The sequence below is a fragment of the Trichosurus vulpecula genome, chromosome 2 (assembly GCF_011100635.1).
Source record: "Trichosurus vulpecula isolate mTriVul1 chromosome 2, mTriVul1.pri, whole genome shotgun sequence".
NCBI lineage: Eukaryota > Metazoa > Chordata > Mammalia > Diprotodontia > Phalangeridae > Trichosurus > Trichosurus vulpecula.
In genome coordinates, this window is record NC_050574.1 from 229,169,564 (window position 1) to 229,746,279 (window position 576,716).

General features: G+C 38.6%; 4 protein-coding genes across 10 annotated transcripts in view; all 4 read right to left on the reverse strand.

Moving 5' to 3' along the window:
• The window catches only part of CHRNA1 (cholinergic receptor nicotinic alpha 1 subunit), a 24,964-nt gene extending 5,358 nt beyond the window's left edge, over positions 1-19,606 (reverse strand). The window contains exons 1-6 of the mRNA XM_036746594.1: positions 19,564-19,606; positions 12,234-12,379; positions 12,059-12,103; positions 11,072-11,181; positions 9,005-9,200; positions 7,906-8,143 (exon numbers count right to left, since the gene is read on the reverse strand). Of these exons, the coding sequence (XP_036602489.1) occupies positions 7,906-8,143; positions 9,005-9,200; positions 11,072-11,181; positions 12,059-12,103; positions 12,234-12,379; positions 19,564-19,606 (778 nt within the window). The remainder of the gene's footprint in view (positions 1-7,905; positions 8,144-9,004; positions 9,201-11,071; positions 11,182-12,058; positions 12,104-12,233; positions 12,380-19,563) is intronic.
• A 53,025-nt stretch (positions 19,607-72,631) lies between these two features.
• On the reverse strand, positions 72,632-295,552 carry CHN1 (chimerin 1). The gene is made up of 12 exons (XM_036747207.1): positions 295,520-295,552; positions 280,120-280,175; positions 254,760-254,791; positions 252,181-252,294; positions 201,711-201,999; positions 126,890-126,967; positions 100,567-100,651; positions 92,271-92,444; positions 91,314-91,391; positions 87,033-87,170; positions 76,474-76,579; positions 72,632-73,421 (listed from the first exon to the last, which is right to left on the reverse strand). The coding sequence occupies exons 4-12, from the start codon at positions 252,282-252,284 to the stop codon at positions 73,250-73,252; spliced, it is 1,224 nt and encodes a 407-aa protein (XP_036603102.1). The 5' UTR covers positions 252,285-252,294; positions 254,760-254,791; positions 280,120-280,175; positions 295,520-295,552; the 3' UTR covers positions 72,632-73,249.
• Positions 295,553-410,607: 115,055 nt separating this feature from the next.
• On the reverse strand, positions 410,608-532,515 carry ATF2 (activating transcription factor 2). 6 transcript variants are annotated; one of them, XM_036744575.1, is made up of 13 exons: positions 532,350-532,515; positions 510,596-510,669; positions 485,362-485,431; positions 470,987-471,083; positions 466,274-466,392; positions 466,002-466,130; positions 463,111-463,289; positions 461,311-461,425; positions 458,794-458,880; positions 431,041-431,190; positions 428,488-428,694; positions 419,138-419,243; positions 410,608-413,239 (listed from the first exon to the last, which is right to left on the reverse strand). In XM_036744575.1, exons 2-13 carry the CDS (start codon positions 510,625-510,627, stop codon positions 413,013-413,015), a joined length of 1,518 nt encoding a protein of 505 aa, XP_036600470.1. In that variant the 5' UTR covers positions 510,628-510,669; positions 532,350-532,515; the 3' UTR covers positions 410,608-413,012. The 6 variants fall into 6 exon arrangements, with proteins under 6 accessions (XP_036600470.1, XP_036600472.1, XP_036600475.1 ...); XM_036744577.1 differs by lacking the exon at positions 510,596-510,669 and having other exon boundaries at positions 532,350-532,492; XM_036744580.1 differs by lacking the exon at positions 470,987-471,083 and having other exon boundaries at positions 532,350-532,486.
• Positions 532,516-571,167: 38,652 nt separating this feature from the next.
• On the reverse strand, positions 571,168-575,586 carry ATP5MC3 (ATP synthase membrane subunit c locus 3). Of its 2 annotated transcripts, none has more exons than XM_036744921.1 (5): positions 575,477-575,586; positions 575,155-575,280; positions 573,763-573,840; positions 572,798-572,991; positions 571,168-571,868 (listed from the first exon to the last, which is right to left on the reverse strand). In XM_036744921.1, exons 2-5 carry the CDS (start codon positions 575,191-575,193, stop codon positions 571,754-571,756), a joined length of 426 nt encoding a protein of 141 aa, XP_036600816.1. In that variant the 5' UTR covers positions 575,194-575,280; positions 575,477-575,586; the 3' UTR covers positions 571,168-571,753. The 2 variants fall into 2 exon arrangements, with proteins under 2 accessions (XP_036600816.1, XP_036600817.1); XM_036744922.1 differs by having other exon boundaries at positions 575,402-575,514.
• Positions 575,587-576,716: the final 1,130 nt, after the last annotated feature.

Consider the following 576,716-nt stretch of genomic DNA (forward strand, 5'->3'; position numbering starts at 1 on the left):
GCAGCTCAGGCATTGTGCTGGCATTTGGGGATAAAACCCCCAAAAATATAAGTCCCCGCCATCAAGGAACTTATATCTTGCTGGGATGGTGGGGAGAACATGTCATAAGCACAGATAAGTAAATGCATATCTTTACAGGAAGAGAGTATTAGTTGTCAGGGAAATCAGGAAAGGCTTTCAAGCTGAACCTTCAAGGAAGCTAGAGATTCCAAAGTCAGGAGGGAGTACATTCTAGCCATGGGGGACAGTCTGTGAAGACAGAGATGGCAAATAGAGTGTCAAGTCTGGGGAACAGCTAGTAACTCCAATAATTTGGTGGAAATATAGAGCATGTGAAGGAGAAGCATAGTTAACAAATCTAGAAAGGAAGGTGGCTGCTAGGTTATGGAGCTCTTTAAATATCAAGCTGAGGGGTTTGGGCTTTTTTTTCTGGAAGGAATAGAGAGCTACTCGAGATTTTTGAACAAGGTAATGGCATAGTCAGAGCTGCGTCTTTGGAATATTAACTTAGCAGCTTTGTCTCCACATATTGGATAGAAAAAGAGGGAGACTGGAAGCAGTGAAGCCAAGGAGGAGGCTGCAGCAGTCTAGGTGAGAGAGGAAAAAGGCCTGAACTAGGCATCCATTGGAGTAAAGCTTAATTTGAGAGATGTTTGGAAGGTATTTGACTGAATGTAAAGGTGAGGAAGAGAAAAAAAATCAAGGATGATGCTGAGATTATGAATATGAATGACTGAAAAGATGATGGCCACTCTTAACAGAAATGGAAAAGTTTGGAAGAGAAGTGGGTTTGGGCAGGGGAAGGAAAATAATGAGTTTAGTTGTGAGTAGGTTGAGTTTGAGAAGCTGGGGACACTCAAATGGAGGTATCCAATCATCAGTGGTTAATGTGGGATTGGGAGGAGGATACATACTGTAACCTTACAGTATCATAGGTTCAAAAGATCATAGGATCTAGGGCTAGCATGGCCCTCAGAGGCCATCCAGTGCAACCCTGTCATTTTACAGGTGGGGAAACTTAGGTCTGGGGAGGTTAGTAGAAGGTAAGCCCCTTGAGGACAGGCGCTGTTTCATTTGTGTCTTTCTACAGAGTGTTCCTAAAGTCTGGACACATAGGCAAAAATTTGCAACTTTTTATTTATTTAATTGGAATATTAACAGACCTTAGCTCCCTTGACTTCTTTTTCTGGGGTTTGCTAAAGGAGAAGGTGTACTCGATGAAAATCACAGATGCAACACACTTGATTGAACGCATAAAGAGTGAATGTGCTAAAATTGATGGCAATGTGGAGTTATTGCATCGAGTTCGCATGAATCTTGCAAAGCGCATCAACCTTTGCATCACAAATGATGGAAATCATATTGAAGACAGTATTTGTTAATATTCCAATTAAACAAAACATTGTTGAAAATTTCATTCATTTCATTTCTTGAAAATATGCATTTTTGCCTGTGTGTTCAGACTTTAGGAACACCCTGTATCTTCAGCACACAGCGCGGTGTCTTTCACATAGTAGGTACTTAATAAATGTTTTTCTAATTGAGGAAATTTAGGGCTGGATGTATAGATGAGGGAGTCACAGGCACAGAAATGATCATTGAAACCATGAATACTGATGAGTAGCCAAAAGACAGAGGAAAAGAGGGCCCAGGATAGTGCACTGGGGGATACTCATGCTTAATGGCTGATCAGAAAGATGATTGTCCACCAGTTGGTGAGGACCTTCCCCCTGGGCTCCTTGGGATCTTCGTGTTTTTTGCCAACTCTTTGCTTTCTTCTCTTCCCTGTCTGGTGCCCTTCACCGGCATACAATTAATTAGACAACCACCCTTCCTGCCTTTTTCTTTGACCTGCTTGCTTCCTTAGAAACATTTTATTCCCCTGTTTCTAGGGGCTTTTGCAGGTAGCAGATGTGTGCCTATAGTAATTACCTGAGCTCATATACTGCTGTTCCTGGATAATGCCAGGGAAAGCTTTTTAATGACAAGTTGCTGATAAGCACAGTACTCAGCCTCCCAGCTTTAAGCTTTGAGTGACACTTTTGCTTGGCTGATCCCACGAACTACAAATGCACCCGTGTAGAGCTTTCAAAGACATAAGGCAACAAGGGAATTGTGGAACGAGGTGTTTTTTTTTCATGCCTTCATGAAATGAGGTCTATGTGAGTGCCAGTTTGGGAAAGGAGTTTACCTAATTTACTTTGTCCGCAACATTTTTTCCTAGCCTGCCCTCCTTGCAGGAGGTGCACAGATGGAGAAATAAATCTAGTCTCTTCTTGACTCCCAATGACCTGCCCTGGTGGTGTTCTACAATTTACACCCTTGTACTTATGGTCATTATGTGGTTATGATCGCGTTATACTTAATGCATACCATACTATTAATTATGATAGAGGCAATCTGGTGTACTGGATAGATCGGTGGGCTTGGAGTCAGAGAGACCCGACTTTGAATCCTCCCCATGCTAATTATGTTATCAATACAAATCACTTCACCTCAGGTGACACTCTAGTGCTTTTCTACCAAGTTGTAGACTGATTGCCAGCAGTGTTGGTGGGAGGAGTTCCCATACTGGGAGTTCCCCAAGCACAACTCCTTTTCTCATTCCTTCTGATACTTAAGACAGGCAGTATACAAATGAACATGTTGCCTAGCCAATTCTGAGAAAACAGATTCCAATCTTGAGCATAGCAGAAACACTACCAATTTGACCTCCCACAAAATATATTTAGGTCAGACTTGTAATTTCATTGTTGTAGAGAAGTCCCAGTGAAGAAACTCCCCTCTACCAGTACAGATTGGTAACTGTTTTATACTCTCATGATGTCATTGGTCCTCTTTGAGAAGGTTGAATGACAATAATAGTCTAAGAGTTTTCTGGGGGCATTGATGTAAATGCCCTCAGTCCAAGTGTCCAAGGTCACTGGGCCAATATGGAGCAGAAGTGGGATTTGAACCCGGGTATTCTTGACACCAAGACTAGCTCTTTAGTCCCTAAGGATATTGCCTCTCTTTTAAGCCTACAGCATCCAGGATTCCCAGGTGGTCTCCCGTTTAAGTACTAACTGGACCTGACTCTGCTTTTCTTATGAGTGCAAATGAATTTGGGCACATTAAGGGTGGTACGGCCAGAGACAACACCACATCTATCTATTGGAAATGATAGCAACATACAGCATTTATGTGGCTCTTTGATGTTTGCAATGTGTTTTTCATAATTACCTTGTTTGATCCTAGCAATAACTCTGTGAGGCAAGTTCTAATATTAGAGGCCTCTAGGTGGCGCATGGATAGATAATGTAATACCTCCCAGGAGGGATTATAAGGACATTTGTAAAGCACCTTGAAAACCTGACAGCACTATAGAAACGCTAGTTGTCGTAATTGTCCCCATTTTACAGATAAGGAAAAAAAAAAACCTCAGACAGTGTAAGTGACTTTCTTAGGGGCACACAGCTAATAAAGGACTAAGGGAGGATTTGAACTCAGGTCTTTCTGACTCCAGGTCCAGTTCTCTATCTACTGTGCTACCTAGCTGCCTCATATATGTGCATGTATACATACATAGATGTCTCTACGTATATAATATAAACATATCTATAAATAAGCAATTTTACTTCAGTGAAGCATAATGAATGTTGCTTCCATTAAAGCCTCAGTATAATGCCTCATGATGACTGGAGGTTATCCTGGGGTGGAATGTAAGTTCTGATAATTCCTGTGATGCTAGAAAGGCTTTGAATATAGGCTTTGGGAGCGCTTTTATCTGTTGATGTTTAATGGGAAGAATATCCTGACTAAGGCCTGATAGGGTGAGATTGCCCAGTAGTTAGAGCATTGAATTTGGACTCAGTGAGACCTCAGTTGAAATCTTGCCTTAGATACTTAATGGCTCTGTGACAAGACTCTGCCTGCCTCAATTTCCCCATCTGTAAAGTACGGATAATTAATAACATATATGACAACCACCCTTTCTGCCTTCTTCTTTGACCTGCTTACTTCCTTAGAAACAAACATTTTATTCCCCTGCTTCTATGGGCATTTGCAGCTAACAGATGTATTACTGTTGGTCAGCTGTTTTTCAGTTGTGTCTGACTTTCTGTGATTCCATTTGTGGTCACATTTTCTTCTCCAGCTCATTTGACAGATGAAGAAACTGAGGCAAACAAGGTTAAGTGATGTGGCCAGGGTCACACAGCTAGGAAGTGTCTGAAGCCAGATCTGAACCCAGGAGGATGGGTCTTACTGACTCCAGGCCCAGCACTCTATCCACTGAGCCACCCAGCTTCTTCTAGTTGAGCTCATATACTGGGACACACACACACACACACACACACACACACACACACAGAGTTATTGTTATTATCTCTCTCAAGTGTCTGGCTTGCCTCTAATTCAATTGCCTTTAATTGTTAACTAGTGCTTTATGTTGAAACCCTAGCCCACATTCTTGGAAATTTCCACCTCATGTTTTCAGTCAAGTTCTTGACATTTTTCTCTCCTTGCGTTCCTACTGGCTCTGGAGTGTTCAGAAAGTTGGTGGGGTTGGCAGGACCCTAAGGCATGCTTCTTGAAGAGAGAAGGTCCCCACTTCCACAAGACAGGATGCCCTATCATCTTGAAAGGTCTTCTTCAAAAAGAGGGTCCAGAGACTGCCAGGACAGGTCAGGGAAGGGAAGGGAAGGGGCTCACTCATCTGAGATACAACTATAGTTGGAACAATATGATATGATAGGCGACTCAGGGAACTGAACTGCCTGGTCGAGGGGAGACTTGTACCACCCCTGCCCCTTCCTCCCAGCCCCCCAGGCCTTGGCTTGAGTGAGGTAAGTTAGTACTGACCACGAGCTCAATATTCCTGTGACATTCATACAACATCACCCATAAGACGTGATGGTCCCATAGCAGGCTCTAGATGATCCTGCACCGCCTGTCCTGCCAATTCTCTTCCAGACTTTGTTAATGTACGCACATATGTTTTCACTTACTTGTAAACAGGATGTACATACTATGTCACCTTCTACTTTTTAAAAATACAACACGGAACGCCTGTCTTTGCCACAGGGACACTGGCAGCGAGAGGAGGGAGGCAAAGCACGCAAGCACCAGGCACCCAGAAACGACTCTAAAATTCTCTTTGAAGATGCTTGTCAAAATCTGCTCAAAGAAATCTGTTTAATTCCATGACTTCAGTGGAAGTGTGCTTTTATCTTCTGGCTTTTTGCAGTTTAAATTAGGCAGGCATCTCGAATAAGTAGAATAAGAAATGTGTATTGAGTTCAAATCCTCCTTATGATATGAACAGCTGTGCGACTATGGCAAGTGCCTTCACTTCTCTGAGCCCCACTTTACTCAACTGTAAAACGGAGACCATATCACTGCAGAAATGACCTCATCAGGTTTGTTGTGAGGCTTATGAGATAATGTAATGTGAGCCCTATATAAATGTAAGTTATTACTATAGACAGCAGTACTCATATTAAGTACAGTGAGATTTAAGTTCTATAAAAATTTAACTTCTATATTTAAGTTCTATAAAAACTATATTAAATGCATTCTATATTTAAGTTCTATATAAATGTATTATTGTTATTATTCCTCCAGCAGTACTTAAGTAATTTTAAATCCTATATAAATGTAAGGTATTTTCCTATATGTAAATGTAAATTATTATTATTAAAGAAAGTAATACTCCAGTAGTTCTTAAATTAAGCAGGACTTAATTTTTAAGTTCTATATAATGTGTTATTGTTATTATTCCTCCAGTAGTACTTGAGTAATTTTAAGTCCTATATAAATGTAAGTTATTATTATTATTGCAGATAATAGTACTTAAATTAAGTAGGACTTAATTTTAAGTTCTATATAAATATGTTATTGTTATTATTCCTCCAGTACTACTTAAGTAATTTTAATTCCTATATAAATGTAAATTATTATTTTTATTGCAGTCAATAGTATTCAAATTAAGTAGGACTTCATTTAAGTCCTCTATGTAATTGTAAATTATTATTATTAAACAAAGTAATACTCCAGTAGTTCTTAAATTAAGTAGGACTTAATTTTAAGTCCTATATAAATGTAAGTATTATTTTTACAGATAGTAGTACTAGTACTCCTGGAGTATATATAACCTCTGTTTCCTCATGTGTAGTAATATTTGAACTCTGACCTCACAGGCTTGTTGTGAGGAAAAAGCTTTGTAAGCCTTAAAGTGATTGGTTGTTGTTAAACTGATGTTTTACACACACGCGTGCGCGCACACACACACACACACACACACAATCTCAATGCCATGAAGAATGCATATAGATTAAAATCATTGATTAAATATGGCATTTCTGATTTTGGGGGGGAAAACTGGGTATGAGGCCTTCATTTAGGAATATAAATCCATGTTACAACATTATTTCTATAGGGAATTCTATATTTGACATATATACACACACAAATATGTGTACATACACACATATATTTTATTGAAATGTGTGTGTGAATATGTGTGTATACATATATATATGTATACATATACATACAGGTAATTTAGTGTCTTTTCTCTGAAGTTTTATTTTCATAAAACTACCTTTTAAAAATGTTTATCTTTCCTTGTCTGTTATAAATTGTTGATAAGTGGTGAGCAGTCTGGTACACACACACACACACACACACACACACACACACACACATTTTCTACCCTAAGGGGTGCTGCTACCCTGTGGAATATATTTCTGGCTTGATTCCTGAAAGAACTGGCAGCTAGGGAATATGTGGGTTTATTTGTCTCACATATAAAGGGCAAGAATGTTAGCTACTGCAAATAGATTCATCAGGGCTCCTTTCCAGGGTGTGTGGTGAGACAATGGAGCTGTGGACGAGTCAGGGCATTTTTAGAGAGACTTTTCAGAGGAGCTGAGCAATGGGATAGTTTGGTGACAGATACAACTGAGTAGCCTGGGATGAGAAGAGAAGAATGAAAAAATCACTTTAAAAAGACTAATTTTTTTTTTTCAAGTGTGAGACTTTCTTTCTCTGTCCTATACAGTCTCTGCTTCCAACTCTCTTCATTTCACCTCTTCCTGTCACTCACTGGACTGCTGTGAGCAGTGTGAAGAAGAGTGAAGGAGGTAGACTGAGAGAAGACAAGGTAGAAGAAGGAAGGAAAACAGGTGGGAGAGAAGGCAGGTGACCCAGAGCAGGGACATAGCTGGGAGGAGGATGTAAGAGTACTGACTGAGTCAGTGATGTCCTTTCTAGAATTTAGTGACTTGAGATACTAATACTCTTTTCACCTGACCAGGGCAGAATACAGGACTGCCTTCTTCATTCTAGATTCTTTGCTTGTTTTGTCAGGCTAGGATCAAATTAGTTTGTTTTTTTTTTTACTATCTTGTAACACCATTGACATATAAACTTGCTGTTCATTAAAGCTCATGGGTCCTATTCACATGAATTGTTTTAGCCATGTCTTTCTCCATCTTGTACTTAGACTATTGACTTTGAACCAAATGCTATATTTTCTATTTATCCCTATTAAGTTTTGGCATATTAGATTCAGCACATTGTCCCAGCCTGTCAAGATCTATTTGGATACCAATTCTGTCATCTAACTCATTAGCCATCCCTCTCAGCTTCCTGTCTTTTCCATATTTGATAAGCATGCCATTTGTCTGCATCTTCTTAATGTCTGTCCTTAACAATGCTGTCTTAGTTGTAATAAGCTTTAACGCTTTTTGAGGGAATGAAAATTTTGTGTCTATCTACCTATCTTTCTTTGTTAGCACTGGAAGGTAGGGAACAACATTCTTTGGCATATAGCACAGTTAATGACTCTTGGTCACTCTCCCCCGAAATACCAGCAGGAGACCAATTAGCATACTCAGAAATAAACTCAGCAGATGTACCTACCTGAATCTGTAGGCAGGTAGAATACCAGGCCGGTGAGGAAGGAGAAGAGTAGGCAGGGAATAATGACATTTACAATGAAGTAGAGAGGCAGACGTTGCATAACAAAATGGTAAGTGATATCCAGGTAAGGAGTGTCAGGGCAACAGGCATAAATAACCCGGTGTTTCCAGCCCCTTGATTCCTTAATCACCCATTCTCCACTCTCCATGAAGTTGCTCAGGTCAGGTCGGTCACTTTCCTGGGAAAGTGCAAAGGAAATATGAAATCTTCTCAACAAAACAACTATGAATAAAGGCAGGACGTCCCAGCCCGTGGTGAGGCTGCGTGGCCCAGTAGAAGAAGCATTGGCTTGGCTAACTATTCCTATGTTTCGCTCCAGGCTCTGCCACTTACTAGCTATGGAACCTAAGGCAAGTAACTCAATTTCTCTGGGCTTCAGCCTTCTCATAATGGCAGCTCATGTTTCATACAATAATTTAAGATCTTTCTTGGTAACCACCCTGTGAAACTGGGCTGTCATGCAAAATCAGTCCCATTATTTTTAACAACAGTCATGATGGAGCAAGGTTATAAACTAACCGACAAAGCTTTCTCTGGGGTTTGTCAATTTTGCGTTATATTGGGTCAGTGTAGACATAACCAGTGGAGCCCAACCTGCATGCTCTATTTGGACATTAAATAAAAGTAATCCAAGGCACTTGCTGAGCTTGGATGGCCTTCAGCCCTTGTGATCTTAGAGATCTACTCTGAGTGTTGTTTGTGGGAATATTCCTCCATTGCTGGAGGAATAAGTGATGAGGACGATCTAATGACCGTTCAGCCACTGATTTCTGTAGCTGGAGACAAGAACAGAGTTCTCTGATCCAGAGAGTTAGGCAGAGAGGCTGATGAGAACACCTCCAGGTTCCTGTATCAAGGCTTTACAATAAGTCAGAGCTGATGTGGGCACGGGTGGGGTGGGATGGGATAGAGGACAGGGAAGAGATGGCTATTTCGTGAAAGAGTCTGGTGTTTTCCCCTTGACCCTAGCTAAAGTAAACATGGTGTATTGTTTCCTCAGCCCCTGCTTTTGATCTTGCCAGTTCCAACCACTGCTTACTGGATTAATGACAACCACTGAGCCGTCATAGGTCCATGTGCCCAGTTTCATGCTGCAGTTCTGTTCATCAAAGGGAAAATGGGTGACTATGATTTCACAGTAGCTTTTAAAGATGGCTGGAGGTGTCCATGTGATGTGTCCAGTGTAGTCCAAGAGAACTTTGGTGAACTTGACAATGGCAAAGTCACCATTGGCACTAGAAATGAGAAGGGGGAAAAAGGAAAAATGGTTAGAAATTAACAAATGATTCTTTCTTAAAAATTAAGTTTCAATGTGTGAATGGCAGAGATAGTCAACTAGTTTGTTCAGTCTGTGGCCCTTTTCTTCACCCTACGCTTTAGAGATTTTGGTCATTTCCCACCGCCACCCCCATTATGCTCATTAGCATTTACCTCTGGACTCTCCTTTGCCCATTCTACACAGACAAGAAATTTTAGTTTGCAAAGGAAGCCCGAGTTAAATATCCATTGTGTTCAAAATGATGGATTGCATGTTGTGAAATGATGTGATTTCATCAAGCTCGGGAGCTTTTAAGATAAAATGCATGCCAAGAATGGATTCTTGAAAAGTTTGCTGTTCTTGAATCTCTTTGTTGGACACCTTTCTGAAGTCATATGAATTAGAATAGAAGAACTATGCATGAAGTGGCTCAAGAGATAGTTTTGGACCTGGCGTCAAGAAGACTTGAGTACAAATCCTGCTTTAGACACTTAGTGTTGTGTAACCTTGGGCAAGTCACTTAATTTCTGTCAGTCTCAATGTCCTCATCTGTAAGATGAAGATAATTACAGTACCTATTTCGTGGGGTGGTTATGAGCATTAAATGTATTTTATATATAAGTATACATACATATATCACTCTGAAAATCTCAAGCACTGTATAAATGTTAGCTATCATTGTTGCAGTTGTTATCCTGAATAAGAATTACTTAATGATATACTTTTGTCTACCTCCCAAATTCCATGTTCACAAGTCAAAAGATCCTGATATTTCCTTTACAGCCCTCTCACTCTTATTTGTTCTTGGAAATGTTAGTGACCACTAAATGTAGCTCATTTCTTTACCCACCTGAAGCAATATGTGGAGAGGTATTGGATAAACTTAATTTCTCTTTCCTTGAGTAAATAAACATCAGTATTTCCTCCTCTCTGTGTTTTCCCTGAGTTAGTTTATAGAGCTTGTCAAAAGCACCATGGGATTTTAATTGCATCTTTCTGACTATTACTGAAAAAAGAACTTTGCCTAAGATACTCCTGCTATGTCAGCATATTTGTCCCCAAAGGTTACACAAATGATTAGGTAATTTGGCTGAGCTTGGAATCCAGGGATAATAAGTAAATACACGGTAGAAAGTTAGAATTGGGGAATGGCTGCTTCAAAGGACATCTTTTCATTCAATAGCACTTACTGCTTTCCCTGGGAGGCATGACACAGCCTACCCTTCCCTGGCTCTTTGTAGTATAATGGCAGACTCTACATCCTTGAGCCCGACATTGAATGCTCCAGACTATAAGGGATGCTCTCTGAAATGAGCATCTTGTGACGAATGAAGGGCGTATGATAATGAATGTGTCATTATATCTGAATGTCTGGAATCACATTATCATTTCACAACACGAAGTCCATCGTTTGGAGCAGGATGCATGCTTAACTCAGGCATCCTTTGCAAGCAACAGCACTAAGTGTCTTGGGATGATGTGTAGACTGTGATGAATAGCAACCCTGGTTCAGGCCTATCTGGTAGAAAGGACATTTAATTCCAAGGAACGCAAATATATAGAGCTTGGGTTCCTTGGATATTTGCCATATACTCGTCAGTAGCTCTCAGGGATTAAATGTCCCCCACCCTCCAACCCTGATTTAATTTGGCTCCAATCAGGGTTACTATTCATAACACGATGTACCATATGGCAACCAGCATGGTAACTCCATCCTTTCTTTTTAAGATTTATTTAATGTTAACATTGCCGAGCAGTCTAGCAGGTGCAAAGCCAAATGCAGACTTTGCATTTTGGCTTTGTTTTGTGATTCCACAGAACAATCTCTGGTCTGTCCATTTTGCTTACTTGTTATAGAGAACAAGGTCTGGGCGCCAGATATTTTCAGATGAAACATGAATTTTTTTCAAGCCACCATAATCTTCTGGATTCCATTTTAAATGGTAATCTATCCATTGCTAAAGAAGAAGAAATTTAGCCAGTTGAAACACTGCTTACAGTAGTACAAATGAATCTAATGTTGACAAGAGCTATGGATGGCCACTTTTCATTCAGATACTGTGCTTCTGTAAGAAAGAGTTTGAATAAGAATTCAGTTTTCACTTTAAGAACCTAGAATGGCTATCAACTGAATTTTCTCTTCAAGCAAACAATATTATGAAAAGAATATTGGGTGATTATTCATGCCGTTGAAGACATGGCAGGTCCTGAAGACAAACCCACTATCAACAACCAGTGAATTTAAATAACATATGATAACATAAAAGTATGGGTTTGAAAAAGGAAGATATTTCCTATAAATAAGGGTCCTTTGGAAAACCCAAATTGTTCACTTGAGAGAGGACAGGGAATCTCCTTCCCAGGAGACTCTATAATATGGTCTATTATTGACCCAGGATAATTTCACTTAATGTAGCCTAACTTAGAGGTGGGGAGTTGTCACTCCCAAAAAAGGCCAGAGAGGAACTTAATATTTCTGGGCTAGAAATCAAAAGATTCTTAGAAACCTAAAATATGACATCACAAGAGTATCAATAAGAGTTATCCAACTCAGCAATTAAATCTCACATTGAAAAAATGAACTCACCTTTACAGCCTTGAAGAATAGTTACAATTTGAAGTATTGGTCCAGAGAAGAAACAGTAGCTCCAAGGCTACTTACTGTATCTATATAGAGATGAGTGGAAAAACTCATCACCTGGTGTTAAATAGTTAACATAAAACTATGGGCTCAAATTCCTATTTTTCTTACAACTGATCCTTTTCACCAAATTGACTTTCTTTGGGCCCAGGTGAATTTGCTGGACTGAATAACACAAATTCTTTCTGGATTACCTGCTTCAGACGAACATTGGTGGTTACAATTTGATTTACTTCATCCTAAAAAAAAAGAACAGCCATTATATTGGGAGAGGAAATGGGCAGGGTAAAGGGGAAGAAGAAGTCATGAACCAGTTCTGAGGATGTGTTCAAAGCATGTGTAAGCGCTCCTGTTATCGAGGCCTCATACCACGTTGATGAGCTGAATAAGCTGCAGACCCACAGTGACCTCCACTGCTTGCCGGTGGTCTTCCACTGGCCTCACCACACTGTTGTAGTTTTCAAATAATTTTGCGACCAGACGGGTTTCATGTTCAGAGCCCAGGACGAGACCAGCTGCAGAAAGCAAAAGACATACTGTCAGATTCCTTCTGACCACTGTACCGACATGGGTAATTGATGTGTAACTGACTAATGGAATGGCACACTAGCAGTCTTGCTGAAGTGATCCATAATGAGGCTATTTACCGCCTTAAACTCTCTGAACACAGCTGCTGGGATAGTTTCTTCCCAGGCAACAGAAAGTTGTGCAGGAATTTAACACTTGTCATTTGGGCAGGTGACACTCCTTAATAAGAGAGTCAAACAGAACCGGCTTCCCAATATGCAGGATGTTGATAAACAATAATAATACTGATTGCTAGGACCAAAAATGAAAGTCGGTCTCATTATCCGCTAATTAAGTCAGTCAAATTAAAAAGCATTTATTAAGTGCTCACTGTGTGCCAAACCTTGTGCTAAGCCCTGGGGATACAGAGAATGGCAAAACAAAACAACAACAACGAGGACAAAACCCATCCCTGCCTTCAAGGAGCTCACACTCTAATGGGGGAGGAAACATGCAAATAACTACTTACTAACTATAAATATAAATATATACACATGCACATAAAACTATATTTATGTTATTAAATATTGTTAAAGAAAGTGTCATTTTGTAGGTCATTTTTAAAAATGAGAGTTTTATGAATAAAATATAATATTTAAATATAATTCTATATATTGTGAAGGAAGTTACTAGCATTAACAGAGTCTAGGATGACACTTGGGTTGTGAGCAGGGGTGCCTGGGAAGATGATGGTCCCCTAAAATATAATAGGGAAGTTTGGAAGAGGGGAGCATTTGGGGGGAAAGGTAAATTAGATTTGGAGGTGTTGAGTTTAAGATCTCTACAGGACATCTAATTTGAGATATTTAATAGGCAGTTGGAGAATAAAACTGTGGGTCAGGAGAGAAGCAAGGAGATCTGAGAATCATCTGAATAGGGATGATCATTGAATGTATGGGAGTTGAAGAGATCACCAAGTGAAATAGTATAGAGGGAGAAGAGGAGAGAGCCCAGGGTGTCCTTGGGGGATACCCATGGTAGGCAGGTACAATCTTGATAAAGATCCAGCAAAAGAGATGGAGGAGGAGTGGTCAGACATATAGGAGGACAACCAGGAGCTAACAATGTCTCAAAAACCTAGAGAGAAGAAAATATCAAGATGAATGGGATGATTGACAGTGTCAAAAGCTGCAGAGAGGTCAAGAAAGATGAGGACTGAGAAAAGGCCATTCGATTTGTCAATTAAGATATCATTGGTAACTTTGGAGTGAGCAGTTTCAATTAAATGATGAGGTCAGAAGACATACTGTAGAGAGTTAAGAGAGTGAGAGGAAAGGAAGTAGAGGCAGCAATATTAGATGGCTTTCTCGAGGAATGTAGTCACAAAACAGAGGCATATGATCATAACTAGCAGAGATGGGCAGATTAAGGGAGAATTTCTTAAGAATGGGAGACATCTGAGTGTCCACTGAGGCAGCAGTGGACAAGGAGAGATTGAAGATCAATGAGAGAGGGGATAATAGAAGGGGCAATTTTCTGGAGAAGATGGGATGTAATGGGATCACATGGACTTGGAGAAGGGTTTGTCTTCTTGTCTGTAGAAGGGCTACCTCTTCATATAGGACCAGGGTGAAGGAGGAGATGGTGAAGGAAGGCAACTGAGAGATGTGAGATGAGTAGGAGGGGGGAGAAGGAAACTCTTAAGAGATTGTGAAAGCCTGAATATTGCCTCACTGTTAATTCTTCTGTCATTTCACCCTTTGAGGACTCTGCGATTTCATCATAGGTCATACTTCTACCAATGTAAACCACCATGTTGTCAGAGAAGCTCCGACAGAACGATTTCATCATGAAGCCACCAACTTCTCAGTAAAGAGAATCTATTTCCACTAGGCTAGTCCACAGATGGGACATTTTTATGTTGCGAGATGCAGATCTAAAGCCTTTCCAGCATGGTAGGAACTATCAGAGCATGTGCTCCACTGGAAGAGTCTATAAGGTCCCAGAATCATTTCAGGGCTGTGGAAAGGCACCAGAATAGGAATCTGCTAGAGGTTGTTCTGTCACAGAAAGCAAAATTCCATTAATAGAAGGCATTCCAGTGTTAGTCATTATAATGAAAGCTAATACATATGTGCCTTATTGGCATGGGGCCCAGAACTCCTTTTTGAAGCATAAATGATGACAAAAGACCTTATAAGAGTATAATTAGTCTTATAGCTTTCATCTTGTTTAGTCCAGAAAAAGACTCTACTGTTCAGGATCACAGGTACAATCTGGTCAGTGTATCCTCATCTGTAAAATGGAGATAAAAATTGCTCGGCTGATATAATGTAAGTAAAGTGCTTTGTAAACCTTAAAGCACTATATAAATTTCAATTGTTATTTTTGTTATTAATAGAAGCGAAATGGGCATATCTTATTTACCAAGGTCTTGGTCTATCTGCAGAAACAGATGTCCTTCTAATTGAGAAGACTGAATGTGGGCACTCAACAGGCCTTTGAAAGGTTATTTGCATCAGGACAGAGAATGACTGCATCAGCTGGGACAGACATCTGCTTTCTCAAACATGTTGAAATTATCTTTGAACTTGACTCTCTTGCTTTTTGAGCCTTGACTTTTCCCTTCAGCTTACTGTCCTTTGCAGCTTGTTCTGCTCCCCTTATCCTTGCACTGACTCAAACCATTGCTTCTTCAGAACATGGAGAGCTGAGCTAGTTGCATGCATGTAAACTGTCCTTTCCCACGGGGCTAGCAACCCTGCTCTAAGGAAAGGAGTGAGGCTCTTGTGGATGGAAGTGGTATCCACTCCTCCTTGCTGGTTTGTTTTGCTATGTAACTAAGGACAGTGGTGCACTGCTTTTTGGGTACAATAATAGCTAACATTTATACAGCACTTACTGTGTACTAGGCACTATGTTAAGTACCATTACAAAGGTTATCTCATTTGAGCCTCACAACAACCCTGCGAGGCAGGTGCTATTATGATTCCCATTTTACAGATAAGGAAACTGAGGCAAATGGAAGTTAAGTGACTTGCCTAGGTCACATAGTGTCTGAAGCTGGATTGGAACTCAGGTCTTCCTGACTCCAGGTCCAATACTTCATCCATTGTCCTGCTTCCTCTTAGGCCAGTTCTGAGTGCCTCTCTATTTTTATACAAAGTAAAAACTGGCACTTGTTCTATTCTCAGAAAAAGGCAAAAATTCTGTGTTTGGGCACAATTCCCTAGCGTTAAGCCTGTGTCTTCATCTTTGTTCATAAGCATGATAATCGCTAAGGCTCTAGGGATATGAGAAGTGCCTCCCACAGTGAAATCTGAAGAGGTCTGCATGTTCCACTCATCCAACTGCCTCATTTCAATGGGACTTTGAAGGAGAGTTTATTGAGGGCTTCCACAGTCCGCACTTTTTACAGCTCTTCTCAGAACTGAAAGAATGAGGCAATGCACCCTTTCTCCTTAGTTTACTGGCTCTTCAGGCCATGGGACAGGACTGGCAAAGCCTGGTAAGCATGTGTGCCAGCTCTGTGGGTTGCCAGGAGTGGTATTTGAAGAGGCCATTAAAGCTCTGCTGTTGCTTCCGGGCTGCATGGGTTTTTTTTAAGTGACTGCTTATCTTTAATAAATGGGGGGCGGAAGCATATGGTAGGAAGCAGAGGATCTTCACTGTGTCACAGAAAATGTAGAGACCAACTTCACTCCCCACCAAGGAGAAGAAAAGAACTCCAGAATCAGGGTAAAGAATAGTCCTGTAAAAATCTTCACGTCCCCCTCTTCCCCTCTTAAAATTTCTTCCCTAACAAACTGCAGGCACATCCTGTTCTTTCTTGGCCAGTATTCCAGATGTGAATTTCTGAAGAGCCCACACTTGCATAGACGCTAATTAGAAGTATTAAAATTCTCCCCATTCTTTTCAGCAGGGGAGGTTGGATTTCTAAAAATCTTTGTTGCTACTGCTCATCATTGCAGTCAGTTGGTCAGTCTTTGCAGCTACAAATCTATAACATATGGCAACATCTGTTTATAAATAGAATTGTTCCTAACTGAGTAAGTAGTGTGGAGAAGCATTTATTGAGTGCTTACCATGTACCAGGCCCTGTGTTAAGTGATGGGGATACAAAGAAGGGCAAAAATATTATCTCTACCCTCAAGATTCTCACATTCTAATAGGGGAGAGAACATACAAATGATTGTGTATGTATGAGGTAGATACAGTGTAGATGTAAGGTAAATTCAGAAAGGAAAGGCACTAGAGTTGGGGAGAGGAAAGGAAAGGCTTCTGCAGATGGTGGAATTTGAGCTGAGTCTTTAAGGAAGCCAGGGAAACTGAGAGGTAGAGGAAAGAAGGAAGAACATTCTAGTCATGGAGGATAGTCAGTGAAAAATAACAGATTTGGGATATGGGTGCCCCGTATGAGGGAGAGCAAATAGGCCAGGGTGGTTGGATCACAGAGTACATAGAAAGGAGTTAAATGTAAGAAAACTGGAAAAGAAGGAAGGAAGCAGGTAGAGAAGGGCTTTAAATGTTCAACAGAGGATTGTATATTTTATCCTCAAAAGGAGCCACTGGGTAAGGATTGGGGGAAGGTGACGTAATAAGTCCTGCATTTTAGGAAATTCACTTTGGTAGCTGAGTGGAAGTTGGATTGAAGTGGGGAAAGACTTGAAGCAGAGAGACCAATTTAAAGCCTATTGGAAAAGTGCAGGCATGGGATGATGAGGTCCTGCACCAGGGTGGCAGCTATGTGATTCCAGAGAAGGGGCTCTGTACAGGAGATTTTTGTGAAGGTAGAAATGATAAGACTGGACAACAGACTGGATATGTGGTAGCAAACAGTTAAGTGCTCTGGGCCTCAGTTTTTCATGTGTGAAATGAGTGGGTAGGACTAGGTGACCTTTCCAGGACTTTCCGGTGACAAATCTATGACTTAGAAAGTCTATTTATAAGCAGTACTGTTCCTGGCTGGGTAAGTAGGGTAGATGACTCTGGGGGACTTCTATCTACATGGCAGGCTAGAAGACCAGGAAAGGGGCCAAGACTTAAAGATTCTGTTTCCAATACCAGTTCCTCATTTGCCTTTTCTTGAAATAATAAGGTCACCCCCTCCAAAATCAGACAAAGATAAAATACGGCACTCTGAAGTTACTGAAATCAAAGGTGTTATATAAATAGAACAAGATCAATATCCTCATATGATATGTTATGATATCATGTATTATAACAACACAAGAACAAGCTTTCCTGAATATGGGCTGGGATTTTGCCTATGAAGGCTTCTAGAGTGGGGCATGCAGCCATGAATCTGAGCAAATGTTCCTACTGAACCACCCTGGCATCTAATATGCAGCCTATAATAATAATATAAGGAGTGATTAAGGGAAAAAGCATCATTTACTGTTGATAGGTCACTATGTACTTGAGTGAATGTCTTTGACTGTTTTTCTGACACCCTTGTTTGACGATCTACCACCAGTCTATCTCTTCAGGTTGATTACATATTACTGCCCTCTACCCTCCTCTTGCCCCACTCCCTGCCATGTTCCATTCCAGCCATACTACCCTACTTCCTGTTTCACAACACAACATTCCATCTCCTGCCTCCCCACCATTGTCCACACTGTCCCCTCTGACAGGAATGCCATTTCTTCTCACTTCCGCCTTTTGGGATCCTCATCTTTCTTCAAGGATCAACTAACTCAAAGATCATTTCCTACAAGAGATCTTTCTTAATTCCCTCAGTTGTTAGTGTGACAATCCCCTGAAATATCTTTTTATTTATTTTTCTTTTTATCTGTGACCATGGAATGTAAATTTCTTGAGGAATTTAGCATGATGCTTGGCACACAGTAGGTGCTTAATAAATGCTTGTTGATTTGACAGGGACTGTCTTGATTTTGTCCTCATACCTCTTATCCTAGCACAATGCCTGGCTCAGAGTAGGTACTTAATAAATGCTTGTTTAATCAAATTGAATTGAGCTGTATAGACTGGATATGTTCCTGACTCTGTATTTATCTGAATTGGAGTATCCCTTTGACCACATTCCAAAGCTAAGTATAGATTATTTTTGCTTAAGCACTACCCATGTGAATTCTCTTCTAGCCAAATTTGATTCTGCCAGCATCTCTAAATATTTTTCGTATACTTCAGCATTTTTTATACCTGGCCATAGAATTTAGGACATGCCCTCAGGATTCTAGAGATATAGAGAGCTTTTTCCTTCCCAAAGCAGGGAGCTATATTGAACAAAGAGCAAAAACGTACCCCACATGGCCCAGATTTAGCTGGATCAATTTTGGACCTCCCAGGGTCTCACTCATCTTAGTTCGGGCCACCTCCCCCAGCTCTGTCTTTTGCTATTGACAAAATGAGGTACTATAGGCCTATAGATAAGATGACATCTACAGTAAATTTTATATTAAGTACTCAACAAACATCTCCTGTTTCCCTTGACCGGAAGTTCAGGATTTAGGATACTGTTTCAGCTGCTATGTTGTGATACATTCCAGAGCTGAATATGGGTCAAGGGCTATACAAGGTTTTATAGTTTCAATTCAAACTTAAATCCTTGATGCATTTAATATCCTGGAAAAGTAGGTAGAATACAGTTTTTTTGGGGGGGGGAAGGGTGTTATTTACTAGGTAGAGCATTAGTATTGCAAGGTATTTCATCTTTATAGGGAAAGTTTAATTAGAATTATTAATAGATCTCTCAAGCACATGTGTCTGTCAATCAATCTCTCCACATTATCCCAATTCCCCAAGAGTAAATAGACTTGTTAAAAAGTATATTGTTTAGGGAAATACAAATATACAAGAGCCTAAAAGACTCAAGTATTTGAAGAGGTCATTCAATTGGATTGAGGTTTAGCTAATAAATATCGGTAATCAGGAAAATAAAAAATCAAAGGGATAAAGTGGAGTCATGCGAGGAGATTGTTCAAGGAGAGACAGGATTCCACATGTTTTAATCTTTAATCTTGAACCATTCCACTTCTTCTTTAATTAAGTAACAGAGACAATCATTGTTTAGCTAGAAACTGGTCAAGTGAATGGGGCTAGCTTCTGGCTTGGAGAATTGAAAATTCTATATTTTGTTAGAGCAAAAGAGACACTGGTCTAGATCTCCCTAAGACTTCCCCATCAGCAACAATTCAGCCCAAAGGGAAAACTATCCTCCTACACTTACCTGAGCAGAGACAGAGAAGCAGGAGGGCAGGAGTGGTCTCCATGGGCTGGGTGCTCTCTCCAGGGTCTGTCTGTCAGCCTTTAGGAGGCAGAGACCAAAGGACCTTCTGGGTTCCAGTTGGCTTTGCTGCTTCTTCCTAGAGGGCTTAGGAAGTGAGTCTGCAGAGGTATTGATTTATGCCACCTGTTCCCAACAGTAACAGCTGAGACCTCTGGCTGCCCCATGTGTGCAGACTTGCTCAGTCTGTGCAGGTATCCCCCGCTGTGAACAAAAAAGCCATTCCCCTCCTTCCCCCCCCCCACTCCCCGGCCCTGAAAAGTTCAGTCTACCCTCAATTTTGTAAATTGAATCTTGTTTTAAGAGCACTGGGAAGCCAGCTATTTAGCAACCTCTAAAATAAATGAATCCTTTTGTAAATTCCTGGCAGAAACTCCTTTGGGACAGGCCCCCCTTTAATGTACATTTGAGAAACAAAAGACATAGGTGGAACAGAGAGTCTGATCTGGGCTTCAAATCCAGCACTTCCCTTTCTTGATTGTGTGACCTCTGACAAGTTACCAGTTTCGTGTGAAATGAAAGCACCGCTTGACAAAGAGCCATCGGGGTCACTTCATTGGCCACCTCTTTCTCTAGCCCCACTCCCAGCCTCAAGCAGAAACTGGGCTTTGGTAAAACACTCTTCTGCAGCCATTTACCGAGTGAAGTTTTAAGGCTGATAGAAACTTCCCAGTGACTCCAGGGTGAGCAGGAGAAGGGATGGGGGTGGAGTGGGCAAGGACATTCGTGGAACAACTGCTGGGATACTTTGCCCTTATAATTATACTTAAGAGTTTCACTTGAATAACAGCACATGGTACAAGGAAGCAATTTGCTCCAGATAATGGCCTGCCCACAGGGTAAGTATTACAGCATACAGAGAGATAGGTTTTGAACATCCACTCCAGGGGCCCATAAAAACCAGCTTTGTAGAAGAGGCCGTCTTTGTTAAAGGTCACACCAAATCAAACCCCAAACTCCACTCAGATCTTACTTTTTCCTTCAGCCAACTTAGCTGAAAGGGTCCATAGACACCCTGGGATTAGCAGGTCCCAGAGGGGAAATTCCATATGGTTAGCATATATGGGTCTATGAGATTTAGAGTCTCGAGTGCCTTGCAAAGCTGCTTCCTACCTCCTAGTGAGAATGAGGCTAAATTCACCACAAAACAAAAGATCTGAGCCCCACAGCCCTGGAACAGAGGTGTACCTCACTTTAAGCAAACCTGATATATGAAAATTTGGACCAAAGTATCATAGATTTAGAGCCAGAGAGAACATTAGAGGTCATCTAGTCCAAACCTCTCACACTTTTCAGATGAGAAACTGAGGCCCAGAAAAGTTAAGCGATTTGCCTAGGGTTACACAGCTAGTAAGCAGCAGAACTGGTACTTGAACCCAGACCTTCTCATTATAGGATCTGTGTACCTTTTCATCATATGAATGAATCTTGGGATTTTAGACCTGGAGGGACCTTGGAGGTCATCTTGTCCAACCACCTCTTTTTATAGGTGAGGGAACTAGGGTACAGAGGTGAAACATGATTTGAGCACTGTTTTTATAAGGGGCAGAGTTGGGACTCAAACTCTGGTCTTCTGACTCCAAGGTCAATGATTTTTCCATTGTACCATACTTTCCCATTACGCAGGCAGTCTGGTGTCCCATGATTCCAGTTTCAGTAGCTTGCTATTCACTTCTCTTCCTTCCTTGACTTAGTAAAACAAACAAACAAACAAATAAAAGGGTACTTTATGGATATAAAGATATAAATTTATGGGTATAAAGATATAAATCCTCCCCCAAGCCTTAGGACAAATGCTTGATTGACCTTGGGATGATCTGCCCTGGAAAAAAAAATCATTAATTTCTCTCTCTCTCTCTCTCTCTCTCTCTCCCTCTCTCTTCCTCTCTCTCTCCCCCCTCCCTCCCTCTCTCTTACCCCCTCTCTCTCCCCTCTCTTTTTTCCTCTCCCTCTCTCCCCTCCTCTGTCTTTCCCTTTCTTCCCTTCTTCTCTCTCTCTCTGTCTCTGTCACTACCTCTCTCTGTCTCTGTCTCTGTCTCTCTCTGTCTCTCTCTCTCTCTCTCTGTCTCTCTCTCTCTCTCTGTCTCTCTCTCTCTCTTCCCCCTTCTCTTCCCCCCCCCTTTCCCTTCCTTCCCTCCTTCTCTCTTTCTCTCTCTTAGAAAGAACAATGAATTTTGGTAGGCCTGAGTTCAAGTACAGGCCCATCCTTTGTAAACTGTGTATGTTTGGTCAAGTAAGTCATTTACCCTCTCTAGGGCTCAGTTTTTCCACTTGCAAATTGAATAAAAATACCTGTCCTATTTGTTTCCTGATTGCTGTGAGAATCACATAAAATAATTTCCATGAAAGTGTTTTGTTAACCCTAGAGTGCTATTTAATAAATCGAAAGTATTATTGTTAACTCTTATTATTTTTTTTTCAGTCTTCCCTTTCTTGCTCCAAAAACTCTGAAAGAAAAACCGGAATCAAGAAACAAACAAAAAACCTCTTGAGAATAAAAATGAGTTTTAATATTGTGCATTAGTTTGTCTGGAAGAAAACTCCTGAGAGATCTATTCATTCCTTTTAAAAAGTTTTACTGATGAGTTTTGTTTTTATATTACAAACATTTACAGATTACTCCTACTTTGTGAGAGGTCTTTTATGACAAAGTAAAATAGTTAAGTAAAACAGTGACCTCACTGGAAAGTGCATGCATCATTTGTAGCAACCTTTGCAAGCATCTGTAGCATACTCAATTTCTCTATTTAAAAAAATATTTTCTTTCCCTCACACACCAATATCAATGAAAAAGAAAGAAAAGGAAAACAAATTTCTTGTAACAAATATGGATAATCAAAGCAAAACAAATTCCTTCAATGGCTGTATACTATATATATGTATATATTTATGTGTATATGTATATACATATATGTCTAATTTTGTATCCTAAATTCATGATCTCTCTATAATGGATAGTTAGTTTCATTATCAGTCCTCTGGAATCATGAATGGGCTTTGCAAAGATTATCATTCTTAAAGCTTTCAAGGTTGTTTTTACAGTATTGTCGTCATTGTATAAAATTGTTCTGCTCATTTCATCCTTCATCGGTTTATAAAAGTCTTCAGGATGGCTCATTTTTAGTAAGACTGACATTCTAGTACAAATTGTTCTTTTGGTTATGGTTATTTCCTTCTGCTCCTTCAGCCAGACAGTCTGCCTCTCAGAACTGCCAGGAAAGATTCTCTTCTTTGAGCTGGTATTTCTCTCCGCTTGGAGAATCAGACATGGATTGTACTGATAGTCCTACCTTGGTTTTTGTCATGCTGCTTGTTGCCATACTTCCCCCCCTACCCATTTGATTGTTTCTTCTCAGTCTCCTTCATAGGATGATCACAGATATCCCTCTTCCAATGAGTGGGTACACGCAGAGTTCTGTCCTGGGTCTTCTGCTCTTCTGTCTGCAATAAGGGTTCTTAACCTTTTAAGGTCATAGACCCCTTCGGCAGCCTACGGACCCCTTTTCAGAATAATATGTTAAAATAGTTGAAGGAACTGCTAAATTTTGGTTAGATGTTAATAAAAATAAGTATATATTCCCCTCCCCCATCCAACTTCATGAATCCACTGAAATCTATCCATAGGTCCCTTGGGGGTCTGTGGATCCCAGGTTAAGAATCCCTACTCTATATCCTCTTTCTTGGGAATCTCTCAAGTCCCATAGATTTAAATACCATTTCTATGCAGATGATGCCCACATCTACTTATCTAGTCCTCTTTTGTCTCCCAAGCCTCAATATCTCCTTTCCAATTGCCTGCTGGGCAACTCTACCTAAACAGTCTATAGGCATCTTAAATCCAGATCCGAAACATAGCTCATCATCTTTTCCCACGAACCCACCTCAACTCCTGCTGATGACTCTGGAGGAGAGAGTGAAGCTGATGACTTTGCATAGCTCTGCCTCAGTTAATCCAATTCACTTGCAAGTCAAGACATCACCTTCCTGATGTCATTGGTCCTCTTCAAGAACGAAGGACAAACAACAAACAACAATCTCACCTCCTGATTTCTTTATTTCTGTCAAGAATATACTGTCATTCTTCCAGTCCCCCAGGTTTGCAACCTAGAAATAATAATGGTTGGCATTTATATAGCATTTTAAGGAGAACGGTTTGCCATTTCCTTCTCTAGTCCATTTTATATATAAGGAACTGAGGCAAAAAAGGTTAAGTGACTTGCTTAGGGTTGCATATAGCTAATAAGTGTCTGGGGCCAGATTTGGACTTAGGAAGAGGAGTCTTCTTGACTTCAGGCCTGGCATTCTGTCCTCTGCACCACCTACCTGCCCCACAAATAGCCACATAGAGGATAAATTAGGGATGATCTCAGAGGCGAGGCACTATACAAGTGAGGAGGGGGAAAGGCTTCTTGCAGAAGGCATGATTTTAGTTAATTTGAAGGAAGCAAGGGAGGCCAGGAGGCAGAGATGAGGAGGGAGAGACTTCCAGGCATAGGGACAGTCAGTGAAAATACCCAGAATTGGGAGATGGAATGTCATGTTTGAGGAACAGCAAAGAGGCCAGTGTTCCTGGATTGTAGGGTAGGTAGAAGAAAGTGAGGTATAAAAAGACTGAAAAGTTAGGAAGGGGCCAGATTATAAAGGCTTTTTTTTAATTAAAATTATTTTATTTATTTTTAAAATTTTCTTTTATAAAGTGTTTTAAAAGCTAGAGAATTTTATATTTTATCTGGGAGGCAATAGGGAGCCACTGGAGTTTGTTGCATAGAGGAGTGACATAATTAGACCTCTGCTTTCTTTAGGAAATCAGTTTGGCAGCTGAGTGGAAGATGTACTGAGAATTGGAAAGAGAATAATCATTTCAGACTCTTTGTGACCCCAGTTGGGTTTTTCTTGGCAAAGATATTGGAGAGGTTTGTTGTTTCCTTCTCCTGCTTATCTTACAGATGAGGAAACTGAGGCAAATAGGGTTAAGTGACTTGCCCAGGGTCACACAGCAAGTGTCTGAGGCTAAATTTGAACTCATGTTTTCCTTCCTCCAGGCTTGGTGCTTTATCCACCGTACTTCTTAGCTGCCCAAAGAGACTTGAAGGAAGGATTATTTGATGCTCCATGTCTGAGCAGCCGCAGCAGAGCTTGGGACCAGTGCCCTCTTTTGGAGACACTTAGAGTCCAGCCAAACATCCTCACCCAGCTTTTTCATCATTTGCCTTATTCTGTGTGTCATAACTGCTGCTAGAACTCCATTCCTACAAAACCTCTACACTCTCTAGTGTGGCCTGTAAATTTGGTCTGAAGGGAGTGGCGAAGGAGAAGTCCTCCAAAATGTTTTGGCCAGTGAAAACATAATTAAAATTAGTGTGTTTACATCGAGAGGTGGCAGACAATGCTCACTTGGATGAATCCATTTTGGCATGTTGGCTTTTGTTAAAAAAAGCCTCATTCAGTCAATCAATCAACACGAATTTATGAAATGACTGCTATGTGCCAGGCACTGTGCTGGGGATGCATAGACAAAAGTGAAGCAGTCCCTATCCACAAGGAGCTTACATTCTAATGAAGAGGACAACATGCACATGTGAAAGTATATACATAAGATATACAATACGAATACAAGGTAATTGGGGGAAGAAGTACACGGGTAGGTAGTAGGGAGTGATCAGGGAATGTTTCATGTAGAGAGCAGCCCTTGAGCTGGGTCTTGAAGGAAGTCCTCTGATGTCTCATTGTGTCCTAGGAGTCATTCTGGGTTCCTGAAGGAAGCAATACCGGGGAGCAAACTCTGGTGGTTCTGACTGAGCTAGAGAGACTTGGAGCATGGGTCCAGAAATAGGATATTTTTCAGTCTCCCAAGGACCAGTCTAGCAAAATCTGGAGATGCTTATCACTGGCATGTGAGCTATTAGGTGACAATTTTCTTTTGGACATAGTAAGTCACGAAAATAATCTACCAAAAGATATGAACATGGATATCTCTGTGTGTGTGTGTGTGTAGGGGGAGAGTTCCCGCTCTAATCACTCACTCCGTCAATAGAAATTTGGCTATCATTATTATTAAGTGCCTGTTTCACTATGCTTCACACTAGGGATGTAATTACATAGAATGAAACAATCCTTATGAGCTTACATTCTAAGGGGGGAGACTCAGAAAGACCATAGCTTTAAGGTCAAGGTCTCCCACTGCATCTGAGGCCATCTCCAATCGTCCTGATCCATATGTTGCTACTGGACTTATATGGCTCTGGAGGAGAAAGTGAGGCTGGTGACTTTGCACAGCCCTGCCTCACTTAAATGCAATTCACTTGCAAGTCATGGCATCACCTTCCTGATGTCATGGTCCTCTTTGAGAATTAAGGACAAACAACAAGGGAGAGACAACAAATATAAGTATACATGAAATGGGGGGCTGGACAATGAGCATCAATCTGTATATGTATACACACATGTATGCACATGTATGTATATACACACATGTTACAACTTAAATATAAAATTAACAAATAAAAATAGGTACAGAGTAGTTAAGTATAAGATCATTTGATAGGGGGGAAGCTAGAAGTTGAGGGGATCAGGAAATGCTTCATGCACAAGATGGTGCCCAAGTATGATAAAACCACAGATCCTTGAGGTATTGAAATAAATACTTTTTGGATAGATATCCTGTTCTCAGCATTTGGCATCACAACACAATGGCCAGCAGGTGGCAACAGATGGTTATAAAAGTATCAGAAGACAAATGAAGGCCATCCCCAGGTTGAGGAAGAGCAAGCTGACAAAAATGTTTATTTTCCCAAGGAAGCATTTCAGCCCGTGGTAGGGGGAGGGTGTGGGTAAAGTCTAACTAAAGAGTTCAGAGTTTTAACTCAGGAAACATTTCTTTTATTTGGATACACGGGCTTCCTAATATATCAACCACATTCTCACCATGCCAATCTGCAAGGGATGGGCAGCTGCCGCCGCCTCTATCTTTACCTCCCAAAGGTACGAAAATACTCTGGTTACCTTACAGGCCAGACTAGCCTCAGAAGTAGTCCAACCCTGCTCTTTTGTTGGAAAAATTTGTACTCCTCAGCAGGTTCTGCAATGGAAGGCACAGCTCCAAGGGAATTCATCTGAAAATCACTACTCTGTAGCCTCCATAGGCTGGGCTAGAGTGAAGTGGTTCAAACCAAACTCATCTTCCCCGTGTTTGTGTGTCTGCTTGCTGTCAATGGGAGGCAGCCTGTTGTAGTTGAAAGGGCACTGGATTTGGAATCAAAAGGCCTAGTTCAATTCAAAGGCTGAATCTGCTACTAACTACTGATCTCTAGACCTTGGGAAAATCACTTCAACTTTCTGGGCCTCAGTTTCTTCATCCCTAACACAGTGGTGTTACCCATTCTCTAATGTTCTTTCTAGCTCTAAAACCTGTGACGTCTCACTGCAGTGGTGAAGGCCCATCTGAAATTGTGGACTTTCTCTAGAACACTAAACTTGGAGTAGGAGGATCTGGGTCCGAATCTGGGTTCTGCCACTTACCTGTGAACACACTTGGGGCAAGTCACAACCTCTGAGTCTTGGTGTCTTTTTTTGTAAAATGGAATGACACTAAGACTTTCCGTACCTACCTCACAGTTGTTATGGATATCAAATGAGATTATAAAGTATTTCATAACCTTAAAGGGCCTTATAAACTGAGCGGCTAAGTGACAGACTGGGTAGAGTCCTGGACCTGAAGTCAGAAAAACCCAAGCGCATACACTGCCTCAGATACTTACTATCTTTATGACAGGCACATTATAACCTCTGTTGGACTTAACTTCCTCATCTATAAAATGAGGATAATTATGGTACCTGCCTCACAAGGTAGTTGTGAAGGTCAAATGGGATGACATGTGTAAAGCACTTCACAAATCTTTAAGCACTATGAAAATACAAATGCTTGTTGTTATCATCAGTAAGCATTATTCTTTTCATTACTACTAAAATTATTAATTATTTTAATAATAAAAGCAACAGCATATCTGACAAGTGGTCCACACAGCCTTTGCTTGACGGCCTTTAGGAGAAAAAGCCACCTTCACCAGAAGAAGCCTATTCCATTTTGAGATGCCTCTAATTGTTAAGAATTCGTTTTCCTTATTATCATAAATATAGATTATTGTTAGTGTTGTTACTTTAATCTAACCATGGTCAAATTTCCATCAATTTATGACTATAGTTCAGCTTCAGTCACTGAACTACACATATTAATTTTCTCTTGTATTTACAAAGATGATGCTATTGTCTCACCAACAGTTGAGTCTGCAATTTGATTTGTGTTTCTCAGAGCATGAATAGCTTTGCATTGATTTTTCTACACTCTCTCATTTAGCCTTCCTTGGGATCAAGGGCATGTATTTCTAAGTTAATGTATTAGGGTTAGGGGGTCTTGTTTACCGTCATGTGAAGACTTCCCCTAGTGGAATGGGTGGATGAGAACAATTTGTTCTAGTGGCCATGAAGGCGACTGAAGCAGGCCCTGTGGAGCACTTAGAGCTTGGTCAGACATCTAAGAAACCAAGGTCATCCACTGCATCCCGGGTCATTGCCAGTTGCCTTGACTTTTGTCCTGCCACTGGACTTCAGTGACTGGCAGAGAGAGTGAGGCTGATAATTTCATGCAACTCTGTCTCACTTAAGTCCAATTCACCTGCAAGTCAAGATATCACCCCATGATGTCATTGACCTTCTTTAAAATGAAGGAAAAACATGAAACATGGAACAGAGTACCTTAACTGAGCCCAAACCTTTGCCGAATGAATACTACACTCACTAAGTCTATGAATTCAATCAATTGGTCAACCAATAAACAAGCATTTATTAAATGCTGACCATGGGCCAAGCACTGCGTTAATCCCATAGTAGGTGTTTTGTTAGCTCCTTGGAAGAGTTAAAAAATTTTTTAACTTCAGCATGGTATAAAGAACTTATTTATATGTAATTTTCTCCTTCTAAAATGAATAGAAGGGCAAATTGGGAAGACATTTTTGGTGCCCTTAAGAACTGTGCTGGATGAAAATCAGGATCTTTGCAGCACTTCATCTCCAGGCTTCCTGAGTTTGGCTGAAAAGAACATCCATCAATAAATCTCATTTGAACTTCAGTTCAAGCATTCTCACTCTCCTCTTCCCTGCTGATTTACTAGAGTAGGCATTTGCCACCAAATTTGGGAATTAAAAGGGGTAGGAGAACTTGGTCAATTTTTCATTTTAAGAAAAAATGATCCTTGAGAATAAAAGACATAACATTAATTCAACCTCAGAGTGAGGTCTGATGATATTCCTAATCTGCCTTCTAAACCTTTAAAGATGTAGGAAAACTCCTCTCTTTCTCCCAGTTTGCCAGAACAAAAGCGCTGCCTGCTGGCACACTCTTCTCTGGGTGCCGAGTTGGGGCGGGGAATGGATACAATTGAGCTGAAGGGCAGGAGCTCTCAAAGACCACTCAAAGACACACTGAAACCTGATGTGAAGCATCCTCAGCACGGGCTGCTGAGAAACGATTGCTATGCCAGGCCAGCTTTGGTGGGCAGCTAACACTAGGGAAAGAGGCAGCTCTGTTTGGGCAAAGTCTTCAGGCCAGCTCTGAGGCCTACGCAGAGATGCAGACCTTGCCAAGCCCAGCAACCCGCAGCTGCAGCTGTGCATCCAAGGACAGCTTTGACTCTGTGTTCCCAGGGTAGAAGGGACAGCCTGGTGTGGGTCTGTCTTTTCTGGGCACACTGGCAAACACAGATGATAATAGTGATTTACTCCAGCCATTTCTTCTGAAGGAGAGAGAAGGAGTGTTTGTGTGAATATACTTATCCATGGGAGATTGTGTGTGTAAATGCCTATGTGTGAGTTTCAATCAAGAAACATTTATGAAGCACCTATTAGGCATAGTGCTATGTGCCAGAGATAGAACTGCTAAGAACAAAACAACCTGTGCTCTTAAGGAGATTATATTCTCTCTCTGTCTCTCTTCCTTCCCCACCCCCTCATTCTTTCCCTCTCTGTCTCTGTCTGTTTCTCTTCTTCCCTCCCTCCCTCCTTCTTTCCTTGTTTCTCTGTCCCTCCCTGCTCTCTCTCTTTGTCCCTCCCTCTCTCTCTGTCTCTTTCTTTGTCTCCATCTTTTCGTTTCTCTCTGTCTCTTGTTCTCTTTCTCTATCTCTGTCTCTCCTCTTTCTCCCTCTCTCTGTTTCTCCTTCTCTGTCTGTCTGTCTGTCTGTCTCTCTCCTCTCTCTCTCTCTCCTCTCTTTCCTTCTCTGTCTCTGTCTCTCTCTCTCCTTCTCTTTTTCTCTCTCTCCTCTCACTCTGTCTCTCCTTCTCTCTGTCTTTCTATCTACCTACACACACACACCCCCCCCACACAAATATGTGTATGTATAAGAATATATATAGAATACTTATTTAACAAATGATTGTCCATTGATACTCACATATATGTGCACACACATATGTGTATGTCTATACTATTAGAACTGGGGCAGCTAGGTGGCACAGTGGATAGAGTGCTAGGCCTGGAGTCAGGAAGACTTGAATTCAAATGCAGCCTCAGACCTTACTAGCTATGCGACCTTGGGTAAGTCACTTAACCCTGTTTGCCTCCATTTCCTCATCTCTAAAACGAGTTAGAGAAGGAAATGGCAAACCTCTCCAGTATTTTTGCCAAGAAAAACCCAAATGGAGTCACAAAGAGTCAGACATGACTGAAACAACTAACACCAATAAATATTATCAAAAATACATATATGTATATACGGCAGCTAGGTGGTGTAGCAGATAAAGTGCTGGGCCTGGAATCAGGAAGACTCATCTTCAGGAGTTCAAATCTGACCTCAAATATTTACTAGCTGTGTGACTGTGGGCAAATTACTTAAATCTGTTTGCCTCAATTTCCTTATCTTTAAAAAGAGCTGGAGAAGGAAATGGCAAACTACTCCAGTATCTTTGCCAAGAAAACCCCAAATGGGGTCAGGAAGAGTCAGAAACCACTGAACAACAACATATGTATGTATGTATACTCAACAAATGGTTGCAAATTGGGAAATACACACATATATGTGTACACACTCTTATAGGGTTGGGCTGGACCTGTGATTTTATTCATGTAGAAAGCTTCCTGTGAGGGAGCCTTGCAAAGCTCACACCTCCTTTGCACCTTAGAGTTTTAAAGAGCTACCACGTGGCACTGAGAGCTTCCGTGACTTGCCCAGGGTCACTCGGCCATAGGTTTCAGAGACAGGTCTTGAATCCACGTCTCTCTCACTTTAACTGACCAGCTACCCACTGTTGCCTCTCATTTGTGTGTATAAGAAAGGGATAGGAGCTAGAACTGGGATGTCATTGATCCTTGTTCATTCCTACATACACACATATGTACAAAGCCCCCCACACTAGAAGAGCTAAGCTCAAGTCTGGCTTCTGACAAGTACTGGTTGTGTGACCCTGGGCAAGTCACCAAACCTCTGAGATCAGAAACGGCATAATTGTGAATCCACATTGGTCGGAGTTTTCTTACCAGGAGTCCCCAATGAAATCACAGATCTAGACAGCTATGAGGATTGTTGATTTTTACCTGTAAGATTCTCACAGCATTGGCTCACATTGAACTTATGGTCCACTAAAACTACCAGATCTTTTCATGTGAACTATTGTCAAGCCAGGCTTTAATCATCTTATATATTTCCTATCCTTTCCTTTTCCTTCCCATCCCTTCTTGTGTTTTTATCTCTTCCTCTCCCTCTCTCCTTCCTTCCTTCCTTCTTTCCTTCCTTCCTCCCTCCCTCCCTCCTTTCCTCTCTCTCTCTCTCTCTCTCTCTCTCTCTCTCTCTCTTTCTCTCTTTATTCCTTCCTTCCTTCCTTCCTTTCTCCCTTCCTTCCTTCCTTCCTTTCTTTCTTTCTTTCTTCCTTCCTTCCTTCCTTCCTTTCTTTCTTTCTTTCTTTCTTTCTTTCTTTCTTTCTTTCTTTCTTTCTTTCTTTCTTTCTTTCTTTCTTTCTTTCTCTTCCTGCCTTCCTTCCTTCTTCCTTCCTTCCTGCCTTCCTTTCTTTCTTTCTTTCTTCCTTCCTCCCTCCCTCCCTTCCTCCTTTCTTCTCTCTCTTCCTTCCTTCCTTCCTTCCTCCCTCCCCTTCCTTCCTTCTTCCTTCCTTCTTCCCTCCTCCCTCCCTCCCTTCCTTTCTTCCTTCTTCCTTCCTCCCTCCCTCCCTTCCTTCCTTTCTTTCTCTCTCTCTCTTCCTTCCTTCCTTCCTTCCTTCCTTCCTTCCTTCCTTCCTTCCTTCCTCCCTCCCTTCCTTCCTTCCTTCCTTCCTTCCTTCCTTCCTTCCTTCCTTCCTTCCTTCTTCTTTCCTCCCTCCCTTCCTTCCTTCCTTTCTTTTTCTCTCTCTTCCTTCCTTCCTTCTTTTCTTTCTTTCCTGTCTCACCCAGCCTGGGTGGTACCAGCTACTCATAGGCCCAATTCTACTACTGATCAGCATCGAAGCTTGGACTTCCTCTTTTTATGACCTGGGTTTGCCCCTCCTCAGGAAGCCTGGAGGTCCCCTGCTCCCTAGGGCTTACCATATTGGTGCTGGACTAAGTGCAGACATCGAGTTGATTGGTCTTAGCCCTACTTTGGCTCAGAACTCCTAAAGTCAGGTGATCCAGCAGGCTCAGCCTCTCTAATAGCAGGGAGGGGAGGCCTGTACCACCACACTTAACAATTTGTTTCTTTTTTTACTTAAATGCAGTAATTTACTTTTATCACTTCAAAATTTCATCTGATTTTTTTCAGCTCATTGTTTTAGCCTGTGCAGATCTTTTTCGATTATGATTCTGTCATATAACTTGTTAAGGATCCCTCTCAGCTGTGTCTCATCCACAGATTTGGTATTCATGACATCTATGCCTCCATTCAAATCATTGATAAAAATGCTGGCCAGGGCAGAGTCCTATGGCATTTCACCAGAGAAGCCTCTCTTACAAGGATGACAACAGTTGGCACACCACAATTACGCTCACTGATAAGGTGCCAGTTGGCATATAAATGCTGGGTCCACTGACTCAAATAAACATCCATTTCCTCAATGGTAGCTTGCTGCTTCAATCTGGCTGCCTGGTTCCCAGCTTCTCTGCTACCAAGCCCACTCTCCCATGGCTTAGTTCCTTAGTTTCTCTGAATACCACCTTGGTCATGATTACTCTCTTATTTCATTCTCAGCTTCTATTGTACAATTTCTCCCACCCTCTGTGCTGCCTTTCATGGCTAATTCTGATTCAGAATGATTTCGGACACTCCCCTGCCCTGGCAAGTCTCCAATATCATTTTCCAGACTATTTTTCTCAAGAGATCAGTGAAGGGAAGTTCCAGTTTGCTCCCATTCAAGCCTCATTTCCCATTCTTTCTTTCCTCCTCCTCCCTGACCTCTTTACTTTGGGCCAACTTAAACTGAGTGGTTTCCAATTGCCTCCAGGAGCAAATACAAAATGCTCTGTTTGGCATTCAAAATCGTTTTTAACCTTGCCCCCTCCTACCTTTACACCTCACTCCTCAACATGTACTCTGATCCAGTAACACTGGCCTGGATGTTTCACAAACAAGACGCTCCATCTCTTAACTCTGGGCATTCTCTCTAGCTCTCCCCCATTCCTGGAACATGCTCGCTCTTCTACTCCAACTACTGACCTCCCTGGCTTCCTTTTAGTCCCAACTAAAATCCCACCTTCTACAGGAAGCTTTACCTAACCCTCTTAATTCCAATGCTGTCCCTCTTTTAATTATTTCTTATTTATCCTGTATATAGCTTGCCTTGCATATATTTGTTTGTGTGTTGTCTCCCCTATTAGGCTGAAAGCCCCTTGAGGGCAGGGGCTATCTTTTGGCTCTTTTTGTATCCCCAGTGCTCAGTACAGTGGCTGGCTCATAGTAGGTTCTTGGGAAATGTTTATTGAATGAATGAATCCTCAGACTCTGAGCACTCACTCTCAGTTCACAGTTAGAATACTACTAGGTTGTTATCCACCCAACAGCCCACCCTCTCTGGACGCGGTTATTCAAGCAGACACAAACCCACCTAACTATGCCATTCTTTAACTCACATGTTTCCATCTTGTCCATCAGGATATTGCATTTGATTTGGTCAAATGCACCATGTAGATAAAGAGCCCTGCTGTCCTTGGCTTTACTTTTAGAGTCTTTGTCATGTGCTCTAAAGTTACATTTCTGCTCGATGCTTTCACATCATTGTCATAAAACTGAAGCAAAATAAACCAATGGAGCAAACATTTTCTGGTGGGATATACAACATTCCACCCTTGGAGTTGTCCATCTCTTTACCAAGGTGGGAGACATGGGTTTTTAAAACTGTCATCTACAATGCAAATTGGCCATTGCAATAAGCTGCCTTTTATTGTTGTGTTTATTGACATTATTAAAGTGATTATACATATTGTTCACTTGACTCAGCATCAACATGCTTCTCTCCTCTGGTGTGGCAATGTTGTCAGTCAACACTCAGACCCTGGTTATGCTCCCCACAAGAAGGAGCTCTGATCAGCACGTTTGAATTAGTTGGGCACATGTCAATGAGTTCTTTGGCAGCTTTGTGGCATAGCGGATGGGGCGATGGACCTACAGTCCTGACCTTTTTGACCTACAGTCAAAAAGACCTGAATTCAAATCTTGCCTTAGATATTACTAGCCATGTGACCTGGTGCAAGTCACTTAATTTCTTTCAACCTTGTTTTTCTAATCTTTACAATGGAAATAATAATAGAACCTGCATCACAGCAAACTTAAAACACTACGTTAGAGTTAATATGACCCCATTTCCACCCCAAGACTTCATTGGTTTCCTAAAGGACAGCCCTTTGATTTTGATGTGAAGGGAGATGTGACTTCTGATTGGCTCAGAGACTACTCAGTCTATGAACCTACATTCTTATGTCAATGGAAAAGAAACTTGAGATTTGGAGACACCACTGGGAGAAGCAGGGAGAGAGTCCAAGAGGAAATAGGAGCTAGATGGTGAACTTTTTGAATGACAGTTGAGGGGAATCTTCCTGAGCTGCAGACATGTGGGGAAGCCTTAGAATGGTCCCCTGACTTTCAATGCCTGCCACTCAAGAAACTGCTAAAAGCAGACCTCAATGAGATAGTTCCCTCCATGGTCCAGTTGAAGTCTTACTCTTAAATTAAATTACTCTGGTGTAATCTATTGTCTAACCCACTATCTGGGCTTGATTATACCAGCAACACTCCCTAGTATACCCAACCAGATTAAAACATAACTGGTAAATATTTAATAAAATAAAAATACACTAGAACAAAGATAATGCTAATATGTGGTTTGCTAAGTCAATATGCCACTCTTAGAGATCCTGATGTATGGTTTAGTGGCTCCATTTCTATTTGAGTTTGACACCACTGGTCTATCCTAATGTGTATCACCTCCCTGATTATTGTTAATGGCTTAGTTTGATAAAGATGTTTATTGCTAGCTTTGATTGAGTCATGTAACCAATGTTTGAGCGGCTAAGTGGCTCAGTAGATAGAATGCCACGCCTGGAGTCTGGAAGACCTGAGTTCAAATCCAGCCTCAGACACTTACTAGCTGTATGATGCTGGCAAAGTCACTTCACCTTGTTTGCTTCAAGTTTCCTCATCTGTAAAATGAGCTAGAGAAAGAAATGGCTAACCTCTCCAATATCTTTGCCAAGAAAACCCCAAGTGGGGTCACAAAGAGTCAGACACAACTGAAATGACTGAACAACAAGAAGAAATGTTTGGCAGGAACATGAAGCTGGCCAAGAGTAAACTAAGTGTCACCCTTCCTTTTCGTAACAATCAGGGAAAGTGACTTCTATTCTGACCCTCTAAGAGAGAATTGTACCAATATTTGAGGTCTGGTAGCTAGATGTAATTCTATTCCTCTTGGATATAGGAGAATAAAGGAGTGATTGCCAAGCCGTGGCCAATGCTGGCTGGATCCTGCCTCTTCATCCTTCTCTAAACTACTGACGGCACAGACAAGACCTTCCTCTTACTCTCCACAAAGGTGGAAATTGCAGTGTCCTTCTTGAGATGTTGAATGGGGCTTTCCAGGTCCCAATCTGATATATCTATCTATTCAAACTACATACATGTAGGCCAGTCATTTTATAATATACACATCTACATCCATATTACATGTGGGTTGGGAGATTAAGTCCAGAATCTGACCATATGAGCCATGACTGTTATGGCATAATGGTATTCTGTTCATTATTGTATCATAATTTGTTCAGCTATTCCCCAAAAGATAGCACCCACTCATTTCTAGTTTTTTGACATCCTTTAAAAGTCCTTTGTGGTGGCAAATGTAATATGAAGTTGTTTGGGTCTAAGTCTTGTACGTAGGTGGGTATATGGGGTATTCGAGGAGGACGAACGCCCCTGGTGTGGGGGTTTGCTGATCCTTTTTCAGGGCTGCTCATTTCGTGTCCACCTGTGGCTCCAAGAAGCTGAAGCTTGAGCAGTGGCCACACCCTGGTGAAACCTTTTCAGTAGATGGGCTAAACCAGGATGAGGGTAATTGACCGGCCTTAAACCTGTCAGTGAGTTAGGGGGATGTCTGCCTCAAGCATGTGAAGACTTCCCCTGGTGGAAAGGGTGAATAAAAGCAATTTGTTCCAATGGCTATGAAGATGGCTGAAGCAGGCAGTTAGCAAAGATGCCAAAGTCATCCACTGCATCCCAGGGCTCATCCTGATTTTTGTCTTGCCATGGATTTTCAATGACTCTGGAAGAGAGAGTGAGGCTGACGACTTTGTGCAACTCTGCATCATTTAAATCTGATCCGTGAACGAGTCAAGACATTACCCCGTGATGTCCTTGGTCCTCTTCAAAAATGAAGGACAAACTAATTGTTTTGGGTAAAAAAATACAGTGTGGTTACGAAGCAGTTGGTTTGATTTCCTCATGTGCTTTGTAAAGTGGCTCTAAAAGTGGCTGATTTCCTAAGAGAAGCAGCAAAGCATTCCAAGGAATAACTGTATTATAAAAGGTGCATATTGCCTCTCAAGGATAATGCTCTTTAATATGTAAAAGTCGTCTTTTAAAAGTCCTATTATTATAGGATCAGAGATGTAGAGCTGGAAGAGTCCTCAGGGACCAGCTGGTCCAAACCTTTCATCTTACAGATGCTGAAACTGAGACCCAGAGAGTCAAAATCACTTGCCCAAGATTGCCCATTGGGTGAATCAGAGTCAAAATATTAACCAAGGTCTTCCGACTGAGCCAGGATAAGATGGGCTGGACCAGCTCTAGTCACTTTTGAGAGCTCACTGTTAAATTTTCAGTGTGAGCATTTATAACATCACAAATCATGGCTTGTCTGTTTTGTTGATTGTCTAGTCTTAAGAAAGTGGTGGAGGAAATGTTGTAGTTGTTTAGTTATTTCCAACTCTGTGATCCCATTTGGAGTTCTCTTGGCAAAGATACTGGAGTGGTTTACCATTGCCTTCTCCAGCTCATTTTGTAGATGAGGGAAACTGAGGCAAACAGGGTTAAATGACTTGCCAGGGTCACACAGCTAGTAAGTGTCTGAGACTAGATTTGAACTCAGGGGTTTCAGACGTCAGGCCTGGAATGATTATCCACGGGGCCACCTAGCTGCAGATTAAGCCATTTTTCCCTCCCTTCCAGAGAACTGGTTGTTAAATGTTCACCAGCATACCCCTTATGGAACTCCAATCCAGTGTTTTTTGCTCAGCATCAAGATAGTTCCTTCCATTCTGCAGTTAGATGATAACGCTATATCATTTCAATATGTGCTTTCTGCAACTATTATTTCAAAATTACATTATTATCTATGGTGGGGGCTCATAGGACAGTCCAGAGGTTCACCAGGTTATGATAAAGTTCCATAGTGAGGCTTTCCCAACATCACCCAAAGAGAAACCAGATTTAACAGCCTCATTCTGACAACGGCAGCTTCTGTCCCACTCACAGTCTGTCCAGTTTGCCTGAGCAGCATCTCCAATTCACAGTCAACAGAAAGACCCATTTAGACTGGCATGAGCAGATGGTACCAGATTGAGTACCAATTCTGCCCCAAGCTCTTTGCCCTTGTCCTCTGTCAAGTTACTTGGCTAAATAGAATTCTGACACTCTCCCAGGGCACAGAGGGCCACAGCCTGTTCCTTGATCCCTAAGTGATGGTGCAGTGACACATTTACTCTAACATATTTGTCCAAGAAATCTGTCCAGGATGAAAGACAGGCACTGCCCAGGCCCAATTCCCACAGCTGGATTAGTCAGGGTTGCATTGCTTCACATATATAAGAAGAAGCCATAGGGTCCTGAAGTTATCTAGTCTGACTGGGCCACTCTTGTAAATTTATCCTGATGCTGAAGAAATTCTCTTCTTCTGAAATGTTCACACAGCTTTATTCACTCATCACTGCTGGTAGGGGCCATGCCTTTGGTTCCCTATAATAAAGAAGGCTCTAGGGGGATTGTTACCAAAATATTTCCATTTCTTACTAGATTATTTTCATCCCCTCTCTGCCTATTCTGAGCATCAAAGGACTTAGAAGGGATCTTATATATCAATTAGTCCAACCCAACAATTTTATAGATGAGATCTGGGGACCTAAGTTCACACCAGATCTCAGAGACCATCACAGATCTGAGATTTAAAAGCAGGGCTCCTGATTCGAAATCTCTCTTGTTAAGATGTTGACTGGAGGTTCTGTTGAGGTCTTTCAGATTTTGGCTTGGGTTACATAATACTTTCTAGTGTATCAAGTGTATTGAAATCTTTCATGTATAAGCACAAAACCCTCAAATATCAAAAAATAGATATATGATTTAAATTTTGTAACCCAAAGAAAAATTTTGCAGAACCTTGCACCCCCAAACACGTTTGCTTTGTGGATTCCTGTCCTTTGGTTGGCGGGTGGGAAGAGGAGAGGAAGTGAGACCGAGTCCTTCTGGGGCTACTTGGACAGAAGCCATGCCTTCTTTCAGGAAAAGAGACAGCTAACAAAGATGCTTCTACTTGGAACCCCTGCCCAAAATGCCCATTGGTATGAGATTCTCGCCTTTCTGGTGGAGATGAAAGTCCTGCCCTATATGAAGGGCAAGGTGGAGTTGGTGAGAGGTGAGAGAGCTCCAGCCTTCTCCAGTCCCTTATGGGACTCTCCAAGCCAGAGTCCCCTCTGATTCCCAAAAAGCAGGAGTCCCCTTCAGGATTCTTTAGGGCCAGTCCCCCTTTGAGACTCCTCAAGCTGGAGTCTTTGAGTCAAGCGCTAGATTAGTTGTTACAGGTGCTTCTGGTTTCCATCTCCAAGAGGTCAAGTCCACTTCAGAGTGCTGAAGTATAAGACTCTGGGAAGACATGGAAGGAGCCAGCAGTCTCCATCATGTCCCTATATCTAGCTTGCCACTCTAGAGACTTCAAGGAACTTTGGCCTTGGGTGAGATCTAGGACACTCTTGGTTGAATTGATTTGCCTTGCTCCCAGTGGAAGAGCTTCTTCACTCCTATGTATGCCTTCTCTAATTTCTGTTTTGCTATGATTTGGATAAATGGGTTTCTTGTTATGTGTGACCATGGGGAACTGGTATTAGGTGGTGTTATTTGTTCTTCATTTTCTAAGAGGACCAATGACATCACAGGATAATGTCTTGACTTGTGCATGAGTTGGATTTAAGTGAGGCAGAGCTGCACAAAGTTGTGAGCCTCACTTTCTTTTCCAGAGTCATCAAAGTCCAGTGGCAAGATAAAAATCAAGATGATTGGCCACAGCCCAGGATGCAGTGGATGCCCTTGGATTCTTTGGTTTCTGACCAAGCTCCAAGTGCTTCAAATGCTTGTTTGTTTCAGCCTCCTTCATGGCTGTTGGAACAAACTGTTCTCATTTGCCCATTCCACCAAGGGAAGTCTTAGTATGCTTGGGGTAGACACTGCCCTAACATATCAACAGGTCTGAGGCCTTTCAGTTACCCTCAGCCTGGTTTAGCCCATCCGCTGAAAAGGTTTTATCAGGATGTGGTCACCGCTCATGCTACAGCTTCTTGCTTCTTGGAACCACAGGTGAGAATCAGGTGCCAGGTGAACACCAAAGGTGGGTGAGCAGCCCTGAAAAGAGCTTAGCAAGCTCTCACACCAGATGTGATAGTCCTTCTTGGATACTCCATTCACCACTGGTATTAGGTAGGAAAGGGGTCAAGCCTTGGATACAGAGGCTGGGATCCTACTCTCCCTCTTACCCCTAAATGACAAAGATCAGAAGTTAGATGGAACCTGATCATGTCCCCTAGTTGAACAATATTTGTGGAAGCAAATAGATATACTTCTGGCTTTGTAATCCCTCTCTCCAAGGAGACTGGCTCCCTCCTCTTGCTTCCCCTCCTGGCAAGAATGAAAGTCTCACCTGGAGAAGGGTGGAGGGAGAAGAGGCTAGAGATGTCTACTCTGTCTTCCTTTGAGTCACACAAGGATATGCCCCTTGCCACATGTGGGCCTCTCTACACATATGGGGCTCACTCCTTTCATTACATACTAAAACAACATTCATTCCATGAGAAACAGCCATCGATCTATCTACCTTCTCTTCCCTTTCTACACCCTATTCAAGATGTTAAAAGCATTTGAAGAATTGCTATTCCTGGACCAGAAAGCCTATGCAGGAAGAATTCAATTTTCCCTCCTCCAGATGTGCACCATGTGGCCTAGTTATAGAGGCAATAGGGAATGCGACCCTACATTTCCTTCAGTGCAGTTAAACCTCAAGTTATTATGCTGTAGTAATAACATTTGTGCATTTCATTTCCTTGTAGGTTAAAAAAAAAGTCCACAGCCTGACCGCCTGCGTTCAGATGCACTCAATGAGCAGTGGACAATATTGCAGTGAAATAAACCCAGCTTGCTTATCATTCAGATACAGCTCAATTTCTCATTCAGGAGAATCTTCTGGGTGGGTGGGGGGTGTGTGGAATGCAGCAGACGATAATGTTATTTCCTGCCTTTGTCTGGGAGCATCTCATTAAAGACAGGCTTACAGCTTCAAGGAAAGTAGCTGTTTCTCCAGGGCACTGATAGGAAAGTCCCTTCCCATGGTGTTCCAGGAGGAAATAAATAATTGACTATTAACCCCCTCCCCCTTTTAAGGTCATTCCTGTCAGATACAATACAATTAGTGACAAATCTTAACTCAGAGAAACACTCAAAACATTGAAACATCCCATATTTCCAATTGGGTGTTTGGAAGGACTACACATCTGGATATAATCTGCAAGGGTGGGGTTCCTTGGTGATTTCCCAAGGACGGAGGTCCTTATAACCTACCCACACCTACAAACAGAGTATCCCTGCAGATGAACTACACAGACCCCAAAAGTTGCTAAACAATCAGAAATCAGCCTCTGGCTCTTGAATCCTAGGGCCCCAGACCCTTCAGTCCGTTTATTCTGGGCCAGGTGGACCAGGGAAGAAATCCAGGTGTTAATACAAACTCCTCCCTTCCCTCCCAGTACCTGCACTGCTTCACTAAGCTTTGTGGGTGCTGCTAGACACATCTCACAATGGCTAAGAGTCACAGCCTGTGGTGTTACTGACAACAGATTCAAACAAGTTTACTTCAGGACCTAGGAGCTGAGTCTCTGGCCTGGTGTCCCAGGCGGACATGTTCACTTTGCTAGGTTGCTGCAAAAGCCACCTTCTTAGCCAGTCCATGCCAAGAAGTCTAGACTCATGATCAGTCACTAGATTTGTTATGGTTATTAATTCTAATTAGTATTAGGATAATCTATTTGTTATTGACGTTATTAGTGATAGAATCATAATTACTTCATAATGATGCTAGGAGAGGCATCCTGGGCTCCATGCTGATTGATTTAATTAATCAGACTCTATTTAGAAAAACACTGATAACTAAATCAAGCAAGAAGCTTCAGAAATTCAAGACTAGCAGTGGTTGGAGGCAAAAGAGTACAGGCCCACCTTGTTTTGTTACACTGTGCTTTATTGCACTTTGAGTTTTTAAACTCTTTTTTGCACTAGAGCATTTTTTACAAATTGAAAGTTTGTGGCAGTCCTGCACTGAGCATCTATTGGCATGATTTTTCTAAGAGAACATGCTCACGTTGTTTCTCTGTGTCACTTTGGTAATTCTCATGATATTTCAAACTTATTATTATTCATTATTATTATATCTGTTATGGTGGTCTGTGATTGGTGACCTTTGCTGTTATTACTATAATTGTTTTGGGGCACCATGAACCATGTCCGTATAAGACAGTGAACTTAATCAATAAATGTGTGTGTTCTGACTTCTCTACCAACTGGCTATTCCCTGTTTATCTACTTTTCCTTGGACTTCCCCATTCCCTGGGATACAACAATATTGAAATTAGGTCGGTTAATAACCCTATAATGGCCTGTAAGTGTTCAAGCAGAAGGAAGTGTCAATCTATATGGCAAACTTCATTGTTGTCGTATTTTAAGAAACTGCCACAGCCACCCCACACTTTAGCAACCGTGACACTGCTCAGTCAGCAGCCATCAACATCAAAGCAAGACCTTCCACCAGCAAAAAGACTAGGACTTGCTGAAGGCTCAGATTATGGTTAGTAATTTTTAGCAATAAAGTATTTTTAATTAAGGTATCTACATTGTTTTTTAGACACAATATTGTTGCACACTTAATAGACTACATGTAGAATAGTATAAATATAATTTTTATGTACACTGGGAAACCAGAACATTTGTGTGACTCACTTTATTGTGATATTCACTTTATTGTGGTGATCTGGAACTGAGCCCACAATATTTCTGAAGTATGATTGTTCAGCATTTGGAGTCAGAGGCCCTGGATCTGGAACCTGGCCCTGCTGCTTATATCTTGTATGATCTTGAACAAGTTATGTAACTAACTCTTTGAGCCTCAGGCTTCCCATTTTTGAAATGAAGTTGAACTAGATGATTTTTGAGGTGCATTCTTGCTCTAATATTATGATTAAACGATCCAGAGAAAAGCTAGACTTGACTTAGACAGGTACTAGCAATCTTGCTGTAGTCTGAAGATACTGTTTTCTCAGGACACTAAGCTACATTCAGCTTGGTCTGTTTGCTGGGTCCTCATATCTTTGCCTTTGAAATATCTGCTCCTTTGATCATAAGGATGCGATGGAATATATTGCCAATTTTCTACACAATGGGAAATGGGCCAATTCCCTGAAAAGATTCAAGATGGAGAGGTAGGGAACGGGATCTTTGGAATTTCTTCTTTTTTTCATTTGACTCTTGTTAAGGTCAATTCACTATTTGTCTGTATGGTTGAAAGTGGCTGCTCTTGTTCTGGAACAGACCCACTGGTTTTAGTGGAAAGACCGACTATTTTTGTCCATTGTACCACCCCACTCCCATGATTAACTTTACCTGTTGGTAGCCAATCCAGCGTCCCTCTCATAGACTCATAGTCCTGTGTTGTGGGATGTTTTCAGGACCAGAAATTGGAAGGGAACTTCACAGGAAAGGTTAGGAGAGACTGCTAGGTTCAGAGAGATAGCCCTCTCTGTATTTCAGATAGCATGGAAGGTCACAGCAGTCCTTCAGAAGTCCCTTCTGCAGCCAATCTCCTTTATTCAGGGCCTGATTAATGGCTTGGTGTATTCCCCACCCCTGACCCAGACCCTTTGCTTTTCCCTTTTCCCCCAGCTGCCAGTTTCTTAGTTATTCCCCTCACCATTAATTGGTTCAACAAAGGATAGTAGAAGGGACAGGAAAAAAAGATTTGGAATTGGGCATTTCATAACAATAATATTAGCCTACATTATACTGTGCTTTAAGGGTTAAAAAGTACTTTACATAAGTTACTTAATCTGATCCTCACCACAACCTTCTGAGGGTTCTATTCCTATTTTACTGATGAGGGAAGGAAAGCTTTGAGAGCTTTGACTTGTCCCTGATCACACAGCTAGTAAGTATGAATCTCTTGATTCTGAATCTGGAATTCACAGATTCTCAGGCTGTTAAAACTAGAAGGGATTTCTGAAGCCATCTAGTCCAAACTAGGGGTGGGGAACCTGTGGCCTTGAGGCCACATGTGGCCCTCTAGGTCCTCAAGTACAAATTTGTTCTGTGAAGTTTGTATTCAGTTAAAGGCCTGCACTTGAGGACCTAGAGGGTCACATGTGGCCTCGAGGCCGCAGGTTGCCCACCCCTGGACTCCAAACCATACCTGTTACAAAAGCCTCCTCTGTAACAGGCAGGCAACAAGCATTAATTAAATACTTATTGTGTGCCAGGCACTGTGTGATATACATACCCAACAAGCCACCACTCTAGTATTGGCTTTTGTGACATCACTTCCTGCCTAGACTATTGAAGCATGTTGCTGACCTCTCTTCATCCATTTCCTTCCCCTGTCCAATCCATCCTCTATGCAGCTGCCAAACTGATATTACTAAAGACCATGCTACTGCTTTGCTCAAGAAGCTTCCATAGTTACTCATTGCCTTTGGGATATAAACTCCAGTGTCTGGTATTTAAAGCCCTTTATACTCTAGCTCTAGCCTATCTTTCCAGTTTAATTAGACATTGGTTCCTCTTACACACTTTGTGCTCTGGCCAAAATGGCTTAGTATGTTTCTCATCTCTTTGTTTTTGTTGGTCTAAAAAGAATATAACCTCTTTCAAGAGTCCTTTCCTGATTCCCTAAATCCTTAGTGCTTCCCCAGTTAACTGTGTATATTTTGTATGTATACTATATTTACTGATCTGTGAACATGTTGCCTCCCCTTAATAGAAACATACATTCCTTAAGAGTAGGGAATGCCTCATTTTTGTATTTATTTTCCTATCAACGTGTCCTGACCTTGGCACACGTTAGGGGCTTAAATGTTTTTTGAATGAGCAATATTCATCAGCCCTCCCTTTAATTATATAATGTATCATTTTGCTAGGAATCAAAATCAGGCTACTCGGTCTGTAGTTTACAGATTCCTCTCTCTTTTCTTTTCTTTGCCCTTTTCCTGACATGTAGAACTTCTTCCTTTCTCCAGAATCTTTCAACGATCATGGGCAGCTGCTCAGCAGTTACACCTAACAGTTATTTCAATTCCTTCAGATGTAGTTCATCTGATTTTGTTGATTTGAACTCATCAAAGGCAGCTAGTTGCTTTCTTATTGTCTCCCTATTCATTTATTTTTTGCTCTTTCCAGTTCAACAATCATTTCTTCTGGCAGAGAAAACAAAAGGCATAAAGAACTAGACCTCTGTATTATTGCTGCCTTCAGTTAACTCTATCCCATTTACTCCTTCTTTGGTTCTTTTTTTTCCAGCATAGCTTTAAAAATTCTTTTTTCTTCAACTTTCCTTGCCAGCTTCAGATCATTTTGAGCTTTAGTGCTCCAGAAATCACGAACAAGGGATTGTATCTCCCTTTCCCAGCTTTTGACTCTTGCCTTGCCCTTCTTTATATGGCTTTTAAAAGTTTAAGCTGGGTGGTGTGTTCTCTGTGATGCCACAATGATCTTTCATTCTTGAGAACTTCCAATCTAGAACGTTAATCCATAGGATCTTTCCTTCGCTTTCTAGAACCTCTTTGAAACCTAATCATTTCCCCAATCTAAGGTGCATTTTGGACTATTCCTGACTTTCATCTCCTCTTTCACAAATCCTAAGAGGAATAAGTTATTCTCCCCCAAGTTTCTCATAATCTCCACCCCAGCAGCAAAGTTCCTTTTTATAAGTGAGAATTGTATTCAGAATGGAACTGAACTTTGTAGGTTTCTGCACTTTTCGAAGGATGAAATTATAACTAAATCAGGTCAAGAAATTATCAAGTGCTCTGTTTTGGCATGAACACAGATCTCAAATGTCTAAATGAAACCTGTCACTCCCAGAGTATTTCTCTGTGCCAGGCTTGTGATGTTTATTAAGCCCTTCATCTGTGTTCTCTTTCTATTCAGTTGGTCTGTAGAACATTCCAAAACCTATATGCTTTCTTAACTTACTCCTGTTGATCATCACCCAAACAGTCTCCACCATACTTATTCCCTCTCTGCTTCCTGGATTTTCTTGCAAGTAGATTTTACTCATTTCCCAAAGACAATTATAATCTAGTCTTCTCTCTTCCTCCTGTTTAACTACAGGTTCAGCTAATTGTCCACACACCGTATATCAAGATATGTGTATTGAGAGGTAAGGTCTCTAGACTGTCCATCCATCAGCATATATCATAATTGTGATTTCTAAGTTAATGCATTAATGTTAGGTGGTCCTGTTTGTAGTCACGTGAAGATTTCCCCTGGTGGAATGGGTGAATGAGAACAACTTGTTCCAAGGGCCATGAAGGCAGCTGAAGCAGGAGGTGGAGCCCGCAGAGCTTTCCAGCATGGAGAGTTAGGCTGACTCAAGAGCTTATGGATTTGTTTTTGGAAACTCTACAGTTTAGTCTAGGATTGATGCAATTGGTACAATGTTTTCTGAAAAACATGAGCATCTGGAGGACCTCACCATTTCCAGGCAATCTGACCTTCATTTGGACTCTCTGCTTGAATATCTATCATGAGACTGGTGAAAACCTTTGGCAAGAAACCTTTGACATTATTTCATGTATTCTTTCTGTCAATAATCAGAGAATGGTTGAGCAAAGTCATCTCTATTGCTACCTCTTTTAAGAAATTTTATGTGGTTTTGACACATATAAGGGAGACAATTTGTTGAAGGAGAACCTTCAAGGCAGCATTGTGCTCTATGGATTCAAAGTGATTTTTTTATAATCAATAAACTTTAAGCTGGCTCCTGGCTCTGGCCCTGCCTCTCCCAATACTGGCTGTGTAGCCCTGGGTGAGTCACAACCTCTCAGTGCACAAGGCAACTCTGTAAGATTATGCAATGTGATCGTGGATATAATTTCATTATCTGTCATTCACAATCAGCATAGTTTGATTTTGTATCTCTGTACCTTTCAGGAAATTGGATGATTGTAAAGATGGGCTCTGTGTCACAGTCTATCTATCTCTTGGCATAGTCTATCTGTCTCTTCTCTCCTTCATCAATTATGCCCTCAATGTGAATGTAGATTATTCCCAAAAAGAGGTTTTTATGAATAGGAACGTGGGCATATGGATTCATAATTAATATTTTCTCAATGGGCTCCTCCCATGTGGCTGGTAATAATAAAGTACACAATACTCCCAAATGTCTGAAAATGTTCCCCCCTACCCCAGACATTTGATATTTCAGCTGGCTTGAGAATCAATGCTTCAATATAACTCATTATGCTACCTCCGACACAAGCCTGTGTGTCTGCTTGCTTCAGTTCAGATGCTCTTCCCCTGTGAATGCTATCGCTCAGCTGTGTCTGACTCTTTGTGACCCCAAGCGGAGTTTTCTTGGCAAAGATACTGCAGGGGTTTGCTATTTTCTTCTCCAGCTCATTTAACAGATGAGGAAACTGAGGCAGACAGGGTTAAGTGACTTGCCCAGAGTCACAGCTAGTAAGTGTCTGAGGCTGGATTTGAACTCTTGAAGGTGAGTCTACCCAACTTTTTCCAACGTTCTATCCACGGCACTACCCAGCTGCCCTCCCATGTAAACAGCAAGAGCTTCAGATGCTTTATTGTGGGTGTTACTTCACACAGCTCTTCCCTCTGTGGGCTCATCATCACTTCAGTTCTGTCTGTGGATAACACTGTGTCATAAGGGATGGCACACTGGACTAGTAATCAGGAAGGCCTGGGCTCATAATCCCACCTTGGATATTGAATAGCCGTGTGACCATGGCTGACTAATATAACCTCTCTCTGCCTCAGTTTCCTCATCTGTAAAATGAGAATATTGGCACCCTTTTCCTTTTTTTTTTTTACAAAGATAGAAATGTACCATCCTCTGATACTTATAACTGCAAAGAGGAAGGTGGAGGGGGGATGATACAAGAAAGAGGAGTCAATTTAGTTTTAACTTGAAGTTTTAAAAGTAAGGAAGTTTGGTAACCAAAATTTCAGGTCCCTGGACTGGCAGTAGCAAAACTTTGCTTTGGGATGCTGCAATGTACCAGAGAAGAAGGGTGGTTAGACCTCCCCCATCACTCTCCACCCCCTCACCCCATGCAGAGATAAGACATCATTGGCTGAAGAGCATTGGAAGACTTTTGGAACGATGGTGACAAATCGTTTTTTCCTCCTGGATTCCACAGCCCATCTGCAATCAGGTCTCAGAGTAAATTAGATAAATTTAGCACAGGAGAAAAAGGCAGCAATCCTTCCTCCTCTTTGCTCCCATTTATAGGTGAGGAGGAGGAGGTAGCGTGGGGGCTAGTGAAGGATCTGGTAAGCTCACCAGCTGGCATTCCAAATGGAAGAAAGCTTATGCTAAGAAATATTCATCTGCCTGCCTGCAGAGGGGCCATGGGGAGCAGCGAGGGGGCACATGGATTGCTTCTTGGAACTCTGGGCTTTAGAGGGATCCTCTTCTCCTCCCTGTCCCCTACTTCTTCTTGTGCCTATGCCATGGTCAGACTAGGTAGCTGCATATGCAGGCTGGTTTTAATGGGGGCCAAAAAGCCTCAAACCTCCTTTGCCTCCAGGAATTACTCCCAGAAGTCTTCACAGGAAATGGAGCTTCCATCACTGGAAGCACTCCTTTGAGATAAGGGGCTGTTTCTTGAAGGTCCTTGTTAAAATGCTGGGTATGTCACCAAGGCTTGGTAACATATTTACAACCAATCCTATTTAATTCAATTAATATGTCTTTGGTTTCTTCTATATTTCAGACCCACAGTAGAGACAGAGATGCATGGTTGATCAAAAGTCTAGCCTTGGAATCATGGAAAACTTGGGATTAGGGACTGCCTTTGACACATAAGTTTGTGACCAGGGGAAAGTCACTTATCTTCTTGGTACCCTAGGGAGCTCTCTGAGATTCTATGTTACAAATTATCATCTGTACTGAGGAAGGGAGTTTCTCTACATGAATTAAACACATCTACATACATAAATGTACACACATAAAATCTACGGAGGCCACTGTTCTTGGTGCTCTGGGGTACCCAAAGATAAACAAGCCCTTACCTTTACATAATTCACTATCTAATAATAGTACCAGCCAGTGCTTTAAAGTTTTCGAAGTGTTTTAATAATAATAATAGCTAACATTTACATGGTACCTACTATAGGCCGGGCACTGCGCTAAGTGCTTTACAAATATTATCTCATTTGATACTCACAACAACCCTGGCAGGCAGGTGCTATATTATTCCTATTTTACATATGGAGAAACTGAGGCAAACAGAGGTTAAGTGACTTGCCCAGAGCCACATAGCTAGTATCTGAGGCCAGATTTGAATTCAAGTCTTCCTGACTCCAGGTTCCAGTATCACCCGTCCACATGTCCACAATGAATATGATATAAAGTATCATATGGTAAGCATATACGAGACTTATGAACATAATGAAATGAGAATTCAAAGGAAGAAGAAATCATTTTGTGGGAAGGAGTTCATAGTTCAGAAGAAGTCTTCTAGACAAAGTAGCACCTGGGTTGAATTTAAGAAGAATGAGAAGGGAGGCAACTAGCTGGCTCAGAAGATAGTGCACCTGCCCTGTAGTTAGGAGGACCTGAGTTAAAATTCTGATTCAGACACTACTGGTGTGACCTTGGGCAAGCCACTTAACTCCAGTTGCCTCCAGGAAGAAAATGGGAAGGATCAATGGACAGAGATAAGTTACTAGCACTAGCACCTTTATAGCAATTTAGCTAGCTAAAAAAAATGCACACACCAAAAAAGAATGCCATAAGAGAAAGGGAGCTAGGATTGTAGGTTTGATAAAGCACATGGAGAAGGTCATGGTTTGACTTAGGGAATTCTAGCCAGAAAGGGCAGAGAAACTCAGGGTGTCCAATAGAAGCTGTGGGTTTTCTGGAGCAGCATGGAGGTGCTGGGTACATGGGGAAAAGGCAACACACAAAGGAGAAAAGCACATAAAATAAAAGGTGACGAGTTAGAAGATGCAGACAGTGTTCATTTAATTTTATCTCAAGTCATCCTTGTCCTTCAGTAAACAAGGATAAGAAATGAGGGAACAAGGAATGATAAAAATTATGGAAATAATTTGGATCCAATTTACTCAAGCATGAAGTCACATGATTACAGACTTAAAGCTGGGAAGGAGCTTAGAGACCGTGAGTCTCTGTTCTCCAATTTTATCAATGGGAAACTGGGGACCAGAGAGGGGAATTAACTGGATCAAGGTCACAGAGCTAATAAGTGGCAGAACCAGGATTTGAATCCAGGACTTCTCTCCACCAGTCCAGCTTTTTTCCATTGTCCCACCTCTCAGGATCACTTCGGTATCAAACAGCTTCACCAGCATGCTTGGTGATGGTAATGGCATGGGGGAAAGTCAGCGCAACAAGGAGGAAACATTAATTGAGACTCCCTTGATCCAAAATCTAAGCTTTTACAAAAGTGAAAGCTTTATTCTGGTTTCGTTCAGAGGCTTTTCTCCTGACTTTTGATTTCCTCATGGGTAAAAAAGAGGGAGGATAATAAATAATGCCCATAATACCTATTTCATAGGATTGTTGTGAAATGATGAGTATGATAAAATAATGCAACCAAGGGAGCTTCCATACATATCAGAAGCAGCACACAGAATGTTATCAGAAAGCAGAAAAGGACATGGGCCAGTTATGAAATACCGGGTATGTATGCAATTGGCATCCTTGTGATGTCAAGACTTCTTGAGGAAAGCCCCTGGCTCGTTGAGTGGACCATCTGTGTAGTGTCTATGGGAGGACATAGACAAGAGTCACGCAGAATGAGAGAGAGCAAATGATTTGCTATCAATGAAATCTCAGATCATCGTATTATTTCAATTGACCTTTACCCTCCTTCGTGCCTTGGGATTTCTGGGGATGTTTAGTGGAGACAGCAAAGGGCTTGGAGTCTGGATCCTGGTTCTGCTGATTTTCATTCATGTGATCCTGAGCAAGCCTTTCAGTTTTCAATCTGATGGTGATGCTATAGATTTGAATCCTAGCTCTGCCACCCTTTGGTGAGGACCTGAGGCAAATCAATTAACCTCTCTGAGTTCCCATTTTCTCATTCGGGAGATGGGGTCCAGGACTAGATTTCCGGTGTCCTTTCCAGCTCTAAATCTAACTCTATGGCCACCTCTGACACACATTGGCTTAGTAACCAAGTCACTTAACCTCATTTGCTTCAGGCAACTCTCTAGAGACTATAAATTGAAGAATCATGACCAATCTGTATTGAGGGGATTTCTTCTGTAGGAATTCTGGGAATCAATGAAATAACAGATCTTGGCAAAAAATACAAAACAAAACAAAAAATCCCTATCTCTGGAGATTGTTGTGAGGAGAGCGCTCTGTGAAGCCCATGACTCAGCATGCAATGCTTCTTCCCCCTAAATCTGGACTCACATGGACTGGGTCCAATCTTGGGGACTGACTCAAAATGTCATTCTCATTTGATTCATTATGCTTCAATCCAGAGTTTACTCTGGGAAATTTCTAAATATGTTCCTGTTTTGTTTCCCCAAATGTGGGTATTAGACAGGGTCCTCAGATGCTGTATAAGCACTCAAAGTAACAAATGCATGTCAGGCAGACTTTATTTTATCCTATAGGAAATTGCAGAAGATGCAAAGGATGCACAAGAGCCCATACCCAGATAAAACAAATATATGAAGTACATAAAGTGGTCCATAAGATCCCCTCCTAAGGAAATTGAATTTCGTTTTGCAAATGAAGCAACACTGATATTCTGGTGAAGTTTCTTCCTTGCATCACTCCCACAGTGTCCGTTCTCTGTCTCCCCTGCCCCCCAAGGCAGATACATTTTGGGGGCTGCTGAATAGGCAACCTTCTATCCCATAAGACTTGTACTGTCTAAATAACTCATGGTAACAAAGAGGTAGAAAGTATGGATCTTTACTCCCCTGTGTTGAGGTTCATTTCTCCCTGAGCCCTTTTCAATTCCTTTTTATAGATTGCTTTCACCCATTAGAATATAAACTCCTTAAGGACAGGGACTCTATTTCTTTATGCTTATATGTATAGTCCAAGTGTTTCTTTAGGACAGTACTGGCACACAGTAAGTTTTGACTTTTTGACTTTGACTTATTGACTTTACTCGACTTGATAATTGCTTTTCCATCTGAGGGACCATACAGGCCATCCTTTTCTATCTCCAAGAGGCCTGCTGCTCAAGAACTCTTTCTTTTTCTAGGGTTCTTAACCTTTCTGGGACATAGAACCTTAACTTCTTCCGGGACATGGTTAAGCCTATAGACCCCCTTCTTGGAATAATTTTTTAAATAAATAAAACACACCATTTTAATATACATTTTAAAAAATACAAAATATTATTTATGTAAAAATACACACTACTTTAGGATTGTAAAGGAAACCACTGATTTTAAAATATGGTTATCAAACTATTTAAAAAACAAGTTCACAGATGTCAGGGTAAGGACCCCTGAGCTAGAAAGACAGGTCTCCAAACTTTAGAATTTAGGGATTACCCTGAGGCAACCCCCAAGGGTGAGACTCTCTAAGAAATCTCTCTGTGATCCTGGTGACTGTGAAGCTCCTCTCCTTTATCTAAGAGGGTTAGGAATATTGTTAATGTTAGGTGACACAGTGGATAGAGCACCAGACCTGAAGTCAGGAAGACTCATCTTCATGAGTTCACATCTGGCCTCAGACACTTACTAGCTCGGTGACCCTGGGCAAGTCACTTAACCCTGTTTGCCTCAGTTTCCTCATCTGTAAAATGAGCTGAGGAAGGAAATGGCAAGCCCCTCCAAACCATGCTAAGAAAACCCCAAATAAGGTCATGAAAAGTCAGATATGACTTGAAAGAATGAATAACGACAGCACACCCCTCTCAGGCCATTTGGGGAGCGCAGAGTGCTTTTTGCCATGTATTTCTATAGGAACTCTTTGATATTCTACCACTTCCCCCATTGTTGCTAGTTCATGGCCTGAAGAACTCCCCTCTTGCATGCGCAATCTCTGACTTGTGCTCAGAATGTTATGAACAAGGTCTTGTATCTTCTGGTCCTCTGCTTCAAGGTGGCCATTAATGGTTCCTGAGGGCGGGTTAGGGGAAGAAGGTAAGCAGAGACACGGAACCTAGAACCAGGTTCACTCTGTTGAGCTCTGCTCTGTCTGCTGAACAAGTAAAAGGTTAAAAAGACATGGGAGCAAGCTGCCAGCTCTATAGTAGGTCAGTACCAAATGTGGCTCTTCTGACAAGAGTCTGTCCTAGGAGTCCTAGCCAATCAAATCATTCCAGGGGAAGCTGTAGTCCTTGAAACCTATCCCCTGGGAAGTGCCAGGGGGCAGATCCAAACCACCAATTCACCTCAGGGACAACCTTTGTCTAAGGTCTAAACAGGAATTGTCTTTGTCCTCTTCACAAGACAGCAGTGAGTGCATCCATACTGTATAATATAGGGAGATGGCCTTTTAAAAGTCCTACAGTTATCACAGTCCTGCAACCTCATCAAGTTAATTGGGGGACTCCCTTGATTGATCCTTCCTCCTCTCATTTAGCTACAGAAAACCCAAATAATAATTCTCTTTCCCAAGCATAGGTCACCTTCCCAATTCCTGGGGGTGGTTGCCATGTGGCACAAGGGACATACAAACTTACAACTTTCAGGGGAACATTGTTCCATGCAGCCCATTGGGGAACAAGAAAGGGATCTGCCATCACTGCCTTGTTCCCCAGATGGAGTGCAGGTAGCCCAAATCATTCTGGAGCTTTGATGTATGTTTTATGTTTGGCAGACATCTGGGCTCAAGGAAACTCTGGGGTTTGCCTTTGTCTCTTCTAGGGCTGGCCATTGTTCTTGAAGCTTGAAGCCAACAGAGAGTTCAGCACAATACCGATAACCTGTGCACAGTAGCCTCTGCCCCAAAGCCCTGGCTAGTGGAGTTAGGAGATACTGCTTTAGCCATGCAGTTAAAGAGATACTCACAAAAAGGAAAGGAAGTCATTATATGGGAATGATTAAGAGATGAAGGGGAACAAGCAGCCATAGCATAAATATTCATTAACCAATATTCCCTTAGTATATGGTGGGGATATTTAAGGGATCCCTGACACCAGGAATGCATTTCTTTCTCTCTTTTATCTCTTAGAATCCTTAGAATTCCTTCCATGTTAATTTTAAGTGCCACCTTCTACATTAACAAGGCTGTCATGATCCAACAGTGCCTTACTCTCCACAATCCCCCAAACAAAAAATTAATTTGCATATGCTTAGAGGCAGCTGGGAGGTGCAGTGGATAGAGTACTGGCCCTGGAACCAGGAAGACCTGAATGCAAATCCAGCTTCAGACACTTACTGCTGTGTGACTTTGGGTAAGTCACTTAACCTCTGTCTCCATTTCCTTATCTCAAAATGGGGACAATAAGAGCACTTACCTCCTAAGGTTTTTAGTGAAGATCAAATGAAATAATATTTGGAAAGAGCTTTGAAAATTTTAAGATGCTTTATAAATGCTGGCTATTATTTCTCTATCTTGTATGTATTTGTCTGCGTACTTATTGTTTTCCTCCAACAGAATGTAAATCCACTGAGGACAGGGACTGTTGTTACATAAATGATTCTCTTAAATTGGAATCTACCCCCATCCTCTACACGCGCGCACACACACACACACACACACACACACACACCCACCAGCATTTGTTTAACTCCAGTTAATCCTTTCAGCTTAGCGCCAAGTGCAGAAAGATGCTTACTCAATGGTTTTGAGGTCAACCAGGCACCCGGGCAGCACCATGGTCCAATTCTGCTCAGGAGGAAGTCAAGGCTGCATTTCAATTTTTGTGGGGCCAATTATGTAATGCAACCCCTCCGCATTGGTTTCACCATTTGTCAAACAGGGCTAATAATATCCATCATGACGATACTGACACAGAGACACTATAGAAAGTGGTGAGTAAGTATAATAAGCTAAGTTTAGTGAAAAGTTGACTTTAGTGAAAAGACGAAAGGTCTGTGAGACAGGGAGCCTGACTGACACTTCCAAGCATTGTGACTGTGGACCTCAGGTGATTCATCTGTAAAATGGGAATAATTAGCCTTGCACTAGCTACCTCATAGAGTTGTTTTGAGGAAAGAATTTTGAAAATGTTAACACATTATAGAAAATTGAGCTGTTGTTATCCAACCAAAATGTAATGGAAGAGGCCCCTCCTGCTCACAGACTCTAGGGGCCATCTTATCATCCTTCCTCCTCTCATGGGTTCCAAGCTGTAGCTATGAGTAAGCCCTGCTGAGGTCTTCAGTAGAATATATTGAGTGCCTACTTCTTGTGCTGTAGAGGGGATACAAAAAAGTATGAGATGTAGACCTTGTGCTACTGGAGATTATACTCTACTGGGGAGAAAAGATCCATGTAGTAAAAATAAGAAAGGTATTAGTTACACTTAAAGGAGTGGATCAGTAAGAATAATCACCTATAGCAAATAAAAGCAAAAAAAAAAAAACCAACATAAAATTAAGTGCTTTATGGTTTAGTCTATGAGTGATATAGAATTTCAGACAAGAGACAGAGACCAATGAAGGCTCGTGTCATCATAGAAGACTTAGTTGAGGAAAGGAGACTTAAGCTGGACCTTCCAGGATGAATGGGATCAGCAAATAAGGAAAAAAGTGGCATTCTGGGCAGTAGATTCCATGTAAATAAAGATCCAGAAGTGGGAACAAAGATGGCATCTTTATAGCGAGAATGCCAGCCTGATGAAAAGTAGAGGGTGCATCTCAGAGGATAAGAAGAGATCAGTTTGACTAGACAGTTGGACAGCAGATTACAGAAAGTTTGGAAAGCCATGCAGTGTTATCTTGACCTTTCCCATGAAACTCTCTAATAATCGATAGATAGTGATCTCATTGACACGGATCAGTTTCCTCTGATGATGCAGACAGCACCCCATCAATGCCTATCCCTCCTGTGACACTCTTGTGCATGTCCTCCCATAAATTTTGCCACCAGAAAGGCCAACTGATTGCTAAGGGCCTTCCTTCACTTTCTCTTGACCTTGCAGGGATACGAACAGAGCCAAGAACTTCCCCTTGGTTATCTCTTGCCAAATGACCAGTCTTTCCAGTGATATAACTCAGCTTAGGATATCAGATGCAAGGATGAAGAGCACACACTCCTAGCAGAAAAAAGTCAGAAGAAAAATGAATTTGGAAACTTGGAAAAACCCACTTGAGGGAAAAAAAAGAAATGTATGTGGGAGAATTAGCAAATCAGCAAAGTTGAGTTTATTTCCTACTTCTTCTGGAAACAGATTACCATCTGCCCCAGGAAAACCATCCATCAAAGGTCCATAGAGGTTTAAGAGCCATTTGTTCCCATATGTAGAGGGAAAAGACATGGGTCAGAGCCATAAAATGATTCATTAGGTGGCAAGCAAGAGAGGAAATAGGATCAAATCATCCTGATTTGAGACATTCTGGTGAGGAAGCTTTTTTTTTTTTTAAAGTCAGCCTCTTAGAAAGAATGGTTGTCTCATCCCCATGCCCCCTTCTTCTCTAGGGTTGAATTAAAATTCAGATAATGCAGAAATGGTCTGACTATGGTAGAAATGCTGGCAAACAGAAACAAGGTCTAGTTCTTCCTCTTTCTCTCCCACCCCTACTCCATACAGAATCCTGGAACCCACCGAGCTATTCTGCTGGGAAATTGCCAACCTTATATGCTACCAGAGGAAGAAAAAAATCCTGGGGCTGAAATTTGTTTGCATCTGCATGATGGAAAATTTACCACTCTCATTGCTAAAGCTGAAAATCTTACATCCCCATAGCAACAAAGTCCCTCTGGGAAGCATGTGTCCCTGGTAGGTCACCCACCCATTTGGAAGCAGGGTATGTGTTATAATTTTTCAGCCATCCCTTAGCAAATGCATGCAGTGTAAGGCATAGAATCTGCAAATAGATTGCCAAACACTCTGTATTTTTGGACTCAGAAGCAGCTGAGGTGAGTGATTATACCTGGGGATCCCTGACGAGCTGTGGAACCTTGAAATCGTGACCTCTTTTCTCTCTACTTCAATTTTCTCATTTGGAAATGAACAAGACATCTGCCCCTGCTTAGTTGAACAGGGCATTATGATAATTTACTGGAAAGAAAGTAATAACATTCCATGGTGTCTTGGGTCGCTGAGGACAAATGAATTGGCAATATAACCAATGTTGCGAAGTCCCCTAAGGATTCTGGATTCATGTTCTGTTTGGGTCCTGGGGTCCTGACTCTAAGAGGGTTGGCTTGAGTTAATCCAGGAAAATTTCTAAGACAAAGTTTAGTTATAGCTTATATGCAAGTTTTCTCAAATGTGGGTATCAGGATCCCCAACACCTTCAGGGGAACTCAATAAACTAAATGTATTCTGGGTATGAAACAACGTTTATTTCATACCATAGAAAATGCCTAAGATACCTAGGACTCAAAGGATCCTGAGAACATAAAGAGATATTAAGTCCTCAAATAGCCCTTCAGCTCCCCTGAAAGTGACCTGAACTTGGGGGTCATCACTGAGGCAACCCATTGACAATCCAGTAATCTCCCCTTTCCCATATAGTCCTATATAGTTTTTCCAAGACTCAGAGTACCGCCCTGTGGTTTAGATGTCCCCTGGAATCAGTTACATAACAAGTAAACTCCTTATCAGAACTTCACTGTCCTCAAGTCAACATTTATTAAGAGCTGAATATGTATGCCAGGTGCTGTGCTAAGCCCTGGGGATACAAATATAAAAAAAAAATAAAGGCAGTCCCTGCCCTCAAGGAGCTTATATTCTAATGGACAAAGATGACATAAAACAGAGCTGAAAGGTTGTTAGGGGCAGGTAGCATGGGGAGGTACTTGTATGCGAGAATGATGGCAAAGTCTGGAGAGTGAGAAGCAGACTAGAGAGGAATGAAGAATAGATGGCCTGCATCCTTCCTCAAAATGGAGTTTCTACAAGATGGTCACCAAGGGGTGCTGTAGAGGGCACGGAGGTGTTCAAGGTGAAAAGGCCATTAATGCTGAGGGATTGATGATGCAGTGGCAGAGTCTGGAAGCAGAGTCATGAAGAATGTTGTGTGATGCTTTGTAGGAAGTTTATAGATGATCCTTTGTCCATAGAGAGTTGCATCAGAGAATCCTCTCATGGGTTGGAGTTCATGAACCTTGCCTAGAGACTATTCTCTCAGGCCATACATAAGCACATTTTCCATTGTCATGTGCTTTTGATTTAGATTTTTATCACTGTTCCTGAAGGGTGGGGGTCCTGGAGATCAAGAGAGAGTGAAGAAAAAAAGTGGGGCTAAGCTGGGTCTTAGAGGTAACTTTTACGAAACTATAAGGTTAGGCAGCTGATTTTTTAGCCAGCCAATCAGCATCAGGCAATCTCAATCAGTATAAAACCTGTGCATGTGCTCACAGTCCCTGAAGGGGTACCTTTCAGTTGCTTCAGGTTCTGTAGCAAACATCTCAGATTGGCTGGTAATTCCTTATTATTGCTTTCCCCTCATTAACTTAATATAGAACAGAATAAAATTTTTGAGTTGGAGGGCCCTTGTGGATTAGGTGGTTCAAACTTCAACATTTTCCAGATGAGAAAACTGTGGCTCAAAGAGATAGCTATAAATGGCCCAATGGAAAGAACACTGGGTTTTTTGAGTATGAGGACTTGGGTTCAAATTATGCTTCTGCCACTAACTTGTATGTCTTGGGGAAAATCACTTGACTTCTCTGGTACTTACTTTGCTCATCCATCAAATGCAGGCGTTGGACCAGATGAATCCAATGACTAAAACCTTGGTCTCTTGACTCTCAGTTTAGTGTTTTTCCATCACAACAGGGTTATTGTCTGCCTATAAAGGATTTTAATTTTCGGTCGGGGCTGGACTTCTGGTTGCTAAGAAGCCATCCTCTCTCAGAAGTAATCTGGGTGGGTGGGAGTGGATGGGATCTAATTATCCTCTCATTAGTCTCAATGATTTTTTCTCCTAGCTCAGACTTGGCCTCAGAGATGAAACAGTGGTATGCCTTGTCTTAATAAATGTTTGCAGTGTTGGTCTGGAGATAACCGGGCAGGGAACCAGCTTTAGCAAGCACAAGATGAGGTATTTGATGTGGTATGGATTTCACAGGTTGAGAAAGTATGGCCTTGCATTACAGACTGATTACAGCTTTAGGAGCCGGAAGCCTCAGCACCAAACCATAAAATAGCATGTGGGAAAAGAGGGCTGACCCAGCGATGGGAACTGTTAACTTTCTACTCAGGAAAATGGATCAATGCCCCCAGGAGAGCTCTCTGAGCCTGGGCTGAGCATTTTCAAATGCCTCCTGTATTTTTCCTTTATTGCTCACTAAGTGATGTGTTACAGGTTCCTCCCCTGGGTGCCTGTGTTTTATCCGGCTATGAAAAGATAAGGCTGAAGATGAACCTAGCCTGTCTTCACAGCTGTTTCCCTTTAATTGCTGTAATTAATATTAATGGCAATTAATATTTAATGAGGACGTTAAGAAACACAATGGCAAGATGCTGGTTAGTAATGTGGATAACCTTGACTTGGGGAGGGAAAGAGGTCTCTGCGCTCTGCCACCTGTTTGGCAGGCAAAGTTTTAGGTCCTGGAAGCCTGTCGTGGTTTATTATTAGATCCTTTTCCATGTCCTTATGCAAAAGCAGACTCTTTACTGACTGTAGCATCAGTGGGATATTGGAGATGGCTTGGGGTCAAATCCCCCTTTAGACATTTACTGACCTAGGCAAGTCCCTTAACCGCTCTGTGCCTCAGTTTCTTTCTCTGTAAAATGAAGATGTTGGACTTGAGAGCATCTAAGTCCCTTCTAGGTCTAAATCTATTAATGATTCTTGTGAACAAAGCACCTACTATGCCATGGGCACTAAAGACAGAAAGATAAAAGTGAAACCATACCTTAACAAGCTTTTTTTTTTTGATAGGAATAACACACACACACACACACACACACACACACACACACATAAAATGAGATTAGAAAATAGAATTGGCAAAGTTACAATTTAAGCTGTATCACTGTGTAAGTTTCCTTTTATAAGAAGGGAGTATCCTGGAAAGGAAACCTTTCTTGATATAGTAGTAAGACCATTGGCCTTGGGGATAGGATACCTGGATTCGAATCTCTGCTTTTGATATTAACAGTAACCTGAGGAAAATGGAGAAATCACTTAATTCTCTGATCCTCCATTCCCTTTCCTGCGTAGCAGTGTTAAGGGGATGGCTGGTGATTGGGGTTGTCGAATCGCTCCCTTTTGCCCTTCACCCTACCACTGACTCATCGCCCCATGGATTTCCTGGTATTTCTCCACTCTGGGAAGTAGTATGAATGGGTCTGGAAATCTCTTGATCTCTTCTGCTAGTTTCAAAGCCCTAGCCAGACACAGGCTCTGGCAAAACACCCATGTGAAATCCATCTCTTTGTCTTTACTGGAGATATTTCCCTTTAATTTAATCCTATCATCTGTATTCTCAATAAGTACACTGCAAATGTTGGTGCTTAATACTATTTTAAAAAGACAAAATAAGCTTTTAAAACAAAGAACTGTAACAGATTTTTCCCCTTTCCAAGGAGAAGAGGCTTCAGTTCTCTCGTGAAGGAGCTTAGGGGGAGAAGGGAGGTACTGGGTTATTGTCTCGGGGGCCTGTACTTGAGGGGATCCCTACTCAGGACAAAATTTATGTTCTTACACACCTTGTGCCCAAGCAAGCAGCCTTGCTCACAGAGTCTTTTGGAGGGCAGCCTAGATGGTGCAGTGGATAGATTGCCAGCTTGGAGTCAGAAAGACTCATCTTCCTGAGTTCAAATCCGGCCTCATACACTTACTAGCTGTGTGACCCTGGGCAAGTCACTTTACCCTGTTTGTCTCAGTTTCCTCATCTATAAAATGAACTACAGAAGGAAATGGCAAACCATTCCAGCATCTCTGCCAAGAAAACCCCCAAAAGGGGTCACTGAGAGTCAGACATGACTGAAACAACTTAATGTCCATCCATGCCCCTGCTTGTGAATCTGTTTTTCCAGTTCCACGTGGCTTCTTATAGCTTCCCTTTCCCCAGCTCCATGCACCTTCTACGGATCCCGTCAGGAGCTGAGTTCCTCTTTGAGGCCGTCTCCTTGACTCAAGTGAATTGATTTTTAAAGGTCACTAGAGTGTACCTCATCATTCTTTATCTTATTATCCTTTATCCTATCCTACTTTCTGATCCACTCAAAGGACTAATTGATATCTAATAAGGGGTCAGTTCACCACATATTTACAGTCATTTAAACTCCTTTCAAGCCCCTTTCTCTGAGGAGGTCTATGAAAACGATGTCTGCAAAATATCGCAACCTAGGAGTCATCTTCAACATGCCCCTTTCATTCACCTCCATGTTAAATAAGTTGCCAATTCTTGTTGATTCTGCCTCAAGAACATCCCTCGCATTTCTCTCTTTTATTCTATTTACATGACTACCATCCTAGATTCCTAATTAAAACACCCTCTCCCTCCTCTGATCCATTCTCCGTACAGCTGCCAAATCAATATTCCCAAAGCAATCATCTGATTGGGCCATTCTCTTGCTTAAGATATTTCATGGTTCCCAATGGCCTCCAGGAAAAACTATAGCTTTGTGACCTAGTGGAAAGAACTCTGGTTCTGGAGTTGGGATGCCTGGTTCAAATCTTCCCTCCGATAGTTAATACCTGTGACCTTGGGTGAGCAATCTTGTTCAAGTCACTTAGCTTCCTTGGGCCTCAGTTTCCTCATCTATAAAATAAGGGGGTTGGACTAAATGACCTCAGGAGATCTTTTCAGCTCTGAATCTGTTATCCTTACTGATTTTTCACTGATCTCTTCTGTTGGCAACTGCCTATACCAAACTGGCTCCAATCTATGTTTCCAGGTATATTGTACATCACTCACCCTTAAACCCTCCACATTTTAACCCAATTGATCTATTTTGAGGTTCCCCATACACTACATTCTGTTTCTGTGACAGTGTCTTTGCCCAGGTGGTCTCCCGTGCCCATAATGCTCTCCTTTTCATTTCTACCTCTTTGAGCCCCTTGTTCTCAGTTCAAGTGACACTTTCTATAAGAGGGAAAGACTTTGCTGATTCCTCCTATTTTTATCACTGCCCTCTGCCCTCTAAATTACTCTGCATTTATTTTTGTGTCTATGTGTCTATGTCCTCCCTTCCATCCCCCAATAGAATATATGTTGGTAACGACTGTCTTACTTCTATCTTTGTATTTCCAGCATTTAGCACACAGTAGGTGTTCAATAAGTGTTTCTCATTGAGTTTCTTTTCTTGACCCAGACTTGTGATTTCATTTGTATAGGAAAGTCCCAGGGAGGAAACTTCTAGCAATGAAGATGTGTCTCTATTCTGCAATTTACATTGTCAGAGTTGTTTTGTTCCCTAGGGGTTGACTTGCTTGGGATTCCACCTCCTTTGTTTGAGGTGGGATACAAACCTGAGTCTTCCTGACTCCAAATCCATCTCTCTACCCAAGTATTGTTAAGATGGAGATAATTTATGTACCCCATACCTAAACCTGGAAATATAGGTAGAAATTATTTCACCTGGGAAAATGTAATTGGCAGGAAGGAGTCTGGGACTGTGGTACAACCAGGTGTGTTGGTAGAGGGGGTGGCCCTCCTCTAAAGCAGTGGTGGCAAACTCAGATAAAAATGGAGGCCACTAAAGCTTACATAAGGATTCCCACATATTGACTGAGAAAACTACATAGTAACAGTATCTATGTTTTTTTACATTTTTATTTCTTTTGTTAAATGTTTGCCGATTACATCTTACTCTGGTTCAGGTGGCACTCTGGAGTGTTACAGGTGAACTGTCTCACATTTGACACATCTGTTTTAGAAAGCAGCCCCCTTACCCTAATCCCTATGGACAAGGTATCGGGGTATGGAGGGAGAGGATGGGAAACAAGCCTCGAAAGAGGACTATGGGGGTGCTTGTGTGTTACAGGGCTGGCAAAGGAGCATGAAACAAGGTGATGGGATGATAGGTGGCCCTCTCCTCTATTTGGAACCTGAAGTCAAAGTACCATTTGCCCTTCATTAGTTACGGCTCTGCTGACCTTATAGACTAACAGTGAAGGAAGTGCTTGCTCCCTACCATAAATATGAATCCTTTAATTCTAGCTCCAACGTGGTCACTAATTAGCTTTTAGACCTCAGAGAAGCCACTCTACTGGGTCTTAGTTTCCTTAGCTATGAAATGACAGGGTTGGACAACATGATCTGTGTAGTCTCCATGGTCCTATCTAGTTCTGAATCTCTGATCCTGTGTTTTGGGGGTTTAACACAGGGTCCCTTTCAGCTCTAATGGAAAAAAATAACATACCATCAGGAAGAGGATTATCTAATTGTTTCAATTAGCCTGGGCAAAAGGAACTGCATTCTTTTGGAATGAAAAGAATAACAATCTTTTCCTTTTTATGGGGTCACAGTAAAGATTCATGAATTAAGAATATAAGAAATGTACTAGGTCAGAACGATGGTCCATCCAGAACAATACCATATCTCTTACCAAGGACAATGAGGCTCACGCATGTGTGTGTGTGTGTGTGTGTCTGTCTGTCTGTCTGTCTGTCTCTCTGTGTGTGAAGGGCATGATTATACCCCACCTTGACTTGAAGGGTTATGGATACCCTACCCCTTTTCTCTTTTCCTAGCACCCCAGCTTTAGTTTCCCTTAGTAACTCTTTAGAGATCTGCTATTCCTCAAAATTGAGGAATTCATTGAAAACATTCTTGATTTGATTTATATTTTCAGTCTGTATTAACCAGGAGGATGGAATGAGAGAGGTTAATGTGTTCACTAAATTTACTAGCTGGGGTGACTAGGTGGTACAGAAGATAGGGCACCAGGCCTAGAGTCAGGAAGACCTGCGTTTAAACCAGGCCTCAGACACTTACTAGCTGTATGACCCTGGGCAAGTCACTTAACCCTGTTTGCCTCAGTTTCCTCATCTGTAAAATGGACTGGAGAAGGAAATGGCAAATCACTCCAGTGAGCATCTCTGCCAAGAGAACCCTAAATGGGGTCAGGAAGAGTTGGACATGATTGAAATAACTAACAACAAAATTTACTAGCCGATGTGTGAAATGGTCCTGAATTTGAATATAGATTGCACTCTCTTTTCCTGGATACTACCTCCTCTCTTAGTTTTTATGCCACTGCTCTTTCCTGGTTCTCTTTCCACCAAGAAGACCACTCCTTGCTTCAATTTTCATCTGGCTCAAGCCCACTAACTTTGGGGGTCCCCCAAAGCTCTCTTTTGGGCCTTCTTTTCTTGGCGATCACTTAAGTTTTTATGTGTCCTATTATGTCTTTATGCAGATGACTCCCATATCTCTATATTTAGCCCTAATTTCTCTCCTGAGTTCCAATACTGCATCACCAACTGCCATTTGGACATCATGAATTGGGGCCCTCTTGGCATTTTATTTTTTTTTCCTCTTGGCATTTTAACCTCAATATGTCTGAAATAGAACTCATTATCCTTCCTCCAAAATCCTCTCTCTTCTCAAATTTCCTTAGTGTCAGGGGCACCCCCATTCTTACAGTCACCTAGGCTAATTTCTGCGATATTGAGGAAAAAACCTTCCAGTTTATAATTTGATGGTGATATTATGGATCTGAACCCTAGCTCTCCCACCAACCAGCTGTATGAGATCTCCTCAAGTGCCAGCCTGACAATGTCACCCTCCCCCACCCTTACTTTCAATCCAATAAACTCTGCCGTTGTTCAGTCATTTTATCGTAAAGAAAGTGATAAAGATGAGGAGAGGCGTGATAATAAAAATGAATAAAATGACTCATTTAAATGGAAGAAAATGTGAAATAATCCCTAGTAAACATTTTAATGCCATAATTTTATGTAATTATTTTTAGTATTTGAGCATTTTTTTTCTTTCTCAAAAACAACTTATTTTAGGAGTCTATACAGGGGTGACCTATATTCAGAGCAATACAACACTTCTTTTTATAGGTCCTAAAATGATCTCCCTCTGTTTTGTAGGCTCCTCCCTACTTTTAATATCCTTGTACTTAGTGACCTAGCAGGAAGTTCACTCAGTTTCCTTCTCAATTTTTATAGAATTTGATTGCTCCAAAGGTCATTGGAATTAAGGCAGTGTTGAGATTATGAAATGGAACAGTCAGGAGTCAGGGGTGGGTCACCAGAATGGGGTTGGAGGGATGGAGAGCAGGATGTGGGAGAAGCTGATGCAGCAAACAGGAAGTAGGGTCAGAAATTAGCGGAGCAGAATCAGGCTCACAGGCTTGGATAGGGCTAGAGAGACATTACCAGCAGGGAGGATGGCTATCACTTGGGGCTCTCAAATGCTCATCTGGTCCAGTCTCTTCCCCCTTCAGGATCCTGGTTGGAAAACTAATATTTATGTTTGCTGTCCTACAGGATCTTGGCATGCATGATAGGAAACCAATTCCTGAATAATTGATTACTCATTATCATTCCCCCTGCTCCTCAGGGTAGAAAATGCCCCATGGGAATGTTACCGTCTTGGGAATCATTTCTTAATTTACCCTGGGAGGCAAAGGGCATTCTGACATCCAGCTGCTTTCTGAGAAACAGCAGAGGAGCAGCCGATCTAATGTAACTGGTATAACAACCCGACTTTTTGTCTTCAAGGCCTATTCCTAGATTTATGACATTTTATTCCCCAAAGGTTCTATTTGCCCCTTCCCCCCTTTTCTGAGCCACTCCAATCAACAACACATCAGCTCTTCTGCTTTTCCATGACTTACATGAGCACCACAGTTGGGCTGGGTAGCTAAGCAGTAATGTCGATGGTCAAGAATAAACAACCTCAAGATTACTAGCTTCACATGCTGATATTTCCTGTGACAATATAACTGCAGCTGTATTATAAAAACATTTCCAAGTGTTCACCAGGGCTCGAAAAAGTAGGTCAGCTCTACAGACCTGACTCCTCCTGACCTTGCTTTGTACTCTTCAATTGAATAACTAATAAAAGAAAAAGTTTATAATACGAAATGCATATAAAAGCACAAAAATTGAACAAAAGGTTAATCTCCCTAGCAGAAATTAACAAACTGCATGAATCAGGATTTTCTTTATGGTCTGTTGTGAAGGATAATAGCTTGGCAGTTTAAGACAGACCCTAGGCCTTCATTTCAGACTTTAGGATCTGAAAGTCTTGCCTGAGTGTATGTCCCTGCTATGAAATGTATAATCTGTAAAAAATAAATGTACTTTGAAAATTGAAGCACCTGGGCATTTCATGATGATACTGGTGACCTAAATGGATGCAGAAGCTCAGAATTAAAATAAATAAAAGATTAGGCTCAATAATGGAGGCTATTAGAGCAGAACTCTAATGAATGACTTTGCTAATTCATCTCCTCGGCTGCACCTGTTAGCCAGACTTAGTGGAGTGACCCTGGGCAAATCACCTACCCTTTTTATGATAGATCTCAGTTTCCCCATCTCTAAAATGTAGGAGTTGGGATAGATGATCTCTCTCAGTTCTTTATATCTCTAGCAATGACATATATTTCCATGCTTAATCAAACCAGGATGTAAAAATCCCACAAACAAATAAAAAAGCTTAGGATTTTTTCATTCGTTGAATTTTAGGCTATGTGGAGGTTTTTTTTTATCTCCAGTTCCAAACAAGTACTATCATATTAGCTGGATAATTGGAAACCTCTGTTTGGTTTTAATATGATCACATCTCTGGCACAGGATAATTTAGGTGCCAGCTGGCAAAGTGACTGATGGCACTGTGTAGGAGCATTGACTGATCAGGGTCAGGCACTGCCAGTCATCTCTGTGGATGAGCTCCAATGGCCACCAGCTCTGTGGCAAAGGAGAACTGCATTATCCCTTGCGATGCGCTGACTGGCAGGAGCCCAACTGCATAAAGCCACACTGTGGGTTAAAATACTTTGAAGTTCCCACAATATAAGCTTCAGGGCCTGTGTGAAATCAGTTGTTCTTCATCTATCTCTGGTTATTGCTTCAATGTTCAGTTGTTTTCAGTCCTGTCTGACGCTTCATAACCCCAGTTGGGGTTTTCTTAGCAAAGATACTGGAGTGCTTTACCATTTCCTTATCTAGTTCATTTTACAGATGAGGAAACTGAGGCAAACAGGGCAAAGTGACTTGCCCAGGGTCACATAGCTAGTAAGTGTGTGAGGCCAGATTTGAATTCACAAAGATGATTCTTCTTCGACTCTAGATCCAGCACTCTATCTATTGTGCCCCATAACTGCCCCTGTTGATTCCATAAGGATTTACATTCCAATAAAGATTAATTTGAAAGCAACAAGTAAAAATGCAAAAGAGTGTAGATATTGAGTTGTACTTGAAGGAAAGAAAGATGCTCCAGGCTGCTCTAGGGTTGGGTCTGGCCTAGGGAGGATGGAGACTCTTCGGGAATAAGTTGTTCATAACTCCTTTGAACACAAAGTCAAGCTTGGTGGGATTGAATAAACACAGACTGGTAAACATGGGTACTCAGGAATTTGTAGGGGGTTAGAGTCCAGACATGGACCTAAGGAGAAAAACAGTCAACCATTACCTGACAGTTCTGGCCTATATTTCCTAGGTGGTCTACCCCTTCATTAGTAAGGCAAAAGTTAGTTTCTGGCAGTAGGTACCATCTGAAATGTGGAAGATCACTTACATAACTGATAACCAAACATGATGCAATGGAATGGGCATTATACTTGTGAGCAAAAGCCAAGTACCAACTCAAACAATATTCCATTGAAGAGGATTGCATTTACCATTATTATAAATTACCTCTGTAGTTATACCAGATCACCTCTGTGTAGTTATTGGGAGAAAGTTTTTGGGCACATTAATATCTACTCTGAGATTGTGTTTAGTTACGATTTTTGAAGGGAAGGATCTGTTACTATTCTCAAATTAGAGATCAAAGGAGAAATTACAACATTTAGTTAAAAATAAGAACTTTCAGAGGCTTGTTTCTCTTGACTGTGGACTACCATCTCAGATCACTTACCTTTTCACTCGACTTGCGTTTAAAAACATGACTATAAATGGGAGAAGGAATATTTATTCAAGTGTCTGATTATTACTTCCTCTGACCAGGCTGTTAAGCTAGTTCACATCCATGGTAGAGAAACACTGAGAAAAGAGACACTTGGTTGCTCATTTAATTTCTCCCAGTTGCCTTCTCCAAGCTGAAATTTACTTATGTAGGTATGTATTTTCCCAATAGTACATAAATTCCTTGAGGATAATGACTTTAATTTTATCTTTGTCTTTATATGCCCAGAGACAAGGACTATGTCTTGCCATAGTTACCGCTTAATAAATATTTGTTGATTTGAAAGTTCTGCTTTCAGAGTTATAGAAATCTGGGGGAGAGCTGAGTCCCTTCCAAAGAGACTATAACTCAGCCAATGACTTCCTCTCAGTGAGACTCAGCATCAGTACTGCCAAACCTGTGGTCTTTCTATGATCATGAGTAGGTTGTTTTAAATTTCTTTTCCTCCTGTATGCATTTGTTATTGTGAATCCCTCAAAAAAAAAAGATTACTATGCATTTCAACTCCTTTTATAGCTACACACAGCTTTCCGGGCTTTCACTGATGACAGCGTATGAGCCTGTGGCACAAAATCTGTAGGCAGTAGCATCCTTGGGGCATTGCAAGAAGACCTTGTTTCTAGCAACATTAGTAGAATATGAGACTTGTCTTAAGATTGTATGGCCTAAGGGCAGGAACAATGCAGCTATCTGCTTTTAAAAATTACCAAGTTTATTCCTTTACACAGAAAGGGCTGAAAAATAACTACTTTACTCTGAGGAGACCCTGGTTTGCAGAGGTGTTGGTTACACCTAACATCTGCTTCCTGTGCACTATGATAATGGACCTAATATTTCAACAGTCTTTGGCCCAGCTGTCATAGATAGGCCATTCTTTTTTTAATATCTGTCCCCCTAAATTGAGCTAATCTTGATTGCAGAACTGATTCTTACTTATCTACTCAAGGCCTAGACTATTTCTTTAACTCAATAAATATAGGATTATTAAAATTTCCTCAAGTTCATTTACATCTCTTGCAAAAAGGCTTTATCCAAAATAGGTTTAGGCAATAAAGACATAACAGTTCAGCTTGATGGAATCCAGGAAGAGATCCATCTGGTCAGATTTCTCTCAAAATGAAAAGCATTACCAAATGCAGTTCATTTCTTAGTCGGAAAATACTGGCCACTTCCTGTGGAGAGAATGGGGCAGCTAGGTGTTATGGTAATTAGGGTGGGATCTTTTTTTTACTGTTTTCTCTTTTGGAATGCTGAAGTAATCAAGTACCTTTGATGAGTTTTGCTTTTCAAATGTATTGGCAAGCAAAGCGGACTTTTTGTTGTCTTTGTTTTGGAGTGCTTTTCAGCACTAAGGAATTTTTGATTCAATCAGGATGACCTGCTTACATCAAGGGTTGTGGGTTTGAGTCTCATGGTTGTGACGCCCTTTGACCCTGAAGAAATGTATATAAACTCAGATGTTAGTGTTTTGCCTTTGGGGCACACAGTCAACCATTACCTGACAGTTCTGTCCTATATTTCCCAGGTGGCCTACCCCTTCATCAGTAAGGCAAGACTTAGTTTCTGGCACAATCGGAAATGTGGAAGAAAACTTACATAACTGATAACCAAACATGATGCAACGGAACAGGCAATATACTTGTAAGCAAAAGCCACGTACCAACTCAAAAAATATTGCAGAGTGTTGGTGAAGAGACTCTGGGTAGCCGTTGAAGCAGCCTCTCTGGCTTTGAAAGGCCCAGATGTTGCTTCTCTCTCTGGTAACTATTGCTATGGCTGGACTGGTTTGTGTTATTTACTCTGTTTTATAATTTCTGCTTGTAATTTCTGTTTGCATTCTCTCTGAAGTTCAGGGTGCTGAATTTTCCCCCTGAACTAAGTGAATGGTATATGTATGTTTAATTAAAGTGAGATTGTTAACCCCTTTAAGTTGCTTTCCTTAGAAAAGCAGATCATGTGCTAGTAGTCCTCCTGTGTGCTGGTGTTATTGGCTGTATACAGCCACAGTAGCGGCAAATAGCCTTGTTGTTACACTAGGTGGCGCTGTGGCCTGCAGTCAGGAATATCTGGGTTCAAATGTGACCTTAGACACTAGCTGTGTGACCCTGGGCAAGTCACTTAACCCTATTTGCCTTGGTTTCCTCATCTATAAAATGAGCTGAGGAAGGAAATGGCAAACCAGTCCAACATCTCTGCCAAGAAAACCCCCAAAAGGGTCATGAAGAGTCAAACATGACTAAAATGACTGAACAACAACAAACATGGAGAGAACATTGTGAGTGGATTTGAATTTGTGAAAATTCCTATATCACATAAAAATGGTTTTGACCCCCTCTATGCTACTGCCTTGGTATGTGTCCTTGGGCAAATGACAACCTTGTGACAAATGGTAACCAAAGACCTTGGGCACATGAAGCAACATGGTGTTGTTGTTCAGTCATTTCAGTTGTGTCTGACTCTTCATGACCCCATATGGAATTTCCTTGGCAAAGATACTGGAGCGGTTTGCCATTTCCTTTTCCAGCTCATTTTACAGATGAGGAAACTGAGGCAAAGAGGGTTAAGTGACATGCCCAGGGTCACACAGCTAGTAAGTGTCTGAGGCCAGATTTGAACTTAGGTCTTCCTGACTCCAGGCCTAGTTAAGAGTGCTGACCTTGCAGTTAAGAAGGCCTGGTTTCAAATGCTTCTCTGATACATAGAAGCTGTTCGATCATTAGCCCGTCACTTACTCTCTTTAAGCCTTACTTGCCTCATTTGTAAAATAAGGGAATTGAACTAGATGGCCTCGAAGTTTGTTTCCAGCTCTAAATCTATAACCTTACAAACTCCTCAGGATTAGTTTTCTCATCTTTAAAATGGCGGGAAGGATTGATCTTTAAGGTTTCTCCTGAGTCATAATAATAAAATTTATATGGCAGCACATAATTTACAAAGCAATATATATATATATATATATGTATATATATACATATGTGTGTGTGTGTGTGTGTGTGTATGTGTGTGTGGTATGATATGTATATATACATACCTGTGAATAAAATAATTTGTATGCTCACAACAGCCCTGTGAAGTAGGAAATGCAGATAAGGTGATCCGAATTTTAAAGATGAGAAAGATGAGGCAGAATCAGGATTCCAATCTAGATATTCCAGCTTCTAGTTCTATGTCCTTTCTACTACGTTTCAGTGGCTTTCTTTAATAGTCTGAGTTTACTAAAATCATTCCTTACTTTCCCAATCTCTAGTTCTATTATCAATTAAATAATATTTTAATTACGAACTTAGGACTAAGAAGAAGGCAGTTAGGAATTACTTCTGAATAATTATCCCAATTCTTCAATGGCCCTGTGATCTCACCGAGGTAGAAAGTTTCTTCAGTGATGTAGAATGCCACCCATCCATGCCTGATTGTTCTGTGGAGCCCTCATCCATGTTCCCCCATAAATTTATCATGAGAAGTCCTCTTAACATGATGGCAGCCATCCCCACATTCACTTGATGTTGCAATTGCATGAAGATCAATGGACTATACCGGCTGTCCATTGGTGTCCCTTGACTATACTATGGGATTGGCCCGATTGTTCTTCTGGTCATACATTTCTCAGATGACATAGTTTATACTGTTTCTCCATCAAATTCTTTATTTATACTGTCTTTCCTAAATTAAACATTAACTAAGTACCAGATCCCTTATTCTATTAATATGTGTATGTGTATGACTATTGTGTAAATAAGTTCAATGTGAAGTTATATGTGGAAGATACATCAGATCCCATGCCGCCTTGGGGCGGGGGAGGGGAAGAAAATCTGGAACTCAGGTTCATGTGGAACTGAGTGTTGTAAACTAAAAATAAAAAATTTTAATAAAAATATGTATATGTGTATATATATATATATACATACACACACAGACATACATATATAAATTTACTATGTGCTGGGCACTTAAAAAACCCCAAATATTGTCTCATTTGATCCTTATAATGACCCTGGGAGGTAGGTGCTATTATAAGCCTCATTTTACAGATGGGGAAACTTAGGAAGTTAAATGACTTGCCCAGGGTCATACATCTAACAGGTGTCTGAGGCTAGATTTGAACTTGGGTTTTCCTGACTCTAAGCCCTGAGTTCTATCCACTGTGGTACCCTGAATCTTAGTTCCATAACTTATTAAAATTCTGTGCTTTTTGCTAAGGTATTCTCCAAAGTGTCAGAGTATCAATTTAAGTGATATTATAAATAACAAAAATGTAATCTAGATCATATGCATCAGCCTTCTCCACTTTTTCTCTAACGGTCTTGAAGCTGTTTTGGTGCTTGGTATTCCTTTTTATAGTGACAAGGTGGTATAGTGGATAGAACAAGAGTCCACACATCAGCAAGTTCTGCGATTAGTTCTGTCTTGGACAGACTGGTTGCATGACATCAGGCAAACCTCTCGGTTTCCCAGTAGCCTCTAAGGTTCTACGTTGTCGAGAAATGACTACTTGTAGGGGGAGTTTTCTCCCTTGGAGTTCTCTGTGTCAATTAAATTGGAGGTCTGCTATAAAAAATACTCTTGGTAAGATTTTTAACAATGGTAACTGCATGTATAAATACTAAGTTACCAATAAATAGAAAAAAAATGACTCATATTTTTTCTCCTGCCAATTTTCTCCCTAAGAGCTTGGACAATATTCTGGATCCCATTTTCTACTCTAGAAAAGGTGAGTAAGTTGAGAAAAAACATTTCTGTATGCTTTCATTAATTAAAAAAATAAAGCTATCAATATTTTTGGATTTCTAAAAGCAAAATTTAATAAATTAATATAAGCATGCCAGATAAAAATACAAAATTACAACAGAAAACCAATAATAATAATAATAATATAAAAGAAAATGCTCAGTGTTGTACATTTTATTGGCATGGATAACTGCTTAAAGTAACAATCAGAAAACACATTTTGTTCTCGTTGGAAACAAAGTACTACATGATAGAAGAGCTGAGAGAAACCAGGAATAAACCACCCAATGTAAGTTGGCAAATGATAATAGAGAATGGCAATGCGTGAGCCCAAGGTACTGTTTCACACACTTCTTTTTTTGTAAGTATCAGAAACTAATGACCTAGAACATAAAAGCAAAACCACAACAGTTTTACGCTGAGAAACATGCTGAATTACAACCACAGACTATCCAGGATGAAGAAGCTGTGTTGTTTTGTTGTTTCTTTAGTAAAGAGATCTCTAGCCCAAAGGGGAGCCAATCATGCAATAGCTTGAGTTTCCTTTAACATGATAAACACCCAGGATTACTAGTACTGGAGCATAGGCGTTAATTGTTGGACAAGGACAGCTGAGTGGCACTACACAAACAACAGAAAATTCCTTCATTTTTATCTGGTGCATACCCAAAGCTCTAATCAAGAAATAATTCAGCTAGAAGAGCCAATTAAATTACTATAAAACATTCCTTCATCTGTAGAACATAGCTCTCTTCTCTTAATGCAAAAGGGAAAATTCAAAATAAAATGTCTTCATTTTTGATAAGCATCTCCACCACCAGTCTCTGATACCGTATATCATTTAGGGCCGCCATTGCATCTAATTCCGGGGATCTCATGAGGGTGGGTCCAAAGACAATCCCAAGATTCTCAGCATTCATGAGGTTCTCCTTTTCATGAAGGGTTACCCTAAAAAAACACATACATAAGAGCAGTCAAAAATCTTTTCATTAATAAGCAAGAGTGGACAAAAATATCCAACTTAGAATGTATGCTTGCTCCCAATTATGTGTTAAATCTTATGCCCTGTCAATTCAATTCAAATCAATTTAACAAGTATTTATTAAAGATATTCTGTGTGCAAAACACTGTGCTAGGCACTGGGATTACAAAGCTCAACTTACTCATTTCCCTTGAAGCGAATTCATTTAATGATTAACATGAAAATTTTGCATAGTTCACTGAGCATTCAGGCCTAAACTAAGGCATTAGATGAAATGGGCTCCATCCTGTCTCTATTTTCCCCAAGGAAATGAATAGTAATAATGCCTTATGTAGCACTTGAAAGTTTAAAAGAGCCCTTTTGCTACACTGCCCTGGGAGGCGGGGGGGGGGGGGGGGGGGGGGGGGGGTGGTTACAATAACTCCACATCTTCTGGATAAAGAAATGAGGAGGGCTGAAGAGACTTGCCTATAGTCATGCAACTTCCTTCATTTTCCTATGCCGTAGTGTTATGGGTACATAAATGCTGTGAATGATGGAAAGGAGCCCATGGACTTCATTCTCAAAAGACATTTTCAACATGGCAGATTGCATTGTCCTCAGCTATAAAGCTGAGAGACCCTGGGGGCTGAAGCATTTTTGAAGGTGAATTTTGGGAAAGAGCCAAAATGAATGAGTAATTTCAGTTCCTCTTGGCATAACATCAGACATCTAGGGCTGCAAGGGACACATGGCCCAACCTCTTCTTTTTATAGATGACAAATCTGAGAGCCAGGGAAATTAAGTGACTTTGCTAAGCTAGTAAGCATACAGGTAGGAAAGCATTCGAGGTGGGATTTGAATGCAGGTTCTTTGACTTCAGTTAGCGCATTTTCTACCTTCCACCACCAAAGAAGACAAAATTTACTGCCTATGCTATAGTCCTTCATCTCAAACAAATCATGGCTAAGAAACACAGTGAGGAAGAATAAACATCTTTTTTATTTTTTTTAAGGGGGAGAGCCATTGGAGTAACATACAAGCAGGCAGCAAACTTTGACTTGTACCTGAGGTTGCCCACATTAAGTAAAGGTTCTAAAATAATGTGGAAGAAACATCTGGTCTTCTGTAAAAAGTACTAAGTATTCATTTTTTTGGGGAAGCTCATAAGTTATGAAAATATTTAGCTGTTTTTGCTTCAGGGCAATCTCTTATTCCTGAAAAGTTCCTTTTAAACTTACAAAATGGTTGCTACCATCTGTCTGGTACAGTGCTCTACACCTAGCAGGCATTTGTCAAATTTGTTTTTGTTATGACTTTGTTGCTGTTCTCATATTTTTGTCTTTTTGACTAGCCATGTGATTTTTCAAACCACTAGAATTCCATCTTTTCAGGTTGGAGAGACATCAGAGTGGCTGAGAAATCATATGCAAGAACATCTGTACCCATCATTTTAGTATATAGAACTAGACCTTAAGAAGGAGGAGAAAAAGCGTATTACCTTTTCCCTTCTTCTCCTAACCTTCTAACTCTAACCTTCTCACACCAACCCACTTGACGCTAACTAGCACCATAACTGGCAACACTCATCCAAAACGCTGAAAACCTGAGCAGAGATTTTAACATTTAAGCAAGAAGATTTAAAAAAAAGAGTCAGCCTCTCAAATTTCAAAGGTAGGTTGTTGCTTCAAATTTTCCATGCTAGAATTTGTGAAGTTCCATTCTTTGTTGAGAAGACTTTGTGTATTTGGCAGAATGTGAATATTTCTGGCATGCTAACCACAAATAGATACTGCTTTGTCAAACTTGTTTCTGTCCTAATCAAGTCTGCATTCTCTTTGGTTGTGGAGAATGCTGTTGATGCTCTTTCAGCAATGCCTTTCCCATCCTTGCAGTTTTCATTTCCATGTGTCCTATTGCGATTCAGGTCATGGATTTCTCTGAAAGTTGCTGTGTCTAATTCACAATATAAAGGTTGGACAGACTTGTTCTTTAGCCACCTTCTACTTTGATCTGAGGAACAGGAGTCCTAGGACGTGAGTACACTCATTGCTAGAATGTTCAGAATTGGGAAAGTTTCCTAGATTGCCCCTTTCATTTAAGAAGCAAGAACTTTGGGGCAGCTAGGTGGCACTGTGGGAAAAGCAGGGGCCGTGGAGTCAGGAGAACCTGAGTTCAAATCTGGCCTCAGATAGTTGATGCTTACCAGCTGTGTGACCCTGAGCAAGTCACTTTGCCTCAATTGCCTCACAAAAACAAAGCCAAGAATGTGGTTATAGGTGAGGATAATTGTTCTTCATAAGTTGATGTTTTAAAAAACAGTATAACAGAGGTGTCTTTGTAAAGTGGTGCATAAGTTAACCTTTTATAAATTGGTTCATAGTTTAAGGTGCTAAGGGGGCCTTGGTGTCTTATGAACAATATGAACAATCCTTTGACAGGTAGATAATAATTGCTTAATATAGGTTTTGTCAATCTGAATTTTTATACATATTCTATTTTAATACAGAAGCTTTGTTTTCTATTTAATAAAGACACAGATATACATGGGAACCAGGACCACCCACTCATTTTTCTATGCCAATGAATAAAATAAATCATCACACTTTTCAGTGTTTGCCCCCTAGAATCAGAATGAGCTACAGATATATAAAAGGACCCATCACCTATTCCCTCAGCTACCCACCCTATACAAGCCCACAATTTTAACAATCAACCAATCAAACATTTGTGTGCCCTACTATGCTGTATGATGGGCCCTGTGCTAGGAAGTGGGGGCACAAATGCAAAAGGGAAACATTTCCTTCTTCAAGGAACTGATATTCTGTTCTCATTCGTCGGGAATCCATTTCCTCATTTCTATGAAGCTTCTATCTTAGGACCATTTAGTCTTTTTCAACAAAGGTCCTGTTGAGATTTCTATGACAGATGATGGAACAAACCCCAGAACACCACCTTGGGAGGTAGGTTGCTACATTATATATTTATTTTTATTATCTGGCAATGAGTCATACTCAGAACGCAGGATAAATCACTTACCTCTTCAAATGCGCCATGAGATACCGGAGCGTTTCACAGTGCGCAGGTGGCAGTAGTTTCAACGCTTCATGAAGAGTTTCCAGCTGTTCGTCAGGATCCAAAGTCTCTGAAACAGTAAGTCACATATTATAGAGAATAATCTTGGTGGATGACTGATGTGGATGACCAATATAGTCCAACTCTTAACATGCAATTTCTACCAATGTTGAACAACGCTCTCTCTTACAAATCCATGCTTGTGATATTTTCTCCCCAATTTCTAATGTTCAAATTGGAGATTCCCCAAAGCAGGAATTTCAACTTGTAAATGCTATTTATTTGAATTTTGGGGTGGAATCCAGAATTGGCCATGACCAGGAAAACAACGTTGCTATATATATATATATGTATGTATATGTATATATGTATATGTATATATATGTATATACATACATACATATATATGTATATAGGTATACATATATATGTATATAGAAGGCAGTGAATGAAACTGTTAAAAAACAAACATACCAGAATATCTACCCTCAGAAATGAGAGCTGTCCTTCAGAGCAGTCACCTTGGGAGGCCTGACATATTCTAACAAGGCTGCTATTGCTCAAAACCCTTTTGGAACACTGCAGAGATGCCTTCAGAGTCAATTTACAAACCACACAAAATGAATTTTCTTATAGCTGCTTTTTGACCAAAAATGGTATTACCCAGCTAGGTCTTCTACGGGAATATAATCATCAGTCTTGGGTTTAAATGAATTTTGGCTCTTTCCAGAAATGAAATTCAACCTCCACCCTTGAGGAGATTCTGAAGAGCCTACAGGCTCTCAAGGCACTTTCAAAGGAGTTCTAAAAATGGTAGCATCTTGAAGTAGTTGTACAGTTTCTCAAAGAGGCTGTTTTTAAGAAGTAAATACTAATGTATAAGTTCTGGTATTTAAAAAACTTCACAGTTTATAGTCAGTCAAACCTTTTATTTCTTATCATCCATCATTTCCTTCTAATTTGAGCTGTTTTAATCTTTTGAATTTTAATTCAGGCATCCAAGGAGAAATATACAGTACATTCTTAATTCTACCCCCAAACCATTCATCTAGTTAATCCCTAATTGGACCAAGGCCACATAAGACTTAAAATCCAGGCTTCTGATTACCAGTTTGAGAAACTCTACTTCACTTCATTCAAACTCTGAAGAAAACAATCAAATTATAATGAATTTGTCAAGTTGAAAAAGTTCTATCACAAAGTGCCACTATATCCAAACAAATGGCTAGATTTCTTGGTTTATAAGTATAAAAGAAAGGGATAGATTGGAAAGCAGTTTCAGAGAGGGAATAGCAAGTGAAGCCTCTTATTCCAAGGAACTATGACTGTACAATTCCTGCCCAAAGCTACACAGTCCCCACTTCATTTCCTGGCAATAGAGGACACATCGTTTGATTTTTCCAGGACAATTCCAAGACAATTGTCACCATGAGGTGACAATTTATAGAAAAGGGATGTTATGTCATATCCCAATTGATGAAATTCAGTCATCGGAGGGTTTCAAGATCAACTGCTAGAATAAAAAAAAATAAAATCTCATTTGTTATGTACTTTTTTTCTGCAACAAACTTAATTAGTCTCAAGTGACACTAAATGAAGAATTTCGAAATGAATTAAAGATTCCGAGGAAACTCTAAAATCTCAGTTAACATTATATCAAGAAGCCACCAGATGGTGCTATTTTAAGGAACTGTATTGGGAGATTTTTTATCCTTCACATGTGAATGGGAGATCATAGGATGATAGATTTAGGTCTGGAAGGGAATTTAGAAGGGCAGAGGTTGGAAGAAAGGCAAGTGGATTACCCAAAATCACCTAGAAGCGGCACACTGTATATGATACTGTTTCTACTGGTACTCCTCAGGAAAAGCAGGAGACAACTTCAATATTCTTTATTGCTCAGATTTCTTAATAATGATTATTTATTATTATTATTATTCTGTAGTAGGATAAAGAGGTTGTGAAAACAGGGATGTGTAACTTTGCTCAAATTTCCCAAGAAATCCAAAATATTCCTGAATTTTATTCTGGTGGTTATATTCACAAGAATACAGAGTAGGCGACCCCCCAAATCAGGCATGATTCATCAAATAAGCTGAAAGCACTAAGTTGGAAATATCTCCTTTACCCAAATTAGATTACTAGTTACTTGTCAATTGCTAATGGAGATGAGAACAGGCAGTCCCCTTGCCCTCCCCTTCAACCCATGCAGGAGTGTGCTGGTAAATATTTAACAACCACATCCCTGAAAAAAAAAATAACCTGTATTATTAACATTTTCTCTACCATTTTCTTAAGTCTAGAAGACAATAAACAAAATAAGAAATTAAGCTCTGGTTTGTAATGTTTACTGATTAACAAGGTGTAAATGCTCACACCGAAAATAGAACGAACTCTGATTTGAGTTGGCTTCAGCACATTCCCCCCGAGATTTAAGCTATTAACACATTTTAAGAGGGGCATGAACAAAGTAGTGTGAGAATGATTAGTGTGATGTGAAGATCTGGAAATCATATCATTTGAGGAATGGTTGAAGCAAATGGAGATGTTCAGGCAGGAGAAGAGAAGAACACGCTTTAAATGATGTCTTCCCATAACTGAAGGACTGCCATTTGGATGAAGGAACGAACTTATTCTGTGTAGCCCCAGACATGACAATAAGGATCAATTCAATATAAAGAATGAGATCTCCATTGGCTTTCCATTACCTACAGAAAAGAGTTCAGTTTCCTTAGCTTGGTCAAGTCAAGGCCTTCCACTCTCTAGGCCCAACTTACTTTTTCACCTTAATCTCACACTGCTTTTCTTCACATGTTCTTTGCTCAACCTTTACACTGGTTTGTTTATAATTACTTGAACATGTCCCACCCCTTCCTGGATGTAAGCCTTTCTTTATATTGCCTTCTATGCCTAGAACGTACCCAATCCCTCCAAATCTCGGCCAACTGAAAGCCTACCTATCCTTCTCAAAGCCTTGCCCAGTGACCACTTCCTCCGTGAAGTCCTTCCTGATGCCCCTGCCCCCAAATGATATCTCCCTTTTCTGAACTGTTATCATAATGTAATTTGTATCCTAATTATTTGGGTATAGCTTATCTCCCAAACCAGATTTCAAATTCCAATCTTTCTTATAGCTTTGTAGTGCCTTGCACATATCAGGGTCTCAATGAAACTTTTGAATAAACCAAGGAATGGGCCACCTGGGGAATCAAGAAACATTGAGATATTTGAATGCAGAAAGAATTCAAGCATCAGGTGGTGACCTCTAAGGTCCCTTCCAACTCTGAAGATTCCATAATAGTCTAAAATCTCCAAACATAATCTTTAAAGAAAGGTCCTGTGGTGTAGTGTGAGGGATACTCACTTGGGATTCAGAAAACTTGGCCTGAAGTCTTTGCTGTGACACTAACTGAATGATCATGGACAAATCACTTAGCTTTTCTGAGACTCACACTTCTCATCTATAAAACACCATGACAATACTTCCTCCCTTAGAGGTTTACTGTGAGTAAAAACTTTCTGCAAGTCTCCAAATGACATATAAATATAATCTAGTAATAGAAATAACAGCAAACATTCTAGATTCATGGAGAGGGCTTAATATAAGGGTCTGTAATTGTAAGTTCTTAAACATTCGTGATCAATTTCTTATAAGGGAATAAGAATATGTGAAGATCTCGAGACAGATTGCTAATCAAAGAATAAGTCGTTAAAGATAAGAGGCAAAAATAGAGATGCTCTAATTTCCAGACTTTTGTTCTATTTGGGAGAGTATGGATTGAATGGGACAGATAATACTGAGTTCTGTTTCTAGAGATTCTCTCATTTCTCCTTCCATTTGATGATAATTCTTTTGAGAAAAGAGCTCCCATATTCTCAGGAGAAAATTAGGAAGGTCATTAGTATTTTCTACATTAATAGCATCACCCTCATAAATTTTGGAGTACCTTTTACAGTACATCCTGACTGAAAAACATCCATGCATAGCCATGTACAGTGAACTGAGAGAGAAACTTTTCTTGATCCCTTCAGATGATCGGTAGCTCTCCCTCCAGTTTCCAGGAGCTGTTGGTCCTATCTTCCTATGGGGCCAACTGACCTCCTGCACCCATCCTGTCGTATAATAGAGGACCAGACGTGGAGTCAGGAAGACCTGAGTTTGAATGTTGACTCACGAGCTGCATGACTCTAGGTAAATCACTTAAAATCTCTTAGCCTCAATTTCCTTGTTTGTAAAGTGGGGGTAAGACCAGCACCTACTTCACAGGGTTTTTGTGAGGACCAAATGGGATAATCTATGATTATCTTCTTCATAAACCTTAAAGTGATTGATAAATTTGAGCTGTTATTATTTCCTATAATAAATCTCTTTCAGACCTCAAGGCCTGCTCAGATCCATGGAAAGACAGGTCTAAGAGAACCTAGAACAGCTCCTTGAGGAGAAATCTTTGAGTTGAACAGCCTAATCTACTTCAGGGAGGGTTGACAGGATGGTGATGACAACAGATGGAAAAGAAACTTTAGACTGTAGAAATCTCTCTGTGCAAAGAGGGATGAAAACATCTGAAAGCCACTAAATTAGAAGTTTGTCGAACACTGATCAGAACTTCAGAAAGACTTGCTTCTCCCCCGCCTCTTTCCCAACCTTTTCTCTTTTTCCTCCTCCCACCTCTTGGCTTTCAATTCCTTTAAGAAATACCATGGGTTGGCAGGTTGCATCTCATCTGAGCTTTTGGGAGGAGGCTACATAAATCTATAAATAAACAAAACCTGCACTTGAAATAGAGAGCTCCATAAATGATGGTACCAACATCAGACATGTAAATTAAATGCTTACACTATGTTCAGGCGTTTGTGCTCAGCAGACCTGGACTAACGCATGATGAATTCCTAAAATTGTATCATAGACCACAGCACTGCCCCTTACCCCCAAACTATGATATGAAAGGGAAGTGAAAACAGAAATAGAAATAAAATTTTGTACTTGCATATACACCTATGTACATAAGCACTCGTGCGCACACGCGTGTGCGTGTGTGCATGTGTGTGTGTGTGTGTGTGTGTGTGTGTGTGTGTGTGTAAAGAGAGGCAGGGAGGGAGGAAAGGAGAGGGGAGGTGTGGAGAAGTTCAACTACAATGCCTCACTGTTACATGGAGGTGAGTGACTCTGTATAGTCAAAGGCTACAGCAGTAGAGCTCAATTGCTAACAAAGTCCTTGAAAAACTAGAAAGACTCTAAAAATGGGCTTGGAACAGAATGTATTTGCTGTCTGAAGATCAGCCTTGCTAATTTAAAAAAAAAAAAAAAAAAAAAGACATTCATCAGAGAATTGGAGATCAAGGCAACATTTTTTTTTGGAGGGGGGCGGTAACTCCTTATATGGGCTGCCTTGGTGAAAAAAAAAAGCTATATCCATAGGGATGGAATAATCTTTTCAAATTGCTCTCCATAGTTCATTCCTATTCTTTTTTTAGCCATTAAAAAGAGCATAATGTTTGAATTTCCAGAGAACTGGGTAACCTTGGAAATTCCCAGGGAGAAGAAACCAACAAACACAAAACAAGAAAATGGTATGGCACATAACAAATGCTTTTTCATTCAACCATTCATATCAATATTTGGGCAAGGATGCAATTAAAAATTAATATTCCAACTTAAACCTATACTTTTCAATTAGCTTATGTATACAAAATAGCTTTAAGTGAAGGTATCTTAATGATTCTTCACTCAGTACACATAGAAACGTATCACCTACAATAAAAGATAGTTATGCAGCTCAGCCCTCATCAGATAGAGGAAGACCCCCCACCATGCACTGTCTGTTCTATACACAGTAACATTTGAAACATTCTTCCAGGCCTTTTTGAGAACAATGTTACTGATGATGTCAAACAAGATATAAAGGTTAATGTTTTCAATGCCTTGGCCACAACCTCTTCATACCCATCCATGCCAGCTCCATCCCTCTGGTGTCCTGATCCTACCCTTGCCTACATCAGTGCCATCCCACTTTCCCAAAATTTCTTTGTATTCTTTGTATTTATCTATATGCCCTACTCCTCCCCCCCAGAACATAAACTCCTTTAGGGTGGATGCCATTTCATTTTTTTATCCTTTGTATCCCTAGCACCCAGCATTTTTGATGATACAGTAGGTGCTTAATAAATGTTTGTTGAAATACATTGGCTTGAATTAAAAATCTTTTTAAAAAATCAAATTTCTCCAGTAAGAGTTTGGTATCCAAGATATATAGGTAACCAACAGACAAATATATATGTATGATATGTGTGTGTGTGTGTGTGTGTGTATGTATGTATATATATATGTATATATATATATATAGGAGAGATAGATAGACAGATGGAGACAGAGAGAGTCAGAGACAGAGAGAGGGAAATACACACACACACACACACACACACACACACACACACGCAGAGGTGGGGGGAGCGGGGAGAGAGAGATTTTTCTTTTAGCATTGCTGCCTACATCCCATTCCTGGCATTTTTAAGCTGTTAAAAATGACTTATCTTGTGAGCAGTTTGTTATCATTAAGGCAAAAAGGAGCTGCAATATTGCCTCTACATTAGGAAAAAGCAACTGAATTTTATCTTAGATGATGCAATGATTTGGTCCCTGGAGCCATCATTCCCCTTCCCCCGCCCCAATAATTTATTAATTTTTTTTTTGTATTTAGAGGCCACAAACCATAAGCTTAAGAGTGAACATAAATTCAGCCTGTTGCCTAAGGTTCATGGTGTCATGAAAATTGCCTGTCAGAAGAGAAGGTAGTTCGGGGGTGAATCTCTCACAGATCGGTTCATTGGGAGTGCTTTACTAAGAAGGAGAAGTTTCCTGAATTTGGGGAGCAAGAAGGGAAGAGCTGGATGATCTGAGTTGGGGAGGTTCATGGGGAAAGGCGACCAATTCAATTCATTAAGGAGGAGATGGATTCAACAGCATTCATTAAGCACTAGTGATCACAGCTTGGGCTATGACAGCCTCTGGGTTTATAAAAACCAAAACATTCCTGCTCTTGAAGAGCTTACATTCCCCTAGAATGAAACAACATGTACACAGATAAGTAAATACAAAATAAATATGAAGTAAGTGTTAAAGTAATAGGTTCTCTTCTGCTCCCATGGATTTAATTATCATCTTTATGTATACAACTCCCAGATCCACATACATACATGTATGCATATATACGAAACATATACATATGCATATAAGTCAAGTCAACAAAGATTTATTAAGGGCTTACTATGTGCCAGGTACTGTACTGAGCACTAGGAAAACAAATTCAATCAGGAAGATAGGCAGTCCCCATTCTCAAGGAGTTTGTTTACATTCTAACAGAGGAAGACATATAAAGGGGAGCTGGAAAGGGGAGGGTGTAGATGAGGGGACACAGCAACACAAGGATTCTGTAGAAAAGTCCAAGAAGAGAGTGGGGAGTGTAGCCGAGAGAGGAATGAAGATGTGGGTGGCCTGGGCATCCTTCCTAAAATGGAGGTTTCAGGAAGAACCAGCCAGTCAGAGGGAGGGCCTACAGGGCTGGAAGGTACTTCTATCCAATGTGTGAAGTTCAGAGCTGAAACGAGCTTCTAGGATGAAGAGGTTTCTAGGGCATTATAGAGAAAGTATAGGAAGAGAGTTAAGAGTATAGCCTGCATATACACACATGGATATGTATATGTATATGTATGTGTATGTATATGTATATGTGTATATGTATGTGCGTGTGTATGTATATGTATGTATATATGCATATACATGCATGTGTATGTATATACACATATATGTATGCATACATAAGTAAATATATTTATGTATAAGAATATATTATATTTATATATTAATATTATTACATATTGTACCATAATATTGTATTGTATAAGAATATTATTTATGTATAAGAATATTATATTTATATATAAAATATTTATATATTATATGTATATATTTATGTATAAGAACATATATGCATATCTTTATATCTACATCTATCTGCGCACAATTTCTCCTGAGCTTCAGTTCTGAATCACCGATTGCCTGTTAGATATTTCAAACTGGACATACTAGAACCTTCTCAAATTCAGTAGGTCCAAAACCGAACTCATTTCCTCCAAATCCTCTCCTCTTCCAAATGTCCCTATTTCTGTCAAAGAAATTATCATCCCCAGGTCTGTAACCTTGTTATTATCCTGCATGCCTTACTTTCCTTTGCTTCACATATTTAATCACTTGTCATATCTTGTAATTTCTGCCTCCGCAACCTCTCTCACATCCAACCCCTTCTCTTCATTCAACCCCTCCCTTAGGCTGCATCCCTTTCACCATTAGAGTAATTATTATGACAGCCTCCTAATTGGTGTCCCCACCTCAAGTCTCTCTCTAATCTAGTCCATCCTACACATTGCTACTATGCTCAGATCTGACCATCTGACCCCCTACCCCCTATTCAATCAGCTCTAGCAATTTTCTATTGACTTTAGGATAAAATATAAACTCCTGTGTTTAGCTTGGCCTCAACCTATCTTGCAAGTTTCACTGTACATTATATCCTCTCCTCTTATATTCCATGATGCAGCCAAATCGACCTCCTCTCTCTTCCTCAAACACAACACTTCATTTCTCATCCCTATCACTTTGTGCTGGCCATCCTACGTCTGTAACGCACTCTCTTAGCTTTGCTTTCCTCCCTTCCTATAAGATGCATCTCAGATACCATCTTCTATATGAAATTTTCCCTTATCTCATATGTATATATATATATATATCTAGATATGCATGTACATGCACACACATATATGTGTATATATATATATAATTTATTTGTATTTATGCTATATATGTATATAGCTATATATGTACTTATGGTCTCCCCTCTCACAGTCTCTAAGAATGTAAGCTCTTTGCCATTAGTGACTATTTCATTCTTTGTCCTTTAATCCCCAGAGCCTCACACAGTGCCTGACACATAGTAGGCACTTAATAAATGCTTGCTGGTTGACTGATTGGTGGGAGGAGCTTGGATGGACTTTGTCTCAGAGGCAGCACTTGAATTGAAGGATCAAGGAAGCTAGAGGTTCCAAGAAGGGGAGATAGGGGGAAAAGAGCATTTAGGTGTGGTGACAGCCTGTGCAAAGGTATGGAGGTGGGAGATGAAATGCTGTGTACCAGGAACAGCAAGCAGGCCAGTTTGGCTGCAATACAGATTGCATGTGGATGAGTAAAGTAAAATCAAACTAGAAAGATAACTAATTTGAAGCCAGATTGTGAAAGGGGTTTAAGTGCTAGCGAATGACAGGATAATGAATATTTTCCCCTTAGTGTTGTGGGGTGGGTAGAGGGAGTGTGGGCAAGTTAAGACATCTGGGACAGCTTGGTAAAGGGTAATGTGGCAAGGGTAACGTCGCTGATGTCATCACCAAATGCAATACAAAGGTTATCCTCTTTATGCACGTAAAGCAGCAGAGAAGCTTTCTTTTAACACGGCTCTCCAAAGTTGATTCTTGTTCTTTTTTCAGCCATGAAAGAAAAGAGCACAATGGGGGAACTTCTGAAGAACTGGGATTTGGCCTCATAACCTAGGAAATTCCCAGGGGAGGAAACCAACACAAAAGAAAACAAGAAGCTGGGGTAATTCCCACCCTCTTCCCTGGCTATCCCAGAGTCTGCTCTGTGTCAGCTCTCTGATATAAAAGAAGTTAATGTCCTAGGGTAGAAACCCAGGACTGTTCATGCATACCAAAATGGAGATCCCTGCAAGCCAGAGAAAGGAAGCCTCCAACTTCAAATTTCTCTTCTCTACATAGAAATGCTAGCTCAATGGCAAGAATTTAGCCCTACATGGGACCAAACCACAAAAATCCTCAACAAAAGCTACATATGGGAAACTACAGACTCAAACAAAGAAAGTTTGTTCTCTGGTTCCCAAGTCAGAAAGCAAATCACTGTTGCTAAGGAAATGATGTTATTATTAAAGGATCAAGGCAACATTTGGTTTGGGGCTGAGGAAAAAAAAATCAAACTGTCTTTTCTGAGTAATAGTGATGGCGATATTTAAGATGAACAACATAGGGTTGTGTGTGTGTGTGTGTGTGTGTGTGTGTGTGTATGTGTGTGTGTGCATGTGTGTGTGTGCGTGTGTTTTAAGAGGTATGAATTACAAGTATGATTTCTACAGCATAAATAAAGTTTGGCAAATGAACCTTGAGTTTGTACCTGAAACATGCCTCTGAGAAAGAGCTTCTCTGTGATCTAGACCTTTTTAAAAATGTTCTTTGCATATTAAAAAGAATATTACTATGTCTGAAGTAATGAATAATCACTATTAGGAAACAGAATCTGAAAAATCTGAGTTAATGTACCAATCCTGAAGAGCCACAGAAGGTAGCAAGCTACTTCTCACTCATAAGTTCTGTGAGGCACATTTAAGACACAGAGAATTACAAGGAAGAGGAAAACTCAAAAGCAAGTATATGCAATTATTCTGAATATAGATACTCATACTTACTTGCAGAATCTATGAATTTGGGGTAGGCATCATATGTGATGAGTGGAATCGGCAAATCCCTGAAGTACAGTTTAAGTGCGCCAGTGATGATATTGATATCTTCATACATGTTCACAGAAATGTCCGCCTTTTCACCATCTTTTAAGGGAGTTAAAATTTAAAATCAGTAATTACTCATATTATCGTTCAACAGAAAAGTGACAAACTTAGGGGCGGGGGTTGGATACCATTTGTAAAGATCTGGCATTGTTCGATCAGAATTTCCATCACAATTCCAAATCTGGGATTTCTTGCAGTGAAAAGCAAAATCCATTCTTTCAGGATATTCCTACAAAGGTTGCTCATTTTCCCTTGTTGAAGGATGGATCAGAGAGAAGGCTTTCTTGGTTTTTCAGTAACCTAAGTATTGCTAAGGGAATACTACAGGCTTGTTTCTTTTAGAAACATATAGGAAGTTTGGAAAAATTGCAATACATTTTGTTATAAGACCAGCTCTTTAAAACCTGTTATCTCCTTCCCTATGTTAAAAAATTTATAAGTTTAGTTCAGTTTTCCCTTACAGGGCATTTAAGATCTAATCTTCTAAAATATTCCTGTTCTTCCCCGTTGCCTTCTTTACCTTCTTGAGTGGAAATGGTCACAGCTGTGTGCATAAAGGCATGTAATTGCTTAAAGTTGTGCAGAGGAAAAGTGAAATGATTAGAAATACAATGTTATATATATAAATAGTGAAAGTGAGATGCCGAATTTTTGAAAACATTGCTCGGCATAGCTCACATCTTGTACTATGGTGACAGAGTATGTATGAGATGTGGAGTCAGAAGACCTGGGTTCAAATTCTGATTGTTATTTATTACCTACATGACCTCAAGCAAATCATCTAATGTCTTTGGACCTCAATTTTCTCATTTAAAAAATGAGGGGGTTGTACCTGATTATTTTTAAGATCTCTTTTAATTCTTAACTCTATGATACTCTGAACTTTGGTCCAAAAACAGTTGCCCTCTGTCTATTGAAGAAAGACCAAGTTTCTAAGAATGGCATTCAAGGCCCTTCACAATTTGGTCTTTGCTCATCACTCTACCCTTATCTTGCATTTCTCCCGAACATTATCCTTCTGCTCAGTAGAACTGACTTTTTCAGTGTTTCCTCAAATACACCATGGGCATTCTCACCAAATAACCTTCGTGGTTTTCCTCGTTGCCTGGGATACTTTCCTTCATCCTTTCCATTCATCTAAATCCTATATTGCCTCTGCGATTCTGCTCAAGATTGATATTTTCTATTAAACTCCCAGGAATCCACGAGCTCTCTTTCTCCTCTGGACTATTACGGCATAAACCACTGTACCTTTCACTTGGCTCTGTATACTTTATCAATTGGTAAGCACATTGAGGGCAGGGACAAAATCCCATACCTTTTTGGATACCTAGGACTTGGGCTAGTGCTCCTTATATAAAAGGTGTTCAATATATGTGTGAGCCACTCACTCAACAAATAAGAGTGCCTACTATGCACAGTATACCATGCCAGGAGGTACAGGGGATACATTTATTCACTATAGAAACAAATGTCAAACATACTCTCAAATTTTGCATACAATTTTGTGTTTTAACCAGGGCTAGCTATGAAGGTCACTATTATACTATTTAATTCATGAATGCTCTTACACATCTTGTTTCCCCAACTACACTAAAAGCTCATCAGATATGGAGGTCACATTTTTATTTCTTTTGTATTTCCCAAAGGCCATATCATAGTACTGGTCATTCAGTAGGCATTAAATATGTGGATACTGAACTTTATTTCTGGGTAGGATAGCAAAACCTAGAGCTGACTGTTTTTAACTATATTGAGAGAATATATCTAAAAAAAAGAAAAAGAAAAGATTCCTGGATTTCATTTTATCATTTTATCCATTTAAAGGTAAACTACAATGAACTATTCTTCATTTTAGCCATCTGTGGTTCTTACCTTCATTTTTGTGGTTTTTATCTTATTTGAGGTTAAAATGATATTCCCAAATTGGGCTCTCCCTTAGACATTTCTGATTCATTTTCTTCTCTTCTTTCTCTCTTTGAGAACTGCCCTAGGGCAGTTCAGATCTTTTGAATCAGCCCTATTGCTGACCTAGATTCCTGGGTATTCCGAAGTACCCCCTTAGAGATTATTTCTGCGGGACTGAGCTTTTTACCCCAACTGTGACTCTTCAGAGCTGTCCACTGCAGTCCCCTGGGAACTGAATTTCTAGATCAGAACCAGACCAAGTAGATGAGGTATCACTAACTGTTTCTGGGGGTCATGGAAACATCCAATTCCTCTGTCAATGCTGGATTGCCTTCAGAGACTGTGGTCAGTGTAGGAATTTGGGGTAGTCAAATGGCACTCAGAGAGAGGAAGAAAAATGTCTCCACAAAGCTGATTTTGCATGAATTCAGAACTGTTCCTTCTAGTGCTTATCTGGAATGTGATCTGATTTTATCACTTTAGGGAAGTAAAAACCTGGGATTTTCCCCATTTTCCTTGCCATTTTCTATCATATGATACAGACTTTCTCATATTTCATTGCTATTTGTGGGCAAAACACAAACTTTTTCTATATAGCACAGCTGATAGAGCACTGGACTGGGAAGACTCATCTTATTCAGTTCAAATTCAGCCTCAGACTTACTAGCTTTGTGACCCTGGCCAATCACTTAACCCTGTTTGCCTCAGTTCCTCATCTGGAAAATGAACTGGAGAAGGAAATGGCAAACCACTCCAGTGTCTTTGCCAAAAAAAAACCCAAATGGTGTCACAGAGAGTCAGACATGACCGAACAATTGCCAATGGGTTTATCTATTTACTGGGAATTGGGAATGGATAGATAAAGGTTTCTCCTAAAAGAAAGGTGGAAAAGAGCACAGGGAGAAAATGAGAAATAGAATGACAAAATAGACTCTTGAAAAAGATCACTTTTTTGTCCCCTCACTTCAAAGTTCTAACTTTTGGTAGCTTCGAGGCTGCTTTTCCTCCCCAGCACCACTCTATTGCAGTATTTAAGGCAAATGTCACACTGAAAAACCATGGAAATATCTTAATTTACATTTTTGTAAAAATAAATTCCATCAAGCTTCTCCTTTGTTTGGCCATTCTTCTAGCTGGAGAGCCTGAATCCAGACAGCTCCCATCCTCTCCCTCACACTCTCCTCAGTTCCCCAGTGCAGCATGTATGACTCAAAGGCTAGTGTCTCATTGCTTTTAATGTAAATTTAGTGAGATGCTGACCCTGGTGTAAGGGAAGCTCAGATAAAATAAGCTGAAATGGGCCGGCAGATTCAAACCAGGGAAATCAGAGATTAGCACCAACTTAAATGTTCTTTCTTCCCTTTTCCTTTTTTGTTTCTAGCAGTGTCACTGCTTTGGGTCTATTTTGGAGGAAATGGCATTTAGTTTTGCCTACCAACTCTGGTATGGGCAGCTTTGTTGAATTTTATAACCCCCCTGACCCACTCTTAGATCTGGCAGTTTGCATGTTGAGGCAGGCACTCAAGAAATAAGTAGCAATCATTAGGTTCTTCATTTGAAGCATCAATGGTTTAGAAAGTCACTTGCACAAAAATAAATCAGTTACATAAAATACATTGGCTATAATAATATAAATAATATAAAACAGATAACATAAAAAGATATAATACCGCTTTGGTGATACATTAAAAATCTTGCTATTATTCTTGGTGATAACAAAAAAACCATACCAACAACAACAAAATCAAAAAAGCTGGAAACAAAACTGGATGACCAATGACTGGGGAATGGCTGAACAAACTCTGTCATATGAATATAATAAAATATTTATTGCTCTACGAGAAATGATGAATATGAGGAATTTTGAGAAATGTGGGAAGACCTGTGCACAGCAATGCAGTGATGCATGAAGAACCAAGGGAATAAATACACAATGACTACAAAAATGTGAATGATACCAATACTAAGAGGTAAGTGAACTCTGATGAGTTGTAATGGGGAATCTTGATGCTGAAGAAATGATCATTAAACATAACTCCCTTTTTTCAGCAAAGAGGTGGCGGATCATAGATGTGGAATGTATTATATACTCTCAGACATGTAGTCACAGTGTTGGTTGGTTTTATGTAAATGTTTTTCTTATAAGGAAGGATGGAGTCATAAGTAGGGGTGGAGTTTGGGAAAAAATAACAGGTATTTAAAAGCAAAAGGCAACAATAAAACTTTGGATTTAAAAAAGAACCTTGCCGTTAACAAGCAGCCTGGAGAACATACCTCTGTCAAATGCCATTTTTACATCTTCGATAAGGTCACTGAATCCTGAGACTCTGTAGAGTCCTTCAGAGTTAAGACCTGTAAATGGAGAACATATGAGCCAAATGAAATAGTTTAGAATTATGTGCTCTTCCTCTGAATTCTAATTTCCTTTCTTACTTCTGTGCTGGATAAGTAAAATGCCAAAAAGATTTGCTCAGAGAGGTGAGCATTGGAAACTTAGCCATATTTTTAATTCTAAAAGTAAAACTGCTTCATCTCATTCTTTAACCCTGACCTACTGTCAAATGAGCCCTCATATTTAGTTCACAATCACTTTGTAAAATTAGATCAAATATGGTAAGCCTTAAGGGGAATAACAGTAACAACCCAATTAAAAAATAACTTAAAAAAAAAGAACATTGAGATTAGCTGTATTCAGAGAGCCATGGCATTTATAGGCTGGTGTAGTCCCCAGAGGGAGAGAATTAGGGTGCAGATCTAATTCTTGGCTAATATGATGTTGATTGAGCATATTTCCTTACCTTCTTCAGGCCCAAGAGATCTATGACCTTTGAAAAATGGATAGATATTTACAAGTCCACCATGTAGCAAGCGCCTTCACAATAAACAAACAATTAAATGTTTGTGGAAGTGAATTTAAAGTTGACTTTTGCAGATTGGCAATAGGATATTTAAATCTGTTTTCAAAGTAAATCTTCTCATAGCTAGTCAACTATGCCTTTTTAAAGTAATGGTCACGGTAATTAATTTCAGGTTTATGGATCATTTGATGTGTAAATTATAGGATAACTCTATTCCCCATTCCTCAAGAAAAGATGCAAATCAGAAGTAGCTTTAAACAAAAAGAGGGTGTCCATAAAGCTATTGGGATTCAAATTCAGGCAAACCCCTGGTAACCTAGATCAATCCAAACAGAGAAGGAAGAAAGCAAACCATGAAAGAAGAATGTCTTACCTCTAGATTCAATTTCTCGAATGCACATGTCAACCACCATTGGCCTTTTAGTGATATGTGCTTTTACTAGTGTTGTAAGGTCACAGCTATACACTTTTTTGACATGCTTCAGGTCTGGTTTACAGTCATTGGGGACCATCTTGGAACACTGCTTATGAACATTTAAACCACAATCTAGAAAAGAAATGAAAAGATGGAAAGAACTCATTCCTGAGTGAATATTTATGACCCAATTGCTTCCAGAGTATTCTAAGCAAATTAGCTAAAGGCAACTACTCTTTCTTGCACTCATTTTTTTTTAGCAATGTAACCAGTCTCATTTCATTACACCAGGGAGAAAGAACATTTTCCCCAATTTATATTCATGTTTTCCAAGTCACAGAAAATCTTAATTATAATTATGCTATATTTATCTAACATTGTGAATGAATACAAGTGATTTGTTTTTTAATCTTTTTTACTTTTTACCTTTTCTTTAAAACCTATAGACAATCATTACCAATTATCAAGATTATTATAATCACTTGATAGTTTTACCTCTATGAATTAAGTGACTTAAATGTATTCCTAACTCCTCAGTTCACAGGATCCAAATGTTTTCTAGATACGATACAAATGGAAAAATACAAAAATATTTCTGAGATACTTTTGTTTCTCTGTTTGAAGATAAGTATAATGAAATTTTAGGGCCTTTTTTCCCTAGAGGACTTCACAAGAATAAAAAGATCTGCTTTCATAACATTAGCCAAAGTATGTTAAGAACAATAAATTCTCAACTGGAGGAAATTCAACAACAACAACAAAATTACCTTCCTTAAGTCTTTGCGTGCAATCTATTAATATTATTAACTAAGTGAAAATCTAAGAGGTGGCCTTTGGTAAACCCAGCTGGAGCTGAACCAATGTACTCTGAAGCAAAAACAAAGATTACTTTTGAGCATAACTTTTGGTTGACTTGATGAGCTACAGTCTATTTCATGGTGGTCAACTGACCAAGACCCAGAACTGACCATTCTATGTGGATGTACCATGTTTCTGGGTTTAGAAATAATAAATTAGACAAATTATTTTTGAAAGTTACATTGCTAAGTATGTAGGGATATCCCAAGTTAAGTAAAAATGATAAAGACTCATAAGTAGCTCTCCATTGCCCATAGTAGAGAGGGCTTCAACTTAATTTTGGATCCAGAAGAGAAGCAATAGGTTGAAGCTATTGTGGCAGAGTTCAGTTTGATGAGACAGGAGCAGAGTATGAAGGAGGGGTACTTCCCAGTAATTAGAGCTAACCAAAAGCAGAATGTCCTGCTTTTGGGGGTAGTAGTTTCCCCATCACTGAAGACCTCCAACTACTTCTTGGGGTTGATTGTAGAGGGTTCAGGTTGGGCTGGACTAGATGACTTCTGAGTTCCCTTCAAATAATAAGATTCTGGGTAAAAAGAAATTCCTTACCCTGGCATTTAAGGTTTTCTGCAAGTTGCCTCAACCTGCCTTCCCAGACTTAATCACTTGTGCCTCTTTTGTGGATTTTACATTTCAGCAAATCTGGACTTTCCATTATTTTAAAAAAATCTTAACTTGCCTTCTTCTGCCTTCATGCAGTCCCATCCCTGATACCTAGGAGAGATTGCCTCCAAATCACTATCTAATCCTACTCTTCCTTTAAGGTTCAGCTCTACCTTCTTCTCCATGTAGCCTTCTTCAATATCACCAGCTGAAAGTGATCTCTTTCCTTAAATTTCTTAGAGACATTTTTCTGTCCTCTCCTTTGTACTTATCACATTCTGTCTCATATCATACTTAGCTGTATACATCACATCCCAGCACTCCCTTAGGCTATAAACTCCTTGAGAGAAGGGACTGGACTTTTTTTTTTTTGACCTCTGTGTCTCTGGTACCTAGCACTGAGACACTTCTCTCTCTCTCTCTCTCTCCCTCTCCCTCTCTCTCTCTCTCTCTCTCTCTCTCTCTCTGTGTCTGTCTGTCTGTCTCTCTGTCTCACTATGTCACATGCAGTGGAAAGCAAAGGACCTCTCTTGGCCCATTAGTTTGTAAATGAATGAGCAGTAGACTTAGTGTCAAAGATTCCACAGCATTACCCCCATGGAAACACACTCTCTGTTGGCTTATCTGAATGCCTCTATAATACTGGAGTCCAATCTGAACCTTCTTTGCATAAATTATTGATTTGATCCAAGAAATGCTCTAAAAATTTACCAGCCAAAGATCTTTGTAAGGTCTTTACTAGATAAGACAAATGTTTCCCCATTTTTCCACAGAGGAAAACCAAACACAACCTAATAAATGAAACTCAAGTGGTCTTCCCCAAGGGCTTACTACTAATGGCAAAATGTCTAATCAAGCTGTTGCTGCATTCCCTGAAATTTTTTTTATTTTCAGTAATTTTTCTCATTTAATGTAATTTTGGAACCTCTGTGTATCATACAAAGTAATCAACATTTTGAGTGAAAAAGAAACTAAGTTTTAAGCTTTAATAACTTAAAACTACACTAAGATTTTTGGGACATCCTGTGTGGATAGAGGTTTGTAATCTATGACATATTAGCTAGAATTTTACAACCACATCAGAGAGTAAAACCATTTTCCATATGTGGAATGCTCTCTAATTTTCAAGACCTATGTCCAGATATTGTTTGATTTGAATTCAACTTAAGTTCTGAGTGAAAACATCAGTTGCAATATTTTACAGGATAGTTATTTTGCATGAGAGAAATAATTTATATAAAACTCTAGAGTATTTGTAGCAAGTTTATAATGTGGTATATTTATATAATTTTATTAAAATAATAACAATGTTGTCTTCCACATATGAAGAGGGTTGTTTGTGTCTGAGCTGTTTTTCCAGGGATTTGAATTGATTCATGAATATTTTCCAACCCACTAATAGAAATTAGATCCACATTTATTACTGTGTACTTTGGCACACAGTAACAAAAGATGTACTATGACATTTTATCTGAGTATCTCATTTAAGGTCCTAAGAAAATTTTGAAATTATAATTCTAAAAGCTGCTTACAAATAACTGGTCTATTAAGCTTTAAAAAATAGCATGTGATGAAACTTACCATACTGTTATATTTCTTTACAGAGTCCATTCCCTGTGTGGAATCTCTAAGTGGAAATTTTTTAGAAGGCAGAATGGTGGCATTTAGGATGGCTGTTCATCATTATACCACAACATCTGGATAAAAATGTAGTCAGTCAAATATCCAGATATTTTGTCCCTATGGTACTAAATATCTGGTATTTGGCAAAATACACATTTTCCAATTTTCATCTGGATACTTTATAGGCATAATCTTAATTGACTCTTATTTTAAATTCCTGCCATTCCTAAGCTCATTTGTGACTCAGTGAAAAAGAAATGAAGTTACAACAGTCATATTTGGATATTTAAGGAAAAGGGGAAAAAGTCTTATTTAAATGACAATTTTGTATTCCATTAAAGAAATAAAATTGCTGGAAAACGGAACATATCTGGATGTTGTAGTCACTTTTAAAGACCTGATTTTGGTCAGGTGTACCATGAAGTCCCTCAGAATCTCAAAATACTGGCAGAGTCACTATAATAAAGCATCCTTTTATTTCTTTAAGTTCACAGAACTAATATAGGAGTTCTGAGCTCTCTCAGAAAACTGCTGTTTTGGAGACTGGCAGGATATCACTACTTTAGGTGGCCAATAAGACTTTATTTGTGTTTTTATACTTATTTATAAAGTCATATAACTTCTATAAGGTTCTATTTTCCCCCCAGGGAAGTGCTATACTATAAATAGTAGGGGGTAAGGGGAGGGGACAAAGAAAGACCATAAAAGTAATATTTCTCTTAACTGAGTCAGGATTTTTAGGTTGATATTAACCCTTCTCCAATTGAATAAAAATTAATAGGAATGGAGCAAGCATATTCAGATAGGCATTAAAAAGCACAATTTAAATAATACTTTATTCTTTGAGGATAAATATTGGGGAGGGTAAAAGAATCTTATTTGGAACACTCAACTCAGGCTACCTTTTTATATGCTCCATGCCTTGAATTCTTGAATAGGAATTATGCTTCAAATCCAAGAAGCTGAGAAAATTTTTGAAGAAAAATAGTTCATGTTGACTTTGTTCTGTTAGTGGAATGAAGTGGTAACATAATTCTGCTCCCATGCCGCAGAATTAAGAAACTGATATTAATCCTGCCCTGTGCCCACAAATTAAAAATAACTAGGAATAAAAGTTTTGTTTTTAAACTCTTCTGGTTGCTCCTCCAAAAGAATACCAGCTTCTTGAGGGGAGAAACTGTTTTGTTTTTGTTTTAGTGTCTCCAGAGCTGAGCACAAAGCCTGGCGCATAAGAGAAACTCAATAAATGCTTGTCAATTAATGGCTTGCTTTATACAAAAAGTAGTAGCTGAGTATATACTTGCATATATCAGAATAAACATATTTAACATTGAGGAAAATGATTTTTTTGTCCTATTTAGCCTAATGAGATAAAATTTATCTTCAGCAACATAGGGACTAATTTTACACACAGAGTTTGAAACAACTATTCATTAGGTTATACTGACTAACTCTTATTAGGTACAGTGAATCAATACAGTTTACATAAAAGGCATTGATTCCATTTTTTTTAAACTTCAACATTAAACTGCTAGTATATCTGGTGTATTATGCCTGAATTTCGTCATTAGAAAAACCTAAACACCTAAAAAAAATCATGAGAAAAAACATTTCCTTCAGGGAAGAACCTGGAAAAGGGTAGACTACAATAATAAAGGCAGTGGGATGAATACTAATTGAGTGTGTGTGTGTGTGTGTGTGTGTGTGTGTGTGAAGTTAGAAGTAAATGCTAAAATGCCCTTGTTATCAGGATGCTTAGGAAAAAGGCATACACATGATAGCAAAAAGTTGCTAACTTGGGGTCTCATTAAAAAAAAATGACCATGCTCCTTAATTCCTTTGACTTTTTTTTTCTATCAAGGGACAATGGCAGAAGAGAAACTCCATCTAAGTCCTGGCAGATAAGTATGCTTTTCAGAAAGGGAAAAAGAACCCCTTAAAATCTCCATGGACAAATGAGATTCTTTATGAGTTGTTTGCCTGTTACCTCCCTCATTAAAGTGTGAGCTCCTTGAGAGCAAGGGCAGTCCTTGGCCTTTCTTTGTGTTCCTGGCACTTAGCACAGTCCCTGGCACATAGTAGGTGCTAAATAATGCTTGCTGATTGACTGGCATAGATGTGAATTTCTTTGAGCCATAAACTTTTATTTCAGAAGTCCTAGATAAAAAAGTACATATCTATTTGAGGAAATTATTTATTCTCTCTGACCAATGAGATAGGTTTCAAACTTTTTCAAAGGCCAATATGCTTTACTGTGATAAATATTTCAGTGGTTGTGGCAGTACCAACAACAGGGCTAAGTCGTAATTATATAACCCATAAAATATCATTTTAGTAGCTTTAAAGAAAGCTAGAAGGTGGGAGAATTCTGGAATTGAAAGATTAAAATACTATTTTTTCAATGCCAGATTCCATAAAGGCTATTTAGCAATTCACACTGGCACCATCGGCCATGATGCCTTATCAAATGCTCTTGTCAGCGGCTGGATGCTCAGCCCCAAGCCCACTACTGCCCCTCAGTCTTGAAGTGGACAGCTTGCCTGCCATGAGGCAAAAGCAAATGACCATTAGCTGTGCACTCTGATTGCTTACGATAACTTTGCTAGCCTGATGGCACTGTCCAAAAACAAAGGCAAAACCGATGCCCGTGGCAGAACAGGGCTTTACAGATCCTAGCTTTATGGCCCCTAGATCAAAGGAACTAGCCCAAAGGCAAGCTGTCCCAAGGATCGGGATTCCATAAACGCCTCTATCTTCCGATGGGCAGTGGCCTGTTATCTTTCTCTCGAGTTATTTCCCATGACGCTTGTTCACCTCTTACCCTCTGACTCCTGTGTTTTAGAAAGGTAGTGGGGATCATGTGCAGGCCTGTCTCATAGAGTACATTAAAGAGGCAGTGTGAGGAGGCAGGGTTTTGCCTGGACATGAGAAACAATTGTTATGGAAATGAAGTCAGTTGTCATGGAAAACTGTGAACAGATTCTCAGTTGGATTCTTTTTTAAAGGTTGATTTGTTCTAATGCTTCAAGTCAACCAGGTTTCGGATCATACAGGCAATACCAGGGAACGATGCTTCAAGGACGTGTTACAATGCAGGTGAACATTTTTATGAGACTTCACCTTCTAATTCATTCATTCCTTTCACCCTGCACCTTTATGCCATTTGAAATAACAATTTAGACAGTCTGTGAGAGCTCATTTTAAAGGCACTATTGTAGCCAGATGCCAACTTCAGAGGTTATTTGAGAAGAGACTCTTCCTTGATAGGAGGAATCCCAATTCAAAGAGCGAAGGTGATTTTTTTCTTTACTCTGGGTAAACTGACTCATAAATAGTGCTCTGGGTACCTTTTTAGAGAAAAAGAGGATAGACAGAAATCCAATTTTCATCCTTCTTTGACAAAAACCTTCTTATAGTCCATGGTCAGCATCTGTAAATTTCTCACTATTGGCCTTGCCTTAAGGTAGCCCTTGAGTAGTTTATGGAGGTTATATAATTGTGGAAGTTTACTTCACAGTATATTAAAGGGGGAAGGGGCCTTGGAAAACATTTATTACAACTTTGTCTTCTCATAGATTTCTAAACGGAGATCCAGAGAGGTCTGTTGAATGACTTGCCTACCATTATGCAAGTGGATACTGGCAGAGATAGTGAACCCACATCTCTTAACTCCTAGTCACATGCTGCAAAAGGATTCAAGGAATAACTACAGAAAACTGTGACTTTCAGCACTCACTGAAGTGAACTAAGACTTTAAAAATACATAGCTTAACTTACTGGTAGAATAAAATATGATTTATAAATAAGAAAAAGTTAGGCCCCAGAACTTGCTGGACATTTTTGGCAATGATACCATCCAGAAAGTTCCATTTATATTTGGGATTTCAAAGCCATGTCACAAAAGAAAGAGGAATATTCAGAATGATGAACTTTTCAGAGTGGTCAAAGTTAAAGTTTAACAATTTTTCTTGGCTTTTTGTCATCTTAGGCTGCTTCAGAATAAATAAACATACTATAAAGGACATATAGGAACTAATTTTTCATTTTTATATTTCAGGTAACATAAAGAAATCTCTGATTAAATATTATAAATAAAAATGAAATGATTGGGGTTTTTTTTAGAAAATGAAAAAAAAGTCTGTGCCAGAATTCAGATTGGTTTCAATAAAGGCCCAGTTCAGAGTACAGTAGTTCTATAGAGACGAATTTCATGTGATTTGAATAATGACTTTATCTCATGTCACAAAAGTATTTCAAACACTCCCTGAATGGGCCATTTCTTTAGTGGGTGAATCTTAAAATCATAGCAGCACTATAATTCACAAATAGTATTCTTGTATATACAAGAGTTAAAAATGTTACAAAGAAAATATTAAGGATTGAATGCTATTTCAGTGTTTTTATTCAAAGGTTTTTTGTGAGGTTTTTTGACAAAGCAAATAATCATCTTAGACAAATTCACAGAATTTTTTTTTTGTAAAAAAGCTTTCAATCTGATTTCACAATGCCTTAGTGGAGAAAAATGCAGTTTAACAAGTTACCTTTAAAATTCAGTTGCCAAGGCAACAAACATAGCTCTCTGTACATTGCCTTTTTTGACATCATTTTTATAAATTTAGTTACTTGAACATCAAAGGCACATATTAAATATAGCCACTTTGCTTTCAACTAGTTTCATATCCCTTTCTAAACAAGCTGACTGTCCTTCCATTTAATAATCCAGCATCTGAATGCTAGAATATACTGACACTCATTATTAGCCACAAACACATGTAATACTTGAGGTCAGAAAAGTGGTCTATGATTGTTTTTTGTGAAGGTCATAACTCTGTAAAGGAGGCAGTAGGTCAGTACTACCACTCTTGCTTTATATATGAGGAGACAGAGTAAAGAAAAGACAATAACTGAAATCACATACCATGGTATGTCATTATCAGAGCTAGGATTAGAATTCTCAGCCTTGGGAAGTCAGACCACCACCTTAACCCTTGAGCCATGTTATCTAAACCCCATGATGTGTGAAAAGGAAGGATGCTTCCCTTGAGGAAGCAGGAACTAAATATAGGGCCCATCCCTTCCCAGTGTGGGAGCCTGAGTGTCTGGCCCACCATACATGCTTATTAATGAACATCATGGTTATTCGATGAAGAGAAGAGTGAAGAGCTGGTACCTGCACATTTCACTCCCTGAGCAATGAGACCCCACATAAAGTTGGCACAGTATTCACACCAGTGTGGACCTCTGAACGTATGGACCTGAAAGAGAGTAGAGGAGGGGGGAGGGAAGGGAAACACACACAGATGAGGAGGTTGTTTCACAGGCAAAACAGTTATGTTCATAAATGAGCCACGAAGGCCATGTGAAAGTTGAGAGAAATGGTTGCATACAGTAAAAACTCAATTAACTGGAACCCAACTCCCCAGACTCCTGCTTAAGAGAGGCCTTGCAACAAAACAACTCAATGCCAAAGATTTACTCAGAAAAGCCATTTTCTGAAAAATGTCATTTCAGGCAATATTTGGGGCTCAGAAAAGACTCAGTCTCTTCTGATATCTCCTCAAGCCACAATGCCATTAATGAACACTGATGCTTAGGATAATAGTAAATGCTTGTTGATCTCAAGGCACAATAAGATTCCAAATCATCAAAGGATCAACTGTGTCAACTATACTATACAGGAAAGGGAGTTTCTTATGTCCTAGAAAGATTTTTAACACCATAGGTGGTGGTGGTTTTTTTTATGGAGTTTTGGGTTAACTTTCAGTTGACCAGAGAATATGATTAACCAGAATATTTGTTCACTAGGTATTTGAGTTAATGAAGGTTTTACTGTATTTATTTATCCTTATGCCTGGAAAGGAAATGAACTCTGAGGGAAGGTGGAGAGCTAAATGCCAAAAATCCCAGTAGACATCTATATGTATGGAAAAGAGGAGTATAAATCAGAAGAACTCTTTCTAAGCACAAAACAATTTTTGTAAGAAAAGGAAAAAAATGCTGGTTGACAGAGAAGTGAAGGATAAAAAGTGAGGACATTTATTTTTCTGCTTATTCCAGCAATGGGATTTTTAAAAGGAAAAAAGAAATCACTCAATTTAAGATTTCCAAGAAAGGCTAGAACAAAGTTGGCTAGAAAGATACATAAGTAAGAAGTTAAAAGGAAGTTAGTTATTTTTTATATCAAATTTGTGATTATTCTATACATATTTCCTGTAGCAGACAATAAACAGTAATACCAAAATGTGAAAATTATACTTAGTATGGACATTTCCCCCAATAAAAATATTTATGTAAATATCCTAGTGAAAAGTAATGAAATTCATAATGAAGACTGCATTTTCTGAGCAGGTCCCATGAAGAGTCAACCAATGAATTTTTAAGATACATATGTCAGCATCCAATGATACCGATATTAACAACATTATATGTGTATACTGTGGGTGGCCTGAAAGATCAATGAATGACCTACAATCCTTTCTGTTCTCTCCACATGTGAAGGCTGTCATTGGGCTCAGGCCTTGGGGCACCATTTGACAGACTCATTATCAGTTTCATAATGCTGCGCAGACTTTGAACTCCTGTGTGGTCCATAATTCCTTTTATGTTTTCTTGCAGATGAGATATAAGGACATGGTCCTGAGAAAACACAGAAGCTTCTGGAATGATTAAGAATGTTTCTAGTCTGTTGGTTTATAAAAGGGTTGGATGGAATACAGGAAGCATCGTTGGGTGTCTTGATAATTCCTCCACAAAATAAAGAGCACACAAGTATCCTTACTCAGCAGTCACCTCGCTCTGTTGGGAATGGGATGGTCAGGATGCTATCAGTGCAGACACAACCTGATTTTAGGGACTGTCCCTGGGTAGCAAACTTTCTCAGAAGCTATCTCAGATAAGAATTGGGTAAAACCAATTTGAGGGGTCTATGATTTTATTAGTATGGGTGCTTCCTGCATTGAGTCAGAAGGGAGCCCTTGTGACTCTTGTCCAAGTTTCCTCCCCATATTCCCAGAAATCCTTATAGACCAGAGGTTCTTAACCTTTTTTTGTGTGTGTAATAGACATCTTTGGCCTGAGTCATAGTGTCCAGATCCCAGTTTGGTGAAGCCTATGGACCCCTTCTCGGAATAGTGCTCTTAAATGTTTATAAGATACATAGTATTATAAAAGAAAACAATCATATTGAAATGTAGTTATCACAATACTAAAAAAAAAACAAGTTCATGTGTCTCAGGTAAAGAATCATTTTTTTTTTTAGTGGGGGAGAGGGAGGGAAGGCAGGGCAATTGGGGTTAAGTGACTTGCCCAAGGTCACATAGCTAGTAAGTGTATCAAGTGTCCAAGGTCACATTTGAACTCAGGTCCTCCTGACTCCAGGGCTGGTGCTCACTGAGCCACCTAGCTGCCCTTAAAGAATCCTTTTTACAGAGGATCTATGTAATAGGTTGGGCACTTTGTATTATTCTAATATCATAGGGGTACCAGTGCAGAACTCAAGGCTGTCTATCCATTTATACTTACTCTTCAAATGTGATTCACTCACCTCCTTTAGTCATCGTCTCTATCTGGCTTTGATAATTTCTGGTACAGAATAACAATGTCTAGTAGCTTTATTCAGATACCTCCAATATATTTAGTGATCTTACCTTTATTCCTTTCCAGGTTGCATTCTTGACTCCCTGGACTTTCTCTATCATACCACAGAAGTCTCTTCACCCAGAAAATTAATTTTACCTCTGGATTTCTTACTTTGGAAGCACCCTCCTCCCCTGTGGCTGTTCCCTCTGATCTGGGGTGGGGAACCTACAGCCTTGAGGCCATATGTGGCCCTCTAGGTCCTCAAGTGCAGCCCTTTGACTGAATCCAAACTTCACAGGACAAATCCCCTTAATAAAAGGATTTGTTCTATAAAACTTGGACTCAGTCAAAAGGCTGCACCCAAGGACTCAGAAGGCCACATGTGGCCTCGAGGCTGCAGGTTCCCCACTTCTGCCTCTGATTGTCTAGTTCTCTCCAAACCTCCATTTTAGGGAGACCCCTAGGTCATCAATGGCTTCATTCCTTTGCAGGCTGCACTCCTGACGCTTCTGGATTTTCCCTATCATTTCCCAGGTTGAGGTGGGAGTGGGGGGTTATGTCACCTTTCTCCACCCCAATGCCTGCTTTTCAACTTTCTTTTATGTGTTGTCTTCCCCATTAGAAAACAAGCTCCTTGACTGCAGGAACTGTTTCTTTTGGCTTGTATTTGTATTCCCAGCACTTAGCACAGTGCCTGGCACATAGTAAACACTTAATAAATACTTCCTGACTTGATTTGTGCTTCCTTCTCTTTCCTTCTCTCCTCCCTCAAAACAGAAAGAGAAATTTAAAATTCTCTGGTAAGATCAATATATATGGTTGGGGAATCTCGATGAGACTCCTAGGAATTACTCATGATCTATCTCTGCCACGTATGTGGATGTCATAAGTTCACACTGGGTTTTTGTCTGCTTTATTTTGTTGGTTTTTTTTTCTTTTGCAGAATTTCATGATTAATATTATTGTAGGATTATTGGCCTACAGAACCACTTGCCAGCCCTACCTAGAAAGAGAGAAGAGTAATAGTCAAAAGTTAGATATGCTTTAAGGCTGGTTTATAAAGTACTTTATATCCATTCTCCCATTTGAATCTCACGACTGCATGTGGTAGGTACTACAGGGATTATTAGAGACAGTTTGCAAATGAGGAAGCTGAGTTTGGGGGATATTCAATGACTTCCCCAAGGTCAAACATTTAGTAAGCTGTGAGATGCCACAATAACTATTACAGGAAGCTTTTTAACCTTATTCTTCACAATACTAAAGGATCTGGTATCTTTGAAATCCTGTGACAGCTTCTTTTTTTTTAATCTTAGCAATGCTAAGGAGATGTTTATGTAACTCTCTGAGGAGAACCTATTTTCTCTGATTTTAAGATTACATGACACTAATCTGTGGAATCAATCTTTGGGGAATTATATTTTAAAAATTTGAGCTGTGGCTATGTTTTTTTAATAAAAGCATACAGAGCCATTTTGGTAGTGATAAAAATTTTGCCCTCTCTTTTAGATTATGTAACTAAACTCCCCAGGAAACTGTTCTAGAAATATGTTATCTAGTACTGGAAGCCTACAGATAGTTTATTTAAGGAACAGAATATTGCTTGCTTCTTTTTTTTTGCATTCTTAATAGGTTATTTTCTCTGTATTGTGACCCCTGTTTTTCCAGGACACTTGCACAGGGTGGGGTTAATAGTTTAAAGGAAATTAAACTAAATGGAGTATCCATTCATCCCCAACTCTAAAGACACACCATGATCCTACATCTTAAAGCATGAGTTCTTAATCTGAGGTCCATGGAATTATTACTAAATTATTTTGACAACTTTTAAAATATAATTGATTTCCTTTGTAATTTTTGTATTTTATTTTATGTATTTGGAAACATTATTCTGAGGAGGGATCCATAGGATTTACCAGATTGTCACAGGGGCCAGCAGCACAGAAAATAAGAACCCCTGTAGTAAATATTACTTAAATAAGTAATATATTTTAAAACTGATGAATATATTGCTACTCTCTCAATCAACGAAGGAGAAGATGACATTCTGACATACATATGTGTTTGAGCTCATTGTAGATTTCAAATGGGGAGCTGTGTCCTTTCCAATGGCAATCTGACACTAATTTGCCAGTAGTTGCAAATGCCAATGATTGCAATCTCTTTTGGCTTGGTGTTTTTCTTAAATGAGAACTAATTCAAACAACTGAACACTGGCTCCAAATTAGGAAGTCTTTTTCTTTTCTGTATCACATTAAAATTAGAGATGAAAAAAAAACTAAGCCCATTAAAGGACAAAGTGTCACACACATAAAATTGCAAGTGTTCAACAAGACCTAGAAATTATTTCTTTTTCACTTAAAATATCTGAAGTGATAATGCTATGAGATGCAGTATAGAATACTGGCTAGATAGTCAGCCTGGGAACCAGGAAGCCATAGGTTCAAGTACTGTCTCTGACACACACTGCACAGCTCTCTCTCTCTCTCTCTCTCTCTCTCCCCCCCCCCCCCTCAATCAGGCTTAAATTACTTGCCCTGGGTCACATACCTAATAGGTGTCTCTGGTCAAATTTGCACTCTGGTCCTCCTGACTCTAGGACTGGTGCTCTATTCACAGAGCCACCTAGCTGCCTCTACAACTCACTTTTAACCTCTCAGTTGCCTTGGACAACTCTCTAAGACTATAAATTGAAGAGGTATTGACCTGCACTGCTAAGAGAGTTCACCCCAGTGAAATCTTAATTCCCTTTTCCACCATTCTGCATCCCAGTATGTCTTCAAATGTCTCATACACGCTGTTCTATGTCATCAGTGCCATTTACACTACACAATTTTCGTTTTAGAAATGGAAAAAAAGAAAGAAACTCATTGAATTAGTTATACAAGTTCAGAAAATAACAACAACAACAAAGATTCCCTAGCTCAGAATAATACTGATTGTATTGCTTCATTTTGCAGACTGGAAACATCCTAGACCCTTAGGGCAGGAAGCTAGCACCTGCAAACAGTTTCATGTTGATTTAACGCTGCTATTGACTACAATATCCTATTTTGTATGTTTTAATTGCCTATCTCAAAAAAAGGTCTATTGTTAAAAACAAGATTTCGCTGGTATTCACAATACTGTAAGGGAATAGTGGAAGGACAAGACAATTGGCCATCTGCAACAAGTCCTGAGCTCATCAGGGCCCTGGGCCTGTCAACAAACAAGCCTTTTTCCTTTACTTAGAACAATCTAAGCTGTCATTTAAAAATCATCTGTATGTTTAAACAGTATTATGAGCACGATTCAGTAGTCTCTATCTGGCATCATCAGAGTATGAGCCAATCACTGAAAATGAAACTTCTCCCATTAAGCTTTCTGACTTTGTATTCTATTCTCATCATTTTGAATGGAAGCATTTCTAAAACATACTTCCACATTTTTTTAATATGAATTTATTTTCACTCTGCTTTTAAAATTTTTTATATTTATTCACTTTAAACTTAACAACTTAACAAAAAGGAAAAAAGAGAACATTTCCGTATACACAGCAGCACAACATAAAAGAGGATTCAATATAAAACCATGAATTTCCATTTCACATTGTTTACTTTTTTGAAAAACTATGTAATAAAAACTAGACATCATTTTCAAAGCCACCTTGCTTTTCTGTGCTTCCTTCTAAGTTTACAGCATTTCCCTGCTTTATTAAATAGTCGACTAAGCATAATTTATACTTTTATTGATAACTCAGCTGTCTTGATGACCTCAAGTGTCATGTTGTGCTGTGATATGGGGACACCCTTAGAGGCAACTGGGTTGTTTAGTGGGTTTTTCTGCCCTCGCACTGAATGACCATACACTGCTGCATATTTATATATACTTACATTTACAACTTATGGAGAACTTCGACATATTATTTCATTTGAATTTTGAGTTCCTTTGTCTACTTTTTAAAAAAAAATTCTGTCTCCTCACAGGCTGTCAGTGGTAACATCTTACTTCTATTACCTTGCCTATGTCTAGAGGCCCATCATCATTTCAGCATCCTCTTCTAATTTACTTTTTCTAATCTGCTGTGGATTGGCATCCGTGGGTCCTTAAAAATATGCAAAATATGAGTAAACAGGTTCTAAATGAGGGCCTCTGGGGCTAATCTATAAGTGAATTGTATGTATAAACTTTAGCACATAAACTCTGTAGTACATGTCTTCCAAGTCTCAACTAAAATCCTCCTTTTACTGGAAGCCTTCCCTAACCTCTCTTAATTCCAGTGCTTTGCCTCTTAATTATTTCCTATTTATCCTGTATATAGCTTTCTCCATATATATTTGTTTGTGCATTGTCTCTCCTGTTAGATTTTAAGCTCCTTGAGGGGAAGGACTGTCTTTTGCCTCTTTTTGTATCTCTAACACTTAGCATGATGCCTGACATGTGGTAGGTGCTTGATAAATGTTTTTTGAATTGAATTATGTAGAAAAAAAATTTCTTCTGGGTTCTTGGCTCCCTTCTAGATAGTAAAAGCTTCTGAGTTAGCAACTTCCAGATAATTAAATGATTCAAATATAGTTAATGTATTAATATAGGAAGAACATACAATTTGAATTTTCCCTTTGAGATGTAATTCCCAACCACCACTGTTAAATCCCTTCTGCCTCTGCCCATTGGCCCAAGACAAAGACCTGAGAGGCTCACTCCTCCTAGGAAGAAGGGAGGGCTATCCATTCATTTACGTTATTAATACAATTCCTCTTTGGGATTATTAAGAAAAACCACTCTAGTAACTTAGAAATAAAGAATTCCTATGGGATGAGAGGATGCTTTAATTTTGATATTCTGAAAAAGAGTAACCACCTCAAGGTGATCTTACGTCTAGTGAGGTCAAACGTATCTCTGAGACAGGCAAGTCATGATTTAGACATGAATCTTGACCAGGGTCTTTCCACAGCTTCTTTGCTTTCCTCTGGCATATTTAAACTAATGTAAAAGACAAAGGACAAATTATAAGTTACATAATAGTGGCCAACAGGCATGAGCAGCCGGACTTCAAGTTCACTTTCCTTTCCCGAAGCGGATTTAAGTTTCTCAACATAAAAAGGAGATTTGTAGTTTTAAGGAAAGAATTTTCATCTGTACCACACTGCTAAACACTACATGAAAATTATCTTCACACCCAGAAAGCAGTAAGCCCTAGAAAACACTGAGAGAGAAGCCTGAGGATTAGTTCAAATATAAAAAGTTCTCCTCATCAGAAAAATGTCATAGAGTTTTGTAGGACAACACTCCAAAAGTTGAAAAGGACAAGACAATTGCGCATACAAGCACAATCCCTTGTATAGTGTGACATAGACCAAGTGACAGTATTTCTTCTAGGTAGTTATCTATGTAAAGGCTAACACACAATTAGACATGGTGGCCTACAAAATGATCAGACAGAATTGCTAATAGCCCTGGGCTCTAGAGTTGTCTGCTACAGATGCTGATAAGAAGGATCTGAAGGTTCTGGGTAGCTTCTACACTGGTCAAATCTGTCACAGCTGACCACAGGGAGGGTCAAAACTGTCAGAAGCATCATCTGTGTCAACTAATAGAACCATAGAGGAATCAGGACAGAATCCAATATCTCTCTTTTCTAAAAAGACAGCTCAGTCTTATGGTACTTCCACATGAGCAATAAAAATGAATGATAATAGGGAGCATTTATACAGTGATTTAAGGTTTGCAAAACAATTTCCAAGTCCTATCTCATTTGAAGTACTCTGCATGTATAGCCACAACCACCATAAAAATCTGCTATAATATAAACACTCATAAATTTGAAATTTCAAAATCAGAAAACATAGCAACCTTTTCCTTTTGGCTCAGGCTTCATTCCATATATTATATCATAAACAATGTGAAAAAAAGATAAAACCAGTAATTAAGAATGTTTCCCTTTAAACCTGTGTTTATTTAAACTTATTATAGAGTCCTCCATTTCAATTTTTAATACTTTTTACATACATGAAAGTTTTCCATAATTACTTCATTTTTACGGGAGATGCAGGGAAGCATCTTTAGAAGAATCATAAATCCAGAGCTGGAAGGGATCTCAGAGATTATCTAATCTCCTCATCTTGAGTCTCAGGGATGGTTAAGCAGCTTGCCCAAAATTCTCCAAAGAGGTGTCAGAGCCAGAGTCTGACTCCAGACTCTGACTTCGGAGCCAACACATTTTTCTTTAATGGTACCATACTCCCTATTCCTTAACAGTGAGGACCAATAAAGAGCTTTGAGTATAACTTGGGATATGTGTATGCATGCATAGACATATGTACATACACACATGTACATATATACATATACACACACATGTATGCATGTATCTGCGTGTGTATTCATATATATTTGGGGGTATATTTGGAGAATTTTCACTAAGTACAAGATGTCAAGATGGTGAATTTGTAAATTCTATCAAATTAGTAGTTAAATAATTCTTAAGAATATGACCCATTCTATGTCAAATTCACCCCTTTCCCATTTGCTATTATGACGAGCTAGATGAAACATGAGTGGCTTTTTAATAAGCTTGAATGTGCTTGTTGTTCAGTAGCAAATTTCTATACCCTCTTTATAGGATAATAAACTGGAATACTGAATGAGGAAAAGATACAAAACTAATGTAAGCCATTGTTACTAATTTTTCTAAGAGAAATAGCAATTCTAACTTTTTCAGGTCTCAGTGTTTGCTTAGCTTGGTCTCATCTCTTTAAATGAACCAATTGTATGACCTTGGGCTAAAGAGTCAGCTTGGCATGGTGGAAAGAGAGCTAGTCGTGGATTCCAGAAGACCTAGGCTCAAGTCTCTCCTCCAACACATTATGGTTGTATGATCTTGGGAAAGTCACTTAATCTTTCAGTGCTTTTAAGTAAGCTTTTAAAACTGTAAATTGCAGAGCAGGATGATCTGCATTGGTAGCTCCCTACACTAATGAAGTCATGGGTCCTGTGGGGGAGGGGAACCTCAAAATCTTGGAAAAGTCACTTCACTTGTTTTGTTTGGGCCTCAGTTTACTCATATGTAAAATGAAGGAGTTGTGCAAGACGGTCTCCAGGGTCATTTCCAGCCATAACATTCTAGGAGGTCCTTTTAACATGGTACTGTATGAAAAAAATATTGTTAACACATGTTCTACTATTGGTGATAGCATCCTCATTGCATATCAGAAAGGAGAATTTATCACAGACACTTAAGACTCTCTGGATTTCAGTTTCCTCACCCACAAATTAAAGGAGTCCGAGAAGATGACCTCTCACTCTAAATCCTGTGATCATACAGAGTCATCCAAAATGTGGCTAAAATTATTCTGACAGACTGAGGGGAGAGCAAGCAGAAAACAGCCTTCATCTGCAAAGCCCATGAAAACAAAATTGAATAGACACAAAGGATTTTAAGAACACTGATTTTTTTTCCGAATTATACCATTTGCTTCAGAAATCAACTTTGAGACCAATCAATCAATCAAGCATTTATTAAGCTTCTAGTAATTTCCCTGTCACTATGCTGTGTCCTGGGGCACAAAGAAAGAAAGGATCTCACAGTCTAACAGGCAATCAGGTAAATATAGATATGGAGAAAATAAATATAGAAAGGATAAAATACAAATTATTCAATAGGCACTTGTGCAGGGAGGCCACAGAGTCAAGGACAGAGCTTACATGAACTCATGTTCAGGAGCTGATTTGTTACATGACCTTAGGTAAGTTGTTTCCCTACATCTTAACGTGTCTCCCGTCTTTAATATGGAGGCAATAGGGTAGCAGGACACTGGATTTGACTTTTTAAAAAAAATCCATGGGTTCGAATCCCAGCTCTGCCGCTTGTTAGCTGTGTGACTTTGGGCAAGTCACTTCATCTCTCTAGGTCTCAGCTATAAAATGAGGGGCTCGGACTAACAGACCTCTAGAGTCCATTTAGAGTTTGAAATGCATGATCCTCTGAAGGCATCTTGTTAATCAGTTTTTGACCTTCCTCCTACAGTTATCATACATAATTTTTTCTTGTTAACTTGTCACATAGCAATGAGGTAAGCATCCTTCAGCCATTCATCCCTGTCATATCTCTGCCAGCAGAGCTGGGTTGCAATGAGCATCATTTCAGTTTGTGGCAGGAGGAGCCACCGCGATGGATCTGTTTGGTCATTTAATGTTAAATAGGGGTCATAAGTTAACAGATAGGCTAGGGCAAAGGACAGGTGGATGCAATGCCACTACGGTAAATGCAGATTACTTTGGCAGGCAGCAAGTATCCATGGGATAACTCTTGTGCATCATATGACCAAGTCAGAGTTAGAGGCACTGATGGGCCCCACAGGAAAGTCTATATCCTCCAAACAATTTGTGTGTTTATAAGCAAAAAGTACACCAAGAACAGCCAATAATGCATTGGCTTTTTCATTCCATCAGCTCACAGGGAATGTTGTTGTTGAGTCATTTCGGTCGTGTCCAATTCTTCATGACCCCATTTGGGACTTTCTTGGCAAAGATAATGGAGTGGTTTGCCATTTCCTTCTCTAGCTCATTTTATATATGAGGAAATGGAGGTAAAGGGGGTTAAGTGACTTGCCTAGGGTCACAAAGCCAGTGTCTGAGGCTGGATTTGAATTCAGTTCTTCTCGACTTCAGGCCCAGCACTCTCTCCACTGCACCAGCTAGCTGCCAACAGAGCAGTATCTCTTTTATATATATGTATAATATAAATATAATAAATGCATACTTATTATATTTATATTACACTCATATATAATATATTATACAGTTATATTATATGTAAATATAATATAAATATATTTTATATATCTTATATATTTTTATACATTTCACATATTATATATTTCATATATACAAAAGAAATATTTTATTCAATAGAGCAAAATGCCATCTTAAAAACCTCTGACAAGGATATTTTTACATGCATACATATGTTGCAAAATATATTTTAAAAATACATTTAAAAAACTTTATGGTTTAACAAAGGATTTTATAACATATTGCTGTTTGGTCATCTCAAGAAGCCTGTGAAATAGGCAGGGGAGGTATTATCTTCACCAATATACAGGTGAAAAAACTGAGAGGTCAGGTGACTTGTCTAAGGTCACACAGCAGAACCGAATCAAGAACTGCGGTCTTCTATCTTGGAACCCAGTCCTGTTTTCCATTTTGCCACAGCTGCCCCATCTTTGAACACAAAGGACAATGTAATGTTACAGGATCTAATGAAGATGACTGCAAGGCCCCGAGCGAGCTCCATGCTCAGAAACAAGGGTACTGTTGTTTATCATTTGGTGACAGCTCTTTACACAACACACAAAAAAGGCATCATCCGTGCCCTATTGACTTATCAAAACACAGAAGACGAGCAAGCAGCTGAAGGAGCAATGAGACATCTCAGATGTGTAAGGCCTGCTGGGGTCGTTTTGTTCTCTCTTTTTTTCCCCTTTCCTGGCTTCTCTAGTTAGTCATGAGAGTGGAAAAGGACCTGGGAGATGGCTTACTCTGATCGTCTTGTTTTATAGATGCCAAAATCGAGACCTAGAAGGATGAGGCTATTTGACTAAAGTTTCACAACTAGCTAGAGGCAGAGCTGGGAATTTTAATCCAGATATCTTGACCCCTTCCCCATATAGAACACTGTCTTGGTAAGAATTTTAAGAAGGCAAGAGAAAAGGGAAGAAAGCCTGACAAATTTATTACCGGCATGCGGTTTATGAGAAAAATACGCTGAACTTATTTTTTGAAGATTGGTACGTCTCCAGGGGTCAGACCCCAAACAGGGAAAAATCATGCTCTTTCTAAACCATTCTCATTCTTCCTGTTTGGCTTTTTTTTTTCAGTAACTGCTCCTGGACCTTTCTCTATGTGGGCATGCTTTTATAGACTCTAGTGTGATATGGTGGAAACAACAGATTTGCAGCCAGAAGACCAGGGTTCAAATCTTAGCTTCGTCATTTTCTGCCTATGTGACCTTGGCCAAATTTCTCAAGCTTCTTCGGTTCAGTTTTCTCATCTGTAAAGCAGGGGTGTACATGACCTCTAAGGGCCCTTCTAACTCTTAATCTATGGTCTGGTGATTTTCTATTCTCCCTACTTTAGAAAGTAATCTCTTTGGGTGTAGGAAGCAATGAGCCTCTACTTGAACCCTGCCCTTCTCTCTGCTTGATTCAGTTTACAAAATGGCGCCATAGTGTTAGGATAGTCACAAGAAATAGAGGGAGCCTGACAGAGCAGCATCACCTCAAGTTAACTTGAACAATAACTGATGGGAAGAAGTTATGACAACTATCTACAATACTTAGAGCAAATGCTTCATGAAAGCCATCACAGATGTCACTCTTTATGTTAGAGAGCTGGCTCCCCGGACTGCTGGTATGTTGGGTTATGCAGAAGGGACATACTTAGGACTTGTGGAGCATTATCTGCACAATGAGGATATGAAAGGAGAGCAAGAAAAATTGAATTGTGGGTTTTTCTTATACCTTCCATATTAGGCAGAAAGGAAGACAAGCCTGAATTGTCATCATCAAACCTTCGAGGGGAAAAAGTATATGTGGCTGTATGGAAAACTGGTGTGATGTTAACAAAATTTGAAGTAATAGCAGTATAGGAAGATTCAGCCCCAAATCCAAGAGCAAAGTCAGCCAGAACTTTACTAGGTTCTATCGACTTAATTTAAATTACTTTACAATTGTGTTAGAGGTCCCCAAACTTATCTGACTGAGTATCCCTATCAGTAATATTTTTGAGCATGGAACTTCAATATATGCATACCAATGTTATACATATTAATATTAATTATCAATTATATTCTCATACTATTGCATTTATTTCCCACCAGCTGCTCTCATTGGTCTAGACTCCTCCATCATGCTCTCTGCTGGGAGAAACTCATCACCAGAAATCTCATCATCATGTGGACTGTTTCAACTTTGGCGCTCAACATCTCCTCAGTATCCTCAGATGCTCTGAATGGTCCTTTTCAAATTCTCTTTGTGTACCTCCTTCCCTAATTAGTTTGTAAGTTCCCTCAAGGCAAGGATTAGTTTTTTTCCCTTATTTGTATCTGAAGGCCTAGCATAGTGGGCATATAGTAGGCACTAATAAATGTTTATTGATGATTTATTATTAACTAATATGCCATGCATTAGTTAATACATAATGGAGGGCAGCTGGGTGGTAGAGTGCCAAGCCTGGAATCAAGAAGACCTGAATTCAAATCTGGCCTCAGATACTTAATAGCTGTGTGACCTTGAGCAAGTCACTTAACCTTCTTTGCCTCAGTTTCCTCATCTGTAAAATGACCTGGAGAAGGAGATGGCAAACCACTCCAGTATCTCCACCAAGAAAACCTCAACTCAAAAGGGGTAGACATAACGGAAATGACTGAACAGTTACAAAAATATATTATGTACATTATAAAATGTGCTAAAAGTAGAAATTTTAAAAGGACAAGATAGAGATAAAATAAACAATTATTTAAAGAATGATTTTTATTTTATTTATTAATCCAAATCTTTTTGCTAATAAAAGTGATTTTACTAATTCCTGTCAGCTCTGATTAGGCTGTTAGTGTTTTTCCCTCGTAATGTGGCTGATAAAGACCTTGTTATGAGGGTAGAAATGGCAGCTCTGCCATCTTCATCGTTTACTTGTGCTTACATTATTTATCAGCATTATCTATAACTTGCCATTTCTTTACAAGAATCTTTTGAAGCTGCTTATCTATGTCATGAGGGTTAATTTGGTTAAAACTAGATAATATATTTTGAAAATCTTAATTGGGCATGTGCAAAGTGCAAGATGTTGTGAGCAAATGAATATGGGGGCTCCATTATCAACCTCTTCACTTTGTGGAGCTCCCCCTCTTCCCTCATAATACCTCAGGTACCACATACGATGTATGACCATCTGACTGAGTGAGGGTGCCGATGTCAATCCATGTATTGAATATTAGTGAAGCTTAATCTCTTTTTTATTTTACAGAATCACAGAATTTGAGACTTGGAAAGAATGTCAGCAGCCATCCTGCTTCAATCTGTATACCAAAGGAATCCCCATAATAATATAGCCAACAATTGGCCATATAGCCTCTGCTTGAAGACCTCTAGGGATGCTGGACCCTTTTATAGATGAAAATAAGTGTAAATATACAGTCTGTTACTTTCTTCTTGAATGCCAGTGGATTATCTTGCCCACTCCCTGGGATGCAAACACTGCACTTTGGAAACCACTGTGTTAGGGGGTCACGCACCAGGTGATGCTTTTTCCAGTTGGCTTCTTTTCTGGCACTAATTTTGTCAAAGGGGTCCTTTGAGTTTATAATGCTTCAGGAGGATAAAGTTAGTTAAGAGAAACAGACTCTGTAAACAGTTGATTGTTCAATAGCATTATGCAATAGTTGTCTACCAGAAAGCAGACATAAGTCATTGGGTGGGTACTTGTCTCAAAGAGAGTAAAAATGAAGGGCATTTGCTTTCCTAGCAATTTTTGTGCCTGGGGCCAGGACCACAAAATGCACCCAGGCAAAGGGGGCCTCAGCTCTTTGGGGCGGGGGTGGGGGGTGGGGTGGGGTGGAGAAGGTTATATCACAGCATAAACCCTCTTCTGGAAAGATCCCTCTAGGGGAGAGGTGCTGAGAGTGGACAGAGGAGGGGGAAGAGTTTAGCTCATCCCCACATCTGGTGGCTTCCTATCTGAACCAATTATTCTTGTTCACTAAGAGCTAAGCTCTGCTGTTCCCATGCTACTAAAAGACTACATCAGAGCATGCCTCATTGGGACCTCTGGCGCTACCAACGTCCTGTCGTCTAAATTCAGGACCCTTTAAGCTTTGTTCACTGGGACAATGGTTGCCCTGACCTAGTTATTGCTCTGAACATTTGACTGAGCCACCCGTAACACTGTTTTTAGTACTTCACGTATATGCACTGTATCTGCTACTGTACGGGAATTTTTTTTTCCTTTTCGGTGTTAGTGGGGGAACTATGCCTTACAATCTTTGTATCTTCTGAAGTACATAGGACAGTGCCTCATAGACACTAAATGCTCAGTAAATACAAGTTGATGGAGAGGAAAAAATGTCAGGGGAATTACAAATCACCTTTGTTAAGTGAGATTAGGCCAATAAATTTGGGAGAAATTTTTCTGCATTGTAATGCTGTGGTTTCCCCTAAAAAAGATTAAGTTTCCCACAGTCACCCAGATAGAAAGCATCAGATGCTCAGCAGTGATTCATTTCTGAAGTATCTCAGCCAAGAGCTTCCACCGGGCTTAAGCCCACACACTAAAACCGCACAGTAACAAAGGCAAGAACATGGACGGCCCTGTTCTTACAGGCCAAAAAATTTTGGGGAAAAAACATTACCACGAAAACATATTTCTTCTCCAGATACTTCAAGTCAATAAGCATTTATTAAGCACTTACTATGTGCCAGAGTGATGATATACTAGGAAAACAGCACAGAAGAAATCTAAAACACACGATCTCACTTTTTTTTTTTAACAGTAACTCATAGCAGCAAAATGGTTGTGTAGGGAGAAAACATATTTGGAACCTGGGCGGGGGTGGAGAGGGTGGGAAGCATATGGAGAGCCATCTTAGGCCCTGAAGGTCAGAGTCCAGGCAAACTTTGTAAAAACAATGCATTAGGGGTTCCCAGGGAATGAATTATGACCTACAAAACTCTGAAACCTAAAGGCCACAGAGTAAAGGTGAAGAAATGTGTCCAACTATGATTAAGGCAACATGGAATTACAAAAATAATTTTTTACACTTATTGACATTTTAGTTTACCTTAATTTGTTGTTGTTTTGTTGATTAGTTGGGTCCAAATCTTTAGGACCCCATTTAGGGGTCTTTGGGCAGAGATACTGGAGTGGTTTGCCATTTCCTTTTCCAGCTCATTTGACAGATGAGGAAAGTGAGGCAAACAGGGCTAAGTGAGTTGCTCAGGGTCACTCAGCTAGTAAGAGTCTCAGGTTAGACTTGAATTCAGGTCCTCCTGACTCCAGGTCCAGCACTCCGTTACTGTGCCAGTTAGCTGCCCCTTCTTTATCTTAATGGTCTTAATCGCATTTCAGGAAATGCCATAATGAGCTAACTAGTACTTTAGCACCCCAGCATGGTGACCTGGATTCTGATTCTGACCCTTCCCGGTCATGTGATCATGGGCATTTTAGAAGGCATTTACATTTTAGAGCTTTGGTTTTTCTTATCTGTAAAATGGGGATATAATACTGGAGTGTTCCTCTGGCTGAAGGGCTCTGCAAATCCGTAAGGTGATAAAGAAATGCAAACTGTGATTACTCGGGTCAACATCGCAGGTTAGAAGGAGTTAAAAAGTAAAATACTTTTAATTGATTCTGTGTATGGATTCTTTACACACACACCTCCATATATCTTGATCCCTCCAATAGAACGTATGCTCCCTAAAGGTAGGGATTTTTTTTATTTTTGCACTTTCAGTGTCAGGCATGGAGCTCGGCACTCAGTGGATGCTCACGAAATGCTTGTCGAATTGCATGAAGAGCAGCAGAACTCAAGTCTAAAGACTGTCTGCATATCCATGGATATATTGTGTACCTAGGGATAGTACATGTACACATACGTATATGCCCACACACATAAACACACATATACACATGTATATGTAAAGGCATGTGTGTATATGTAGATATCTGTATATATACATAGGTACATGTGTATATGTATGTATATAGAGGTATGTGTGTGTATGTGTATATATATGTGTATATATGCACACACATATACACAGCAGCTACATGGCTCAGTGGATAGAGTACTAGTCTGAGTTTAAATCTGGTCTCAGATTTAATTACTAGTTGTGTGACCCTGAGCAAGTCACTTAACCTTGTCTGCCTCAGTTTCTTCATCTGTAAAATGAACTGGAGAAGGAAATGGCCAACCACTCCAGTGTCTTTGCCAAGAAAACCCCAAACGGGATCACAAAGAGTCAAAAATGACTGAAATGACTGAGCAACATATATGTATGTGTGTAGATATATGTAAATCTAGATATAACACACACATACATACATATATACATACATACATACATACATCTACTATCTATACAAACTCAGAGGTACCAGAACTTCAGATAGACCTGGAAGGGGACAAAAAACTGAAGCATTTTTGTTCTGTTAATACATCTGCTTCTGCCTTCTTAAATGCTAAGGGGTTTGCCAGATTTTATTCCTTATTTTTTTGTTTGTTTTTCTTGATGGTTCTTGAGTTTATAAATTTAAAAATTAAAAAAAAGAAAAAACTGAGCATGGGTCACATCACAGAAAGAAGGTCACAGGAATGAGACATAGGCACACAGGATAAACCCTCAAAGCCCTCCGCTGCACTTCTAGGACAGCTGGCGGTGCAGTGGATAGAGTGCCCCACCTGGAGTCAGGAAGACCTCAGACACTTACTAGTTGTGTGACACTGGGCAAGTCACTTAACCTCTATTTGCCTTAGTTTTCTCATCTATAAAAGAGGGGCACCCACCTTCCAGGACGGTTGTGAGGATCAAACAAGACAATTATTTCAAAGCACTCAGCGTGGTGCCTGGCACACAGTAGGCACTTTATAAATGTTAGCTGTTACTGTTGTTATTAAGAGGTAGTGGAAGTCAAGAGTAGGTCTGTGTACGTAAAAAGTTATCATTTCTGGCTTCCACAACATCTGGTGAGTGCTTCTGCCAAACGTCCATTGAAGCTTAGAGTCCTGCTCCCTCCCAGCATTCCTCCTTCAGATTTCTTCGGTGCCCAGCTTTGACACTGCCCCGGGCTCAGGGAGCTCAGAGTTTACTTACACCCTAATCTCCTTCTACTTTCACTTGCTGCTGACTCACATTCAATACAAAGGTTTGATTTAAATGTTTCCTTATATTTACACAATAAAATTCAATTCAATCTCATATTTGGATAGAGATTTGCTATTTGTCCTCTTTAAATCTGATGTAGAAAGGTGTTTCTATGTCAATGTCTAGGAAAGACACCGGTAAGTGGCACAGTAACTGAAGATTAGGAAGATATCCTGGCCAAATTGTCTTATTGCATTTGTCTACTTTTAAATTAAATCAAGAATCCAGGACAGAATTCAGTCACTGGGCATTTGAATTATTATAATCAGCGGTAACCAGTGACCCAATTCCCTAGACAAGCATCAAAATCTACGTGGAGTCCTAGAGTATCATATGAAGAACAACGACATTAGGGCAGGTTGGATTCTATTTTTAAATCTCATAGGAATTGGACGAAAGGCAGCCCGGCTGGGTGGAGAGTTTGGGTTCAGGTTCTGCCATATCTGACATGTACCAGCTACATGACCACAGGAAAGTCACAATTACTCAGTGCTCTTGGGAAGTCTCTAAGGCTACAAGCTGCAGAGCAGTTGGTTTTATCTACATGGGTGGGAGAGGTTTCCTATATTAATGAAATCACAGATCTGGGCATCACCTTTTTCTTTTCCTTCTCACCTTCCCCCTCAAAAATGACTCTGGTATAAATTCATTATAAGAGTACAGGTAGGCCCCAATGACCAATGAGGTGGCTAGGTGGCTCAGTGGATAGAGAGCTGGGCCTGGAGTCAGGAAGACCTGAATTCAAATGCAGCCTCAGACACTTACTAGCTGTGTTACCCTGGGCAAGTCACTTAACCTCTGTTTGCCTTAATCCACTGGAGGAGGAAATGGCAAACCACTCCAGTATCTTTGCCAAGAAAACCCCATGGATGGCATGGTCCATGGGGTCACAAAGAGTGGGACACCACTGAACAACAATGACCTAGTGCCCCAGAGCAGAGATTCCCATCCTGTACCCTACAGACCTCTTACTGGGAGTAGAAGGAAGAACCTGACATTATGGCAAGGGACCTCAAAAATCTGTATTTGAACCCATAAATAGGCCAACATATCTGAATAAATAAAATATCAGGTATATGTCTTTTAAACTGATACTTTTGTGACTAATAAAAATAATAATGATAATTTTTATAGCACTCTAAAGTTTGCAAGCACTTTACAAATATTTTATTTGGCCTTCATAACAACCTTGGGAAGTAGATATTATCATCATTCCCATTTTACAGTTGAAGAAACTGAGGCAGATGGTTGTTCAGTGTCTCACCCAGGGTCACACAGCTAATAAGTGACTGAGACCAGATTTGAAGCATGGGCCTCCTACTAGAGGCCCAGCACTCTATCTATGGTGCCCACCTTTATTTGGTTTTAAATTGTTTTTAGTTACATCTGACTCTTCATGACCCTTTTTGGGGTTTTCTTGGCAAAGATTCTGGAGTGGTTGGACATTTCCTTCTCTAGCTCATTTTACAGATGAAGAAACAAACAAACAGGTCTAAGTGACTTGCCCAGGGTCACACAGCTGGTAAGTGTCTGAGGCCACATTTGAACTCAGGTCTTCCTGACTATAGGACCGGCACTCTACCCACTGCACCACCTAGTTGCCCTGGTGCCACCTAGTTGCCTCAAATTCATGTGAAAGTATTAATGAATGCACATTTGAAATTATATTTTTACTCAATCAACAGATGTTGCTAATGGAGGTTCATGAACTAAAAGAAAAAGAAAGTATTGGGAGCCAGTATGCTCTAGGTGGTAGCAAAATCTCCTGTTATCATGACTAGTTTCCTGATTTTGCCTTTCACAATCTGACAAAAACATGAGATATTCACTTTTGTGAGATGGTCATTTATTGAACAAATATTAGTAGAGTGACTATCATGAGGAAGGTATTATGCCCATTACTGTAAGGGACGAAAAGGAGGGTGACAAGAGACCTTCTTCTGACTATAGGGGGATGAACCTCAATTTCTAAACTGTTTTGGTTCTTACTCAGGGCTAGTCAGCTGCTTACTCCTTCTGTATGGCCATCTATGATGTTTCTGCTAAACAGAATAATTATATCAATAAATACTATGAATACATTATTACGATTCTAGAATGTTTGAGTAAGAAGGAACCATATCTAGTCCAGAGACTGTTGATCTTTGGTCTGTGAACTTGTGTTTTACAAAATATTTTTATAACTATTTCAATATAATTGGCTTTCTTTGTAATCCTATGTATTTTATTTGATGCAAAAACATTATTCTGAGAAAGAGGCCATAGGATTTGCTGGATGACTTGAGGGGGTCTATGATGTAAAAAAAGGTTAAGAATTCCTGGACTAGTCCAAGCCTCTCACGTGGCAGATAAGGAAATGAATTATTTTTATTTAATAGCACAGTGGTCTATTGGCCTGGATTTATTGATCTGTTGTTATGGCTCTAGGCCAGTGTATTTTATTCTATTTTATTTTTCAACAATAAACTTTTATTTAAATGCCTGCTCTGTTCAAAGCACTAGGTGCTAGGGACACAGACTTAAAAACAAAAGAGACCCTGCCTTCACAGACCTTATATTCTACTGTCCAGCCCGTTAGATATCTAAAACATTCTTAAGTTCAGACTTGCTATGTTGTATGCTTTACTTTAACAATCCATATTTAAGACCAGATGTTGAGTCTCTTAAGATCATGTCTATTGGTATAATACGCAGTAGGTTTCAGTTGTAAGTTGAATGAATATTCATCAATTGCTTCACTTGTCTCTATTACCAACCAGCCAGATGCTTCAAGGATTATTTAGAATCCGTAATGACCAAAGTGCGCAAAGTGAGGCCTAAACTCATTTTTTAGGAGTTTGAACAGGTTGCTTGTTTGTTATAATTATATTATGAACATTTAGGTGCTGAAGCTAAAATGAAACAAATTTGAACAGAGGATTGGATCCTGGGAAAGGACATCCTCAACTAAACTATCCATGCAACTGATGGGAGCTCTCATTTTATGAGGTGGGGGGAAAGTTCTGTGTTGGCTGTGTTACATTATAGATCTCTATCCTGTAAAATGTGAAATCGTATTTTAAACAATCTAATAGCTGACAACTTAGATGAAACTAAAGATGAAACCTATGCCCCCTCTGTGGGAAAAAATGAAAAGGTTTAACATTTTGTCTTCAAAACTACCTTCTCATCTAAAAATGATTTAAAGACTTTTGGGGGCTAAATTTCTCAGGTAAACTACCCCATAGTTACCAAATACAATGCTTGACTCTTGCCGCATCTCTATTTTTATAATATATATGCTCTACTGTGGCTGTTTTTCAGGATCATCTGAATTAAGGGACATGTTAGTAAGCACAGGATGTGAAGAGAAACCTTTTTTTTGTTTGTTTTGTTTTTCTTTTTGAAGAAAAACCTTTAACGTGCTAACATGGGGGATTTTTAAAAAATGACAGTGGATAGAACAAATCCTTCCAGAGGATTTCACAATATTCTGTGATGCAGAAAACTGCAACAGCTTTTATATAACATTTTACAATCTCTGAACAGAAGGAAAGAACCAAGAAACTTCCTCTTTCTCCATCATCAGGACAAGGTTCTTTTTAAATTCAATTTTATTTTATTTTCAGTTTCAAATTCTTTCCTCCCCTCCTCCCCTTTCCCCATCTATTGAGAGGGCAAGAAAGATAAAACCTATTACAAATGTTTGTTGTTCAGCCATTTTCAATTGTGTCCAACTCTTTGCAACCCCATTTGGGGTTTTCTTGACAAAGATACTGGAGTGGTTTGCCATTCCCTTCTCCAGCTCATTTGACAGATAAGGAAACTGAGGCAAACAGGGTTAAGTGACTTGCCCAGGGTCACATAGCTAGTAAGCATCTGAATCCAGATTTGAACTCAGGAAGATGAGTCTTCCTGACTTCAGGCCTGGCACTCTATATACTGAACCCCCTAGATGCCCTTAGAAATATATATAGACATACAAGACAAATGTCCATATTAATGTCTAAGAAAAAAATCAAAAAAAGAATAAAAAAAGTTTCCGTCTGTACTCTGAGTTATCAGTCCCCTACCTGGAGGTGGATATCAAGCTTCATTGTGAGCCCTTTGGAACTGTGGTAGGTCATTGTATTGATTAGAGTTATCCTTTCAGAGCTGATTATCTTTGTAAAATTACTATTACTGTATAAATTGTTCTTTCGATTCTGCTTCCTTCACTCTGCATCAGTTCATACAAGTCTTCCTAGCTTTCTCTGAAATCATCCCCTTCATTGTTCCTTACAGCACAAGAGTATTCCATCACATACATATGCCACAATTTGTTTAGCCATTTCCCAAGATGGGCTTCTTCAGTTTCCAATTATTTACCATCACAAAAAGACATGCCAGGGTTCTCAGTAGTTTATGAACATCTCTAATACAGTATCCAGTCCTTAGCACAGTATCTGGCACATAGTAGGCACTTTGTAAATGCTTGTTTACTTAATTGATATCTTGACATTTCTCCCTCCACTTCCCTTTCCAAAATAAAGCAGTGCCAAAAATTTCATCCCGAAATGGAGACATATGGATATAATTTTACAACCAAACTAATTTAAGGTTCAATTTGGCTCTTCTTCTTTCTTATAAAAAGATTTTTTCCTCTCTCAAGGACATAGGATCATAAATTTCACAATGGCAGGACGTCAGAAAGCATCTGGTCTGACCTCTTCTTTTTACAGATGAGGGAACAGGCCCAGAGAGGTTCAGTGATTTGTTGAAGGTCACACAGAACATAAGGGGCAGACAGGGATTTGAAATCAGCTTTTTCCAACTTTAAATTCAGCACTCTGTCTACTACATCATACCAACTTGGCCCTGATTAAAAGATATTTTTGTGATTGGTGATAAGGGATAATATATTTAAGGTAATAATTTTAAAAGAAAACTTAACTGAGCCCGGAAGGATTAAATAGGCCTTTTTAATAGTGTATTATTTATAATAGTAATTTAAAAAAATCAAATACATCTAAGGGATGTGGATACTTTCTCCAACAATGAAAATCAATAGGATAATAAAGAATAAGGGCTTGCATTTATATGGTGCTTTATATTTTGCTAAAGGCTTCCTTTGTAACAATACTTTGAGGTAAAGAATGCCTATACGGTTATGTCCATTTTACGGATGCGAGGATCCTCAGAGGAACAGTGACTTGCCCAAAGTCACATAACTGGCAAGTAGCACAGCCCAGACTGGAGCCCAAGTCCCTTGGCTTCACCTCCAATTCTATTTTTAACTATCCTTGAAAGAAGTATTTATATTGCCTAGATTTCAATCTATCAACATTTATTGAGTGCCTATTATATTCGAAGAACTCTGCTCTCCCAGGCTGCCCCTTTATCTCTGCATACACATGAAATGAAATGTAAAACTCTCCCTCCTATGAGAACAGAATTTGGGGAGTGAGGCACAGTTGATTTTTAAATAATTAACATGTTGGTTTTCACCTGAGTAAGTGATTGCACCAAGGATGTAAGCTATCCTTGGCTTCTGCCCCTGAAAAGAGGCTTGGCTGCTGTTCAACAACACACAGCAATATTACATAAGAGGAAAGTAGAGGAAGCAAAGAAAAATACCACAGTGAAATGAAGCTGCAAGGGCCTTTGGGTAGTCAGAACACATTCCTAAAGGGAAAAAAGTCAATGGCCAGACCACTGGGGTGAATACCCACAAGAAATTTTTTTTTTTAAACAACAATTCATCCATATGCGAAGCAGGGCCTTTGGCAGCGAGCATGCATGTGGGAGAGTTTTGCTGCTGCTTTTAGAGCCTGAATTTGATCATGGGATCTTTGGACAGCTATAGTATGGATTTTTTCTCTTAAATTTTTTTTTCTTTAAAACTAGTCAAGGAATATGTTTTAAATGACAAAATACACATTTAATGGAAGGCGATAAAAGTATGAGGCTGTCAACCTTGTTAGTGGCTCTAAAAAATCATTCTCTGACCTAGCTTTTTTTCCTGACTAGAAATACCTTTTTTTTTTTTTTTAAAAAAAGGAATTACAGGATTATAGAATTTAGAGTTGGAAGGGTCCATAGAGATTAAATCTGTCCAAGCTGGTTTTAATTTATCAACTTCAGGGGAGGAAGAAACCTTATCCTCTTTATAGGTTTGTTTCTTTAAAAGAAAAAAAAAGTATCTCCAAGACAAGTCTTAGTCCCAGGATAGGAGGCCCAGCTCATTCCACAGTCAGCACTTTCTGGCTTTACAGTATTTGCCCATTAGTGTCAGGTTTTAAGTTAGAAATACCTGGAAAAGCCAACCAAAATACCCAGAGGATATGCTATTTCAGATGATGGCAAAATAAAACCCAGCAAATTCCCAACCATACAAACTCTAGAATATCTAATGAAAACTGATAGAAGGTATTATAATGAATAAGATTCAATACCAAAATGGCATCCGTGACAGGTCATTCTTTTGCTGCATAGCAGATTCGTGTGTGTACCTTTGAGCACATGCTTCAAAACATTAACCATTTCACTACAGTGAAGAAATAACTCAGCCCTTATAAATCAGATGACAATAACTGGGGTGAAGTTGAAATCAGCTTGTTCTGTTAACCCTATTTCATGCACAAGGGAACTGAGGCAGAGAATGATAAGATTCACATGAAAAGACTGTACCTTAGGCACAAAAGCATCATTCCTGCATTTTGAATCAGGTATTAAGTTCACTGACCTCCTCCTGCTTCATTTTAAGTAAAAGGTATTTACCAACTCAGAGAGATGTGTGCATTAACTGCGACTGAGCTGTGCATGGTAGCTTTCTAATATTAAGAGTGCTTGCGCATTCCATACACTTGTCTCTACCTATTAGGAATGAACTCAAATATTTTTTGCATATCATGCCTTTATCAGATATTTGATGTGAATTCAATTCATTCCATACATTTAGAAAGCCTACTTGATGATAGTCCTGATTTCATGAAAAGCCATTTTTTTTTTCACTATGACTGCAGCACACAGCTTTGGAATTTTCATTTGACATCTAAATAAAAGAAATGTGAGTTTTAAGATACCAGTTGGAAAGCAAGTTTGGAAGACAAAAATATCCTTTCATGTTACACACTTCTGTGGTCTAGTTTCTCCCTCTTTCCATATTAAAAGGCTAAAAGATGTACTGCAAGCACTTGGAGCCAAGTTGCATCACTTCTGGGATTTTACCCTTGAAAACACCAGCGCTCAAAACTAGGAGATGCTTCTGGGTCTGTGTGCCATGCACAGATCGACTGCTACATATTAGCTGAATGATTTTCAAAGAAGCTTCCAAGACTTGACAGGGCAGGAATCGTGTTATCAATGCATGCTGCATTGACATACACTTTGCATCAACCCACCCACACATCATCTATAATGCCTGGAGTACAGTTGATAAAACACATTAAACAATAATTAAAAGCTACATAAAAGTGTAAGAAAATGATGCAAAAAAATGAAGAGTAGCTCTTAGTGTCAGTGCTTCAATAGTCCCAGGGTAAGCCCTACTCCTTTCATCATGGTCAATTCATTAACGCAGGAGAAAAGCCAGAAAGGAAGGGAAATGCGGACCATCTGCTCAATCCAGATGCAAGAGCACATGCTTCTCACATCTAAGGCTATTTAGCAGAACTGAACTGAGCTAAGATCTAATCCTCTAATCAAGGATCAGCAAAGGTCTTTTGACACATTTGCATCACAAATAAAAATTAATCTGGCATCATAACGAAGTGTCAGTTTTCTTTATTTCAGTAGGAACACTTAGTAAATTTGCACTGATTAGATGAAATTCCCAAAGAGGTATTACAGAAAATGAGCTTGGATTTCTCTTAACTTCTTACCTTTTCTGGGCATAAAATAAGCTTAAAAGCATCTTATTCTCATAAACAGCATAAACATTTTCATTACTACCCTTGTTTTTAAAATTACACAAGTAGCTATCCCTTCGATACTGAATCTTTCTGCTAATAACACACTTTTTCTTCCTAAGAAGGGGTTAAAAAATGAAGACATTCTTACCTTGAAATTATGAACCTTTTCATATTTCGGAATCTGCTCATTTTCTTTCAGAGTTGCTCTTCTAACGAGGGATGTCAACTGCGAATAAGCAAAGAGTTTAAGAGGTTGCCAAATTGTCACAGATGACTTTTGAGAACCCAGTTTCATTCCCAGGGCTGCTATCAACACATCTTGCTGGCGGTTCTCTCGTTTTGATTTGTGAACTGCAGGTCTATTCGTTTTCCTCCCTGACCAAGATTCTTTGGATGGCATTTTGGAATGCACAGGAAAGAAAACCCTATATTGATCTATGTCTGTCGATGAACTGTACTCAGCTCATAAAAATGAGCATTCTGCTAGCAACCCAGACCCCTAACCTACAGAGAGCTGCAGAGAAACATCACGAAGAGGTGGAGTAGAATGATGAAGCACTTCTTAAAAAGAGGTCGACTTTAACTAGACAAATTCTTCTGGCTTCTGCTTTTTTTTTTTTTTAAAGGGATCTCTATTTAAGCTCTGGGAAACTTAAGGATCTGAACTGAAAAAGAGTCGATGCTAACATACAAAAATCCAAACATCTCTTGCCGACTCTCTTTTAGAAACCATGGGATTAAGACAAATTATGCACTTCTAAGAGCTTTCCTGCCTATTCAACTATAGTGATGTCCATTTTGAATGAAAGATGCCCACATACTGAATGTAATCAGTTTCTAGCAACAGACACCCTGCTAACCTCACTCTAGCAAAAGGAGGCTGGGGGAGGGGAGGGCTTTAACAAGCAAGGCTGGATTAGACTGGTCACATTAAGAAAGTAGATAACCAATGAAAGCCCCGCAATAGTATTTAAGGACGGTAGTTCTCAATTCTCATATTCTCTCTCTCTCTCTCTCTCTCTCTCTCTCTCTCTCTCTCTCTCTCTCTCTCTCTCTCTCTCTCTCTCTCTCTCTCTCTCTCCTCTCCCCTCTCCTTCTCCCCCCACTCTTTCCCCCCCCTCTCTCCTCTCCTCTCTCCTCTCCTCCCCTCCCCCCTCTTATCTCCCCCCTCTCTTTTCCTTTCTCTCTTCCTCTCCCCCACCCTCTCCTCTCCTCTCCTCTCCTCTCCTCTCCTCTCCTCTCCTCTCCTCTCCTCTCCTCTCCTCTCCTCTCCTCTCCTCTCCTCTCCTCTCCTCTCCCCTCCTCTTCCTTCCTCCCTCCCTCCCTCTCTCTCTCTCTCTCTCTCTCTCTCTCTCTCTCTCTCTCTCTCTCTCTGTCTCTCTCCCCCCCTCCCCCCTCCCCCCTTCTCCCTTTCCCTCTCCCTCTTCCTCTTCTCAGATTTTCTTGCTGGCTCAAGGTAAAAAATATCAGTAGGAAGATAATGAGCAATGAGTGAGTCATACATCATTACAAAATGGCATCTTTTACCATTTAAAAGCAAAATGAGATTGAAACACATAGTTGGCGTTTTAAAAGAATGAACTATTCAAGGAAGAGGCTAATCTGTCTCATTGTTCAGTAATTCATATATAATGTAGATAGGTATGTATGTATATACACACACAGTCAAGCTAGCAACTGCAGCACAACTCTATTAAAGAGACAAGTTTATGAAGCCATTAGGTGAAGATCAGAGAAGTTTTTGACTATCAGATAGATCCAAGAATATTTAGGGACATGTCTGTTATGCAACTAAAGAAGGTGGATGAAATATCGTTTCTTTCCTTCACAACCAACCAAAGTAGTTTTGCCCGGGGTCTAAACTGAAACCTACCAGTGCTCCCCAGGCAATTCTCTAAGACTGTAAGTTGCAGAATGCCTGCTGATCTGTATTGGTAGTAGGAGTTTCCTCATTGGCAAGTTCCTGATACCAAATGAAATTGGAGGTCTGGACATTCTCCTTGCCCCTGCCACCCCCTCACCTCCACCCACTCAAAATGAAGTTGAAATAACAGTCAGGCATTGCTTTACCTCTCAATCATCAAGCTTTTTAGCCCATAGTTGTGAAAATAGGCTCTGATCTGCCCAAGGTCTGTGAGAGTTGAGCACTCAACTAGACAATAAGGGGAATCTTTAATAATAATGCCTGTGAGATCTGTGGACTGCTTTATATCTGTAGGACTTCAGGTAAACACTGCGTCTAGGAGTCAAAGCCAGCTCAATTACATGTAGGAACACTGAGCACATTTATTAAGGTGCTACAACTTTCAATCCAACCAAAGACCCCCTTTCAAATTATTTCTTATCTCTCTGCTTTATAAAAATATGCTATAGATTTTAACAGTACTATTGAAAAGGAAAACAATTTATTTTTTAATCTATTATGAGTAAAACTGAATCAGTACAACTTAACAGTACGTTTGTGCTCATAGTACTTGAAATTACTCAGAATAAAGCTATTTGTTCTTTGTACAACTATTAATTATCAAATAATGGGGTAAAAGAAGTCATTTGAATATACTTTTGCAATAATATGCTTAAATTTAGATATCCTTATTCCTCAGATGATTTTTGTTTTTGTTTTTGCCTTTTGAAACAATGGGTATATTTCTAATCACCCAGCACAGTGACAAGGAAAATAAATCCTTGTTTTAGGGAAATTGAATTTAGGGAATGAGAAAGGAAAGGATATGTTAGCCCAGAACAAAACCACAACACAGGAAAAGGTCAACCTCAGAGAGCAATAATGTTGAAAAAGCCTATAATTTAGAAACAAGTTTATGAGGATAATGAATTTTGATTCTAATCCACATGGTGCTTGAAGAATCTAGAAATCTTTCTACGCGAATGAATGGAGTCCAGCTTTCAAAGCACAAACAATTCACTTCAGAGTTTATGTTCTATAGGTGGTGTATACCAATTCAATTCAGTAAACATTTATTATGTATCTACTATGTGCCAGGCACTGTGCTAAGGACTGGGTTTCAAATAAGGAAAACAAATACAGTTCCTGCCCTCAAATAGCTTAGAATCTAATGGGAGAAGACAACACACAAAAAGAAGCTGAAAAGTTGGGGCTTGGGGAAGAGACACTAAGAGGCATCTCATTCCATGGAGTTTAAACCAGGAAGAGCTGCAGGAGAAAAGCGGAGTGAGATGGAAATCCAATTTCTACCCTCCATAAAGAAAGACTTTGGGGGGAGTTTGGTATTCTACCCTCCAGCCCTCTGGTTATACATTTTAGTCTAATGAAGGCATGAAGGAATCCTTAATCCATTCCAGGTGATCAAACTGTTTTATGTTTAGTTTTTCATACTTTCCAAAGTGATTTTTATTGAATTATTCATTTTAATTGTTTGATCTGCTTCCAACCTGTCATGACTTTTAAATGAATAAAGACACAAATTGATAAAATTTACATTTAGGTATATCCCAATTGCATGTCTCCATACGCCTTGGGATATTTGTGTGACATAAAAAAGGCTTCCATTCCGATGGAAAATGCAGTTTGACTTTTTTTTTTTTAACTCAGGTTATGTTACCAGGAATGTGTTAGCGACGCTGGGTGACTTAAAATACATACTGATTTCTTAAACATCAGCAACAGGTAAGGGCAGGCCTTCTACAAAGCTGATTTTTTTAAACTAAAGACTACTCTTTAACTATCTCCACTATCGAAAAGGCATAAAACATTAAGGACTCCCCCCAAATAATCTCCCTATATTGCCCCTTGTGACCCATGATGGGCATCTCCGAATCACTGCTCCTCATTTAGCTGATGATGTTCTAACCAGCAATCTTGGCCTTTTTGCCAGGCTGCCACTGTGCTATGGGACAGAGATCCCAGCAGGGCACTACAAGGAATGGCTGGGAGCTCTGAAGAGTGAGTCCTCGGGAGGTGGAAAGATGGCTTATTGGGGATGTAGTAGTTCTGTTGTGATAAAGTCATCCCAAAGGGGAACAGTAATAATGATGATGATGATGATGATGATGATCACTAGCATTACTATAGCACTATGGGGCAGCTAGGTGATGCAGCGCGTAGAGCACTGGGCCTGGAGTCGGGAAGATTCACCTTCCTGAGTTCAAATCCAGTCTCAGACACTCACTAGCTATGTGACCCTGGGCAAGTCACTTCACCCTGCTTACCTTGGTCTGTCAAATGAGCTGGAGAAGGAGATGGCAAAACACTCCAGTATCTTTGCCAAGAAAACCCCAGAATGGTGTCACAAAGAATCGGTCACTACTAAAAAGACTGAACAACGAAAACAAAAGGAGCCAGAGAAGGAAACGGCAAACGACTTTATATCTGTGTCAAGAAAACCCCAGATGGGGTCGCGCAGAGTCAGATACGACTGAAATGACTCAACGACACCAGCAACCACAAAATGACTTGGAGAAGGAAAAGGCAAATCACTCCAGGATCTTTGTCGAGAAAACCCTAAATGGGTTCACAAAGAGTCAAATGTGACTCAAATGACCAAAACAACAACTATGTACAGCACTATAAGGTTTGCAAAGGCCTTCATACGTATTGTCTTATTTGATCTTCGCAACAATAGGTAGGTGCCATTATCAGCTCCATTTTACAAATAAGGAAACTGAGACTCATATAAAGTGACTTGTCCAGGGTCGCACGGCTAATGAGTGCCCAAGGCAGGATTTACCTTCAGATCTTCTTGACTCCAAATCCAGTGCGCTACACCACTGAAGTTGGACCACGCGGCAATGTCACCCAAGACCGTCTTACTCTGGATTTGCATGGAACAGGCTCCATAATCCCACTACAGGAACATCTGAGTCCAGCTCCGTAATTGCTGGTAATGTTTGACACTCACAGTAAAGATAAACAAAGAGCAGGTACGAATAAAAACCATGCGATAATATTTTTGGCTATCTTATAAGTTTTTCAATCGATCAACTGACTGATTGATCATAAGTTTCCCATTAAGTCTGGGTAAGATGGTAAGAAGTCTTGAGAGGTCGCCTCATTCCTAGTTTAGTAGACAGTGAAGTTTATCCCACATAAAGGAATGAGAAACCAAAAGTCTGCCAGAGGATAATTTTAGTAATCTGTGCCAACACTTTAGCCTGATTATTTGCTTGAAGGAAGAGGCGGTATAATGGTAATAGCTTAGAAAAGGTTCTAGTCCTATTCCTTACATGAAAATAAACTGAGGTCAATAACACCACCAGCTAACACTTACAAAATGTTTTATGATTTGGAAAGAACTTTGGCTATGTTATTTCACTCGATCCTCATGGCATCCCTATGAGTTGGGTGCTAGTATTACCTCCACTTTACAAATGAAGAAATAGAAAAAACAAACTGCATTTTCCATTGGAATAGAAGCTTTTTTTTGGCATCACACAAATAACCCAAGGGATATGGAGACTTGCCCGGGTTCTTGTGACTAATAAATATCTAAGGCAGGATTTGAACTCAGCTCTTTCTTACTCTAGGACTAGCACTCCATCCACTGTGCCACCTAGTAAATACATATGCATCCTCAGAAACAATAGTGTTTGGCAATCTGTGCAGTAAATGGATGCTGCAGAACCATGATCATGGCAGCAAAGGTTTTAAATGGAACTGAGAGTACTTCAGAGTCATTTTGAGGAAACAACCTCAATCAAAGTATTCTTTTACTAAAAAAGGTCCCACAAAACTGGCATGGATTCTTGATCCCACGTTCTCAGTTACTTCCCATGGAGAAGCAGCTGCTTTTGGCAGATTGCAGCATCTGGCCTAGCAAGTACTATTCTTCTTTATGGTTTGTTCAACAGCCACTGGCTCTAGCCAATGCTCTCATGCCTACGGTTCCCAGATACACTGTATGTTGAGTGGCCAAGATAACACAATGAGGATCCTTTGGAACAATGTAATTTCTCCACATGAAGCATCTTTTATGGGCAGATAAACTCAAGTTTATGGATTGCAAATTGCTTTAATTCTTTTGGCAGTCTCACTGTTGGCTAGCCTGTCTCACTGGAGAAGCAAGTTAAACTGCACAGTTTTTGTACAGTTGATTTTGATCAGCCTAAAAAGGTAGATTAGGGAGGTCCTTCCTTCTACCTTAAGAATCCGCAGGGACAGAAGGCTCAAGGGACTGGCATTCGATAGTCACCTTCTAGGTCCCTAATTAAGACTATGGTCATAAGCATTTTCAGTGCTACAAATATAGTGACCTAATGGTGCATGTAGACACCTCAGAAAAGAGCCCTTCAGGCGGCACTGTAAAGGTCCATCCACAGATGTAGCTGTGGAATTTACTGAGGCCACAATAATAGAGGAGCTTTTTTGTCACCTTGTAAAGAGTTTTATTCTGCGGTCAGTGCAGTATTGGAATCTCAAAAATTTGATGCCTTAGTACCGTGAGCCTCCTGTGGCTAAATATGGTTCCAACAAAGTGTGGTGAAACATCGATGGTAAGAAGTAGTGGTTTGTGATTATTGTGTCAACTACTTGCTATTGTAGAAAACATGGTAGGAGACCTGGAAGGGGATCCTAGAGGGTATCTAGTCCAATCTTCTCAGAAATTGAGAAACAGAAAATTGAAAAGACTTTCCCAAGGTGACATGGGGTATTAAGAGACAGAGCAAGGATTTGAATCCAGGTCTTCTCACTCTAAATCTGGTGGGTCCAAGAAGTTGTAGCATACAAAGTGGCCACACAATGATAGAATCTTCTTGGTAGATAGGCTAAACCAGGTCGAGGGTAACTGATAGGCCTCAAACCTGTTGGCGAGTTAGGGGGATGTTTATCCCAAGCATGTGAAGACAGCCTCTGGTGGAACGGGCAGATGAGAACAATTTGTTCCAACAGCCATGAAGGCAGCTGAGGCAGGCACTATGGAGAGCTTAGACCTTGGTCAGACATCAAAGATGCCAAGGGCATCCACTTCACCCCAGGCCATCACCAGTCATCCTGACTTTTGTCCTCTACTGGACTTTGATGACTTTGGAGGAGAGAGAGAGGCTGATGACTTTGCCCAACTCTGCCTCACTTCAATCCAATTCACATTCAAGTCAAAACATCACCCCATGACGTCATTAGTCCTCTTCAAAGATGAAGGACAAACAACATGTTAATGAAGTCATACCAAGTCCTCTTCCAGTAGACCATGGAGTGGCTCTGCAATGGATGCCTTTCAGTGAACAAATAGAAATTCAGTAGGTTCAGCAGTCCTGATATGCAAGCCTAAGAATTCGACATTAGATAATCTAATTTCACATTCCTCTTTTTTTCTGTTCAAATACTTGATATATCAAAAGGACACAGAACTTCCTGAAATCTCTTCTTAAGGTCGCCATCTTGATCATCAGAACTTAGTTAAAATGGTAGTACCACAATTTATAATCTTTGAAAATAGGCTCTCAATTGAAATTGTAAATTGAATGTACTTTAATTATAAACTCTGCTGACATTTACAGCTCTTCATAATCTGGTTTCAATCTATTTTTCCAGATGAATTTCACGTCACTTCTCCTCATGCCCTGCTCTAGCCAAAATGGCCAACTGCTGTCCCTGGTACAAGATGTGCTTCTGCAAGGCCGCCCTGCATGCCTGGAGTGCTTTTCCTCCTTACCTCTCCTGCTCCCTTGGAGGCGCATCTTAAGTCCTTCCTCGTGTAAGAGGCCTTTCATGGTACTCCCAGGTTTTTTTGTGTTCCCATCATCCATCTCATCAGAACCACTTTGTATTTAGAATCAGAAGATAATAGATTTCATTTTGGAAGAGGCCTTAGAGGCCAATGGGTTCAACTCCCATTTTTTATAGATGAGGAAAGTAAGGCACAGAGAGGTAATGTGGGCTGGCCTAGGCACACCACTTAATGACGTATGCAACACATTTTCAAACCCTAGCTGGCCTTTCAGACTCCAAGAATAATTCCATAACCATTATGCATGTTACTTTGATTTGACTTATCTGTTATACATATATTATTTCTCCCTAGGAGAATATAAACCCCTTGAGAGTCGGGACTGTTTCATCTTTGACTTTGACTTTCTAAAAGCTCCTCCATAGTAGATACTCAATAAATGCTTGCTGAATGGAGTTGAACAGATTTGCAAAGACTCTCTGCAAGAATTAACCGATTGGACACCAGGAGTAACATAAATGACAAAGAGCTATTGGTCATCTCTGCTAAGGCTAAGGTCCCCTTTGAGGGCAGGTGGATTAGCAACAGCCTCTAGATTTGGGGACTGCTTCTCTGCCTTATTACTGGCACCCTTGTGTTTCCACAAAGCATCAACACGGTTTGTGAAGCCCACTGGATAAACATAACTAGCTCAAAGCTGTCTTATTTAATTAGTGCTCAACCTCTTCTATTTGTTCCCATTTGAGCAAAAGGAACATTTCTAGCTCTCAAGCAAATTGGTAAAATGTCTAGATCCTGACAAATTACCTCACTCTTCACATAAACTTTCAGAGAACACCTAAGGACTTCTCTTGTTGTTGTTCAGTTGTTTCACTAGGGATTTTCTTGGCAAAGATACTGAAGTGGTTTGCCAATTCTTTCTCCAGTTCATTTATGGATGAGGAACTAAGGCAACCAGGGGTAAGTGACTCATCCAGGGTCACACAGCTAGTAAGTATCTGAGATCAGATTTGAACTCAGGAAGATGAGTCTTCCTCACTTCAGGCACTGCACCACTTACCTGCCCCAAAGGAACCTCTACCTCTTGCTTATCTTGGGCCCACCTTGAAGCCTTAGGACTTAAAGCCTTTTCTCTCTGCCCTACAGTTGAATTTTCTTTTATTGTACTTAATTTATATTGTGTTTAGTTTTATTGTATTTATTTATTGTATTTAATTGACATATTTAATACTATGTATTTTAATATTATATATTTAATTGCTGTTGTTTATCCTTTGTTCTTGAAGAGGATTGATGATATCAGGAAGGTGATGTTATGATTTGCAAGTGAATTGGATTTAAGTGAGGCAGGGCGGTGCAAAGTCACTCCTCACTCTCTCCTCCAGAGCCATCCAGGTCCAGTGACCAGATATAGATCAGGATGACTGGAGATAGCCCCAGCAGTGGGAGACCTTCTTTTATTATAATATCTCCCAATGAGAGTATAGATTCCCCAAGGGCAAGAACTGTCTTAATTTTTCTGTCTGTACTCCCAGCACTTAGCCTAATGATTAATAAATGCTTTTTTCTTTCATTTATTCATTCAACATTCTACAAATTTCCTTCACTTGGGCTATTTAAATGATTGTCTGTGCTGGGGATGTAGATACCTAGTACCATAAGGCAGTTCCTTTCTTAGAGGTTTTTGCTCTCCCTACCTCACCCCACCCCCACCAACAGTAATGAGTAGAAGCTCTGAGTCTACCATAGACTCACAACACAGTTTCTAGTGCTATAAATTGGTAGATCCTCACAATCTGTAGGATGCATGATGGTTCTTCCAACTCTGGTGACAGGTTTTACAAGAAAGTCCTGCAGAAGGTATTGTCACCAATTACTGATGCATTTCCAGCCATTTAGGAGGAAGGCTACACTTACTCCAGGATCCGTCCGGAGGCATGTTGCCATTAATCTTCCCAACACGATTCGGCTCCAGGGCATTCATGTCACTCCAACAATCAAGACTGCCTAATGCTAGGTGATGTGAGCAGCTGTGGCCACCCCGGCTTCGTTCAGGCGGACTGGGGATGGTCTATTCTCTCAAGGTGTTCCTTGATCACAACAAGCACTTAACATGCTTTCACCTGCCTGATGAGTGTCAAGCTTGGCTCAGAGTCATTCTGGCTGAACTGATTGGCAGGTACCTGGGAGAAGCAAATCCCTGTATCTTGAGGATTCTGTTGGCAAGATTTCTCTATTTAATAATAATAATACTAGGATGAGGAGGAGTTAGCACTTATACAGTACCTATTATGTGCCAGGCACTGTGATAAGCACTTTACAAATAATACCCCTTTCAATTCTCACGACAATTCTGGGAGGTAGGTGCTGTTGTTATCCTTGTTTCATAGGTGAGGAAACTGAGGCAAACAGAGGTTAAATTAGTCAGTCAAGAAACATTTATTAAGCACCTACTATGTGCCAGGCACTATGATAAGTGCTGGGGATACAAAGGAAGGCAAAAGGCAGTCCCTGTCTTCAAGAAGCTCATAGTCTAATAGAGGAAACAAAACATAAAAAGAAGCTGAAAAGGGAGGAGAAGGTAAGAGGTGGGGGCATGATGCAGTCTTGCAGCTGGACAGGAAATGATGAGGGGTCTTCCCTGGACCCTCTCCCTGAAATGTCCACTGTCTACTCTCTCCAGTCAGAGAGAAGGTGGGGCTTTGGGGGCAGGGAGTAACTAAGGAGGTAGGAGTTTCAGAGTTGATATCCTCTTGCAGAAAAATGAACTTCTGGAGATAAGGATGAAGTCCAGGTGGGAAAAGTAATGACTTGCCCAAGATCGCATAGCTAGTAAGTGCGTGGGTTGGAATTTGAACTTAGCTTTTCCTGACTCCGGGCCCAAAGCTTGATCTACCTTCCCACCTAGCTCTGTATTGCACATAGTATTGATGTTAGAAGCTGTTCTTTTAATTTCTGTGGTCTGCAGTGATGGAATATCACTGTCTTGAGATTTATTTCAATGAGGAGGCATGCTCTTGAAGAGTCTTGAAGGTTATGGATTACTATATATGCAGAATAATGTCGTAGCATACTCAAAGACTTCCATACCTAAGGGATCTGAGATCTCATTGATTTAGGAGTTCCTTCCAATGATGCAGATCGTAAGCCACCCATTCTTGCCCATCTTGTGTAACTTTCATGTCCCTCCAAAAGTTCAGCACAGAGGGTTTCTCTACCCAACAGGCTAGAGGCTTTCTGTGCTTTGTCTGTCTCTACTTTGTGAGGGCACCAGTAGGGCACTCTGGCCATGGAAGAAACCCCCAAAGTTTGAGCATCGAGATAGAATTACATTGGTAATATAAGCAGCAATTATTTTGCTGATTCCAAATATGAAACTTAATTCTCTGTACATAGACTGATAGTTTGGGGTGGAGGAAGAAAAAATTTGAGAAGTCTAATTTCACCAAGTGCTTAACTTCTTCCAAGGTCTTAATCATTGGTGAAGCAGGAGCAAGGAAGGATCTTATTATGGCATGTAGTAGGACTTACTTCTAGGTCCTCAACCTTGTTTAAAGATAGAAGCAAGCCTGTCTGCCCATGAATCCCAATGAGTTGGCCAACTGACATCAAATATACCCCCAAGGCAGCCATTCTAAGATGAGAGCATCTTAAATTTCAGCCCAGAGACCGTGTTCAGCCTTTCACCAATAAAACAAGAAAACAAAATTTCATTGCCTAGGGTCGTCCATTTTTGCTAGGATCCCATTCTTATCCCCAGGATGAATGTTCGTTCATACTAAGTGTCAGCAGCAGGAGAGGAGCAAGTAACGTTTCATTTTCCCCTTTTATTACTGCTGAACGTGTCTGGAAATCAATGTGGCATCAATTACAGAAAGCAGTCTATCAAGCAACATTTATGAAGTACCTACTATGTGCTAGGTTTAAGGGACACAATCTACTCATGAAGAGCCTACCTAATAGGGAAGACCATAAGGACAAATATAAGTATATACAGAAGAACTAGATATACTTATGCTGTAGTTTAGTCATTTTTAACTCTTCATGACCCCATTTGGGGTTTTCTGGGCAAAGATACTGGAGTGGTTTGTCCTTTCCTTCTCCAGCTCATTTTACAGATGAGGAAACTGAGGCAAACAGGGCTAAGTGACTTGTCCAGTGTCACAAGTAAGTGTCTGAAGCTGGATTTGAACTCAGGTCTTCCTGACTCCAGGCACAGAGTCTTATTCACTGGGCCACCTATCTGCCCTTACTGCTAGGTGTTGGGATGACACCTTTTCTCAGGAGACTCCCCCTCCTCCAAGGGGCTTACAGAGAGGAGACAAAAAGGACACATCCAAGTATATACAGAATAAACACAAGGTGTCTCAAAATTTCCACTTCAATTTTAAGTTTTACAAATTTAGGCTTCGTGACACCTTGTATAAAGAAAATAAATGAGGAAAAAAACCATGTATAAAGAAAATAAATAAGAAATGCATAACAGCATAGTGCCCAGAGCAGTAGACTTGGGATCAGGGAGATCTGAGTTCAAACCCCACTTCCGATACCTGCCAGCTGAGTGGCCCTGGGCAAGTTACTTGTAATGTCCAGGCCTCACTTTCCTCATCTATAAAACAAAGAGTTTGTACTAGATGATCCATAAGGTTCCAATCTGGGCCGCTAGGTGGCGCCATAATGCATAGAGTGCTGGGCATGGGGTCAGGAAGGCTCCTCTTCACGAGTTCAAATCTGACCTCAGACGCTTACTAGCCGTATGATCTGGGGTAAGTCACTTAACTCTGTTTGCCTCGGTTTCCTTATCTGTAAAATGAGCTAGAGAAGGAAATGGCAAACCACTCCAGTATCTTTGCCAAGAAAACCCCAAATGGGACCATATGATGAAAACAAACCACAAAGGTCCCTTTCAGCACTAAATCAATAATTCTATGAAATACAAATAAAAACAAAATGTCCAACAGAAATTCAGAAGGAATCCCATCACCCAATCACCCACCACCAGTGAGCCCAGCACCACATATGCATTCCCTCTCTCCTCAATATACTTTCAGGTTAGTATTCTGGCCTGAAACAAAGTTTATTTAAACTCTAACTAGGTAACAGGAAGAATTCAGCCCGCCAGCAGTGTAGATAAATGGAGCACGGGGGATGGAGGGGGAAAGAATTCAAAGGAATGCTGCCTTTGAACTTTCTGTCCCATTGGGGTGACAGTTATTCGTAAGTATGAAAACGACAACATTCTGCTTACTCTTACCACTGGTTTACAGACTTAAACTGAACTGCCACTACGAAAGCACACATTTATCACTTTGGTCTTAACGGTTTTCTTTCCTTTTCAGTGATTTGCTCCAATGGTCGACTGATTCATTCATTTACTCGATAAGCATTTACTGAGTGCCTAAAGTATACCTGGCACTGTGCTTAAACAACTGAATCAATACAACAGTTCTGTGATTGCTCCAAGGGTAGTTTTCGATCTGAGAAAACTGAGATGCAACAAGTTCTTCCTGGCCCCTACCTTCTCAGTGTTACAGGAAGCTTTCTAAAGACTTTAAATGCAGAGAAATACGCCAACCTGCATTCGTGGAAGGAGTTTCCTTGCCCAGGAATTCCCCAAAATAAAATCTCAGTGCTAGTTTTTATTCTTAGGATATCCTGGCTATATTCTTACCAATGATTTGGTGGCATAGTTATGTGAATGTGAGTGGCAGACTCAAATCCAGGTGACGATTTAGTAAGCTGAGTAAGATTATCCTCCCAATTTGACTTTTTAATTTCCAGTGAAATCTCTTGCTTTTATGTCACCTCTCTTTTGAAATATACATCTTCCCCTCCACAGAGACCGGTCCCTTGTATCAAGGAATAAGGAAAGGGTACACTGGCCACAAGTGGCCAGGCAGTAGGGGAGGCTGAGAACAAAGATGGCAGGAGTGAGGCATGAAATGAAGCATGGCTGGCATCTTCCTGAAATAATGGGGCAAGATTTGCGTCTCAGCTACTCTGGGTGATCTCTTCTATGCACTCCCCATGGTCTAGTTTGTAGTTTGGTTATTTATGTCTGCATTCTATCTTTTCCACTGGACTGTAAGCCCCCTGTGGGTGTGATCTGCGTTGTTTTTCATCTTGGTGTACTTATCACAAAATCATGAATATAGTTGGTACTGAATTGAATTAAATTAAATTAAACTAAAATTTATCTTATTGACTAAGAAACCGCAGTTATTCAGCTTGGGAAGTCAGCGAGGGCTCTTGGGAGATCCTAAAATTAAGGGAATAGAAGGTAAGAGCTGGCAGCTAGGGCACAGTGTATAGAGTACCAGGCCTGAAGTCAGGAAGACTCATTTTTGTGAGTTCGAATCTAGCCTCAGACACTTACTAGCTGTGTGACCCTGGGCAAGTCATTTAACCCTGTTTGCCTCAGTTTCCTCATCTCCAAAATGAGCTGGAGAAAGAAATGGTAAATACCACTCCAATATCTTTGCCAAGAAAACCCCAAATGGGGTCATGAACGGTAGGACATGACTGAAAAATGAATGAACAACCAAAAGGTAAGAACTAGATGGTGCTGGAAAGACCTGAGTTCAAATTCTACCTCTGACGCTTATTGTTACTATAACCTTGGACAAGTTACTTAACCCCTCTGTGCTACAGTTTCCTCAACTGAAAAATAAGCGAGTTACACTAGATGGCTTCTGCCGTCTCTTCTATCTCTAGAATCATAACCCTAAGTCATTTGTAGTCAGACATTGTCCCCTGGCTCAAGTCTGCCCTCTGGGCTTTGTTCTAGGCTTCTGGCATGCCCTGCACTGCACAGTTGTGTTTCTGCTTTAGTTTTAGTAGAGAGTTTTGGCTCCAAAGCTCAGGACAAACATCAATAGCAGCCTTGGTGCCCCATCCTGCCAACTTCAATGAAAAAAAATAGCAACCTCTAAGTGCCTGAGGACGGTGTTTTTTCCTTTCCCTGGTTTCTCTTTAAGGCTCTTGCTCCCAGGAGACAACACCTTTCCTCCCTTCCCTTGCAACAGCCCTCCTTTAACACTGTAGGAAAGCATGGCTAAAATCTTCCAAATATACCAGGTTTAGTAGTCACAGAAAAGGGGAGCCCACCCTCAAGGACCTGCTTAACACCTCCTCCACGAAGCTAGAGCACAGGTCCTGGAGTGAGGAAAGACCTAAGTTCAAATCTGGCCTCAGATATTACTACCTGTGTGGCCCTAGGCGAGTAACTTAACCCTGTTTGCCTCAGTTTCCCTCTCTGTAAAATAAGCTGGAGGAGGAAACGTCAAACTACTCCAGTATCTTTGCCAAGGAAACCCCAAATAGGGTCACAACGAGTCGGATATGACTGAACCACCACCACAGCAACAACGTCCATGAAACCTGTTCTGATCCTTCCTTCTGAAAGCAATACCTAAGTTCTGAACAATTATTCATTCTCCTTATCGCATTTATAATAATCCCAACTGATACTTATATATTAATGCTTTAATGTTCGCAAAGTCCCATTGTATAGGTCAGTTCACTTAACACCTTTTTAACGCCTGGTATTCTGGATAAAAAGCACAGTTATCCCTTCTGCATCGCTACTTTCCCCATCATAGTTTTTATATATCATGGGTCTGAATAGGAAATTAAATGGAAATTTTTATTTATTTTTTTTTGGAGGGGGGAAAGGCAGGGCAGTTGGGGTTAAGTGACTTGCCCAAGGTCACACAGCTAGTAAGTGTTTCAAGTGTCTGAGGCTGGATTTGAACTCAGGTCCTCCTGACTCCAGGGCGGGTGCTCTACTCACTGTGCCACCTAGCTGCCCCTAAATGGAAATTTTGGAGGGGAATTTTGGAGAAGCTGCAAATGACATGCTAAGGCCGGGAGATGACACAGAAAAAATTTAGAAACTCAGAAATGCAAAAAATATATTATAGTATTGTATAATACCACATATTTTACTTTTTAATAGCATGATAATTCAGACTTCTTCTCTGACACGAAGGGAAGGCCAAAAAATTTTACGTGGATTTTCCAGATAGCAAGGGGGGGTGGGGTGCCATGCCCCTAACTCTGAGGATGTGGAAGGGAGAACTGTACTGGAGTTTGGAGTCAGGAGACCTGGCTACTGTTATGGACCAGAAAGGTGGCCGTGAATCAGTCATTCAGCCTCTCTGGGCCAAATTTTCTTTCCTGTAAGATTAGGACAGTAATACCGGCACCTAGGGACTCTTCTGGGTTGTTGTGAGGAGAGTAGAGCCACTAACTACTTGGGTGATCTTGGGCAAGAAAGTCACTCAAGGCTCTTCTCTGGGCCTCAATTTCTTCACCTGTAAAGGAAGGAGGTCAGACTACATGACCTCTAAGGCTCCTTCTAGCTCTAAAATCTGTGTTCTGTGATGTTTAAAATGGTATATAAATGTGAGTAATAATAATGATAATATTATAGTAATTACATATTATAGATACATAAATAAGTGTATTATATATAATATATTATCATATTATAATAATAATATTATTATTTCTACTTTCTGAAGCTACAAGATCGTGAAGCATTTTAAGGTCAAGGACTGTGTCTTAATCAGGATCCTGCTTCCTGAGGATGCCCTGATGTTGTAAGTGCTCAATAAATACATGTCAGATGAACAAAACCTTACAGAAGTAGGTCTCACATGGCCCAAGGCAGTAAATGATAGGATAAACTGCAGGCCAAGTTGCCAGAGGGGCATAATCTATAGAACTGTAACCTTCCAAAGAAGCCAGAGAGAGCTTATTTGAGAACAATTCTAAGGGGCAGCTGTTCTGGGTATCAGTTAGGAGGGAGATTTCAATGTGACACGTGGAAGGGAGAGAAGCAGCCTGCTCCCTCCATTGACCTGGGAATTTAGAGATCTTGGAATAGCTATGAATACTTACAAAGACTCATGGGCAGTGGAATTTTGGAGACTTCATGGGAGAAGAACCCAACCTCACCATCTCCCAGAATCAAAATGAGGTCTGTTATGTAACCATGCTCACAGAAACGATTTACTTGCCTCCTTGTTCCCCCACCCCATCTGACTTTGGAAACCTTAGAAAAAGTCACATAAAACAAAATACCAACTTTGAATGCAAGTTTCCTCAGCAGAAATTTTAGGTGGCTTTAATGATATACCTCTGTTCCAAAAACATTTGAGGAGTTAGTGCTAGGTGGCACAGTGGATAGAGTGCTGGGCTTAAATTCAGGAAGACTCGTCTTTGTGAGTTCAAGTTCAGCCTCAGGCACTTAGTAGCTGTGTGACCCTGGTCAGGTCACTTAGCCCTGTTTGCCTCAGTTTCCTCATCTGTAAAATGAACTGGAGAAAGAAATGGCAAACTACTGCAGTATCTTTGTCAAGAAAACCCCAAATGGGGTTACAAAGATTTGGATACTACTGACAACAATTAAGAAAACAATTAAGAAAAGATAACTTCTATGATCTCTCTCAGCTCAAAATGTATGACGCTTAAGATCTTGTGTGTAAACAATGCGTAAGGTGGTCTTGTGGATATAAAATACGTATAAGATATGGTCCTTGTTCTTCAGAAGTTTACAACTGTGTTCTCACCAGCTTTCTCCTGGATAACTCCTTGATCTTTTTTTTTTGACCTTTCCCCCTATTTCTCAGGCTCCTGATTTCTAGGAAATCTCTGGGAACTCTCAAGAAATCTCTATGTCTCTGGGAACAAGAGCATATGTTCCATGAGGGACTGTCCCTGGGAGGGTTCTGAGGCTTGAATGAGATAATAGATGTAAAACACCTAGCAAACTTTAAAACACCATGTAAATGCCACTTGACATCATTACTGTCCTTGCCGCTCTGTCTACAGCCTCCAGGCCCCCACTGTGGTGATGACTTATTTCCCTCGTTTTATTAGTCTACGCCTGTGGAGCTCAAGCAATGTTTATAGAAGAATGGGAGTAGGGGGAAGGGGTGCTGATAACTGTTTAACAACAGGCTCTCCGGGAAAAAATGTATGCACACATACTCAGGTTTAATCTCTAACACTTTCTTAAGTTTGGACAATCAATAATAAATAATAATAATCAATATCAAATCAAAATCAACAATAATAAATAAAATATCAAATCAAGCCCTGATTTGTAGATTGACAATGGCTCTCTGATGCCAGTCAGAGTTGGTTCCAGCAGCACCCCTGGATTGGTCTACTTTTTTTTCTTTGTAGCCCTGATACAGTGACTTGAAAATAGTAAGCATTTAATTATTGCTTGTGGAACTGAACTTAATTTGGGGAGACAGACCTCTCCTGGATGCCAGGGAAAGGTAAAGAAGGGTAATGGGAAAACAGCCTGCTCAGATTTCCTCCCTCTTACTTTTCCCCCTGCTCACGACAATCAATGCCAAGTGTCCTCCTGCCAAGTCCATCATTTATGGTTGTGATCTGCATTGGTGGAGGGCAATTCCATATAAAACAAAATTTCGGATTCTTTTAATATTTGAGACTAGAGAAGGACTCAATCATTTCTAATGCAGTTTTTCAAACACTGATGATTTGAAATGAAAGAGACCTTAGACATCATGAAGTCCCATATGTATATGTGTGTATGTGTGTATATATATATATGTGTGTGTGTGTGTGTACACATAGACACATGTATATGTGTATGCATACATGTATTGGGTGCACATGCGTACATACATAGTACACACATATATGTAGAGACATGTGTGTATTTGTACAGATGCATATATACACATACACATAGATATTTATGAGTATATATATCTATATATCCTAAAAAGACAATCAGCTTCTGCTGGAAGATCTCTAAATGGTAGAATTCATTTCTCTAGAGGGAGACCATTTTACTTTTTGGTAATTCGAAGTATTTTTCCTATATTGAGCTAAAATCTTTTTCTCTGCAACTTCTACCCTTTGTTCCTACTTTTCCCCACTAGAGACAAATGAAATCAATCTAATTCCTCCTCCACAAAACAACTTTCCAAATATCTAAAGACAACTCTCAGAATTCCTCTACATCTCTAGGCTAAATATCCCTTGTTCGTTGCCAAAGATATTGGTTTTTTTTTTTCCTTTGAGGACTGCTGTAGTTGCATACCAGGACCTTTGATATCATTACCATTCTCTTCCATATAGCTGGTAATTGTACCTATTTTTTGACTCACTCATGATTCCAGATGTCATTATTAATTCTCCTTTAGGTCTGTGTCATTTGTTCATGTTGCCTGTACTGATGCTTATTTTAGGGCATAATGACCTATCAAGTATATTTCTGCTTTTTAATATTTATTTGTAATCTTTGGGCCATGCCACAGATAAATCTTGACAATGGTTGTATTTGATTCTGGTTTTAGGAAAGGTATTGATAATGTGTAGCATGTCCCAATAAGGGCAACCAAGATGGTAAAGGGACTGGAGACCATGGCTTAAAAAAATCAGTTGACAACCTCAAAAACCTCCTTCTCTATGCTGATTGCTGCTTCCCTTTCTAAATGCTCATAAGCCATTCCTTTTCCAGGAATCAAACTCAAGCTTGCTACGTAATAGTTTACAGAATCTGCCCTCTTCCATTTTCAAATATTACCACAATGTTTACCCATCTCTAGTCTGGTGGCATCTCCCACATTTTCTACAATTTTTCGTAGATGATCTTAGCAATCAGACCTACAATCTTTTTTTCCAGTCTGGGATGCTGTGTTTTTTTTCTTGAACTGGCTATTTGAACATTTTCAGAGTAGCTCATTGATCTCTTATCATTTCTTCATTCATCATAATTTCCAATTCCCTCAAGCCTTTTTTTGTTCTAAATTGCTTAGCTTCAAGATCATTCATGGGACAGAAAACAAGCAAAATAAGAGATGACAGCAACTTTCTCTCTGTTGTCTGTTACTGTCATTCCATCCACCCTGACCAATGGTTCTGTTTCCTCTTTCATCTTTATTTCACTTCCAGTATAGCAAAAAAACCTGCCCTCACTCCCATCTTTTATACATGCCTTTTTACCATTTGACTTTGTTCAATGAGTTCTCTGTGTATCTTCATCCATTCTCTAAACTCTGAAATGTTCATTGTTAGACAGTCCCCCATCCCCACTGGCGTCATTTCTCATACTCTCACACAGTAGGGTCATCAGATGCCATTCAGTTCAATCTATACCTGGAATGAAACCTTCTCTACAACATCCCTGATGAGGAGTCATCCAGCTGCTGGAGGTCTCATCTACTTTTGGCCCACTGGTTGTCAGGAAGTGTTCTTTATATTATGTTTGTATCCACTTTTTTTTTTCCAATTTCCACTCACTACCCCTAGTTCTGTCATCTAGAGCCAGGTAGGAAAAGTCTAATCCTAACCCGTCCTTCACAATAGCCTTTCAGATATTTGAAGATGGGTACCATATTTTGAAATAATTTCTTCTCCAAACTAAGTATCCTCAGGGACAGCTATATGGCAGAGTGGATAGAATGTTGGGCCTGGAGTCAGGAAAACTTGTCTTTCTGAGTTCACATCTAGCCTCAGATACTTACTAGCTGTGTGACCCTGGGATAGTCACTTAACCCTGTTTGTCTCAGTTTCTTCCACCTGGAGAAGGAAAAAGCAAACCACTCCAGTATCTCTACAAGGCAAACTCCCAATTGGGTCATGAGGAGTTGGACCTGACTGAACAACAAGAAGAATCCCCAGTTCCTTTGACCAACTCTTGGTCCTTTACCATCTTGGTTGCCTTCCTCAGGACATACTCCAGGTTGTCAATGCCCTTCCTAAAACCAGAACCAGGCACAACATTTCAAGTGTGGTCTGATCAGGGCAGAGCATAGTAGGTCAATCCAACTTCTTTATATTATTTTATTTTAAAAAATCACCAAATGCCTATTTTGTTCTCCCTCATACCTCTCACCCACTATAAAGAGAGGAAGGAAGGAAGGAGGCAAACAGACAGAAAGAAAGAGAGGGAGGAAGAGAGGAAGGAAGGGAATAAAGGAAGGAAAGAAAGGAGAAAAGAAATAAAGAAGGAATTTAGGAAGGAAAACAGGAATATAGAATCCCTGTATCATATAAACATAGTCAAGTAAAACATTCCTATGCAAAAATGCCTTCATTGCATATTAATCCATTATCTCTCTCAGGGGGTGAACAGAAGGCAAACCTTCTTCATTAGTCCTTTGAATTATGTAAGTCTTTCAAAATTGTTTTTATAATCTTGATGTTACAGTATAAATTGTCCTAGTTCTGCTCATTTGACTTTGCATCAGTTCAGACTTTTAATGCTGTTCTACCTCTCCTGTTGCAATATAAGATCCATCAGTATCATTTAAAATTGGTTCTCAGAAGCATCCCACCATTCTTGGGCCAGCTTCCTATGCAGAAGTGTAGACCATGGGAAATTATCCATTCTCTAAACTCTTTGAAATGTTCATTTTACCAATGTTTGCTCCGCAAGTCTTGCCAAGTGCCTCCTTGTGTAAACTGTTCTACTACCCCCTACCCCCGCCTATTTGCTGTCTTAGAGCTGTTTGGAGCTGAGTTTGTAATTGCTATGAGACTTTTCACGAAACATTTGAAACTCCAAATGTATGTTTTAGTCAAAGGTTCATATTATAACTCTGGAGCATTCTCTAGATGGTGTGATGCTAGAGAAGTTCCATATAATGACTATTATGAGGAAATTCCTATGTTTTTCCTGGTTCTGAATCATTATGTAAATGGCGATAATCACATTATGATGTAGGATTCATTCTTCATTATAGAGCCCCTTTGGCATTTACATAATGCATCTACACAGAGAAAAAGGTCCAGCAATGCATCATGATGATTAATAAATTTAAATAATACCCTAACAACAAAATCTTATACACTATAAATTAAAATCCTGGCTGCCCATCAGTACATACCATCAAGTACATATGATATATACTTAAACAAAAGGTATTTTCATGCAAATACAAAATAACCTCCTTACAGTTACAGCATTTATGCTATATAGCCAAAAATCAAATTCAAGCTGATGTCAGCATGAAAGATTTCAACCATTAAGCCAATTTGTTTGAGGTTGTTATTTAATGTTATTATATACAACTGTGCATCTAGTGATCTCCAATTTAACAGAGGTCAGTCAATGTATAAGAATAAAAACCAAGGATGGCATTTTTAGATTTATAGTCCCCCTCTGACTATTATTGAATGAGTTAGGAAGAGTCCTAGGTAGCATAGTTATTCCAAACAATGTGTGTTATGGACTTGCCTAGAGAAAAGTTGGATAAATAAGCCTTCTGAATGTGGAAAAAGAAAAACTTTAGGCCAGAACAGTCCAACAACTGTTCATTTTCAATAGTAATTGAAAGCCTTTAGCGAAGGAAAGTGTTTGGAGAATGTGATTGATCGGCATGAACAATGACACTTATGATTTTCAAACGTACTCGTGAAAAGCAAACCCATTTTCATTTAACTGAAAGCAGTAATCACGACATGAAAACCAAAGGCTTTACTCAAACAAATAATCATTTGGGGGAATAGGGGCATATGCACGAGTATAATTCATAAGTGTGCTAGCTGTTGTTCCCTCTTGTCAGAAATGGCGCTGAAGTTTTGACATCAATCAACGTTGTTTTCGTTGCTGTTTAGTCATTTTAGTCGCGTCTGACTCTTTGTAACCTCATTTGGGGTTTTCTTGGCATAGATGCTGGAGTGGTTTGCCATTTTCCTTCTCCAGCTCTTTTTTACAGATGGGGAAACTGAGGCAAACAGGGTTAAATGACTTGCCCAGGGTTACACAGCTAGTAAATGCCTAAGGCCGGATTTGAACTCAGGTTTTCCTGATTCTAGGCCCTGTGCTCTATCCACTGAGCCACCTGGCTGCCCATCATGCCACAGACAGGACTTAAAATTTTAAGGTGGATCTAAGACATCTGAAATAATCTTTAAACCATTTTCTTTGTCAATGGGGAGAAAAACCCAATAAAATATAAATTTAAGTATATCTGGATGGTCTTAGATAAGGAAAAATTTTCTGACTTGGGAGATATTTTCAAATGTTGTTATCTCTCTGTTCACAATGGCTTAGGAGCAGTCTAAACTACAGATAGCTTCTTCTAGCCCAATGAGTCTGTGATATTTGTGTTAAAAATCTGCACGTTAATTATGTAACTGGCTTAATATTCTTATTCTAGTCCCACTTTATAAGGACTCTGATGACTGACTTTCTAGAATCACAGAATGTTTGGCTAAAATGAAGCTAATCTTATTTAGTTCAACCCTCTTATGCAACAGAAAAAGAAACTGAGGCCCAGAGTGATGAAGTTTCTTGCTTAGGATGCCAATGCTGGCATGACATTCAGCCGGTCGCGGAATTATGACTCAAATCCTCATAGTCGGACTCCAAATCGAGAGCTCTTTCCTCTACACAGTCCCCTGCCAAGTCATTGAAAAAATAAGATTCTGACTTCACATTAACATCCCCCAAATATGCCACCTTCCCTAAAGGAAGACCCAATCCTAAAAGACAAGGATGAAGAAGAGGCTAACAAAAGCACAACTGTGACAAAGCCCCAAGGCAACGGGAAAACACAAGTTTTCAATGCAGAAAATTATCATCCAGAAATGCAGCGTTAAGAATGACACCTGGTTCTTGTAACAGAAGCAAAGGAAATAAAAATAGTACACTTGGCGTGGATGAAGGAATAGCCTTAGAGCTTAATTTCTGGGATTTTGAAAACCTATGCCATAATTTCAACAGTATCAGAGAAGGTAAAACGGTGGGTCCGGGTGCAAGCACACAGGCTTCTTTTAGCCTAGAGACCCAGCATTCACCCTTTACCAGGCCGAACGCAAACTTTTTTTTTTTCTGCAGTAAATTCCTTTGTAGCCTAAATAAAAATGAATCAACAAACTCCTTTCAAAAACCAATGAATTGAAAGAGTAGTCCCTTGAGAAAGTAATTAAGCTGTCTTTTGAAACAGGTAATTAAGCTTTCCATTATAACCCACCAGACAGACATACATAATTTACAGGATGGAGCCCTATTCTAGTCTCTTGGGTAAACAGTTAACAAAGTCTTATGTTTATAACAGAGACTACAGGAATGGCCAGTGTAGTGAATAATTATATAATTAGGATACATATTATCTCTAGTAGAATAGTCTACAACTATTGATAGGGATTCTGTTTGCAGGGTCTGGGAATGGTTCATTAGACACCAAAAATAAAGCATTTAAAAAGTATGCATAGTAGTAAACATTCTGACACTTATTATTGATGCAATTTTCTCTCCTGTTTTTCTTGAACTGTGGCTATTTTAAGTCTAATAATCACAAAACAAAACCCTATGATGTTCCTTCGGTTTATTTAAATTTATCACATTATTTTAAAAAAATTAGCTGAGCTTCCCTGCTAAGACTGAGACTTCACCCAAAAAATAGTTTTTCCACTTTGATGATTTCTCCTATTACTGTAGTTTGACTTCTAAGCTTCCCTCAGATCTCTCTCCCTCCATCCCTCACCTATCTTCGGGTCATTTCTAGGTGTGTATCTCACCCACAACTTCAAACTCCATTATGTCTAACTTATGTCTTCATGTGCCTTGACAACCTGTGAAGGAGAAAGCAGGGCAATTCCCCAGGCTCTCTCTCCTTCATTCCCGTGGACAGTCAATTAGCTATTTTCTTCTCTGTAAAATACAAATACAAATGGACAATTTGTACTGGACAAATTCAACAGTTCCCCTCTGCCCGTATTTCTTCTCCCCCAACCTTCATAGTTTGTTATGAATCTAAACTCTCCTAGAATCCAGGCATAATTTCATATACAATATATTGGTGATTGCTCTCTATACCTTTAGTGTCAGATAGCATATCCTTTTATTTGTCCTAAAACTACCTCTTTCACACTTTGAAAAGTGACCTTCAAGTTGGCCTTCACAGTGGCCTTCCAGTCGCAATGTGCTCTAAGCTGCTCCTGTGCACTAGCCCACATTGAGAGAGATGGGGAGGGAAGGAAGGAAGGAAGGAGAGAAAGAAGGAGGGAAGGAAAGAAAGAAGAAAGGAAGGAAGGAAAGAAAGAAAGAAGAAAGGAAAGAAAGAAGGAAGGAAGGAAGGAAGGAAGGAAAGGAAGGAAGGAGAAAGAAAGAAAGAAAAAGAAAGGAAGAAAGAAAGAGAAAAAGAATAAAAGGAGGGAAGAAGGAAAGGGTAGGGAAGGAAGAAGGGAAGGAAGAGAAAGAAAAAGAAAGAAAAAATCAAAGAAAGACAAGGGAAAAAAGAAAGGAAGAAAGAAAAACACAAGAAAGAAAGGAAGGGAGGAAGGAAGGATTGGATTTGGAGCAAGCGGAAACCTAGGTTTCAGTTCCACCTATGATACTACAAGTGATATGACTATGGGCACTTCATTCCACCTCTATCAACCTCAGTTTTCTCACCAACAAAATGGAGATAATACCCCATATTGTTATTGTGAGAATAAAATGAGGTAATGATCCTAAGCTGCTTCACAAACCTTAAATGCTACATACATACTAATTATCATTGTTATTATTTAATAAAAGTCAAGGTAATACCTTTCTCACTGCCCATTAGTGCCATTCTGACTTCCAGCCTTGGCTTTTGCAACTGTCTCCCTTGAATTTCCTTCTCATTCTAGTGAGGCTTCAGGCTGGGTCCTCAATTCCACAGCCAGATTTCTGCCCCTTTTTGTGAGAACCTACGCAAACATTTTGGAGGCAGCCCAGTGTGACAGGAAGGGCATAGGATTTGGTATAAGATGTGGATTCAAAGCTAGGCTCCAGCCCTTCTTAGTTATGGGGACTTTGGGCAAATCGCTTTAAGTTTTTAAATTTTAAAACAAGGTGGGGAGGAAGTATATTAATTGATATCTAAAATTCTTTCCAACTCTAAGCCCTGATTATTTGATCCCATTTTCTCTCTCCAACTCCTGCCTCTAAGTTGGTCTTAATGCACGGATGATGGTGACAGGAGCCCTTGGCATGGTGGCAAGGCTGTCAGTATTGATCAGCAGCTTTGTCACTTTACTGGTTCCTAGAGCTGTTTTGAGTCTTCTCTTAGATTTTATTCAATGTAATTGATTTAGGAGTAAGGGATGGGAAACTTTGATTAAGACAGGTGATTTGAGAGGTCCTCAACATGCCTGAGAGGGCCTTCAGTGGCCAGCCAGATGAGGCTGTAGGCCAGAAACTATACCCAAAATGTCACCAATACCTGCTTTTTTGCTTCCCCGTTGTGTCTCAACCTCAGCCAAGCATTATGACCCTTAGAACTGGCACCGATAGGCAGGTAAACCCTAGAGCCTCAGGGATAACAGGGCCCTCCAGACCACTGGTCCTGCCTGCTTCCAGCCACCAAAACCATTACCTCAGAGGGTGGAGAAAAGACCTGGTAGCTGCTTTCTGGAGGTGCTGCAGCCCTTACATCTTCAGCAACAACAGTCACTGAAGCCCCAGAAAAGACAGATCTAGCCCCCCACCAAGTCCTGGGCATTGCCAAATTTCTCAACATCTAAAATGGAGACGGTTTTATCAGTGGAAAAGACTTTAGAGAAGGTGCAACCCTGTCTGCTCAGCTGCTGCCCCCTAAGGACCACAGGGGCCTTCCATCTGACCTGCAGCTGAATCCTCTTACATATGTTGCCTCCATCAGAATGCGAACTCATCGAGAACAGGCTCTGGACTGTCTCTGCTTTTCTATTTGTAACCGCAGTGTGTGACAGTGTTAAAACAGCACAGACAACAGAGATCTGTGGATGAGTTCAGAACTCTTCCGAGGCAGCTAGGTGGTGCGGTAGATAAGAATGCTGGGCCTGGAATCAAGAAGACCGAAGTCTCAGACATTTGGAGGCTCTGTGACCCTGGGCAAGTCACTTTATTTCTGGGTATCTCAGTTTCCTCGTCTGTAAAATGGGGGTATTAATAGCACTTACCTCTCAGGACTGTTGTGAGGATTAAATGAGATAATATTTGAAAAGCATTTAGCACAGTGTCTTGAACATAATAGATACTTAATAAATGCTTTTTATTGAAAGTTCTTTTGTTAGTCAGGTCCAAGGACAGCCTACAAAAATGCCTTAGGTACTCCGAGGACCTCTATACTTGCCCTTATCAAAAGCAGTTTCCTAGCTCGCTCCTAGCAGAACTAAGGCAAATGGATTCCATTCACCTCCTTCCCACCTTGAGCCTGGCACTATGCCCATGGTCCAAGAGACAGATGCCTATGGACCGTACTTGCTACTGGTTTGAAGGAATGAAGGAAGGTGGGCAAAGTTGGTTCTGGCTGCCAGATGGGGAACACAAAACCAAAGCCTGCAACTCTTACATATGGAACAACCTCCCCCTTTCTGTTAATTCGTTTCTGTCCTCTTTCCCTCTTTAAATTGAAGAATAAAACTTAACTCTTACAGAAAGTTTTCCCCCAATAAACCTCACCCATTCTCTGACCCACTGTCAAAGCCTCTCATGTGTATATACTCCCTCATCAAAGTTCTAATTAAATTGATGAACCTCTAGGTATATATTCATTTACACTGATTATTTTTCTCTGCCAGTCTCTCTAAACCCACTCACTCACCCAGTTTGATTTTCTAATTCTTCTTTATTAAAATAGAAAGGTCCCAGTTTAATTTTTCTGAATTTTCCTTCCCATCCCACCCCCTGGTAGGTATTCACATTCTTCAGGTGACAGAAAACAGCAGGACTTTTACAACTTAGAATTGGCCTCTCTTCTTCAGAATGTGCCTGGGAATCTCTCCCTCCCTTTGGGATCAAACTCAAGAGATTGCTGGGAGAGCAGTCAGAACTGAGGCGAAAGGGTATTTTTTCTCCTTTTTCCTCCTTAAAAGACAGTTTCCTCCCCCATTCTGTTCTGAGACAGAATGAGAAAGGGTCTCCAGACTGCAGAGAAGCACCTGGTTAAAGGAAACTTTCTTATCCTCTGTACCTGCCTATCAGCACCTCCCCACCTCCCCACTTCCCTCTTTCCCCTCAGAAGGCCTCACCAAATCCAAAGTGTCTGTGAAGCCATCTCTTTGGTTCTTTGGAACAAGTGGTTGCTATGGAGCTCGCCTCCACCCCCTGAGGTGGCAGGGAGAAAAGGAAGGGGCGGTGGGAATTCAGTCCATCTAAGACTGACATACTGGGCAATTGCCTGGTTGCCTAGTCATTTAGCCTGGGCCTGCTAGGACTTAGTGGTTCCTGTGTTTTTAAAAATAAACTAGCTCAAGCTGGCATTAAGTATAAATCTAAGCAGGAACACAGGAAGACTCAAAAGCATCTCAAATGGTGAGATTTTGCAAAAGACCCGCAAACAAAAAATGAAACCTTTCTGTGAGGAATGTTTCAGGCAGTAAACCTCCCTTTGTGTGTGCTTCCTCCCTAGCCACCCCACCATGTATAAACAGAGGGAGTGCTTTTGTTTGGGGGAGGAGGTGACTGAAGGGAGCCCTGATCCCTTTTCCATATCGCCTTGTTGTGGGACCACCTCAATCCCTCTTGGAATTTCCCCCCTCAACTTCAGAACTATAAACCTCTGAACTCACCATGATCTATAGCACCGATAACAGGGGGCACAATGAAAACCAGCAACTGTGTAAACAGTAATCTCAAGTGCTGCCAGTGGTAATTTAATGTTCTAAAACCCCTTAAAGTTCTATCAGTGTTATGTAATTATGATTTAAATTAATTCTGCTTTTCGTACCTCAAAGATCAGCTTCTTCTAAAAAAATGTGATTATCACATAACTGTCTGACATAACTTGATATTCCTGAGAGTGAGAAATTTAACAAAATCAATTAACTTTTAAAACTTTATCTGATCTAAGCAGGAGGAGAATCTTTGCAGAAGGAAAGTAGAAAAGATACAGACTCATAATTTTTAAGTATCATGACCAATTCTCCCTCGATTCTCCTTCTCTGGTACTCTGCCCTTCCCCCACTCCTCCAGTTTGAATGCAATGGAGCAGTGTCTGGGATGGACCCCTTTGGCAATCTGGAGGAGCCTATGAACCTCTTCTCAGAACAATTGTTTTGAAAAATTAATAATTTAAAGAAATGCTAAATTTCAGTTAGAGGTTGGTTGGAATAAAGATTTAATTATATTTCCCCATCCAAGTTCACAGACTCCCTGAAATCTCTTACCCAAGAATTCTTTCCCTAGACTGAGGAACCATGGCACTAAAGGGAAACTTGTAGTATTTTTTTCCTTTTAGAAGGAGAGTGAGAATGTGAATCATTAATCTATTGTTATTTGAGATATTCCATTTGTTAGATCTCTATGGAAAATTAATGAATATCTATGATCTCAAATAAGATAATACATGTAAAAGTATTTTGAAAGCTAACAAGCATTCTAAAAATATAAGTCGCTATCATATATAAAAATCTGATATATTATGATAAATTTTTGTAAAGCAGGGCATAAGTTTGTAGAATACTAATGATAGCACTTCAAAAAATATATTTTATTAATTGATTTTACTTTTACAAGGCTTAAATTCCCCTCTATCATCCTTCCCTTCCCTGCTGCCAAAAGACAAAGAATTATAACAAAGAATTTCTCATAATACTTTTTAAAAATCACTCATTTTGATTTTCTTACCAATAAATAACTTCTAGAAGAATTTAAGCTTATTTTGTTTCAAAAACTTATAGCTAGGAGTTTATTTTTGTATATAGAGAGTTGAAAAAAGGTCAAACTTAAATCTAAGAATAATATGGACAGACACTGCCCAAGATTCCTTTGCTCTGCTTTCTTAGAGGGCCTCATTATTTAAGGTTTTTATTCTGCCATCAATTGTCTCTTGGCAGTTTGCACTATTCCTTCAATATTAGTTCTTTAGTCCTTCATATTACTTTAGGCCAGAATGAGTCAATAGTCTTTGGAGATGAAAACTGCAGTTCATTAATCCCAAACATTCTTTGTGTTTCAGGTGGCATCTGTTCTCTTGGCATATCGGTCGCTTTGAATTGAGCTTCATCTTCCAGAGTAAACTGTGTTGCTAAGATACCTATGTTGTCACAAATTTTCACTTCAACATGTTTTCACTTCATAGTTGTACATATTTTGGCTGTCAGATTAAGAAATGAGCTTCAAAATGCCCCTCCTGCTTCCAGGGGTTCAGCCATTACTAAGGGAAAAAAGTTGTAGATATAATCACTAAGATCACATGGTTAGATGTTTAAAAATTCTCTGTTGTTGTCACTAAATCCACTTTAACAAAATGTGTGAGAACACCAGAACTGGTAGGTGCCAGAAGGGCACTTGGGCATCTGGCTATATGCTAGAAATTTGGCTCAGGTTCATAAATGTGCAACAGAATCTTACTTAACTTGACATTTAAGTTCTTATTTCAGACCTCCATGGTATTTGGGGTATGGAACCCAGAGTATACAACACAGAAGAAAATAATTTATGTAACTGTAATAGGTCCTGGTTCTGTCATTACCCAGGAATGCATAAATGAAAAGATGAATCATTAGCAACATTTTCAGGATAGAATGTTGGGGTAAAGAAGAATGAGGGCACAAGAAAGCACAGCTATGCTTTTTGCTAGCGATAATAATTCATAGCAGAGCCACCCTTGGGGGGGGCGGGTTAGTCTCCCAATTTACACTCACACTGGCAGGCCAAGTCTCTAGCCAGTAGTTGACACTTCAAGTCATGGCTCTAGGGGTAACCCTGAGGGACTGTTAATAATGTTGCTCACCAGCCCCCACCAATATGCTTCCCATTGATAATCAGCCCATAGCTTCAATTGGCTTTTAGCAAAGGATATTTTCTAAGCAGGTATAGTAATAATGATTGGTACAAAACATTTCCCACAAACTACGGGTGCATTCTCCCCTCATATACTTAAAGTCCTTTGGGAGAGTGGCCTGGAAGTTACAGTAAAAGTGCAGTGAGGCATATGTGTAGCAAACGTGCAGCAAAGGAATACCTCATAGCTCCTTGTTTGCAAAATTGTCATGAAGTTCCCCCTGGTATGACTGGTCTCTGAAAGTCAGTGCTTTCACAGGGTCCATAGCTAAAACTTTACTTTGTAAGTAGGGGTCATGATCCATGAAGCTGCTGCCAACCTTGGGTGCCCATCTTTACATATCCATCTTCAGGTACTTTCTCTGTTATTGGCTGCTACTTCTGTTGCTGGTCACTGCTACCAGCTCTGATATACTATTGCTATTGTCTGGTATGCTATTGACTCTGGCTGCTGTTACCAGAAAGTGAACAACTTCTCCCTTCCTCCAAGCAATTTCCTCTTAGGGATTTTACTGGAACTCCTCCACCAATAGACTGGTCTGCTGCTAGAATATAAGGTTTTGAAGTAGCTTGCTGTTTTATACACAGACCTGGAGGGAGGGGCTTGCTAGTATCAGCTGGAACTGGCTCATCAGAGTCAATTGCTAAATTTTTAGTATGAACATTAATACCTTAGAAATCAGCAAATACTCTAAATAAAGGTTTGATTTATTATTGTGATGATTGTCTAAACTTAAGAAAGTGATGGAGAAAATATTAATAATGTTAATTAAACTTAAAAGTATACATTCCCCACACCCCACCCCTTAGTGGTTAAAACATTTACCAGCACACTACTGCCTAGAGGTGCATCTTATTCTTTCAGCTTTTCGTAAGTCTCTGTTTTTAGCTAAAGACTAACGTACTTTATTCCTCTCATACTGATTACAGTCTTGGTCAAATCTAGTTTCCATTTTCAATTGACTGATTGACTCAGTTGAACTCTCTGGGCCTTCTGTGATTACATTAATTACAGCGGAAGCCTCCAGTCTTACAATGGTTTTCCTGGTAGTGCCTCTGTTATCCAATCAAAGAGTGAGCACAAGGAAATAGAGCCTCTGGGATGCAGAAAGGACTAGGGAAAGCAATGACAGTATTTTTTGAAAATCATTTTTTGAGCTCTTCCAGGTATTCTTATTGGGTTCGTGTCCAGTTCATATTTTTCTTTGAAGCTTTGTATATAGTTGTATATACTTAATTGTCTTCTGAGTTTATATCTTTCTCTTCCCTGTCACCACAGTAGCTTTTTATAGTTAAGTTCTTTTTTTTAATTTCCCCACCCAGTTTCTTGATTTTGAACTTTATATTGAAGTTGTGTTCTATTCCCACTAGAGTTGGGGTGGGGTGGGTGGAGGAAGTACTATCTCAAGCTTTAGACTTTTTCACAATGTTGTTTTTCAGAGCTAGTTCTGGGGGTTTGTAAGTTTTCAGTGCTTCCAAAGTGATGTGATCTGGAGAGAGGTGTGGTCACTGCTCTCCAGATCTACACTTTGGTCCTTACCCAGGAAGGGCCTTTGATCCCTTGGGATTGAAACTAATATTGCTCCTCAGGGACCCTGCTCCCTTAGGACCAGAAGTGATACTGTTTCTCAGGGTCCCTGATCACTTATGACCAAAAGCAATACTGCCCCTTGGGGTTTCTGCTCCCACTCGACTAAAAGTGCTCCTCTCCACCCTTGATATGTGACACAGAAGTGGCTACAGGCAATGGAGCTTCCAAATATCTGGTCTTGCATCCAGTGCTAGCACAGCGGGGCCCTGTAATCTCTTTCTGACCAGATCCTTACTGTTTCTGGCTTGAGAAACCACGACTACTTCTGTCATCACCACCTAGGCCCACCATTTCTGTTTTCATCCATGTGGCCTTTGGCCAGACCCATGTCACAGATCTCTCCTTCTGACCTCCTATGTTGTCTCACTCTGACATTTGGTTGGCTCTGCTACTTCAGAATTCAATTTGAAGAGTTATTTTAAAGTTGTTCAGAGGGGAATGTTGGGAGAGCTTGGCTGAGTGCTTTCTTTACTCCACCATCTTGGATCCACCCCCAGAAGTCTTCCAAATATGTTTCAAAGCAGGCTTCTTACCTAGTGACAGTAATTTTCAAGACCAGCTGATAACTGAACCACTGGCACACTAGGAGGGCTGGCTTGGTGTAGCATTTGCTCATGTTTGTACTGATTTTTCCAGCCTTGCTAACCCCAAGATGTGATACCAAGTCCCAGAAACTATCTCTACTCATAAGGAGTTTTCATTATAATAGGGAGACAAGTAAACATTTGAATATCTATAGCACAAATATCTCTATCTATGTATCTCCATCTTTAGAAGAATATTAGAAAGTCATGCAGTCTGCAGAAGTTCTTTGTAACCTGGAAAACTTGTACCAACCTCAAGTGACTTGATAACCCCAATTGTTTTTTTCCCCTCATAAGCCCTATTTGGACACCTTGCCAAAACCTGAAGAATAAGGAAACATGAGTATCTATCTGCCTGCCACAAATACATTCAAAGTTCCCTGTCAATTTCTGCATTAAAACAAAACAAAAAAAAGCGAAAGGAATAAGAGCAGAATATGTGGCTTTATTACAAGCTCTTTCTTTTCCCACTTAAAAATTTTACATCTACTATTTGATTTCCTTTAGGTTCACTCTGATTTCTTTTAGACGACCCCGGACTGGTCCATAGCATAACCAAAAGATGTCAAGGTAGCAAGGAATTTGTATTACTAATTACATAGATCTTGTGTCCTTTAAAATCTCAGTTTTTCTGCCAAAGGCTGAAAAAACACTCAAAGCAGGGTAGCTCTAAATGCTGTTCAATTCCATTTTGCTGGCAACTGCAGCCAATTCCTAAATTTAGCTTTATTTTAGGAAGGATTAGGAAGTCACCTATATCATCAGGACCAAATTAAAGAAAAGAAAACAAAACACCATATCTATCTCCCATTGCATTAATCAGCAAAAATGAGGCAAATACTCCAAGAGTAAATATTTGGGCTGAGAATGGGGGGAGGGGAGCTTATGAAAGAAACAACTGGAAAGTGGGGATTATTTTTGGCCTAATCAAGTCTTGCATTGCACAGCAAAATAGCATAGCAAACAAATAATAGCTGCATTGAGGATTAACTATATTGAATTTTTGGACAATGAACCAAGCCTTTTACCTTCTTGCCAAATCCTATTTGCCTAGTAATATAAAACCACAACTACCTAAAAGACTCTTCGGTTATCTACGGGGACACTCTGTGGTATAAGTCTTGGATGAAATCCTAAAATGAATCCCATTTTGTTGTGTCATTTTTCATTCACATCTGACTTTTCATGACCACATTTGGGGTTTTCTTGGCAGAGATACGGGAGCGGTTTGCCATTTCCTTCTCCAGCTCATTTTACAGATGACAAACTGAGGCAGATGGGGTTAAGTGACTTGCTCAGGCTCACACAGCTAATAACTCTGGAAAAGGGATCTTCCTAACTCCAGGCCTGGAACACTTATCCACTGTGCCGCTTAGCTGCCCCGAAATGAATCAGTCCCATGGCCAATGTCTAAAGGAGTCAGGATAAACTGATGAATCTCCAGCTGTCTTCCTTTTGCCACCCACATATTCAAGGCAACCTGCCCCCATCTCCCAGCTGCTGCATATACTCAAGGAATACGGAATAATTTTAGTGCTAGTATTCTTTTGGTCCAGATTTGCAATTTCAATGGTGTTGTGAACTTCCAGTGACTAACTCCCTCTGTCAATGAAGATCAACAACTTTCTGAAACCTAGCACTTAAAGGGTTGCCGAAGCACTGAGAAATTAAGTGATTTATCCAGGGTCACATGACTAGTATAGAACAGAGACAGGCTTTGAATCCTTGTCTTCTCAGCACTAAGGACAATTCCCAAGCCATGATGCCATGATGCCTCTCATATTGATGAAAATATAGAAGTTGGAAAATACAGACAAGATGTCCTTTTCTCTTCCTAGTGCTAACTTTATGACTATGGGGGAAGTATGCTTGACAACTGGTCAGGTATTACCATCAATACAGGAAAGAGGCATCTGCCTATGGAAACCATGCTAGCTCATGTGCCTTTCCTTATACCCCAGAGCTTAGAACGGTAATAGTGAGTACTTAAATGCTTGTTGATTTGAACACACACACACATATACAAGTATGTGTATATATATATATATATATATATATATACACACACATATAATATATATACACACACATATAGATTTGATAGATTATAAGATATTAAGATATATTAAATATGGATATGGCTATATAGTGTTATGAATGTAACTAAGTGAAACAAAGATATTTTTAGCACCTGAAAGATGGATTATAGGAGATAGTGGTAGTCTGCCCCAATCTTCTGCATAGCTCCTTATAGTAGGCTTGAAATTACATTGATTTTCTTTTCTTTTTTCAGTATTTTTTTATTTAATATTTTATTCTCCTCCCAATTACATGTTAAAAACGGTTTTTAACATTCATTTTAAAAAGTTTTGAATTTCAAATTCTCTCCTTCCCCTCCCCCATTATGATGGAAAGCAATTTGATATAGGATATACATGTGCAGTCATGCAAAGCATATTTCCATGTTAGTTAAGTTATGAAAGAAAACAGACAAAAAACCCAAGAAAAATAAAGCAATGAAAACATATTAATCTGCATTCAGCCTCCATCAGCTCTTTCTCTAGAGATGGATAGTATGCAATGATTTTCAAATAGAAAAGTTGCTATCAGAAAAATGGGTTAGTCCAAGAATACCTCATTTCAGGTCTATACTTCTGTGTCAGGACTCTATCAGAACTAAGCAATCTCAAGGTAGCAACTTCTCATTTCCTTACATTAAGGTCCCAAGCTTTCTTCTTCTGATCTGCGATTGACTACAGAACTGGCTTATTTACTTTTATACCATCACGTGAACTCTTACAGGTCCATTAAGATTTGGCCCCACTCCACACTTTGGTGGGGAGACATGAGGGAAACACTGGCTAAATGCTCTTGTTGACAATGTCCTCTCTAATAAGCAGGCTTGATCTAAGGAAGGTGGAGGGGACACCACATCCTACCCCAGTAGGGTTATAATTGCTTAGGGGCTCAGAGGCGTTTAGGAGAATTTGTACTTAAGGGAAATCTGCAGTGAATTTTTCTTTTTAAAATAGGAAACATACATCTTTACTATAATTGGTGATGTTCATTAATCGAATATACTTAAAGCCTAGTGAAGTATCTATTACTTCTTACGTGAGAATATATTTGAAAACTGGAAAATGCGCAACAAATGTCATTTCATTTTCATTACATATGAAATCAGATGTGTCAAAATCAAGCTTTTCTTAAAGCAGAACTTGATGCAACAGAATACTGACGAAATGTCCATGAACTGGGCCACTCAGTACTTGACTACTGTCAAATTACAATCAGAGGACTTCAGTATGGGGAACTCCTAATGCAGAAACACGTTCCACAAATGCATATCACAACCTGCTTACTGGACCATAAGATCCCAGATTTAGAGTGAGAAACGACCTCAGGTAAGTCCTAGGCAGATACCTGAAGCAGAGGCATTAAGGTAGCTAGGTAGCACAGTGTGGAGAACAATGGGTCTGGAGTTAGGAGGACAGCCATTCAAATTCTACTCCTGTAACCCTGGGCAAGCCATTTAACCTCTTTGAGCCTCAATTTCCTCATCTATAAAACGGGGATGATAAAAATAGCAACTAACTCCCAGGGTTGTTGCAAGGATAAAATGAGATAATATTTGTAAAGCATTTTGCAAACTTTAAAACGCTAAGTAAATGCTAGCTATTATTACTGCTATTAATAAAGCAATTAATTAGGCAATTATTTGCTATTAATCAGGCAATTAATTAATTACTATTAGTTATTATTGCTACTGAGAGTTTCCTGGGTCACACAGCTAGGGAGTGTGAGAGGCAGGATTTGAATCCAGGTCTTTCTAATTCTAAGCCCAATATTTTATCCACAACAACTACACTATGCTGCCTCTAATCATACTCTGCTTAATGAATTATTTTAGGCTCACTGCTAAAAAATTCTTGTGCATACACACATACATGTATGTATATGCATGCACGTACATGCATATATCATGTTAGGCAATGTTATATTCATATATGTTTAAATCACTAAACTAACCAAAATTCTATTTGGTCTATGAAATTTACATTAGCTACAACCACACTCACTGTTCATTTCTCTTTTTTATTCTTAACATTTATAGTCTCAGCAGGCTATAAGACTATTGGTTTCTCCACAGAAACAGATTTTGATGAAAATAAACAAAATGAAAATAGGAATGACAAAAAATATATATTCCCATTCTAAGAATATTAAGTTTAATTGAGGGCACCTACTTGCTATTCCTTAGTTTTGTTTTGATTTCTTTATACTCTGGGCATTTTAGCCAATGCTTATTTGACAGGATCAAAGATCTAGTGCTAGAAGGGACCCTTAGAGGCCACCTAGACCAACTCTGAGATGAGGAGTCTGAGGCAAAGGGGGGTTAAGTGACTTGACTAAGGTCACATACATACTAAGTATAAAAGGAGGGATTGAACCTGGTATCCAAATGGCTGTTTTTGATAGGATTTTAGAATTCTCACAGTTAAGTTTAGGGTTGTAGGGTAGGGTTTAACAAATATATCTATCTTTTTGTTGTTTTGTTTTAAAGAATGCCTGCGGACTCTTGGAATATTCATAGCAGCTCTCTTTGGGGTGGGAAAGAACTGGAAATTGCAGGGATGCCCATCAATTGGGGAATGGCTGAACAAGTTGCGGTGTATGGTTGTGATGGAATACTACTGCACTATAAGAAATGATGAGCTCAGTGATTGTAGAAAAGCATGGAAAGACTTGCATGAAATAATGAAGAGTGAAACGAGCAGAACCAAGAAAACATTGTATACAGTAACAGCAATATTGTTTTAAGAACGACTTCGAGTGACTAAATATTTTAACTATTATAAACATCCAAATTAATTATAAAGGATATATGAAGAAAGACACTATCTGCATCCAGAGAAAGAACTGATAAATAGAAGTATGTATAGAATGATTTTACATGTGTCTAATGGTAGCTATCTTGAGGGTAGGGGGAGAGAAAAAATTTACATACTAATTTTGCTGTATATTTGAAAGGAAGAGCAATTTGTGCATAGTAGATTTGAAGTTTCATGTGCAATTATCTTTTTTATTGTACCATGTTATAGAAATGCTTGTTTTATTCCATAAGTTAAAAAACAAAACAAAACAAATGCCCTTGGAAATTAAATCTGTCAACTCACTGAATATTTTTTGCCAGTTGTTGAGAGGTAGCATGTTGTAGTGGACAGAATCAGCTGGGTTTGAATCATGCCTCTGCAATCCATTATCATTAGATAACCTTGTAGCTAGATATTTAACCTCTGTAAGCCTCAGTTTCTACATTTGTAAAAAAAGGAGAAGAATATAGGTAGTGTCTACCTCAAAGGGTGATCGAATATTTTAGATATGCTTTATAAGCTTTAAATTGCCATGTAAGTGTTAATCATTAATATTATTGTGGGAAAACCCTTCTCCTACCCCTACTAGAAATGATATCACTTCTCTTTAATCAACACACTTTGAAATATCATGTATTAAAAGTACTTATTAGGAGTGATGTTCACCCAAATGCTTTAGCTACTCTGCTTTGATCAGTAGATGACCAAGTAGAAGAAGACTTGGGTATAACCGAAATGGGACTTAGACTGTGTAAACCTCACAGAAAGAAGCTCTCTGTCAGATCCCTTTCACCTTTCTAAATACAGTTCCTTTCACACAGGTCACCTAAAGCAGCAGATCCAGGGCTAATAAAAATCAACATACTTGTTTCACTAAAATCCAACTGAAACAATAAAGTAAAAAAAAAACCTCTTAATTAGTCAGATCAAAACACAAAGGGCTTTTGTTCTGGTGGATGGTTCTTATAAGAGCTTCCTAGAAAGCAGACCCAAGAATAACCAATCCACTTTGCACATGTCCACTTCTAAAGAGGTGTCTCTAGGCAGGTATTCCTCCAGTTTTGGGACGACTGGGACTCTTGCCTAGGAATCAGGAATTCTATGTTTTGAAGTCTGACATCATTTTGAGCACTTCATCTCATGAAAAAAACCTCCTAATTTTAGGATAGTTCATTTAAAGTGAAAAGGTAATTATTTCTACTAGAGAAAGTAAAAATCAGTCACTCTAAATAAAAACATTATACCTTTCCTTCTTCACACTCATATAATTGTTACTCGAAGAAAACTCAATTGATTTATTTTTTGAAAAATAAATTCCTTATTTATTTTTAACATTCTTTTAAAAAAATTTTGAGTTCCAAATTTTCTCCTGCTCACCCACCCCCACCCACTGAGAAGGAAAGCAATTTGATATCAATTATACATGTGAAATTATGTAAAACATATTTCCAGATTAGCCATATCACAAAAAAGCAAGAAAAACAAAGATGCTGAAAAAATAATACTTCAATTTGCACTCAGAATTCATCAGTTCTCTCTCTGGAGGTGGATAGAATTTTTTTCTTCATGAGTTCTACAAATTCTGAATTAGTTGAATGGCCATAGCCAAAGGATTCTTCCTTGCTTTACATAAACTTGGAAGGTATGTCCCAAAGACAGACACATTTGGACATATGTGGTGGAATATTTTTATCAATTTGATTAAGGTATAGATTGTATACTTTTAAAAATTGTAGATAGAACAAAGTTAGGAGGAATGGCTAACATGTGGGTTCAATGGGGTCAGAATCTAAAAATATCTTGGTGGACTAAAATATTTTGCCAAATCTCATAAGATGATGGTTAATAAAAATAAATGAAAACCCTTACATTTGGGGTTTCAAAAAATCACCTACACCAGCACCAAAAGGAAGAGGTATGGATAGAGAGCAATTTCCCAGTCAAGATGGGGTTTGAGAGTGCAGGAAGCTCATCTGAAACAACAGTGTTACGCAGAAGCCAGCATGTGATTTGGGCTGCATTAAGAGAGCCATACTATCAGAACTAGTGAGGGGAGAGTCCTATCTACTGTGACCTACTTGGACCATCTATCTAGGTGGCACATTGGATAGAGTGCCAGGCTTGAAGTCAGGAAGACCTGAGTTCAAATATGGCTTCAGGCACTTACCAGAGGTGTGAGCCTTGGACAAGTCACTTGACCCTGTTTGCCTCAGTTCCCCATCTGTAAAATGAACTGGACAAGGAAATGGTAAATCACTCCAAGAAAACCCCAAATGGGTCATGAAGAGTTAGACATGAAGGAAACAATAATAATGCTTGGACCACATCTCCAATATTGCGTTCGGTTCTTAGTGTCATATGTTTGGAAGGGGTTCATAAGCTATAAAGCATACAGAGGAGGGCAGTCAGGATGGTGACATCTCTCCAGATCACAGCAAATGAGGATGGGGATGTTGAAAGTTAGGAGGTGTTTTAAGTTCAGGGTTATACTTGTTCTTCTTGGCTCAGGAGGGCAGACCTGGGAGCAAAGAGGAGAAACTGCAGGTAGAGCAAACTACCCAAGGATGACTTTGTAAAAATAGACAAAATAAAATTTATCTAGGAGAGCCAACAGTCAAGAATAGAGATGAAAAGTAAGAATGAAGCAGGCCTAGCAGTATCTCAAAGTATATTACAAAGCAATAAGTTAGGAGTAGGTTCTTGACTAAACAAGGGATAAAGATGATCACAAAAGAGAAAATGGACAATTTCAATTATGTAAAATTAAAAAGTTTTCCCCCAAACAAAATTAATTCCATTAAAATGAGAAGGGAAGGGGAAGCTAGGTGGTGCAGTGAGTAAAGCACTGGCCCTGGAGTCAGGAAGACCTGAGTTCAAATCCAGCCTCAGACACTTGACACAAGTACTAGCTTTGTGACCTTGGGTAAGTCACTTAACTCCAATTGCTCTGCCAAAAAAAACCAAAAAAAATTTTTTTTAAATGAGAAGGGAAACAGTTAAGTGGGGAAAGAATCTTTCCAATATCTAAGATACATACAGAAAATTTATACAAATATATGAGGTGAACTCATTACCCAATAAATGAATGATCAAAGGACACACATGGTTTTCAAAAGGGGAAATGCAAGCAATCAGTAACCAAATGAAAAAATGTTCGAAATTGCTCATAATGAGAGAAACACCAATTAAAACCACTCTGAGGTACTACTTCTTACCCACAGCATTGGTGAAGATGACAAAAGAGAAAATGGCAATTGCTGAAAGGGCTGTGAGAGGACAGAAATACCCATGCATTATTGGTGAAGCTGCGGATTGATCAATTATTCTGGAAAGCAATATGAAGGCATTACCCCCTCTCCCATTCACTAAACTGTGCCTGCTCTTTGACCCACAACTCAGCATACATCCTAAAGAGGACAAAGGCATAGGGAAAGGGCTATATTCATAGTATCACTTTCGTGGTAGCAAAGAACTGGAGACAAAATGGCATATCGGTTGGTGAACAACTGAGAAGTTTTGGTATATAAATGTAACGGAATACTGTGCATAAGCAATGGTGACTATGATGGATTCAGAGAAACCTAAGAAGATCATTTGATCATATTGTGAAGAGGGTCCTCAAAGGCTATTTCAACTCTCTCATTTTACAGATAAGGAAACTGAGGCTACAAAAGATTACGTGATTTACCCAACATAAAATCTTTATCATTGTTCAGTCACGTCTGACTTGTCGTGACTCCATTTTAGAGTTTCCTCAGCAAAGCTACTGGAGCAGTTTGCTATTTCCTTCTCTGGCTCACTTTGCAGATGAGAAAACTGAGGTGAACGATGTTAAGTGGCTTTCCTGGGGTCGCACAGCTAGTAAATGTCTGGGGTCAGATTTGAATTTGAATTTGAATTTGAAGATGGATCTTCTTGACTCCAGGCCTGGCACTCTATCCACTGTGCCACCTAGTTGCCCCAACATCACATAGCTAATATTGGAGATGGGATCTGAACCCAGTTTTCTGACTTCAGAGACTGATACAGTGTGAAATGAGCTGAATCAGGAGAACCATTTATATACATATATATATATATATATATATATATATATACACACACACACATATATATATATATACACACATACACACATACATACATATATAATGACTACAATAATTTAAAGGAGAACAACTTTGAAAGACTTACAAACTCTGATCAATGCAATGACCCATAATGATTGGTCACTTTACAAGACTGATGAAGCATGCTTCTCACTTTTCTTCAGAGAAGAAGAGAGGGACCAGTGGTGCAAAACGAGACATACATTTTCATACATGACCAAGGAATTATTTGTTTTGCTTGATTATATTTATTTTTTCCAAGGCAAGTCTTCTACTGGGGAGGAAGGTGAGATGTGGAACTTAGGGAAGAGTAAGAGATGGTGACACAAAAAAGTGAAGAAAGGAAAGAAAAGACCCGTCAGTTAAGCATTAAAAAAATACACAGAAGAGAGAAGAAAAAGTTAAGAGAGGGACATGAATGAGTAAGAGAGTTTTATTATCATCATGTTTAATTTAATATACGCTTAAAAGCAAATTAAATAACAGAGGTTTACAGTTTCATATACAATTCCTTTTTCTGTTCTTTGTATATTAAAATGTTCATGTTGATGGATGTTTGCTAAATTGAAATGATGTTTGCTATATTGAAGTCATTTGTTTATTAAAATTTTGTTTGTTTAAATTCATAATATCATAACATGTATTTTAAAAACTGCAGAGGAAGAATTTGGCTTGCTATAAGAAATAACATGGTAAAAAATTAGACCTTTCTGAAAGAGGAATGGGTTGCTTTGTTTGCCCTCACTAGATATCTCCTAGGAAAGACTGAATGACCACTTTGAAAGACTATTGGGGAGAATATTCTTGTTCAAGTCCAAGTCAGACTAGATTGTCTCTGAGATAATTTCCAACTCAGAGATTTCATCTTATTCTATCCTTGCATCTATTTTTATCTTTGCGCCTTTAGAGAAGCGGGCTAGGTCAATGGAAAGAGTGATAGATAGGGAGTGAGAGATTCTTGTCTAAAATCCTGGCTCTGCCGCTTACCTGTGTAAGAATCACGAAAAATGGTCTACTTCCAAACTACTTCCATTAACACTTTGTGTATTAACCTCTCTGGGGCCTCAGTTTCTTATCTGTAAAATGAAGGCATTGGAACAGATAGCTAACATAGTTACTAACAATAAATAGCATTTAGCACTTCAAGGTTTGCAAAGTGCTTTATATATGCTAACTCATATAGTTTGTTCCTCACAACAATTCTGTGGGGTAGTGGTTATTATCAGCCTTATTTCACAGATGAGGAAACCAAGAAACTAAGTGACTTGGCCAGAGTCACAGAGCTAGTAAATGCCAGAGGCAAGATTCAAACTCAAGTCTTTCTGACTCCAAAGCCAAATTCTATTCCTTGGGTCACCCAGCAGCCTCCCTAACAGATGATCTCTAAGATCTCTCTAAGTCACTGCCAACTTGTGATCCCATAACCTCCCTCACCTAGCACCAATGCTTAATAAATGTTTCTTGAGTTAAACTGAATAGAAGTGTAGGGGACTTCTTTCCTGGAAAGTATTACATTCCTTTCACACCTGGAAGGATAGTTCAACTAGACAGCCGAAATGTAAGACACTTTTACCTGTGTCACACTGCAGGTAAATCACCTAATTTCTCCAATCTGTTTCCTCATTTATAACATGAAACGTTTGGACCAGACGGTCTCTAATTTTTTTTCTGGTTCTGGTTTGAGGCTATGTTGACCCTATAGTTTAACTTGGGCAACCTAGAGAGAATCCTCAAACAATCTATTTTGTAGACAGGCATCAAACAGCTACAGATCAGCTTTCATATTCTACTGTTTCATATGTGAATTGTTGAGAAGAAAATTTGAGAGATACGTGAATGAGGGGTTGAGTTCAAGGGAAAGAGTGTTTGTCATTTGGATTGTTTTTTTTTTTAATTGAAGGCATTCTGAGAGGGATTTGCAGCAGCCTTGCTTAAGCCTGAAACTTCTGAATGTAAAGAAGCACCAACTTAAAACCACAGCCAGGTGCGTCAGCATGCCTTGCTCTACGAACACCTACACTCCTAACCATGAGTGGACTTTTGCTTATTACTGCTTTGAAAAAAATAACCATTAAGTTTCACACTTTTGCCTTCTCAAGGGAAAGGGGAGAGGGGAGGGAGGGACAGAACTGGGAATTAAAAATTAAATAAAATTGAATTTAAAAAAAAGGAAAAAGAAACATAAAAACAAAACATTCCAAACTTGCTGCCTAATTCTGGATGTCAGGTAAGGTGATCATTCTTTGTCAACAGCAGGGAGACACCAAGAAGCATTGTGGTAAATGTGAATTCCCGAATTAAACGGTGTATGGTACCTTTCACTTGAGAATTTAAAATATCAAACTAATATCATTTTTATTTAAGAGAAACAAGCCATAGAAAAGTAGTGACTTGTCACAGTGTTGCAACCTGGCCATGGTAAGGCTGGAATTCAAGATGCCTTATCAATCCCTGGATAGGAATTATTATTGAGCTATAAATGAACTATTTATCAATCTTTATGATCACAAAATGGTTTTTTTATTATTAGAAATTAGTTTTCCTTTTTTCCTAGGCTCAAAGCTAAATATTTAATCAATAACACTACTACTTAATAAGTCATTAATATCATTACTGTGAACATTATATAAAGGAAAAGAACACTGGACTTGTAGTCAGAAGAATACTGGGTTCGGGTTCCGACTCCTTTCACATACATGTTATCTAACTATGAGCAAGTCTTCTAACTTCTTGCCTCCTCAATTTCTTCATCTATAAAATGGAGATAAGACATATACTACTTATCTCACAGGACTGTGGAAAGTGCTTTGTAAACTATAGTTGTGAAAACAAATCTCCCTTTGTTTAGTGTTATTTTCTTTTTAAAAATGTTCTTTTACTGAACTTATACCAACAAAAATGAACATTTCAATATACGTCAAAGAATAGAAAACAGGATTGTATAAGACTCTGAACTATTATGTATTATGGCTTTTTAAAAGTGTATATTAAATTTAACACTGGTTTAAAAAGAGGCCTTCTTTTATTCAGATTCTGAAGTGTTGCTATGTTCCATGCTATAAGATACAAAAGAAAATAATAAATTGCCATAAATTATGCTACATAGCTGATATTATTTTGTTTAGCTTCTAAATTACACTAAATTCTGCATATCCCCAAGTGGTAAGTTTTGCATGTATACCCCTAGAGTGCCTGTTTGATGAACAACACATCTGCCTGAAAAAAAGAAAACAACACAACTTCTGTTTATTTCAAAGGTGGTTGTCAGCTTAAAGATCTTTTGTCAGTTTGAAAGAGCCAACCTTTAGCTTTGACACTGAAATGCTAATAAGCACCTTGGAGTTTGAAATAAATGAAAACCTGATGCTGTCAATCGGGATTTTTTTTTTAAAAAAAGCTAACTGTTGGAAATGCAAAAAAACCAAACACAACATTTAAAATCTTTTAAGTGCATTATATTTAAAAATACCAATACCATAAGAGCTAGATGACAATGTAACACTAAAACATAGATGAACTATTTTAATCATTTAGTCATGTATTTCTTTGTTCAGGCATAAAACACTTTCAAGAAACTGACCCAGAGCTTATTCCACCAAATATATCGTGTAGATGAAATTCAGGTGTTTAATTTTCTCTCACTTTGCAAAAACATGTGTAATTTACATATCCTTTCAAACTTACAGTAATCCAGGAAAGGAACAAAATGGCTTGTCTTTATATGGAATAAAAATACATGGAATTAATAAGGAAAGGGCTGACTTAAATAATCACCATAGAAAGAAGTTTTCCTATGAGAGGCATAGAGCTTTTAACTGGGAATCTTTGTCCACAGGACAAACGCAGGAGAGAGCACAACCCTTCCTATGGCCTCGGGGAGGGATGTGACTTTTTTTTTTAAACATAATCCCATATCTTCCACCAGTTGTGTGGAAAACTAGTTGTGTGACATTATTTTATCCACTTTGTCTTTCTCAGCCTTAGTTTCCTTATTTATAAAATGAGAGACTTAGGGTAATCTATAGGGTCTATCTCTTCCTGGCTCTCCATCTCCCCCTCATCAGATGAGTTACCAAATCCTACCAGCCTTACCTCCATAATAATCATTCTCTTGGGTTCTCTTCGCTTGCATTCTCATTACCCCAGAGCAGGTCCTCAGCATTTCCCACTACTTTGACCATTTATTGTGGTCTCCTACCTGGTTTCCTTGCCTTTAGTCTGTCACCCTCTCTCTACCGCCCAACCTTTAACAGATGCTAAAATAGTGCTGACAATGACTCCCCTGCCCACAAATCTTCAATGGCTCAAAATTGTCAACAAGATATAACTCCTTAAATCTAGCATTTGAGGCTCTTTACCATCTGGCTTCAACTTTCCTTTCAAACTCTGCTTCACGCAAACCCTCTCACAAACTTTATGATCCACTCAACCCAAACTATTGGGATTATGGGATCACACTTTTTAAAGACAGGAAGGATCTTTAAAAGTCCAACTCTTTCATTTTTCAGATTGAAAAAAATAGACCCAGAGATACTAAGTGACTTACCTAAGGCTTTTCAGTTACTTTAGGAGACCTGTGATTTGAACCCACATTTTCTGACTTCTAATGTTTCATTCACTGGATCACTGTGAGAATGCTTTTTTTTGTTTTAGCCCTTCTTCTTAAAAATCTAAGAGGTTTAATTCACTGCTTTGGTGCGCAGGTTGCCCTGGTTTTGTTTGTTTGTTGTTTTTCTTTTGGTACTAGCTAATGGATTCTCAGAAACCAAACCAAACAACTTGAATCACTATAAACCAGGTTAATTCCCACCCCCCCACCCCCCCGGAAAAGAACAAACTGGTCATTACATGTTTGATGAAAGCCTTGACTCAACTTCACTCATGCCCTTAATTTATATACTAGTGCTAGCTATTATACAAAACTAGAAACGTAGCTACCTAGTGACAGACTAAAGTAACGTCACCAAGAAATAAGGATATCTTTAAATGCTACTCTCACTATTCACTGCCCCAAGGACCAGCTGCCATTTTGGTGACATACCATCAAAGGACTTTGTCCTTCATTGGAAAAATACAAAAACAATGACCGAGTCTTTAGCATACAATTTTAAAAGACACTTCAGAACATTTCTCGCGGGATTGCTGGCACAGGGAAAAGAGGTCCTTCATTTTACAGAGAGGAAGCTGAGGTGCAAAGAGATTAAATGACTTGCCAGTTACACAGCTGATGAATGCCTGAGGCAATACTTGAACTCAAATCTTGCTTCCAAGTTCAGTTCCTTCTTCAGTGCATCCTGGAGGTATGACTTAATCAGGCAGAACAAACGAATGGACCAGGGAAATGTTGGGACTGACTGTTGTTAGAAAGGACAATTTATTGAACAGCATTTCTTTTTTTGACTGCATCAGGGTCATGGTTCTGAACACTACTTATTTCACAAAAGGTCAGCATTTAAACTGACTATATCAACTGACTGGAGGATACCCCCCACAACTGGAATTTTGTTGAATCGATAATGGGCAGCCATTCATTTTATTGTCATTCGTTTCTCTCTCCAAAAAGCAGAGTGTGTACAAGCAGCCCTAATAACTTGAGGCTTCATACTGTTTGAATCCCCTTGACAATGGGGCATGAAGATGGGCAAATCAATAATATTTCAGCCAATAGGTCATAAGGCTTATTGCTGGAAGAGACCACCTTATGTCCAGAACAAGTTCCTTCATGTAAGAGTAAGACTATGGTGATCAATGATAAATGAAGCTGTCATTCTTAAGTTCCTTCAGGGCAGAGAATATGTATTACTTCTTTTTGTATACTCCCAAGGACTGAGCAAAGCATGTTGTACATAGCTCTTCCTTGGTACCATCCTGTATTCTCCTGCTTCCGTGTATTTGTTTCAATGCCTGGAACACACTCCATATTCATCATGACTCAGCCAAATTCTCCTCCTTCAAGTTCCAGCTCATGAAGCCATTAGTGCCTGGCACATAATAGGCACTTAATGAATGCAGACTGACTAATTACTTTAAACAGAAGGTCAAAGGACCACATGTCTAAAACTGGAAGGTACCTTGACGACCATCTACTCCAAATCTTTCATCTTACAGATGAGGAAATACAGTGCCTAGTACACAGCAAAAGCTTTATAGGTGCTTGTTGACTGGTTGAACAAGGCCCAGGAAAGTTCAGTGACTCACCCTCTTATTTTCAGATAATTCTAGAAATTCTCCTCATACTTTTACTGATGTTAAGCTAGTTTCAGATTTTATAAGGATGTGAGATTATGAATGTATAAAATAAGGAACCAACATGAATTTGGGATTTTGACTCACTGAATATTCATTTCAAGAAACATTTTAAATATCTGTTATATATGTTAGGCAATATGGATACAAAAAAGGAAAATCAATATATTCTCTTACCCCAAGAATCTTATAATCTAATAGCAAGGTTATGACGTATATACAAGAAATAGGTTGTAAAAATGAATATGATAGAGGTAAAGGAGAGATCCGGACAGAATGCTCTGGGAAAATTTGAATAAGAAGTTATCTTGGAAGTCAATGTAGTACAATGCAGGGTACTGGTTCTGGATTCAGTGAATCTGGGTTCAAATCCTATTTCTAACCCTTATTCATTTTTTAAAAAAATATTTTTTTCAATTATCAAGGATTTATCTTTTTCTTCCTCCTTCTCCTACACCCCTCTTTCCTGCCACTGGGGGAAAAAAGGAAAGATAAAACTTTTGTAATAAATAAGCATAAAGCAAATAAGGCAAAACAAATTCCCACATTGGCCACAACCACAAATCTTTCTTATTCTGCACTTTAATTCATACTTTTTTGTCATGAGATGGGCCTTGTTCTTTATCATTAGTCCTCTGGAATCATGGTTGATAATTATTGCAATGATCAGAATTTTTAAATCTTTCAGAATTGTTCATTGTTGCAATATTGATGCTATACTAATGATCACTACTGCATTGTAAGAAATAGGAATATGGAAAATACAGAGAAGATGAGAAGATGTGAATTGATGCAGATAAAGTCCAAAGAGCTGGGAAAAAAAATATATATATATATATAATGACTACAATGATATAAATGGAAAGAATAACGCGACAACAACAAAAAAACCAAACCAAACCAAATACTGTTAGATTATGATGACCAACCGTCATTCCAAAAAAGAGAGAAAAGAAAGCATCATCTTCCCTTATCTTCTTTTTCTTAAAAAAATATTTATTTATTTTTGGGTTTTTTTTTTGGCAGGGCAATTGGGGTTAAGTGACTTGCCCAAGGTCACACAGCTAGTATATGTGTCAAGTGTCTGAGGCTGGATTTGAATTCAGGTCCTCCTGACTCCAGGGCCGGTGCTCTACTCACTGCACCACCTAGCTGCCCCTTCCCTTATCTTCTGAGGCAGGGGACCATGGCTGTGGAACACTGTGTGTTACGTTGGACCCAGTTGACATTTATTTAGTTTTGCTGTTGTTTTTTTTCTTTTTATATTTACGTATTTCTTTTTATATTTATTTTATTTTATATTTATATTATATTTATTTTATATTTATTCTCTTTGTTATAAGGAATGCCTCTCTGAGAAGGATGTTTGGAAATGAAGACAATACAAAGAATAAAAAATATTCATGGAAACATTTTAAATGCTGCTCTTTTTCTAGGGTTATGCCTATATCTAAACCCTTAAAAACATTGCATGTTAAAGTTAGAAGGAACTTGAGACACCATCTAGTCCGACTCCCAGGAATCCTAAAAATCCCAGTGGTGATCTGGCCTAAGCTGTACAGGTAAGTAATATCAGAATCAAGACAAACGTAGGTCTCCTGATTCCCAGTCTAGGGCTCATTCCCCTTTATTTTGAATGTGTCTAAAGTTATGTCTTTGAAGCTTCCAGTAGCACCCTCCCTCTAGATCTCATATCCTAAGATCTGGCAAACAAGGTTGTGTTTTATATCTTTCAAAATTTTATAAACCTTCCCTTGACAAATGCTGTCTTCATTAAGGGCGCTCAGGACATTCTTTACACTTCAGTAGGAAAGTCTTCGGAGGCTACTGTGGCTAAAACAGTATTTGCCATTCTGTGATAGGCCTCTCAAAGAAAGGCTTGGCTGGTCCTCAGACAGCAGATCAGCATTCATCATCCCTAAGGTAGGAGAATTTGTCAGTCTCCAAGTTCTCAACGACACTTCTATGCTACAATCTGAAGATGATTTTTGTGGAGGTAGAACGTCCACAGAGGGGAAGATTTTTATTTTTAAACCAACACTCTCTTTCCCCACATGAAAACAAAATGAGTTTTGGCAAAACCAAAACAATGTGATATAGGGAACAAGCAGCAAAGCTCAGGATTTGAACCCAGATCTTCAGAATCTCAAAATAGGGCCCTGATACCAAGCTATCTCTCTTAATTTACTGCAATTCTTTTTTTTTTCTGGACAAAGAGTAAAAAATTGTAAGTTTTGGTGACATTTTTAAATTGGATTAACTGTTAACTGGGCAGTGAGGTGGTGCAGTGGATAGGGCACCGGGCCTGGAGTTAGGAAGACCTGAGGTCAAATCCAGCTTCAGACACTGGCCTCAGACATTTACTATCTGTGTAACTCTGGACAAGCCATTTAACCCTGTGTGCCTCAGTTGCTTCATCTGTAAAATGAGCTGGAGAAAAAAATGGCAAACTGCTTCAGTACCTCTTCCAAAAAACCCCAATTGGGGTCACAAAGAGTTAGAAACAACTGAACAACAATGATAAGTAATATCTACCACTTTTATTAAACTATTTTAATTTAGAGATAGAATCTAGAATTGTACATTCAAGTGTACTTTTGTAGAAAAATATGGTCAAAAATTGAAGGAGTAGAGGGAGAAAATACGGTAGAAAGTAAAACATCCATATTAAATGCTGCTCATTGATTATGTTAGGATAGAATAAGGATTCTTTGAAGATATAGGGGCTTTTTGAAAGTAGAATTTCTCATCTCAATACATAGGGAGAATAAGATATTCAGTGTGAAGCAGGTGGAATGAAGCCCAGATAAGTAAGCAGTATGCACTGATTGTACAAGGACTGCCTATTTATAGTGTTTAATCTTATAAATCATTTAGAAGAATAGTAACAGTGCCTGGCACATAGTAGGCACTTAAACATTTACTGATTGAATGACTGATAGTCCTTCCTGATTGAAGGAAAATTCTTTTTCAAGAGTTGGATCTTAAGAAAATTGTACTTTGAGAAACTAGATCTGATCAAATAAGTGGGACAAGACAGACGAGAGAGAATGTGATGATTGCACAGGGGAAGTAAAATGGGGATGAACTTTAGGACTTCTCAGCTTTGGAGAAGAAGAAAGGCTGTATGCTAACTAAGAGCCTGCTGATGGGGGATCACGTGTGAAGGGAGAGAGGAAGCCACTTGTACATTTTGAGGAGATGTTTAATAGTATACAACAGAAATTCTTAACCATTTTGTGTCATGGATCCCTTTGGCAGTCTGATGAAACCAATGGATCCTTATTCAGAATTGCTTTTTAAAAATCATAATTGAAAGAAATTCCAAATCCCCATCCAAGTTCACAGATCTCCTTGAAATCTAATCACAGATTTCTTGGGGGGGGTCTGTGAACCCCAGGTTAAGAACTTCTGATATATGATATTTTCATAGGTACCTAAAAAGGTTAATGGGTGCACTAACTCTCTTCCTCTGCAGGCTACATACTGATGGGTGATTAGCTGTACCAAACAGTACAGTATTTCACAAAGTGCTTGCATTTTTCAACATCTCTGAGTGATGGTATCCTGCTGGAGTTATCAGATTACACTAAAAGGTACAATCAAGAACCAGCATATATTTCTATAGAAATTCTTTCACAAGACCAAATACCAGACTCAAATGTTCCAGATCTGTTACTATGGAAACACTTTGTATTGGGGGGAGAGAAGTGGACTTAGTTTAAAAGTTCAGAATATTTCTTAGCACGAAATCAAAATGAAATTCAAAACACATGTGTTGACAGTCCAAGATCATTTGGAATGTTAAAGCAAAACATATGAAAAAAAGCAGTTCTGCTGCATTGATCTGAGTAGAATGTGCTGTTTGGGACACACTGGCGGGGGCTTTATCTGCATGGGGCTGAGGACATGCATTATTCACATTGAAATTAGTGATGGATAGAATATTTTAACCACAAATATAGCATTAGAGATGTGGTTTAAATAATTGTTTCAGTTAAGCCTCCCTTTTTTTGAGCTGAAAAAGAAATTATGAAAATTCTTCTTGTAGATCTTGAAATATTAAACAATCTAGAACTGGATGATTCTAACCAGGAGCAAAAGCTAGATTCCAAAACATCTTGAATTTAACACATTTTGAAACACATTTTTCTCCAGTGACATCCTTTTTTTGGGCACATTTTAGAGCCCTACTTAATTTCAGGAAAAACTGAATAGCATGTGTTTCTAACTCATTTGCACCTGAATATTCAAATATTGATTTTTTTTAAAAAAGTAAATGAATAATTAGGAAAGATTTATAATTAACTTTTAAAGATTTTTCTATTCAAAAGAAAAGTTCCATTTTCAAGGTTAAATAAATTCTTAATCCATGAAGGCTGTTAAAAGCACTGCAGGTGACCTTAGGCAATCAATCAACGCACGCTTACAAAGCATCTACTGTGTTCCAGTCCCTTTTCTGGGCCCTGGAGAGAGAAAAGATAAAAGTGAAATAATCCTTACTTCAAAGATCTTTTATTCTAATGGACAAGACAACATGCAAATACAGAGGAGATATAAGATGACCTGAGGTGGTGGGGGGAGGAGGTACTAGAGACTGGGGAACCAGGAAAGCCTCATGAAGAAGATGGTGCTTGAAATGAGTCTTAAAGGAAGCAAGGGATTCCAAGAGGAAATGGGAGGAGGAAGGACCTTCTAGGCATGGGAGACAAGTCAGTAAAAAGGCAGAGAGCTGGGAGATGGAATTGCATGTGTGAAGGACACCAAGAAGGATAATATGGCTGGACCATAGAATATGCAGAGGGGAGCAGCGTGTAATAATGTAGAATGGGATCAGATTGAAATAGCTCTCGTGGCAGAAGCATTATGTTAACCCTGCCTTCTTTTCCTTAAAAGGTATTGAGATATTCCTTAAGACTTGCTTGGCTCAGAGGACCAAAGGCTTAGATTATTGACATCACTTTCTTATTGCCACTAGGACCTTGGCAATGGGTAGATCAGGCAAGAGACTGTCACTCAGCTGTTCTCAGTGCCTATCCTTGTTTGAATATATTCTTCTCATGACTAAGGAAATCTCTCTCTCTCTCTCTCTCTCTCTCTCTCTCTCTCTCTCTCTCTCTCTCTCTCTCTCTCTCTCCCCCTCTCTTTATCCCTCTCCCTCTCTCCCTCTCCCTCTCTCCCTTTCTCCCTCTCCCCATCTCCTTTCCCACCACTGAATGAAATATGAGTGCTTCATTTCATTCCCATGTCTAGCCTAAAGTACCAGAGACTTGATGTTAACTCAGCCCAGACTAGAACAACTTTACATCACAAAGGGGTTTATATTTGACTCAGTTTATATTTGTCTGGCATTTACTGACTAGGGGTACTGAGTGGCATTATTAAATATGCATTTTAGCAAGATCATTTTGGCAGCTTTCTGGAGAGAAACTTGAGACAGGAGACCAATTAGTTAGCTGTTGCAGAAGGCCAAGTGAGGAGTAATTAGGGTTTGAATAAGTGTGGTGGTTGTGTGAGTCAAGGGAAGGGAGTGTTTGCCAAAGATGTGGAAGCAGAAACAGCAAGATCTGGCAGTTAAATGGATATGTAGGGTGAGTGAAGGTGAGGGGCCCAGGAAGCCACCAAAGTTATGAACCTGGGAGACTGGCTCCAACAAAAATAGAGAAATTAGGAAGAGGCGTGGGTTGGGGGCGGGGTGCTGATAATGAGGTCTGTTCTGGACATGTTGAGTTTGAGATGCCCACGGGGCATCTAGTTCAAAACGTCCAATAGGAAGATCCAGTAGGTGACAAGGGGTTGGAGCTCAGAATAAAGATGAAGGCTGGATAGGTCGATCTGGGAGTTGTCTGCATGGAGAGGATAACTGAACTTATGGGAGCTGATGCTGAGTGAGTCCTTCAAGACTCCATTCAAGCACCATCTTCTTCATGAGGCCTTCCTGGTTCCCCAGTTGCTAGTATCTCCTCCCCCCACCCCAGGCTCTTATACCTCCTCTGCATTTGCATGTTGTCTCGTCCATTAGAATAGAAGATCCTTGAATGTAAGGACTATTTCACTTTTATCTCTTCTCTTTCCAGGGCCCAGAACAGGGACCGGAACACAGCAGATGCTTCGCAAATGTGTGCTGATTGATTGCCTAAGGTCACCTGCAGTGCTTTTAACAGACTCCATGGATTAAGAGAAAAAGAGAAGAAGAGAAACAAAAACTACAGATGGGGAGAATGCCATGGATGATGACTCAGCAAAGGAAATGGAAAAGAAGGGGTCAGACGGGTGAGCAGAAAAGCAAGAGGGCAGTTAAAATAATCATGGCTAGCTAACTTTGACATTGTGCATACTATGTGCCAGGCACTGTGCTAAGCACTTTTTACAAATATCATCTCATTCGATCCTCACAACAACCTTGGCTATTGCTACGCCCATTTTACAGATGAGGAAACTGAGGCAAAGGGAGGTTAAGTGACTTGCCCAGAGTCAGACAGCTAACAGTTAAGCATCTGAGGTCACATTTGAACTCAGGTCTTCCTCACTCCAGGCTCAGCCCTATAACCACGACGTAGCCTAGTTGCTCAGAAACCCAGAGAGGAGAGAGTATCCAGGAGTAGAGCGTGGTTGACAATGTCGAGTGCTCTCAGAAAGTCCTTTAACCTCTCTAAGCTTCTGGTGCCTCATTTGTAAATTAGAAAGTTGGACTAGTTGACCTCTAAGGTCCCTTCTGGCTCTAAATCCACGATCCTAAGATCTTCCAACCTTAAGAAGAAGAAAAGATGCAAAGAAATTTATGTGAAGATAATAGAGGAAACTTCTTTTTTTAAAAAAATTAAAGGATGTGAAAAGGAGAAGTTTTTTAGACTATATGATACCATGATATAGAAAAATGTATTCACTGCTTATCAACAAATATGTTAGAATGAAAAAAATAATGCAGAATCACCCAGCCCAGCTCCCTCACTGCACACATGAGGAAGGGGAATTCCAGCAGGGATGGCTGCTCAGGGCCACAAGCTAGTGGCCACGCCAAAGCTGGAAACCAGTCTAATTTTCTTCCCATTACACGTCTCTATCCTTGAAGTTATGCTGTAATTTCATAAGGGCAATAGAAGGCAAATTAAAATAATTCCTAATCATGGCATCTAGGTGGCGCAGTGAATAGAGCACCGGCGCTGGAGTCAGGAGGACCTGAGTTCAAATGTGACTTCAGACACTTGACACACTTACTAGTTGTGTGACCCTGGGCAAGTCACTTAACCTCAACTGCTCTGCCTTCCTCACTCTAAAATAATTCCCACCCCCAAACTTAAGAGTATGAACGACATCTCTATCCTGTGAACGACATCTCTATCCTGTGAATCTCACTGTGCTACTAGAGGGACACCAGCACCGCTCTCTTTGCATCAGCCCCATCCATCTGTATAATGAAGACCTTATAGGTGTATGTCAAATAAGACTTAGTGGGTAGATTTACTATCTGGTAAACTCATGAAGGTGCTTTTACCCATTGGGTCTCAGTTTCCTCCGAGGAGGTCAGATTAGATGACCTCGAAGGTAATTTTCAACTCTAAATCTTATGACCCTAACACCATACCTGTCAGACAGCCAGCACTCAGTAAGTGCTTCTTGAAGTGGTTGAATCCTATGGTCTTAGACTAAAGGGGATAGAGGACAGGGTGCATGATATGCCCAGGAAAGCATCAAAAGCATGAACAAAAGCTCCTCTCCTGGACTTAGTGCTCCATGTCAACATCTCATTATTCCTTCCCAAGTTTCTCCCAAGAAAATTCTATGTAAGTGAGAAACTTTTTAATTCTAAAATTGAGGATTGAGAAGTTGGTGTTTTAAGAAAATAGGACAGACATTTGAAGTAAATTTCAAGATGTAGAACTGAAAGGGGTGTCTGTAAGGACACGTACAAATGGAAGGTTTGCTATAGGCTTTTTACCTCTTACAATTCTACATCAAATGGGGGCAAAGAGGTAGGAGAAAGAAATGGGACAAATGGCCAAGAAGGGGAAGCTTAGACAAACTAATGAATTAGTTGGATGATTCCGGCAATAATAAAAAATTATAAGTAGTGAGATAAATGATTACTATGGAGCTCACTTACTCTAAGCAAGAACAGCTTGTTGGAAAGGGGTGGACTATTACAACCGTTCCTCAGCTGTTAGCTTTCACATTAGCCCAGAAAGTATTCTAAAGTTATTAAGCATATTACATCTCACATACTGGTGAAGTCTTCCTGATTAGGGCTCTCTAAAGGGAGCAATGTGCCCCAGCTTGTAGATCATCAAATCTATTTCTAGAGCAAATAAGAAATGGTACTATGCCAAACATTTTCAAGAAATGCAGTAAGAATTGTGAATTGAGTATAGGAAGAATGCGAGAAATACACAATAGATGCAGAATGCATGGAGTTCAAATATTTGGCAATGTAAATAAGTTCCTATTAGTTAGTCAGCCTATTTAAGGAGTGTATAACAAATATGGAATTCTTTACTAGGTGCAAAGGGCAGATATATGGAAATAATAAACCCAGTTTCTGCCCTAGGGGAGCCTAATTTGGAAGACAGCACAGGCAAACACAGAATAAACACCACTGGAAACATGCAAACAAGAGTAAAAATAAGCTGTAGTTATACATGCAAATACTGAGGGAATTATGTCAAAATGGGTAGAAAGTATGTGATATAAAAAGAGTGATAGCATAAAACTATCAGATAGGGATTGGACCTGTGATTTTATTGATAAAGCGATATCCCAGATGAGGACATTTTTTCTACCAATGGAGGTCAACAACTTCTCTGTAACTTAGAGTCTTACAGAATTGCCTAGATCCTAGAGCGCTGAGAGATTAGGTGATTTACCCAGGATCACACAGGGGCATATGTGTCAAGAGATAGGGCACGAACTCAAGTGCTCCTGGTTCTGAAACCAGCTCTCCATTCCCTCTGACATAATGCCCAGCTTGCACAAAATCATATAAACCAAAAAATAGCTGAAAGTGAAATCTCATAGAAAGATGTAACAAGGCTCTTTTATTTGTATTTATTTTAGTACAAACATCCTAGAATTCATACATGTAAATGAGTCTTCATGTTCAAATGGGCATCACTGTAGGGGAACATATATTTAGTCCAATGTTATCACTGATCAAAATATTTTAAGAACTCATCTTTGAAATTTATCAAAAGATCACAGAGTTGGCTCTTGAAGGGGTCTCAGAAGTTCACCTCATTTTACAGATGTAGAAACTGAGATCCTGAGGTGCTAAATGACACCCAGTGGTAAATGGAAGAGCCAGGATTCAAACCTGAGTTCCGAGACTCCAGATTTCATGTTCTTTCTCCTCCGTCACCTTTCAAGTCAGTTTTGGTGTCACTCATTCTTCAGTTTTGAACCAAAACACAGTCTTTCCCAACTTGACCTCCCATTTTATTCACCGAACTTCATGCTAAATGATTTTTGACTATTTCCAAAAATCCAATCCTCTCTCAAAAGATGACTATTTGCCACCACTCAGAGCCTTCAAAAGACTATGCCATAGGACCTATAGTCTTCAAAAGAATTCTTATTAGATTCTTTTTGCATATAAACTAGCTATTTTATGGCCATTTTGCTTGTGTAATTGGCTTGCTTACAGAATATCCTCCCAAACCGTAGATGGCTTAGGAAATTATAATTTAGTCTTCTGTTAGGCTGTTTCTTTTGAGCTGTGGAATTCATGTTTATCTTTAGCCCTCCTACTTCCATCTGGTTTCACCTAATGGTTTTCAATTATTAATCCCTTCTGCGTGAGAGAGGCTGGACTGGTAAACTAAGAGACCTACACAAGGGATTAATGAGCTCTATGTGAATTTGTTTCTATTGGTACATGATGGCAATACCCTCAAGGGGACTGAAACATCCTGGTACCCTACTGATAACATAAGCAATGGGCAATGTCTCATTGTCTTCAATTTGTCGGTGTGTACACATTAGAAATGAAATGTGAATGGCTGGCAGCTTTATCGACTCTGCGATGATGGTCAAACAATCTCTCTGTACCTTAGTTTCCACAACTTTGAAATGAGAAATGCCCCTACCTGACTACATAGGGCACTAAGGACAAAAGAAGGAATATCTGTAAAAAGATTTTGAATTCTTGAAATACAAATTTGAGTAGGAAACCATTCTGTTGTAAAGCAGCACATTCCACTTTTAGATAGCTCTAATTATTAGGAAGGTATTTGTTAATCTGCCTCTTTGCAACTTCTACCCATTGTTCTTAGTTCTGTTTTGGGGGGCCAAACAGAACAGGCCTAAGGCCCTTTCCATGTGACAGCCCTTCAAATATTTGAACACAGCAGTCTTTATTCCCACCCCACCCAAAGTCTTCTCTGGACTAAAAATTCCCAATTACTTCAACTAATCCCCAAATGACATAACTGAAAGGACCTTCATCATCTTGGTTGATTTCCTCTGTATACTCCCCAGTTTATCATTACTTTCTAAAATATGGCACTCAGAATTCAGTGTAATACTCCAAAGATGGGCTAACCAGGTCAGAGTACAGTAGGACTATCATATTAATAAATCTTGACACTATACTTCTCTTAATAGTCTACACTTACTTTTTTTGCTACTATGGCACACTGTTGACTTATGTTTAATTTGAAGGCCACTTGAATCCCCAAATCTTTTACAGACCAATTGCTATCAAGCCACATTTCCCCCATCTTGAACATGAATAGCTAATTTTTTAATCCAAATGTGACTTTCCATTTATTTTCACTAAATTTTATATTACTGAATTTGGTCCAATGGTTAAGCATGTTGAGTTGTCTTTGGATCCTGAAGTTGTCATCTAACATGCTATCTTTCTCAGCTTTGTGACTTTGGTATGTCATCTATTCCTTTATGTAAATTATTAATAAAAATGTTAGGCCAAACACAAAGCCCTGGATATCTCTTTCCATGTTAACGTCAAATCATTAATAACTACTCTTTGGGTCCAGCCATTAAACTAATTTCAAATTATCTAGTACCATCAAGCATTTAATATCTACAGCATTCCCCTGGTCACAGAGGCAACATAATAAAGTGGAAAAAACACTGGATTTGAAGGTAGAAGATCTGGATTCAAAACTTGGCTTTACTACTTACTATGTTTCCTTGAGCAGGTCAATTACTCTTACTAGGACCCATCAATTTCTCACCAGTAAAATGGGGGGGAGGTTGAACTAGATGGCCACTAAGGTCCCTTCTGGCAGTGAATCAATGATCTATGATCTACCAGTCTAATAGCCCTGCCACAGAAGGATTTAAGGTTAGGCTGGCATGGCCTGGCAAAGGCATGCTGGCTGACTTCTTGGATTTGTCACTTCTTTTTTTTCTAGAGGTTTACTAATTATTTCCTTAATTTTATTTTCTAGAATTTTTCTAGAAACTGAAGTTAAGCTCATGGACCTGTAATTGGCAGACCCAACTCTTCCCTCTCTCTCTCTCTCTCTCTCTCTCTCTCTTTCTCTTCCCCCCCCCCCTCTACCTGTCCCTGTCCCTGTCCCTCCCTTTCTAGACAACACTTGCCCTATTCTAAAACTTCTGTGATTTTTTTTTATCACAGACAGTGGCTTATTTACCAAATTTTCCAAGTCTTTCAGTACAATCATTAGGGGTCAGACTGTTCCGACCTGATGAATTTAACTCATTAAAGGCTAGGTGTTGTCTTACCATCTCCTATATTTTCCGCTTTGTTCTGCCCAAATATTATTCTCATTAGCAAAGACAACAGAAGCAGGATAAGAGATGAATAATATTTCTTTCTGTATATCTTCTGTTATCATTATCCTACCTACCCTAAACAATGGTACTAGCCCTTCCTTGATTCTCCTCTTTACTTCCAATATATTTTAAGCCTCCCCCCTCTCTTTTTAGTTCTTAGTATTTCCTGTCAACCTTATTTCACAATGAGCTTTAATATTCCTGACACCAATCTTATAGGCCCACTTCATGGTTTTATATTTATTCTTAATTTGCCCTTGCTTCCACTTCTGTCCATATTTTCCTAAGTTCTGAGTAGATTGGTGAGGTATCTGTGCAGCAACAGCAATCATTATTGACATTTTCCCCCTTTTCTCCTCCTCAGAATTTTTTATGTTTTTTATGGACTATCTTGATAACTTAAATATTAGAAAGAACTTTGGAAGAACTTGGAGTTAGGAAAGACCTGTGTGTGAATCCTTTCCCTGACAATTAATACAAATCACTTAACCTTTATAATTTAGTTTCTTTGTCCACAAAATGGGAAAATCGCCCATAAAATGTTATCTTAAAGAGTATGTTATGTTTTTCTAAGAGTGAAGAAATATATGTCAAAGTTTTGTAAAACCTAAATGTTAAAGTACAATATAAATATCAGTTATTTGAAGTCAATCAAAACCTCTTATTTTTTTCTATACATGAGTTGCTATCTAGCCACATCTTCCTCTTCCTGTATTTATACTGTTGATTTTTTAAACCTGAAGAGCAGGACTTTACATTTATCTCTATTAAATTTACTAAGTATCAGGAAGACTCCTCAGATCAAACTCTTTTCTTCTACCTGCCTATTTCTGCCTCCTAAAATTTGATCATTAGAGATGTATTACTTTGGGCCAAATAGTATTGGGCACATACTACAGAGTACATTACATACATTATCTCATGAGACAATGAAGTCCACTTAACCCACCTACAGTTGGATTTTTAAAAATTGACTTCCTCGGTACAAGATAGGGGCGGCATGGCTACATAGAAGTTGGTCTATAAAAGTAGTAGGCATCTAAGTAGATTTCATTACCTCATCTCCCCATAATCCTGTGGAGCTGGTATTATTGCTCCCTTTTTTACAGATAACCTGTGGGTAACCCGACGTTGGATAGGCTAAGTCAGGGTCACAGAGTGGTTAGTGTTAGAGGCCTGACCTGAATACAGAGAAATGCATTTTCTTTCAACGTATTTACATTTGGAGGTCACAGCTTGTTAAAAGTTTTCTACAGTTTAGAAAACTAAAGAAAAAAGGATAAATTTGAAAAGAAACTTGAACTCTAGCACTAAGGGAGGAGTATCTGGCTGAACCAATGGGAGCATCAACTTGGCTTGGACAGACATCTGTACAAGCCCCTGCCCTGCCTTTTTTTTTGGCTCTGATTCCTCATATTCACCAAGAAGCCTTTTGCGCCTACCTTGTTTTCCCAGTTTGGTTTCCCCAATGGGAAGAGAGCCAGTGCCAACCAGCTTATATAGCTATCTGTCTATTTGGTAGTTACCAGTCTGTCTAGTTATAAATTGGCTTTCCTATACAAGTCAGTCATTTGGAGCTTCAGAAGGCAATTTTCCCAGGGCCTGATCACTTTTAGGGAAGGTAGTCACTGAAGCTCCACACTGGTAACTGTAGGAAACTGTTACCTGGAAGAGTCACCTTGAGGTCTTCCTTTACCATCAACATTCTTCCTAATGACCATTGTGAGAATGAACTTATCAGACCTGTTCCCAAATGGCAACCAGCTAAGAGCAGATTTTTCTAGTTTTAATTTATTCTATACATCTATCCAACACTTACTATGTATTAGGCATCCTAGGGGACAAAAATATAATTAAAATATCGTTCCCTCCCTCACAAAAGCTTAAAATTTAGTAGGAGAAATAAGTCATGTACACAAATAGCTACAGCGTACTCCAGAATGTGATAAGTAGTCAGAATCAAGTTTCATAGGAGAGATATGGAAAGAGAGATCATTGTCAGTTAGAGATACTGAGAAAGCCTTTTTTAAAATGATGGCATTTAGATTGGCCTTGGAGAACGGATTTCTTCTCTTCATGCTGACGACGTTCAGGGCATTAGTAAGACAAGATAGCGATGCTTTTTATTTCACCTCTTCAAAAAGTCAAAAAGAAGAGCACAAAGCCACAAGAAATAGAAAGAGGCCTTGGTGATTTTAACTGAGAAAAGAATCTTGGATGGAAATTGAGAAAGGAAAAACCCTTTTCTTAAACAGTGTAACTGGCTCTTCTTTTCTGACTACAAATGACAAATGATGCCTAGCAGGCTGGAGCACCAGGACTATTATTCACATTTGTTCTAGATTGAGTATGTGCAGGAAGAGGCAGATAAAGATAAAACTGGCAGGGAAAGGGCAATGAGGGAGGCTAGACCACAGACTCCAGGAACTTAGAAAGGGAAAGGAGATCAAGGGGAAAGGAAAGCAGCATAAGGGAAGGCATTAGGGTCAAGTCTATTTGAGGAAAGACAGGTCGATGGATGGTGGAAATAGAGAATGGGAAGATGTGAAATTTTTAAAAATTATGTAGAAACAAGAAAAGTGTTCCCTGGGGCTTGTTCTTGACAGAAAAAGGGAATAGTCTTCTATTGTACCTGACACACCCTGGCACTGATTAACCTCTAAAGTGGAAAATGTCATTATAGTAATGCTTTGTCTATCTGAAACTTGGGTATCTGGAAACCTCATTATTAAGGGCACAGTCAAGAATCAGGAAATGAGGGGGGAAAGCAAACTGGCATTTGCTAAGTGTTTTAAGGTTTACAAAGGGTGGCTAAGTGGTGCAGTGGAGAGAGCACTGAGCCTGGAGTCAGAGAGACCAGAGTTCAAATATGACATAAGACATTTACTAGCTGTGTGACCCTGGGCAAGTCATTTAACCCCTGCCTAAAATTAGAAAAAGAAATGGCAAGCTACTCCAGTATCTCCGCCAAGAAAACCCCATGGACATGTTCACAGGGTCATGAAGGGTTGGATATAACTAAACAACAAAGTAAGGTTTACGAAGCATTATATCTGTGTGTGTGTGTGTGTGTGTGTGTGTGTGTACACATACACCCATATGTATACATATTGATATATATATTTCAATAATCATGAGAGGTTCTGAAGTATAATTATTCCCATTTTACAGATGAGGAAAGGGGCAGCTAGGTGGTACACTAGATAGAGCACCCAGCCTAGAGTAAGGAAGACCTGAGTTCAAATCTAGCCTCAGACCCTTACTAGCTGTGTGACCCTGGGCAAGTCACTTAACCCTATTTGTCTCTGTTTCCTCATTTGTAAAATAAGCTGGAGAAAGAAATGGCAACACATTCCAGCATCTTTGCCAAGAAAACCCCAAACCAGGTCATGAAGAGTCGGACACAACTGAAATGACTGAACGACAACACAGATAAGAACATTAAGGCTTAGGGACAGTAGGTGATTTGCTCAGGGTCATATTACTAATACATAGTAGAAATGGATGTCTCAAGGCCAGATCTTTCTACTATTCCACACTTTGGCTAAAAATATATGGCACAAAATCGTTCTAAAACTCAAATCGTTTCTTCATAGGAAAGACCCTCAGACCCTCGCTCACAGCCACTTATTTTGTATACAGTTCTAATAAGCTTGATAACTAAGGCTACAGAGCTGGGGGTGTTCTAAGTCAGTTTGTCTATCTAATAGCCCTTGTACTCACAGGATGAATGCACGATCAATTTAGATAATTCAGACAAAGTGCTTACGAAGTCTTAAAGTGATATACAAATGATATCCATCATTATAACTTCATGTCCAGTATATAGAAGATTAGAAGCAGCTAATTAGAAAGTGAAAAGAAACCACTACAGCAGAGGTGTCAAACCTAACCCCACTGCATGCTGCCTACAACATTCCCGAGTATGGTCAGAACCAGATTAAAAATGTAATTGGGTAATAATTAAATAAAACAAACAAATATATACAAATTAATAACAAATAAATAAAAATACAATAAGTCAATGTGTGGACCATGTATGGTTCTGTATGGTTTAGTGGCCCATTTCTATTAGTGTGTGACACCACAGTGCTATGGTATATGTTGCCATCAATTGAAAATGGCAGTTGACTGAATGACATCAAGTGAGAAAGCAAAACAAAAAAGCTATAAAAAGTGGCTTGGAGAACTTAAAAATCATAACATTCTGGGCCCATTTAGTGCAGGGACAAAGAGCTCTATGCTGAAGTTATTACTGTTACAACAGACAGTTCAATAATTAACCCTTCTTGCAGTGACTCTGAGTAATTAAGAAAAGATTAAATTATGTTCACTATACTCTGGAACAAGGGTGAGATATTAACGAGGAATATCACCTCTTCTTACAGATGTTTAACTGATGGAAATTCATCGCCATAGCAAGGAGGCAAAAAGATCACTGCAACCACCTCATCCAGCAGACAACAGGTCTGCTTGCTAAGTGGAATCGATCAAGGGCAAAGCTAGTTTAAAAATAACTCAGTTACAAAACCTTACAGGGAAGAATGGTGAGCATTGTCACTGAAACAAAATAAAAAGTAGTAAGAAGCAATGCAGGGAAAAATAAGTTTTTGGAAAGCTTTGCATGAGATTCAAATAAGCCAAATTATCCCAAGAGAGAGAACTTGAACAAACAAATAAAAAAAATAACAGATCTGTCAGCATTTCTATAACAAATTATTCTCTTTAGATCCTATAATTAAATATCTAGAGCTGGAGGGGATCTTAAAGGTCATCTGTTCCAATAGCCTAATTTAACAGATGGGAGAACAAAGAAGGAGAAACAGAGACAAAAAGACAGAAAGAAAGACAGAGAGAGAGAGATCGAGAGAGAGAAAGAGAGAGAGAGAGAGAGAGAGAGAGAGAGAGAGAGAGAGAGAGAGAGAGAGAGATTGAGTGATTTGCCAAGATTCAATGAGATACCAAGGTACAGTGCTGGGTTCAATCCCAAGCCTTTCACTTCATTTCCAGCATTCCTTCCATGATACCATGTTCCACAGTGGAACCATATCTCATTCCCCTCCAAATGGTTAGATTGTATCAATTGTACGAGTAAGAAATCTACACTAGAAGTGATATGCTATTGAGGTAGTCAAAGGGATTAATCCTTATGATATATGAAAGAAGAGAAGACAAGGAACGGAGAAAATTATGAACTAAAACACATAATTATGTGTTATTGTCAAAAAAAAGAAAGACAAAAGGCAACTGAAGGCTCATCAGTAACCACTGACCTATGTGTCTCTCATCTCCATATTATTTTCATGAGCTTGATCTACACACGTATCAGAGATATATGCTGATAAAAATAGGAGAATCGGGTTTTCACAAATGATGTTCCATATCAGAATACATCTTTACAGTCATAAAACTGACTAAAAGTTTAGGGAATCTAAGATATACCATTGTGTGTGTTTGTTGTTTATTAAAAAACAAAATAAGACACTTGATTTGATAAGACAAAAATGTAGCCTTAAAGACTATCCTTGAACACAATATTTCCTATACATGTATATCTTAAAGTCAGACAAGATTGCTTAAAAGATGTAGTAACAGAGATAATGCTGTTCAACAACCCTGTGATTACAAGTATCAAGCGAAGCTTAAAACAGGGGATGCATGCTTGCCAAAAAGTGTTTGCCACTGTCAGGGAAATGTCCTGCATACAGTGTAAATGGAAAAGTGATTACCTATAGCTGGTGAAGTGGTCCAATTGCTTCTATTTGTGAATGACATTGTGCTCATTACATTTAGTCCCAGGATACCCTTGAATCTCCTTAATGAGAACCATACCTATTCAAAAGTGTTCATCTAACAATCCATAAAGGGAAAAAAAACCTAAGTGGATGAAGAATGCCCATTGTCCAATCTATGACATGTAGTTGAACGGACAGCCCATTGATCTTACACATAAATGCATATATTTTGGACATTGTCGATGAAAGAAGACCTAAGCTCAAGACTGAATGGGAGGGAAAGAGAGGACAGGAGTGCTTTTGGAAAACTGCAGTGTTTGCAACTATCCCAAAGAAATTCCTGAAAGAAAAAAACAACTTCTTAGTCTTGTGTTGGTGCTATATGATACAAACCATGAAATACCACGGTCTCCACAGAATTAAAATTGTGTTGTACCAAAAGGACAATGCGGACATTCATGGTGGACACACAAGCTGGCTGTAGCCAGTGATTCACACACAAAAGAAGCATAAAAGATGGATACAGAAGATGAATGACTAGAAAAAGAGGTGGTCTGGTCAGATGTCAAGTATGAGTGATAACAGATAGAAAGCTTGAAAAACATACTAGTCCCCATATCAGTCAATCAGTAAGTCAGTCAGCAAGCAACTACGATGTACCAGGCTATGCTAAGCAATGGGGATAAAGAAAGGTAAAAAATAGTCTCTGTTCTCAAGGAGTACATCTTCTCACGGGAAAGACAACACATCAATAACTCAAAACATACAAATAGTCACAGAGTAGATGGAAGTTGACCTTAGAGGGGAGACAGCAGTAGCTAGAGGAGAACAGGGCAGAGAGAGGAAACAACCTGCTCAGAGGTAAAGGTGAGGAGGAAGAACATTGCAGGTTCAGGGAATAGCTTGTGTGCAAAGGCATAAAGATGAGAGAGAGAGAGTGTGTCAGGTGCAAACACCTGCCAAGTAGGCCTAGCTATTATTTCTGAAATAACGATCTGCTCTGAAATCTTTTTCACACGATTCTTTTCGACGACCTAATTAGTTTCTAAAGGGAGAGGTCTGATCATCCCAGGAAGGACTCTTCCCTGAAGTTAATTAAGGTAACAATCAGCATAAGAGCAAGAACTTTGATTAATTCAATTAATACAAGTCGTTCTTGAGTTCACATTTGACCAACTTGAAGAGAATCCTTCGAAGCAATGGTTAGGAGGGATTGAATCGTTTTAAGGAAGGGATTCTCCAACTTAAGTTACTATTGTTCTGTTTGATGAATAAAAATTCTTACCTAAACTTTGTCCTCCTGTTTGATCTTTATTATGGAATTTTGTTCTTGGACCTGATAAACTATAATTAGAAAATGGCTTAGGGAAGAGAAATTTTTCAGAGAATGGATCCTAGTCTCTTTGGAGTTCTCTCTTTCTACGCAGAGAGGCTTAGAATTCCAATAATTTAATTAATAAATCTGTACCTGACAGGTTAATTCCAAAAATACAGAGTATTGAGTATTTCTTCCATAATGAGAAGGCATGTATGGATGTGGTCTGCACTGTACCCATTGATGGAATCATGAAACTATATAAACATGACAATATTAACTGATTAAACATGACAATAATAATAATAAACATAATGTGTCAAATTTTACAAAGCGCTTTGCATACATTCTCTCATTTGATCTTCACCCCAACTCTGTGAGGCAGATGCTATTATCATATCCATCTTACAGAGGAGGAAACTAAAGCTGAGATGTTAAGTACCTTAACCGTCAATGGATTTGAGTCCAGATCTACCTGATTCCATATTTGTTGCTCTGCCTACCATACTGATTTCCACAAAAATGGTAAAAACAAAAACAAGTTTTGATTGTTTAAAGTGAGAAAGTCTTCAGCTACCTGGAAAACCCAGCGATCTGTGATAAATTATTCCTCAGGGGCTCTAGATAGCCACCAATCTACTATGCAGCAATTTGAGCATTCAGTTGGTTTCTAGGCACTGCAGAGCAGCATTGCATTGTATTTTTTTTAAAATAAGCAAATCTTTTGAAATAGATGCCTTGTGGTAGGCTAAACTGATGAACAGACCAGGCTTTCTGATGCCATCTTAAAAGTCTGAGGGGAAAGCACCTCCATCATTTTATGGTGGCACCGAAGGCATTCCAGTCAGTCTGGCTGTTTTCAGTGGGGCCCCATTACCTGTCAATTTCAAATTTCATGAGCCTTTATGGGATTTGTGCACTCTGGGGAGTCACAGTCATAAGTCTGAGGGAAAAAAAAATGGAATGTTATGGAACTTGCCTTTAATAAGTAAAGCTTATCTGTATAGATGACTAGTATAACAACATGTCAACGTTTGTATACATTCTTAAATTTCCACAAGAGTGCCTGTGGTGGGGGGATGGGAGAAGCCTATAAATTATTTAGCTTGGCAAAATTTGATAGGATGTCCAAATTCATTTTGGATATCTTTGCCAGCTTGTAGGCAGTTCCTACACATGCAATAACTTTAAATGTTGGACCACTAAACCCCAAAGGAAGATAGCATCTGACCCTGTTAATTTCTAATCATTTCTGAAACGCAAATTAATTATTGCATATGAACGGGGTACCATTTTCAGTTATATGAAGCACATATATTTCCTACAGCATGGTTTGAGGGCTGCTTTTCCAATCAAGCTTCATAAATGAGTGTTAGAATCTCATAAAAAATGATTGCATTAGGGCACTAGTGCAGTATGCCTTGAAGTAAACATATTATGGTCACCACATGGAAAGAGAAACCATTCAAATGCGGTTCCAAGACAAATAAAAAGCAATCACTCATAAAAACTGGGCTCTGAGCCAGTCTAGACTGGTAATGGTAAGCCATTTTAGAAAAGAGTTTAGCAGCTCATAATCCCCTCCCCCCAACAAATGGTCTAGGGTGCTAGCATTATATGACTAACCTCTCTAAGGTTTTTTCAATTAAAAATTTAAAGCTGAGGAAACCACTTGAATAGTTCCTGGGAAATGCCATGTAATATCAGTTGACGGAAATCTGGATTGACAAGAGGTTCAACTAGTCATATAAGAGGCTATTCTATCTCCATTTCCTATGGTGTAAAATTGTCAGGGCCCAAAGAGCATCCGGCTCCTTCTTTATTAACAGCTCTGACACATCTGAGCTTCCATTTTAAGGAGGACCAATAGATGTGATCGATTTTCACCACTATAAACACCAAACTATTCACAGCAACCAAGAACATCAGAGTTGGACAAGACCATTGCTCTACACGACTACTGCCCTTTCTTTTACTTGGGAAGGCCTGGGTTTCCCTCTCAAGTGGTCACAGATCCTCAAAACACAGACAACCTCTGGCTTCTGTCTGGACTTTCACTATCCAGGAAATGTAATCCCTTGTGCCTATTTCTGATCAATCACTGGAGACACATCAGGGTCAGAGAATAACCTTTTTATGGAACAGAGGTCAGGGTGACAGAGAAGCAAAACAAATAAAACAAATAAAGAAAACAAGTTGTCTAGAGCTTAGGTTACAGGTAACTAGAGTTACCTCCCGAGGGATGCTGTGTTGTCTCGGGCATGTAAATCACCTCATTTTTTTCTTTCTCCCCATTTTTAAAATCTGCACTACAGCTGACTCCCTCCTCTGAAAGGCCTGTGAGGAATTGACAGTTTATTTTCTTTTGATAGGCCCTCCCATTTGTCTGACCTAGCATCAGTAAGTTTACAGAGAATTGGTGGGCTATTCACTTCTTTTGCCAAAAATGTTTTATTAATATATTTTGTCTTTATATTACCAACATTTACAGATTATTCAGCTTGGTGAAGTCGCTTGAAATTAGGACCTATAAATCCTAGAACTAGGAACCTCATAGCAGAATCAGAAACTTATGAACAACGACAACTCCTGACTTCAGCAAATACTTATCTAGTGCCTACCACAGGCAATGTAACATGCAAAACATCGGAGATGCAAAGACAGGAAAGAGAAGAAGAAGGAGGAGGAGGAGGAGGAGGAAGAGGAGGAGGAGGAGGCCTTGCCTTCAGGGATCTTATAATCTAGGGGGGCAGAAGAAAGAGGGATGTTGTTGTTGACTCATTTTTCAATTGTGTCCAACTCTTCACAATCCCATTTGAGGTTTTCTTGGCAAAGATACTGGAGTGGTTTGCCATGTCCTTCTCCAGGGTTAAGTGACTTGCCCAGGGTCACACAGTTAGTAAGTGTCTGAGGCAGGATTTGAACCTAGGAAGATGAATCTTCCTGACTCCAGGCCCAGCACTCTATCCACTAGCCACTTAGCTGCCCAGGAAGGGTGACACAGAAGAAAATAAATTACTAAAATTAAATTATTATAGGATAAGTACACAGGAAAGGTTCAAACAGAGCAGCTACATGCCAGAACAATCTATAGCAGTTGTGGGGCCAGGGGCTGAGGCAGGAGGGAAATTAGGGAAAGTGTCATGAGGAAGGAAGAATTTGAGCTTAGTTTGAATAAAGAAATGATTTCATAGGCAGAGATGTTAGGGATAGGGCATACAGAGGAGTGGGGAGACCATTCTATGCATGAAGGTGATTGGTATGCAATAAGCCTGGAAAGATGGGTTGGAGACAACTTGTGCAAGGACATGAATGGTTCCCCCAAGAGTTTCTAAGTACTGGGGAGCCACCAATGATATTTGAGTAGAGGAATAACACAGTCAAATCTGTGCATTAGACTTCAAGATGAATGCTCATTGCACTAATACATGGCTTAACAGAGAGGACATTGGACTTGGAATCAAAAAGTTATGGGTTCAAATCCCATCTCTGATGCTTATTATTTGCTAAATGACAATCCTGGGCAAGTTACTTAGCAGTCTGTGCCTCCGTTTACTCACCTGTAAAATGAGTGGGTACTTGATGTCTTCTAAAGTCCCTTCCAGTTTGAAAGCCCCTTTCATATTTCAAGACTTTTTATTTTTATGATATATTATAATATGTACATAATACATAATATATATTATACATATTAGGCTTCAAACATTCTTTCCTCTTGGAGTTGGGAGAGAGGTCCTAGTTGTTAGGACCCACAGAGGTAATTATTAAACCATGCTTTTTAATGTAGGGTATTTTAGATGACTTAAGCATAGTTATTTTTATATGCAGATGTCATCCTCTATGACAGGAAAAGAGTGTTTTCAGTTGTTAGAAAGGTTACCACCCCTATCCTGTTGGATGCTATTGCTAAATAAAAAAAAAACTCTTTTTAATTAAGTAGATCTTAAGAAGCTTTGTCTGGAAGAAGCGTGAATTAAGTAAGAAAGTTAAGTTAAGAAAAGTGGGTGTAGTACTGAGGAAAGAAAAGATAGCGAGACATATGGATCTACAACCAATAATTTCATTGAGGCACTTTGGAAGAGCGAGTACTACCCCCATTTGGAGCTGGCCAGGACGCCCCCACTCTGCCCAATTGCTTATGGGATGTGGACTCCATTAGAAGTTTGAAAAAGCAGAAATCTGAAGATTTGGCAGGATCTGATGCTGCATCAGACTCAGGTCTGACATTGGTTTGGGAGCAGGTTTACAGTCTTTGCATTTTCATCCTCTTTGCAGTTACCTTCTTATGTTAAATTGGCAAAGGGAAGAGAGAGGAGCAGGACCAGTCCAGCATCTCTAGTATTTCTATGAGCCCTGCCACTGACTACCTTACATTATCAATTAACATCAAGCCAGTCAAAGGCAATACATATGTACATATATGTATATATAGTGTATATATAACCATATATAGGTATATATAACCATAAAGTACTATAATTATAATTATTTCTGGACACCAGATCTATAGGGATTTTTTCAGCTTAGACAGTTCCCTCTATCTAGGAAGGTCATAATTTCCTATGATGTGGAAATAAGTCCTAAGGAGCTCTGTGAGGCCCACAAGGATTAAGTGACTTGTCCAGTATCACACAGTTAGTACTGCCAGAGATGGACTTGAACGTGGGCTTCCTGCCTCCAAGTGCAGCACTCGGTCGCTCTTTTCCTACATTATGGTGTCTCTATGGGGCACTACCATTACCAAATTGCTTCCTATAGCCCTCAGATACAAAATCACAGAATTCAGAGTTGGAAAGGACCTCAGAGGCCATTTAGTTCAGTCCATACCTGAACAAAAATGCCCTCTACAAAATATCTGACAAGTGCCTGAAGCCCTGTAGTAAGTACCTCACGCCTTCCATTTTTGGAAAGTCCCTATTGTTAGAGAATCTTTTCTTAGATCAAACCCAAATTTCTTCTGCAGCTTTTATCCATTACTCCTAATTCTGCACCCCGAGGCTCAGCAGAACAAGACTAATCCTTCCAAACAAGCTATCACAAACCTCCCTCCCCCCCAGTCCAAGTCTTCTCTTTATTAGGCTAAGCCATGCTTAGGCCCCTCCACCCAACTTCTTAAGACATGAATCATCCTCTGGATGCTTTCCAGTTTGTCAATACCCTTCCCAAAATATGGGGCTCAGAACTGAACACAGCAATATAGACGGGGGTCTGACTACAACACAATGGAGTTACCATTCCCGAGTCCTGGGGGCTATGTCTCTCATGAAACCCAGAACTGTATTAACTTTTCTGGTTGCCACATCACACACCAATGATTCACCTAGGACTATTCACCTAGGACTAGGACTAAGGGGCAGCTAAGTGCTCTATCATTAGCTCACCTTTTATCTTGATTGTCAACTATTTTTGTCCTGTTCCTTCCAGGCCAGGGATCACTGTCCTTGTCAATCAATCGATCCATAAACATTTATTAAGCGTCAACTATGTATCAATCACTGTGCTAAGTGTGGGGATACAAAAAAGAGGAGGAAACAGTCCCTGCCCTCAAGGAGCTTACAGTCTAACGGGGGAACAACATGCAAACAAATATATGCAAAGGAAGCTACATACAGGATAAATAGCAGATAATTAGTAGAGGGAAGGCAGTGGCATTAAGAGGGGTTGGGAAAGGCTTCATGTAGAATGTGGGATTTTAGTTAGTGCTTAAAGGAACCCAGGGAGGTCAGCAATTGAAGAGGAGGAGGGAGAGTGTTCTAGGTATGGGGGACAGCCAGAGAGAATGACCAGAGCTAAGAGATGGAGTATCTTGTTCATCAGAAGTAAAGTGGGAGTTGAGTAGTTCTGCCTTCTCTCTGTTGTTTATTATAGTATGATGAAAATGAGAGTTCAATTTGGAGTCAGAGGACCTGGTGTTCAAATTCTGACTATGCCACTTACTGCGTGCCTTTAGGCAAGTCAATCAACCTTTATGGGTCTCAGTTTCCTCAGCTGTAAAAATAAGATGGCCTTGAAGGTCCCTTCCATCAGTAACTCTACGATTTTGTCCTTTCTTTGTTCCTCCTATTACTCTTTATATAACTTTAAAATCAGCTTATTTTTAGACTTCAATAATTCTAATATTCTTCTCATAGGACCATGCCATGTCTTTTTTTTTATTAGTTCTCCATTACCTGCTCTTGCTTCCACCTTCTGAACATGCCTTTATAAATTAAAAAGTTTATCAATTAGCAACCTGTGTATCTAAATTGGGTTTTTATTTTCAAACTCTCTTTTGTCTTCTTACCAGAAGTATTTCTTTGCATCTTTGGAATTTCATTATTAAAACCTTCCCATCTCTCTTGGTCTGATTCCTTTTATAGGTATGAAGGTCAAATGACTCAATCTATCCTTTCTCTGAAAGTCTCATACAGACAATATACTCACCCCAGGCAACTATTTCACTTTTAACACAAGAGAATACAGAAATTTTAACCACTACTCTAAGTGCAGAAATAGATTCTGGATCTGGGAAGGACCTCAAAAAATCATCTGGGTTAGTCCTCTGCTTTCAGACATAGAAAACATATTAATACTGTCATATTATAGATGAGCTCCAGATTTGCTCAAGGATCATGTAGCTTAGCACATAGTAGGCACTTAATAAATGTGTATTGAATTGAATGGCTAACTTGCTTCAATATAAGTTCTGTTGACAATGGAAAATACATAATATGTGAAAATACAGGATCACTTTTAAGTTTTGCTTCAAATTAGAGATGTACATGCCCACCCCCAACAACATATAAATTTGAACTTTCTTGTTGTTGAGTCATTTTTCAGTTATGTCTGACTCTTCATGACACCATTTGGGGTTTTCTTGGCAAAGAAACTGGAGTGGTTTGCCATTTCCTTCTCCAGTTCGTTTTACAGATAAGGAAACTGAGGCAAACAGGGTTAAGTGACTTGCCCAGGGTCACACAGCTAGTAATGTTGTGATCTGCATCAGTTCAAGGACTACCCACACAGTGAAGTCATGAATTTATGAGACACTGAAGTATGCAACATTTAGAATACCAGCACAATTACAAGAAATGTTATCGTGAGTGTCAGATGTATAGACATAACTATTTTGGGAAAGGTCCATTAATAATCCTTCATTCAACAGGTGAAAAATAACCATATACCATACAAAGGAACCAAGGAATCATATAACAACAGAAATATGTTTAAACAACAACAACAACACATCATGGCACCAGATAACTATAAACATCCATAGACTATATTTTAAAATGACTTTGGGTACAATGTAGATAAAAAATTCCATTCGAGGTAAGAATAACTTAAAACACTCAGAACTGAAATTTTCATTAGAAAATTAACATTTTCTAGCTAGGTCCTCTGAACCAAGCTTATGATGCAGGATCATAAGAATACCTTGGTGCAGGATGGCCATTTATGTTGTTTTCATAATGTTTTCAAAGATAGAGTCCACAATTATATCAGATCTAAGAAGTAATCTAAGCTAAAGTACATTAAAAACATACATGACCACCTAACAACCAAGTATTTTAGACTATAACACTGTGAGCAAACTATTATTTGGGGAAAAGGAGGAGAAGCAATCTAAATGGGAGGGATTCAACTTTTAACTGTTAGCTTAGCCTGGAACACACCAGAATTACATAAATATTAATCACATCATAAGAATTCTAAATTTGTCTTCAAAAATTTGTTAAATGGAAAAAAATCCAATCTTAGGAGTATAGGTCTAAAACGGAAGCAAACCTCAAAGGCCATCTAGCTCACAGCTCTCATTTTACAGATATGGAAACTGAGGCCCAAGGAAGCTCATGGTCTGCAAAGAAGTAGGTTTCTTTATTTCCAACTGATGTTAAATATAGTTCGATCAGCCTCCAACAGGCAGACTTTAGTCATGTGCTTAAAAAAAAGCAAAACAAAACTGTAACATCTTGCAAAAGAACAGACCTATTTATAAAGTAGATCACATTGAGGGAAATGCAGCAATATGTTGTCAGGTAGATATTATAATCTCCTTGATTTCTGGTATTATAGGCAGCAGCTACACTTCTTGACCAGAAGGGTATAATCTCCAAAAGTTATTCTAGGGGTCATCTCACCAAGAGATTTTTTGTCTAATCATGAAATTACTTATTTTTTTTAAAAGTAGCCCTATTAAAAATAAAACTTTTTAATTAAGCAAGGATTATATATGTGAAACTCAGTACACAATAGCTAGACACATCAAGGAAAATTCATCCCCATATCTTTTTTTCAAAAAAGTTCTGTACGTAAATGAAAAATTAAATCCTCTCCTGATAATACTGTCTGTCTTGAAAGAAAGGAAAAAGGAAAAAAGAGCGGCTTCATTGTAGCTTACCCTTTTCTCTGACACCCCATCCTCTCCTGTAGACTCTTTCCAATCATGTGTATCTTTCAGGGCGGGCATGTGTTTTTTGTATGCTGGCTCTCTGTTTAAAGTGGTATATCCTATGTGCTCATAAATTGGATTTATCGTCATCTTGGCAATATATTCTGCTGCCTTGGTTTCAATATAGAGAGTAATCAATCCATCAGTCACCAGATCGTGGATGGACTCAAAACGTTTCTCCCCAACAAAGTGTTTTCCATCGTAGTAGAGCCTGAAGTTTCTGGTTTGACTTCCAAATCTGCCTCAATGAAATGGGAAAGACGATTTTTAAGAAAAATAACCAAGTGAAGTCTCCCTGAAAGAATTAAAAAAAAAACTATGGATTTTGGTGTCTTTCTCTTCTTAGTTTGCTTAAATAAACTGTGGCTAATCTCTGTGTATGGTCTGGGGGGAAAAAAGGAATATAAAATTGAACTTCTAAACACAAATGAGAAGACTAGCAACAGCTATGGAGAGGACAGCCAAACGCAGGCCTACCCTAGAAGGAATGATTTGTTCTCCCTTATCCTTTTTAGTCACTTCATCATGCCTGCCTGTGGAAAAACTAGAGAGGGGATCAGAGGAGGGGGAAGAAGGGGAGGACCTTTACACTCTATTGGGGTTTCTTTTTATAGGCCCGTATCTCTATATTCAATTGCTTAGTTCCCTGGGATGAGAACCTTTTGAAACAAACCCTCCCGCCCCACCTTGTCACTGATCAATAATAAAAATGGCTGCTTGTGTCAGACCCCCGCAGCGCTTCCTTCCTGCAGGGATGTCCCATTCAGAGAGCAGTCGAGCTCGCATACCAACAATAACACTGAAGTCAAACTCTTGCCAGACACCGAGCCATGTGGGGTTGAATAATGGCCCAGGGACATGCATTCCCTGTTTCTGTCCAGAGGCCAAAGACTAATGCTTTAGCTTTGTAAAGAAAGCTTTCTGTGCTTTGCTCGTTAAGTGTTAAGTAAATCTTTGTAATATATAGACTCTAGAAGCCACAAGCTGCTTGAATTTCAGTCATTTTGGACTCTGGGAAGGAGTCTCCTTTTGGGGGCCTTCTTGAAGTACAAGCATGAGATGTTTTACCTTTAGGGGGAACTTTCTTATTTGCTTTTTGCAGCAAAATTCACAAATGGATGTAAGTAGATGTGTCTAGCCCCAATCCTTGTGCAAAAAGGGTGGAGGTAGGGAATGGCCATTTCAGAAGATTTCAGTGCCATTCCAGGGACTGAAGCAAGGCAAGCCTCTCTCATGTTACTTTTCAGGGTGCCACCTCGTTGGATTCCTTTAAAAAATGAACTAGCTAGAAAGAAGTTTCATTTTAATACTGGGAGGTGTGTGTGTACCATATGTTACAAATACATGGGACACAGATGATGAACCAAATATAACGGCTTTTTAAGGAAACAGCACAAATAGATAAGAACACAAACTCATTCTAACAATCAACACTATTCCGGTAGAGGCTACGTTCCAAAAGGACAGCAATCAAAAATTTCTGAAAGGCTTAGATTTTTTAATATACCCAAAACAAAGGAGTCGTGCTGATAGCTATTGAAAATGAAATCATATTCACATAAAAGCAAAGACTATGAAAATGGTTTTTATAATTCTTTAGGTGCTTTTAAACTTTATTTTGTAAGTTAATAACTATTTAATCAAGAACTTAAAATGACCTGTCGTGCAGATTTCTGAAACATCATTCGTTTCCTTCTGCTTGGTCCTTAAAAAACAGAATTGAATTTCAATTACTCCCAAAGAGATAATCCAAAATTACAATCTTGACCTCCCCCAGTCCCCAGGATGGTTCTTCCATCATCTAAAGAAGATTCAGTCATATTATCCTAATATCAAGTTTAAGGTAAGACTAAGAAATATGGGAATGTAGACCAGCCATTGATGCTAAAAAGGGTGGGGGGGGGTGGGGGAAGCAAATGAAAGTGGATTGCAAAAACAAAGAAAAGAGTTTCTAGATTCTACTGCTTCCCTTCATAAGCATGGCATTATTCTAAAAGTACTTTGTATGAATGGGAGGTATCATTATAATAAGACAGTTAATGAAAGCTGTCTGAGATTCTTTGTAGAAAGTAGATGGGAGTAGAAACCAGAAAATCTGAATTTACATTACCATTCTGTTACTTACTAACTGGTCACTGTGGTTATGTCATTTAATCAATCAGTCTCCTCTTCTGTAAAATGTGATGATAATAGTACCTACCCTGTCCATCTTACAAGACTGTGGTAAGGCTCAAATTAGATCATGATTACTTAAGTGACTCTATGATAGCATTTTATCCCTTTAGAATTATGTTGCTATGAAATAATAGAATACCCTCAGAATTAAATGTGGATAAAAATAGGAGGTAAAACAGCCTTTAGATAAAAGACCATCATTAGTCAGGCCTCTGGGCAAAAAAACAAACAAAGGTATTGGTGCCACTAAGTTCTTTTATATTCCTAATATGTTCTAGAGCATTTTAACACATACATTCACACATATACACACATACATACATGCATACATACATATATACATGTGGATAAGGACTAGAGCTGTGATTTCACCAGTACAAGAACTTCTAAGTGAGAAAACTCCCTCTAACAATGTAGATCAGTCAGTACCTTCGCTGCAACTTAGAGTCTTGGAGATTTGCCTATAGCACTGAGAAGTTAAATTACTTAAGCAGGGTCATATAAGCAGTATATCATACACCCACACATAAACATACCTATACTCTCTCCCTCTCTCTCTCTCTCTCTCTCTCTCTCTCTCTCTCTCTCTCTCTCTCTCTCTCTCTCTCCCTCTCTCTCTCTCTCTCTCTCTCTCTCTCTCTCTCTCTCTCTCTCTCTCTCTCTCTCATATACATTTGTGTAGATGAGTAAATTTATAACATTAATTTAAACTTCTTGCTAATCACACCTGCCTTTAACACAGATCTCTTCTAAAACTGTTGAATTTGCACATCCGAAGAACTGGGCATCTATGAATATTCCCTGAATGCTCTACAAGTACATAGCTTGCAACTCTAGACTAAACCTTGATGGATTTATGATTTCAACTAGGTAGCTAATAACCACACTGATGCACATTATAATCCTCCATACTTTCTAATCCCTTGTCATTCTTTCCCTCTATTTTCCATTGAAGATCCAGCCAACAAGATGGAGGCCTTCATCTGGTTTAAACTTTCAGTATTAAAGCAACCTGGGATTCCTATTTATTATCCTTCACTCTTGCTATAGGACTGGCTTCCTTGGTGAAATCTTTGATACAGCTTCTCACAGGCAGTCTTTCCACTCTTTGGATTACCTGCAATTTTTATTCTTCAGAAGTTTCAGTCACATGGTATCACTGGGAGGTGGTGGGAACTGAAAAGACTGAAGCTCCACGCAATTCACCAAACATGATCCAAGCTGCTCTCTTCTTCCTAGTCAACTCTAGACCCAGCTCATCACTTGTGTCAGATTAGGAAGACAGATAGATGGAGGGATGGATGATAGATATGGGTGTTCTCTACCATGTCACAACAGATTCCTCCTCCTGGAAGCCCACTCCACCCTTGAACTTTGGCCACTTGAAGGATGCTTCACCCCTAGGGCCCCTCCCACTGATTGGCTGGTTCCTCTCCAAACCATTTTAAAGAAAACACCCAGGTCAGCCACATCTTCATTGCTCTCTGGGCTCAACATGTGACTCTCTGAACTTTTTCTACCATGCCTCTAGAGGTGTACCTTCTCTTCCCTCCTCTCCTTTTCAGCATTCTTTTATGTGTTGTCTTCCCGTGTTAGAATGTCAGCTCCTTGAGGACAGCAACTGTCTTTTTTTTGCTTATATTTGTAATTCCAGTTCCTAGCACTGTGCCTGGCACACAGTAACCACTTAATAAATGCTTACTGATTTGATTTGACTTGATGATGTATTAACTCAATAAGCTACCTTTTCAACTGTACTGTAACAATTTGGGTAATACACATATTTTGTTCACTGTGTTTTTCTAATATTAATGGGTTAGGCTTATTTCTTTTGAAAGAATATGGATTTCATTGAGAAGACTTTATAATATTCTCAGGCTTAATAAGATGTCATCTGTAAATAGAAGCTCTTAGAACCCTGTAATAGATAGGGAATCCTTCTATTTGGAATCTGACAAGTGACATCCTCCATGACACTGGTAAAAAACACCTTTTCCCCCCTTTGTGTTGTGCGGTTACTGCCATGATTGAATTCATCACTGTGATCTTATCTTCTCTGAACCTCTCAGTTATTGGACTATGAAAATGATTTCTGCTCATAGAGAACTGTTTGTTAGCCTTTCCTCCCCACCCCTGTCATGTTTTTCTTAAGGGTACCCTTGATGCTTGCACAGAACATTCTCATAAAAAATTATAGAAATGAAGAAGCACACATGTAAGTCTGCAATTGCTAAAATGTTCTTGGTCACTTTGTTGGGTAGGAGAGTGTTGCTAAAAATATGAACTTTTACCTTTTCTATTAAAAAATTGTTGGGACGCTAATTCATTGTTGGTGGAACTGTGAACTGATCCAACCATTTTGGAGAGCAATCTGGAATTATATCTATGACTACTTATGCCCTTTGACCCAGCAATACCACTACTTGGTCTATTTCCAAAGGAGGAAGAGAAACTATGTGTTCTAAAATGTTTATAGTAACTTTCTTTGTGGTGGCAAAGAACAGAAAATTGCAGGGATGCCCATCCATTGGGGAATGGCTGAACAAGCTGTGGCACATGGTTGTGATGGAACACTACTGTGCTATAAGAAATGATGAGCTCAATGATTTTATAAAAACATGGAAAGACTTGCAGGAAATAATGAAGAGCAAAATGAGCAGAACCAAGAGAACATTGCATACAGTAACAGCAATATTATTTTAAGAATGACTTTGAACAAATAAGTTATTTTGACTATTAAAAATACCCAAATTAACTAGGAAGTACATGTGAAAAAGACTCAGTGCATCCAGAGAAAGAATGATAAATAGAAGTAGAGAATAATTTTACATATATATACATATATATATATATATATACACACACACACACACATATATTTACATATAAGCCTATTTGTGTCTAACGGTAGCCATCTCTGGGGTGGGAGAGGGAAGAAAAAAAAGCAATTTACAAGATTATTTTGTTGTATATTTGAAAGGAAGAGTAAGTTGTGCATAGCAGATTTGTAGTTTCATATGCAATCATCTTTTTTATTGAACTATGTTATAGAAATGCTTGTTTTATCCCATAAGTGAAAAATAAAATTTAAAAAATTTGTTCCCTGAGATGGACTTAAGTATTTAACCTTGAGCAGTTTAAAAAAAATAATCCTGGTACCTTTAACATGGATTTCTTTGGAATATACACAGTCAGACCCAGACATTTCCCCTGACTTTATCACCTTAAGAGACCTTGTTATTTGGTCATATGTTATATCCAATAAGAGGGAAAAAGATCACTATAGGAACACAGCAGATCTGCTTTGTTTAATATCTGTTTGATGTCTTCCTGGATCACCTACAAATGCTCTTGGAATGATGTGACATAACTCCCTTTCTCACTAAGGTCCCTTATTAATTTCAAAGAACTGAAAGTTGGAAGGACCTGGAGAGATTAACTGAAGATGATCACTGCTCTCAAGGAGCTCACAGTCTAACCTGGGAGACAACATGCAAACAAACAAATACAAACAAGCTACACAGAGGATGAATTGGAAAGAATCAACAAAGGGAAGGAGCTAGAATTCAGGGGGATCAGGAAAGATTTCCTGTAGAAGGTGGAATTTTAGCAGGGACTTGAAAGAAGCCAAGGAAGGCAGTGGGTGGAGATGAGAAGAAAGAGCATCTAGGCACGGTGGAGAGCCAGGAAAAATGCCCAGAGTTGGGCAATGGAGGGCCTTATTCAAGGAAAAGCAAGGAGGCCAGAGCTGATGGATTGCAGAGTATGTGGAGGAGCATAAGGTATGTGAAGACTTGAAATCTGGGTGGGTATGGTATGAGGGATTTTGAATGCCAAAGAGAGGATTTTATATTTGATACTAGAGGTGATGGGAAGCCACTGAAAATTACTGAATAGAGGGTGACATTGTGAGACTTGCATTATAGAAAGATCAGTTTGACAGTTTAGTGACATCCTCAGTAGAAGATGGCCTGAAATGGGGAAAGACTTCAGGCAGGGAGACCAACCAGCCTGTAATCATCCAGGCATGGGATAATAAGGGCCTGCCCAGGGTGGTGGCTTCGTCAGTGGAAAGAAGGTGGAGTATACAAGAGACATTACATAGGCCTTGGTAAAAGACTGAGTATGGGGGTAAGAGAGACAAGTTGAGGATGACACCAAGGTGGTAAACCTGGGATGATGGTGCCCTTGACAGTAATAAGGGAATTTCAGAAGGGCAGTATTTTTGGAGAAAGAAAATGAGTTCAATTTCGTACATGTTGAATTTAAGATGTTTATAGGACATCCAGTTTGAGATATCCAATAGGTTGTTGGAGATGTGAAACTAGAGGTCCAGAGAAAGGTTAGGCTGAATAGGTAGAGTTGAGAATCATTAGCATTGATATGAACCTCAGTTCCTGGGAGAATAGTGGTCCCCTTGACAGTGATACAGAAGTCTGAAAAGGGGGAAGGTTTGGGGGAATAGATGAATTGTTTTGAACATGATGAATTGGAGCTAACTAACTACAGGACATGTATTATACAGTATGATAGGCAGTCAGGGTCTGCCTCACTGCATGGTGAGAGCCCAGTTGAGATTAGCTAGCATAATTTTATAGAGAACCCAGTCAGCATAGTTGTGTAATTATCTCTAGCTTCATTCAACAGAATTTCAATGTGTACATGGTTTAATTACTTCGACTTGCTGGGTCATTGAATAAAGATTTCATATTAAGAGCACCAACATGGCCTAAGAACTGTATGATTCTTAGCATTGTTCCCTTTCCCACCAACACCATGAGTGCAGAAAGGGGCTATAAAAGACTAAGGGCCATTTTGTGTTTTAATTGGTCAAATTTAACGGGTTGAATAGTGGTCATTCCTCAAGTGAAGAGCCTCTCCCCAGCTGGCTTGGCTGGCTTAGAGAGTGGACACCATCAGTCACTGGGCCAACATCTGAAAGCTTTCTAGCCTGGTATGAAAACTTGGGCTATACCCCCATAATCTCTGAACCAGTGTCACCTCATTGACATTGCAAAGCATCAAAGCAGGGCATTTATTTAAAATTCTCCACATAAGGAAACATCAGAAATGCTCTGTTGTTCTGGGAAATATAAAAAAGAAACAGTGTGACTTAATGAATTTTATTATCAATGAGCTTGTGGTCCTACTCTGTGTATTTGCAGTGGAGACTGGAACTTGAGAGAAAGACTACCAAGTAATGCTTTTACACAACTTGAAAGTCACCACATAATCTTCTTAAAATTCATCAAAGAGCACACTGATGATGATAATATATAATCTGCAGAGGATAAAGACATACCTAAGCTTCTTAGCTTCACAAGCATAACCTAAGTTTAACGGTCCCCAGAAAGCATTACTGAAATTTGATGGAAAGGATAGCCAAGTATTACATCATACTCTGTGATCCAGAAGATGAAAATGTCTTTGTGGAAATGGAAAAGGCATAACAAGGAAAAATGCCATATAATTGAAAATGACTAAAGGAGACCAGACCATATGACCAAAGCAAATAAGCAATCACAGCTTAAAATAATTCCACAACTTTAGATTTGTTGCTAATCGCACCCCTCAGCACCGAGCTCTCATAAAACTGTTTAATTTGCACATTTACAGAGCTGGGAGTACATGCTCTGTCCCTGACTGTTCTACTAATACATTCCTGGGGGCTAAATTCTAAAAGTCCCTCAAATAGGAAACTTCATGGATAGCATAAAATATGGATAAAAGAGAAGGAAAATGAGACAATCATAGACTAACAATAGCAAACATTAATAAAATATATTCACAAACAGTACCTCATTTGAGCTTCACAGCAACCCTGTGAAGTACTGCATGATCGTTTGAGGAGGAGGGATCATTCCCATTTTACAGACAAAATAACTGAGGCTGAAAAAGGTTAAATCACTCGCCCAAAGTAACACAGCTGGTCTCTGAGGCAGTCTTCATAGGCCTGTGGACTTATCGCTGGAAGGGACCACTGACCTCATCAATTCCAACTTCCTCGTTTTATAGATAAGGTAACTAATACACAAAAAAGGTAAGGTCATAAGTTTCTGAGGCAGGATTTGAACTCACCTACTTCTAACTTCAGGTCCAGTGATGTATCTGCCTGCTGCACCACTTAGCTCCCTCTAAACTCATTGAGGAGTTCCTTATTAAAGACATGGAACCAGAAAAAGAGGCGGACTGGTCATGTAATCTACTCTAATATGCATTTAATTAATCTAATTAATGGATTAATTCCTGCCCTGAAGGAACTTACTTCTATCAACATGTAAAAAGAAAGTAACAGTAATACCTGTCATATATATTGTAAATATTAGCTCATTTTATCCTCACAATAATCCTGGAAAGCAGGTATTCTCATTATCCACCTTTTACAGAGGAGGAAACTGAGGAAGGCAATCGGTAAATGATTTGCTCAGGGTCACGTAGCTAATAAATCACATTGTTAAAGCTGGATTTAAACTCAGGCCTTGCTGACTTCAGGGCTGGTGCTCTCTCTGCATGGCCATATTAAGTACATTCATGATCATTTGAGGAACAGAGAGAAAACTAACAGAAGGATCAGGAAAGTGAGTGGTTAATAAACTGAGGCTGGAAGGGCATCAGGGATTCTTAAGAGTTGGAGAAGAGAGTTAGGAGTAAATGCCTTCCAGCAGGGACAGTCCATGAGACCACAGATGGACAGTGTGAGCTTGACTTGGTTATTAAAAAGAACTCAAAGCAGCCTCCCAGCACTGGGCAGGCCCTCTAGGGAGGATTTAGGAAAAGACAAGGATGAGAATTGCACAGGATAATAAGGTGTGGAAACTCAAGTGGAAAATCACAGAGCCTTCAATGCATCAAACCAAGGCCACGTTTATCTTTTTTTAAAAAAACTCCTCTCTCTTCTGCCTGTTTCCTTCCCACTCAGGTCACAGGCACTCAGAGACCTCAAGTTGCTCCCTAGCTTGTTGTCTCAAGACCCTTAGCCGCTCTGGCTTACTATGACACCTCAGAATTTCCCCTTCCACCTCTGGTTAAAATTGTTTTTTTCTCTGTACTCAGTACCATTTGATATTGAGATTTTCTTTTTTATTATCATTTTTATTATTTACATTTATTTAATTATTAATTTAATTTATTATTAATTTACATTTTTAGTTATTTATATTTAGTTATTTAATTTCTATTTTTATTTATATTATTTAATTTTATTATTATTAATTTATTTTTAGTTTTCAACACTTACTTCCACAAGATTTTGAGTTCCAAATTTTCTCCCTATCTCTCCCTGCCCTCCCACCCCAATTATACTTTTTATTATTATAAATATTGTAACTTTCCCCAGTGAGATCATTTTCTAGTTTAAATAATTCAGATAAAAATATCAGTGAAATTTAACCTCAGAGAGTATTTCCATCTTGACAGAAGAATTTCTTAACCCAAATGAGTCTCTAATTTTTAGAGTGGGGATGTGGACGAAAAAGGGGAAGAATTGTGAGAAGGCAGAGCCTCAAGTACCAGTGACTTAACACTGGCCCATCATCTGCCTAGTCTTCTGCTAGGAATTCAAATACAGGGATAAGACAGATCACTGCAATCACATACTGTTCACTTGGCCCTGACCTCTTGAGGACTCAGAAGGATAAAAGAAAGGCTGCTTGGGAACATAAGGTGCTGGCACAGGATCCGTCAGAGATTCCTGAGGGTAAATGCTTTCAGCATCCAAACTAATTTTATTTAAATCAGATTTGGGGTGGATATATGTCAGAGGTGATAACCTACAACACTCAATTCAACTGATAAATATTTCTTGAACTTGCAATAAATTTCTGAAGAGGCAGTATGGTGGAGTGGAAAGTGAACTGGACCTGGAATCAGCAGTTGCGTTCAAATCCCACCTCTGCCACTTCTTAGCCATGTGACTTAGTGCCTCAGTTTCCCAGTGATAACAGCTAGCATTTATATAGTTCTTTAAGGTTTGCAAAATGCTTTACAAATATGATCTCATTTGATCCTCATAACAGCCATGAGAGGTAGGTGCTGTGATTATTCCCGTCTCACAGAGGAAGAAATTGAAGCAAACAGGTGAAGTGACTTGCCCATATGGCTGGTAAGGCTGGATTTGAACTCAGGTTTTTCTAACTCTAGGACCACAGCTCTGTCCACTGTGCAAGCTTGCTTCCTCATCTAGTTCCCCAGTCTATAAAATGAAGGGATTGGACATTTCAGTCATTTTTAAGTCGTTACTGACTCTTCATGACCCCATTCAGGATTTTCTTGGCAAAGATACTGGAGTGGTTTGCCATTTCCTTCTCCAGCTCATTTTACAGATGAGGAAACTGAGGCAAGCAGGGTTAAGCAACTTGCCCAGGGGATTAGACAAGATGGGCTCTAAGGTCTATGATCCTCTCCATGTACCTGGAACGTATGTCTCTCTCAGAATCTTCATCCTTTTTCAAGGCTGAGCCAAGGGCTGTTTGGGAAGCCTTCCCTGGTCTCCTTGGTTGTTAAAACTTTCTTCCCACCCAATTACCTTGCATTATGTTTTTCTGTTAACATAACAAATCCACAGTAAAATGTAAGCTCCCTGACATCAGGGTCTGTCTGGGTTTTGTCTTTATATTTTTAGTGCCTAGCATACCTATTAGGTAAATGCTTAATATGTGTTGGATTGATCCTATATATCCTATACAATGAGCTTATATATGAAGAGCTAGGTATTGAGGGGGAAACAAAGGTCAAAAAAGTAGGTTCTCTGCCTTCAAGGAGTTTGTGGTATATTGCGGGACATAAAATGGAGTGAGAAAATATAGAAGAGTTATAGAAAATGAACTTATTTTAAATCAGGATAAGGAATCTTCCACTATAGGGAGGTAGGATGCTGTCCTTTGGAGCCCATGCTTGTGAGACAAGGCTTAGGGATCATCTTAGTATGTAATTGGGCTCTCTTGGATGGGATCTAACATGAAGAGACCTCATATGGAATTCTGCCTTATAGTGGATGATGTCATAATAGGGTGACAGTATATTTACTCATGTGCCAAAAGGAGACAAAATGGAGGTTGTAAGTCTTCCTCATCTTTTAAATTGATCAATTTTTTAAGGGCTGAAAAAGTGGAGCAAATTTGAAAAATAATCAGTCCAATTCTTTGACCAATGGTGTAGAGAAGGAGCTTGTGTATGGTTTTCCAGGGGAAAGTGGGGAAGACTGCCTTTTCTGCCTATGCTCCTATTCACCAGTGATCCCTGAAGGCCCTGCACATAACCATGTGGGCAGTAGGGTACTGTCAACTCTGACAATGTATGTGCCCTAATATGATGTGAGCTCTTGTAATGACAATTTGGATTTGAAGATCTTTCCCACCCATTAATAGGCCATGTGACCTGCTTACATCACAGGAAGCCTAAGTCACATGTGGTAGGAGGAGCTTGCTGAGAGGAAAAGGAAAGTATGTCACAGGAAACGCTCAGAAAGAGAGCAGTTAGAACTGAGAGAGAGAGAGTAGACGTGGCTGTGCTGTGAATGTGATTGTTGTGGCAAGACCCCCACAGAGGGGCAGAAGGTTATGGGATGGTGAGGCTCCATGCTGTGATATTGTGTATTGAATTCTTTGCTGCTGTGATGGATTGGACTTTGGAACCTGGTTCTGTGGTGTCTGAATAAATGGTGTATGAGGCAGGTGGAGAGTCTCTTATATTTTGTAACACAGAACCACACAGGCATTTTGACAATTATTGTCTATATTGTGATTATTGCCTTGCTAACACAGCTCTCCATTATATGTGCATATCTCTAACTTCTTAAGAACCTTCTCAGACCTGTTTATAAACCTGCTTTAAGGGCTGTGGCTATGAAGGCTGTTAGCAAAGTCTAAGCCCTTTTCTAACTGGATATTAAAACAGAAAATCTAAAAAGGTAGAATCCCTCCTCTAAAAGTCCTGTAAGGATTGTTCTCGTATTGTGTGAAGTCAAATGAAAGAGAATTCATACAGAATAAGTGTCGGGAGGGAATAGAGGTAATGGTTGGATATTTATTAGGCATTCAAACAGCAGTTGCAAGAAGACTACATACATGCCTAGGGAGACCCAGCTTGGCAGGAGGCATGGAGAATTGGCCTTAAATTCAGGCTGTTGGTTCAACACTTTCCTCTAACACCTAATAGTGGTAGGACCATAGGCAAGTCTCTTATCCTTAACACAGCACCCTAAGAACTCTCTAAGACTATCATTTATAGGAGCTGCCCATCTGCACTTATGGAGAGTTCTCTATATATGGGAGTTCCATGAAATCATGGGTCCAAAAAGGAAGTTCATTTATATATCTATATACCACAAATATAGACATATACCTTTTGCCTTATAAGTATACATGTAAGTGTATAGCAAGACAGAACACAAGAGCAAGACAAAGAGGGCACATCTTTTCTTAAGTCTTCAGAGCTCAAACATGACTGTAGGCATCTTTTCATCAAACATTTAATGAGAAGGCACAGCAACATACCAAGTTTTATGAAGTTCTGTAATCTGATTACATGGGTTCCCTAGCCTCAAGGAGTTTACATACCCATGGGAAGATAAAATGGAGAAATAGAAACATATATCAAAAAACCTTCACTTGAATACTTTCCTAAACTCTTATATCATCAGTTTCTTCCTTCAGTACAAATGACAACACATTCCCCTCTTTTTTTAATTGGCCTGATACCTGTCCATATTCTTTCATAGGCAGTTCCCAGGTTGCCTTTAAGAGGCAGCTGGTGGTACAGTGGATAGAGGGTAGGATCCAGACTCAGGAAATTGGAATTTAGGTACTTCCTCATATACTTAAGTACTTTCTCATATACTTCCTAGCTGTGTGACCCTGGGCAAGTTCTTTAACCTAGGATTGCCTCAGTTTCCTCAACTGTAAATGGGGACCATAATAGCATCTATCTCCTAGGGTTGTGAGGATCAAATGAGATATCTGTTAAATGCTTAATGTAGTCCTTGGCACATAGTAGGTACTTAAAGCTCATTCTCATCTCTTCCCATAGATTCTTCTTAAAGGAGCCACTCAATGTGCTTCTGTAGAGATTTTCCATGTACCAGTGAGTGCAGCACCGGACGCTATCTATAAGCCACTGTTTCCTCTTACTATGTGACCAGCCTACCTCCTTTTCCATTAATACTTTATCCTTAATGATCTTCTTTATTACATTTATTGTGCTTATCATTCCTGGAAATATGCTATAACCTGCTTAGCCCTCTGGGTCATATGCAACTTTAATTCTTCAGAGGTCATGATGAGTCAACATTTACAGCTGTACAGAGCTGGAGAACCTTTGAGTGAAAGGGAGAGACACAGAGGGAAACAGGCAGACAGAGACAGAGAAAGAGGGAGAGACACACACAGAAAGACAAAGAGACAGAGAGAGAAAGGAAGGAAGGAAGGAAAAAAGGAAGGAAGGAAGAAAGAAAGAGACAGAAAAAGAACGAGGGGGAGAGCCAGAGAGAAAGGAAGAGGAAGAGAGATGAGTTTCTGTTGAGGTGGGGTGTCAGGGTACTCCATGGGTGTGTAGCATTGCTTATAATGTCAGCTGTTTTTTTCAGTATGTTGATTGGTTTTGCTGATTTTTTTTCTTCCTTTTCTTTTAAAAAATTCTTTGTTATAAGAGATGGCTCTCTGCAAAGGTGAGGAGGGATACAAAGGAAAATATAAAAGATTTAAATACATTTTTTAAAAAGATGGGTGTCTATGCCTTACAGCAACTCGTCTGAAGTCATTAAATAATTTTAGGTAGTATCAGGGTAACTATTATGCAATTGAGTCATAGCTGTATATACCACTCAAAGATCCCAAACAAAGTCACCAGGGTTTAGGGTTGGAAGAAGGAAATTTAGAGACCATGTAGATGAGCCCCTTCATTTTATAGATGAGGAATTGAAGCCAAGAAAGGTGAAGTGACTTCCCCAGAGTCACAGTTAGTTAATATAAGGTGGGTTTTGAACCTCTTTCTGACCACAAGGTCAGCACTCTATCCACCACACCAGGTTGTCTTTCTCAGATCATAAAGGGGAAAGGGGGATATTCCTTAGATCCCCCACCTCTACCCCAAGGGCTCAGAATTTAAATTTGCAGTCATAAATTTAGGCCACTTAACAGTTTATCAAATCACTTAATCAAATGTAAATTTGACTCCTGCAGTGATCAAAGCAGGGTACAAAAGTACTCTTCCTCCCATGGCCTAAAGGAACACATTGCTGAATTTCCTTGTGTTCTAGGGAGGGAAATGATGAAAAGATCAGCATTTAAAGGAGTTTGTAAATGTGCAGAAACTACCTTTATTCTGTTTATTTTTATGGGGGGAAGCACTGTTTTCTTTATTTGACACCCCTTCTATTGCATGCCTCTCATCCTTGTTTTCACCTGACATTCATTCCTCAGTGAACATGCTACATACTGTAAGGGTCAAATTCTTCCCTACAGATCAGCAAGATGAATTTGTTTTCTCCAACGTGGTACTATACTAGCAAACAGAAAAGAAAGGCTGGGATAATCGCCTTTGAATTGCTACTGCTGCACATAATTACTACTTTCTCGAAAGAATGTCTGTTTTCTCCAGCAGTCCCAGGTTTGGGTTTTCATTTTTTAAAAAGCTGTTTAATGCTGTGCCCAGTTGCCATTCAGCTGAATTACAAAACGAGTCAGTCCCAGCTCCCAGCTTCAAATCGGGAACAAAAACCCTAAATGCCATCCTTTCCATTTTATTTTTTTTAGGATGTGAATTGCCACTTTAAAAAAAATTTCTGTCTAAAAGTACAAAGTAATGAGAAGGAGCAATAATGTAATGAACAGCCTTGGGAACTCTGCAGAGCTGACCATAAAGCAGGTCTGATCGGAGGCCAAAGAATGTGGAAGCGCATTTTCAAAGAGAAGCTTCAAGAGAACAGCTGTTTGCTGTTAACAAACAGAAAACAGAACATATACAAGTCTCCCTTTTAAATGAATGCGAAAACGCTAGAAGCATTTCCAGCAACTGAGACAGAAATCAATTTATCTGCTGCCTTCTAGGAGTCAAAGGACTTGAGGTTTGCATCCTGGCTCAGCCACTCTCTAGCTGTGTAGCTCTGGGACCGTCATTTTTCCTCTCTTTTAAAATGAAGAGGGAAGGTGGGTTAGGAGACCTGAAAGCTCCCCTTGAACACTAAATCCTGTGAATCTATTATTAAAGTTATAAAGAAAGTATGAAGCTAAAATGCAACGGCTTTTTGATTTCTTTATTTAAAGAATGTTATAAAAATCATCATACCCTTAGAAAAAGGTGAAGAGAAAAGAGTCAAAATGTGATGGTACAATCCCACACCATCTGAAATGCCTTCTTATGAGAACCATTAGATGACAGAAGATCATTGGACCATAGACTGGGAAGAGGGACTATGGGAGCCACCTCATCCAACCCCCTCATTTTACAGATGAGGAATTTAGGCCTAGAAAGGGGAAGTAGCTTGGCCACAGTCAGAAAAATAGGTGGTACCAAAATAATAATAGTTAGCATTTCCGTGGTACCTACCATGTTCCAGGTACTGCACTATAAACACTTTACAAATCTTATCTCATTTGATCTTCACAACAACCTTATGAGGTAGGTACTATTGTTATCTCCATCTTTCAGTAGAGGAAACTGAGGCAGACAGAGTAACCTTTTGTCTTGTCTTGTCTTGTCCAAGGTCACAGAGCTAATGAGTATCTGAGATCTAGATTTGACCTCAGGTCTTCCTCATTCCAGGCTCAATTCTTGGTGCATGGAGGCATCTAGCTGCCTATCCTAGGGAACCTAGGTCTTCTGGTATGAGGGCAGCTAGATGGTGCAGTGGATAGAGCCCTGGGCTGGTAATCAGGAAGACTCATCTTCCTGAGTTCAAATGTGACCTCAGACACTTACTAGCTGTGTGCTCCTGGGCAAGTCACTTAACCCTGTCTGTCTCACTTTCTTCACCTGTAAAATGAGCTAGGGAAGGAAGTGGCAAACCACTCCAGTATCTTTGCCACAAAAGCCCCAAATGGGGTTACAAAGAGTCAGACACGACTGAAAAATGACTCAACAACAAAACAGCAACAACCTCTGACTTGAAATCCAGTACTCCTTATCCTCTGGTAGGTTGTTTCCTCTAGAGAAGAAGTGCTATAATTGGTCACATGTAACAAGGAAATGTTTTTGTATCTCTGAGAAACTGGTATTACAGTAAGGGGTTGCCACACATTCTAACTTGCTATAAAATTCTGAGTGGCAAAACATGAATGTTTTAAAATAGTTGAATGCATAATGATATTTCTTAGCTCTTTTGTACACAAACCACGCTGGGCCGATGAAAAGCATTCTATCTACAAAGCAAACATCTTCAATTTAGATCATGTTTCTTTCTCTCATGGGAAATTTAATCTGAATCAGGCTTCTATCCATCCATCCATCCATCCATCCAACCATCCATCCATCCATCCATCCATCCATCCATCCATCTATCCATCCATCCATCTCTCCATCCATCCATCCATCCCATAAATCAGTCATCTTTTAATGGATGTATGGGAGCCTGATTCAGGTTAAACTTCCTGTGTTATAAATTTAAAAGGATTTATTTACCACCTATTATGCAAGCACTGGGAATACAAGTACAAAGAGTGAAAAAATTCCTACTTACCACAATCTTATATTCTATTTGGAGAAACAACAAATATATAAAACATAAATATAAAATTAATAAATACAAACATAAACCAAGTCGTTATATATGAGATAGTGGGAGGAATTAGGTTAGGCTCCATGAAGAAAATTGTATTTGAGCTGGGTCTTTATGGAAGAGAGGGACTCTATGAGATACAAGTAATGATGAAGTACATCCCAGGCATGGGGCGGGGGGTGGGGAGGCAGCACATGGCCAGTGTAAAGGGATAGAGACTAGGATATGGAATGTCATGTATAAGAATCAGAGGGAAGGATGATTTGACTAGCTCATAAAGTGTGGAAGGTGGGGGGAAATGTCCAACAAGGCTGGAAATTACAGGTTGGGGTAGGGTTGTATATAAACAGAAGAGTCAATATTTTATTCCATAGACAATAGGAAGCCAATAAAGTTAATTGAATAGGGGAATCACATGGTCAGATTTGAGCTTAAGGAAAATTACTGTGGTAGCAGGTATGTACAATAGACTAGAGTAGTGAGAGAGCTGGAGTGGGGAAACCATGTATAGGAGACTGCTGTAATAATCTTGATGAAAGGTGATGAGAGCCTTAATTAGGGTGTAAGCTTCTATCCAGAAGTCTCTATGAGACAATAAGATGTGATTACCAAGAACCCGAAGGTCTGGCAGGAAATGAGGGAAGCCTCAAGGATCATCAAGTCCTAGACAGCCTGGATAGGAAACTCCCAACACCACGTTTTCCATCTTGACCCCAGTTACCGTTGTTCCTCACACCTACGGCATACTCAATACTTGCTCCATAGTATACTCTGATCATTTATTACTGACTATATTTAACAATTTATCTGGTCCTGGAAGGAAGTATGGGGATAATAACAGCACTTATTACTTCCCAGGGTGGTTGTGACGATAAAGTGAGATAATATTTGTAAAGTGCTTTGCATACTCTGAAGCACTATATAAATGCTAGATATTATTATTAATTTAATTAATATTTTCTAAATAACTTTTAAAATTCCAATATTTTATTAAACAATAATAATAAAAGGTCTCTGAGCAGTCAAACTTGTCACAGTGTCAATGTTGTTTACTCCTCTGGCCTTCACTCGCAGCCTATTTACCTTTACTTTGCATATAGTTCTATGAAGTTTGGTAATCGTTTCCCAAGCCCACAATATATTAGATAAACAGCAAAACATGGAGACTGACAGGTACTATTTTAGATAGGCACCCTGACACCAATGAGAAGTGATAGTTGAAAGCCAAACAAAGGAAAAGACAAACTACTTTTTAGACCAATAATGCAATTCAGAAAGATTTCCACGAAAAAAAAAATCTATTAAAGTAAAAATAGCTTCGTTGCTTAAAGCAGCAATCTTGGTTTATCCGAAAAACTCAGCTACTCACAAAAAGTTTCCTCAGGGTTGTGGAGAGCAAAGGTCAAACTCCCTATGTCAAAGCTAGAGAACCAAAGTGAATTCATGTCTTCAAGAAAAAAAACCACTTAGCAAATCCATCAACTGGCATCCCTTTTCCCCATCTATTGTCAAATATAGCCATCGTTCATTCGGCCCTCCTTTCCTTATAATCATTAGTAGCTGCAAGTATAATCTGTTAGAGTTTGACAAATTTTCCATTTCCCATGAGAAATTCTGGCTTCCCCCAGTTCCTTTACATGCCAAAAACTTTTCTATAAACAGATATCTATGTAACAAATTTATCCTTCACCCTGAGGAAGCATGGCAGAGTCCAGAGAACACACGACCTAGAGTCAAGGGACTTGGGTTCTTGTACTGGCTTTTCATTTAGCTGTTTGGAGAGGTGGTGTGGTAATTAGCAAATAAAGTGCTGAACCCAAAGTCAGGAAGAGCGGGCTCAAACCTGCACTTCTGACCCTATCCGTGTGACCATAGGTGGGTACTTTATCTAAAAAATAAGGCTAATGGGAGTACCAGGACCTGTGGCACCTACCTCCTAGGGTTAAAGTGAGGCTTAATGGAGATCATGCATACAGACCTTAAATGTCAGTTTGTCTAGGGATTGTGGATCCTAGAGATGTATTAACACATAACCTCAGGCAAGTTACTGACCCTCTCTGGGACTCTGTAAGATGAGGAGATTGACTCAGATGACCTCTAACTAAGGTCCAGCTCCAACAAACCCTCTGCCTGTATCTCCTTGGAATTTTATAACCTCAATAACAAAATAAGCAACATGTTCTCAGTTCGGAGCTACTGGACCAATCCTGGTGGCTTGCTCCACTGAACTAAACATCGCCTGAGGAAATCAGTGGGGTGGCAGCTCCAACAGTTCTATTTTGCAGGAAGCTGAATCCCACAGAATGGGAAAATGTGTTCAATGTTGTAATTGGCAATTTTTGCTAAGCATCTAGGGATATTTGCACATATTTCTCAGTTATTTATTATCATATAATTAGAGATTATCTTCTAATTTTCATGAACCTGGCAAAGCTGAAAACTCATGATTATAAATAGTAGGCATAAATGAGGCTTGCCAATAACCACTAATCCATTTGCCTAACATTCAGTCCAGCAAATGTTTATTAAATAATATAAGTTATCACAGAGAATAATGTATGTTAAGTGATAAGAATATTGCTTTACTTATTTCTTGTACAGCAAAATAAGCATGTTGATAAAAAAAAACCAACTCTTCCATTATCTGGTAATTTTTATAAATTTATTTATTTAAAGTAAATTCACCTATGCCTGGAAAGAACTCCCTCCATATCTTCAACTATTGAGGCCCCTCTCTTTCTTTTCCTTCCTTCAAGCCCAATCCAGACACTCACTTTTTAATCATCATTACAGCTAAAAATGACCCCTGCCTCCTCTCCTACTATATTTCTTACAGATTTTAACTGCACCTTTCCTGGGCACTCAATCATATCTTAACTCATAAGACACTAGCTTTGTGACCTTGGGCAAGTCCCTCCACCTGTGTCTTCCTCAGTTTCCTTATCTATAAAATGGGGGTAATCATAACCCCACAAGATAATATTTGCAGAACTTTTAGCGCAGTGCCTGGAGTGGAGTAGGTGCTTGATAATTCTTGTGCCCTTCCCCCACCCCCATCTCTATCCCCACTCCTGCCTTCATATTTTTATTTAAATTCGAGGCTAAGGATTTTTTCCCCAACATTAAATAGGAAAATATTGAAGGTTTTTGCATAGGGGATTGACGTCGTCAGAGCTTTACCATAGGAAGATTATTTTTGCAACTGTTTTAAGGATTGATTGGTGTTGGGGGTTGGGGTTGGGGACTGAAGTAGGGAGACCAAGTAGTGTGCTATTATAATTGTCCAAAAAAGCCATTTTGGAGCTCTGAAATGGTATGGTAGCAATGTGAATGAAGAGAAAATCAATATTATAGAAGCAGGAAAGGAAGGGGAAGAGAATAGGCATTTTTAAAGTACATACTACGTGCCAGGCACTGGGCTAAGCAGTATACAGATATTATTTCATTTATTCCTCACAACAACCCACAACAACAGAAGTAGGTCCTATTATGATCTCTGTTTCACAGTTGAGGAAACTGAGGAAGACAGAAATTAAGTGACTTGCAGGGAGTGGGTGGGGGGAGGTGGCCCCTGAACTAGAAAGTGTCCTAGTCTGGATTTGAGCTCAGGTGTGACCTCAGGCCTCTATCCACTCTATCCAGTGCATTACCCAGATGCCTCAATGACAAGACAATTCAACTGATTGCATATTGGGGATAAATCCAATTACACACACACACACACACACACACACACACACACATATGAGAGAAAGAGAGAGCATAGAACAACCTGGAGGTTCCAACCTTTGCTACAGGGCATCTGGTGGTACCCTCAAAAGTAAGATGGAGGTTTAGAAGAGAATTAGGTCTGCAGGGAGGAGAAAGATAAATCACCACCATATGTAGATTAGGGAGTCATCTGCATAGAGATAACTGAATTCACAGGAAAAGATGAAGCCACCAAGGAGAGAACATAGGAGAAGAGGTGGCCAAAGACAGAGCCTAAGGAGACACCCAGCATGGGAAATGGAAGATGAATCAATAAAGGAACAAAAAGGCAAGAAAATCAGAAGAGAATGGGGTCATGGAATCTAAGAGAAGAGAAGGAATTTGGGAGAATACAGTCAAAATCATGGTGCAGCAGTGGAAAAAAAAATCAGATTTCTAATCAAAAGGATCTGGTCAAATCACTTAACCTCTATGGAGCATAGCTTTCTTATTTGCAAACAAAGGGGGTAGACTAAATGATCACTAAGATTTTTTTCCAGCTCTAAATCTATGATCAATATGAACATTGTCAGATGTTGTAAAGGAGTAGTTAGAAGAGCACTGAGAAAATGCTATGGGATTTTATAAATTAAAAAATCATAAATTACCTTTGAGAGAGCAGTTTTAGTAGAGTGACTGCCACATTAATGGAATTGAGGAATGACTATATGGTGAGAACGGGGAGTCATTGAGGAAAAGGAGTTTATCAATGAATAATAGTTATAATAATAAGGGCACATTTACATACTGCTTTTGATGTTTATAAAATGTTTACATACAGTCTCTCAATTGATCCTTATAATAAACCTGTGTTGTTATTGAAATAATTGCTCCTATTTGGAGATGAGAGAACTAAAGCCTGGACCGGTCAAGTGACTTACTCATTTCATTGCTAATTAGTATCAGAGTCAGAATCTGAACACAGATCTTTCCTGATACCAAGCATCCTCCCCATGAAAAGGAGGAGACATATACAGGAGTAAACAGTCCAAGTGAAGGGCTCTTTTTTCCTTTAAAATAAATAAAAATATGTCTCAAATGATTTTACATATATCTATATATTTGTGTTTAATGGTAGCCATCTCTACGGTAAGAGGGGAGGGAAGAAAAAAAGGGAAAAAATTTACATGAAAACTTCATTATATTTCTAAAAGGAATAGCAAGTTTTACATAACAGATTTGCAGTTTTGTGTGCAATCATCTTTTTTTATTAAACTATGTTATTGAAATGCTTGTTTTATTCCATAAGTTAAAAATAAAATAAATAAAAATTTAAAAAGATAGATGAGGGTTAAATGTTATTTTTAAAAAGCTGTATATAATCGAGATTCATGGTTTCATATGCAATCTTCTTTTACGTTCTTTTTTGTATATGAAAATGTTTATGTTCACTGATGTTTGCCAAGTTCATAATTTTAAAAAAAGAGTAGAAAAAAATTCTGTCAATCCTTCAAGGAGCTGGGTCTGGACTTGTGATTTTAGGGGTATAGGGAATTTCCAGATAAGGAAACTCCCTCCACCAATGCAGATCAGTGCCTTCTCTGCAATGTATAATCTTAGAGAGCTGCTTAGAGCATTGAGAGGTTAAGTGCCTTGCCCAGGATCATACAGCTATCATGTATCAGAGATAGGGCTTAAATGAAACCAGGTCCTTCTGGTTTCAAGGCAAACTTTCTACTACAGTTTGGTGGCACAGAAGATACAGTACGACTTGAGTTCAAGTTCAGCCTCACATATTAATTATGTGATGCTGGGCAAATCACTTAAGAAACAAAACAAAAAAATAAAAACCAAACCTCTGTCTGCCTCAGTGTCCCTATCTGTAAAATGCGAGTATAGCATCTATCTCATGGTGGTTTTGTGAGTATAAAATGAGTTAACATTTGTAAAGTGCTTTGCAAGCCTTAAAGAGGCTTTTTTAAAAAGGCTATTATTATTATTAACTATACTACACACCATAATGCTGCAAGATCCAGCTTAAGTCCCACCTCCACCATTCAGCCTTTCCCACCTCCTTTAGCCCATGCTGCGTTCCTTCTTCTTTGAACCATACATGTATATTCTGCATAAAATAGTGTAACACTTGATTATATACCATCTTATATTGTTCTGTTAATAATTATGATAATAGCTGACATAAAGAGAGCATTTTAAAGCTCATAAAAAGCTTTATATACTTAAAAAATAAAAAGAGGTGAGACATGGTATATTTATAAGCAGCAGGGAAGGAACCAGTAAGATGAGAAGGAACTGAAGAAGTGGGAAGGGCAGGGCGGGGGGGAGAGGAGAAAAATAATCAATAGGTAAAGTTTCCCAAAGATGACAGAAGAGGATAGTGTAAGCAGGATGGGATCAAAAGTACAAGCAGAGGCGTTACGTTCAACCATCAACCAACAAGAATTTATTAAACGCCTACTATGGAACAGACACTGTGTTAGGCTCTGGAGGAGGGCCACCTCATCCTCTAAGAAACAAGAAAAGGATGGGAGATGGAGAAAGGTTTTACAGTGTGGAGTAGCAGATCGAGGAAGCTCACTATAGATGGCCTCGATTTTCTCAGAAAAGTAGGAAGAAAGGCAACTTGTGGAGAGACAGGAATACAGGTGGCATTGGAGGCTTAGGCAGAGAGGAGCCAGTTTAGAACAACCATTGTGAAGAACAGAGTCAGAGAGAGGGAAAGGGGGCTTCTGAGTATCAAGGAGGGCCCAGGTAAGGGAAGATAACATGAATTTTTAGTGAAGGTTGATACTGTATTGTAATGTCTTCTAGTAGCAGTTAGCAGCTCAGGAAGAGGAGTGAGACATTCCCCTAGTCTACTGAACGAGGTCCAAAGTCCTTAGGCTGTCAGTCAAGGCTCTTCTCAATTTCATCCAAATCTACCACTGTTAACTTCACTTCCTGATCCATTCAATACCCAGCTACCCACCTCTGTGTATCTCATTCTATATACATTAACCGTCCTTCCCTTCCATCTCCAATGGATGAAATCCTATCTGACGAGGGCCCAGCCAAACGATACCTCCTCAATGAAATCTGCCTTGATCCTTCCAGCCTAACATGCTTTCTCTCAACTCTGAGGTTTCAGAATCATTTGTCTTTCTCTTGTACACATCACATTTTCTGCCTTACAGTTATTTGTGTGCATGTCTTATCTCCCTTGCTATATTCAAAGCTTTCTAAAGCCTAAAGGCTGTGTTTTAAATGAATGAACTTTTAAAAAATTGCTATTTTTCAATCACTGCACTAAGCCTTGGAAACACTCCCTGTCCTCAAGGAGATCATACTCTGATTGGAAGAGGCAACACATAAAAGAAGATTCAGCTTCGGAACAAATGTAGAGGCCCAAAGGACCTGAGGGTAGAGTGGGGTGAATGATGAAGCTCAGGGGTCCTACATTTGTATTCTTATCTGTAAAGTTACGTGTTTATCCATCTCTGTGTCTTTATCACAGTGACGTACCAAGAGTTGATAATAACTGTTGAGTAAATGGTTGACACCTGATGTCATTTTCTAACTTAGTGCTTTTTCTCTCCTGGAGAAAATAGATAATTAAGATTAGTTGAATTGTGTGTGTGTTTGTGTGTGTGTGTGTGTGTGTGTGTGTGTGTGTGTGTGTGCACAGAAACTATGTTATGAGTGTAGATTACAGGGCTTCTCATCTACAGCAGAGACCATAGGCTTCAGTGCCATTTTAAGCATACAGAGACTTTTCTCGTCTACTTCCATATTTGGATATGTATTCAGGTGGATTTTTGCCACTGCTGAAGTCTTATCTCCAACAATATGTATTGTTATTATAAATTGTATCAATAAAGTAGCAGATTTTTGCTGGCATTTATACTTCATTTTTTAATATAATCATTTACTTAATGGATGGCTATTGTTATTGGAGACCACTAACACAATAAAATTGTGTCTGTTGAATCTGGCATGTTTTTATTTACTGTTTTGTTCCTTACATACCTGTTTTTTAAAATAACCTTTTGCCTTAAGGAGGACAAAAATCTATTAAGTCAAGAAACTGTTCAACCATTGTCCCTTAGCATTGTCCCTTACCACTGATTTTGCTCAGTTGATAGATTTCAGTGATAAGGGGTAGAATGGATGCATATATACAACCACTTTGAGGTTGATGACTACGTGGTTCCAGTGGTATCCCTTTGGACAAAATGTGCTACAAGTGACTTTGGAATGAGTCCTAGGAGAAGTTCTAATTTCTCTTCTGTTAAGAAACCTTCACAAGCAAAGGTTGTTTGCAACAAAATTCCAACTTTACTATTCCTGCAATTCCTGAATTCCTAACAGTTAAATCTGATCCATGTAAACCTTACTCCAATATCTCACTGAGGTAGGAAGAGAAACCTGGATTCTTGCAGGCTATGAACCAGCAGAGGCAGATTGTCATTCTATAAATACTTCAAATATAGTCCTGGCAACAGATTTTGCTCACTGTCTAAGGACTATCCTAATTAAGTATGAGAGATCCATCACTAATAGGTTGGCCAATGGGTGATGAACTGTTTGGCTAAAGCAGCCCATGAAATAAATGACCTTTGATTCTGAGTGACCTCCTTCCGTTCAATGATGGTGGCAAAGTGTTGGATAAAGAAGCACTACAAAGAATTGCATGGTAACTGGTGGTTTTGTAAATGTGAGGTCCTTGTTCAATGGTATAAGAATCCTCCAGTATACCCTACTAGCATTAAACCTTAATGATACTGATTAATCTTTAATCTACATAAAACCATTGAATATAAGGAAGTTGCAAGTTATCAGAACGATGGCTATAAAAGAAGTGGCACAGCTGGCATTATTGTGAGTCAAAATAAAAAAAGAAACATCATTTCATAAGATATTTGGTTATCTCATCTTGAAAACAAAAGGACCGTCATGAAAATAATCACAATTCCCCACCTCTAATCCATGTGTCTTTTGTCCATATTTTCTCATCAATCACTCAAATAAGGGGCCACCTAATGATCTGGGATCCTTCTTTTAGATCTGTTCATACTGTACAAATATGAATGAAACATGGATGTTGTACAACAAAGGTGGTATTAGCAAATCATGTCTGGACTTAGGGTCAGGAAGATCTAGCTTTTACTTTCTTCTCAGATACCCTGAACAAGTCACTTATCTGTTCTGGGTCTCAATTTCCTCTTCTGTAACATACAGACCATAATAATGCTAACCTCACAGGGTTGTCATAAGGATAAAATGAGATAATGTACCCAAAGAACTTTTCAAACTTTAAAGTATTATTAAAATGTAAGTTATCATCATTATTATTATTATTTCTGCTATCTCTCACTTTTTGCTACATAATCAACCCACCTCGTTTTCTAGTCGTATTATTTCTTTGATGGTAATATATTGCTACTTATTCACACCCACCATTTGCCTCTCCATTGCCCTTTAGATGACCCACAAATTTAATTCTTTGGGAATTGCGGTATTCCATGACTCACATCTAAACAGCATTACCAGCAGAATATTGATGTAAAAAAAAGGCTAGGCTTTTGTTTCAGGGAGAAGCTCATTAAAACTTATTAAAAGCACTATGTTTAAACTCCCAAATGCAATCAGTCCCATTTCCTCTTTTTATTCAATTCGAGTCTCAGCTCACTGACCAGCCACAGAATTTGTCCAAGATATATGTGCTAAAGAATGAGCTCCATCATTCGAAATGTGTATCATAGCCTAGAAAATTATTATTTTATTAGATATTAGTTGTTTGCTTACTTTTTTCTTAAATGGATGGTTGAGTGAACCTCTTTTGAGCAATGATGTATTATATTTAGGAGGCTTTGCAATGTCCCAGCAAAATGTAATCCCTAAGCAAGACCTCATCTATAGGGGATACATTGGAGAAGGAAATGGCAAACCACTCCAGTATCTTTGCCAAGAAAATTCCCATGAATAAAGTCCATGGGGTCACATAGAATGCGACATGACCACAACAACTGAACAACAACAACAAAGGCTCCGGCAGGTAGTGAAAACAAAGAATAATAGATAGACAGCCTAAAAGCTCCACTGGCTCTGATTTAATGTTAAAAGACCTAGATGGAGTTTCCCAGAAGATTGGATGGAGCCCCTATGTAGAGGATATGGATGAATTAAACAGGATGAAGAGGCAAGCTCAGGTTATAGTCTGCCCCATCAGCGAGAACAGAGATCTACAGACATACTGAAGACTAAGAGTGAGTGTTGTATGTTCAAAATATAGAAGTCCCTGTCCCTGGTGTTGTTCAAGCAGTCTGTATGACCACTTGCTTGGGAATGATGTAGAGCACATTCCTAAAATGGGCTGGGGACTAGACTAGAAAACTTAGATGGTTCTTTCAAATTTCAGTATTCTACAATTTCAAAATTAACCTTAGTTTAAGAAGATTTGTGTCTGACCAGAAGTAGCCCTAAAAACCTTAATGTCAGATAACATGTGAATGGGGGACCAGTCTTCTTAAAAGGGACCATTTATAATTATTCCATCATTGTGATGTGTCAGAGCAATAGTTCATGAACCCAGAGCATGTATAAAAAAATCTAGAACAGGGCATGCCTCTTGCAAATGGTATTTTCCACATGGACTAGATGGACACAGAATCATGCTGTAGTGAATTGAGGGTCCTTGAAATGGATCAAAGAGTTTTCATATCACAATGCACACAACTACTGATGATTCTAAAAGACCAGGGCGGGGTGGGGGGTGACCTATGAACTCCATAAGGGTCAGGGCTGTGCTCCGAATGTTTATTTTATTTTCTTCTATTTTTGATGTCTCACACTACCTTATATAGCACTTTGCGCACAGGACATTCTCAATAAATATTTGTTGAATTTACACATAGTGGGCAGGCATATAATGAGTGAATAAGAAAAATATAGAAGATTTCAGTTGTGGGTATAAACAGGTTTGCTTGTTCCTACATATGCTTTGGTTCTCTAATAACAATCAAAAGAGATCATTACACAAAATATTTTGCAAACTCTGGAGTGCTATAAAGTGACAAGTAACATCATTATGAATTTAAAGAATGATTTGAACAAATAGAAAAATATGTAGTACTTTCCTTAGGGAAAATAATTTAAATTAACAGTGGACCTATAATACATACAACTGAATAATTTTCTTTTTAAGAATTAATATAAATACCCACCATACAGAGAAGAGTGACAAAAAGACAAAGAAACCAAGATTGGGTTGATTTCATGGGATGTCAAGGGTCAACAAGAGGCTGGGAGTGTGCTGTGTCTGAGCTGCAGATAGCACTTTTAGAGCAGGAATTGGCAAATACAGCAAAGCAATCGGCGTTGGTGCCCTTCAGTAACTCTTAAATAACAGGATGGCATACAGAATAACAAGTGGTTTCCTATGGTTCCCTTTATGTTCGAAGCACTGCAGCTCAAAGCAACTGCATAAGACTGAAAACTGAGTATTGGCTGTGGGTGATGATCTATTGATCACAAAACCCTGGGGGTGAGGCTGCCAGAAGATGGAGCAGGACACAAGTACACACACAGCATCTGTTAAGGTCTGGGCAGAAAATGAATGAATGAATGACCATGTGATCAGCTGGGCCTGGTAACTACATTTTTAGTAGGAATGCATATATAACTGAAGTATTAGGTACCTTCCCTTATCCCTGCAATGGATAGACCTGAAGTCAGGAAGACCTGAGTTCAAATCCTAGCTCAGATACTTACTAGCTGTGTAACCCTGGGCAAATCATTTAACTCTGTTTGCCTCAGTTTCCTCATCCATAAAATGAGCTGGAAAAGGAAATAGGAGACCACACCAGGATCTCAGCCAAGAAAACCTCAACTGGGGGTCACAAAGAGTCAGACATGACTGAACAATGACCCTCCCTTAAAGCAACATAACCTTTAAAGTAACAACCTTTTCTGCATCGAGCTAAAAGTTCTCTCTAGCTGCAAACATTCATTTTAACTTTTGGCCAAGTTTTTGGAAACTCTGTCAGCAGGCAACAATCTGGAGCTTATAGAACAGCCACAAAGAAGACGGGAAGCGAAGCCAAAAAAGCCAACACCACTGTCTGTAACAGCAGCAGATGGGAACAGGAGAGAAGAGGCTACTCACTGCAAGATAACAAGAACCATAGGGTAGGCATTGCAGTCTGGGGAAGGAGCCAAAGAAGGCAGGTAGGGAAACTGCTCCACTGAACTCATCAGTGAGGCAGTAGTCTAATCAGAAAACTGAAAATGAAACAACAGAAGGAAAGACTTATTGGAGCTAGGAAGAAGAAATCAATGGGAAAAATCTAGGATGTCCGTAGCTCAGAAAAGCTAGGGGAAAAGATGATTACCCCCAAAACAGGCCCCACTGGCACAAATGCCTCCTAGAGAAAATCAGAACAAGTCCTTTAAAAGAGGATGGAGAGAATTCTCCTTAGAGAGGCACAGGAGGCATGTGGACTCTGACCCTAAAATGTCTATGAGGGGGTACGTTTCTGCACTCGGAGACTCCCATGAGTCTTTGCCTGCTGCTCTAATCTTTGAGCAGCTCAAAGGTAATATTTGTAAGGTATTTTGCAAACCTTAAAACGCTGTATAAAGGCCAGCTGTCATTATTAATTCTGCCATGAGAGAAACTGCTATTTACTTGTATAAACTAAGCTGAGCCAAGAGCAATTTGTGGCAACTTGTGTAGAGAAAGAATATTTGAAGGCATCACCACAGACATGAATGCCTTAAAAAGGAAGTGTTTTAGGCATTCAGTGAGGATGAAGGATGATAGATGGACAACCTAACTGTACCCAACACATTTGAAAAGAAATAACCAAAGAGCAGGGCTTCCAGTACATTGGGAGGATTCTCTATAGAAGAGAAAGTGTATGCGTGGGGAGAGTGGAAATTGCAATCTGTTCTGGTGGCAAGGATGCCCACACTGATGAGATCAGTGACTCACCTAAGAATAGATGTATGGATTACACAGACACAGACACAGACACACAGACACACACACACACTCCCTATTAATGCTAATGCCTTCCCTTTATTGATCATTCCCAATTTATCCTGTATTTAGCTTGTTAGTACATAGTTGTGTGCCTGTTGTCTCGCCATTACACTGTGAGCAGGGAGCAGGAATTATCTTTTATGCTTCTTTGTACTATCAGCTCTTAAGAAAATTCCTGGCACATAGTAGGCACTTAATAAATGTTTAAAGACGCATAAACAGTCATACATGCACTTATACACAAATGGTTGAAAAAAAGAAATAGACTCCTAATGCCCAAGTCTACATATAAAAATCATTCCGTTATCTATAATGTCTATAAATATTTATTTTAGATCCCAATAAAATATAAATGGACTTGAACCAAATCATCTATCATTAGCAACATTTTAACAATTTGCATTACAGCAATGTAGAACTGAATACTGTTGCACAGCTAAATATGCTAGATTTATTAAAGGGTAAATGTTTATATTACAAAGGAAATAACCATCAAAAAGTCAAAATAAATAAAATGAAAACTAAAATCATGTTTACCACTATGAACTCCAAAGTCTTTATTGTTTATTACTCTTCTCTTCCATTGACATATCTATATATAAAACCATATGTATGCTATATACATATTAGCTGTATATATACATATCACATACTATATATGTATACACACACTAACTTTTAAAAATCAGTAACGTTTCTCGATGCTTCTACTGCGTGCAGAGCACCACAGTAAATACTTGTTATTCCTTCTAAGTTATCCCTCCTCTCCCTGATAAACAAAATTTATGTAGGAGAAACATGAAGTTCTTCAAACAGGTTTTTAAAAATCACCTTCATAAGTACAGGATAGGGGAAACTTGACTAGACAATAGTTCTGTAAAAACAAAACAAAGCCAACAAACCAATCCAACTGCCGGTGTTAGTGGACCAGAGGTTCAATACAAATCAATATTATGACCATAGTCTAAAAAGCTAAGGCTACTTACTCACGGCTTCAGTAAGAGAAGAATGGTGCCCAGAACAAAGTACTATAATAACACTGTTCTCTAGCTTACACTGTATTTAGCCTTGGGCACCACATTTTAGGAAAGACATATGTGAGGTGGAGTGTGTTCAAAAGAAGGTGAGAGGAGAGAAGAATATGACATGTGAACATTGGCTGAAGGAATTGGGGATATTTAGCCTGATCAATAGAATGGCTGTGGGGAGGTGATAACTATCTTCAGGGTATATGAAAAGATGCAATATGGAAGAGGGATTAGATCTGTTCTGCTTGGCTCCAGAGGCCATAACTAGAAGCAATGAGCAAGGAGAGTGGAGCAGAAATTTCAGAGAAGAAGACTTAGGCTAACTGTATGGAAAAAAACTTTCTAAAAATTAAAGTTATCTGAAAGTGGAATAGTGTTTCTGAAAATATGGTGGGTCCTTCCTCACTAGAGATCTTCAAGGACAAGCTGGATGACTACTTAGAGGCAGCTAGGTGGCTTAGTGAATAGAATGCTTGAAGTCAGGAACACCTGAATTCAAATCCAACTTCAGACAGTTACTTAGCTGTATGACTCTGGACAAGTCATTTAACCTCTGTTTACCTCAGTTTCCCCAATTGTAAAATGGTGATAATTATAGCACCTACCTCACAAGGTTATTGTGAGGATCAAATGAGATAATATTTATAAAATGCTAAGCGCAACTATTATGTACCCAGAACATAGTAGGCACCATATAAACATTTATCCCCTTCCCTTCTCTTGTAGCAACATAGTAGGGGTGATTTTTTGCCACGAACAACTTGGATTAGATAGACTCTGAAATCCCTTTCAATTTTCAGAGTCTGTGAAAGTAAAGGTTTTACCACATCACTACTTCCCAGCAAGTGCATTAAGGTACTCGTGTTGGGAATATTTCTGTAGTCTGTCTATATCTCAAGCTTCCTCACATCTCCTTGCTAATTTTTTTTTACCATAGAAGTGGGAGGTAAAGATGTTGGCAATCATGGCTGTAATCATCTGGTTGGGTGTGATATCCAACTTGATTCTAGGCTATATAAAGTACTTCAGGAACTGAGAAACAGTATGTAAATGTTACTATTGTTATTAGGAAAGAAAGAATGGTATCTTGTCTAAATTTTATACCTCCCCCAGTGCTTAGCACAGTGCTCTGAACATAGCAGACATTTTCTATTTGTTAAATTGAGTTAAAAATGACAGTGAGAGGAAGTAGGAGGGCTAATCATCATGTTTATAACTGTTAGGAGTATTTGGATATTTCAATAATGTAAATGGTTAAGTCAGTAACCAATATATTTATTTGCCATGAGAATTGAGAAGTTCAACATTTTACAGCATACAATTTAGGAAATTCAACCCAACATTCTTCTATGTACAAAGGAAACAAATGTTCACCACAAGTGCTACACACTTTTTGAGCATGATACTCTATAGATTGACACACCCTTGTGTATTCATTGGACCCATTTTCAGGTAAATGAGTATTCAGATAACCTCTGCCTCAACCTTAACATGTAATCCTAAAATCGATGAACATGTTGGTGGTTGTTTTGAATTCATGTCTGTATTGTTTTCTACATTAGCAACATTTTCTGTTTTCCAATAATATTCAAATGTAAATATACATCCACCATTTTGAACTTTTTGTTATCCATATTGTGATTATATGATACCACTATTACCAATTAGTGGTCATCACATGATGACAATATTCAATATGTTCCTATGAACATATGCAGACATGTTTCTCTCTTCCAACTCCTTCTCTCTCTCTCTCTCTCTCTCTCTCTCTCTCTTTTTTTTTTTCTCTGTCTCTCTTTGTCCCTCTCTGTTTCTCTGTCTCTGTCCCTCTCTCACTCTCTTTCCCATAGCATGGGCATTTGTTAAAACCTACAAGTGTTTAAAAGAAGAAAAAGTCTGCACATCATGGAATTAATAGAATAATCACCTTCTGCAGTAGCTTCTTTATCTGTCAAACTGTTTTACAGTAAAATGTTCCAAAAGAAAAAAATATATAGCCCTTTATTAGGAAAGTCTGGCTTGCAGCAGAAATGCCTATTTGTTCATGATGACGAGAGAACAGTTAATTATTTGCTATCGCCAAACGAAAAAATTTACATTCTGAAGATGTGTCTTAATTCAATTATAGTGATTAAAAAAAAGGTAATGATATGAGGAAACTGGGCCTGACTCAATGAGGTCATCAGCTTCCATATAGAATCGTCACATTAGTAACCAGAAGCATTGCATTAACATATGTACTTTTTAAAAAAATACATTGTGTAAGAACATAAAAAATATTTTAATAATCCTAAAGCAGAACCACCATCTCAGAGCAAATGGTTCTGATTATTCTTGTTTAGGAAATTAAACTCAGGTTAATAAGGAGGATGAGTAAGACACAAAAAATGTCTCGTCTAAAACAGATTCAGAGAATCACCGATCATAGATCCAGAGTGGGACTGGATGATAGAAGCAGCATGACCTAGCGGATGGAGAGCTGGCCTTAGAACCAGGAAGAACTGGGCTGGCATCCTGTCTCTGATACACATTGGCTGTGTCAACCTGGGCAAGTCACATCACTCCTGAATGCTCTAGGCAACTCTGAAATGATAAGTTTCAGACTTCTGTTGGGAAAGGGCATTTCCTCATATGTGAACTCGTAGGCTATCTCTATCACTGGGGATAGCAGAGGTCATTTAGTCCTATTGCATCATTTTGCAAACGAGAAAACTAAGGCCCGGAGCAGTTAAGTTACTTGGCCAAGGTCACACAAGTAGCAAATCAGTAGTAAATAAGGGATCTGAGATCCCAAAGCCAGCGCTCTTTCCACCATGTGATTCTGATACAGTTTTTGCTTTTTGAGGAGTTGGGGAGGGAGGCGCACATTGACAAGAAGAGACAAATTCCAAAAAAGTAAGAAGAACAAAAAGGAAAAACGAAAAAAATGTGTAATGATATCCGGTTAAGTCACTTAGAAATTGGGTAGTATTAATCAGTCTCTTCTATGCTGGAGAACGTACAATTCTGTTTTCATAGGCATAGCTCCCCCTATTCACCCCTTGAAAGTCATGGGCAGACTTGTGTTAACTGTTTTCTAAGAAATATATATCAATTTGTTTTTAATTGAGTATTCAATTAATCAAGGATATTATTCCTTGGTAATAGTGTTAATTCCATGACTTCTGATATCAGAATTGACCCTGAGGCAATGAGCGATGGTCCTTAATTTGATTTTTTTTTTTGATAAACACTATTGTTTCCTTGGTCTCTGAAATTCTGGTTAGAAATGACCATATTGGGCATTTCCCTCTGGCGTAGTTGCCTCTGTTTGGATATCTTGGTTGGGAAATACAGGTACATGAACATATGGCTAACAATTCTATCACTTGTACCACGCCCACTCACACCCCCATGCTGTGGCATAGAGCCACCATGATTTCCAAGGGCAGCAGCACCTCCTCTAAAGTTTCCAGCACACACACTAAATCCTGAATGTCCTCTCTGGTAACCCACAGCTCGAACACACAGAGGCCAACCATTACCCTTGGTTTATCACTCTTTTTTTTAATTGGTCTTCTTTGCACCAGTATTCTGTTTCTTTTATGGAGGAAACATTTTTACTTTTTCTTTCATACTGCCCCCCAAGATTTTTGTATTCTTCTGTTTTGCAGCTTCACATAGGTTATCATAGTATATGATACATAGTTGTAGCAAAGATACAACTGAGTTGATTGTTGAAAAGAAAAACTACTAGTTTCAGTTATAGCTCCACCAATTTATCAGCTGCTCTTATCAGGTGATTTCCTGTGGGCAACAGTAACCAAACAACATCCAAAGGATTTTTTTAATTACAGAATCCCTAAAAATATTCACATAGCCTGGCTATTGCCGCCCAAGAATTTGTGTGTCTATGTGGAATTTGCTGAAGTACGTACCTTCTGTTCAGTCTACTATAGACATCTAGTAAAGATCAATTGTAGAAAGCTGCCTATTAATGTTCTTCAAGAAGGGAACTGGGCTTTAGAGAAAACACCAGAGAAACTGCAAGATGGTTAACAGAGCTTGGAACAACTGCTGCTTTCAGCATCAGGTGATTTCAAGCACTGTATGCCAACTGAGCTAGCTAGCCACTTTTTCCTCTTGGGTCTTCTCCTTTCCACACTTTAAATGTAAAGCTAAAGGGTCATGGGATTGATTTGTGAAAGTGTGATTGCATATTGTTAGACAGGAGCTCCTCAACTCCCTGCAAGTTCACTCTGGATCTTGGAAGACTTCAGAAGGTTAACAGCAGAGATCACAGATAAGGGGATCATTATTACTTTATTCTTTTGTCTGGAGGCAGCTGGCTAGACAGGAGGTGGGGGCATCTGCTCCTACACAGCACCCCCAGAATTCCTCATTCCTCAAATCTGTGCTTACTGATCAGTGCTCACTTGATTTATAGAGAAGCAGACAAAGAAGGCAACATGCCAACAATAAGCTCATAAATTTACATTAATTTTGGATATATCATGATACTTCAGCATAGAGCAGGAGCAGTATGGTGTCTATAGGTTAAACTCAAATGTTTATATTATCTATGATTATATAATGATGCACAAGTTCAGTGGGGCTGTTTACGGGCCATGATTTGAGAACTTGTATCTTTAAAAAAAACCAGATCCATATCACCTTACATATACACATCCATCTATCTATTCATCCATCTATCTATCTATCTGTCTATCTATCCATCCATCTACACACACGTATATATATGTATATATATGCATATACTTATATGTATATGTATATCCACATATACATACATATATGTGTGTCTATATCTATCAATCTTTTTTTATTGTTTAGATGATTAGTTGTATCTGACTTTTCATGACCCCATTTGGGCTTTTCTTTGCAAAGATATTGGAGTGATTTGCCATTTCTTTCTCTAGCTCATTTTACTGATGAGGAAACTGAGACAAATAGGGTTAAGTGACTTGGCCAGGGTCACACCACTAAAAAGTGTCTGAGGCTGGATTTGAATGCCCCATTTGTCAATCTATCTCTATCTATTTATGTTTATATTTTGACCAGGATTCTGGATTCCATTAGTATAAGGAATGCCCAATGAGGAAACTCCCTCTACCTATGCAGATCATCATTTTTTTGGCAATTTATAATCTTAGAGAGATGCTTGGGGGCACTGAAAAGTTAAGTAAGTTGTCCAGGGTCACACATGCAGTATGTGTCATAGGGATAAGGGATAGAGAGAGACATAGAGGCATAGATACAGACCTACAGTAGGTGATGGACTAGAGTCCTTACCATGGAGTTGGGTTTATTCTCTGGTCTTTTCAAGTAGGATGAATGCTCTGGCTTCTTCCACAGGACATGAGTGACAAATGATTTCTCACTGGCCCCATTATGCCCTATACTGGAGGATTGCATCTATGATAATCGATGAATAAGCCAACAAAAAAGCTGCTTCCTGAATAAGCTATAATAAGAGACCAAGAAGAAAAAGTCATCTTTTTCTTTGACTGTGTCACTTCAGACTTCATCAACTTTCCCTTGGGCTTCAGCAAGAGTGGAGAAGGGATTTCCCTCCCTTCTTCTACCAGCATCCAAAGTGGCCCACAGCTCACGTACATCGAGTAGATGGCAATCAACCTATGCTTGCCCAGGTGAGCCTAAGAATAGACTTCAAGTCCCTAGCTGTCTCTGCTGTTGTATGTTTCTTTCTCTGAGCACAGGAGACTAAACAATGATCCTGAGAGATGGACATTTCCAGACTTGACGTCTAGGTACCTTATGAGTTTAAGAGAGCCTTGGTTCTTGAGTTAGTGTTTATTGCTAAGCAGGAAGTGCTTTCTGCATTGACACCAGTTCTGAAAAAAGATAATCACTTCCAGGAAAATGCTGCAACTGGATAGAATAAGAAAGCCTTAGGCATGCCCTGACTGACCAGCAGATTTGGACCTTGTAAGTCTGTCAAATGGTGGATGCCTGAGATGAAAATAAAATATCTGCTCAACAGTCCTACAAAGTTGTCTTTACCTTTCAGGACAATAGAATAGAAGTGATGGGTTATTTCTTCTTGTTTTAAGTATTTGTTAATAAATATTTATGATTCTCTTATGTTTTAAGATTTTTTTGTAGTGGAGGAAGTAAAGAGTTGTCCTATAACCAATATCTATTTTATATATTGGATACCCTTTCTAGAAGAGATTCAGTTAATTCCTTTTAGGGAAGATTCTAGATATGAGCTATACCTGAGTTTTGTTTAACTGATTTTTTTCTCCAGAATTCTGCAGGGAACAAAATGAGTCAGAGAGTGTGGAAAAAAAGTTTTAATTACCCCCTCCTTGAGATCAGACTCCTTCCCATGCCTTTAGGTCGAAATCTGGTTTTTGCGAGCCCAAAGCTGGGCCTCTCATGGGAGATCTACCATTCTACCAGACCATCAGTGAAAGAGAGAGAGAGGGAAAGAGAAAGAGAGATAGAGAGAGAGAGAGGGAGAGAGGGAGAGAGAGAGAGGGAGAGAGAGAGAGAGAGAGAGAGAGAGAGAGAGAGAGAGAGAGAGAGAGAGAGGTAGAAGATATATGTGTGTATTCATGTGTGTGTGCAAATGTGTTACAAGCTAAAACACAAATTCTCCTTTTGAACTTTTAAAATCCTTTCACATTTTGGCTCAAATTTATCTTTCTGGACAAATTTAAATTATTTTTCACATCCTTTATGTTCCAGCAAAGATGACCTACATGGCATTCCTCCTACAGGAGAGTCCATCCCCCACTTCTCTGTTTTTGCCTAGGCTGACCCTCAAGCCTGGAATCTTCTCTATCCTCCTGTAATCGTTTGTTCCCTTCAAGGTTTGGCTCAAGTACCACCTCCTACGTGAAGCCTTTCCTGATTCCAAAAATGCTAGTGATGTTCCTTCCTTCTCCCCCTCTCTTCCAGTTATTTTGTACTTCCTATGTAGTTTGTATTGACTTATCTATGAATAAGCTTTCCCCTCTGCTTCACCCAGACAGAAAGACTATACGCTCCTCAAGGACAGAGAGTGCTTCTTCGTTTGTCTTTGCATCCTCAGCACTAGGCATATGGCAGATGCTTAATATCTGCTTATTGAACTGAAGGTTGAACCCCAATGTATTACAATCTAAAGAACTGTCCTTTAGATCATCACTTACTCTTATACGTAGGTAAGTACACAAAACAGGTGGCTCATGATCACATCTATGAGAAACAGAACATTTGGAATAAATAACGCAGCAGAAACTTACTTTCTATCTATTTCAGATAGAGAAAAAGACAGCTTATAGGGAATGAAATGAAACCATGGTAACCCACACCAACGAAACCTGCTGCAGCAGCTATCAGCTCGAAAGAACACAGAGTACCATTACATTTCTCCGCCTACCACTAGCACAATCTTGCCCCTTTTCCTTTTGATTCTTCCTCTGAAATGTGAAAAGAAAAAGCTTTCAATCACATTTTACTTAAAACAAGACAAAACCTACCACTGTGATGTGAAGTTTCTCTTACTATAATCCTATCCAAGAATTCTTTTTTTAACCCCGAAATCTTGTTTATTTATTTTAAAATTCATTTTATTTTTAATTTAAGGAATAAAACAAGCATTTCCATAACACATAAAAAGAATGATTGCACATGAAACTGCATATCTTTTCTTAAATAGGGACTCTGTCAAGACTTTACCTTAAAAGTCATCAACCAAATGCCCATGAGAATTAAGAATTGCTGGTTGTTTTCAATCTTTAACAAGATTTATGTAGGTTATATTATATAACAGTGTCTTTTATCTCCTTCCTATAATGGACTTTGACATAGTAGTAATGATTCTAAAAACTTTAATTCAATGAATATGTGCTAGAATACAAAGTTTAAATAGAAGTCCCTGTCCTCAAGTGGCTTATAGTCACCTGGGAGAAGGAGGGGGAGAGAGGCTACAATATGTACCCAAGTAAGTAAATAGAAAACATATGCTAAGTAATAGAAGGTAATTTCATGAAGGAGAGAGCGCTCCTAAGTGTAGGAAGGGGGGAATCAAGAACAGCCTGGGGTAGGAGGTGGCAGCTGAGCCATGTCTCAAAAGGAAGGTAGGGATTCTACGAAGCATAGGTTAGGAGGCAGGGCATGCCAAACACAGAGGACCACTCATACAAAGACTGGAGATGGCATGTTCCATGCAAAGAGCATCTCTCAGTCAGCCAGTCAACAAACACTTATTAAGAGGCTACTATGTGGAAGGCACTGTGCTAAGTGCTGGGGACACAAAGAAAGAAAAAAAATCAACTAGAGTAGAGAATGAATGAAGAATTAAGACTGGAAAGAGAGGTAGGAGGAAGATTTTGGAGCATTTTTAGTGCTAAATTTAAAGAAATAGTGGGGACTGGTAGGTGGCATAGTGGACACAGTACTGGGCCTGAAGTCAGAAAGACTATCCTTCCTGAGTTCAATTCTAGCCTAAAGCACTTACTAGCTGTGTGACCCTGGGCAAGTCACTTAATCCTGTTTGCTTCAGTTTTTTCATCTGTAAAATGAGCTGAAGAAGGAAATGACAAACCACTCCAGTACATTTGCCAAGAAAACCCCAAATGGAGTCACAAAGAGTTGGACACAAGTGAAAATGACTTATCAGCAACAACAATAAGTAAATAGTATTTTATCTTATAGGAAAGAGAGAGCCATCGCAGCTTTTTTAATTATTTATTTATTTTTAACATTCATTTAAAAAAATTTTGAGTTTCAAATTCTCTCCCTCCCTTCAGTCTCTCCCCCACCCATTGAGAAGGCAAGCAATGTGATGTCAATTATACATCTGAAATCATCCATCACAGATTTTTAAATAGAAGGGTGACATGGTGAGATGCGTGTATTTTTTTTTTTCTACTTGATCTCTTTTGGATCAAGATTGTAGCTGGGCTATCTTCTACTTGCCACCTTAGGGGATACAGGGGAATCCTAGGGGACAGGCTGGATCTGAAAGCATTTATTTGATGTAAAATATGTTGGGAAAGGGGGAAAGAATGAAAGAAAAACATCCCTCATCACAGCCCTTCACCTTCAGGCACAACCCTGAGACATGGTTTGGTTTAGGATTCTTTGTGTTAACCTCTCATGGAATATCCCGGGATACGCTTTGAGAGTGAACCCTTAAATGTAAACCGCGAGGTTGTAAACTAGAAGTGATGTGCTGGGACACCTTGGGCTTTCTGATGTAAAATGATAGAGGAGATTAGAGGCAGGGAAACAAAATATTGAGGACTTTTCAATAATGAGGTAAAAGATGATTAAAGATAGGGATTGATCCAGTGTAGGCATTGCAGGAGTAGCAAGAAAAGGATGGATATGAAAGGTGTGGCGGGGATAGAATCGACAAGGTTTGGTTAGATGGTTAGATGGATGAGGCGTAAAGGACAGAAGGAAGAGCCAAAGATTACTCTAAGGCTGTGACCCTGTGCATCAAGTTTGTTTCAGAGATTTAAAAGGTTTGATTCAGTTCAACAGCTTGGAGCGGGGAGATTTGCTATTTCTGCGCAGCTCTGTATTGGGTTCTAGAAAATACAAAGAGATCTGTAGGACTTGTCCTGGTGCTCATGGAGCCTGCAAAGCTTAGATGATTTTACTCTTAAGGGTTCACCTTACTCAGTAAAATTTCGGGTAATAAAGTTTCAAAACCCAGGGATGTAATAAATTGAGTCATAAATTCACTCTACAGAACAGCATCCCTCAAAATAATTTGTGTTGTTCAGTCATTCTCAGTCATGTCTGACTCCTTGTGACCCCATTTGAGGGTTTTCTTGGCAAAGATACTGGAGTGGCTTGTCATTTTCTTCTCCAGATCATTTTATAGATGAAAAAAACTGAGGCAAACAGAATTAAGTGACTTGTCCAGGTTCATAGAGCTAGTAAGTGTCTGAGGTCACATTTGAACTCAGGTCTTCCTGACTCCAGACCCACAATTTTTTCCCTTTTACTACAGTTTCTAGTTGCTCCACCTCATTATATACTCCTACTTGCAACTAAATTTTGCAACAAGATGACTCAGTAGAGAGAACGTTGGGCCTGGAGTCAGGAAGACTTGAGTTTAAATTTGGCCTCAGCCACTTACTAGTTATGTGACCTTGGGCAAATCATTTAACCTCTATTTAATTCAATATCTTTAACTATACGAATAATAGCACCCACCTCCCAGAGTTGTTGTAAGAATAAAAATAAGACAATGTTTGTAAATCGACGATATTTGTAAAGTATGCTAAAATTAGTACAGGGACTGGCACATAGTGGGCACTATAGAAATGCTAACTACTACTATTGTTATAAATTTCCATGACTGCTTTATGTTTGACTACTATCACTACTCTGCCATGCTCAACAAACATTGTTTCAGTATGCAAACATCCCTTAATAAAAATAACACCTGTCAGTTGAATAAAATGTTGATGGATAGAGAATTTTTAACACAGAGACAATCCAATGTGCTGATCTTTGTCAAATATCAACCACATCGTCCTCTGAAGTCCTACTCAGAAACCTCATCATGGCCACAGAAGAAACTCTGGCTTTTCAAAAGCAATACCAGAGAGACAAACACTGTGGGTCCTACCAGGCCTGAAAGACTTTGAGTCCTGGACCAGGGTTAGCCTGGTTCTTAGAAAACAAATGCAATCTATCTTAATTCAGAGAATTTCATTATGAGGTGCTACAGGATGACGAATTTTGGGGCTACATCAGCTGTCTTAAGACCACTCACTAAATGGTAGAAATGAAGCAGTGAAGAAAGTAGGTGCCCACACTAGTGAAACAGACAGATTCTTGAAGCTCCATGTCCTTGTATAATTGTTAGTAATTATGTTATCATTAGACAGTTCCTTTGATTACATTTTGCTAGTTACATTTAAAAACTCTTGGTGTATCCATCAAGAAGACATTTGATGGCAGCACAACATTTGGAGAATAAGAAGATATATTAACAATTAGATTTGCATTCCCCATCATGCCTATGAACATTAATACACTCTGATGACATGTTCAGACACTAAGGAAATTTCCTTAATATTATGAGACACTAATGCATCTTATGTGGTATTTTGTTAAAATCAGCTCTACTCAATTCCAGCTCCCTTAAAAAAGGTATTGAATTTCAAAGTTGATGATTCACCAATAAGATAGCACCAAGTTTTTAGTTACAAAAACCATGCCATATCCTAGACACACGGATTGCTAGTGTGGTTAGTACCTCTGGGGACCCCTTGGCCTATATTATAAAGCTTTTTAAGATGAATCATAATGATGATGAAACATTTTGTCCCATCTACTTCTCCTTTAAAAAGAGTCACTGGGATATCTTTTTTTGGTCTCTACCTTCTGCTTTGAATTTCTCCCAATATGTGCACATTAGGGAACAGAAGGAATGGAATTTTGAACAGACAAAATTAGTATTAAATTAAAACTGTGCTGAGGGATGAAAGACTAAAAAAATGAAGAACCACTCAAGTTCCAGAGCATAGAGCAAAACTGCCCAAAACCATGTAAGCTTCTTGCAGGCAGGGACTATTTATTTCATTTTTGTCTCTGTATGTCTAGGGAGAAACATGATGTCTGGCATATGGTAGACACAAAATAAATGCTTGTTGGAGTGAATTGAAAATTGTAACCATTTCCTATTCTAATTTAGAGACAAATCTAGTTATAGTTTGGGGAGAAAGTAAAGTTAACTTTGATAGGCTTTTGTGAACACCCTTTAGAATGGTTGTGTATCTTTTGGCACATGAAACAATCTGGAAAACAAGAAGAGAAAAGAGAGAACAATTGTTCTATCTTCCCTTCACATTTTTTTCATCTGCAGAATTAACACTGATTTAACAAACAATTGTTTGGTTGTTCTTGTTGAGGTTTTTTCAGGATAATTGCCCAGATTTACACAAAAGGTATTTCTGCCTGAGTGGTACAGTGGAGAGGGTACTGGGTTTGGAGTAAGAAGGTCCTAGATTTGAATTCTTGCTCAGTCAATTACTATCTATGTGACCTTAGATAAGTCATTTTTACATCTCTTGACTTCATTTTCCTTATCTACCTAACCCAGGACCAGGGTTCTATCTACTTATCTTTTGACTCTTTGGTATTGTTGACCACAGAAGTCTTTTTCATGCTTAAAGTAAATGATTAGAATTTATCAAGTGGAAGAAATCTAGCAGATTTATTTAAAAGAAAGAGTGGATGGTCTAAATTCCCTTTGTAATTTGGTCTCCATTCCCCCCCTCCCAATCTAACTCATCTTTAATCTATGTACTAATGCAATTAATGCAAGCTATAATGGTCTAGTTCACCATGAAATGATCAGGATAAGTTCCAGCCTGCGTGGGTGTAAGACATTCTCTGCAATGTGCCAAACTTGCCTGGAATATCCAAAGACAGGATTTGGGTATTATCAAGTCTCATGCACAGATGTCACTTTGTTCTTCCCCCAGTTTCAAGAAACTAAAATGAGTCAGATTCAGCGGAAATGTCTCTGGAATTGGCAGAATCTGAGTTCTATTCTCCCTCAATTAATAGCTGTATTTCATCAGGGAGAGAAATGATGTCTCTAAAGTTGATCATGGGTCAATGATCATTCTAAATTTAAAAAACAAACTCATATATTCAGGTTCCCACAATCAAATGATGAAAAAAAAGACCATGCAACTATCTGAATAATTTGGCAAAACAAATTACCTAAGTGATTCAGGAGAAAAGATTGTGAGATTTTGCCAGAATGATGGATAATTTCTTTAATTTTGTATTTTGACTGTGAAAAGCTAGCCATCACATGTTGAAGTAACTGACAAATATTGATGAGTGCTATGGCTCAAGACTCTTTTTAGGCATGTAGGCCATGGAAAACCATAATCTGTAACCATGGAGTTCTTTTGGAAATTTATTTTTACATTTAATTTTTGAGAATATCAAAATCTTTTTTAAAAGATGGGAGGTAAAATTTGTAAAATTAAGCTTAGGATAAATTATCATGAGAGGGGAAAAAAATACCAGATACAAAACAAGTTTTACAAAGCTCTGGTTCTTGACCTTAAAAGAGAATCTTTCCTTTGAATCCAGTCCAGACTCTTTATTTACATAGCCTATAACTAGATGTACAACTCAAGCAAGGCTTTGGCCAAGTCTTGTTAAAAAAAATTAGAAAATTACAACATGGGTTGATACATACTATTTTCTATAATTGCTTACATTGTCTAAAATTACTTGTACAGTATTTTGTCATTGGAAAAGAAGCATGTTTATTTGTACTGCATATACATGGAATACATACATGTAAATGTATAAAAATATACATGTGTGAGCATATATCTCTAAGTTCACCAATTTTCAGTTGCAATGATCCTTCTTTGTTTTAAAAAGCATATAGTAATTTTAACAAGAGAGTAACAAAATCACCATTTGTACTCCCTTCTACAATTCTTTTGTTTTGTTGATGCTATTGTTTTTTTTTAATCTCTATTATTTCCCACTACCTTCCCCACCCCTCCAGAAGCCCTCCCTTGTAACAAATAGGCACAAGCAAAACAAGTCAACCCATTAGCCACATAGAAAAATAAATGCAGCATTTTGTTCCTACAGTCCATAGTCTCTCTGCCAAGAGACACAAGGCATGCTTCCTTATCATTTCTCTGAAGTCATGATTTTATCCAGTGAAGTTATCAGAAATCTCTAGCTTAGTCAAAGGAACATCATCACTTACCCCTTGTAGCTTCAGGACCACAATATCTGGTAGAAGGTGTTACATGACTATAATAATCATTTTTCTCCCACAGCTATCTTATCTTTTATCTTTCTTCACAGGTAATTTCTGTCACTTTTCTATTAAGAGGTACATTTTAAAGTACCTTCAGTCATTGTTACCAATGTGTCACTGCTTTTCCCCTCAAAATTACTTCGATAAACACTTACTAAGCATCTACGATGTGCAGAGTACAGTGGAGTACAGCTAGGGATACTGAGACAGAAATGAAATAATATCTGCCCTCCAGGAGTTTATATGCTACTGAGGTAAACAATGTGCACAGAGAAAAATAAGACAAAGTAAGGTGTTGAAAGAGCAAAGGACAGATCAAAGTGCTTTAATAATATTTGAAGAAAGAAGTGAAACACACACAGGCCAATGAGTAATGGAGAGAGTGCTGGATGTGGCTTTGAATCCTGCCTCTGATGCTTACTGACTTCATGACTTTGAGTTCCTCATCTCAATGCGGGCATCCTCAGTGGGGGCATTGGATTTGATGACCTTCAAGGTCCCTTCCAGCTTTAAATCAATAACCACATCCCTCTTTAATAATGACTCTGAGTCATTATTTATTAGACTACAATAAGAATTATATTATTTTTATTATTATATTATTAAACATGTATTATATAATATATGATATATAATGTATCATATTATTATTTATTAGAACAATTTGCACTTTGCCATCTTACCCTCCCCCACACAGAAGATAGCATCATTTTTAATAAACAGAACAGGTATAGAGGCAGTCAGAGACCAAAGACAGAATGATAAAAATATCTCTCTAGCATTTCGTGTCCTTACTTAGTTGAAATAAAATCTTACGAGGCATGTCTGGTATTTCCTACAACAAAACCCTTGAGCAATTTCAAAGGCAGACCTGCTATACGTCGAACATGTACTTTAAGGACTGTAATTTTGGCAATGTGGGTACTTTCTTTAATGACATAAATTACAACCCCTTTGAAACTTAGCAGATTGTCTTGAAAGGACACTGTATCTACAAATTCATCACTCTGAGGTCAACCTGATAATGAATCTCTCCTAACTTAACTAAGGCTGGTACCTAGATGACAATCATTCTATCATCAGAAATAGTACTCAAACCCTTTCTGGTTTGAAAGGACTTACTAAAGCTTGGACCTAGTGCCTTCGAAAGGATCATGTCCAGGCTGTGATGGGACACTGTAATAGGACTTCAGTGGAAGATTATACCAAATGGATTCTACCCTTATGGTGGGTAGGATTATATCAAAGCCTTCGCATACAGTTAAAATTCATCCATTTGCTTGTTCTTACTGCAGTGGAGTGGAGATGCAGCCCCCCAAAAGTTAAATATGCTGCTTACAAGGCTATGAGTTCTCATGAGTAGAGACCTTCATATTCACGGCCACACTGATTTTTCATATGTAAACTAAAATTAACAATGAAAACAAATTGTTTTGAATGAATTGTGGCTACAGAGGCAGACTGGCTCATGGATTCAGATCCAGCAGAAAAATAGTAGTAAGAGCTGGCATTTCTATAGAGCTCTATAATTTACAAGGCATTTTATACATTTTAATTTGTTTGATTCTTACAATAATCCTGTGATGGATTGTTATTATCCCCCCCCCTTTTTACAGATGAGCAAACTGAGGCTGACAGAGGTTATGACTTGCCGAGGGTCACCCAGCAAGTAAGTGTTTAAGACAGAATTAGACATCAAGCCTTCTTGACTCTAAGTCTTGTATTCTGTCCACTGTTCCACCTACTTGCCCAGGTGATAGTCATCTAGGAATCCAGTATTTGCTTCATAAATTAAAAATCCTTCTAGATAAGAGCCTTTCTAATGTGATAAGGAGCTCGCCGGGGTTCCTCTCTCTTGCCAAATTCACCTTCTGAGAAAGATAGCGCTCACTGCCTCATTACTCAATAATACTAAGGTTATTTTCAGATTTAAGTCGTACAAAATGCTACTTAATTTGTCACATATTTTAATTTAGTGGGTTTTTTTGAGGCAACTGGGGCTGTGACTTGCCCTGGGTCACACAAATAGTAAGTATCTAAGGTCAGATTTGAACTCAGGTCCTCCTGACCCCAGGACCAGGGTTCTATCTACTGCACTACCTAGCTGCCCCCTTATCTTTAGTTTTTAAAAGTAGCTGGCAATTAGATTAGAGGCACCTGACTCCAATATTTCAGAGGGTTTTCAATTTTATCTTTGTGAAGATTCCCTCAATCATATACTTCTTCTCAGATGATCTTCATGAGTTGCACTGCCTAAAAAAGTCATCCCCTGGCAGGCAACCTTCTTGTGATGAACCACTCTCTACACTTACTTTGACTGATTCTTGGATGACAGATGCATAGGCCACTTCTAGGCCCATACCCAAAATCTTTCCAGCTTTGTAGGACTTACTAGATCTTATGTTCTGCTGTTATTGCTTTTATGAAGCTAGGGTTATCTTCTTGCCACAATAAGGAGGTACTTACAGCATTCAGAGTTGTTGAGTTTTTGGAAGGAAACATTCTTTGCTTTCACATCATGTTCAAGAACTGTATTTCTTAAGTTTATCTGTCTGTCTGTCTGTCTCTCTCTCTTAGTACGACAGCCCAATTCAATTCAACAAACATTCATCGAGCATACTTATTAATTCCATTTACATTTATTAAACAACTACTAAGTATAAGACACCAACCAGAGGTGGCCCGCATCAAAGAATAAAGAGGAACATGAAGATTTTATAACTATCATGCCATTGTCTTACTCAATTAACCTGTCCTTATGAACTCATAAAAATGAAGATGGCAAGAAACCAATTTCAAGTTTCTCTTCATCAAAAGTGAGGAAACTTAGTTTTACTTGTAATTTCACCTGGACAGGACCTAAGAGGCAATAGTTAACATTTATGAAATGATAATAGCTAGTATAGCACTTTAAGTTTTGCAAAGCCTTTGCACACATTATCTCATTTTTTGTTTGCCACAACTCTGAGAGGTAGGTGCTACTATGATCCCCATTTTACAGATGGGGAAACTGAGGCAGACAATGAATTTTTTTTAAGTGACTTACCCAGAGTCACACAGCTAGTAAGTGTCTGAGAGAGTTTGAACTCAGATCTTCTTGACTCCCTGTCAAGCACATTAGCCACTCAGTCACCTCAGGCAACCTCATATAACCTCACTTTACAGATGAAAAAACTGAGGCACAGAAAAGGCAAAAATGACATATCTCATAGTCATGCAGCTAATAACTAGCAGGTCAGGATTTGAACTTGGGTCTCCTGATTCTAAGTGTAGCAAACTTTTTATTCTGCCACAGAAATAAAGGATTATCTACAGACTTCCTGCTGCCCTGGGAGAGGGATATTTATAGTTTCCTTAAAGAATAGTATATCTTCACATGTTTGTCTTGCTACCTATTTTCAGCCCTTAGTTATGCATTGTAATGATGACATTCAATATCCTTGGTTGCTGCAAACTAGACAGATTGCTTACCAAAAATGGAATATGTATTAAACAAAAGCAGAAGCAAAATAATGGTGAAGAAGCTCATCTATTAAAAAATTTAGAAGACATCAGATAAGAATAATAGGTGACACATTAATAAAATTTTCACTCTGCGCTGTTCAACAGACTATTTCGTTTTTATGAAAACCTCAAGGCAAGGAAAATGCCTTATGGAATTTTAGAATGGAATTAGTTATAAGACAATTTCCCAGTCCCCACCCTGGCCTCATTCTAGTCTTTTTCCTTTAATTGATTTTTATGGTGGTTTTGCATAACAAAGGAGTTTGGTGTGTTACCTTAATCCTATAAATTAAAAACATATCCATTCATCTAGGCATTCCTCCACCTTTTCTCCAACCTACACTAGGAATAACTAGGTCAAAGTGAATAGATAGGGCCATAAGGTTGAGGCCATGGACAATCGAAGATGGTGCAACCAAGTGCAGGGAGATTGGAGATTGGAAATTGCATCAACAACTCTACTGTTCTCCCGACCACACCCTTGATCCTAAGGAAAATTTGATTGGGCAGTCAGTGAAGTCTTGTGGACAAAACTGGTTTTAGGAATAGGTGAAGAGATTGAATACAGGGTGCTATTTTCATAATGAGAGGGGATTATTCCCACCCAAAAAATCTCCACTAGTCACGGTGCTGGTATCTTTCCATTCCTTTGGCTTGGAAGGCTTCTCATTGTTGAAGATTTTCTTATTAAAATATAATAGCCCTGACTTAAGGGTCACACCTGAAATCACTATCAGGAAATTTCTTAGTGAAGATCAGAGAGCAAGCTGAGAGGAAGTCCCTATGAGAATGGGACACAGGATGGATACTCAGAGGGGGAAAAGGAGGTAAAGGAAACACTTAGAGGAGCAAAGAAGGTGGAGTGGGAAAGTAGTAAGGGAACCATTCACTTTCAGCCCTGTTGTGGGGACAGGCACGTGACAAGAGAGAGACATCCCTCTTCTGGCACTGGAGGAACAGGTGGCCGCAAGATTCTTGGTGACATCTCCTATAGCCTGGTCAGGAATTCCTTTCCTCTGCCCACTCATCCTTGATCAAGGTAGGCACTTACACAACTGGCCTTTTAGAAAATTCATTTAGAATCTGCACTGTGCTTTAATGAAAATTGATTACTGGGTACCTAACTCTTTGCCCCAAGTGAGGCTGATACTCCAATAACCTATACCATGCATAAAATAAGCCTTTAGGCCTTTTCAATTGGGTCAGCACTGTCAGAAATGGGGTCTGCTGAAAAAGTCACACCTGAGGCACTAGAATACTAGAATGAGGAAATCTCAGACCCTTCATGTATTAACGTGTTGGCATTCTGATTCCTAGAGCACACGAACTAGAAGGGGCCTTGATCTGGTTCTATCTCTCAAGCATTTTTTAAGCACTTACAATGTGCCAAGCACCATGACAAGTGCTGGAGACATAAATGACGGTAAGTTAAAGTCCCTCCTTCGAGGAACTTACATTCTAATAGAAGCAACAACATGGAAACACTTTACACCCAGAGGAGACCCAAGTCAAGATGTTCAAAGTGACTCGCCCAAGATCTCAACAAGTCAGTGAGAAGGTTTATTGACTCCCAATGTAGCATACTTCTTTCACAACTGAATTAAAATTAGAAGTATAATTAACTAACATAATCAAACCGCCCATTTATATTATATTAAAGCATGAAATAGAAATTTATGTGAATTCCAGGATTTAAGCTCTATTCCCTAAATGTGCATCTAACAGAGTAGGGCATATAGCACTAAATTCACAACGCACACTTGAACTTGGATTAGTATTGGATCTTAAGGGGTTTATTGACTCAAACAAGCAGGGAACACTAAAGCTAACTAGTGGAATGGGAATCTGGTGAGGTGGAGAGGGAAGCAGTCATATTAGAAGGATTTTAGTAGGGCCTGTGTTACTTTTCTGATCCTTAGTTCACAGGAAATTGCTATTCTCAATTCTTTCCCAGTCAAAAGTATCCAGGTCACTGAGTGACCATTTCAGCTATTTCCTATGATTGGAGACATGAGGGTCAGTGGAAATAATTACTCTGTGTCTGATCTCTTCAGGCTAAAAGAGTCTGCCAAAGCATAGCCAGTAATTTTTAGGTAACAGCTCTCAAAAAATGTTGCCCAAGTTAAAAGACAACTTGTACTCCTGTATTGGCATTAGTCTCACCATGTCACAAAGATATTTTTTTTTCTTTTGTAAGTGTCCATCTCATTCAAAACAGTAGATGTGAACAGTCACAGTGTTAAATTTGGGAGAGAAAGGAAGAAAACATCTACAATAAAAATTCATTTTAGAAATTTCTGATTCTGAACCTCCAAGTTTAGTGGTATTTGTAAGAAATTTTTTGAGGTTCCAGAAGCTATTAAAATGGTAATTAGGGCATAAGAAAAACAACAGCCTATTCAATTATATGCTGAATGATTTCACAATGTAAACCTCTCAATTAATATGGTTACAAATGAAACACTTATAATTACAGGTCCATGACCAACCTTAATGCCAAAGTATAGGTTCCTAGCTGACGCTGGCTCTCACGAATGAGATAGCTCCCCTCGGCCACGCTCAGGAGCTGGTCTGCTGCCTCCCTGGAGATCATGCCATGAAACCTGGAGAACAAAGTCAAACTGAGCAGCAATAAAGAGACTTGGAAATTACATGCTTCCGCATCTTTTTTATTTTAAAACAAAAAATAGAAACAACCACAAAAAAGCCCACCTACCTCTAGATTGTTATTCCTCAAAAATCACTTCTAAGTTACCCATAGGGAACTATGGCAGTGACCGTGCTCATTTTATTCCCTGCTTGAAGCCTGGTCAGATTGGTTATGTGTGGTCAGAATAGCACCAGAGTAGTCCTCAATTTCATTTAATAATCACTGACTTGAAGTGTATATCCATTTAAGGAAAGATATACCTATTCTCTCAATAGGATGCTTATATTCTTCTCTCTCTGTATTCTATAGAGCCTATTGACATCTATTAGAGATACAGAAATATGCCCAACTTCCTTCCTTCACACCAATGGCCATGATCCGGACTCTGGAGTAGGGGCTAAGCTGGCCACTTGCCAGAACTCTGACAGTTGCCCTTAATGGGCATGATTGCTCAATAGTCTGCATTATTCGGTTGATCTCCCAGCCAAATGCTGTGACATTCGCCTCCATACTTTCTCCTGGAACTGTCTTTGATTAATGTAGGAAAAAAGAAGATAGAGAAGCACAAATAAAACACCCCTTATATGTGCACAATAAGTATATACATAATATTATAAGGAAGAAAAAACTGAAAGGAAAGATTCTTAATCCTTTGACTTCTTATAACTCACTGAATAAAATACTTGCCCATTCGAATGTGAATTCCTTAAACAGGAGGACCATTCTTTTGTCTTTCTTTGCATCCCCAGCCCTTAGCACAGTCCCTGGTACACAGTAAGTGCTTCATGATTATCGATTTCTTGTCAAATGCTTTGCTTGATCTTACTCTCTTTTAAAGATAGCCTAAATTTCTTCTTTTTACAGTCAAACTCCCAGAAAGAGTCATCTACACTTGTCTCCTCTTCCTCACTTTCCACTCATTTCTCAGCCCCTTGCAATCTGGCTTCTGACCCCACCACGCAGCTAAAATGTATGCTACAAGGTTATTGATGATCTCAATCGCTCTATCAGGTAAGACCTTTGTGAATCCTCAATCTCCCCATGGCCCCTGCAGCTAAATGTTACACTGTGGACCTCCCCCTCCTGCTGGATTCTCTCTCTTTCCTTGACTTCTACTATACTATTCTCTCTTGGTTCTGATCCTATCTATCCACCTGTTCCTTCTCAGGGATGTTTACCGGATCTTTGCTCATTTCCTGCTTACTAAGTGCAAGTGTCCTTCATGTCTTTCTGATAAGCTTGCTTCTCTTTCTACATTCAGTGACCTGATCAGCTCCCATGGATTCAATTATTACTCTATGAAGATGACTCTAAAATCTAAATGTCCATCCCTAACTTCTTTCCTAAACTACAGTCTTTCATCTGCAATGTTCTTTTGAGCCCCCGCCACATGGACATCCCATTGACGTCTCAAATTCAACAGGTCCAAAATGCAACTCATTAGGTTTCCCCTTAAATTCACCCCTCCTCCAAACTTCCCTATTTCCATTGAGGGCCAACAACACTGTCCCTCTAGTCACCCGGGTTCACAACCTTGGAACCATCCTTAACTCTTCCTTTTCCCTAACTGTCCACATCCCTCCCTGCCCCTGCCCTATCCAATTGGCTTTTCTTCATTGCCCCTTCAGAGGATCTATCCTGTCTTTTCTTTATTCACATGACCACTCAATTTCGGGGAGATGAAACTAAACCAGTGTCTGGAGTTTTATTTGGGGAATCGGGCCTGCCTGCCTCAGTTTAAGTGTGATGGCAGAACAGTGTGATGCAAACTGTAGTGGCCAGAGTAACTGAGATGCATCAGAGACTGCTCTGACTCTTTATACTTGTGAGTTACTTAATTATATTCATTTCTCAAACTGGCCGTTTGACTACTGGTCCAGCAAAAAACTGTTGTCTCTAAAAGCAGTAAGACATAGTGCATTCTGCTGGTAGAACATGACATTAATTTGCATAGTAACATTTAATTACGTGTTATATATTTTTAGATTATGCAATAGTAACCTAAGAAAATAGATAAATTCCAATGTAAAGATAGACTTAACATTTTTAAAATGTTAAACTCTGCTTTACATCTGCTGCCCTGCCTGCTTTCAACTCCACAGAACAAGATGCTCCCTCACCAGGTACCCCCTGATGTCCTGTTCCCCCTTCCCTAAGGCTTTCCGTGTCTCCTTTTGTGTACTGTTTCTTGCTATAGATTATAAGCTCATTGAGGTCAGGGGTTGTTTTTATTAACTGTATCTCCAGTGCTTAGCACAGTGCCTGGCACTTTACAGGCCTTTAATAAATGTTTATTGGATTTATTGGATTGGAAAAAAAAAACCACTAACCCCTTTAGGCTACTTTTTCATTTGTATTACCTTTCTTTACCCTAAGTTCACATTACCAATAAAATGTTATGTAGCAATATGTACTTACTCTCTTCCATAATATTTTGGTCTGTTTTCTACCTATTAAAAAAGAAGAAAAAGTTTTCATTCTTTTAAGGTCATAAAAAGCATAGCAAATATATTACATATTTATATTTATGAAAATTTTCATTTATGTACAATATATATCCTGTATGTGAAAAAGATAAATACAAATTACATGAAACTACAACCCTTTATCCAAAGAGTAAAAATTAATAAATAACTGAATGAAATGCTCATTTGTGGCACACTAATGACATTCCCTGTTCCTCTTCTCTCTTTCTTTCAATTTCTTCACACTCATCATTCTTCTGACTTCAGATATTTGCCTTGTCCACTATTCAATTCAGTACAGTAACACTTCAACTAACATTTATAAAGTGCCTACTACATGCAAAGCATTGTGCGTGGCAGTTGGGAGGGTAGCGTGAAATAGGAAAGCAGGGTCCCGTTTGGCTGGAGTAAAGCAAGCACAAAAGGAAGTTCTGGGGAGAAGACCAGAAAGAGAGAATAGAGGCAGCTCAGGGAGGAAAGTTATTTATTTGGCAGGCAATGGGGAGTCAATTCAGGCTTCATATAGTGAAGGGGCATGATTAGACCGGTGCATTAGGAAAACCATTTTGGCAGTAGTGTGTGAAAAAATTTGACAGAGAAGGGGTCAGAGACTAGGAAGCCACTTAGGAGGCAATTAAAGATGAAAAGAACTGAAGGAGGGAATAGCTGGCAAAAGTGAAATGGAGGAAATGAATAGGACAGATATTTTAGAGACAGAAATAATAAGACTTCACAAATGACTATACATGGAGGATGACGGAAGGAGATGAATCAAGACTGACTCTGAGGTTTTGAACTTGGGACTAAAAATAAAGTGTAGAATCACCTATAGAAATTGGGAAGTTTGGAGGAAGGTCAGGTTTGGAGGAAAGATGATGAGTTCCCATTTTAGACCTGTTAGATGCGAAATGGTGGAGGAGGAAATTGCAGCAGGTAGTTAGAAATATGAGTCTGGAGTTTACAGGTAAGATCAAGGCAAGAGGTGCTAGCTTTAGGAACAATTTGTACAGAGGTAATAATAGAGCTTTGAGAGTGGATGAAATTGCCAAGGAAGGTAACAAAGAGAATAGAACCTAAGATAGAGACTTCAGGGATGCCCACACTTAGTGGACTGATAGAAGAGCACAGTCCCCTAATAAGGGACTTAACAAATGTTTGCTGAATTGTAATGTATTGAACTGAATCGAATTGAGTATAGTGAAGACTAAGTGTGTGTATATGTGTATTTACATACTAGACTGAGTGTATATATATTCACTATACTGAGTGTAGTGAAGACTAAGAAGCAACACTCAGAAAGGTAAGAAGAGAGTAAAGAGAGAGCATGGAAGTCATAGAAGTCATGGAAGTGAAGGAAGAAGGGTGTATCGAGAAGGAAGGAGTAGCCAATGATGCAGAAAAGTAAAGGAGGACTGCAAAGCCCCTGCTGCCTAGCTATTTGCTAGCTGTGTGACCTTAGACAAGTCATAAATTTTCTGATCCTCCCTTTTTCCTCCTTGATAAAATGAGAGGGTTGGACTAGAAAAGCTCTAAGTCCATTTCCGGTTCTATAAACCCTATGATCCTAGTGAGAAGTCATTGTGGGTCAATTGGAAGGTCATTGGTGACCTCTTAATATCTTCTAATAGCCTTATCCTTTCCTCCTGTCACCCTTTCCCCTAGTACCACATTTTCACTAAGCTTCTCCTTCAATTAAGTGACAATCATTCTGACCAACTGATATGGGATATAATGCTGGGAGTTATCACCCAGTATATTCCAGGTACCATGCTAAGCTATGGTGAGGCAAAGTCTCTGTGCTCAAGGAGTTTACAGTATATTCTAACATACACATGAATCAGCACATACAAGATAATTATGTAGTAGAAGGAGGGTAATCTAAGAGAAGGAAATGGCAAACCACTCCAGTATCTTGGCCAAGAAAACCCCAAATGGGGTCACAGGAAGTCATACATGACTGAAATGACTGAACAACAACAACAATCTAAGAGGTGAAGGAACTAGAAACTACTTTGTATACATACACACATACACATATGTATATATATATATGTGTGTGTGTATGTATGTATGTATGTGTGTGTGTTCAATAGTTTTTCAGTTGTGTCTAACTCTTCATGACTCCATTTGGGGTTTTCTTGGCAAAGATACTGGAGTAGTTTGCCATTTTCTTCTCCAGTTCATTTTAGAGATGGAGAGGACTGAGGCAAACAGGGACAAATGACTTGCCCAGAGTCACACAGCTAGTAAGTGCTTGAGGCTGGATTTGAACTTGTGAAGATGAGTCTTCCTGGCTCCAGGCTTGGTGCTCTATCCATTGTGCCACCTAGCTGTCATATGAGTGTGTGTGTGCATGTGTGTTTGTGTATATACACATATTATATGTAGATATGTGTGTAAATCCTAAAGGAAATATAGATAGATAGATAGATAGATAGATAGATAGATAGATAGATAGATAGATAGATACAGATAGACAGATTGATCAATAGATAGACAGACAGACTGATGGACAGACGGACAGACAGATAGATAGATAGATAGATGATATAGATAGATAGATAGACAGACATGATAGAGAGACAGAGAGAAAAAGAAGCATTTGAGGTGAATCTTAAATGAAGCCTGGGATCCTAAGAGGAAGGTCAGGTTTTGGAGAGAAGATAATGAGTTCCTTTTTCAGACATGTTGAATTTGAAATGGTTTCTGTGTGAAAGCAGAGGTTAAGAAGGAAAGTATTCCAGAAATGTGAGATAATCAGTACAAAGACATGGAGACAGGAGCTGCCTGGGGGATAAGCATCATGTGTAAAGAAAGCAGGTAGGCCAGTCTGACTGAACCATAGAGTTCACAAAGGGCAATAATATGTAAAAAGCCTGGAAAGATAGAAGAGGCCATGTTGTGAAGAGCCATATGAGTCAAACAGAGGAGTCTGGGATATAGTATCCAGTGTGTCCACTACTGCCCCCAATGAGCATCACAGGTATGTTAGCTAAAGGAAAGACTAAGAAAAGAGCTTCCTACAGAGGAGTTCTATTCCCCTAGGCAGGGGGAGTTAGGGAGGTGGGAGGGAGGTCCTCTTACCTCAAGTGTTCTCACAGAGGAGTCTTGGCCCCCTAGGCAGGTAGATAGACCTGGCACAAAGTGGCACACACCACTTCTTGACAGTCATCTACAGCTGCCATCTTTATACCTTCTGTCAGGAGGGAAGTGGAGAGGTGGGAGGGAGGCCCTCTTATCTCAAGTGTTCCTGCAGAGAAGTGCTGGTCTCCTGTGCTGTGGGGGAGGTGGGGATGTCCTTCTTACTTCAACTACTCAACTGCTAAACCAGTTGTAGAAGAGTGTTTTTCCATTATAAGAAGGATTGCCAATGACAAACCATTGCAGCACCATGACTAGCAGTTAACTGTCTTCTCATAGTTAATCTTAAGTAGGAAAAATCCCCAAAGTTGTGTCATCTGTTTGTGTTAGATATGCGAATCCATAAAGTAATTAAGCACTTCCTATAATTATATGTGTATACATACATACATATATATGTATATAGATAGATAGATAGATAGATAGACAGACAGACTGATGGACAGACGGACAGACAGATAGATAGATGATACAGATAGATAGATAGACAGACAGACATGATAGAGAGACAGAAAGAGACAGAGACAGAGAGAGACAGAGACAGAGAGAAAAAGAAGCATTTGAGGTGAATCTTAAATGAAACCTGGGATCCTAAGAGGAAGGTCAGTTTTTGGAGAGAAGATAATGAGTTCCTTTTTCAGACTAACTAAATTTGGGGGCTTCCCTTAGTTTCTAAAGGAAAAGACCCACATGCCCTGGATTTTCCTGGGGCACCTGCCCAAAGGCCATTAAATGCTGATCTTGTCCAAGAAAACCCAAGATCTCTGGTTGCTTTACCAATTCCTCTGTCTTCTGTTGCCTGTGGAGGTTGCAGTCAGGCTATTTATAGTCTTCCCAAGGTAAATCTCACCTGATTTGGCCCTATTCCATTATCTCCCTCCTCTTAACACTGGCTGTAAATAAATAAGCTAGTTTTCCCAACAGCCACATATGTCTGGGCTATTTTTAGATGTAGGCAACTCAGATGTGGGGTAAGGCTGTACCCAGAAGCCACATAGCTCTGGATGACATTCACCTACACTTTGGGAGGTAAAGCAAAAAAACCACACAAATGAATAAGCAGATAAATAGATGAATTGATAGAGAGATAAACAAACAAATAAGCAAATAAATAAATGAAAGCAAGCTCAACTCTTAAATTTCAAGAAGCCCTGAAAATCCATTAAGGGATAGATATTCTTTTGACTTCTTCATAATTCTAGGCCTCAAATACTACATGAGAAAGTATTGCAATGTTGCCTGACAAACTATTATTTAATGTTCTCCATCTCAATGAGGACAACCTATTAGAATACAAGCTTCTTGAGGGTAGGTATTGCTTTTGCCTTTCTTTGTATCTCCAGCATCTAGCCCAGTGAATATAGTTGGTGCTTAACAAATGTTTGTTGGTATCTTTATTTTTCTTGCTTTTTCGCAACATGGCAAAATGAAAATATGTTTTGCATGACTTCATATGTATAATGGATATCAAAGCACTTGTCTTCTCAATGGATGAGGGAGACGCTGGTGGGAGGGAAAAAATTTGGAACTTTAAAATTAAAAAATGAATGTTTAAAAAAACCCAAATGTTTGTTGGTTGACTGATTCACAGAAGAATAAAAAGAAAGAAGATAATCCACTCTCTCCTTCAAACAGTAGACCCCAATAAACTTGACAATATGGATCCCCAAACTTTTGTGGGGAGCAATTAAATTTCATTTTTCTACAGGACTGAGTTTATGAAGGGTGACGAGTAAGTACTGATCCTGAAGGTCCTAATTAGGGAGAATATTTGTGGAAAAAGCTAACAGTAAAGTCTTTGAAAGAAGCCAGGAAGGGGATATCACAGCCTTTTAACCTCTAGAGATCTACCTGCATATCTTGATCTATCCCTGGTTTATGGCTCCCTCAAAGACCATAAAAGACTTCTACCAAAAGGCTTAAGAATATACTACATTTTTCACTGGGGTCTAAACTCATCTTTCAAAGCCAAATCTTCTTTGGTTCAGCATTCTTAAAGAATGATTTGACTTCACCCAAAAGATAGCAACACAGAGGGTCCATCAGAAAGCATAGTATTCTATGGAGGTGGAAACAATGGCTTTAATGTAGGCCTCGAAGAGAAAGGCAACACTCAAAATAACACCCAGTCTTGGTTTCATCTTCTCTGCATGTTATAATGGAAATGTCAAACAAAATTAAATTGCAACTAATTCTTTTTCTCCCTTGTCTAGCTGGTATTTAAATGTTTTGCTGATGAAGTCTAAGAAGTCATGAATTGAGTAATGATTCAGGACAGTCTTTCCATAAGTATAGGCAATACAAGTTAGTGTTACTGATAGATAATCGGCTTAAAAGGTTGTTCAGCAGTATTGAAGTGATTCTTAATGCTCCTAAATCATTTTACTTATCTTTTATAATTACATGTGCAAATATATTACAATAGAAGTTTAATGGTCCGTACAATGGAGGAAATTAAATTGGGCTTGCATGAACACATTCTTGGAATGTGTGTGTGTGTGTGTGTGTGTGTGTGTGTGTGTGTATGTGTGTGTCTGATTACGAGACAGAAACAACTCATACTTTGCCAAATGGACCGTTTAAAAATGAACTGGTCTAAGGTAATAATGTGACTTTAAATAAAACTGATTTTAAATTAGTAATTAGGTTGAATAAGCATTTTTGAAGCTTCTCATAGTGTTTATATCAAAGAAAAATAGAATATACAAACAAAAAAAAACAGAACAGGAACACTGAAGCATGACAAAATATTGAATTTCAGGAAATCTGGAATTGTATCCCTAGAAAAATACTTATCAACTATACAATCAAGGGAAAACACTTGGTAAACCCTAAAGTGTTGTTGAATTTTAAGCTATTATTTAAAGGAAGAGCAAAAATCTCAAGATAAATATCAAAATGTGATCACAGTATTTTAAACCACATGTGGGAGGGAGCAATAATCTGTGTTTGGTGTCATGTGTCATTTGTGAAGGAAGACATCCACACAAATGATTTCATCTCTGTAGGGAACTCCTGGGGTGGAGAGAGAAATCTTACTCCATATAGATTGGCAATTCATATCGGAGTTACAGTCTTAGAGGGCTACCTGCCCTGAAAGGTGGAAAGAGTACCAGGCCTGGAGTCAGGAAGACCTGAGTTCAAATGTAGACCCAGACACCAACTGGCTGTGTGACCTTGGGCAAGTCACTTAACCCTATTTGCTTCAGTTTCCCCTTCCATAAAATGAGCTGGAGAAGGAAATGGTAAAACCACTCCAGTATTTTTGACAAGAAAACCCCAAAAAGTGTCATGAAGAGTTGGACATGAATGAAAATGACTAAACAACAACAAATAACCCTCTAAGGTTTGCAAAGTACTATTATGTACAAGCTTAGTTAAGAGGCTTGTTGAGAGTCTTACATTAGTATGTAGGAGATACAGTACTTGAAAGCACGTGTTCCTGAGTTCAAAGCTTATGGGTCATGCATATTTATATAGAATATAAATGTCCCCATTCCAAGGATCAGAACTATGTGGACATCATTAGGACATCCTGGAAGCTCAATAACCATGAGCACCATGTCACAACACTTTACTATAAGGTCTTATGTATTTCATTATTTACCTTCACATGTTAGATATTTTTTTTATCAACATAATGGTAAGATGGTAGCACCTCAAATAGTGGAAAGACCAATGGATTGAGAGTGGGGACGTTTGATCTCCAGTCTCCATGCCTTTACAGTGGCTGTCCCCCATATCTGGAATGGATTCACTCCTCACCTCCAACTCCTCGAATCCTGTGTTTCCTTCAAAACTCAGCTCAGGCATTACATTGTACTTAAAGCCCTCCCTAATCTACCCCCACCCCAACCTTGAGTGTCCTCCCTCTCAAAATCACCTTGTATTTATTTTTCATCTATTGGTATATGCTTACTTATGTATATCTTGATTCACCCAATAGAATGTAAACTCCCTGAGGGCAGGAACTCTTTCTGTTTTGTCTTTATGCTTCCTGATGTCTAGCACAGTGCCTGGTGCATAGTAGGTGCTCAATAAGTACTTGATTAAATTGGGTGAACCTGGGTTGGAATCTCATCTCTGCCATTTAATAACCATAAGCTTCTGGACAAGTCATTTACTGCCACAAGTTGTTTTCTCATCCATAACATAATGGGGTCGGACCAGACGATCTCTAAGTTCCCTTACAGAACTAAACGTGTCATCCACAAAAAGGCTCTTGCAGTCCTGCTCCATGTACCCTATTCCGTCAGAGAAACAAAGGTAACTTGTTTAATTTAAAATTGCTTCTCTAGCCACTAGCAATTTGAAAGCCAGGAGGTAAAAACAATAAAATATATCATAAATATTGATTTCCCCCCTCCTGTGAATGTTGTAGAATCAGCTTTCTTGCTATTTTATTTAGCGAGGGAACACTATTTTATGGCTATAGTCCAAAAGAATCAGGCGGGGGAAAAAATGTTGATTCTTCATTTCTACCTAATGGCGGAAATGTCATTTAAAAAAGCTGAGCTTAGAAAATTATCCAACTTCTGAATACAACACATATATTTCTCTCTTGCTTCCAGCAGTACTAACCTAATCACAAGTGAAAGGACAATTAGCAACCTCACCTTATATTTCTGTTGTAAAGAATGGTAAAGTCAGGTAGTTGCCTTTTTGTGTTGAGCTAGGTCTAAGAAAATTCTTGTTTACATTTCTAGGATGACTTTCAGAATGTCTGAAAACGTGCATAAGTTTGGCCAAGGTCACAGATTTAGCTGTAAGATACCTTAAGAGACCATCTAGTTCTAATTCCTCATTTTACAGATGAGGAAACCGAGACCCAGAGAGGTTAAGTAACTTGCCCGAGGGTCATACAGGTAATGTGTCAGAGTGGGTATTTGAACCCACATCCTCCATCAGTCAATCAATAAGCATTTATTAAGCTCCTACCATGTATCAGTCACTGTCCTGAGTGGTAGGCATATGTGTACAAAAGGAAGGATAAGGTAACAGACACTGAGGTCCTCACTTGAACTAAACTGCCAAGCATTCAAACTCTGCTTCAGCGAGTACAACTCCAATGGGCTGGCCACATTGTTTGAATGCAAAATGCACGCTTGCCAAAAAGACTATTTTGTGGAGAACTCACATAGGGCAAGCATTCACATGGTGGTCAGAAGAAGCGATACAAGGCCACTCTCAAGGTCTCTCTCAAGAACTTTGGAATTGATTGTGTGACATGGGAGACACTGGCACAGGACCACTCGGCATGGCATGCCCACATCAGAGAAAGTGTTGTGCTCTATGAGCAAAGCAGAATTGAAACAGCTCAAAGGAAATGCAGGATGTGCAAATTTAGAGTATCCATCCCAAACGTTCACACAGACTATTTGTGCTTGACCTGTGGTAGAGCATTCTGAGCTCATATTGGTCTGATCAGGCACAGTCAGACACACTGAAACTTGACTCTTGCATAGTGGTGTCATTTTGGTCCTCTTCAAGAACAAAGGACAACAACCAACCAACCAACCAACCAACCACTAACCAACAAAGAACAAAACAATACTTTCCACTGTAGCTCTCTTTCTCTCCTGGCGAGATTTTTTTAATTAAAAAAATGTTATCACTTACTATTTTTTATAGCCCCAGATACTAGTCTAAGAACAATAGATGTATGCCACTATAAATCTTAATAATCACAAAATTCACTGCCTGCCCCTCTACTATCTCTCTGTCTCTCTCCACACACTGATCTATATCCATATTTATAGCTATATCTGTATCTGTATCCATATCTACATCTATCTACATAGCTCTGTGTGTGTCCCAAAAGTTTTAGGGCAGTTTTAAGCTATAATAACTCACTAAGACTTATGAAACATCCTCTATTTGTATCCATGTATCATATGTATATGTGTTTGTGTGTGTGTGTATGTGTGTGTATAATCCCACCTCTGCCATTTACCACCTACATGACTTTGAACAAGCCATTTAAAGTCTTCTGGACAGTTTCTTTGTCTATAAAAGGAGGGGGACAGCATGAGATGATCTCCAAGGTTCTTTCCAGCTCTAAATCTATTATCCAAAACTTGTTCCTTGTACCCTTTGCCAGTGAAATAAAGGTAAATTGTTTAATATCAAATGAGATAATGCTTATAAAGTACTTATTTCAGAGCCTGGCACATTGTACTTCTATATCTGTTCCCTTCCCTCGTACCTTTCTCTAATATAAAAGTGATTCTCCAGTCACGAGAAATTTGAAAGCTATCAGGTACAAAAAATACAACAGATCACAAATTTTGATTTTTTTCTCCTCCCATGAATGTTGTTGAAACAGTAAATGTATATAATGTGTAGGTACACACACACATATATATAGTACATATAAAGATAAATAGATGATATATATGTACATAAATTTATTTTGAATTATGAAGTTTTGAGTTGGGAGGATTTTATCCCTTAAAATGGTTCAATGAAAGAAAAGAAAACGACACACTTGAAGTTTGCTTCCTGTACATTATACAGCAAAGTGGGTCAGTAAACACTTAAGCCTTGCTCTGGCTCAAGTCTTTTGGTTTTTTCTTCTAGGAAAGTCCGCCAAAATTCTTCTCACTGGCTAGAAAACAAAGCAAAGCTGTAGAGCATGAGCTGCTCTGGCTTTTAAAAATCAGAACCATAGTCTGGAATGCCAAATGCCCTGAGTATCTTAATATAAATTATTTGCTGCCATTATGTGAAGACAAACTAGTCTAAATTTACTCTTTGTCAGGGGCTACGTTCTGACTTAGATATTCTGGTTTGCTCCCTTTTTCACGAGTTTCTTGAGAGTAGGGACAGTCTTTGCCTTTCTTTGTATTCCCAGCACTTTGCACAGTGCCTGACATATAACAGGTGATTAATAAATGCTTCTTGACCCACTGGAACTGTGGAAAATGTCCGTGTGGACGTTGGAAATCAGTTGAAAATGTCCACTGCTAAACCTCAGTAGGTAAATAAGAAACAAGTTTTAAAATAGACAATAATCTGAAATTGGAATGCTAAAATGGTGAAGAAGATCTTATATATAAGATTTGGAACCATATATGCTTGGCATATAGTAGGTTAATAAATAAAAGTAAACTTAATAAATGCTTATTGAATAAATGTATGAATTGCAGAATATTAGGGCTGCAGCAAAGGGCCTTACAGCTCTCTTTAGGCCAACCCCTTATTTTACAGATAAGGATATTTAGAACTAGAAGATAATGACTTATTCAAGGTCCTCATTTACTCAAGGCTAACCTTTTAGTTAACTACAAAATAACTGCTTTCTAGCTTTTCCTCCCCTCACACTGTCATGGCTACCCTGGTAGCTTTTACATCTCTAGGAAGGAGAATCTAGCTTGCTTTATTTCACAGCCTTTTCCCATAAAGACCAAAGGAATAAAGCCCTACAAGCTGAGAATAATAACCCCTTGACAATCAGCAAATTTTGCTGATTCAACAAGGTATATTTAGAGGTTATCACATTATCAAAATAAGACCCCATAATTGCCTTTTCATGGAATGTCCCTACAGTGAAACCTTCTAAGTTTCTAAGATACCAAGAATCGTAAGCAATCATTTGATAAATACCAATTTTTTTTTTGGTTTTTGGTGGGGGAGTGGTTAATTACTCATTAGCCTATGCCTTACCTATGTGAGTAAAAAGTGGAAGACAACAGAGGAACCTAGGTGTGCCTCACTCCTTCTTCCTCCAAAGGTGTAACTCTCATCTACATGACCACTTCCTTGGGCTAGGGAAAAGGAGGGCAGTAGGCATCTTTTATTTTACAATTAATACCAGACAAAATGAGTCCTTTCCAAAACGTTATCTTGGGAGGCCCCAACTCTCTAGTTATACCCCTATGTCAAGATATTAAGGCAAAGCAGCAATAGAATTGCCTATATGAGGTTTTTAAAACAAAGCTGAAAGATCCATTCAAATAAGCTTTTGAATGCTACTTTTGTTTGAAGAAGAAAAAAAATCCTGACCTCAGATAACAGTAATAATGCATAGCACTCTTATAAAATATCCAGATCTTATCATGGACCTTAAGTAATGAACATTCACAACACCCAGGAGATACCTGAGTATGATTAGTTTTATGGAATAGGATGATGAGATGGAAGAAGGGCTGAGAGGCTAACTTGCCACCCAGCAACAATTAGTGCAGAATTACAAACAACTGCTCTCTTACTTCTGTGCTTGGACAACAAGAAAATGTGACTTTCTACCAGTATTATATGTTCGTTAAAACAAATTCACGAAACTAGAGGGACAGCCCTTATTACTCCACCCACCAGGATATAAGAGGCGTCCATCACAGAAGGAATGAGAACACCTATACCTCATACAAATATCAACACATCCCTTTTTGTTACTTTATTTATAAGAGGATCACCTTACATGTTGAAAAATAAATGATATGAAGGCACTGACTTTTTTCTAACCAAATCTTGGGAGGGGGGTGGGGTATCTTAAAATAGAGACATTTATTCAACTAACATTATTAATTCTGTTGAATGAATGGGCAATTTAAAATGAGTTTGAAAAACATCCAAATCCATGCTACAATCATGATTAGAATCTCACATAAAACTTGTAACTTTCCTTACATCTCTTATTACACACAAGTGGCATTGACTTGGGTTTTTTAGTCCTTTTATTTGTCCTGGACACACACAACGAAAATTGTTATAATAAACACTTGACCGGAAAGCTTCAGAGAAAAGAGAGAAAGGCTCAGTTTGTTCCCTTTCCTTTGAAACAGCTCAACCAATCACTCAATAAAAACACTAATTAAGATTTTACTTTGTGCCAGGCACCAACCTAAGCACTGGGGATACCAAAAAAAGTTACCCTCAAGGACATTCTAATGGAGAAGACAAAGTGTAAGTAATTCAGTATATACAAGTTAGGAGGAAATCTAAAGGTAAAGATACTAGCAGCAAGGGAGACCAAGAAAGGCCTTCTACAGAAGGTAGAATTTGAGCCAAGACTGGAAAGAAAATAGAGAAACTAAGAGGCAGAGGTAGAGTGGGAGCATTCCAAGCCTGGGAGAGGTGGCTGGTACAAAAGCAGAGAGATGGAAGATTGAACGGTGTGTGTAAAAGGAATAGCAAGGAGACAAGAACAGATATATTATAGCATATATGGTGCATGGAGAGTATGTGCAAGGAGTAAAATGTAGGAAGGCCGGAAAGGTTGGTCAGGGTCAGGTTATGATGAGCTTTAAATGGCAAAGAGAAAACTTTGTATTTGATCCTGGGGGTAATAAGGAGCCTCTAGACTTTACTGAGTAGAGGTGGGGAGAAGCGAAATCAATAGATTGATGATTTAGGAATCACTTTGACAGATGACTGGAGGATGGATTGGAGACTTGAGGTAGAGAGACAACTAGAAGGCTATTGAAATAGTCCAGGAGAGAGGTAATAAGATCCTTAACTAGGGAAATGGTTCAATGGGTGGAGAGAAGGAGATATATGTGAAAAATGTGATTCAATCAGGTGGGATGAATGAGAGTGAGGCACTGAATGACATCGCGTTGCAAGCCTGGGTGACTGGAGAGAGGGTGGTACTCTTGATAATAAAGAGAAGTTTGGAAGAAGGAATTACTTGAAGGGGGAAAAAAACCACATGAGTTCTGTTTGGGGCATGTTACATTTGAGATGTCTATTGGACATCCAATTCCACCTATGATTCTAATTTTTAAAAGCCACAGCAGCTCATGCTACATAGCTTTGCTTTGTGTTCTAGCCAGTGAGAAAAAATGTTGGCAGGCCTTCATAGAGGAAAAAGCCAAAAGAGCTGAGCCAAAGCAAGGTTTAAGTATTTGACTGACTCACTTTGATCTAAGATGTACAGGAAGCAAACTTCAATCCAGTTCCAGATGTTGAAGAGGCAGTTGGTAATGCATGAATGTAGCTCAGGAGAGAGACTAGGGTTAGATCTATCGATCTGGGAATCATTTACTTAGAGCTAATAATTGTATCCATGGAAATTGATGAGATCACTTAATGAGATAGTATAGGGGGAAAAGAGAAGTGGATCCAAGACAGAGCCTTGGGCGTCACCCGCAGTTTGTTAGCACGGCATGGATAAAAATTCAGAAAAAGGAAACTTAGAAGGAGCTGTTGGTGTCACAAAGATCCACATAGAAGACAGCATCCAGGAGGAGAATAGTGTCAAACAATGTAGAAAGGTAAAAAAGGATGAGTATTGAGAAAAGCCCATTAGATTTTACAATTAAGATATCATTTGGTAACTTTGGAGAGGACAGTTTCAATTGAATGATAAGACTGAAAGCCAAATTGCAAAGCTTTTAGATGAAAGTCAGACAGGAAGTGAAGGTACCTAGTGCGGATGCTTTTCTCCAGGAGCTTAGCTGAAAAGGCGAGAATATGAAATGATTCCTGGAGGGGGGAAGAGATGGCAAGATTCAATGAGGTGTTTTTTGTTGTCGTGTTTTGTTTTTTTAAGGATGGGCAAACATGGGCATGTTGTAGGTAGGAGAGAAGCATCTAGTAGACAGGGAGAAATTTAAGATAAGTGATTAAGATAATATAATAATAAGTGATAAGTGGATAAATAATAAAATGACATAGAATAAATAATAAAGTGATATAAAGAAAAATGAGAAATTTAAGATAAGTGATTAAGATAATATAATAAGTGATAAGTGGATAAATAATAAAGTGATATAGAATAAATAATAAAGTGATATAAAGAAAAATAATAAGTGATAAGAGGATAGTGTGGGGGGAATGGGAGGGGGTACAATCAGGGGTACATGTAGAAGTGCTGACTTGGTAATAAGTACCACATCTTCTTTAAAGATGGAAAGAGGAGACTGGGTGGGGGGGGGGGAAATATCTGAATAATGTGAGATAGGGAGGAATTAAGAAGAAGGAACTTTCAGTGAATAGTCTAAATTTTGAATACGAAGTATTAGGTTAGGTCTTCAGCAGAGGGGTTGGAGGTTGTTCTATTCTTGTAGGTTTGAGGAAAGACAGGGGAGTAAAAAAAACACATGGAGAGTGGGATATTGAAGCAGAGTACAAAGATTTGCCTTGCTGCTGTGAGGACCCACTGCACTGAGATCTTAATGACTTTCTGATCTCACCCACTTCTATTCGTCATCATATGAATAAGAATGAATGAAGTAGGTGGTAGGAATAATTCAGGGCCGGGGTTGACAAAACCTGATCAAGGAAAGTGGTGAGAGATTCAAGAGTATAGTGTAGATTTGAATAGTGGAAGGAACGGAAGTGAGGATGAAGAACAAGGTTAGGTGGCACATGGTAGAGTGAAAAATGGAATGATAAAAGATTATAATCAGATAAAGGAATCTCCGAACTTATAAGCATAGAAGCAGAACATCTGCAAGTCATGGCAAAAGCAAGGAATGACCTTGTATGTAGCTGAGGTAGAGTGGAAGGGTAGGTCATACGAACTGATTAAGTTTAGAAACTGGGAAGTTAGGATATTTAAGGGAGGATCATTACGTTTAACGAAGTCTTCTAATACAAGTCAGAAATAGGGGAAGAGAAAAAGATTGTGAACCAGGAACTGAATTCACTGAGGAAAGAAAGAAAACTCCTGGGGGTCATTAGATAACGGCTACCATGATAGGGCTTGAGTAGCACATTTGGAAAACATGAACCTCAAAGGACAGGTGCTGAGTGGTGGTGATAGAGGAAAGAGTTTGGATGTGCCACTGCAGATCAAAGAGTGGTGCATCAAGGATATGAAGGAACATGCGGTCAGTACTAGAAAGGGCAGCAAAGGAAACAGTACCATGAGCAGGGAGACAGATCTTAGCAAGTGCTAGAAGATGGAAGAAGTGAAAAAGAGCTTTAGGATAAAAGCAAGTTTGTTGATTACCAGATGGAATAGGTAAGGAAATATGGACTGGGAGATATGGTAGGGAGGAGTAGGGGCTTAGGTTGAGGTGTCTGGACATAAGACAGCTGGCATTTAGGGAAAGAGAATGGGGTTAGTACAGTAGCAGACAGGGGTTCAGAGTCACTGATATGCATATTGCAAAAGGTGAGATAGAAAGATTAAATAAATATAAATTAAATTTAATAATTATTATATTAATTATAATTATGCATAATTATACATAATATTATTATAATTATGTATAATGTATATAATTATATTAATTATTATAATTAATTAATTAATTTTTGGTTGAGCTTTTTTTAAGGATGGGAAAACATGAGCATTTTGTAGGTAGGAGAGAAGCTGTTAGGTAGGAGATGACGCTATTGAGGAATGAGGCCAGGCAGAAAATCAGCAGGTAGAGAAAGGTCCCTTGAGAAAAGGATATGAATAGGCTGTTGAAAGTCCATCCTTATGGCAAGCAGTTGATATTCTGTCTGGTAAGGCCCTGGGAGATATACTTCATTGTAGGCAAAAGTAGGAGGAGGTATAGAAGCTTATCGGGAGACAGCAGCACCTGACCTGCACTGGAGAAAGTTTGGTTGTTGTTCTTGAAGAGGACCAAAATGACATCACTGTATTAAGAGTCAAGTTACAGTGTGTCCAGCTGAGGCTGATCCAACCAATATGAGCTCAGAATGCTCTACCACAGGTTGGGCACAAATAGTCCATGTGAATTGGATGGATTCTCTAAATTTGCGCATCTCATGTTTCTTTTGAACTTCTTCAATTCTGCTTCACTCATAGAGCACAGCACCTTCTCTGATGTGGGCACACCATACTGAATGGTCCTGTGCCAGTGTCTCCCATGTCACACAATCAATTCCAAAGTTCTTAAGAGAGACCTTGAGAGTGTCCTTGTATTGCTTCTTCTGACCGCCATGTGAGTGCTTGCCTTGTGTGAGTTCTCCATAAAATAGCCTGAAGACTATTTTATGAAGAAAGTATTGGGGTACAGAAGCTGGATGAGATCTTTTCCTGGGGGAGGCTGGTGCTGCAGAGGGCTGTGAAGGTCACAGTAGCCAGGAACTAGGTATTTGGGTCTTGTCCAGAAGTGACCACTTGAGCCTGGTGTTGGAAAAGTCTCTGGGGTAGGGATCTAAGGCAGAAGTCAAAAAGTGGTGTCTTGTTCCAGATCAGGCACTACAGTTAGAGAAGACTGGGGTGGTAGCTAGAGGAGGCCCTAGGGCAGAATTCCTAGGAGATGGGTGGAAGGGAGAATGTGGTGCTCCAGGTGGGACCTCCAAGTGAAGAAGGCCCTGAGTCAGACAGCCTACTATTCTCATATTTGTCTAACAGAAATGATGGCATAAATTTCAAAGCCTTTTACTTCCCTCTTATCCCAACATCCAATTAAATCTCTACTATATGGAATTTCTCTCCACATACCTATGTATGCATGTAAGAGAAATATTGTGTATGTGTACATAAAGATATTTATTTTTTATATTTACATGGTATACATATATATACACATAGTGTTTCCCCCCGCAACTGTTGTACATATTGGCAAACAATCGGTGTCCACTAGCATACCTGTTAAAATTACACCTTGACTATTACCCTGTAGGCCTAAACCTTGACACTAAAATCAAGGCTGAAGTGAGAAAAAATGGACGTCTCAACAAATTCAGATTTACATTCTTCTTCCCTAGACATTATTATAAAATGTTTGTTTCTTGCTCTCCCTACCACATATTCCTTCTTGATAATGAGTAGTATCAAACGAATAGCTTGGACTTAGTGACATTACATTAGGTTGCCTATTGTATAAAGGAAGCATAGTTTGATTTCATATTTTACACTGGACTGCAGAACAAAAAATATAATGAACCATGAAATAACACCTTTTATATGTCCTCTTGGCTCATAAAGTATTTTAAAATGAACTATTTCAAAGTCACCTCCTGATTTAAAAAAATTTACTAGAATATCTTTAAACATGTTTTTAAGGAGGAGTTGCAGTACCCATAGATGTGCATATGTATCTACATATGCATTATGATATAAATGCTTTTTCAAAATCATTTTAAGACATTTTGATGGTTGCTTGATTTCTAAAGCCACTCTAAACTATGACAGTGCATATCCTCACACCTTTGAAAGGGTTATTTATATTCTTTTTTTTCAAATTGTCCTTTAATAAAAACCTTTAGCTGTGCTTTATTTCTGTTTTATCTTTCACAACGTGAATCTGCAAGGTTGTCTGAAATTTAGAGAATAGAGACTGTCTCATTTGCCACATGGCCCTTCACCATATATCATATGTCCTTCTCTTACTCTTAGATGTTTTGGCGTCAGTGTTTCATTACTAATAATTCCTAATTTGTTTTGACAGCTGAACAAGTCAAGTTTCTAGAAGATGCTGCACCTTGTGGCCTCACTGCCGATAATAGAAACCCAGCTGAGAAGGAGCAGAGCAGGAAGTTATCATCAGCGTAAAAGCTTAGATCATAAGAGGAAGGTGAAGCACATGATTTGTCATTGAATATATTTTTACTTTTTGATTTGGCTTAATTCCACACCATCCTCAGCCACTGCACTAAAACTCTGTAATACAATGCAAATACTAGAAGAAAAAGACACAATTTTTTAAAAAGTGAAATTCAACAAATTTATGTCAGGAAAATGTTCTTAAACTCAATCTCATAACTCAATCTCTTTATTAGTACAAATACTGCCATTATCACTGTTATCTAGACACACCAGAACATTGATTCCTCCCTGCCCCTTTCTTCCTACAGAATCACAGGCTTTAGAAGAAGAGACCTTGGAGAGCACACAATCCAATTCCCTCATTTATAGAAGAGGAAGCAGAAGCCCAGTATGTGAAAATGACCTACCTGAGATTGAAAAGTAAATAGAAAGGCTAAAATTTTAACCCTTACCCTCTGACTCCCAATCAAGTGCTCTTTCTACTTTTCCATTCAATTTAAATTAACAAAAACTTTTAGAGAGGCAGCCTGGCATTGAGGATAGAAAGTCGGTCTTAGAATCAAAAGGACCAGCATTGCATTCCTGCCCCTGACACACACCAGCTCTATGTCTGTGAGCTCCAGCCAACTCTCTCTGGTAGTGGCTAACTCTCTCTAAGGGAGAAGTTGGTCAGAATCTGTGGAAGGAGTTTATACACTGGCCATTCTTCACACTGATGACAAAATTGGTTCCAAATCAAAAAAGGAAAAAAAAAGTATGAAGTGGGCACCATGTTCAGGAACTCTGCAAGGAGCTGGGAATACAAAGACAGAAGGGAATCAGTATCTTCCCTCAAGGAGCTTAAGTTCTACAAGGGGTGATGCAACATGTGAACAATTAGTGAATACAAAGCATATGCAAAATAATACAAAGTAATAATGGATAGAATGCTGGGCGTGGAGTCAACAAGACTCATCTTCCTGAGTTCAAATCTGGCCTCAGACACTTACTAAGCTGTGTGACCCTGTTTGCCTCAGTTTCCTCATCTGTAAAATGAGCTGGAGAAGGCAAACCACTCTAGGATCTTTGCCAAGAAAACCTCCAAAATGGGGTCACAAAAAGTCGGACACAATTGAAAAGCAACTGAACGATAATTTTAAGAGGGAATGTTAACAACTGGGTGCATAAAGGCCACATACAGGAGGTAGTACTTCAAGGGAGCCTGGGATTTTAAAGAGATGGAGAGGAAGAAAGAGTGCATTTAGCCATGGAGGACCATCTGTGAAAAGACAAAGTGCCAGAAATGGAGGGTCACGTATGGAGAACAGCTAGCAGGCCATTTTAACCAAAACAGAGTGTGTAGAGACAAGTGATGGGAGAATAATATGGAAAAGTAAAGGGGAGCCAGAAAGTGGAAGGTATTCAATGTCAGGTCAGAGATTTTGTGTTTTATCCTAGAGGTAATAAGGAGCAATGGAAAATTTCAGAATGGGGGGTATGGAGGGGGAGGTGTGACACAGCCAATCTGTACTTTAGAAACGCCATCTGGCAGCTGTTTGTAAGATGGGTTGGAAAGAGAAAGAGTCTAGAAGCACAGAGGACAAGTAGGAGGGTTTTAAAATAATCTAGGCAGGAGGAGATGATGGCCTGAAGTAGTTTAGAGGCAATGTGAGTGGAGGGAATCTTTTGAAATAGATGCAAAAAAGTGTTGGAAGGATAGAATCAACAAGACTTGGCAACCGATCCCACGTCGAGAGGGAGGAACTGGGACACACCTCTGACTCTCTATTCCAATGGTCACTAAATCCTGTTGTTTCTTCACCTACAGGAATATTGTCATGGCCTAGCATATCGAATCTAAACTCCTAAACATTACAGAAGATACATCAACTGGCCCCTCTATATTTCTATAATTTCATCACAATTCTAACTAGCTAGAAGGAAGAACTGGGTTCAAATCCTGTTTCAGACCCTTACCATGTGTCCCTGGGTGAGTTAAATAATTTCATCCATAGTTCCCTCCTCTGTAAAATGGTCATAGTAATTGTACCTACCCCCCATCGTCGTTGTGAGCATCAAATGAAATAAAAGAGCAAAGTCCTCGGCAAATTCAAAAGCAATATACAAAAACTAGCTATAATGATGATGATAATCCGAGGTGCTCTAAAAGTGTAAAGTTCTATTCAAATGCAAGGTAATATTCCCAATGAAATAGAAACACACAGAAAACTTGATTTCAATACCTGGCACGGAGTAAATACTTAATAAATGTTTATTGACTGACTGATTTTTTTAATGTTATCATTTTCAAACTCTATGAGGGACTTTGCATAAAAGCTGTTATCCTTAATCCTCTATGAGCTTTACTTGGTCTCCAGTGGTTTTCCCCTTAGGGAAACATCATCCAGGCTCACTAGAGAGTATCCTTTTGTGTTTCTGAATTTCTTTTTAAACTAGGAAGCTTTAGTATTCTTTTATAGGCTTCTCTCCTCCTTGGTTTTCACCATTGTTTTCTCTAACACATCTGTAGGCTTACATTACCACCTATTCTTGTTTTAACTTAAATCCCCAAAAGCCCACGTCTAACTTCCTAGAATCACAAAGTGGTTTCCTATTCCACTTCTCCCTCCAGTTGTTTTCCTGCTAGTTAGCCACCTTGAACCTCGCAAACAAAGGGCCAAAGTATTTTGCAAATAACAGTTGAATATACTGATTTATAACCACTTGTAACTCTTCTACTAGCAATTGCTCTAAGACTAAAAAAAGAAATAGGTAGTTCAGAAGCATGATGAAGTAATGGAAACTATGATCCCTGTGAGCCAGCACTGCTTCATCAGAAACAATCAATGCAGACTAATTTCATTCCTGGTTAGATTGACTTATTAAACTAGAAGTCTACAGCCGTGGCAACCTAGGCATGCCTGATCTCAGGTGCAAAGTAGGATTGGACCTGGTTAGTACTTGGATAAGAGACTACCTGGGAATACTAGATGTCACAGGCTTTTAAAACATAAGAAGCAGATTGGTTTAGTGCATAGAGAGAGCAGCCCTCAAAATCAGCAAGTCTTGCCTTTCATACACACAGGCCATGTGGACCTGGGCAAATCAGTTAACCTCTCAGTTCTGGACAGTTCTATAAAACTATAAGTTGCAGAGAGGATGCTGACCTGCATTGGTAGAGGGAGTTTCCTTACCTGAGAGTTCCTCATACCAATGAAATCCCAAGTCCAGTTCTTATCCTAATAGACTGGAAGATGAGGGGAATTCTGCAGGCATAGTATACCTAGATTTGGGCTCAGCATTGTGTCTCCCAATAGACTTTTGCACAAGATGGAGCTATGTGGGTTCAATGATGGTACAGATAAAAATATTCAAAACTAGGTCTCAGTACGGAATCAAGGAGTATTAATTAATAATAAATTAGTGCTTACTTGGAGTGGCCCAGGAATCTATCCTTGGCCTTATGCTCTTCAACATTTTTATGTTATGTGGATAACTGCATCATTAGCATACCCATCAAACTTACAAGTTACGTGAAGGTGGGAGGGATGGTTAATACAGTGCATAATACAATGAGGCTTCCCAAATGACCTGACAGGCCAGAACACTGAGTTAAATCTAATAAAATGGAATCAAATCAGGACAAATACAAAATCCTTTATTGTTGTTATGCAATTGTTTCAGTCATGTCCGACTCTTTGTGACATCATTTTGGGTTTTGTTGGCAAATATACTGGAGTGGTTTGCCATTTCCTTCTCCAGATCATTTTACAGATGAGGAAACTGAGGTAAACAGGTTAAGTGACTTGCCCAGGGTCTCACAGATATTAAGTGTCTGAGGTCTCACAGATATTAAGTGTCTGAGGTCGGATTTGAATCCAGGTCTTCCTGATTCTAGGCCTGGAGCTCTATCCAGTGTCACCTAGCTTTCCTAATGTAAAATCCTATACTTGGTTAAAAAAATAAAATCAGATGCACATGTATAGAACGGGGCAGATAGAAGGCGATGTGGCAATCACGATAGCTCAAATGAGAAAAAGCAACAACCCAGGATTTTAGTAGATGGCAAGTTCACTACGAGTGAATAATCCATTAGATTGTAAGGTCCATGAGGGAAGGGTCTGTCTTTTGCCTATTTTTGTATCTCTTGAACTTGGCACAGTGCCTGGCTTATAATAAAAACATAATAAATGTTTGATGATGGATGGATGGATGGATAGATGGATGGATAGTTGGATAGACAGATGGAACAAGGCAAAGTGCCACAATAACCCAAAAAGCTAAGAGGATCTTCGGCTTCATTAACAAACCATAATGTCCACACCATGGAAAGGTCCTGGTATGTCCTGGTCAGATCACATCTTCAGGACTAATTCTGTGTGCCCCATTCTAGGAAAGGCCATGACAAACCGGATCAAATCCAGATTAAAGTGACCACCATGATGAGAGAGAGAGAGGACTAGAAACCATGCCATACAGAATTACTTGGATGAACTGAGTACATTTTATCCTGGAGGGAAAAATAGACTTAGGAGATCTTTGACAGCTGTCTTCAAACATTGGCAAAGCTGTCAGGTACAAGAGGAATTAGATGTATTCACCAAAAAAGAAGTGGTGAGATGTTGGATTGCTTCACCCAATTTGGAGCCAGTATTTCCATGCATGGGCAGCATTTGTACAGCTTTTGGTCTGAAGTAAAAAAAACCATTAAATTATAATAAAGATGTCAGCAATGCTACTTCAGCTCACAAAAAGTCAATGAACAGTAAATATCCTGCGCCTCTCTCTTGCTAGCTATGCAGTCTTGGGCTGTTACTCAATCTCTCTGAAACTTAGTGTCTTTATCTGTAAAATGGGAGTTGATTTTTTTCCATTACCATCCTCAGAGAGGTACGAGAAGAGTTTTTGGTAAAACTTTGTAAATATGAATGGTTATCATCACTGTCATCCGTTTACTCTTTATTCATTACTAGTCTGAGCTTTTGATTTCATCAGTTGATGTGTAAATATGTATATATGGTATTTATTCTATAGTTTGTTTTTCCACACAATATGAAATAACTCACTTGTGTATATCAGCAGCTAAATTCCACTTATCCAAACACTACACACATAAAGAGGAGGCTGAGTATCTACTATAGAGAACAGAGATCTGCCTGAAAAGCAGGAAGACCTGGCCTCAAGCCCTGCCTCTACTTGTCTATGTGCTGTGTGACTCTAAGCAAGTCACTGGATCTCTCAATCCCCTGGGAAGTTCTATAAGACTCTAAGTTGTAGAGAAGGTACTGAGTGGTATTGATTGGTAGAGGTAAATTCTCATACCAATGAATCCTCAAGTCTATTCCCTATTCCTAGCCCCTATATAAACAAATTGGGCAGCTAAGTGGCACCAGGGTGCCAGGCCTAGAGTCAGGAAGACTCCTCTTCCTGAGTTCAAATCTGGCCTCAGACACTTACTAGCTGCGTGACCATGGGCAAGTCACTTAAGAAAATGGCAAACCACTCCAGTATCTTTGCCAAGAAAATCCCAAATGGGTCATAAGAGTTGGACACAACTGAAACAACTGAACAACAAAAACAGTGTAAATAAATTATGTGAGCTTATCAAGCTATGAAGTTTATCATATTACTGTAAACTATATTTATATGCAACATTTAATACAAGAATATAATTTTTATAGGACCTCATGATTAAAAAATATTTTCCATACATGATTTTCATTGCATTCTCACCACCAAAAAAATCTTTTAAACTCTTTAAACTCTATTTATTGGGATATGGAACTTCCAGTGTAGACATCACTCATACACACACACACACACACACACACACACACACACACACACACACACACAGATACACAGATTTATAATGCTTCTATAACTTATAGCTGGGGCACTGAGAAATTACATGAGTTAACCATGGTTGCGCACACAGCCAGCATATGTCAGAGACAGAGTCTGAACCCACATCTTCCTACCTCCAAGACTAGCCTTCTATCTACTCTGTGACACTGTCCCCTAAACACCTTTACATACATAGAGTCCCATTCTAATTATCATTGGACAGATGCCCATGTGTACTAAGTACTGTGCTGGCACTGTAGTGACAAGAACAACCACGACATCATAAAAAGCAAAGTCAATTGTTAAAATTAGGCCAATGTACAGACACTCTTAATGCTACCATCCCTTCGGAATTTTTTCTCTTTCAAGCACTAGTACTAGTAAGCGTCTATAACCCTCTCCTGCATCCAACACGGGATAAAAAACAGCATGCCACTTCTTCTAAGAAACGTTCTCTTTGCAGAAGGGACTCACGAAAAACTTAGTGTCACTCTAGGCATATTACCTGTGATTGACATGAAAGGTTATGAGATTTCTGTATCTAGTTTCTTCTCACCAAGGGGAAATTCATCTTTGCAGTGAGGATGATTTCCTTACCTATTGAGATGGGCACACTGCAGAATATCCCCATATGGTGATGTCAACGATACAGTGTTATAGACTCAGTTGTAAAGTAAACATGTCAACAATCGCTAGTAGTTCTAATCCTTTTGGGGTAGAGGATGGTGGTAACACTCACCACCAAGTTAGGTGAGTGAACGAAATGAAAACACATTATTTATGTTACTATAAAGGCACAGAGTTTAAGTTGTAATTATCAAAAAAAAAAAAAAAGGAAAACCAAGGTTCATAGCTCTCTGGACAATATTAAAACGTTGGTCCCAATATTAGAATCATAAAATGACTGGGCTGGAAGAGACCTTAGGGATCACTTAGAAAAAAATCCCTTTGACAACTTAAATACACAGCAGAGGATATGGAAATTATGTACAGTTGGCATAAGATGTTCAATGAGAAAGTTCCACAGCAAATCCGCTGTCACACTAAGCATCTCTATAGAGTTTTTTTTCTGCTTTGATTTTTAATTTCCTGATTTCTTTAAGAAAGAAAATTTTCCTTTTAGTATTTCTGGATTCTTCAAAGGGGTGAGTTGAAATTCACTGCCATAAACAGTACAGATAAGTTGTTCCTGGTTGGAATATAGAGGAAGAAAGAACTTTTTAAGGGAAAAATCTTTTTTGTTTTTGCCATGTATAAAAATAGTTTATCACATGGAATCATGGTGCTGCAGCAAAGAAAGGCATTCAACTAGAGCTAAGTACCCATTACTTATATGTATATGCTATTTCTCTCTCAAATTTTTCCATAGAGAAAATGTTTTCCATTCAACTGTAAAAATAAAAAACCCAAAAAACTTCAATCCCACTGTATTTCTGTTATGCAAGAAAGAATAACTCTATTTAGGAAAATTGCAATTGGACTTTTAAATAGTGGTCTAGTAAAGTCCCTGCGTAATTCTGTAACTTAATTCTTTCTGTGATCTAAACACATGTTATTAAAGCCCCTGATCATACAATACTGTTCTGAGTCATATGTCAAAATGACAGATTCTTTCTAAGAATTCCTTCCTTCTCTGCATAGCAATATGCTAATAACATTTATTTAATTTAATAACTCTACAATTATTGCTTAATGACACTATTTGTTAAATCAACAATGAAGTGATTTTTTTTAAAGGACAGACTTTTCCCAAAGTGCCTAAACATAGGAGCAGCGTTTTTTTCATCCAACTTCAATTAAAACTACACCTTATTTTTTTACTTTTCTGATCCAAATAGTTAATAGATAAGTGGTAGTCAAATCAGAAGAATGTCAAGAGAAATATGTTTAAATTACAGTTTTCCTAACAGTAAAGTTAGATAATTCCCCAAAGACTGAAACTGACACCCACCTCACATGTACAGGTGATCCTTCGAGGGTGGGGGGCTTCCTGTTGTAGCTGATATACTAGGAAAAGAAAGAAAAGAAAAGAAAAGTTATCTGTCTTCTTCATATAAAACTTCTGGATACTCGGAGATTTTAAAAAAACCCTACTTTCGATGATATACGGGGAGAAATGTGGTACAGACATATTAATGAGGAGATATAGATTTTGATCTACATAAAGCAGAGGCAGCCTAGCAAAGTGGAAAGAAGGCTGTGCTGGGAGAACTGGGTTCTCATCCTTCCTCTGAAACTCATTAGCTGAGAGATCCTGGGTAAATCACTTACCCTCTAAGTACCTCAGGTTAATCCCTAGCACTTGACTAGGAATTTGCATGGAATAAGTAAATAGCAGCAATCAAGCAATGATCCATGTTGAACTGAGTTTAATAACCCAAATGCTAATAAAGAAATCACAAGCTCTACAAATGGTCTTTTATCTTAAAAGAGATCTGGGCTGATGATGAGTCTAGGGTCTTCATAACAAACATAAGAAATAAAAGTTTCTGAACATATTGCATAAATTAGGGCCTTGATATGAACCAATAAATATTAATGATGAAAACATACCTGCCGAATGAGCCAAATCAATCCTGAAAATAAAATCAGCAGAATACGGTGGGAAGGTATTGTTGGGGTGTTTCAGCTCGGTTCAACTCCTCATTACCCCATTTTCTTGGCAGAGATACTGGAGTGGATTTTCATTTCCTCCTCCAGCTCATTTTACAGATGAGGAACCTGAGGCACACACGGAGTTACGTGACTGGCCCAGGATCACACAGCTAGTAAGCGTCTGAGGACAGATTTGAACTTGGGAGATGAGTTTTCCTGACTCTAGGGCCAATGTTCTATCCAACTGCGCCACCTAGCTGCCCAAGGAGGTGGCGTAAAAGCGATCAAAATAACAGATTACTTGGATTTTGCTCCAGTTTATAATGACAACTTGTGAGTTCTAAAACTTCCTATCAAAAAAATCAAAACTTTCTGATAGGGAAACACTAAAGAAGCCAGTACCTCTCAAACACTGAAATAATCTACTCAAAGAAGGCGTGGACAGTGAAGTCAACTCATATCTATGTGGAAGTGGCTCATTAGCTTTGCAAATTATTTGCAATGATTCCAGGATAAATTCTGTAGTTCTGGAGAGGTAGGGAGCTGAGTGTGAGACCTAAGGCTGTATGTACACTCCAATGCACGTTACATTTCACTTTCCTTATCACATGTGTCTCACACAGCTTTGCCTACTTAATATCATATATTTGGTTTGAAATGCATGTACTATTTTGAAATCTATGTACTACACTGTTCAGATAGCATGGGAGAATGGAACAAGCACTGGCCTTAGAATCAGAGGGCCTGGGTTCAAATTCTGCCTTTGATATTTACTATCCACATTACCTTTGGCCAGCCACTGAGACTGCTTGGACCTTGGTTTCCTCATCTGTGGGCAGCTATGTGGTGCTGTGGAGAGAGCACCTGGCTTGGAGTCAGGAAGACTTCATCTTCCTGAGTTCAAATCCAGCCTCAGACATTTACTAGCTGTGTGACCTGGGGCAAGTCACTTGACTCTGTTGTCCTCAGTTTCCTCATCTGTAAAATTAGCTGAAGAAGGAAAGGCAAACCACTCTGGTATCTTTACCAAGAAAACCCCAAATGGGGTTACAAAGAGTCAGACGTGACTGAAGAACGACAAGAAGGGCCTCTGAGGTCCCTCTCAGCTCTAGATCTTTGACTTTATTAAACACTAAGAAATATTACATACATATGTATAATCTATCTAAACATTTGAAAAGTAACTGATTAAATCTTTCAGATTTCATCTGTATGTCCAATATCTTACAGTTTCAACCGCTGACTACATTCCATTGATTTGGAAACGAATTTGCTTTGTATTAGCTGCATCCCTTCTTACGTCACTCACCTTCATTTGGATAATTGAGAGTTTTTAGAGGAAATAAATTTCTTACCTGCCAAGGCACTTTCTAACGAACTCTGTGAAGTCATTCATTAAATAAATCTTTATTGAACTAACCTGTTCAATTGAATTGAATTCAGAAGGACTGGGAAAGACTCTACAGTTGTAGATGACTAGAATCCTACATCAGAAAAGCATTCTTTTGATTCTGTCCTCATTAAAATTCAAATACATTTGGGATCAAAAATACATTAAGTTTTATTAATCATAGACAGCTAGGCAGTTTAGTGGATAAAGCACCAGACTAGGAGTCAGGAAGACCTGAGTTCAAATCTTGCGTTGGACTTTTATTAACTATAGGATCCTGGGCAAATCACATAACCTCTCTAACTGTAACTCAGCCTCAGTTTTCTCATCTGTAAAACAGAGATAAAAAAGTACCTAATTCACAGAGTTGTTATGAGAATCATCACACGTGATAACATAGGTAAAGGTCTTTACCTTGGCCAGTTTTAAAGGATAAATGCTAGCTAGTTGCTATTGATAGCGCATTGTTGAATGATTTTTATCAGATATTTAGGTTTTGATGGGGGTGAGGAAATGGAGCGTGAATGTACTAAGCTTCCTGGTGGGAGTCGGGGAGAGTTGTTTCTGTCAACAATGAGGGAAAGAAACGTGAGAGGAAGGGTGGAAGACCAGACTCCCTATAGCCAGACTTTGCTTGCTTCATAAGTTTGCCTAGGTCTGATCCTGATGGCAAGGAAGATGATAGCTCCCCCCTCCCACTACCACCAGCCACCCTCACACACAAATTATAGCCTTTTACTCTCCCTTAAGAAAAGACTAGGTAGTACAGTGGATAGATCTGGAGTCAGGAGGACCTGAATTCAAATCTTGCCTCAGATGTGCACCGTCACTTAACCCCAATTGCCTTAAAAGGCAGGGCGGGGAGATGGATGATGAAATGTCTCTAATTTATCACCTTGTCCACCGTGTGGGACAGAAAAAGAAACATTGACATCACAGATCTACTGTGCTTAGCTTTGCGTTCAGAGAAACTCTAGGTTTCCTTCAGCAGCAATGAAAGGGGCTCTAGGAAATTGGATCATCTGTGGGGACCTTTAACTTCTCAGGCTTAACCACGGATATAAAATGTTACCAAGTATAAAATATGCAAGTCTTCCAAAATCACAGGTCTGATCAGGTAACTCCGATGGTTTCAGAATCTCCTTTGGCTAAACCTCTTGGATGTAATAGAATCTCCTCAACCTGGCATTTAAGGCCATTCCCCATCTGACTGCAGTCAAGCTTTCCAAATTTATTTCACGTAACCCCTTCTCAAATTTTACATTACAAGCAAATTAGATTAGTTGCTGTTTCCCAAACTTGGCATTCCATCCTTCACCTTTGTCCCTCTGTACAGAGTTTGCCTGGGCTGTCCAGGCCCCCTGGAATACACTACCTATTCATTTTCTCTTCTTAGAAACCTCATCTTCAAGGCTCAACTCAGGGGGCCACCTGCTACAGGAAGCCTTTCCTGATCTTCCTTGTTGTAAATGCTCTCCCCTTTGAAAAATTATTTTGTATATTATTTATATTATATTTTATATTTACTTATTTAACGTGTTGTCTCTTTCCAGTAGAACTCCTCAAGGGCAGGAATTTTGTTTTTGGTTTTTGTCTTGTTTTTGCATCCCCATCATGTCCAGTGCTAAGAAGGGTACCTTGTATATATTAGGTGCTTCATAAATGCTTGTGGGATTAAACAATTCAAGTTCAAAATATAACATTAACACATGTTGTAGGCAAGAAATAAACCTGTGAGTGGTAAGAGGGTCAGTGTTTGAACATAGAAATGAATTTTGATTCTTTTTTCTCATGTTGATTTCAAAATCTCTTTCTCACTTATCCATTTAGTTGCCAAGTTCTGTCGATTCTATTTCGCAACATCTCTCACATAAATACACTTCCTTCTTTCCCCTTACACTGCCACCACCTTGGTGCTCACCTCACACTAAGACTTCAGAAACAGCCTGATGGTTGGCCTCTCTGCCTTAAGAGTCTCCACACTCCAGTCTGTCCTCTACTCAGCTATCAAAATGATCTTCCAAAGTGCATATTAGACTATGTCTGTCCATCCCCTATTCAATAAACTCCTTGGTTAATTGTTCTTTAGTCATTTTTTGGTAGTGTCTGACTCTTCGTGACCTTGTTTGGGGTTTTCTTGGGAAAGATACTGGATTGGTTTGCCATTTCCCTCTCCAGTTCATTTTACAGATGAGGAAACTGAGGCAAACAGGGTAAAGTGACTTGCCCAGGGTCATACAGCTAATAAACATCTGAGGCTGGATTTAAACTCAGGAAGAGGAGTCTTCCCAACTTCAGGCCAGGCACTCTATCCACTGTGCCACCCAGCTTCCCTCAATAAACTCCAATGGCTCCCTATTATATCCGGAATCCTCCATTTGGCTTTACAGTTCTGCATAACCGATGCACTACCTTTGCAGTCTTCTTACACCTTACTCCCTGCCCCTTTCCACAGCCCGGTGTACTCTATAATGTAGTGACACTGGCCTCCTTGCTGTTCCTCAAAAAAGACACTCCATCTCCAGGCTCCAAATTATCCCCCATGCTTGAAATCTCTCCCTTCTCATCTCTGCCTCCTGTTTCCCTGGCTTCCTTCAAGTCTCGGCCCAAATCCCACTTTCTCTTAGAAGCCTTTCCTGGTCCCGCTCAATGCTAAAGACTTCCTTCGGTAATTATCTCCCATTTATCTTATATGTAGGTATTATGTTTGTGCATACTTGTTTGTATGTCATCTCCTCCATTAGATTGTGAGCTCCTTGATGGTGGGAACTGGTTTCACCTTTCCTCCTATCCCCAGTGCTTAGCATGGTACCTAGCATGCAGTAGAAGTCTACTAAAGGCTTGTTGCTTTTTGCTTGTTGATCTGACATATGGTGATGCATGAGAGTTAAGAGTTTTTCAGATAAAAGCTTCTAGATTGGATTTAGCTGGTGACATTATAGTCAAGATTCGCAGAGACAACTCTTGAAACTATAAACAGAACATAAATACATGTAATCAATCCATATTCAGGGGAAAATATCTGTCAACAAGATCAATTTCCTAAAACCCTACAAAACAGCAAAACAGCAAGGTATCATTAATTCAGACTCCTCTCATTTAAAATTTTTTGATCATTGAACAGGGGCTGAAGTTCACCTCTGTATTCTTCTGGAATGGACTGCTGAATTATTCATGGTGTAAACAAAGTTATGAGATGAATTATTGAACTGTTTAAGACAACAAAACATTTTAAGTATCCTCAAGAACTTCAGAAGAGCCCTTGTGCAAGGAATTTTTTAAAATTTAAACACCGCAAACTGTATAACCATCAAATAATCAAGTAAGCAGAGAAAACAAGAAACAAAATCCCACATGAAACCCTTAGAAATTAACAAAGTAGACCCAAATGACTCAACAGACAATAAGCAAATAAATGCATTTGCTTGGTGTCTTTTTTGAAGTTCAACTGAAATTCTGCCATCTTGGACCTTGTTTCCTTTTCCTACAGATAACTGTAGTCAATGCATGTACACTTTCTGTTGTGCCAATCTTGTTTTGCATTGCTTTAGAAAAAGTATTTCTGTATTTCTTCATATTCTTCATTTAAAAAAATACACTTATAAGCAAGGACATAAGCCTTTGTCCTTAGGGGTCTGCCCTGGGGGCAGAGGCCAGTTTGACCCTTTTCCCCTTCCCTTCTAGAGAGCACGGTAAGCTGAACCCCACTAAATAACCATTTTGCTTGAAAAAGAAGTATTTAATGGGGACCATCGACAGATGGACTAATGGGGGAATTATTAGGTCAATATAAACATAAATATATATGCATATAGATAAAAACAATGAATCAAATATAATGAAAATGTACTTCTTAATAACCCTAATATGTCAGAGGGTGTGCTTGAATTTCGGTATCACTGACTCTTAAGCCAACCGTCTATCTACTTGCTATGGCCTCTCACCACTCTAAAATCATGTGCCCACCCTAAAAAGAGGGTGGAAATTGATTACTAGTCAATATCTCTCCTAGGCCCAGTTGGGCCTACTATGTAGCCACTAGACAGGGCTATAGAAGGGCCAAACTAAAGCCTGATGCTCTGACCCCTGAAAGGGAGGAAGGAAGGAAGGAAGGAAGGAAAGAAAGAGAGAAAGAGAGACAGAGAGAGAGACAGAGAGAGAGACAGAGAGACAGAGAGAGAGACAGAGAGACAGAGAGACAGAGAGAGACAGAGAGAGACAGAGAGACAGAGACAGAGAGAGAGAGAGAGAGACAGAGAGAGAGACAGGGAGAGAGAGAGAGAGAGAGAGAGAGAGAGAGAGAGAGAGAGAGAGAGAGAGGGAGAGAGAGAGAAAGGGAAGGAAGGAAGGAAGGAATGAAGGAAGGAAGGGAGGGAGGGAGGGAAGAAGGGAGGAAAGGATGGAGGGAGAGAAAAAGGGAGGGAGGGAAGGAGAAGCTAGAAGCCTTTGTTCTTTAGCCCAGTGGAAAGGGGAAAAGAGTTTAGAAGACCCATGTCATGAAGAGTTGCCTTTTGTGGTCAAGTCATCATATGCTCCTTCCCTACTCCTCAGCCTCTTCCCATCCCTACTAACCAAAAAGGTAAGAGACAACATCCTATTTTCCACATTTCGAGCTCCCCCAGATCTGAAGGCCAGTTCTTTACACACAGTTTTCCAAGGGAATAATTCAGTTTTGAATCAAGGCCCCACCATACAAGATAGAAAAGAGCCCCCTGTATTTCATCAGTCTCACACTTTCCTGGATGGAGCTGAAGAGTGAGGATGAGGCTAAGGCAAAGCATTAGAATATCCTCTATTCCAAAGAGCTAGAAAGTAACTGGATCCCAGTTAATGATTTATGATATTTCCAAAAATGACTGAGAAGAAAGGTTCCTAACATTCTCCATACTTAGGACAAATATTTTATCCCCAGTACAGTTCCTGGCACATTGTCTTAATAAATGCTTATTGACTGACATTTTCATCCAGTTTTTTATTACAAAGTTTATGCCATTTACATTTAATATTAGAATTAATATTGTCTTTTCTTTCTTCTTCAAAACCTAAATCCCTCTCAAATGTCCATCTTGTAACTATCCTTGGCTATCATAGTAGGTATTTAATCAATTATGGCAGTGGTGCTTTAGGACTCCATTTGCAATGATGAGAATTAGCCAAACAGCAAATATTGTACTGAATGTTAAAAAGCAAATGGTTAATATACTTAATAAAAATATCTATATTTGATGAAAAAAGAAAGAAAATTAGGAAGCCAAAGGGAATGGGGCCAAATCAGGGGAAATGGAAAGGAATGGAATCGAGAGCACAAGTAAAATAGAATATGTTTCATTTTACAAACAATAAGTTTCTCGAGGGCAGGAGCTGTTTCATTTCTGTCTTTTTACCCCCAGCACTTTGCACATAGTAGATGTTTGACATATCCCTGCTGATCTGATTGGTTGATGGATTGACTGGAGTGGCTAGCTCTGGCAAGATGAAAATTCTGTATTTCTCTAGGACTGTGGAAAATGGAAAGGATGGAAGATGATGTTGAGGGGCTTTGAGGGGTTGGATTAGAAAGAAGAGGAAACTCAGAACAAATTGCTTCAGTTTACTTTGTAAAGTATGAGATGAGTCTTAGACTGACGGGAACAAAAAGAGAACAATGTAGATGGCTTGAGGAGAGACGATATGGAAAAAAAATGTGATAGGGTTTGTTATGGGAAGTGAATCAGGAATGAATAAAAAGATTGCTAAGCAGCAGTGAGGATCCAGTTAAGATAAAATAACAGATTTGTAGTGGATCCAGTCAGCACGGTTGTATGACTTCAGCAGTATTGAACAGAACATTAAAAGGAGTTGAGAAGGCAAGATGGCATTTAGTATTGGGATTTGGGAAGCAATGACTAGTGACAAAAGCTGCCTTTTTAAGGAGGCTTAGGTGATATAATTAATAAAGTGCTCTATTTGAAGTCAAAAAAAATATGTATTTCAATCCTGCCTCAGACACGTACTAGCCCTGTGACCCAGATAAAGTCACTCAACCTCCCTGTGGTTCAGTTTCTTCTCCTGTAAAATAAGGAAGCTGACCTTAATGTCTTCTAAGATTCCTTCAAGCTCTAAATCTATGATCCTATAACTTCATGACAAGAGAGCAAGGGATCTGAAAACAGAGTGAAATTGAATCAGTTAATTATAGAATCAAGATTCTGAAAGGAGGAAAGTGAGACCAGATGAGGGGTAATGAACTGGGAAAGCTAGGATGAGTGAAGCATAGAGAGAGACGGAAAAATATGGTCAGAGGAAATTTAGAATTCTCGATCACAGAGGTAGAATACTTGTGAATGGTGATATCACTAGACTACAGTAGAATTGCTGGTCATAGCAATCTTTCTTGAGAAGTTTGCTATCAACCTAATTAAAATTCCTTGGTATGAAATTTCTGCCTTTTTCCCCCCACAGTTTGGACTTTTCTTCTACCTTCATTATAACACAGTTTGACCATAATGTGTCTAGGAGCCACAGTGGATCTTAGATTTCTCACCATTGGTGTCTTGTAGATTTTTAAAAAATGCAAATCTATTTTTGTATGATTTTGTTAAGTCTGGTAAGTTTTCTTTGACCATTTCCTTAAATGTGTTCATATTTTTTGTCTGCCCCAAATTTTCTGGGATGTTACTAATTCTGAAATTGTTCCTTGTTCTGTTACTTGATTCTGCATATTTTCTAGGTCTTTAGATAATTCACTATTTTTAGTCTGCTTTTTCTCCAACAACCCGAATGGGTTGTTATCCTGTTTTCCATTGTAATCAGCTTTTTATTGGTTGAGTCTTCAGATATTCTATTATATTCTTCATATTGGTAGTTTTCTTATCAATTAATAAGTATTTATTAATCACATATTATGTGCAAAGAACTGAAGATACAAATACAAAGAGTGAAACAGTTTCTTCTTTCAAGGAGCTTACATTATAATGGGGGAGAAGTACATCTATAAACATATATAGAATAATAATAATAATAAAATAGCTATCATCAATATAGCACCTACTATGTGCCAGGCACTGTGCTATGTGCTTTACAAATATTATATGTTTTGATCCTCACAATAACCCAGGGATGTAGCTGCTATTATGATCCCTATTTCACAGTTGAGGATACTGAGGCAGACATAAATGATTTGCTCAAGGCACACAGGGACTAAGTGTGGGTGCTGGATTTGAACTGAGGTCTTCTTGATTCCAGGCCTAGCATTCTATCCACTGTACTTCCTGACTACCTAAATATAAACATAAAGTGAATAAATGCAAGTATTATACAAAATGGTTAAATACACGAGAGTTTGAGAGGGAGGGCACTAGCAGTTGGGACGATCCAGAAATACTTCATGTGAAAGATGGTGCTTGAGCTATTCCTTTAAAAAAAAAAAGGACTGTGTGTGATGGAGGTAAGGAGAGGGTACATCCTATGCATGTGGTAGGACCAGTGCAAGGACACTGAAATGAGAGGTGGAATATTGTGTTTGAAGAACATTAAAAAGTCCCGTTTGCTTTGATTGCCAAGAGCAAGACAGGCTGGGGAGGCTAATGCCCAGTGAAACTGGAAAGATAGGCTGTGGCCAGACTGTATAGAACTTTAAAGGTTAAACAGAGGAGCTTATATTTTGTCCTTAGCGGCACACAGTCAGGTCTACACTTCAAGATTACTTTGGCATCATTGTTTAGGATGGACTAGAGCTGTGAGAGAATTGAAAGAGAGAGCCACATTAAGAGGCAGTAGCAATAACCTAAGCAAGCGGGGATAAAAATCCTGAACCAACGCAGTGACTGGGAAGTAGAGAGAAGGAATCAGATGTGAGAGATGCCCTGAAGACAGAAGCAGCAAGAATCCACAACTGATTGGATGTGAGTGGTGAGGAGCAGTGAGGAGCCCAGATTATAAATGTGGGAGCCTGGAAGGGTGGTGGGCACTTTGTCATAAATAGGGAAGTTTGAAAGAGGGAAAAGTTTGGGAAGAAAGATTATGTGTTCAATTTTGGACAAGCTGAGTTTAAGATATCTCTGGCCCATACTGTTTGAAATGTCCAATGGGCAGCTGGTAATGTGGGGCCGAATGCTTGGAAAAAAGCCTGGAGTGGGATAGATGTACCTGTGAGTAATGTGCTTACAGCTGATAGTTAAATCCTTAGAAGCTGATGAGAGTACCAGGAAAGAGACGGTAGAGGGTGGTGGCTAGGACAGAAACTTGGAGAACCCTCATATCCAGAGGTTGTGAACTGGATATTTCCTCCAGATATTTGTTTTTTTTTCCTAGAGTCTTAATTCAAGTTTGTGTTTCTCCCTTGACTTTTTCTTTAACTTTCTTCAACTTTTATTCAGTCTCTTCTCAACACTGCTAATTCTTGCTTAATTTCTGTAGGTGTGTCGTTTATCTATCTGACAACATTATGTAGAATATCTTGCATTGTTTCTTTTCCCATCTGTTTTGCTTCAGGCATTTTATCTTTTTCAGTTGCTCTGTGGTATTCTTTAATTATATTGGCACTTTTCACCACTTTGCATATTTTCTTTTGAGTGAATTCATTTTTTTCATGTACTTTTTAGTCCATTTTCTTCATATTTGGATGTTTCCATTTTGTTGTTGTTGTTGTTGGTATTGAAAAGGTGTATGGGAAACCCACCTCCTTTCAAACATTTTGCACTTCAATTTTGATTGGATATGTACAAACATGTTTATTTTCAATACTTCTGCTAAAAACTCCAGAAGACCTTATAAAAAATTTTGTTCATCTTGTTCAATTTATTGTGTGTATTTACACATAACACAGTTGTATTTTACTCTTTCATTTGTCACACTATTTCAGAGGCTGACTTTTCTCTTCCTGGCCTAAATTAGTGACGTTTTACCTCATATTATCTTAAAAGCTCAACTAAACCAGACTTATTTTTAAAAGGCATTACTTAGTGGGATTTACTTAAAGGCATACTGTGCCTTTCAAATTATCTAAAATCAAAATGTTACACTTAGGGAAGAAGGAAGGAAGGAAGGACAGACTTATTAAGTACATGCTGTGTGCCAAGCACTGTGCTAAACACTTTATGGACAGTATCTCATTTGACCCTCACGAGAATCCTGGGAAATAGTTGCTATCATTATATAGTATCTATCATTATACGTATTTTAGGGAAACCAAGGCAGACACAGGTTAAATGATTTGCCTGGGGTCACACAGACAGCAAGTGTTGGAGGTTAGACTTGACTTAGAACTCAACACACGTTTTTTTTTCTATAATGGGAGGAAGGAACTAGCCAACGGGGATCCAGTCCTCAGAGCATGAGTTGACTGCTCTCACCTTTGTGGAGGGTTAAGGAGCCTGCTTCTAGAAAGTAATGTGTAATGGAAGGACCCTGCCCCCAATTCTCACTACACACAGGTATTCTATGACACTTTGATGTCTCTTTACTTTTTTTGGAGGAAAGCAGGGCAATTGGGGTTAAGTGACTTGCCTAAGGTCACACAGCTAGTAAATGTCAAGTGTCTGAGGCCACATTTGAACTCAGGTCCTCCAGCCTCCAGGGCTGGTGATCTATTCACTGAGCCACCTAGCTGCCCCCTTATCTATTGCAAGCTGAAGAAAAGCCTTTTAATTGACCTCTGAGTTGGAAGAGGGGGAGCATATAAAAAATATGAACAAACCAAACCAATTTTTTTCTCTCTCTCTGGTATTGATTGAGGCAAGAAACTGCTCTAAGCCTCCGGGTGAGGGTGAGAAGTAGCACTAGCATTTATCCATTTTTGCTCAGGTAACAAACCAGGTCGAGACCTAGTGAGCTCTTAAAGGTTAGAGGAGCCACCAGAGATCCAGTGACAGTAGTCTATGGCATAGACTGCTGACTGCTACAGCCCAGACAGATGGGAGAGTCCAGTGCATCCCCCAAGGAGTGACTCACACACTCAAGACACTATGCATGTCCTGTAGGCAAGCAAGCAACCTACCTGGAAGGGAACTTGGTAGGGTGATCATTTGGTAGTAGCCACTTTAAATTTGAGCCCACTCTCCCCAGGGACCAAAATGATAGAAATGACAGTGTATTTCAGTTTAGGGGGATATTTTTATACTTTGATTATTGCTTTATCTTTTTAGAAATGTAAGCCAGTGAAAACTAGTTTAATGGGCACAGCCCAAGACTCTAGAATGCCTGTATACCAAGGTGTAACTGACTCAGAGACTGGGCATTATCCTGCTCCCCAGCTGCTTGCTTGCTATGGCAATTAAGGGCTAAATTTCCTGCACCTCTGCCTTGATTTCTGATTTTTTAGGCAATTCAGAGAACACCCTGACTTCGGTGGTTCAGACTAGCCCACTGCCTCATCTCATGGGTGACAAGTCAATCCCCTATTAGTGTATGTCAGCTCTAATGTTGTAGATTTTGTGGGGGAAAAGAGCTTAATAAAAAAAATAGACCTTTCCACATAAACTTAAAAACTAGAGTTTAATCATTATAGTTTCTAAAAGGAAGGATTTTCTTACTTGATAGAGGTAACATAGACCTCAGGCTCTTAATTTTCTCCTAATTCAGCTATTACCATAGTGTTGGGTTCAGGCCATTACAGTTATGAGGAATTAGTGCAACAGAACTGCCATCCACATTTGAAAATACTATGTTTTCCTAGATAAATGCTAACTATCAGGTTTTGGGTTTTTTTTTAAGAGGCTGAAAACAAAAATTGCACCTGCTATGGGCACCAATCAACAACCTTATGGAGAGAAAGCACACCACATTTCAACAAAAGTCATAAAACAGCTCTACATGCTGAATAAATAGCTTTGCCTTCAGTAAAAAGAAGGGCATCAGTCAGTGTACAGAAAAAAAAAGAAAAGGAAAGGAAAAATGGTGACTGAAAAACAGTGAGTGCCTAGGATAATGTTAATTAGGCTTCCAGTCAATGGTATTATGAGACAAAAACTGCTTAGAGTACATCAGTCATCCCGGGTACCCTTTGAACTACACGCTCCAGAGATGGAAAGGTCGTATCAGATGAAAAAGCATCTATGGCAATTTTATGGGCTGTTTGTATTTTATTTACTATAATGAGATTAAAATGGAAAACTGTATATCTACTTATAAGTGTTTGGGGACCATATAACCACCACAATGTAAGAAGCAAAAATTAGCTCCTTTTTTAGTCTAGTCTTCAGAAACTTGGGAACATTAGGTACCTAAGACAAACTCTTTACATTTATAAAGATGTTAAAAGGCTCTATTTAAAATACCAGTTACTCAAAGTAGTTTTTGTTTGAATTCTAACTACCTCTAAGATCTCCAAATTCAAAATATTGTTGCTTTCAAATTTGTAAGTAGTGGAGACTAGCTTTTATTTTTTTTCTCCTTTGATTCTTTTAAACTATTGGCATCTTGGGACCAGTACATTTCTAAGATTTAGAGGTGGAAGTGACCTTAGAGATGACCAGTACTTGGGGAGGAAAAAAACCTAAATTTCTGCTAAATGATGAGAGACTAGACTTTAGTAGTGAGAAAAATGAAAATAACTTGTTTTCCTAGTAGGTATTCTTTGTAGGTAATTCCCTCAAAAATGTAGGTAGTCCTCACTATTGAAACAGAAAAAAATTGAAAATAAATAAATAGAAAATAGAATAAATAGAGAAAGTCCACTTAAAGTGAATCCACTGAAAATCAGAAGCAATATTTCATAGCAAATGTTGAAAAAATGTTTGATAAATGAAGCTAAAATATGAAAAGCTATTTATTTTATCTTAAATTTAATGTAGGTTATAGGCATTTATGTACTAATTCTTAGAATGAATAAATAAGGTGTCAACTGCTTACTTGTTTGGGGAGAGCAATTTTTCTACCAAAAGCGTATGATAATATAATATGACATCTTTCATTGCACATTTTATTTTTGAAGCACATATTCCAGGTCTTCATCAATTTCCCCGTGGGCCTCTCTTAATCCTTTGAATAGATCAAAAAAGTCAGTTCAGTGGGGAGAGAAGTTTGTGTTAATCAGGAAGGGATGTCTGAGTGGGGACCAATTTTCTAGCTGGTCAGTTCATTAGTATTTTTGTGTGAAGATAACCTTTACTTCTCTGAACAGCCTCCAAGAAAGTCAATATGGCAGAGCGGCTAAAGAGCCAGCTTCCTACTCAGGAAGACTTGGTCCACCACAAAAGTCACTGACCTTCAGAGGGCCCCAGGCAACTCTCTAGGACTATGAGTTGTAAAACAGCTGCTGATCTGCAGAGAAGGAACTTCTTCATTAGGAATTCTCAAAACCAATGTAATCATAAGTTCAGACCAAACAAAACATATCAGCATAACTCTAGAGCTGTGGATAATAAATCCTGGGATAAAGAGGATTCCATGTGTATTTTAAAAAAAGCAAGATGGAAAGAGGTATGAGGCATGCAGCACTCAATATGCCTCTGTCCATGCTCTAGTGGAAAAGTTATTCCTAAATGAAATGTACTTTTCCTTTCGACTCATTGCCCCTTTTCTTTCTGTCTTGGTAGCTTTCCGAAGTACCTATCTGCAGTTAGGAGTCCATCTTCCATGCCAAGAAAATGGGAATTGAAACTAACTATAAAGGACATGTGAAGGAAGATGCTATCTGCATCCAGAGATAAAAAGAATTATGTATAGAATGATTTTATATATATATATATAAATATATGTATATATAGTTTTGTGTGTTCATATACACACATGTATATACACACATATACACACATATGTATATATATACATACACACATACATACATATTTATGTCTAATGGTAGCCATCTCTAGGATGGGGGGAGAGAAGAAAAAAGGAAAAAAAGAAATGTACATAACTTTTGTTATATATTTCAAAGGAAAAGCAAGTTGTACATATAGATTTGCAGTTTCATGTGCAATCATATTTTTTAATTATTATGTTATGGAAATGCTTGTCTTATTCCACAAATTAAAATTAAACTAAAAAAATTTTTTGATAAAAAGAAACTAATGTGAACAACTGAATTCTTAGTTTCCCTTTTCCTCTACCAGAGCCATCTGGAGTTCTGAATCACCCACCTCGAACCCCAGAAAATTGAGTTCTGTGCAAATGTGCAGGTGTGATGCATGTATGATCATTGCAGAACTCTAAGCTTTCCAAAAATGCAGACCATTAATGAACCCTGCAGAGATGGCTGTGCTCCATCATAATCATGACTACCATGAAAACTTAAACCATCCTTCTGTGTACTACTTGTGCAATGAATGGGTCAAAATCCCCAAATTCTCAGACTAATGGTTTTATATTTGCTGCCTCTGCTGTATTTGTTATAGTAATATATTTTGTATAGCCAATATATTTACATTTTTCTTTTCATACTTACAGTAAGATTTCCATACAGGAGGTCTATATTCATCTGTATCTGAAAGAAAACATTGAAACAAACTATTAGTGTAATGTTCATTATGTAAATGCATGCATTATTATTCTTTAAGTCAAATTCCAGGATGTCAAAGGAATTTTTAAATTTTTTAATAAATTTGATGCATTTGAAATGTTGTTTCATCTGTCTAATATCTAATAGGCATTTAAAAGAATGCCTGAATGAATAAAAAATGGAAAATTGAAGTAGAAACTATAGCAAGTCATTGTTCCAGACCAAAATCACAAATTTCACCTCCAGGCAAGTGACTAGGGTAAGACGTGTGGAACAGGGATGGCTGGGATGATGGACCCAATACTCAGAACTATGAGCTAGACTAGAATCTCCATCTAGAGCAGCTAGGTATCATAGTGGATAAAGTGCTGGGCTTGGAGTCAGAAAGACTCATCTTCCTGAGTTTAAATCTGGCCTCAGACATTTACTAGCTTTGTGACCCTGGGCAAGTCACTTAACCCTGTTTGCCTCAGTTTCCTCATCTGTAGAATGAAGTGGAGAAGGAAATGGCAAAACACTCCAGAATCTTTGCTGAGAAAACCCCAAACGGGGGCATAAAGAGTTGGACATGACTTAAAGCGACTCAATGACAACAATCTTCAACTCAGCCCCCAGCCAATGATCTCCAACCTGGTTAGGTGAATAGTTGCAGTTGATAAAGTCCTGGACCTTGTAGTCAGGAAGAGTTCAAATTCAGCCTCAGACACTCACAGACAGGGCAGGAACAGAGAAGTAGGTTGTGGATACCTCTTTATCTACCTCCTTCTTTCATACCTTGGGTTTTGAGTCAAAAAGCCCAAGTTCATACCCTAATGTGTGACCCTGGTCACTTCATAACCTCCACGAGCTCCATCTATGTAAAATAAAGATAGCAATCCCAGAAGGTTCAGGGAGATAATAAATGCACAACATCTTAAAGTGCTACATAAATTTAAGCTACAATTATTGAAAGATTGTTTTGGGGGCAGCTAGGTGGCACAGTGGATAGAGCACAAGTCCCGGAGTCAGGGAGCCTTGAGTTCAAATTTGGCCTCAGACACTTACTAGCTGTGTGACCCTGGGCAAGTCACTTAATCCCAATTGTCTCACCTCCCCTCCAAAAAAGAAAAAAAGATTATCTTAAAAGAGGTGATAGTGACAAAAGCAATGAAAGGGGAGCAGAAGTTATCATTGCTCTATCAAACAATAGACATTTACTAAGTTCCTACTCTGTGCCAGGCATTGTATAAGTACTGGAGATAGAAAAAGAGTCAAAAGACAGCCCCTGCCCTCAAAGGGCTTACAATCTAATGGGGGGGGAGACAAGCAAATATATACAAAGTAAGCTGTGTACAAGATCGATGGGAAATAATTAACAGAGAAGGTCAGCCCTTTCAACATAAATGCCATTAAATTGTAATTAAGGGTAAATCCTGGAAATTTATGGAAGGCCTCCCTATGGATGATTTCTCCCATAAGAAGGTAGATCTCCCTGAGAAGGAACTGACAGAAGAAAAACAAACTACTTTTGAATTTCTTACCAACACATGATTACACAAATATTATGATATCACATAAGACAAAAACTGAAGAATACGAGTGTCATCTTTAAACTTAATACCAGATAATGATACTGTACTTGACATACTACTTATGAAACACTACTCATTTTAAAGATTGTGTGCCTTCTATGTCATCATGTTATCAGATGGTGTTAGTGATAAGTCTAAATAAAATAAATCCAAATGAAAATGAAAAAAAAAAACTTAATTCTGGAATTAAGAGGGGTTGAGGAAGGCTTCCAGTAAAAGAACGTATTTTAATTGGCACTTAAAGGAAATCAGGGAGGTCTGTAGGCAAAGCAGAGGAGGGAAGGCATTCCAGTTCTTTATACCAATAAAACCACAGGTCTAGTTTTTTAAAAAGGCAGGGAGGGAATACACAAGGAAGAGGATGATGTAGAATTTACCCTTTTCTAGTAAAATCCAGCTGAATCTTCTTAACCAAAGTCATGCTTTGGATGTTAGTACCCCATAGTAAAAACCAGCCAGTGAAGAGTTGGGGTGGATGTGGTGGCAGGATGCCAATGTAGCTAGACCCCTGACTGGTGGATGGAACTGCAGGCTGAACTCCCTTAAGAAACTTGGCTCTGGAGAATGCTGTGGGTGAGGGAGGGCAAGAAAATCCCTAATATGTTTAGCAAGAAGGCAACTGAAATCACTCTGGGTAAAAATCTAGTGAATATTGCCAATGTGTAAACAGCCTTAAGCTGAAAACATTTTTTAAAAGAACAACAAAAAGATCCAACAAACCCCTTCTCATGGCAGCTAAATTGCTTTTCTAAAACTTGGCCTATTCAAAGAACCCACCAGAAGTTATTTAGCTGAAAAGAATTTCACCCTGTTTTATTTTTTTTCATTTTTAAATAAAATAAAGATAAATAAAATAAATTTCCTAGTTTCATAATTAGAGCACTACAGAAGTCCATTATAAATTCCTGCTCTGGGACCAATCTAACATCTATCCACATCAGAGGTTTTCTATGTTGCACTATTTCCACAAGGAGTACAAAATGCCGATCAGGTTAGAGATTTCAAAGAAAACAGACAAAACTTCACAGTAAGGAAAAGGAAGAAAAGACCGAGGGAAACAGCTTGAAGGGATGGCAAGGTAGAGAGGCTGGTTTGTTAAAAGGATGGGAGTGATCTGCCACGTTTTTTGTGGGGGAGGGGAAGGACTCAGTGGATAAGGACAGCTTGAAGATGACAGAAAGTAAGTGAATGATCTGAGAGGACAAGATGTTTTAAAGCTAAATTTAGCCTTTAGAAGTATCTTCTAAAGGGAGGCTTTTTTAGGGTAAGAACAGGACAGAACTATCTGATAAGATGATCAATTCAGATAGAAATGTTCTACAATTGACAAGAGTTGATAGAAGTTCAAAGTAAGGAAACTCATAATGTTGTTATACTCTAGCATATAAAATCTGATTTCTCTCCTGATTTCATGAGCTTTTCATAACATTATTACAATAAAACTCCAATTAAACTGAACTATTTGGCAATTAGTCCTTCTAGATGGCTAAGTTTTCTACACCCAAATCTATTTCTAACTTAAGCTCTCCTGGACAGAAATTCTTCTCATAGATATGCCATATTTCTTTGATATCTCACCCTTTTCTTGATAGTTAAAGATTATCAATTGTTGTACTATGGTGCGTTCAGGACCTTCTGAGCTATATTGGGCCAAATGGCCTCAGACTGCTGTGCACTCTGAGTTCTTGTGTCTGCTTTTTGGAGTTTTTCTGTCTCCTCCCTTACTGTCAAATAGCAGCTCTTGCTATTTTTGATGTACCTACCACTTAGAAGTCCCTTTCCCCACTTTTAATATGCTATTGGTTTAGAAATTAGCTACATTCTTCTTTTTTTGTCAAATAATAATAAAAAGACTCTGAGCGAGGACTTCTATGAGTAAAATGTTAGTGTGTGGACTTTGTGACAATTGTTTTTGTTCTCATAGGCTTTTTCTTAATTTCTGGTTTTGAGCTGTGTTTCTGGTAAAGCAACAATGATGAAAATAATTGGTATTTGCAAAGTTTTTAGAGTTTTCAAAGTACTTTCATATACCATCTCATCTGAGACTCAACACAGTCTGTAAGGTAAGTACTAGGGGTTTATCTTTATTTTACAGATGAGGAAACTAAGGGCAAACGAAGTTGTGTGACTTGCCTCAGTTCACACAGCTGGAATGTGTCAAAGGCAAGGTTTGAACCTAGGCCCCTCCTGACTCCAAGATTACCCCACTGTGCTAGATCTATACTGGTAAAGTGACCACAGAACTAAGTTTCTGTTAGATGAGTTATCATAATAATTTTTAAGATAATTAGATCAAGGTCTTCATCCATGTACTGGTGAAGTACTGCAAGCTAACTGATTGTATCATGGATAAATCGACTTATCCCTCACCCTACATCTTGCCCCAATCAACATAAATCATAAAAAGGCTGGAGAGGAATTGAGGAACATCTAAAGAACCTCATGACTTTAATTCACCAGAAATTTTTCTAAAACTTCAAACCACTTTTTTTTTCTTAGCAAGCCTCTTATTCCCAAGGAAGTATCACACATTTTGTGGTATATATAGCAAAAGAATTGCAGAAATTAAAAGAAAGTACAAGAAAGAGAACAGTGTGCACTTTTAACATAAAGCAGCAGCTTGTCCTAAAGTGAACAAGAGCCAATAAACACCAAATATTGCTAGTCTACCTCCAAAGAGAAGTTTCAAGGATTCTCACCACCTCCTCTTTAGCACTTGTCAGAAAAACCAACCCAGAGACCTTGGATATAAAGGAAAGGGCCATCTTATTATTGCTTTAAAAAAATTGCCTATGACTCAGTAATAATTCACCAATAAAAATCATAAAATGGTATGGAAAATACAGCAATTAAACTTCGTGCCTTCAACACATGCATGAAAAAACAATAGCCCAATGTCACATACACACAGTATTTTCAATTTAAGTTTTACTGCTTTTTTCTTGAAAAGGTCTCAAGTTCCAAACACACATATACTAATAGCTACCTTGTCCAAGGGTTCACCTTCCCACCATTGATTCCCCTTCACTTTCCCTTCTCCAAGATACTGCTGCTGCTGGGAATTCTTTCCTTCCCTTTCTTGTGGTCACTGAGGGATCTTTTTTCCTTTCCTCCCTATTCTCTGTGGCTGCTGTTATATGCCTAGCTAGCCAGCTCATCTTGGATGATACACTGGAAAGATCACTTGATTTGGAGTCAATGTGCCGGAATCTGAATCCCAACACTGCCACTTACTGTGTGACACTGAACAAATCACTTCACCTATGTAGGTCTCAATTTCTCCACTTGTAAAATGAGTGGGTCAGACTAGACTACTTCTGAAGTCCTTTCCAGATCTAAAAATATAACCTTATGATGGGGCTGCTGTACCCACTACCATCCCAGTCACTCTCATCACAATCCACTGATGTATTTCCATTCTTCACTACAATCTAGGTATATGTCTATCTCTAGGTCGGCACCTCAGCATTCCCACAGCAGGACTCTTGGCTATGCTCCCCTCTTCTGTAATCCCTCACACACACTTTGGGTTTAGAGTCTCCCACCCTTATCTCCTCCTTTCCTTTTAGTTCTTACCTCATCCACCCCTCCTCCAGTTAAGAATCCTGAGTAGTTTGGGGGGATTAGATAATAAGCATAAGCCCACAGAGTTCTGGAATTCACCCTGTGATTTATGGCTTTCTGCTATGCCAATCTTACAAAAGGTACTCTGGGTCTTAACCTAGCCAGCCCATTTATAACATGTAGTCCCCAAATCTGATATTCCCTTCCAGGATAAAAGAGCTAGGAATCTGAGGAGGCCACGAGCTGAGGAGATCTACCAGCAGCTTCAGTTCAGTAGGAGGAGTTCAGTATGAGCTCCAGATCAGAGGATCTGAATGCTTAACTTGACTCCTCAAAAGGGAAACACAATGAAACCAAGAACTCGGGGAGAAACAGAAGATGCCTGTTAGACTGAAATGGCAAGAAAGATTCAAGATCAAATTCAACAAGCATTCAATTCAATCTATGTTTATTAAAAGCCTGTTAGGTGACATGACTGCAAAGTAACCAAAGCAGCCAGCAGAGTAGTTGTTTTTCACAGAACTCTGCAACCCCCAAATCCTAAAAGTAGGCACCAAATCTACAGCAACTGCCACAGAATTTATCAGAAGACAAAAGCATCGAACAAGGTAAGTCTCATGAACTAAGTAGGGAGAAATTAAAATCTCAGAGGCCCTGCTCCCAGTTCACTCCGTCCTAGCATTGAGTGGTGCCAGCACAAGCAGGTCACAGGCTTGAGTCTCAGCACCCTCCTTCAGAAGCTCCTTCCCTGGTTCCCCCAGAGCAGTAATTCAGCTCAGCCATGCAAGGGAAGGGGAAGTATGACTAGATGGAGATTGGGGATTAGGAGAGAGAGGACCTCTCTCCATAGAGTTCTCTAGGGGAAGAAGCTTCTGTGCACATTCAAAAGGATAAAAGAAACCTAATTGGGATCAATTCTCTAGAATGGGTTTTACTCTGAGCAGAGAATCAACCAGGTCCCCACATTCTCCAGAATGCCACAAGGCTAAGGACACCCAGCTTTGGAGGTCTGTACAGGAGGATGGGTGCATGTCACAGCAGTGGAGGGGAAGAAAGAAGGAAACTAGAGACAAGCTACTGAAGATACAAGAAATACCATACACCATACAATACCATACACCTCTCTTAGTAAACCGATGTCTTTTGTAGGGTAGATACCACTGTGAGAAGTTGAAACCATGGGAGCAGATGAAATAGCCAAGAAAGAAAAGAGAGATAGGAGAAGGGAGTTCAAGACAGATTCTTGCAGGGCACCCACGCTAAGGACATGCCTTAGCACATGCCAGCAGAGGAGACTGAGCAAGAGGGATCAGAACAGTAGAAGAATCAGGCAAGTTCAGTGTGACAGAAGTCATGGAAGGAAAGAATGGACTATGATGTCAGAAGCAGCAGAGAGGTGCAGGAGGAAGAAAACCAAGAAAAGATGATCACTGGTAACTTGATGGACAGCTTCAGTAGAATGGTGGGGTCAGACTGCAAAGGGTCGAGAAGTGGAGATGACTCTAGTTTGGCAAACACAAAAAAAGAGAGGCATGGAGTGATACAAAAGATAGCAACTTACGGGGATGACAAGGTAAAATGAAGCATTTCTTGCTTTGTTTTTCAAAGTATGGAGAAGACCTATGAATGTTTGGAAGCAGTAGGGAAATATTCATTCAAAAGAGAAATTGATGATAAGAAAGAAAGAGTTACTAATAGGATAGATTTTCAAAAGACAGGATAGGAGCAAAGGCCCATGTACGAAAGAAATATTTCCCTTTGGAAGTCAAAGACATCATGATACCTTTCTTCTATGTGAAACATCAGGTGCTAGCGCCTTACCCCCCAGCCCACCCTCCACAAAATTACCTTGCAATTACTTTGCATGTGATTTACATAATAACCATAGTTAGCATTTATATAGCACTTCAAGGTTTTCCAAATGCTTTACGGATATCTCATTTTATCCTCATAACAGCCCTGGGAAAGAGGCGCTATTATTATCCCCATCTTACAGATGACCAAACTGAAGTAGGCAGAAGTTAACGGATTTGCCCTGAGTCAAGGCAACAGGCATTTACAAGTCAAGAGCTGGTAAGTGTCTGAGGGGAGATTCGAACTCTGGCAGCACGCCATCCATCGTGCCTTTACCAGCTTCTTAAATATGTTCCTACTAATATGTATATATGTTATCTCCCCTGACAAAACATAAGCTCAAAAATTTTTTCATTTTCCTACGCCCAAAGAGCTATAAAACTATGCATACCCTTTGACCCAGCAATACCACTTTTAGGTCTGGATCCCAAAGATATTATAAAAATGGGAAAAGGACCCACATGTACAAAAATATTTACAGTAGCTCTTTTGGTGGTAGCCAAGTAATAGAAGTGGAAGGGATGCCCATCGACTGGGAAATGGCTGAACAAGCTGTGGTATGGGATTGTGATAGAATACTACTGTTCCTTAAGAAACGATGAGCAGGCAGACTTCAGAAAGATGTGGAAAGACTTACCCGAACTGACGCTGAGTGAAGTGAGCAGAACCGGGAGAACATCGTACATAGTAATAGCAACACTGTACGATGATGATCAAAAACTTAGCTCTTCCCAGCAAGGCAAGGATCTGAGACAGCTCCAAAAGACTCATGATAGAAAATGCTGTCCACATCCAGAAAAAGAATTATGGAATCTGAATGCAGATAGAAGCATACTATTTTCTCTCTTTTTTTGTTTCTTCTTTCTTGTGATTTCTCCCATTGGTTCTAATTCTTCTTTCTAACATGAATAATGTGCAATTATGTTTAATATGAATGTATTATGTATAGCCTATATCAGATTGCATGCCTTGTTGGGGAGGAGAGAAGGAGAGAAAATTTAGAACTCAAAATCTTATCGAAGTGAATGTTGACAACTAAAAATAAATAAATTTCTATAGAACTGTTTCATTTTTATCATTGTACCCCCAGTGCCTAGCATGCAGCACATAAAAGGCACTTAATAAATGCTCACTAGTTGACTAATGAGAAATTATTGTATTTGTGAGCCCCTCAAAACCAATATCAGTAACGGTATCAGCAACACTTCTATTCAGAAAAGGAAAAGTCCTAAGTTTCACAGTGAAATTGACTATAACAAGGATTGGTTCCATTCATTTCTAACGTGGTTTGAAATGTTCATGTGTTTCCTTCAGAATCTCCACCAAAGTTTCCATCTACCTCCTCATCCTCCATTAAAATTGTGGGGTTTTTCCCCCTCAGGAGTTAGCATTCAAGTGAGATTACAAAACTTTCTCTTTCTTGTTTCATTAGTTTTGTACTTACGTCAGGCCTCGAAACCTCTCTATCCCTATTGTTACTTATTGTTTCCTACTATTTTCTGTGTTAATATATCTTTTATGATATTTAAAATTAAAAGGTGACTCCATGATATTGTCTTGTATTATCTTTTTATCACAAATGTAGAGCATCTTAGCTACATTGCTAGTTTAAAAGAATATAGGAACCATTTATATCATTCTTTCTAAAGGAAAATCTATTTCAAGTTTCAAACCACTGCTCTACAAATAAGCTTGATTGGAGGAATAAACTTGGATTTTGATTATGGTCCATTGATTGTAAGCTCCTTGGGGACAGGGACTGTCTTTTGCCTATTTTTGTATCCCCAGCACTGAGCACAGTTCCTGACACATAGTAGGTACTTAATAAATATTTATTGGTTGTTTGACTGATTTGAAGAAAAATTCTGTCCAAGTCCTTTCTCTTCCTGTACTAGCTATATGAACCTGAGCAAATTACAATCTCCCTATGCTTCAGGTAGTTGCCTCATCTATAAAATGGGATAATACTTGCTCACACCACTGGTTGATAGAGTAAAAGTGAAGTCAGGGGCACACTTTATAAACCATGAGGAGCTATATAAATGTGAACTATTATTATGATTACTTAACTGAAAAGTTAGGAACTGCTTGTAAAGATTTATCTTTATGTTATCTCTGAATATCTTTTTTTTGGTACGGCATTTTTTCCTTTAAAGAAGTAAAGTTTTATCAACATTTGTCAACACTTTCATGTGATGCTAAAACTAAGTAAAATGTACCCAACCAACTTTAAAGCATTTCAACACAACCATAATAATTACAAAGGCAGTGTAGTACAGCAGATACTGTTCTAGCTTTGGAATAGGGAGAGTCTGAGTTCAGTTGCTCCCTCTGACATTTAGTAGATGTATGACCCTGATAATCTCCTTTGGCATCAGGAGATTTCTCGGGGTTTATTTATTAAATCCAAGCACGTTGTGAGGCGATCTTCATTTGTACAGGGAATTTCATCACTGGAAGCTCCCAAATCACATGTCTTTTTAATATATGCGTATAATGTAATCTCAGTATTATATAACATAATTTACAGCACAACTTTACACGCTCAATAATTCCCTGATTGCTAGGATAATGCCACTTCTCTCTTTAGTTATATGATTGACTAAATATTTATGATAGTAACTACTAACCAGATGAGAGAATCTGTCTAGCTTCTTCATACCCCTTATGGGAATAAATGAGTTATTGTTCTTTTCCCCAGCACTCACAAACACTTATAGTAATAATGTATTTATTTTCTTTGCTGACTAAAGGACAAATTGATATAAATATATTGCTCTCTGTGTATGTGTATACATATATACTGTATATACATATTTATAATCTCCATACTGTATGTTTTTCAGTTTGGAACAATTTTTCTAGTGAAGTTTAAACAGTTTTAGAGTCTATAAAAAGACTAAGATAAATCATCGCTTCTAGAATAGAATGAAATCTGTTTGTTTGTTTTTTTAAAAAAAACTTTTAAAAATTTTTAAATTGAGATTTGTTAGACTTTGGTGCTCAAGTTTAAACATTTTACAATTTTATAACAATATATAATCATAAGCATTCAGGCTGGTCAAAAAACATCTGACTTTGACAATTCAAAGCAAGGGGTTCATTATTTCAAGATTACTTTTGTTTTAAGAAGTCACAGTTTTTATCATTGCACAAGAATGACACAGTGCTAGAGAGGACTGTCTTTCCCTCATTTCAACCACCTGGCATGTTATACTCTTTTAATCTCCTAAATCCAAAGTATTCAAGGCTGACCTCCCTCCACCCCACCAACTGCTATGGCTCTCATTCTGCACCAAACATGGACAATAATATTGAAAGAGCCAGGTGCCTGTAACCCTAGAAACATATTTCAACAGAAGACAAAATATTTAGGAAATCTATTAAGCATTGTATTTTAAAAGGAAGAATACCTAAAACAAAAAAAATCTAGTGAATATGTACATCTCTAGTTTTCTTTTAAAAAGTGAAATAGAATTTTTAATTTAAAAAAAGAAAAATAAAGAAAATTGATAGCCACAACCAAAGAAATTAAAGTTCTTTCATTAAAAGAAATATATTTCTTCAGAAAAAATTAAGGCAAATATTTTAAAAGCTTTAAAAAAACATCTCATGAATAATGGAGAAACTCAAAAAATTGAGCTTTCCTAAGCTTATAGGTACAGGACACCCTCAATAAGCTCCTTTCCTTGAAAAGACAGTAACAGTAATGATGAAAAGGAAAAGGTTTGCCTCTAACAATTAAAATTTCATCCTGCAAAGTCACAGCCAAATGGGGTCAGTTAAGTTCACCCTCAGAAGAAAATAAAGTCATTTAAAGTTATTCCAAGTTGGAAGTTGATGTGTCACAATTCACTTATAACAAGTATAAACTATTTTTAAAACCAAAGCTAATTATTTTTCATTCTTCAGAGAATAATGACCCAGAACTTGTATGGAAGGGAGATAAATTCCTAAGGCAGGATAGCCACTGTGCTACATGGGTCTTCCTTCACCAAAGAGACTCCAGTAACAAAAACTTTGCAAATCCTCTGCGTCTCACCATGAGAAAAGGCTCACCACGGCCTGCCTGGGCTGACAAAGCCTCCTTAATGAAATATGAAACAGACATAGAAACCTCTGTCTTCCAGCAGGGCCATTCATCCAAGCCCTCAGAAACCTTTCCTTTCCCTGACTGGACAGCCCTGGCAAACAGACTATGCAAACAACCCCCTTCTACTTATTCTAATCCTTTCAATACAGCCCAGCAATCAAGAAGGTAAACAGAGGTAGGTTCTGGAAACTGGCAGCCACACAAAGTGCTGGGAAGAAAATTCAAGGTCCTTTTCCCATGTAACATTTGTTCTTCTAGTGAGAAATGCACATGCCCCTCTGAGATTTTCCTCCCTGGGTAGTTCAGTAATTTCCAGAAAACGTGCATCCTAACTAGCTGACAAATTAACCAGAGGCCTCGCAATGGCCTGCTTAAGCACCAGATTTCTAATAAGGCATTATAAGAAGAGATTAAGCTTCTGCCAAGCATTTTACCAACATCTCAGCCCTCAAAAAAAAATGGTTCTAAGTCAAAGCCATTACCTTAGTTACCATGATAGGTCTCCTTATAACTCTTTGCCACAGGCAACACACTGGAGAAACAAGATTCAGTTGTAGAAAAGGGAAGTCAACTTTGCAATGGTCAAAACTTAAAATGGAAAATTATTTTTTTTTCTTTCATGGGCTCAAGTTGATTTTTTTTTTCAAAAAAGGCATGGAATCTCAAACTTTGAACTCAGAGGATAATTTTCCTAGGTAGATCCAGTTAAAAAATATATAGGCTCATTGCTACTTTTTCTAAAACTAACAACTTACTCTGATGACCCTTCCTTACCCTTCCTAGGAGTTGGGGGCTCCTAAACACTGCATTATCTAAATAGTATCACAAAATCCTTGACATTAGAAAACAAAATTATTGGAAAATGCAACATTAAGTAGAAGTGTGACTCTATCCCAGATACCTGACAAATATACCTGCATCTGAGGATTCCTCACCTCTGATAGCTGAGACAGAAAATGTCTCTCCTTGGCCTTTTCCTAAAGAACATGTTGAAAAGACTGTTTTTCTCTTTGTGGTAATTTATCCCTTATGACAAAGGACTCTAGGATTGTGCTTCTCCCATGGCCAAACATAGCTGTAGGAATGTCTCAGTCAGGCCCCAGCCCTTAGAAAAGGAATCCATTGCCACATTCTTGGTCCTGGGAATGTGCCACAGAATGTGTCTGTTAGAATTTGCAGTATCCTTCGACATGGATTTATCTAGCAGCTTTAAACCGCTTAACTGAGAGTTAATAGACCACTCTCCCAGCACCATCCAGACTTACGCAGAATCTGGGAGTGGATGAAGGCTATTCAGCTACATGACACCAACTGACACTTAGAAGACAGGTGTCTGTGAGACCCCGAATTCATCTTGAGGGAAAGAGATGATTCTGTCACCTTGAATTTTAACCATCATAGTCTGAGACAGGAAGTGCCCAGAACTGCTTTTCAGTCTGTATCATCATACAGGATAACTGCCTCAGAACAATGCATCTCTTTTCAATTGAAAGTCAATCCATAAGTTGTGGGGGGTTTAATGGGTGAGCTGAGAGGAATAGTGGGGTGCTTGTTGGAGGGCTGTGAGCTGTACAATCAGGCTGGGGCCAAATAAGGGAGAAAGCAATGCACAGCTGTGGGGAAGAGCAAAACTAGAAATGAAAGCAATGCTGCTGCAAACCACAGATGAGCAAAGCCCAATAATTCTAAGCATGTGCTGGCTGTTTGGAGGTTTAATAAAGTGCTCTGCATGTTTGAGTTAACACTGATCCACTTTTTCTGCACACATGGCACTCCAGGCTGTCAAGTGTCAAAAAAAAAATATGCTACTGAAATTAAGGACAATCATATACCAGAAGAGATCACTCTTACATGATGCTTATCACAGTTGGTTTAAGACAACAAACAAAAAAGGTCCAGATTTGGAGGCAGAGGACCTGCATTCAAACTCCAGCTCTTCTAATTAATATCTGTATGTCTTTGATAGAATCATGTCACCTCTCTAGGTCTGCTTTTTCACCTATAAAATGATTAGGTCCCTTCTGGCTCCAGTTCCTAGGAAAACCCTATAGGTTGTGGATCCAAAACCAAGCTGCCAAGCTTATTTCTGGAGCTACTGAGTTTCTGGAGCTCCCCCTACTTGCATCTATTAATTTTCCAGAGGTTAAATGCCAACAAAAACAAGTACCCTAGTGAGATAAATTTATTATATGCAATAAAGGTGTTGCCCCAAAGAAACTCTATTTATCGTAGTAGATGCAGTAGTCTGTTAGACCCTACAGTAAACTAAGACACTACAGCTATGGGCACCCTACACTTCTTGTTGTTCAGTCACGTCCAGCTCTTTGAGACCCCACGGACACAAGCTCTTCTTGGCAAAGATACTGAAATTGTTTGGTATTTCCTTCTCCAGTATGTCCTCATTTTGCAAATGAGGAACTGAGGAAAATAGGGGCTAAGTGACTTGCCCAGGGTCACACCCTGCCCTCCCCTCCTCTCCCCTCCCCTCCCTTTTCCTTCCCTCTTCTATCTTCTCCTTGTAAGTCCAGCTTACTTACAATCCACTAAGAACAGGAGAGGGGAGAAGAGGGGAGGGGAGGGGAGGGGAAGGAAAAAAGAAGAGAAAAGAATAATCCCTGCTTTCTGGAAGTTTACATTCTACTTGAGGATACCACATATACACATATAAGAAGATAGAAGGTAATTTGGAGAGACAATATTAATAACTGGGATCAGAAATCAGAAAAGGCTTCCCATAAGAAGTGGAACCTGAATAAAACCATGAAAAAAGATATGGATTCTGAGAAGTGGAGATGAAGAGGAAGTAATTCCCAGAACGGAAGACAGCTTGTGGAAAGGCCCAAAGGTCAGAGGTGGAATGTCAAGTTTGGGGAATAGGAAACAGGCCATTTTGGCTAGAACATAATAGAAAATAAGTGGAATAAGTTTGGAAAGGTAGGCTGGAGTTTTATCCTAGAGATAATAGAGAGCCATGGAAGATTTTTGAGCAGGAAAATGACAGGATTAAGCTTCAGTTTTAGGAAGATTTAGCAGCCATGTAGAGGATGAAATAGAAATGAGTCTGAAAAGAAGAAGGAGAATAAAGAGGCTATTACAACAGTCCAGGTGAAAGGTAATGAGGTCCTGAACCAGGGCGGTGGTTCCATGAATGGAGAGAAGAGTAAATAAACAGGGAATGTTGAAGAGGAAAAACTTGTGAGACTTGATGATTGACTAAATGTGGGGAAGGGGGCAAAGGAGAGGGGAGAATCAAGGGTGAATTTAAAATTAGTCTTCAATGGAAGAAATTCAAGCTAACTGGCAAATATAAGCAACTCAGAAATTCACAGCTATCATATTGGCAAAGATGACAAAAAAGGAAAATGACAAATGTACGAGCGACTGTGGGAAAATAAGCCTGTTAATGCACTGTTGGTGAAGCTGTGAATTGATCCAGTGATTCTGGAAAGAAATTTGGAACTATGCCCCAAAAATCAGTAAACTGTGCATACCCTTTGATCCAATGATATCACTACCAGACCTACACCCCAAAGATCAAAGAAAAAGGACATATCCATATGTACAAAACTATGTAGAGCAGCTATTTTTGTAATGACAAAGAACTGGAAACTAAGGGCGGGGGGGTTATCTATCAACTGGGTAACAACTAAACCAATTATGTTCAGTGCCCTGTAATGGAATATTAATAATAATGTTATAAGAAATGATGTTGGAGATGTTTTCAGAGAGACCTGGAAAAACATGTATGAACTGATAACAGAGTGAAGAAGCCAAGCCAAGAGAACAGTTTATACAACAACAGCGTAAGGACAGACAATCTTGAGAGACTTGAGAACTCTGATCACTTCAGTGACCAACCACAATTTCAGAGGACCAATGATTAAGCCGGCTACTCATCTCCTGACAGAGAAATGATAAGATTCAGGATGCAGAATGAGGCACACATTTTGTTTTGTTTGACTATGAATATTTATTACAAGGGTTTTGTTCTTCTTTTTCTTGTTCAATTTGGGTTGGAAGAGGACATGGGGGGGGTGTTAAAGAGCTTGTTAATTGAAAAGAATAAAACAAACTAAAAGTTTTTTAAAAGATTAAATCTGAGTTTTCAAATCTGGGTAACAGAAAAGGATGGCAGTACCTTTAATAGAAATAAGAGTAATAAGAAGAGAGTTAGATTCAGGGGAAATAAAATGACTTATCTTTTAGACATGTTGAATTTGACATGCCAATGGGACAACTAGAAGGAGGTTGGTGTTGTAGGGCTAGAATTCAGGAGAGAGATTATGTTTAGATAAATAGATTTTGGAGTTATATGTATAGAGGGGATAAATGAACAATGGAGGCAGATAAGGTAACTGAGAATGGAAGGGGTACAGGACAGATCCTTGTGGGGATGTACTTACCAGTGGGCAGGAGATACATTACCCAGCAAAAGAAGCTGAGAAGTCTTGACCACATACGTAGTAGGAGATGCAGAAACAGTGTCAAGGAAGTCAAAATGATGAGAGAGTATCCAGGAAAAAAAAGGTGGTTGACACTGTCAAAAACTACCAAGGGGTCAAGAAAGATGTGGACTGAGAAAAGACTATCAGAATTAGCAGTTAAAAGCTCATTGGTAATTTTAGAAAATGCGGTTTTGGGGTCATTTCAGGGAGTTGAGAAATGAGCAGAGGGTAAAGATGTAGAGACAATGAGTATAGAATGATTTTTCTAATGTTTGGCTATAAAAAGCAGGAGAGATATCAGCTCAACTGGAGGAAATAAGAGTTATCTGCCTGTAAAGGAAGCTGAAGAAATTTTTTCATCAAAGTCAGTGGGTTTTGCCTTTATTATAGATACCTAAATATTATATATACACACAATACATTTAATATATGTCATATATATTTGATATAATGAATATATGTATTATGAATCATAAAAGCATGAAAGTATACCAGAAGGGTGGACAGCAATTCCTCCTTTCCTTAGCTTTTACCCCAGCATTCTGGCTCTAATTCTAATGCTAGCCTGGAGAGGAACTCAGGAATTTTTCATATTAACTTGGATAGGTGTTTGGCACAACAGGCTACAACTTAACCCCAGATTCAAGGGTCAAAAGAAGAGGCAACCTTGGTCTGGGAGCACTGGGGCTTTGAATGAGCAGTCCCTTAGCTGGGTATGGCTTTGATCCAAGAGTTGGTTATCAGGAAAAAAAAAGGTTTTCTTGCATTGAAATTTAAGAGGAGTTAGCCAGAATAGTCAAGTGGTCTGAAGAGATGAAACTCAGAAGCTAGTGTAACAAGTGTCTGGTATATGTCTAGTGTCCTCCACATGGAGAGACCCTACCTCAAAGGATGTAGAGATGCACCAAACCCCTGTTATATTAGATGCAGAGAAAAACTCATTGAATACACGTCCAATAGAGATATTCAGTGAGGACCAGTGGAGAAATGCCTAATGGAGACCATAAAATCAACAGAGATGCCAGTGGAGAATAGCAAAAAGTAGTATTTAGACATCACAGGAGGACTTCATCATTACTTTAGCATTGGGATGTGTCCTGGTCACATGTGCCTTCCATGTGTGGTCCTGTATTCCTGACATGTGTCTTCCATGGATATTCCCCTGTTCACTTGTGTCCTCTCCCACGCCTACTGATTTTTCACATTTAAATGTTTCTTTTGGTTAAGTGGTGTGGTGGTTTGGTCATCTGTGGAAGAGTGTATCCCATGTGCACAATGCACGAGGCTGGGGGGAAGCCTCTCTTTTAACTTTATTGAAATTATTTTTTAAATTGTTTTTGTTGGAACTAGTACGTCCCGCGGTTGGCTGGTAAGAGTAGATACATCTTTGAGGACTCCTAATTTACAGACAGAGAACTACTTTATCCAATCAGGTACCAAATCTTGCTATTTCTGCCTCTACAACATTTCTTCACATGGTCACAACCTGTCCCCCCTCAATCTTTTCGGTCATCTTACAGCTTTCCTTCTCCCCACCCTTTCCCCCCCGCACACTGCCTCCTTGCTGATGCTCATACAAAATTCTCCATCTCCTGACTCCAGGTATTTTCCCTGTGCCTCATACCTGGAATGCTCTCCCTCCTCATCTCTACCTCCTGGTTTCCCTGGATTCCTTTAAATCTCAGCTAAAATTCTACTTTCTATAGGAAGCCTTTCTTGATCGCTTTAAGTCAACCACCTTTCCTCAGTTCACTATCTACAATTTATCCTGTACTTACTTGTGCATAATTGTTTGCATGCTGTTTCTCCATTAGACTGTGAGCTCCTTGAGAGCAGGGACTACCTTCTGCCTTTCTTTGTATCCTCAGCTCTTAGCAAAATGGCTGGCACACAGTAGGCACTTAATGGATGATTACTGACTACATTTTGGTGAAACATAGAAGTAAATATGAGTATTCAAACCTGGAACACATAAATGAAGTTTTCAGTGTGTGTGCTACTGTGAAACAGCACACAGTTCATGAAGAACAGCAAAGGATCCATTTCAAGAAGATGTACTGATATTTTTTTTAATTCTTCCTTTTAGAAGAGTTTTGTAATGGAATAGAAGCTACTGAAATGTCTATTAGAGTCAGGAATACCCTTTCAAAGCCTTTAAAGAGTTTGCTTCACTTCCAAGCTCAAAGCAGGAGCCAGAATACCCCTAAAGAAAAAGTGGCCCCAGATCCTCCAATAGTAGATGACAGGTAAGTTTGTATGCCCAAAGCTGTTGGCAGGCCAGATGACCACTAAGATCTCTCCTCCCATCATGCTTCTGATGCTTTTATTACCAGTGGCTTTGATGAGACATAAACAAAGTTGTAACTCACCAAAGTCCATCCCTTGTAGTCAAATCAGCAAGCACCTATAAGCACCTACTATGTGCCAGGCACTGTGCTAAATGCTTACATATACAAAGAAAGGTTAAAAAAAAACAGTCCTCGCTCTCAAAAAGCTTAGCCTAATGGGGACACAACATTCAAAGAAATATGTACAGATAAGAGAAATGCAGGATAAATTGGAGATAATCTCAAAGGAAAAGCCCTATCCAATTGGAATTCTTAAGGTACTCAGCCAGTATTGTGTAAAATTTTAGAGAAAAAAAGTCTGTATGATCTTGTGACAGAAAGAGCGTTTTCTTAAGTGATCTTAAGGTTTTTTTCAGTCATATCTGACTCTTTATGATCACATTCGAGGTTTTTTTGGCAAAGATATTGGAGTGGTTTGCCATTTCCTTCTCCAGCTCGTTTTGCAGATGAGGAAACTGAGACAAACAGGATTAAGTGACTTGACCAGGGTCACACAGCTAGTAAGCATCTGAGGCCAGATTTGAACTCAATAAGACAAGTCTTCGGAGAAGAAGTCACGAAGATAAGATTCTAAGCCCAGCACTCTATCCACTTACTACCTACCTGCCCATCTCGAGATTAGTAGGAAAAACCTATTTCAGACTACTCCAGAATAGTAAACTTTTTTTATTTTATTCTAGGATGTGGCTTTACGAGGCTAATTAGCAGAGTCTGTAGTGTGAAGAGTTATATGTGGAGTGGCTTGGGGCAGGGCCAAAGTTACCCGTTCTAATTCCAGCCAAATTTAACATCTGATATTCTATACATGAGCCCAACCCCCACACAGATGGCAATATATGTGATATTCAGTCAGGTGTGGGTGGAAAAATACAACAGAAGGTGCTGGTTAAAGGTATATAATGAAATTTTCAACCTAAGGCAGCACAATGGGCCCCTCAACAACAACAAAAATGAAACGAAATCTTTTGTGTCAGATAAGGAAGGGAAATTTTCATATAAATACATTGTCTAGTTTTCTCATGATGCTATTTTCTTATGGAAATATTCCATATTTGTGGATATTTTTCTGAATGTCATTACTTAGGGAAAGGACAATATTTTGAATTTTTCTTCCTTCCCAACTCACTCTTCTGAAGGCACCGATATTACTATATATTCTTGAACATACATGACAGCATGTAAGACAACTGTAAGACCCTCTACAAATGAAAGGTATTGATAGTACGGGTGTCACAGTGCACAGGGCAATGGAAAAATTGGCCAATTTACCAATTTCATTTTGCTCAAAACCCAAAGCACATGCTAATTTTGAGTGTTTCTATTTCAGCAAGCAGATTAAATAACGTATACAGCTGTGAACAAGCATTTTGTTTCAAATATTGTCTTCATGCTTTGGTGCACTAACATTGTTAGAATACTCTTAGGATGCTGCACCCTAGGGACTAGAAAACAGAAAGTCACTGGCACTGGAACAGGAAAAAAACCCTTTTTTCATATTGCCTCCATCAAAAATCATTCCATTATCTCAAAGTAAGCAAAGACATGATAAAGCTTCACATTTCCTATAGAATCCAGTCCATTCTATTTGTAATTTCATTTTTTTTCTTTAGCATGCACCGCCCAGCTCTTGCAAATGGTTTCTCTGCCAACATGAGAATGTTTAAAAACAAAACTGGAGAACAAGATCATTTCATGGATTTTGTTCATCAATCTCTTTTTTTCTTAAGACGAAATGAATTTGAGGAACCTCAATCTTAGAACCTCAAAAGAGGATAACGACAAGAGCAAATTTCAGCAAACCTGGTCTCTCAGAAGTAGAAATGCTCTGTAATAATCTGGCACTGAGCACAGTGCCTGGTACACAGTAGGTGCTTAATAAATGCTTGTTCACTGATTAATGTTGAAAAAGATCCTCTGATTTCTTCTAAGGGACACAATTAAATGTGTTAGATGCTAACATCTGCTGGGTTGCCTTCATGCCTCACTGTTTAAGATTCCTTGGAAATGGCTTAATTGGCCATTTTGAACCAATAAAATGCTGAAATAGATTCAGAAGCAGGATAACTAATAAAGAAGACATGTAATATGAGGTTTTGTGGGATTTTTTAAAGTGTCACCCTTAAAAGAAAACAAAAGAAGAAAGGGGAAAAATACTCGAGGAAATGTTCTCCCTTTCTCATCCAAAACAAAGTTGAATTCAAAACTCTTCACTTGGTTTTGACAAGAAAAGGAACAGAATTTTCTAGAGTTACACAACCAACATTTACTTTAAAAAATTTCCTCTTAGCCCATCCCAGGAAAACCAAAGCAATGATTTGTACCAAAGTGTCAAGAAGTCCAAGAGGGATGAACTGCTAGAAATAATCATTTCCCAGCAGACAACCATCATTCATGTGGGAATTAATGGAATTTACACACTGGTCTTCTTAAAAAAAAGATTTATTGATGACTTTCCTTTTAATAGCACAGTCATTTCCAGATATATCATCGTATCCTCCTCCACTCCCAAACTGAACCCATGCTGGAACAAAAAATATTAAACAAAAATAGCTGATGCAATGCCTACATTTTGACAAGGTGTGTATCATCACTCTGTCCCTGCAGCACCACACCTGTCTGCCAAAGGGAGAGAGGAGGCATGTTTCGTGAGGGAGTTCAACTCAATAGACTCCAAATTCCCTTTAGCTCTAAGCCTATGATCCTATGTATCAAAGATGATTCTAAATGTATGATGAGCCTCTGAGAATGATGATACCATCATCACTAACAGAGCCCAGACAGCAAGTGAGTAGCTTAGGAAGAGATTCAAAAGCTTGCTACAGATAATCCATGAATCATATAATATACTTAGAGTTAATAGATTATAAGAATAGGTTTTAAGCGTTTTATTCAAAAGTGAGAAGGGAAAGCCCAAAATCCCAAGGTGGGCTTTCTGTACTTTTCCCACTTCAGCAATAACTCGGCTACTCTATTAATAGATTCTCAGATCCCAACATTATCCCTAAGTTAATTTGCTTTTCTCATTCATAGATCTGGCAAAGGACATTATAATATGTTATCAGCCACTGAAATTCTGATGAATTCTCTAGCAATTTAAAATAGTCCTTTCCAACCTGGGAAATAACTGGTTTTCTATTGTTATTTTCAAAGTCTGTCTTTTAAAATAAAGTTTTATTTTCCCATGGGATTTTTTCTTCTTTGTATGAGTATGAGATGGAGAGAGGAACTAGTTGAAACCTTATGGAAATAACAGTGAGAATGTCCTACTGCCTCTTCTCCCCCCAACCCAACACAAACATAAAATCAATGAATAAATGGATTAACCACTGCTCATACCTATTCAGTGATTCTTATTAAAGCTTCAGAGGCTTTATTCTAAATGGATAAGCATCAATGAGTTTTTGAAGAGGGAGGAATAGCACCCATGAAGGTCATGCCTAGGATCAGATAAAACTAAGAAAAGGCTTACCCAGTGTTGTGGAGAATCTAATGGTTGGACAATAAAAGTACAGTAATAAACCAAACAATAGTTACTATGGAAATCTCTGTGCATTCATAAAGGCACTAAGTCTGCCAACCAAGAAGTAAGTGATTTACTTGACAATTGAGTACAAGCGGACATTTTTCAAAGATATAGAGGAAATGACCCACAAAGAACAATCGAGTATGTCAGCCTGGGTCATTTCATTTCAAAATCAAATCTTGATAGCGCAAGTGAATTTTTTTAAACATTGGAAAATTTCTATTGACAACAAGGAGGGGAAAAAAGATTCTTCTTCAAATTATAAATACCTTGGAGTTTAATTCAAAAAAGAATTGCTAAAGAAGAGTAATGCTTTCTTGGTAATCAGAAAAAGAATGAATCACAGATTCTTGTTGTTATCTGGTAGGTATCATTTCTCAGATTTGGGTATCTGCAGAATTTTTTAACTAAAATTTCTCATAAAGGTCAAAAGTAATTTAATCAGGAAATCTGAATAAATTCATTTATGAGATCATTCCTTCAAAAAGATTGAACATTTTGCAAGTCATGAAAAACTACACCCTGCAAAGTAAGCTTCAGTTTTAAAGTCATAGACTTGTTAAGTTATGTGCCATTTGCATAAGGCAGCAGTCTGGTTAAGAATTTATCTCTCCCCATGCAGTATACCTACAACACCTACTTGCTATGTTGGCTTATCAGCTAGCATTCGATAAAAGAACAAAACATTATTGTAAGTCAGTGAATTATTTTTATTATTGTAGGTCAGTGAATTCTCTTTTTCTTTTTTTTCATGGCTTTCAGGTGGACCAATAATTCTTCAATTCTCTCTCTTTATTCTATTTTCCAGGTGAGTTGTTTTTCCCATGCAATAGTTTACATTTTCTTCTATTTTAAGAGTCTTTTGACTTTGTTTTATTGTTCCTTAATGTCTCATGAAGTTATTAGCTTCCCCTTGATCAATTCCATTTTTAAAGAGTTATTTCATTAAGCAAGGTTTTATACCTCTTTTACCATTCTGATTTTTAAGGAGTTATTTTCTTTAGTATTTTTGTGCCTCTTTTACCAAAGTGTTAATTCTCTTTTCCTAATTTTTTGATAAATCTTAAATATTTCTTTTCCCATTTTTTCCTTTTTTGCTCTCATTTGGTTTTTAAAATAATTTTTTTGATTCTTTATTTTGTTCTTCTCGGAATTCTTGTTGGACTTGTTCCAACCTGCCTTTTTATCCTTTGAGGCTTTGCTTGTAGATGTTTTCAAGTCACTGTCTTCTTCTGAATTTGTGTTTTCTGTCACCATAGGGGCTTTTTACAGTCAGGTTTGTTGTTGTTGTTTGCTCATTTTTCTAGCTTACTTCTTGACTATGGACTTTCTGTTAGAGTTGGGCTCTGCTCACCTCAGAGGGTGGGGAAAATGTCTGGCCCGAGTTTGTCCTTCATGTCCTTCAAAACAGCTCAGTCTAAGAGTCTGTAAGTTTTCAGTGCTTCCTATGTGATGTGATCCAGGCAGAGGTCTATTCACCGCCTTCCTTGTCTATGCTCCAGTTCTTACACAGGGAAGACCCCTACCTCCTTGCAATCATTACAGCTCCTCCTTGCCCTGGAGCTATGACCCTGTGCTAGTATAAGCACCCTTTGGGATCTCTTTCTGCTCATGTGCTTAGTCTCTTTACTGAGCTGCTCTGTTCTGCTGCCACATCCAATGCACTGCACTCTTGACCAGCCTCCACCCCAGTGTCTACAGACTTCTCTGTCTGTCCTCTTAGGTAGCCCTGGGCTGAAAAAAAATATTCACTCTGACTTTTTCTTGGTTTTCCTGCTCAGAATTAATTTTGCTCTGTTTTCTGTAGTCACTGTAAAAGAGGTTTTTGAAGAGCTTTGGCAGCTGTAGTTCCTCACTCCAACATCTTAATTCCACCTCCAATTCTTTCTTTTCTTCACAAACATTTCTTTTCCAGCAGTTCTCCTACATCAGTGAAACTACAAGTCTGGATTGAAATGTTAGTGTATAGTTTACATCAATATTTAAATATATACATGTATATATATATATATATATATATATATATATATATATCAATCATATCTTTGAAAACAGCAACAGCCCACAGAGAAGAGTCTAATAAGGATTATTGTTGTTGTTGTTTGTTCTTTGTTTTCAAAGAGGACCGATGACATCATGGGGTGATGCCTCAACTTGCATGGGAATTGGATTTAAGTGAGGCAGGTTGCACAAAGTCATCAGCCTTACTCTCTCTTCCAGAGTCATCAAAGTCCAGACAAAAGGCAAGACAAAAGTCAAGACAACTGGCGATGGCCTGTAGTAGATAACCTTGGCACCTTTAGTGTCTGGCTGAGCTCTAAGCTCTCCACAGTGTCTGCTTCAGCCACCTGCATGGCCATTGGAACAAATTGTTTTCATCCACCCATTCTGCCCGGGTAAGTCTTCACATGCTTGGGGTAGACACCCCCCTAACTCACCATCGAGTTTGAGGCCAATCAGTTACCCTCCACCTGGTGTGGCCCATCTGCCAAGATGGTTTTACTGGGGTGTGGCCACTGCACATGCTACTCTTTCTTGGAGCCACAGGCGAGAGTTGGGTGACACCAAAGGTGGATGAGAAGGCAAGTCCTCACGCCAGAGGCGCTAGCCCTCCCAGAATAGTTCATACACCACCACAACAACAATAATAGGACATTTATATAGGCTTCAGGGTTTGTAAAGTGCTTTACAAATACTATATCATTTTATCCTTACAACAATTCTGGGGGGTAGGCACTGTTATTATCCCCATTTCACATATGAGGAAAAGGAAGCAGACAGGAGCTAAGTGACTTGCCCACAGTCACAAAGATAATAAGTGTCTGAATCAAGATTTGAACTCAGGTTTTCCTCATGCCAAGCCCATTGCTGTATTCAATGTACCAGCTATGACTATACTAAAAGAAATCATTCCATGGGAAATTAAAACTCAGAAAAAATTTAAAATCTAGTAAGCTCGTTGTATAGTTTCATTTGCCCCTTGCATTGTATTTCTTTCATCTTCTCAATGTTTCATATAAAATCTATTTGTTTTTTTGTTGGCAATGGAAACAGCTAATGAAAATACCTCAGAATGGCAAGATTGGTCATAGTTGAAACATTTTTCCTAATCTATATACAAAACTGGTCATCGAAGACTGGATAACCAATTACTGAGGACACTATAGAGGTTCTCAGTCAGCTCCCGGATGAAATAGATGTCCTCCAACTCTGAGATTCTGTGATTCTCAATTCATGTGGCAATCTCAACTTAATTGTGTGTGTGTGTGTATTAATAGAGTGCAACAAAATACTAGGTACCACAGAGAGAACACTAGCTCTAGAATCAAGGCCTGGGTTCAAGTCCTGTGGGTCTTACTACCTGCGTGATCTTAGGTGAATCCTATAACCTGACTGGGCTGTTTCTGTTTCCTCATCTATAAAATAAAGTGGTTGGATTCCATGACCCCTGAGGTTTCTACCAGCTCTAGGTCTATGATTCTATGACCTCCTATGACCTTTAAAATAATTTGCTAACTGCCTCCCAGGAAACATACTTTTTAGTGGATTAATCATGAGATCAAGCTACATCAAAGAGGTAAGATTAAGTCTTCCACTGATATAAATGGTTCTAAGTAAAACACAAACATACCATGTTCAGTATCACCGGGACACATGGAACTAGATCAGGGTTTGTCTCTTGTAGTAATAAATGGATGGATAAAAGTATAGTGATTAATTTCTTTTGTCAAGTATCATTTCTGCCCAGAATCAAGTCACTTGAGCATATACTTACAGGTCAAATTTGTCTATACTGGTGGCTGAATTTACGGGAGTTACCCAGGTTTAAGCCTTCACTACTTAGTAAGGGTGTAAAAAACTTAGTCTTTCTAGGATTATAAAATCATAGAACTTCAAATTGCTTCTTAGAAGCCATCTGGTCCAACTCCTCAGAGCCCCAGACAGGATAATGACCAGTATAAGGTTACACAGCTGGTGGCGGTAGTAGTAGTAGTAGTAGTAGTAGTAGTAGTAGTAGTAGTAGTAGTAGTAGTAGTAGTAGATGACATTTATATGGCACCTTAAGATTTGCATGTGTGATCTCATGAGCTTCCCAATAACCTTATGAGATGGGAAACTGAGTTACGGGGAGGTAAGGTAACTTGCCTAGAGTCACAATGGCAAATCTGTCGAAGGCAGGACTTGCACCTTGGGTCTTTCTGATTGTAAAGCTGTCTGTCTACTATCAATCGTTTCAATACATAACACATAATAGATGGATATTTGAGGGAAGCCATTGGTTCTTTTTTCCTTGTAAATTTTAAGCAAGAAAACAAAGTGTAGACTTGAAAAGGCCCTTAGAGGCTAGTCCCTTTATTTTACAGATGAGGAAACTGGAGTCAAGAGAGGTGAAATAATTAATAATAAGTAGCTAGCATTCATAAAGCACTTTATATATAGGTTTGAAATACACTTCACAAATATCATCTTACTTTAACCTGTTATTACCCTCATTTTACAGATGAAGAAACCAAGGCAGACAGCAGTTAAGTGATTTGTCCAGAGTCATACAACTGGTAAGTATTTGAGGCCAGATTTGAACTCAAGTCTTACTGACTCCAAATCCAGCACTCTATTCACTGAACCACCTAGCTACTTCATAATTACAGGCCCAAGGTCACAGGAATATCTGCAAAATGAGGGGCATGAGTCCTATGACTCCAAATCAAATGTTCTTCTCACTCTACCACAGTGTTAGTTCTAAGTAATTGAATAGTTTAGGTAGAATTCCAGCTCAACAGAAAGAGTGTTGGGTCTGGAATCATGGCACCCCAGTTTCAATCTGGGTTTTGCTTCTTACCACTTACATATCATTTAAGGCAAGGCATTTTATTTCTCTGAAACTCAAATTTCCTCATCTGCAGAATAAGAGGGTAGGAGGAGATGATTCTCCAAGGTTCTTTTTACCTATTTATACTATGACCTTTAAGTGAAGTCGGAATCACAACACACTGTTGTTTACACACAAATCTGACCGAACTATAAAATTTAGTCTTTGTGGGTTTGTCACCCATCTACATAAAAGCACAACGAATGGGGTTTCATAAACACTGATTTCTTTACTTGCCCATTTGAATGATGTCCCTGGGCAAATTGGGCCATCTGAAGGTTATAATTTCCCATTCAATTCACTAGCTCTATATAAATGCAGTCTAATTGATCTTTGGATTTGCCTGCCAGTCTTACTATTCCTGGATAGAGCTACCTATTTCAATTAACAAGTATAAATGTGCAAAGGCAAACACATATTAAATTACTGACTGATCTCAGCTCCCACACTAGTGTTCTCCTCATTACAAAGCAGAAGTTACTTATTTAAAAAAATATATATACTTTGTACAATAAATTAATCCTAATGAAATATCTATTTGAATGGAAGAAATAATGAAATCCATTCAAAAATGGGATGCCTAACTCCATACCTGGGCAGTTCCTTGAGTATAGGTAAAAGAATGGTCAAGACTTGTTCGCTTAAAAGAGTTCTTCAATCATGGGTACCGCTTCCAAAATATTATTCGATGGAGGCTGAACTGAGTGATTGTAATGGCTAATTTTGGCCCCAGAGAATAGATAATGAAGCGCCCTTCTGTCCTTTTCCCAAAGAGGCGGGAGATTACATAAGGTTGTATACATTGTCAGAGATAGCACTGTATGTGTTATTTTTGCTTAGCTAATTCTCAGTGTTATAAGAAAGAGTTCAACTGGAGAGGAGAGGCTAAAAAAACAACTATGATATAAAAACAAAAGGAATCAATAAAAAACATTTTGTTTTAATCCATCGATACTGTGGCATGTAGCCTGGTTTTCTGATACTTCTGCTTATCAAAATAGAAAAGGTCTCACATAAATCAGATACTGTTGGGTTTTTATATTTTGAGGACAAATGATCAAAGTCCACTTTGTGTTATACAAGCCCAAAAGCATTTTCAAAATAATGTCTGCAGCAGAGTCTATGCATCCCAGCAGATTCATGACCCATATTTTATGCATGTTGATTTGTCTTTCCCAAAAGACAAGAAAAGGCATCAAAGCTTGTCATCATCAACTTTCAGGAAGTGATCACTTTAATCTTTCAGGAAATCATGACAAGGAATTTCAGAGAAGATGACTCTCACTGTTCGCCAAATCAAAGTCAGATTGTAAGGGCAGAAGATGTACACGTGCAGCTTTTATGGAGCTGGAGCAGCTACCTCCGGGCACCACACAGCAGAGCTTGAAAGAGGTTGACAAGTGCCATCTTGTGGTCTCACCAGAAAATGTTTCATCTGAATCTAAATTCCCAGGGCAGAATCTGAGATACCGTACAGAATAGGATTGAATTTCAATTTCCAGACGCAGATCAATTTAATTCAGTGTTCATTAAAGCAACACTCACTTACAGTGTACTCGTGCGCAAAATAGAAGTAAAGGTTAGTCCCTCAATACCTTACCAGAAGCAACTGCAACAAATTTTATTTGTATCTTGTCTTTTCTTCTAAAGAGCTTTAACCATAGAACTAAACAAGTATTTCGGAACCCATGAACCCTGAATGTTGTCGAGAAGGAATGGAGAGAGTGTGTGGAGAACAGGGAATTACTTCAAGGAGTTTGCTACATACCAAGCACTGTCCTTTTGAGCTTTATTTAATCCTAATAAAAATATGCAGCATGATAGTAAATGTCGCACATAAATGGACATGTATAGGTACGGACCTGTAAGTTTTGCCTAGTGAAGATTTAGTAAGACCTGGATTCAAGTCATGCCACTGACACATACTAGCTGTGTGGCCACTGGCAAGTCACACATCCTCTCGGCCCCATAGGCAATTCTCTAAGATGGTAGATGATAGAAAAGTTGCCAATCTTAGGCTATTTCCATACCCAGAGCTCCCCACACTGGTGAAATTACATGTCATAAGAATAATAGTAGCTTTCAAAGGTATGAGATATGTGTATGAATATTGAAGTTTGTAGACACTATTATAATTAATAAGATTTAAACTGATTGTGGTTTTTGTCATTGTTATTTTCTCAATCAACAACAGATTAATCCTATATTGAAAATGTGTGACTTTTTTTTTAACTTTAAACAGGATCCTATAATTATGTATTTAAATAGCTGCAAGTTGAGGTTCCCTCCCAGCTCAAAAAGTGCCATCTAAGTCTGTGGAAGAGTTAGGTTAGAAGCAAGTTCTCCTCCCTAACTCCTCATTCCTCACTCAAGCCATCAGAATACTATGTCACTGATATAAAAAGTGTCTGTCTTATATTAAAAAGCTGAATCCAAAGATATCACCACTAAAAACAGGATCAGTAGAAGCAGAGGACAGAGATAATCACAGGAGTGCCTAAAATTAGCAGAGATTTTCCAGTTCTAGATTCAGATGTATACTATGTCTAGGTAAATAAATGGTTATTGTGTCAAAATAACACTGAAAAGCCACGTTGTTAGTATCACTGTTCTCAGATCTTTGGAAGATGCATGGTTGCGTTATTTCCTGTAAAGCTGAAGTAGAAATTTAAATACCAACAAAATCCTAGATTTTGTAACGTGTTTCCCCTCCCTGTAACAAAAAAAAAGAAGAAAATATAAACTTTTGAGTTCAAGTTCGTAGCACACCTTTACAGTGGATAGAAATATAGGCGATAAATAGCATTAGCTCCATTTTTCCATCAGAAATTGAGACACAGATATTGTTAAATGACATTATATAAGCTAAGTATCTAGGTGATAGATGATAATTTTCACATTTCATAAAGGTATCTGCCATGCTGTAGATACTGTCAGTGAGTGAGGGGAAACACCCTGCAAAAACTTAGGTGGAGTCACTTACCTGCAGGTGGTCATTCTCCTGGATTACAATGACCCTCCCCTTTAGCTCACTCAAGGGAAAACCAAGGTTAATGAGTAAGATGATGGCTAAATTAATCAGGGCAAGAAGAGCTCTGCAAAATTCCTAGGGGCTGAGAATAGTGGTGTACCAGAAAGGGCACAGACTCCCCAATAAGAATGGAATAATGCTGTACAATGTAAAAAGAGATGCCACCTGAGGTGTGTTAGTATTAGTCAGAATACAATTATTGTGTTTCCCTTCTACAGCTGGCATCAAAGGTTCAAAGGAAGTACAGAATCTCATCCACTACTCTTTCTTTTCTTCAGACCTTAATTGCCTTTCTTGATCACTGACATCTTGGCTTCCACTCCCTCCACCTTTTGAGGACAATATCAAAAACAGAGTTTTGCAAAGAGTAGTCAATTCGATTCAATAATATATAATTATTAAGTGCCTAAATGTGCAAGACACTGTACTAGGTGCCAAGGATACAAAGATAAAAAGAAATAGTCGTACAAAATAAGTGATTGTGAAAAAATAGCCTGTTTTAAGGTAGAAATGATCTGATTTGCTTTCTTGATAATTTTATCTCAGAAAATACAGGAAGTTAGAAGAGGCACTAGAAAACAACTCTAGGCAATCTTACTGAACCAGTAAAAATCACAAAAGGGAGTCATCAAATATCTTAAACTTTAGGAGAACAGATTTCAAAGTATTCAGACATAAATAGGATCCCATGTCCTGAGGCTCTGACAAAGTTGACTGAAAAAGGGTTGGAATAATAAAGCTACATGTATATAGCACTTTAAGTTTTCCAAAGCACTTTGTATATATTATTTCATTTGATCCTCAAAAAAGAATCCTATAAGGTAGGTACTAAAATTACTCATGATGCTGAAAATCTCTCTCTAATTCGAGGCATTTCAGAGTTAGTTATATGCAAAACAGACAAAATTTCACAACATGATGAAACAGTTACAGGGCTCAGGATAGAAGTTCAGTTAACGGTTTGCTTCATTAAGCCTAACAATAGACATTTAACTTTCTACACACCCTTGAAGAATCACTTCCCCAAACATTCAATCCCTCATTGACCACTCCTTTCAAAGACTCATTTTTCTTTCTGGTCAATATCACCCTAATTTTCATTAATCAGAAACATCATACTTCTCTTAGATGGATCGCTACCCTAATCCCTTCAGAGCAAGGAGAAAGAGAGGACTTCTCTTAGGTGACATACTGTCTGTTTCTGTCAACACATTTAGGGCCAGTTGAGGATGTTTACTCTGGAGAATAAAAGGCTTAGGTAGGGCATCATCACGGTCTTGTCCTGCTTAGCCCTGGAGGACTGTTTTTGTTTGTCCTTCGTTCTCAAAGAGGACCATGACACGGGGAAGGTGAAGCCATGACTTGCAAGTGAAATGGATTTAAGTGAGGCAGGGCTATGGAAAGCCACCAGCCTCACTTTATCCTCATGAGCCATCTGGATCCAGTGGCAAGATGTAGATCAAGACTTCCAGAGATAGCCTCAGAGCCCTGGAGGATAGGCCTTCATCCAAATGGGTTAAAATTTTAGAGGAAGGCAGACTTTAGTTCAACATAAGAAAAATAAATACCCTAATAAATAATCATGTCTAGTAATGGGATGAGTTGTTAGAATTAAACACGGCCAGTAGTAGAATTGATCGGTAGTTAAGTTCACTGTCAAGGGAAGTTCTCAATGCAAGATGAACAAGGACTACCATACACATCTTCCATATGACTTCTGACATGGTCAAAGACAAGGACAGGTCTCAATAAATAATCTTCTTTTAAAAAGCAATTTTAATTTTAAGAAGAAATGCTTGTTATACTACCCCACCCCAAACTCTATATACCTCCCAAACCACATTCAAGTTTGAAGAGCTTTGTTCTATGGCCAATGATAGATATTTTTCCCAGAAAAAAGGACATTTTATTTTAAAGTGTCCGGGGAAATTTTATATGCCATATATTGTTTATCTTTAGTGTCCCAACCAAACTGTCATTATGGAACTGCAGCAAACATGCTTTTAACCCACAATTGTGACTTAGTTTTTGTTGTTTTGATTGAATCATTAAATCAAAGATAAATTGGTACATTATCCTCACTGTTTCAAAGTGCAATGATAAAATGTTACTAGAATACCAAAGTTTTATTTATCTATTACAAGTCATCTCCTGTGTGATAGAAATAACCTCAAGGGATATTTGGTGGTTTTTAACTTCTTCAAAATTAAGCTTAATAGCATGCATTCATGTTCTTTCTTCCCCTTGCCACAGAAAAACTTGAGATATCAGGAAACATTAAGCTACTTAGATAGATCTAAATTTATTGGTGTGTATAAAAATACTCAAAAAGACATTAAGATTTTTGATAATAATCTCTTTTCTTGCTTCTGTGGTCTCACAACACTAGAGGAATTTTTAAATTTTATATGAAATTTTTCTGTTCTCCCAGAGCTGGACCAATTTTGATAAGGAATGAAGGCAGCTGGTCTGTCCCCTCTGGGCAGATAAGAAGATCCCCCTCAAAGAAAAGAACTGGAACCCCCAGGGGGGAAGTTGCTGTTCCCTCCCTTCCTTCCTCTGCCTTTTCCTCTCTTAATCTTGTTTTGTAGGTTGAGCTCTGTGCATTCGTGAAAAGGAAGAGAGAGAGCTCCTCTGGCTGGGGAAGACGAGTAACAACAGCAGGGACAGAGAAATGAGGAAGAAAGGAGGGCCGTCACTGTCCAAGTGGGACTGTTGGGCCATCTGTCTTAAAAATTCAAGATGACAGGTCTCTAAAGTGCAATTCTTCCTACTGGGCAGCAACTTCTGTTTCCTCCCCACTCTTTCCATCACTGTATTATTAATCCATCCAGTTTCCTCCTTTGCCTGTCCCTTCTGAAGCAATTTCTCCTTGAACTTCAGTTGGAAGAAAGACTTGTCAGTTAATAAAGGATAAACCTTATTTTTCTCTCAAGGTGTGTAGCTCTAAAGTCTTTGGTATGGATGTAACACATTCAAGCAGGGAGGGGAGCAGAACCCAAAAGTTTTGTCTTCATGACACCATTCTTATGGCCAGAGGAGAAGACTTGGCCCCTTGCCCCACAAAGAGGGTGGACGGATGTTAAATGTTGACAGAAATAGCCCATGACTAATGAATCCATAGTTGTTAACACTAAGCACCAAAGAAATTGTACCAACCTACATGTACATTCCTACTGATATATTCACAAGTTTATGGATTTTTCTTTTTGGGGCTGATGCATCTGTAAAGGCCCTCAACAGCTTATTTACTCTTGGGTATAAACTCTCATTGCCAACAGAGGGTCAGGAGTGGGTCACTAAAGGACAGTCTGAAGTCCTGGTCACCTCCTGGTTGATAATTTGCAGAAATTATATTTGAAGTCAGTGTCATGCATTGGAAAGAGGCTAAATCTGGAATCTTCAGACCTGGTTTTGAATCTGCCTTTTACCACTTATGAAACCTAGGGCCAATCACTGAACCTATATGAACCTCAGCTTTCATATCTGCTTAAAAAAAAAGAGGAGTTGTGGTCGATTAGATGATTACTAAGCTCTATCTAAATCTATGATCCTCAATGAACATACCATACATGCTCCCTGTGTTCTGTATTTTGATATCAATAAACTGTAGATAGGGAAGTTCCTTGAGCATAAGGTTTGTGTGTCTATCCCTTGCACACAGAAACTAATTCATAGATAGACATACACACTTTCCTAAATATTTTACATGTTATTAAGTAACTTCTTCATACTGACTTAAGAACAGTAATAGCCACCATGGACTGGCTTTGCCATTAAATAAAAAAAAATCCCTGAAGGAAAAGCCCTGCATGAGGCATGTGATGTGTTCCCTTAAGCAATTAGGTTTTTTATTATTCTCCTGGAATGCAGCATGCAATGCATCCTAGTATCTAAACACACGAAAACAATGATAAATGTCACAGGTCCATAAGTGCCTAAAAATTCACAAAAGCAAATTTCTTAAAACTGCATTTTGTATTAAAGATTTGCTTACAAATGTCGCATTATCTTGATTAACCCACACTGTCTCATAAATGCGAAGGATTAAATGGGCAGAACAACGTCTCTTCTCCTCTTACACGTTTTATGTTAGTTCATCCAACTGCCTTAAGTATTAACATCTCATCCTCGATAACCTAGGAACATTCCAAAGTGAAAGGAAAAGCCAAGAGCGGTCATTAAATTTTCAGTCTTTTAAAACGTCTCTCCAGAAAGAGACTGCAATTTCCAATTGAACATTATATACATGGCAAACTTACAGGAGCCCTTAAATCAGCCTAATCAAATGAATCAACAGTCCTGAGCTTTATAGTTATTCCCCATGTTTACAGATACTTTCCCCTTCATTCTCCCCAGCAGAACTGAGGGCAGATTTAAGAGGTCTCTAATGGAACTCAAGAAGAGTTTACTCTCTCAAAATCACAATAATTTTTTTTATGTTAAGCCAAGAAAAGCAAGATACTCCAGAGATAAAATCTGTATATTTTCTTGTAGCTCATCACTGTTCCACAAGGTCATTTCTCTTTTTTGTTGGAATATAAAAACACATTTATGTAGTGTTCTAAGTTTTACAAAGCACTTTCTCCTCAGTAGGCCCCATTTACTTTTCCTATTTTATAGATGGGGAATCTGAGTCTCTGAAAGATTGTGGCTTACCCCTAGTCATGCAGCTAGTGTGTGCTAAAGATATTATTTGAATCCATATCTCCTCACTTCCCTTCTAGTATTCTTGCCACAATAACCCAAAGGAAAAGATGAGCATCAAGGTTGTTGGCAGAACAGACATAATTTACTTAAATTTTATATTTAAAATATCTACTCAGTGTCACATTTAGCTGAAACACCATGAGACTGAAGAAAATGTGAAGACCAGACTACAGTTTTAATGCAGTATTTTTAATACACCTTCGCTCCAAGCTTTTCTCTTTCTTCTGAGGGCGCCACCATTCTTCCAATCACCCGGATTCACAATTCCAGTAATCATTGATGACTCCACCTCCCTCAGCCCCTAGGCCAAAACAAGTGCCAGATCTTTTCTACTTCAGTCTAACCCTATCTTTCATCTTTCCCCTTCTCTCCATTCTGGTAGCCAGCACCCTATTTCAAGCCTTTATCACTTTTTGTCTTCACCTTGTTCTTTTTGCTGTTGCTTACTCATTTTTAGTTGTGTCCAACTCTTCGTGACCCCATTTGTGGTTAATTTGGCAAAGATACTGGAGTGGTTCGACATTTCCTTCTCCAGCTCATTTTTCAAATGAGAAAACTGAGGCAAACAGAGTTAAGTGACTTGGCCAGGGCCACACAGCTAGTAAGTATCTGAGGTCAGATTTGAACTCAGGAAGATCAGTCTTCCTGACTTCAGGCCAGGCCTTCTGTGCACTATGGCCCTACCTAGCTGCCCACTTTTTGTCTAGACTCAAGCAAAAACTTTCTATTTGGTCTTCTCTCTCCCAATCTCCCCCTTCTGTGATCCATCCTCTAGGCAGCTGATAAAATAATCTCACTTTTAAAGCATGAATCTAGCCAAGTAAGTCTCCTCTTCAAGAGTCTTCAGTTGCCTCTTGAATAAAATAAAAATTCCTTAGGTTGGCATTTAAAGTCCTTTACAACCTGGCTCCAATCTCCCATTCCTGGCTTTTTATACTCTTCCAGATTCTTTCTGTTCCTTGAACTTAGAACCCCAGCTCTGGTATCCCATGCTTTACAACTAGCATGGAATTCATTAGCTCTTTGCCTCCATCTCTTAAAACGCCCGGCTTGTTTCTTGGCTTCACTCATGTGCCTCAGCCTCCAAGGAGGCCTTCCGGATATCCCTCATTATTGTGCTCTTCCTCTCAAACTATGTTTCTATATTATGCCCTCCCCCTAGAATATAAACTCCCTGAGGGTGATTTTGTTTTATCTTTATATCCCTAGCATCTAGCACAGTGCTTTTGCATGTAGTAGGTTACAATGGAGAGGTAGTAGAAATTAAAAGGGAGCAGCTGGTGGTGCGGTGGATAGAGTACCAGGCTTGGAATCAGAAAGATCTGAGCTCAAATTCAGCCTCAGACACTCACTAGCTGTGTGACCCTGGGCAAGTCACTTAACACCTTTTGCCTCAGTTTCCTCATCTGTAAAATGAGCTGGAGAAGGAAATGGCAAACCCCTCCAGTATCTTTGCCAAGAAAAACCTAAAACGGTCACAAAGAGTCAGACACGACTGAAATGACTGAACAACAACAAACAAAAGTATAAGTTAATAGAGTTTCAGAGCCTGTAATACCTGAGGTCATGCTTCATTTCTCATACAGGTTGGCTGTATGGCCCTGGGTAAGTCATTTAACCTCTCAATGGCCCATGACTTTAAGTTGTAGAAAAGATGCCACTCATCCCTGGGACTCTGTAGAAAGTTGAAACCCCAAAGAGGGTTTAAGAACCAGACCTGCAACTTCATTGATATAGGGAAGTCCCAGATAAGATAGCTCCCTCCAGGTCTGCACCTTCTCTGCAACTAAGAGTGTGAGAGAATTGACCGAGACACTAGAGAGGTAGGTGACCTGCTCCAGGTCACAAAGCCAGTATGTTTCTGATGGGGACTTGAACCCTGGGTTTCATGATTTAAAAGCCAGCTATACCACAACTTCTATCTACTACGTCATCCTGCCTCTCATCACAGGTCTGGTTTTATATATATTTTGAATGAAAAAAAGAACTCATGAATGATGGTTCTTTCTCTGTTTTCCTCACATTTGATTTTTTTAATGCTTACATTTTAATACTAGGACACTAAATGAAAGGTTCATATTTCACACCAATTTGTATTACTAAATGAAAATTGCATATTTGGATTGCAGAATTTTGAAAACTTTAAATTAATCACCTTCACACTAGTCTCATGGAATTTTAATATTACCCAACTAGGGTAGCTAGGTGGCATAGCAGATAGAATGCCAGGCCTGGGGTCAGGAAGACCTGAGTTCAAATTCTATCTCAGACATTGACTAGCTGTGTGACCCTGGGCTAGTCACTTATCCCCATTTGATTCAGTTTCCTCACCTGCAAAATGAGCCGGAGAAGGAAATGGCAAACCACTCCAGTACCTCTGCCAAGAAAATTCCAAATTGGGCCATGAAGCGTTGAACATGATCAAAACAAGTGAACAACAACAAAAAGGTCCATAGTTTCTACAGTCATTTGTGGGGAATGTATTTTCTGGGTGAAGGGTATTTTTTCTCAGTGATGACTTTAATTAGATGACTATGAAAGCTTCTTTCAACTCAGACTCTCTGATTATGTGATTTTTTTTACAGTTTAGTGTAAAGCTGGTAAATCTGGAGAGGATACACTATCTCTAATAGGACACCAGCCGCTCTGGACGGTGGCATTACGGGTGGGCTACAAAGAGACAAAAAGTTCTAGGAAACAAGAACAAGGGTCTGTCGTTGTCCCTGGGAAGGGTCTGTCAACCTGCTCCCCTTTGGTTCTACTCACCATCCCTGTAATTTTCCAAAACAAAATACACCTCCTTAGTCACCACTCCCTAAGATGCTGCTTCCTTCCATTACTAAGATATAAGTTCCTTATGAACAGGGACCATCTGGGATTTGTATTTGCATCCCCAGGCACTCTGAATGGTACTTAGGACACAGGGGAGTACCACTGTCATCCCAGTCACACGGGCTTGCAACCTACCTGTCATGTTCAACTCCTTTCTCTTCCATGTCCTCCCATCCAATCTGTTGCCAACCCCTGTTGATTCTACCTTGTAATATCTTTCATCCATATCCCTTTTATCCCCTGAAGCTGCCACCATCCTAATGCAGGCCCTCATCACCTCACCCCTGGAGTATTGCAATAATGATCCAGGTTGATCTTCCTGCTCGAAATCTGCTCCGCCCCCCTATGTAGTCTATCCTCCATTTAGCTATCAAATTAGCTTGTATCCCCAGCACTAAGCCCAGTACCTAGGACATGGCAGGCACTTAGTTACTTGATGACTTAATACACTTTTTTACTCATTCATCTATTCAGAATATGCTAATATTCAGTATCTTATATGCTATATCCTGTAATATCCTACAAGGTCATAGATTCAGCTAAGGGTGGAGGTCCCCTGAGCACGATGCTGTGTGTCTAGAATAGAGATAAGGATAACCAGCAAATTTCTATGAGCTCAGTCTAGGACTATCAGGTGAATAAAAGTCCAGATGGCTACAAGAAGTGCAGCTTTGACGTGAACCCAGAAGAGTAGGACTGGATGCTGAAGAGAAAACTTCTTCTCTAGGTATAAATATATTTGAGGCACAAGAGAGAACATGAAGGCTTGACCAGTGAATATCTAGTAACAAGAGTCAGGAATAGAAGAAGGAACCTGCTGAAAAGCAAGGAAGCAAAATGGAATCTGGAAAAAGAAAGTAAATGTTGCTTTAAAATAATTCCAAGTTAGCTCTGACCCATGTGTACTTGAGGCCATATAGTTTGCACTCCCAGGATTCCCCACTCACCATTGAAAACATAATGATGATGACAATGATGTACGGCTTTGGGCCTGGTGGAAGGATGATCACAGAAGAGAAGAAAGGATAAATGCAGCCATGGATCTCAAAATTGTGGGGGGAATCCCCACCCTTTTGAGTCTTGAGATGATAGTGATGGCAAATTACTTTGGAGAAACATTAGAAACCTCCCAAAGGAGCCCTACTTGGGACTGCTCTGGGTATGACCATTTTGTCACAGAGTGCCATCTTGAAAGTGTCCCCACTCAGGATCTTAATCATTATTTATCCCCATTCTGTTGCTCACTACCAAACTACCTTGGCAAATCATTTATTATTGGGGAACTTCTGTCCAGCTATAAAAAAGGGAGGCTATAATGTATCATCTTCAGCTTCCTCATAGTGATATTCTGAGTCATGTAGAAGAAAGTGCTATTATAAATACAATGCTTGGTTATAAATCTGTTTAATGAGAAAATAAGAATTTTTTTCAACTATTCAAACCATTGCACTTCATTCTTTTTTCATTCCTTTATCTTCCCTACTAGTAGCTGCCTTCCCTCTGAGACTACCGTCCATTTACATGGTATATATCTTGTATAAACATAGATATCTAAATGCCACTAGAATGACACCTCCCTAAGGATAGGGGCCATTTCCCCCCTTTCTTGGTACATCCAGCATTTGGCACAGTCCCTGGTACATAGTGTTTAATAAATGCTTCTTGAGTGACTAACAGTTATCCCAAAGTAATTATCCAGCCTCTGCTTAAAGATCCCTAGTGAGAGAGAAGTCACTGTTTTCCTGAGACAATCCATTTCATTGTTTCTTGGCTTTTTTATGGGATTCCCCTTCACACACACTCTGCAGCGTGGCCAAATTTGTCTTCAAACCAATAGTGTTCTTCAAACACGACGCTCCATCTCTCATCTCCATATCTTTGCACAATCTATCACCCAAGCCTCGAAGGTGCTCTCTCTCATCACCTCTACCTCTTAGAGTCTCTTTTCTTATTGAGTCATTTGTCATATCCAACTCTCTGTGACCCCATTTGGGGTTTTCTTGGCCAAGATACTGGAATGGTTTGTCATTTCCTTCTCCACCTCATTTTTACAGATGAGGAAACTAAAGCAAACAGTGTTAAATGATCAGCCCAGGGTCACACAGCTAGTAGTGTCTGAGGCCAGATTTGAACCCATGAGGATGAGGCTTCCTGACTCCAAGCCCAGCGTTCTGTGCACTATGGCGCCACCTAGCCACTCTTTAGAATCTCCTGTTTTCATCAAAGCTGGGCTCAAGGATCACCTTCTAAATGAGGCCTTTCCTGATCCTCTGCCCATTAGCTGCTATTGACTTCCCCTGCAAAAAAAATTATATTAATATATTGCTGTTCACATATATGCGTGTGAGTGTGTGTTTGTCTCTCCTAATAGGACATAAGTTACTAAACAGCAAGGACTGCGTTTTGTTGTTTGGGGGGTTTTTTTTTGGTCCTTTTATTACTAGAATTTAGCACCATGTCTGACACATAGTCACTTTCAACAAATAGCCATTCAGGGGCAGCTAGGTGATACACTGCATAGAGTACCAGCCCTGGAATCAGAAGGACCTGAGTTCAAATTTGGCCTCAGACACTTACCAGCTGTGTAACCCTGGGCGAGTCACTTAACCCAGACTGCCTCCCAAGGGAAAAAAAAAGAAACAGCTATTCAATGACTGATTGTACAACTCTAATTGTTCCTATACTTCTTTATAATCAGCTGAAATGAACTTCAGGTAGCTTCTCCTACCCACCGGACATAGTTCTGCCTTCTGGGAACAGGTGGAACAAGTCCAGTTCTACCACATGAAAATAACTGTTTTTTTTAATGAATATTATAACTGTAAGCCCTATTAATAATGGGTACTTTAATATCTGGGGACTATATATCTAGATGTCTATTTCTACATATCTATCTATCTACATATTTTAACTTAGCACTGTTGTGTTTAATTTATTAAATTACTTGTTGGGAGATCAAGAAAACTAGTTCAAGGACTTCCTTACTCCTACTAATTGTCTAATAATGAATACATTTTCAATACTAACCTGCATCTTGCAATGAAATTTCTTATGCAAAATTAGCAAGCAAGGAGATTCTAAAAAAAACGTATTGAGGCATATTTGAGGGACTTTGAAGGAAGTAAAATGACACTACATATGAGTTTTAGCAAAAGTATCTGTCTGGTATAGTAGATAGAGAGCTGGTTTAAGTCACACAAACCTGGGTTTGAGTTCTGCCTCTGTCCCATACTATGTGACCTTCAGTGACTGATTTAACCTCTCAGTGCCCTTGGCAATAATCTAAAATATAGCCTCGTTCTTGATGGGCATTGATGGAGGGAGTTTCCTCACCTAGAGCTAGACCTAAAAAAAAATCTGTGTTAATATGCATGTTGACTTTTTCTAGAATTATGGAAATCTTGTGGTTCAGTTCTCTTAAACTATACAACAGTTTCCTCCAATTTATTAGCTAAAGGATTTATCTTGTTTCTAGAGAAATAATCTCTCTGGCTTTACACAACACACATGCATACAACTTTGTTGGATGGATAGAAAACTTTTCAGATTTCAGCTTTTTTCCCAACACGGGGCTGGTTGCAGTCCCTTGTAGCTCATTAATCTTGTTTTTCTCTTCACCCAGAAATCAGGGACCTTTCAAAGGCAATGTGATTTAATGCAAAGAGCATTGGACTGTTAGTATCATAGACTTCTGGCTGTGACTTCAAAGTAAATATCAATTCATAAAAGCTAATTGAAGTTCATTGATTAAAGGGAACTGGGTTACTAATTATTACTGTCTGACAGTGCTAGGGACACACCAAAATGGGGGCTCAATCCAATGGTGTTAGCGAAGAGATACTCCAACTTCTCATGGGTATCCCTAGAAACCTGACGGGGGAGATGCAGCCAGCTTCACTCTGGAAGAGTAAGACCTGAGTAAGTACTGTATGTGCGAGGTCTCTCACTAGCTGTGTGGCATCAGGCAAGGCACAGCTTCTGCGGATTTTACTCTTCCTCATCTGTGCAATGGGGTGGCTAGACTGGATGCTCTCTAGGAACTCTTCCCACTTTGAGGCTGTACGATTCTATACCTTTCTCCCCTAGTTTGGAATAGCCTCCTAAAGGACGATTAATCGTTTGCCCTGTGATGTGTGAATCATTTATAGCGCGGAGGTAGGAAGGGCATACATAATATTGACCTGCTCTTCGTGGACCACATAGTCCTAGACTTAGAGCTGGAAGGGTCCTTAGAGGTCATCTGGTCTAGCTCTCGCATTTTACAGATGAGAAAACTGAGGTCAAGCAATATTAAGTGATTCACTCAAAGTCACACAGCTAGTGGCAAAGCTTAGATTGAAACCCAGATCCTTTGACCCCAAACCCTACATCACTCCCTGGTAGCCCATCCTAAGACTTAACCCTTTCATCCCCAGCATTCCCACCAGGTTTGCCTCCATTCCCCACTACGTCTAATCTAGATCCAGCTATGCTTCACTTCAATCCCTGGCCACCTGCTTACCAGCTACCAGGACTCTGTGCTCAGACAGCTGTGAAACCCTGGCAGGGGTGCAGGGGGTGGGGAGAGAGCTATTTTAAGGTGAAAATAGCCAAATTAACCTACCTATGTCTCAAAATCAAACGTGAGCTGAATTCCAAATAAGGAACTGTCTTAGGATTCTACTCCTGAGGGAATTAATATCAGCTACCCCAAATCCACGAAAATAGGAGGGCCCAATCTCAACTTGCCCCTAATAGAAGCATTCAACAATGATATCTCCCTGGACCGTGGTCAAGCAGGCCATTAACTAGTGCCTGCCAGGATCTGAGGGAACATCCTGGCTGGCCCTGGGGTGATGGGTCCACTTATGGAATGTTCATTCTCCCCCAAGTCCCACTTGCACTACTGAACCCCTGTCCAATAAGTCAAAAATACCCATTAAATTCCAGCTTGGGGCAAGGGAAGAAGAAAGAATATATTGCTAGTGTTGCATGTCTATATGTTTTTTATTTGTAATTACAATGAAACCTGTAGTCTTTGGGACCTTCTTCCCAACTTCTAAGTCTAAGCTTTACTGTATCACTTTCTGTTCTCTCAGGGTTCTGTTCCCTATTAGTTAATACAATAAACTAATGATGATAGACTCTGTAGTTAATGTGTTATCTAGCATGGATAAAAATATTTGTATTTTAATGGGGTCTTTCTGAAGTAATACCTTAACTCAAAGTAGGGGTTATGGTCAGTAGGAATTTCATGATTTTGAAGATCTACAGGCAAATTTCTGGCCAAGCCAGATGCTTGAACAGGAGGCAACACTGACCAACTCTATACACTCAATCTAGCAAAATCCTCATGTTCACACCAGACTGAATAACATGTTCATGAAATACGATGAGGAACTACAGAAAGTGACTTCTTCCACCCTAGAACTGGGCCAGTCACCCAAGAGCAACAAGAAAGGAGACTGCCAGCAAAGCCAGCACAAAAACAGATTAGCCTGGTAGCATGATCAGACACATGTGACCGGCAAACCTCCATGTCTGGAGACAGCAAGAACAAGGGAGATCCCTAAGGAAGCTCAGGTGCCCAAGGGTGCTCAGAAAATTTCAAAGCAGGGACCTTGGAAGTCCAGAGGAGTGTGGCAGAGCAGGCAACAACCATGAACAGCTCCGCAGCACTCACACTTGAAAAATCTTGACCCAAGCACTCAGAGGTCCTTAACATTTTGTCCTAATATGTCAGAGGACCTTGAAGATCTAGCACTCTGACCCTCAAAGATGTAGAGGGTCCTAATCACAGAAAGTGGAGGCCAGCACAAGAAGCCAGGGAATCCGGGGCAGGAGTCAGGGGAAGCCCAAGCAAGGTTGCCCACCTGAACCAAAAGTGCAGTAGGGGGCAGAGTCTGACCCTGACATAAAATCCCAATCCAGGAACTAAACCTGGAGAGACAAGTAAATCAAAGAAAATACCAACCAATATAAAAAATTATTGAAGATCTAGAGATATCCCAAAAAAGAGAGAGTAACTCTAAAAACTTCAACGACTTAAAAAGATTTTCCACAAGGACTACACGAATACCTAGAAAAAATATGAGGCAAGAGATTTTTTTAAAAATGAAATTAAACCTCTGGAGGATAGAATTTAAAGAATAAATAGCTTAGAGGAGAAAGTGGTAAAGCTTATCCAAATAACAGACTCCTTGAAAACCAAACACAAATCAATGATTCCATAAGACATTAAAAAATATTGGAACAAAATCAAAAGTTTCTTAAAATAGGAAAAAAATTCAAAGTATCTGATAGCAAAAACAAGTGAGCTATAAAACAAGTAAAAGAGAGATGATTTAAGAATCTTTGAATTCCTTGAAAACAATGATTCTATTTTTTTTAAAAGCTAGACACTAGATGTCAAGAAATAATAAATGAAAACTGCTCAGATCTATGAGAATAAGAAGGCAAAATGAAGATATAAAGAATCCACCAGTCACCTCTTGAAATAAAACTCAAAAGGAAAAGTCCCAGGAATGTCAATAGCCAAAATCTAGCACCTTCACATCAAAGAAAAAATACTATAAGCTTCTAAAAAGAAGCAATTCAAGTAATTAGTACAAAAAAAGAGCCAAGATCACACAGATGTGGCAGCCTCATCTATAAATGAGAAGAGCTCTTGCAATACAATATTCCAAAAGGCAAAAGATTGAGACTTAAAATAAGGAATAAATTACCCTGAAAATCTAAGTAAAATCCTACAGGGGAAAAAATGAACCTTTGTTGCAATAGAAGATTTTCAAACATTTCTGATAAAAAGCCCAGAACTGAGTAGGCACTTTGAAATGCAAACAAAAAAAGTCAAGAGAAACCTAGAGGGGTAAAGTTTTCTTGAATAATTTGAAGGGGCTGTATGATGATGTACTGATAAAATTTTGTTGGGGAGAAGAAACAGGTGCCACTTGAGAATCTTAATGTTTTCAACATGTACTGAGGAAGTGAAATAGGAAAAACAGAGGACCTGGGAGTGCACTACCTCTATTCTGAGGGTTTTAAGAGGGAAAAAATAAGGGAGGGTAACAGGAATACAGATAAAAGTATAGAAAGGAGGAAGGGAGTAGAGTTTGCTATTTCTCATCACTGAGGTATGTGAGAAGAACATACAAACACTAGGGAAGCAGTAGGGGAAGCAGGGATCAGGAGAATTTCACATTTATTTTAAAGGAAAAAGCAAAGGATCAACATACACATGCACACACAGTTTGGTGTAGAAATATATCAAATTCAATAACAAAAATGATGGGGATTAAAGGATGATACTGAGGAAGGCCATCAAAACGTTTTTGTCAAATATACTGGAAAGCACATAAGGAAGTTCAGAAGTAAATACATAAGAGCAGGACAGTTTTAAAAGTAGCATGTGGAATTTGTTATATACTTTTTTTAAAAAAAAAGCAAGTGGTATGAAATAGATTCACAGTTTCATAGAGAATCCTCTTTTTGTGTTTCGTTATATATACATAAATGCTCCTTTTTTGGTATTCAAGTTCTCAAAAATGAAAATATTTTTTAAAAGACCTATAGGGAGATAGTTTGAGTGAGATACACCACACCAATCACAGCACAATGATCTGTTCTTTTTATCTGTTGGTCTGCTGCCACTTCAGTGTCTAATATCAGTTCCATCAAGGCATACTCACTTCTATGACAGGTATAGGTATAAAACAATACAGAGTATCTGGGTAAGTGCTGAAGGAATATGCTGTCAATAGGAATGAGGAAGTTGAAAAGGAATGTCAGTCTCAGTAACATGATGAGTTTGGCTTTCAACACATTAGATTTCAGGACATTCCCTAACATTTTTCTGTCTACCCTTGTTTTCTGCTTATTTTAGCATGGAAAGAATACAAGAAAATAGGATCTACAATTGCAACATCATGGAGAAGTTCTGGTTTGGGAACTCCACCAAAAGGTATCAACTGTAGGTACCAAACTTGGTACCTTAGAAAGTAAATGTCAGATTGTTACCAAAGGCACTAAGAGGTTAAGCGACTTGCCCGGGACCACTTAGCTATTAAGCCTCAAAGGTAGGATCTGAAGAGATTTTCCTGACTTCCAGCATTACTCTTTCCAGGGAATGCTTATAGAAAGTATATTCTATTACAAAAAAATTTTTTAAATGAAAAGGGAAAGGAACTTTCCATGCAGCCTGATCAAAAACAATGGATGAAATGGCCTGGTGCCATACCTTTCTCCACTTCTTTAAATAACGACAGATTCTTACATCTTTCTACTCTTTCTCACTCTTCCACAAATCCCTCAAGTCTAAGCATAAATTTTTTTTTCTAGGAGTTACTTGTTTTGTTCATTTAAAAAAAATAAAACTAACTCCAAACATTCAAAACACATGGATGCATTTACTACCCATCTTTTTCTTATGTAAAGCAGTCTGCAAACCATACAGCACTATATAAATGCTAGCTGCTGTTTTATCAATATTGTTTTGTTGTTCCGTATTCTTTCTCACCGCAATGGATCACACACAAATCCTAAGGAAAAATGCTTACTGGATATAAAACAGATCTTCAAAAGTCAGCTGTTTCATGAATACACATAAATTAACAAAATGCAAGTTTCATTTTCTTTCAATTGCATGGTTTAAAAAATTAAGGAGCTAATTTTTTAATTAAACAAAATGAGTAAACTATATTTAGAATTATATTAATTAAAAAAAACTTTTTAAAAGCCCAAGACGGTTTTGTAAACCCAAAATGCAGTTTGCTTTACATACTGATAGTTTAGGGATTTTCATTTGTTTTATTGGTCTCTTCATAGTCCTGCTTCGGATCTAATCTAAAGAAATAACAAAATATATGAATGTCATTTTAGGATGCGTCAAACAATGGTAAGATAGAAGTGGAATGTTTTGTCTAATCTGATCACAAATGGGTGTCTAATTTCAATAGCATCATTCCAGATTCATATAATAAACTATGTCTAATACTTTGGTCACATAATGAGAAGACAGGACTCACTGGAAAAGACTCTGATGCTGGGAAAGATTGAAGTCAAAAGAAGAAGGGGATGGAAGAGGGTAAAGTGGATAGATAGGGTCATAGAAGCAAAGAACATGAGCTTGGACAGACTTTGGGCGATAGTATAGGATAGGAGAGCCTGGTGCGCTATACTCCATGGGGTCACAGAGTCAGACATGACTGAATGATTCAACAATACCATCACCATCATCATCAACACCAACACCAACAATATATTTTATCTCTGGACTAACTTAAGAGAGAAAATCTATACGGGGTGGGACGTGCATAGGCATCTTTTCTTCCACATTCCAAGATAAGGCATTTATGATGTATGTACCTGGGTGTGGCTAAAAAAAAAAAAGGCTGAAGCAACTTCCATCCTGTGTATGTACAGCTATCAATGTTACTAACTATATTACTTATATTTCACTTAAAATAGATTTCCACAAAGTAATGGCACATATTTTAAAACCAAATTAGTAACCCTACTCCACAACTAGGGTACGGGTTGTAGGAGTGTTTCGCAAGCGTGGTGACTAACTGGTACCCAAGGGAGAATACCCTAGCAGGTGTGAACACAGCTGGAAAGAGATAGTACAATGAGGGAAGGCAGCTGTTGACAGAAATGGTAAGGAAGGGAAGGGGAGGAAGTAGCCTTTTTCTTAGTCACATTCACAATAACCCTAACCTTGTCCGGAGGGCACAAATTTACACAAAAGGGTAGAAGAGAGAAAAAAAATATTGAGGAAGATAATTTTTAAAAATGATCTCTTTGACTACCCCACTACCCAATACCCCCAAATGATTTCTCATGTGAATTTGTGGTCTCTCCTTTGACCTTCTCATTATTCTATATATTTCTGTGTTTTGCAGAAATATCTGGGTCTTTATGATTAAAACCTTCCCCTACATACTAATCATGAGCTAATCCTCTTGGTAAATTAATATTTCTTTGTGTGGAAGGAGAGCCTAATTAGCTGCATTCTCAATGAGAAGCTGTGGGTTCACATTTTGATCCAGGCCTTGGGTAACCCATATTTAATCCTGACACTACAGTTCATTGCTAGCGATGTATAGCCTTTTAGTGAGATACTAAAAGGGATCATTTGCATCTCCGACTGCAGTGGCAATTTAGATAGAAGGAAAACACCCAAAAGAATGATAGCAATTCCGACCAGCCAAATTGGCTTCCAAACCAACTGTTCTCTCGTTATATCTCTCTAGTTAAATACTGCACCATTCAATTCATTTTGATTCAATTCTGTTCATATTTGTTCAGGGCCTGTTATGTGCCGGACATTGTGTTACTCACTGGAAATACAAAAAGAGAAAATAAAAGAGTCCCTGTCATGAAGGAACTTACATTCTATCATTTTCTTGGTTTTCACTCACCTTTTTGTGTTTAGTGACACGGTGAGGGTCAGTAAAGAAATGGGCAAATGAGAGACTAGGGACTGACTAGGCCAGGGGTGGGAAACCTGTGGCCTCAAGGCCACACATGGCCCTCTAGGTCCTCAAGTACATCCCTTTGACCAAACCCAAACTTTGAAGCCACACTTTAGGACCTAGAGGGCCACGTGTGGCCTCGAGGCCATAAGCTGCCCACCCCTGGAGGCAAAGGACAATATATTTGGTGCTTCACATTTGGCATGTATTTTTAATTTTTTGAAGTATTTTCACATCTACCATCTTTAGTCATTCCTACAAAACCCCTTCAAGAAAGTAAAAACAAGTATAATAAATATCTTTTTATAGCTAAGACAATTGAGACCCAAAAAGGTCATAGAGAACTCTGTCAGGAAACCTGGATTCTAATCTTAGCCCTCCCTCACCACAAATAAGCTGTGTGATAATATCAGAGCCAGACCAGCACTCTGTCCACTATACCAGATGGCCCCATTTAATTCTATTTTCTTCTTTTCTAATGCCCATTATCAGGCAAAACACATTACCTGATGGGGATTCTTCCTACAAAGGCTTTTGGTTAAGCAGAGTATATTCAAAATAGAAATGGGATGTTTCTTTTCAAAACAAAATTAAACTTTGGAAAAGATGTTCGGGAAACCAGGAAGCTTCCCAAATGGTTCACAAAGAACGTACCCCATCCACCGAACTGGGCTAAGAGCTGCACATGGATAGCGATGCTTGCTTTTTAGAGTTGGTCCAGCAGAATAACATCGGTGCTGGGAGAGTTTCTGATGGTAGCAGAGAGGATTAAGTCATGACAATCTGACACATGATGGGATCAGTAGACATCTGGATGAGTGTGGGGTCTGAGCGGTCATAGGAGGAAGGGAAAATAAAATAAAGTTGAGGGTGTGGCAAGATGGGAACAGGGCTGCCTTCTAGCTGTCCCCAACTGAATCCTATCTTAGTTTCAAAGTCAAATAGTTGGGGCAGGCAACAGAAATAAGATACCCCAAACAACTAGGTGGCAGTGTAGTCCAACAGAAAAAAAATAAAGGTTTCACTAATAATGGTCAAATATATCTCCCAGTTCTCAGCAGAGATCTTGAGGCCTAGGATGGCACAATATTGCCTACGCTGTCAGAGGAGGTCACTATGTTGGCTATTTTTGCTTAACTGTTTTCTCTTAGTTATAAAGGAAGATTTAGTTGGGAAGAGGAAAATAGAAGTGATTGTGATATAAAAACCAAAAATATCAATGAGACATTTTTTAAAGAGATGGAAGTTTGAGTCTGAGTCCTGCTACCGACTAGCTGTTTGACCTTGGAGATTTCATTCCTCTTGGCCTTAGTTCTTTCATCTGTGAAATGAGAGAAGAGAGTTCATAATCTCCAAGACTCCTTCCTGATCTGAAAGTACGATATATCAAAACTCTGAAGCCCTCACCTGGCAGGATTCTCTGGCATCTAACCCAGCTAGTTTAGTGGCCATTCAAAGAGCCCACTGAGGCATATTTAAAATGTTATAAAGTGACCCTGGGCAAGTCACTTAATCCTGTTTGCCTCAGTGTTCCCATCTGTAAAATGAGGTAGAGAAGGAAATGGCAAACCACTCCAAGTATCCAAGAAAGCCACAAATGGGTTCATGAAGAGTCAGATACCACTAAAAATGACTAAACAACTACAGAAGTAGAAGACCTCTGTAGGCTCATTCCATCTCTACATACAGCATATATTCATTTGCCGACTGAATTATAACATCAAAGCCTGTATGGAAGTCACATTTTTAATGTTGTGCCACTTGTTCTGAAAAGGACTTCAGATAGAAAACTGGAGTTCTGGGGAGTACTATTTTTTCCTAACTCAGTGATGTTAAAAATCAACCATCCACACACTTGGATAATTTGAAATACAGGAGACTTTAAAAGTCGCAGAAAAAAAGGATATATCTGGCTATTTCTCCAGAACTTTGAAAAGACACACATTTTTGTGCATTCAAAAGAGAAGAAAAAGTTGGCATGGTATAGTAGATCGAGTGCTGGATTTGGAATCAGGGAGACCTGAGCTCAGAGTCTGTGGTTTACCAGTTGTATGAACCTGGTCAAGTCACTTAACTTCTATCTGCCTTAGCCAACTCCCTGGGACTTAGCAACCTCAAGTTGCTAACTTAAAAGATCTATGTGATTTATTGATAATTTATACTTATACAGCTCTTTCCACAGAGGTGCTCACATAACTTTATCCAGCTGATTATCACATTGTCTTTGGTAGGCTGGTGCGGGAGAAAGCAAACTCTTCAGGGAGCCAGAAGACTTAAGCACAAGTCCCAATTCAGTTGTTAACTAGCTAAGCGAAAGAATAATAGAACCTTGCAGTGAGAAGGGGCCTCAGGATGCATCTAGTCTAAACGGTACCTGAACAAGAATTCCTACTACAACATACCTGACAAATGGGAGTCCAGCCTTTGTTAGAGATCTCCCTCTAGTGAAGATGGAACCAGTACTTTCCAAAGAATCACTTCCATTTTTGGATAGCTGGAAATTTTTAGGGATTTTTTTCTTTCCATCAAGCGTCCACGTGCCTTGGCGCCCCTTCCCCTCCCCGTGGCTGGCTCTGCCCTCTGGGGCTCAGTAGAACAAGTCTGAGTGTTATCTCTCTTCTACATGACAGCTTTTCAAATACTTGAAAATGGTTCTCATTCTCCCCTTCTCCTATTTCTCCTTTCCAACCTCTTGTTGTTCAGTCGTGCCCAACTCTTTGTGACTCCATGGTGGAATTTCCTTGGCAAAGATACTGGAGTAGTTTGCCATTTCCTTCTCCAGCTCATTTTACAGATGAGGAAACTGAGGCCAAAAAAACAGTTAAGCAACTTGCCCAGCATCATACAGCTCAGTAAATATCTGAGACAAAATTTGGACTCAGGAAAATGAGTTTTCTTGATTCCAAGCCCAGTGCCCTATCCACTTCACCACCTAGCTGCCCCCTTTCCAATCTAAACATCTCCAGTTCTTTCAACCAATCCTTATATGCTATATAATCTTGAGAACCTTCATTATCCTAATTGCCTTCCTCTAGATATTCATGGGATCATAAATTTGGGACTGGAAAGAACCGTGGAGGCCTCCAGTTTAACAATGACTTTCCTGAAACATGGCGCCCATCCCAAATATGTCTTGACAAGGGCAGAATTTAGCAAAACTATTATCTCCCTAGGTGGTGTTTGGAATAAGAGTGCTGGGCCTAGAGTCAGGAAGCCCTTGAGTTCAAATCCAGCTTCATATACTTACTAGCTGTGTGACCCTGGGCAAGTCACTTACCTTCTGTTTGCCTGAGTTTTCTCCAACTACAAAATGGGGATAATAACAGGGCCTATCTCTCAGGGTTATGAGGATAAGCTCAGACGTTATTTGTAAAAACACTTAGCACAGTGCCTGGAACACAGGCACTTATAAACACTTCCTTCTTTCCTTCCTAGTCTTGGACACTGTTGATCCATGTGACTTTTGAGACCTTAGGCAGGTTATTTTCAATGTCTGGGTCTGTTTATTCATCTGAACAGTGAGACAGTTGGACCACATGATCCCTATAGTTCTTTCCAGTTCTAAAATGCTATGTTGGTAAATACCAGTATTATTATCTTCACTATAAAGACACAAGATACACACAAGTTAAGTAATTTTGTATATGACCAACAAGTGGATCTGTAATAAAGACAAAACATCCATTTTCTATTGTATCTTTTAGAAGAACATTCTCCTTTCTTGAAAAGTAAAAAAAAATTAAGCTATGGCAGTTTTGATACTATAACCTTCCTAATGTTTTATGTATCATTGTTTAAAAAAAAACTCCACATATCCACATGTACCTTGCAATGTTCTTGAAGACGAGCTCACCTATGTTTGGCTTGCCTTCCCAAAGCAAAGAACAAACATATCTTTAGGAACTGAAAAATTTGGTATTGAAACTAAATTAGTCTCTGACAGACTTCACTTTGGATAGCATCTTGGCGCTACAGCATATAGGTAAATATTCTTCTATAAGAAAATGCTAATGAACCAAAATGACAATTTTTTAACTTTTTATTTTTAAAAAGGTACATGGTTGAATTACTGAAATGCTCCTTTGTAGCAAAAGTATTTTCAAATGAGTAGCTAAGGTTTATATATAGAATGAATATCTTTCAGTCAAGATAAATCAAAAGCACCTTTGGAAAATACCAATTCAAAATGCTTCTTTTAAGCGGTCTGCAATTTAAATTATGGACATGATTTTTATTTCACTTTGGACTATCTGCATGAAAACATCCCAGACTGGATGATCATAACTCAACTTAACAGGAGACCTAGTATCATCTGTAACTTAGTAACAAATCTCTCATATTCATAACATTGTCCCTTACTACCTTAAAAACTGTCAGATTTTTCTAAGTTAATTATGTTAAATTCACCAGTGGAGGTCAGTATTGTAATCCTATGGTAAGTTATTTTATAAGAAGAACAACCACTCCCTACTTTTCTTTTTTTTTTTTTTTATTCAAGATTTTCACATGTTGAATTAGCGAAAAGTGGGGTATACATGTAGCATACTGTAATGAATGTATTAAAAAAAGAAACCTACTGGTATGGTTTTCAGTGTTAATGTTTCTTTCAAATCCATCCATTGCAGACTTTTAGACAAGACACCTGATAGCACCGAGCGATTTTTGCACTGATGTAATTACATCATAGAAATAACATTTCTTTCTTCTCAGATACTTCTGAACAAAGATAGCCTCCAGCCTAGAATCATTTTTTCATTGACCAACTTTCTTCTGCCTATTCACGTAGAGTGTCTATTTTCACAGACTTCTCAAAATCCAAATAATTTGAAGTCAGTTACTGCTGCTTATGAAAGAACCTAAAAATCAAAACAACCCGACACTCTCCCCCCGCCCCCTCCACTCACACAGAGAGACACACGTACACAACCCCCGACCCGACAGGAAGCAACACATGCATCTGGCAATCCCAGGGAAGTTTGGAGGAACAGACAGCTTGTTAGGATAAATAAACTTCCCGGCGGGTTTTTATTTTATCGACTTGCGGGAAAAGCAGCTTTCGAAAACCACTGGCTAACTTCTGTCCTAAGTTAGTCAGTTTGAGCATTTACGAAGCGTGCAAGAGCCCAGCAAAAGCTAAGAGACCTTTGCAATGATACAAAGCTATTAGCTTTGCTGCCCAGAAATTAGCTGGAGGAGCACACGCCCATCGACTGAGGCTGGAGAAGAAACAATGGGCGAGGGGAGAGAGAGGGCGAGAGCAGTCGGCTGTAGCTGGCCAGCCCCCAGTGGCCCGGTGGCCGCAGCGCTCGCCCGACTCCCCAGCCGAGACCCCTGCGCAGGCGGGACTGCCCAGAGGGCTCCCCACTCTCCCAGCCCGCCGGGTCCCCCCGACCTCCGTCCGCTCCCGGAGCGCTGAGCCCACCTGGGCTGGAGGGGGAAAGGTGCTTTCACTTACCAAACAAGGTTAGGGCCATCTCGGAGCCGCCGCTGTCTCGCTCGCGAGTCCACTGCTCCCAGGGCTGGCCAGATATCACTGCATTGGCTCAGAGCTCTCCCAGCTCAGAGGAAGCGGGGTGCAGGAGGGGCTGGGGTCGGGGAAGAGGGTGGTGGGGTGGGGGGTGAGTGGGAAGGATAGCGGTGGTGAGGAGGGAAGGGGAGAGATGCTGCAAGAAAAAGTTATTTATCCGTTATTGTCAGGCTCATAAAAGAGAGAGAGAGAGATGCCCAACAAGCACTTGTCGCTTTCATCGGCTTACTGCCTACACTGAGTGTGGGTGCTTTGCGATACCTGGCAGGCTGCTCGGGGAAGCTGGGCTGCTGCCCCGCCGTGCAATCAATGGGAGGGCAAGAGGAGGAGCAGCGGCGGCGGCGGCGGCGGCGGGGGGAGGGCGCGGGGCATGGCAATGACTGGGGCCGGCTCGCTCTCCTCCTGCCGCTCACTCCGCATCCTGCAGTCTCCGAGACGCCATCTTGCTGTCCCACTTGATTACCAGCAGCTTCACTCCCCACATCCCCGCCTCCCAGGCTGCAGCCTGTGCGTGTTCCCATGGCAACCGGGCATCCCTCTCTGTGTGTGTGTGTGTGTGTGTGTGTGTGTGTGTGTGTGTGTGTGTGTGTGTGTGTAGTAGCCCCCTTCTCCTTAAAGTAGAGAATCTATCCACCCTTCCTAACACACAGGCTTGCCTCGTAGTTTGTGTGTGTGTGTGTGTGTGTGTGTGAGAGAGAGAGAGAGAGAGAGAGAGAGGAGGAGGAGGAGGAGGGAGGGAAAAAACGAGGGAGGAGAGAGAGGTGGGAAGGAGAGGTGGAGGGGAGGGTGGGAGGGTGAGAAAGGAGGGAGAAGGAGGAGGGAAGGAAAGAGGAAAAGAGAGAACGGACCCAGTATCTGGCCTCCGTATCCCCAGACTTTTCTTTGAATGGGTTTTGAGGAGGAGCAGACATCAGCTGTTACTCTAAAGAGGAAGAGTCGAGGATCTGGGTGTCCTCCCCTTGCTCGAGGAAGATAAGAGGCCAGCACAAAGGCTGGGAGCATGGGTGGGAGTGGATTCGTTCAGAGAAGAATCATGTAGCTAGGAGAGTGCTTTGGGTAGATTGGACTGGACCCGAAGCTCCCAAGATGTGACTAGAGCTTCTCTGAGCCTGTGTTTGGGCTTAGGGTTTGGGTTTTGATCTCACGTTGTCTCTAGGGAAACAGGAATCCTGTTAAGGGCTTTTCTGGGTTGGGAGAGTAATTTGCTATCTAGGCAGCTCAGGGTCAGGTCTAATTTCCTTTGACATTTTCTCACCATTCTCCCACCCTGCTCAAAGATGAATATTTTTCACTACCTGGAGCTTTAAACTTTCCTACAATAGACTGATCCTCGAGCCATTTGTATTTCCCTGTTAATTACTGCAGGTTTTGTTTGGTGGTTTGTTTAGGTAGCTCTCTCTCCTACCACAGGGCTTTCTTAATTAAGGAGTATCCATAAAAAGCATGAGATGATCTGTCAAAAGGTGCATTTGAAAAAATTTTCTAATTTTCTTAATCTTTTACTGTTGGAATTTTTAAAAATTTAATGTGCCCTAGTTGCCATGCTCCTTTCCTGTTAAAAAAAAACAACCTTTATTTCCCCCTATTTAATACTATCTCTCTATCCAGGTTTGTAGTTTAAAAAAAATCTCCCTCTGTTTAGTTCTCTTTTCTTTCCTTCTGTGGATATCCTCTGTCATATGAATGTTGCATATTTTTCAGTGCCTGCAGTTCCTTTAAGTCACTTTCCCTCTTCTCCACAATTTTCAAGTTATTTCCAGAATATCATATAAATATTTTCGTTGTAAGTCATTTCGAGGACCAAATCTCTACAAAAATGAGAATGAAAGCCAAATCAATTCAGCATCATTAATCCACTGCAGACAGCAGGGAGGGGGGAGAGAAAGGTGGGCTGAGGAGGAGGAGTCAGGCCTTTTGTTTGAAGTCAGACAGCTCTGATAGTTAGAAAAAACAAAAGAGGACGGGGAGAGATTAAAAAAAAATAACCCAACATGAACAGACAGATGTTTTAGATACTGTGTGTTTGGATTCCCTCCCCCCCACTTCTTAGTGCTGAATAGCTTACTTTAAATCACTGGTATAAAAACAAATCTTCAAAAAACCCCAAATTTAAATCTGTAATTAAAATCTATCTTCACTTGTACTTAACCCTATCCTTTTGAACTGCACTTTGTTCTTCTGAAATATAACAAATAAGAAAATCCCATCTAGTCAAGGAATATAGGAAGCCAGAAGAAGCTCTAAGGATAGGAATCTCTGGGCATTTAAAGTTTGCCACCTGTCTGGTATTCATCTAGAAGACGATAGAGAAATCAAAATCTCCATTCAATGTCTAGAAACTGTTGTAGAAAGTTTCCCTCTCAGGGCAGTTAGGTGGTTCAGTGGATAAAGCATCAGCCCTGGAGTCAGGACCAGAGTTCAGATCCAACTCCAGACACGTACTAACTGTGTGACCTTGGGCAAGTCACTTAACCTTGATTGCCTCCAAAAAAAAAAAAAAAGGAAGAACATTTTCCCTCTCTTCAGCTTGCAGAGCTCCCACTGAACTCAAAAATGACTCATAATCCCAAACTAAGAGTCAAGAGAACTAGATTCCAGTCCTCTAACTAGCTGGGAGACCTTGGGAAAAGCATTTCCTACCTCTAGGCCACATTTTCCTCATCTGTAAAAACAAGGGGTTACAATAGACTCAAAGAGAATCTAGATCCACATCTAGATTCTAGAGCTGACATAAGAATTTCTTGCCTTTTCATACAATATTAGAAAGTGTGTAGTCTCTTAAAATTAAATATTTTTGCATAGAACCAGGACGAGAGTCGCACAGTGAAGGTGCTATATCTCTCGTGAGTTTCCTTATTGTATGTGGTATGATTTTCTTACAATCTGAGGAACACTTTTCTACATGAAAGAACCTTTGTTACAGAGGATGCCCTGAAGAAAGCCACCAGCATGATAAAGGGCCTTGAGCTCATGCCATATAAAGATCAGCTTAAGCAACAGGGCAGGTTCAGTAGAAAAAAGACTTGGGAGAGACATGATCTTTGTCTTCAAGTATTTGGAAAGCTGTCGTGTGGAAGAGGGCTTTGATTTGTTCACCTTGGGCTAAGAAGGCAGAACTGGAAGTCATGTATGGAACTTGCAGGGAGGCCAATTTAGATTTGACTTTTAAAAAAAATCCTAACAATTAGAGTTATCTGAAAGAGGAATTAGCTTGCCTCCAGACGTAGTGGGTTTCACACTCAATTGAGATGATCAGCAAACTCTCAATAAATTTGATCACTTGCCAGGTGTGTTGTAAAAGGGATTCTTGTCCAGGTATAGGTTGAACCAGATGTCAGCGGAGGCCCTTTCCAATTCTGACATTCTGTGAATTTTATCCAGTGTTCAGTTTTTGATCTGATAGGCCAGGGCTTCTTAACCTAAAATTCACAACTTTTAAAAAAATATTTTAATAACTATTTCAACATAATTTATTTCCTTTGCAATCATAGATTTTACGTATTAAAAACTATTCTGAGAAGGGCTCGTAGGTTTTGCCAGACTTCCAAAGGGGTACCTGACATAGTTAAAGTTTAAGAATCTTTTCTATAGACATCATTTTAAAACAAAGAGGAGTTATTTCAAGTCACAAAGGAGCCGTGTAAGATACAGTAAATTAATGAATTAGAATTTCGTGGATATATATATATATATATTCACTGACCAGATTATTTATTTCTCTTATAACCTTAATTTTGTGTGATGTGAATTGTGTCAGTACACATGTTGGATGGTATTCTAAAGAAAAGGGAAAAAAATGAGAGGCCTCACGTTCAGTGGGAAAGTACTTCAAAGTTTATTTTTCTAAAATTTCCGTGCCCTCGTAGAAGTTCATAATACTTTGGAAAAAATAAATTTAAACACCACTACTAGCACCCAAATACTCTACTGCATCTTATAAAGTCATTACACATAATTAAATTAAGCACTGGAACAGGGAGAGAGAAGCGAGTAGGTAACATATTCATTGTAATTTTTTTTCAATCTTCAAAAATTGCTACCTTTTCGATACCTCTTTGTGCCATCATGAAAAATGTGACGTCTTATTGTAACAGTCTTATACCTTGATGACAATAATAGTTAAAGCTGAAAAGGGAATGCTTTCATTTTAAATAGAAACAAACTCACCTCCAGAGAAGGGAAGTGACTTTCCCTAAGGCTAGATGGCTTACAAAATAACAAGTCTGCAACAAGAACCCAGACCTTCTGACCCCTAATTCAATGCTCATCCCACTAAGCCACACTGAATATACCATGAAGATCCTATTTCTTTAAATTCCTGTGTACTCTAATTTGGCATACAGTTCTAGCTAATTGTCAAATTGCCGTCTGTTCAGTGTTGACCAGGCCACCTGGAAACTAGAGTCAATGCTGTCGATGCTAATGTCTGTGGGTACGGTACTGGTCACTAGCATTTCTGTGTTCTCCTGGCTCTCTGAGTCAAATGCTAAAGCAGTGGCAGGGTCACTGCCAGTGAGTGCTAGTCCCATCTCTGGTCTGGAAACAGGATTCCCTGTCACAAGAGCTAGAAAGAAGCTTAAAGAAGACATTGTCCAACAAAAGAGCTATTTTAATTAGACTTATGAACATAATAACATTGACATAGCACTTTAAGGTTCGCAAACCACATTCCTCACAAACCTCACATAGTCTAGTTCAGTGTTATCAAATTCATATAGAAACTGGAGCCTACTAAACTGTATCCTGAAACATATTAACATTATGTCCTATTGTATTTTTATTTATTTTGGTAAATTTTTCTCAATTACATTTTAATCTGGTTCAGGCAGTATGTTTACCTCTTCTGGTCTAACTGTTCCTTTTAAAATTGTAAGAGGTCCAGCTATTTTGGAAAGCAATCTGGAACTATGCCCAGAAAGTTACCAAATTGTGCACACCCTTTGACCTAGCTATAACATTACCAGGTCTCTACCCCAAAGAATTCAAAGAAAGAGCAAAAGGATCTGTATGTGCAAAATAATTTACAACGGCTCTTTTCATGGTAGCCAAAAATTAGAAACTAATGAGCTATTCTGTTGGAAAATAGTCAAATTGTGGTTTATTAGTGTAATGGAATATTATTGTGCCATAGGAAATGATGAAATGCATAATTTCAGGGGAAACTTGGAAGGTCTTTATGAATTAATGTAGAGTGAAGTAAGCAGAACTGGGAGAACAATATACACAATGATAATGTTATAGAGAAAAACACCTTCAAAAAACTAGAACTCTGATTAGTGTAATGACAAGCTACTGGTCCCAAAGAATGAAGATAAAACATATCACTCACTCTGAAGAAAGAAGTGGCAAACTTAAAATGCAGAAAGAATCATGTATTTTCAGACATAGATAACATGGGAATTTGTTTTGCTGGATTATAAAGATATACGTATTGAGGAATTTTTTAGGTTTTTTTTTGATGGGTCAATAAAGAAGGGTACAGGAGGGACAAAGTATTAAATACTTGCTATTTGAAAAATAAAAATAATCGAGGCAGCTGGATGGCTCAGTGAGTAGAGCACCGGCCCTGGAGTCAGGAGGACCTGAGTTCAAATCCAGCCTCAGACGCTTGACACACTCACTAGCTGTGTGACCTTGGGCAAATCACTTAACCCCAATCACCTTCCCTTCTCCCCTCCAAAAAAAAAAAAGAAAAATAATAAGTTAAAAAAAACTATAAGGTGGGTGGAGTATACTTGGGCAGGTAGGTGGCACACTGGGTACAGTACCAGGCCTGGAGTCAGGAAGACTCATCTTCCTGAGTTCAAAACTGGCCTCTGACACTTCCTCTCTGTGTGACCATCAATTAACTTGGTTTGCCTCAGTTTCCTCATCATTCATTCTCCTGAGCTGGAGAAGCAAGTAGCAAACTACTCCAGTATCTTTGCCAAAAAAAATCCAAATGGGGTCATGAAGAGTCAGACTCAACTAAAAGCAACTGAAAAACAACAAAGAGTGTAGTTGCTGCTTTTAAAATCATACAATTGTGGGAAACTCCCTCCCCCAATGCAGCTCATAATTGCCTATGACTAACAGAGCTGCCTAAGGAACACAGAGGTTAAGTGATTTACCCAGGGTCGTATTGTCAGCGGCGGAATTTGAAATGGGTGTTTCTGACTTTAATCCCAGAGCTTCATCCCTCCACCAGGGTTTCTCCCAAGTTTAAAAGACAATTTACACATGTGATCAATACCAACTACTTTCATCAAGTTCTGAGATATCGTGAAATACTTAATCTAAAGAGAAATAACTTTGTGTGTGTGTGTGAACTGGATCTATAATGGATCTGCTGAACTATGTTGTCCATAGCATGACTCAACTACACAGCAAATGATATGTATGGAGGAACTTTTGTCTATAGAATTCTATACTAGCTGCTATGGAAAGCATGAGAAGAGAAATGCATGGAACTTCCTGCTAGAGAGAATCCCTGCTTTGCTTCAAAGCTCAATGGAAGGTCCCACTCCTACAAGAAGCCTTGCCTTATCCTTCTTCCCCGCCCCTCCCCCAGCTGCTAGTGCCCACTTCCACCAAATTCCTTTGTGCCTACTTTGAGTATATTTGCACTTAAATTCCTGTGTACCTGTTGCTTTTCCTCAACAGACTCAAGGCCTGTTGATTTTACCTCTGCAGAAGCTCTTACATATGCCCCCTTCTCTTCTCTGACACTGCCACCACTCTAGTGAAGGCCCTCATCACTGCTTGCAGTAACCTTCTGGTGGGTCTGCCTGCCTCAGGTCTCTTCCCACTCCAATCCAGCCTGCATTGAGCCACTAAAGCATGGGTCTGACCATGTCACCCTTCAATAAACTCCAGTAACTATCACCTCCAGGATCAAATATAAAATACTCTGTTTGGCATTCAAATCATTTCACAACCTAGCCCTCTCATGCCTTTCTGGTCTTCTTACACCTTACTTCCTGACACATACTCCCTGATACTGGCCCCTTGACTGTTCCAGAAACGAAACACTCCATCTCTAGACACCGGGCATTTTCTCTGGTTGTCCTCCATGCCTGGAATGCTCTCCCTCCTGAGTTCTGCCTACTGACTTCCATGGCTTCTTTAAGTCCCAACTAAAATCCCATCTTTTAAAAAAAGCCTTTCCCAACCCTTCTTAATTCTAGTGCTTTCCCTCTGTTAATAATTTCCTATTTACCCTGTATATAATTTGCTTTGTATGTATTTGTTTCTGTGTTGTCTCCCCCATTATATTGTAAGTGTCTTGAGGGTAAGGGCTGTCCTTTGCCTCTTTTTGTATTCCCTGGTACTTTGTATAGGGCCTGACACATAGTAGGGACTTAGTAAATGCTTGTTGAATGAATATGAATAATAAACTAGATGTTTATGAGCCACAGTTATTTATCTGGAATATCAGGGTAACCTTTAGAGCACTGTAACTACAATATTACTTTGACATTAGTGTATATCCCTAAGCACTTAAAATTCTACCAGATTTTATCCAAACCAGCCCTTTAAATTGATCCTCTTTAATAAAATACTTCCTATTTACTTAAGATATGCTAACCAACATTGGTTTTCATAACACTGTATGTGATACAAGTTTGAATTTGTAATATTTCTATTACGACTAGCTGGACACATTGTAATATTCTTTGAGTCAAAGATTCAGTATGAGGAAGTGTTAACCATTTTAAGAGGTTTTTACGGGTGATGCTCTCATTTGCTTATAAGTAGTCTAAAGACGAATTGAATTTCCAGAGCACTTATTTTTTCAATCAAAGATTCAATATTGCATGTGACATGTAAGCATATTTTCACTCCAATTCAAGGTATTTTATATCATTTACCTTCACTGTATTACGGATTTTTAATTATTTTTAAAGCTATAAATTTTTAAATAATTATTTTTCATCCCAAATATATTTAAAATATCTGTTCACACAGCAATGCTAAAGCTATCATTTCACAGTGTTTCATAATTAGGTGATTTAGTAAATAAGAAACGTCTTTTACTAAACATTTAAATTGCCCATTTCAAATTTAGTATGTTAAAATAATAGTTACATGTTTATGGTATAGACAGAATTTTTCCAGTTAAGTGAAAAATGATAATGTATACTGATATAGCAGTTTCCAATTTCCTGAAAACATTACTTTGTCATTTCAATTTAAATTTTATCAACAAATGTTGATTCTTTCCTTTTTAGACATTTGAGGGTTTGGGGTTTTTTTAATTGATTCAGTCCTATCTCACTTGGCAAGTATTAGTTTGTTTCTCATTTTTGAATGAAGTTGATTAGCAAAGCAGTTGCTATGTATTAATAACAAGAACTTAAAATTGTAACACGTTCTCACAAATATCAGAAATTACAGTGTTGTATGCACAGCTTTCCAAATAGTACTGTTATTGGCTGATGTAGGAAGAACTAAAAATATATTTGTGTGTGCACAACAGAAATATCAGTTAATTATTTTACATTTCTTGGCAATGCAGTTTTTTTAATGTTTACTGTATGTGCATATACATACATACATACATACTTACACATATGTGTATGTGTGCATCCCCTTATGGACAATCAAGGTCTCTGATGTTAAAGCTAACTAGGAAGAATTATGTTATGGATTTCATTTCATTTAAATAAGTTAAACTATTTCACATGAAATAATTATAATAATAATATCATCACATATTTTAGATTAGCGCATAGTATTATTCAAAGAGCATAGTTTTTTAGTTTTATTTTAGTATAAACTTACGAGAAGTCAAACTTTGCTTCATTCATATATTTGTTGAAGAGTTGTCTTGTCTAGGAGGAACAGTGAGAGTTGGGTTGTCAAAGGAAGTAGAGGGTGTTGATTAGAATCATCCCTAGAGGGTGCTAAGGTCACCAACTTCTTCATAGGATGTATCAAGCCATCATCCAGGTGAGGAACATGTGGCCTCGAAGCCACATGTGGCCTTCTAGGTGCCAGTCTTTTGACTGAGTCCAAGTTTTGCAGAATAAATCCTTTAATTAAGGAGCTTTGTTCTGTGACGTTTGGATTTAGTCAAAGGGCTGCACTTGAGGATCTAGAGAGCCATGTGTAGCCTTGAGGCTGCAGGTTCCCCACCCTTGAATCAAGCCTCAGCCAGGGTCAGAGACCAGTGAGGGTAAGTTGAAGGCTATGTCACTATGGAGCAAAATCTGGTAGAATGTTAAGTGCTCAGGGAAATAGATAAATTCTAGAATAATATTCCTGTTGTAATGCTCTAGAAGTTACCCTAATAGTGCAAATCAATGACTGTGACTTCCCTAAATTCCCAGTTTCCTATCAATCAATCAGTAATCATTTACTAAGCTATCTACTGGGTGCCAAGCACTGTACTAAGCACTGGGGATACAAAAAGAGGCAAAATACATTCCCAGCACTCAGGGAAGTTTTAAGCATTACCCTCATAGGAATTTGTCTAATGTCATTGGAGAGTTACTCATGCATTTCTCCTTTCCCTCCTGTCCTAGGAGCTCTTTGTCCTAGGATTCTTTGACCATCAAGGAGAGAGCATTGTCCAGTTCCTGCCTGTTGTACTGAAAGGCCTTATTGGCTTCCTCAATAGATTACTCCTTGGTCTTCAAATCCAGGTCCAAGGCATTCATCCTGGGCTGTTACAACTGCTAAAGCTGCTGGACATTGTCAATTTTTTCAGACAAGCAGAAATGGATCCCTTCTCCTGTGTTAGTGAGCTTCAGTGCCCACTGGGCCACCATTTGTTTTTACCCTTTGGCTGCTAAGGGATCCCCCATGTACCATGCATAGACATAGGCCACCAGTAGCTCAGGCTCTTGTGGCCGCACATTATGGATTCAGCCCACATAGCTACAGAATGCCTTTGAGTGCTGTCTTTGCATTTTCCAGTCATTGCAAAAGAAATACTCTATATCCTTAACAGAGCATATGGTAACACAAGGGAACAAAACTGGATAGTCTTTGTTGCAATCTATCTCCTTTTCCAGGGTTAAGATTATATGAGGCAAAGTGTAGTGGCAACCAGCTTAAAGAGATTCTTCTTGATTTAACCCTTCAAGAAATCCTGACTCTATTGTAGTCTCAGCAGAGTCATGGCACTTCTTAATCCCTTCCTAGTTCAGAGAAATCTGTGTGTCCTGTGTGATTTTGCCATTTATGTTCTCCCTAATTTTTTTCTTCCAGAAACATCCAATTATGTTTCCATTTCAGACTCAGATGACCTTGTGGCTAAGTGCAGTTCCCTGATCATTTACCCCATTATCCATTCTGCTCCATCCACCAGTACTGTCTCTTCTGAGCCTTTGGAAATGACCAAGAATCATGAAAATGAGCAAAAAGGATAGCGTTAGAGCTAGAAGGGACCTTAGAAGGCTTCTAATCCAATTCTCTCATTTTTATAGATGATGAAATAGACTCACAAAGGTTAAATGACTTGCTTAAAGCCATACAGATAGTAAATGGCAGGGCTGAGATTCAGACTTTCTTCAGATCTACATCTCTTTCCACTGCATCACGATGTCTCTATCTAAAGAAATAAAGCTCACAATTTTTCATGCTGTAACCCCCTTGAGAGTTTCAGTCCTAGGCAGATAGATAGTATGTAAGGCTAACATTAGGATTTCTGTTTTAAATTCATATTTATATTACCAGATTCACTATTTGCTGCATGGCATGGTAAATATGTTTAAAGTGATTCACATGTGTATTAAATGATTAGTTTTTCCTGAAATGTCCATGCTGGAGATATTTGCCTTGCTTTCATCTCATTTCTCTGATCTAAATTGTATGCATGAAACTTGGTTAGCATATGCCTAGAAAGCATAATGATCCACCCTATAAAAATGTTTAGATATAAAAGTTTATTTATGGCCTCTACATCTTTCAGAACATGAGTTAATGTTCAGGAGAATTAACCATGTTATATTGACCACCAGAGGGTGTATACATTATTTCTAACAGAGAGATCATGTAAGTTATAGAAGAAAGAAAAAACATGATTTTAAAACTGCATCAATGTTTTTTAGACATTCTTCCTTAATTCCTCTACACAGTGGCACTGCATGTAATCCTGAAAACTAGGGGGAGTCTGAAAGAAGGTTGGGATCAATGTATTGGACTGACTAAATCTTCAAATTGTGTGTGTGGTCCTATTATGCAATCTTCAGTGAAGGAAAGGAGTCTTGGCTTTGGAGGTCGGCTGGGGTGGGGGTGGGGGGCAGGGCGGGGGGGATTTGGGGGTTGTAGGGCATTCCAAGATCAAGGCACAAAGTTTTCTACCCAGCATTTCTTTTCCATCCCATTGCTTGGCATCCAGAGGATTGGTCTCAGTAGACAATAGTTTTGTTTATTTAGTTTAGGGTTTTCAGTCCAAACCTGGTATAGGAGTCATTTAGAAAGAAAATCTCTCTATGATTACAGAACTGTAACTTGTCTGCAACTTAATGGTTTTTGAGGATTTCCTAGGGGAACTGGAAGACTAATTTGCCCAGAATCATATCACAAGCATATGTCAGAGGTAATATTTGAGCCATATCTTCCTGACTCTGGGACCAGCTCACTGTCAACTACCCTATGCTGTCTCTCTAGATAATACTATTTTGTTGTTGTTCAGCAACTCAGTCATGTCTGACCCTTTATGACCCTGTGGACCATACAGTCCATGGCATTTTCTTGGCAAACATAATGCAGTGGTTTGCCATTTCCTTCTCCAGTGAATTAAGGCAAATAGAGGTTAAGTGACTTGCTCAAGGTCACACAGCCAATAAATGTCTGAGGCCAAATTTTAACTCAGGTCTCTCTGACTCCAGGCTCAGCACTCTATCCACTGAGCCATCTAGCTGCCCCAGGCAATAGTCTGCTTAGCTACAATATAAAATATTGCCTGAAAGTTAGTGCTAACATTTTATAAAAGTCACTGACATGATGTGGATTTTTATGCCTTTTTCATGGACAAGTTTTAATTGGCCCCTGAAACCATCACTACCACATGATGATTTTTTTTCAGCACCAGCAACTCAGTAAGATGAACTACTAAAGCATCGAGAGATTGTGATCTCTGCGGATGGAGGGAGTTTCCACGCACATGAATTCACTGAGCCTTGAAATATTCAAATATTCACTATGTTATGTCTACTACTCCGGTCCATTATGAAAATAAAAAATAAAAATAACTTGGTTTTGATTTATGTTGAGAACATATTATAGTGTACTCATTGCATGACAGAGCAGATTTGGGGGGACTTCTTTATAATCTTAAAAGTAAATTTTCTACTTGGAATTTGTGATATAACACAAAGTGCAATCAGTATAGCTATGTAGTTATAATTTTGTGTTGAATTAAAATTCCATCCTCCTTATTAACTTCAGTTCAACATCAGGCCAGGAAGAAGGGCTCAGTGCAGATATCCTTTGTGACGTCAATATGCACAGGGCGGCCAAAGAGCTGTGTAATCTGAGAAGTGAAACTCTGGACGGATTTTGTAGCAAAGGTGTGAGGTAATTGCCTTACGAGCCAGACCTCCCATATATGACCAGAGCTTCACTGAGTTCCGTGGCTAAATTAGGATATCCAAATCTAAGACGGTTCATTTCATATTAAATTCATTACAGATTCAAAATTTCCAAAATAGCTTGAATATCGTGGTGTGGTGATTACACAGCTGTGATTGAAACAAGAGGATTCTTGAAAGCAATGCCCACGGAGCACAAGCTTCGGCAGGTTCTGCCAAGCTGGAAAGACTTTGAATATGGGCCTGATGACAGATTGCCTCGTGAAGATCTACTTCAACACTGAGCTCAGTTCCATTTTTCTGTGGAATAATGGGAAAGGCAGTAGAGAGTAATAACACTCATATCGTTTTTTGATCCAGTTATACTATTACTAGGCCTAAATTTCAAAGAGATAGAAGAAAAAAACTCACATGTACAAAAACACTTATAGTACCTCCTTTTATGGGAGTAAAAACTGGAAACTAAGAAGTTCCCAACTGCTAAGGAAGGGCTGATAATCATGGGATAGGAATGTAATGAATGCTACTGTTCTATACCAAATGCTGAGGACAGTTTCAGAGAAACCTAGGAAGAAATAAGTAGAACCAGAAGCATAAGAGTAACATTGTAAAGACAAATGACTTTGAAAGACTAAAGAACTCTGGTCAGTGTCATGACCAACTGGAACAGAGGACTGAACATGCTACTCATGACTTGATAGAGAAGCGATAGACTCAAGGTTCAGAATTAGACTTTTTTTGGAAATAGCCAACACAGGAATTTGTTTTGCTTAAATATGCTCATTTGTTATGAAGATTTTATTTTTCTTTCTTTAATTAAAAAGGATAAAATTAAATAATTTTAAAGAATCATGAGTTTTTAGATCATATATTAAATTCTTCCAGAATGCTGACAGGTTTTCATAAATGATATTCTATAGCAGACCACATCTTAATCCTCATTCAATTGCCTGTAAGAAGCAGAAAATACAAGATTCTAGGGTTGTTGTTGATTATTTAAAAAATTAAGTAGGTAGAACAAAATTAAACTCCTCTCCTCCCAAAAGGTGTCTCCTGTGCATATGTTAATATCATGCAAGATTGATGGATGCAACAGAGATATCTTTTTTTCAATTATCTTTTCAAAATCGGCATCAAGACAGACATAAAACAGGTAGAAGTGAGAGCCTGCCAAAGGTGTTTGCCACAGTCAGAGAGGTTGTCCAGCACAGAATTCAAATAGAAGATGGGTTGAATGATCCTGCTCATGGAGGATAGTGTGCTGACTGTACAAAGCATCACTATAAACCCTTATCAACTGTTTAGTCATTCAAAAATGTGAAAACAATCTATGCCAGAAAAATCAAATGGATGCTAATTCCTATTGCCCATATTATGATATGTTGCTGGACATACAGTACATTGAGTGGGCCCATCAGGATATGTATCTTAGACAAATATTATAGATGGACCATAAGCTGGACTCGAAATTGTGGATTTTTTCTCTTTGAAATGATCCATCTATTTGATAGTATTCTTCCACGGAACTATATACCTGCAAACCATGGAAAATAAAATTATTTAAATTCAAAATTTGGGGTGACCTGCAGAGCAATGGAGAGAAATACAATATAAATAATCAGCGGCATGTGATCAGCAGTGACCTGTAAGTAAGAAGTAGCTTTTAAAAATGAGAGATATGTGATTTGAAAAGGAAGTGGTCCAATCATGTAGTGATTATGAAGGATGACAGAAGCATGGTCCAAATGGCATTCTGGTAAACACATAATATTAAACAACCAAAAAAATCCTCTAGCATTCTGGACGGATCCTTACAAGAGCTCCCAAGTTGACAGGATGAAAGAGGATGGAATAGAGTATAGGTGCATTATCATCTTTACCGTTGGAGGGAGTATCCACTTCAATGAGGTCGTGGATATGTTGAAGCATTGCTGAGGAAACTGAGGCTTATTGAGATTAAGTGATTTGCCATGGTAAGTATTGGAGGAAAGTCTGAAGTCTAAAGTTTCTAACTCAATGCTCTTTCCGTTCATTCCTAATTGAGCTCAGCACTGGGCCTTAGGTATAAAAAAAAGTAAAAAATACGGTTTCTGACCTCAAGAATGGAAAAAAAAAACCTTGGCATACATGAAACAATTATGGCACAATTGAGAAAGAAGCATGGAATAGGAGAAAGAGCACAGCAATGGGAATCAGGACACCTGAGTTGTCCAAGTCCCAGATCCACCACTTGTTGTTCACCCTTCATTTTCAAAGAGGACCATGGCAATTTTTCCACAAGTTGTTGTTGCTAATCCTTCATTTTCAAAGAGGCCCAGTGACATCATAGTTAATGTCTTGACTTGTCTGGGAATTGGAATGAAATGAAGCAGAGTTGCACTAAGTTGTCTGCCTCACTCTGTCTTCCAGAGTCATTGAAGTCAGAATGACTGGCGATGGCCCAGGATGCAGTGGATGACCTTGTCTTAGATGCCTGACCAAGCTCTAAGCCCCTGCTTCAGCTGCCTTCATGGCCACTGGAACAAACTGCTCTCATCTGCCCATTCCACCAGGAAATTCTTCATGTGCTTGGGGCAGACATCCCTCTAACTCACCAACAGGTTTGAGGCCTGTCAGTTACCCTCGACCTGGTATTTAATCCATCTGCCAAGAGGGTTTACTAGGGTGTGGCCACCACACAGGCTACAGCTTCTTGGAGCCATAGATGAGAGTTGGATGAAGGTGTACACCACAGGGAGATGGGCAGCCCTGAAAATAACTCTGCAAGCCCTCACACCAAAGGAGCTAGTCCTCCCTGAGCATCACTTAGTGACTGTGTCAGTGAGTAGCCGTATTGGTGCTCATTATCCTTATCCATAAAATGAGGCATTTCTGGATGGATGACCTTTAAGACCCCTTCCAGCCCTGACATTCTACCTACCCAAATGTGTGGTACTGGCTATAAATATAATGATGTAAGGAGTTTAGACGACAGGTTCTAGCTTAACTGGATTGAACCTTGTGGCCAGAGTGGCCTTTGTTTTCTTTGAGTGACTCAGTTTATCTCATTGAGGCTTGCTGGGTGCTGGGTCTGTGGCTTCTCTTCCAGGGCAGGAAGCCCAGAGACCATGCCTGGGAGCAGAGAACTTCCTGTGTGACCTCTTCCAGGGCAGGAAGCCCAGAGACCATGCCTGGGAGCAGAGAACTTCCTGTGTGACCTCTTCCAGGGCAGGAAGCCCAGAGACCATGCCTGGAAGCAGAGAACTTCCTGTGTGATGATTCATGGGGCTGGCTGAGGGGAGGTGTTGACTCCAGAGCCATGCCCTATTTGGTGTTAACCTAGTCTACGCCAGGGGGAGGGGCCAACTCAAGAACCAATCGGCCCTGGTCATTCAGGTGGTGCTTGATGATGTCAAAAACTCTATAAGAGGGGAGAAAACGGCTTGAAGATCTCTCTTTCCTTTTCCGGTTGGTGCGGGAGCAGTGGCGAGCGTGACTCTGGGCCAGCCCTTGCTCTCGGGCTGAGCCCAGATGTTGGTGACTATGAATTGTATTGGGTCTGTCTGTTGATATTTGTAATTTGTTTGTATTTTATTCTGAAGTTCGGGATGCTGGTTTTGTTTTCCCCCAAACTAAATGAATGTTCTGAACTTCAGGGTGCTGGCTTTTTCCCCTGAAGTAAGTGAATGAATCTGTGTTTGGTCTGTCTGTTGATGCTTGTCTGTATGCTCCCCTGAACTAACTGAATGCTGGATTAAAGAAAGCTGGTCAACCCCTTCACCATGCTTTCCTTGTTTAAGCAGATAAAAAGAACTTGTGCTTTCCCAGCATGCTGGCAGCCTCCTGGGTGCATCTTATGCCCCCAAAGAAGCTGCTAGCTGGATTGTTAAAACAAACCTGCTGGAAACTCCAGGTATAGATGGTTGGTAGACAGGAAGAAAAAGAAGAATAAAGGCCCTGGAAAAGGAAAGGTACAAATAAAAATGGGAACAGAGGAAGCAGAAAAGAAGGAAAATTCAAAGGCGTGCAATCTCTTCCCTGTAGTGAAGTCATAAAGCATTTATTTAGTACTTAGCACAGCCAGGCACTGTGCTAAGTGACCTCAAGGAACTCACATTGTTATGGTGATGACAGTATGCAAGTAGCCATTTACCCACAAGATATAGATATTAAAGTGGAGGCAATCTCAGAGGGAAGGAACTAGTATTGAGGAAGTCCAAGAAAGAGCTCCTGCAGAAGGTGGGATTTGAGCTGACTTGGAAACCACCAGGCAAAGATGAAGGAAATCATTTCAGGCATGGAAGGGTAACCAGGACCCTACAGGCTGAGAGTCTAACCCTGTGGCTTCAGGAAAGGTATAAAGTGCTAGGGAGAGGAAGGAGATGACTAAATGTAGACTGCTGCTCAAAATTCATGGTATTCTGTCTTTGAATCCAAGTACTATGACTTTAGTGGTTGAGCATTTTAAGACAGGTGGATGGCTAGACAATCTCATGGACGAGAAACAGCTAGCCGTATGTGACCTTGGGCAAAGTAGACCTCTAGATCTGTTTTCTTAAGTGTAAAATGGAGTGAGGTCATCTCTATGGTCCATCTCAGTTATGATTCTGTCCAATGGCTTAGAATATAGTAGTCAGGGCAAAGTGTCATGGAGGGTGTGGGACTTGAGCTGGGCCTGGCAAGATGGGTAAAATTTGAAGAGGTGGAGAAAAGCAAGGAAAAATAAAGCATTCTAGGTCAAGTGAACCACCTCAGAAAAGGCACATGGGCAGGAATGTGTACAATGCGTGCCCTGCAAAGACAATAAGGACGCTGACCTAATTAGAGGAGAGTTCATCTCATGGACTAGAGGGAAATAAGATTGGAGCCAGAAAATGGAAGACCTTGGTAGGTTCTTGAACAAGGCCCTGGCATTTAAAAAAAAAACCCTATTTTTTATGAGGTTTTAAGATTCTTACTTTTCAAATCTAAGGTTAAATTTTTTTAAATTCTTTTGAGCATTTGTTAAGCCCACAATGAATTTCTTCATCTCTCTCTCTATTTAGATTTTGGTTCTTTAATTTAAAAGTGGTTCTTTGCTCCTGAACTGCAAAGGGAAACCAGCTGTCTTAGGGATTGTCTTCCTGTGTTTCCTGTGTTTCTTCTGTGTAACAATGCAAACTGATAAAAAAAAAGATAATCCTCAGAGACAGTGTGAAATTAAGGCCCATTCTTAATTTTAAAAAGAAGAAAAATACCCAGAAGGAAAGAAAGCTATGAGCACACTCACTGTTTGGCCTTAATCCAGGCCTTCTCATACTCCATCCTACCAAAGCCTTCAGTACTCAGAGAACAGAACTACATTAATCTCCTCTCCAAAGTCTCCCTGACAGGAAGGCCAGCACTTATGTACACATGGATATATTCACTTCAATATATATCCCTCCACAACCTCATAATAATGTGATCTTGCTTGGGTCAGCCCAAGGCAAAATTGTGGAGAAAAAAGGGGGAAGAAATTTGTTTTTTAGCATGTTGCTTGTTCTTGTAGTTCTTCTCCACCCCCAGAGATACCGCACCTAGATAAGGGGATAATGGACTTACAAAATCTATAAATCTATAGATTCTAGAGCTGTCAGGGACCTGAGAACATCCAAGTCAATCTTTATTTTTAATTTTTTTTTATTTTTATTTTTGGTACAGATGAGGGAACTGAGTTCCAGAGAAGTGAAGAGATTTGCCCAAGGTGACATAGGTAGATAGCATCAGAGGAGGAACTTAAAGCCCTGTAGAACACCATGAGTATCTTTGCTTACTCCTCCTTCAATTTGAAACTTCTATTGCAAAAGAAACTGAAACTTCTTCATTCTAAGCTGTCAATAAATGATAAAAGTTTAAAGTCGGTATCCTGACAAGGGTATTTACATTTTAACAAGAATTGAATGGATTAAGCTAAAAGGAAGAATTTCTAATGGTGCCATTTCAGACATTGGTCAGTAAATAAAGGAACGATTGGTGAGGCATTAAAGGCTAGATGAGGCCCTGTCCAGCAGAAACACTGCGCCTGTGAAGAGCCAGCACTGTCAAGCTGTGAGCTGTACCTTGTGCCACAGTGAACTATGAACTCCCTTAGGATCCCCAGGAAAGAAAGGCCCTGCAATTGCGAAGGTGGGAAACGCTTCGACCACAAGTGTTAACTATCACACCCGGGCCTCAATACCTTTGTACTTTAAATGCATGTCCACTCTTCCCTCTCCACCTTTCCCCTGACCCCACACTCTCTGTGTACCGGTGGGAGAGTTTGCAGCAGGTTTCGAAGGAGACACTTTTTAAACTGTTGTTCATGCTTTCTAAGTACAGTGGCAGCTAGGTGACGTGGCTAGAACACTGGACTCGAGTCAGGATAGACCTCACTTCAAATCCTGCCTCAGACACTTACTAGCTTTGTGACCCAGGGCGAGTCACTAAACCTCATTCAACCTGTGTTTCCTCATCTACCACCTCCTGGGGTTGTTTTGAAGATCAAATAAGATAAGATATGTAAAGTATATTTTTTTTTATTTAAATGCAATTTATTTATTTAACATATTTGGTTTTCAGCATTGATTTTCACAACAGTTTGAATTACAAATTTTCTCCCCATTTCTGCCCTCCCCCCCCACTCCAAGATGGCGTATATTCTGGTTGCCCTGTTCCCCAGTCAGCCCTCCCCTCTATCACCCCCCTCCCCTCTCATCCCTTTTTCCCTTCCTTTCTTGTAGGGCAAGATAAATTTCTACGCCCCATTGCCTGTGTATCTTATTTTTTAGTTGCATACAAAAAGTTTTTTTGTTTTTGAACATCTGATTTTAAAACTGTGAGTTCCAAATTCCCTTCCCTCTTCCCTTCCCACCCACCCTCCCTAAGAAGTTGAGCAATTCAACCTAGGCCACACATGTATTATTATGTATAACCCTTCCACAATACTCATGTTGTGAAAGGCTAACTACATTTTGCTCCTTCCCAACCCATCCCGCTTTATTGAATTTTCTCCCTTGACCCTGTCCCCTTTCCAAAGTGTTTGTTTTGATTACCTCCACCCCCATCTGCCCTCCACTCCATCATCCCCACGACTTTTATTTTTTTTTTTTTATCTTCCTCCCTCTTCTTTCCTGTGGGGTAAGATACCCAACTGAGTATGTATGGTATTGCCCCTCAGGCCAGATCTGATAAGAGCAAGGTTCACTCATTCCCCCCTCACCTGCCCTCTCCCCTCCTCCCATAGAACTGCTTCCTCTTGCCACCTTTATGCGAGATAATCCACCCCATTCTATCTCTCCCTATCTCCCTCTCTCAGTATGTTACTCTCTCATCCCTTAATTTCATTTTATTTCTTTTAGATATCTTCCCTTCATCCTCAACTCACCCTGTGTCTGCTCTCTCTCTTTTACATATATATATATACACATACATACACATACATACATATACACATAGATACATACATACATACACATTCACTTATATATATACTTAAACATATATATATATGCATATATATATATATGCATATTCCCTTCAACTACCCTAATACTGCGGTCTCATGAATCATACTCATCATCTTTCCATGTAGGAATGTAAACAAAACAGTTCAACTTTAGTAAGTCCCTTGCAATTTCCGTTTCTTGATTACCTTTTCATGCTTCTCTTGATTCTTGTGTTTGAAAGTCAAATTTTCTATTCAGTTCTGGTCTTTTCATTGAGAAAGCTTGAAAGTCCTTTATTGAAACTCCATATTTTGCCTTGGAACATGATACTCAGTTTTGCTGGGTAGGTGATTCTAGGTTTTAATCCTAGCTCCATTGACCTCCGGAATATCGCATTCCAAGCCCTTCGATCTCTTAATGTAGAAGCTGCCAGATCTTGGGTTATTCTGATTGGGTTTCCACAATACTCAAATTGTTTCTTTCTGGCTGCTTGCAGTATTTTCTCCTTGATCTGGGAGCTCTGGAATTTGACAACAATATTCCTAGGAGATTTCTTTTTGGGATCTATTTGCGGAGGCGATCGATGGATTCTTTCAATTTCTATTTTGCCCTGTGGCTCTAGAATATCAGGGCAGTTCTCCTTGATAATTTCCTGAAAGATGGTATCTAGGCTCTTTTTTTGATCATGGCTTTCAGGTAGTCCAATAATTTTTAAATTATCTCTCCTGGATCTATTTTCCAGGTCAGTGGTTTTTCCAAGGAGATATTTCACATTGTCTTCCATTTTTTCATTCCTCTGGTTCTGTTTTATAATATCCTGATTTCTCATAAAGTCACTAGCTTCCACTTGCTCCAATCTAATTTTTAAAGTAGTATTTTCTTCAGTGGTCTTTTGGACCTCCTTTTCCATTTGGCTAATTCTGCCTTTCAAGGCATTCTTCTCCTCATTGGCTTTTTGGAGCTCTTTTGCCATTTGAGTTAGTCTATTTTTTAAGGTGTTGTTTTCTTCAGTGTATTTTTCAGTATTTTTTTGGGTCTCCTTTAGCAAGTCATTGACTTGTTTTTCATGGTTTTCTCGCATCCTTCTTATTTCTCTTCCCAATTTTTCCTCTACTTCTCTAACTTGCTTTTCCAAATCCTTTTTGAGTTCTTCTATGGTCTGGGGCCAGTTCATGTTTTTCTTGGAGGCTTTTGTTGTAGGCTCTATGACTTTGTTGTCTTCTTTAGGCTGTATGTTTTGGTCTTCTTTGTCACCAAAGAAAGAATCCAAAGTCTGAGACTGAATCTGGGCGCGTTTTCGCTGCCTGGCCATATTCCCAACCAACTAACTTGACCTTTGAGTTTTTCAGTGGGGTATGACTGCTTGTAGATTACAGAGTTCTATGTTCTACGTTTGGGGGGGAGGTGCCAGCTCTGTCAGAGCCGCACTCCTCCTTCCCCAAGGACCCCCAGTCCAGACTGGGCTCAGATCTTTGGCAGGCTGTGCACCCCTGCTGTGATCCGCCACTTAATTCCTCCCACCAGGTGGGCCTGGAGCCGGAAGTAACAACAGCTGTAGCTGCCCCACCTCCGCTGCCCCCGGGGCTGGAAGCCGAACCGCGAACTCCTTCCACTCCCGCAGCTTTTCCCACTAACCTTCTCCGCAGTCTTTGGTGTTTGTGGGTCGAGGGGTCTGGTAACTGCCGCAGCTCACATATTCAGGGCGCTAGGGCCCCCTCCGCCCGGCTTCTGGTCTGGATCGTCCACGCCGCTCAGGCTGGGCTCTGCTCCACTCCGTTCCCAGCTCCCAGCTCCCAGCTCCCAGATCCGTGTGGAATAGAGCTCACCCAGAGACCATCCGGGCTGTCCTGGGCTGGAGCCCTGCTTCCCTCTGCTGTTCTGTGGGTTCTGCCGTTCTAGAATTGGTTCAGAGCCATTTTTATAGGTTTTTGGAGGGACTTGGGTACGGAGCTCACTCTAGTCCGTGCTTACCAGCCGCCATCTTGGCTCCGCCCCTCCTCTCAGTAAAGTATATTTTGTAAAATCTTTTTTTAAATAATATTTCTCCTCAACTACATGTAAAGATGATTTTAACATTAATTATTTTTAAATTTTCAAGTTCCAAATTTTCTCCCCCTCCCTGAGAGGGTAAACAATTTGATAGAGGTTATACATGTTCAATGCTGCAAAACATTATCATATTAGTCATGTTGTGAAAGAAGACACAGACCCAAAGGGAAAAAAACACAATAAAGTTTTAAAAGTATATTTTGTGAAATCTTAAAGTGCTCTATAAATACTAGCTATTATTATCATGATTTGTCATTGGAGTAAAAGCATTTCGTTAAAGAACTGAGTCTTCTAGCACACCAATAGAGGCTTATGAGGTGGTGTTCAGAGGATAGCCACCTACAAGGTTACTCCTATAGCCTTCAATAGCAGTAGCCACCCCATAAGGATCTAACTTGCCAATGTCAGTGAGGTTAGGGTGTGTGATCCCAGAGGGGATGTTAGGCATCATACAGTAAAAGTTCATTTGCCCAATTTCTTTGGGCTGCACTCAGGGATTGGCCCTGTGGGTCAATGCTAAACCCACAAAATGACACTACCAGAATTATTCACAAATGGATCTCAAAGCACTTAGCTACTAGAACTAAACATTGACCCAATTTTTAAAATGGCTTTAAGTTTAGCGCAGTAACCACAACTATATTTTCCGGTTCTCCTGGTACAGAAAATTCTGAGTGCCTCTTGGCCATTGCTTTGTAATCCCATTTTACACACCTCCTTTTTCTTCTTTTTTGGCAAAAGCCAAATGGAAGGTTTTAAGTGCAGACTGCAATGGAGCATGATTACCGAACAAGGGGAATCGGGGCCATAAGGAGGTTAATCGTAACTGCTAAGAATTTGGGTTTGTTTTTTTTTTTTTAGTTTGGTTTGTTTGCAGTGCAGCCAGGCTAACTTTGCAGTGTCAAGCCCGTTGTGGGCTTTTGTTTGTCATCTTCATGTATACAGTCTATATCCCACAACTAGCAGCCCTTTGTTATGGGATGTTCAGAGGCAGCTACCTTTGTTCGTAGGTGGTTGAAGGTGATTTAAATTTTAAAAAGACTAATGTTTTCAACTCTTTTTTTCTATTTGAATTATCAAAAATTATGGGCTGTTCTTTTCTTTTTCTTTAAAGAACCCCAAAGGGGTAAGTTTAAACAAATTCTATTCTGTCAGGCCCTAGGGGGTTTATGTTCTTCTCATCTTTGTTCCGTTGGGATGAGAAGCAATTAGAGAGATGGTCTGGGGGGAGCTGATATGGTTGCGCTTTAAGGGAAGAGTTACCATCATGTTGATAACTTTCAGGTCATTTTCTTTTTTTGCTTCCTGGTACTGGGCTTCATTTCCCTGCAATGTATTAGAGAGTCCACTGAAAAAGCAATTCGCTGAAATTCAATCTAAACAAGAAAGACTTGATATTGAAAGGCAGAGAAGAAAGTCTAGCAAGTTGAGTCCTTCCTGGGAAATGTAATTTGCCAGAGAAGTCCTCAAATTAGCTGTGCCGTGATTTCTTTTTTGAAGTCTAACTAGCAGTGTGACCTTGGCCGAGTCAGTTGTCCTCTCTGGGCCTCAATTGTCTCATCTGTTAAATGAGGAGATTGGGCCAGATGGTCTCTCACATTTCTCTCAGCTCTAACAGTAGATAATTTGCTAAATCCTTGTCTGCAGATACATCACCTTAAATAGTTTGTGGGATCATAGCTTTAGAGCTGGGAGAGCCTTTAAAGGCCATTTAATCCTATTCTGTTGTTTCACAGATGAGGAAGAGGACCAGAGAGGTTAAGCGAACTTGCCCAAAGTCATCTAGTTAGATAAATGGGAAGAACTGGGGTTTGAACCTAGGTTCTCTGCCTCTAAATAAAGTATTTTTCCCCTGTACCTTACTGACTCCGCAAATAGATGCAATCTAGCGTTAGCTCTTCTTGGCAATGAAATACTCTAAGGCAATTCCAAAAGACTCTTGATGGAAAATGCTATCTACATCCAGAGAAAGAACTATGGTGTCTGAATGCAGATCAAAGCACACTATTCTCTCTCTCTCTCTCTTTTTTTTTCTTTCTTGGCATCTATAGACTGGGACAGACAGTATCTTTGCAACTAACATTAACAACATAGCATCAAAATCAAGTTCAAGAATCCACACTGCTTTTATTGGTGTAACCACTCCTTCCACTAATGCAGCTCACAGTCTCCCGTGCCAAAGTAGATGTAGAAATTAACACATTGAATAAATATTTAAATATATAAGCAAAGCATCTGTCATCTTGGCAAGCAAAGTAGTGTATTTTCTGGAGTGTGAATTTAAAGGAAGTAATGACACATTAAGACAGGGTGGGTGGGGGCTGGGATTGTCATTTCTTTTTCCAGTTACTAAGAGGCTCTTTGAAGGAAGTGGAGCTTCCAGGAGCTGTTTCAACAATGAAAGGAAGAGATTTGGACTACTTGAGAGAGGAAGGAGGCCTTCCAGGCATTGGGTGTAGCTTAGGAGATGTAGGCTTGAAGCCAGAAGTGAGAGTTTCAAACTGTTTCTTGATCTGGACAATGGATTAGAAGATTAGGAAAGTGAGCACGACCAGAAGACGGAGGATTTGAGCTTGATAAACCTGACACTTTCTCTTCCCCTTCTCTTTACGCTGAAGATCTCCCCTTTCACTTTACTCCCCAAACTACCCGTTGTTCTCTTCTTTACATCTCAAAATTGCTAGACACCATCCCCCAGATTCTCTTCTTCTTTTCCCCATTCTCTGATAATGAGGTGGCACGTCTCCTTGCCAAGGTCATCCCCTTTTCATGTGCTCTTGATCCTATCTCCTTTTTAAAAAAATTATTTCATTCATTTTCAGTTTTCAACATTCACTTTTATAAGATTGTGAGTTCTAAATTTTTCCCCTGTCCTCTTCCTCCTCCCTTCCCAAGATGGCATGCAATCTGATACAGGCTATACATGTACAGTCATACATATTAAACATATTTCTACATTAGTCATATTGTGAAAGAAGAATCATAACAAAAGGGAAAAATACGAGAAAGAAAAAAAGAGAGAGAAAATAGTATGCTTTGATCTGCGTTCAGATGCCATAGTTCTTTTTCTGATGTGGATTTCATTTTCCATCATGAGTCTTTTGGAATTGTCTTAGATCATTGCATTGCTGAGAAGAGCTAAATCTATCAAAGTTGGTCATCACACAATGTGGCTGTTACTGTGTACAATGTTCTCCCGGTTCTGCTCACTTCACTCAGCATCAGTTCATGTAAGTCTTTCCAGGTTTTTCTGAAATCTGCCTGCTCATTATTTCTTATAACATAATAATATTCCATCACAATCACACACACAACTTGTTCAGCCATTCCCCAATTCATGGGCGTCCCCTCAATTTCCAATTCTTTGCCACCACAAAGAGAGCTGCTATAAATATTTTTGTACATGTGGGTCCTTTGCCCTTTTTATGATTTTTTTGGATACAGGCCTAGTAATGGTATTTCTGGGTCAAAGGGTATGCACTGTTTTATAGCCCTTTGGGCACAGTTCCAAATTGCTCTCCAGAATAGTTGTTAATCCTGTCTCCTTCAATCTTCTCCAGCAGCTTGCCCCCTCAATTATCCCACTTCCCTCTCAAATTTTCAACCTCTATCTGCTGGTTCCTTTCCTACTATTTTCAAACAGGTCCAACTATCTCCTCTCCTTAAAAAAAATTGCATTTGACGCCCCCCCCATTCTCCCTACTATCATCTCATATTTCTTCTTTCTTTCTCACCCAAACTTCCAGGGTGGAAAACCCAACCTGTCTACAATTGTTGCCTTCACTTCCCTTTTTTTCTTCACTCTTGTACCATTTGAAATCTAGCTGCCATCCTGATCACTCAATTGAAATTGTTTTCTTCGATTACCAAAGATCTCTTAATTGCCAAATCTGGTAGTATTTTCTCAGTCCTCATCCTTCTTGGTCTCTATCATGTATTTGACACTGCTGACCATGCTTTACTCCTGCATACTCTCTCCTCTCTCAATTTTCATGACACTATTTGCTCCTCCTCAAATCTGGCCTCAAACATTTATTAGCTGTGTGACCCTGAGCAAGTCACTTAACCTCTGTTTGCCTCAGTTTCCTCAACCATAAAATGGAGACAATAATACTACCTACCTTGCAGGGTTATTGTGAGGATCAAACGAGATAATATTTGTAAAGTGCTTTGAACAGTTCCTGGAAAATAGTAGGCACCATATAAATGCTTAACCCCTCCTCTTTACTGGCTCATCCTCCATATTATGCCCCATAACTGTGGGTGTTTATAGAAACTCTGCCTTGTGTCTTCTTCCCTTCTCTTTCTACATATTTTCTTGGTAACCTCATCATCTCCCATGGGTTTAATTATTGCCTTTATTCAGATATGCCTTTTTCCATAGACAAGTATATTCAGCTCCAGTCCCTCCCCTGAGCTACAGTCCCATATCACTCAGCCTGTTGGATATTTTAACTAGGTATCCCATAGGCATTTATTTTTTATTTTAATATTTTATTTTTCCCAATTACATATAAAAACAATTCTTAACTTCTATTTTTTGTTTTTTAAATTTTGAATTCCAAATTCTCTCTCATCCTCTCTCCACAGGCAAGCAATTTGATAAAGTTTATACATGTGCAGTCATGCAAAACATATTTCCATATTAGTCATATTGTGAAAGAAAATGTAGGCAGAAAAGAAAAATAAAGAATTTTTAAAAAACATATACTTCAATTCAGATTCCATCCGTTCTTTTTCGTGACATAACATTTTTCATGATAGGTTCTTCAGAATTGTCTTGGATCTTTGTATTGCTGGGAATAGCTAAGTCATTCACAGTTGATCATCGTATAATATTGCTGTTACTGTGTATAATGTTCTCCTGGCTCTGCTCACTTCATTTTGCATGACTTCTTATAAGTCTTTTCTGAAAGCATCCTGCTCATAATTTCATCACAATCATATACCACAACTTGCTCGGCCATTCCCCAATTCATGGGCATCTCTTCCCATGGGCATTTCAAACTCAACATATCTAAAACATCAAGGTCTACCATTCTTTCAGGCTTCTGTATTCATAGCCTTTATGTCATTCTCAATTCCTCACTCTCTCTTCAATTACCAAATCTTACCACTTCTACCTAATCAACATCTCTTGCATCTGACCCCTTCTTTCAAATCCTATCAGCAGCACCTTAGTTCAATTCCATATCACTTCTTACCTGAATTATTACAATGGCCTCCTAATTAGTCTTCATACCTCAAGACTTCCTTCACTCCAGGTCATCCTCTACATGACAGACAAAGTGACTCTGCACAGATTTAACCATGTTTATTACCCTGCTCATGAAATTCCAGTAGCTATCTATTGACTCTAGGAGAAAAGAGAAATTCCACCATTTAGATTTTAAAGGCCTTTACAACCTGGCCTCAATTTATCTTTCCAGCCTCAGTTTATACTTCTACGTCTCTCATGCTGCATTCTATATGATCTGATCTTTTCTGTTCTTCAAACATGACAGTCCACATCCCATCTCTGTACTTTTGCCTTGGGCAGTTCTTCATGCCTTGAATGTCTTCCTGCTTCATTTCTGCCTCATAGAATGCCTCTCATCTTTCAAGACAGCCCTCAAGCTCCATCTTCTATAGGAACCCCTTCATGAGCTTCTCAACTGGTAATGGCTCCCCTCTCTAACTACGTTGTGTACTGATTTTATTCTGTATATGTATGTACATATACATACACACACACACATACAGAGAGAGAGAGAAAGAGAGAGAGAGAGAGAGAGAGAGAGAGAGAGAGAGAGAGAGGTAGAATGTTAGCTCTTTGAGAATAGGGACTGATTCATTTTTTTTGCTTTTGTATCCCCAGTGCTTATCTAGTGTTTGGTGATTGATGACTGAAGAACACAGGAAAAGATTTGGGAAAGATAATTGTAACTTGTCTGTTAAACTGAAAAGAAAAGGAATTGATTCCAATCTTGGAAGCTTTTCTCTATAATCTTGTTGGCTCTTTTTCCCTCAGTTTCCCACTGGAATGATCAGAATTGAGCTCATTTCTGAAAGGAACACCAGTCACCATGGAAGAATTCAGGTTAACACATCTAACATGTAAGTCAGTCAATAAGCATTTAATAAGCACTTATCATGTACAAGGCACGGTGTTAAGTACTGAGAAATAAAGACAGTTCCTGGCCTTAAGGATCTCCCATTCTCTAATAGGGGAGAAACATGAAAATAACTAAACCCACATAAGATACATTCTGAATTGATGGTATGTAACCTGAGAGAGGAAGGTATTCGCAGTTGGGGAGACTGGGGAAAGCCTCCTGAAGAAGGTAGTATTTGAGCTGAGTCTTGAAGAAAGCAGGGAAAGTAAGGTAGCAGTGAAGAGGGAGAATATCCCAGAGATGGGAGAGAGCCAAAGCATAGGTACAGAGGTGGGAAATGGAGTATTATGTTTGATATAGGCCAGTACACCTAGATCATAGAATATGTGGAGAGCAATAAAGTATAAGACTGGAAAGGTAGAAAGGGAATATAGGTTATGTCATTCACTCATTTTTCAGGACTCTTCATAATCCCATGTAGGGTTTTCTTGGCAAAGATACTGGAGTGGTTTGTCATTTCCTTCTCCAGCTCATTTTACAGATGAGGAAACTGAGGCAACCAGGATTAAATGACTTGTCTAGGGTCACACAGCTAGTAAGTGTCTGAGGCTGGATTTGAATTCGGGGAGATAAGTCTTCCTGGTTCTAAGCCCAGTGCTCTATCCACTGTGCCACCTAGTTGCCCATATAGGTCATGAAGAACTTTAAATATTAAACAGAGGACTTTATATTTGATCCTGGAGTTAACAGGGAACCGTTATCTACAATTTTTAGGGGAAATCTTTTATTGCCACAAGGGTTCTGGGTTCCATTCAGTCACTAAAACCAACATTGAGGCTAAATGGCTTGACAGGGTAAAGAAGAGTAAGAGCTTGTTTCTCCAGTGGACATCAGCTCATCCTCCGTCTTCCCAAGGACATCTGCAGAGGGATTATTGCTCTTGGGGTAGTCATCACTCACCCAGCTTTCCTTTTAAAACCACAGGGTCAAGCTTCTGTTGAGTATAACTGATCCTGGCAACCCTTCTTTGAGTGATTAGCTAACGTACACTAACAAAAATAGAGATAGATTTATTTATTTGAATCTTGCCACAAGAAAAGACCTAAGGATGTGTGCAATACTGCAAAGCATTATCTACAATTTAAGAATATAACTGGTAGGTAAGTGGAAGATGAGAGTAGGAAGAGACTTGAGGCAGGGAGACCAATTAGTTGGTTGTAATAGTCCAGTGGAGAGGGCTTGAATTAAGATGGTGCTTGTGTGAATGGAGGAAAGGAAGTATACAAGTGACACAGAAGTAGAAAAAAACAAGATTTAGTTAGGGATTGGATGAGGGGAGGTGGATGAGTGTGAAGAGATGAGGATGGCCCTGAGCTGGTGATTGGCAGGATAGTGGTGTCAGGGAAATTAGAAAGAGGGGAAGGCGTGGGGAAAGATAATGAGTTCTTTGGGTGTGGTATGTTGAGTTGGAGGTGCCTATAAGACACCCAGTTTAAGATGTCCAAAAGGGAGACACCAAGGCTAGAGATATAAATCTGGGAATTGTCTACATAGAGATGATAACTAAACAATTGGGAGCTGATGAAACCACCCTCCAAGATAGTAGAGAGGGGAAAGAGAAGACAGAGCAAAGCTGTGGAAGGCATGCTTAGTGGGTATGGCGGGGAGATTTAGCAGAAGAGACTTAGAAGGAGGGGTCAGACAGGTAAGAGAAAGGACAAGGTGGGAGCAGTATCGTGAAAATGTGGAGAGGAGAGAATATCCAGGAAAAGATGATCAACAGTGTCAAATTCTGCAGAAACGTCAAGAAGGATGAGGAGTGAGGAAAGACCATAGATTTGGCCATGAAAAGATCATTTGGCAACTTTGGAGAGAGCATAAACGGTGACGCTGGAAGTCAGATTGCAGAGGATTTGGAAGCTATTGAGAGGAGAAGTGGAAGCACCTAGTCTATGAGGTTTTCTCAAGGAATTTAGACACAAAGAGGAGAAATATAAGACAATGGATAAGAGGAATTGTAGGATCAAACGAGAGCATTTTTGTTGTTTAGGACAAGAAGTGTGTTTGTAGGCAGCAGGGAAGAGCCTGTAGACAGGGAGAGATTGAATTTGTGCATTCGTGTGTGTGTGTGTATGTGTGTGTGTGTGTGCCCAGAACTTAACACAATACTGCCGGGGAGGTCTGACAAAGACAGAGTACAATGGGAATACAAACACCTCTCCTTCCCCTTCTGCTTCCTCCCCTCCAGCCTTCCTCCATTGCCATAAGCTATGCCCCTCTTAATGCAGCCCGAGATCTCCTTGGCTTTTTCAGACACCATATCACATTTATATTGAATTTGTGGATCTTTCTTCTGAACTACCATGCCTAAATGTAAGTCTTTACATTGGTCATTATTGAATTCCACCTTTTTAGATTCAACCCAGTGCTTTTGCCTGTCAAGGTCTTTATATATTGACTTTCTTTCAGTATGTTATCTCCCTGTCCCTCCCAGCTTTGTGTCATCAGCAAATTTGATGAACATATTGCCTTTATCTAAGTCATGCAGAAAAGTGTTTAACAGCCCAGGATCAAACACAGATCCCTCAGGTTCTCCACCACATTCTCCTGACACACTGACATTGAACCATTAATGACTAATTCATCTTGACCAACTACTTACTTTTGATGGCTATCAAGTCCCTTAGTCATTTTCGATCTATCATTTCCAGTGCAAATTTCATTCATATCATTCATTCATTTAGCAAGAAAAAGAAGAAACGAAAAAGGAATTATCAGTTTTGCTTTTTAGTCAATTGTCATCATTCTGTCCACCCAAAGCAAAGATCCTATCAATTCTTTACTCCTGCTTTTTCTTTTGATATTATTAATCCTACCCTTACCTTACACCTACCTTTCCTCGCTGTCTATAGCTCATTCTGAACTTTAGCATTCAACACTATTGATACAGGACTGTGCCACACCGGGACATTCATCTCCTGGTTACCTCGCTTTGCTTCTGTCTTCCAGACCTTTCAAATTTAACCATAAATAGGTTGATGAGTTTGTATGCAACCACACATCTCCAGACAAATCCTACTTTCCTTCTCACTGAAATTACTTCCCTTTATGCCTTCAGAATTTCATTCTAGAACCTAGGTCTCTAAACATCTTTGTGCGTGTCATAGATTCCTTTGGAAGTCTGGTAAAGCCTATGAATACTTTCTAAGAATAAATGCTTTTATATAACTAAAAGAAATGCTAAATTCCAGTTAGAAGTTAGTGAAAATAAAGATGTAATTTTTCCCCATCCCATTCAGGGATGCCCTAAAACCTGAGACCATGGACAACAGGTTAAGGACCCAGTTACTACATAGCATCTCTCATCCCTCCTGGTTAACATTCCTTGTTGAATTTTAGTCCATGGGATCCTATGTATCTTTTCTCTGCATCCTTTGAAATCCACTTTCTCCTAAGCTAGGGTACATATAAGACTATGCCTAGATTTCCTTTTCTTCTCCATCTCAAATTCCAGGAGAGAACTCCCAAGGGTTCTCACCATTTTCGTATCAGCAATGAACCAGAATAGAATTTTCCCTTATTGGTTCATCTACCTTTTAAAGGATGAAATTGTCACTAAGACAAATCAAGGAGTTATTAGTTGATTGTGCTATAAGAAATTATGAAGGAAGCAGTTTCAGAGAAACCTGGGAAGACTTGTATGAACTGGTGAAAAGTGAACTAAAAATCAAGAGAACAAGTTATACAATAGCAATATTGTAAAGGCAAACAGTTTTGAAAGGAATTCTGATCAGCATAATGACCAACTGCAATTCCAAAGGGCTCATTCATAATGGAACATGGTATTGATAGAGAGCAAATAGATTCAGAGTGCAGACTGAGGTAGCTGGCAGGGAGGGAAGCTAAGGATGGCAAAGAGGAGCATGCAGCAGCCAGTGCAGATGGTTTGTTTGCTTGATTGTGGGGGTTTACGGTGGGGGTTTTGTTTTTCTTATTTTCTCAAGATTGGGTGTGGGGGAGAAGGGAGAGAATGTGGACCTGAAAATGAAATAAAATCAAATTTTTTAAAAGGGAGAGAAGGGGGAGAGAAGAGAAAGAGAAGGGAGGGAGAGATGAAGGAGGGAGGGAAGAAAGGAAAGAGGGAGAGAGAGAGAGAGAGAGAGAGAGAGAGAGAGAGAGAGAGAGAGATTCCAGCAGATGCTATGAAAATTAGATCCTTTTCATCAAACCTCAGTTCTAGGCTTATGATCTGTCCCTCATCTATTTCCTCTATAGGGAGTCTGTACTATATGTCTGTGACAAAATCACTTGTTTCTCCCTCCATTGACCTTCACCCACATATGCTCCCTCATGCTTCCTACCTTTTGTTCCTGGATCGCCACAGCTGGGTATACCTTCTTGATAAGCAAAGATACCACGCCCCTGTCCCTTTTACCTATTTTTTCTTTTGAATATATTTTACTTATCCAGAGCCAAGGCCCAGTCATGAGTTTCACCTGACCAAGTCTCAATGATATCTATTAGGTCAAATTTGCTCATACTGTACCTTTAATTCCTATTTATTTGTTGCCTAATTGCTGGGTATTTGTGTCTAGGCATTCATGGCCGTGGGTTTTACTACTGGCACCTGAGTGTTTGCAAAAGTGTTTTATAACTCAACACTTCTTAAACTGTGGGTCGTGACCCACAGTTTAAGAAGTGATGAATGAGTAACGAGTGGAAAAAGTTTAAGAAGCCCTGAACATACACTATTTCATTTTACAAGGATGACACTATTTTGAAATTAAAATTTTAAATAAATTTAAATAAAATTCTGACACAGGAATTTTTGAAAATTTTGAAATTTTCCTGGCCACATATCAGCACAGGATCTATATACTGAGACATATTGGAGTTAATTGTTTTGCCCAGGGTCATACAGATACTTGGTGCCAGACGCCGGATTTGAATCCAGGTTTTCCTGACTCTAAATCTCTATCTATTAATAATAGCTAGGCTTTAAGGTTTACAAAGCACTTTACAAATATGATCTCATTTTATCCTGACAACACTAGGATGTAGGTGCTATTATTATCCTCATTTTACAGAAAAAGAAATTAAAGCAGGCAGAGGTTAAGTGACTCGTGCAGAATAACTCAGTTAAGTGTCTGGGGCTGGGTTTGAACTCAGGTCTTCCCGACTCTAAGTCCAGTGTTCTTATCCACTGCACAACCTAGCTATCTCTGCTATATTGCTTCTGGGTTTCTGTCATTTAACAGGAAAGACCATTTATTTGGTATGCCTCATTCCTCAACGATGGTGGGTAAATTAGGTTTTTATGGCACGTAGTGGACAGACAACTAGACTTGGATTTTGGAAGGCCTGGGTTTGAGTCCCAACAATAACCATTTTGATGATGGTGATGGTGATGGTGGTGGTGGTGGTAGTGGTGGTGGTGGCAACGATGATGATAATGACAATGATGTGTGCCGTTGATTAACAAGTGCTTATTAAGAACCTACTAAGTGCTCAGCTGCTGTGAATATAAAGACAAAAGTATAACAGTCAGAGTATCATAGGATAATAGACACGGAGCTGGAAGTAACCTCAAGGGACATCTAATCAAACCGTCTCATTTTACAGATAAAGAAATGGAGACCCAGAGGGTTAAGTAGTTTGTCTAAAGTCACCCAGGTAAGGAGCTTGCATTGTACTGGCAGAGATTAGATATATTAGTATATACAAAATAAATATGAGGTGATTTTGGGAGGAGGGGCATCAGAAGCTGAGGGGTGCTTCATTGCTTCATTGAGGAGGTGACATCTCAGTTAAGCTTTGAAGGCAAATAGGGATTCTAAGAGGTAGAGGGGAGGATGGAGTTCATTCCAGGCATGGGGCATGGGGATGGAAGGGAAAACGTGTGTGAAGAACAGCAAGCAGGCAAATTTAGCTAGATCCAAAGTTTATGAAAGGGAGTAATGTATAATAAGACGAGAAAGGTACGCTGGGACCAGGTTGTGAAAGGTTAAAAATGCCAAACAGAGATATTTATATTTATCTTAGAGGTAATAAAGAAGCCAGTGTAGTTTACTGAGAAAGAGATGACATGGTCAGATTTGCATTTTAGAAAAACCACTTTGAAAGCTATACAGAGGATGGGTTGGATCAGGGAGAGATGAGACAGGAAAATCAATTATATGGTGATGGCTTAGGGAGAGGAGAGAAAGAGGCAGATATAAGAAAGGTTGTGGAGGTAAAATCAGTAAGATTGACTATTGATTGGATAGGAGGGTGAGGATGAGTGAGAACCTAAGGATGACTCTGATTGCAGACCTCCATGACTGGAAGAATGGTGGTATCCTCAACAGAAACAGGGATGTTCAAAAGAGAGGTGGGTTTGAGATGGACATTTTGGACTTTGCGATGCCTCCAGGGCATCTTGTCCAAAATGTCCAAAAGGTACGTATGACGTGAGATCCTGTAACTTATCCTATTTGAGCCTCCATTTCTTCAGGTCTGGTGTCAAAAGGAGAGAATCATCCTCCGGTGCCCATGTCACAGAGGTGTTGCTAAAACATCAACTACTATAATGACAGATATGTATGGGAAAGATTATATATAAACAGAAGTTTTGTTAACTTTATATCTTGTATAGACTAAGGGAATTTTTATGTAAAGGAATTCTCTGTTGAATCATTTTTTTAAAAAATCACCCTAATTTGTTATTTCTCCTTACAGTTGTGATAGTCACACTGGTTTTCTTACTCTTCTTCACTTCGCATCAGGTGTTTTTCAGTCGTGTTCAACTCTTTGGGACCTCATTTGGGGTTTTCTTGACAAAGATACTGAAGTGGTTTGTCATTTTCTTCTCCAGGTCATTCGACAGATGAGGAAACCGAGGCAAACAGAGTTAAGGGACTTGCCAGGGTCACACAGCTAGTAAGCATCTGAACTCAGGGAGATGAATCTTTCTGACTCCTGGCACTGTGGCACCACCTAACTGCCCCAATACACAGTAATAGGTTCTCTAAAAGAGAGGTATCCTGCTACAGAAGACAGAGGACAGGCTTTGCAGTAGGAGGATCAAAGTTCAAATCCTGCCTCTCATACTTGCCTACCTTCCATGTAGTAGATAAATCTACCAATCTCTCCAGACCTATTCTAATTTCAAGATCCTGTCTGTTTATGGATGAATTTATAATGTCAATTGCACCCAGGAGAAAGAAAGGGACTAACTCTTGTTAGTTATGGGTTGGATTCTGGAATTTAAAGGCAGTTTGAAAAACAACTGGCAGTTAGATTCCTATTGTGCCTGCTCAATTAAATATATACATATATATATATATATATATATATATATATATATATATAAATACATATGTAATATCCTAAGGTAATTAAACTATCAGTAAGAAAACAATTGAGCATTTTTCTTCTTGCAATGGTGATAGATTTTCACTAACCTACCTGCCATCTCTGATCCTGATACAACCAAAATATGCATTTGTAAGAAATCTTGCTTGGGTTAGGGACATCTTCAATGGCTGTCTAGGATCTAGTCTACTGACCTGGTTCATGGTCCTTGGATTTCCTAGTACCAGGCTCTCACTAATTGAATTCCTCAGACACAGGAAAGTAAATACAGGAAAAGAGATGACACCAGAAATAATACTGGTATTGGTCCAAGTCACTTGGACGTAGATTAAGCATTACTGAATAGCTCAAATTATTTTAATACCATTTACAAGCATCATTCAGGAATTTTCCATTGTTGTTGGGAAAGAAAATCTGCCTGTTACTAGAGGGGGTGGGTGGGGTGGGTGGGAAGGATATTGAGAAAAAAGAAAAGTGTCATTGACCCTTCAGCCTGAAAAAGAAATACAGACTATGATGTAAGAAAGTACCTTCCTCTCCAATAGCAGTAGAGAAAACCCTGCACCAGCAGGTGGACCCAGAGTCAAGCTATTTGCAGGTGAAATGTACAGTATTGGGAATACTCCTTACTGCTCCTGGATTCTGAGATTTCCCCCCACTTCTTTATTCTCTGCCTTGTTTCCACTCAACTAAGACTTTCTTGAATTATCTATAAAACTCTAATGTGTAATATGAAGTATGACATGTTTCTTTTAGTACTTTTTCAGATATAGTATAAAGCCAAAATGATTGTATATGTAAAATTTATCCAATCCAGTCTAAACTGAAGTCACTGTTTTCCCTAAAATTTTCTGTGAGTGAAGATAAAACTCCAGTGGACATTGTCTTGTCATGTTCACAGAAATATTATCTTCAACTCCACATTCTCTCATATTGAGCCAGTTGCTCCGAGAGTAGTGAACATGGCACAGACGAGAGGAATATCGTGTAGGTAGAAATATCAAGACTTGACTTAGTGGGATCAAGCAAGTGACATTGCCGTAGACCTTCGTTCCGGTCCTTATCACCTCTTACCAGGACTATGGCGATGGTCACTTGATTGGTCCCACTAAATTAAGTCTCTCTCCACTTGAAATCATCCTCTACACAGCTGCTGAAACAAGGCAACTAGTTAGTACAGTGAATCAGGAGGTTCTAAATTGAAATCTGGTCTTAGACACCAACTAGTTTTGTGACCCTGGACAAATCACCTAACTCCTGTTTGCCTTGGGTCCTCATCTATACGATGGGGACTCACTGGAGAAGAAAATGCAAACCACTCTAGTATCTTTGCCAAGAAAACATCCTGTATGGGGGTCATGTAGAATTAGACATGACAACAATATAGCTGCTGAAATTATTTTCCTTATTTATGGGTCTGATCATGGTTCTATGATAAAATATTAATTCCTCTGTTTATTTTTAAAATCCCTTTACAACCTAGTCCAAATCTACATTACTCCTCTTTTGGTGCTCTATGATCTAGGTAAAGTGGCTTTACTTGCATGTAGTCCTTCATCTTCCAGAGCCTCATATCTGGGACTTTCTTTTTCTCTTCACTGCCTTGTAGAATCCTTTACTTCCTTCCAGACTCAGCTCTACAAGAAGAGCTTTTCTTGACTTCCCCAATTATTTAATTTCTCTTGTTTTTATTTTTATTTATTCTGTATGTATTTATATATGTATGTGTTGTCTCTCCTAATAGAATGGAAGCTCCATGACAGCAGGGACCATTTCACTTTTATTTTAGTGTTCTAGCACATAACAGGGTCTGGAGCATTGTAGGCACTTAATAAATATTTGTTTGATGCTCATTTCTATGGTTTTTTCTTTGATTCTGTTATTATTTACAACCCCATTACTTAATGAAGTTAATTGATTCTGTTTCATTTTATAATTGATTCTATTCCATAATTGATCCTATTCTGTATTACTGCCCCATTTCGTAGGATTGCTCCAGCCACATTTCTTTGTCTCCTTTGCTTATGAACTGAATCTAGAAGTTCAGTTCTGCTAATCACTGCTCTATTCTTGCCATAAGAAAATTTGTTTTCCTTGAGGGACGCAGGTGGACACTAGGGAGACTGGTCTAGTACCTTCATATCACCAAATGATCCTTCAAAGATGTCTGGTTTGTTATCCAAAGGAGTCTGGTCCACTATCTCTAACCTTGCTGGTGGACTCAAACAATGAACATTTCTTAGTCACAGGAGGGAAGGAGGGGGTTGTTGCTAGTCTCTCATTCCTAATGCCCAATCAATCCCATTGTCTTTCCCACCTACCCAACTCTGTATTTCCCCAAACTATATGAAGGTTAGTAAGCCCTACCTCGAGGTCTTTGGTGATTGAGGGAGGCCACTGACCCAATTTACTGGTTACTACTAGCCTGATAAATTGATCATTGTCTCTCAGTTTCCCTTAATTTTCAAAGGTAACACTCTATTTAGGGTTGTGTCATTTACTTGCGTTTTCTTTGTTGATTGCTATTTTTATTGCATTAGGGTATAGAATATACATTTTTAATATTTATGCCTTTTTACAACTACTCATAATTTTCCTTATGCTGTAGAACCTCTTTAGTTTTTGCAAAGATAATGTGAGACCTGACAAAGATGCATATTCTCTAGCCCTCTACCTGAATCCTGACTCTGCCACTTACCACCTACGGGATCTCAGGAAACTCACCTACCGTCAGTGAGCCTCAGTTTTCTCATTAGTAAAAAAAGGGGGCGGGAGGGATTGGACTAGGTGAAATATAAGGACCTTCCATTTCTTGATTGTTGAATTGTTGCTGTTGCTATTGTTGTGATGGTGATTTTTACCGATTAGCAATATTTAACAAAAAGAAATCCTAAAAGTAACATTTTTTAAAAATAATTTTAAAATTTATATCTGTTTTCATAGGTGAAACTATATAGTGTGTCAGTGATCCTATACTGTTTGTTAGAACAAAAATCAACCTTTTTTGCATCAACATATTGCAACCAATAACGGAACACAATGATCTAAGAAGAATACAAAATGGTAGGTGATCCGAGTTCCTCCTTACTCCCAGACCTACTCCCTATCCATCAAAATTTCTCTCTCTCTCTCTCTCTCTCTCTCTCTCTCTCTCTCTCTCTCTCTCTCTCTCTATTTCTCTTTCTTTCTTTCACAAAACCTTAAACCCAGTTCACTCTGAAGCTCAGAGATTGGGCCACAATAGGTCCCTGCCCAAGCTCCACTTAATGGCTGCATTTTGGGGCCTCCTGGCTTAGAGTGAATGTCAACGGTAACTATTTCTTTGGAACAGTAACCCTGAGGGTCTTCCCCTCCCAGCTTGATTTTTTTTCTAATTAAAGGGGCCATCCCTTGATTCACTTCTTAAAGAGGCCTATTCACTGACTGCACCTTACCTCCCTCTAAGTGAGTACATGAAAAGACCTTAGCCTAAAAGGGCCAGGGTCTCCCATTGCATCCTGGGCCGTCTCCAGTCATCGTTTTGAATACCAGGCCACTGGACCCAGATGGCTCTGGAGGAGAAAGTGAGGCTGGTGACCTTGCACAGCCCACAGCCCTCCCTCACTCAAATCTAAGTCAACTGCAAGTCATGGCATTATTTCCTGATGTCATGGTCTTCTTCCAGAATGAAGGACAAACACACCATGGAAGACCTACTGTAGGAAGAAGTCCCAGTGACGCCTTATGCTTGAGAAGTAAAATAAAAGACATCATTAAGAACTTGTATGACTAGAAAAGAAGGTGGGCCGATCCCGAGTAAAGGAGAGACTGGGAATTCAGCTTTGGTGCCCTTGAGATATTAAAAAAACCACCCTGCCACTATTGCACATTGGAGACATGAATAAAGGAATTATGAAAAGACACAGATGAATTACGATTAGGAGATGTGGAGGAGTTACGGTCTGCTTTAGCAGAAGGAGTACTTCTTTGATGATGATGATGATAGCTAGCGTTTATGAATTTATTTAGCAATTTAGGTTTGCAAAGTCTTGTACATATGTGACCTCATTTAATAACATGATTCCAATCACAGATACAACTAGGTGACTCAGTGGAAAGAATACTAGACCTGGAGTCAGAAAGAACTGAGCTCAAAGTCAGCCTCAGATGCTTATGAGCTGTGTGACCCTTGGCAAATCGCTTTAATCTCTGTTTGCCTCAGGTTCCTCTTCTGTACAAATAATGCTTACTGCCTTTTGTCTCTTCATACCCACACACACACACACACACACACACACACACGCACACACACACACACACCCTCGCTCTCTGTTGGTCTGTTCTTCTCTGGATGAACTCACATGGTTTGGATTCCTCTACCAGCTCCATAAAGATGACTACCTAGCCCTCTCCTCTGAGCCTCAGTCCTGCGTCACCAGCAGCCTGCTGGACATCTTCGCCATCATCACAATCATCACTGCAGCTAGGATTTATATTGATCTTTAGTTTTCAGGTTTGTAAAGTGCTTTATGTTTGCCAACTTATTTGATCCTCAGTACAATCCTGAGGTAGGTGGTACTGTTATTCCCATGTTACAGATGAGAAACCCGAGGCGCAAGGAGGTAAGAGGAGCCTGCTCCAGGTCACGCAGCTAGTAAGGGTCTGGGGCAGGTTTCAAACACCTCCTGACTTCAAGACTTGCACTCTATCCTCTGAACTACCTCTCCGCCTCCAGGACACCCTGACCTGGACATCATGTAGACATCTCAGACTCAACATGTGCAAAACAGAACTCCTTATCTTTCCCCTTAATTCTCCTCTCCTTCCCAGCTTCCTAGATCTGTTGAGGGCAGCTCCCTTCTTTTAGCTACACAGCCTCAGTTTAGTTTAGTTACCCAACCCCCATACACAATCAGTTGCTGAGTCTTATCCATTTTCCCTCACATCTCTTAAATCTGTCTCTTTCTATCTACTCACGCCATGACCACCCTGATTCAGGCCCTCATCGCCCCATGCTTGGATTATGGTGATAATCTCCTTATAGGACTCCTTTCCTCCAATCTCCCCCCTCTCCAATCCAACCACATATAGCTGCTCAAGGTTGGAACTTAACAAATATCGTTGTATTGTTTTTACTGCACTGGGAGCTGGTTTCTTGCCTGCCATGATCAAGGGTCCATTTATTCAATCAATGAGCAATTATTATGCACCTAAAATATGTGTCAGGCACTGTGCTAGGCACTGAGGATACAAAAACAAATAAAAATGAAAGACGCTGTCCTCAAGGAGCTTACATTCTGCTAGGGGAAAAACAACCTGTACATGATATGCCAAGCACGTCAAACCACCATCATGGCCTTGACCACTATCTCTCTTCAAACCCTTATTGATACAGCCCAGGACCCTAAACCCAAGAGCCTTGGGAATAGTAGTGCCTCCTAAACTACCAAACCTGCTTCTAGCCCAGACCCCACAGACATCATTGAGGGGAGAAATCACCTCTAGCAACAACTGCTAACCAACTGCCACAGATGGGCATAGAGGCATAAAGAGCCATGGGAGTGGTGACACCCTCCAGGAATGATCCTGCTTCCAGCCCAGCCCTCACAACCATCATCTGGGGAAGCAGCTAGTATGAAGCAGGTGCCAGCCATCCAACCGCCAACTGCCAAGCACCCACCACTCACAGCACCCCCAAGTCATCCTAGCTAAAGCAGTAATGTACCCTGAGACAGAGAGATAAGAGGTAGCCTGGACCAGGCAGGCCAAACCACCAGGACCACCTTGACCAGCATCCCTCTCAGACCCTGATGGAGACAATCCAGGGCCCTGAACCTGAGAGCCTTTGCAATAGTAGTGCTTCCAATCCAGTGTCAAATGGTTCAACATCGGAAATTGATATGACCATGGAAATGACGGCAAAGAAGAGGCATTGCCAACTTCTCTGCTACTGCATCCCAAGGACTATGGGACTTTTCCATCTGACTTGCAGCCGAAACACTTTCTATGTGTTCTCTCCTGCATCAGAATGTGAGCTCCTTGAAAGCTGGAATTGTCTTACTTTTTTGTTTCTCCGTTACTAAATACAGTGCTTTTCACATAGCAAATGATTAATAAATGCTTTATTCATTAATTTCTAAACAAATACTATATATATAATATATACACAAAATAATATATAAAATATAGACACAAAATAATTTATTATATCATCTTGAACTGCTCATCAACCTATGCATCTATATGCAAGACATATTCTTATCCATAAATATAAAATTTTTAAAAGTAAACAATTTACATCACTCCAAAAAGTCCCTAAATATTAAATATATGGACTCTAAAAATAAAAATAAAAAATATGGGTTTTGTTAAAGCAGGACTTCTGGGTCATGAAAATAACTTCTTTATAGTATTACTTCACTCTTGGATTTTTATGATCACCTCCTTAATGGTCTTTTTGCATCTAATCTCTCCCCTCTAAGATCTGTTTATACACTAATTTCAGATATTTCTTCCTCAAAGACATTTCCATGCTACCTTCTTAAGTCTTGCTTGCCCTGCCTCCTGTTTCCAATCTCAGACCACTGATTTCCTTGTTTGCCTTGACCAGGTTGCCTACCTGGTTTTGTCCCCTAGTAACTGCTTGACTCTCCCGTCTTTGTTTGATTTCTCTTGTCCTGTCTCTTTAATCTGAGGCTGAAACCAAAAGGACACCATGACAGAATTAGCATCTAGCCTATTGTGTGTGTTTATGTGCCTGGGACTGTGTTCCTGTGCATGCAAGTATAGACTTGTAAAGGTGTCTTGCCTCTAGAGTAGCCTTGTAAACCACTTGAGAACATCATCTACACTCCACCACTGTATTCTCCAAAGGTGCTGCTCATCACCTACCAGGCACCCAAATTCTTGAAATTGGTTCCTATAGAACTGGCCCTTTTAAAATATTGCTTTCCACAACCGAAGACTGCTCACACAATTACGTCTTCAATTGAAGCTAAAAATTAGAGCTGAAACCTCAAAGTTAAAGTTTTTTGATTGAAGTGACATTGGGAAGTCCACTAATTACCAAGGTTTTCAGTTTTTCCTGCATCAAAGACCTCTGGTATATCTATATTCGACATATCTCTAACTACCACTAGGTGGTGTTTTTGTTCAAGCGAATTCCAAACTAAAGTCACTCAGGTCTGAGTTACTTCAGGAAAAGAAAGGTAATGTAAAGCAGGAAGAATACTAAACGTATTTTCCCACTCAACATTCCCTTTCCTATTAATCTCAATTTGCAAAACTGGCAATGAACTAAATGAAAGCTTTGTTTTACTCAAGAGTTAGGAGTTATCCATGATTCTATTTGTATTGAAACAAAGGGAAAAATATGTGACTCTTCTCTCAGAAGATGGGGTTGGAAGAAGAAAAGGGGGAGGAAGCAAGTCTGGAGTGAGAAAAAGATACGATGTCTTGACCATTCTCACTTCAGAGGGCGTACGGTCTGATCTGCCGCTGAATAAGAATTCTCTTCATAACATAATGCAAATAAACGTGTGTATAAGTTTGCAAAGTGTTTTACATGTATTATCTTAATTTCACAACAAAGTTGTGAAAAAGGTAGCTATTATTACCTTGACAATGAAGAAACTGAGGCTCGGAGAGGTAGTGACTTACCTGTGGCCATGAGGCTAAATGGAACCCAGTGTATCTGAACACTAGTCTGAGTATGCTATCCACTACACCAGGCCAGGCTTTTGGGAGGCTCCAAAGGAAAGTGTGGGACAGAACAGGTATTAGACTGACTATCAAACTGAAGTCTACAGAGCTGTGGTGCTGACCTCATTGTTGTATGCCTGTGAAACCTGGACAGTCTACTAGCACCATGCCAGAAAATTGAATCGCTTCCATTTGAACTGTCTTAGGAAGACTCTGAAGATCACCTGGCAGGATAAGGTACCAGACACTGAGGTCCTTACTAGAACTAAACTGCCAAGCATTCAAACTCTGCTTTAGACAGTGCAGCTTTGATGGGCTGGCCACGTTGTTTGAATGCTGTATCAGTAATTAAGGTGGGACTTTTCTTTACTGTTTTCTCTTTTAGCACTTATTTAATCAAGTGCCCTTAAAAAGTCTGGCCTTTGCTGCTTTGATTAAATCAGGAGTCTTTGATGACCTCCTTGCCTCAAGGGAAAGCCTAGCTCACATGGGTTTGAGTCACATATTTGTGATGCCAGAAGCTTTTAGGCCACGTGGGTTTAAGTTGCATGCTTGTGACACTTTTAGGTCATGTGGGTGAGTCACATGTTGTGATGCCCTTTGACTCTGAACAGAATATATAAATTCAGAGGTTGGCGTTTTTCCTTGGGGTTCTCACTCACTGGAAGAGTGGCGTGTGACTCTGGCACACGCCGTTGTAACTGTCCCCTGGCTTTGCTAACCCAGATGTTGGTTTATATTTGGTCTGTTTATAATGTATTTTGTAATTCGTTTGTATTTGCTCTGAACTTCAGGTTGCTGGCTTTCCCTCCTGAACTAAGTGAATTATATTTATATATAAATTTACCTCCCTGCAACTTTCACCCAGTAATCCCAGTCTCACCTCAGAGGCCAAGCAGAAGCCTAATTCTTCTTCTATGTAACCATAATCTCCAAATACTTGACCATCTCTATCATGTGTTTCTTCTTTTCCTCCCCACATGCCCCAAGTTTTCTCTTCTCCAACCTTGTTGTTTAGTCATTTTCAGTCATGCCTGACCCTTTGTGACTCCATTTTTGGGATTTTCTTGACAAAGTTACTGGAGCGGTTTGCCATTTCCTTCTCCAGCTCATTTTACAGTTGAGGAAACTGAGGCAAACAGGGTTAAGTGACTTGCTTAGGGTCACACAGCTACTAAGTGTTTGAGGCCAGACTTTAACTCAGGAAGATGAGTCTTCCTGACTCTAGGCCCAGCACTCTATCCACCTGCCACCTGGCCCTTTCTCCAATCTTATACAACCCCAATCGCTTCAACTGATCCTCCTAAGGCTTGACCTCAACGGGGTGCTTCAGTATTCCCCTCTGCCATATGTACTTGTACTTATTCATTCATAAATCCTCCAATGATAATACTTTCCTATTCAAGGTCAAAGAATACTTATTTTATTAAATATTCTGCAAAGAATATAAAAATGTCCATAATGCTGGAGTCATACCATTCTTTGACCTTCAACTGCCTCAAATTGAAGAAAACTTTTTGAAAGAATATCATGGCACAATTTCAACCCCAAAGAATATAGGGAAAAGGTTGCATCTCATGTTCAGAATTAACAGGATATAATACTTTGAGTTCAAAGATCCAAGAGTATTTTATTTATAATCAGGCCTGATTTTAAGAATGGTTCTAAGGAACCTCTTTCCAGAAGTAAAGACGGTCAGGAGAGGGAGGTGATTTTTCTTCCCCACGGTCCTTCATGTTTCATGGTCCTCTGGCCCTATGCCTTTCTCCTCTCATTCAGCCTGGGTGACCACTGTTGTGGTCCCATCACTGTGAAGCCATCCTATCACGGTTTAATTTTCTTCATCATTGCAACTGCAAGATTGCATATGGCCAGGGTGGACTGCCCACAGTGTTCTGCTGGGCCTGGAGATGCAAACCACATAGGCTCTTAGCAGTGATAGCAGCCTGAGCTTGGCCTTCCCAGAAGCAGCCTCCACATGTCTGTTCTCTGCTCCCACTTGAAATGAATTTGTTCCATGTGCTAATGCAGTTAATGGATCTGAAGGAGGGGGAAAATCTTCAAATAATCCTACAGCAAATAATTCACAAACAACTCACACAGATATTGCTCCATTAGAATAGGATTGATTTTTTTTTTGTGAATGTCCTAAGAGTTGAATATTTAACCTTGGTCAGTGACGTTGTTAGAAAGAGTTTCTTCTCAAGTTAAGTAAACATCTAAGTCCTTAAATCTATGCTTATTGGTTGACCGAAATCAGTTGGCTGATTTTGACATTAGTCAGGTCTAGTTGTAATGTTCAAGCTGGAAGGATGCTTAGAGATCACCTAATATGCTGCACGTGGGAAACTTTTAGCCTTGAACAGGAATACAAACTGACCAGTTTTACTCTTCCTTTCATGTAGGAATCTCAGATTTTTCTCTTTGTTTTCTGAAAATGAGTCATTTTTTTTTGAAGGCACAAACAACAAACCAGCATTTTATTGTTGTCAGCAAAAATTTCTACAGCACAGATTCCATTGTTGTGTATGCTAATGTTTCTTCAAATTCATTTTTAATGTACCAAAACTTTAACATTTAAAATTTTATTTTAATAACACTAGATTACATTAAAAGGTGTCATATTACAGTAGATTATGTTAAAAGAATGCCAAGCCTGAAGTCAGAAAGACTCATCTTCCTGAATTCAAATCTGGCCTCAGACACTTACTAGCTCTGTGACTTTGTGTAAGTCACTTAACCCTATTTACTCCTCATCTATACAATGGGCTAGAGAAGGAAATGGCAAACAACGTGAGTATCTTTGCCAAGAAAACCCCAAATTAGGTCACACGTGAAGAGTTGGACACGACTGAAATGACTGAAGAGGGCAGCGTATCTGTTTGTGCATTCCTAGTAGGTGTCTATGTTCAAATTTCCTGTGTGGTCTTGAGAAAGTCACTCCCTCATTTTTAAAATAAAAGTTCTGGATTCGTTGATCTCTAAGGATCCTTCCAGCTCAAACAGTATGGCTGGAGCTGGAACAACATCAGCAAGATTACACTAAATTTTTTTTACTGATTGCTTTTGTTTTTACATCCCAATCTAGCCCTCCACGCTGCCCATCCCCACCCCACCCCGCCACATACTAAAACAGCTATCCCTTTTAACAAAGAATAGTAAAGAAAAGAGGGCTAGGAAGCTTTTCAGCAATACCAGCAGTTCAAGTCTAGCCGTTTGTCAGGTATTCTACCTCCAAGGTTTCCCATCTTTGCAAAGAAGGAAGAGAGCCCCATTCTTATATCTCTCCTTCAGTGCCAAGCTTAGTCATTACACAGCATTCACTCTTGATTTTGCTGTTGTTCTTTGCGTTTACGTGGTTGTAGACTCAGGAGTGTGTTGAAGCCAGCCCAAACCTACCTGGAGAACTGATTGTGAAATTTCCAGTGTCAGCCTTCAGAAATTGGCAAATGCTTCAAACCAAGACTTGATTTATTGTTTTGTTGATATCCAGACTTAAGTGACGGAGAAAATATTAATAATGCAAATTAAATTTTAAAGCATATTCTGCATGCTAGGTTTTTTTTTTCTGATTGTTAACAATTTAGCGGCACACTTATGGTTGCAGTAATGTATTTTGTTTTCTTGGTTCTGTATACTCTGCTTTTCATCAGTTTAATGTAAATCTTCCTGTGCCTCCCTGAATTTTTGGTTCCACTGTTTCTTACATGGCACTAAAATTCCATCACATCCATGTATCACTTGTTTGGCCATTTCTTAATCAATGGTCATCTACTTTGTTTACAAATCATTGCTACTACAAAAAATAATGTGGCTATAAATATTTTAGGCTATAAAGGCCCTTTTTTCCGTCTTTGACCTCCTTTGAGCAGAGCAGCTTATATTTCTATATTTCTGCAGTATCTCAAGGTTGACAAAATGCTTTCCTCTCAATAACTACAGGATAGGTATTATTATTTCTATTTTGAATATGAAATATCAGAGTAAGTCTCAAGGTAATTTGCTGAAAGTCACACAGCTGCTAGTTGTAGAAGGCAGGATTCGTATGTAGGTCTCTTCATGTTCCAAGTCCAGAGCACTTTTCACTACAAAAAAGCTGACATTTTCAAATCTGTTTTACAATAACAAACTATTTAACAAAAACTCTCAAAATACTGCTTTTTGATAGATTATGCACTGGAGCACTCCTAGTTAATAGAATGACCATTTACCATTCCAATATATAAATATAGAAGCACCAAAGTAAAATTGTCTTTTTGCCCTTTGGAGAAAAGATGCCGACTATCTTTACTCTGTGGCTAAAATTTTTTGAGTAACTCAAATTCATGCATATAGATTCTTATTTCCCTTTTCCTCATTTTATAAAATGGCAAATGTGTTAAACTAAAAAAAAAATGGCTCCAAGACGCAATTAAAATCATACTTAATGGTAGGGATCCTAAATGCACATATTTAAAGAAAACTGATAATTTTAACAGTCATACTTAGAACAAATTATGAAAAGTATCTAGAATTATTTTTATATTTTGCAGACAAGTTTAAAAAGTAATTGACTCTTCAAGTCAACAAAAATACCGAGCTAAAAAAATTACCTAAAACCATTTCCCCAGTATTCCGCAACAGAAACCATTTAACTCTGGATGCTCAGACTCTGCATCTTAGTACTTTATGGAAGCTTCTAGCTCTACAGAAATGATGACCATGTTGATCTGGAATGAAGCACAGCAGAAAAGAATGAATACTGCAGAAAATTCAAAATGTAGCAATAAACATATTTACTAGAATGTATGGGGGCACAGGTGGTGCCCTGGCTAGAGCACTGAGCCTGGAATCAGGAAGACTCATTTTTCTGAGTTCAAATCTGGCCTTAGACACTTACTATCTGTGCGGCCCTGTTTGTCACTTAACCCTGTTTGCCTCAGTTTCCTCATCTGTAACGTGAGCTGGAGAAGGAAATGGCCAACCACTCCAGCATCTTTGCCAAGAAAACCCCAAATGTGGTCAGGAAGAGTCAGACGTAAGTGGGAAATGACTGAACAACATAGTTGTAAGGACACCTGAAAACTCAGGTTGATTTAATCATTCATTTAGGCTAAAATTTCCACCCACTCCCACATACCTTCTCCACCTGTTTGCCCTAGATTAACCTCCTGAGCCCTGGTTGCTGTCATTAACCTGAGTTTTGAGCATATATGTGATGTAGGTGCAACAAGCAGACTTCTATACAAGAGACTTCAAGGAAAGATATAAATGTTTGTACATTTTAAACATACTGTGACATTTTGGCTTTTTACATTCCTGAACGTGGTAAAAGGCCTCACTATACAAGGGGCCCATCTCGCAAATCTATGTGACAGTAGGAGATAAGGGAACTGGCAAAGTTTCATATAGGCAGGCTACACACATATGCAGCGTGTGATAACCTGCAAGACAACCAGGTTGGCTGGGCCAGCCTCACCCTTTTAACCAATTTTGAGACTCAAAGGTTCTGAGATGCAGACCTTGAAATGGTGGAGGAAGAGAACACCTCCGAAGCAAAGCCCCCTCAAGTGTAAAATCAGAAACCATGCCAGTCCTGGCACTGTGACGCTCCTATAGGCTTGGTGTCATACGTCGGCATGCAACTAAAGGGGCCTAGGATTGGCTAGCTATGGAATGGGTAACTCTGCATTGTTATCATTCAGGATAATCTGACTCCACATGACCCTGTGGAAATTGTTGCATTGGTAACTAAGGTGGGGTCTGATTATGTCTTCACTCCCAAGTAGGCCGAAAACCCCTAGCTACTAGGTGCTAAGCCGATGTGGGTGTGAAGCCCCCAGGGTCCTAAGGATAGTTGCTAAGACCAGAGCCAATAGGAAGAGCTTAAGTTCTGGTCGCTCAGATGATGTTTGATGATGGCTAAAGAGTGCATAAAAAGGGAAGACAGAGCTGTTTGCTTAGGGCTGTCACTCTTGGTGATGTGCTGATATGGAGACTCTGGGCAGCTGCAGTTAAGAGCCCTCCAGCTTGTAAACCCGGATGTTCAGACTTTGTTAAACTCTGGTAACTATGAATCAAGATTTGAATCAGACAAGGTCTGTCTGTTGATGTTTGTGATTTGTTGGTATTTGCTCTGAAGTTCAGAGTGCCGAGGTGAGTGATTTGTATGCTGGATTAAAGTAAGATTGTTAACCCCTTAACATTGCTTTCCTTAGTAAAGCTTTCCTTAGTAAAGCAGATCAAAAGAACCTGGGCTTGCAGTGTTCCGTATGCTGGTTGTTGTTGGTTTTACGCAGCCACAGTAGCTGCTAGTAAGATTGTTGCAACAATTGTCCATTGGGGTTTTCTTGGCAAAGATACTTGGTGGGGTTCGCCATTTCCTTTTCCAGTGTATCTCCATCTTACAGATGAGGAACTGAGGCAAACAAGGGTTCAGTGACTTGCCTAGGGTTACACAACTAGTAAGTATCTTGGGCCACATTTGAACTCAGATCTTCCCGACTCCAAGTCCGGTGCTCTATTCTCTGCACCACCTAGCTGTCCCATACTCTGCATAGATACCACCCCCCAAAAGTGGAAGCAAGGACATATAAATTTGTGTTATTTCTGTGCTAAAGAGAGCAGTTTTTTCACAACATTACCAGTCTTAGAGGTGAGAAGGACTGATAGCCCAGCCTACTTTTTCCCAACTGGGAACACAGTTTGCCCACCCAGGTACTCCGCCCTGGGTTTGCCAGCTCCAAACAGAAACTAACTTCACAAATGAGGGCAGTACCAGCCATAAACATTTGGCAGAACTGCTTTACCCATCAGGCCAGACAGTCAAGAGGAGTACTAGGAATATGGAAGAAAAGATTCTATTCTCTCTCAAGCCCATGGCTTGAGTTTGGAAGACCTTTCTTGTGGGGAGGGAGAGCACTATAGAATGATGGGAGTTAGAGGTGAAATGGCCCTTACAGGTTATCTAGGCCAAAGTCTCTTATTTTACACATGGTGAAATTGAGGCCTGGAGGCCTGAGGTCACACATGTGGTAAGCAGCAGAGCCAGAATTAGAATCCAGGTTCCCTGGCTCCATATTCTGAGCCCTTGTGACCATACTCTACTTTCAGGGGGCACCAGGTCAACAGAGAGAATGAAGTCCTCAAGTCGGGGGATGCGGTTGTAGGAGGGGGTGCTGTCGTGAGACCTTTACATGCCCAGAATTTAGAGATTGGTAAGTGGCTTCTATATGGCTTAAAGAAACCCTAGCTTTGCCAAATCAAAGCTATTCACTAGAAGCGGAGCTTACCTAACACCAATACTGTACAGATTTGTGTACATGGTATATCTTCCCCAAGAGACTGTGAGCTCCTGGAAGGCAGGGGTGGGTTAATTTTTATTTTTTTTTATCCTGCAGGCCTAGCACCGAGTGGTGCCTAATACCTGTTGCACTGAACTGAATCTAGGGCAGGTAGGATTGGGCCAGCCGACTCTGAAGAGCTGAGAGAAACAAACTCAGACAAAAACATAGAAGAATTAAGAAAGAATGAGGTTGAATTCCTAGAAAATGCATGAAAAACTAGGATTAACCAATAAGACCAAAGCAGGCATTGTGACTTTTCCCTTTGGTTTCCTGTAACTTTCCCTATCATCCCTATCATTAGTGTTTATCAATTTAAAAAACACTTGGGGAAATGTTGTGTACTATTTGCTTGTAAAAGGAAGGGAAAGGCTTGTAAACTCTCTTACGAGTCAGTCTGGATGCTGAGGGGATCTTAAGGATACGCAGCAAAGATGGTGACAGCTGGAAGCCAGCACTTAGCCAGAGTATTGCGTGTGTGACCTTGGGTAAGTCACTTGAATTCTCTATACCTGAATTTCATCATCTGTAAAATGAGAGGCTTGGCCTAGATAATCTATAACGGCCATTTCACCTCTAAATTCTATTAGTTTCTAACACTCTACCTGCTGTACCTTTCTCCAGGCCACTAGGTGGCGCCATAGTGCTGAGCCTGGAGTCAGGAAGACTCACCTTTGTGGGTTCAAATTCAACCTTAGACACTTACTAGCCTTGTGATCCTGGGCAAGTCACTTCACCCTGTTTGCCTCTGTTTCCTCATCTGTAAAATAAGCTGGAGAAGGAAATGGCAAACCACTCCAGTATCATTTTCCAAGAAGTCCCCAAATGGGGTCATAACGAGTAGGATATGAATGAAAAGACTGGAAACAATTGATACAGAGTATGCTAGGTGGCACCAACCTGGAGTCAGGAGGACCTGAGTTCAAATTTGGCCTCAAACACATACTAGTTGTGTGACCCTGGGCAAGTCACTTAACTTTCTTTGCCTCAGTTTCCTCATTTGTAAAATGAGTTGGAAAAGAAAATGACAAACCCCTCCACCATCTTTGCCAAGAAAACCCCAAGTGGAGTCACAAAGAGATAGACACAAATGAAAATGAAACAGCAACAACAATGGTGATTAATAAATGCTTTTTTACTTGACTCGAACCAGGTTCTACTGGTGGAAGAACTTTATCATGAGGGGCATAGGAATAATGGAGTCTATGGCACCTCAAAAGGCTGTGGTATATGTTGGATCCAGTGTCCTTCTCTCTTACCAATAGGTTGGTCATATTTTTCTCATTAAAAAAGCATTTTAAAAAATCTTATTGGAAATAAGCAGTCATAATTTAGTATGAAAAACTATTTCAGTTCAACAAATACAATGGCTTATATTTATATAGTGGTCTGAGGTTTGCAGGTAGGTACTGCAAGGATTATCATCTCCATTTTGCTAATTGGAGTAGTGAATAGAGTGCTGGACGTGGAGTCAGGAAGACTTGAATTCGAATCCAGCCTCAGACACTCACGAGCTGCGCGATTCTGGGCAAGTTGTTCGACCCCACTCAGCCTCAGTTTCTGTTAAGAGAAGATTGTAATATCACCTACCTGCCAGGACTGTTATGAGGAACAAATAAGATTAGATAGATAGATAGATATAGTATAAAGACATACCATATATGTGCATATTGTATTATATGTGTCTAAATTATATATTTAATATAGACCTACATAATATATAGACATATGCATATATTATATGTATATTATATAATATGTAATATATACACATATGTATCCAATGCATATATAATATATGGTGTATTGAAAATCTTAAAATGCTATGTAATTATGTAACATATCATTGTAAAATATACTCTAGATAATTATGTGTGTCATAATTATATATAATTATAAAAAAATTACTTTACAAATGAGGAAATTGAGGATCAGAGAGAACAAACTTGCCCAACCTGTGTCAGCTCAGTCTTGAGTTAACATCTTTCTTGATGTCAAATCCAAAGCTCTCTCCACTGAATCACACAACCAATCTAGTAGAGAAGAGCCCATCACGTGCAAGGCACCGTCCTCCACAGTGAAAATTAGTTGATGCTATACTGCTCCAAAATTTCTGTCATCTAAATCTGACCTTGGCAAAAAAAAATGACACATTTGCCTGACTTCAGTGATAGCATCGCAAAAAGTGACATAGAAAACTCTGGGCTTGTGGTGCTCTTTTAAATTTTGTTTACAGGTAGTTATAAGTAAAAATGGTCATGGACTAAACTCCTAAAATAATTTTATTGAGCCTTTCATTACAAGAAATACAAGTGCAGAGAAATCTTATTTTGCATTTAAGTACTATACTTGAATTTTCCAAGGTAGTATTACTTGCAGGCAGCTATATGTCCCTATAAATGAGAACAGTAACAATTTATGGTGGGTAGGTAGTAAAAGTTGATTTTATTTTAGTGTCTGTGCAGGTAGGGGAGGGCAGGAGAGGGCAGAGTAGTTAAAACATTCTGGGTTGGTCATTTCTTTCTTCTTACTTGCAAATCTGTCAGATTGTCTCTTCAGTGCTCACTAAATCAGATCTCCATCGCCAAAGGGCATCACAGATTCCACTATTCCCCCCAGGAGGTCAAAGACACAAAGGTTCATATACATATAAATATTTGTAGCAGCCCTTTTTGTGGTAGCAAAAAATTAGCCTGTTCATCCTATGGAGAAAGTCTGAAAAAAACTGTGGCACATGTTTGTAATGGAGTCTTATTATCCTCTAAGAAAAGCTGAAGATGAGGAATTTACAGAAACATGGGAAGATTTGTAGCAACCAGTGCAAAGCAAAGAAATTAGAATTTGGACAACAATAAACATGACTACAATATTTTAAACAAAAACATTAAAATACCACCCAAATCAGATTAATTGCAATAACCATTTTTGGTGCCATGTAATAAAAGATGAGGAAACACCTTCCCCTTCATAGTAGAGAGCTGGGGTCTAAAAATCTGGAATATAGCATCAGGCACTGAAGATAAGGCTATTCGGTGTATTGGTCTTTCTTACCTGTTTTTCTTTGTTGCAAGAGAGGGCTTGATGTTGGGGAGATATTGAGAAATGGATATAAACAGGCATCTATAAAACAAGACAAATACACAGTGAATCACAGAATTGAGCCAAAAAAGAATTAGTCGTTAAAAAAAATTTTTTTTTTGAGTTTTGGTTTCCCTATCTCACCCAGGTTTGAAGTGTAATGGAGACTTTGAAGTGCCTGGGTCTTTGACTTGTTTTGTTTCTGACAGGAGCTAGTTTGACCCTCCTTGTTGTCTGGTGGGCTCATCATATTAGTTCAGGTCTCTGTGCAGATCAACTTTAGCCCTACTGAAGTTTGAGAGTCCCAAGCTAAGGTGATGCAGTCTTAGCCTCTCTTGATAGTATGGCTTACAGGCATGTGCCACCACAACCAGCATGGCTATTTTTGTGAATTCATTTTATTACCTATTGTGAGGATTCCAAGATCTCTATCTCTAATCCTATCTTTTCATTAAAACTCCAGGATCATACTTCCAAGTACTTACTAGAGATTTTCATTTGGATATTTCTGTCTCACTTTGACTTTAGAGCTAAAATGAATCACTAAGTACCTCTAAACCAAATGCCCCTCCCTTCCTTTTCTTCATATCCATGACACTGATTTTCTTATTAAGCCTTAATTACTGAATGGGAGCTGCCTCAGTCAAATTAAGACCTGTTACAATTTGGTAGGGGGGCGGACCCAAGATGGAGGCTGGAAAGCAGGGACTAGCGTGAGCTCCCCGTGGAGTCCCTCCAAAAACCTATAAAAAATGGCTATGAACCAATTCTAGAACTGCAGAACCCACAAAACAGCAGAAGGAAGCAGAGCTCCAGCCCAGGACAGCCTGGATGGTCTCTGGGTGAGGTCTATCCCGCACGGAGCTGGGAGCAGAGCGGAGCAGAGCTCAGCGTGGGTGGCGGCAGGACCAACCAGACCAGGAGCCGGGTGGAGCATGCCCTAGCGCCCTGAATCAGTGAGCTGCAGCAGTTACCAGACTTCTCAACCTGCAAACACCAAAGACAACAGAGAAGGTTAGTGGGAAAAGCTGCGGGAGTGGAAAGAGTTCACAGTTAGGCTACCACCCCAGGGGCAGCGGACGTGGGGCAGCTACAGAAGTACAGCTGCTGTTGCTTCCGGCCCCAGGCCCACCTGGTGGGAGGAATTAAGTGGTGGATCAGAACAGCAGTGCAGAGCCTGCTGAAGATCTAAGTCCAGTCTGGGTTGGGGGTTCTTGGGGAAGGAGGAGTGCTTGTGTGGCAGCGCATCTGCCCAAGCTTGGAACATAGTTCTCTAAACTCTACAAACAGTCATACCTCACTGAAAAACTCAAGGGTCAAGTCAGTTGGCTGGGAACATGGCCAGGCAGCGAAAACGTACCCAGATTCAGTCTCAGACTCTGGAATCCTTCTTTGGTGACAAAGAAGACCAAAACATACAGCCAGAAGAAGTCAACAAAGTCATAGAGCCTACAACAAAAGCCTCCAAGAAAAACATGAACTGGTCTCAGGCCATGGAAGGGCTCAAAAAGGATTTGGAAAAGCAAGTTAGAGAAATAGAGGAAAAATTGGGAAGAGAAATGAGAATGATGCAAGAAAACCATGAAAAACAAGTCAATGACTTGCTAAAGGAGACCCAAAAAAAATACTGAAAAATATACTGAAGAAAACAACACCTTAAAAAATAGACTAACTCAAATGGCAAAAGAGCTCCAAAAAGCCAATGAATGCCTTGAAAGGCAGAATTAGCCAAATGGAAAAGGAGGTCCAAAAGACCACTGAACAAAATACTACCTCAAATTAAGACCTGTTAAAGACCTTAGCTGAAAAGGCCAAGGTTCCCCACTGCATCCTGGGTTATCTCCAGTCATTCTGATCTTTATCTGGCCACTGACCCAGATGGCTCCAGAGGAGACAGTGAGGCTGGTGACTTTGCCCAGCCCTGCCTCACTTAAATCCAACTCACTTTCATGTCATGGCACCACCTCCTTGATGTCATGGTCCTCTTTGCGAACGAAGAACAAACAACAATATTCATGACCCTACTATTATCAAGCAGGCTGGAGACCCATTGGACATGACCATCTCATTCATGCTTCCTATCTAGTCAATTCTCAAGTCTTATCGGGGTTTCCCACAAAATCCATCTTGTATTCATCCTGGCTCTCAGTGCTGCCCCTTATTCAAAGCCTTCATTATCTCACACTTGCCCTAGGCAGCTGGGTGGTGCAGAGTGCTGTCTGGAGTCCAAAAGACCTGAATTCAAATTCAGCCGTAGACACCAGCTGTGGGACCCTGAGCAAGCCACTTAACCTCTGCCTATCTTAGTATCCTCATCTGTAAAAGCAAGATAATGATAGCACCTCCCTCTCAGGCTTGTTGTGAGGATCAAATAAGGTAAGAACTGTAAAGCACTTATGCACAGGGCCTGGCACATACATACGTGTTAGCTATTATCATTATTAATGTCACAGATTTCCACTTGGCCATAAAGAATCACAGAACCTCAGAATTAAAGGAAACATCTTGGGCCAACAAATCCAGCTTTGTAAATGGAAAAGGAACTGTGATTGTGGGCTTCCATACTCTACCCCATTACTAATACTGCTGACAATCAAATCTTTCCATCATTTCACCCCTCTGCTCAAAAGTCCCTTTTTTCTTTGTTTCTACACTGACTTTTATGGTTCCTGTTGGGCGGGTCGTGGTAACAAGCCCTTGTCATGGTGTCTTTCCTCATCTGATTCCTTTTTGTCTGTTCAAATCCTTCCCCTCCCCAAGGGGCCTGATTATGTCCCACTTACTCCAGGAAGCCTTCTCTGATTACTGCAACCTTGGTAAATCTTTGTAAATCTCTTACTTTTCTAGACTTAGCACTGTGCCTGACACATGGTTCGTGCATAGTAAACGCTTATTGGTTGATTGATTGAACTTGTAACATTTACACAGCACATTATTCTAAGCTGTACTACAGAACTGTATACTCCATTATGTCCTATTGTCATTTCATGTATATTAGCGTAGTCTCCCTAAGTGGATTATATATTCTTTTGGTGTCCTTCTGGCAGGGAGGAAGGTTGACAATTAAAAAAAAGTACGTTATCTGGGGATTTAAATTATTTACACAATTATTAGACAGTTTCAATAGTTATGCCTGTTTTTTATTCAAGTTTTTAAATTATCAATACATTTCCACTTTCAAAATAGCGCACTACTGATGAGAAGATGCTTACCCAAAGCTTATGCTGATCAGCGAAGCAATTATTTATAACGATCATCCTGGAAGCATTCCTTTGAAGGTGAGAAACAGATTTTCATATTTTAAGTGCTACCTTGTCATAAGTAGAGTATACTCTAGTCTGCAGGAAAGTTAATTACATCCAATTATAGTCTAATTGTTGTCTAGCAATGACATGAGAAGACTAGAATAGCTTACAACATGCTTAAAATAGAAATTATTGCTTTTACTGCAAATTCTGATGAAGGATGGTGTCCCATGATTCTTGATCTAACATTAATTCAGATACTATGATAAATATCAATGCTGCACAGGATGAGCTAATAGCAATTTATATAAAAAGAATGCTGGGTATTAAAATAAATTCAAAATAATTGTACCTAGGTTCTACCAGAGAAAAGGAACATTTAAATCCAACTAGTGGCTATTTCCCCCATTTCCTCCTTCCTTGATTCCTGAAGCTCAAATAAATCTCTTCCCTTCCTTGGAATTTTCATAACGTTTTGTTAATTTGTATTAAAGACATTGGAGTGTATGTCTTCTCTCCCCTGCTGTTTCTCTTTGTATCTTTCCTGATGCCTAGACCACAGTGGGCACTTAATAAATGCCTGTGGAATTGGTTTGAAGATATCTAACTGGCCATTTCACCTCACGGAACTGCCAGAGACCAGCTCCCCCTTTCAAACAACCTACTCCTCAATGCCACCTTAGCAACACACAGAGATGGTCACTCTTGAGTATCATTCACAATTGTTCCATGTTCCATCGTTCTGTATGCTTCAAGGTGTACGCTTCCTCCTGACCCCAGCCTCATTCTTTATTGTCACTTTGACCTCCATTCCCTCCATCATCAGCTCTTTCCCAGGCCATTATTCCATGCACTGATTACACTCTCCTTTCTCCCTGATCTTGAACCCTTGGTGGATCAGAATAAGCTTTGCACAAACATCTTCTCTAAACCATCCTCTAATCTGGAATCTTTTGCCCACTTGTTCTATCAGTGGTTAAGTGTTGCTAAACCCCAATCCTGGATTATTTTCATTATCTGTCTCTTTTATTCAACAGAGCTAGAGGAGATCACAAAATTGTGATTAGGAGATCCACTAAAATTTTATGCAATCTCTCTTCAGTCTTCACTGCACCAAGGTAATCCTTCTACTTCTTTCCAGATTCTCTATCCCACTCACCACAATGGATATTCCAGACCTTCTTCTTTCACCTCAAACCTCCCCTCCTAGCCACCCCACCATCCTTTCACCTGAGGACATAACTTCATATTTATTCACTGAAATCCCCTCTTTTATTCCTCTCAAATCAAGAGGTAGCTCCCCTGCTACCCCAGATCAGTCCTTCTACATGTACTCATGATGCATCCTCTTCCTTCTTCAGCAGATTATCCTCACCATCATTCTAGATGGTGAATCTGGGTGATGGGGAAAATGGTGGTGCCCCAAAATAAATACGCATATTGGGGGGAGTGGGTTTAGAGTTAGATTTTTTTAGTAAGGTTTTTAAAAGAGACACACAACACAAAGTGCAGTGTGGTGACAACTAAGTTTGAATGAAATGTTGGGGTTTTTTTTTTTGGGAGGCCAAACTTTTAACATTTCTTCCATGGTATAAATGAATATAAAAAAAAAGTTACTCAGTATGGTCTTCTTGAAAAGTTTTTATTAGCTTAAAATTCCTGTTTATTTTTCCAAACATAAAGTGATACTTTACATTGATAGGAAAAAGAAAGCCATACAATTGGCAAAGGTCATGTTAAAATTTATCTGTCAGATTTCTTCAGCGGGCTGTAACAAACAACCTCTTCTTTGTTTACTTAAATTATTTCTTTAGGCCGAAATTGCTTATTTAAAAAGAAATCTGCTAAAGAAGATAGTCTTCCTTCTGTATAACCTTTACAGGAAATGGAACCTAATACCAAAAGAAGATTCAATATGTCAACCTTCATTTAATTATGACACCATTAGAATATTATTAAAATAAATTAGAAAACCAAGCATCAAGTCTTTTCCTAATTATTAGAATGTACAAGATAATGTGAAGCAAATTATGTCTTTGACTTAGAAAAGTCTGAACCCCCAAATCAAAAGTATTATGACATTAAGATATAATATGTAACTAAAACAAATTTTGGGGAAGAGAGACAGTAACAGCCCAATTGGGATGATTCAAGGACATGCTAGAAATACAGAATATTTTCTCCCTAGTCAGAAAGCCACTGACACAGCATTTCAAAATGAGTTGAAAGGTTGAAGCCTATTGTTCAGATTACTGAAGTTCCCAATTAACAGAAAATGGTTCTTTTCCAAGCTTACATTTGCCAATATTCCTATTACCATCACTTCTTGAATCAGAGGTTTGGCTTACCAAAATATACTACTTTTGTCGCTTAATTATTCCAATCGATAGTTATGTGGTCTTTCACATGTCAGCAGGTGGTTCTGAGCACGAGTTCTAGTTTTGTATTTTTGATGTAATGGGGGGGAAAATTCACAGATTGGAGTCATTCTTAATTATTTATTTCCTGAATTCAGTTTATGATTCACCAATTCTACATTTGGTAAGATTATTCCTGGGTTGTAGCTCTCATTTGTATATGAATTCTGAGAGTGTGGCATCATGTACTACGACGTGCATAATGCCATCTTACAGTAGATAAGTTAGAAGAAAAACCATTTTTACATTTAATTGTATGTAAAAAAAATCTGAGTCTCTAAGATTTTTATGTGCAAATACACACAAATGTATACACTGATGGAGTCAATTTAATTCAATAAACATTAATAAGTACCAACTCATTGCATGGCCATGATCCTGTTATTTTGTCAATAACTAATTTGTATAGGACTAGTTAATTTGCAAAACATTATGGAGGTGAGAAACTTAAGATTGATCAAGATCACTTCACATAACAGAAAAAGCAGCTGAACAAAAAGTACAGAGGGCTTGGCTTGACATCTGGCTAAATCAGGTGATTCCAGAAGCTTTTCTCAGTGGAACTATGACAAGACTTAAAATGCTTCCAGATCTTTCCATTCTTAGTGTCCTGTTTTAATTAGCAATGAGAGTAGAACCCCCACATTCAGCCTCTGTTACCTCCAATACATTGTGCAAGCAACAGTGGCACTTCAGAATTTATCATTTAATACTGCATATTTTGGTTACCCGTTTTGGTGTTTAATCCAACCCCTAAGCTGCTAAAATTCATGAAGGCAGGCACTATATGCTCATCTAAGTTTTCATCTCTCCCATAGTTTACACACTTGTATGCAAGGAAGTGGAGGTCTAATGAACCTCTATTGAATGAACGAATGAAAAACGAATGGGGCCAATGCTACCCTGTCTCATTTGTGATCTAGTAGTGTAACTAATACGAAAACTGCAAAAATAAAAGTAAGGCGGCAAAGACAAGAGAAAGCTATCTTTTGGCATGTGTTCCAGTGCTGAGAATGAGATTGTAAAGACTGGTGGGTTTGATGTCACAGGATCTTAGATTCCAGGCTCTGCTATATTTGTGATCTTGGAAACACCACTTGGACTCTCCTGATGTCCCTTTATTTCTCTATTAAAAGAGGAAGGGTTGACTAGAAGACCCAAGGGCCTTTTCCAGATCTAAACCTACAATCCTACCACTTTCAGGCAGTCTGGAAGAGTGAGCAATGAGGTGTGACCAACAGGGACCTCAGAAGATCCATACTGGGATGAAAAGTGCAAAAAGCCAGTTTGAAGCTTGAGGTAAGGAGCCAAAGCATGGAATAGGCTGCCTCAGGAGGGGTGGGTGCTCTTCTCTGAAAGCATTCAAGCAAAAGCTGACTGACAGTTTGTCTTGTATATTGTCCATCTGGCCTAGAGGGCCTTTGAAATTCTTTCTACATTTGATACTTGTAATTCTGGGAAACAAACAAAAAAATGGGATAATTTCATTTGCTTCTAGTTGTAAATATCCTTATTGTGCGGTCAAGATGATAACATATGGAAATATTTCAGAAGGTAGAATTCCGCCAGATCGGTTTCCCTCAGATTTTTTTATATACTGAGGAAAAAAACAAAACCCTGTGAACTGTTTCTCATCATTTTTCCCTCAGGCATTTTAAAAACTTTTTGTCAAGTCTTATTGAAGTTGGAATACTGAAAAGCAGTTCAACGTCATTTAAGAAAGAAAAACGGTAACTTCTCAATTTTTATCTTGCTTTAAAATCACTTATTCAATTACTGGGCTTTATTTGTTAAAGAATTTCCCTTATCTCCATGACAAAAATAAATAGTAAATAATTTCAAAGGATTAATCTCACTGAAAGGTACTTTAAAATAGGCTTAACTATGGATTCTTCATAGCTCCCTCCATACTACACCTAGGCCAAAGATGATTCACTTGTGTGATCAAACGTTGTTTTCTGCCATTCTAGCCTAAAACATTCATTTCACTAATCACTGAGAACTTCTCTGTCAAATTTCACCTCTGAGTGGATCAAACTTCACCCCAAGAACATCAGAGTCTTGTTTTAATATCACTATTCCATAGAGAGCTGAAATTGGTATAAGGAGGGTCCATGTTAGACTGAATTCAAAGGGGTACTAATTACTGAACAAATTTTACAAACATAATTGAACTTATGACATGATGCCCCTAGAGGAAGAACCACATTAAAGTTGGGCTTCTGTGACTCAGTACTAAAATAAAGAAGTGACTGAAATAATTTAACCTTCAAGCTACCTTTCATAAATGCTAGTAAGGTATGATATTTCCTTCCCAAACTACGTGTGCCTTCCTACATTTGAATCAGTGGCCAATAAGTCCATTCCTCACTCACAAGTTCTTCACCCCTCATTCACACTTCACAGTGGTTTGTGACATTTTAAATGCATTTCTCTTTACTCCTAGAATAGTCAGCGCCTAGCACTTATCAATTCAATATATGGCGGCAAAAATACTGCTCAAGGAGAAAGGCTAACACTTTCTATATGATGGTGAAAGGGAGGGATTACACTGGGACAGTAGTCAGAAAATGACTATCTGACAATTTGTGCGAGAGGACAGTTTAGCCTTTTATGCATCTAATAACCTTTAGAGACACAGGTATAAACCTTTAAAAAATATTGTGCCAAGTTTCCATCATCTTTTCCTTTCCATGTTACAGGGGCAGGAGAGGGTGGAATGCTGACCCCAGCAATGGCAGGAAAGCCAGGTGTTTGTGGATGAAGAGAAGTGTTGAAAGAGGGGGGTCAGGGGGGAGGAGGGAAGAGAGTTAAGAAATGCCCGATGGCTGTCAATACTTGCATCAGGGTGACTTGGGGCAGTTTTTGAAAACAGTGAGTATAAGAGTGTTATTAGAATACCAGGCACTAGGTGTAAAGAAGCAGAAAAGGTAAAAGAAAAAGACCATTTCCAATGGTAAGAAATGCTCTTAAAAAAAAAAAGGTTCATGTCCCTGTGTAAGAAGAGAGAACAGCAATCAAAACTTGCGAATGTAATTTAAAGATAGACTTTTATTCTCTGATGATTTACTCATGCAAACTGCATGTAAAAGAAAACAGTACAGTTTGTGAAACATTTCAAATGTAAAGACTCCAAATGTTAATTACAGAAGTAGTGTGACATACTTAAAGTCAAAACGGAATTTGTACAACTAATAATGGTTTTCATTTTGCTGAATACAGATTGCTTTATAATGAAAATTCTGCTAACCTCAGTAAAGTACAGTAATTGTTTACATATCTCCTTACATCTATGTCGTTTTATTTTACAGTTGTGAGAGTTCTATTACCAAAAAACTTATAAATAAAAAGAAAAATGCTTTGAAGCATTCAGGAGAGTGAACCAATGAGGCTTTACCTAACCCACCAAAAATATGATAAAAAATAGTAATTATATAACTTTCTTGCAGAATTCACATTTTGTGCCTTTGAGATCAATTCCTTCTCTGCATATCTGTGGCAGAATTATTACTGAGAAATTACTTTCACTGATCAAACTGCAACTATGAAATCAGCTAAAACCAAAGATTTTAGACACTGGATTGCCAACTGAAATTATTTTTAATAGGCCACATATTTAGAATTCCTATTATCTTTACACTTAAAAGTCCCAAAGTGGTATTCAGATAATTTGGATGCTCTGTAGTTTTGACCTCGGAGAGATTGGATACTATATAAAGCATATTCTTTTCCTAGAATCATCAAGGACATTCCATACAGGTTTTTTTAAAATGTCAGTCAAGCAGACAGTGTAGCATGTAGAAGGAAGAACAAACTACACAACTTATTATAGAAGCATTACAGATATCCATGTTATATTTACATAATGGAATCCTGCCTGAATGCCACAAGTTGCTACTGGGTATGCTTCACAGCTATTTTACAAAGTTTGCTTACCTGAAAGCATACACCTACTAGTTTCTGTTTTTGTTTTTCTTTTTTAACAATTTAGTCTATTGTAAAATATCGTACTGTATTTTGAACGTAAGTGCAGAATAAGAATAGATAATGGCACATTTAGAAAACTCAATATCCTATAGATGATTGGATAATGAGAAACGTGTCCCTCCAATCATCTCATCAGAAACAGACGACACCATGGAATGTTAGTTATCCAAGTCCACACAGGAAACAACATTCTAAACTGCAGTCATCTACTCGCCAGCATCACATTGAAGGCATCTTTAAACACTCAAGCAAAGACTGCCGGCATAAACTACTGGACCAACCATACGAGCGCACACGCGCAGCACACCCACACCCACGCACACACTCCACATTATAATTACATTGTTTTCAAGATAGATACTGATTTTTCCACGAGAAAGGTATCAAAATTTGCTACTAAAAGATGACAGTGCTTTCACAAGATTAAGTACAAGTTAGCTTGCAAGTACAAGACTATGACAAAAAAAAGTTTTGAGTGGTCTAGTGTAGTCACTTTAGGTTTTTCTGGTGATCATACCATACTTGATTATGCATAAACTCCTCAGTTTATAACTAGAAATTCACAAAAAAACAAGTTAATTTTGAAAATTTTTAGATCTCTGATAACCCTGTATTATACACTATATGCTTACTGTCTTTTAGCCTCACAAAGTAGGGTAACTGCACACTTTCATTTGGATTTGAAATGATAAAGGTTGATGTACTAACATCAATTTAATTTCTTAAAAAAAAAAAACAACCCTTTTATTCCCACTAATGACCCTGATCTAGTTTAAGAATGTGCATAAAAAGGTACTGTATGTCTTATACCATACTGACATTAAAAAAAAAGTTTAAAAGCCAAATAAAGCCCCATAACATGATATAAAGCAAATGTTTTCTCCCACGGTTCTTCCTCTCACAATGTGCAAAATAAAAAAAGGCAAAAAGATTCAAAGCAAATTTACCGTTACTATCTTTCTCTTGCCTAGTGCTTTATGACCTTGTTAATATTACAAAGTCAGTAGGGACTATGCAGAACTTTGGTATAAATGACATAACAATACTACCATCACAGTTGAGGGGTAAAGGATAGTTAGGGAGGAATAGGGAAGTGGGAAGGGAGATTTAGTAATATCCCCTTTTGTTAAAATAATAACATCAAATTAAAAGTGAAATAAATCACATTGTACTATACACACACTTTACACATTGAGCACAGAAAAGAACTATTAAGTCTAACAATATTTATAAAAAAAGAAAAAAAAGTCTTTTCCACAGAGACTAGAAACTTGCTCAGTCTTATCTTCATCTGCCCATATCTTAATCTTTAGAGCCAAATTTAATTTCAATTTTTAAAAAAATTATTAATTTTTACAACTACAGATTTCTCCTAAATGGAGACTGGTCTTTCCTTGATTTCCCTTTAAAGTCACTAATATCTAAAACTGTTGCAATTCATATTTTTAATCAACTTCCTGAGGGCTGTGATTGAGAAGGAGGAGCCATTACAATCTGTGACAGTGCTGGCTCTGTACTCTGGTCCGCCATCTGGGTAAGGACTGAAGTGGCTACAGCTTCTGCCTTGGAAGTTGAACTCACTCCATTGGAAGTGCTGACGGAACTGTGCTGTATCGCTTCAGGATGGGGGCTACTTGGCACGGAAATGTCTTCTGAACTATCATCTTTATCAGCAGCTGAGAAAAAAATTAGAAAAGATTCACTTTTCTCAAATGAAACAATGGTAAGGTTATCTTATATACATGATGGGCCACTGCGCTGAGAGATTACTTTAGAATGGGCGTCTGATGAATTGTTGATGAGCTGGGAGCAGGTGTGACATTTTGAAATAATGCTGAACAGGGCAATCCCTCTGTGCTCCCCCAGCAGGCGATAGTGCCTTCAAATCTCTCCACCCACCCCCCAAACCCCAGTAGTTACTGTGCCTTCAGTAGCCAACTGAAAGGCACAAATGTAACAATGCTTTCTTCAAAACAACCCTGTAAAATGTGGAGGCGAAGGGGCACTATGTGGTGCTTTTTCACAGAGTAGGGGCTCCACAAATATTTGCTGATGGGTTGTTTAAAAAAAAGGGGAGGGGGGAGCAGGTTGCCAAAACATGTCACTTAAAACCCCTTATTGACATTTCTATTTGTCAGTTTACTAGGGAGAGAACATTTTTGCTTAGTTCTATGTATACACACATTTGTTGCTTTTAAGATAAAAATATTTATTACACAGCAAAAAGACACCACTATAGGCTATTACATATGAGATTTAAGTTTTCAAATTATTCCCTCTGCACTTTTAGAACTGCAGTGATTTTGGCTGACTTTCCATCTACTGCAGCAATGGATGATTACAACACCTGATTCTAATGATGCATACACATGAGAATAAGCAATATTTAGAGTCTAAATGCCACCAGCTGTTACAGTTATGTGAATTAATTAAGATTGCTAAAAATCCACATTAGAACTCCAGATACTACAACAGAATAGAAATTCAAAAAAATCTATCTAAAAGTCTGCTGTCTGGACAGTAGTCTTCTGTTATTCCTTTAGCAGAATGAAAACTAGTATTTTTTAAATTTAAAATTTAGCTGTGAAAAGCAATACAAAATCATATTTTATACCAGGTTGGCAAATAAATATACACTCGTCTGCTTACCTAGGGCAAATGTTTTTAGTAGAATAAGAATCACAGAACATTAGAACTGTAAGGGAACTTTAAAAATTGTCCACTTTATTTTTCTTAGATTCTCCCCCTCCCATTCCCCAGTAAGCCTTTATTTATTTTATAACATAGCAAAAGCATTTTTAAGATTCTTTTATATGCCAGGCATTGCAGAGCCCTCAAGGAAGCTTACATTCTATCAAGTGGAAACAACATATAAAAGTAAATAAGAATATATATAGAATAAATACAAGTTAATTTGAGGGTTAGGAGAGGCACCAGCAGTTGGATACTTGAGCTGAGGTTTAAAGTAACTCAGAGATTTGAAGAAGTAGAGGGGAGAAGGGAATTTATTTTAGGAATGGAGACAGGAACTAGAATGTTGTGTGTGAGGAATAAGTAAGTCAGGTGACTAGAATACAGAATTTAAAAAGGGAAGTAATACATAATAAGCCTTGAAAGGTATGTGGTAGCAGAGATCAGGCTGCGAAGGGTTTCACATACCAAAAAGAGGAGTTTGTATTTTATCCTAAAAGGCAACATTGTGAAGGAAGCCCACAGAGACACAGTCACCTGCTGAAGGTCACACTAGTTGGTGGCAGTGGTGGGAATGCAGCAGATGTATTTCAGAGACCTACCGAGAGATGGACTCTTCCCCCAGGGTGTCTCATGGGCATCAGGCCTGAGGTTTCTATGGCAGGGGAAGGACAGTTTGAAAGTAGAGCTCTAGTGAACTTTGAACTCTCCACTGGCACAATGATTCAGAAACAAAGTGTTTTCTTTAGCAAACTTTAAAAAGACATTTGGAACTACTTATAGTACATGTATTCCCCAAAAGGTAGCACTTGAGGTTAATTTATACACACACACACAGATACGTGTGTGTATATATATATATATATATATATATATAAAATACATATATATTCTATGCATATATAAAATCCCTTTTTCCTTATCTACTTTCTTTTAAAAATGAAAAAATAAAGTTGGGGAAGCTAGATGGCACAGCAGATAGAGCACTGGCTCTGGAGTCAGGAGGACCTGAGTTCAAATCCAGCCTTAGAACACTATCTGTGTGACCCTAGGCAAATCATTTAACCCTGATTTCCTCTAAAAAAGAATAAAGTTGATGCAGTTTAACTCATAGTCATTTCTAGATTTTCTTGCATCTCCTTCCCCCTGCTCTTTTAAAATTTTATTTTAGTAATCTGTCCTCTCTGTTATTCCACGCTCCACTGAGGAAAAAAAAACAAAAAAAAAAAACCCAAATAACACTACATCAAAAAATAAACAAATAAATACCACTAAAAAACAAAAACAAAAACAAAAAACCCTAAACTTAAAAAATGAAGTACCCAATACAGAGCTTCACACTCTAGTGAAAAGAAATTCCCACACTGGTGTTGTCCGAAAATGGTTGTCTTTCTTTTAAGTTCATCACCTCTCTCAAGAGGCAAGTGATATGTCCAATCTTCATTCCTTCAGACTCACGGTTAAATCATTGTTAATTCTTCAAATCCTCATCTATTTTAATTAAAAAAAAAAACCAGCAAAAGTATTTTTATTGTGAGGTAGGGTGAGAGGGGAACGTGGTCCCAAACTATGCAGGAACCTTGACAATTTCTCATGATGTCATGTACCTTAAAGGTGAAAAATATCCACAATTCCAAAAAAGATTATTATCACAGAATTAGGGTGGGAAGACCTCTAAACCTCAGATTTAGAGATTATTTGACACAACAGAGTAACTGTGCAAAGGAAAAACAATGACAGTTTAATCAAACAGGACACTGAACTATAATACAGCTTCATTTCCTCTGCCTCAATATTCTATAGCAAGACAGGGGAATATAGTGACTTTTACAAACAATGAGGCTGATCTGGGATTAAAGGCCATAGGAAAAAACATATTTTGGAAGGAATATTTCAAAAGGAAAAGGGAAAGCATATTTATTTAAATTTATCTAGGAGACTTCAAAGTTCCATAGTCTTTAGGTACAGGATAATGATTCAGAAAATCACTAATAGCAAAATGCTTATATTAAATTTATATTTAATTGGATATACTAGTATTGTCAGTTCTAGAATGTGAGAGGAGAAAATGAACAATATTAACAGTCATAGATACAAGACCTAAGTGTTAAGTGACAGGATAAGGAACCTCAGAAAAAGCAGTAACTGCATGGGATCTTGTTTCACTGTTATTTTGAACTCTGCTTGAGGTAAAAGTATGTTGTGCTTCATCATTTTGTACAAACAATATCTTCTATTCTTTGATCATTCTAGTACCCTATGAACTGTCATGCCTATAACTGTATATAGTCTAAAATAATAAAACAATTTTAATCATTCCTAAGTGCAATTTTTTTAAGCAAATGTTTTAGCATTGCGCAAATCTGGAGAGTATGATTTATGGCCACATGAGATCACTTTCCTCTTCTGTTTTCCATAATATCACTGTTCTTTTCAATTATTCTTTATTTTGTCTCACTATATTTTTATATATTGGCTTTCACTGACAAAGGTGTGTACCATACACCAAATTCTACCAAATGCTAGTAAACAAATCTGGGCTAGCACCCTTGATTGTAAATGCTTTTTATTCACAAATATATCCTAAGAAGTTAATCTAGTTGCTACAAATACAAACAACAGTATACAACCTTACTTTCATGACATAATATCTATCATCATTGCAACAACAGTTTACCACATTAAAAATTTGTGTTAGGTATCTAATAATTTCCTTCATTTTCTCCAAAATGTAAACAAGCCCTTCATTTGTGTAATTTGTTCATCTCTTTACTACTTTTCATTCTCAAGGAAATTGGACTTATATGTACTAACGACAATATTTTAGAATTTTTACTTAATCCAGTTACATTCCAAAACATAAAGATTAAAATTCATTTAATATTGTCAAGATATCTGATTTTAATCAACTCTTGATAACTGACATTGAGAGGAAGGAAGGAAACAATGGTATGGATAATCCCAAGCAACAAATAGTTATCTTATTCTTCTCTTAAATTCCCTATCAAATCGTCTACTGTTTTAGGCATTCAATTCTTGTTCATTTAGGTTTTCAGTTATTTATTTGGTCTTCCATGCATTTCCTAGGAACATAATGGGCAGATGATGGGAAGAAACTGACTGGCTGAAAATGTACCCATATACAGATAGAAGAGAAACAAAAATTTGCTGCTAATGATGGAGGGTTAGGGCAGCTAGGTGGCACAGTGAATGGTAAGAGTGCCAGGCCTGGAGTCAGTAAGATCCGAATACAAAACCAGATTCAGAAATTTACTAGCTGTGTGACCATAGGCATGTCCCCTAACCCTGTCTTCCTCACGTTAATAAAATGGCCTTGAGAAGGAAATGGCAAACCTCTCCAATATGTCTGCCAAGAAAACCCCAAATAGGGTCACAAAAAGTCGGACACAAGATTGAAACAACTTAACAAAATTGAGGGCTGGCAATTTTAAAGTTATTAGTTAATTTCCTGACTTTGTAGGATATTCATGCAAGCTCAAAGTGAGTATATATTTCCTTTCAAACTATCAAAACTCAAGAAAGCCTCACTTGTTAGGAAAATCATGTATGCATAATGTCATCCCCAGCAGTTTCTATATGAAATTATTTTCTTCTGTCAGATGGGAGCTATAATGGCCTCATCCCTGCAGCAATCATTGTTAATATAAATCCCAAACACATTTCTATATGGTTCCAATTTACTTCACAATGTGATTCGCTATTCTGTCAAAATGACTAGATATCAAAGGACTGAGATTTATGTGCTCAAAACTGACAAAAATCAGTGTTCTAAATATATATGGCAACAGAGAGTTGCTAAATCTCTTGAATCTTTTAAATTAAAAAATATTGCCCATTCTGATGAAACTGCTTACAATGACTACAAGTAAAGATGGTGGCCATTAAGTTTTATCGCAAGCACCTGAGGAACTGTTTGCACGCAATAGAAAATGTTTCTTTTCTCCTGAATTACTGACATTGGCAAATTAAAATGAAGTGGATACATATGGCAGAAACAATCTTCACATTTACAAATATCCTGAAATATCCCTAAATCATAAAAACGAAAGCTGTGGGTTATATATTATGAATGTTGCCTAATGCATTCCCAGCTCTGTTATTTGTTACAAATTTGTGTACGATGGACAAAATTGGCCATTTATTCAACAGCGGCAGCTGGTTCTAACATTGTGCATCTTATCCCCCAAAAAGGAAGTTTCAAGAGGAAAAGCAAAATTAACCTTTAAAATGCTGAACACAAAATTGAAGCAATTATTTCTTTGTAAATGCTTTTTTCTATCATAGGATAAACTGCTGCTTTTTAGCTTTCTGTTTGTGAAACTATAAGGAATACCTTCAAAGTTCACAATGCTGAATACGTTAAACATTCAAGGAATCTAACAGAGGACAGAGTAAAGGAGCTGAGATTGACTTTTTAAAAGATTCACTGATCTTGGACATACTGTGAAGTAAAGGACAGCTGCTCCCCACTACTCACTTAGCCATTAGATAATTGGAGAGGAAGGGGTGATCTTTCACTTTGCCAATCTAAGAAAATGTACTGCCCTAAAAAGACACACATATTTTTAGTACTTCCAATATTGTGAAAATTATTGGGAAGCTTCATTTATCTATAGGAAACTACAACCTTGCAAGATGATGCCCATAGAAAAATGAAGAAAATCTATAGTTTAGGGGCATTTAGAAAACTGGGTTTAAATTACTACAGGCAGGATCCTGTTCTCCAACAACCTTGTAGAAATCCTGGTATTTAATCTTCAATCCTAGAAGTGCCGTTTCCATGTTTTTCATGCTAGCTCAGTTCTCACTGGCAGTATTTCACTGATGCAGCCTCAGGCTGTGGGTAATGGGACATTACTCACCATGATAGCCAGATTTCTTCTGCATGGCGGTCACGGGGCAATCTTTATGAGCCAGAAGAAGCTGCTTCAGCTGTGCTACTTCATTTCTCAGCAGGGTGACTTCACTCTGGAGATGAAGAAACAACTTGTATGCCTTACCAGAGTCAAACTAAACATACATTTTACTATTTAAAGCAAGCAGGTATTATTATCTGAAAGTTGAACTACTTCAACAATTCATCTAGGAATGTGTTACTTATATACTTAATTAGCACAATTAGTTTTTGTATTTAGACATGCAAAAACTTTGCAAAGTTTATAAATTATGATAGGGCCATATCCATGCACTATGCTTCTAAATTTGTAGATGGCAAATTTCCTTTCTATAGGTCACTCTCACAATGGTTTGTGGCTTCTGGAGGTTTTCCTTCAACCAGACTGCACCAAAATTTATTCACCTTCATTGTAAGACTCAAAGTGATAAAAGACACAATGAGAAGGTAAAGCAAGTCTTGAAAAACTAACTTTTACCGAAGACAATGTACAGGCATTAAAAAGATGGTATTGGAAATATTGTACTAGGTCCAATTTTAAGAGAAATATTTCTTGTCCTTCATGCTTCTGGAGGCCTTGACTAAAATGCCTCAAGAGCTTATAGAGCCCATATGCTTTTAATGCATTTATCTTCCATTTTAACCCTTCCATTAGTTTTCTTGAATCTACATTTGGACATTTCAGCGATGTATTTACATTTTGAGTTCTATTTAAAAAAAAAACTACATTCTTTCAGTGACAAAGGGAAATATGAAACCATCTGAAAGATTAAAATTAGCAATCTAGAAACTAGAAAGATAGCATGTATGAACAACACATGAACATCTGAAACATCTAAATGGTTCCACATGACAGAAATGTAAAACTGATAAACCAATGCTGATTTCACTGAAGTTCTTCAATACAGCAGAGAGTACCTCCTATGGGTCATGAATAGCAGTATTCCTGGGAGTGCCTTACTCTGATCCAAATGTTAACACTCCAACACTCTTCTTAAAACCACCATGCAAACACTAACTCCTAAATAAATGAGTAGCTGCTACTTACCAATAATATGTAATAAGCAATGACATGGACATAAAGACAATATTTTCAATTATAGTAATGTCTCTTTTTTTGATATGAGCCTTCTAGCAACCTGAACCATTCAAAACTATGAACCTGGAACCAGTAAGCCAAGAAATACTTCTTGAATGGCAATTGACTACCCCTAAACTTTATGGGCTTTCCCTAGAAGGGACAGTTGATATAAAAAACAAAGGCAGCAGAAGGCTCACAGACAAGAGAAGTAACAAGAGACAATAGAAGGAAGAGACATTAGAACTATAAAAGGTTGACACACAAGAATGGGAAAAGCCAAGCCATATCAAGCCATTTGGTATGGGAGCTGACAATTCTATAAACCTAAATAAACTCCAAAGGCATTGCTGTTATAACACAGTACAATAGGTTGTATTCATAATGATAACCTTAAGTTATCAAAAACACTAGATTAAGTTCAGAATACTCTGAGATGAAACAGAGATGTACTTAATATTTTGAAGAAAAATTTCTAAGTTTTGGTGCTTAATGTGGCAAATCAGCTATATGTCAAATTCATTTACATGAAGCACATCATTCTCTGAAAATACCAAATAAAACAAGATGTTACTGTATAACTAATGTAAATTCTTTATTAGTATCTGTACTAATGAAGGTCAGTAGTGGCATGAAAAGTCCACAATATTTCCAAAAATCATTTTCTCTCTCTCTCTCACACACATACATACATATACCCATACACACACCTCTTTGTACCTGATCCTGACTTTCTGCCAGTTTGATCCTGAGACCTGACTGGAAGGATCAAGCTGCCCCAACATGTGAGGATCTATATGTAAATAAATCAAGAGTTAATTCAATACCTGCCATGTATGTGATTTGTTTCTTAAAGAGCTTTACCAAGACTCTCCCACTAATGCTTATGTCTCTGAAACAGCAGTCGAAAATGTTTCCATTTTATACAAGGCCATAATGACCCTATGTCCAGAGAATAAGGGAGCCAAAGAAGGTACCTGAAAGAGTACAAATAATGGGAAACTAGGTAGAGGTTCCCATTTCATTATCTGCATCAGAGCCCTCACCAACTTTATTATACCAATGGCTTTTATGGTTAGGAAAATAACACAGGGAAAAGTTTAAGCAGGGGTGTGCTGGAGCTAGTTCAAACTGAGGCAACTGTTAAATTTAGGGTGATCATTTACACTTGGAAATTGACAAATACTACAAACCAGGGCTCAATTTATTTCTCTGTTGATTGTTTAGACTTAAGAAAGTGAATGAAGAGAATATTAATAACATAGGTTAAACTTAAAAGTGTGTCATGCATACATTTCTTCCCTCAGGGAGATGGTTCTTAAACATATACCAACCACCACATGCCTGAGTTTAAGTGAATGGTTTGAAAATCACGATATTATTTTAAGATTACAATTAAAAACAATTATTACAACCTACATTGTTTTCTCCTCCAAATACAACGATATGAACATTTACCACAAATTGAATGTGTGAGACAAGAGACAGGATAACTACTAGTAATCATGATTAAAAGTTGATTAAGTGATAATTCTAAGTGGTATTTTTTTAAACAAAAATTTCTATACTATCCAATCTAAAATCCTAAATTGTCTTATATTGCCCAAACTAAAGATGGGCATTTAAATCCACTAAAACAAGAGTTTAAAACACTGAAAACAACATTATTTTTTGTGTTTTAAAATTGACCACTGTTATCATCACTGTTCATTTAATTCAAACTACCTAGTTTATGAATAAGTAACCAAATAAACTTTCCAAAGATTAACAGAGATTAGACAGGTTTTAAACTTCCAAAACTTAAAAGTTTAAACTGCACTCTTCTTGCCAATACTTTCTACAAATAGGTCTAACTTCTGTTAAGCGTAATGCAAGTTAAAACCTAGTTAGTGGTATGAACGATGGGAAAATGCCAGGAAAAAAACCCAAACCTCTGCAGCACCCAACATCCCTTAATAATTACCGCAAAAGTCAGAATGAACACATAAAAATTGGTATATAAACACAAACAACATACTCACATTTGTAGAAAACTCAAATTAAATGAACTCTAAATCCACTGCACTTTTTTCTTACACTTATCCCTGGGATGTGAATGGCAAATACAAAAGCTAATATTGAGACTCATTCAAAAATTAATTTTTAGGCAGGTCATAGATTAGGCCAATTTGAATTCAATCCTCTACACTGTCTACTTCTAAAATATTTTACAATGAATTATTTTATAATGACTCCAAGACACTAAAGCAACTTCTGATTAAAAGAAGGCCTGTATTATAAACTGTTACTTTTAAAAACTGCATTTGAATATTTCCTTATATGTTGCTAATCATGTTCTGAGCAACAAGTAAAGCTTGGACATAGGATAAGAGGCAGGTAGAGTTCAAAGATACAGAGAGGCTTAGGGATACCAGGAAGCCAGTGGTGATGTAGGAATTATAAAGCCAAGACAGTAGCGTTTATTGCAAACCAAGGTGTCAGAGAAAATTATTAAGGGATAAATAATAGCTCATCTTATTCTTGCAGAAACATTAGGAGGCAGTCAGTATTATTATCCTCATTTTGTTAATGGGGCAATAACTAGGGCTCAAGGAGTTTGAATGACTTGCCCATGACCATGCAGTTATGAAGCAGAGCTGGAATTGGTGGGGACACGACAGAGGATCACAGATTTAGAGGTCATCTGGTTCGACTCATCTGATGAAGAAACTGAGGTCAAGGGTGTTTAAAGAGCTTGTCCAGGGGCACCCTGGGAGTAAATGTCAATGTCCAACTCCAAACCCAGCATTCTTTAGCAAAAGGGAGTAGAGAAGTGAAGTTCCTGGCAAGTGGTAAGGGAAGGATAGTAAATAACTCAGTTAACCAGTTATTACCCAAACATAAATTACAGCTTATTGTATATTAGCTTCAATGAACTAGTGACAAAACAATTTTACAAGACAAGTATCAGCTACAGTGACTACTATGTAGCAAGCACTTAATGCTGGTTGATTACTGACTGTAACTCCTGATGCTGTTGCCTCAGTGAGAGGGTAGATTTGGCATAAAATCATTTCTACTTTTCCTTAAGTGAACATCAATCACAAAGAAAATGAAAATAATCAAGGTTAATTCAGCTCACAGAGGAATATGACAAGGGAGATACAGAGGGTTCCTAAAAACTATGGAAATGTGAACCATGGACTGCACAGAAAAACCTCTGTCACCATTTACAAATAGCTCCATAACTCATCAACTAATATAATCCTTTTCTCTTATTCTAGTCCATCTCTGGTTCTTACCCTACTCTCAATGGAGATGGCATACTAATTTCCAGATAATGGATGTGAAAACATTTAGAAAAGTAAAAAGTGCTATATAAAACTGACCAAAAATCATTATTGACTTAAACAAAACATAATTAGGAAGTTAAGACTTGGGGAGATGGTAAAAAGGTCCGAAGTCAAGTATAGATTATTTCTGGGTTCTCTATACCATTGCTCCCCTCCATTACTGTGGATAACTAAAAGTTGAATATATATTGCTGGATCATGTAAAGACATTCTTTATACTGTTCATTTGAGGGAGCCTCAATCTGATGGAATCATGCCAAGGATAACTAATCAATTTACTCTGGATGGCCATGGTCTAATGGCCAGCTATTTCACTAACCAGTCATCTATGACTTTCTGGTCTATCGCTACTTTAAAAACTTGAGAACTAATCATGGACAGGGTTTTTTCCTCCCCTTTGAGTAATTTATTTCCTTGCATTGCTTCTTTTTTTTACCCATCACAATGCCCAATTATTATGTAACAATTTTTCTTTACAAACTAATCACTGGGCAAATTAATCAAAGTCACAATGGAAATAAAATCTTATGCTTGTTAATAGAGAATATCTAAATTATGTATCTAAAACATTAGAAAAAAAGAATAATGAGGTCCTTGATCAAGTTATACAATTTCCAGCACATCAACAGAACATACAGCACGTGGCACAGTTTGGGCACTTCAGATAGGAGTCTGGGTTGTCAGTCACGCCACTAACTAGCTGTGTGTGACCTTCACCTTTCTGGACCTCAGTTTCCTTATCTGTAAAATAAGGGGAGGGAGTTACTAGATGATAATAGCAGCATATGCTTATATGATGCTTTAATGCTTACAAAGAATTTTCTGCCATCAATTCTGTGAGGTAAATAGAACAAGCACCACCATCCCTTTTGTACGGATGAGGAAACAGAAACTCAGAGAAGCTAAATGAACTGCCTGGGGCAAACTGCTATTAACCGGAGAGCCAGGACTTGAACCTGGTTCTTCTGACACAAAGAACAATGTTCTTTTCCACTATGCCATATTCCCTGCCCTAAGCAGCTTCTTCTAGTTCTAACAATCTATGCTTCTAGACTGAGCCAGTAATAATCCGAGATTTAAAATAATTACTTTAAATAGAAATACAATATATAATTCATAAGTATATAGAGAGTAAGTCTCTTCTCAAAAAAAAAAAGTATGACTGGTGAGGTGCACCAAAGAAAACCAAACTGAATAAAGCTCCAAGTCAGTAGTAAGCACATACAAACACTCTTCAAGAGACAATGCAAACATGTTTTAATATTTCCAGTTGTTCTAATTCCCTCCCACTGAAATATAAAAATGTCTAGTCTGACAGGAATAATGTGATCTTATCCCATACCACAGGAGATTAAGAAACATAAATTTTATGTTTCATGTACTAGTGCGAAAGAAAAGTGCTAATGATTCATACCAGAAGGAAGAACGGGGTGGGGGAGAGAATCCCATCTAACTTAGTTCTGTCTTAACCCATCTACTAAATTCTGCTCTGTTTTTTCTTTCTTTTTAAAAACTAATATGCTGGGCTACTCTAGACCCCATACAACTTTAAGCGGGACCTCAACTTTAAAAGCTTAATGCTGCACATTTACAATATTTTAATCATGAGCGTGATATAAGGAAATTAATTTTAATAAAAGGAAGCTATTGCTCTTTTGCCTATAACTGAACACAATGAAAACTTAACACAGACAACAAACCAAGTGAGATGATCATAGATTTAGAGCTAGAAAGGATCTTGGCGACCCTCTAATTCAACCCTGTCCTTTAATAGATGCAATAGAGGCCCAGGAAGATCAAGTCATTTGCCTAAATTAACAGTGGACAATTATTTAAAAACACGAAAATGAACTATAATAACAGTCCCATAAATTCAGCCCTGATAATAAAACATACCTCCTTCCTTTCAGAAGACATAGGCAGCTATGGATATGGAATGTGGTATGATGTGGTTACTGTGTCTTTTGGCTTTTTATAAATGTTTTTGCTATGGGTAAGGATTCACTGTCAAGGTAAAGGGGAGGAGGATCAAGGAGCTATAACTGGTGTAAAAACAAAAGGTTAACAATAAAATTTAAATAATAATAAAAGTAATTTCCTAGAGGGGGAAATTTTCAAAAATCAATTCAGGCAAAAGGTAATAAACAATGGGCATGTTGCATTCAAAAAACTAACAACAATTTATAATAGAGTACTCAAGGCTTGGTTCTAGATACTAATAATACTTTGACAATAAAAAAAAATTTCTTAAAAAGATAAGTTATCTGTTATATACCCCATTTAAGAAAGATGAAACATGCTAAACTACAGATCATTTAGACAGTTAGGTATTAAAGAAAATATGAACTATTAAACCTTAAAATGCAAGTCTCTTAAAATATGAAAAGTCAAATCTCAAAACTTATTAGGTTTCCTATTGAATACAACATATAAGTAATCATGGGTCATTACTGCCCACAATGCTGATCAGCTATGCCAGCATGTCAAGTGAAGAATTATTAAGGAAATGTAGGATTGATTAATGTTTTCACATAAAGTATGGTTTAATTATTTCTTTGACATTCAATTTTCTTTACAAGTCATTCTGTTCTTCACAGTTAACGGTTTTGCTGTTGGCAGACTGAAAGAAATTTCTTTTCCCCTGAATCTACCACAAGCATGTTAACTCTTCACGCTCTGGAAGCCAGTCTACTACTTACTTTTTTTCAATAAATATTTCTCGTATTACTAACTTTTTTGTGAGAGGCAGTATGGCATAATGGAAAGAGAGCTAGTCTAAAAGTAAAGAAGACCTGAGTTCAAGTCTCACATCTCAGACAGACTGGCTGTATGACCTTGGGCATGTTGACTATTCTAACAGTGGCCCACACAACTCTTTTAACATAGAAAAGTTGCAGAATAAAAACTGATCTGCATTGCTGGAGGCACTTTCCTATAACGAGGAGATCACAGGTTTGAGTCCCTCCCCTCACCATTTTTTCCTTTTGTTTGTATTACATATTTAACATTTACTCAACTGCAGAGATCAGTCATCAAATCGTGTCAGAAAGGAGATTGAAACAGTCCTCTCTCCCAGTTCTTATTGCCCCCTTGTCAAGATAAACTAACCAAATCAGACACAAATATTTTTTAAAAAAATCTGAATCTTAGCTTACTGAAAACCAAAGAATATGTTTATTTTGAATGTTGAATCCTCTAACTTTTTTTTCTAAAAACAATAAAGCTCTATTGCTATTATAGAAGTGGCCACTAGTGCTGCAGTGTAATTAAGGATACATCAATATCTCATTAAAACTTGTTAATGCTGCCATAAATATGTGCTTGAGGCAGAAAACTGGCACAGCCTCAAGACCAAGTGAATTAAACACTAAACAAAAATTCAGGTGGATGATTTTATGTTAGAGAGGGGCAAAAAGAAAAATTAGTTTACATCATTTTAACTTAAAAATTTTAATCACTAATATTGGAAGTAATAATCACTTGATTTTTAAATTATTTTACAGATTGTCTTTATAGCACATTGTATTAAAAGTCTACCACCTACAAATATCTTGTTTCTTTCAATGAAGCTCCTCCTCGCCAAACTTTATATTTAAAAGTTTCTTAACTGTTATTTGGATGAGGTTTCATTTCCCCCAATTTTTTTTTATCCATCTACTCCATATGACAAAACATATTAACATAACTTGGTATTTAAGCAACTACTAGAAGTCCTTATGATCAGTACGGTAGCAATACATTTTAAATATATTATAAATGATTAAAAAACACTAGCATGACACTTTGTAGATCCAAAGCCACCATAATAATATTCAAAGCTACCTACATCAACAAGATTTTTAAAAGAGTTTTACCTCATGTAAAATTAAGTCCAAGTCACAAGATTTCCTTTCTTTTTTAAACTATCATAACTATATACCATCTATGATGCTGAAAATTTTATCCAGATACTCAAAAATAAGCATATCACTAAAAATCTTGAAAGGCAGGTATAAGATGAAAAAATTCTAAGTTCAATTATAAGCATATAAAAGATTTGTTTTAAATTGGGAATGAAGTTGGGCAAACTCTAAAAATTTTTATTGATATTAAGTGATTCTAAATTCAAGCTACATTATCAATAATTAAAGCCCCTTACTACCATGTCTGATTTGATATAATGGGGTAGTTTACATGGGTTCCTAGTGGAGAATTATCCACAGCACTAAAAAGATCACTAAAAAGAAATGGTACTGAATGGCACCCTTATTGGCAGTCTGTATATAGAAATAAAAAACTAGACAAGAATGGGAACTAGACAAGCTTGCACCGCAATGGGTCTCTCAGAAATGGAGCTGAGGCACATGGCAGGGCAGTGTCGGAAGCTTGCACTGCCACTGGCCGTATTGTACCTGGTCTGTGGATAAATAGAGGCCTTCAGTTTCCAGTGCTGTCAATCTGGCACCTTTCACGAGCACTATATTCACTTTAAAGAAAACAAAAAACAAACTACAGTTAAAAGAACAAAGGAACTTAAAAACAAGAAACCTCTACTGAAGCAATTTCATAGTTGTGATACAAACCAAAAGAAAAAAAGACAAAAATGTCTAGGAGCAATAATGTTCTTTATTTTAATTTAAAAATTAATTTATATCACAACCTTAAAAAGAAGTTTCTGGCCAGGATGGGGACCCATTTTTCCTAAATAGCTAAACAATATTTTATCTATTAGTGTTGCCTTTTTACAAAAATAGTTTGGATGCTATTTAAAAAGTATGAGTCACTTCATCTCTAACATAAGTTTTAAAAAGCTATATTTACTATAGGTCCAATATATAACCAAAGTTTATCTCCTATGAAGTCTGAATAGCTAACTACAAAATCTGAAATACTTTGTTTATGGTCATTAAATGTATGCATAAACCATACCTGCAACTGGCCATTCAATGAACTCAAGTCTTCCGCTTTCTTCTCCAAAGACTGAACCCAGACTTTCCTTTTTTGCCGGCACCTTGAAGCTGCTGCTCTATTTCGCTCTAGAAACTTCCTCCTTTTTTCATCAGGGTCTTCATTAGCTGCCCTTCTTCTACGTCCACCTGTATTTTGTGTCTGTGGTGTTGGGTGAGCTGGAGAAGCCTGTAAGAAAGAAAATACGTTTATTTGTACTTAGTGAAAGAGTTAACAGAAATTCATTGCATCATCAAGCAGAATGCCATCATACAATTCTGATACAAGGGGCCAGGACTAAAAACCGGTTATCAGGCTTTAGCTACACGATTTTATTTTTAAGAATGTAATCCAATTTATGATTTACATAATATTAGTAAGAATGTTATAAAAGGTTTTCAGGGGAATGGTGCAAATGTCATCTTTAATTAAATATGTATAATATGGCAAAAAGTGATTTTCTTCACATAATCCCAATTTCTCTACACATACTTTAATAGGTTTTATTATAGTATTTATTCTTTGACATATTACTATAAAAGTTTTATCAGTTTATGATTAGGAACCACTAACTGAAGGATATATAAATCTTATTCAAATTCAATATAGATGTATATTATTGTAAAATTCCATTTTTTAATCAGGAAAAAGATTTGATTATGTCATCCCCATGCTCAAACTCCAACAACTTCCTATTGCCTCTAAGAGAAAATGTGAACTCCATGTTTGGCTTTAAGGCCCTTCACAACATGGCCTCAATCTATCTTTCAAGACTCAATGGACATAACCCCTTTCTATACTCTTCAATCAAGTTAAACACACATATTTCAACTGGTCTTCATGATTTTGCACTGACCATCCCCTATGCCTGGAATAAACTCGTAGCTTACTTAAATGTTATAGAATCCCTTCTTTTCTTCATGACTCAGCTCAACCACCAACATGATATTAATCTCCCCAATTGCTAGCACTCTCCATTGCAAACTACCCTGTACTTAATCATTTATTTATTATCTTTCCATTTATTCTGTATGTGCGCGTAAAGTGTATGTCAAAAATCTTAGTACAGTTTTGAGGTTTAATAGCTTACAACTGCACTAAGACTTGGGGCACCCTGTGTATATAATCTCTCTCCCCCCCACCCCACCCCACAATTGAATACAGGCTACCTGAGAGTGAGAGTTGTTTCATTCTTTTTATTTGTAGCTCTAGTGCCTAGAATAGTGTTTGGTTCTTAGTAGCTATATAAAATAAATATGTACTGATGTTGTGAGCATAAATGTTTATATATTTTGGATGCTCTTTCTTTTTAGGTGGTGAGATTTATTAAGGCCGTAGAATCACTCTTCCTATCATCCAATCCTCATGGCTTTTCTTCCTAGGACAGATATTAACCTTTTTTTGAGACATGGACCCTCTGGCAGTCTGGTAAACCTACCCTTTTCAGAGTATTTTTAAATGCATAAAATAAAATACACTGTATTACAAAGAAAATCAATTACATATTATAGTTCTCAAAATATTTTGTAGAACAAAACAAATCCATGGACCTCAGGTTAAGAACCTCTGGTCTAGAGAGAAACCCCTTACCACTGTCATGACCCGATTGCAGACCTACAATGTAAGATATACCATCAGTCCTTTCACATAAGCAATACTACAGAACACTGTGACCATTAGGAGAACAAGCTCAAGTGGTAGGAAACAGAACACTTTTCTCCTGAAAAACAGGTCCCAAGAAGGGCTGAATGAATCATTTGATAGCTGAATATATAAATCAAAATTCTGTTATCTTAGCAGAGGATACCCCAAAGTAAAATTCATGTAGTTAAATTAAATTTTTGAAATAGATGACCACCTAAAAGATTCCATCCCTAAAATTTCAGGCCATAATTGCATCTGGCTCTCTATTACTGGTTTCAAGGCTAAAGATTTATCATTTCCTCTTGAATTCCCTGGTAATAATACTTGGTGAATCTCTCTTAATGATTTAGGTGAATGTTGATCCTTTTCATGTATATGTTTTCACCCAAGTCCAGATTCACTAGTTAACAAAATTATTATTGCTTTATATATCTCTGAGCATATACACATATGGTATATACATATGCTGCTTCATATTAAGCTGACAGTTTCAATTAATTAAAAAAAATTTTAGTGACAAAGACAGACTCACAGACAGAGAAAAAGTCACACACACAGAAACAGGCCAGTGTACTATGGGATTCAAGAAACAAAGGAATTTTACTAACACTTTAAAAAAAATGACATATGCTTCCCCATCAGTGTGTATGTAAGCATGTGTGTGTTGTGACTAGTGTTTGCTAACAATATACCATCAGTACCTTTGTTTTGTCTTTCCCTAGAATTTTTACTATCGCGTGAAGTCAAAAGACACATTTGGTGGGATCATGTATGATATAACAAGTTAGCCCTTAAAAAAACCCTTTGTTTACAAGAAAAGAAACAAGGTGAGAGCAGCATCATAACCCAATACAGGATAAACAGTAACAGTGATGGTCTGGTGAAGTGTACCGGAGTTTCTGTAGTGGATGTAGCAGGCTGCTGTAAAGACTGTGCTCGAGATTCCTCTGACTGAGTCCTGCCCAATCCACTTGCATGTCCCTTGACTGCATCTCCATTTGTTACCTGAGGATGTTGCTGAGTCAAAGCAGCTTTTAATCTCTGAAAATTAAAACACATGCTATAGTGAGTATGCCCAATTCCTTAAACGGAAAAACAAAAACCCAAAACACACAGATACATCACAGATGTCTAATATTCTTTCAGTCTAATATTCTTTGGTTAACGAAATACCAATGAAATTTCTTGGACAATACTAAGAATTATGCCTTTTGCTGGTGTGGGGGCAGGGGCAAGGCAATCGGGGTTAAGTGACTTGCCCAGGGTCACACAGCTACTGTCAAGAGTCTCAGGCTGGATTTGAACGCAGGTCCTCCTGACTCCAGGGCCGATGCTCTATCTAGCGCGCCACCTAGGTGCCTCAAGAATTAAGCAATTTAAAATTGGGTTTTGATTTGCTACATTAGATGGCAAGGCCATAAAGAAAGGAATTAAGTCTGGAGGCATTCAAATCTTGTCAAAACTAATTTAGAATTAGGCTAATATTTAAAATAAGCCTTAAGTACCATCTATAGAATCAAAAATCTTTTCAAAACCCCCAAAGTCTTCAAACTTAGTTAAATAAACTTTTATAATGAAGCCATGTTTAAAATTTATTTTCACTTTGTTATTTGAAGGCAGTTTTGTAAAAACCAAAAACAGTACAATACCAGTTCCTTTACTAACATATACACAAATCAAATTAACACTGAGTGTCCAACCTTCTAGAGATAAAAGAAATTACCATTAATTAAAATATTAAAAATGTTCATTTGAACAGAATACCTTCTACAATCCAACTACAATGTTTTAAATATGAGCATGTGAATGTATATACATATGTGACCTGGAATTCTCATTCTATACGGTAAACAGCAAATTCTTGTTTGTAGTCTTATTAATTCACTGTCCTAGGACAAGAACATCCGTTCTCTAGCATCTGCAAGGAAAATGTGTATCTAGGCCCTGGAGTCTTCCCACCTGCTGCTAGGGGATGACTCTTTGGCCTCTGTTGTTCACAATTTGGCTACTGTTAATGACCTTTAGGAATGAATAATGAGGTCTTTCTATATATTCACACTAACTCTGGACTGACCTAAAGATAAATATCTCAAGTTCATTACAATGTTTCCACTTATGAACAAAGATATCATCACTTTTGGAAATGCCTCTGGATCTAACATTAGAATGAAGCAAATATAGATATAGATAACATCTGCATTTATTTCAATAAAAGCAAGGTAAGTTGGACCTGACAGTTCATTTACCATCTCATGTGTTGGTTATCAATTTAACATGTGTTTGTCTTGTCCTCATCCCAACTAGACTGTAAGTTTCCTAAGGGTGGGGTCTATGCCTCATATTTCATTGTATGGAACTTTCAATAACTGGAACTTAGTATTTGCCAAACGAAAGAAACTGGTTCCTCAATTAATTCAACATTTCCCAAAGCTTGAGCGGACAACCCCCTCCTTCCCCCAGCACTATAATAAGTATGAATTCTAGTGAAGCTTTTATGATTGCCCGTTGTAAACATGAAATAAGAATCATGCAATAATCAAGTCAGAGACTCACTAGTTCTTAGGCCTATAAGGGTCCATATATATCATGGGAGTAACTGGATAACATTATGATTGATCCACCAATAAATAACTGTAATGGTTCATCATGGCAAGAAGGTTACTCTCTCCCTCATCTGGCTTCTTTCAAATCTCTGCTAAGGTTCTATTTTCTGCAAGAAGTCTTTCCTGATCCTCCTTCATTCTAGTGTCTTCTCTGTGTTGATTATTTCCAAATTATCCTGTGCACAGCTTCTTTGTAAATTTTTGTTTGCAACTGTTTCCTTCATTAGACTGTGAGCTCTTTGGAAGCAGAGACTATCTTTTGCTTTTCCTTGTATGCCCAGCACTTAACACAGTGTACCAAGGCACACAGCAGGTACTTAATAAATGTTTGTTGACTAATCTTAGGTTCTCAAAAAATGATGCAAGCAAAGTACAAGTACCAGAAGATTCTATAACAATCTAGAAAAGCTTTGATTATAGGTTGGGTGATGGATGGCGTGTCTGTTGCCCAGGAAATACTATATCTAAGATCAGAGATACTCATATGCCATGGGGTTGGAAATCATGTGATGAATGTTTTTGGTCACACCAACTCATAAAGTCTGCTAAAGCATAGAGCAATGAGTACCCAAAAAAATGGTGACCTCACATATCCTTAAAATATTATACCTGAAAACTGAAGCCTTAAACTGTTTAATGTTATTCCCAAGATAGAATTTTTAAAAGTTGTAACAGACTGGTTAACAGCAACTAACTCAGTGGTATTTATCCTATTTCCTTGAAAATCACACTTAAAAAGACCCGAGCACTGACTTTGAGCTCTGGCTGCTATGTGCTGCTACCGCCTGTACGAGTAAATAACTTAAGTTTCTCTCAGTTTCTGTTTCCTCATCTGTAAAATGAGGGAGTTGGCCTAGATTATGCTTAAGATCCCTTCTAACTCTAAATCTATGAAGCCAGTTCAATTCAGCTGATGAGGATAAGCATTATTCTGTATAATTTGGAACTATGCAGCTTAAATTATTTTAGAAGTTATGATTTCTTTTTCTAAATAATTTTTTCTCAATGTAATTGCCCCATATCCCCTAAACTTTGACCATAAATCAGAAAAAGATGAGACTCAGAACCAGAAGAAAAGTGAAAAAGTTACCAGAACCTCTACTGATGGAACACCTATTTCCACAGTAGGTTTATACTAAGGTATATATATTAGATTGACCAAGCTATGAGAAAAATCTTAAATATAGGCTTCAAGGTATATTAGCAGGAAACTAATTATTATGAGAAGGAAAGAAAAATATCTTCCTCATTCAAAAACACAGCTGGTATAAAGTATAGGGAATCATTGATTCATCAAGGATTTACCAGTGCTTACTACATGTAAGACATTGTGTTAGGGGCTGACACAAAGGCAAAATTAAAAATGGTCTCTACCTTCAAGGAATTTACACTCTAATAGGAGGTAGGTATAATATTTACACAGCTAAGTAAATAAATGATAACTTTAAGTGGTAGAAAACACTAATAACTAAGGGAATCTAGAATGTCAACTGCAGGATATTGTACCTGTCTTGAGATCTTTGAAAGAAGATAAGAATTTTAATAAGTGGTTGTTCTAGGCAGGAGATGGAATGCTAATAATAATAAAGGTTACTATTCTCATTTTACAGACGTGGGAACTGAGGCTGAAAGAGGTTACAGGATTTTGCCATGGTCATCGAGCCGCTATACATCTAAACAAGGATTCAAATCCAAGCTTCAAGTATGGGGCTCACTCTCCTAAGCAAAGCTTTCCCCAACTTGAATAAAACAATTATTACAAAATCATTTCCTTATTACAGTTTATAACTTAAAATGAATTATTTACTGCTAAAGGAATGATTTCAAGGATTTAACTTCTAACACTACACAAATAATGGTTGGGATGGCCCAATTTTATTAATTCACATTTATGAAAATGCTTACTGTGTGAAAGGGGTACAAAGAAAAAAAAAAACAAAATCATTTCTTTGCTGAAGGAGTTCACTCCTACTCAGGGAATATAGTATGTAGGAACATAAGGTGGGGTGGGGAATGGGGCCTCCCATAGAACGTAGCACCTAAGGGAGCCATGAAAGAAGCTACAAATTATACAAAGGACGTAAAAGAGGAAGTGCATTCCAGCATGGAGGACACAAAGACACAGAGATGGAAGACGAAATGTTAATTTCAAAGAATCTATTGCTGCTAAGTCAGTCTGGCCGGAATAGAAGGTACATAAGGGGGAAAATATGAAATGAGTGGAATAGGCAGAAGCTAGATTGTATAAGGCTGTAACAGTCAGGCTGAGGAGTTTGTATTTTATGCTGAAGGCAAAAGAGTACTACTCTAAACTTCTGAGCAGGGGGCTATCTTAGGGATATTAGTTTGCAGCTGTGTGGAGAATGAATTGCAAGGGGAGAGACCAGAAGCCAGTAGATCAATTAGGAAGCTACTGCAATGGTCCAGGGAAGGGTGATGAGGGTCTGAACAAAGGAAAGCTGCATGAGTGGAGGGAAGGGGACAAGTGGGGGATGTTGTGGAGGTAGAATCTGTAAGCCTTGGTAAATGACCAGATATAGGAAGGGAGAATGAAAGATGAAGGATGATTCCTAGGTTGTGAATCTTGGCTATCTGAGTTCTTAACAGAAATGAGGAGGTTTGGAAGATGATGAGGCTTAAAGGAAGAAGTCAAATGAGTTTGTTTTAAGCAAGCTGAGTGCCCACGAGATATCTATGGAAAGATGTCCAGCAGGCAGTCTGGAGTTCAGAAGATGGACTGGGCCTGGATATAAAGTTTTGGAAGCCATCTGTAGAGAGAAGACAACCGAATCCATGAGGGCAATGAGACCAACGAGGGACACAGAAGAGAGAAAAGGGAAGAGGGCCTAGGGTAGAGCTTTGGGAGATACCTAAGCTTAGTGGGCAAGAAATGATTGTGATACACTAGCAGCTAGGCGGTGCAGTGGATGGAGCACGGGGCCTGGAGTCAGGAAGACCAGAGTTCAAATCCTACCTCAGACACTTACTAGCTGAGTGACCTTGGTTAAGTCACTTAGCTTCTGTTTGCCTCAGTTTCCTCAACTATAAAATGGGGATAATAAGAACATTTAACTCTCAGCGTTGCTACGAAGTTCAAATAAGATACTATTAGTAAAGGGCCTAGTACAAAATCTAGCTATTATGATCATTATGCTGTTGTTATTGAGGAAAAGAATTCAGCAAAGGACTAATGAGACAAATACCAAGATAACATCACAGAAGACAATGGAGGAGAGAATCCAACAGAAGGGATGGTCTACAGTGTCAAGGAGGATGGATAATGAGGAAAGGCCTTCAAATCTGGGCTTAAAAAGTGCACCAATAACCCAAATTTAGGTTGAAAGCTAAACTGTAAGGGGTTAAGAGAGTGAGAAATGGAAGTGATAATACAGCCAAGTCTTTCTAGGAGGGGATATACAGGACGACAGTGAAGGGCACAGCAAGCGAAGGTTTAGAGAAAGGTTTGTTTTTGTTGAATTAAAAGGTTATGGGAGACTTGGACATGTCTGCAGGTATCAGAAGGAATCTGTGGGAAGGAAGGAGGTGGAGAGAGAAAGGAAGAGGGAGAATGATCAAGAATGAATGACTCCAGGGGATTAGAGGGAATGGGATCATGAAAAGACATGGCAAGTTCAAGGATCCTATCTTCCTCTACAGATAAAAGCAAAGGATGAAAATATGGGGGGAACGGGGCACGGCAACTGATGGACAGACATTTTAAGATGTGGAAAAAAAGGATAAAAGGAAGCTTAGATGGTCTCTATTTTCTCAGTGGAAGAGAGGAGGTACAGTCCTCTGATGCAAAGTAAGAAAGGAGGGAGTAGGTACAGGGGACCTGGGAGAGGAGGTTTGGAAAAGCTACTGCAAGGAGTATGACAGTCAATTAGGAAAGAATAAAAGACTGTAGTGCAGCATGGTCTAGTTGAGGTCAGTTAACAAACCTGTAGTGGACCTAATCAGTGTTCAACAGAATGTTAGTAGGAATACCGAAGGTATATGGGTTAGTCTAGTGCTGGGGTTTGATAGGGCATAACCGGCCAAAGGAAAATGAGGGCAAAGGACTCAAAGTAGAGTGTACTATGGTTGAACAGAATAACCAGAAAATCAAGACTGTGAATGGAGATAAGTGAGGGAAGGGGAGGGCAGGAAAGCGGTTTCCTAAATTCTTTACTAGCTCTAACATTCCATAATTCTAAGTAGCAGTGGTTCTGAGGCACAACAAACTGGGACACTGGTGAGTTGAGAACCATTTCAAGGTGGTGTAGAACTGAGTGGTTTAAGGTAATACCTAGATGGATGGAGTTGCCAAGGATGGAGGAAGGTGTACTTAGGCAGGAACAACAACAACAAAAAATCAAACTGTGATGAGTTGAAAGCTGTGAAGATGAGACTTGCTAAGTTTGGGGAACATATAGAGGGAAAAAGCAGAGATTTCCAAATTTTTAAAACAACACTATGTACTTAATAAATGTTAAGTTAATGCCTTACTGAATCTAAAATTATCCAATGAAAGTGAAATGAAGCACTATAGATTAGTATGGCTCCAATATTTTGAGCTTCCTAGGAAGAACCAAGGAGCATATAAAAGTTTTATAGTTAAAATAGCTTTAACTCTTAACATTAATGAAATACAGTTATAGCACATAGGGGAGTCTGAAGTACATAAACATCACTCTCTTGAATAATCTTTAGTAGGGCAAGTTACTACCTGATAGAGCACTTAAAAGCAGCATCAGTATTCATTCATTATCCTCTCTTGACTGCCCTAGGGTATACAGTATGTATCCAGTGAGGAAGCTCTAATGTTTGCTCCATGCTGTTACATTGATTACAATGGATCTGCCTGGAAAAGTGTGCCACTGGGTATAAAATGTAAGAACAGAATTGCAAGGGTTAATTAACACTGCTTTGAGTCTGTCAATTTATTTTTAAGCTTATAATCATAAGCTTTTACAACAGTTTAAATGAAGATCACCCTCTTCCCTACCAACAGCACAATTATTCTGAAAATTTGACTATGGAGATAATACTAATAACATAGTTTCTTTAGAAATATAAGCATACAAACTTAAAGGACATACAGCATGAAATAAATACTGCATAGTGAAGAGCAACTGAAAAGCTTATCATAACATTTTACTATTATATTTAATAGACAATACATTTTTCTAAGAGAAATTTCAGAGTAGATTCAAATGATTAAGCAAAATTATTTTCAAAAGAAATGACACACAAACAAGATGCATTTTACAGAATCACAGAAAGTTAAAACTGGACAGAAGCTTAGAGTTCACCAATCCAACCCATTCATTTTACAGATGAAGAAACTGAAGCTGAGAGCCCTGAAAGCACTTGCCCAAAGTCACACAGCCAGTCACAAGGCAAGGACACAGACCTCTTGGCTTCTGTAACTTACAGAGAGTGTTGGACTTCTTGCCAAGATAGGGTTTTAGGATAATTCTAGCATTTAAAAGTCTATGATTAATAATAAAAAGGAGTAATGGAGTAAATATCAATCATTATTAAGGTAAATGATCCTCTAGTAAAGGATCATTGTGAAGTGACAGTAAGGAGAACTGAAGGTTATTAAAATATAATTTAGTAAGGATAATAATGCATTATTTTTTGCAACATATATAACACCATTAAGGAAAATTTTATAATGAAGTATCCAGTGTTAAGAAAATTGAGAATTGTCACTATATAACATTATTCTGTCCAGCAATTTGAAATCTGAAGAATAATTTTCAAGGATAAATAACTACAGTATCACTTAATGAAAGAAAGCTCAATCAGTCAGGTTTGCTCAAGCTGGATGGCAATTCTGCCCCATTTATTCAAACAGGTAATTTGGCTAGTCTGTTATTCAAGTTCTATTGTGCTTATTTGTACCCTTGAAAACAAATCCTTATCACATCTGTCAAAACTTGGTAGGAATAGACTACTCCATCATAGCTCACAGAAACAAGATAATATTCTCCAGAAACAATTTATGAAAAAGTCAGATCCATATTTCATATATGCCACAAAAGCTCATCAGAGTAATAACCCTCCTTCTCCTGGGTGTTATCCTACCATCTGCTGCTCTATTACTTATCTTTATTTTGCAACTAATTAACAGCATAATCTTCTAAATTCAGCAAGTTAATTATCATTATTGTGGTCTTTGCAGCATCATCAGTCCTCATGAAGTCTTGTCTCTCCACCCCCAGAGAACATAGGAAAATGAAGTAGGTTGGGAGAGGGTCTGTTTCTTTGGAGTGGGCTCATTAGGTGTTTGCTGATTACCTCGGCATGCAGAGAGGCAGGTCAGAAGAATTCTGCTGAACACAAGGTTCCATGCCGGGCTCAACCAAGTTAATGTAGGTTTCTGAACATTTGCCAAGCTGCCCTCTGTCAGCTCTCAGTAGAAACCCCCTGCAGAAAACCTACTGGCTACCCACTGTGTTCAGAGATATTTCTCAGTTTGTCACACAAGTCTTTATGGAATGATACTGGAGGGTACAAGTTAAACAATTTAACAAGTCTCCTTAAATTAAAGTCTTAAGATGATTAACATTTTCTCAGAGATTTTATTTTAAATGCTTTAGTCTAAAAGAAAACATGGAAATTTAAAACACTGTTTTGGTAAGAGATTATTATTAATACTTTATATCTGTACAGTTCTTAAGGATTTTTCATATCTCATTTGGTCCTAAAAAGTAGATGATACAGCAGTAAAAGTATTGTCATTACTATTTTACAGATAAGGAAACTGAGGCTGAGGTTAAATGCTCATGGCCACACAGGCAGCAAACAGTGAAGCCAGGATCTGAGCTGATACCCAGTTCAGTACATTTCCATAACACTAAATAACTTTTTGATGATAATCCATGTTTTCTGTGTCTAGGACCAATATAATCTCAAACTAAATAGAAAATAACAGAGTGAGTATGAGACTTATGTAGAGTTAGTATGGATTTATCTCAAACAGTGAATACCCCAAATAATTAAATAATAGAAAATTACTCAACATAATTTCAGGAAAAAAAAAAAAACCTTAGTGCTTTTCTGGTAACCAAGTTGAAAGACTAACTTTAATATTTTATAATATTACCTTTAAAGATGCACATGCATATTTTAAAATTATTTAAAAGAATTTTTGTTCTGGAGAATTTTTTTTAAATAAGGAAGGGTTTCATCTATTTCTTCTGCTAAATCTGGGTTAACATTCCCTTTAAGCATGGGAAAATAATAATTATTCACATTTATATAGCACTTTAAGGTCTGCGAAGTGCTTTCTTCAATATAACTTTGTGAGGTAGGTAGTACAAATATCACCCTCATGTTACAGACAAGGAAATGGAGAGAGTTAAATGTTATCCATATCAGGATTAAGTGACTTATTCACGTCATGCCAAATCCAGGAAGATTTGGATCCAGGTCCTCTTCATTGCACTCCAGCCACTGCCCTGTGGCTCTTCTAATAAGGAAACAACATGCAATGTACCTAATACGTCTTTGGTCAACTTTTTATCTCAAGGTGTTGTTCAGCTGCAGACTGTTTTGTTATTTCTGCTACATCACCCTTGGAGCTCCCTTCAGGTCATTTTATTATGCACACTAGCTCTGAACCTTCTGGTCTAACCCTAACAGTCCTTTTCAGAATTTAGTGGCTATACACCTCCAATGGGGGACAGAGAGGGTGGACTCAGAAACTAACTTCCTAAGCTCTGGCCTGGAGAAGAGAGGGAACTAGGTTTTCTCTGGGCAACAACAGCTTGGGCTACAGAGCAAATGAATCAAGGGTTTCCACACAACAGTGAAAAATTCATCTACAATAAAAAAGAAAAATTTACCCACACGTACAAAAATATTTATAGCAGCTCTTTTTATGGTGACCAAGAACTGGAAATTTAAGGGGATGCCCATCAATTGGGGAATGGCTGAACAAGCTGTGGTATGTGATTGTGATGGAATATTATTGTGCTATAAGAAATAATGAGCAGGAAGATTTCAGAAAAACCTGGGAAAGTTTACATGAACTGATGCTGAGTGAAGTGAGCAGAACCAAGAAAATATTGTACATCGTTACAGCCATATTGTGCAAAGAATAACTTTGACAGACCTGGCCCTTCTCAGCAATGCAAGGTTCTAAGACAACTCCAAAAGGCTCATGATGGGAAATGCCATCCACATCCAGAGAAAGAATTACAAAGTCTGAATGTAGATCGAAGCATACTATTTGCTTTCTTGTTTGTTTTGTTTCTTCTTTCTCGTGGTTCATTCCATTGGTTACAATTCTTCTTTACAACATGACTAATGTGAAAATATGTTTAATATGAATGTATATGAAGAGCCTATATCAGATTACATCCTGTCTTGGGGAGTGGGGAGGGGAAGAAAATTCAAAACTCAAAAGTTTGTGGAACTGAATGGTGTAAACTAATTAATAAATAATAAAAAAAAATTGAGATTACAACAAAAAATGTAAATGGTGTTTCCTCCTTCCTCCCCAAGAAAATGACATAGCATTTATATTACTGAAAAAGTAACTATAATACAAGAAGTGGAAAGCAAACTGAACTTGGACCCAGAGAACCAGCTTTCAATTCCCAGCTCCACCAAGCTATGGAATTCTCAGGCAGGTCAAAATGTCTCAGGACCCATTTACTTTAAAAATGGTGATAACAATATTTGAATGATGTACCTTTCAGGGTTTTTAAGAACCCTTTTCCTCATCATAGCCTCTTTAAAAAAACCTTACACTGAAAATTAATGACAAAAGCAAATTTATATTCAAATCCTCTAGACGCTATACCTACACCTACTCTCAACTTGTTTTTTTTTTTTTTTTACATAGCCTGCCCTGGGGTCTGATAGCTACCTTGGCAGAAACTTGCTTGACAGAATATTGTTTGTAATCATGTAAAAGATTCTACATTACATTGTGTTTTGCCTAATGTTTGCCAGGGTTCTAGGTACATTGTAGCTATCAGTGGTTATTTGTAGAATGAGGGGAAAAAATTAAAGAATGAGAAAATGAGCTGATGTCGTGTGTGTGTGTGTGTGTGTGTCTGTGTGTGTGTGTAAAACTCTTGGAGTGAATAAAAAATAGACCATGTAGCTGTATGACTCTGGGCAAGCTACTTAACTTCTGTCTGCCCAAGATTCCTCATCTCTAAAATGAAGATAACAATAGCACTTCCCTTCCCAGGTTGTTGTGAGGATAAAATGAAATAATATTTTGTAAAGTTTTTACAAACTCTAAGTACTACATAAATGTTAGTATCATTGCTACTGTTATGCACTATTTGTGGGACATGCCCACCTCAATGTACCACTGGTACCTCAAATTCAGTACATAAAAAATTGGGTTTATTGTCTTTCCTTCTAAATCTGCTTCAGGATCAAACATAAAATCCTCAGTCTGGCATACAAAACCCTTGTCACCTTAGCCATCTCCTCCCCTTCTAGCTTTCTTATATCTAACTATCCAAATGTATCTTGTGACACTAGCTTCCTTGCTGTTCCTCAAATACTACATTCCATCTTTTAATGTTGGATATTTTCACAATGGTTGTGCCCCATACCTGAAACTTCCTTCCTCATCTCTACCACCCGCCTTCCTTGAAGTTCCTGCTAAATTCTACCATCTACAAGTAGCGTTTCTTGATACCTCCTAAATTTTAGTGTTTTTTCTCTGGTGATTGTCTCTAATTTATCCTGCATGTCTGTGTGCACGCACGTGTGTCTTTATATGTATATTTATATTTTGGTACATAGTGATTTGTATGATGTCTCCATCACACAACTGAGTTTTTTGAGAGCCAAGATTGTCTTTTGCCTTTCTTTGCACTTCCAGTGCTTAGCACAGGGCCTAGCATGTAGTAGGGGCTTAATAAACGCTTGTTGACTAACTGCTCCCTCCTTCTGACTTCACTGTTTCTGCCAGTGACAACACCACCTATTCAGTCTCCCCTGAATTAGACTTTCATGTTATTGTTGATTTTCCCCTCTTTATCATCTCTGACATCTAATCACTAAATCCTGAATCCAACCTAATATATAATTTGGTCTAAAATATCAGTCCTCTCCTCTCTATTTCCAATGCCACTATTCTACAATAAGGACCTCACTGCCAACTTCCTATGCTACTGCAGTATCTTCCTAAGAGCTCTTTCTGCCTCTCTCTTCCCAATGTAAAACATCCTTCATTCTTTAAGACTAATCTTCCTTATGCACAAATCTGGTCATTCCACGTTAGTTAAAAAATATTGAGTGGCTCCCTACCGTCTACTGAGTTAAATTCATTCATTTATCTTGACACACAAGACCAGGGGTGGGGAACCTGTGGCCTTGAGGCCACATGTGGCCTTATAGAGCCTTAATTTTAAAATCTGGATTCAGTCAAGAGGCTGTACTTAAGGATCTAGAAGGCCACAGGTTCCCCACCTATGCTCAAGACCTTCCATGACCTATAGTCACCCTATCTTTCTAGTCTTCTATCACTCAACTCTCCCTACTCCCACCTCTCCCTAGTCCCCTATACCAATGAAATCAAAAGTAGAGCTACTATACAGTCCTGATACTACCAATATATTAAACAAGATATTAATAGCATTAGTGTGTATGATAATAATATCTAAATAAAGCACACAGGCATTTCTACTTACGACCTGTCATATTTACATATTGAAGAAAAAATACTGGTTTACAGAACAACATTAAAATGTAAGTCAAGGTCAAGATTTGTACCCATTGATAAAATGCCTCAGTTCAAAGCTTTTGTATTTCTAGACTAGATGCTTTATTTCACCAGAAAATGGAAACAAAAAATCATTACATGTACTTATATATAAACATGCTCTTTAAAAGGTTGTACAAATGAATTTAATATTATGAAGTATTCAATATCAACTCATACATTTCAAAAAAACTAGAGCTATATACACACATTTCAAAAAAAAATTATAGTGTCCTAAAATATTCATTTAGAAAATAAAAATGCTACATCCTGAGATCACCAAAATGAGAAGTGTAGATTTAGTAAGCCTGTACCCTTACAATGGGTGTCCTATCCTAGATTCCTTTTTCATACCTTGAGCTAACAGTTTTTATGTAAACCATACTGTCATACCCAAAATATTTCAATTTACCATTCCTAGTCAGATAATCCAGTAACAACTCTATTTTATTCCTTTTAATATTTTTTATGGGAAACAACAAAACATAAAACATTCAAATATAGTCTCCTGGTTATTAAAAAAAAGAAAGTGTCTTTTTTTTTACCATCTCAATTAAAGATGATGAGCAATCACTTAATATGGTTTATACATATTAGCCAAGTTTTAATGAGAAATCTAATTGGATTATTAAATTTTAAGGGTAGCAATCTTTCTACATCTCCTGTTACTTCAATTTTTGTGTCTTCAATGAGGGATTGATTACATTTCCCACCTGAACTGATGAAAGCTTTATGTGTATGGGGCTTTTTTTAAACACTGAAAGCATTTTTATGCTTTATTCTTATAAATCTAATTTCTTGGTTAACTAAACTCAAGGAGTTATCTGAGGAGCTAATCTTTAGCTTTAATAGTTTTCAGATATAATACAAAAATAAACCCCCTTATTTTGTAACATGTATTAATTTAATAAACATGATTATTTCTTTCTGGAAAGCTCATATAAGACAGAAAATTTCTAACTTCTTATAGTACTTCACTTAATACATATAAAGTGAAATTGAGTTTTTCAGTTATTCTGAGGTATATTGTGTTAAAAATTAACAATTTGTAAACACTTCTAGTCGAGTCTTTTTTTCCTCAAATGAGGACCTAACTCATTACTAAAATTATTTTGAAACAATGGGAAAACCAGAGTGTAAGAATACCTCGAAGGACCAAACTGCACCAATAGAAACAGTATATATTTTTTACCCTCAAGGCAAAGAAAACAAAAGATAAGTAAGATGAAAAATTTTATTTTAAAGTAACATTACATTTGTGCAAATTGACATATCTAGTCATTCTAGTGTTAAAAACAAACAGTTTTGGGAAAGTTGTACTCCCTGTTCCATCTTTACATTCTTCCCCCATTGTAAAAGTCAATCAACAAATAATTACATACTATACAATGTGTATCAACGTTTCTTTTTTCCCTCCAGGTTATAAATTTTAGTATTCAGGACAGTTAATCATGAAGGAAGCATATCACAATCATTTATCATCTGCACTAAAAGAAGAGAAGAGTGAATAATTCAAGTTTAGTTTAATTATATTTTTCCAATTATATTTTCCTTTGGGCAATATTAAAGTCAGTTGGAATCCTACTAGTTCTATCTACTTTACAGTACTGTTGTGAACAATGCACTTTGCAAATCTTAACATGCTACCTATACATGAGTTGTCATTTTTCAGATATTCTCAAACATGAGGAACAAGCAGGGTAATACAGTCCAACATATACCTGAATGAGAATCCCTTCTATAGCAGCGTTTCCCTTCAGGAGTTCAAGACAACAGTCAAAGAAAAGTTTTTTTTGCTAAAAAGTCTCTAATAATGCCTTAAGCAGTAGGTATTTGTCCCGTTATACTACAAAAATATTTTTCCTCTATAATAACAAGCATGTGCATATTTGAAGCACTGCAGGTTTGGTTCTGCAGCAATCTGAAACTTTCATGATCATATACACAGTGACTTTGTGTAGTGATTACATCAAAATCTTTCTATTTCTGGCTAAGCACTCATTCTCATGGTTTCTCAATCTGTCATCAAATTGTTTCTGAAGTGCCCCAAAGTGTTTAACATTTGGCCTCAAACCAATTCCCAACAAATGGTCAGATGCATGCATATATTCTCATTTGTGTTCTGTATGTTCTATTAGAATAAGCTCCCTTGTTCCATTACCCTGTAACCATACCTTATGAGCTGTATAATCATGTGATCAAGATGTTACATTTGCTTTTATGCAGTGCAAATGTCAGACTGAGCTGTTTGAAAATCATGATTGCTAGGCATGAGCATCATAACCCATCTTGAAATTACCATGGACCATTGTAAACAGCTGTAGAAACAAACTCTATAGTTCTTTTTACTCCAGTATTGAGGATGTTTTCCAGTTTATACTTATCTTCCACTTATGTTACTATTCTATCACCTGGCAGATTTTTCAAATCAACTAGTCGGTAACACTGATCATTGGGTTGTTCAGGAGAATTTCTGTGAGAGTGTAGCAGGTGTGCCAATGGTAGAAGAGAATGAAAACATCTGAAGAGATTTACAAAGGGAAGTTTATAAATTTGTTGTTTAGTCTTTTTCAGTTGTGTCCAACTCTGCATGACTTCATTTGGGGGTTTCTTGGCAAAGACCCTGGAGCGGTTTGTCATTTTATTCTCAGCTCATTGTACCGATGAGAAAACCAAGGCAAAGGGGGTTAAGTGACTTGCCCAGGGTCACACAGCTATTAAGTGCCTGAGACCGTATTTGAACTTAGATCTTTCTGACTCTGGATGTTTATATATAAGCCTTGTTAAAAATGTAGCAACACCTGAAACTGAATTTTAAGTACATTTATTATTTAAATTAATGCTTATCATTAGCCAGTACATAAGAATTTTATAAAAAGGTATTCATTTCTGTCGATTGGTTAAATGGCCAAAGTACGATTTTCTTTTCTCTCTTAGCAAGAGAGGTTGTAAAATTCTCCTACCGTTTTCTACTACGTGTTATAAGTGAGCATTTTCACTTTATTTTTATTTTAAATTAATATACAGAAAAAATTTGATGTAGAACTGTATTTAAGACTGTCTTAAATATTGCAAATCGTTATCCAAATAAAAAATTCTAACATCAAAGTGACCTTTATATATGATTATTACATATTATGCTACACATATTCCAAGTTGTAACTTATTTCATTAAAAATGAAATAAGTTCAACATTCAACAAAATTTATAAAATAAATTTAATATGAAGTCTTTAAGATAACAGTAAGCACATAACATTTTCCTAAATTATTTATTTTTAATTCTTACAGAATGCTCCACATGAAAATTTAATTATTTTATACTTAGTTTTATAATCTTATATTTAGTTTTTATTACTGTATGGAGAATAAAATTTGATATTCTATAATTATAATTTATAATATAATTTTTTAATTTGTAGCTTTTGGGGGCAAAATATCATTGTGCTTATCGTAAGCCTCAATGAAGAAACCTAAAAGATTATTAGTAGAATACAAAATTACCTTGGAGGCTCACATCACTTTTTGTTGTAGTTATTATTTAAAGGGGGATATGCACTCATATATCCAAAATAGAACTCATTATTTTTCCCTAAAACTTTGCCACTCTTCTGTTCAAAACACTAATATCCTTCCAGATATGCAGGCTTACAATCCTGGTAAAGGTCATTATCCTTTTCAGCTCCTCAATCTCATTCACTTCACAAATCTAATCAATTGCCAAATCTTGTCATTTCTACCTCTACTACATCTTTCCTTCATTTCCACTTCATTTCCATGGCTACCAGTTATTTCAGGCTCTTATCATTTGTTGCCTGGACTATTACAACAGTCAGGTATTTGGTTAATTTGGCTCAAATCTTTTCCCACCCCAACTGATCCTTCACACAGTTAACAATGTGATTTTCTCAAAGTGTAAGATCGAACAAATCATTCCTCTAATTCAAAAAACTCCAAGGGCTCCCTAATACCTCTCAGAAGCGAATATATACTCAAACAATTTAAATTTAAGGTGTTTCACAATCTAGCTCCATTTTCTTTTTCTGGTTATATGACACAGCACCTCCCTTCATAAGCAGTAATCTAGCCAAACTGACCACTCTTGCTCTCACACACAGCACTCCATGCCATTACATGCTGGCTTCTATTCTTGAATCCAATCCCTTTACCTCTGACTCCTAGTTTCCTTCAAGATGGCTCAGCTCAAAGCCCACTTTCTGTGTAAAATCTCTGTTGATTCCTTCTAGTTACAAGTCCTATGGCCCCTTCTACTGTTTCTATATAAGGTATACATTGTCTTTCCTTTCTAGACTGTAAACTCCTCAACAGTAGGAGCTGTTTCACTTCTGCTTTGATACCTTACACACAGTACCTAGCCTATAGCAGGCATTTAATGAGTGTTTGTGACTGAATGATTGACAAGATCTTTTTGGATCCTGATTCTCCCATTCTCTATGTTAGCTATATCTGCCAGCTTTTCGTCATTTGTAATACCTTTATCCAAGTCACTGATAAAAATGTCAGTATGCTAAGGACAGATGCCTGGATCATTCTACTGTGAATCTATTTTCAAGGTGACATCGAAACATCCAAGGTGATATTAGACTCATACAAAGCCTGTCTTCCTGCTGGCTACTCCTTACATATGACACTCCCTCTCTTGATTTAACAATGGATACTTTCCATGCCTGGAATGTTCTCATTACTCACTTTCATCTCATAATCATTTAATTCCTTCAAGAGTCAATTCAAAACACTACCTTTCACATGAATCCTTTTTTGACCTTCCAAATGCTAGTTCCTTCTCTCCCTAAACCACTATGCATTCATTTTGATTTTAATTTTTTATAGCCTTATAAATGCACATACTGTCGCCTGCCCCTGAGAGAATGCAAGCTCCCTGAGAGCAAGGGCTCTCGTTTTGGTCTTTATCCCTAGTAATTTCCATGGTGCTTAGCACACAAGGGTTACTTAATAAATGCTTGTTGACTGATTTCTATTTTGTACCTAGTTAAGTATACTGTTAATCACATTTCCACTTCTACAAGAAGATGAAGTCTTGTCAAATGCTTTTAAAAAGTTGAGCCAAAGTGGGGCGGAGCCAAGATGGTGGCTGGAAAGCAGGGACTTGTTTAAGCTCGCCCCCAGATTCTTCCAAACACCTGTAAAAAATAGCTCTGAACAAATTCTAGAGCTGCAGAACCCACAAAATAGCAGAGGGAAGCAGGGCTCCAGCTCAGCTGGATGGTCGCTGGGAAGGGTCTATTCCACAGAGCTGGGAGCAGAGCGGAGCCCAGCATGGGCTGCACCAGGACCAACCAGACCGGGAGCTGGGCGGAACAGGGCATAGTGCCCTGAATCAGTGAGCTGTGGCAGTTACCAGACTTCTCAAACCACCAACGCCAAAGACAACAGAGCAGGTTACTGGAAAGGAGTGAAAAGAGTGGGCAGTTGGTTGGCCCTGGCCCCGAAGGCGCGGAAGTGGTGCAGCTCTGGGGCTGCTTCCAGAGCACCAGCTGTGACTGCTTCCCGCCCCAGGTCCACCTGGTGGGAGGAATTAAGTGGCAGATCTGAGCTGGAGTGCACAGCCTGCTAGCATCTGGGTCATGGTCTGGGTTAGCGGTTCTTGGGGGAGGAGGAGCACTGCTGTGACAGAGCTTGCTGTGTAGAAGTAGCTCTGAAAACAGAAGTGCAGCCCCTAAATCTTGGGACAAAGCACTCATTACTCTACAAGCAGTCACACACTGACAAAAACCTCAAGGGTCAAGTAGTTGGCTGGAAACACGGCCAGACAGTGAAAAAGGATGCAGACTCAGATTCTGGAATCTTTTTTTGGTGACAAAGAAGAGCAAAACATACAGCAAGAAGAAATCAACAAAGTCAAGGAGCCTATATTGAAAACCTCCAAGAAAAATATGTATTGGTCTCAGGCCATGGAAGAGCTCAAAAAGGATTTGGAAAAGCAAGTTAGAGAAGTAGAGGAAAAATTGGGAAGAGAAATGAGAGTGATGCAAGAAAACCATGAAAAACAAGTCAACAACTTGCTAAAGGAGACCCAAAAAAATACTGAAGAAAATAACATCTTATAAATAGACTAACTGAAATGGCAAAAGAGCTCCAAAAAGCCAGTGAGGAGAAGAATGCCTTGAAAGGCAGAATTAGCCAAATGGAAAAGGAGGTCCAAAAGACCACTGAGGAAAATACTACCTTAAAAATTAGATTGGAGCAAGTGGAAGCTAGTGACTTTATGAGAAATCAAGATATTATAAAACAGAACCAAAGGAATGAAAAAATGGAAGACAATGTGAAATATCTCACTAGAAAAACCACTGACCTGGAGAACAAATCCAGGAGAGATAATTTAAAAATTATTGGACTACCTGAAAGCCATGATCAAAAAAACAGCCTAGGTATCATCTTTCAAGAAATTCTCAAGGAAAACTGCCCTAATATTCTAGAGCCAGAGGGTAAAATAGAAATTGAAAGAATCCACTGATCACCTCTTGAAAGAGATCCCAAAAGAAAAACTCCTAGGAATATTATTGTAGCCAAATTTCAGAGTTCCCAGGTCAAGGAGAAAATACTGCAAGCAGCCAGAAACAACTATCTGAGTATTGTGGAAACACAATCAGGATCATACAAGATCTAGCAGCTTCCACATTAAGGGATCGAAGGGCTTGGAATACGGTATTCCAGAGGTCAAAGGAGTTAGGATTAAAACCAAGAATCACCTACCCAACAAAGCTGAGTACAATGCTCCAAGGCAAAATATGGACTTCCAATAAAATAAAGGACTTTCAAGCTTTCTCAGTGAAAAGATCAGAGTTGAATAGAAAATTTGACTTTCAAACACAAGAATCAAGAGAAGCATGAAAAGGTAAACAAGAAAGAGAAATCATAAGGGACTTACTAAAGTGGAAATGTTTTGCTTACATTCCTACATGGAAAGATGATGTGTGTAATTCATGAGACCTCAGTAGGGTAGCTGAAGGGAATATCCACATATATATATATAGAGAGACAGAGAGCACAGGATAAGTTGAATATGAAGGGATGATATCTCAAAAAAAAAATAAAATCAAATTAAGAGATAAGAGAGGAATATATTGAGAGAGGGAGAAAGGAAGAGATAGAATGGGGTAAATTATCTCACATAAAAGTGGCAAGAAAAAGTAGTTCACTGGAAGGGAAGAGGGGGCAGGTGAGGGGAATGAGTGAATCCTGTTCTCATCAAATTTGACTTGAGGAGGGAATAACATACACACTCGATTGTGTATCTTACCCCACATGAAAGTAGGGGGAAGGGGATAAAAAAGGGGGATGATAGAAGGGAGGGCAGATAGGGGGAACAAATAATAAAAAGCAAACACTTCTGAAAAGGGACAGGGTCAAGGGAGAAAATTTAATAAAGAGGGACAGGATAGGATGGAGGGAAATATAGTTAGTCTTTCACAACGTGATTATTTATGGGAGTATTTTTGTATAATGATACATGTGTGGCCTATGTTGAATTGCCTGCCTTCTTAGGGAGAGTAGGTGGGGAGGGAAAAGAGGAGAGAATTTGGAACTCAAAAGTTTTAAAAGCAGATGATCAAAAAAAAAAAAAGTTTTTGCATGCAACTAGGAAATAAGATATACAGGCAATGGGGCAAAGAAATCTATCCTGACCTACAAGAAAGTAAGGGGAAAAAGGACTGGGGGGAGGAAAGTGGGGAGACAAATGGGAGGGCTGACCGGGGAATGGGGCAATCAGAATATATGCCATCTTGGAGTGGGGGGGAGGGTAGAAATGGGGAGAAAATTTGTAACTCAAAATCTTGTGGAAGTCAATGCTGAAAACTAAAAAATATTAAATAATAAAGTATGGGAAAAAAATAAATATCACAACCTAAAAAAAAAAATTAAAAAAAAGTTGAGCCAAACTCTGATCTTGTAGCACTGTCAAGAAAAAAAAAAATTAATCAGGCTTATCCAACATGACCTGTTCCTGATGAAGAAAGTGATGTTGTCCTTTTGATCACTGTTTCTTTTTGTAGATGTTCACTAACTATCTTTTAAATAATAAATTATAAATTAAAGGCGGAAGGAAGAAGGAGGGGGAAAGAGGAAATAAGACCCGGTAAGTCCGGGTGGGCTCTACATGGAAGGAAAGGGAATGTAAGCCTCAGGATGACAGCAAGAACATTTAAAGATTATGAGCTCCACAAAGATGCTTAGAAACACTTTCTTGCGCTGTCTCCCTGGAGCATTCTCCTACATAGGTGCTGAAACAGCACACAATCTGCACAAACCACCATGGTATTTACCTGGATAAAGTGCCAGACAAAACATATCATGAAATTCCTAGAAGGTATTAAGGCCAAAAACCAAGTCAGAGATGTCCCCACAATAACCACAGCTCCTTTATTTCAAAATGCATAATTATGAAGGCAATAATTTACTTGATGGTTTAGAACTTTCCACTGTAACTTCTCATACCCACAAAGAAGGAAGTGAGCGGACATAATTAGTTAAGGAAAAAATAATTTAAGACTATGTTTTAGGAGAAAATGGCAACAACTGATAGAATACACTGATTAACCTGAATTAGCAAAATCTCTGGATCCTTTGATAGTGTATCCTAGTTTTATGCAAATGTGATTGATTATATTTCCTATCTATAATACAGAATACCATTTATATTATAAAACAGTTGTACATTTCTAACTTCATACTAGTAAAGAACTCATTTGTGAGTGAAGCAACCTGTTACTCTGGGGAGATAGATGAGAAAAAATAAATGAGATGACTCAAGAGTGATGGAACCATGTCACACTCCGAAATTGCTATTTTACTTCTTAACAAGCACAACTTTTAAGAGTGTGGTATATGATTGGGATGGGTGCTCATTATCTCTATTTTGAATGCAAAATGCCAACAACCTCTTCAGTTTTAATGTGATCAGAAAATCTTGGCAAATGAGTACATTTCGAATGGATTTTATAAAATAAATGGAAGCTTTGAGCACGAAATCCAAGATAAATAACTATCTACATAAGTGGGTCACATGTTTTCCAGTCATCATCACGGTTCTCTACTTCTTGTCTAACATAAATAATTACTTTCTGTAGACAGGTGACTATTTGCAAGGATATTTTAAGTCACATACATTAGAATACAATTGTGAAAGCTGAGAACTTTTGGGAAACACTGTGCTCTCCGAGTATTTTTTCCCTTGGGTTTTTTCCCCCCTCACCTAATTTCTGTGATTTCAAAACAACATGAAATGAATATAAAGGGTTTTCAAAATGAAGAAAAAAAATACAATTATTTGCCAAATATCAAACTCAACTATCAAGAGAACCTACTGAAAGTAGTTTTGACTTGGGTTTTTTATAACCTGCTATATATAGATTTCAGTATTTATTATTTTAAATCTTTTGATATTTTACAGAATTACCACCACATCCTTCTTTGTTGTTCAGTCATTGCAGTCATGTCTGACTCTTGGTGACCCCATTTGGAGAGGTCTTGGCAAAGATACTGGAATGTTTTCCATTTCCTTCTGCTCATATTACAGATGAGGAACTGCAGCAAACTGGGTTAAGTGACTTCCTTAGGGTCACACAGCTAATGTCCAAGGGCAGATGTGAAGAATGAGTCTTCCTGATTCCTGACCTGGCATTCTATTTGCTGTGTCACCTAGCTGCCTCTACATCCTTCTATTTTTATGTTTAAAAACATACTGTGCTCTATCTGGGTAAAGACCTTGCTTGTGATGTAATTTTCTCCCCAAAATAATGTCACATATTTTACCTTTCTCAAAGTTTGTATTCAACACTAATTTCCGCAGTTCCATTTTACGCTTCAAAATATCAACGTTAAAAAAAAAATCACAATTATGTCAACAGGTACAGAAAAGCTTTCAAGATACAACATATGTTTGTTAAAAAAAAAAACACTAGAAAACAACAATATATGGATCTTTCCTTAATATAATATGTAGTTTCTGTCTAAAACTAAGAGCCAGCTCTGTATGTATTGAGGAGAAATAAAAGGCTTTTCTAGTAAGAACAGGGACAAAGTAAGAATATCTATTACCAACATTACTAACTGATAATACGGATAGAAATGCTACCTACAATGATAGGTAAGAGAAAGAAATTGAGGAAACAAGCACAAAAAAAAGAAGCGAATTTTTGCTTTTTGGAGATGACACAGTAGAAAACTTCCTTACAAATCCCTGGAAATTGAAATGACTAATAAAAAGAAATTCACACAATTCTTTATATTATTAGCAAAATCCAAAAGGAAGAGACAGAGAGAGAAATTCCATTTAAAATCACTCCAAAAGCCTTTATGAAACACTTGGGAGTCTACCTGCCAAGACAGACAAACTATATGAATACAACTACAAAACACACTTTACACAAATAAAGAAATCTAAGTAACTGAAGAAATAGTAATTGCTCATATAGAAGCTGAATCAATATAATAAAAAGGGCAATTTACCTAAATTGATTTATTCATCCGATGCCATACCAATTAAACTACCAAAGTATCATTTTATAGAGCTAGATTTTAAAAAAGGAGGAAAAAAAGGTCAAGAATCTCAAGGGAAATAACGAAAAAAAAGTGGAAAGGAAAGGGGCCAGAAAGCAATAATTATCAAAGTGATTTAACACTGGGTTAAGAGAGAGAGACTAATTAGGTACGTGATTACAGAAACAAATGAACATGGTAATCTAGTATTTAGTAAACCAAAAGATCCCAGGTACTGGGATAACATTCACTATTCAACAAAATCTGGTAGGAAAACTGGAAAGCAATATAGCAGAAAATAGGTATAGACTAATAGCTCACAATAGATACTAAGCTCCTACGTGTCTTAGATATCAAAGGTAACAGTGTAAACCAATTAGAGGATCAAGGACGAAAACACTTTTCAGATGTATAGTTAGGGGAGGAGTTCATGAACAAAGATCAAAAAGGATCACAGAAATCAAACAATTCCAATTATAGAAAACTGAAGTGTTTTCTCAAACAAAACCAAGTAAAATCAGAAGGGAAGTAGATATAACTTTGAAGCAAGTTTCTCTGAAAAAGGTCTCATTTCCAAGCTATCCAGGGAACAGAGTCAAATTTATAAGACTAAGAACCATTTCCAGATTGATAAACTGTTTAAGGATATGAAGAGACAATTCTCAAAAGAAGAAATTCAAGCTATCTATAACCACAAGAAAAAAAAAGCTCTAAATCACAAATAATTAGAGATAATCAAATCAAAGCAACTCATCACAAATGCTGGAAGAGATGTCGAAGTTTAGATATATCAATGGTGGAACTGTGGAATTGTGGAAATGTGGAATGGTTGGTGGAACTGTGAATTGGTCTAACCATTCTGGAAAACAATTTTCAATTACATTCCAAAAGGTTTTTTGTTTTTCATTTTTCAATGGGGTAGGAGGGAAGGGCGGGACTCAGGGAAGGTGGATTTTTATTTTTTTTTTTAAAGGATCTACTGCCTTCTTTTCCAGCTGAAGAGAACACAGTACCAACTTAGTAAAGCCAGTGTCTACAGGGAATGAAAGGCTGCCACTCCTCAAATAGTAAGCCCAAGTCCATGGATTGCCCTATCCAGCAGTAAAATTCAAGCTAAGTTGAGCAGCCATCAGAAAGAAAAAGATAATGCTACCCATTTAAGGATTTAGTAACACATCTAAGCAGTCACATTAGCTGCATTTCAAAAGGAATGCTCTTTAAATAAATTTAAATCTCCCTAATCAGAAAGATAACTGAATTCTTTCATATGGGCATAGATGGTTTACAAATTCTTTAAATTTGAAGACAGATATAAGGTGAAAAAGAAAGGCACAGAGTAGTGCCACCCAGTGCTTGTTTCTCAGTCCTAATTCTTCTTGACTTATCTGCTGTAGTTGACACCGACTACCACTCTCTCCTCCTGGATATGTTCTCCTTTCAATTTTGGTGACTCTCTTTTGGTTCACCTCCTATCTGATGACTTCTCAGTCTCCTTTTCTGGCTCATCATCCCTATCATGGATTCAGATCCACATTATCCACATGATGATACCTAACAGTTGGTATTTCCAAAGATTCTATCCTGGGCCTTTTTCTCTTCTTCCTCTATATTCTCTTTATAACTTCATCAATTCCCAAGAGTTTAATTATCATTTCAATGCAGATGAATCCAAGATCTACATATAGTGTTCCAGTTTCTTCTCCAAGATTCAGTACTGTATCATCAATTGCCTATAGGATATTTCAAAGTCGATATCCTGGAGACATCTTAAACAATATGTCTAAAACTAAACTCGTCTTTTCTTCTAAAGTATCTCCTCTTCCTCCAAACTTCTCTATTTCATTCAAAGGCACCACCTTATTCCCAGTGTCTCAAGTTCATAAACTTGGCATTATCCATAACTTCTCCTCATCCTACATATCCAATCACTTATCAAATTTTGTTTTTTAGACTGTTTTCTCCACTCACAAAGCTACCACCTTACTTTAGGCCCTTATCACCTCTTGCCTAGATCATTGCAGAAGCCTCCTAGTAAGTCTCTGCCTTTAGGTCCCTCCTAACAGTCCAGTTTATCTTATGTATTGCTAAGTAACAAAGTAATTTGCCTCAAGTGAAAACTGTTTATGGCATGCCCTTATTCAACCAACTCCAGTAGCTCCCCACTATCTCTATGATCAAATATAAACCTTTGAATTTGGCTTTCAGAGGTCTTTACAACCTGGCCCCAATCTATCTTTCTGGTTTCTTTGGACATTAATCACCCTCCTACACTTTGTGATCCAATGAAACTGGCCTTCTTTCTGTTCCTCAAACATCTGCCTTTGCACTAGGCATCCCTCATGATATGGGGAACTGACTGCCTCAAAGAGTCTCTGTCCTTTCTTCTTTTAAGATGAAGATCAGGTAGCAACATTTAGATGAAGTTTTCTTGATCTCCTCAACTGCCAGTGCCCCCCCAAAACTAACTTATGTATTTGTATTTATTTTCTATTCACACTATATGTGTATGTTACATGTACTTGTCTCCCTCATTAGAATGTAAGCTCACTGAAAACTTAGTTTTTGTACATGTATACCCTCAGCATCTAGGATAGTGCATGCACACACAGTAAATACTTATTCATATGGTACTTAGCTTGCTGAATATATATAAACAAATTTCTCTTCCTCTTATCCTCTTCAATTTGGCTAAATCTGAAGAGGGCTAGGCTAATACATTTAAACTAACTGGATGGTCTCTCAACTGACAGTTATCATTTATTGGAGGTCAAGCAGCTACTTCCTCTTCCTCCTCTTCTTTTTTCTCAGATGATCTAGCTCCTTTCTCTTTGGGAAGAGCGTTACATTTTTTATTTGCTTGAAATGCCTTTTTCTTCCTTTTCCACTCATTATATGACATTCTTCTACACTGAAATCTACTGACACAGGGAAGGATTCCCTTCTACCTCCTTCAGATGCTTTTTTTTGGGTTTGTTTTCCACATTTAAGTGCTTCTTCCATTTTTATAAGCAACACTTCATTATCTTAGTTAACTTGGAGAGTGGAGGGCATTTCTCAAGCTCCTTTAATTCCTCTTTTAGAAGGGAGACTAATTCACATTTTGAGAATAGATAGCAATCAGCTGTTCACTGCCAAACTACTTCATACTTTATGCAGGGCAATGCAAAATTATTCCTGCTCTCTTTATCTTTTGGAAGTGAGATCTTTAGTCCTTTGTTGTTCTTGCTAGCAGCTCACTTAGAGAAGAAGGCTGGGGCAAATTGCCTGTGTATATCTGTAAATTTAGAATTAGTTTAAGGATCTCCAATTCCTGCTCTTTTCACTTTTCACCATGACTTACTGCTCTTTACCTTTTAGCAGCTTGCCATAACGAACTTTCTTTCCTTTATTTTACTAGACCTTCACGTCCAGCTGAAGTCTTCCTCCAGCTTTAGTCTTCCTCTATCAGTTTGAGCTCTCCAACTTTTCTTCAAGCCCACCTAAATTTCTCCTCCCCATACTCAATCTCCTGTCTTCTTTATAATTACAAAGGTTCCCAAATAACCTTTATGATTCTTCCTTTTTCTCAAATCCACCTAATCCTTCCACAGAAGCTGGATAAAGACACCATTAAAGTATTCTATTACTAAGTAAATTTGGGAAATGCTTTCCCTGAAAGTTTTTCTTGATGGTAAAGAGAATTGGCCCAGAAATGTCTAAGTTGCATGGTGATTTAAAAAAAAATCATCAAATCATTTATAACTTTCTTAGGCTGCAAGGGAACTTAAGAGATCAACTTATTTTTTTAAACAAAGACATTTTTTTAAATAAAAGTTTACATTTTACATTTAGAAAATGCTTATATACTTACTTTTATATGTAAGTAATATATTTCATTCACTGCACCAGCACAATAAATCATTCATTCCACTAGAATGGTAAACCATTTATTAAATCAGTGTGATAAGCCATTTATTGTGCTGGGATATTTTGCATTCTTTTTGCCAAATGCCTCCTGCAAGTATAAACATACATGACTATATATGCATATATCTATCTATATACAAGAACATATTATAATAATAGCTACCATTTATATATAACACTTACTATGTACCAGGTACAATGCTAAACAATTTACAATTATTATCCCATGGTCAATTATTTTAACATCTTCATTTTACAGATGATGAAACAAACTCAGCAAGGTTAAGTGACATGCTTATGGTCACACATCAAGATAATGGAAGAGCTAGGACTAGAACCCAGGCCTTCTAATTCCAAGCTGAGTGCTCTTCTCAATGTTAATATTGCTTTTTCTGACTAGATTTCTTACTGTCTGTGACAAATGCAAAATTCTAGCTTTTCTTAATATATCCTCGATCATTTAACTAACCAACTTATAGAATATTTGCAAATTTTTCTCCAGCAGGAGACAAGGAATACTGTAACTTTACTAACATTACATTTGTACCTCCTTAGGAGAAAGTGAGATAAATTCCTGCTGCCAGGCAAACAGCTTCCACCAGGAGGAGCAAGGGAGTTTGGAACGTCTGAATCAACACATAGTAAAAGGTGGCCTTAAAGTTGTGTGGTTCAGAGCAGGGCCTGTCTCCTGAATCAGCCCATACTTCACGGGCAATTCATCTTCTTGAAGAATTTAGTCTCTTCTCTAATACTCTACAAAATAAAGTTTTTCAGACCAAAGCATTTACAGGGACTAAGTGGCACATTTAAGTCAGGCACCATTACATAAAAAACAGATTGATGACAGACTCAAAGGAAACTTAAAGAACTTTTTAAAAACCTCACTTACCATTTTAGCCTCTGACTGCACTGGTTGTGGGGAAGAAGGACCTGGGATTCCTGGGATACTAGGCACCATGGTGACAGGTCTAACAAGCTGTGCAAACATGTTAAAATTTATTTTTTCTACAGAATCTATAAATAAGTAGAAGCCTCATTCTGCTTATATAATAGGTAATATAACAAAAATGTTATCAAAAAATTCAGAATCTCTCTTACCCTAAAACGATTAGCAACTGAGAATATGGTATATCCATATGTATATACGTATATACACACCTGGACATACAAATACATATTCATACACAATTTTTCCTTCTTAATTCAACAACCATACTTTTTCTCATCACCCTGTCGTTCTGTCCTGATTACTGGTCCCGTAATTTCACTACATATTTTGCAAAAAAAAAAAATTTTTCACAAATTTTCCAGAGTTGTACTCAGACTTTGAAACTCAAGATAAACAATACATCACTCAAAAATATCTGAAGTGTATAAATGTAATTAACCTTTATGAGACATTTTAAAGAAACCAGAAGCAACCAGGACAGAGTTAATACTGGCTCAGAAAAGCTTAATGGAATAGTTACCTCCACCTCTCCCTCAACCCAGGGGACAGTCCCTGCAAGGTTAGATCTAACATTGGCTTTAAAGAGGTAGATTAGCTGCTATGTCCCTATCACTACTGCTAGCACTTCGTTAAATGAAGGACATCTGTATCTGACTGAATGGTATTTTAAATCCTTATTAAAATAATTCTTACAAACCATTATGGTGACTATAAATATCGGGTTGCATAGACACTTTTTTTGGTAAGTAATTTGGAGTGGAGTCCTCTTTTTGATTAGATCTACTGATACTGATGTAAACTGAAATAAAGTCAAAGTACAATACGCATTCAGGTTGCTTCTACCATAGTTTGAATTTCTAGCATTTTAAGATAATTTTTGTTGGTTACTGAAGTAGTCACAGGGACTTTATTTTCCCAACTCTGTCATTAAAATGTACAGAAGCATGATGCTTTTAACAATTTCTAAATTCATTTTGCAGGCTGCCTGGTATTACTCAATAACAGTGATCTTTTAAACAGACTTTTAAAGCTAAAAATCTGGCTTAAAAAAGCATATGAATATTACATGCACATACAGAAACATAACAGCTGAAATATGTGTATATATACATACGTACATATATACAGAGGGACAAAGAAAGTATAGAAAAATTCATTAAAATAGTGTTGGATGTAGAATAACTTCGATTTTCCTTTTTATTATTTGTGGCAGTGGTGGTCATGGTAAGGGTCTGGGATTTAGCAGTACAGGAACTTCCTATATGGAAACTCCCTCCCCAAAGCATCCTGGTAACTCATCTAGTGAAAGGCTTGAAGTATGAGACTTGGCTGTAGTTCTAGAATGAGCAGGACTTGAACCTAGGCTCTTCTCACTCCAAGGCTGGCCCTCCACTCTCTATTATGCTGCCTACCACTGAAGGAAAAGCTAAAAGAAATGTTCCATGTTGAATTATATTTCTAAGACTGTCAAGACATGGTCAAGATAATTCTGAACAGAGAAATTCTAACTACTCCAATTTAACAATATTAATAGTAATAATAACTAGCATTTATGTATCATTTTAAGGATTGCAAAGCACTTTACAAACAGTCTCGTTTTATCCTTGCAAAAACTTGAGAGAGGTAGGTGCTATTATTACTCCCATTTTACAGATAAGGAAACTGAGGCAAAGGTCAAATTAAACGACTTGCTCAGTGTCCTCCACTGTATGATGTTCAAAATGCTTTATAAAGACCCTCCTCCCCCCCCCTCCCCCGCCAACTTTCCAGACTTCTTACGCATTAAATCCCACCCTCCCCCCCAAATTCTATGATGCAGTGGCACTAGCCTCTCCTTACTATTCCTAAAACAAAGTACTCCATCGCCCAACTCCGGCATTTTCACTGACTGTCTTGCAACCTGGAATGCTATCCCTCCTTATCTCCTAACTTCCTTCAAATCCCAGCTAAAATCTCACTGCTACAGTAAACCTTTCCTCATCCCTCTTAAATCTAATGCCTTTCCCCGTTGCTTATTTCCTATTTATCTTGTTTATAGTTTCTACATAGTTGTTTTGCATGTTGTCTCTCCCATTAGACTGTGAGCTCCAAGAGGGTGGGGATATACCCTTTGCTTTTCTTTACGTCTCTACTGCTTACAACAGTGTCTGGCACGTGATAAGTGCCTCATGTTTATTGATCAACTGACTGACATAACTTCTATGTACCTGAAACCGGATTGAACTAAGATCTTCCTGACTCCAAGTCCAGCATTTTATCCACTATACCACCTAGCTGACTGAAAAAAAATTTTATCCCAAAATTTCTCTGCAATACTATGTAATTATTTTAAAAATTTATAATACAACTTACTAATAAAAATTATCAGCCCTGAAACACATTTCCTATTTATTTTTACTAATATTCCCTTTGCTGACCAGAAAAAACATTAAAATTATATTTTAATTTCAAACTTACTGGAACTGCAGCAGGAACATGTACATTAGAATTTGTAATTGAGGCAGGAATGGCAACGGGCATAGTCTGTCCATTGGGAAGATGTAACAATAGAGGAAAAGGACCTGGTACAGGACTGAGAAACAAAATGAAGAAAATTTAAGGAAAAATAAAAAGAAAGCAGAGGGAAAAAAGGTAATCTTTAAAAATAGAGCTTCATAACTAAATTATTTATTATCAAGCCAACCTTAAAAAATAGTCTTTCAAACTACTGCAATTTCACTTGAAAAAAAAATTGTGGCCATTTGCCAAGAGCTCCCTCTTATCTGCTCTTTGTCATATCTGAGAAGCCTTTGACCACTACCTCCTCTTCCACCTGGTCTCAAATGAAGAGGCAGCTCTTCTCTGCATGCACAAGTGATTCTCCTGCAGATTTCCTCTTTTATGAGCTCCATTCTCTCACTTTTCTTCAACCACTCCCTGCCCACTGACCACTTTGCTACTGCCTACAAATACGTCCATGTCTCCCCGACTCTCAAAAAATCCCTCTTTGATCCATTCATCCCTGTTTTGTGCTAAAATTAAGGCTATTATGATTGATGCCTCCATTTCCTTTATTCTCTCAACTTCAGGCTGGCTTCTCACTTCATCATTCATCCGAAACTATTCTCTCTCCAAAGTTATCAATGATCTCTTAATTGTCACGTCTAAATGGCCTTTTCTCAATCCTCTCTCTGCAACCTCTGATACACTCAAGGGCCCTTTTCTCCATAATATTTTCTCTCTAGGTTTTCATGACACTACTCTTTCTTCATTCTCCTACTTATCTGATTGCTCCTTTTCAGTCTCCTCTGCTGGATTCTTATTTAGGTCACACCCTCTAAACAAAGGTGTCTCCCCCATAAGGTTGTCCTTGGCCCTCTTCTCCCTCTATCCTATTTCACTTGGTGATCTCATCACTCCCATGGATTTAATTATCATCTCTGTTGATAATTACCCAGATCTACTGATATGGCCATAACCATTCTCTTGACCTCCAATCACACATCTCCAACTGCCTACTTCATATCTTGAACTGGAAGTCCTGTAGACATCTTCCATTCATTGTATCCAAAATGAAATCGAACCCCTCTCCTCTTCCTAACACTAGTGAGGGTACCACCATTCTGGCTGTTAACTAGGCTCCTAATACACATGTTATCCTCAATTCCTCCCTCTTTTATTCTCCATATCCAATCAGTTGCCAAGGCCTAGGTTCCTAACATCTTATATATCCTCTGCCCCCATAATGCCATGTCCTGGTGCACAACCTGGTAACATTGCTCCTAAACTATTGCAATAGCCTTCTGGTTAAGTCTCTCTCACTGTCTTAATGATCCCTTCACTCCAATTCATCCTCTACCTAGCTGTCAAAATGATCCTCCTTTAAGTGCATCTCTAACCAAATCAACTCCCTATTCAATAAAATCTGGTGGCTTCTTCTCACCTCCAAGATCACATACAAAATCATCTCTTTGGTGTTCAATGCCCTTCACAACATTTCACAGTGTTTAAGTCCTTCATAACATAGGCTTTTAATTTTGTCCTGTAAATTAACTTTTTGTTCTAAAGGTGGGAGAAAAGAAGACAGGAAAGTAAAATTATAATGTACTGGGAGTTATGGAACACATATCAATTAAAAAGCAAATAATTTTTTTTGAAATTTTAAATTTGTCTTGATACCCTACCCTAACATTCAAGTGAATGAAAGAAATTATAAATTCCACAGAAGGAAAAAAGCTAACAATATATATCACCTAATTACCAAACGACATTACTTACACTATTGGCCTATTGGAGGAAGGAGCCTGGGTGATGACAGTACTTGATGTTGGAGAGGGGACTGCCTGTTGAATTATGACACTTGAGTCTGAACTTGTAAGGAGTACATTGGGAACCTGTAGTGATGCTGGACGAACTATAGTTGATGTGGGCTGTGCAGTCTGTGGCAACGATACTTCCTATTAAACAGCAGGATAAAGGAAAATAATTTTTAAATTTACCCAAAGTTTTTTAGTGATCTATAACTACAACCAACGCAAGGACATCATTCCCTTGCCAACTCATTTACTTACCAATCCTATTAGGCAGACTAAGGTTATTATCCAGCACATGTCCAATTTTATTGGCTGAGTGCACATATTACTTTAAATAGGTTCATTACTTTAATTTTGACAATTATTAGGTATATCAGACTGTAAGGAATTCCTATTATTGTGGACTGCTCTAAATGACATTACAGTAGCTTCAGCTATAACCCTGGGTAGCAGGAGAAGCAAACAAAGCATTACTAGAGAAGTTGTAACCAGCAATCTCTTATTAATGCCTACTAGCAACCTAGAGAGTACAGAGGTGGCCAAAGCAACACAAACTATAAAATGGTCCTGCCCAACTCCATCATATTGGTTAAAGATCAAAGCACTACGGCTAAGTCTACAGCATAACAAAGTAAAATGGAAAAGGTAACATTTAAAATTTAAAGGGCCCTGGTTGAAATTCTACCTCTGGGTCTCAGTTTCTCTAAAATTAGGAGGCTGGCCACTGATGAGCCTGTTAGCTCTCAATCTATGCTCATGTCGTGGAGTCTCTGGTTCCATATCCTCCCCATCAACCCTTTCAGGTATCAGTTGACCCTTGGAACTTATATATCCTTTCTCCTGGCCAGAATAAGAGCCATGGAAGCACAAAACTCTCTTGGAAAAGACAATTTCCCACGGCAATAAGAGCAAAAGAGTGTTTTTGTATCATTAACAGATGAAATTTTAAAACTTATTTAGGGATGTTATTTATTTCATCTTTATCTCGTCCTTTAAAAAATTTTATTTTCATGTATGGTTTATAATTTTAGTACATCAGAGGTGTCAAACAGAGAATGCAGGTTGCACTGCAGCCCACAACACTCCTAAGTGCAGCCCAAACTAGATCAAAAATGTAAATGCGAAATATTTAAGAAAATAAATGAAAGTAAAATAGAACATACATAATGTTAATATGTAATTTTCTAAGTCAATATATGACCCACAGGGTTCCTTATGTATGACTTAGTGGCACCTATTTCTACTTTATTTTGATATCACTGATTTTGTAATACATTAGTACAATGGTGTACAGATAAACCTTACAAATAAATAAATACATTTTGGTAGTTCAAGCTCAAATTTTTAATAGATAGGGCTGCACAATCAACAAGTTTGAGAGCACTGATCTAGATCATGAGATGTGATTTGAAAGTCAGTCCAATGATTTATAACAATGTATCATATGCCTAGGATAAGCACACTAGATGAACAATGAACTACAACAAAAACTGCAAAGGAAAAAGACAGCAAAATGGACTCCATTTGCAAAATTTGATACATTCTTTTGAGGATCCCATGCTGCTCCCCGGCATAAAAGCCCATCTTTTTAAATACAAATGTTTTCCTGGTGCTGCTACACATCATGAATCCTGGAGCACTATGATCTGTGAAGGCTTTAGGTGGCCCAAAGATCAAGAGAGATATGTGTGGCAGCAACAAGTAGGCCGCACTATATTATGGTCATGCTGTGAGACTGAGGGATAATGGGTTCACTAACACATGTGCTGAAAATGCAACCTGATCTCCCTCCATGTGAAGGTGGAAGGACCACCCTCTATACTCCAGCTTACCAGAGAGAGTAAAGGGTTATTACTAAATCAGATTGGAAAAAATAATCTGTTCAGGAAGAAAAGTAGAAGCAGATTCTGGAGGGGCAGAGAGGAAACAAAACCATGTAGAGGCTAGTTCAGTGAAAGAATGACAGAGAAGAGAAAAATTTCCAATTATTCATTATAAACTCCAGTAGATTATGAACTCTTTAAAGGCAAACATTACATAGTTTTTCATCTTTATTGTCCTAGTACGTTGAACATGGTAGGAACTTAATATTTATCGAACTGAATGTGAAAGGAATTCTGAATCACTGGAATTACATGTCAAGTATAAGGTTCTTACTATAAAGTATGAATATGGACCTTCTGAAGAAGCTGCAACTTTCTACGATCCACAGAAATATAACGAAGATTCAGAGGTGCTAAAAAAAAATGTGAGGAAACATGATATTGGCTCTAGGAGAAACAGATAAGTTACAACATAAGACAAAGTGTGTAGAAGTAGCACTGTATGTTTAGAAGGCATAGAAAAGAAAGGCAGGAACTTAAGGCTGTAAGCCTGTAAGAAAGCATTTAGATAAGGATGAAAAATAATAAAAACAGAAATGATACTGCCATGGATGTAGATAGACTGCATATGTAGATTTACATAAATGATATGATGATCTGTTAATTAACATACAGGCTTATATCTACAACATGCAGGTCAGAAAAACCTACCAAAGAAACTGAGTCATAAGTTTGAATTCTCTGTTTTGTATTAATATCCTAATTTATACCTAAAATTGTTTCCCTCTGTTTTTGTCTATAACAAAGGTGATATTATTATTCAACATACATATAATCTTTATTTTTCTGAAATCCTTGAGTTTTCTTTTTTAATTATAATGCTTGTTGTCATACATACAACTGTCAACAAGATGGTATAGTAAGTTTATACTCATTTATTAAATGTACAATTTATTCAGAGTATAAAGCTTTAGGATGGTGACTAATTTATTCTGTTAAATTTGAATTTTCCCAATAAATATAAATATCTAACCTTTTCATCACTGGTAGTGGATTCTGGGTGAGGTAAAGGACTATCCTGATGAGATGTCTCTACAGCAGAAGGCTCTTCAATTTTGCTTCTTATGATGGGTGTTGCAAGAGGGGATAAATCTAGAGGCATCTAAATGCAAATGTTCATTAAAATAAAGTCATTAAATGCAAAATAGAAATAAAGTAAACAGGCAAACACATGAATCAAGATACTACAATAATAGCTAGCAGTATCCTTATGAAGTCTTTAAAGTGCAAGCATTGCCAACATACTTTTTTAATGTCATCTTCTGAGGCTTTTTTGAATTCATTTTCAAAAGGACTCGCTAGCTCATTGAACAAACCCACTTCTTCACAGTTCTTCAAGAATCGTGTTGGTGTTGGTGTCTGATCTGAAATTAAATGTAAAGAAATAATCATATATCATTTTAAGTATCAGAAAAGATACTCTAAATTTTGGCTATTAACACAAAAACAGCAAATAATTGATTCAGTCAGCTGCTTATCTTTTCTTTGGAAAGAACTCTTCCTTTAAAGCAAACAAGATTTAGTTAAATTTCTACAGCAAACAAAAGGCTCCTCTATAAAGGTTCCTTTATAGAAATAAGTTTAAGAGAAGTCTTTCCTGCTCATCAGTGGGATAGCTGGCTATACCAATGTGCTCAGGAATCAATTATTTTTAATCAAAATCGTTACTACTATCCAACATGTCAGTACAGTCATTTTAGGTTTCTCTGTAAGAAAATGCAAAATAGAAGTAGCTGAAAATGAATAAGCTTTAAGAAAAAAAATCAAAGAAAAGGTCTTATTTATAAACTTTCCCTCCCACCAACTTTTGATAATTTATATTGAAATCAGTTTTTTTGGGGGGGGGAAAGGGGGGGGTAATAAAGCTTAATAGGCAGGCTAAAATGTCAATATAATAATACCACAGAGAAAATATTTTTAAGATCTTAAAATATCTACTTACCATGTTCAAAAGCTAGCTCAATTTTAAATGCTACCTATGTTTGTATCAAGTAAGCAAAGTGTCAAAAATATATCTTCCACACCATGTACATTAACAAGTAATAGTAATACTTGTGTTTTCTAACTTAGTAAAGATACTAAGATATTTGGATTTGTGTGTACCTACTACATATAGTAACATGTATATAGTATATACACACACCACAGCTAAAATAAAAATGCCTGCTACTGAATGAGGAACAAATAGCAGATTTATGCATTGTGACAATTTAGCCTTTTATTTCCAATGTCTATTAATCTGTATAACTACGACTTCTGCTTTAATCAGCATTATTATCACATGAAATTGTGTACAAATTTTAACGTATCTTGCAGTTCAAACCAAGGAGCCAGGTTCAGCTAATCAAAGTATTTTCTGATACTATCTCCCTGATGTGAAAAATAAACTCTAAATTTCAAGCACATCAATGAAAATTCAAACAGGTGAACTGATAATTTATGAATTTCCTAATTGTTCTATCTTTGCTACAAACATTAATTTGCTAGTATTTGATTTGGGTCTACACAGTTACAGAAAACATTTGTGTATTTTTAATATATGTGTGTATGCATGCATATGTGTGTATGTATATATACACACACACATAAAAAAACACCAAGTATACACACACAAAAAAAACCACAAGTATTTTTTGTATATACGTTTGCATATATACGTATGTGTGTGTATGTGTACACATATATATATACACACACATATGCATGTATACATATTAGTATAAATACAATATATCTTTATTATATTGTGACTCATTGTGTTCATAATTTGGTACAATACAGGTCTTTCTTGGAGCCTGTGCATGGCTTGGAGTCTTGTTTAAAGTTTTAAAAGGATTTCATTACAGCATTATCTTTTTATGTAACACTTATCTATCTATAAAGCAATCCTGTAACATGCTCCTAAGGAAGAAAGTTGTATAGTTAATTTCCAGTGTAACTGTATATATTTCATCTCGTGTCCATCAATGATTAATTAACACACTATGTGTGTGTGCTGACTTGTTTATTCAACTGTTCTCACTAGGACAAGGGGGAAAAAAGTAACAAGTTTTTATTTAAAAAAGGTTTAGCTTAATCAATTTTTATCAATGAATATAGTAAAATGTAAAGTGGCCATAAATGAAAGAAGACATAAAACAAAACAAGCCATTAAGAATGAGAACTCAAATGTCAACACAAATACAACCATTAATATGGTGAGTATTGATGAATATTAAAAATTATATGTTGCATAATCAAAATGATTAACTTATATATGTATATATGGATGTTTTTATTTGATGCTTTTAAATATGTCAAATTCCACGACTTATAAATTTAAACACAAATTCAAAATCTGAGCTCATGGAAGTATAAGGTAGTACTCTGAGAAGGTGGAATTAAAGTTTTAAGAATGTTTCTTCTCTTTTCTAGTCTTCACTACTTCCTCAAGAGCAAATTAAAATAGTATTCTCCAATAATTTAAGATTATTGGTTAAAATGAGTCTATTTAACACTCAATGCTGACATAACTGTTCAGAAGGTATACATTAGCTTTTTTGAAAACCAGTTATTCAAGAAAGACTGTTAGGGCAAGGCATTAAAAACAAAACAGCACTTATATGGCGTTTGCTGAGTGTTTACCTAAAAGTTAACTCATTTGATCCTCATAACAATCCTGGGAGAAGGTTCTGAGATTAACCATTTTACAGGTGAGAAAACTTAAGCAGACAGAGATAAGTGACTTGCCCAGGGTCACAGAGCTACTAAGTGTCTAAGACTGAATTTGAACTCAAGTCTTCCTGATTTAGTCCAGAGCTCTTTCTACTATGCCACCAAGATGCCTCAACAATTTGGAGGGTCCATTATAAAATATTCACAGAATTAAAAAATTTCTAAATTGGAAAGGATTTCAGTGACTACTTAATGTAACATGTATTTGGGGGGAAAATCCCCGACAAAATGCCTGCCAAGGAGCCATTTACCTTTTACTTGAAGACTGCCAGTAAGGGAGAACCCACTACTTCCTGGAGTGTCCTATTCAATTTTGGGCCACTAATTGTTAAGAAATTTTCTCCTTATATAAAACCTCAAGCCTAAATTTAGGCATAAAGTTACATCTAAAAAATTAATCTACAGAAGTTCTAAGTAATGGGTTGTCCATGACTGGAGGTCTTCAAGCAAAGGCTGGATGACCACTTATGTATGCTGTAGAAAGGATTCTTCTAATTCAGGTCCATACTGGATCAGAGATGACTTCTGAAGTCCCTTCCAACTTAGTGATTATATGCTTCTGAGTAAAGAATCACAGTGTTCATGCTACTCTAGGATTGTGAAATCAAGTTTGTTCTAGGCAAACTCCTAATGTTAAGTGTACAATACCTAAGACAATCTAGAAATGCATATCCTGTCTTCCTTTTGTCCTTCTGTTTGGATATTTTTAAAAAAAGTTTATTCATTTTTCCCTGTATACATTTAAGGACATAATTTGCAACTATGAAATCTTGAGAGAAAGAATATTTCTAAGATCAAGATAAAAATGAAGGCATTCTTGAAAGTTTATTAATTTATCTATCATGAATAATTTTTAAATATTCTGAGATGTTCTATTATCTAGTTTTTCCTGGTCTGTTTTTTTTTGAAGGGGTGTAGGCAGGGCAGTTAGGGTTAAGCGACTTGCCCAAAGTTATACAGCTTGTAAATGTGTCAAGTGCCTTAGGCCAGATTTGAACTCAAGTCCTCCTGACTCCAGGGCCGGTGCTCTACTCACTGTGCCACCTAGCTGCCCCTATTATCTAGTTTTTCATTACAAATATCTTGAACATTGCAATTGTAAATAATACTACACACCATTCTATCTCTTCCTCCAAATATATTGCACATTCAGTAATTCTTAAGTGGCACGATTTAAAAACTCTCTTGGACAATGTATCTATTTTCAAGTATTATATTTAAGGTACAGTATCATTTTTGCAAATATTATCCTTCAGAGGTTCACTAAAAAAAGTACTATTTAGACTATGTGTGATTTTTTAACTTAATTCAAGGCCTTAAATGCTCTGGGAAATTGAATACAAATTTTCAAAGACAAATGAGCAGTTCGTAATGATTTTTTAAAAATTTGAATATGGTTCTTGTTAATTTTATGAGGCAATGCAAAGAATATTTACAATTTTGTGTAAAATTATCAAATAAAAACTTCCATGTTTGTTTTTTTCCATAGCAGTTACCCATTAAATATGGAACTTCAGTAAAGATACAAATATGTATCTGCATATACATATATGGAAAAAATTCTATTACCTACAAGAGCAGGGAAAAACAATTAGCAAATTCACTAATTCTGTTTCTATTTTCACAACAAATTAATAAAGTTATGTGTTTTAATATGTTTCGGGAAAGAAAAATGGTGACTAAATTTTAGGCACTGTTGGGAGAATAAATTCCAAATTCTTTTTCTTTTATTCAGGGTCACTAATGATTTTAAATCTAGGTAGAACATCTTATTTCACAGATAAAATTAGCATGAAGAGAAGCGTAAACAGAATCCAAACTCATGAATTTGCTAATTGTTCTTCCTAATAGCAGACAGGTGTTTGGGCCTTATAAGTAATTTCTACAATACTCAGCAAATAAGGTTCAAGAAAGTCGAAAGTAACATTCACTTAATACCACAAATTCAATTATTAGCAACCTTTACCCTTATTATGCATGCTCAACAAAGTTCCCACTAATTCCACAATATTGACAAAGAAACCTACATTTAAAAGTACATAAAAAAAGTGAATGAATGGTCAGAAGTGGAAATGGATATGTAATGGGTAAAATACATGTTGCAAACATTTATTGCAAATGAAATTATTGGCATTTTTCACCAGTGTAAAAGGTATCACACAATTATGTACAGAAAATACACAAAAATTGTGCACATTCCAGGAGAACGATGTATATAAGCTATTAATAAAAGCATATACTAACCAGCCACAATGACACTGTCATTACGAGCTGGACCAAATTTCAGTGTCATCTCATGTTTATGTTTATGGACAGCCAAATGATCCTCGTTGGTAAAACGCTGTGGCAAAAAGTTTTAAAATATAGTTAAGATTTTCAATTTGATCAAAATAAATAATATGATATGGAAATTCATTTCCACAACATGTAAAACCACCATTAACATTGAAGTAGCAGTTTATCTGTTAACTACAAAGGAATCTATGTTTGTTAGTATAGATAACATAGTAGATACCAAGTGATCAGACAGAAGCACCCTAAAAATCTAAGAATAAATACTACAAAAATGTATCCTTAATCTGCACAACCCATTTGTGATGAACAATTTTAAAAAATCAAATTAAATAAACAATATAAATTTGTAGTCTTGCATTAATTTCCATGTTAAGGCATAACATTTTATGATTCTATATTCCATAGCAAATGAACACTTTCTAAAAATAACTGACTTTTGAAGACAGTATTTCATTTTTCAAGATTTAAAAAAATACTTACCACCTTACATTAAAACAAACTAGCTTAAATACTAATCTGAATTTGAGAAATTGTTCTGAAAATATTAGTCTTAGACAAATCAAGAAAAAATTTGCATTCTTTATATTCTGACATTAAACTGTATACATAATGGGCCACACACATAAAATGACCCTGCAAGTTGAATGAAAGGACTTGCCTGAGATTGGGCAACTTTAATTTAGGACTATATAGAAGAACATGCAGATGAGTATTACACACACAAAAAACACTTACTGTGTTAATAATCAACTAGTTCCCCAACTAGTTCTCAGTTTTACTAATTAAAAAAACTTATTTATGTTAAATGCTTTTGAACTTACTCTAACAAAAGTTGCTTTAAAATGGAACGGGAGAACATTTTAAAATTCACTTAAAATTAACTTTGTCGTTATAAAAACACAAAGTCTTCCCTAAAATTGGGCATGTACTATTTTCTATGCTATTTGCTACATATCAGATTCTATGTGTCCTAACATGAATTGTTTATATGCTCAAATGAGTACAAATATAAACCTTTGTAATGCCTACTACCTTCAGCACATCAACTTGCTTCAAAGAAACATTTATTAAATGTACATATTTTATATTCGAAAAAGAAAGTTTACCATTGATTGATATAATTAGGATTCCAGAGAAATCACTTTACAAAACTAAACCAAGCAAAGGATTCCTGCTCAGATGCATACTGCACTAGATTAGTAGTGTCAAACTCACATTTCCCAACTACATTTTAATCTGCTTCAAGCAGAGTTCTGTGGGCCTTTTTCTGCACCAGATTACCCTTCAGCTAGGAGCTATATTTCTCTAGGAGCTGTATCTTCCAGTGTTCATAATCACATATACTTTACCTCTTCACCAAAACTAATGATTCTAAAAACGTATTGTGACTAAAATTCTCTAATGAATAACTAAAGAATGACAGCCCCATTGTTCTAAGAACCTTAAAATATTAGACAATATATCCTGGAAGTTTGGAATCAAATGCAAATCTATGAAATACTGAATGGATCACAATCTACTTATCAATGTTATGAAATCCTTATAAGAAAAAAAAAGTCCCAAGTGGTCTACATAGGTTAGGTTTTTATAAAATTTGTCACCAAGAGTCTATCTTTCCATTAAAAGTGTGGAGCTCTGCTAGATAGCATTTTTTTTTTTTAGTGCTCTGCTAAGTTGTATGAAGTATATTGTCTATGGAAGCAACACCTATTTATGCAATGAAGAAAATATTACAAAGTTTAAACAATTATTCTGATGAGAAAAAAAGCAATGTGCATACATGTACACAGATTTGCTAGACTTAGATTTCTCTTTAAGTTTAAATACTTTGTATACTCATATGAAGGCATCCACTTCTCCTTTCCCTTCCCACTTCAACAGTGTTGCTCTTTCCTCAACAGAAGTATCTCTTAAAATCACTGAATCTGAGAGTTGGAAAAGATCTTACATTATCATTTAATCTACTGATTTTATTTTTATAGATGTATCAATTGTCTTCATCTGCCTGCACATTTTGTTTTGTTTTCGGGGTGTGGGCAGGGCTGAAGATCCATTGTTCACTAAATTAACCTGATTTTCTTTTAAAAACCTAGAATCCAATCATTCACTCAAAAAATATTGCTCTTACCATATGTAAGAATTTACTATGCTTTTTTGGGGGGGCGGGTTGAGGGGGAAGGCAGGGCAATTGGGGTTAAGTGACTTGCCCAAGGTCACACAGCTAGTGTGTTAAGTATCTGAGGCAAAATCTGAACTCAGGTCCTCCTGACTCCAGGGCCAGTGCTCTACTTACTGTGCCATCTAGCTGCCCTGAGAAGTCACTATGCTAAACGTAACGGGCTAAATGGAAAACCCTTTCTTAATCATTAATGTTCCTGGGTCTTTGATGAAATGTTTGAAAAGAGGAAAAATTAATCATCTGTTACCTGTTACCTAAGATCAGAATCTTGGACTAGAACGGTATCTTGGAGGTAAATCTAGTCCAACTTCACAACCAGTACAAGAATCTCTTCTATCTTTCAACCTGGCAGTTAGCCATCTAGTCTCTATCTGAACATTGCAAACAATGGGGAGCTCATTATTTTATAAGGTAGCATGATTAATGTATCTTTAAAAGTGTGGCATCTTACATTATTTTGTCAGCTGAATTTTGGGTTGTTCAAGTTCTTGCAACTGTGTAATATTTTGAGGCCATTACATAATATGTCCCAAACTCTTGCCAAAGCTTTAATTAAATCATAAAAGCCCATCTGAAATTATCTATCTTTATTAGTATATTGTGACTCAGTCACAATAGACCAGTAGATCTAGAAGTCTTAATTCTATTAGCAGATCTAGAGACCATACCTCCTTCTAATGCCAGATTTGCAATTAGCTTGCAGAACAAGGAACAGAAATGTATTTTCTCTTCTCCATGACTGTGCCTCAGAATTTTTCACTGCTGGGGTAGCAATTGTAATCAATTCCCTACTATCCTCAGGGGATTTCACAATTATCATTTCCCTTCTTAATGCATATACTACCATCCACAGTTCATGAAATTTGCTGTTACCAATCAGGCTTCAAGAAAATATTAGACTGATCTAGACTATTTAACACTATGTGCTTGGAATGTACACATCAATACAATAGCATACAAAATCCCCTTGGACTAGGTTTATAAGAACAACTCTGATGGAAGCACCACAGATACCAAGCAAAAGAACCAAATACCACTTACTTGTCCTAAAGAGACAGATAAGGGACATACAGGTAAAGTGCAGGTATACAGTATTTAGAAAATTACATAGGAAAATTAAAATATAGGGTGATTACCCTAAGTTCAAAACAATATGCACTGGGGTAGTTAGGTTTGATGTGAATAAAAAAACTCCTCCCGTCACCCTCCTTCCTCTCAGCCTCCCCACTGAAGGGGAAGTAGAAGGTGATTACATGACACTGGCACAGAAGGCGATTCTTGGTCAGGTACAAGTTGGACTAATGGTGTCTGAGGCATCTTCCAATTCTTAAATTCTGGGATTAGTAGCTCTGAAGCTAGCATTCCTCTCCCATTGAATTTAGGGACAATGCCAGAAAATATAACCCCCTGAAAAACTGAAGTTACTTAATTATCAACCCAAATTGAATGAAATAATGCTAGACTGTTTCCCAAACTGCTTAAAGGGTTAGGATTTCTCCCAGATATTACCAATCTGAAAGTAGGGTAAGCTAAAATTTGTTCATGACAAATGCAAAAAGAAAGGTGGTAGTCTAAATGGAGCCTAAGTCAACCAATCAGGCAATAAACATTAATTAAGTACTTATTATGTGCCACGCACTGTGTTAAGTTCTAGGGATAATAGAAAGCCAAAAGATGATCCCTATTCTCAAGGTGCTCACAGTTTAATGGGGACAACTGTTGAAATACGAATGTGTTCTGTCACAATCCATGTTGTACCTGGAAGATGTCCCAATTATTAAAAAGGTGTTCTCTCTAAAAGGACAGAGATCATATAATTCTCTTAAGTTCTCACAGTCCTGAATGTGACATAAGATTGTCCAACACCCCCTGGTTCTCACTCCATGCTTGCTAAGCAACTTTATGATTACCAATTTGTTTTCCAAGTTCCTTGCTGCCAGGAAAAGGGTACTCTGTGTTGCAGACCAAAGAACTCTGTTTACTAAATAGGTATCAGCAAATAATTAAGACCACATTCCAGTTTATAAAATCAGCCTGTAACAGTTTAGCATTAAGTGGTATCCCAGGGTCTGATCACCTTGGAGTGATCTGTTAAAACCTTAGTTTCTTCCTCTCACCTATCTAACTGCTATGGGTTTGAATCATGATGTCTAGGCAGATGACCCCTGGGGTTTAAATAGGTAAGACTAACCTTAGTTCAGCTGCATACTAAACATAATTACCTGAATAACACTTTAAATTCAGAATATTCAAAACAGAACTTGTTATCTTTCCCTACCACTAAATCATCTGTTCTTCCTCAACTTCCCTATTCCTGTGGAAGGAACCATATCCTTCTAGTCCCCTAGGTTTATAACTCTTGATTAATGCCTTTCTTTCACCTCTCGTATCTAGTCAGTTGTCAAGTCATGTCAAGTCTGTCTCCACGCTCTTTCCCATTCTGTCCATTCACAAGGCCACCATCTCAAGTCAAGCTTTCATTACTTCTTATCTCTATTACTGCAAGAGCCCCCTAATTGGTCTCCCTGAATTTAGTCTCTTCCTTACCCAATTCATCTTCCACTCAGCTGCCAAAATGATATTCCTGTAGCATAGGTCTGACCATATGACTCTTCTGCTCAAGAAGCTCCACTGGCTCCCTTTTGCCTCCGAGATGACATACAAGCTCCTCTTTCTGGCTATTACAAGCCTTTTACGATTTATCTTATCTTTCTAAATTTATTGCTCACTATTCAGCACTCCAGCCAAACTGTTCTTAGTGTTTCCTAAAGAAAATATTCTTCTCCCTCTAAAAAAGAGGCCTTTAAAACTAAATGATAGCAACTACTGCCAAATAAAATCCCCTAGAATATCATTTCAGAAATTTATCAAGGAAGCAAATGGGAAAACGTGATTTAGTTTACCCAACATGTATAACATTCATTCAACTTTAACTATAATTTGCAAGGCTTATAGAGGCTCTATCTATGAGGATAAAGATACCAAATATATTTATCACTGATACAGAGGGTATCTAGCATACATAAGTATCATGCCATTAGAACAAAATGGATTATGATCTAACTTTTAAAGAAAATTGATACAGTAGTCAGTAATTAAGAATAAGATATGGATAATAAATCTACCAAAATCTTAAAATGAAGCAGAGGATGACTGCTAATAAATATTGAGATATTGCTTAACATTTGCTACATTAAGAAAAGGTTGGTATCAGGCATTAGTGTGGCTTTAGGCTGAAACATATTATGGGTAAGACTACACGGACCAACACTATTATATTTGTGAATTTAACAAAACCAAAAGATTCAAAGAACAGTAAGACCTTAATGGAACTTTTCAAATAATCCATTCTACCACATCCCTCTGCTGCCAATTTATAGATCAGAATATTTGAAGCTCAAAAAAGTATCATTATTTGTCCAATGTCAAGAATTTAGTGGCAGTATTAGGGCATGAATCCAGGTCTAATTTTCTTATGCCAATTGCCTCTCAGTTCCATAGCCTGTATGGGATCTTGAGACAGTAACAAATTTTGAGAGACCTGAGACGTGTGCAAAATATTGAAACAAACACTCAAGAATTGCATGCCCATTCTCATCCCCAAAAGGAAAAAAAAAAAACAGAGATAGCCTTCTTCAACTGATTTTTGCAACCATGTTAAAAATATAATAATAAACTTATCTGTTTAACTAATGTTCCTGATCCCCTGAGACTGTCTTTCAACACAACTTCCTACAAGTATCTTTAGAAACTTAAGACGGTTATACAGAAATTGCAATAAAGCTGATGGTTGAATTCACAAAGAACAAATTGAATCGACAGATGATAAAAATCAGAACAACTTGGTGTCAAAAGCTTTTCATCATTATTATAGAGTGTAAAGTAGCCACTCAGATCTGCTACCTGGGATTATACTGTTCAACAATACTATATATTTGCAGGAAAAATAATGAGAAGACTCATTGACATTATAGCAATAGCAAATAACTACTGAGAGTGTGGGTAAACAATCTGGTCCTCTTCCAAGCAAAAATTTCAGAAAACAACCTTTTTAGAATCTCTACATATGAAAGAAAATATCCAATGGCAGTAAGGCAATTAGTTACTATTTGAAAACGTAATAAAATAAGCCTAAGATATACTCTATCTGTATTGATACCATCAAGAAAGCTCAAATGTACATCAAATGTCAAAGAGATTACAGTTCAACAACAGTTTATTTAGCCACACTTGGGTATACAAGAGAGCAATACTGTCAATGGTTTTCTCATCAGCTATCAAGAACAAGCACTGAATCCTCACTAAAAGTTACTATAGAGTGGACTTTGAAACAAGGATAATTGGTCTAGGATCTAGTCAAAGTATATTTTTTTATATAATAATGTACTAAAAGAATGTGATTCTAAGTTAAGTCCCATGATAAAGATAGAAGGATAACATTAAAATGAGATTAGCAGAAATGAGAATAGCAGAAATGCTATTTCTGCCTTCCAGTAATTTAGATTACCTAATACCAAACAAATAAACAATGAGGCTACCTAAAATATATGGCTGACCTGTTTGCAATAAAAACACAGTTTTGCAAAATCATAATCCAAATTATTATCCACTGCACAACCAGCCAAGAATAATGAATTCATTCTTTAAAACAAAGAACAATAATATGAACTTTCATGAGTGCAAGAATATTTGCTTCACTACAAAAATATTTCTTGAGTGTAAGATCTGATTAAGCTTTAGAAATGGTAATTAGGGAATGTTTAGGGGATCTATCTCTGGAGTTCTTTAAAAGTTAAGGAAAATAATTATTTTAGGTAGTTAAGAGTGACCTGCCAAGAAGCAGGCAGATAAACCAGATGATTTCTTCATGCTCTATATAACAGGATGATTTTTATAAACTCTATGACATCTGGAAGACAGTTCTGTGGTTCCGAAATCTTACAGAACGCACACAGAAAGACATCCAAAGAATCTATCGATCCACAAATCTGTGATTCATTGATTATCAGTCAGCCTTATTGTATAGATAAATTAAAGCACACTGATTGTAATGCGAGGTCTCCAATAGGTCAATATATTTCAAAGGCTCCCAAAATTACTTAGGTTGATTATGGTCTATGTAACTAAAGGAAGTTACTGATTATCATCATCTTGTTTAATAGATGTTTTTCTTTTAAACTCACCACTGAACACTTTACAGTGCCATTCTCAAATGCTAGGCCTGTTGAAAAAAAGACTTAGCAGGTGTATGTGAAAGGGCCTTATTTTATACTATTTAAAACCACAACAAAAAATTGAAAACCATGATAAGTTTCTTATATGCTAAAACATTAAAATTTTAGATTAAATATTAAGGAAATAGTTTTATCAATATTTACATATCCTTCATAGGCAAACATATTGTCAATATGAAGCACTGCTTTTCAATGCAAACTCCATTTAAAATGAATATATGTCACTGAAACCAAGTTCTAATATGAAATGAAGTCTTCTATAATATAAAATCTGATATTTTTATTGAATTATTTGGAATGCTACTTCAAAATGAATTTCAATAAATTAGTGATGATTTCCCACAAATACATGGAATACCAAAATAGCAACATAGGTTTTGTTGCATATTAAAAAAAAAAGGAGCAGCAGGTGACAAATGACATTTTAGAGCTTCAGTAAAATAAGGTTTTCTCCATCACATGTTTAGTAATTTATAGGTATAAAATTTAAAGTTAATGTTAATTTTATATTGAAGTATCTAAATCAGAATGTCAACCTTAACTAGCTATAAAAAATCTGCAGCAGTATTTGATAAATTAGACCATTTAACTTCAAGGACATTGTTGATACTTTTAAAGCCTATTTAATGAGCAAACTATTAATACTTTACAAGATTTAATATTAATTGTTTACTGCTGACACTAGCTAGATTTTGTTGTGGCTAGTACATGGAGAAAGTGTGACAATAAAGTAATATTTTTTTAAGAAAAAAGACAACATGGCTTGAATTTATGCTTCCAAATGAGTGCTGTCTTCTGCAGTGGTCACTTTACGAAACTACATAATTTAGTTTGAAGATGCTTCTATTACCTAAAAAAAATTCGGAATTGTTCCCAAGAAAAACAACTAGACTTGTAGTCAGAGTATAAGTCATAAAAGATAAATGAACCTAATTATTTTATAGTTACATTTCACTTTTCAATCCAATCATTCATTCCTGAGTCAGGCAACTTTTGACTATTTGAAAAAAATAAAATAAAATCTTCAAAAGAAGAATAGCTGCCACCTCTGAGGCTATCCAAAATGATATGTTGTTGCTCTGCAAACAATTTCAAAATTGTTTTTAGGTTATGGCATTGATGACATAAACGTAGAGCTTCCCAAAATTCTGCTGGGGCAATATTCACTTGAATTTTAAGTTCTTACTTTTAAGTTACATTTTGGCTACATCCCATATCCTGAATAAATTTAACAAAATTTTCAAAAATGATTCTATAGCCACCTGCTCACATAAAAAGTTGCTAATTTAAAAACAGTCCCATTTGTGTACTGAGACTTCAAATGGAACATACTACAACATAACTAACAAACTATTCTGTAGGATAGTTTTTTATACCTGTAAAATTCACTTAGGTATAAAAGGCAAATAGATTTAGTCTACTTACATTCAAAATAAGATTCTTTATACATTATGACCATATTACAAAAGCAGATTTATACACACACACACACGTGTATATATATGCCAAATTGACATTTTATTTCTCTTGTGATAAGCACTCTAATACTTTAGTGGATCTATAATCTCATCAAAGTAGGTATTCTCTCCAATGATGCAGGTGCAGCCCATTAATTTCTCCTGATTTTATATGACTGCTCTCCAGAGCCACAGGAGATACAAGCCAATGTAGTGTAGAAGTCTTTCTTAAGTTCACCTGACAATGTGAAACTATCAGTGAGGTACAAGCTATCCAGCTGCAATCTCTCATCATGCAGCAAAGTCAATCTTGTTTTTCAATCACACATTTCTTTGATTATATCCTTCATACTACTTCATAAATACTTTTTTGTAGTATATTGCAACCTGCTCATTCCCACCATGTATCTGCCCACTGCCTTCTGGGTGATCCTCGAATTCATATCTTCATGACTTACAGCTATACGTCCACACCAGTTCAGAATTATAAAGATAGGCCTTTGCTTCAGAAAGAAGCTTGAAGAACTTTGTAATTTTCCAAAAATCTAGTCCACTTTCTTCTTCCTGTTAAATTATGGGAACAAATCAAACTGTACATTTGTAGGATTTGTACAAGCTTAATACACTGCTCAAAGAACACTACAGATTGTGCATCCAAACGCCCATCATAGTCCAGACAATAGGCACTCTTTATGTACTGGTTTTTTTTTTCCTTTGTGGATAGTTGGTCAAATTCTTTTGCATGATTACCGACTCTCAGGAAGCTCTGTGATGTCCTGGGAATTAATACATTCAACACAATGTCATCCACATAAACAAAAGCTTTTGGATCTCGCTATGTACAGAGAATCCTTCTCTTCAACTTGACTTCTATGCTGGCTCTCATCCATGAGAAAGACAGCTCTTGATATAAATGATCACAGGGTAATAGATCAAGGTTACCTGTTTCCTCTTTTAAGGAATGTCATATGTTTACATATGCAAGAAAGATACTTATTAGAAAGCCTTAAAGGTAATGTTTTGCTTTACCTAATCAGATGCATTCATAAATCAGAAAGTTCAGGGCAGCGTGATCTTGTATTCTCTGTATCTTTAGTTGAGGTAAAAATTTAATCTTGTGGAATACAGCATCCAAAAGCCTGCCTGCTCTTCACTAACACTGCCAAGAACATTCTTAATGTACATGCAATTATTCTCATTAAAATTTTATATAGATAGGAAAATGGGACATGAGTAGGTAATTATTAAGGTACTTTTGGTTCCTTGTTTTGAGAGGTGGTATTAAGGCTTAATATTTTTCCTACATCTTTGCTGTTATCACTCCCTTCAGATGCTATGAAAACTGTGCTCCTTCCAGAACAGACCTTTACACTTTTTCTAATCTGGCTACTTTCTCCACTTAGTTTTCCTCTATGAGGAAATTTCCTCTATGAGCACATCCAAGACTATTCTATGTAGTTCGATTGAAGGGTGCTCTATTGTTCAATCTATATAGTTCAAGGGAAGGGTTCTTGATGGTTAAAAAAGAGAAAAGTTTGCTGTTTAAAAACAACCATCTCTTCTATTTGCGGATGTCCATCTTTTTTCTGTTTTTCCTCCTTCAAGTTTTGTCTTTGTATGTCCTGAGAATGATTTTTCTTTGCTCTCTTTTCCAATTTTCTTTAAACTCATTTCCCCCCCGCTAAGATTTCACAAAAAAACTTCCTATTCTGAATTAATATTGCCATTAGCTGCCGTATCTCTCTGTCTGGCAAGTCAAAGTCTTCTGCTGAGTAAGGCAGTTTTAGGGCTATTTTTGGTCTTCTTGTTGCAGCAGTTAATTTGTACTGGTTATTATCTCTGAATGAAATTTTTATAATTGTGTTGATATACTTTCCTCCATCCATTTCTCATTTTTGGCATCAATAACCTGTGTAAATAAGCTATGTGGGAGTTGTTTTATTGGACATTATATCTTTTCCTCATTTTTATTCTTCCAGATTTGTACTAATTTTGATCTTGGTGCTAAACAAGACAGTAGTCTGACTGTATACAGATTAAGGATAATGGTTTGATCTAACTGATTCCTGTTTGTGAACATAGAAGCAATTTAATTTTTAGTCATGTTATTGGGTTCTTATCATATCTAATACATATCTATCTAACCATGAAATACAGGGTTTCCCAAAAGTCTTAGTGCAATTTTAAGCTTTAATAACTTGAACCAACAACATTTCTTGCCATCTTTGCATCTATAAATTTTGCATTTCAGTCACTAAATATCAAAGTATATGGTGATTTACTAAGGAGGGTCTTTTCAAGTTCTCCAAAGAGTATTTCAATTTCTTCATCTTCTGCAGTAGCCGCATAAGCTGCTATTATCACGGTGGTCTTTTGGTAAATTTTTATCCTGAGCACTACAATTTATTAGATCACCAAACACCCTATGAAATGATGCTTCTTATTGCCTTTGCATAGATGATAAAAACCAACTTCCCCAACTTCTTTATTTATCTCTCCAAGAAAGGCCTAAGAGCCTTCCTTCCATTTAGAAGCAACTTTCTTTTGTTGTCTGACTGGTAAGTCAACAAGCATTTATTAAATAGCTACTACATACCAGGCACTGTACCAAGTTCCAAGGATAAAAAGTAAAAAAGACAGCCCCTGCTCGCAAGGAGCTGTTTCCAGGAGGAGACAGTATGAAAATTAACTACAGGATAAACTAGAGATAATCAAAAGTAGGGACTAGCATTAAAGCAGAATCACCAAAGGTTTCTTATAGAAAGGTGTGATTTTAGCTAGGGCTTGAAGGAAACTAGGGAAACCGGGAGTCTTAAACTAAGATGGAGAGAATTCCAGGCACAGCAATTAGCCAGTAAAAAAGAGTGTGTAGAGAAACAGCAAAGAGGCCAGTGTCACTGGATCACAAATAATGTGAGGGTGAGTAAGGTATAACAAAACTGAAAAGGTGGAAGGGAAGTTGTTAATATCGAAGAGGATTTTATATTTGATCCTGGAGGTGACTGGGAAGGGAGCCAGTAGAGTTTATTAAAAACTGAGGGGGGATGGAGGAGGAAGAAAGAAGAGGGTGAAAATGACATGGTCAGACCTGTGAATCAAGGAGCTCAATTTGACATCTGAGTACGAGATGGATTAGAGTGGTAAAGACACTTGAAGCAGAGGGACCAACCAGCAGTCTGTTGCGATAGTCCAGGAATGAGGTGATGAGGGTCCATATACCAACAGTGATACAATTCCATCCCTCTTATAGTTTGTTATATGTTGTTCAACAGATGAGGATCTCATAGTTAGTGTATTAACAGATAAGGTAAGGTTTATAGTTGCCCAAAAACGGTGTGATTCTTAGGACCATCTGCCTCCATTTCTATCACTATGACAGCATAAATGCAGAAGCTTAAGGGGGCCAAATGGAGGTATTTCACATTTTTCCTTGTTTCATGGGTTACCATACCCAAAGAATTCATGAGTAAGTGGATAATGGGCAAGCAATAACTTCTTTGTACTCTTCAAAACTGGTCTGCAGAAATCAAATGGTGTCCTGCTGAGGCTTATAGTTGGGGCCTTTCCTGTTCAGTAGACCCAACAGAGAAGTTGCACTAAACTGACATACACTTCAAGAACCTCAGGTCCTCTCTACAACATAATGAAGTTAATAGAGTCTCCTTTTGGAGACGCAAATAGAATGCATTTCAGAAATTCAATCTATTTATTATTTCATAGCATCTAAAGATTCTCAAGCTATGACCTCTTGGGAGAAAAAGCACTTATACTTTTCCAGGCTCTATTGAAGGATTTGACAAAGTACCTTCCAGGAGTAGACACTGTCCAGGTACTGGAAATGTAACAACCAAAACCCAAACGGCCCCTGACTTCAAAGAGCTTACATTCTGCTGAAGAATGGCAACTAGTAACAGTAACTTAGAATATAATACATGTGAGCATACCTTTCCAGGGTATGCCTTCTACCTTTCCAGAAAAGGTAACATAAAGTTTTCTCTGTACAATACTAAGAATATAGGGAGCACTTCATTACGGATAATGCAAGGACAATGGTATTGATAATAATAGATAAAACACTATGTAACTACTTTATGTAATGTGTTTATGTAAGAGATTTACATTAACACAATTTTTGACTGGATGTAGAATCTCATAGGATTTGGGAAATTTCCTTCTATTCTCCAAGAATATAACGAAGTATTAAATTACAAAATGTGATACAGCCTGCTTTAGTTGGAAAAAACTACTTAAAGGAAAATGGAAGAAAAAAAGAAAACTTCCTAGGGGGAAAAATTACTTCATTATTCTATTTCTCTACCCCAGCCTTTTTTGGGGGGAGGCAAGAGGAGTAAGAAGGGGATGGGGAACATGACAGACCTGATTTGCTTGAGGCATTAAAAGGTCAAACAATTTGCTCAGTGTCACACAGAGATGGGATTGGGATTGAACTTCTGATAGAACTGACTCTGAGACTTGACCTCTAGCCACTAAGTCAAAATACCTGTTCTCATTAAAAGGAAAAAAGGGAGATACTTAGCATTTCCTCTTTGCATTACTTCAGATATGGTAATCATAAAAGAGCTTAATTTTATAACTGGTTGTTAAAGGAAATGTGGTGATAATCTAATCCTGCGTATCATACCATGGAAGTCTCTTTTGAAAAGGCAGGTTAAAATAATACTGAAATGCCATGAATTAAGGTACATACATTCTTACTAAGGTTATAAAACACACACATATGTATGTGTATAGAAATATGTGTGTACTGGTATGTACAGACACAAAAGTAGATACATGTACATACCTATATATACAGATATCACACATGAGCATTCATTTTGACCTATTGTTGCTATAATATTTGGAATTATGAATTCAACAGTAATTAGATTAATAGGTTAATAGCTTAAAAGTTTCATTTGAAAAAAGTGAAAAGATAATTTCTGAAACTTTTCAACCAAATATGCCTTCTTGTTATAAGACAGCTGACTTGGAAAATACAAGTATATTAAGGATTCCAGTTAATTACCAACGAATTCTACAATAATACAAAACAATCATCATTTTTCTGTAAGACAAAGTATTTTTAATCTAAATCTCATTCTCTAAGATTTAAAAATTATCTTGTATTTTATTACCCCCACATTATGATATACTTCAATGAAACTAATTTTATAGCCATGGGCACTGACTCTTCTCTTCCTTGTCCACATCTTCCTATCAATCTAACAAAGCAGCTTTAACTAATATGTATATTACAATATTTGGAATATTTCCTTCCATAGATGGTAGATTCCTTTAGACTATGTTCAACTCAAACTAGAATACTCTACATATTAAATGAAAATTATAAATACTCCCCAGAAATTTTCTGGGGGGTAGTGCTATTCTTAAATGTTTACTCAACCCCCAAACGACTTGCACATACACAAATGGACAAAGTGATCACTTTACCTGGCCACATCCAGGGGCAGTGCATAGAAAGGGTTTGTCATCACTCATATTCCACAGGTCCTTGAACTGCCTGTATTGAAAGGATAAGATATGTCTAAAAACCTTTATAGTACATTTATAATTTTTGCAGTGAAAAATTATTTTAATTCAAAACTAAATTTCATTTTCTGATAAATTTCTCATCAAAATGTGCTATATAATATATAACTGTCTTTATAAAAGTATTTTGGTAGTATTTTAACCCTTTATTATACTTCCATGTTGTAAAGATAGATACCTACGTATTACTGACATAGGAAAGACACCTGTAACTAGGAAACTAGGTCTATTTATTGTGTAAATAGCACTTAGCATTTTGGGCAGAATCTTACCTGAAAATATGTGATTCTTACTTCCTATTCTTACCAGTTTGCACTTTTTTACCCTGATAATTTGAAAGATCTCACATAAACTATTATCTGAAGAAAAGAGTGAGTTACAGAAATATCTGAGCCTCTAACACTCATCTCTGCTCTGAACCTTTTTAGAAGACTATTAATTACTCTAATTTTATTATCAAATAAATTAGGACCCAATAATCTATAGCAACAGGCTACCCCCCCCGCTTTTTTGAAACTGAAAAATTCACCAGTCTCATTTGTAGACAGGCTCCTTAGATCAATCCATCAACAATTATTAAGTACCTAATGGATAGATACAAATTGAAAGAATGAAAAGTTTTCTAATTGCAATGAAGTTACATTCATTATGATGTAAATAAATCTATTTTATTTTTAAAAATATTTATAACAACCTTAACATGAACAAAAACAAACATGTGAGCTCTGTGTATTGGTTGGAATATATATATAATGTGTTAAAATGCCTAAAAAAATAAATCTAAAAAATTAATATAATAATGATATTTAATTGCTTTTTCTGATTCTCCAGGCACTAGGAGACATTCATTCATTGAGAACCTGAGTAAGACTGAGGTTTAGCAATCAAATTTGCTTCTAAACTATGAAATTCGAAATAGGAAAACTATACCTGCGACATAACAAACTTACAAGGGTGCTGAAACTTATAAGCTAAAAAAAAAAAGAACAGATACGTTTCAGGAGGAGATCATTAAAATTTTAATAGTCACAGTCTGGATAATGGGGTAGGTTATTAAGAGGATTTTGCTGTAAAACAAAGTCACAAATAGCCTGAATAATTCTGTAACAAATGAACAGGTGAGGAGAGTCTGAGAGTTATATCTTATGTGAACAAAACCTAGAAATTAATAGAGAGTGGTTTTAAATAAGCCTTACTACGAAATCATCTTTTTAAAATAACGGGGTTTTTGATAGTTTGCAATGTGGTGTACTAGAGAAAACGGTGACTGTGGAGTCATATGACCTGGTTTAAGTTCCACCTTAAACTACTCTGAGTTGTTGTCCAAGTCACTTGACTTCTCCCAGCCTCAGTTTCCTCCTCTGTAAAATAGGAATAACAATACATTCACAGCTTCATAGAACTGTTATACACAAAGTGCTTTGCGAAATTTAAAATGCTACATAATGACATTACTAATTTTGATCACCTAGCATGTAACTATACATCTAGTAATAATGATGATAATGATAACTGTCATTATGTAAATTTTTGTTATACTTGTCTTCTGTTTTCCCACCTATCTTACTGCTCCTTTGCTCAATCTTCATCCATGTCATGCTCGTTAACTGTGGCGTCTGCTAAGGCTCTGTTCTACGCTTCTTTCTATTCTCCCTCTATATTATGTTGTTTGTATTTTCATCAATTTTCATAGGTTCAATTATTGCCTCTATTCATGATTTCCATACACACACACACACACACACATATATACATATATATATATGACTAATCTTTCTTTTGGGGCTCCAATTTCATGTCATCAACTTCCTTTTGGGCATTAAGAATTGGATGTTCTCTAATTACCTCAAAATTAACAGGTCTCAAGTTTGCAATTTCCTTAAGGGCACCATCATTCTACCATTCTCCTAGATATACTGGCTCACAACCCTAGCATCATACTTGATTCCTCACTTGTAGTTAACCCTGTCCAATGTTGTCAAGTCTTGTCATTTCTATCCTCACAACATGTCTCATGCATATCCACTTCTCTTCACTCACATGGTCATCACTCTGGTGAAGGGCCCCATCACCTCAAACCTAGACTACTGCAATAGTTTTCTGGTTGGCCTCTTTGGACCCAGTCTCTTCCCCATTTCTCTACTGAGGAAACGGAAACTGGGAGAGGTCAAGTGACTTTCGTTAAAGCACAAGTCTGACAATGTTACCCTTTTACTCAAACTCCAGTGGCTTCTGATATTGCCTCCACAATCAGATATAAAATAATCTTTGGCATTTAGAACCCTTCATTACCTGACCTATTCTTACCCTTTCTAAGTCTTTTTAGATTTATACCCCTCCACATACTCTACTGTCCAATGATACTGGCCAATTTGCTGTTCTTCATACAGGATACAATCTCCAGCCTCCATGCCTGGAATGCTCTCTCAACTCACCTCTGCCTCCTGGCTTCCTTCACAACTCAGTTCAACTCTTCCTTGTACTACAGGCCTTTTCTTGCCCCTGCCCACCCCCACCCCACTGTTACCAAATTTCCTCAGAGATTACCTTCCATTTACACTGTATCATATATGTATATATAATTGCATGCTATCAAGTGGCAGCTAGGTAGCACAGTGGATAGAGCACTGGCCCTGGAATCAGGAGAACCTGAGTTCAAATCCAGACTCAGACACTTGGCACTTACTAGCTGTATCACCCTGGGCAAATCACTTAACCCCAATTGCCTCACCAAAAATTAAATAAAATATATAACTGCATGTTATCTCTTTCATTTAGAAGTCCTCCTTGAGGTCAGGAGCTATTTTTGTCTTGTATGACCAGTACTTAGCTTAGTGCCTGGAACATAGCAAGTACTTAGTAAAGGCCTTTTCATTGACTGTCATAAAACAGCAATGAAGAATAAGTATAGTTAATTACTAAATTATGTGGCTTAGACCATAGAAATGAGAGGAAGAGATTGCTTTTACCTTATACTTACATAATTTTACAGATATAAAACAAGTAATAGCAAGTGTAGTGATCTTGTTCACTGGTAGAAAATAATGGCAAAGATTGCTGGTTCTACTAGCTTTACCTGGACCTTTTCAGTTTTTCTCCTTGGTTGATTTGCATGTAAACTTCAGCCCTGTGTTTATTCCTGAGTTCCTCTAGCTACATGTGACTTTCTTTTACAGTAAAAACCTTTTATTTAATACTTCATCCTATTATTTATTATAGGGGAGGGGAGAACAGGTGTGTTGAAAACAATTCCCAAACTCCTACTCCACCCAGCTCCACTGAGTTAACAGGATGATCTGAAGTGCACTGACTAGTGACCAAAGGATATGACAGGAGTTAGCAAAAATTTCAGAAGATAAATTAGATAATCAATCAATAAGTGTTTATTATGTGTCTACTATGTGCTAGGCACAGGGGATATAAACACATAAATAATTAAAACAATCCCTGTTCATAAAGAACTCACATTTTCTTGAGCACAATGTGTGTTTGTGCATGTATGTATTGAGTATAAGTATATACAGAATAAATACAAGATGGGGAGGGCACTAGTAAGTGGGAGGTGGGGATTAGGAAAAGAATTATTAAGAAGTTAGTGCATGAGCTGTATCTTGAAGCAGGTAAGGATTTTGTGAGGCCCATGTGAAGAGGGAGGGCCTATTCTAGGCAGGAGCAATGGCCAATGGCAAGACCATGTGACTCAGAGTGAGGGCTGGAGAAGAGGAGTTGAAAAAACTAATCATCTTAAGACTAAGGACTTCTGCTGTCTATGAATGCTGTGACAGCCTTTACTGACAACTGAGTTTAGCCCTTTGTCTGCAGGGGAAAAGGCCAGAAGAGGTAGGATTCATTAGATATCATTAGAGACTAGCAGAGGACCCAAAGAAGCTGCAGAGCAGCCAACAAGCAGAGGACAGAGAACAGCTAAGTAGAAAAATCCATTCCTGCTAACTATTATCCTGTATCTCTTCTGGCTTTTGTAGCTAAACTCCTCAAGAGGGCTGTCTACCACAAGTACCTCCAATTTCTCTCCTCTTAACTCCCTTAACCTCTTACAATCCGGCTTCTGACCTTATCATTCTGTTAAAACTACTCTCTTCAAAGTTACTAATGATCAAAGTTGCCAAATTCATTGGTCTTTTCTCAATCCTCATTCTTCTTGACCTCCCTGTAGGCTTTGACACTGGTGATCACTCCTCCTTGATATTCTCTTCTCCCTAGGTTTTAAAAACATTACTCTCCTGGTTTTCCTCCTACCCATCTCACCATTCCTTCTCTGTCTCCTTTGCTGGATTCTCATCCCTAACCACAGGTGTCTCTCAGGGTTCTGTCCTGAGCTCTCTTCTCTTCTCCCTCTATGCTACTTCACTAGACGATCTCATCGGCTCCCATGGATTTAATGACCATCTCTGTAGTGATGACTCTCAAAGCCACTTTTCCTGCCTTGATCTCTAAGCTTACTTCAAATTTCTCAAATCCAATTGCTTTTCGGACATCTTGAAACTGGATGTCCAGTAGACACCTTAAACTCACTATGTTCAAAACAGAATTCGTTATCTTTCCCTCTAAACCATTCTCCCCCACCCCTACCCCATCTTTCCTATTACTGTAGAGAGCAACACCATCCTCCCAATCGCTCAGGCTCACAACCTAGGAGTCATCCTGGATTCCTCATTATCTCTCATCTGAGAACTATCATCTTCATCTTTCCAACATCTCTCATATAACATCCCCTTCTCTCCTGTGGCACTACCACCACTGGTGCAGACCATTATCACCTCACACCTGAGTCACTGCAATATCTTGCTGGTGGTTCTGCTTCCAGTCTCCCTCCAGTCCACTCTCTATTCATCCTACTCAATAAACTCCAATGGCTTCCTCCTGCCTCCAGGAACAAATATAAAATGCTCTGTTTGGCATTCAAAGACCTTCACAATCTAGTCCTCTCCCAACTTTCCAGTCTTCTCATACCTTACTCCCCAACACTCATTCTTCAATCCAGGGACACTGGCCTCTTAGCAGTTCCACAAACAAGACATCCCATCTCTCAGCTACCAGGCATTTTCTCTGGCTGTCCTCTATACCTGCTATACTTTCCCTCTATTGATCTAACTACTGACCTCTCCGGCTTCCTTTAAGTCCCAGCTAAAATCCCACCTTCTAGAATAAGCTTTTCCTAATCCTTCTTTAATTCCAGTGTTTTCCCTATGTTGATTATTTCATATTTATTCTGCATACTGTTTGCTTTGTATATGTTTGTTTGTATGCTGTCTCTCCCATTAGAGTGTAAGCTCCTTGAGGGCAGAAATCATCTTTTGCCTATTTCTCTATCCCCAGCTCTTAGCATGGTGCAGTGCCTGGAACATAATAGGCACTTAATAAATGTTTACTGCTATAACAGAGCTGAGTAGCAGAGAGATTAGAACAAAGGACTCCAGCTTGGCAGAGAAAGCAGCTTGTCTACTGACACCCTCAGAGGGCATTAGTGACAGCAGCATTAGACATGTGAGTTGTCCCATCTATGCAAGTGTCCCCTGGCCTCAAAGATTCCTTTTACATATGCCTTGGTCACATGAGATCCCTCGGTGTCTCCTCTCCAATGGGTGGTACACAGTAACCAGCTGGATACTTGCTGTGTACACGAGGGCTCTTTTGGGCAATTTACTTTGCTCTGCTATTTGCTGCTGTCTTTTCTTTTGACGAAGTATTACCTCTAGTAAAAGAAACATATTGGTGGGAGGCTGGTGAGCTATGATTTTGAATGGCTGCTAACTCATAAATTTGATTTCTGGGAGTTAGATATTAAGGAAGAAGTGCCCTCAGGGGCTACATATTTTACATCATTTGTTCTTCACAATCACCTTGCAAATGGTAGTTGTGTAATGTAAGAGGTTGGTGCCAACCCCGGGGCTGTTGGGACCACTAGCACTTGGCCTGTTTCCTGGGTAAACCAGGCAGGCTTAGTAGGAGTAGAACAACATGGCACCTGGAGGAAGGGCCTCCGCCCTTGGGAAGCACCTATAGTCTTCCTATGTGCAGGCAGAGCCTGTCCACGCGGGAAACACAAGCCCGGAAGGAGAGACCCAGTTGGCCCTTACCTAACAAGGCACCTAATGCAGTGCCTTGTTACTTTACTGGGACATCCTGCCTTATGTCTCACGTAGCCCATGCAGCTCTGATACAGCATGTAGCTCTGATACAGAGATGCTGCCTATATTGCAACATGTCTGATTATTCCCATACCCATGCAGATACCCATACCGAAACATTTCTGTTCTTTCCCATGTTGTCATCGTCATACTCATTGGCCCCTTGCTTATAATCATGCATTGCAAACCCATAAAAAGGGATGATTTCCCTCAATAAATCAGAGTTGCTTCCATCTTGACTCCTGCCTCATTCATCACGTACCGAGACAGGTCCTTGCCGGTCAAGGACCCCCAGAGGAGACCCCAACAAGTGGCGCCCAACGTGGGGCCCGGAGAGGACCCCCGCACCCCGTGAGGCCCCTCTGACGGAGGGAAGGAAGGACAGCATTGGCAAGTGCACAGCCGAGCTGCTCATGGGAGGAGAGAACGAACGTAACCAGCTCGCCGGAGAGAGACAGTCGGACGAGACTCCGGACGCTGCCCGAAGCAAGTGCCTCACCTGAGAGAGCCAGACAATACTTCGGAAGAGGTAAGGAAACAAACTCCTTATCATGGGGCAGTCTGCATCCCTCACAGACTCTAAGGATTTAGAGACATTCTGTAGAATAATCTACAAGCTTAGCAAGAAGCAGGGATGCACGATTCATTTGAGACAGGTTTTGAAGAAGTTGGTTAGAGACAGAGGACTCTTGATAACCTCCAGTCAGTTACAAGAATTCCTAGAAACTGTAGAGAAATTTTGTCCTTGGTTCCCCACAGAAGGGACTATAGATCTGAAGAAGTGGGAGGTTGTAGGAAATCAGATGAGTGACTATTTCAGGGACTCGGGACCTACAGCACTCCCAATAACTGCCTTCTCAATATGGAACATTTTAAAAACACGCTTGCAAAAGCCTGAAGCAGTACCTCTTGCTACAAAAGTTTTAAAGACAGATGTGGCTATGGGAACACTGCAAGAGGAGGAACTTGCACACTTGTTAGAATCCAAGTACAAGATATCAGAAAAAGGCAACTTAGAATATGATCCAGAGGAAAGAATGAAGTCTCCTTCGGTCCCTCCTCCACCTCCTCAATATAAATCCAATCCATGCATTTGGGAACATAAAATATACTATATGAAAGTTCTGAAGAAACTAGTAAGGGAAAGATGTCTCTTAAACAACTGGAAGAGACCAGCCTGGGATCTGCCCCAGATCGCCTTAAAAGCAGGGTCTCCAAGACCCCAATAAAGTATGGCACCTGGTCTCTGTTACATCGGAGGGCCAAGCAATTTGAGTAAAGGATTCAAAAAATCCTCTCTGTGTTTTTTGTCTTTGTGTCTGTGTTCTGTATCTGTGTTTCTGTGTAGAGTGTGTAATCTGACACCCTGTAATGTCCACCATCTCTAGGGAGAAAAATGTCTTGTTTAACGTTTTTTCTTTTTTACGGTTTTTGTTTGATGGAAAAGGCAAGTCAGAGAGGGTAAGAGAAGTGTCAGCTCAGAACAAGAAAGAAATAAGGTATGTGCAGTTTTAAAAGGGGCTTTAATCAAAGTCCACCAGAAAGGAAAGGCAAGAAATTTTAAGCATGTAGGAAAGAGGAAGAGTTATAGAAAGTTTAAGGAAGGCATAATCTATTTTGCATAAACAATGTGATTAGAGGTGTTGAAAGTAATTAGGTTCAGAAACTTCTGGGAAGTTGTTGGAAATAATGCTCTTTCTTTCTCCCTTCATTCCAAATCTGGCCAATTTGGAGTGTGAAGAGACATAAGAAAGGAGGCAGGGACCTTTTCCCTGAAATTTAAATGAAATGTGTTACTCCTGTTTGATGCTTAAGATAAAGTCAGAATTTCTTATACCATTTGGCACTATGGCAAATTCGGAAAATGCACAGATCTGAAAAAGAGACACTTTGAGTCTCCCAGTACAAGGAGAAGGGACAAGGCACCACTGGATCTTTTCCAGAGTCCCACTCACCTTTGACTGGCAAATTCAAAGTTCTCACTTCCAAAAAAGTTTTTAAGGAGTGAACATAGAAGTAAAATTTACTTGAGTTAAAATTAGAACCATTCAGATCTTTCCACCTGTCTCGGACTGAGCCAGGGCTGCAATAAATGATAGAGTAGCTAAAAATTCTTTAGCAGATTCTGTTAACCATAGATAATCTGGTGAAGCATATGAAACCTTTTTCAAAATAATAATACACTTATGAATGTTATAAATGACAAAAGATATTCTGTATCCCCCTCCAATCTATCTGTAGGCTCCTTGGGGGGTTAAGAATTCCAGCTCAATGTCGGAAGTATATACAAAGATGTTTTAATTCCTGTGTGGTTAATGAGAATCACCACGAGCCTAGTATAAATAAAGAAATGGAAAATATTTAATAACGTGAAGGTATTAAATCTATAGAGTTCATAAGTACTTTTCAATATACAACTACAGAGATCCTTATGTGCAATTTAGTGACCCTCATCCCTATTTGAGTTTGAAACAAGTGATTTAAAGCTTCCAAAACAGAGAAATGAAAGCCGAAAATGAGAGCCAATCTGAACATATTTTACCCAAAAGACTGTTACTGCATTCCTGAGAAGCAAAAATACTTCTTCGGATAGGAATTATCTCCATAGATATAACCCAGTCTGCCTGGGTGAAAACATTTCTAGCTCGCTGTGATTTTCCTACATTTGCTGCTTGGAAAGTTTAAAAAGTGATTTGGCTACAAATATACAATAGAGAGTTGGCTCCTTTTCAAAATAATTGCCCTGTGTACTAGCTGCTTTTTCTTATTTAGGCCCTTTATTCTGATGAGTCTTTCACCTAAAAGTCCTCAAATAAATTAAATCATAATAACATAGAAACTGCAGAAAATAAAATACATGTCGCAACAAAGGCTCTATTCACTGTTCTCGACTTTGCTACTTTGTTGCCCACTCATACCCCACTGACAACAGCCCTGGACCCCTGGGCACCCTGAATCCCACACTTCTAGGCAACAGGTGGCAGAGAAACCTCTCCTCTCTAGCCCCCAAGTCCTTGCTCCCACACCACCGGAACCTGGAATTTTTACTCCTAGTCTCCCAAACCCAGCAACCCCTATTAGAAAGTAAAGGTCTCTCAGGGACCCTCCTCAATGACTCCCGCCTCATTCATCGTGTACCGAGACAGGTCCTTGCTGGTCAAGGATCCCCAGAGGAGACCCCAACATGTAATATTATGTAGATAAGGAAAATGACACTGAAAAAGGTTAAGTGATTTTTACAACATCATACAGTTAGTTTAATGGTGAAAGCAACACTAGAATTAAGGTCTTGTGTTTCCAAGTTCCACATTCTTTCTACAAAACCAGGATGGGACTATTAGAGTCAGGGAAGGCTTCTTGGAGGAAATGGGACTTTGATTTGGTCTTTATGAATGGAGAGGAATCTAAAACACGGAAAAGAAAAGAAAAGGCATTTCAGGGAGGCCAAGATGTATGGGGATGGCTGGGGTGAGGAACAGCCCCATCAATTAAAAGACAAGGCAATGCAAGTGTTCTAGCTTTCATTTTCTTATATTTAATGGGAAAAAGACCCAAACCAACAACATAGTGCAATGACAGCCCCTGTGGACAAAACCTGAGGTGGTCTGAATCTGGCACAATCTTTCTGGCCATGCTTTGCTTTAAGAATGGAAATGATTACATGTGTTTTTAGTCAAAGGATCATTACTTGTGATCAGTATGTACTTAGTGTCCCTCTCGCTCTACCTTGGTCTACGAAGTAAAGCCATTATAATTTGAGAAGCCCTTTCTCTCATGTCTGCATTCCCTTGATAGTTTTAGAAGGGAGAGGGATAGAATTCTCTTTTAATCCTAACTACCACCATAGGGTTAATGCATACTGAGTCCTCAGTAAAAAGAAAGTAGCATAAAATTAGATTCACCACTAGAAGAACAGAATTCAGAATGCTGAGAGAGCTTTGACGGCAGTAAGCTAGGGAACGGTAGTGTAGTGGTAAGAGTAGAGGTGAAGTTAGAAGACAGGTTTGTGCCTTGCCTCCACCAAACTTCCACTGAGTTTGAGTCTCACATTAGTCACAAACTCATTTGGTAACCTTCGGCAAGTCTCTAAAGCTCTCGGAACCTCATTTTCCTTGTATTTTAAGTATTAATATTTGCACTACATACCTCATAGTCCTATTACAAGGCTAAATGAAATAGTGGATGCAAATCGTATTGCAATATAAATGTAAGTCAGTACAAATTTTCAATCTTATCTAAACCATTGTTTCCAAGTGATTAGAGATTCTGGGCCACATGACCAACAAAATGGAGAACTAGACATTTTCTCTGGACCTCACAACTTCTCTAGCCTCTCCAAAATAGAAATTATTCACCAGAGATAAAGAAGTATCAGCTATCTCCATGGGCTAGGACACCAAGAACCCAAAGAAGGCAAAAACTGCATGAACTAATATATAACTCCAGCTCATAGAGAAACCCCTCCCCTACTGCTCATCATGCTCTTCACATCAAGTCTGCAAAAGACTCTCTTCTCCCTTTCCAATACTGTGAAAATCCAAACGCTAAACAAAAGAAACATGCTGAGGCTGTGAAAGCCAGAGCCGCTGCAGCATCCTAGGCTGCAACAGAGCTTTGAAGGAGAATGGAGGAAAAGAGTAAAAGGAACTCAACTCTACACCAAATGCCACCTCCTCCCAGTACCATGGAGATCCAAACTCCAAAGAGCAGAAAGTTGGCCAGGCTGCAGTAGTAGCAGTGGGATAGGATAGTGTTCTGTACTGCTGGGCCAGAGAATTTGGGGAACACAGAGAACAGGCCAGAACACTCTGTGTGGGGGGTGGGAAGTGTGTCAGTTGGCACTCCACTAAGCCTGAAGGAAAAGAGTCTAGCATCCAATTGGGGCCAGTTCTGCTTCCCCAAAAATCATTTGGGTCAGACCTAAGCTGGCAAAACTGTGAATTGTCCAGTGTAGGAGAAGGTTGAGAAGCTCAGGAAAACCACCAACAGAAGGGAGGAAGTCAGAAAGTGAGCAACAGGGTGAAATAAGGGGGGTGGGGGGGAAGAGCCTGAAATTATCAAAGATTTCAGGAGAAAGAAAATGCAAAGACACTGAGCATAAGCCAAAAGAGAAGACATTAACAGTGGACAGAAACATAGCTGTGGATCTAGTAAATGAGTTCAAGTATCTATAAGTAAGTACTGCAAAACAAAGGAAAATGACTCAATATCTGATGAGGCAGAGGATCCTAAGAATTTGAGAATACGGAACAACAACCCATTGTTCCGGAGTCTTTTGAAAGAAAAAATAAGAATTGTTAGAGAAGTATGACCTGTACAGCAGAAATATTTGGCAAAACAGAAAACGAATCCATGGTGCAGTCTCACCAAAGGAACAAAAGAAATGACAACTGATTGGGAAGGCAAATACACAGAAGTGAAGGACAATTTCGAAGAAAGAAAAAAGCAGTAAGATTAAAAGAAAACATGCTCTATACATAAGCAATACATAATAATCTCAAACACAGAACGTGTAGAGACAACTTAAAAATTAGAAATCTCCTAGAAGAACAAGACAAGTCAAAAACCTTGAACACTTTAAGGCAAGAAATAACATAAGCAAACTGCCAAGAACTTGTGAACAAAGAAAACAATGCCAATTGAAAGAATATATCAACTCCAGGAAAAACAAACAAACCAAAAAACCCAAAGAGCTTAAGGCTGCAAATTCCAAGACATAGTGATTAAACTTAACAACTCCATTAAGAAATAATACATTCTGCAGTGACCAGGAGGAAGAGCTTCAAGTACAAAATAAATTTGAATAATAAAACTATTCTGCACCTATCGGAAAACACAGGAGGGAGTGAAATAATGAGCTCCAAAGAACAATAGAGCTCAATAGGCAGCCCAAGGTGACCTACCCTGCAACTCTCACCTTAACCATAAATGAAAAAAGATAGATGTTTGATAATAAAGAGGCATCTGAAACATTCTTAGAAAACCAGGAAAAAAGTTAGTGTATATGCACAGATGCTGGAGGGAAGAAGGAAGGTTCTAAGTTTCGGCCAAGGAGAAAATATATGCATTGTGGAGCAGCTGAGGTGATCGAGAGCCAGTAGCTTGGGGGGGGGGGGGAAGGGGTTGGGGATGGGGCAGATAGAGCTGGCATCTATCCTTTGATGACCCCACATAGTCAGACCTGCTGTCCATCCATGCTGAGCCTATTATTTCATTCTCAAATATCCCAGACAAAAGAAACGCCAGAGGAGTGAATGGATGCAGATAGAACAACCAAAGTCAGCAAGACCTGACAGTAGAGCCAGGGAAGAGACTTCTTTCTAAATATACACAAGGAGACAGAAGTGAAGGTAGAAGTGAAGTGGAAGTGATGGCAGAGAGGCAGGCCTGGGGCATTATGGAATGAACTGAACACTGCAGCACCTTACCTACAGGTGAAGCAATATTTTCACTTTGTGGGACTAAATTATAAAATAAAACAGTGCATGGGAGGGAGGAAATTAGGAAGAGGAGAGTGCATGATGTGCTCTGGTCAAGTCGAAGGCTGGCATGAGGTGACGCCTGTGGTCCCTAAGGAAGAAGAGAGTCTGCAGGGGAGTGGGTAGGAAGCCAGAGAGAAGGAATGAAAAAGAAATAAAAAGAGGGAGACCTCGTTTTGGTAGTAGGAGGGAGTGCCACTGATGAATCCTGTTAGGAGTGAAGAGAGATGTTCTGTGAAAGGACATGGAGACCTTGCATGGAGTGCTATATACTTAATTTGATGCTTAAAGAGACCACTTGGAGACCACTCATCCTGCCTTCGGTCAAATATACTTTTGTGGGGGAATTAAACGTTCATAAACATTTTTTGATTTCATAGTGTCCTAGATAATAAACTTCTCTAGTAGAAAACACTTCCTTGTTCTGTTACCATCCTCAGGCCTGGTGGGTGCCATTAAGGACATCATATCAAGAATTTATTAAGTGCAACAGTATTTGGGGTTCTTTCCATGTTTAGTTCCCCCCTTTCCAACAACCCTTCCCTCCCCATCTTCTATGCCTATCTTACTGAGGCGAGTACCACATAGCAGGGCCCAAAAAACAAATGGGCAGTTGTTATCATGACCTCTCTATAGGTCAACCTTTCCTTTTCATATTTTCAACTCTGTTCTGTAAGGTTTTTTCTTATAAAACGAGGCAGCGGGACTCATTGGCCCCTAATATCCATTCCATTCCTAAAATCTGTGATTCTATTTGCAATTACTTAAATAAAAATTATATACAAAATGATTGTTTTATGAAAAAACCAAGTTTATTTCAGTATTCCTAAACAAAACATGACTTTAAATGTGTAAAGTGAACAAAAATAAGAGTAATACATCTTAATTTTCCTCAAAATTTCAAGAAATTTATATACCTCTGGGTGGTGGTTTTTGAGGAATTTCTAAGAGATTTTATTTAGGTCATCCCCATGAAATGGGATATTGTCATCTTATTTCACCTCTTATTCCCACAATAGTGGAAATTAATGCTACTAATCTTCCTTTACAGAGTTAACAGTATTTCAAAATTCCAGAAGAAGTGGAAGTTCTTTTAGAAGATATAGACATGATTTAAGGAAAAGAAGATACAAGCTAAAAGACAAGACAAAAACAAAACCCAACCATAGTACCTGAATTCACCTACATTCAACAAATTCCTATGGGCAAAAATGTTTCAAGTTTTACCTCTTTTGTAATTTTAGGGCCATAGTGCAAAGACATGAAAACTTAGCCTCATTACCTAGAGACAACAGTATTGACAATGAAATTCCTATCACTATACAATCTGTCCCAAATGTCTTAATGCAGTTTAAAACTTGAATGGCTTAGAGTTTAAAACTCACACTAAGGCTTTTCAAACATGCTGTATATTCTTACCAATATAAGAATACGAAAAAAGTCAGAAACATTATGCACACTGCTACCAAAATTACCTTGTTCAACATCATTAGAATGAGTATTATCAAATTATCAATGAATCACTACCAGTGTTAGAGTGACAACACAGTAGCTGCAACTGCACACAATTAACAAATGGAATGCTATACAATATGTGAAAACAAAAAGTTTGGATACTAAATTAAAGAGAATATGATCTCCTAGGTTACATCCTAATGTAAAGCAAAATGACTAAAAAGGGTAGACAGCTATCCAGTCAATCCAGCCTGAAGAAAACATATAATTCTGACCTTAGTCCTCATATCAATTTAAGTAACAGATATGAACTAGTCCTTGAGGTCTCATCTGGGATGTGAGAAAAGATAGTATGGTATCTGGTTTTGCTCCCACAGAAGCTATCCATATAGCTGAGTTAAAGTTTACCTACTAAGACAATGGACAACCTGGTGTCAGGGAAACTAGAGAGGCTAAACTGGTTGAACCAGTTCAAGTTTATCATGTCAGTTCAAGGGTCAGGTCCTGGTCAAGTGTCCAGGCCTACTAATCTGCATAATTTGCATATGTTAAAGAGGGAAGGTAGGGAAATAAAAAATGTAGATTAATCCTAACTCAGACAAGGAAGATAGAACTAATGAACTCCACTTTTGCTTCTGTATCCTTACCTATCTATGTAAGCTGTGTAAGTTAAGGAAAGTATGTAGAAAAGTAAAGAATGTAAACTAACTCTAAGTCAAACAAGGATGGAGGAACTGGTACTCTCACTCCTGCTTCTACATGGGTGTTAGTGTACCTAGTGAGCACTGTACCTGCTCTCTCACAAGGAGTTTTGTAATAAATGCCTTCCACTGCCCACTGTGGTCCTGAGTTCTTTGGTGAGAATGGGCATATCACAAAGATCTTAAGGTTATGCTACCAGGAAAGCAATGAGCTGCAAAAACATGTCTTGAGTTCTGTGATCCCCACAGTGGTTTTAAGGGGGCTACCACTTGGGTCTTCCTCAGAGAGACCTGTGGTCTGCACAGCCTTCTTAAGGGGCCATCTCTTGGGCCTTCCTCAGGGTCTAACCCTGCCTAGGAAGCCCTGTGATCCCCACACATTAAGGGGGACTACCACTTGGTCTTCCTCAGGGAGTCCTGTGGTCTGCACAGCCTTCCTTAGGGGTTATCACTTGGGTCTTTCTCGGGGTCAAATCCTGGGGAGTCCTGTGATCCCCATAACTATACTAAGGGGCCATCACCTTCCTCAGGGTCTGACCCTGCCTAGGGAGGTCCTGTGATCCCCACAGACTAAGGAACCATCACGTGGTTCTTCCACAGGGTTTGGCCCTGCCCAGGAAACCCTGTGATCCCCACAACTGTGTTTCTCACGTGGGAGAAAAGAAAATGAATGAAAAGACTAGGGCAAAAGACACATCCAAAGCAATTCAACAGTGTAAGGGATTCTGCTGGAGTAGGAAGGAATTTAGGGAATGCCAGAGAAGAGAAGGAATAAAGCCTAGAAGATGAAGAAAGTAGGCGAGAGGGAGACAAAAACAAAAAAAAAAATAAAAAAAAAAAACACAATTAGGACAGGGCTGTCTAATGTCTAAATGTGGACCACGGGCCCAGCCCGTAGTTTGATTTATGCTGCCTGCCTACAAGCATAGGAATTTACATAAATGCTTTAGTAAACGAAGCAGAGCTACCTCAGAACTCTCAATAAAATGGCAAATTAAAATATATTGTCTACTGTTTCAATAAAAACCTAAGGTTGGACAGCCCTGATCTAGGAGTTCAATTATGCGACAACCCATCTTATACAACAATCCATTCAAGAGATGGTACAATGTGGTGCAAAAAAATATAGCGCTCTCACTTTCTGTAAGTGGACCGTTCAGTTCCACAGACCTCAATCAAAAGAAATTTTTATGTATGCGAATATGTCCTTATCCACCCACTTAGTCTATATAACAAAGGCAAACACACAAGTCATAAAAAGTACTGAAATGCAGACATATTAAATATTGTAAAGAAACAGAATTATGAAATGAAAGGTAAAGTTAATGATAAAATATACACAGTACTGTACAGTAAAGTTAACATAGGTGTGCAGTATGTTGCCCTTTCCCCACCCACTGCTTTTTTTATGAAGCTATTGAGAGATGTTTAGACAGTGGCTCTCTTTTTCTTCACATATCTGATGACAGCAAGCAAAATTATCCTTAACAAGTCTTTGAACTTTAAAAAAAATCTTGAAGTATTTGGATTCATCTTTTCAATACAAGAAAAAAAATCACTCAAATGATGAAATGTTTCTGTCAACTGTTTCACTGTGAATTTTTTTAGTTCAATCTCGGGTTCTGACGCTTCCCTTTCTTCTTCTGCAGCAAGCAGCTCAGTCAGATCCTCATTTGATAATTCTTCTCCTTGAGACTCAATCAACTCCTCCACATCATTCTCATCCACTTCTAGCTCCAAATCTTGCGTGAATTTTACAATCTTGTTACTCACTTCCTCATCTTTGTTAAATCCATGAAAATCAGTAATGAACAGCAGGCACGCTTTTTTTCCAAAACTTTCTTCATATATGTTTCTGTTACATCTTGCCAAGTCTTAGCAATATCTTGGATTGCATGGTAAATATTATAAGCCTTCCAGAAATCTCTCAATGTCAAGTCCTTATCTGCATCCAAAGCTGATATTGCCTGGATAAGTGTCGTGAGTAAATAATATGTCTTGAAATTGCAATCACTCCCTGATACAAAGGTTGTAATAATAAGGTAGTGTTAAGGTAGAACACTTTTCCATTTTCATTAAATTCATCCAGATGGGGAGGGTGACCTGGGGCATTACCCAAAACAAGTAGAATTCTGAAAGGAATGGCATTTTCATTACAAAACTTCTCCATTTAGGTAATGAAGCAGTACAAAGATGATAAAGGTTTACTCAAGCCTTGGGGTTAGTGAAATAATACATTGGTAGTGTTGTCTGACTGATTCCTTTCAATACTCGAGAGATTTTCTGAGTGGTGCACAAGAACAGTAAAGTTTTAATTCACTCACAAGTCCCAAATGCATTTCCTTCAAACGAAAGAGTAACTATTTTTTGAAGCTATGTGCCCTGGTATGGTTTTTTCCTCCACTGAGATAAGGGTTTGAGACGGCATTCTTTGATTAAATAGGCTGGTTTCACGTACACTATAAAGATTTGATCTGGCAAGTAGGGACCATCATCTATTATTTTTTGCAGGAACTCTGGAAATGTCTTTGCTGCTTCAATATCTGCATTAGCAGCCTCTCCTGACACCTGCACATTATAAAATCGCACATGATTTTTAAAACAGAATTGGAATGTGGATTTACTTCAGAATTCTTTACTGCAAAGTCAAACTTGCGTAGTAAAGAGCATTTACATAAAGCAAGAACTGTCTGTACTGGACTTTCAGTACATGGTTTAAATACTTATCTTCTGCTTACTCTGTAACTCTGGGCAAGTCATTTCCTTGACCAGGCCCAAATTTGCTCACCTACGAAAGGAGTGTTGGAACAGATGATTATTAAGTTCCCTTTAATTGTAAAATATGATCCTGTATGGACTCAAACCATAAGTTTGTATCTTTGACTTTAAACACGTTTATACCCTAACTTTGCTGTTAGTAGCCAAATACTTCAAAAGTCTATATAAACTTCCTGTTTATTTAAGGAGCAATAGAAAACTGAGGAGAATATTAGATACTATTACTGGCCTTGCTCCCACAAGATTACTACAACAGCGAGGCCCTCAAAACCAGAAAAGTCCTGAGCCACCAGACCGGGCTTCACTTAGAGACTGTCGGAACAACTTTTGCTATCTCTTCTAGACTTCAGCCTGGCCCAACTCACCACCTCTTCAGTCTTAATTTTGACCTATCTCAGTAGGCCACTCCCATATATTTCTCCTATCACCAGTCCTATTCCCAACAATGAAAAGGTTTATGTTCTTCGGTGATCAGCTCTAACCTCTTTCTTTCTCTGCCTCCAACCCCACTAAATATCATTTCACTGATTTCTACCCATCTTTCTAGTCTGTAGGGGTCTTTTCAGAACCTTGATTCCAAAGAAGCATATAACTTGTCTTAAATAAATCATTCCATGTTGGAAACTGTCCTCCATTTTTGTGAGTAAATAAGCACATACGAAAAATATTTTCCAACTGTTTTCTTAATAACTGTTAACCACAATAGGTTACATTACCCCATCTAAGACCTTGTTCCACTAATCTCTTCTTAACTGTGCTTATAACTACTATTTACCAACTTGTTTATTTGCCTGTATAAATAGAGGGCTAAATTTCTAGTTGGAATCCTACTCAGAGGATGACAGAAATTCCCCAACAGCAACTGCTGAATAAATCCTGGATCAATTTACCTGCCAAACTCAGGGTGCTTTGTTTTAGCCCTAATTCTAGCATCTTAAATATTGGCAAACCCTCCTGGCTTTGTGTTTTCTGGAAATTTAACGTGTGCCATGTCTTCATATATGCAAATGAGAAAAATCCTGACTGTAACTGGGAGAGGAAAGGGGAAAAAGGGGGAGGGAGTGACAGAGTTCCAAACATATTATCAGAAAATTCTTTCCCCTAATAATACACACCAACAAATTAACTCTTGGCATCCTCAAACTACAAACTAGTCTGTCACTCAACTATTTTTTTCCACTTATTCCACAAGAAAAAAGAAACATGGATAGTATAAAGAACACTGCTAAGAGTCTGGAAATGTAGGTAACATAGCTAGGTAGTTCAAGAACTAGGAATGACTCTAGGGCTCATCGTTTACCCTGACTAGAAGTGTTAACATAAAGACATGGTATATAAAGATGTCTCATAAAAAAAATGAAAATACAAATGAGTATATATACAATATTCTGAGGATGGAGAAAGCACTAGTGACTAACGTAATCAAGAAAGGAGAAGTTGAACCTTGAATGAAGCCAAAAGGCAAGGATGAGGTGGAGGTGGTTAAGAGATGAAATTTCCTCATCCCCACAAGTAGGCCAATATATCTGAGAGTGTGTAAAAGTGTATGAAATAAGTCTGGAGAGGAAGGCTTGATACCAGACTGTGAAGAGCTTTAAAAGATAAGCTAAGGAATTCTTATTATTCTAGAAATAACAGGGAATCAACAATGGTTCTTAAGCAGGAAGAGTAACACTAACACGCTTTAGGATGACTATATTAGAAGCTATATGGAGAATGAACAGGAGATGAGAGATAATGAAAAGAGTCCAATTAGATAACCATTATAATATTCTAGGGCAAGAGATCCTAACCTGAGGTTCATGAACTTGTTTTAAAAAATACTAATAATTGTTTTAAAACAAAATTGATTACTTATTTTATATATTTAATAACCTTATTGTAAGCAGTGGTCAATAGATCGTCATATAGGGTCCATAACATAAAAAAAGGTTAAGAACCCCTGTTATAGAGAAAAATGATGAAGGGTTGGTTGGCCTAGAGTGCTAGCCATGTGACTGCAAAGAATGGGACAGATAAGAGAGATGTTGTCTAAGTAGAACTGACTAAGACATGGCAGCTGAACAGATATGGGGGATGAGAAAGAAGAAAAGCTGAGTTTGATTTCAAGGCTGTGAACCTGGGTGACTTGAAGAACTGCATGAGCTTTAACAGAAACATGGCTGAAAGAAAGACAAGTTTAGCAAAATAATGAGTTTCATTTTGGAAGTCTTGAGTTTGGGATACCTGTGGGAAATCGAGTTAATGCTATCCAACAAAGAGCTGTTAAGGTGAACTGGAACTTCAAAAGATACTAGAGCAGGGAGTTATCTGAGTAGAAATGGTAAGTGAACCTGTGGGAGGTAAAGAGATCGCCAAGACAGAGAAGAGAAGGCCCAAAAATGTTAAGGAAAACTGGTATAAGTTATTGATTTTTTTTAAAAGTTCCTTGTTTTTACAAGTTATCTGACAATTATGAGAATGTGGAAAAAAATTTTTTTCTTTTCCTCTAACCAACAATCTTCCTATTATCTGTTTAAGATACCATTATATTGGTAGGCAACATAAGGCATGATATATAAGTTTTGTGACTAAATTATGTGGGAAATTATATAAAGAAATTTTAAGATAAAATTGCAGGATCCTGGTAGAGTAAGGTCTTATTCTTTAAAATTTTTGTAGCATCACTAAGGTCCTTTGTAGCTTTAAAATTCTGTTCTCTATGACTAGTCTTTAAATTCTAAATTCCAAACTGGTACCACCAAAATTTTCCCTTAATAGTAATTAACATAACCAAATATATTTCACACTTCTTAACTATACCTGGTTTTTCCTTGGCTCTGCACAGTAAATTTTTGTTTTATGCTCACTCTTATAAAGAATATCTAATGTACTTTTATACTTACATTCTTCGAATATGTAGGCAGTTGTAATTTCCCCACTTCAATCCATCATTTAAGTTATTGTCTTCAATCTCTGAATCACTAACAAAATTACAACAAGGAAATGTGTGCAGATAGCAAAAAGGAGCCTACATGCTATCACAAATTACAATTTATATTGATATTGCTTTGTGTGGCATTTTAATAAATCAACAAATATTTATTAAGCAACTACAAAGTGCCAGGCACAGTGCTAAGTGCTAGGAATAACTCTCCTCCCTCCCCACAAGAAAGTCCCTGCCCTTGAGGTGCTCACAATCTATAGTGAGATTTTTTTTTTAAGTATAAAAGGAAACTAAAAGGGAGAGGTGAAGGGGTGCATGCATGATAAAGAGATGGATGGCCAGGGTACCCTCCCTGAATGGAGCAGGTTCTGGGAGGAACTCTCTAACTCTCACAGATACAATCAGAGAGAGGGGCCAAGGGATAAAGGGGTACTGATGACATGTGAGTTCCAGAGCTGAAGGGATCTTTTTTATATTATATAATAAAAGTATACTTTTAAAATTATGTATCCTGATTTCATTTGGTGAAATTTAAATATTTCACTCCATTCCTTGAAATATTCCAATGTTTCATGACAGAAACTGTAGTCATCAAATCTGTGTTTTAGAAAGAAGCTTAAAAATGATCTAGTTCAACCACTTCTCTGATAGAATCCCTCCTGTAACTTATACAGAAGTATCATCCCATTTCTGTTGGAAAACCTCAAGTGACTGGGAAATCACTGCTGAAGCCTCAAGGCCATATGTGGCCTTCTAGGTCCTGGGATGCAGCCTTCTGACTGAGTCCAAGTTTTACAGAACAAATCCTTTTATTATGCGGATCTGTTTTATGAAGTTTGGATTCAGTCAAAAGGCTGCACTTTAGGTCCTAGAGGGCCACATGTGGCCTCAAGGCTGCAGGTTCCCCACTCCTGCACTAGCTAATGGGGCAAGCCATTCACAATTGTTTGGACTCTAATTATTAGGAAATTCCTTGTTAAAATAAACTAAAATCCACCTCCTGGTTTCTTCTACCCTTTGGTCTTCTCCCATTTAGAGCAAGAGAATAAGTCTAACGTCCCTTCCACATGACATCCTTTCAAATATTTGAAGGTAGTTATTAAAGTCTCCCACTCCTAAATCTTTTCTTCTCCAGCTTAAATATGGCAAGTTGTTTGGGTCTTCTTGTCAGTGAGCTACACATCCATCTAGTATTGAGCCCATAGTGTTCCATTCTGTCCATTAAGGATCATGAGCCTTTGTATGAAATCCAACGTCTGCAGTATTTGTACTCCAAGGATACGAAAGGCACACTGTCCTCTCAAACTTTCCACTCTAAAGTACAACGGCAAATTTTTAAATTTACTCAGTCCCTAATTGAGACCAACATCCACTGATGAAGATTAAAATAGAGAGGTGCTGGTAGAAGGGTAGAGTGGGTGTTTGAAAAAAATACATCTGGCTGTACAGTAAAAAAGTGAGGCTATCTTACTGAAAGACAGCTGAGATTGTATGCCATATACCAGCAGGGCTCATGCAAAGTCTGAAGGAGGACTCTGACCTAACTGGGGGAAGGGACAAGAAGAAAGAAGGGTAGGTACCAAGTTCGTGAACAGGATTAGGTGTAGCTACATGCAGTCCACACAGAGAAAGAACTGCAGAGAAAGCTAGGTTTCCAACAAAAACCTGTCAGAGGTACCTTCTCCAAACATACTGGTTGAACACCCCACTCTGACTTATCACCACAGAAAAAGAGTTAAAATAGAGCAATAGCAATGGATTTGGAAAAATCACAAACCACTTTCATGTTCTCAGCCTCTGGGGAAGTTCATTCACTCCTCTTTGAAGCTCCTACTCTAAGCCCCAACAAAGTTAACTGGTAACTGAGTATAAGCTAAGATACCAAATCTATTGGCTGGCCCATTACACCAGCCTCTTATCTGCCTTCACATCCCATTAGGCTGTCCACTCAGGTCACCTCACCATTTGCCTGCTTCCATCCCCACTTTTCATTTTTTCCTCTAGGTACATCGAGCAAGACAATACCATTACTTATGGAAAGGTATGTCATATATATTAACTCATCATTTCCACGACTCCCCAGACCAAAACTATCTTCTTTCTTCAGTATCCAGACTTGGTCCCTGGTTCTCAGCAAATTTAAATTCTAGCGGGAGAAAATAACACATACAAATTTCCTGAGAACAAGGAGCCAGTTTCTTTCTGTAATTGTTTCCTCAGCACTTAGCACAATGCCTGGGACATGATAGCAATTTAAGAATTTTTTTTTTCATTTATTCATTTGCTTCCTAGCCCGATACTTCCTACAATCAACCAATACAATTCTCCTCTTCTTAGTCCTTTGTTTAAAAAAAAAACTCTTCTTCTTACTCCTTTGTTTTTTTTAAAAAAAAAAAAAAACTCCTCTTCTTACTCCTTTGTTTTAAAAGACTTGGTTAGAAAATGTCTGATACTGTGCTCAGTTCTGGGTATTACAGTTTAAGGACATTGATAAAGTAGAGAATGTCCAAAGAAGCTAAACAGAACCAGAGGAGAGATACCTAATGAAGATATGACTTCAACCACACACAGGATTAATATAAAATTAACATAAAAAGCACAAAACATAGGGGTCACTATTAATCTTCACTTGAGAGCCAAAATTTTAATATAGAGTTATGTTACAAGACTAGATAGACAAGACTTGGGTTAGATAAAAATGAAGATGTTTATAAACATGTATCAAGAATGAGAAGAAATTACTGAGATCATGAAACTTCTGCTCTGGAGATCTTTTAAAGTAAATGATTCTTTTTTAATTCTGGGTTACAGCTCTGACTAAAGTCAAATGATCACTCAAGGCTCTTCCATTCTCATAATCACAAGATTCTACTGGAGCCAGGTGTTTTACAGGAGAAAGGTAATCTATGTTTATAAAGTACAACATGTTGTCATTTAAAAATATGCTTCACAAAAGTGTATTGCTGTTGGCAGATACACTGACTAGTGTGCTTTGCCACTATTTCCAATTCCTTATTTTAAAATAATTTGCTAAATGAAAGTCTTAAAAAAATGAAATAGAAATACTGAAAATACAGACTAATAGAAGTTCTCTGCCTTGACTTTTAAATTTAAAAGTCTCTTAAATGTTTTTGTTCCTGTAAAATTCATACAAGTCTTCTTTCTGTAGTACTTTTCACATAATAAGCGTCTAACAAATATCTGTCAAAGACTGAATTTTCAGTTTTCAGTTTCCCTTCTGTATAGCATTCCACAGCATTTTAAAGCTCTAGTCCAACCTTGTTTTAAGATGAGGTCACTGAGGCTTAAAAAAGTTAAGCAACTTATTCAAGGTCACATATATAATTAGCAAGAGATCTAGAACTTTGGTTTCCTATACCTTCTCTTGCATACAGATTGTTAGTACTACTAGCCCACTTTCCTGTATGTGTAAATTTATTTAAGGTTTAAATGGGGGACCTTATTGCAATCTCCCAGACACTGGATACCTCCCATACCCATACAGTTCAAGGTATAGATAAAGGTAAGGAAACAGGAATGGCTGTGTCAGAGAAGACAGCAGTTTCCTAAACCGAAACTTATGCATGGTACAGTAGATAGAGTACTGGGCCTGGAGTCAGAAGATTCCTCTTATGAGTCCAAATCCAACCTCAGACACTTACTAGCCCTTTGACCCTGACAAGTCACTTAAACCTGTTTGCCTCTGCTGCTCATTTATAAAATGAGCTAGAAAAGGAAATGGCAAACTACTCTAGTATCTTTGCCAAGAAAACCCCAAATGAGTTCATGAAGAGTCAGGCATGACTGAAAAACGACTGAACCAACAAAACTGAATCTTAAATCCGCAGATTCCTTTTTAAGTGAACATCTATAATGTTTCCTACTTTAACTATGTAATTAAAGCCCCATTCAGCACTAATTATCCTACTAATCACATAGAACAGATTTTGATCAAGAATATTTTACTGGACCTTTCTAGGTCTCTAAAATTTCTTTGAAACCGTTCAGATAAATCAAAAAACAAAACCCAGAAAACATTTAATGTTTTTCCAATGCACTTTATATTGACTCTTCATTCCTACTGATAAGAGGAATTGAGCAGTCCAAATATCTATTCCTAGATATTCTGGGTAAGCATATGACAACTAAAATAGCAAAATCAAAGAAAAACTTGTGCTACTTAAGATATAGATTTTGGGAAATAAGTAGAGTTGTGTGGGATAGAGATTTTAAAGATACACTAATGAAACCCTAAAACATCTTTTCTCTATAAGGAACTGGTTTACAAAAAGATGAAAATGCATATCCAAAAACACTCCTTGCACTGTACCATACTTCACTTATATCTGCTTATGTCTGAAGAAATATAGCAGTCTTATCTATTACTTATTACCTTACAGAAATTAGTTAACCCAAACTAAAAGTTAGTAACACTGATTTTTTTAAAAAACACGTTTGTGAACTGAATGAATTTGTAATGGCAACTTTAAATACAAATAAATGTTGGCAAAATTCCAGACTAGATCATGTGTCCTTCCTAACAGTACTTAAAAACAATTATGCTCTCAAAGAATAAAAATGTTCTGCACATTATAACCATGTTTAATATTTTAAACAAAAATTTACTTAACAGTACTAAATATATACCTGGCAGAATTCACGTGTAACTTGAATTTCATAAGGCAAACAACTTATCGCATCCACTTTTCATGGCAAGGATACTGAAAAACAAAATGGTTTTGAAATGTTAAAAAAAAATAGACAAACACTAGGGGAGGAGCAAACTATAAATACCTAAAACAACCATGAACATGGTTAACAACTACATTATTTTTACCAAAGTTACTAGAAAACAAACGAATCATCTACCCTGCCAATAATGTTGGAATTTATGACATATCATTGAGGATTTTCATAGTCTTTTGGTCCCCAAGACAGGAACACATCACTTATGAATGCCTAGTGTAAACAAAAGGTTGCTCTGGAGAAACTGCTGGTGAGTGAAAGCAGATTCGTGGAAGAGCAGTAAAAGGGGCTGGAGAAATTGAGAAATGGCTTCTCAGATAAAAATTCTCATGCAAGAAATGACAATTAATTCCCTTTTAGATATCTCACAAGAGTGTAGGACTGCAGATTTAGAGCTGGATGATACTTTCAATTCCTTCTTTTTACAGATGAGGAAAAAGTGAGACCCAGAGAGGTTAAGTGATTTCAAGGTCACATAGAGAAGGGACAAAATCAGGATTTGAACTCAGATTCTCAGATTCCAGTGTTGAGGCCAATGTACTTCCTACTGTACTATGGTGCTGCTTCTCTTCATTTTTATCTGACATTTTGAGAAATGTAACGGTCTTATCTATTAACAGATTAACACAACTATATACATGATGGATTGCTCAAATAAGACCCTGTGGGCTAACTGCATACTAGAAGAGTTTTGAATCTATGACTGACTGGTGGAATATCAGAGAGGTTGGAAAAAGGAGTGATTTTTAACCAGAAGATAATTCCCAAGTGTTCTATGCCAACTGCTAATGCTAACATTTTTCCTTCCTGTCATAACAGGAAACCAGGGTCAAAAATTTGGTTCCCCCATTTGGTCACCTTCCAAAAACATTGCCAACCCTTGATTTAATCTAACATTTTATTATGCATTTGTGCAAAACCACAAATGATCGCAGCTTTAGCATTATGAACAATTTATGTTTGATAATCAGTTCCTTTAGGGACAGGAGTTTTTCTTATTCTATAGTGTAGGGGGCAGTAATGGTTAAAGCAAAAGGGCTTTGGAAACAAAACAAAACCGGGTTCAAATGTTAATTACGCTATCAGCTGTATAACCTTAAAGAAGATATTTAATTTCTGAGTCTCTGTTTCTTTATTCATCAAAGAGAATACTTATATAACTTAACACGGTTGTGAGGAACTTGTCATGTTAAATGAATTAGATTCATTAAAGGATTAAGGGTAACTTGTAACTAAAGTATTATTATATGACAGTCACTTGAACAACAGTAACAAAAAGTCATCTGGTCATTATATATCAGGATCATAGGATCTAGAAGTGGAAAGGACTTTGGAAAATCATGTAGTTCAACTATCTCATTTTACAGATAAAACTAAAACTCAGGGAGGTTAAGACCGATGTCACTCAGTACTAAGAAATTTGAGATTCACATGCTCTGACTCTAAATCTAATTAGCTTTCAATCAAATACAGATTATGAAAATAAGTAATGTGACAAGTTTTTAAAAATCTTTATAAGAAAATAATAAAAAATCATTATTAAAAATTTCAAAAGAAGAATAAAATATTCATAAAGGTAAAATGAGCAAAAGCACTTTTTACTAGGAAAATGAAACTTGTAAAATTATTTTTAAGCATAGCACTCTACGTAACAGGGGCAGGTAGGTAGCACCATGGATAGAGTGCTGGGCCTGGAGTCAGGAAGACTCATCTTCCTGAGTTCAAATCCTGCCTCAGATACTTAATAGCTGTGACCCTTGTCAAGTCACTTAATCTTGTTTGCTTCAGTTTCCTCATCTGTAAAATGAGGTGGAGAAGGAAAGGGCAAACTATTGCTGTATCTTTGCAAAGAAAACCCCAAATGGGATTACAAGTTGGACACAACTGAAAAACGACTGAACAATAAAACCTCTATAGAACCATTAAAAAATAAGTCTATTTCTTGCCACTGCATAGAACCTAAGAATTTTGAGAGCTAGAATGTACCTCTGACAGCTGAACTGCCACTACATAATAGAACACAATAAAAACAGTGAGCAGAAGTAGGAGAACATCAGACACACTAACAACCACATTGTGCAATGGCTAACTTTGATAGACTTGGCTCTTCTCAGCAATGCAAAGATCTAAGACAATTCCAGAAGGTTTATGATAGAAAATGCCATCCGCATCCAGAGAAAGAACTATGGAGTCTGAATGCAGATAAAAGTGTATTTGTTCTCTTTTTTTGTTGTTTTGTTTCTTCTTTCTTGTGGTTCCTCCCATTGGTTCTAATTCTTTACAGCATGACTAACGTGAAAATGTTTAATATGGACGTGTACATATGTAGAGCCTATGCCAGATAACACGCCGTCTTGGGGAAGGGGGCAGGGAGGGAGAGGGAAAAAATTTAAAACTCAAAATCTTATGGAAGTGAATGTTGAAAACTAAAAATAAATTAATATTGTAAACAAAAAATGACCTTAAGTAAGATCTGAGAACAAGGCAGGGCAGGAAAATGGGGATGGGGGAAGAAAGATACTTCAAAGTAGGTCATGGAGAAGAGAGACACAATTATTATCTTGCTATTAGAATGTTACTTAGTATTATTATGTATGGGGAAAAATGACTACACAGTTGAAATCTGGACCTCAACTTCTCTCTAAAATATCTCAGTCCCAAAGTGAGGGTTTTAAAACTCCTGTATGGAAGAAGTTCTTGCAAAGCAGTTTTTTTTTTAATTTAATAAATCTGTACTGGTATTTCCTTTTTTATACCATCTCTACTTCCCAGTAATCCCTTTTAAGAAAAAGAGAAACAGAGTTCAGCAAACCCAACACATCGAAGTCTGACAATATATGTATAGGTCCATAACCATAAAAAGTGAGGGGAGGCAACTTCTATCTTTTCTTTGGGACCAACCTTGGTCATTATAATTTCAAAGTACTAAGTTTCAACTGCTGTGGCAGCTAAGTGGTTCATTGGATAGAGTACTAAGCCTGAAGTCAGGAAGCCCTGAATTGAAATCCTGTCCTCAGATGCTTACTAGCTTTGTAACCCTGGGCAAGTCACTTAACCTCTCTCAGCCTCAGTTTTCTCAACTGTAAAATCATGATAATAGCAACTACTTCAAGAGTTGCTTTGAGGATCAAATGAGTTAGCTTATGTAAAGCAATTCACCAACTTTTATTATTAATAACTAACATTTATATAGTGCCCATTATGTGCCAGGCATCATATTACTATTGTTGCTGTTCTTCCCATTTATGTTGCCATAGTCAGTGGTCGGTAGATTTTTTTACTTGGTTCTGTTTAATTCACTTCACATCAGTTCATGTCTTCTCATGCTTCCCTTATTCATAGTCATTCAGTTATCATTTCTGATAGCACAGTAATATTCCATTACAGTCTTGCTCTACAACTCGTACATTTCCCAAACAGATAACTTTCCCCAACTTGCATTCCCAAAAAGGAATTGTATCTATTTTATTTCCAGTTCTTTGCTACTATAAAAATCACTGCTATAATTATTTTGGTGCATATGGGGGCCTTTTTGTCATTGACCTCACTGAAACATGTGCCTAGCAGTGGGAATTTTCTATATTTTTAGTTGCAAAATTCTACTGCCCAATACAAAATCTTTTACTTGTCAAACCAAAAACTTAATTTTAAAAGTTATACTTTACACTTCATTGTCTGACACAACCATTTCAATTACAGATGTAGGAAAATCAATGATCCATATTTATGTGACTAAGAAAACTTTAAAGTACAAGTTTCCACTTTGGTGACACAGAGAGTCAGAGGTACACTGTGAAATAAATTGGTGAAGTTATCACTTACATGGACTAAAATGATTCTGATGAAGCATTTAGGTCTACTGCCAAGAAATCTTATGCTGTCCTCAATGGTTAACATAGGATCATAGAATTATAAAGCTGAAAGACACCTTAGGAATTTAGTAAAGGGAACTGAGAACTACCAAGTTTAACTGATATATCAAGGGAAGTTCAAGGCAGAGTTGGGGAAAGGTAGCATTGCACAGTGGATAGTGTTGCAGAAAAAGAAGGCCCAGATTTGAACCCCAACTTTGCTGTTTACTCTATGTGTGGTCTCTGGCAAATAACTTCTTTAGGCCTTAGTTTTCTCATCTGATAAGATCAGTGGGGAGTTGGACTAAATGACCACTGAGGTCCTTTCTAGCTCTAAATTTGTGACCTAAGGACGCAGGTCTCCTGATCATGAATGCAGTCCCTGTGATTCCCCATGCTGCCTGGTTACACAGACATATCTAGAAATCCCCTTTTCCTTTTACACAGATCCCCTCTGAAATTTGAGATTGCCATATTTACCTGCTAGGCTAACCTATACAGTTAAACACATTCTCAAATAAGAGTTTAAATTCCAGGTAAAGCTCTAAGTACATTATCTTATTCTTAATAAGACACTTATGTGGAAAAATAAACTCTTTCATCATCAATAAGTAAACAATGGTTGGAAAGGAAAACAATGACCTAAAGTAAAAATGTGTTAACATTGTACTTGATACAGTCATCTGAAAAAGACTGTATTGCAGATATACATATATAATACAATAATACACACACACACACACACACACACACACACACACACACACAAACACATAATAGCAAGGACGTACATTCAAAAGGGATGGAATAAAAGGAAATGTCAAGTTTCTCAAAATGTCTTTCATGTTTTACTATAGAAAACTTTACGATGTTTTACTATAGAACACTCTGCCTTTAAGAAACTAAGTTTTTGAAAACTGAAATGGAAAAGTCATCCAGATGGATTTAAAGTAGACATAAACTAATTGTTCTTTCACTTCTGAATGGACTCCATGTATTTTTAGTAGTAGGCTTAAGAAAAAACTTCAGAATGTGCCAATAACCAATACTCAATTGCTACCTACCAGAGTTTCTTCAAATTATGAGGTATATCATAATATAAGAATGCTATATTCTGTTATAAAATTAATGGCAAACGGGGGCAGAGCCAAGATGGTGGCTGGAAAGCAGGGACTTGCATGAGCTCCCCGCCAGGTCCCTCCAAAAACCTATAAAAAATGGCTCTGAACAAATTCTAGAACTGTAGAACCCATAAAATAGCAGAGAGAAGCAGGGATCCAGCCCAGGACAGCCTGGATGGTCGCTAGACGAGGTCTATCGCGCACAGAGGGGAGGGAAGTGGAGCCCAGCATGGGCGGCGGTGGCAGGACCAACCAGACCAGGAGCCCGGCGGAACAGGCCCTAGCGCCCTGAATCAGTGAGCTGTGGCAGTTACCAGACTTCTCAACCCACAAACACCAAAGACAACAGAGAAGGTTAGTGGGAAAAGCTGCGGGGGACAGAGTAAAAAGAGTTTGCAGTTCAGCCACCACCCCAGGGGCAGCGGGGGTGGTGCACCTACAGACCTACAACTGCAGTTGCTTCTGGTCCCAGGCCCACCGGGTGGGAGGAATTAAGTGGCAGATCAGAGCAAGAGTGCAGAGCCTGCTTAAGATCTGAGACAGGTCCAGGTTGGCGGTTCTTGGGGAAGGAGGAGTGCTGGTGTGGCAGAGCTGGCTGTATAGAAATAGCTCTGAAATAAATAGTGCATCCCCTCAAGCTTGGAACAAAGTACTCTCTACTCTACAAGCAGTCATACCCTGATGAAAAACTCAAGGGTCTAGTAAGTTGGCTGGGGGACATGGCCAGGCAGTGAAAGCGGACTCAGATTCAGTCTCAGACTTTGGAATCCTTCTTTGGTGACAAAGAAGACCAAAACATACAGCCAGAAGAAGTCAACAAAGTCAAAGAGCCTACAACCAAAGCCTCCAAGAAAAACATGAACTGGTCTCAGGCCATGGAAGAGCTCAAAAAGGAGTTAGAAAAGCAAGTTAGAGAAGTAGAGGAAAAATTGGGAAGAGAAATGAGAAGGATGCGAGAAAACCATGAAAAACAAGTCAATGACTTGCTAAAGGAGACCCAAAAAAATACTGAAAAATACACTGAAGAAAACAACACCTTAAAAAATAGACTAACTCAAATGGCAAAAGAGCTCCAAAAAGCCAATGAGGAGAAGAATGCCTTGAAGGGCAGAATTACCCAAATGGAAAAGGAGGTCCAAAAGACCACTGAAGAAAATACTACTTTAAAAATTAGACTGGAGCAAGTGGAAGCTAGTGACTTTATGAGAAATCAAGATATTATAAAACAGAATCAAAGGAATGAAAAAGTGGAAGACAATGTGAAATATCTCTTTGGAAAAACCACTGACATGGAAAATAGATCCAGGAGAGATAATTTTAAAATTATTGGACTACCTGAAAGCCATGATCAAAAAAAGAGCCTAGATATCATCTTTCAAGAAATTATCAAGGAGAACTGCCCTGATATTCTAGAGCTAGAGGGTAAAATAGAAATTGAAAGAATCCACAGATTGCCTTCTTGAAAAGATCCAAAAAAGAAAACTCCTAGGAATATTGTCACCAAATTCCAGAGCTCCCAGGTCAAGGAGAAAATACTGCAAGCAGCCAGAAAGAAACAATTTGAGTATTGTGGAAACACAATCAGAATAACCTAAGACCTAGCAGCTTCTATATTAAGAGATCGAAGGGCTTGAAATACGATATTCCAGAGGTCAATGGAGCTAGGATTAAAACCAAGAATCACCTACCCAGCAAAACTGAGTATAATGCTCCAAGGCAAAATATGGACTTTCAATAAAATAGAGGACTTTCAAGCTTTCTCAATGAAAAGACCAGAGCTGAATAGAAAATTTGACTTTCAAACACAAGAATCAAGAGAAGCATGAAAAGGTAAACAAGAAAGAGAAATCATAAGGGACTTACTAAAGTTGAACTGTTTTGTTTACATTCCTACACGGAAAGATGATATGTATGATTCATGAGACCTCAGTATCATAGTAGCTGAAAGGAATATGCATGTATGTGTGTATGTATATATATACACATATGTGTGTGTCTATGTATGTATATATGTAGGTGCACACACACACACACAGACAGACAGAAGGCACAGGGTGAGTTGAATATGAAGGGATAATATCTAAAAAAATAAAATCAAATTAAGGGATAGGAGACGAATACATTGAGAGAGGGATAAAGGGAGAGATAGAATGGGGTAAATTATCTCGCATAAAAGCAGCAAGAAAAAGCAGTTCTGTAGGAAGGGAAGTGGGGGCAGGTAAGGAAGAATGAGTAAATCTTGCTCTCATCGGATTTGACCTGAGGAGGGAATACCATACACACTCAATTGGGTATCTTACCCCACAGGAAAGGAGGAGGAAGATAAAAAAGGGAGGATGATAGAAGGGAGGGCAGATGGGGGGAGGAGGTAATAAAAAACAAACACTTTTGAAAAGGGACAGAGTCAAGGGAGAAAATTCAATAAAAGGGGATAGTTTAGGAAGGAGCAAAACATAGTCAATCTTTCACAATATGAGTATTATGGAAGGGTTTTACATAATGATATGTACTTACATAATGTTGAATTGCTTGCCTTCTAAGGGAGGGTGGGTGGGAAGGGAAGAGGGGAGAGAATTTGGAACTCAAAGTTTTAAAAACAGATGTTCAAAAACAAACAAAAAAAGTTTTTGCATGCAACTAGGAAATAAGATACACAGGCAATGGGGAGTAGAAATTTATATTGCCCTACAAAAGAAGGGAAAGGGGGATGGGAGGGGAGTGGGGTAACAGAAGGGAGGGCTGACTGGAGAATGGGGCGACCAGAACATACACCATCTTGGAGTGGGTGGGAGGGTAGAAATGGGAGAAAATTTGTAATTCAAACTCTTGTGAAAATCGATGCTGAAAACTAAATATATTAAATTTTAAAAAATTAATAGCAAATGGAATAAAACTAGAGCTATTCTCATTTCAAGAGAAACTGTGGGTGATTGATAGGTAAATCTTCTAAGAAAGAGAGGAGATACTCTGGGTCTACAATGCACAACTGCTCAAATTTACTGAGATACTAGAAATATAAAATCAAACTAGAGAGGGTAGTTTCCATTCACTCAACCATTCATTTTACCACTACCAATAATGTTAAAGCAAAAGGCACCTCCTGGTAGGGCAAAATTGCTCCCAGATTAAGTGGCAACTCTGACCTGTTTTATATTCCTATTTAGCATAAAAACCACAAGCACTCACTTTTAAAGCAGCCTTCACAATAGTACTTAATAGTATTTTATAAACTTTGATTCTATGAAACAGTAACAGCAGACTTCAGAAATATATTCATTAGAGACTCTGGAGTTCAGTTCCACAGCCTCACCAGATAAGAGTGTGGAAATGGGGCAGCTACAGTGGAAGCTCAGCCAGGTCCAACATGTGAGAAAGACTTCAGAGTGTGGCCCCACAAATACATCACATCTCATTTCCAGGAGTAGGCTGACCACATTGGTGACACAATCTTAGCCCAGAGCAATTCAGAAAACAAAGTTCAGAATGGTCTCTAATACTATGCGTTTCCTTTTCATTTCTGTGGTTATGGTGCCCAAGCAGTAGAAAATGAGGCAAGTGCTTGTAGAAAATCAGAGTTTTAAAAACAAATCTAAATGCTGGTATTTTAAATGTAAAATTCTCGTCCAGTGATCAAGTGCATACACAAATGATTCCTATCAGTCTTAACATTCTCACTATAAAGAAACCCCAAAGACCAAATGCAAAGTTTTTGCAGAATAAAACACTTGATAAAATTGGGTTTTATCCAAAATCAATCTAAGTATAAAAAATATTTCATGAGACACTTCATCATCTCATATTGTAGTGCTCAAGGTGGTACAGCAGACAATGTTGAACTTGGAGGTGGGAAGACCTGAGTTCAAATCCTCAGACACCAGCTGTGTGACACTGGGCAAATTGCTTAGCTGCTCTGTGCCTCAGTTTCCTCATTTGTAAAATGGGATCAGAAAAATACCATTTATCTCCCAGGGTTGTTATGACAATAAAATATATATTTGAAAAGCACACTGCAAACCTTGAAGTGCTATATAATGCTAGCTATTTTTATTACAGCTGTTGTTAAAAATACCACCATGAACATAATCAATTTATGTGACAGTAACTATTACAGAGTACTAAAAACATGGAGAAACTCCATTTGGAATTTAGTAAGACCCTCAGTATATTCCAAAAATGTGACTTTAATGAAAAAGTATATGTAAGGGGAGAGGGGACAAATATGGTTCAGAGGAATAAGGAATGAGAAACATCAAAAGACTGTAAGATTTACTGTCTTTACATCATTAATAGTTTTTTCTAAAAAAAAATCTGAAGGTGTTGGATGTGGTAAGCACCAAACAAAAAATAAAACTGACTGGATATGGGAATATCCAATATAGAAAATGACTTGTTAACAATTAAGAAATTAGTCCTGAATCGGCTGTTTATAAAGACTCAGATGGCCAACTTGTTAAATATCAAAATTAATACAAAGCTAAAAGAAAAAACAGAAATGACAAAGAGATATGACATTTGATTTTTTAAAAAGCCCTATTTAATCTAACCTAAACAAGTTCTTAACATAAAAAAATGGGAAATGGATGAAGTTTCAAAAGAAGGACACCAATTAGAAATAACTTCATTCAGTAATTTAACCAATGTAAATCAATTGCCATAATAAATTGATCAGAAGAACCTAAAACCTACCTTAGTCAGAAAATACTTGGCCTAACTTGGTATAAAAATTGGTGGCAAATTATGAACACTATCACCTCATAAAATAATTAAGATCAGTATAGAGAAAACGAGTTTAAAAGTTTCCCAAGGGGTCCAACTTAAGCAAAGTCATCCTGAGATAAGGAAAAGATTTTCATAACTTTCTTCAATCTCAAGGACAGTGAAGCAAATACATGTGGACTCTTAATATCAGAGCTGTGAATCTGCTTTACAGAGGAAATGGCGACCAAGTATATACAGGGGAGTTACATGCTGGAGGTGACAATTTTGAAGCTAAAGGGCTGATTTTTTTTTTGTTATGCAAAAGGAAAGATACTGGAGGTATAGAAAAAGATCAGATCTTATTACTTCTCCAAAAAGGTAATGAATGAAAAGAACATAACATATTCAAATGCCTACTTTCCCAGCTATATAACATTTTTGTGAGAATAATCTACACACTCATTCAGGGCATCCTTGATGACGATATTAAAAGAAAACAAGCTTTTATAAGCAATATTCCACAGTAGACATCTTTATCATCACAAAATTGACCAAAAGGTTTGTGAACATAAGATCTCACACTGTGTAAATCATCTGTGGCCCATAAAATAATTCAGTATGACAAAATGCCACATCAAAAGGTACTCCTCTAAAAGGTTTAGGGCAGCTAAGTGGTGCAGTGGATAGGGTACCCAGCCTGGAGTCAGGAAAACTGGAGTTCAAATCCAGTCTCAGACACTGTATGACCCTTGGCAAGTCACTTAACCCTGTTGCTTCAGTTTCCTCACCTGTAAACCCCAAATAAGGTCACGAAGAGTCAGACGTGATTAAAATGACTGCACAACAAAACAAAGGTATTTCCCAGGCATATGTAAAAACGATACAGGGGTCCTTCGAAGCTATAACAGAGGAAACACTATATGATGGTCTTCTGGATCAGTATCAAATAAAGCATAAAACAGGCAGATGTTCACAGAAGTGTTTGTCCCTGTCATGGAGATCTGGTGAAGAGGGATTCCCTACAGATGATGATATCTTCCCAATGCAATCTGCACAGTATCATCTACAAAAGAGGAGCATCGATCCCTAGAAAATAGCAAGCAGTCTCCTAAATGAGATTCACAAATATTCAAGAGTAAGGTAACTATCTATATGAAGGAAAAATAAAATGGATAAAGAATATCTAATATCCAGATTATGGGATGCAATTATATGGACAATCTATAACGCTAATCTCTGTGCTATCTTGTACAAACATTGCAGACAAAGAACTGGGCCCAAAATTGAACAAGACAAGGAGAATGGGCTGGGCTGTCTTCAGAAAACTGCCAATTTTTTTTTAATTACTCAAAGCTTCTTTCTGAAATAAAGGTTCAATGTTTAAATATAACAACAACATTTTCCAGGTAATGTCATATAGCTAGCTGCAAGTCATGGAACACTATAGTTTAAAGAAATAAAGTGGAAAGTCATCCAAAGGGCAATGGAGAAGCACAATGCAGGATGAGTGAATAGGCTCTAACACATAACGAATTAGGAAGAAGCAAGCAGTTCAAAGGATGTGATCAAATAAATATATGATTAAAAAAAAAAGAAAAAAGATGAGCTACAGTCACATGATAAAAAACAAGCAGCTTGTGTGCTCTCCTTGTTAAGAGAACTCCAGGAATGACCCCACTGGAACACTTACGGATGATCACGGATAAACTGCATAGGATTGGTGGAGGAAGAGAATAAGTACAAGTACAAATATTATTTCATTTGATCCTCACAACAACCCTGTGAGGTAGGAGCTGTTACTAAATCCATTTTACAACTAAGGAAACTGAGTGTCTGAGGCTGGATTTAAACTCAGATCTTCTTGACTTCAGGCCTGGCACTCTATATGTGCCACCCAGCTGCACAGGCAAGCATGAATGGGCTGTGATTACATCACTGGAAGGAATACTCACATCAATGAGCTCACAGATACACTGAAATATTATAGTAAAGGTTAAAATTAAAAGGTATTACATAATACAGAAACCAATTCCTTTTTGGCATGAAGGTTCTCTTACTCTGTGAAATTCCATGATTCATTATAACAGACTATTGCTTTGAGAGTTGTTTGGTGACAGTCAAAAAAAACCATAAAAACACCCTCAAATCTAAATCACAAGCCTATAATTGATTTAGATCTCTAAATCAAGAGTTCTTAAACTAAGGTTTAAATCTATAGAACTGAAAGGGGACTATGAATTGAAGATCTTTCCCTTTATTTAGTAATTAAAATCTATTGGTATAGAGTAAGAATTCTTAACCTTTTTTATATATCATGGACCCTTTGGCAATTTGATTAAATTGAGGGACTCCTCAGGATGTTTTTAAATACATAAAACATAGACTTACAAAGGAAAATAATTACATTGAAATAATTATCAAATTTTTAAAAATGTTCATGGACCCCCATTAAGAACCCTTGATCAAAGGGTTAACTTAAGATTAGTGAGGCATAGATAAACCACTTGAGTACTGTATTTTTTCTGTTTTTGAGGTCAAAGGAGACTCAACTAACTTAGAAAAAATAATCCTCATGGGGTAAAAAGTTTAGCTTACATAATGAGAACTAAATTAGTATTTAATAAATTTTGGCCTAGAAATTCTTGAAAAGATTGTATTTTTAAAAGATAGCACAAAGAAACTTTATACCACAAATAAGTCATCAGGTTCATTAAAAGTTGGCAGTAGCCAACTAGATTAACATTAGGACTACTGTACAAATTTACTAATCCCGTTATTAGCAAACACCCCTTTACAAGCTGGTGCTTCCTAAGTTGCCTTTGTCTTCATACAGGAATCTCTCACCCTGACAGTCCAAAGTAAAGGATCATGCTGTATATTGTAGAAAGTACCTTGTCTTAAAACCCCAATTAAAAAAGGGCGAGATTTACATTTGACGGGGTAGCTAGGTAGCACAGTGAGCACAGCACTGGCCCTGGAGTCAGGAGGACCTGAGTTCAAATACAGCCTCAGACACATGACACACTTACTAGCTGTGTGACCTTGGCAAGTCACTTAACCCCAATTGCCCTGCCTTCCCCCTGAAAAAAAAAAAGATTAACATTTGGTAGTGGTACTTTGCAATGCTCTTAATATTGACTTATATTTGTTTTTAATCCATGAAATGTGCCATTTTTGCTAGGTACATTCTTGCAGTCCTTGGCAGTCTACCTGTGAGACACTTCAAAGTTACAAAGTCCTCCTGGTAATAAAGAAATAAGTGGTGGACAAATGAAGGCTACAACAAGGGTAATATGTATATGGAATGTCCCAAATAAAAAGGAAGAGAACAAAAAATTATAGAAAAGAGAGTAAATATGAAGATAGGGATGATATTGTAAAGTTGGAGAACAGTTATCAATTAAGAGAAAATTTAGAAATCTAAGCTCTTTAAATTGCTTAACAGAGAAACATCGGACTCAAATTTAAAAATACAAATTTCCTTTTACCTGGTCTACCTTTCTTATTTAGAATAGCATGACACTTGAAATAAGGAGCCAAGATTCAAATATTTGGTTCAACTTTTATATCTAAGACTCATTTTACTCTGATCCCTTACCAATAGCCTGGGTAATACATAAAGACAGTTCATAAATTTGTTTGGTACACTGAATGCTATTTAGTTAGAAGAAAGCCCAAATCATTCATTATAGCATTCTCTAAGTTTAACTTGCGGGGAGGGGGGTGGGGGAGAGAGGAAGCAGGAGGAAATGAAACTCCTCAAAAAAATAAAATACTGGACTTACATTTTGAATAGTACTCATACTATTTAAAAAAAAAAACTTCTTACCAGGTATATTATAGGGAGAAAGGTGGATGAAAAGCAGAACTGAAATTTTTTGCAGAATTTTTAAATAGTAGATTATTTTAATTGTACCACCAATATGGTGATACTATCAATTACCTTTTTTATTCTATGAGAAATAAAGGAAGATGAAAATTATCTTAACTTCAACACATGCAAAGTAAGGATAAGTGGTAGATCCATTTCTTTATTCTAGTATAAATAGAAATATGATTTTAATCCAGTCTGAGTAAGAATGCCATTTCTAATCAGCCCAATGATAATGCCCTCTGTTTTTAACAATAGGCTATTTTCAATATTTCAAAATATTAGTAATTCTATTGCTATGACTGCTTCCATTGATACATACTAAAACATCCTACACCTTAAACAGTTTTTGGGCCACGGCCCAAAAATGGGGACCTAGGGACCAGATTTCTGGTAATGAGACTCACCCACACTTAGGGAGGCTGGTTTTTTGGATACAACCACAGACTCATATTCAAATGCTTTGCTGGTCACTTACCAGAGTTGGGTTACTACAAGAACCCACAAGAGCCCAAGGCATAAGAGTAGGACCTTCATAGTGGATAAGTATAAACTGCTATATTTGTTTTAAAGCTAAGTTTTAATTGATGAAATAAACTGAGATGCTAGGGATATGAAGGGAAAATTATGAAGTGAGCACACACACAAATATATTTTTACACACAAATATACGAATACGTGTATATGTAAATATGTACATACATACACACACACAAACACACACACACATTATTTCCATTCTATATATTGAGGAATATTTGTACTATTTTCAACAAAAATTATGATCCTGTCAAAAGAAATGTACTTCTTTCAATACTCTAAGGAGCTGTAATTTCATTTGATTAGATACTCCTTTCATTGATGTGGAAACTGACAGTCCTCAAGAAATTCAAAGTCCAAAAAAGTCATCATCCTTCAGCCAATCAGGTGATAAGCTAAGCTGGTCTTTGGACAATTTAGCTAGGACACTAAGGGTTGCCACCATGTTTATAATGAGAAATCAGAATAGAACCTTAGCGGAACAAAATTTCAAGAAGATATATCTCACTCTAAAACTGTTTCTAAAAAACAAACCTGACAATAAATTCAGTGATAAATTACATGAAAACATACAAACTTTGAAGATATTCATCTGTAGAAATTAAGATGCTGAAATGGTCGCATCAAAGAAGATAAGGTCATATAAGTTTTTTAAAAATGGTTCACATGAATTCATTTTAGGACTGATTCATAATAACTTCGTTATCAGCCTTTCTTGTGCTGTTCTCAAACCAGACACTCCATCTCCCAGCTCTGCATTTACACTGACTGTCTCCCATATCTGAAATTCTCTCCCTTCTAATCTCTGCCTCCTAGTTTCTCTGGCTTCTTTCAAGTCCCATCAAAAACCCTCCCTTCTATAAGAAGCCTTTCCCAGCTCCCCCTTAGCACTTACAAGGAGTAGGAGTATCAACTGGCACAAAAATTTTATTATCATTTTACTTTGAAATAAAAATGTCTATCCTATTTTTTTTTTGCCTTATGGATAAAAAATGTATAGTGTCAACTGATGCGGCCTAGTCCTTCAAGGAACTCCTTAAGTTCCGGTCCTTCTAGTGCCTCCCTTCCATTTATTATCTCCAATTTATCTTGTCTATAGCTTGTATTGTTTTCAGGTTGTCTCCTGCTTTATGTGAACTCCTTGAGAGCAGGGACTATCTTCTATCTCTTTAAATCCCCAGTACTTAGCACAATGCCTGGCACATAGTATCTGCTCAACAGATGCTTGTTGACTAACATACTAAAAATGTTTGGAGGCACAATTCTAATCATTTGAGGTTAACATCATGAAAGACAATCACAAACTCCCCAAGTGGCATAGTAGAAATAAGCTATTCATCAGAGCATTCTGAAAGAAGCTGAAAATGACCTCAGAGACCATACAACACAAAAGTTATATTAGGTATTATAAAGTTTAGGCAATATAATAGGGTTATGAGACAAACACAGATGTAAATAAATATACTGAATATAACAATACATATTAAAGCAATACAGAATATTTAACATATCCTATACATTTAGATTTCCTCACTTTATAAAAGAGGGGAAAATTGAGACATAATTCTGAATGGATGTGAACATTTTCATCATGTAAATATTTCCAAAGTAGGAAAACATATTAAGCAAAAGTTAAAATGAAACTTCCTTAAACAGAAAGTCCATTCTAATAGCTATTCTTTTTTATACGGTATATGTGAGAATAGAAAAAAAAATGGTTTCAGAGGATTTTTCCAGATCACCACAACTATTACCTCATCCATGAAAATGAATGAACTGCCAAGAAACGTGTGAGATACTTTCAGAAGTTTAGTTTACAAAGTACCAGTCTTCAAGAAACATATGATCTACTGGAGATGTAAACAAATGAATGTACTAAATAGAACAATTTATAGTTAACAGAGAACATTTAACAAATACTGCACATTTTAATTTCAGCACCTAGCACAGGATTGTGAGTTTAATGTGTAGAAACAAAAGTAATGTTTAACAAATACTACGGATGCCATATTTATTTAGAAGGTCAGATAGGTACAAGAAGATACTGGTTTGATTTTAATCACTAGAAATCTTAGGTAATGTGAATTTTGGCCATTTGTAGCTATTTTAAAAATTGTTTGGAGTTTTATATAACAGTTGGGAAAAGACAAAAGACTGCTGGAAAAAATTAACTTCAAGATTAAGAAGGAGTAGAGGAAGACTATACACTCAGGGGTGTGAGGGACATGGAACAAATTTAATCTGCTATTATGGAAATAAATAAAACTCATTCTTTGACACGCGGACAAAGAATCAGTCATGGAAAATTTAAATCATACATAGAATGGGAGGAATATATACTTCTACACAAACACACACTTAAAAGAAAGTATTCCATAAATAGGGCTTTAAATGCGCACCTATAAAAATGACTTTTTGTATGTGTGGACCTGTGATTTTATCAGTATAGGGAACTCAGTGTAGAAAATTTCTTTACTGATATAGTCCTTCAACAGTCGGGAGCATAAAGTCTTCAAGCTAGAGGTCTTAATCTGTGAACGTTTTTTAAAAATACTTAGATAGCTGTTTAGCAGTATCATTTTTTCCCTTTGCAATCCTCTGTATTTTATATTATGTATTTAAAAACATTCTGAGAGAGGGTTTATTTGCTTCACCAGAATGCCAAAGGGTCTATGACACAAAAAATGCTAAGAGCCTCTTAAGGCTCCTAGCGTACTGAGAGATTAAGCAGTTTCCCAGGGTCATACAATTAATAAGTGTTAGAGGCAGGACTCAAACCTAGTTCTTCCTAAATGCAAGGCCAGTCCTTTATCTGCTTTAGCACATTGATTTCATATAAATACAATAAAATATCATGACACTCATTCAGCTTTCAAATACTAAAAACTACTTGTTAATGAATTTTTTAACTACTTTTACAAAATTTATTTTAAAAAATTTTTTTAAAAATTTAAGGTGGTATCATAATGGGAATTTTTTTTAACTATACAAAATTTAATAGAAGAAGGTACTGCCTCAAACCAAAAGCAACCTATAAGACTGAAGCCAGGAATTAATAGACTAGAAGCAGGAAAGGGTCTTCTGAAAGAACAGTCAGATTTAATCATTTTTTTAAATGGCAACTTATGGTACAACAGTTCAACATTCAAAGAATCTCAGAGTTAGAAGATCTCAATCTATTAAGTCCGAGTAGTACCAACTAGCAGTTAACTAGAGAGCATGGATCTTCTCTACAACATACCTGATGGGTGGTCACTCAGCCTCTTCCTCAAGGCTTCCAGTAAGGAACCTAGTAGCTCCCAAGACTGTTCATTCCACTTTTGGATAGCTGGATAGTTTGGATAGTTCAGCAAGTTTTCCTACACATTCAGCCTAAATCTGCCTCTTTTTAACTTCTATTCACTGTTCCTGATGTTGGTGACAATCAGAACAAGTTTAAACTCTCTTTAACATCATAGTCTTTGAAATTCTTAAAGACATCTATCATGTAACCCATATGTCTTTCTGTCTTATAGGGTATATATTCCTTGAGGGCAGGGACTGTTTCATTTTTTTTCCCTTTCTATCCCCATCACCCAGCATAAACGCCTACCATGTAGTAGGAGTTTAATGATTGATGATCAAACCAACCACGTTTTTCAACCAGTCCTCATACATATGAACCAGGAGGCTCTGCACTAGTCTAGTCACCAAAAGTTTTTGGTAGCATAATCAGATATTCATAAATAGATTCAATTCCTTTTAAATAAACATAAATAAAAATGCCAATTGTGCCCAAGATCTGAAGTAATGAAAAGCTGCAAAATGTATTCTATATATCAGACACTTTTGAGATTAGTCAGTTAAGGAAATTGACAGAGTAGATGGTTTGGGGTTTTTTTTAGCCATAGTAACTCATGTGTAGAGTGGGTTGCCATCTACAATGATGAAGTAGTACCCATATGGATGAAAGCAATGACCCTGAAAGAACTGAAGTATATTATTTTCAAATTTAATTATTTTACAAAATATTTCAGGCTTCTAAATGTTTATGTTGTTTTTGTTTATTCACTGCTTCCCAAAAAACAGTGAGAGATAGCATGTCCTACTGCATCCATTATTTCTGGGCATGGAACTTGGAAGATGAGTCCAAATACTGACTCATGTTTAGTAACTGGCTTTTAGCAAGTCACTTAACCTCAGTTTCTTCATCTGTCTAATAATACCATTACAACCTGTCACAGCATTGTTAAAACACTAATGAGATATTTGTAAACTTTAAAGTGCTATATCAATATCAGCTATTATTATTACTACCTTGAAATTAGGTCATATTCTTGAAATCCAAGACTGCTTGACAAGAAATTGAGAAAATGAAATGAAATGCTCTTAATAGTTACTTCTGTTCTAAATATTGAATATGACAACAAATTTCAAACTTATCAATTGACCTACAGTTAAATGAATCATCGCCTCAGATCTTGTAACTCTTTTCTCCAATAAAACATTTTGGTATTATTCCCGACAAAAATCTATTCCCCTGCATACTTTATATGGTTTTACAATTCTGTACATTTACAAAGTAAATTTCATAATTTACAATTGTTTTTCTTCCTCATATTAAAGTGTATCAAACTACTATTTAAAACAATATTATTATGAAAGACTATGGTATATTACTTCTAGAAGACACTCCAGAACAAGTTTTAGGGTAATTATGACCTTTCTCCATGATGATCAATTAAATAATGAATAAGATGATCAATTAAATAATGAATAAAAAAGCATAAAATATGTGAAGATTAAAGAGAATATAATACTACTATCTTCAAAAAGTTTTTCTTTTACATAAGTGATGTTGATAAAGAAAATAGGCTTCTGTCTTTGATATTTATACTATTTCACTCATTGCTTCGATGGCAGGCAGTGCTGATATATGAAGTAAATGTAATAGCCTCATTTGGGCTCAAAAACAAACTTCACAAGTTCAAGATGGGGAAAACATAGTTATCTGAAATACATACATGTCATCTGAAAGAGACCTTGCAGCTGCAAGTTCAGTTTAAGTGAACAGAGTGGTATGAGTGACAGAAAAGGTGATGTGATACTAACTTGTGTTCACAAAGGCATCATGATGGTAAGAGCTCAATTGTACTGTGCCTTGTAAGACCGCATCTGGAGTACTGTTTAATTTTGGGTTGCTGTATTTTAGAAAGAATGTCTGTTGATAAGTTCAAGAACATCTAGAAGAGCAACCAGGATTGTGAAAGGTTTCAAGATCATACCATATGTGATTCAGTTGAAGGAAGTGGGAATATTTAACTTGGAGAAGACCTAGGGAGGTACGACTACCGTCTTCAATTATTTGAAGAGCTGTCATGTGGAAAAGAGATTGGCCTTGCTCTTTTTTGGCCAAAACAAAACTAGAAGCATGGGCTTGAAGTTAAAGGGCAGATTTAGGCTTCATATAAGAAAAAACTTCCTTAATGAGATCATTCCAAAAGGAAAATGGGCTGCCTGGGAGGATGTACTAAGTCATCAGACCAAAAAAAAAAATGGATGGTCACTTGATGGAGATGGTATAGAGAGGATTCTTGTTCCAGTATGGGATATAATAGGTTCTGAGGACCCTTTCAACTCAGATTCTATGCAAGCCTAGGAAGTATTTTGAGAATAATATTACCTTGTACATCCTATCTCTTCAAAGCAGGGTATAAATAGTAGCAACAGTAGTATGTACATGCTTTAGTCACAGGGATGCTTTTCTTTTTTTTAAAAGAAAAATCACTGTGTATCCTTCCATTATTAAACATTTTTTGAGTATCTACTATGGATCAGTCATTATGCTAGATACTAGAAGTATAAAGAGGCCAGTAATATCTGAATAATGCAAGATCATATTTTAAAAACTAGAATAGGTAACAACATAAACTTGAGAAATGCTTACACTTTACAATTCATCAATCAGTGGCTTAGATCAGTGTTTTAAAACTCTTAAATAATTCGATTTTAGTCTATGATTAAATAACTACATGTCAAGTGCTGGGGATAAGAAGACAAAAATGCAACAGCTTTAAGACCTCTAGGAGCTTACATTTTATTAGGGAAAAACAACATACACACAGGGACAAAAATAATTGGGAAGGAGAGGGAAAAGCACCAGCAGATCAGTAAGAGCTTCTGTGACTCAATTTTGAAATAAAAAAAAAATGGCTCATTTTACATACTTCTTAAGGATGCCCAAAGAGTTATGTATTAGTGTTAATGATGGGTTCTTTGGGTCCAAGTCACAAATATAATGTGATAATCTAGAACTGATCCAACGATCTGAATCTCATAGTCCTTAAACCCTGATTCCATAAATTTCTAGGCCTCTAAAATAGACTCTTACTAACAAGAGCTCACTTTTAGAATTTTAATAAAACAGATGAGAGTGGTTAGGTGTTATTTTTTTAATGATAACTTGCCTAAAACTCCTGCTAGTAACAACTGTTTAACAAATATGTTCTAATACGAGAAGCAAAATGTTCCAAGGTTAAAAATAAATAGCTTTTGAAATATTCCTTGGATGCAGACATTTAATTATCTCCCCTACATTAAACTTAACAAATTTTGGAGCCTATGTTCCCTCAGCTACAATAAGAACATGGATAACCCCTGTCCCTCCATTATATTTACAGAGTAGCTTTGCTCTTGGCTCCAACATCCTCTTAAGAAGAGGATTTTACATCAGACATCAAGAGCACACAAGTAGGCACATACAAAAGGGGCTCCCACCTCCGCCCTTTCCCTAGTGCCCTCCCAGGTTCTCAGAGAACACAGAAAAGACCAGAGTAATAAGGTAGTCCCCCGTCCCCACAGGTGCCCTATGGCTCTAAAGGAAAGAGAAAAGGGAAAAAAAATTACTTATCATTCCCTGACAAAGACTTTGCTGTACACCAGTGGAGGTCACTGATAGGGAAACACCTGATTCAACCTGAATTCACATGAGGAGGAGAGGGAAAAGAAAAAAAGGCCGGCCCTACGTGAAGCCATTACTACTAGTAGTAGTACGGTTAGTAACGATGATGCCTACAACCCAGGTCAGCGAGATGAGCGGGCCCAGGTCTCCTTCTCTTCCATGCCGCCGCCGCCTCCTCCTCCATCGCCGGATCTAGGGGGGCAAGGGAGGGGTGCTCCTGCTCCAGGCCAGAGAGGAGGGGAACTTGGAATGGTTCCCCCCCGGGGTCACGCCCACCTTCACAGCGGAGGACACAGCCCCCGGAGGCCTCTCCAAAAGCCGGGAGAGCCCGGAGAGGAGAAGAGCAAATGCCGTTATTCTGGGTTCAGGAAAGCGCGCGAGCGGGGAGAAGTCGGAACCCGGCAAGCCACCTACCTAACGATCTAGTCCTCGAAAGGCCTCGGGGCAGGCGCCACCCAGGCCGCAGCGGGGGCGGAACTGCCATCGCAGCCCCAGGGAACAGGGACCCGGGCCGTGAAGGAGTGGATGGTGGGGGGTGGGGACTGTAGCTAGCGACGTCGCCATGTTAGCGCCTTCTTCTCTCAGTGCCCCCCGCCCGCTCCCGTCCGACACCCCGATCCCTACCATCACTCACCTTCCCCGCTCCCCTGGCTCGAGCGCCACCCCCGAATGCGGGGGCCGTTACCACGAGCTCCGGCACCCACGGCTGTTTACAAACTACCCCCGGAGGAAAGGGCTGAACCGCACTTTAAAGGCCACGGGCTCCCACAGGCTTCCGTCCGATCTCGCGAGATGTTACTGACAACACTTCCCTCCGCCCCTTCCTCGCGCCCTCCCTCCTACATTTCCCCTCCCTACAAAAACGTTCCCTCCCCTTCCTGCCGCAGGACCAACTCCTGGTCAGGTGGTCCCGGCTGGCCAGACTAAGAGGGTGGGGCAGCAAAAGAGTTGGAGTGGGATTAAAGGAAGAGGAGGAGAATACAGTAAAGGAGGTTGAGAACAAGAGACGTCCAGCTCCTGTGATTGGTCGAGGAACGTGAAGGGGCGGGAAGAAGGCGGGAAGAGGAAGGAAGTGGAGATTTCTCTCTGGTTAGGAACAGTGCGGCGGATCGTGATTGGCAGGAGCAGAGTAAGGCAGTATGCGAGCGTTGGAGTTCGGTAGTGCAGCCCCCTGAAGTCCGCCAGGTGGGGGGAGGATGAGGTTAGGCAATGAAATGTGGATCCCATGCCCCGCCGCTTGAACTCTAATGCCCTGCAGCTGGGCGGGGCTCGGCAGTTAACCGGCGCTGCCTTCTTCTCCTGTTACTCCTCAGGGCGTATGAAACCCTGGAAGAGAAACGCGACACCCTTTTCCCCTTCCTCGGGCGCCACCCTCCAGTCCTGGAGCGCGTGCGCACTCCCTCTCTGCTACCTGGAGGGGCTCTGTCCGCTGCTGCCACATCAGTCAGGGGCGGAGCTTAGGTTGTGGAATGGGTATTTTTGTTTGTCTTTTTTAAGTGGCTGCACACTTAAAGAAAAAAAAAAGCCAGGTAAAGAGGTAGTTTTGAGAGCTGACAGCCTTGGTAATTGCTTAGATTCGCTTCCGACTAGACTGAAAGCTGCCTGAGGATTTGGACCCTTATTTCCAAATAAATGTTAGTCACGTGAGAGCCAAGTTGAGAGGGATCTTGCCTAAAGAGCCCGAACTTCACCTGGTCGTAAGTGAAGGTTACCTGCTCGCCCCCCGTGATCGCCATATAGGAAGGTGCTCGATCTTCCCGTCAGGACTAGAATTTGAAGCTTACCTTTGTCCACAGTCGATGTTGCAGATGGTCTCCTGGATTCCTGTTTGCAGAAGGAAATTACCTTCTTAGGCTATACTAATCCATCACTTTTCATTCTCATTTTTTTTTAAGTAGGACTCAAGGAGTCAGCCTTGGTGCTCTGAATTCTGAGAATCCTGAGTTATTTATTTATTGTCTGTGTAACCTTGGGAAAGTTATTTCACGTCCCTTGCCCTCAGTTTCTTCGTCTGTAAAAATGAAAGGACGTAGATGAGATCATCTTTAAAGTCCCTTACAGCCCGAATTCTGTGATGCTGTAAATGGCTGCTCCCTCAGCTTTTAAGAGTATTTACGAAATGGAGAAAATCACTTTTTAAACTCTGAAAATGCATACATGTACAGTACTCAAACGCAATTGTCTTCCCATTCATTAGTAATCCCACCAAAGAATCACCCACAAATTTTTAAATATAGGAACTTTTTTCCTTCATTTTTGCTTTGCACTTTCATGGGATCTGGAATTGGAAGAATCCTTAAGTGATCATCCATTCTAGGTTCTTCATTTTTCAGATGAAGAACTGAGACCCAAAAAGGTTAAAAGACTTGCCCAATATCACACAGAGCAGAACTGGGATTCAAATATAAGTCTTCTAACTCCAAATCTAGTGTGCTCTTTTCACAATCTTAACAGTCATTTGCAAATCACCAGGTCCTGGTCATACAAAAAGAAACATTAGTCTCCATACTTCAAGAAGATTACATTCTCCTGAAAGGATAAAATGTGAATGTGTGTAATATCTGCTAATTTAAGGACAAAAAACCTAACTTTCTAAGTCTTCTTTCAAAATTGTGGAAGGGAAATTGAAATTATGAAATATTGCCCACACAGTAATTTGATTCATGCTTAGAAAATAATTATCTTACTGGTATGTATAACACTATTTTTTCTAACTGTATTCAAATAAAGATCCACCATGCAGTTCTCTAATAGCAAATTTAGGAACAAGTATTGGCTACTTCAAATATAACTTGTTATCAGTTCAGCGAGTTTCAGTTATTAATTCCAGCCATTTGAAACAAGTAAATAGTTGAATCACTCTTGGAAAAGTTATAGAAAATTTTATATAGAAATAATACCAAACTTAGCATTATTGTGACTATTACATTACAGACATGACTTATGATTCCAATAAACAGAGGAACATCTGCCACCTTCACAGATAGCTTTGTAAAGAATATTGATTTTATCAAACTCACATGAAAGGACTCATGGCCCGCTTTTCATTTGAGCTTCCCTGAAATGTGGTTTATAGCCCTACTATTAAATCACAGGTGTGCTCCTAAAGATCATGAAAAGCAGATGTACCTGGACTTCTTAATAATCCCAAATTCTCTATACTATATATGGATTTCAGGGGTGTTCAGTAATATTAGTCAAGTGTACTTGTCCAGTCAATTATTTAATGAAATAAGTTAGAGGCTTTGGCACTGTCTGAAAAGTATGGTTGCCCTCCCCACCACGACCCTTCCCCCAAGGAAACTTGTGAACCGTTTATTAACTGCACTTTCTATGAAAGCAAAAATTTATTTCAGTGTTCTCCAATCAGTTTTTTCTTCTTAATGTTCACATTTTAAACAATTTCTAATGGCATGGGGAAAAAAACTGCACTGGGAGTCAGATTTGGGTTTTAGCTCTGGTTTAACCAATGTAATTGATTTTAAGCAAGTTGAACACAGAATGTTTATCTGTAAAATGGGGGGTCGGGGGAGGTGAAGCGCAAGACCAATTTCCAAGTTCCCAACCATAGCTACAATTTTATTATTCTGTTTTAAAGCAGATTAAATTATTAATATTTAATATGACATGTCCTCTAAAATTATCTTTGTATATAAATGTACCCAACAAAGTAAAATCTAAATTGATGTATGGACATTCATAGATTATATTTCAAAGGTAAAGAATGTGCAGTTCAGTAATGGTATCTGGCATTAAAAATAAGGTTGTAATGGTACTGGACCTTTTAACAGATTTCTGGCATGCATACATGTACATGAGCCAACTCAATCCTCTTTTAAAACTAATTTTCAATACACCAAAGACAAGAAGGATGCCAGATTATTAATGCTTGAACATTAAAAATTAAAATTATGGTAACTTCCCAAATTTAATAGCAAACATCAAAGCATATCATTAAAATGAGCTGTTTAAAAAACAACATAATCACATCCACAGCCCTTATCTATCAGAGATTAAAAGTATTCACTATAAAAATACTAATTTACAAAATGCAGAGTAAATAGATCATAAACAAGTCTGGAATGAATCATTAAAATAGTGCCTCTTTACCCTCTCGAACATTTTATATAAGAGAAAGGCAGTTGTAATCAGGACAAGAAAATTTCACCAACTCTTATAGTTCAACAAAGAGGAAATAGCATAAGTGTATCTTACTTTACCAATGGCTATGTTCCTGAAAAACTTTCTTGTGCATTTAATTTTTGTAAATCAATCATTTTCTCATTGACATACATTAAAGTTTTGAGGTGCTTTATCTTCATTTCTGATTAATCTTCAGTTGGCAGTGACTCCTAATATTTTGGCTTTAAAATTCTCTTGCTCTCCTGACTCACTCAACCTCCCTGCCAAGTAGTTAATGTTTTACTTAAATGCACTAGGGGAGCTTTCTATTTAAAGGAACTCTTCCATGAATGCTTTCAGAAAGAGAATACTTCTAAAACATGAATAATCATCTCATGATGGCTCTTTTATAAATTAATTTTTTTAATAACAGGTTTTCTGAAAATGAGGAAAACTATGGCAGATCAAAGGAATGATAGAAAATAAGGATGAACAGTTTGTGAGGAGAAAAAGCCTGAGTAGCAGCCTGTTAGGTTGAAGACACTAGTATCAGAATCCTTTTCCTACAGCCTCTTCAAATGCTTTTTCTTTCAATATCTTTTCTCAGTTCATCAGTCAATGACTTTCTGCTTCCTTATCCTCTAATCTCAGTAGCTCTTACACCTCTTCTCATTCACTTCCTTAAATCTGTAGTAAACTACTTCAAGAACCTTATTTTGCCTGCTTTGCTCTATAATTATCCCTCCTTTTTATCTAGCTTGATCCATAATTAATCCTGGTGCCAGAGTGCTAGACTTGGAGCAATAGAACCGGACTTCATATCTTTGCTTATTAGTTAGTACCCTAGTGACCTTAGTCAAGTCATTTAACCTCTCTGGGCCAGTTTATTCTTCTGTAAAATGAGTGGGGGCTGGGGAGAGAAACTGACTTCTAAGATACTTTCTGTATAGTCTTAATCTGTTTTTGGTTACTGCGAAAGAGTTAGGAAGAGTAAAGTAAATTTGCTTTACGAACCAGGTAAGGTTTCTGAGGCACAGATATTCCTTACATCTAGGTAAAGTTGTTTGACAATGACTGACTCACTACTCTGGTGTAATGACTTTCATTATTAGATGAAATCTAATGGCCTTTTCTCAATTGTCATCTTTCTTAACCTCCCTGTAGCCTTTGACACTGTTGATGACCTTCTTCTCCATGATATTTTCTTTTCTCTATTTGTGACTGATTCTCCTCCTACCTGCCTACCTCTAATTTTCTGTCTGCTTTGCTGGCTTTTCATTCTTGTCATGCCCAGTAACTGAGAGGGTCCCCCAAGGCACTGTCCTGGGCGGCCTTCTCTCTTCCCTCTATATTATTTCACTTGGTAATCGCAGCTCCCATGTTTTCAGTTATCATCTCTGTATAGATAGATGACTTAAATCTACTGGCCTAACCTCTCCCCCCAACCTCCACACTCACTCCCCTAACCTCCGCTCTCAAACTGCATGTTTTTTGGACACCTTAAACTCAAAACATGTCCAGAATTGAACTCATTGTCTTTCCCCCCAAATCCTCCAATCTTAATTTTCCATTACTGTCAAGAATATCACCATCCTCCCAATCATCCAAGTTCAACAACAGAGGTGTTGACCTTGACTCCTCCCTCTCACTCCCCCTCCCATTTTCTAATCAGTGGTCCCATGCTGGCATTTTTATGTTCTTAACATCTCTCAACATATTTCAACCTTTTCTCTCCTTCAACACTGCCACCCCCCTGGTTCAGGCCCTCATCAACTTATGCCTAGCTGTTGCAATACAGCCTTTTGGTTGGTCTTCCTACCTCAAATTTTTCTTCATTGCAATTTGTTCTCCACTCAGGAATCAAATTATCTCCCTACCTGTAAACTTCTGTGGCTTCCTATTATCTCCAGGATCAAATATAAAATCCTGTTTGACTTGTAAAGCCCTTAGTGACCTGACCCCTTCCTACCATTCCAGTCTTCTTACACTTTACTCCCCCATTCGTATTCTGTGATCCTGCCCTCGTTGCTATTCCTTGAACATGACATTCTGTCCCCCCAGCTCTGAGTTTTTCTCTGGCTGTGCCCCATCCCTGGAATGTTCTCCCTCATTTCTGTCTCTAACTTCAAGTTTCAGGTAAAGTCCATCCTACCTTCTGAAAGAAACCTTTGCTAGTCCTCCTTAACCTTGGTGCCTTCCCTCTGCAATTTATTCCTAATTTATCCTTTATATACATCTTGTTTATACATAGTTGTTTGCATGTTGTTTTCCCCATTATATTATGAAGCTCCTTGAAATCAGGGGCTGTTTTTTGACTTTCTTTGTACTGAGAGTGCTTAGCATGGTGTCTGATACATAGTAGGACTTTAATAATGCTAATTGACTAGAGAAGAAAAGGTTTGTAATACCTTTAATGGGGAGTGAGAAAGGGAATCAATTTATGTGGAACAAAAGGTTTGCCTTGCTGCAGGAACATACAAAATATGTAAAATGGGAGTGGAACTGGATGTAAGCAAGAAAGGTGTCATGTGAGCTGAACTTTGAAATGATCTAGGAATTCCAAAAGGTGAGAGTGAGGAGGGAGTATATTTGAAGCAGGGGGAACTACTTGTTTGAAGACAAAGGTAAAATATGACTACCTGTAGTAGGAAATACTTTTTAGTGCCAAACAGAGTATTGGATCCTAATTGGGAGCCACTGGAACCTTTGTTTAGGACTTTGATGAGGAAAAAACCTGTGCTCCAGAAACAACATATTGGCAACTTGGTGGAGGATAGATTTTAGAAGACGTGAAGCAGCATGACCACAGAACACCGTGTCTTCAAGGAATTAGATTTTATAGATGATATGTCACACACTATGCCTCTTGTTTTGCTTTTTGCTTTTTTAAAAAATAGATATGAATTTATCCCTTGCTTAAAACCACTTATTTTTATTCTGGTATGGAAGGTAGGTAGTATATAAGATCTCTTCTTAAAGTGATTGGACATTGTCAGTGGTCAACTGGTACAATACATTTACTGTATCCCATATGCCTCATGTGGTAGAATTTGTTTAGAAGATGGGCTTGGTACCCTGTCTTGATATTTAATTATAGGATTTATTTGCCTTAGGACTATAGATAACATCTAATATACTAACATATGGTCTTACAAGCCCTCCAGAGCTCTGAATTCTTATCTTGTTCAGAAATATTAACTCGAGGTTTACATGGACTGATGTTGAAATAAACATAGAAGTTTAGAGTTAGAAGGGACCTTAGTAGCCTTCCAGTACAATCCTTACCTAGAGAAGAAGTCGCTCTACAATATCCTTGATAAGTGGTCATTCACCCTTTGTCTCAAGAGCTCCAGTGAAGGAAAAATTTATAACCTGTCACCTTCTACTTTTAGTTGTCAGGTTTGCCTTACATAAAGCCTAAATCTCTCTCTCTACAGCTTCTACCTATTGGTCCTAGTTTGGATTCATATAGCTATACAGAATAAGTCTAATCCCTCTTCCATGTGACAGCCTTCAAGATAATTGAATCATGTCCTCCTAAATCATCTCCTCTCGAAAACATCTCCCAATTCCTCAACCAATTCTCCTGTAGCACAAACCTGAGATTCTTCACCATCCTGATTGCCCTCCTCTGAACAGTTTCTAACTGAATATTTTCTTAATGAATTGCTAACTATGCCTTCACCTTGGCATATTTGTAAAGTCAAATTTTGGAACCCAAGTTACTTAAAAGAGCCTGTTAAATATGATGTTGTTTTATTTGGTCCAATGTGCTAAACTGTCAAGATATTTTTGCAATGTTACTGTTACCTCTTGTGTTTGCTCTCTCTCCCAGCTTTGTATCACATGCTGATTTGAGAAACACTACTCTCTCTGCCTTTATCCAAGTCATTAATATAAATACTATCCAGAATAGGGCTAAGTACAGATCCCTAGAGCACTCCACTGGAGATGTCTTTCCAAGATGATGTTGAAACATTAATGTTTATTCTTTGGATGTGGAGATAATAGTCCCTTGGTACTTTGCCCTGGTCAGACTATATCTGGAGTATTATGTTTAGATTGTCATATTTTAGGAAGAACATTGAGAAGCTGAGAAGGGCCCAGAAGAGGCCAACCAAAGATATGGGGAGAAGAAGAGGAGTATTTCATTTAAAAATATGAAAATAATGAGATGATAATAATAGCAGACATACGAGGATTCATTAAAAAAAAACTAGAGACGTATAGCAGAGAGAAGTGATGGACTGAGAAGGCAGAGCCAATATGGCAGTATAAATTTCTCCTAAATTCTCCACCAAATAACATTAATACCTCAAAATGAATTCTGGAGTGGCAGAACCAACAAAAGGACAATATGAAACAATATTCCAGTCCAAGACAATTTAGAAGGTTGGCAAGAAAGGTCTGACTCACTGGGGTGATAATGGAGCACCATCCAATGCAGGCCACCTGGCAAGCCAGAAACAAGGTCCTGGGCTCCATACCAGGCAAGCAGAAGTGGCCATGCCCAATGCAAGCCAGCAGCAGGCCTTGGGGTCAACTGAATCAGCAGCAGCAACTTCTGGAGCTCTCATCCAACAGACAGTAAGGGAGTAAAACAACTGGTTAGAAGGAAATTACAGAATATCTTTTCCTTGCACTGGATGTAGGACTCTGTTACATTGCCTATATACAGTTCTGGATTGCAGTCCCAGGGCAAGGCGGAGAACTAGCAGGAGCAGGGATCCTGGTCATAGTTGAAAGATGGAAAAGAGTGCTTGTAGTTGCTCCCAGACTAGAGCACAAACCAGGAGAGCATTGACCACACCTCTCCTTAGATCATACCACCTTGGAAGAAGTGAAATGTAAGACCCCCCCAGAACTAGTTGTGAACACAGCAGCATGAAAAGCCTGAATCTTGGGACAGTGCTACCTCCACCCCAGGAGCAGAGCTCAACTTTAACATAAAGTTAAAATGTAAAAAGGAAAGAAAAACTGAAAGAAAGAAAAAAGGCTAGAAAATGAGCAAACATCAAAAAAGAACATAGAAAGTTTCTATGGTGAAAGGGAATATCAAAACACAAACTCATAAGACAATGAGATTCAAAGTAGCTACACGCAAAGCTTCAAAAAAAATGTGAATTGGTCTCAGGCCCTGGAAGAGCTCAAAAAGGATTTTAAAAATCAAATAATAGAGGCAGAGGGAAAATGGGGAAAAGAAATGAAAGTGATCCAATAAAAAGTCAATAGCTTGGTAAAAGAGGAACAAAGAAATACTGAAGAAAATGACACCTTTAAAAACAGTAGGCCAAATGGTAAAAGAGGCATAGAAATCCATTGAAAAGAATTCCTTAAAAAGCAGAATTGGCTAAATGGAAAAAAAGAAGTACAAAAATTCACTAAAGAAAAGTACTTCTTAAAAAGTAGAATTAGGGGTGGAGCCAAGATGGCGGCGAGAAAGTAGGAACATGCCTAAAGCTCTCCCCCAGGACCCTCCAAACACCTATAAAAATAGCTCTGAACAAATTCTAGAACTGCAGAACCCATGAAATAGCAAAGGGAAGCAGGGATCCAGCCCAGGACAGCCTGGATGGTCGCTAGATGAGGTCTATCGCGCACGGAGCTGGGAGCTGAGCAGAGCCCAGTGTGAGACATGCCCAGGCCAACCAGACCAGGAGCCGGGCGGAACAGGCCCTAGCACCCTGAATCAGTGAGCTGTGGCAGTTACCAGACTTCTCAACTCACAAACACCAAAGACAACACAGAAGGTTAGTGGGAAAAGCTGCGGGGACACAGTGAAAGGAGTTTGCGGTTCGGCCACTACCCCGGGGACAGCGGAGGTGGTGCAGCTACAGAACTACAGCTGCAGTTGCTTCTGGCCCCGGGGGGGGAGGGGAAGAATTAAGTGGCAGATCAGAGCAGGAGAGAAGAGCCTGCTTAAGATCTGAGTCAGGTCCAGGTTGGCGGTTCTTGGGGGAGGAATAGCACTGGCGTGGCAGAATTTGCTGTGTAGAAATAGCTCTGAAAACAACAGCAGTGCAGCCCCTCAAGCTTGGGACAAAGTACTCTGTACTCTACAAGCAGTCATACCCTGAACTCAAGGGTCAAGTAATTGACTGGGAACATGGCCAGGCAGCAAAAACGGACTCAGATTCAGACTCAGACTCAGACTCAGACTTTGGAATGTTTCTTTGGTGACAAAGAAGACCAAAACATACAGCCAGAAGAAGTCAACAAAGTCAAAGAGCCTACATCAAAAGCCTCCAAGAAAAACATGAAGTGGTCTCTGACCATGAAAGAGCTCAAAAAGGATTTGGAAAAGCAAGTTAGAGAAGTAGAGGAAAAATTGGGAAGAGAAATGAGAGTGATGTGAGAAAACCATGAAAAACAAGTCAACAACTTGCTAAAGGAGACCCAAAAAAATACTGAAGAAAATAACACCTTAAAAAATAGACCAACTCAAATGGCAAAAGAGCTCCAAAAACCAATGAGGAGAAGAATGCTTTGAAAGGCAGAATTACCCAAATGGAAAAGGAGGTCCAAAAGACCACTGAAGAAAATACCACCTTAAAAATTAGATTGGAGCAAGTGGAAGCTAGTGACTTTATGAGAAATCAAGATATTATAAAACAGAACCAAAGGAATGAAAAAATGGAAGACAATGTGAAATAGCTCCTTGGAAAAACCACTGACCTGGAAAATAGACCCAGGAGACATAATTTAAAAATTATTGGACTACCTGAAAGCCATGATCAAAAAAAGAGCCTAGATATCATCTTTCAAGAAATTATCAAGGAGAACTGCCCTGGTATTCTAGAGCTAGAGGATAAAATAGAAATTGAAAGAATCCACAGATCGCCTTCTCAAAAAGATCCCAAAAAGAAATCTCCTAGGAATATTGTTGCCAAATTCCAGAGCTCCCAGATCAAGGAGAAAATACTGCAAGCAGCCAGAAAGAAACAATTTGAGTATTGTGGAAACACAATGAGGATAACACAAGATCTAGCAGCTTCTGCATTAAGGGATTGAAGGGCTTGGAATATGATATTCCGGAGGTCAATGGAGCTAGGATTAAAACCTAGAATCACCTACCCAGCAAAACTGAGTATCATGCTCCAAGGCAAAATATGGACTTTCAATAAAATAGAGGACTTTCAAGCTTTCTCAATGAAAAGACCAGAGCTGAATAGAAAATTTGACTTTCAAACACAAGAATCAAGAGAAGCATGAAAAGGTGAACAAGAAAGAGAAATCATAAGGGACTTGCTAAAGTTGAACTGTTTTGATTACATTCCTGCATGGAAAGATGATGTGTATAATTCATGAGACCTCAGCATTAGGGTAGCTGAAGGGAATATACATACACACACACATATATATATATATATATATATATATATATATATATATATATATATATATATATATATATGTGTGTGTGTGTGTGTGTGTGTGTGTGTGTATGCATATATACATATATAGACAGAGGGCACAGGGTGAGTTGAATATGAGGGATGATATCTAAAAATTAAACTCAAATTAAGGGATGAGAGAGGAATATATTGAGAGAGGGAGAAAGGGGGAGATAGAATGGGGTAAATTATCTTGCATAAAAATGGCAAGAAAAAGCAGTTCTGTAGGAAGGGAGGAGGGGGCAGGTGAGGGGGAATGAGTGAATCTTGCTCTCATCAGATTTGACTTGAAGAGGGAATAACATACATACTCAATTGGGTATCTAACCCCACAGGAAATTAGGAAGGAGATTAAAAAAAAGGGGGGCACGATAAAAGGAAGGGCAGATGGGGAGGAGGTAATCCAAAGCAAACGCTTTTGAAAAGGGACAGGGTCAAGGGAGAAAATTGGATAAAGGGGGATAGGATAGGAAGGAGCAAAATATACTTAGTCTTTCACAACGTGAGTATTGTGGAAAGGTTTTGCATAATCATACACATGTAGCCTATGTTGAATTGCTTGCCTTCTTAGGGAGGGTGGGTGGGGAGGGAAGAGGGGAGAGAATTTGGAGCTCAAAATTTTAAAAGCAGATGTTCAAAAAAATCCTTTTTGCATGCCACTGGAAATAAGATATACCAGCAACAGGGCATAGAAATCTATCTTGCCCTACAAGAAAGTAAGGGAAAAGGGGATGGTGGGGGGAGTGGGGTGACAGAGGGGAGGGCTGACTGGGGAATGGGGCAATCAGAATATATGCCATCTTGGAGTGGGGGGAGGGTAGAAATGGGGAGAAAATTTGTAATTCAAACTCTTATGGAAATCAATGCTGAAAACTAAAAATATCAAATAAATAAATAAATAAATAATGATTTTTTTTTTTTAAAGTAGAATTGGCCAATTGGAAAAGGAGGGTACAAAAGTTCACTGAAGAATATAATTTCTTAAAATTTAGAATTGGACAAGTGGAAGCTAATGATTCAACAAGACATCAAGAAACAATAAAACAGAATCAAAAGAATGAAAAAATAGAAGAAAATGTGAAATATCTCATCAGAAAAACAACTGACCTGGAAAATATATTGAGGAGAGATAATTTAAGAATTACTGGACTACCTGAAAGTCAATATCCAAAAAAAGAGAAGAGATGGATTAGAACAAACATAATGTCTGTCTTCAAGTATATGAAGAACTTTCTTACAGAAATAGTTATTGGATTTCTGCTTAGTCCCAGAGAAGAGAACTAGGAGCAATGGGGGAAAGTTGCAGAATGGCAGATGTAAATTTTATGGAAGTAAAAAGTTGCTGATAATTAGCAGTATGGAAAAGTGGACAATTTCAAAAGGTTTCCCCATTAGAGATTTTCATACATAAGCTGAAGGAATATTTTGTATAAGGGATTCTTGTTTATGTACAAATTGAACTAAGTGGCATTTGAAGAGACAAGTACCTTCTAAATCTGAGGTTCTATGATCTATGAACCACATTATAATTGAAGGTAATGATGCAGGTATCCCTCAATATACAAAGTAGGTAATTTCTTACATTAAATGAAATTTAATATATTGGTTATTTTCCCACTGAAAAATTTTATATAATATTTTACTTTTCCCTAATTACATGTTAAGACAATTTTTAAAACATTTTTAAAAAAGTTTTGAGTTCTAAATTCTATCCTTCCCTCCTTCCCTCCGCTTTCTTCTCCCTGAGATGGTAAGCAATCCACTATAGTTTATACATGTACAACCATGTAAAACATTTTCATATTAGTCATTTTGTGCAAGAAGACTTGAAAAGAAAGAGCAAATGAGTATGCGTCAGTTTGTATTCAGACAGTATCAGTTCATTCTCTGGAAGTGGATAGCATGTTTCATTATGATTCCTTTGGGATTGTCTTGGATTATTATATTGCTGAGAATAGCTAAGTCATCCACAATTCTTCATCATACAATATTGCTGTTACTGTGTACAACATTCTCTCGGTTCTGTTCACTTCACTTTACATCAGTTCATGTAAGTCTTTCCAGGTTTTTCTCAACATCCTGCTTGTCATTTTCTTATAGCACATTCATATTCCGTCACAATCGTATACCACAGCTTGTTTTTTAGCCATTCCTGAACTGATAGGAATCTTTTGATTTCCCATTCTTAGCCACCACAAAAAGAGCTGCTATAAATATTTTTGTATAAATTTTAAAACTTAAAATATGATTCAATGGGAAAAAAAAATTTTCTATGAGCTCAATCTAAAGCTTTTAAATGAGGAAAGGAGACCTGGCACAATGATACTGGGTAGTACTCCAGTATTTTGCTATCATAGTTTCAAAGGCAACATGGCATAGTAGATTGAGTTCTGGGTTTGGAATCAGGAATATCTGGGTTCAAATATGCAGGAATACTAGATGCATGTGATTGTGGTCAAGTCACTTAACCTATACATGGTATTACGTTTAGTATACTGAAAGGCCTAATTTATTCAGAGTTATAAACTTAATATTTTAATTTACATTTGTGTTTAAGTTTTGTTATAAGGCATGGATGTCGTGCAGAAGATTGAGGCTCAAGGGAGCAAAGATGGGAAGCCAAAACAGAAAGTGATCATCTCGGATTGTGGCGAGTACGTGTGAGGGTCTCTTCTTTCTCCTCCTGGACTCTTAGCCGAGTAGCACGGGAACAAGTGAGAAGGAAACGTCTGAGATGCCTGGTTGGAAAGGGCCTCATCCTGTCCGGTGAAGGACAGCCGAAGCGTGGCAGGCCCTGTGGGCTTCCTTGTGAGTGAGCACTTTACTGCAGTGTGCCTGTGCAGACCATGAGACCTTCAGGAAATCAAGGTGGATTTTGTGACTGCCCTTGGATCAGGAGCCCTCCTACTCTGGGTCTTTTCTGGTCCTGCAAGCATTGTTTTTGTGTCATTTTTATTCTGTAAAAATAAATTCTAATTTTTCTAAATGGAACTATAAGCTACCAGGATATTAATATGTCATCTCTTAGTTTTTGCTGACTTATGAGAACAGGGAAAAACATGAACAGAAAGACAACCCTTAACATAATAATATAATTAATGTATTACTGAATCATTAAATTTAAAGCTGAAAGGAATAGAACCATAAAGATCATCTAGTCCACTCTTCCCTTTTCAGATCGTAAAGCTTATGTCGGTAAGGCACCTAGTCAGTGTCGAAGCTATCAGTTCAGGTCTCTAGACTTGCTGTCTAGTGTTGCCATGTTTTTTAAATTTATTGTCAAGCAAATATTGGTTGAGACAACAAATGTTGATAGTACATATTGGTCTCCTTGGTTAAGAAGATATTAAGGTGGGGCAGCTAGGTGGCACAGTGAGTAGAGCACTGGCCCTGGAGTCAGGAGGACCTGAGTTCAAATCTGGCCTCAGACACTTGACACACTTACTAGCTGTGTGACCTTGGGCAAGTCACTTAACCCCAATTGCCCTGCCTTCCCCCTCTTAAGAAAGAAAGAAAGAAAGAAAGAAAGAAAGAAAGAAAGAAAGAAAGAAAGAAAGAAAGAAAGAAAGAAAGAAAAGAAGAAGATATTATGGTTGGAAGAACTTTCTACTCTTCAAATTAGCAGGAAAGAAAATATTCTGTCACAAGATGGAAAAACCTCAAGAAGAAAAGAAGGAAAGAAAAGAAGGAAACTCTAAAGTGACAGAAGCAGGAAGCCAAACAAGTGTCATAAGTATCAAGAAGCTGAATGATGAAGAATCTAATAGAAGAAAAGATAGAAGAAACTCTGAGCATTGGGAACCATGTAACAGTTAGGATGTTCTTCCCTCAGAGCATAGGCTGAACCTTAGGAGGAGAAAATATTTCCTAATGTTCTATGGAAGGATAGTGGGGAATGCACTTATGCAAGAGTAAGGATATTTGCTACTGACCAAAGGAAGAAGACTTGTCATAGTGGTAATTAACATATATACTGAGGTAGCCATATGGTGACCTACTAGAAACATTCAGAAGTTATCATCCCAAGGTAATGTGACAGGAAAATCTCCTGAACTTTTTCAGATCTTTTTATTTATGTGAGAACAAATTATATACTCAAATGTATCTGTGATCTCACCCATATGGGAGTTTCTTCCAGTGATGCAGATTTACAGCACAATCATGCCTCACATCCTAAATGATTCTCAAACATTCTCTTCCAAAAGTTAGACACAGGGATACTAGAAGCCTTCCTCACTTTTTTATGAATCATTTCCATCTTTTTTTTCCTCTCTGTAAACCTCTTTCTATTTTGATCCTTGAATATACATGGGATGACTTTGTTCAAGTATCTTCCCAAGCCTTTTTAAAAGCAGTTTTTACCCTCCACTGCTTCTTTCTGCTTTATGACTTGATATTATCCATAACTGTCTATCATACTTCATCAGATTTTGTAAAACGAGTTTATATTCTAATCTGGTATTGCCTTTGCCAGTCATATTTTTGCCTTTGGCAAACAAATCAAATGTTTGCTATCAAGTTTTTCAGGCTCTATTGTTTTCCTTATTGTGGCAATTGGCTTAACTTCTGGATGAAATTATTATAGTCATTGATTGTCATCTTTGTTGTCCATTTCCTATTTTAGATTTTCAATAGCTTTTTAAAACAATTGAAGGTTAATGTTTTCAGCTACATGCCATATCTTTTTCAAATTATTCTTGTTTGTTATAAATTCTGATCTCAGCTCTGATGACTTGATGGTCTGACTGCAGAGGCAGCTGACTCAGGGAAAACTTTCACATCCATAATAAGTTTTTTTTTCAAATAAGACATTGAAAACATAGTAAATTTCATTCTTTGTGATGGTATTTGGTGCCTACCATATCTAGTTTCTACCAAATCCCCCCCCCTTTTAATAAAGAAAGGGGTCATGATGTAGAGGCATGAAACCTCTGCATTATTTATCCTTCTATTGTCTTTGAAAGCCTCTTTCATTTCTTTCTCCTAAACCAAACTTTCCAACATATTTCTCCCATCCTCACCTTTTCCCAGCATTACCTCAAAGTAACCAAATATCAGAGTGGGTTGATTTGATTTAGTGGCTGTTAGCAAGTTTTTCATAGAATTTCATTACTGCTTGTCCTCAGCAACTGATGTTGGTATGTAAACTACAGTTATTTTCATGGTAGTCTTTTTTTTCAGAATATTTATCATTTGTATTTCAGTGACAAAATTTCCTATAAAATAATGTATTTTTAAAAATTTTAGGCCTTTTGGTTTAGAATAACACCTACTCCAACTCCTTTCTTTTACTTTCTTAGGAGTACTTGTGAGCCATCCTTCCAGTTAACAGCAACTTCTTTCTTCTGATTTCCTTTTATAGCAAGAATGTCAAGGTTAATATGATTCAGTTGCTTTAGCAGTATATCTGCTCATTGGTCATTGGACAAGGATCTCCTATTTAGAGTACCAGATGTTAAATTCAGGTTTGTTGACAGTCTAAAAACTGTGTGTCTCTTAGCACTCTCTGTCCTGTGGGACTGGGGTAAGAGTAGGGAGGATGGCTGAAAAGAATTTCTCTGTTGACCAAATTGAACATTTGGCTGTTACATTCTCTACAGCAGTTGAGTATATATATCATAGTAATTGGTTGTATCCCAAACCTATGGTTTTACCTGTCCGGTATAGGTCAGCCAGTCAACAAGCATCTGTTCAGTGCTTACTACTGAATAAAGAGCCAGGCACTGGGCTAAACTCTGAGACTACAAAGAATGGCAAAATACAGTCCTTGCTCACAAGGAACTCACAGTCTAATGAGGGAGACAACAAGTAAACCACTTTGTACAAACAAAATTATACAGGATAAATTGGAGATAATCAGCAGCAGGACAGCAGGAGCATTAAGGAAGAGCAGGAAAGGTTTCTTGAGTATTAGATTTTTTTGCTGGGATTTGAAAGAATCCAGAAGACAATTTAGTAATGTACATCAAGAAAATGTTCACCCACCTGGGAGCCCATAATCCTGAGAAGCATGGATGGGAGAGTATTTGGTCAATGATCACCAATGGAAAAAGTAAAGCTAGTATCACAGTGGAAGTATAGTACTGGTCATTGAACATATGCCAGGAAATAGATGATAAGTTCCTGGAATAGATCACAAAACTGTCAGAAAGCATATAGTGCTGAATGACTGTCTCTGCTAAAAGCAAAAAAGCTGATTTCTTTATTTGCCTTGTTGTTAATTTGATCTTTCAGAAGATGAGAGAAACAATGATGGGAACTGCTCTTCTGAATCTGACTCTGACAAATAAGAATAATAATATTAGCTAACATTCATATAGTGCCAAGGATTGTGCTAAGTGCTTTATCTTATTTAATCTTCTCAACAGGCATGGGAGATAGGTGCTTTTATTATCCCCATTTTACAGATGAGAAAACTGATGCAAACAAAAGTTAAGTGACTTTGTCCAGGTTAATAAGTGTCTAAGGCCTGTGAACTCAGGTTTTCCTGACTCCGAGCCCAACACTCTATCCATTGCACCAAATGGCAATGGAAACCATGGAAGATAGGAATCATGCTATCTTAGAAAAGATGATAGAAAGGGAGGGCATGGCTAGGCATAATCTGAAATATTCTGATCTTTAAAAGAGCAGATTTCAAAGAATAGAAACCCATAGCCAAAGACTAAAAGGGAAGTTGACTCAAGGGAAAACCAAGCAGGGAATTCAGACAACATAATTATTGATTATGATAAGAAATAAAAGCAGGTAGTTGTCTTAGAATCTTAAGACTGCATAAGGAGATCATCAATGAGCTGAGATTTTAGAGAAACACAATAGAGATGAGGGAAAGAAGGTAATTGAGAATGAATACAAAATAATTACTAGATTCTAACAGTAATTTGAGGAAGACTATAACTTATTTTCAGAAAATTTGCTGAGTTTTGTAATAAATAATAAAGATGAGTGTAATGGTAATCAGGGCAGGACTTTTTTGTTGTCAAGTGCCTTCGATGAGTCTGGTCTTTGTTTGAATGGGGCAGGTAAAGTGGGATCTTTTGTTTTAGGATGCTTCTCAGCACTGGGGTGGTGGAGAGTCATTGAATTGTGTATGATGTAGTGCTGCTGTTTGGAGCTTTCCCACACTCTGGTTTCTCGCACCCTAAATGGTGAGCCTTGTGCCCTCATGTCCTGAACAGGGTATATGTACTGGAAGGTTAGTGTTTCACTTTGGGGGGTACACTCATGGAAAGGGTGACAAGACTCTGGACAAATTGTTGAAATAGCACCTCCCCCCGCTTTGAAAAAACTCAGATGTTGGTGCTTCTCTGGTAACTATGTACTGCGACGTTGGACAGAAAGCTAGAAGCCTGTCTACTGGTTTGTGTTATTTGACCTGTTGATGTTTTCTTTTTGTAATTTCTGTTTGTATTTGTAATTTGTGTTTGAAGTGAATGATATATGTATGTTTAATTAAACTGAGATTGTTAACCCCTTAAAGTTGCTTTCCTTAGAAAAGCTGATCAAAGACCCGTGTTGGCAGTCCTTCCTGTGTGGTGATGTTGTTGGTCTTACACGGCCGCAGTAGCTGCTAGCCACATTGTTGTTACGAGAACAACAAAAAGATATTTTAAAAGCTGTGTTAGGAAGAGGGAAGATCAAGAGATGGATAGGACCCCTACTTGGAGTGAGTGGAAAGATGATAACACTTGGCAGAGGAAAAGTTAAACTAGTAGACTCATATTTTGCTTCTCCTTTCTCTAATGAAGATTTGTTTTCAAATCTTCACCTTGCAAAGGAAGAAACAAGAATAGTTAATATAGAATTAAAGCAGAAAATAAGTGAGGAGATGGTAAGAGAGTTCTGTCATGACATCGTTAATGACAAAGTTACCTAGCCCAGATGAATCACAACTCAGGGTAATGAAAAAACATACCAATATGATTGCTGAACCATTGTGTGATCTTTGAGAAACAGCAAATGTGAGCAGTACAATGAGATTACAGATAGGCAAATGTCCTGTTTTTCAAAAGGAGGAAGAATTCCTAGTTAAATTCTGGATGGGATTATTGAAGGAACTATATTTAAGTGCTCAGAAGAGAAGAGATGATCACTACAAAAAAAAACAAGAATTCAGAACAAATGGCACCACACTAACCTTATTTTAATTTTGGACAAAGTTAATAGATTGGGGGAATAGCATTATGATAATATAGCTGGGTATCAACAAGAAATTGTATAAAACCTCTTTGTGGTATACTACATGGAGGAACATTGGATATGGAGTCAGGAAACCTGGGTCCAGATACTGCCCCAAAAGTACTAGTTAGGTGTAACTTTGGGAAAGCCATTTAACATCTCTGATTTCCCTTCCCCATCACTCCAATAGAGATTTTTTAAGAAGCCAAAACTTTGTACATCCTACTTGACAGGGACATTAGGAACAAAGCGCTTTGCTAATTCTGAAGTGCTATAGAAATGTGAATTATTATCATGATATTCTTATGAACAACTTGAGATGTGAATGATAGAAGGCCAGCTTCACAGTTGGGAAGACCTGAATTCATGTACTGCCTGTGATACATCCTGGCTGTATCACTATGGGCAATCGCTTAATATCCCACCACCCTAAACAATTCTGAGACTATCCTCACAGGGAGCCTCCCTAGAGCAGTGAAATCATACTTCTGGTCAAAAGAAAAATGGACCAGAGAGATATCAGCTTGATGATAGTAGCTGGTGGAGGAAGGGAGTGGGAAGGGTTGACTAGGGATGTTCAGAACCAGGTAACTAACTCAGAGAAAATGGTGATGGTTAACAATGAGTGTAAGTCTCAAGGAAGTCTCTCCTGAAGAATTACAGAGCTCTCTCTGTCCTTGGATAGGTATATTTTTTAACATCTTATCAGTGACTGAGATAAAGATGAAGACAGCATTCTTTTCAGATTTGTAGAGCATAGCTAATAGATGATTATATTTCTTTCTAAACTTTAATATTTCTGTTGCTGGCACTATTATCCTTTCAGTAACCCATATTCACAAACTTAGAGTAACCAATGACTTTTTCATTTGTTTCAGTCACTGTATCTACTCATCCGCCAATTCTGATCAATATCCTATCCTCTACATCTTTTACATTTCTCCCCTCCTCTCCTCTCATATAGCTTCTACACCAGCTTAGAACTTCATCACCTCTCACTTTGATTGTTGCAATAGCTTCCGTGCATTCAGTTTCTTCTCCTCTCTGATCCATCCTTTTCACAGCTACCAAATTGATGACCCCATTACCCAAAAAATTTCATAGACACCCCCCCCAATCAAGGAGAAATACAAACTCCTCAGCTTTGTATTTAAAGTCCTCCACAATCTAGTTCCTATCTACCCTTCCAGTCTTTTTCATGTTACTCTTCATGTACTCACCACTGCAGTTCTGATCTACTAGCTGTTCCTTTGTGTGATGTTTTGTGATCCACCTCTGTGCCTTTCTACGAGTATCCAGAATGCACTCTCTCCTCCCATCTACCCTATACAATCCCCATATTTCTTCAAAGCACCACTCAGATGTCACCTCCTACAGGAGGCTTTCCCAAATTCCTGGTTATTATCACTCAACATTTCTTTGAATTACTTTGTATATATTCTGTATTTTATTTATTTGTGTACATGGATCTTCTCAGTAAAATGTAAGTTGCTCAAAAGCAGAGACTTTCATTTTTGTTTTTGTACCTTTGATACCTAGCTCTGTCTTTAAGTAATATGTGCTTAATAAATGGTTGTTGAATTGAATGACAGAATTGGGATCCAAAACTATTGGAATTGGAAATTGAATTTAATAAAAAATTTTTTGATAGTTTTATATTTTGGATGAGGAGTTAGTTATTGAAGAAACAGAGGTTTAGCCTAGAGAAGAGAAAATTTCAAAAAGACATAACAACTGTTCTTAAATATTTTAAGAGTTATACTGTGAAAGAAAGATTAAATTTTTTCTGGTTGGTCCCAGAGGGCAGAATTGAATTTAACAGGACCATTGGATTTAAGTTGTAGGGAGGCAAATAAGGAAAAGTTTTCCAATAATTAGAAGGCTCAAAAAACCAAGAATGGGCTGTCTTTAAAATGCAGAGTTCCTTGTCACTATAGATCTTTAAGTGGAGAAAGGGTGACTAGGTGTCAGGGATATATAGATATGAATCTAAGATTCATATTTTGAACTAGATTATCTATGAGGACTCTTCTAACTGCACATTTTCAAAAAAGAATTGTAAAAAGGAGGGAGAACAATTTTAATACTCTTAAGGAAAACAAATTATACCATACAGAATTTTGTCTGGCTGTTTTAGTTTTCCAAGCAATCATTATAAGTTATTCTCTTTCTTTATCTTGAAAAAATAAAAAGCCCCAAAGAAACAAAGAAACCTCATTGTGTTCTTCTATTTTGAAATTATATATTATATGTTATATAATATATTATTATACACATATATAACATGTTATGTAATATATAATATGTTTTAAAATTACATATTACTGCTTTTCCTCAATGTATAAGAATTATAATTATCTTTCAGAGTCTTACACACAAAAATCTAACAACTGAATGTTTTGGAAATTATTTTGGTGGGATTAAAGACAGGGTAGCAACTTAGGGATATTTTAAACATTTTAATACTTTTTTTTTTCTTAACAAATCCTAATGAAAACTTTTTTCAGTTTTTCAAATCGTGCCTTATCAATAAACCAGAAAGTCTTCAAGGGGAGAAAAGACAAAAACAAGTTTTGCCACCGTTACACCTCAGGTTATCACATTTCCAATTACTATTGGTAGCATATTATCTCAATATAAAAAGTCATGATACCTATAATTACAGTTCATAAATGAAATCACCTAATACAAGTGAAATAACTTTGCTTTTTGCCATTAATAAGACAGAGATTACTGCCTTCAATTACTTTGATATATTCAATTACTATTGAGATTATGGAATCAAGAATATTATGTTAACTTCAAAGCATTAAAGCATCCATCAAGGATCAAGGATAAAATTCAGAGTTTTAGTTCCAATTCTAAGTCACATTTATAGAAATGCCATAGTATACAAGAAATGTTCATAAGGGCAGAAGACAGTTTAAAAATACACTACGAAACAAAAGAAGCTAACAAAAATTTAGTGGTTTTTTTTAAAGCTTAAGCCTATAATTACTGTCTAGTCAACATAATTTATTTGGTTCTACAAATATTTTCAAACTGCTTTCATTCCTCTTATTTCCTTCTCTGACCACAGCATCCTTTTACTTTTCACCTCCCTTCCTCCTCTTTGAATTTGCCATTTTCACTCTGGTCCCTGTATCTCTACATATTAATCCCAGTGCACCAGCCATTTCAACAATGCCCCTGTCAACTTTCTTTCATTCCCATTTACGTCTTCCCTCAGTCTAATCAGAGAAGGGGTTCAGTTTTCTCATCTGTAAGATGAATGAGATTGGACTAAATGACCTTCTGAAATCCCCTTTACAACCCTAAATCTGATGATAGTAAGTTTGGGTAGAAGGAAAGTACAAGGGAAATTCAGACTTCAGCTTGACTCAAGCTCCTACCCTGAAGTCTGGGGACATCTTGTATTTCGATCACTTGTCAGAGGAAGATTTTATTTGAAGGGGTTGGTAGAGGGACTAAATGAACAAGAAACATAGAAGAGCCTTAAGTCTGAAAGATCTTGTTATTTCTCAGCACCATAGCACCAAGAACTTTCTTATGTGTACCAGAATTACCTATGAGCTATAAATTGGCTGGAATCTGCTGCAGTGTCCTCTGCTAGCATCTTTTTTTTTAAACAGATAGACTCTTTGCTAAGTCTTTATCACCCAGAGCATAGCCTTCTGTCACATATCACAAAAAAAGCCTCAAAGAACTCTTGCATTCACATTCTCACAGGATCAGAAGAGTTTTGTCACTGCTATAGAGCAATATTCCCATCTTCCTTTGGTGTTCTTTACCACTTTTCCCCTTCAAACTTTTTTATCTTGCCACTGAGTAGGGATCACACATTCCAGTTCTAATCTCAGGATGACCCCTTACCACTTTGTAGCATTGGCAGTCCTTCTAACCCTTAGAAGTAGGTCATAGGATCATAGAATGTTAGCACTGTAAGGGAATTTATTGATCATGTAGTCTATTCTGTTCATTTTCCCTGAGTGGTAAAGTATCTTGTCAAAAGTTATATAGTTATTTATGTCCAAAGGGCCACAAAACTGTGCATACCCTTTGATCCAGTAATACCACTGCTAGGTCTATATCCCAAAGACATCAGAAAAGAGAAAAGGACCTATTTATAACAAGACACATTTATAGCAGCTATTTTTGTGGTGGCTAAGAATTAGAAATTGAGAGAATGTCCATCAACTGGGGAATGGCTAAACAAGCTGTGGTGTATAGTTGTGATGGAATATTATTGTGCTATAAGAAATGACAAGCATGATGACTTCAGAAAACCTTAGACTTAGATGAACTGATGCAAAGTGAAGTGAACAGAACCAGGAGAACTTTGTACATAGTAACAGCTGTGTTGTAAGATGAAGAATTGTGAATGACTTAGTTAATGTCAGTGATACAGTGATCCAAGACAATCCCAAAGGACCCATGATGAAGCATACAACCTGTTTCCAGAGAAAAAAACTAATACTATCTGATTACAGACTGAAGCATGTCATTTTTTTTCCTTTCTTTTGCTCTTTTTATTTGCCTCCTTATACAAAATAATATGGAAATTTTTTTGCATGATTGCACATGTATAAACCGTATCAGATTGCTTACCATCTGAGGCAGAGGGAAGGAGAGGGAAGAAGGGAGGGTTAGAATTTTTGGCACTCAAAAACATGTAATTGGGGGGAAAGCAAGATTATAAAGTGAAAAAAGTTATGTAGTTATTAATGGCAGTGCTAATGCCTGAACCCAGATTACTTAACTGTGAGGTTCAATAATCTTTCTAGTACACAAAGAAAGGGGATGATAACTGTGTTTTAGAATTTGAAGGGATATCATGTGGAAAAAAGATCAGACTTGTTCTTTTTAATACAGAGGTTGCTAGGTAGCATGGTAGATAGAGCAGTGGACCTTGAGTTAGACAGACTTGAATTCAGAGTAAGCTTCAGACACTAGCTTTATGACTTTGGGCAAGTCAAGTCACTTAACCTCTGTCTGCTTTATATTCCTCATCAATAAAATGGGAATAATGATAGTACTTAGCTGCCAGGATTGTTGTGAGGAACAAATGACATGATGTTTGTGAAGTGTTTTGTAAACGTTAAAGAACTATATAAATGCTACCTATTATTATTGTTTTTACAGAGAGCAGAATCATAATAAAACAATAAATGAATTATTTAATAAGCATTTACTGTGTACCTGAAGCTGTGCTAGATGCAGGGGTAGTACAAGAACAAAAATGAAACCACTTTTATTCATGTGAATTCCTTGATGGCATGGTATTGTGTTTTTTGTCTTATTTGTATCCCCAGCACTTGTGAGTGAATGGCACATGGCCAATGCTTAACAAATTCTAGTCAACTTACTGAGAGACAACATAAATGTATATACAGAGTAAAGACAAAGTAAATGCAAGGTAGTTTAATGCAAGGGAGAGCAGGCACTAGAAGTATGTAAGATCAGCAAAAGCTTCATATAGAATAGGGCTTCTTAAACTTTTTCCACTCGTGACCCCTTCAGCACTTCTTAAAACTGTTTAAGGGAGGGCCGTGCAAAGTCACCAGCCTCACTCTCTCCTCCTGAGCTATCTGGATCCTGGCAAGATACAGATCAGGACACCTGGGGATGGTCCCACTGAATTGTAGAGAATAGCACTTGAGCTGAAGAAGGACCTGAAGGAAATGAGGGATTCTGTAAAATAGAGGTGAGGAGGGAGTACCTTTCAGGCATGGAGGATGGCCAGTCCAAAGGCACAGAGAGGAAATGGAATGCTGTATGTGAGAAGCAGAGAGAACTCCATTTTTTTTTTCTGGACCACAGAGTGAACGAAGGGAAGATAGGAAGGGCTCATGTTTTTAAAGTCTTTAAAAGCTAAACAGGAGTTTACATTGTCCTGGAGTTCCTATCTCCTAGAGACAATAATAGGGAACCACTGGAGTTCAGTGAATAGGAGAAATAACGTCAGATTTGCACTTGAAGGAAAATCATGTTAGCAGCTCTGTAGAGGACTGATTTGAGTGGGGAGCTGATACAGAGTAGCAGGCTAGTCCAGGTGAGAAGTGATGAAACTATATACTAAGTGGTGGCTGTTGAGGAGTGAGAAGGGGATGGAGAGGTAGAAAAGGCAAAGTATTTGGCAACTGATTATATATGTGGAGTGAGGAAGAAGTAGGAGTGAAGAATATTATTGAGGTGGGAGAGAATTCTGGGAAGATGGCAGAGTAGGTCAGGAAATTTTAGGCTCTCTAAAATTCCTGCACAAAAAAAGACAGAACATTGCCTCAAAGTGAATGGAGAGCCGCAGAAATAAAAGTTGGGGTAAAGCAGTTGTCCCTCTAAGACAGCTTGAAAAGACCCCAGGAAAATCTCAGAGATTTGGCCTGAGTGAAGTGCAAATACCTCCAGGCTGACTCTGTGGAACCAACAAATAAGAAGCCCTGGAGGCAGCTGGGGTGAGAGGCATTCTCAGCCTAAGAACTTTTACCTCATAGACAGTGTAAGGGTTGGACAGCTGAGTAGGAGAAGATTGAAGAATCTTCCACGGTCAAGCGATGCCAAGTACAGTTGTGCTGACCAGAAGCGGTCCCAGGCTTTAGCTGAGGGGAAGAAGGAGTTAGCATACACTTGGTAAGTGAGGTAGGAGAGGAGTGGAGACCCTGCTGGCTGTGGGCATTTGCAGGAAAGTAGAGTCCCTGGTTTCAGTTCAAGGGCAGAGAGGATAATTGAAGTTTACAGCCACCAGAAGGGCCATAGGGAGCAAGATCATTTGCAGAATAGCATGGCTGAGGGTCTTAAGGGTGGAGAGGAATCCCCAAGTTTGGGCTCCAGGACAGAGCTCAGAAAATAATAGTAAGAAGGACCTGAGGCTTGGGGCATCATTCTTCACACCTTGGGACTAGAACTAGATTACAATAATAAGCTACTAAAAACAAAATAAAAATTAAAATGAGTAAGCAAAGGATAAAGAACCCAAATATAGATGGCTACTATAGGGATAGAGATCTGGGTCCTTTTTCAATGAGAAATGGCAAATTGTCACAAGGCCAAAAAGAGTTCTTGGAAGAACTTAAAAAGTACTTTAAAAATCAAATAAAAGAGATTGAGGAAAAATTTGGAAAGAAAATAATAGCGATTCAAGACAATCAAGAAAATTATTAAAAGAAAGTCAACCAACTGGAAATAGAGAATCAAAAACTTAAGGAAGAAAACAATTCCTTGAAAACTAGACTGGGCAAAGGGAAGCTAATGATATTGTAAGACATCAAGAAATAATAAAAACAAAATCAAAAGAATGAAAAATAGAAGAGTGTGCAACGTCTTATCACAAAAACAGCTGATCTGGAGAACAGATTGAAGAGAGATAATATAAGAAAAGTCAGACTACCTTCAAGTTACAATTAAAAAAAGAATGTTGATACAGTATTCCAAAAAAAATTATTAAGGAAAATTGCTCTGAAGTTCTAGAATAAGAAGGTAAAGCAGAAATAGGAAAATCCACTGATCACCACCTGAAAGATATCCCAGGAGGAAAACTTATAGGAATATCATAATCAAGTTTCAAAGCTCCCAGGTAGGGGCAGCTAGGTGGCGCAGTAGGACCTGAGTTCAAATCTGGCCTCAGACACTTGACACATACTAGCTGTGTGACCTTGGGCAAGTCACTTGACCCCAATTGCCCTGCCAAAAACAAAACAAAAAAAAAAAAACAAAAAAAAAACCAAAAACAAAGCTCCCAGGTTATGGAGAAAATATTGCAAGCAACTGTATCAATAAGGCAAGTGTCACAGTGTTGGTGACCATGAATGTGCCTGTTTAGTTCTGTATTGCAGAATATAAGAGACTCTATATAGAAGGCAGAAAGAAGTAAAACATTTATTCAGATACCAGAGGATCAAATCCCCAAACCAAGAACTCCATCCCAAAACCGGTAAGCCTACTTTATTGTAACAACAAGGAACTTAAAACACACTGTCATGGCAGGGAGCCAAGCCATCCCATAACCTTCCTCTCTGCTGGGGCCTTCTGGTAAACACTCACTCACAAATCCTAGCTATCTGCTTATCTTCATCCTCTCCTCCCTCTAGAAATTCTGAGAGAGCTTAACAGCTACCATGTGTGTGTGTGTGTGTGTGTGTGTGTGTGTATGTACACTTTTTAGTGTATGTACTTTTAGAGCCTGAGGGCTTCACAACCCTTGTGACCTAATTAACAAACAAGCCTCTCCTAATCAAGCTTCCCATAACTAGCTCCACCTGACACCTGCTAATGGGACTAATGGGCAGGGAAGATGTTTAATCACATTAACACCACAGCAATGAGAAAAAAAAATTAAATATCATGGAAAAAATCAGGATTACACAAGACGTAGTAGCTACCATGTTGAAGGACTCAACACTATATTTTGTAGAGCAAAAGAGTTGGGGTTATGACCAAGGATAACTTGGTAAATAGCAATTGTTTCTGTTTTAGCCAGAAACCCTGAGAGTCTTCCCCTCCCAGACTGATTTTATTTTTTTTAACTAGGTAAAAGAGGCCATTTTTGGCCTCATTTTTACCTAGTCTTAATCACTGACTGGGCTTTGCCTCAGACAAACTGAGACCAGGGAAAGACCTTAGCTCAAAAAGGCCAAGGCCTCCCACTGCATGTAGGGTCATCTGTAGTTGTCCTGATCTATATCTTGCCAGTGGACCCAGATGACTCAGGAGGAGAGAGTGAGACTGCTGACTTTGCACAGCCCTCCCTCACTTAAATCCAATTCACTTGCAAGTCATGACATCTCCTTCCTGATTACATGGTCCTCTTTGAGAATAAAGGACAAACAACAACAATTTACCCAGCAAAAAAAAAAGTATAATCCTAAATGGAAAAAAAAGGATATTTAATGAATTAAAAGACTTTCAAATGTTTGTGACAAAAAGAGCAGACCTTAATGAAAATGACATATAAGATCCAGGATAAATATAAGGAAACATTAAAGACCAATTAGAGGGGACTCAGGTCAAACTATTTGCTTCTTACATGTGAAGATTTTATCAGTACTCTTATGATTGTCATCATTATTTGGGTAGTTTGAAAGAAAGGCCTTGGCTGAGCTGTGGTATGATGGGATGATTCTTAAAAAAAAAAACCTGCACAGGGAGGGATAAAAAGGAGTAATCTCATACAAATGAGTATGAAAGGGGGCTGGTAGTGCTGGAACCTTAAGGTCATCAGAAGTGGGTTATAGAGGGAACAACATATATATCTAGAAGGGTATAAAAGTCTTCTAAATTTAGAAAGGAATAAGAGGTTAACGGGATAGGATAAAGGACTTTTTGAAGGATGTGTAGATTAAGAATTAGGAAGGTGGCAGGGAACAATGGAGAAACTCTTAGAAAAATAGATTAAGTTGGAGAGTGGGGGGAGAGGATAAGGGAGAGACTCTTAAATGGGTAGGTAGATTAAGGAATAGGAGGGCAAAGTGGCAGGTAAAAGTAAATTAGATGAGTGAGAAGGGATAGGGTAAATAACATGAGAAGGATAGTGAGGAAAAATAAGCTGGAGGGAAATACACAACAAGTAATTATAACTTGAATGTGAATGGGATGAGTTTACCCATACAACGGAAATAGATAGCAGAATGGATTAAAGATCTGAATTCAACAATATGTTGTTCTCAGAAAACATGATGAAAATGACAGATACACACAGAGATAAAATAAAGGGCTGGAGTAGTAGCAAGTAAAAAAAAAAATCAAAGGTAGTAATCATGGTCTGAGACCAAGTTAAAGCTAAAATAGATTTAATTAAAAGAGGAAAAATAGGGAAACTATACAATATGTCACCAATATTATTCAATATTGTTTTAGACCATTTAAAATAATTAGATAGTATAAAATACCCAAGAGTATACCTGCCAAAACAGTCACAGGAACTATATGAGCATAAACATAAAACACTCCTTATACAAATAAATTCAGATTTAAATAATTAGAGAAATACTCATTGTTCTTGGGTAGGTAAAGCCAATATATAGTTATTCCTTCCACACTGCTGGGCTTGGGGCGTGTCCCCTCACCCCCACCCCAACCCCTGTCATCTGGAAAACCTAAGATTGTTTTGGCCCTCCCTTTGTACCAGAGAAGAAGTCTGATTTTTTTCTTTTTCTTTTATGGGGTATTTACAGTACTTTGGGTTAAGTATTTGGTCATAGGCTCTGCATTGTCTGCTGGCCTTCAAATATTGTCTTCAGCTTCTGCAAAACTCCTCCAAAATTCTCATTTAATTTCTTATGCTAGCTCTCAATATATTGAATATGTATGTAATAGGGAAAATTGTGATGTGGAAGGGATAAGTGTAATAAAAAATGATAATTTTGCTTAACCAACTGTAACAACAACGTTACTTGGAGCTGCTGTGGGGGTGGAAGACCAATAACACCAGCACATAGGAGGGCTGCTAGCACAAGTTCATTGATCTGCTTTTCTAAAGGAAAGCAACTTAAAAGGGGTTAACAGTCTTACTTTAATCAAACATACACACACACACACACACACACACACACACACACACACACATACACACACATTCACTTAGTTTGGGGAAAAGTCAGCACCCTGAACTTCGGAGAAATTACAAGCAGAAATTATATAAACAGAGCAAATACATACAGCAAAGATCCACAGACAGGGCTTCCAACTGCAAAAGCAATATATACATAGTTACCAAGGAGAGAAGCACCAACATCTGTGTTTTTCATAGGGTGGGGGGAGGCTCCTTAATGGCTACCCAGAGTCTCATCTGGCCACATCACGTGAACACTCTTTCCATGGGTGAGCCCCAAAGCAAAATGCTGACCACAGAGTATATATAACTTTCTTCAGGTTCAGAGGGCATCACAACCCTCGTGAGTCAGGCTCCTGTGATTCAAACTCATGTGACTTAGGCTTCCATGTGACTTAAGCAGGTCACATGGCCCTATTAATGGATCGGAAAGATCTTCCCATTTAGCAAAAATACATTAACAATACATCAGTCTATTTATTCAATGCCATCTCAATTAAATTACTAAAAAATTATTTTAGAGAAACTAAGGGAAAAAATGTAATGGAAGGAGATTCAGCAGTACCAGACCTTAAACTATATTATAAGGCAAGAGCATTGTGTATGAAATGGATAATTTTGATTATTTTAAATTAAAAATTTCTTGTGTAAATAAAATCAGTGTAGCCAGGATTAGAAAGAAAGTAGAAAATTGGGGGGAAACTTTTATAGACAGTCTCTCAGGTAGGATATGATTATGATGGAATATTGCTATGATATGAGAAATAATAAGCTGGTTGATTTAGAAAAACACTGAAAGACTTGGACCTATGAAGGAGGATGCTATCCACCTCCAGAGAAAGAACTGACAAATAGAAATATGCATATGTGTATGTATGTATACACACATGTATATATGTGCATGTATATATATATATATATTTGTGTTTAATTGTAGCCTTGGGTGGAGGGGAAGGGAGAAAAATGTAAAATAAAAAGTATGAAGCAGAGAACAAAAGAAAACCTAGAAGGAATCACAGAAAAGCTAGGTTGCATTGAAAACAATGTGTAGGTTTTATTGCATAGGTTTTCATAAATAGAAAGTGTATCGTTTTTATACTGAATCCTCCTTTATGTTCTGCTATGGACATGGAAATGTTTTTTCTTTTCTCACTTTGTATTTAATTTAAAATAAATATTTTTTTAATTAAAAAAAAGACTGACACTGAGGTTATAAACCTTGGAAACTGAAAAAATGGTGGTACCCTCAATAGAAATAGGGAAGTCCAGAACAGCAGTGAGTTTGGGAGAAAGGATAATAGGTTGTTTTGGGTATATTGTTTGAGGTTTGCCTGGGATATTCAATTTGAAACGTCCAATAGGTAACTGGTGATGTAGGATTGAAGCTTAGTAAAGAGACTTGAGGCAGATTATGTAGATTTGGGAATCACCTGAATAGAAATGGTAATTAAACCAATGGGAACTTCGGAGGAGGCCAGCCAGAGAGAACAAAAGAGACCACGGAAGAAGATGCAGGACAAAGCACAAGAACAGTGGTTTGAAGTTGCAGAAAGGCAAATTTAGGCTTGTTAGGAAAAAAACTTCCTAATGATTAAAACTGTCCAAAAGTGGAATGCACTCCCTTAAGAGGTGGTGGGTTTCCCTTCCTTGGATATCTTCATACAAAAGCTGGATGACCATTTATGGCATATGTTGTAATGGAGATCGTTTCAGGTAGGAGATGAAGGAGATGGCCTCCACATTCCCTTCCAGCTCTCAGAATTCGTTCCAAAAAGGCTCTAGAATATCAGGGCAGTTCTCCTTGATAATTTCTTGAAAGATGATATCTAGGCTCTTTTTTTGATCATGGCTTTCAGGTAGTCCAATAATTTTTAAATTATCTCTCCTGGATCTATTTTCCAGGTCAGTGGTTTTTCCAATGAGATATTTCACATTGTCTTCCATTTTTTCATTCCTTTGGTTCTGTTTTATAATATCTTGATTTCTCATAAAGTCACTAGCTTCCACTTGCTCCAATCTAATTTTTAAAGTAGTATTTTCTTCAGTGGTCTTTTGGACCTTCTTTTCCATTTGGCTAATTCTGCCTTTCAAGGCATTCTTCTCCTCATTGGCTTTTTGGAGCTCTTTTGCCATTTGAGTTAGTCTATTTTTTGAGGTGTTATTTTCTTCAGTGTATTTTTCAGTATTTTTTTGGGTCTCCTTTAGCAAGTCATTGACTTGTTTTTCATGGTTTTCTCGCATCCTTCTCATATCTCTTCCCAATTTTTCCTCTATTTCTCTAACTTGCTTTTCCAAATCCTTTTTGAGCTCTTCCATGGCCTGGGACCAGTTCATGTTTTTCTTGGAGGCTTTTGGTGTAGGCTCTTGCACTTTGTTGACTTCTTTAGGCTGTATGTTTTGGTCTTCTTTGTCACCAAAGAAAGAATCCAAAGTCTGAGACTGAATCTGGGTGTGTTTTCGCTGCCTGGCCATATTCCCAACCAACTAACTTGACCCTTGAGTTTTTCAGTGGGGTATGACTGCTTGTAGACTAAAGAGTTCTATGTTCCACGTTTGGGGGGGATGTGCTAGCTCTGCCACACCAGCACTTCTCCTTCCCCAAGAACCCCCAACCCGGACTGGGCTTAGATCTTCGGCAGGCTGTGCACTCCTGCTTTGATCCGCCACTTAATTCCTCCCACCAGGTGGACCTGGGGCTGGAAGCAACAACAGCTGTAGCTGCCCCACCTCCGCTGCTGCCCTGGGGCTGGTAGCCGAACCTCGAACTCCTTCCACTCCCGCAGCTTTTCCCACTAACCTTCTCCGCTGTCTTTGGTGTTTGTGGGTTGAGAAGTCTGGTAACTGCCGCAGCTCACTGATTCAGGGCGCTAGGGCACTTTCCGCCCAGCTTCTGGTCTGGTTGGTTCTCTGGGCTCAGCTGGGCTCGGCTCCCCTCTGCTCCCAGCTCCGTGTGGGATAGACCTCACCCAGAGACCATCCAGGCTGTCCTGGGCTGGAGCCCTGCTTCCCTCTGCTGTTTTGTGGGTTCTGCCATTCTACAATTGGTTCAGAGCCATTTTTTATAGGTTTTTGGAGGGACTCAGCAGGGAGGTCACGCTAGTCCCTGCTTTCCAGCTGCCATCTTGGCTCTGCCTCCCTCATTCCAAAAAGGAACAAAAAAGTGAATTATATATGAAACTGTGAACTTGTATTATGTACAGTTTGCTTTTTAAAAGTATGTTTTAAAATAACAAAATGGTAACAAAATTGCTGTTTGTGCCTGCAGCAACAACTTGGCTAGCAGCTGCTGTAGGGGTGTAAGACCCAACAAGACCAGCAACAAGAGCTGCCAGCACAAGTTCTTTTGATCAGCTTTACTAAGGAAAATAACTTTAAGGGGTTAACAATCTCAGTTTAATTAAACATACATGTATCATTCACTTAGTTCAGGAGGAAAAGACAACAACCTGAACTTCAGAGCAAATACAAACAAATTGCAAACATGCATTATAAACAGACCAAATACAAAGCAACATCTGGGTTAGCAATGCCTCGAAACATGTCACTCAATCCCACATGACCTAAAAGCATCACAAATATTCGACTCAAACCCATGTGTCCTAAAAGCCTCTGGCATCAAAAACATGTGACTCAAATCCATATAAACCAGACTTTCCCTTGAGGCAAGGAGGTCATTAAAGACTCCTAATCCAAGCAAAGAAACAAAGGTCAGACTCTTCAAGGGCACTTGATTAAATAAGTGCTAAAAGAGAAAACAGTAAAAGAAAGTCCCACCTTAATTGCTGATACAGTACCCCTCTGAACTTTTTGTTTTTGTTTGTTTTTTCTTTCTTATTAATTTATTTTTAGTTTTCAACATTCACTTCCACAATTGAGTGTGTATACTATTCCCTCCTTAAGCCAAATATGATGAGAGTAAGGTTCACTCATTGCCTGTCACCTCCCTCCTCTTCCCCTCCATTGTAAAAGCTTTTTCTTGTCTCTTTTGAGTGAGATAATTTACCCCATTCTACCTCTCCCTTTCTCCTTCTCCCAGTACATTCCTCTCTCACCTCTTAATTTTATGTTGAAAATATCATCCCTTTATATTCATATTCAATTCACCCTGTGTCCTCTGTCTGTCTATCTATCTATATATATATATATGTTCCCTCCAACTACCCTAATACTGAGAAAGGTCTCGTGAGATACAAATATCATCTTTCCATGCAGGAATGTAAACAGTTGAACTTTAATAAGTCTCTTGTGATTTTTCATTTTTTTTTTTTGGCAGGGCAATTGAGGTTAAATGACTTGCCCAAGGTCACACAGCTAGTACATATGTCAAGTGTCTGAGGCTGGATTTGAACTCTGGATTTGGTCTTCCTGACTCCAGGGCTGGTGCTCTACTCACTGCACTACTTAGCTGCCCCCTGATTTTTCTTTCCTGTTTACATTTTCATGCTTCTCTTGAGTCTTGTACTTGAAAGTCAAATTTTCTATTCAGCTCTGGTCTTTTCATCAAGAATGCTTGAAAGTCCCCTGTTTGATTGAATGTTCATTTTTTCCCCTGAAGTATTATATTTGGTTTTGCTGGGTAGGTGATTCTTGTTTTTAATCCTAGTTCCTTTGATCTCTGGAATATCATATTCCAAGCCCTTGATCCCTTAATGTAGAGGCTGCTAGATCTCATGTTATCCTGATTATGTTTCCACAGTACTTGAATTGTTTCTTTCTGGATGCTTGAAATATTTTCTGTTTGACCTGGGAACTCTGGAATTTGGCTACAATATTCCTAGGAGTTTTTCTTTTGGGATCTCTTTCAGGAGGTGATTGGTGGATTCTTCCAATTTCTATTTTACTCTCTGGTTCTACAATATCAGGGCAGTTTTCCTTGATAATTTCTTGAAAGATGATGTCTAGGCTCTTTTTTTGATCATGGCTTTCAGCCAATAATTTTTAAATTCTCTCTCTTGGATCTGTTTTCCAGGTCCGTGGTTTTTCCAATGAGATATTTCACGTTGTCTTTATTTTTTCATTCTTTTGGTTCTGTTTTATAATCTCTTGATTTCTCATAAAGTCATTAGCTTCTATTGGCTCCATTCTAATTTTTAAGGAATTATTTTCTTCAGTGAATTTTGGACTTCCTTTTCTATTTGACCAGTTCTGGTTTTTAAGGCATTCTTCTCCTCATTGGCTTTTTGGACATCTTTTGCCATTTGGGTTAGTCTATTTTTTAAGGTGTTATTTTCTTCAGCATTTTTTTGGCTCTCCTTTAGAAAGCTGTTGACTCATTTTTCATGATTTCTTGCATCACTCTCATTTCTCTAACCAATTTTTCCTTTACTTCTCTTACTTGATTTTCAAAATCCTCTGGTCTGCAACCAATTCATATTTTTCTTGGAGGCTTTGGATGTAGGAGCTTTGACTTGTCTTCTTTTGGTTGTATGTTTTGATCTTCCTTGTCATCAAAGTAAAATTCTATAGTCTGATTTTTTTTTCTGCCATTTGCTCATTTTCCCCAGCCAATTACCTGACTTTTTAGCTCTTTATTAAGGTAGATCTCTGCTTCCAGTGTGGAGGGTGTACTGTCCCAAGCTTCAGGGGTTTTGTGCAGCTGTTTTCAGAGATAGTTCTAGGGAACTGTAAATTTTCAGTTCTTCCAAGGTTGTATGACCAAAAGAGAGGTGCTTAATTCTTTTCTGGCCTGTGCTCTGGTCTGTGAGTGACCATAAGCACTCTTTTCTGCTTGGAACTGTGAGAATTCCCTCTCCACTGCTGCCAGAAGCTCCACCACACCAGTGCTCCTCCTCACCCCAGGACTACCCCCAGCAGCAAAGAGATCCCTGCAATCCCCCTAACCCACCATGATCTCTGGGCCAAGAGCTCTAGAAGCAGCCACTGCTGCTGCTGCTACTACTGCACTGGGGCTGCCGCTGGACCTTGCTCCTCTCTCCCCCTAGTCTGACAGGCCTTTCCTACTGACCTTCTAAGTTGTCTTTGATGTTTGTGGGCTGAGAAGTCTGGAAACCACCATAGCTGCCAGTGATTCAGTGCACTGAGTCCTACTCCAGCCCATCTATGCTGGCACAGCCCACACTGGTCTGTTCTTTCCTCTCAAACTGCTGCAACAGATCTTTTCTGCTGATCTTCCAGGTTGTCTTGGGCTGGAAATTTGTTTCACTGTCATTTTGTGAGTTCTGCTGCTCTAGCATTTGTTAAGAGTCATTTTTACAGGTGTTTGGAGGGGTTTAGGGGAGAGCTCAAGGAAGTCCCTGCTTTTACTCCACCATCTTGGCTCCACACCCTCGTCTGTCTTTTATATCTTCAATCTTCCCCTTTTCACTCACATCTTTCCCTTCTTCCCTATGGAATCAAGATTGGTCTTTGCTATCCTAAAACAAAAACTTTTCAAGCTACTGTTCCCTCTCTCCTTTTCACTAGCAAACTTCTCAGAGTAAGGCAGTGACAGACAGACATGCTGGCTATCTTTACTGTCTTAGCACCCAATCACTCCTTAGTTCCTTGCAGTCTGGCTTGCATCACTACCTTGAGTCTGGTCCCTCAGTTATTACCAATAACCTTCTAATTGCCAAATCAAATGGCATTTCATCAGTCTTCTTTGGGGTATTTGATAGTTTGTTGGTGCCTTCCTTGGTTTCCATGTCACCCTGCACTTCTGCTTTGACTGCTCATCGTAATTTTCCTTCACTAGCTTTCCTTGTCCTCTCAATTTAGGTGATTCTCCAGTATTTTTTGCCCTTGAAATTTTACTTTTCTTCAGCAATTTGATCCACTTCCAAAGTCTGACCTCTCACTTCTATGAAGATAGCTTAAATCTTAATCACCAATTTTGATCTCTCCTCTGCACCAATCAAGAATTTGTCTACTGTATACTAGGTACCTTCCTAATTTCTGCCTCCTGAATGTACCGCTAGCACTCAATGTGTTCAAAACTAAACTCAGAATATGAGAAGAGCTGGAAGGAACCTACAGTTAATCTCACTTTTTACAGATGAGAAAAAAGCCCCAGAAACAAATGACTTATCTGGTTTTTCCCCTAAAAACCAGTTTCTTAGCTTGGAATGCAAGATCTTCTATTATCTGACCCTAATTTACCTTTTGGATCTTATACCACACTACTGAATTTGAACTCCACGTTCTTGTCAGACCAGAGTTCTTGCCATTCCTTAAACACATTATTTTTCTGTCTCTGTTAATTGCATTCCTGATACCTGAAACATTCTTCCTCCAATATCTGCCTTTTGAGATTCAAAGCATCCATCAAGGCTCAGCTCAAATGAATTTCCTCCAAGTTGCTTTACATCTACTCAGCCCAAAGTGATCTTTAAATTCTCATGACATTTCATTTGTATTTCTCTTTAAGCACTTATTGTTTATATTTCCTATTGTACTCATTTGTGTAAACATTTTATCTGATTTTAAGTTCCTTGTAAGCAAAGACCAAGTCTTATTCATCTTTGAATTCTCTGCCAGTATGTTATACATGGTAGAAACTCAGTATTTTTTAAATGAGGAATTCACCCTTAAAAGCATAAATTAGTTATCTGCATTTATTGATAGTCCAAGTAGTATATTGCCAATTGCTTCAAAAATCTGTTAATGTCATACTCGTAGGTGATAGTCACAAACTATGGACAATAATCCAAGTAAACATAAAGCTTTGCTTCCATGACAAATCCAATATTAAAATGGATTTTTATCACCCTGAGGTAGTATCACTAATCTGAATATTTTATGTTGTCCAAACTACCAATCATCCTAGAAAGGTATTTAACAAACAGTAGATCTTAGGAAAATAGTACCTTTATCCTTGCTTCTTCCCAGGAACTATTAAAAGAATTCAATCAATGTCAAGTTAATTATGCCTCCTAATAAGATTAATAGTATAGTTATGGATTGCTAATTGTTTTTTCCTCATAATTGAGTATTATTTCTCTCAACAAGGATGGGGTGCTAACAGCCAGAGGTAGAGTAACATAGATGTAATGACATGGATTAACACCCCTTGGCAACAATACATCCCTGATCTTCCCTCTTCTCAAGTCAAGGATACCATGGTTTTCTTCTGGTATTTTGGCCGGTAACAGAAATCACAAAGTTGCAGTCCAGGAAAGACCACCTTTATTCACATGTGACTGGGCTGCAGAACTTCTTTCAACCCCCTAAGTATAAGGGGATCCCACTCCCTACCCTTCTTCCCCCACCTCTAGCAGTGCCCTGGCCTACCTTCCAGAAGCTAATACTTAAGGTAGTTCCTTCTTACTTAACCACACTTCCAAGGATCAAAATAGTTCCATACTCACTTCTTGCCCAGGCCATCTTTGTTGAAAACTTTCATTTATTCAAAAAAACTTGGATTTAGTCATTGACCTCTGCTGAACTGACTTTTAGTCTGGGAGCTTAATTTAATGATTTAATAATTTTTGAGAGGTCTGTCATATACTGAATGTTACTTTGCAAGTGTAAAATTTTATGAAGCCTTTGAAAACAGTGGTTTCTCATTCAATATGGTATCATCTAGATTATTTTCCCTATACAAATTGCTGGCAGATAACAAATACCTTATTTCTTTAGTTTCATGCTACTGAAGTGTTAAAGTGCTAAGAAGGAAAGCCTCTATTGTTCATTTATTCTTAAATTCTTATTATTCATAACTACCCCTAACTAGGACAAAGTAAAGAGTACTTATCAACAGGTATGAGATCAGAAACAAACAAAAAATGTTGGGAAAAAGCCTCTCCTCCATTTCTACATTCCTTTGCAACTGAAAATACTTTTATAAACCATAACATGAGCATGGTTTTATTTTTTGATAGGTTTTTGCACATAGAGGAAGACTACCATTAACTTGCTTCATTACATAGAAGTAATGCTTTTCACACCAGTGGTCAAGGTTTGGGCCAGCTATGACACTTGAAGACCAACTGTGACAGATTCTTAGCCAATGCTATTCCTCATTCTTCCACATAAATACCAGTGACACCTAGAGGTATTACTTGGCTGCTTTATTGGAATACATGACTTGAATATGGGACTAAATGAGAAAGCCAAACTCAAAACAGAAAAGCTTTGCTAATTACTTTCACTTCCTATATATCATATATGAAGGTAGGATTTACCATAAACTTATTTAAGATGAAACCTGAAATTAAATCAGATTTTTATAGCTTAAGGTTATAACATTTAGAAAGTATTTAAAACATCTGATGTGATTTACTTTTAAGAATCTTTACTATGGTTCTTGCACGTATAATTATAAGTAGGCACTAAAGAGAGATTAAGTCACAATAAAAGCCAACCAATCTTATTTGCAAAGAATTTTAAAATGCAGGCTTGATGCCGAAATGAAATGAATTACTAACTTAGAAGAGACTCAGTTCCATATTATGTTGCTTTTTAAATCAACTTCTGTAATAACATTACCAGATACAACTACCAGTATTTCTCATGGAAGAATCGTTTATACATACATATTTCTTTTAGGCAAACATGAAAAAATAGAGGCAATATATAACAATCTCCATTTTACATCACTCAAATACCACTATAGATGAAAAGTTAATAGACTCATTCAGCTTAGCAGTACAATTTATACCAGAGCATGTGTTCCCATGTGCTAAGTTCAACATAATAAGTACAAATGACAGCAAAAATTAAAGTTATCATCTTTAATGAAATAACTTTGGAAATAATGTACATTTCCATGACACCAACACAACAGTTTTCGGAGCCACAGTAAGATACACAGAATTACATCCGTAATTTGTATTAAATGTCAACATTTCAAGCTGCAATTAATTACATGGCAAACAAGATCAAGAAAGCAACCATCAAACAAAAGAGACCCATAGCTTCAGACAAGGCGAATCCCAGGATAGCATATGAGAACAGCTGCTGCTTCAGTGAAGGGTTTCTAAAAAAGAGATAGAGCAAATATGACTGTCTTATCTGATACACTAGTTATGTTTCAATGTTTTCAAGGGCTGATGGCAGAGTTTTTTCAACTTTTTGGGGGGGCTGTTGCCATGAGATGTTGCTTGAAACAGTTTTTTAACTGTACATACATATACACAAACACACTCTGCTACTTTTATTGGAAGGCCACATGACTAACAAGATGAACTTTGACAGCCTTGATTTGAGTTTTTATTTGAAAACCACTTTTCCATGGAAGAATACACTTGGCTATTTTATTTCTAAGTTAAAACAACATAATCTGAAAGAACTCTAGACAAAGAACTATTTCCACTCTAGGAGCCAGTTTTAGCTTGTGCAGTTATTAACAAGAAACTAAAACAGGTATGCATTTACAAACTGAGTTAAAACCAAATTACTAGAAAGAAAGACCTAAAGCATATTAGAAATAAGGTGGGAAGGGAAAACACAAAGACTATTTTGAGAAAAGCAAGAAATGTTTTCAAAATACTTTTCAGAGCCACTTTATCATTCTACCTGTGTGAACACACACTTGGTTAAGGATATTTCATATATTTTGAGGGATTATAACAGACTATATTAAGTATGTCAATTGCTAAACCAAAAGATATGGTTTTAAAATAAGGCCTTAAATAATGAAGAACATGGAACAGTATCTGAAAAGGTCTCCTACTTACTATGGAAATTTAAAAAGTGCATTCGTCAATGAAATTATTTCCCAGTCCAAAACAGGGGACCTTAATTCCCTTCACCCTACCCCACCCTGACAAAAACAAAAAATATAGTTTTGAGACTGAAAAATTAATGATTTTGTTAAGTATTTTATAAAGCCATTTTTGAACACATTAGATTAGCCTGCATGCAGTGCAAATTATCATGAATTATTTTAGATATGGAGAATGTTACCTGGCATAACCAATAATCAGACTACCAAAGACAGTTCCAATACCAGCACCAGAACCAGCCACTCCTACTGTGGCAGCACCTGCACCAATAAATTTGGCAGCAGTGTCAATGTCTCTGCTGATAGCACTGGTCTGGAACTCCCTTAGTGCCAGCTGAGACACTCTGTTCTGGGCCCCATAAGATGCTGTGTTGCCCTAGGGAAAAAAAAAAAGACAAAGGTCAAATAAGTAGTTAGATTATTTAAATAACTATATTGTCAAGCTATTGCCATAATTGTATTGCTCTAATTTTAGGTAGTTTTAATACATGTAGGTAAGAAACGTATGTATTAGAAACAGTGGGTATGTATTGTGAATATACACATCATTTGTTACCTATTTAAATGACTATAAGTAAAAATATTTTTATTGTAGACAGTGCACATCATTTGGAGTCTGAGGATCTAGGTTTAAATCCTAGAGCTGCTATCTTTATTACCTTGGACAAATCACTTAACCACTCTAGGCCTCAGTTTCCTCATTTGTAAAATAAGGGGGCTGAACCAGAATCTAAGTACTAGATGATCTCCCTCCCTTCTAGCTCTAAATATGTGATTTATAACACTTGAGTCCCATGTGTTGATTGCAAGACTTCTTTTTTCTGTTTGTTTGCTTTTTTTTGGAGGGGGAAGGGCAGGGCAATTGGGATTAAGTGACTTGCCCAAGGTCACAAAGCTAGTAAGTGTGTCAAGTGTCTAAGGCCTGATTTGAACTCAGGTCCTCCTGACTCCAGGGCCCGTGCTCTACTCACTTCACCATCTAACTGCCTCAATTGCAAGACTTCTCAGATGGCTCAATCCCTAGAATTTGTGTCTGTTTATGCCTTATTTTATCCTTGTTAGAGAGGATACAAAAAAATACCACTACAACAAATATAAAACACTTAAGACTTATTATTAGTTTGATAGGATTCTCATAACCAATTACCTCTCCCGTCCTGACCTCTGGTTGAGACAACACTGCTGCAGAAATTGGTCTGTATACAATTCTGGATCCAGCACGGATCTTATAAAAGAAAAAAAATTAAGTCCCCCAATATTAGTATTTGTAATTAAATTGAAACAATATGTATAATATAACATATAGTAAAAATAAGCAAACACCTGCTCTGCAGAACTGAAATGACTTTTTTCTTGTACCCTAAGTTCTGAGAAAGCCAGTGGTTAAAAACTGACTAGGGTTTTTCTCCAGACTAGAAAAGGAAAGAATTGCTACAGTATACTAACTTGGAGGTCTTTTGGGGGCATATTATACTATATACTGCATTTTCCAAAAAATAAAACAACGTTCTGATTCAAAAATTTTAATTTTAATACTATGTCTAGGAATTGATCCTGTGAATCCAATGATTCACTATTTAGTGAATCTAAAACCTACTTTGGAAAACCTGTTAAATGACATAAATAGCCTACATGGTACAAGGAAAGGAATCTTTGAAGCTGATATGTCATTCAAAACATTCTATCCCATGTTTAATATTTGGGTTTTTTAAAATACAAAAACCACTTCTAAAAATGAAGGAAAAAAGCTGAACATTAATAGATTAATTTCAATTTCCCACTTCCCAAGTCCTGGCAAAGCACTAATCATTAAGTCAAAAACAGCACTATTTAATTACTATTTAATTATATTGTAATTACACGAAGCCCACGGAGCTCTCTTCCAACTCGGCCTATGCCCTTGGGTTTCTACTGGCCTAAGGTCACCACGAGTCCTAACAGAACTTTGTCCCGTGTCCCAGACAAGCCCTTCTGGGTCCAGCGGGACAGCGCTTAGCCCGGCCGGCCGCCTCGGCAGCACCTTCTCCGGATCTTCCCCGCCCACTCGCGGAGGCGAAGTCCCTCCCACCGGGGCTGCGGGAGAGTTTGACCTACAGGCAAGGAGCGTGGCCCGGCGCAGCGGCGGAACTAGGCCCCCGACCCCCACCACGCAGACCCCCCACCACGCACTCATGGCAATGACCCCGGAGGCCCTTCCTTGACCCTGACGGCTGCGCCAGGGCACGGGCGGAAGTAAGCGATACACCAGGAGCGGGCCAGGGACGGGGGTTTGACCTACACTCAGGATGAAGCCTGACAGCTAGGCCCCGCCGGCCTCCTCACCAATCCGAGTCCAGGAGCTCTGCAGAACCTTGGCCAGGGACAGGAAGAGGGGCTCCCCCGCCCCCAAGGGCTCTCGAAAGCAACCGGGAGGAAAGGGCAATGGGAACCCAAGGCCTACACAGTGGATCCACTGTGGCCCTGCCCGGCCTCCCCTGTCATTCAACGTGGACGCTCCCGGGGGCCCGGAGCCCCGGGCTCCCCACGCCGGGTCACTCACCAGAGCAGGGGAGCAGGCGAGCTTGGCGCAGGAGAACATCTTAGGAGTGGCTGGGGCAGCGGCGACGGAAGAAGGGACCGGGTGATGGGTCGCGAGGGCTCGGCTTACTGCCGCTTTCCCTGGTGTCTGCGGAGGGAGGAAACAAGCTTTAAGGTCAAATGCTCGCTAGCAGTTTGCTTCTCCCGATTCTCCTCCACGGACTCCCCAGCCCGCGCCCGCTGCGTTCCCCCCTCTACCCACGCTGCACCTGGTGCCCGATGCAACCCGAATGAATGAGGGAGCGGGCTGGGCCGGGTCGGGCTCCCGCGTGCCCGGGGATTACCTCTCTCCGGTGGCTGCAGCAGAGGTCGAACCGAGTGGGGCTGGACGCGCAGGCGCAGTCAGCCTCTTATGCCAACCCCAGCACCCGGATGGAGAAGGCGGAGGGGGCTACCGTAGAGAAGGCGGGGGAATGGGAGTGGGTGGGGGTTTGGGGAAATAGACGCTCAAGGTCACTTTGTAACAACTTTATTAGTAGCGAGCTGCGAAGGACAGCGGGACTGCCTGTGCAAAGGGCGAGGGGGAGGGACAGGATTAAGGAGGGAGTGGCGTCTCTGGCTGAATGGAGCCGCTTGGGTTTGGAGGAGGGTAGCAGAGGATCTACCTTCACCAAATCCCTATCCCATAGTTTTGGAGAATTCCTCTTTTCTTCACTTTCCAGGCTTCCTGCATAACAAAACTCCTTTTTTGATCAGGATCTTTGGGGCTTCAATGCTACAATGTTTGACAAGACACCGACTTCTTGACCCCCGAACTGCTTTCGTAGACAGCCAAATGCTTTCATTTGCGGTGAAGTCATTAAGAACTCTCAGAGAAATGGTTTTCACATCTTTAAATGCCTAGAAAACTGTTCTTGATCTAGGGTGGGACGCTCAGGAAGTCCGGGTACAAGAAGCTGGTTTGTGGGGTCTTGGAATTGAAATGTTGGAGTAGTTGAAAGAGCCCTGGTTTGGCCGTCTTGAAACCTCTGGCTTCTAATCTCAGTGTAACTAATTAGGTTTGTAACCTTGAGAAAGACACTGCCTTTTTGGACCTCACCTTCCTCATCAGCAAAGTGAAGGGACTAGACTGTATGATATCCAAAGTCTGCTCTAGCTCGTGCACGTGGCTCTATCGTTGGAAGAATAAAGAATGGGGTTCATCTGTGTTACTTAGCAGTGTTTGTATATGACAATCCTTGGTTTCTACACTTATTGTTGGTAACTTTCAGCAAATAATTGTTCTCAGATGAAAATGAAGCTTTATTTTGGCCACAGAAATGTGTCCTTAGGTTTCAGAAATACAAAAGGATTGTGAGTTAGAATATTTTATCATACAACAAAAGACTACTATGAGTCATTATATATTAGTTGAAATCCTATTTATCAATTAATGAGCATTTATTAAAAACCTACAATGTGCCAATGGTAGGTGCTAAAGACACAAATGAAACATTCCCTAACCTTGAAGAGCTTACTACCTTCTCTAGGGAGAGACATGTATATGTGTGTGTGTGTGTGTGTGTGTATATGTGTGTGTATGTG

Coding starts and splice junctions, on each gene's coding strand:
- CHN1 (XM_036747207.1), bottom strand. CDS start 252,284: ATGATCTCCAGGGAGGCAGCAGACCAGCTCCTGAGCGTGGCCGAGGGG. Junction 100,652..126,889: donor AAAAGGTTCATAATTTCAAG/GTAAGAATGTCT, acceptor ACTCTCTTTCAG/GTCCATACGTTCAGAGGTCC. Junction 76,580..87,032: donor CAAATTCATAGATTCTGCAA/GTAAGTATGAGT, acceptor TTACTGTTTCAG/AGACTTTGGATCCTGACGAA.
- ATF2 (XM_036744575.1), bottom strand. CDS start 510,627: ATGAAATTCAAGTTACACGTGAATTCTGCCAG. Junction 466,393..470,986: donor TGACAGTGTCATTGTGGCTG/GTTAGTATATGC, acceptor ATTTAATTTCAG/ATCAGACACCAACACCAACA. Junction 458,881..461,310: donor ATGTTCCTGCTGCAGTTCCA/GTAAGTTTGAAA, acceptor ATGTTTGCACAG/CTTGTTAGACCTGTCACCAT.
- ATP5MC3 (XM_036744921.1), bottom strand. CDS start 575,193: ATGTTCTCCTGCGCCAAGCTCGCCTGCTCCCCTGCTCTG. Junction 572,992..573,762: donor CAGAGGTCAGGACGGGAGAG/GTAATTGGTTAT, acceptor TTTTTTCCCTAG/GGCAACACAGCATCTTATGG. Junction 571,869..572,797: donor CTGATTATTGGTTATGCCAG/GTAACATTCTCC, acceptor TCTCTTTTTTAG/AAACCCTTCACTGAAGCAGC.